The 516,883-nt window shown below is 37.2% G+C and overlaps 32 protein-coding genes and 1 long non-coding RNA gene across 60 annotated transcripts; 18 read left to right on the forward strand and 15 right to left on the reverse strand.

Moving 5' to 3' along the window:
* Positions 1 to 483: 483 nt before the first annotated feature.
* S1P (membrane-bound transcription factor site-1 protease) lies at positions 484 to 6,555 on the forward strand. Of its 2 annotated transcripts, XM_090159254.1 has the most exons (17): positions 484 to 674; positions 780 to 964; positions 1,031 to 1,182; positions 1,253 to 1,361; positions 1,424 to 1,509; positions 1,568 to 1,796; positions 2,070 to 2,364; positions 2,436 to 2,538; positions 2,601 to 2,677; positions 2,741 to 3,308; positions 3,377 to 3,549; positions 3,611 to 3,726; positions 3,790 to 4,071; positions 4,665 to 4,886; positions 4,950 to 5,072; positions 5,141 to 5,267; positions 5,335 to 6,555. In XM_090159254.1, exons 2-17 carry the CDS (start codon positions 817 to 819, stop codon positions 5,666 to 5,668), a joined length of 3,144 nt encoding a protein of 1,047 aa, XP_090015380.1. In that variant the 5' UTR covers positions 484 to 674; positions 780 to 816; the 3' UTR covers positions 5,669 to 6,555. The 2 variants fall into 2 exon arrangements, with proteins under 2 accessions (XP_090015380.1, XP_090015381.1); XM_090159255.1 differs by having other exon boundaries at positions 484 to 964.
* Positions 6,545 to 137,052, reverse strand: Fhos (Formin homology 2 domain containing). 5 transcript variants are annotated; one of them, XM_090159251.1, is made up of 25 exons: positions 136,702 to 137,052; positions 133,462 to 133,572; positions 130,334 to 133,271; positions 128,602 to 129,002; positions 100,312 to 100,433; positions 38,984 to 39,042; positions 20,959 to 21,026; positions 20,026 to 20,131; positions 19,807 to 19,901; positions 16,767 to 16,872; positions 16,594 to 16,697; positions 16,105 to 16,248; positions 15,967 to 16,031; positions 15,710 to 15,871; positions 14,958 to 15,046; positions 14,671 to 14,877; positions 13,036 to 14,216; positions 11,152 to 11,310; positions 9,882 to 10,067; positions 9,408 to 9,805; positions 9,100 to 9,174; positions 8,838 to 9,030; positions 8,595 to 8,739; positions 8,353 to 8,520; positions 6,545 to 7,522 (listed from the first exon to the last, which is right to left on the reverse strand). In XM_090159251.1, the coding sequence occupies exons 1-25, from the start codon at positions 136,723 to 136,725 to the stop codon at positions 7,449 to 7,451; spliced, it is 7,380 nt and encodes a 2,459-aa protein (XP_090015377.1). In that variant the 5' UTR covers positions 136,726 to 137,052; the 3' UTR covers positions 6,545 to 7,448. The 5 variants fall into 5 exon arrangements, with proteins under 5 accessions (XP_090015377.1, XP_090015376.1, XP_090015375.1 ...); XM_090159250.1 differs by having other exon boundaries at positions 8,811 to 9,030; positions 11,152 to 11,312; positions 13,035 to 14,216; positions 15,710 to 15,859; positions 136,702 to 137,051; XM_090159249.1 differs by having other exon boundaries at positions 8,811 to 9,030; positions 136,702 to 137,051.
* LOC149926657 (death-associated inhibitor of apoptosis 2-like) lies at positions 85,295 to 86,298 on the reverse strand. 2 transcript variants are annotated; one of them, XR_016474061.1, is made up of 2 exons: positions 85,934 to 86,298; positions 85,295 to 85,734 (listed from the first exon to the last, which is right to left on the reverse strand). XR_016474061.1 is itself a non-coding variant. In XM_090159260.1 (2 exons), the coding sequence occupies exon 2, from the start codon at positions 85,725 to 85,727 to the stop codon at positions 85,365 to 85,367; it is 363 nt and encodes a 120-aa protein (XP_090015386.1). In that variant the 5' UTR covers positions 85,728 to 85,729; positions 85,934 to 86,238; the 3' UTR covers positions 85,295 to 85,364. The 2 variants fall into 2 exon arrangements, 1 of the variants encoding a protein (XP_090015386.1); XM_090159260.1 differs by having other exon boundaries at positions 85,295 to 85,729; positions 85,934 to 86,238.
* Positions 96,463 to 97,356, forward strand: LOC149926658 (death-associated inhibitor of apoptosis 2-like). Of its 2 annotated transcripts, none has more exons than XR_016474060.1 (2): positions 96,463 to 96,716; positions 96,916 to 97,356. XR_016474060.1 is itself a non-coding variant. In XM_090159259.1 (2 exons), the coding sequence occupies exon 2, from the start codon at positions 96,923 to 96,925 to the stop codon at positions 97,283 to 97,285; it is 363 nt and encodes a 120-aa protein (XP_090015385.1). In that variant the 5' UTR covers positions 96,633 to 96,716; positions 96,921 to 96,922; the 3' UTR covers positions 97,286 to 97,356. The 2 variants fall into 2 exon arrangements, 1 of the variants encoding a protein (XP_090015385.1); XM_090159259.1 differs by having other exon boundaries at positions 96,633 to 96,716; positions 96,921 to 97,356.
* Positions 137,053 to 147,296: 10,244 nt separating the features above from the next.
* SmB (small ribonucleoprotein particle protein SmB) lies at positions 147,297 to 148,542 on the forward strand. The gene is made up of 4 exons (XM_090158286.1): positions 147,297 to 147,423; positions 147,598 to 147,861; positions 147,928 to 148,033; positions 148,119 to 148,542. Exons 1-4 carry the CDS (start codon positions 147,421 to 147,423, stop codon positions 148,436 to 148,438), a joined length of 693 nt encoding a protein of 230 aa, XP_090014412.1. The 5' UTR covers positions 147,297 to 147,420; the 3' UTR covers positions 148,439 to 148,542.
* Positions 148,543 to 149,242: 700 nt separating this feature from the next.
* SPoCk (secretory pathway calcium atpase) lies at positions 149,243 to 155,428 on the reverse strand. 3 transcript variants are annotated; one of them, XM_090159497.1, is made up of 14 exons: positions 155,245 to 155,428; positions 154,896 to 155,057; positions 154,227 to 154,436; positions 153,771 to 153,958; positions 153,590 to 153,698; positions 153,379 to 153,528; positions 152,686 to 153,309; positions 152,369 to 152,627; positions 151,985 to 152,304; positions 151,747 to 151,913; positions 151,341 to 151,674; positions 151,185 to 151,280; positions 150,981 to 151,122; positions 149,243 to 150,917 (listed from the first exon to the last, which is right to left on the reverse strand). In XM_090159497.1, the coding sequence occupies exons 2-14, from the start codon at positions 155,001 to 155,003 to the stop codon at positions 150,793 to 150,795; spliced, it is 2,832 nt and encodes a 943-aa protein (XP_090015623.1). In that variant the 5' UTR covers positions 155,004 to 155,057; positions 155,245 to 155,428; the 3' UTR covers positions 149,243 to 150,792. The 3 variants fall into 3 exon arrangements, with proteins under 3 accessions (XP_090015623.1, XP_090015624.1, XP_090015625.1); XM_090159498.1 differs by lacking the exon at positions 155,245 to 155,428 and adding an exon at positions 155,131 to 155,155; XM_090159499.1 differs by lacking the exon at positions 155,245 to 155,428 and having other exon boundaries at positions 154,227 to 154,489; positions 154,896 to 155,034.
* A 9,480-nt stretch (positions 155,429 to 164,908) lies between these two features.
* On the forward strand, positions 164,909 to 182,033 carry Prm (Paramyosin). 2 transcript variants are annotated; one of them, XM_090158052.1, is made up of 17 exons: positions 164,909 to 165,249; positions 167,025 to 167,081; positions 169,392 to 169,478; positions 169,557 to 169,723; positions 170,768 to 170,846; positions 170,918 to 171,163; positions 172,714 to 172,910; positions 174,985 to 175,117; positions 175,208 to 175,424; positions 177,599 to 177,839; positions 178,868 to 179,063; positions 179,128 to 179,256; positions 179,321 to 179,485; positions 179,545 to 179,751; positions 179,827 to 180,027; positions 180,094 to 180,251; positions 181,713 to 182,033. In XM_090158052.1, exons 1-17 carry the CDS (start codon positions 165,139 to 165,141, stop codon positions 181,924 to 181,926), a joined length of 2,805 nt encoding a protein of 934 aa, XP_090014178.1. In that variant the 5' UTR covers positions 164,909 to 165,138; the 3' UTR covers positions 181,927 to 182,033. The 2 variants fall into 2 exon arrangements, with proteins under 2 accessions (XP_090014178.1, XP_090014179.1); XM_090158053.1 differs by lacking the exon at positions 181,713 to 182,033 and having other exon boundaries at positions 164,911 to 165,249; positions 180,094 to 180,442.
* Positions 182,034 to 183,052: 1,019 nt separating this feature from the next.
* Positions 183,053 to 188,679, forward strand: LOC149926662 (uncharacterized). The gene is made up of 7 exons (XM_090158199.1): positions 183,053 to 183,452; positions 183,535 to 184,218; positions 186,200 to 186,406; positions 186,476 to 186,637; positions 186,695 to 186,902; positions 186,973 to 187,168; positions 187,246 to 188,679. Exons 2-7 carry the CDS (start codon positions 184,198 to 184,200, stop codon positions 187,418 to 187,420), a joined length of 969 nt encoding a protein of 322 aa, XP_090014325.1. The 5' UTR covers positions 183,053 to 183,452; positions 183,535 to 184,197; the 3' UTR covers positions 187,421 to 188,679.
* Ada2a (Transcriptional adapter 2A) lies at positions 184,395 to 186,105 on the forward strand. The gene has a single exon (XM_090158198.1). The coding sequence runs from the start codon at positions 184,715 to 184,717 to the stop codon at positions 186,017 to 186,019; it is 1,305 nt and encodes a 434-aa protein (XP_090014324.1). The 5' UTR covers positions 184,395 to 184,714; the 3' UTR covers positions 186,020 to 186,105.
* Positions 188,680 to 188,953: 274 nt separating the features above from the next.
* Ski6 (exosome complex component Ski6) lies at positions 188,954 to 189,840 on the reverse strand. Its single transcript, XM_090158449.1, has 3 exons — positions 189,659 to 189,840; positions 189,380 to 189,592; positions 188,954 to 189,319 (listed from the first exon to the last, which is right to left on the reverse strand). Exons 1-3 carry the CDS (start codon positions 189,827 to 189,829, stop codon positions 188,957 to 188,959), a joined length of 747 nt encoding a protein of 248 aa, XP_090014575.1. The 5' UTR covers positions 189,830 to 189,840; the 3' UTR covers positions 188,954 to 188,956.
* A 17,775-nt stretch (positions 189,841 to 207,615) lies between these two features.
* Positions 207,616 to 253,123, reverse strand: Rhp (GTP-Rho-binding protein rhophilin). 3 transcript variants are annotated; one of them, XM_090158331.1, is made up of 13 exons: positions 252,882 to 253,123; positions 225,768 to 225,883; positions 213,408 to 213,536; positions 211,660 to 211,735; positions 211,495 to 211,572; positions 211,288 to 211,412; positions 211,099 to 211,207; positions 210,121 to 210,375; positions 209,468 to 209,624; positions 209,092 to 209,403; positions 208,937 to 209,013; positions 208,723 to 208,875; positions 207,616 to 208,654 (listed from the first exon to the last, which is right to left on the reverse strand). In XM_090158331.1, exons 1-13 carry the CDS (start codon positions 253,014 to 253,016, stop codon positions 208,280 to 208,282), a joined length of 2,097 nt encoding a protein of 698 aa, XP_090014457.1. In that variant the 5' UTR covers positions 253,017 to 253,123; the 3' UTR covers positions 207,616 to 208,279. The 3 variants fall into 3 exon arrangements, with proteins under 3 accessions (XP_090014457.1, XP_090014458.1, XP_090014459.1); XM_090158332.1 differs by lacking the exon at positions 252,882 to 253,123 and adding an exon at positions 244,659 to 244,965; XM_090158333.1 differs by lacking the exon at positions 252,882 to 253,123 and adding an exon at positions 227,931 to 227,963.
* Positions 253,124 to 253,473: 350 nt separating this feature from the next.
* Positions 253,474 to 260,203, forward strand: LOC149926666 (5-oxoprolinase). Its single transcript, XM_090158423.1, has 28 exons — positions 253,474 to 253,733; positions 253,797 to 253,988; positions 254,044 to 254,169; positions 254,229 to 254,335; positions 254,393 to 254,508; positions 255,029 to 255,108; positions 255,163 to 255,215; positions 255,300 to 255,501; positions 255,563 to 255,823; positions 256,221 to 256,450; positions 256,508 to 256,596; positions 256,656 to 256,875; positions 256,936 to 257,077; positions 257,137 to 257,249; positions 257,308 to 257,472; positions 257,534 to 257,570; positions 257,626 to 257,838; positions 257,902 to 258,076; positions 258,315 to 258,424; positions 258,534 to 258,608; positions 258,666 to 258,812; positions 258,877 to 259,011; positions 259,071 to 259,295; positions 259,364 to 259,404; positions 259,466 to 259,507; positions 259,580 to 259,740; positions 259,807 to 259,904; positions 259,960 to 260,203. Exons 1-28 carry the CDS (start codon positions 253,572 to 253,574, stop codon positions 260,107 to 260,109), a joined length of 3,867 nt encoding a protein of 1,288 aa, XP_090014549.1. The 5' UTR covers positions 253,474 to 253,571; the 3' UTR covers positions 260,110 to 260,203.
* A 425-nt stretch (positions 260,204 to 260,628) lies between these two features.
* Positions 260,629 to 267,404, reverse strand: Prp4k (Pre-mRNA processing factor 4 kinase). Of its 2 annotated transcripts, XR_016473775.1 has the most exons (14): positions 267,222 to 267,404; positions 266,089 to 267,053; positions 265,625 to 266,027; positions 265,359 to 265,557; positions 264,960 to 265,292; positions 264,805 to 264,892; positions 263,460 to 263,745; positions 263,241 to 263,394; positions 263,062 to 263,176; positions 262,573 to 262,811; positions 262,221 to 262,455; positions 261,780 to 261,903; positions 261,116 to 261,210; positions 260,629 to 260,853 (listed from the first exon to the last, which is right to left on the reverse strand). XR_016473775.1 is itself a non-coding variant. In XM_090158424.1 (12 exons), exons 1-11 carry the CDS (start codon positions 267,284 to 267,286, stop codon positions 262,252 to 262,254), a joined length of 3,051 nt encoding a protein of 1,016 aa, XP_090014550.1. In that variant the 5' UTR covers positions 267,287 to 267,404; the 3' UTR covers positions 261,415 to 261,903; positions 262,221 to 262,251. The 2 variants fall into 2 exon arrangements, 1 of the variants encoding a protein (XP_090014550.1); XM_090158424.1 differs by lacking the exons at positions 260,629 to 260,853; positions 261,116 to 261,210 and having other exon boundaries at positions 261,415 to 261,903.
* Positions 267,405 to 267,582: 178 nt separating this feature from the next.
* On the forward strand, positions 267,583 to 270,000 carry LOC149926668 (uncharacterized). 2 transcript variants are annotated; one of them, XR_016473777.1, is made up of 9 exons: positions 267,583 to 267,901; positions 267,968 to 268,015; positions 268,176 to 268,230; positions 268,389 to 268,430; positions 268,916 to 269,057; positions 269,235 to 269,290; positions 269,472 to 269,526; positions 269,706 to 269,752; positions 269,915 to 270,000. It is a non-coding gene; the product is annotated as an uncharacterized LOC149926668 (long non-coding RNA). The 2 variants fall into 2 exon arrangements; XR_016473776.1 differs by having other exon boundaries at positions 267,583 to 267,801.
* LOC149926669 (G patch domain-containing protein 1) lies at positions 269,939 to 273,876 on the reverse strand. Of its 2 annotated transcripts, none has more exons than XM_090158426.1 (11): positions 273,756 to 273,876; positions 273,207 to 273,579; positions 272,654 to 273,150; positions 272,331 to 272,591; positions 272,013 to 272,240; positions 271,774 to 271,952; positions 271,595 to 271,713; positions 271,258 to 271,528; positions 270,785 to 271,204; positions 270,663 to 270,721; positions 269,939 to 270,025 (listed from the first exon to the last, which is right to left on the reverse strand). In XM_090158426.1, exons 1-11 carry the CDS (start codon positions 273,811 to 273,813, stop codon positions 269,998 to 270,000), a joined length of 2,493 nt encoding a protein of 830 aa, XP_090014552.1. In that variant the 5' UTR covers positions 273,814 to 273,876; the 3' UTR covers positions 269,939 to 269,997. The 2 variants fall into 2 exon arrangements, with proteins under 2 accessions (XP_090014552.1, XP_090014551.1); XM_090158425.1 differs by lacking the exon at positions 269,939 to 270,025 and adding an exon at positions 270,082 to 270,156.
* Positions 273,877 to 285,856: 11,980 nt separating this feature from the next.
* LOC149926670 (uncharacterized) lies at positions 285,857 to 287,581 on the forward strand. The gene is made up of 5 exons (XM_090157731.1): positions 285,857 to 286,165; positions 286,239 to 286,550; positions 286,617 to 286,844; positions 286,937 to 287,132; positions 287,412 to 287,581. The coding sequence occupies exons 1-5, from the start codon at positions 285,857 to 285,859 to the stop codon at positions 287,579 to 287,581; spliced, it is 1,215 nt and encodes a 404-aa protein (XP_090013857.1).
* Positions 287,582 to 287,644: 63 nt separating this feature from the next.
* On the forward strand, positions 287,645 to 288,783 carry LOC149926671 (uncharacterized). Its single transcript, XM_090157732.1, has 4 exons — positions 287,645 to 287,800; positions 287,890 to 288,253; positions 288,310 to 288,667; positions 288,771 to 288,783. The coding sequence occupies exons 1-4, from the start codon at positions 287,645 to 287,647 to the stop codon at positions 288,781 to 288,783; spliced, it is 891 nt and encodes a 296-aa protein (XP_090013858.1).
* Positions 288,784 to 292,178: 3,395 nt separating this feature from the next.
* On the forward strand, positions 292,179 to 293,744 carry Lrr47 (Leucine-rich repeat 47). Its single transcript, XM_090159397.1, has 4 exons — positions 292,179 to 292,520; positions 292,578 to 293,135; positions 293,198 to 293,346; positions 293,415 to 293,744. Exons 1-4 carry the CDS (start codon positions 292,275 to 292,277, stop codon positions 293,647 to 293,649), a joined length of 1,188 nt encoding a protein of 395 aa, XP_090015523.1. The 5' UTR covers positions 292,179 to 292,274; the 3' UTR covers positions 293,650 to 293,744.
* LOC149926673 (alanine--glyoxylate aminotransferase 2, mitochondrial) lies at positions 293,616 to 306,161 on the reverse strand. 2 transcript variants are annotated; one of them, XM_090159396.1, is made up of 16 exons: positions 305,867 to 306,136; positions 305,163 to 305,266; positions 303,990 to 304,152; positions 302,878 to 302,899; positions 302,682 to 302,805; positions 302,549 to 302,586; positions 299,797 to 299,840; positions 299,679 to 299,728; positions 299,420 to 299,617; positions 299,260 to 299,352; positions 298,676 to 298,748; positions 298,569 to 298,615; positions 298,409 to 298,510; positions 297,803 to 297,952; positions 295,717 to 295,815; positions 293,616 to 294,255 (listed from the first exon to the last, which is right to left on the reverse strand). In XM_090159396.1, exons 1-16 carry the CDS (start codon positions 305,904 to 305,906, stop codon positions 294,148 to 294,150), a joined length of 1,455 nt encoding a protein of 484 aa, XP_090015522.1. In that variant the 5' UTR covers positions 305,907 to 306,136; the 3' UTR covers positions 293,616 to 294,147. The 2 variants fall into 2 exon arrangements, with proteins under 2 accessions (XP_090015522.1, XP_090015521.1); XM_090159395.1 differs by lacking the exon at positions 302,549 to 302,586 and having other exon boundaries at positions 302,587 to 302,805; positions 305,867 to 306,161.
* LOC149926674 (endosome-associated-trafficking regulator 1-like) lies at positions 305,903 to 307,683 on the forward strand. The gene is made up of 6 exons (XM_090159398.1): positions 305,903 to 306,619; positions 306,681 to 306,927; positions 306,989 to 307,100; positions 307,163 to 307,225; positions 307,293 to 307,411; positions 307,476 to 307,683. The coding sequence occupies exons 1-6, from the start codon at positions 306,436 to 306,438 to the stop codon at positions 307,555 to 307,557; spliced, it is 807 nt and encodes a 268-aa protein (XP_090015524.1). The 5' UTR covers positions 305,903 to 306,435; the 3' UTR covers positions 307,558 to 307,683.
* Positions 307,610 to 312,648, reverse strand: Tango6 (transport and golgi organization 6). 3 transcript variants are annotated; one of them, XM_090159394.1, is made up of 17 exons: positions 312,477 to 312,648; positions 312,329 to 312,404; positions 311,541 to 312,103; positions 311,374 to 311,488; positions 311,161 to 311,303; positions 310,986 to 311,100; positions 310,639 to 310,911; positions 310,500 to 310,585; positions 310,326 to 310,441; positions 310,093 to 310,269; positions 309,899 to 310,019; positions 309,185 to 309,334; positions 308,984 to 309,112; positions 308,600 to 308,920; positions 308,340 to 308,532; positions 308,118 to 308,269; positions 307,610 to 308,053 (listed from the first exon to the last, which is right to left on the reverse strand). In XM_090159394.1, the coding sequence occupies exons 3-17, from the start codon at positions 312,090 to 312,092 to the stop codon at positions 307,760 to 307,762; spliced, it is 2,937 nt and encodes a 978-aa protein (XP_090015520.1). In that variant the 5' UTR covers positions 312,093 to 312,103; positions 312,329 to 312,404; positions 312,477 to 312,648; the 3' UTR covers positions 307,610 to 307,759. The 3 variants fall into 3 exon arrangements, with proteins under 3 accessions (XP_090015520.1, XP_090015518.1, XP_090015519.1); XM_090159392.1 differs by having other exon boundaries at positions 312,161 to 312,404; XM_090159393.1 differs by having other exon boundaries at positions 307,611 to 308,053; positions 311,374 to 311,485; positions 312,161 to 312,404.
* A 1,558-nt stretch (positions 312,649 to 314,206) lies between these two features.
* On the forward strand, positions 314,207 to 314,860 carry LOC149926676 (dnaJ homolog subfamily C member 30, mitochondrial-like). Its single transcript, XM_090157733.1, has one exon. The coding sequence runs from the start codon at positions 314,207 to 314,209 to the stop codon at positions 314,858 to 314,860; it is 654 nt and encodes a 217-aa protein (XP_090013859.1).
* An 81-nt stretch (positions 314,861 to 314,941) lies between these two features.
* Yip1d1 (Yip1 domain-containing 1) lies at positions 314,942 to 316,041 on the reverse strand. Its single transcript, XM_090158848.1, has 2 exons — positions 315,981 to 316,041; positions 314,942 to 315,908 (listed from the first exon to the last, which is right to left on the reverse strand). The coding sequence occupies exon 2, from the start codon at positions 315,900 to 315,902 to the stop codon at positions 315,093 to 315,095; it is 810 nt and encodes a 269-aa protein (XP_090014974.1). The 5' UTR covers positions 315,903 to 315,908; positions 315,981 to 316,041; the 3' UTR covers positions 314,942 to 315,092.
* Positions 316,042 to 316,368: 327 nt separating this feature from the next.
* Positions 316,369 to 324,245, forward strand: PolE2 (DNA polymerase epsilon subunit 2). Its single transcript, XM_090158359.1, has 9 exons — positions 316,369 to 316,548; positions 316,609 to 316,836; positions 316,903 to 317,158; positions 317,216 to 317,394; positions 317,459 to 317,721; positions 317,789 to 317,903; positions 322,320 to 322,515; positions 322,576 to 322,752; positions 324,111 to 324,245. The coding sequence occupies exons 1-9, from the start codon at positions 316,433 to 316,435 to the stop codon at positions 324,192 to 324,194; spliced, it is 1,614 nt and encodes a 537-aa protein (XP_090014485.1). The 5' UTR covers positions 316,369 to 316,432; the 3' UTR covers positions 324,195 to 324,245.
* A 3,030-nt stretch (positions 324,246 to 327,275) lies between these two features.
* Positions 327,276 to 346,923, forward strand: Msr-110 (DUF3736 domain-containing protein Msr-110). Its single transcript, XM_090159468.1, has 6 exons — positions 327,276 to 327,649; positions 327,713 to 327,871; positions 345,723 to 345,845; positions 345,912 to 346,004; positions 346,071 to 346,176; positions 346,703 to 346,923. Exons 1-6 carry the CDS (start codon positions 327,566 to 327,568, stop codon positions 346,753 to 346,755), a joined length of 618 nt encoding a protein of 205 aa, XP_090015594.1. The 5' UTR covers positions 327,276 to 327,565; the 3' UTR covers positions 346,756 to 346,923.
* A 3,081-nt stretch (positions 346,924 to 350,004) lies between these two features.
* LOC149926680 (hepatic sodium/bile acid cotransporter-like) lies at positions 350,005 to 354,776 on the reverse strand. Of its 2 annotated transcripts, XM_090159464.1 has the most exons (4): positions 353,933 to 354,776; positions 353,583 to 353,754; positions 351,744 to 352,287; positions 350,008 to 350,779 (listed from the first exon to the last, which is right to left on the reverse strand). In XM_090159464.1, exons 1-4 carry the CDS (start codon positions 354,509 to 354,511, stop codon positions 350,716 to 350,718), a joined length of 1,359 nt encoding a protein of 452 aa, XP_090015590.1. In that variant the 5' UTR covers positions 354,512 to 354,776; the 3' UTR covers positions 350,008 to 350,715. The 2 variants fall into 2 exon arrangements, with proteins under 2 accessions (XP_090015589.1, XP_090015590.1); XM_090159463.1 differs by having other exon boundaries at positions 350,005 to 352,287.
* Positions 354,777 to 354,939: 163 nt separating this feature from the next.
* On the reverse strand, positions 354,940 to 358,210 carry LOC149926681 (dnaJ homolog subfamily A member 2-like). 3 transcript variants are annotated; one of them, XM_090159467.1, is made up of 10 exons: positions 357,977 to 358,210; positions 357,533 to 357,704; positions 357,335 to 357,464; positions 357,193 to 357,273; positions 356,990 to 357,123; positions 356,785 to 356,927; positions 356,527 to 356,725; positions 356,335 to 356,462; positions 355,604 to 355,796; positions 354,940 to 355,149 (listed from the first exon to the last, which is right to left on the reverse strand). In XM_090159467.1, the coding sequence occupies exons 1-9, from the start codon at positions 358,043 to 358,045 to the stop codon at positions 355,608 to 355,610; spliced, it is 1,245 nt and encodes a 414-aa protein (XP_090015593.1). In that variant the 5' UTR covers positions 358,046 to 358,210; the 3' UTR covers positions 354,940 to 355,149; positions 355,604 to 355,607. The 3 variants fall into 3 exon arrangements, with proteins under 3 accessions (XP_090015593.1, XP_090015592.1, XP_090015591.1); XM_090159466.1 differs by having other exon boundaries at positions 354,940 to 355,185; XM_090159465.1 differs by lacking the exon at positions 354,940 to 355,149 and adding an exon at positions 355,208 to 355,468 and having other exon boundaries at positions 357,977 to 358,209.
* Positions 358,211 to 358,329: 119 nt separating this feature from the next.
* peb (zinc finger protein pebbled) lies at positions 358,330 to 434,334 on the reverse strand. 2 transcript variants are annotated; one of them, XM_090159461.1, is made up of 3 exons: positions 434,127 to 434,334; positions 366,177 to 366,655; positions 358,330 to 365,287 (listed from the first exon to the last, which is right to left on the reverse strand). In XM_090159461.1, exons 1-3 carry the CDS (start codon positions 434,164 to 434,166, stop codon positions 360,542 to 360,544), a joined length of 5,265 nt encoding a protein of 1,754 aa, XP_090015587.1. In that variant the 5' UTR covers positions 434,167 to 434,334; the 3' UTR covers positions 358,330 to 360,541. The 2 variants fall into 2 exon arrangements, with proteins under 2 accessions (XP_090015587.1, XP_090015588.1); XM_090159462.1 differs by lacking the exon at positions 434,127 to 434,334 and adding an exon at positions 395,808 to 395,907.
* Positions 434,335 to 435,239: 905 nt separating this feature from the next.
* Positions 435,240 to 442,020, reverse strand: LOC149926683 (RNA-binding protein 12). The gene is made up of 3 exons (XM_090158446.1): positions 441,889 to 442,020; positions 441,466 to 441,662; positions 435,240 to 438,364 (listed from the first exon to the last, which is right to left on the reverse strand). Exon 3 carries the CDS (start codon positions 438,307 to 438,309, stop codon positions 435,610 to 435,612), a length of 2,700 nt encoding a protein of 899 aa, XP_090014572.1. The 5' UTR covers positions 438,310 to 438,364; positions 441,466 to 441,662; positions 441,889 to 442,020; the 3' UTR covers positions 435,240 to 435,609.
* A 118-nt stretch (positions 442,021 to 442,138) lies between these two features.
* On the reverse strand, positions 442,139 to 447,016 carry LOC149926684 (uncharacterized). Of its 5 annotated transcripts, none has more exons than XM_090159081.1 (15): positions 446,913 to 447,016; positions 446,646 to 446,774; positions 446,470 to 446,573; positions 446,107 to 446,423; positions 445,674 to 445,957; positions 445,279 to 445,606; positions 445,125 to 445,216; positions 443,967 to 444,089; positions 443,771 to 443,901; positions 443,591 to 443,707; positions 443,386 to 443,531; positions 442,844 to 443,313; positions 442,661 to 442,765; positions 442,382 to 442,604; positions 442,139 to 442,319 (listed from the first exon to the last, which is right to left on the reverse strand). In XM_090159081.1, the coding sequence occupies exons 1-15, from the start codon at positions 446,949 to 446,951 to the stop codon at positions 442,213 to 442,215; spliced, it is 2,715 nt and encodes a 904-aa protein (XP_090015207.1). In that variant the 5' UTR covers positions 446,952 to 447,016; the 3' UTR covers positions 442,139 to 442,212. The 5 variants fall into 5 exon arrangements, with proteins under 5 accessions (XP_090015207.1, XP_090015205.1, XP_090015204.1 ...); XM_090159079.1 differs by having other exon boundaries at positions 442,664 to 442,765; positions 442,844 to 443,328; positions 446,913 to 447,010; XM_090159078.1 differs by having other exon boundaries at positions 442,844 to 443,328; positions 446,913 to 447,010.
* An 18,807-nt stretch (positions 447,017 to 465,823) lies between these two features.
* Positions 465,824 to 470,693, forward strand: LOC149926685 (uncharacterized). Its single transcript, XM_090158899.1, has 2 exons — positions 465,824 to 465,909; positions 469,054 to 470,693. The coding sequence occupies exon 2, from the start codon at positions 469,178 to 469,180 to the stop codon at positions 470,537 to 470,539; it is 1,362 nt and encodes a 453-aa protein (XP_090015025.1). The 5' UTR covers positions 465,824 to 465,909; positions 469,054 to 469,177; the 3' UTR covers positions 470,540 to 470,693.
* Positions 470,694 to 496,134: 25,441 nt separating this feature from the next.
* Positions 496,135 to 497,707, forward strand: LOC149926686 (uncharacterized). Its single transcript, XM_090157734.1, has 4 exons — positions 496,135 to 496,146; positions 496,248 to 496,299; positions 496,377 to 496,468; positions 496,654 to 497,707. Exons 1-4 carry the CDS (start codon positions 496,135 to 496,137, stop codon positions 497,647 to 497,649), a joined length of 1,152 nt encoding a protein of 383 aa, XP_090013860.1. The 3' UTR covers positions 497,650 to 497,707.
* Positions 497,708 to 508,109: 10,402 nt separating this feature from the next.
* Positions 508,110 to 512,260, forward strand: LOC149926687 (uncharacterized). Of its 2 annotated transcripts, XM_090158288.1 has the most exons (12): positions 508,110 to 508,193; positions 508,527 to 508,870; positions 508,927 to 509,020; positions 509,089 to 509,290; positions 509,748 to 510,117; positions 510,182 to 510,346; positions 510,566 to 510,755; positions 510,816 to 511,070; positions 511,141 to 511,455; positions 511,519 to 511,694; positions 511,780 to 511,914; positions 512,059 to 512,260. In XM_090158288.1, exons 2-10 carry the CDS (start codon positions 508,556 to 508,558, stop codon positions 511,647 to 511,649), a joined length of 2,037 nt encoding a protein of 678 aa, XP_090014414.1. In that variant the 5' UTR covers positions 508,110 to 508,193; positions 508,527 to 508,555; the 3' UTR covers positions 511,650 to 511,694; positions 511,780 to 511,914; positions 512,059 to 512,260. The 2 variants fall into 2 exon arrangements, with proteins under 2 accessions (XP_090014414.1, XP_090014415.1); XM_090158289.1 differs by lacking the exons at positions 511,780 to 511,914; positions 512,059 to 512,260 and having other exon boundaries at positions 511,141 to 511,343; positions 511,519 to 511,666.
* Positions 512,261 to 516,883: the final 4,623 nt, after the last annotated feature.

Below are 516,883 nucleotides of genomic sequence, written 5' to 3' on the forward strand. Positions count from 1 at the left end.
ATGATAGTTCGCGCGTACGAAGTATAGACGTTTGCGAGTGTCAAGTATGATAGTTCGTGCGTTAGAAGTATAAACGTTTGCGAGTGTCAAGTATGATAGTTCGCGCGTTAGAAGTATAAACGTTTGCGAGTGTCAAGTATGATAGTTCGCGCGTTAGAAGTATAAACGTTTGCGAGTGTCAAGTATGATAGTTCGCGTGTTAGAAGTATGCTCGTTCGCGTAAAGTATGCTAGGTTGTGAGACAAAAGTATGAGATATAGTAGAAAAGTATACAATAGTGTGAAGTAAGAATTTTGTCCGGTTTGGCGTGCCTTACTCCTACACATTATAGTACAGTTTATAGGGGGAAAATCCTTGCTCGCGGAATTTCGACGAATGTGTTGGCCGTAGTAGCGCGAACAGCGCGTGATCAAAGTTGGCCGTGGTACAATCGAAAAATAAACCTTTAACCTTTAACCCTTTTTTCGTCGTCTGCTAAATTTATCAAAAACAAAAAGGGCACTACGATTTTTAGCAGACTCAATTCAATAATCAATTAACCTTGATCCAGGGTTATAAATTTAGTCTTTAAATTAGTATTTTAAAAAACAAAATAAAAATGTGTAAAAAGGGAACGGTTCCGTTAAATTGAATCAAATTATGGAATGGCTCCCAACAAAGGTCGACCACCAAAGGTTACCTGCGTGCTTTGATTGTCACTGATGCATGAATGTTAATTTATATTTTTTGTGCACGAAATAAAGGACAATTTTTATTCTACATCCTACCCTATATTCCAGGGTTTAAATGCAATGGGAAGTTTTATGAGATATAAAAATGAAAAACATCTGGAGGAAGCTATTGGTTTCTCTGAGCATCCCATTTTTAACCCTTTTTTGCATTTTGAGCTATGTTAACAGTGACAGTCTAAATCAAAATTACACCCAAAGCACAGCTAACTTTTCATCTGACATAATTCAAAATGGTATAAAATGTTTATCTAGCTTCGTCTAATCACTCAGTTTTCTAAAACTTTTAAAATATCTTTCAGAATATATCATAACTTTCAAACATTACTATAAAAGTCACGCTAGAGTCAAATACATAACTGCAGCTTTGAAACAATACAAAGACATTTCTTGGGAAATAATTAAAAGAGATAATCCTGCCAGTCAATTTCCCAGTGATTTTGAGTTATTAAAGGTCTAAAAGCATTTTAAAGATTAAAAATATTCCTACTTTCAGAATTAAAATTGTGCATTCAATTTTATAGTTGAACGATGCCAACTCATTTGATGGATTAGAAGCTCTAAAATTGCATCCAGCTGTAAAATATGTATCACCTCAGAGAATAGTTGTCAGGAGTTTATATAATGTTGAAGGTAAATGATACATTTCACATTTAAAATTACACAACCCAATAAGCTAATCATTCTACTTTTAGAAAAATGTGATTGTAAACGAAATCATTCAACATCATCTCACTGGTATTCATCAAGGCCATTTTTTAAAAGAAACAGCCTTTCTTTGGTATAATTAATGTACATTTTTATCTGAATATTGTTAAACAGAATGGTTTTAAACACAGGGAAATGCTTTTTGGTACGCCGCTAGTCGATATGGTAGGAGACAGCTCCTAAGAGCAGTTCCTAGGCAAATTGCCAGCATTTTGCAAGCAGATGTCTTATGGGGTCAGGGAATCAAAGGCAGCGGGGTTAAAGTGGCAGTCTTTGATACTGGATTGGCCAAAAATCATCCACATTTTAAAAGAATTAAGGAAAGAACTAATTGGACCAGCGAAAAAACTTTGGACGACGGTATTATAATATCCTAGATGTTATAGTAATTAAAGGGCAATGCAAGTTATGATGCAAGTGGGAATCGTATCATATAGATAAAATTGGTTTCTGCGCATGATCCGATCCCCTTTTCATTCCCCCTCTAAATCTAATCCAGGCATTCTCTTCCTCTCCTCCCCAACGTTTCCGTTCCCCTATTTTTATCTATAAGATATGGTACATTGATCCTACCTGTATCACGATTTGCATTACCCTTTAACTCACTCTCATAAAATCTTAAAATTTACTAAGGTTTGGGACATGGCACATTTGTGGCTGGTGTTATAGCGAGCAATAAGGAGTGCTTGGGTTTCGCTCCTGATGCGGAACTACACATTTTTCGCGTATTCACTAACAACCAAGTTTCGTACACATCGTGGTTCCTAGATGCTTTTAATTATGCGATTTTAAAGAAAATCAATGTTTTAAACCTAAGTATTGGAGGGCCTGACTTTATGGACCATCCATTTGTTGACAAAGTTTGGGAACTGACAGCTAATAACGTTATCATGGTTTCCGCAATTGGCAACGACGGACCACTATATGGGTTAATTTTTTTCTAGCAATTCAGTATTTTTCCTTAAACATTTTTTTAAGTGAAAAAAATCATTTTTATAGTACACTTAATAACCCTGCTGACCAAATGGATGTGATAGGTGTTGGGGGAATTAACTTTGAAGATCAAATTGCAAGGTTTTCTTCACGTGGAATGACTACTTGGGTTGGTTTTTGAAAAATGCGTACACTTATAATAGTAAATATAAAAGCTAAACTCTCTTTTAGGAACTCCCTTCTGGATACGGTCGTGTAAAACCTGATATTGTAACTTACGGCTCTGTAGTTAGGGGTTCTAGTATTAAGTATGCCTATAACGATTCTAAATTTAGCAATTTGCGTACTAAAATAATTTTATCATCAAATAGGGGAGGTTGTAGATCATTATCCGGAACTTCAGTAGCATCTCCCGTTGTAGCAGGCGCAGTGACATTACTCATGAGCGGTGTTTTACATCTGGGCAATGCTATAAACCCTGCCAGCATGAAGCAAGCTCTAATGGCATCAGCTAGACGCCTACCCAGCGTATCAATTTTCGAACAAGGCTGGGGGAAATTGGACCTTGTTCGGGCCTACCATGTACTCCTAAACTACAAACCTCAAGCCACCCTCAGTCCCAGTTATATAGACCTAACCGAATGCCCTTATATGTGGCCTTACTGTGTTCAACCATTATATTATGGAGCTATTCCTACAATTGTGAATGTGACTATACTCAACGGCATGGCAGTTTCAGGGAAAATTATCGAAAAACCACAATGGCACCCATACATCCCTGAATTTGGTCAGTATTTACAAGTTTCGTTCAGTTACTCTGAGGTTTTATGGCCATGGTCAGGATATTTGGCCATACACATAAGGGTTGCTCCGGAAGCTGCTCAATGGGAAGGAATTGCTCAGGGACACATTACTTTAACAGTGGAATCCCCCGCTCAAGTACATGAAAAGATTTGAATCTTTAAATAGGTTTTTGATCTTAAAGTGGGGCTCTTTTTGGTTTCCAGGATAATGAAACTATAAACCGAAAATCTTTGATTAAATTGCCACTGAAAGCCAAAATTATTTCAACCCCACCCCGGGGTAAAAGAATTCTTTGGGATCAGTTTCACAACCTTCGTTACCCCCCTGGCTACTTTCCAAGAGATAATTTAAGGATGAAAAATGATCCTTTGGACTGGTATTTTGGAAAAATATCACTGGGTAGCTTAACCATTTTAAATACACTTAATTTCTTCCAGGAATGGAGATCATATCCATACAAATTTTAAAGATATGTTTCAACACCTAAGAAATAGCGGCTATTACGTGGAAGTTTTAGGAACGCCGTTTACATGCTTCGATGCGTCTCAATATGGTAAATTCGCTTTTAATTTTAATTCTAAATATAATTATTCATTCTCCTCCTTAATTATTTTAGGGGCCTTACTACTTGTTGATAGTGAGGAGGAATATTTCCCAGAGGAAATGGCAAAATTAAAACGAGATGTTGATGCTGGACTTTCTCTAGTGGTTTTTGCAGATTGGTATAATGTCTCAGTGATGAAAAAAGTCAAGTTTTACGATGAAAATACGAGGCAGTGGTGGATGCCAGATACTGGAGGGGCGAATATACCAGCTTTGAATGACTTGCTGTCACCCTGGGGAATTTCTTTGAGTGATGATGTCTACGAAGGAGACTTTACATTAGGGAGCCATGAAAGTAATAAAATTAGGGGTGTGCGAGTCCTGTTTTTTAGGTTTCGAGTCGAATCCCAAGTCTTGGAAAATTGGACTTGGGAGTCTTTGAGTCCAATTTTGCCATACTCATTCTAGTCTTTGAGTCCATAAGAAATGGATTTTAACTCTTCAGAGTCTTTAGAGGCCAATTTGAGTCTTAATTTTCTAATCGAATCCTATTCGAGCCCTAAAATTTTATCCTAACCATTTAAAATCAGAAAAAATATTTAACTAATTATTCATTTTGTACTTAACTAATTATTAAATTTATATGACTAATTTGAAATTTCCAATTGGTATTAAAATTTTATTATCACTTTTATCAGGGATTTATCGCTTTTGTGATAAATATTGACTACTAAATAAAAATTATTTGCTCAATATTTGGAAGCAAAGCAAAAAATAATAGACTCGCCACTTTGAGTAATTTTTAAGCCTTGGAAAAGGACCCGGGTACCCTATCGGGTCCTAGAAAAATAATTTTCGATTCTCGAGTCGAAACCGAGTACTTGCACAGCCCTAAATAAAATCTTTGGTAGGTTTGAAATTTGAATCTATATCAATACCCTCTTTCAGTGTATTACGCATCGGGAACCAGTATTTTAAAGTTTCCTGAATCAGGAACAGTAGTAAAAAAAACCTTAAACAATCAAGGTCTTGAAGTACTGAAAAGTCATAATGCCCAAGTGGAGGGTGTTCCTATATTGGGCTTATATCAAACTGTTGAAAATGACAACTCTGGCAGAATAGCTGTGTACGGGGATTCAAACTGTATAGATACTGCTCATATGCAAAAAGGTTCAAACAAAACTTTCATCCTACTGAGTCCAATAATAGCTAATAGAAATCACTTTATTTCAGAATGCTTTTTTCTACTCGACGCAATTTTGCAGTATGTGATGAATAAACATATGCCTCCTCTTTTCACTGAATTGAAGTCCAAAGTTACACCTTCCTCCAATGAACTGCCCTTAAGAATGGAAGGTAATTAGGTTTTTAAATGTTTGTTTTAAAGAAATCAGATATTTTATTAAAACTTTTCTTTGAAATAGGAAATCATTTGTTCCGTTATTCCAAAGTATTAGAGCATAATTTAGGCACGCCTCAAACAAGGCCGTTGCCAGAGTGCCCAGAATTAGCTTGGGCCGAACCTAATCCTCTTAATAAATCAGCACCTAGGTAAAGATACCTACCATAGTCGTTATAAAGTGCATCGTTCTACTACATCTTTCACATCTTTCTTTAGTAATTTGAACAAACGACTCCTATCCGTAAATTTGGATGCACCATTGCCAATAAAGCACGTACCACACATAGGGGTACTGTCAAATTCTCCACTGGTAAATGTGCCTTGGGACCCCCCGCCTGGAAGTCAACCAAGTGTGAGCCCCCATTCACCAGACTTAAACCTTAACATGCCCTCTTCGCAACCTCAAATACCAACTTTCCTAATGGTTGGACTTTTCGGAGTAGCGTTTCTGTTACTCTGTCAGTGGTTGAGATATAGGCGACGGCGTCGAAGGCGAAAATCCAGACCCCGTAAAATTCAACCGATAACTTTTAAAACCCCAACTGTATGACGGCAGCTAACACACGCTTTATAAATAGTACCAAAAACAACTGGTCTTAATGGTGGTGGTTAAAACTTGAGTCATAATATCACCACTGAAAAAAACCTGTATACCCTACAGGTGGAACGAAATGATTGCAAACTACTTCACTTTCATCGTTTTCCCATTCGTGAGGTTGATTTTATGGATTGCAAAGAGTATTCCAAGGGAAATGCTCACGTTGAAGTCCACTATACCCATTACGAACAAAGTGAATCTACAGTAGATAATCATAAATTTACTATTAAAAGCGACAGTTTGACAAACGAACCTGAGAGAGTCGAAGTTCACGTACACGTCAATGTACGCGAATTTCACGATGAATTGTAAAGTGTAAAATAGTTTTTAGGCATTTTTTATTTATAAATGAACGTACTTCAGAAGGTGCTATGTAGAATCAGGATAGAAGCCTTTTAAATTTGCAAAAGATTCTCCCATTTATTTATGTGTAAATATAAAATTGTGTAAATATTTTAAAACCATGGAGATTTTCAAATTTTGTTCCAAATCTAGTGGTTGTGCAATCTATTTGTTCAGATATACGGTTAATTGATTTTAATAGGTGAAAAAAATTGAAATCTCATGCGAAATTCTTTTCAGTATTTACTTTATATAATCATGCTTCCCAATTAAAGAATCTTGCTTAAATATTCCTTCCATGTGTATATATGTCTTTCTAACCTAATAACTGTAAACGAACTTCCAAAACTACTTAAATTAGGGTTGTTTCAAATGGAAAATCCTTTTAAAACTTTATGAATTTGATTCAAAATCAACGACTAACGATAAAATGTACAATGTTTGACACTCAATTGTATTCACTGCAGATAAAATCATGGTCGACAATTTTTTTTAAATTAACGTCACTTTTATTGTCTGGACTGGACAGATATGTCGGGTATGAGAGCAGAATTAAAACTAACATTTACAATATCTAAAATTAGAGCAGACACTCCTGAAAAGGGTTACACTATTGGCCTTTACACAGGCGAGAGGAAGGGCTCACAAATATGTGAAAACAATTATTTACAAAGAAAATGGCAGTTTTTTTATAGGAAGGTTTCTAGAAGCTATGAATCTGTACATTTACAAATATCAATAGGTGATAAACCTATTAATCTTTACAAAAAAAAGTTTTTAAACCTACAACTTTTTGTATAAAATCAACAAAACAAAAAAACTGAGGTTCAAAATAAAAATAAGCCATCACAAAATTGTTCAGTGTTTTCGGGTTAAATCACCAACAACACTGTTGCTAAAAAACGTTTGCAAATTGGATATGGTGTATTGGTTAACAAAAAGATCCATACTGTAGGATTGATGATGTATGATGGGTTAGTTTAGAGAATATCCAATTGATTAAGGTTTACAATAAATGCAGTAAGAAACTATTTATAGCTAGTAGGTAGTTTTAATTGTAAAGGTATTAGGCCCATAGAAACATTTGATAGGACCATATTATAAAAGTGGCCTAACTTTATATAAGAAATCTACAAAAGTGGTTTTTTCCCCTCCAAGTTACTCTAATGTAGGGTTGAAAACAATGTATGAAATTGTATAAAGCATGACACAATTTGCTTATTATATATAAAAACATTAAGTTAGTTACGCTTTAACTAAATTTAAATATAAAACCACTAATTCTTACAAGAAAATGTCACTACAATCAGTAGCTACAATTACGGTAGCTTGGTTAAAAGATCAGGGAAAAAGGGAAAATTTTTTTGTAACATGAAAATAGAGACTCGTCTCACGTAGACATGGCTGCCAACATCAAACGTTCTTCTTCAGATAAATCTAAGCCACTTTTCAGAGTCCTGCGAACTGCAAAATCCCAAACATCCAAATCCTAAAGTCATCGTTCGTGACAACTCACGCCAGACCTGACTGGGATTGTGTGCTGACTTTGAACTGTGATTCTATTACATTACTCAAAGCCTACAAGCCAATTGATTCTACTCAATCTACATTGTATCGTACCATGAACCAAGAGTTAGTTAAAACCAAACCACACAAAACCTCAATCCCCATGCTAAATTAGTAGCTATCAAAAGTATAGTTAGAAAAGAAAATCTTAGAATTCTTTGTTATAAGAAATTCATAGCTAAAAACCCATAGTACCCCTACTTATGCCATTGGCTAGCTTGTTTCGAGATTCAGTTGTTAGGTGCTTTGTTAATAATAAATCATTTTTGTACATTTATGCATGCACTAACTAATATTTAAAATTAACAAGCTGTCTATAATCTGTTTAATATTTTCAATCAATGCTTTTTTTCTATGCTAAAGGTAGTATCCCTACAATTTTTCAAAATGTCTCCTCCAAATCACTGGCCTGCAAAACTAGGCAGTTTCAAAGCCAGTGGCGGCATAAGGGGGGAGGGGCGGTCCGCTCCGGGGACCGGGGTAGCTAGTGCCATCGGAGAAGCTCGAGGGGGGGAGTGCACAATTCAGAACGATTAAACTAAACTTGGGCTCGAGGGGGGGGGGGGGAGGTTGTGCAAAACAAAGAACTCGTGAAAACCTCTGCATGGTCCTGTGGGGTGTCACAAAACATTGCCGCCCCGGGGACCCAGCCTTCTTAAGCCACCACTGTTCAAAGCTCAACAACATTCCAAAACTGGTACATTGATATAGAAATAAAATGTACTTACGTGATTTACGGTCTCCGTATCTGGCTTTCTTGCGTATCCTTGGTTCATTCCTCAAGGGCTGAGTGGTTGCCGTTTTGACCAAAGACTCCAGTATTTCGTCATCGCCATCAGTCATACTCTCGTAGTTATTTTGAATATTATTATAACGACCTAATGTACTCATTGATCCTTCAGAAATTTTAATAAAACCGTCGTTAAAATAACTTAAATTAAGCAGTGGCATAGCCAAGAATTTGGTTTACCATGATGAGCTTTCTGCCTGCTTTTCATTCCAGGTAGCGTCCCCCACTTCTGGTACTTAGCGTCCTCGACGTCCGAGGTACCATTACCCAAGAGCTGCCTTAATTCGTGATCCGCCTGTTGTTCCTTAGTGCGGAAATTGGCCATCTACGATTCAAATTGTTAAGAAAACCAAAAAAAAGGGGGAAGGTGAGACGTCACTGGTGATTCCAATATACCTGTCCGTTAGAATTATCGATTCTTACATCGGTGATCATTTTCCCCCTAGTCTTATTGCGTTCCCTATGATTGGCCTTCTTCTCCAACTGTTGCAAAACGCGTTCTCTCGTCGTCCGGTACTCCAGAGCGAACTCGCTTACTATCTTACAAATTTGATGAACCTTTAGATCCCTTAGTTGGAATAGGGAACAGCCCAAAAATACCATCAATTTCTGAAACCTATGGTGTAAATAAGCGCTGTTTAGTATAGGACATAATAAATATTCGGTTGTGCAAAGTTTATCTTGCCTGTTAATGACTCTCCTATGAATAATGCCTAAAACAATAATTCTCTCGGCGCAATCAGCCAAAAATTCGGACATTCTGTATATAAACAATCAAACTAAGTATTCTAAAATTACTCTAATAACCAGCTAGGCAAATGCGAGGGGCTAAGCACTATCAGATGGCCAGTACACCGATTACACGTACTCAACACTGATAAAGGTACAGACTCTAAAGATTACACTTAATCTCATTAGTACAGTCAATGGTACGGGCTTGTACACCGACTACGAGGAGTGCCTAGCCCCTCGGGCAAATGGTAAAACGCGAACCTATTCTTCATGGACGTCGAACCATCGTGTTTGGCGATTGCTTTGAGATAATCCCAGGATGCTTTGCACTCTGATTCCATTTTGGCGAGGTTCCTGGCCACTTCATCGAAATCAACCCTGGACGCTCTAGTGACCGCTCCCATCTCGGAGTATAAGTCGCTAGACTTAGGAAATTTCTCCATCACAATGTGGCACAAGTGGTGCAGGAGAGAGTGCTTGTGAACGGTGTCCTTCACTTCGGGAACTTTCGATAAGTAGTCAATCTGAAAACCCCTGGCCTCGATCCCGTTCAAGAAGTTTCCCACCGAAAGAAGTGTTGACAAGACGGCGCGGAAAGTTTGGTTCGTTTGGATTTCCACCACGGCTTGTTTGAGATCCATTAACGGTTCAGCCACCTCCTACGCGAGGTTCCAGAAAGGCGGTTACGACGCCGCTATTGTTAATTGATAAACAAGTGAAAGAAAGGGTGCTTACTTTCTCCACGGTATCGTAGTCGAGCCTAAATGCCCATAGCCTCAACCTGGCTTCTAATTCGCTAATTGACGCTAGGGTCAGCAAGCATTGCTCCGCTGAGCCCAAAGGAACTTCGGGGTTGGTCATTTGAGCCTCCATAATTTTCGTCTTCTCTTCCTCCGATGGCATCATTAACGTCAGTATTTTCTAAATTACCCAGACGATTACTTTTGTAACCGAATTGACTTTACGACGTTGAATGTATTAATTTCTACCACAAATATCTAACTGCATTAGGTAATCTATGGAATGCCACCCAGGTCAAAATTATAAATAAAAGAAACCAAACTGTAGGGAAAAATAAAAATCTGGCAAAAAAGCATTTCTGTTGAAAAAAATATAAATTTGGCAAAAAAAAATATTTTTGTTGAGAAAAAATATAAATTGGCAAAAAAATATTTATGTTGAGAAAAAATAAAAATTTGGCAAAAAAAAAATATGTTGAGAAAAATAAAAATTTGGAAAAAAAAATTTTTCGATAAAAGAAATTTGGCAAAAAAATATTTTTGTTGAGAAAAGAAATTTGGCAAAAAAATTTTTGTTGAGAAAAGAAATTTGGCCAAAAAAATATACCTTTGTTGAGAAAAAATATTTTAGTTGAGGAAAATATTGTCGTCGAGAAAAAAAAATTTCGGTAATAAAAAAATATTTACGATAAGAAAAAATTATTTTCGTTGAGAAAGATATAGTTTTTGTAATTTTTTTTATTTTCCAATGGTATATTTGTTAGTGATTTTCAAATAGTAAGTCTAATTACTAATCAAGCTGGGCTGTTTAAAACAGGACCTAGAGGACAGTACCTAGGAATATCGTACCAGTATTTTCTCAACACAAAATATTTTTTCTTAACACAAAATTTTTTTCCAACACAAAATCTTTTTTATTTTTTAATTTTTAAATGAAAGGCTTTAAAAATAATGATTTTTGCATTGTAATATGAAAAATATCGATATTTTTTTTTATTGCAAAATGTGTGGAAAAAAATCCATATTTTTTTATTTATAATTTTGACCTGGATGGCGTTTCATAGAAATCTTTTCGTTTGAACGAGAATAAGCGGGAATATTTTTGATAATATTTAATTAATTAAGAGCACGTTATTGACACTTTCAATCCTCATTGGGTTAAAAGTTACCACCCATACTTTCCCCCCACTTTAGAAACGACGAACTTGATACAGTTAGATATTAATTTTAGAATTGAATACAGTCCCCGGTAGATGGTTACAAACCTCAATCCCTTCCCTATTCATGATGGTACTGTCCATCTTGAGGATGGCTGTTTTGATCGTTCTGGGAGGTGGGAGTTTGGTCATGCCAATGTTGATGGCGTTGGACCTTTTGGGGTCCAACACGACTATTTCGTGTTTTTTACTGCCATCTTGGTTTTTCTGTGACGGATATTAAAACGTAAGCCATTTAGCAAACTGTTGGCGAAGAACGCGTCCTTAGATAGAGGGATTAATCGAGTGCATTGAATTACGGTACTAAGTAAACTAATGATTTATCCATCAAGATGAATAATCTTACCTCCTGAGTTAATTTGCGTGTAATTGAAGAGAGCATGCGTCATAGTGGGCAACAGCGATAAATGGCAAAAAGAATAGAAAAAATGGCGGTTAGCGAGTCATGCAAAAAAACTACATGATCTTATTAATTTTTATAAAGATTAACCTTTAACCAGAACTAAACCTGATTAATATATTTCAAGCGTAAGCTGTCGCGTTTTAATCGTAATTATATATCTTTAATGACTACTTTTGATTAATTTAACTGTAATCTCGAACATCGCCTTAGGGTCCTTACAACGTACTAACATCAAGAACACTAAAATACATTTGACAAGCGTATTTTGTTAGTTTTGCGTCGGTATGGTCGGGGTTCATTTGCACGGAGACAGCGGACAGAGCAATAGCGGCACAGTTTACGTTGCCACGAATGGCGGTGAGTTAAGGTTGTTATTTTTAAGCGTTAGCTGGTACACAACGCTTGGTTTCCACCAAGACAATAAATGGGTTTTGGACTTTGAATTTCACAATTAACACGCAAAAAACGACTTAAATGGTCACACCGGCGTTTGAATTTTACCAGTTTTACCTTAAAAAATTCGCGAGAAAAAAGCCAGCATATGATTGGCCTGATCTGCTATCACGCGGTAGGGAAGACGAGGAGCTACCAGATTTTTCAAAACGCTGGAGTGGCCCTTTAACGATTAAATCTTGGACGAATAATTACTGGACCCGAAACCAAATGGCGCGCTTGGTGCTTTTACGGCAGCGCCGTAGTATTGGAAAGATTTCTATCCAAATACTAAACACCTTAGGCCTAGCGTTCTTATAGCTCTTGACTGTGTAAAAGCTTACACCTTTATTTCCATTTTGACTAGGCATTTTAAATTTATAATCCAGCGGTTCCCAATTTGTTTTTGCTACGGAACCCTAAATTATCCACCTAATTCTGGCGGAACCCCAACTCATTTTTTTAACTTATATTATAAGACTCTTGACACAAACAAAGATGGCCGCGGAACACATTTTGGGAACCGCTGTAATATAATCTATTTAAACCTTCACACAAACTATATATGCAAAAACATTCAAGCGAACTTCCTATTTAAATTAATTAAATCATTACCCTTTCATTTTTATTCCAATACATTTATTACTGAATAATCTAAAGCCCATTAAAATTCCAAAAGCCTCACTTCTATTAAAACAGCAGAGCAGATGACGGAATGCGGGTCATCAGACATTTTACGCACGTGTTTTGTATTTGGATATAAATATTTCGCGATTCTCTCGTTAGGAGCGCTGATGGGCGATGCAAATTGTGGAACCAGGGATTTTTCTTAGGTTTCGAGTCCAGTAATTATTCGTCCAAGATTACATTTTAAGCTTAATAATATAATAGAGAACGATTTCCTTTAACAAAACCAAATAATAAAGGTAATCCTTAAAACAATTTCGTTGATGAAAAGTACTCCTATATCCGCGGATCACGGGGATTCAACAATTAATACTTCAGAGAAAAATGAAGTGAACGAATAAACACTGAAAGGATACTGTACGAGACAAACGAAGCCGAAAAACGAAATTGTACGGTCTATTAGGTCTTACCTTGTTCATGATATCTTTGGCTCTGCTTTCAAACAAGTGTTCGAGTTTCTGAGTATCGACGTTAATGGGAGTGATTTCGTCCCAAATAGTTTTCACTTTGGAGTAGACGGGCCCCATGACGCCGTCTTCCTTGACTTCGCGCCAAAACAGCTTCACCGTTTTCTTGTTCTTAGGAATCGTTTTCGCTTGATACTGCAGCGGCAGCTGATTCTTATTGGCCCACGGCGGAGGGGGCGGGGCCATGCCGTTAGTCCTAATTAGGAAGGGCGGCGGAGGGGGCGGCCCGAAGCCGTTCATGGGAGGCGGAGGCGGCGGGGGGCAGGGGCCGTTCGTGAAAGGGAGAGGCGGGGGCGGTGGAGGACCGCCCATTCCGGGTAGTGGCGGGGGCGGCGGAGGCGGACCCATCCCGGGCAATATCACAGGGTTCTGTTGTTGGTGATTTGGCGTATTTGTAGGACACGTCGAGTGAAAGACATTCAAATCGTCCCGATCCTCCAAGTCCCTAAAGTCCAAATCGTTAATTATCAAAGGCCTATCGATGGTCTTCAACAACTGCTCCCACTGAAGATCGTTTTCCGGTTTCTTGGAATCGGCCAAGTTACCGCCGCTATGTTGATGGACCAGTCCCGTTCGACCTGGTTCGGGGCGTTGGCTGGCGGCTAAACCCTCTTTGGCACGATTGACTATCCCGGCCGTGTCCCCGAGCCGGGGTCTGGTCTCGGAAGTGGGCGACCTGAGGTTATTATCCGTCTTGTACATGAATTTCTCCTGCATGTCCTTGATGCTGCCTTCCTTCCTGAGCTGCGTGGGCCTGACGACCACCTCTTCTTCTTTGGGTTTCATCGCCGGCGCCGACCAATTGTTGCGGTTGTTGTCCACGGGAGAGGTCGGTTGAAGGACAACTGGAGGTGGCGATGTCGCCTCGTCCTGACTCTTGCCGTACATCATCGAGAGCATCCACGACTTTTTGTTCAAGTCGTTGCGTCCGTAGACGTCTGAGCCGCTGTTGCGTTTCTGCAACGCGTTGGAAGACGGCGATTTCTGTACGTTGTTGACCATCTGTCCGTTGGTCGTCACCGGTTTCTGTTCTTCAGCCGCGCGGGACATTTGATCGTTCTTGCGGTTTTGTTCCTCCACCCTGTTCTCGAAACGGGATCGTTGACGGTTAACCAAAGAAGGCGCTGTAAATAGAATCTCCTTTGATGACCGATGACCTTGACAAGGTTAAAGGATGGTTTTAACTGGGGAGAAAACGCCACGACGGTGACAGTGGACTCAAAAACAAATTAGCCCTAATGTAGATTTTGCTCACCGTCGTAGCGTTTTTGCCGAGTGAAAAGCAAGCCTTAAAGTTAGGAGCAACAAACACAAGGAGAACGCAGCTAGCCTTTAAACACGCTAACGCAGGGTTGTGTACAAATTTCATTTGACGAGCCTTTACCCTGAACGTTTTACGGGCGGGGGGAAGACAATTTCCGAATTTTCCCCTTCCGACGGCATCAGGCGCTAAAGCGTCTAACCAATGAAAATTGTACACTAGAAAACGCACGACTTTTGAAGGGTTGCATTCTCCTTGTGTGGGGTGCTGTGTTTGTTGCTCCTAGCTTAAAGAAAGGTAAGCTAAAATATACTAACTGTGTCTGTCGGGCGACAAAACGTGACCATTCTTTTCTCCATTACACACAGGTTCGGGCGACGTGGGTGTCGTGGGTGACGGGTACGTGACGCCTTTACCACTTTCCTCTTGTTCTTTTATAAGCGACCTGTTCCTGGCGTCTCTTTCGCGCCTGCGTCGTAACGCCGGCGTGATACCATTGACGGGGAGCCCGTTAGTTTCGGTTGCTGGCAAACAAAACCCAAAGCAAGTTGTACAGACCACAAACAACAAAATACAATAACAAATTCAAAAGAACAAAACTTACGATGAGCGTTACCGTTTAATCCGTTGAGGTGATTTCCCATCTTACCAGGATCAGGAGGTTTGATAATTTGTTCGTTATGATTCGCGTCTCTGAAAACATTAGAATTTAACTTAGTTAAGCCTTTGCGTAAAAAAAATAAACTAAAGGTTAATTAACCCTAAGGATCCTAGAGGTTTGATAATTTGTTCGTTATGATTCGAATCTCTGTACGAAAATAATATAATTTAATTTAGTTAAGCCTTTGCCCAAAAATTCTAACCAAAGGGTTAATAAACGCCGAAGTTCCTATAAATGCTTAGAGCACGATAAAGTTGGTTCACACGAAAGCGTCAGTCTCCGATTTTGGGGGAGAAACGTCAGTGGTGGGATGCAACGCGCACTTGACGTCACAAGCTGCCGAAAGAGAGAGGGACCGAAGGACGTCAGCTTGTGACGTGGAACCTAAGAGCAACAAACACAGCACCCCACACAAGGAGAACGCAACCCGTCAAAAGTCATGCATTTTCTTGTGTACAGATTTTATTGGTTAGACGCTTTAGCGCCTGCTGCCGTCGGAAGGGGAAAATTCGGAATTTGTCTTTCAGCGTAAAGGCTCGTCCAATGAAATTTGTACACAACACTGCGTTAGCGTGTTTAAAGGCTAGCTGCGTTCTCCTAGTGTTTGTTGCTCCTAGGTGGAACGGACCCGCGCACTCCTGTCCGGAATAAAGCGGGTGACCGGCGCGTTCAAGTCTACCAGAATAAAAGCATACCTTTGTGGCCATGTAGAGTTGAGAGGTTCTTCGGGCGTTTCGGGTAGGATGTTGACCCTATTTTTGAACTGCGCCGGCGGAGGCATGCTGCCCAGAGAGTGACGCCGGCTCTTCCGCCGTTCGTTCTCGTCCATGGATGTCCTCCGACTTCTAGGAATTTGTCTAAATTTAGAAAAATCATTTCTTTCGGGTTCGTTATTGTTAGCGGGGTTTCCCGGTTATGGGTCAGGTTCTGGTCGGAGGATCGCGACAAATACCTCAAACGGGCATCCAGAGGTAACGGTTTACCATCGTCGTCACCATCCTCGTGTCTTAGGACCGCCTGAAATTAAAATTTTGAGTTTTTAGACCTAGATAAGGGTTTATTGAGGTAAGAAGGCTAAAGTGGCGTATACCTCGTATATTTGGAACTGTTGCAATAAGTCCAAGTCCGTTCCTTGCTTGGACATGTAATACTGAATAATTCGCTCCATTCCCTGTTCCTCCAACGAATCTGTGATATCGTAATACGTATCTTGGTCCGGTATGCCGTTCAAGGTCTATTTTCGAAATTAAAATTTGCTATTACACGCGTATTCTGACTAAAGCCCCAATCACACTTGACGGTAAAATCGGTTATAAACATTTTGAAATTACTAAAATTTATCGCAAAACAATTAGTTAATCACGTTTAATATACATACAGTAATATTATTATATGTAATTTCAAATTTTAGTCGCGTTATTTTTGAAAATACAAGCAATTTTACTTGTCGTTTTGAAAGCGATTCTAAGCTGCGATTTCTCACGTTGGTTTTGAAAACAAGTTATCTAAACGAAGCGATTTTAGGGATAAGTGTGAACGTGGCTAAAGTTTCCCGTTAAATGTACTTTTAATTTCGTACCTTATTAATTAAAGTGACTGCGTAAACTAATAATTCCATGTCGGCGGAGTCTTTCTCGTTCAACAAATTCATTATGTTCGACCATGGCGTGAAACCTAACACCGCTAAAACGACAAATTCAGATGGAAATTTCGTAACAATTGGGTACAAGGACTTAACTATGTTTCACCTACCTTTCTCAACGCTATTCACGGCTTTCAATAATAAGAGACTGTTGGATTCCGTGTACTCCACAAAAACTAACAACAGTTTCAAGGCGGTTTTGACTACGAGGCGATACTAAAAGTGGAAAAATGTGTAAGCAATGGTTCAAATAAAGCTACCTCCACTATTTAAAATAGAGATCTGCATTAAAAAGGTATTTGACCATTTTCTAGGGTAGCCGCGGGAATGGGCGGAAATTAGATTGTTTCTCGAATTCGTTAAGGGAATGGTTGGAAGTAAAAAAAAATTATTTTATAATTTAAAAGCATTAATCAAATCCTTAGAATAATGCTCGGAATTATTTGCCTCCGGTATCGAAGGGAAATGGACGGGGAATGGGAATGGGAGGGAAACGGGATTGGAAATGGACGGGGAATGAAAGGGAAATGTAACGGGAATGCAATTGGCAGAGTTGCCACAGTTTTTTCACAATCAAATTCCCTGACTTTTCCAGGATTTCCCTGAACATCTCCGGAGATTTTCCCTGACTTATTTTGTGTCAGGATTTTATATTTTTAAATTACATTTTATAAAAAGTTTCCTATTTGCAACCAAACTTAAATTCCCTGACATTTCCCTGATTTTTAGACTAATTTTTAAAATTCCCAGACTTTTCCCTGATTTTTAAACCCATATTCAAATTTCCTAACTTTTCCAGGAATTCCAGGTTTTACAGGTACCGTGGCAACCCTGAATTGGGAATGGAAGTGGACGAGGCATGGAAGGGAAATGAAAAGGAAATGGGAATGGAATTGGAGATGGAACGGAAATGAAAAGGAAATGGTAATGGAATTGGGGATGGAAGAGAAATTAAAACGAAATGGAAATGAGAATGGGAATGGGAAGGGAAATGAAAGGAAAGGAAATATGAATGGAATAGAAATGAAAAGGAAATGGGAATGTGAAGGAAATGAAAAGGAAATGGGAATGGGAGGGAAATTGAAGGTAAATGAAAAGGAAATGGGAATGGAAGGGAAATTGAAGGTAAATGAAATGGGAATGGGAAGGAAATTGAAGGTAAATGAAAAGGAAATGGGAATGGAATTGGGAATGGAAGGGAAATTGAAGGGAAATGAAAAGGAAATGGGAGGGAAATTGAAAGTAAATGTAAAGGAAATGGGATTGTGAATTAAATGAAAAGGAAGTGGGGATGCGATTGGGAATGGGAGGTAAATGAAAATTAAATGGGAATGGGAATGGAAGGGGGAAAGGGAATGGAAACGAAATGAGAAAACATAGATCAAAAAGAATGGTAACGATAGGTAAAAAATATTTTAACGGAAATGGAATGGGAAAGGGCGGCAATGGTAAAGTTTCTGATTCAAATGGAGATCTCTATTTTGAAACGCCATAAGGATTATGGTTTAATGGATACAAGAGCAGATTGGTAATTGTTAAGCGATAATTAAATGTTAAAAAAGCGTAAATTAATCAAACTACTGAACAGATTAATTAAATCCTTACCATCTTCCGAAAATTAAAATGCAAAGACAAAGATTTTTCCATTATTTTTGGCATCCGTGTTAGTGCAGAGTAATTGAATTTTCAAGCGAGGTTAAAAATTTGAGAGAAAAATGCAAAAAAACACCGTCAATTAATTCATTGGCAGCCATGCATATATTATCTTACATTATAATAAAAGTCTATAAAAAGTTAATTTACACTAAAAAATAAAGTAATCTTCTATTAAATCGTAAATGTACCTTCTTGAAATACACCATTTCTAAAATTTTGAGATAAAAAATCCGAAACAACCCGAAGGAAAACATGACTACGAATGCCTCCAAAACAGCCGTTATTTTTATTATTTAATCGAAGGAATTTATTAGCTTGGCTCTATAATCTGCGAACGTTGCAATATAATTTCATCACCGATAAGGAACTAAAATCGTTAGCCAAATCCAAATTTAAACCGCGATTTGAAAGATACGAACGAAAAACGCGATCATAACAGGGTTCGTACAAACGTTCCGGAATTATATTCCCGGATATTTCCAGTTTTAACCCGACCAAATTACCAAATTCTCCCTGACCATTTTTGTAGGATAAATGAATGGTTTGAGATAAAAATCTTGAAAAATATTTTATTTCCAAAATTTAAATGCTTGATTTTTATGGGGTCATTTTAAAATCCCCTTACTTTTTGGGACCATTTTCAAATTCCTTGACTTTTCCCTTACCTTTTGGAAACATTTTAAAATTCCCTGACTTTTTGGAAACATTTAAAATTCGCTGACTTTTCCCCGACCTTTTCGAAACATTATAAAATTTCCTGACTTTTCCCTGACCTTTTGGAAACATTTTAAAATTCCCTGACTTTTCCCTGACCTTTTGCAAACATTTTAAAATTTCCTGACTTTTCCCTGACCTTTTGCAAACATTTTAAAATTTCCTGACTTTTCCCTGACCTTTTGCAAACATTTTAAAATTCCCTGACCTTTTCGAAACATTTTAAAATTTCCTGACTTTTCCCGGACCTTTTGGAAACATTTTAAATTTCCCTGACCTTTTCGAAACATTTTAAATTTTCCTGACCTTTTCGAAACATTTTAAAATTCCCTGACTTTTTCGAAAAAAATTAAAAATTCCCTGACTTTTCGAAACCTTTTAAAATTTCCTGACTTTTCCCTGACCTTTTCGAAACCTTTTAAAATTCCCTGACTTTTCCCTGACCCTTTTCGAAACCTTTTAAAATTCCCTGACGTTTCCCTGACCTTTTGGAAACATTTACAAATTCCCTGAATTTTCCCTAACCACCTTTTGGAAACATTTACAAATTCCCTGACTTTTCCCTAACCACCTTTTGGAAACATTTACAAATTCCCTGAATTTTCCCTAACCACCTTTTGGAAACATTTACAAATTCCCTGACTTTTCCCTAACCACCTTTTGGAAACATTTTAAAATTAACTGACGAAACATTTTCAAATTCCCTGACTTTTCCAGGTTTTCCAGGTAGTGTACGAACCCTGCCATAAGTAAATGCCAATCGAAAAAGTAAGAGTTTACCTTGGAGGCGACGAGCGAGTAAAGCCATTGAATAGTTTCATTGTGCGCTATCACTCCATTCATGCCATCGACGTACAACATCACTTGGCCCAAAGCTGCAATTTGGTATTATAACGGGGAGAAATATACGATAAGAAGGGGTCAATATTGTCACGACTCTTGGCACTAATTACGTAAAACCTTTTATATTTATATAAAGATAAAAGTGGAAATATTAACCTCTTAGGATGTAATTCTGGTAGTTCTGGTCGGCTTCCGAACCCACTTTAATAAGGCAGGCCAAGCCATCATTTTGGACGAATTCGTGCACCAGATCCTTATCATCCTGAAATAGCCAGTTTAAAACGCTTAAAAGGAAATTTTAATACGCCTTTTTATTTCATAATCGCTTGGGAAGGACTCGAACAAGCTATAGCGCCATTAAACTTAAGAAACTATATTAGTTCGGATAATTGAAGGCTTCTTTTAAGTTCCCAAAAACGCTTAGGAATAGTTTATCCTAAATGCTAAGAGATGGCGCTGTCATTACGCCTTTACGACTATAAATGGCGTCGTCCGTGTAGCGACATTTAAAGGGAATATATTCTAAATAGAAAATTCGTCCGTTAATACACTCTACAACTTATTTTTAACGTAACTAGCGCCAATTAGCCCCGAGGCTTCTGTTAAACCTGATGGCAGAAATGAGAAATAGGCTGATCCAAAATAAATATGATGGTTATATTCCCTTTAAGCAGTAGGAAAGAATACGCACGCGAATTTTAACGACCATCCCAGTCAATTAAATTTTATTGCCCGGGGTCAAAGGTGAAGCTAGTTATAGAAACGGGGAATTTCCAGCCCGGGCTGCCTTTCATAAATTCATCAACGTACACTTTTTTGACATTCTACGAAACACAATAATTCTTGACCTTGTTGCTTTCGCGAAAACGAGGTCAAACGGGTTATTAACAACGGCAAAAAACGGAGAGAGAACCGATTCTGACTTTAGACTGGGCGAATTATCCGAAGGAATTTCAAAAGGGTTGTGGCATTTTTAGAAAAGCGAATTAAACGTACGCCTTTTTTATTCCCAAGATAACTTCAATATAACGGTGACCAATGTGGAGGATAATAAATGTTAAAAACTATTTTTAAAATGAAGATTTTTACCTGGAAAATCTGCTTCAGAGAAAATAAGGCTCTTCTTAACTCCCTTCCAGTCGAATTTAGAAGTTTTTCTATAAAAATATAAACGAAACATTTTAGCCGTACGCTCATGAACGTTTTTGTGGGAAATGTATGATGTAGGTCATTGTTGCTGTGGGTGTAGGAAAAAAATTATTTATTTATACTTGGGGACAATGACTATGTTGATTCGATCCGTTGTCGAATTTTCTCCTTGGGTACGAGAGGGGGGAGAGAAAATGTCACCGGCATACACTTCAAATGCGTCATATGACGTAAGTTATAGGCGACCAATTAAAAAAAACTCGTTTTTTGATTTAAATTCGATTTTTATTGATTTTAATAGATTTTTATTTTATTTGATTGATTTTTTTATGGTTTTTCTTGACGAATTGATTAATAATTTGAGTGCGGCGATAACGTAAACTATAGTTTAAATTAATTTTTATTAAATTGAATTATTGAATAATAATCAAATTTAATTGCATAAAGTATGAACTTTTACAAATATAAAGTATGATTTTTCACAAATATAAAGTATGATTTATATAAAGTATGATGTTTCACAAATATAAAGTATGAACTTTTTCAAATATAAAGTATGAACTTTTGCATATATAAAGTATGAACTTTTGCATATATAAAGTATGAACTTTTGCATATATAAAGTATGAACTTTTTCAAATATAAAGTATGAACTTTTGCATATATAAAGTATGAACTTTTTCAAATATAAAGTATGAACTTTTTCAAATATAAAGTATGAACTTTTTCAAATATAAAGTATGAACTTTTGCATATATAAAGTATGAACTTTTGCATATATAAAGTATGAACTTTTGCATATATAAAGTATGAACTTTTGCATATATAAAGTATGAACTTTTGCAAATATAAAATATATATATTTGTTTATATTATATTATTCATAATCTATATATTTGTTTATATTATATTATTCATAATATATATATTTGTTTATATTATATTATTCATAATATATATATATGTTTATATTATATTATTCATAATATATATATTTGTTTATATTATATTATATTATTCATAATATATATATTTGTTTATATTATATTATATTATTCATAATATATATATTTGTTTATATTATATTATATTATTCATAATCTATATATTTGTTTATATTATATTATATTATTCATAATCTATATATTTGTTTATATTATATTGATTTGGGAGCAACTATAATCATTCTAAAGTGGAAATAAACACATTTCTGTAGGTCAGCGATTAGAGTTTCAGTGGCGTCGAACGGGGAAGGTCAAAAAATATCCAAGGCCAAAAATGCTAGTTAACGTTTATGATATAAAGTAATTATAACGCGACAATCTTGTCTAAAAGAACAAAAAAATGTGCAGTGGGCGTTGAATTTGACACTAGTCGCAATTTGGAAGGGAGTAAAAACGCGCCCAAAATGTCATTTTGAGTCAGACGATAAAACTTTCTCGCGAAGTTATGTTAAATTTTTGACATTCCCAAAAGTCGGTTGCTTAACATTAATTGCTCTCAATTAACGTTTGTTATTAATTAAAAGGTTAAATTTTGTTAATTTTCTTTATTGCGATTAAGCAATTTGGTTTAAGTACACGAATATGGTATTATTAATACCAAGACGCGTAGAAGTAACTATGAACTGTGAAAATATTAAATACCGGCACCATGAAATTATACTTCTCAAATTCTGGGAATTGACACGAAAATGAATCTATAATTTATTATTATTATTTATTGTTATTATCATAATTTTTATAATTAAAAAGTATTATACTTCAGTCAGAGAATTTAATTAAAAAAATTATCTTCCCGTTTTTGAATTTTCAATGAGAGTGAGGGAAAAAAACAACTTTTGCATTGTCCAGATGGCGCTACAGACCAGATATAAGGGTCGTTTCCATTTTGACAAGTATAACATCATGGGCAAACTTTTAGTTCTTGTATGGACTAACGATGTAAAATTAAAACAATTAACTCAGTTGGGACCGCCGAGAGCTGGCCCGGGCCCCGGTAAAATATCAAATCCGGGCCCTAAGAGAGCTATTACTACAGGGGATATATTTTTTTGAAGAGAAAACCGGGAGAAGTATGCCTCGTTTTGTTGAAACCCGGGCCCCCGTAGGCTGCACGGGCCTCCTTCTCTTGTCGGGCCTTGTTGGGATATGGCATTATTTATAAACCATATACTCAGTGGCGTAACTAGGAACTCCGCCCCCCCCCCCCGCGAAAAACGACTCGGGGCCCTTTTAAATAGCACCGATTTTAATCATAAACGTTTCGGGGCCCCGAGTTCGGGGCGCTATTTACGCCACTGCATATACTAAAGTGTCACCCCTGTCGAGCCCTCTAAATATAATCTAATTTCCGAATTTTTGGGCACGCCACTGGTTTCAAACGAATAACACAAGTAATACCGTAAGTAACATAATAACCATAAGTATGACACTTCCAGGGCCCCCACTCAAATCTTCAATTTTTCATTGGAAAAACTTGATTATATTTCTTTATAGGATTATTTTTTCAAAATTCAAAGATTTTATAGGACTACTAAGTTTATGCAATTAAATACAAAATCTATATTTAGTGAAATAAATCTTTGATTTTCACTTAAAAAATAGAAACTAATTAACCATTTTATCACAAAAATATACTAGTAGCTAACCATGTTAACAATAACAAAAGTATAGACAAGAATGACTTGGTATAGGATTTTATCCTATAACTAAATCTAGCAATTTCACCGAGTAGCGGGATTTGAAATGGGCAAAATATCAAAATTATAGGACTTTTTAGGACTTTTTGGGGATTTTGCTAAAATTAGAGGACTTTATAGGACAATTTTGAAAACATAGGATTTTTTAGAATTATAGGGTCCGTATTCATGGTTTTCATTCCATGATTAGCCTAATATTGTTCGCATTTTCGCCTAATTTTTTCGAACCCAAAATTAAAACTAAACCTCTAGACTAGTCTGTAATAAAAACCCTTAAAAGTAATATTTATTTCAATTTTATATTTTTCCGATTTGCGGGAAAATTTTCCACGTTTAATTTTTCCGGAAATTTTACATATAATATTGTTACATAAGTGTGACATTTCCAATTCTTCACGCGCAAAAGTTTTACTGAGAGCTATTCACGAGACAGACTGCATTACGGGCTTCGTCGCAGTTTTGCGTCCGCTTGCTAACCAGGGTTGCCACAAAATTTTCAGGTTCAAATTCCCTGACCATTTTAAAGAGATTTTCCCTGACTTTTTAAGGACAAATTTTTTATTAAATGCTTTACTTTTATCAGAAGATAATAAATTTAAATGGACTTATATTTCAGTAAAAAGGTTATTGAAATGTTGAAAAAATTTGCGAAACTTTCAGGGAAATAAATGATAATAATAATAACAATCAGCTAGGCTAATACCCGTGGCACCACCTTAGGCCCAAGTCATCTAGGAACTTATAATGCCTTTAAACGGGTGGCCGGGTTACAATGCGTACAAGGGTGGTGGCAAGCCCTTCATGCCATAGAATTTATCATAGATCTAGAGTCAATTTACCTTCAAAAAGTGTCAAGATAAAATTGAATTCCCTGACTTTTTACAAATTCTTAAAATTCCCTGACCTTTCCCTAACTTTTTAGGCCCATTTTTAAATTTCCTGACTTTTCCATGATTTCCCTGACGCGTGGCAACTCTGCTAACGCGTCACTTGTAGCTTTTGAAAGCGCCTCGCTAGGGGGAGATTTTCTTCTTGTGATGACGTCACTCCGTTACTAGCTCTCAGTAAAATATTCCCCAAAATGACAAACTTATAAAACAATATTATAGACTTATGGTTACCCTTATAAAGTGTTGTCGTCTGAAACCCTGTGACGTCACCATTGTAATTTGCCTATTGATAAAAAACGGTAACTGTCATGGCGGCCACTATTAACACTACAGCTGTGACGTTACAAGTTTTCAAAATCGTATCAGACGACAACACTCTATAGTTATTACTAGAGGTCGGGGATGGTTAACTTTTATTCAATAGATAAAGCTATCAAAATTATTCGTAAAACGTTTTGATCAAGTAATTTATATTTCTGTATTATCCGATTAATGTTTTGATAAATTTGTAAAATTAATCGAAAAAACGACGTTTTTTTCGATAAAAAGCTCAAATTTTCCGAATAATACATGTTTTTTAATCATTTTCCGAAATATTAACCGGTAAATTTCTGTTTACATTTTTTTCCCGAAAAAAATTAATTTAATCATGGATAATGATTAACCGTCCCCGACCTCTAGTTATTACGTTACTTATGGTAATACTGAAAGCTGGAAACTTATCTCTTAAGAGAGAGATAATGGACTTCTGACACAGTTATCAGAGTAGCGATACTCCCCGCACCAGCTATAAAACAGAGTTAGGCCTAACCTTAAATGATTAAATGAAAAATAAGAAGAGCGGAGGGAGAGAGGGGGATCTTTTATCACCCGAAACGATTTCTCAAGAGAGAATAGAATGTTTGGCTTGGCGCGCCGATGGAGAGAACGACACACGCTTCATTTCTGCCCGGAATAGGGCTAACAAAACGGATCCATTTCCGCCATCGAAGGAGGGCCATTCGACCAAACACCGAGAGCGAAGTTAACGTCGTCGAGAGGGAATCAATGGTTGTCATGGCAACCGCCATCCCCGAACATCTCTCTCTCTCTCCCTCCGGAATAATGCATTTTCATTTCACGGCGACGTCGGTGTTAAGCCCCGACCAATAGAGCTTGCCATTCGTTTAAGTTCAAGTAGGGACTCCAAAAGTCACCAGGCCATTTTTTTTTTTAACATTTTTAAGTACCCCCAAGGTAAATCAAGTAGTCTTGTTTATTTAAAGGGAAATAATTGTAACCACCCCTCAATTAATTTTACTAACTGACGTAAATATAGGCTACACACGGGTTCATCGGTTCATACGACTATTGGCAAACCGATTTCCCGGATTTTTCCATTGATATTTCCTTGATTTTTCCCACTGATATTTCCCGGGTTTTTCCCCACTGATATTTCCTCGGATTTTCCCCACTGATATTTCCCGGATTTTTCCATTGATATTTCCCCGGATTTTCCCCACTGATATTTCCCGGATTTTTAGAATTGATATTTCCCTGATTTTTCCACTGATATTTCCCGGATTTTCCCCACTGATATTTCCCTAATTTTTCATGTTTAAATATAACCTCAATAAAAACTAAGCCTTTATCTTATTATGTCCGAAACACTGACCTAGTCATAGTTAACTTAACAAATCTTTACACGACGAATTATGAGGTCACTAAATTGGTTTCATGTTTAAGTAATAAATTTAAATCTTTAGTAAGAAAAATTTTTTGATTGCAAATTTGGACTATTTTGGGCAATTTTCTGAACAATCATAAAATTTCCGGATTCCCCTGATTTTGACTAAATAATCAATATTTATCTGATATTTTCCTAACTTTTCTTTCGACAGTCCAATTCCCGGATATTTTCCGGTTTTCCAGGTTTTTAAAAACCCTGTTTAATTAAAACTATTTTTCAAGTACCATGATTTTAGAAAATATCAAAAATATGTTTTACAACGAACACAATTTGAAACGAAATTTAATCTCCGGATATGTTAAGATTTCAGGAAGTTCATCACGCAAAAGTAATGGCTTTCACAATAGTTTTAATTCCTCTGGGAAGCTGCAGTGTGTGTCTTCTATATTTTCTTTTGTAAATCAAACCCTACCAGGGTTGCCACAAAATTTTCAGATTCAAATTCCCTGACTTTTCCCTGTTTTCCCTGACCATCGACGACAATGACCATCTTTGGGAAATTGTACCATCTAAACAATGGCTATAGTCGGGAAATTACACCATCGACGACAATGGCCATCTTTGGGAAATTGTACCATCGAAACAATGGAAATAGTCGGGAAATTACACCATCGACGACCATGGCCATCTTTGGGAAATTGTACCATCGAAACAATGGAAATAGTCGGGAAATTACACCATCGACGACCATGGCCATCTTTGGGAAATTGTACCATCTAAACAATGGCAATAGTCAGGAAATTACACCATCGACGACAATGGCCATCTTTGGGAAATTGTACCATCTAAACAATGGCAATAGTCAGAAAATTACACCATCGACGACAATGGCCATCTTTGGGAAATTGTACCATCTAAACAATGGAAATAGTCGGGAAATTACACCATCGACGACCATGGCCATCTTTGGGAAATTGTACCATCTAAACAATGGCAATAGTCAGGAAATTACACCATCGACGACAATGGCCATCTTTGGGAAATTGTACCATCTAAACAATGGAAATAGTCGGGAAATTACACCATAGACGACCATGGCCATCTTTGGGAAATTGTACCATCTAAACAATGGCAATAGTCGGGAAATTACACCATCGACGACCATGGCCATCTTTGGGAAATTGTACCATCTAAACAATGGCAATAGTCAGGAAATTACACCATCGACGACAATGGCCATCTTTGGGAAATTGTACCATCTAAACAATGGAAATAGTCGGGAAATTACACCATCGACGACCATGGCCATCTTTGGGAAATTGTACCATCTAAACAATGGCTATAGTCAGGAAATTGCACCATCAAAGACAATGGCCATCTTTTGGGAAATTGTACCATCTAAACAATGGCTATAGTCAGGAAATTACACCATCGACGACAATGGCCATCTTTGGGAAATTGTACCATCTAAACAATGGCTATAGTCGGGAAATTACACCATCGACGACCATGGCCATCTTTGGGAAATTGTACCATCTAAACAATGGCCATAGTCAGGAAATTACACCATCGACGACAATGGCCATCTTTGGGAAATTGTACCATCTAAACAATGGAAATAGTCGGGAAATTACACCATCGACGACCATGGCCATCTTTGGGAAATTGTACCATCTAAACAATGGAAATAGTCGGGAAATTAAACCATCGACGACAATGGCCATCTTTGGGAAATTGTACCATCTAAACAATGGAAATAGTCGGGAAATTACACCATCGACGACCATGGCCATCTTTGGGAAATTGTACCATCTAAACAATGGCAATAGTCGGGAAATTACACCATCGACGACCATGGCCATCTTTGGGAAATTGTACCATCTAAACAATGGCAATAGTCGGGAAATTACACCATCGACGACCATGGCCATCTTTGGGAAATTGTACCATCTAAACAATGGCTATAGTCAGGAAATTGCACCATCGAAGACAATGGCCATCTTTGCGAAATTTCAACATTGAAAGCAATGGCCATTGTCGTGAAATTGCACCATCGAAGATAATAGCGATCGTTGGAAACAAATAGTCCATAAGGACTTGGAATAAAACAGAATCTTTGAAATTAAATATTTGGTAACACTAATAAAAACGCAAATAAAATAACGACATGCCTGTTATTTGACAAGGAAAATATATTGGGTTTTAAAGGTTTCCCCGGTTATAAAACTAATAAAAAATGTAGTTTGGGGGTGGAAACGCTATTTATTGCCACGGATAAATATAGCCAGATTGGCAACATAAATCACTTGGAACTACCCACGTTCATCCGCCTTTCAAACGTGGACACAACCGAGGGTCCATCTTACTTGCTAGTTGCAAAGACTGGTTTCGAATCTACTTTTCCGCCGTTATCGAAACTTTCAGGTTAGGAAGGATTGTACGCGCCGAGATAACGTAAAATATATCAGGGTGTTCCCGCTAGCGTATAAAATATAGAGAAAAAAATGTTCGCAGTCTAAAGAACCAGGTAATACGAGATCTCTTTAAAACAAAATTTGAACTACTTCGCTGCCAGACGGAATATATTATTAACAAAAAATACGTAAGCAAGTTGCCGAAAACGCAAAATATAGTCCGGGGCCTAACTAAAGCATACCTGTTAATCATTTAAATTTATTTCTGAATTACAATTTAATATTATTTTATTTTTATTATTTCTGAATTACAATTTAATATTATTTATTTTTATTATTTCTGAATTACAATTTAATATTATTTATTTTTATTATTTCTGAATTACAATTTAATATTATTTATTTTTATTATTTCTGAATTACAATTTAATATTAAATTATTTTTATTATTTCTGAATTACAATTTAATATTAAATTATTTTTATTATTTCTGAATTACAATTTAATATTAAATTATTTTTATTATTTCTGAATTACAATTTATTTTTAATTTAACTCTGAATTACAATTTATTTTTAATTTAACTCTGAATTACAATTTATTTTTAATTTAACTCTGAATTACAATTTATTTTTAATTTAACTCTGAATTACAATTTATTATTAATTTAATTTTGAATTACAATTTATTATTAATTTAATTCTGAATTACAATTTATTATTAATATTATTCTGAATTACAATTTAATCTTAATTTATTTCTGAATTACAATTCAATCTTAATTGTTTTCTTAATAACAAATAAATATTAATTGATTTCTTAATTACAAATAAATATTAATTGATTTCTTTATTACAATTTATTATTAAATTATTTATTAATTACAATTTAATATTAATTGATTTCTTTATTACAATTTAATATTCAATTATTTCTTAATTACAATTTAATATTAATTGATTTCTTTATTACAATTTAATATTAAATTATTTATTAATTACAATTTAATATTAAATTATTTATTAATTACAATTTAATATTAAATTATTTATTAATTACAATTTAATATTAAATTATTTATTAATTACAATTTAATATTAAATTATTTATTAATTACAATTTAATATTAAATTATTTATTAATTACAATTTAATATTAATTTAACTCTTAATTAAAATTTAATTCTAAAATTACGTTTTTAAGGTGAGATAGAGGACTGCATATTCCTACAACAGACAACGAAGAATCGAAGTAAAAAGCCCACTATATACCCTGGGAGCCAGATTGCAGATATGCAAGGACCGTTCTAACCCAAAGCGAAATTGATCAGAGTATAATTCCGGCTCCATCTACGATGCGCCGGACTAAAAATGGGTACCAGCAATATGGCGGATCAGTGGGTTAAAATACTTAAAAATCGGGGAGGCACTCCCGACGATTATTTCGAGGACGATAACGCGTCAAATCGAGGAATTTCTGGCCCGATTACGATGATCGATTATATCGCTAATCTTCGTGTCATCTTAATACCCAAGTCGATTTAACACTCGTTGTTCCAAGTTACAGGAAGGAACCACGAAAATAAAGTTTTTTTCTTTTAAATTTTAATAGAGAGAATTGACCCCATTTTGAACTTGTAAATGTTACAACGTTTGTTTGGAGAAAACGGATTAAATTTAAAACAAATTAAATTCGGTAGGCAAAAAAATGCCCTTCGTTTCGGTGCCAAGGCTTAGAGACAATTTATGACAACCAGTTTCACTCAGCAGGCTACTTCTGTCATAATATTAAGTTTCAGAGAGGGAAAGATATAAAATTCTCATATAAAATATTTTTAAATACGATTGCTAATTTAAAAATAAGACCGACCCCAATGGCGCGAACACGGATTCCACGAGTTTAGTCGTACCAGAAGTACATTATGTACCTCAATAAGATAAGTATAAATCTTTCTATACTGACTAAAAGGTTTTTCAAAAGACGTTTAGGGGAAAAAAATAGCACTTTCACCTCGCAGCAAGAGGAGCCAGGTTCGATCCCAGCTTGTGGCAAAGGGTGAAAACTTGGAACCATTCCTACCGCGTTGAGTTTGCAAGTTCTCTCCCCACTGGTTACTGGGGTTTTTCCCCGAGTTCTTCGGTTTCCCTTGTGTAACATGAAGGGCTTACCACCACCCTCCTACGCATCGTAACCCGGCCACCTGTTTGAAGGCATTAAAATTCGCTCGATGATACATCACAGTGACTGAGCTACGCTAATATCCAAGGCGCCACCTAAGGCCCAAGTCATCGAGTGACTTTTAATGCCTTCAAACAGGTGGCCGGGTTACAATGCGTAGGAGGGTGGTGGCAAGCCCTTCATGCCACCCGAACCAACAGCTCCCCACACCTACTATTATCGTTAACCCCAACAAGTTTTTATAATATGTAAAGGGAAAACCGAAGAACTCGGGAAGAAAACTCTTATACTTCTATATATATATATATATATATATATATATATATATATATATATATATATATATATATATATATATATATATATATATATATATATTCTAGTCTTACCACGTTTTACGTTCACGAAAGCAGGAATTCCCCTAAGCCCTAACAAACCCTATTAAATCGAAATGACCCCTTGGAGACGAGCTTCCCACGTTAGCACTCTAGGCGGGCGGTGAAGCATCGGCTCCTATATTACCCTCTCTCTCCCCCTAAAATTACCTCAGCGAGCGGGCTCTTCATAAAGCCGCGAATCGTGGGAGTATTTCAGCGGCCCCGGCAAGAGAAAAGGCCCATTTTCTGGCGAGAGGAACACGTTTTGCTCATCTACTTAAAATACAAGAGGCGAAACGATGATGAGATTCACGATGATTTAATTCAGTTTGCAGGTTCTTCTCCGACGCCGCAGCGTGCGGGTTTTTTCTCGTGAAAGGCAGAAGGCTCGTTTTTGCGTCGAAACGGAAATCTTTATCGGGAATTAAGCGCTCTTTTCCGTTTCATTTATTCGATTAAGCGAATGCGTCGTGAAATATTACTCGAAGCCGCCTCTCTACCTTTTAGAACTGGAAATAAGTTGTCGTAAATCATTGCCTGTGAGAGAGAGAACTACCTCTTGTCGCTAGCTAAGGACAGTTCCGTTTAGTTCATTATTTATATTGAATTACCACTTTTATTTAATAAAATTCATTTATTTGATTGAAATAGGATTTTTTTTATTTTAATAGATTTTTTTGCAAATTGATAATAAAATAAATAATTAAAATAAAAAAATATAAACTAAATAAATAAATGATAAATGAATGAATAAATAAAATACAATATAATATAATAAAATAAATAGTTAAATACATAAATAAAATTATTAAATAAATAAAAAAATTAATATAAAATAATTAAATAAATAAATTTAAAAAATATTTAATATAATTAATTATATAATATAATATGATATCAAGAATGTATTTATTTATACTCAGGGAGAATGAATATGTCGAGACTATCGACGGACACGTTGAGCCCCTAACCCCGTCACGCTAAGGGGGGGGGGAGGAAAAAAGGAGGCGGTCTTATTTTTTGCGTCCTCGCAGCCGCGTTAATCGCGTCGAAAAACGTAATTTTTAAGAACCAATGAGATTGCAGTATTATTTGATTTTATTAAAACGGAGCAGCATACCGGGGGCCCCAACGGGTGGAATTGGAGAAACGCTAAAAATAATCTCGACATATTCATTCTCCCTGAGTATAAATAAATACATTCTTGATGATATATATAATATAAAATAATGTTATATAATATAATACAATATAATATATAATATAATATAATATAATATAATATAATATTTAAGTAAATAATTAAATAAAGCAGTTATTTATGATTTTCTTTAATTAAGTAAAATAATTAAATAAATGAAGTAGTTATTAATTTTCTTTAATTATTTAATTTCATTTAATTATTAAATAAAGTAGTTTTTAATTTATTTATTTTATTTAATAATTTAATTAAGTAAAATAATTAAATATTTTAGCCAAAAATTTAAATCATTTTCATAGTACTAATTAGTATTAATTTAGTTTGATTTGTATTGGCATTGAAAATATTTATGTACATTTTATGAAATACATAGGTGTGTTAAATCAATTTATTTAAACAAAATTATCATGTTTAAATAATTATTTAAATCAAATGATTTTAAATAATTTGAATTAAATAGTGATTTAAATCGCAGATTTAAATTAAATTCATTTTAATCAGACTTTCAACTGAAAAATGAACTGATCAAAATGACCAATGAACTCCTAAGATTCAATTAAACAAAGTTAAATTTATTTCCACGACTGATATAATTTCCTGCTTTAAAGATCCAGGAATTTTAGTGAATCACAGGAATACCCCATAATTTCAAAATGAGTGAATTTCCATTAAGAGTTTTGGGGATATTAGAGTTGTTTGCTGTTGAAATAAACAGCTTTTCTGCTTCATTCGTTCGAGTAAGGATGGGTTTAAGCATCGGCCCCCGCCCACAGATTTCTAATTTTTTCCAAATATAAGTTCGTATTTATAGATAAATTAATTGATTTATGCGTCATAAATATTCCTACAATGATACGTTATGTTTTTCATGAATGGAAAAGATTGGAATTTCAGTGAACCGAATCCGACTTTCATCAACTTTAAGGAAGTTGTTAGCTTTTATTACGCGTTACGTTCTCGACTTACATTACTTTATATAATGAAGAATTAATAAACCACCTCAATAAAGGCAATAAGCCATTTATATTTTCTGATAGTAGATGGCGCGTACATCACTGATCTTTCGTGAACCCTTATGCGCCATCTAGGGAAATTTTTCGAAAGTAGATAGTATTTCATTTTTGTAGTAACGAAAAAAAGAAAATTACATTTATCTTTTCTGAAAGTAGATGGCGCGTCGGTTTTTACCCTTTCGCCAGACCTTTATGCGCCATCTAGGGCAGTTTATCAAAAGCAGATACTAATACATTTTATAAAAATGGGATAAATAAAATTACACAATAAGTGTTTATCTTTTCTGATAGTAGATGGCGCTATGGACCAAGAATTTAAGGGGACTCACTGTCAGACTTTACAAAGCACGCGTTTTCTAGAGAAGTTGGAGGGTTCACGTTCAATTTTGACCAAATGGCGCCGGTGTTGTCGGATAAATGATGAGGCTTAGTAAGCTTTAGACCTTTTATTTTTGAAATTGGTTCTTTGAAAGTTTAGGTAATTGTAATTAACCATAGTATTAAGTAAAAATAACCAGTAAGCCACATATGACTGAGGTGTTTTTTAATCAAATTCACTAGAATACATTTAATTTCTAAACTTATAAAATTTAATGAACTAAGCCTAACCTAACTTTATCGCCTGACTAGGCCTCTCATATCGATAGTTGAACCATAGAAACTACCACAGGAATAAAAGGCCCTGCCTTTGTACGTGCTTTACTAAGATGACACGGGCAAAAGGTTCTCCCTTCATTTCCGGTTATCTCTGGTCCAATCAAAAAAAAGCTTTGGAAATGACGGCCGATTAGATTCAAGCGGAAATGAACGGAGAACATTTTGCCCGTAACACTTTTCATCGACTCTTTCTATTCCTCTTGTAGTTTCTATGGTTGAACAGAATTCTAGAGGCGCTTCAAAGTGGCGGGTGTACCTCAGTAAGCCTTCCGATTTAGGCCACGCCTACCGTGTCTAAATATCGGGATCAGTGAATCCGCTTAGATTCTTGGTCCATGATGGCGCGTACGTCATTGCGCTTTGAACAAACCCTTACGCGCCATCTAGGGTAGTTTTTCGAAAGAAGATTGGATTTAATTTTGGAGAAAAGGAAATTCCACACGAAGTGTTTATCTTTTCTGGCTGTAGATGGCGCTTCAGTCGAGAGCATACTCGGATGGCATTACTCAAGTGGAATATTATACTGCCAATTAAATTCGCCAAACTAGTTGAAACGGGGGGAAAAGTGAATGCGCAAGCAGCCGGTGTTTTCAATTAGAAATTATTAAAGCGTTCAAATTAAGTCGAAGGTAAAAATTAAAAAGCGTGAAGTTTGTCGGCCTGCGGGGCTCAGGGGAAAACCAGCACCCAGACACGAAAACTCTTTCCTCGAAGCCGTAATAACACGTGTGTTCGGACTCTCGCGCTATTCGTTCGACAAATCCATTATCATAATTCGCCAGAAGCAAAACCTCAAATTAAATCCCCAACAACGAGAAACCGCGAGCTCTAATTATTTAACGATTCAAAATAAAAACATAATCAGTTTAGCGACTAATAATGGATAAACTGTCTCTCGTTTCAGCAACCAGCCCAAAAGCGGGCTTATTCATCCCAAACTAGGTACTAACAAAAGTGACATGATTACCAAAAGTGTGTCAATCGGACCTATTTCTTAATGAATGTTACTAGCGAAATACAAGTTGGGAGGGGAGAAGGGAAAGTATGCCTTGGGGAGGGAAGGAAGTTAAAACCAACAAATAACGCCTCCTAGTGAGGAACGGAGGAACTAAGTAGCACTGGTCAAAGTTAGTGTATTTTTTGATATTTCATCGTTCTGTGGAGATGCTATCGCCATCTAACCACGATATAATACCATAGACTAAAAAAAGATCCAGAAAGGCGACAATAAATAGTCTTTTATGTGATCGATCTCGAGTCGAACATTCATTAAACCTTTAGCATACGAAAGTACAGGGATTGTCACACTTTTGGTAATTATGTCACTTTTGGTACTAAATAATTAAAATCGTAACGAATTATAAACATTTAGGCGGCACGGTTCAATCCATAATTAATTACCAAAGAATGAATTAACTCACCATAAAAAAATTTAAAAGGGGACCCCATTGAGATTTGGGGGGGAGGGGGGTTTTGAGTTCTCAGCTACGCCACTGACCACCATCCTAATTTTTGTAACCCGGCCACCTGATTTAAAGGCATTAAAGGTCGCTAGATGACTTGGGCCTGAAGTGGTGTTTGTTATCGAAATTTTAGAGTTTTTTTTTGAAAGAACTGGATTTAAAAGAACCTTCATTTCAATTTAAAAAGTTATCGATTTGTTTTTACCATTTTTGAAGTGTTATATACAATTTAATACTTAATTAATTTATACTAAAAATATTTATATAGTAATAATATTTTATCAGATTTGAAAAAAAAAATTAATACATTTTTTAAATACCTTTTTTTCCTAAAAATTCAATTTATTTTAAGATACCAGGTTTTGTAACTAAGGTCGCCAATTAAATTAAATTTAAATTAAAAGTATTAATTAATTCTTTAAATGCCTTTTTTTTCTAAAAATTCAATTTATTTTAAGATACCAGGTTTTGTAACTAAGGTCGCAAATTAAATTAAATTTAAATTAAAAGTATTAATTAATTCTTTAAATGCCTTTTTTTCTAAAAATTCAATTTATTTTAAGATACCAGGTTTTGTAACTAAGGTCGCCAATTAAATTAAATTTAAATTAAAAGTATTAATTAATTCTTTAAATGCCTTTTTTTCTAAAAATTCAATTTATTTTAAGATACCAGGTTTTGTAAGGTCGCCGTCGCCAATTAAATTATTACAAAAAGAAGAACAAAACTAATATCACGACAAATGGTCCAAGATCTGACAAACTGATAAAATCAAACTCCTCAATAGACAGGATAAGCCAGCGCCCCAAAAACGTGTGCGACGAACTTGTAGAAGTGTAGACCGTACCTTAGTGTGAACAGCCTGCACCCCCTACATGTTCACTCTACACGATTTCTGGTGCTGGCTTAACCTCTCTAATCCCGAAACAAGATTAGAGTCAATCTCTTAATTTATCCTGTCAGATTAGGAACAGATGGGTCCCCTTCCACACTCCCCGACTCAGAGTCATTTCTCATTCTTCAAACCAAAGCTTTTTCCAAAGTAAATAAACTAATTACCATCAACAATAACCAATAATTGGACCATAATCGAGCGATACCCGCGTAAAATACCAAAACAGATGGTATCGAAAGGTAAACAAGGAAAACATTTGTCGATCGTGATACACACTTTACGGTTTTTGAAGGCCCGTAACAAATCAAATTAAATGAATATAACTGACCTGGAGGTGCGTTTGCTTTTCAATTAAAGGAATTGGAACAAAATAAAAAAGTAGAAAAAAAAGGCCCCTCTGTTTTTCAACGCGCGGTTTCGTTTCAAGACGAAATCGAGACTCTCTCTCGCTTTGGAAGCTAAAGGTGCTTTTCAGCCGTTGAATAGGGCCAAGACAAAAGGGCCTCGTAACAAAATGCCGAAGTTCGACGCGGAAGCGCGCCAAGTGACCTCGATTATACTAGGATGTCTCTCGTGACCCACCGATATTGAAGCGAAGCGAGCGCCACCGCTTATAGCTCTAGCTGATTTTACAAAATATACAAAAGGAAAAAAGTGCGAGCGCAATTCCTTGTTATACGCATTTTATAAATCTATTTCATAGCAAAAATATAGTGTTGTTAATTTTACGGAAAAATAAAATGCGGGAAAATTTCCAGAAAAGTTTCCGAATTGTGAAAAATTATCCTTAAATCGGAAAAATAAAAATTGAAACATAAATTACTTTTTAAGGGTTTTTAATGTTTTTAACTTTTTATAGATATAAAACGTCTAATTACAGTAAACATACTACAAAATATTAATAGTGTTACATTGTTAATCAGTTTAAAGCTAGTCTAGAGGTTTAGTTTTACTTTTAGATTCGAAACAATGAGGCGAAAATGCTGCTTTATTTAAAATTGAAAACAATATTAGACTAATCATGGAATTAATTTTTGAATTTTTTTTTCGGAAAAATATATCAAGAAATTTGGGGGGGAAAAGGAAGATATAGGAAGAAAATTGGAGGAAAAAAGGAAAATATGGGAAGAAAATTGGAGGGAAAAAGGGAAATATGGGAAGAAAATTGGAGGGAAAAAGGGAAATATGGGAAGAAAATTGGCGGTAAAAAGGAAAATATTGGAAGAAAATTGGGGGAAAAAGGGAAATATGGGAAGAAAAATGGGATAAAAAAAAGTTGTCAAAATGGTTTAAAGGGGGTATACCGAGGGTATACCTTTCAAAATAAAGTTGATAACCGATAGAAATATACAATGTTGGAAATAAGCATCTTTAAAAACTAGGACAATATGAAGACTTCTAAGGGTAAAATATCAACTATTTTTCTTTCTTCAGACGTTTGAGTGAAGATATAGGGTATTATAGGAAATGTAAGGAAATTATGGAGAAAAAAGGAATTACGTTAAATTATAGGATAAAATAGGAAATATAGGAACTGTGGTCACCCTGTATAGGGCTTAGCGTCAGGGTTGGCAAGAACCAGCCAGACTGGTTTAAGCCAACCTAGTTTTAGCCGGTTTTATCCACCGAATTAAATCCATAGTTAAAACCCCTTTTTTTTTATTAAAAACAATATTGAGAAATGAATTAGAAATATTAAAAAACTAAAACTTAATCTTCACTTTTTGTCGTAAGTAATGAGAGCTAGATATAAGCAATCGGGGGATCTTAAAATTCATTTGGCGCGTGAAAATACGCCGCCATGTTAGGTAAATAAGTCTGCTATACCTCACAATGTAAAGGTACTGTCACGCGCAAAAACGTAATCTTGAAATCGGTCAATTTGAGAATTTTCGAAGTAATGAGGGCTAGATATAAGCAATTTGAGAATTTTTTATTAAAATAGTTTTAACAGGTTTAAACTATCGGTTACATCTGGTTTTAACCATACTCGATTTTTAAATTAAAAAAAGCCGGGTTTTAGTTATATTCAAAAATTAATTTAAATATCTTCGTGTTTACTAAATTTACCACAATGACCAACATTTCCATTTCAATCGACGATAAAGAAGCTTCGCTCGCTTCCCTTCAAGAAAAAATGGAAACTTTCTAGGTAGAGAAATGACGTAAAAGGTTTTCCCTTTCGGGTTAGCTTGTTAAGATGCAAAACGTCACCCGCGATTTACGACAGAAAAACGCGTAATCCAGATAAGCGGCATTGTTGACTTACGTAGATACGATCGTTACAGGGACTTATTATATACGAAGGTGCGTTTCTGACATTGTCACTGATAGTACCAATAAATTCCGCTACGTTCCGTAACGGGGGCGCTAGAGTGGCTTCTTTTATCATCCCCTTTCGTGGCAGATGGAAATGAGAGTGGCTATATTACCAGATTGGAACGCTTGGAATGTGTTCATCTAATTTGTACCCAAAATATGGAAATAGAAAATGTACACCAACTCACCAATGATAGCGTGTACTCGAACTGACAGTTGAGTCCGGAGCACAATAGCGTTCTTTCGGCTGTAAAAAAAAAATTAAGAATAATTAATTGATTGAAGTTGTACCAGAATTATATGATATATATATGATTAATAGATTGAACTTTGAAGTTGTACCAGAAGCATATACGATTAATAGATTGAACTTTGAAGTTGTACTAGAATTATATGATATATATATGATTAATAGATTGAACTTTGAAGTTGTACCAGAAGCATATACGATTAATAGGTTGAACTTTGAAGTTGTACTAGAATTATATGATATATATATGATTAATAGATTGAACTTTGAAGTTGTACCAGAAGTATATATACGATTAATAGATTGAACTTTGAAGTTGTACCAGAAGTATATACGATTAATAGATTGAACTTTGAAGTTGTACCAGAGGTATATTATGTATCGTTAATTAATAGATTGAAGTTGTATCAGAAGTATATTATATATCGTTAATTAATAGATGGAACTTTGAAGTTGTACCAGAAGTATATTATGTATCGTTAATTAATAGATTGAAGTTGTATCAGAAGTATATTATATATCGTTAATTAATAGATGGAACTTTGAAGTTGTACCAGAAGTATATTATATATCGTTAATTATTATATTGAAGTTGTATCAGAAGTATATTATACATCGTTAATTAATAGATTAAACTTTGAAGTTGTAACAGAGGTATATAATTTATAGTTAATTAATAGATTTAACTTGGAAGTTGTACCAGAAGTATATAATTTATCGTTAATTAATAGATTGAACTTGGAAGTTGTACCAGTAGTATATTATATATCGTAATTAATAGATTGAACTTTGAAGTTGTACCAGAGGTATATATCATAGAAGAGGTGTGCACCTTGCTATACTGTTAATATTATTCCTTCGCAGGTCTTCAAATAACCTTTCGGAAGAAGAAATTGTGTGTAGGGAAATGCATCACATAAAACTATTTCAACGGGAAAAATATGTTTTAAAAGTAATAAAAAATCCCTCGGCTGTGAAATTTTAAAATTTTTACGTCGTTAGACCTAGGAGCAACAAACAGAAGGAGATCGCAGCTAGCCTTTAAACACGCTAACGCAGTGTTGTGTACGAATTTCATTGGACGAGCCTTTACGCTGAACGTTTTACGGGCGGGGGGAAGACAATTTCCGAATATTCCCCTTCCGACGGCAGTGGCGCTAAAGCGTCTAACCAATGAAAACTGTATACAAGACTTTTGATGGGTTGCGTTCACTTTGTGTGGGGTGCTGTGTTTGTTCAATTTTGTGGCGTCTAGGTTAGACGGAGTAATACGAAGATACACGCGCCAGTTCTATGACCTATTGGGATACTTCGTAATATAAACTTCTGGTTATACTAACTTTGATAGTACTAAGGGTAAACTTTATATTATTTTAATATATTCATAATTAAAATCGTTCTAACAGTGGTCATCATATTTAGCTAAACTGTCTATTAACATAAAGGGTTTTTGACTGATATTTTGCTTAAACTAGTAAGCCTTGAAGCATACTCCATTCAAAATGCAACAAACCACACGTTCAAGTAAAGAATACATGCAGACGTATTTTTATCTATTCGGTATAATCATTCGATTGTAAAATAAATATAATCAAAACGCCAGAGGGAAGTTTCTTCAACCCAAAGTAAATAAAAACCAAAGAGTTCCAATTATAACTGGAAAATACTTTCCCAAGCATGGGCGAAACCTCAAAATATTCTTCAAGATTATATTTATTTTTAAATCATGTTTTTTTTTTAAAGATGGAAAAGTTAAACAATAAAATAGTGATGGAACCCTTCCCAATTAAATTAGTTAATTCCGTGTAAAAATAATTCGCAATTCGTGTTGGAAACGACCCTGAACACTGCCCTGAATGAAAGGTTAAGTTTACTCTAATCCGTTACATATTTCGAAAGAATTCAGGGTTATTTGGGTCTTTGGAGTTGGAAACGGAATACTCACTAAATAATTGAGGCAAGGGGAAAGCGGACAGTACAGTCAGCGTAGCTCGATAAAGAACCGCGGTACGGAGTAACTGACCTCCTGGCGGCTGGCAACCGCCCATTAATGTTAAGAAATAAGGACAAACGTACGAAACAGCGATTGGTCACGTACGCGAGAACAGCCGTATATTTTCGTGCCCTCTAGCGTGGAAATGCCTCAAGCATCGTCTGCTAAAATCGAAAAAACGACGGCTGATGGCGTTCTCATTGTCCGAAGTACATTCGAAGTTTACTCCGTGTAAACAGTCAGTTTTGTTGGCAAAGTCATCGGCCCCAGTTCAAGCATCCGGTATCTCGAAAAAACCAAAAGGACATATCGAATTTGCAGCCTGCTTGGCCACGGAGCAAAAAAAGACTCGTTGGGTCAGATCACAGATAGTCTTGAGCTCGCTCTATCGAAACTTTGCATTCAAAAATATGTGTTTTGTATTTCAAGCGAATACGAACTTCAACTAAATCGATAATATCGGCCGTAATATGAACGATATTAACAAAGCTAATCTGATAAAAACATTTTAAAAGGTGGACAATAGTGTGGGAAATAGTGGATAATTCCGGCCTGGACAAAAGTGAATTTAGTGGCCAATCTGACCTTAAGTGTCCAGTAAATATTTTTAGCACAGAAAATTTTAAAATAATAGTGTTGTAAGTAAAGATGTTTTCATTCCATGATTTGTCTAATATATTGTTTGCAAATTTAAATAAAGCGGCATTTTCGCCTCATTTTTTCGAATCTAAAAGTAAAACTAAACCTCTAGACTAGTTTAAACTGATTAACAATGTAACACTAAAAATGTTGTGTAGTATATTTACTGATATAAGACATTTTATATCGATAAAAAGATAAAAACATTAAAAACCCTTAAAAAGTAATTTATGTTTCAATTTTTTATATTTCCGATTTGCGGAAAATTTTTCGCATTCTATTTTTCCGGAAAATTAACAACACTATAAAATAACAATAAAAAATATTTTAAGGCGACTATATATGTGTAGGAAGGGTCAGATTCTGATTAACATTATAATGGTCTGTTAATTTTTTTGGAATAATTGATTCTAACATTGTAAGTTCAGTGTAAACAGAAACCTTTTGACAATAAACTTCTTAAAAATTTAATTCCAATTCCTTTTTTAAGCTTTGAAATGCAATTTTTCTTTATTAGCCACTATTTGCCACTTTTGGCCAATTTTCCACTATTTGCCACTGGCAGGGTTGGCAAAAAACCGGCTTCTTTAAAAATTTAAAAATCCAGTATGGTTAAAACCAGATGTAACCGGTGGTATAAACCGGTTAATTCCATTAATAAAAAAAGCTCAAATTGCTTATATCTAGCCCTCATTACTTTGAAAATGCTCAAATTGCCTGATTTCAAAATGACGTTTTTGAGCGTGACAGTACCTTTACATTGTGAGGTATAGCCGACGGTATAGCAGACTAATTTACCCGCTTTTATACCCTAACATGGCGGCGTATTTTCACGCTCAAAATGAATTTTAAGATCCCCCGATTGCTTATATCTAGCTCTCATTACTTACGACAAAAAGTGAAGGTTAAGTTTTAGTTTTTCAATATTTCTAATTCATTTCTCAATATTGTTTTTAATAAAAAAAATTGTTTTAACCGTGGATTTTTTCGGTGGTTTAAACCAGTCTGGCTGGTTCTGGCCAACCCTGGCCACTGGCCCGGACTTTTCTCCAAAAAGGTGGCTTTTAAGGAACACTGGGTACAACATTGTCATTTCCCCAAAGTTGAAAGGAAAAAAAAATGAAAACTGAAAATGTAAAAATGATAAAAATCTGAAGATGAACCTTTCGGGCAGGCACCTTCCAAAATCCCCAATCACACACGCGCATCAGCTTGTCACAAAAGTTACAACTGGTTTTATATCTCGCTAGTTGATATTAGCGAGATTTAGCTTCGACGGGCAAGTCGCGAGTGATCTAAGGCCCAAGGAGAGGGAAACTTTACCAGCGCGGATTCCCTCGACAGACAATGCCAGCCGAAAGTGATCCATCAGCGAGACCTACGTACATCACACCAAAAACCACGTATGAGGTTTAAGAAAACAGGCGAAATGAAAAGAAATCACGTACGTCGTGACTCGCCGTAGATTGGACAAGAACGAAAGTGGACGTTGCCACGAGAAAGCCACAGCGAGATACTCCAGCAGATATTTCTATTTTCTCACAGCACTCGGCTACCGACACTTTGTTTCTCACAGAACTTATTTTACAAGTTTCTCTTTGATGACATCAGACGTTCATAAAACGTGTCTTACGAAATAAATATCCATTTAGGATCGACGCGGGTTTTATTGGGCGTAAATATCCCGCCAAATAGCATCCGGCGGTGCCTACGTTATTATAAAGGCCTGTGCAAGCTAGTGTTCGGAATTGTTTATTCATTATCCACAAATTTTCCGATTTATTTAAAAAACGTTGGTCAAAAGAATATCATTTTAACTTATTTAATTATGTTTTTTACTCAACCAAGCATTTATTTGAATAAAAGTGGTATTTATTTAAATAATTGTTTGTTTTCTTTAAATAATATGCTTATTCACTTTCGATTATTTAAACATTTTTCAATTTTTATTCAACTATTGGTTATTTAAATAAATATGATTTAAATATAGCCAAGCTTATTTTATTCATGGATAAAAATTAATGAACTGCCGAACACTAGTGCAAGCGTCTGATTTCATTTTTATTTTTATTATGATCTTGTTTAAAAAAGTTGCTATTTAAATATCAGTACTATTATTTACTAATTGTTTAAAAATCAAATTGTTTTTAATATTGCTACTATAATTGTGATATTAAAACTAAGATTTTAAAGCCAATTTCTAATTGTTTTTTTTTAATTTAAGGACTTACAGTGAAAATTCCATTAATAAAATGGTATTAGACAGCATGTTAGCAAAATTAGCCCGCCGAACGATTCAAACTGTCGGCGCGAATCCCGAAATATTAGAAAAGTAAACGACATCGAAGTACGCCCCCCCCCCCCCCCTAGCTGAGCAGCTTGCACAGGCCTTTATAATAACGTAGGCACAGCATCAGGGCTCCATATTTACCGCGTTAATTCCTTCGCCTGAAGATGTAATATGCAAAAAATATGGATATATATATATATATATATATATATATCCATATTTTTTATATATATATATATATATATATATATATATATATATATATATATATATATATAAATCAGATATTCAGGGTTCGTACGAAAATTTCTGATGTAAAATCCCTGACTTTTCCAGGTTATCCCTGATCATTTTTTGCCAATATTCCTGACCTTTTTGGTTATATTTTTGGACATTAGTTTTATTATTTTAGGTCAAAAATTCTTTGTTAATGTGTGGTTTGGTTGACTAACTAAAATCCCTAACTTATCCCTGACTTTCTACGATATTATTTAAATCCCCGACTTATCCCTGACACTTTTCCTCCATTTTACAGATCCCTGACTTATCCAGGTTTTCTAGGTTCTGTACGAACCCTGAAATTAGTTTGATTAATAATAATCAGCTAGGTCCGAGTCATCGAGCGACCTTTAATGCCATTAATTCAGGGGGCTGGATTACAACGCGTATGAGGGTGGTGGCAAACCATGCATACCACGCTAGCCAACAGCTCCCTACACTCACTATTACCTCAACAAGTATTTAAGTAAAGTGGAAACCGAACAACTCTGGGGAAAATCCCTTTAACCAGTGAGGAGATAACTTGCAAACTCAACACAGAAGGAGTGGTTTTCACCCAGGGCCCCAAGCTGGCATCGAACCCGACTCCTCTCAGTCCTCTGGCTGCGAGGTGAAAGCCAGAAAATACCATACGAAAACGGCTAATATTTATTTGGGGTGATGGAGTGGTTAGCACTTTCGCCTCGTAACAAGAGGACCCGGGTTCAATCCCAGCTTGTGGCACTAGGTGATAACTCAGGAAATCTCCTAAGGTGTTGCCTTGGGTATTAGCCTAGCTGATTATTATTATCTTTTGAAAAATCTGTGAGAGCCTGGGAAGTTACAACATTAGGAAGATGAATACTTATCACGTAATATAATTCTTATATACTTCTGATGACACTAACAACTTATATTGAGCGTATGGACCAAGAAAACAAAATATGCCGGTTAATAAAAATTTGTGAATCATTTAGTTGGTAGATTAAATTAAAACTTTTACTTGGGTATTTTGTTAGAGAAAGAAATGTTTATGTTGAAAATGGGGTGTGGTAATTTGAAAACGGTGCTCGGACGAGACTGAATGAGCGCAGCCCACCGTGACGAGTCAACTCGCTTTGTCAATTTACACCCATCTTTAGTACGCGGAAATTAGCCATGACAACTCATAAAGGTTCAAGTACCTTTGTAGGGACAGAAAATAATTCAAATTAAACCAGATGTCCCGCCAAAATCTGAAAATAATGACGGCGAAAAGGAACTTTTTACGGTAAAATAGGGTAAATTTGGAACCAATTTTTTGGAAATAGGGACCAATGAGAAACAAAATGAGATCTTTATGTGATCATAGGTATTCATTTTCACAAAAAGGGCTGTTTTTTAATATCACAATACGGGCCTAGTTTTTAATTATCACGTAAAAACAGACTTAATTTTTATTTATCCCCAAGAACGGGCTTAGATATTATTGATCACAAAATCCAACTTAGTTTTTATTGATCACAAAACGGGCTTAGATTTTATTGATCACAAAACGGGATTATATTTTATTGATCACAAAAACGGGCTTAGTTTTTAATATTCACAAAAACCGACTAAGATTTGGTGATTTTCCACGGATTTATTGATATTCGAATGCTTTTGGGTTTGGGTGAAAAAAAAATAGCATTTTTAAACGAATTTTACGGACTAGGTGGAAACTCTAGACTCGTTACACGTTAACCAATTCTCAATCAGTTTACTGGCACTTCGTCATTGTTCAAAAACTTGGAACATTACAGTCGTTGAGAAACGCTTGCAAAATGTTAATAGCTTTTCTTACGAACCAGAGATGAAATTTAAGACAAAAGAAGAACACGTTTTTTCTTAACCGCAAAAGCCGAAAAATTGGCCTTCATGGGAACGCGTATCGTATTCAATCTAACATATCCCCGCGAACCGTGGCGTTCGAGCCATATTGTAATAACGTCTACGTTCTTTGCTTTGATATCAAAGCCACGATACACCGTATACCCGAAAAGTAAAATACAGAAATTTTGCAATCTGTTATTTTTGAGCTTCAATCGTTTGAAAAGAATGTCCGGGTGAGATAGACGTTGTAACTAACAAATTGGCAAACAAAATCCATCTCACGAAATATTCATTTTGAAAAATGGGTACATTTTATTTTATTTTTCCAAACATTCCCAATGAAATTCGACCCCAACGTTGTTCGGACAATGCCCGAACGAGATAAATTTTCAGATTAAAATCATAAATTAACGAATTTAAGAAATTTTGAGGTCTGGCCCTATATTTTAATATATTCAAATTGGGGGGACGCTCCTTAAACGAGTCTAGATTGAAAATTGGCGCGCGCTTAACTTCCTGTCGTACCATTAAAATTCAAATGTACGAAGCCGTTTCCAGAATAGACCCACACCCAAGCGACCTATAACGAACGAAATTTACAAAGTGGGCGCGATGGGGTCATCAAGGCATACCTAATCGTAAAAGTAAATAATCTTCACCCTTTTTTTTCACTTTATTGTAAACTCAAACAGAAGCGAACGGGAAAATATTTGAATTTCTCGTCCATGACCCGATATTTCTACTGCCAGGAAACTTGTCGTATACAGGGTGTTTCAAAAGTGTTTTTTTTACATTTTTAAGGAGTTGTAGCGGGTGAGTTGAGAAGTATGCCTGTTTTTGTCTCATTTTCCTACGATGAGTTAAAAGAGCGCCAGAGAGCTTCAAGGTGTGGCCTACTAGCCCCTGGAAGTAGGCTGCGATAAGCGCAAAACCAAGCAGCGGGGACTTTAAATACTGCTTAAGTTTACTTTTTTACGCTGGTTACCTCGATTGGTTTACAAAGTCCTTTTTTACCTATCGCACGAGCCCAAACCTTAATGTTCGCATTTCCCAGCTGCTTGGTTTGGGGCTTGTTGCAGCCTACTTCCAGGGGTTAGTAGGCCTCACTCTGAAGCTCTCTGGCGCTCTTTTAACTCATCGTCGGAAAATGGGGAAAAACAGTCATACTTCTCAACTCACCCCCTACAAGTTACAACTCCTTCAAATTTTTGCGTAAACTTTTGAAACACCCTGTACATCAATGTTACGTTTATAGAGGTTAAGAACCTGACGTTATGAACGTGAACATCTGGCATGGCTACAGTGTTATAGAGACATTCGCTCAAGCTAACTTTCCAGTGCTGTTAAAACATTTCGAAGTACCCGATGTAGCGTTTAGGATTTCGAACTTATAGTGACCTTGGATAATTATAGCTAAACGTTCTCAAATCATTTTAATGATAAACCCAAACAACAATTTGTAAGCCACTTCTAATACCGCTATTTTTGCCGGTAGAGCAACGTAGTCGAAGGTTATGATAAGCCAAAACCTGACCCCAAAAACTCGCTTGAATAAGCTGGCAGACCTTCGTGCGTGTTAAGTTTATTTCTCTTATTAACAAATTAACAAGTATACATGTATAAGCCTTGGCATTTGACTTTGTTCAAACAGACGGCTTATCACAAATTCAAATAGAATTCGCGTACAGAAGGTTAGACAACTAGGCGCTTTAGTCATGCTAATATTTGGTTATGCTGGAAGAAACAGCATTGTCATTTAAACGAAGATATTGTTAAAAGCGGATAAAAGGGTGACATAACGCCAAAATAAACTCATCTTTTCTGAGCCGGCACCAGCAAGGTCGTTTGAGGATGAAACGACTTACGGCTTGAGCGCCAGAGTGTCCTTTCGCCAATTACAAGTACAATTGCTCGAGGATATCAATGCATTATTTATAACGGGAGGCACACCCAAATGCCTTCCAGCGGACAAGACGAATGACCTTGAGGAGAGCGCTTTACCGACACAGTTAAGGTCGATAATTACTACTTTAGGAGATTTATACATTAATTAATTTAATTAGAAGATAAATCAAAACGGATTATTAGGAGTTACACCACGTCGAATCTTTCAACGACCGGCCGAATAATTGGAGGGTGGATGTTACAGAGTCCCGTTCTGTGGACGAATTAACTTCTCTCATATTTTTCAAACGGAGTGTATACTGTTATAGAAAAATTGTCTGCTAATACTAGCGCCAGTTATCCCAGGAATTGTTTTTCGGAAAATATAGGATAATTTCTGTTGAAATTACAGAATAATTTTGGTTTTAAATACTTATTTTAAGGGAATTTGGTTTTGAAAATAAAGGAAAAAATTATAAAATAGAGGTGTGTTAACTCACAATTGTCAGTAAATACTACTTTATACCCCCGTTAAAGTATCACAGAATCGTTTGAATTTTGGAAAGTGGTGCTACACTATCACGTGATTTAAGACGACGGAAGGTAAGCCGTAATCACGTGACGGAAAGGGAGGAGCCGACTTAAATTCGCCCCGATTTTTTCAAATGATTTTGTGAACCTTTAACGGATTGAAAAACGTTTAATATCATATAAAATAAAAAATTTGTAAAATTAATTTGAAAATGGAATGGACTAGTACTCCAGCATAATAATTCAATAAAATACTTTTAATTAAATTGAAAATGGAATGGACATGGCGACTAGCAGTCCAACAAAACCAATTCAATAAAATACTTTTAATTAATTTGAAAATTGAATGGACATGGCGACCAGTAGTCAAGCAAAACCAATTCAATAAAATATTTTTAATTAATTTAAAAATAGAATGGACATGGCGACCAGTAGTTCAACAAAAACAATTCAATAAAATACTTTTAATTAATTTAAAAATGGAATGGACATGGCGACCAGTAGTCAAGCAAAACCAATTCAATAAAATACTTTTAATTAATTTAAAAATGGAATGGACATGGCGACCAGTAGTCCAGCAAAATCAATTCAATAAAATACTTTTAATTAATTTAAAAAAACACGAAACCGGTAAAAATGAACGCGAGACCAAACCGCGTATTTTTCCAATTGAGTAAATAAACGTTCGTTAAAGGTGTGAAGAGTAAAAATTGCAAATTGTCGGCGGCGCAGGTATAGACGCGTTCGGAAAGAATGCGCTTGGCGGCAGTGGTTGCGAGTTATTCGCGAAATTCCAGGCATTCCGAGAGAGCGTTGAATCGGGGGCGAATATCTGCGTAAACAAAAAAAGTCTCGATTACGTGGGAAAACGGTGATGTACTTTTGGAAGAACGAAGCCGCGGGGGGTGAAACCAGTGACGCCCCGCCCCGCTAATGCGACGAGCAGACGAGTTTCCCAAAAACCACCGAATGCAAATTACAGACTACACCAGCAACCCCACCACTTCTTTCAGCTGACACTACATCCCAAAAGAGTATATACGGTAAAGTTTGCGCGCCTTTTTACGAGACAGTTAGGATGAGTTCAAGGTTCGTAAAAAATGGGATGAGTTCACTTTGTTGTCCAAATCAAGACTGTATTTATTTAACCTTAGGGAGAATAATTATGTTGAGGCCGATTGGTTGGACATACAAAGAAATACCGTACACTTTCCAAGAAATCTGGCCAGAAATTCGACGCAAAATCTCGAAATCCAGCAATAAATCTGGAAATCCGGCGCGAAATCTGGAAATCCGGCGCGAAATCTGGAAATTCGACGCGAAATCTGGAAATCTTTCAATAATCCCGGAAATGCGACGCAAAATCCCAAAATCCGAAAAAAAATCGAAAAATTGCGAAATCCCGAAATCCGACGAGTAATCGAGAAATCCCGAAATCTAACAATAAATCGAGAAATACGACGAAAAATAAAGCCTGAAACCCGATAAGAAATCCAGAAATGTAAAAAAAACGATAAATCCCGAAATCCGGGACAAAATAAATTTAAAATCCAACAAGAAATCTTGAAATCTAGCAGATCCCGTACACATTTTGGTACCCTACTGTATGCCAGCTAGGAGCAACAAACACATCACCCTCTTCAAAAGTCGTGGATTTTCTTGTGTACAGTTTTCATTGGTTAGACGCTTTAGCGCCTGCTGCCGTCGGAAGGGGAAAATTCGGAAATTGTCTTCCCCCTTTCCGTAAAACGTTCAGCGTAAAGGCTTGTCCAATGAAATTTGTACACAACCCTGCGTTAGCGTGTTTAAAGGCTAGCCGCGTTCTCCTTGTGCTTGTTGCTCCTAGCAAGGACAGTAGATACAGGGACGAGAAAGTGTATTGGCGGCCTCTGTTGGAATATATCACCTAACGAGGCTTAAGTGTTCAAAACAAATGGGCATTTTTTATTTACGCTCGTAGTTTTATTTTTAATTTAACATCAAAATGGTAAAAACTAACTACAATAATACTGTCCATGGTGAACCACGTCTTAAAAATGGCCGCGGTTTGTTTACATCTAACTTCCCGTGAATATGAAGACGTTTAAAATCAAATTTTTTCCCCTGCTTTCTCGTCCCTGTATCTACTGTCCTTGCTCCTAACTGCCAGTTACTCCTCCCTTTCAGAGTCAATCAAATGGGCCCCGGTCTCCCTAAGTCCTAATAAATACATTCTTGGACAAATACCAGTTTATGTCGGTACTGCTAAACTCAGGGTGATCACAGCAAGCCCTCCAATTTTTTATAGGAAAAATAGGAAATATTTGTCATTTTAAAGGAAATTATTTATGTAAATATAGGAAATTATAGGAAATTATAGAAATATTTTTAATAAAGATAAAACAAATTCCTTTAAAAGAACTTTGGTTGAATAGTAATATTACATTGAATATTAAAACATCACAGAGCTCGTGACTAGATAAATGTATTAAAGGGATATTACATTTTCATTTCAAAACACCAGCCAGCCGTAGAAGCCAATGATAATAGTGTTTTAGTAAAAGGCTGGATGTTTTTGAACGCTTTCTATCGAACTTTAAAACTATTTTGAAATCAAAGCGAAGTACGAAAAATAGGAAAATATAGAAAAATTGTCTATTTATTACTATAAATAGACAATTTTCCTATATTTTCCTATAAGTTATAGGGAAAAAATCGAAATATAGGCAAAATTATAAAATATATGGAAAAATAGGTAAATTGACAATTTATAGAATGTTATCGGAAAAAATCGAAATGTAGGAAAAATTATAAAATATATGTTCCGAAGTGTAGTCACCTAGAGGTCGGGGATGGTTAACTTTTATTCAATAGATAAAGCTCTCAAAATTATTCGTAAAACGTTTTGATCAAGTAATTTATATTTCTGTATTATCCGATTAATTTTTTGATAAATTTGTAAAACTAAACGGAAAAACGACGTTTTTTTCGATAAAAAGCTCAAATTTTACGAATAATACATGTTTTTTAATCATTTTCCGAAATATTAACCGGTAAATTTCTTTGTTTACATTTTTTCCCCGAAAAAAATTAATTTAATCATTGATAATGATTAACCGTCCCCGACCTCTAAGTCACCCTGCAAACTAGAAATCTCATAAAGAAATATTTCGTGGGGAAAAATACATTTTTTTACGGCAAAGGCCTAATGTATCAATTATCTGTGAGACTAATTTTGGAATATTCTCAGGGGAGAAACGTTCAAATTTGTAGAAGGGAGCAAAAAACGCCAGGCATAACGACTCTTGAATATTAATGCGACAAATGGGTGTCTCCTGGTGTAGCGAAAATATTTCCCTCCGCGTTGCTAAGAGACGGGTTGGGAAACTGGGGATGGTACTTGACTGAAAGACGACGTGGGCTGTCGACTAAAGGTCACACTCGACAAGCCCGGGGTCAAGATATTAACGGGAGTTTAACAAGCGCGGTAAACAAATTATATTCGCCTTCCCACCCGACAAATTCAATTACGTAAGTTCTACCCACAAAATACTCGATCATCAATATGAAATTCTGGTCCTTTACAAGCGGATTACAGAGTATCAACAGAATATACGGCAAAGCTAGAACTGAACTTAGACCAACTAATAAGGGACACGCTTTTTTCAAATAGCAACGCGTCGCCAGCGTCATCTGGTGGTGGAGGTTTGAAATATATCTACACTCGCGTCACGTGATCACTAGTTTTGTTTGAGTAGACAAGTTTTCGAATTTCGGCGCCACATCACTGGCGTCAAACTAACTTAGCTCCCCATGGAGTATACCGTCCCTTATTTGTTGGTTTAAGAAATACACCATTTGAGTAAATGTAGTGACTACTATCAGAAGAAGAAAGAATGATGAAGTATTTTTCTACAAAACAGAGCCCCCACTCAAAACTTCAATTTTTTCGTAGGATTATTTTTCCAAATTATAGCATTTTATAGGACTCTATATGCTATTTCATTTACTAAATTTATTATTTAAAAACCAAATCTATATTTAGTGAAACAAATCTTTGATTTTAGATTAAAAAAATATTAACTATTTAATCATTTTATCCCAAAAATATACTAGTTGCTAACCATATTAGCAATCACAAATTATAAACTAGAATGACTTTGTACAGGAATTTATCCTATAGCTAAATCTAGCATTTCACTGAGCGGCGGAATTGGAAATGGGCAAAATATCAAAATGGTAGGAATTTATAGGACTTTTTCGGGATTTTGCTAAAAATAGAGGATTTTATAGGACATTTTTTTAAATATAGGATTTTATAAGAATTATATGACAAAAGTTAAATAGTAACGTCTTCCGAAAAAATGCCACAATAAATATTTACGGTTGGATTTAGCCATACTCCGTTTCCACAGGGACTCTAGCCCGGCCATCAAATACTCGAAATTCCAGAGTGTCTACTCATTGATTCCAATTCGACGTGCTCAACAGAATCCACCCTCGAGACCTCCCAGAAGGGCTACGGGCATAGCGAGGCGCGCTGACCCAAACCACCAGCGCAACGGATTAATGGGTTAAAAAAGGAAATTCGTCATTGATCTTCTGAAGCGCGCCGCTCCACAGTCGAGCATCGCGCTAAGCCTAAAAAATAGCCTAGGCTTAACAATGGTTTCCTCTAAGCGTAAGAGCGTAACCGAGACACTTTTTCAAAGGAAAACGATAGCCGCACTAAATCACCACAGTTCAAAGATGTTTCCGCTTAGTTCCGGTTTAATCCAGGGTCACCGAAACCAAGGCCAACAAATCATTCTAAAGTTCGATCTTAAAAAAAAGCATGCCAATCTACCACCGATTATAGCTTTGGAGATCACAGATTGCTTACGTGGGAAGTCATTAGAGGTTCGAAATTAATGTTTTTATGTATACTAGATGGCGCCTTGCTTACGTGGGAACAAACATTTACCGCGAAGCCAATTCAAGCCTTTAAGCTAATTTACTGAAAAAACCTTCGATAACAATAAACAGGTTAAGTATTTGAAAACTATAACTAACAATTTCATCAAGATAACATGAAATAGACGCATTCACATATTGCCTACAGGGAAATATGCAAAAAGGGGCGAAATCTACCCGAGGTACCTTTCTATTTAATAATGTTTGAGGTAGATGGCGACACTATGAAAAATGAACTTTTTTAAAAAAAGTTATTAATTACTTACTAAATTATAGTACTTTAAATTCTTATTAAAATATATAATTTTTGTAATTTAAATTAACAATTAATTTTAACAGTAGTTAACACTCCGCCATAGATGACACTATAATACAATTTTAAACTATCCAATCAGGGAAGAGAATTTGGTATTTTAAATCTCGACAAAACCGTTCTCCACTAAAAACTGAAAACTTTCAACCAATCGTTGAAAATCTAAATTATGACGTCATGTTGCTATCAGAGCGCCATCTACCTCGGATGAATTTTACCCCTTTAAAGTCGTCGTTGCCCGTTAAAAATTGTAAATCGATCTATTCGAAATAATTAATATTTCCCGCGTTTTTTGAATAATTTAATACTTTTACGTTTCAGAATATTGGCCCCCGCAAGAGTGTCTTCTTCCTTGACTGACAAGGGACTATATCCTTTTCAGCAATTTGGGGAAATACATAATACCATCCCCTCATTTTGCTAGCAACATGTTATACGTAGTGTAATATCCCACTAATGTTGTACCCACTTCGGTAGCGCTTTAATTCTCATATCTACTAGAAGGTCTTTCGTTAATCTAAAACCACGTACCTCATTATTAATAAATTATTTTTGAATAAATATCCAAACTATAATTAAAATAATTAATTTATAGCTCTGATATTGTTGTGTATATGTTAATTAAGGGTGCATTTAAAAAATAAACACTAAATATGGAACAATAAAGGTTTCAAGTGAGAAAACCTCTTCAGGGCGGGCACACTTCCTCTAATAGAAGAATTGGGCGTTTCTACTATCGTTCTAGAAATTAAGAAGGGTTCTACTCCCATTAAATGTTTGACACGAGAAGAACAAAGGGTTAAATTGGTCAAAACAAAGTTCGAGTGAAGGCAATCCGCTTCTGGTACACGCATTCCTCAACAGCGATACATTCACTTATTGGGGTTGTCTGTCAAATATTCCAAAATAGCCCTTTTCTCTCTGTGAGGTCTGGCCATGATCGCGCGGAACTTGTAAGATGGAACGTTCTCCTTCAGCGCCATCTATGTCTGTTAATAAGTAGCTTTCAATAGACACCTATTAAAGGCGGCAAGGCCTCTCCGACGGCGGGGAAGAGCCCTGTAGACATTTTTCAATCGCCAGCCTATCATTACGAGGCCAATCTCGGCGACTGCGGAAGAGTTTTCTTCCCTCTTATGGTCAAAATGCGTCCCAGGGGCCCCTTCCTTTTCGAAATAGTTCAAATCGAACTCGCTAATATGATAAATACCGTCTTTAAGACAACTCTCATTCTCCACTTCTTACGTTTTGAGGAGGCCGAATTAAGTACACTCACGATGAACTGCCTTCATAAATTTCATATTAATCATTTGTGCGTTAAATGCATCTCCTCTCAAGCGCAAGTAGAAGAATTCTTAGTGGGTTACTAGGGATAATTTGAAACGAGATTTTCAACACGCGCCATTTGCACTGTTAAAATTGAACTACTTGTTCCTCTATTATAAAATTTTAACTAATTGTCGCTGTAGTGTTAAAATTGAACTAATTGTCGCTGTACTGTTAAAATTGAACTAATTGTTGCTGTACTGTTAAAATTGAACTAATTGTTGCTGTACTGTTAAAATTGAACTAATTGTTGCTGTACTGGTAAAATTGAACTAATTGTTGCTGTACTGTTAAAATTGAACTAATTGTTGCTGTACTGTTAAAATGGAACTGTTAAAATTGAACTAATTGTTGCTGTATTGTTAAAATTGAACTAATTGTTGCTGTACTGTTAAAATTGAACTAATTGTTGCTGTACTGTTAAAATTGAACTAATTGTTGCTGTACTGTTAAAATTGAACTAATTGTTGCTGCACTGTTAAAATTGAACTAATTGTTGCTGTAGTGTTAAAATGGAACTGTTAAAATTGAACTAATTGTTGCTGTATTGTTAAAATTGAACTAATTGTTGCTGTACTGGTAAAATTGAACTAATTGTTGCTGTACTGGTTAAATTGAACTAATTGTTGCTGTACTGGTTAAATTGAACTAATTGTTGCTGTACTGGTTAAATTGAACTAATTATTGCTGTACTGTTAAAATTGAACTGTAAAAATTGAACTAATTGTTGCTGTACTGTTAAAATTGAACTAATTGCTATTGTACGGTTAAACTTGAATTAATTGTTGTAATTGCTGCCGTACTTCTAAAACTTAACTAATTGCTAAATTTCAATATTTTAAATTGAATAGTATTTGGTTCACCCAACAGGCCTGGTTCGCGTTTCTTTTTCTACATTCCTGAAAAACGCATTCACGAAATATTAAGACAAGATGGCTGCCATGGTTCTTAAAACAAGGCGTGATGCAGGAAAGGGTGGTGACACTAGCGTTGCACTATAATGACGTAACGAGAATCCTCCCCATACCATAAACCTTTTTGGGCTTGTTTAGGAGATTTTAGATTATAATAACCATAAGTTAATTATATAATAACTAATAACCACGCTAATATTGTCATCTTGTTATTTTTTATTTCAGAATAAAAAAAATTAATATATGAAAAATTAAATTGTAGTTTATGAATTTTTAATTTATGAATGTTAAAAAAAAATTTCTTATCGTAAATAATAATAATACAATTATTTGAAAATAATAGGTTTTTCTTAAAAAAAAATCCACTCCGTTTCTTTAAAGGAGCGCCCCAGCGTTTGAATAAAATCTGGATGAAAATCTATTTCCTCCTCCTATTCTGTACCTCGTGGTAGTAGATCCGGCCAATCACATTCTTGGATTTTTTTGGAAAGATCGCGCCGCAAACTAGTAAAATAAAGTGCTATAAAATGGGATATTTTATGGCACGCCAACCAGGTCAAAATTTAAAAAAAAAAAAAACTGTTGGGAAAAATAAAAATTTGTTAAAAAAATAATTTTTAACAAAATATTTTCTTTTCAAAATTTTTTTTTCCACAATATTTTCTTTCTAAAAAATGTTGTTTTCCGAATTTTTTTTCCAAATTTTTTTTCAATGTATTTATGACCTGTGTAGCGTTGAGCACAGATAAGAAAAATATATGACTTTTTTATTTTTTTGGTAAAAATATCCAAATGTTTTTCCTTAATTTCGACCTGGATGGCGTGCCATAATCCTTTCTTTAAAGCAAAGGTCTATAATTTGAACTATTTTTAACATAACATTTGGGCTAATTTAATTTCCATTTTGGGCTAATTTAATTTCCATTTTGGGCTAGTTTAATTTTCATTTTGGGCTAGTTTAATTTCTATTTTGGGCTAGTTTGATTTTCATTTTGGGCTAGTTTGATTTTCATTTTGGGCTAGTTTAATTTTCATTTTGGGCTAGTTTAATTTTCATTTTGGGCTAGTTTAATTTCCATTTTGGGCTAGTTTAATTTTAATTTTGGGCTAGTTTAATTTCCATTTTGGGCTAGTTTAACTTCCATTTTGGGCTAGTTTAATTTTCATTTTGGGCTAGTTTAATTTTCATTTTGGACTAGTTTAATTTTCATTTTGGGCTAATTTAATTTCCATTTTGGGCTAGTTTAATTTTCATTTTGGGCTAGTTTAATTTTCATTTTGGGCTAGTTTAATTTTCATTTTGGGCTAGTTCAATTTCAATTTTGGGCTAGGGAACGTCACTTATACCAGGCAACTCCGTTTAATATAGTCGAGGAAAGCACATCCTTGAGCCTTCAAAAAATTCCAGTCAGCCAAAAGTAAAATAAAAAACTATGTCCTTCGGAAATATTTTTACAATTGAAAGCGACGAAGGGAAAAAAGAGCGATAATAATAGCCGAAATTCTTTCTCAGATCGAAACAAACAAGACAAATCCGTTCAGCGCTCAAACAAGGTTTTCGTCGTTGCCGCGAAAAAAGCATTTTTCAAAAGTTCAACAAGCAGAAATGCGTGGGTTTTGAAATTCCAATCTCAGTTTAACAATTTAAAAAGAATGATTATCAAGTTTTTAAATAAAGTTCTATCACAAGAATATATTGATTTATATTTAGGGACAATGGCAATAGTGTGGAAAATAGTGGAAAATCCCGGCCTGGACCAATAGGATCCTTGCCTGGAGAAAAGTGGCCAATAAATATTTTTACCACAGAAAATTATTAAATAATAATAAAAAATATTTAAACACAGAAATTTCAGATTTGGGCTACTCAAAGATCCTATATGTTAGACCAAGGATAGACTACTTGGAATGGTCAGATTCTGATTAACATTATAATAGTCTGTTAATTTTTTTGGAATAATTAATTCCAACATTGTAAGTTCAGTGTAAACTAAGACATTTTTACAATAAACTACTTAAAAATGTAATTTCAATTACTTTTTTAAGCTTTGAAATGCAATTTTTCTTTATTAGCCACTATTTGCCACTGGCCTGGACTTTTCTCCAAAAAGGTGCCTTTTTAGAAACACAGTTTAGGTTGAGCTAGCACCAGAAAACGTTTTTGGAGCGTGAGGAAAATTACGTGTCAACATAGCCATTATCCCGTAGTATAAATAAATTATCCAGTTTGAAAATAAAGTTCTATCTCTATTCCAAGTATATTTTATTTGAAGTTCGTTAGTCGCGTGTTGTTTGGCTCCGTCCCTAACGGATGCCAGAGATAAACAAAGGATTAGGAAGTCTAAGCACTCCAGGGGGGTCCGCCAACCCAGGGTTGGGCACGCTCTTTAGGGCAGTGAGACAACATCGAAGGGTGTAGCTAATGATCGAAATACGCGGAAACAAAAGGGTTCAAATCGACGTCGCTCAAGGCGGAACAGTGTTCTTCTAAAGAGTAATTGCGGGAACGGTTAACAAAGAATTACACTCATTTTCACTGGCACACTATTGTTTATCGGTGAATGTTTATCAAAACCATACTCCAACGCACATTTATGTAAATTATGATCGTTTTTTACGCGAGATTGCGCAATACAAAAAGGAAATAAGTTAAAATTTTACGTTTTGAATGGTGTATTCGTTTTTTGTGGCCTAGTAGGGCGGTAGATTTTTTAAATACCAAAACCGATTCATTTGATTTGAATAGGATTTTTTTTCATTCTTTTATTTAATTAATTCGATGAATTATTTACGTACAGTGGTAATTGAGAGGTTAAGCTACCCCTACAAGACGTGAACGGGATAATTTGTACTAATGTATATTGTAGACAACTTACTCTTAATAAAAATTTAATTAGTACTCGTAATTTAGTTTGCTTTGAATTTCCACTGCTAAAGTAATATGCGATTTAAGCCACTGATTTAAAAAACACTGACTTAAATTGAAAAACCAATTATTTGAATGCAATCCGTTTTGAATCAAATTATATCCAAAAAGTATGATTTAAATCGAAATTTAAATCTAATTATATCCAAGGTTTAAATTTAGATTTAAATAAAAAAGTACGATTTATGTTTCGATTTAAATAAAATTATATCCAAAAATTACGATTTAACATCAAATTATGTAAAAAAATTACGATTTAACATCAAATTATGTAAAAAAATTACGATTTAAAATCAAATTATATCAAAAAATTACGATTTAAAATCAAATTATTTAAAAAAATTACGAAATTATATCAAAAATAAGTTTAAAATTTCGATTTAAAATCAAATTATATCAAAATTAAGTTTAAAATTTCGATTTAAAATCAAATTATATCAAATATAAGTTTAAAATTTCGATTTAAAATCAAATTATATCAAAAATAAGTTTAAAATTTCTAATTAAATCAAATTATATCAAAAATAAGTTTAAAATTTCTAATTAAATCAAATTATATCAAAAATAAGTTTAAAATTTCTAATTAAATCAAATTATATCAAAAATAAGTTTAAAATTTCTATTTAAATCAAATTATATTAAAAAAGGACGATTTAAATAAAAAAAAGTGCGATTTATGTTTCAATTTAAATCAAATCATATGAAAGAAATCCGCAATTTAAATAAAATTGATTTGAAAAAAGAGTTCGACATAAATCACGACTGATTTCTATCAGACAGGGCGCCTAGCAACAAAACCCACGGTGGGTAGACTACGGCAGGTGATATACGAGAAACCCCTTGTCTATCCGATATAAATTTAGACCCGGCTGAGTCAAATTTGAAAAATGTCGGGGTTGAGAGATGAAAACAGGTAAAAATAAAAACGTTCCCGCGAGGCATCCCCGAGTTATTTTCAAATTCACTCTTTTATCCAAGTTGGCCAAGGATTTTCATACGACCAGTAGCGCTCACCTCGAAATAGGTACGACATTTTCTCCAAAAAAAAAGAGTTACCGTTTGAATAATTTCCACGTGAAAGAAAAACAATTCCCCCCCCCCCCCGCGCCTTTCGCGTGTATTTTTACAGTAGGACAATTTTTGGATCCTATCCCGTATTTGTAGATATACAGACGTGATATTTTCTTTAGAGTTCTCTAAGGACAACCTTGCCTTTCGCTGCGCTATCGGGTTACACGCCGAGTTTTGGGGGATCGAAGAGAGACGGAGAAAATCCCCGATCGAATCTTATTAAAACAACTACGTCCGGTAGCCTCTACGCCGCACTGTAAACATTAACGGGGTCAGGGTGGTTAAATGTACGGGACATGACGAGGTTACTAGTCATTGCCCGGAATAGACCAGATTTCGTCAGTGGCGGAAAACAAGACGTCGCGAGTGTGATTTAGAATGCAGTGAACCAGTCCTGTATTTTGCTGGCTTTGGGTCGATATTTTTGGCTTTTTCAGGGATTTCGGAGTAGGGTGGTGGTGAATAGTTATTAATCAATTTCTTTCAGAATAAAATTACCTGACTTTTCCCAGTTTTCTCCTGACTCATTATGTGCCCTTAATTTGTATTTAACCTATTATTTAGTGAAGGTTTCCTATTTGCAACCGAAATTAAATTCCCCGACTTTTCCCTGATTTTTAGACTAATTTATAAAATTCCCCGACTTTCCCCTGATTTTTAGACTAATTTATAAAATTCCCCGACTTTTCCCTGATTTTTAGACTAATTTATAAAATTCCCTGACTTTTCCCGGATTTTTACGCTAATTTATAAAATTCCCCAACTTTTTCCGGATTTAATAATAATAATCAGCTAGGCTAATACCCAAGGCACCACCTTAGGCCTAAGTCATCAAGCGATTTTTAAAGGTGGCCGGGTTACAATGCGTATAAGGGTGGTTACAAGCCCTTCATGTCACGCGAGCCAACAGCTCCTTACTACTAACTATTACCGTTAACCTCTACAAGTTTTTATGGAAGGGGAAACCGAAGAGCTCGGGGAAAAACTCCTTAAACCAGTAGGGAGAGAACTTGCAAAAGTATTAATTGATGCACGGCAAAAATTTCAACCGTTTTGGCGAAAGTACGTACAGAGAATAAAATAGCGTAAGCCATCTATGGAATACAGCCCCAGGTTTGTCTAAAGTATTTGAAAGGTATGCGAAAGAGGAGACAGATGAGTAATAGAACGCACTCCCCAAGAGCAAAGACAAATAGAGATATTTCTTCTCTACCGCCGCAACTCCTCACCGTCTACAATTTCACGCTACAGCATCGAAGAGGGAATACGGACGTTATGGAATCGCGAAGCGCGGTTCCACCTTTCTTAAAACGCGCTTATAGTTATTTTAAATAAAACGTATCAAGGTTCCAAGTCTGGCAAACCTCATTAAGTTTACTTTTATCGCCCAAATTGCGGGTGTATTTCAAGCCCCCCTCCTGCCATTATAAAATGTACTTTCATTAAAGCGGGCTCCGTCCACTCACACCTCGGCTGGCTGGCCAATTATTTTAATACCAGAGTCGCTAAACCAGAGTTCGACGAATTTGGAATATCTAATGAGGGCAAGCCTTCTCGTAACAGCGATGGGATACGGGGGGGTTTCGTAGAAGGGGGTAGCGATATCCCATAATTGTGGGGTCGTGATATCCTGGACTAATATCTCTGTGTTTATTTCCAAAGGATATCATTAGCTATTTTTGTTCCATCTCATTTCACTCTCAGTGTACAATCGCGGTTTGAAACGTGTTCCGTCGAATGACGCCAGACCACTAAATGCGGGGAGTCGTGTGGTCCAGAGCTTTTGTCCTTTTACGAACAGAGGGGTCACGTTCAACGCGGATTAATGTATTCAGTGGCGTCCATAGAGATCTCGTAAAGGCACCTGTATCGGCGGACCTCTGAAGCAGGGTTGGCTGATTTAAATCAACTTGATTTAAATCATTGATTTAAATCAATTTGTATATAGTATTTTTGCAAAATAAAAACCTCGCCAATTGACGGCTTTTAAAATTCATTTTGCGCGTGAAAATACCTCTACATGTTAAGGTCAAAAAAGCTTGCAAAGAAGGCAGTGTGTCATTTCAAAATCCGTCAATTGCTATAATTTAGGTTTAAATATAGGATGATAAAATTATCGAATAAGTAGATTAGTCTATTATGAAAAGGGATAAAAAAGCTAAACCCTAAACAAATTTGAAGAAATTTAAAAACTTACTAATGTTGAGGATTCAACTAAAAAACAAAGTAATAGCTATGCTAAATGAAGACGACTGTCTTAAACGAGAACATCAAGCAATTGTTATATTTATTCAGTATTGTGAAGAGTTTATATACAATGAATAAAAACTAATGTTAGATAAAAACAAACAATAGATAAGGAGAGGTGAGTTCGAACGAGACGTAAAATATATGTTTATCCTTTTTAACACTCCCCCTTAAACTATATTTTAATGTTAAAATTTAAATTAACTTAAGTAACGCCATCTGTAATCATTCCCATCAATAAGCGTAACTTCTGCAGCTGTGTTGGTGGAACGGCTTTTGTGAGAACGTCTGCGAGCTGATCTGAACTTGCTACATGATCGATGCGTATCTCTCCAGATTGATATCGTTCTCGGATGAAGTGATATCGGACATCAATGTGTTTTGTTCGTTGATGAAATTCAGGATTCTTGATGAGACGGATGGTACTGACATTATCAATTTGAATAACAGGAACGGTACTCAACGGCGAAATATCTTCAAAGAGTGTCTTTAACCATAGGATCTCCTTGACAGCTTCACTGGCCGCCATGTATTCCGCCTCTGTCGATGAGATTGCTACGGACTTCTGTCTACGACTGGCCCAGGAAATGATTCCCCCGCTGTACAAGAAGGCTATACCGCTCACTGAACGTCGACCATTAGGGTCAGCTCCATGATCGGAATCGGAAAAAGCATCAAGAATTCCTGTTCTGTAACTGGCCTTGTACTGAATGCCCCAGTGCAGAGTTCCTTTTAGGTACCTCATGATACGTTTGACCAATCTCCAGTGTTCCATCGTGAAGGTTTCCAGGAATCGGGAGGCAAAACTGACAGCAAAAGATATGTCAGGTCTGGTACATATCGCCAGATAGTTCAGACAGCCAACCGCTTCTCGATAGGGTATAACCTCGCCTTCGCTAGTCTCTTCTTCTTTCTCTTGGAGATGGTAGCCTTGAAAAGGCGTAGATACTGGTTTTGAATCTTCCATTCTAAATCGTTCGATAATCTTCTTGGTGTACGCCGCTTGAGATATGAAAATTGAACCGTCTGGGTTTTTCTTGATTTGAATACCAAGGAAGTACTCGGCGGGCTGAACGGTAACTTTGAATTGAGTTTTGAGTTCTTCTAGAAACGTCGTTCGTAGGACTGTATTGCTTACGGCTCCAAGACCATCATCGACGTACAAAACTATTATGAGCTTATCGGTATCGCTGTAGAAAAGACACGGGTCTGCTGAACTTTCTTTTAACTTGAATTTGAGAAGAAAGTCAGTAAATCGTCTATTCCAGCATCGAGGTGCTTGCTTCAATCCGTAAAGACTTTTCATCAGTTTACAGACTTTGCTCGACCCATCGGTATACCCTTCGGGCTGTTGCATATAGATCTCATCTTCTAGCAAGCCATACAGAAAGGCGGTTTTCACGTCGAACTGGAAAAGTGACAACTTCTCGTTTGCCGTTATACTGAGAATTGCTCGGATGGTTTCATATCGTGCAACCGGACTGAAGGTTTCTTGATAATCAATCCCTTCCTTTTGCGAGTACCCACGTACGACTAGACGAGCTTTATAACGATCAAGTGTGCCATCCTGACGAAGTTTGACTCGATAGACCCATCTATTCGATAGCGCTTTTCTTCCCTTCGGCAAGTCGACCAGCTCCCAGGTTGTATTTTCCCTCAGTGATTCCATCTCTTCTTCCATCGCCGCTCTCCAGTCAACGGAATGACTTGAACGCGTGGCTTGAGTATAAGATTGAGGCTCTTCAACTTCAGAAACCATGGCAGCATAATACTGTTGGGTCGATCTTGCTCTGGTTTTTACTGTCATAGGATATCTTTTGACATCTGCCCTTGATGAAGCAGATTCAACGGAGGGTTCGTCTGATCTTTCGGAATCGACGGAGGGTTCGTCGGATCTTTTGGAATCGACAGAGGGTTCGTCTGATCTTTCGGAATTGACGGAGGGTTCGTCTAATACCATCGAGTCGGGATTCTCTTTTGCAGCATCCCCTATGTCGTCACGATATTGTGATACGTTCTGTCGGGAAGTACAAGACGTTTCTGGCTCGAAGATAACCTCTCGGCTGCGAATGAGTTTATCGCTTTCTTGTATCCATACTCTGTACCCCTCTACATCGGTGTTATATCCAACTAGAAATCCTCGAATTCCCTTTGGATCCCACTTCCGTCGTCTTTCGTCAGGTGTCTTCACGTAGCAGACTGCACCGAATGATTTTAAATCTCGTACTCTTGGTTGTTTCCCATAGAATAGCTCGTACGGCGTTTTGCCTTGGACCCGACTTGTGCCAACTTGATTTAAAACGTAAGTTGCCATGTTAACAGCCTCAGCCCATAGCTTCTTAGGAAGTTTCTTGGCTCGTAACATAGTTCTGGCTAAGTCCAAGAGAGTACGGTTCGTGCGTTCAGCACATCCATTCTGCTGAGGTGTGTATGGATTTGATTTCTTGAACTCTGCTCCAATTTGCGACAGAATTTCTCTGACCTCCTTATTGTCGAATTCACCACCACCATCGGTTAGCATGGATTTGATCGGATACCCGCTCTGTCTTTCTATGAATTCTACCACGCCATCAACAGCTTGACGAACTTGGGACTTCTCCTTGAGGAAATAAACCAGGCGGAATCTGGAGTAGTCATCCGTGAAACAAATGAAGTACTTGGCGCCTCCACATGACTGTTCTTCCATCGGGCCACAGACATCGGCATGTATCAGTTCGCCGATACTGGTTGAGCGTTGCGATCGTGCAATAAATGGTTGTCGGCTTTGTTTCCCTTCTACGCAGGCGGCGCAGAATTCTTCTTTACCTTGGTAAGGAATATGCATTCTTCTCAGTACTGATACAACTTGTTTCTTGCCCATGTGACAGAAACGTTCGTGCCAGAGCTGTAGTGATTCAGTTCCAGCGATATTTGCTTCGGGTACCCTGATACAAACATTGAGGGTATAGAATACGCCATCGTAGTCGGCTACAAGCTTTACAGCCTTATCTCGTACGAAGTGCATCTGTGGTCCCACGTCTTGAAAACGTAGACCCCTCTCTTTCGCTGCCTTGATGGAGTACAAGTTTCTTTTCAACTCTGGAACAAAAAGGACATCGGTAATCTTGGAATGCGACAGCTCACCCTGGATTATTGCGTCGACTTCAATTGACCCTTTTCCAATAGCTGGAATAAGTGATCCATTTCCCAATTTAATCTGAATTGGCTCTGCAAATTGTTCGTACTCTGTGAACCACTGAAATTTAAACGACATATGATTCGTCGCTCCCGTATCCACGATAAAACGTTCTGATATTTCCATGTGAGCTGAAGCTTCTCCGACCAACAGCTCAAGGGAATTACAACTGGAGGCTTTCTTTGTCCCCTTCTGAGCTGTGCATTCGCTCCGGTAATGTCCCCGTTGACCGCAACCAAAACATCGGATCTTCTTTCTCTTCTCATATTGGCTTTTCTGGTCAGTAGAGGTACCGGCTTCGTCGTGGCTCGTTGACTTCGAACTTCGTGCGGTTACTTGTTTCCTGTTCCGTGAACCTCTCGCCTTCACGTAGAGAAGATCTTCACTGGCGACCGGATTCTCGGTAAGTTGAGTTTTTCGAAGACTATGTCGTTTTTCGGCTGCTATCAAGGTAGACGTGAGAACATCAATAGAACGATCCGCTGCTGGCTTAATAAACCAGACCTCGTTTATGGTCTCGTAGCTATCCGGCAACCCATGCAGTATCTTCACCTGAATGCTAGCCTCGTTTGGTTTGATTTGGAAATCAGCCATCTTGTCAGCAAGCTCTCTGATTCTGGTGATGTACTTGGCCATCGGTTCTTCCGGACTTTTGATCATCGGCTTGGACCATTCGAACTGAAGGTTAAGCGCTTCTTGCTCAGTCTTTGGCTCATATACGTTGTGCAGCGCCAGCCACATGTCTTGAGCACTCGTGTGACGTCGTATAAGAGGGAAGTCGCTGGAATCCACCATCTTGGCGATGATGACTTTAGCCGACCGGTTTCCTTTTTCCCAAGCAGCCATTCTCTTCGCATGATCGGCTTGTTCAGCTACACTTGCTGTCGTAACCAAAGGAGGCGGAATGGTTATTTCGCCAGACACGACTTCATACGCTCCCGGTTTGTCCATCAGCAGAATCTCGACTCCAAACTTCCAATTAGTCCAGTTAGAGGACCCTTGAAGTTTCTGGAACCCAGCAATGTCATGTTCCGCCATCACGAACAGTCAATGACAAGTATGCACTGACAGATTGGCAACTTAACTTGCGATATAAGAAACGACTGCGACCAGGACTTTCAGCGACAGAGTTGACAGTGACAACGGACTTAATGAACTGCTTTCTCATCAGCACCTAGCCATACTTAACAGGAACCACGCTCTGCTACCATGTTGAGGATTCAACTAAAAAACAAAGTAATAGCTATGCTAAATGAAGACGACTGTCTTAAACGAGAACATCAAGCAATTGTTATATTTATTCAGTATTGTGAAGAGTTTATATACAATGAATAAAAACTAATGTTAGATAAAAACAAACAATAGATAAGGAGAGGTGAGTTCGAACGAGACGTAAAATATATGTTTATCCTTTTTAACAACTAATAGCTCGTACCGATAGGTCTTCGAGCGAACAAAAAGACGCGAAACTAGGACCAAATAGGTCTTCGAGTGAAAAACTAAAGTAAATTAAATAAAATAGCCAGAAATTCCAACGGTAGACCGGTTTCATCCTATTTGGGACTCGTCAGAACCGTACGGGAAATCTGGCTCGCGACTATAACACCGAAAAGATAAACTAAGCCTAAACATTAAAAATTTCAAAATGAGTTGCATAGCAACGGAAAGCCGAATAGGGGGAGAGTGGTGGAGATTAGTATATACGCTAATATAAATACTTATTCGCTAATTTTATCATCCTTTGCATTGCAGTTCATAGGTGGTTCCTTTTAACTTAGGTTTAAATATAGTCTTTCTTGTACTTCCCCCCTAATGTTGCATTGGATTCTACCTGTGTGTGGAGATTCCGCCGAATTTATTTTGTAAAGTACCAAAATAGGTTTTACATGATATGATTATTCGCTTAAATTTAATAAATTGATTATACATATATATAGATTAAGTCTTTAAAAATTAAAACATTTTTTTAGTAAAATTATGATACTAAATTATATAAAACTTTGAAATTTTAATTAAAATCAAAAAAAATCAATAAAAATGCGATTTAAATAAAAAAAATCGATTTATTTGATTTTTTTTTAAATCAAAAAATTGCCAACCCTGCTCCGAAGAATATGGGTCCCATAGACAGAAAGGGCCCCCATATTTCTAAGGTGGGCGTCAAAAATCTTAGTTAGGTCGTCGCTAGATGAATCACGTACACTTTACATAAATATTACATAAATCTTGAATTAACTTGAAAATCCCGAAATCTGAATGAAAATCTCAAAATCAGCTTAAAAACGGAAATAAAAAATAAAATTGTACTCGGAAAATCTCACAAAATCAGTTTCCATGCGGAAATTACGAAAACCGTAGTCTAAAATCTAGCAAAATCAGCTTCAAAGCGGAAATTACGAAAACCGTAGTCTAAAATCTAGCAAAATCAGTTTCAAAGCGGAAATTACGAAAACCGTAGTCTAAAATCTAGCAAAAACAGTTTCAAAGCGGAAATTACGAAAACCGTAGTCTAAAATCTCATAAAATCAGCTTCAAAGCGGAAATTACGAAAACCGTAGTCTAAAATCTAGCAAAATCAGTTTCAAAGCGGAAATTACGAAAACCGTAGTCTAAAATCTAGCAAAATCAGTTTCAAAGCGGAAATTACGAAAACCGTAGTCTAAAATCTCATAAAATCAGCTTCAAATCGGAAATTACGAAAATCGTAGTCTAAAATCTAGCAAAATCAGTTTCAAAGCGGAAATTACGAAAACCGTAGTCTAAAATCTCATAAAATCAGCTTCAAAGCGGAAATTACGAAAACCGTAGTCTAAAATCTAGCAAAATCAGTTTCAAAGCGGAAATTACGAAAACCGTAGTCTAAAATCTAGCAAAATCAGTTTCAAAGCGGAAATTACGAAAACCGTAGTCTAAAATCTCATAAAATCAGCTTCAAATCGGAAATTACGAAAACCGTAGTCTAAAATCTAGCAAAATCAGTTTCAAAGCGGAAATTACGAAAACCGTAGTCTAAAATCTAGCAAAATCAGTTTCAAAGCGGAAATTACGAAAACCGTAGTCTAAAATCTCATAAAATCAGCTTCAAATCGGAAATTACGAAAATCGTAGTCTAAAATCTAGCAAAATCAGTTTCAAAGCGGAAATTACGAAAACCGTAGTCTAAAATCTCATAAAATCAGCTTCAAATCGGAAATTACGAAAACCGTAGTCTAAAATCTAGCAAAATCAGTTTCAAAGCGGAAATTACGAAAACCGTAGTCTAAAATCTAGCAAAATCAGTTTCAAAGCGGAAATTACGAAAACCGTAGTCTAAAATCTAGCAAAATCAGTTTCAAAGCGGAAATTACGAAAACCGTAGTCTAAAATCTAGCAAAATCAGTTTCAAAGCGGAAATTACGAAAACCGTAGTCTAAAATCTCATAAAATCAGCTTCAAAGCGGAAATTACGAAAACCGTAGTCTAAAATCTAGCAAAATCAGTTTCAAAGCGGAAATTACGAAAACCGTAGTCTAAAATCTAGCAAAATCAGTTTCAAAGCGGAAATTACGAAAACCGTAGTCTAAAATCTAGCAAAATCAGTTTCAAAGCGGAAATTACGAAAACCGTAGTCTAAAATCTAGCAAAATCAGTTTCAAAGCGGAAATTACGAAAACCGTAGTCTAAAATCTCATAAAATCAGCTTCAAATCGGAAATTACGAAAATCGTAGTCTAAAATCTAGCAAAATCAGTTTCAAAGCGGAAATTACGAAAACCGTAGTCTAAAATCTCATAAAATCAGCTTCAAATCGGAAATTACGAAAACCGTAGTCTAAAATCTAGCAAAATCAGTTTCAAAGCGGAAATTACGAAAACCGTAGTCTAAAATCTAGCAAAATCAGTTTCAAAGCGGAAATTACGAAAACCGTAGTCTAAAATCTAGCAAAATCAGTTTCAAAGCGGAAATTACGAAAACCGTAGTCTAAAATCTAGCAAAATCAGTTTCAAAGCGGAAATTACGAAAACCGTAGTCTAAAATCTCATAAAATCAGCTTCAAAGCGGAAATTACGAAAACCGTAGTCTAAAATCTAGCAAAATCAGTTTCAAAGCGGAAATTACGAAAACCGTAGTCTAAAATCTAGCAAAATCAGTTTCAAAGCGGAAATTACGAAAACCGTAGTCTAAAATCTAGCAAAATCAGTTTCAAAGCGGAAATTACGAAAACCGTAGTCTAAAATCTAGCAAAATCAGTTTCAAAGCGGAAATTACGAAAACCGTAGTCTAAAATCTAGCAAAATCAGTTTCAAAGCGGAAATTACGAAAACCGTAGTCTAAAATCTCATAAAATCAGCTTCAAATCGGAAATTACGAAAATCGTAGTCTAAAATCTAGCAAAATCAGTTTCAAAGCGGAAATTACGAAAACCGTAGTCTAAAATCTAGCAAAATCAGTTTCAAAGCGGAAATTACGAAAACCGTAGTCTAAAATCTCATAAAATCAGCTTCAAATCGGAAATTACGAAAATCGTAGTCTAAAATCTAGCAAAATCAGTTTCAAAGCGGAAATTACGAAAACCGTAGTCTAAAATCTCATAAAATCAGCTTCAAAGCGGAAATTACGAAAACCGTAGTCTAAAATCTAGCAAAATCAGTTTCAAAGCGGAAATTACGAAAACCGTAGTCTAAAATCTAGCAAAATCAGTTTCAAAGCGGAAATTACGAAAACCGTAGTCTAAAATCTAGCAAAATCAGTTTCAAAGCGGAAATTACGAAAACCGTAGTCTAAAATCTAGCAAAATCAGTTTCAAAGCGGAAATTACGAAAACCGTAGTCTAAAATCTAGCAAAATCAGTTTCAAAGCGGAAATTACGAAAACCGTAGTCTAAAATCTAGCAAAATCAGTTTCAAAGCGGAAATTACGAAAACCGTAGTCTAAAATCTAGCAAAATCAGTTTCAAAGCGGAAATTACGAAAACCGTAGTCTAAAATCTCATAAAATCAGCTTCAAATCGGAAATTACGAAAATCGTAGTCTAAAATCTAGCAAAATCAGTTTCAAAGCGGAAATTACGAAAACCGTAGTCTAAAATGATAAAATATCGCAAAATCAGCTTCTAAACGGAAATTACGAAAACCGTAGTCTAAAATCTCCCAAAATCAGTTTCGAATTTCCAACATCACCTTGACTCCTTGAGAGTCAAAATCCAATTGACACAATTTGCCAGTGTCCCCTCGGATGTAGTACATTAAAAATATACTGGTCACTGATAGGACTTCACAGAGAATTACATATCTTGGAAAGAGAATGTCCAATAAACCCAGCGTAACATCGTAGAGCCACTACGGCAGCGCGAATGGAACAGCCCTGAAATGGCGCAAAAGTGACGATTCGTCGTAGTACGAGGAAGAACTATCGAGTCATCCGTTTCTCACGCTCCGGTGGGCCTACTTTCTTCCCATTCTGGAGCGAAACCAAGAGAGAAAAAACGAAGACGAGTGGCCGACCATTGTTTGACTTGATTCCGATCGGAAACGCACGCCGAGAGAATCAAACCGGGAAAGCATCCCGCGTGACAATGAGGTGACTCATGCCGAAAAACATTTTCTTTTCTACCAAAGAAAAAAATAACAGCTCTACTTTTACTGTTTTTTCTTCAATAGACACGGAGAAAAGCGTTCTTTCACTTTGTCTCTCGCCGACTGAGGGACTTAGCCCACTTTTTACCAATCTCAGGTGCGAAGGGGGAATTCTCAAACGACCTAGCGACAGAAAGTCAAACAGACCTAGATTCGAGCCAATTTCGGGTCGAGCGTGGGTTTCCGCGGGTCGTTTAGAGGTCAAACGCTATAAATAACTACGTCTTATTATTTCCCTCAACACTTTCGCCCCGCGATATCCGACAATGGCCTATTTACTACATCAATTTCATCCGTTACTGACTTGGGCCTAGGGTGGTGCCTTGGCTATTAGCTTAGCTGATAAATATTATTATTATTCTTCCTCCAACAAAACAGACATTACTACCATTTAATCGAACCTAATAATCATCTAATACCCTCGGCACCACCTTAGGCTCAAGTCATCTTGCGACTTTTTTAAGCTATTAATTCAGGTGGCCGGGTTACAATGCGTAGGAGGGTGGTGGCTAGCCCTTCGTGCCACGCGAGCCAACAGCTCACTAGACTAACTATTACCATTAACTTCAACAAGTTTTTATGGAAAGGGGAACAGAAAAACTCGGTGGAAACCCCCTTTAACCAGTGGGGAGATAACTTGCAAACTCTTCGCGGAACCATTAACTATTGGTAAACGCCTACACATATTACCAGGTTCGTACAAAATTTCCGGAACAAATTTTCTCTGACCATTTTTGTAGAATAAATGAATGGTTTCAAACCATTCATTTATTCTTGGTTTGAGATAAAAATATTGAAAAATATTTTCTTTCAAAAATTTATTTGCCTGATTTTTTTGGGGTCATTTTAAAATCTCCTTACTTTTTGCGACCATTTTCAATTCCTTGACTTTTCCCTGACCTTCTCGAAATATTTTAAAATTCCCTGACTTTTCCCTGACCTTCTCGAAATATTTTAAAATTCCCTGACTTTTCCCTGACCTTCTCGAAATATTTTAAAATTCCCTGACTTTTCCCTGACCTTCTCGAAATATTTTAAAATTCCCTGACTTTTCCCTGACCTTCTCGAAATATTTTAAAATTCCCTGACTTTTCCCTGACTTTCTCGAAATATTTTAAAATTCCCTGACTTTTCCCTGACCTTCTCGAAATATTTTAAAATTCCCTGACTTTTCCCTGACCTTCTCGAAATATTTTAAAATTCCCTGACTTTTCCCTGACCTTCTCGAAATATTTTAAAATTCCCTGACTTTTCCCTGACCTTCTCGAAATATTTTCAAATTCCCTGACTTTTCCCTGACCTTTTGAAATAATTTTTAAATTCCCTGACTTTTCCCTGACCTTTTGAAATAATTTTAAAATTTCCTGACTTTTCCCTGACCTTTTGAATAATTTTAAAATTCAATGACTTTTCCCTGACCTCTGAAATAATTTTAAAATTCCCTGACTTTTCCCTGACCTTTTGGAAACATTTTCAAATTCCCTGACTTTTCCCTGTCCTTTTGAAATAATTTTAAAATTCCCTGACTTTTCCCTGACCTTCTCGAAATATTTTAAAATTCCCTGACTTTTCCCTGACCTTCTCGAAATATTTTAAAATTCCCTGACTTTTCCCTGACCTTCTCGAAATATTTTAAAATTCCCTGACTTTTCCCTGACCTTCTCGAAACATTTTAAAATTCCCTGACTTTTCCCTGACCTTTTGAAATAATTTTTAAATTCCCTGACTTTTCCCTGACCTTTTGAAATAATTTTAAAATTTCCTGACTTTTCCCTGATCTTTTGAATAATTTTAAAATTCAATGACTTTTCCCTGACCTCTGAAATAATTTTAAAATTCCCTGACTTTTCCCTGACCTTTTGGAAACATTTTCAAATTCCCTGTCCTTTTGAAATAATTTTAAAATTCCCTGACTTTTCCCTGACCTTTTGGAAACATTTTCAAATTCCCTGACTTTTCCCTGTCCTTTTGAAATAATTTTAAAATTCCCTGACTTTTCCCTGACTTTTTGGAAACATTTTCAAATTCCCTGACTGTGTCAGGTTTTCCATGTCGTGTACGAACCTTGTATAGAGTAGTATCACCTCGTAGCTTTGGCCATGGCCGCCATTTTAGGCGCGTTTTTTTCTCTATAGGAAAAAGCATGGGTGACGTTGCATGATGTAGCACTGACACTACTCTATTAACAGAACCCTATTTTGAAAACTATGAAATCGAAGAAATTGGCAAATTTCAACATATTTTGATTTACAATCCACCTATAATATGACTTAATCTCGGCCCGATTTGCCCGTCAAAATATGATGGATGAGGGCCGATTCTTCCAACCCGCCGAAAAAACCTCGTTCTGTCAATTCATCCCATTGACTACGCCGCGGCGCAATATGGCGTAAGAAATTACGTGGGTCCTATATTTCAAGAGTATTTACGCTGTTTGCAAAAATGAAGACATCCTGGCTCGGCTAAGTAATCTCTAGCTGCGCCCACGACAAATTATACGATTCGAACGCGACGAAACGCGATTCGTCCCATATAATAAGAGGCTGGAAACAAAGAATTTATTTCAATTTCCCAACAGATATACCATAAGTAACGCAATTGACGGAAGTATGACAATTCGGGGTTGCCACAAAATTTGGAGATTCAAATTCCCCGTTTTCCCTGACCATTTTAAGAGATTTTCCCTGACTTTTTAAGACCGAAATTGTATGTTTTACTTTTATCAGAAGTTAATAAATTTAAAAGGTTATTGCAATGTTGAAAAAATTAGCCAAACTTTCAAGGAAATAAATGATAATCATAGAATTTGTCATAGATCTAGAGTAAAATTACCTTCTAAAAGTGTCAAGATAAAATTGAATTCCCTGACTTTTCCCTGAATTTTTACAAATTCTTAAAATTCCCTGACGTGTGGCAACCCTGCAATTACTATTCTAAATACTAATTAGCTAGGCTAATACCCAAGGTCTTGGGTATATTTAGATCCTAGGGGGCTCAATTTGATTTAAATCATGATTAAAATCAACCGATTGTTTTGAAAAAATAATTGATTCAAATCATACAATGTATTTAAATTAGGAATAAAAAAATTACAGAAATAGTTTCTTAAAAAATTTAAATATATGGAAAATTTGACCAAACTAAAATAAAAATAAATAAATAATCAGCTAGGCTAATACCCATGGCACCACCTTAGGCCCAAGCCATCTATAGCGACTTATAATGCCATTAAACAGATGTCCGGGTTATACTGCGTATGAGGGTGGTGCGAGCGGTGCCAAGCCCTTCATGCCACGCGAGCCAACAGCTCCCCACACTATCTATTACCGTTAACCTCAACGAGTTAAATATTAAATAGTAATTAAATTCAATTAATATTTCATTTAATTCACGAGTAGCTAACTCATAAAAGTAACATATCCGTTAATTATACAGGAAAAGAGTCATTAATTGTATATAAAATCAATAAATTCAATAAAATAAAATAAATCGATTGATTTGATTTTTATTAAATAAAATCCAAAAAGTGCCAACCCTGGTACTAAACCTTGATTACGCCATAGCTATGAAAATCAGTTCAATGATCGTTGTGGTTGATAGTCATACTTATAGTTATTACGTTACTTATGGTTCCGAGAGTGTCTAGTGTTTAATGATCGAGTGTCGGATAGGGACGTGGGCCCATTTCCTCTAATCAAAGAAATTCGTCACGCGAAATATTTTTCAATCAAAGAGAAATCATTGAAAGTTCGCGGTCTGGACTGGATGTATCCAAAAAACTATACGTTGTTTTGAGATTTTGTTTTTCAAGTGGTTGGGAAAAACACTTGAAAATGTAAAAGGCATTCTATTTCGCAATACAATTAAACGCCCTGAAAATATAGCCTTTAAAAGTAAATGATTTAAAGTTTTGATTACATTTTCAAAGTTCGCGAATTTATATTGGCAAGGAATATTTGGTATGATACAATTTGCATATTTAAAATTTGTTTATATAATTTGGAATTTAAAACCTATTTCAATACAATGAAACCCGTTTTAAAACGAGTTAGTTAAGTCCGTGCGCTCAAAATCGAGTACTTTATTATTAGAATTATAAACAATACGGTAGACAATTATCAAGAATGTACTTATTTATACTGTCGGGACAATCAGGGCCACCGAAATAGGGCCCGGGCCCCGGGAAGACATACGTTTCGGGCCCCAAGGTTACGTAATCGATTACCTATTTAGCACTACCAAAGGCTGTAATCGGTGTACAGGATTTAAGCAAGTTATTAGCCCTTTGGAATGAGATAAATGCTTCGCTGGAAATCAAATTTGGCTGAAAGTAAAAGCTTACACGTACAAGGGCCGTCTAGCCTTCTACAGTAGTACCAATTCAAAAAAGAGTAAAGTTCCATATTTATGGACCAGCTAATTTCACGTTCCTGCCGCCAGATTTATTAGGAGCTAGGGGTAATTGGCGCTAGTTACGTTCAAAATAAGTCTTGATTTATCATTATATTGGCTTTGACCTATTTGAGATCTGCAAGACAAATAAAAATGGTAAATAAAATAAATAAATCGAATATATTTATATACTTAAAAAAATGATTATATTAAATTGTATATTTATTTATTTATTTAAACTTATTTGACTATTTTTACACAATTTTTAACCTTTTTTGTCAATTCACCTTAAATATCAATCAAATCCAGGGTTGGTTGATTTAAATCAAGTGATTTTTTAAAAAAATTATTGATTTAAATCACACAATGTATTTCAACGGAGGAATGAAAAATGGTAAAAAATAGGTTCTTAAAAAATTAAAATACGCAGAAAATCTGAGCAACCTAATTTATTAAATAATAATTAAATTTAATTAAAATTTTATTTAATTCAAGATTAGCTAACTGATAAAAGATATCCGTTAATTATACAGAGCCAATAAATCAATAAAATCATAAATAAATTTAAATAAAAACAAATCAATTGATTTGATTTTTACTAAAAAAATCAAAAAAGTGCCCACCCTGATCAAATCAGCTCTGTATCTCTCTGACATCTTACAACGTTTTTCCTCCGCCCTTTCGTGACGAGCCAAACTATTCAGTGATAACAGTCTCACGTGACACAACGTCATCCACGCTTTTTCGCCTAGAGAAATAACCCCGCCCAAATGGCGGCCATAGCCTAAGTCACGAGGTGAAAAACTCTATACCATGTTTCCCGATTATCTCAACATGGTCATTCTCTCCAAGTATAAATGAATACCTGGCAAATAAATGTATCGAATAGATAGATGGTAAATTTCATTTCAAGTCAAGTTGTCATTCGTTATAATAAAAACCTCTAAAGTGCAATAAACTAAAAATATACGTTTTAGTCTGATATAAACGTACACTATAATACAAGTCACGGAAAAGAGTAAAGTCTGTATTAATTTAACGGTGTCCAATATAAATATCTTAGAAGCTCAAGAAACGCGGGGTCGGTTTCAAATATTTTCGAGGTGAAAATAAATGATGCGAAAAATCAATCAAAAAAGAAACCCAGCGAAAAAAGCGACTTCTCTAACTCGTCTCGGAAACTGAAAGGGTGTTCTTCTAGGCGCGCGCCCGTCCTGGATGTTTGAAAAAGCCTAAAAAAGATGGATCGGTGATGAGCGTCCTAAAGTCAACGTCCTCCGCGTACACAAATATCGGAGCTTGTTACCGCCATCATCTTACGTGGGCCCGCGCTTTGCATTGGTATGCAAAATGTTGCACTGGATGTGGTTTAGGGTGACAACGAAATGGAAGGAACAAATTTATTCGCCCGGATTTTTAGTGAAACAAAATAAAGTAGCCTAATTATCGATGCAAATACGAAGGGTTTTATCGAAGGTGTAAGAAGTTAGACGGAATTTCAAACTGCCTTAACATAATTACTACCAGTTTGGTTTTTTCTTAAACTATTTTTTGCAGTTTTTCCGAATAAATTATTTACTTTGGGTTTTTACGAGATGAGAGCTAAAAATAATGACACGTTGCGAATGACAAAATAAAATATTATATCATAGTGAACGTCATATTGATATTTCAAGGAATTTGCCGCAGCGAAATTGTCGGAGGCTTTTCAAAATAGGGGCCGTGCCCATCCGGTTGACTATCATCAGTTCGCTGATGTGTAGAGTGGGTATAACCAGAAGTTTATTATATATTTCTTACGCGAGAAGTAACCATCTGGGCACTACCTACGTGCTCGAAAAAATATATTTTATAGTCCTTATTCGCCGAATATTCCCGCTACGAGCCTACGTCGAATCTAATGCTCACGACTTGTATATAGCAGCGGTTCCCAATGTTTTTTGCTATGGAACCCTAAATGATCCACCTAATTCTGGCGGAACCCCAAGTCATTTTTTTTACTTATCCTAAAAGACTCTTGACAAAAACACGGCCGCGCTGCGAATTCTCGGAAACCCTGTGACCATTCTACGAAACCCCAGGGTTTCGCGGAACACCTTTTCGGAACCGCTGGTATATAGCATAAGCCCATGTTGTGTTTAAATCACCGGTAGTTACTGCATCGCAGCTTCGTAGGACAGCGTTTGAAGAATACATTATTTTAAAATCGATAAAATCAACAAAATAAAACAAAAATAAAATCAATAAAATAAAAAATAAATTAAAATCAATAAAATAAAAAAATAAATAAAATCAATAAAATAAAAAAATAAATTAAAATCAATAAAATAAAAAAATCGATTTATTTGATTGAAATCGGATTTTATATTAATTTTTTATTTTATCGATTTTAATTTCAAATCGGAATTTTAGTGATTTTAATTGATTTTTTTAAGGTTTATTGACAAATTCGGTAATAATTTGAGTGCAGCGGTAATGTAAACTTAAATTTCTATTGATCTACGATAAATTTAATTAATAATTAAAAAATTAATTTAATTGAGTTTGATCTGAATTGCCATTGCTAGTACATTTTCAGAAATACATTGAAGTATAACAGGTGATCTAATAAAAAGAGTTTTAAAAAAGTAACTAATTTAAATCAGAATTTGTTTTGGGGAAATCAGAGAATAACATTAGCAGTATATAGAGAGATATTTGATGTACTTCTGGTACAGACAACGCTATACGGGGGTCCAGATATGATGGAAACCATAAAATTCCTTTCTAGATCATTTGGCACGTTACTTTTAAAAAGGTGGTTCAACTTTGTCCAATCGGGCGGCATCGGGCGGCGATAAGGCAGCCAAGGTGTTTGATATCATCGAACTGAGAGTGGAGTATGACTTGTATGACACGGCCCGAACTCGATATGTCAAAGTATTTAAACGAGCGTCTCGAATTTCGGGGAAGCCAGCTGCTACGATGACTCGTTCGCACCCACATCCGATCTCGACTATGGACATTTGTCCTAAAAAGCCACCTTTTTTGAAGAAAGTCCAAGCCATTGGAAAATCAACTTTATTTAAATCAATTTTTATATAGTATTTTTGAAAAGAAAAACCTGGCCAATTGCTATAATTTAGGTTTAAATATAATCTTTCTTCTACTTCCCCCCTAATGCTACATTGGATTCTACCTGTGGGTGGAGATTCCGCCGAATTTATTTTTTAAAGTACCAAAATAGGTTTTAAGAAATAAAAACTTTTATATGATTATTAGCTTAAATTTAATAAATTCATTATACATCAGTCTTTAAAAATTAAAACATTTTTAAGGTAAAATTATGATACTAAATTATATAAAACTTCGAAATTTTAATTATAATCAAAAAATCGATTTATTTGATTTTTTTTAAATCAAAAAATTTCAACCCTGTGGAAAATAATGGAAAAAGTAGCAAATAGTGGCTAATAAGGGAAAATTACATAAAAAAGCTAAAACAATTAATTATATTTAAAATTTTAATAAATTTTATTGTGAATATTATTATTTAATTAGTAAAAACAGTTATTGTCCACTTTTGGCCAAATTATCCAGGCAGGAATTTTCCACAATTTTCCACACTATTGCCACCTGGAATTTCCCACTTCGGAATACTGCTAAGGAGGATAAATCCTTATTTCACACTTAATGATACGCTAAGGACAATTTCATCCTTTCCTCAGGGTTCGACGTACGTGGTTTATAGCTTCAAACTAACAATGGCACATTGAAATGATTAAGCTCGGAGGTTAGTTAGATATTTATTTGGAAAGTAAGCCTCGATATTTGGGATTTATCGTCTGCTTAGCAGGGTTTTAAAATAATCAAATTGATTTAAATCGGCGAGTTAAATCAAGTTATTTTTAAAAAATAATTGATTTAAATCATCTAGTATGCTTCAATGTATTTATGAAAATGTACGCAAGTATATAGTAATGTCAATTCACAGCAAACTAACTTAAATTTAGTTTTTACAGGGTTTCCACAATTTTTTCACCATAAAATTCCCTGACTTTTCCAGATTTTACATGACCATCCCCGGAGATTTTCCCTGATTTTGTGCCAAGATTTTGTATTTTTTTAACCTATATTTTAGTAAAACGTTTTCATTTGCAACCGAAACATAATAGAGTAGTATCACCTCGTAGCTTTGGCCATGGCCGCCATTTTAGGCGCGTTTTTTTCTCTATAGGAAAAAGCATGGGTGACGTTGCGTGATGTAGCACTGACACTACTCTATTCCCTGATATTTCCCTGATTTTTATACACATATTCAAATTCCAAGAATCGCAGGTTTTCCAGGTACCGTGACAACCCTGTTTCAATTAGTAATTAAATTCAATTAAGATAAATTTTAGATTTAAATTATTATTTTTAATCAATTTGCCAAGAAAAAAGTGGAATGAAACATTAATAATTCAATAAAAACAATTAAAATCTTTTTAGATTTAAAAAAAAATTAAAATAAATTTAGCGGACGAAACTCCAGCAGTTTACGACCCTCTCACGTTGGCCGTTACGTGGCTCTATGTACGCTGAAAAAGCTTATGTTGGTGTTTACATAGTGTAGCGCAGACTTCACATACTATACAGCTTTCATCGAGCTACGAGGAATGTATCTAGTCTAAATGCGAACGGGCCATTGTCGATATATAAGTCGACTGATCGAGATACGCTCGGGTCATTCAGTCACTCGGTAGTAAAGATAAAGTAGGGGAATTATCACCTAACGCGTGAAAAATGATCGGGTAACGCGTGGAGAAAATAAATATTGGAGAATTATGAAGCGATGTCAGAAGCCAAAACAAGAAACGGATTGATCTTCGTTAGATTATCGAGATTGTGGATTATCACTACACCGTAACGCGTCAATTCTGACTTCCACCAAGTTTCATCGTACCGCGTTTAGTTGCGAATACAAATTGCCTTTACGAGAACTTCGTTATATTTGGAACCCAGGTATTATTATTTAAAGGACCACACAGGCGTTTCAATTTTTGCAGTTTTCAGCGCGAGCTCTGGAAGTATGGCTGGAAAAATTCGAAATAGGATTGCAGGGCTCCCATACAATAGAAGCCAAACATTTATAGCAATTTTAGGATAAAATTATCAAAATTATATGGTAAATTAAATTTCCTTAAATTCACAAATTTATAGGATAATTACAAGATAAAACTATAAAAATTATAGGATAATTACAAGATAAAATTATAAAAATTATAGGATAATTACAAGATAAAATTTAAAAAATATAGGATAATTACTGGATAAAATTCAAAAATATAGGATAATTACAGGACAAAATTTAAAAAAATATAGGATAATTACTGGATAAAATTCAAAAATATAGGATAATTACAGGACAAAATTCAAAAATATAGGATAATTACAGGAAAAAATTGAATTATAGGTCCATTTCGGGAACATAGGAAATGTAGGACGAAGAAATTGAATTATAGGATTTTATAGGTTCATGTCAGAATTATAGGAAATATAGGATAAAGAAATGTAATTATAGGTTTTTATAATCATTTCAGAATCGTGGGAACATATATGAAAAACAATTAATTTATAGGATTTTTTGTTTATTTCAAAATTAAAGGAAATATAGGATAAAGAAATTGTATTATAGGAATTTATAGGTTTATTTCAGAATTGTGGAAAATATAGGATAGCCATTTGAAGTGTAGGAATTTATAGAACCGTTTCGAAATTATAGGGAAATATAGGAATTATATCATAAACAATTCAATTATCGGATAAAATAATTCAATAGGATAAAATCATTCAATAGGATAAAATCATTCAATAATAGGATAAAGTAATTCAATTATAGGATAAAGTAATTCAATTATAGGATAAAATAATTCAATTATAAGATAAAGTAATTCAAATATAGGATAAAATAATTCAATTATAAGATAAAGTAATTCAAATATAGGATAAAATAATTCAATTATAAGATAAAGTAATTCAAATATAAATAAAATAATTCAATTATAGGATAAAATAATTCAATTAAAGGATAAAATAATTCAATTATAGGATAAAATAATTCAATTATAGGATAAAATAATTCAATTATAATATAAAATAATTCAATTATAGGATAAAATAATTCAATTATAATATAAAATAATTCAATTATAATATAAAATAATTCAATTATAATATAAAATAATTCAATTTTAGGATAAAATAATTCAATTATAGGATAAAATAATTCAATTATAATATAAAATAATTCAATTTTAGGATAAAATAATTCAATTTTAGGATAAAATAATTCAATTATAGGATAAAATAATTCAATTATAGGATAAAATAATTCAATTATAGGATAAAATAATTCAATTATAATATAAAATAATTCAATTTTAGGATAAAATAATAAAATTATAGGAAAACAATAGGTTCATTTCAGAATTATAGGAAAATACAGGAAATATAGGATTAGTAAATGTAATTACAGAATTTTATAGAGCCATTTTATAATTATAGGAAAATACAGGAAATATAGGATTAGGAAATGTAATTACAGAATTTTATAGAGCCATTTTATAATTATAGGAAAACCGTAAATGTAGGGTCGTTGGGAAGCGTGCAATATTATTGTCCCGATCTACTATCACAATGTACGGAAGAGGGAGGCGTAGCTACTGAATCCCAACCCAGATTCTCCTTCGGCTAATTCCTTTTAATTATCTAAACGAAACACAAAGGCGAATCCTAATCGTCGTGATCTGAGGCCGGGATACACCCTGTATCTATCGCGGTCAACCAAAAAGGTGTCACAAAGCGGCAAGAGTAGAAGCGGAATTTAGCGCTGGCCCGGGTGAAAGCAGCCAATTTGGCCGCGTCCCAAAATCCACTCTCTCATCCCCGCAGCATCTTCCTGCTTTTCACTTTTAGAAGCATCCGTCCGTCACCCGCTACCACCCTCCGCGCAGTTGTCAGAGCGCGTCAAACAGTGTCGTTACACGCTAAAAACCAAAAAGAAACAACAACCCACCAATACCCTCCTTCCCCCCCCCACATACTCAAAAGAAAAACAAGATGGGGCAACCTTAAACTAACACCAAAAGTTTATAATTACTAGGGATGCACCGATATATCGGCCGATATATCGGCTAATTTTTCAAATATCGGTATCGGCCAATATCGGCTTAAGCGAGGAGGATATTAGCCGATACTTCTGGTATTAGAAAAATATTTTCAGGAAAAACTTAAAAAAAGGCGATACTCAAATAACTAATTAATGGAAAACATTTATTGCCACAACCTTACATTTCCTTTTAAAAAGGCCAGTTGATCGCTGTTGTAGGAAATAATTATTCGCGTCCAAAACGGTCAGGAATCATAAGTGGTTTTTCGACTCCAAAAGCCATAGATCGTATCATTTTTTAACAGGTGGTTACGAGAGTAAACAAAAAAGCATATTATTGTGATAGGTAACTTTGTTAATATCGGCCGATATTATCGGCCACGATTAGCCGATATATCGGCCGGCCGATATATCGGCTGTACCCATATCGGTGCATCCCTAATAATTACGTTTCACATAATTGTAGGGATGTGCGAGTACTCGACCTCGAACAAGTAATTGGAGAATACTCGTCGATTACCGAGTACTAAAAAAATTGCACCCGATTACTCGAATAAGCTGCCCTCTAAACTGGTCGAGTATTTCGTTTTTTCTATCCTCGTTGCTTCAAAGTTCAATGAGGGTTTTTTACAACCTTTTGAGGGGCAATAAACGGTACCTACAAATTTGTGGTTTATTTAAATTAAAGGAATATTTTTCAGCATTGAAAGTTATTTTATACTCTTTTAAAAATTTAATTTCATAATTACTTGAATAAAACCAGCTCCTAATCAAGTACTCGATAACCCGACTCGTTGAAAATATTACTCGAGGTTTTGTTTTAGTTACTCGACTCGAATAAGATAAAGTTTCCCCTTAATCAAGTACTCGATTACTCGACTCGACTTCAATATTACTCGACTCGAATGACGAATACTCGATGAAAAAATTGATACTCGATAATCGTCTCGATTGCCTAAAACCACTAATCGCACTAATCGACTGTTTCCCGAACTTTACCGTGTTAAGTTTTTTTATAATGACGTATTTCATTAATGACTAGGGAATTTCGGTGGACTTGTGAGTATGGGTTTAGCTGTGGTCTAAATTTTTACAGAGAGGTATTTCGATAATGACCAGGCAATTTAGGCGGACTTGTGAGTATGGGTTTAGCTGTGGTCTAAATTTTTACAGAGAGGTATGGAATTAGAATAAATCTTTATCTTTGAGTTAAGAATTTTTATCGTTAGGGACTCATGACGCCAGATCTACGTCACTCATACTTATAATTAATTATTCTAACTGATAAACTTATTGATTTAATTGTAGAATACCAACATGGCAGACATGGCTAAAGCTACGAAGTGCTATTATAGCTTTGATTTACTGAAAGCCCAAACCTCGTTTAAAAATTAATTTTTCTTAATCTAAAAGCGGTTTTTCTAGAAGAGGGGTGGACCATTACATTTGGGGGCCAAGGACTAACACTCTTAATAAAGTTTGGGTGTAGTGTTGTAAGTAGGAAAATTTTATGGAAAATGACCGAGGTCTTTTTTCCGAAAAAAACAATGAAAAAAAGGTTTCAATCCATGATTAATCTAATATATTGTTTGCAAATTTAAATAAAGCGGAATTTTCACCTCATTTTTTCGAATCTAAAAGTAAAACTAAACCTCTAGACTAGCTTTACATTGATTAACAATGTAACACTATTAATGTTTTGTAGTATGTTTACATTTCATATCGATAAAAAGTTAAAAACATTAAAAACCCTTAAAAAGTAAAGAGAGAAGGGTGTCTATCCGGTGATTGAGAATTTCATTCTCAATCACCGGATAGACACAAAGAGCTTGGCTCCCGCCGTTCACCCGCGCCTATCCCGTTCCTCCCCCACCCGCGCCTCTCTCTCAATCACCAGAATTTCCAATCACCAGAATTTCCAATCACCAGAATTTCCAATCACCAGAATTTCCAATCACCAGAATTTCCAATCACCAGAATTTCCAATCACCAGAATTTCCAATCACCAGAATTTCCAATCACCAGAATTTCCAATCACCAGAATTTCCAATCACCAGATTCTCCCGTTCTCGGGTTGCTTTCCCCCAACCCCCATTCACTGGATACTTTATCTCTCGTTCACCAGCTCCTTTCCCCCATTGCTTTCACCCCTTCTAATCACCAGTTGCTTTCCCCCATCTCTAGGCAATAAAAACAACCATAATTGTTATCTCTCATACTATCGATCCCAATCGCTAGAAATTGGCTTTTTCCCCATTCGCTATAAATCGCAGCAGTTTGCCAGAATTAGTTTTATCTCTCCGAAATAATTAATGTACCCAAAATTGGACCGCCAGTTTATTATTCTTTTTAGGGGAATCTCTATGGGAGTTTAACATTACAATAAAGCTAAAAGGTCCAGTTTGGGGTACATTTGGTCCGAAATGGGGTACATAGGGCCGAAAATGGTGACTTTGGTCGTTTTTGGGGTACATTTGGTCCATTTTGGTCCATTTTTGGGTACATCCCTGCTTTCCCCCATCCCCATTCTCCAAAATTAGTTTTCCTCGCGCAGATATCTGGAGATTAGATTTTTACCCGTTTGCTTATCGCTTTCGAACCCCTTAATTTCTAATCTCTAGGCAATAAAAACAAGTTATTTACATTTAATTTTTTATTTTAGAACTTTGTTTTACATGTTAGTAGGTACTATCAGATATTCCATTAGATGGTTATCTTGTACATTACACAATTAAAACAAATTAAAGTAGTTAAGTTTACAGGCATTTAAATGGGGTGAAACGATCTCCTGCAACTTAATTTAATTAAAAGTTCTAACTCACGTATTTGTAGTGTTTAGCAACAGTATCGTCTGACATCCGAGGGACAGTTACAAACGTCTTCTTCTGGTACAGGTGAGAAGCTTTTGTCAGAGACCGTAGTTGCTTTTGGCGTCGGGGGAATGTCCCATTCTAGCGAAAGGTACTTTTTTTCCGATGGTGAATTATCCCTAGCCGGACAGTTTGGAAAGAATCTAGCATGTTCAAGTTCTGGTACGTCTCCTGATTTCCATCCTTCTAATACGCCATGGCATTTGTAACATCGTACTTCATCGCCCCGCTGAATATAGTAGAATCCAGCCTTCGCCAGTTGCTCCTTAGTGACGTGCGGATTTTTCCAGTGACGAAACGTTTCAAGTCGATACACTTCAATGTCCATAGCTGATCTAGACCAAATACGTTCTATAGTTTCAAATGATACATTCTCTAAGCCTACATTTACCCCTAAGTCTACTAAACCTAATTTTATCAATATGGTTAAATTTCTACGCTAAAATTATCAATATAAATGCTTTTTTCAATATGCAAATTGTTTTAAATATGTCTAAAAATATAGTCTATTACCAAGAAAAAATAGTTACTTACTTTATGGGTAGAAATCCTTTGTCAAGCTGTAGAAAAGACTGAGCGAACCGTCAGCAGGTCTTTACTCGTCAATGTGCCGTAGAGAAATGACGCACGGAAGATTAATTTATTCCTATCTTGTTGAGAATAATTCATCACGTGATCTAAACTTCAAATAACCCTCAAATTCTATTGGCTGTCTCTCTCTGACAGTTTAAACTGCCTCTAATGATTGACGGCACATATTAACCCACTTGAGTATTTGGAAAAAACCCTTTGCTACTCAAGGAGAGTTTTGGAAATACCACGTTGACGATATCAAAATCGAGCTCTCACTTGAAAATGTTTACGGAAAACAATCCTCTTGGAAAATTGAGTTACGTAGAAGATTGCTAAAAAATGGCTATGTGTTAAGTTTTTTTCAATAATGAGTCTTATTTTTTACATTTTAAAGTATTTATTAAGAGTGAAAAATCCCATGACTACACTGACGGCATATCTTAAGTACCGGTGGAAAAATCCAGTGCTCAAAGTTCAGTTATCTTATTAAACGTGCGCGTGCACAGAAAAATGAACGAGTCACGTGATAGTAACTTAATTTCTACGCTAATCTTACCCCTACTAGACCTAATTTCTGTCTAATACATTTCCAATATATATATATATAAAAGAATGCCTAAAAATTTCATTTTAAATATAATAAAATAGCCTAGCTGATTATTATTATTATAACTTACTTTTCAGCGTGACCTTCAATGACTATTCCCAATGCTAAGACTCTTTATTGAGATAACTAAGAATTGATTCCCATGACTACCCTGACGGCATATCTTAAGTACCAGTGGAAAAAAAATCCATTGCTCAAAGTTCAGTTATCTTATTAATCGGGTGCGCGCGCACAGAAAATGAAAGTCACGTGAGAATCGGTACGTCACTGAAAATAGTGGAAGTGTCATCACTAGAGTTCTTTTATCAATATATTTAATTAAGGATTATTTCAAAGTTTAGATGGCGCCATGGTTCTCAAAGCAGTGATATTAAAAGATCTCAACGGGTGGAATTGGAGAAACGCTAAAAATATTATCGACATATTCATTCTCCCTAAGTATAAATAAATAAATAAATAAATAAATACATTCTTGGCATAGTAGTAGGATTTTAAGAAAAAAATTAAATACGGAAAATCAATTATTTTATTTTAAAGGTTTTGTGATTTCTCACCAAACAATTTCAACATCTTCAATGTAGGCTATCACATCAGGGGCATCTCAAAAATCTTTTTCCTCTGATCTCCTAGTTTCTGCCTCTGTCTTTAGTATTTATAAATATTTTCCTATCCATAAACCATTTCCTAACTGGTGGACATTGATAACACTAAAAGTTTACTTATAATAATATGCTGAAATACATTTTCCAATACGCAAAAAATTAAAGCTAGACCTAAAAACCTGTAAAGTGTAAATAGTTAAGACTAAATTTCTAAGCCTAGCCCATGAAAGTACATTTTCCGTAAATCATATCCTAACATGAATGCATTTGTTTTTTTTAAAAAAAATATGCTAATTAATTTCGTAAACAAGCATAAATTTTAGTTCGCCCTTCCTCCAAAATATCTAATAGAGGTAGTACATTCTCGATAAATATACATGTTCTTGGGGAATAAGAGACGTTTTTTATCAAAGTAAGCCAAGTTTAAAGCTTATTGTCATTGGTTCCATAACAAAAACCACATTCGGATCAAAATAAATTTATTTATTTTATTTTTATACAGATTTTTTTTCATTTTTTTTGCCTTAATTTCAATTTTGGGAGTCGGTACCCGTTTCACCGAAGATGAAGATGCTTCGTTTTATTCAGCGTTGGGTAAATCGCCGTGTAAAAAAACATCTAGCATTGCATTAACTTTTTCCTCGTCCTCGTCCGAGACCCCTACAATACGTCTCTCGATCTATAAAGTAAAGAAATCAAAATAATAAGCTAAAAGATAATCCATACCTTCTATTCACTAGTTCAATTTATCACTGTCTCATATATCCACTATCGTACATACATACATTCATACACTAACTTACTAACGCTTTAGTCTCCGCAAGTTTTTATGTTGTATAATCAAAGTTTTAAATCGAATAATAATAATAATAATAATAATTAGATCAAAACAAATTTCAAGCTTACGTTAATGTATTCCCTTGAGTGAGGGCCCAATCTTTGAAAAATCTTCTCAATGACGACATGGGTAGCTAGATGGACGTCGATGTAACCTTCGTCCTCTTGCAGGTTCAATTCACGTAAATACCAGTTTTTATATTTTCTTAACATTATTTCTAACGTTCTAAACGAAAATTGTTTTTCGTTTGGCATATCAGGCTTAAAAGAAAACCTAAGAACTGCTTTAGTTACACGCATATCCACGTTATTTTCCATAGCTAATATTTAGCCCTTAAACTTGCTCGTAATTACGAAGAATGTAAAAATGTAGAATGCTCGCTCCTATATTTATGCCAAATCAGAAATCACTTGAAATAATAACTTCATTTGGTACTTAAAAAACGGTGAGAGGTGGGAGGAGGGGTTTGGTAATTTATAAATTTTTATAATCAAATGTACCATAGCAAAAGTATATAAATAATACAAGAAGTGCACTAATTATTATTTTCGCTCGCCAGGTAATTTCGTTTGATTTCCGTTTCGCACGGACGCAGATAACATGGTAACGCGACTACAGCGAACCGATAAAGCTAATTAATAAAATATTGTCAACCATTTGATATTAGAAATGTTAAAATAAAACTTTTACAGATAAATCTAATTTATAAAATATTGCCAATTGAGGGTTTGCAAGTTAGTTTGATTATAGGTTTTGAGTGTTAGAATAGAAATAACGCTAAATACAGGGTTAAATTCAATTCAAAATAAAAGACCATGACAATAAAAAATAACCTTTAAAATATAAATCGCGAAGAAAATGAAGTAACGCGACTTTTAAAATTAGTATAAAATGTTTAATCCCTCTGAAAACGTGAAAATTCATATAGGACAAAACCCAAATACATGTTTACTGAGCTTAGCACTCTACTTTTTCAATCCTCTATTCTCAATGGTGGCCTCTATTTTTACCATCGTCTGCTTCGTAAACTTTATGGATGCATTGGAAGGGCTCAAATTAAGCTAAGTGGGTACACTTCTTGTTTAATTTATATACTTCTAACCATATTAAAGTATCAATTTTAATAAAAGGAATTCAACTTAAGTGTTGTTTTGCTATCTGAAATTCGAAAACAAAGAAGGTAGTACAGGGGTACTTAAGTTGATTTTAATATTTTTTTTAGAAATAACTTAAGTATACAGCGAAATAATCATTAGTGGTATCTAATTTTTTAAGTGCCCACATACTTCTCATCTCGTATAAAAGAGGGTCATTTTTGTACTATAAAACCATTCCATTCCTGAAATCCGCTACAGGAAAAAAGTTGATTAAGCTAAGCAATTTACGAGCGACGTCCTAGCGTACTTGTAATTAAGAAAGTAAGTACTTAGTTTTACGATTTTGCTTAAAACTATGATTTTAAATCGATAAAGTGAAACACGTAAAGTGTCCCTGACCAAAATTGTTTCACAAACATCTGTACCGTTTAATAAGATACGAGTATGATAACGATTTCTAGAGCCCTATGTTCGATAATGATTCATTAGGAAAATTTGAATATAGTTTAAATTTTTAAGTACTTATTTTTTGGTTTGACTACCAATTTGGAGGACTACTGTTTTGATTTTGATATAACTAAATTTGATTGGTTTTCGAAAAGTTTTCTCTTCTACCCCCGCCCCCCAGTTTATAATTATGATGTCAGTTGTAAATTGTTTTTTTCGAGTATAAAAAGGGTAAACAGAAAAATTGAGAGATAGTATTAAGAAAACAGCCAATTCGAATTGTTTCGGAATCGGCTCGAGGGACTAAGTACGTAGATATACGTCAATTGTAAATTCTAAACTTTGTATATATATATTATATTCATTCATTCATTCTTACTAATTTTATAGTAATGGATCCTATTTCCATAACTTTGGCCTCGGGAAATGAGTACGTCGGTACGACAACCGAATCTATGATTTGCTTTCACTGCGGCGAATGTACGGAAGAATTGGCAGTAAGAGGCGGAGAACTCTTCTTTTGCTGGGGTCGAGAGTGCGCGCATTATCAAATGGGAGTAATTTTTCGACATGGTAATGTCTATACCAAACACATCCCAGGGCATCTTATAAAGGAGTTCCCGCCCCATCTCCGCTGTACGTACTGTGGAAGAAGAGGGTCGAAGAGAAGCCGTCGACGGGAGGAGTGCTCAGCGTTCGATTTCATGGGATGCTGTCATTACCCTAAGCCTCCCAGAGACCGAACTGTAGTTCGTTTTATAAATAGATAAATAAATAAATAAAATTGCGAATAATTTACAAATAAATGTCTATTGACTTTTCTTCATCCTATAATATAAGTTTATTCCTAAATTTTTAAGCTTATTACAATAAGATTTCTTTAAGAGAGAGAGAGAGAGAGAGAAAAGAATTGCTTAAATTAGGAAGTAATAATGAATCTATTGAATCCAATGTAAAGAAAATGCATCAAGATATTAACTTGGAAAATCCAAAAGATGATTCACCAGTAAGCAGTATTCAGTTAATTAAAAATCATAAACAAAAACCGACTGATTACGGTGCATCAAGATATAATATTTGTATATCTTCGAAAAAAGGTGAATCATTAAACATCAACAATGCGGTAATTTACTTATAATATATTTTATATGAAAATAATTAAAGGTTTTATAAATGATAAATTATATTATAGATTATAGGTGGATCTAATAGCAAAATAGTATACGTCCAGGTAAAGTATTGTTTTATTTAGAAGTTTAAATATTAAGTTAATGGTTTATTTTAGAATAACTATATGTTAAATGATTTATTTTAGAATAGCGTTGATACATATGGTGGTAGGACAACATTAGAAAGTAGGTATATTGATTTAAAAAAACTATCGATTAATTAAACATTTTAATAATATTTTTACATAGCTTCGATAGTATCCAGAGATTGTACGATTGTTATTACGAAATGAAACTAATTTATTTTATAATAAATATAGGTAGTAAAATGCTGCAAAAACCTCTGACTCTACGTTCAATACGTTAAAATAGATTACAATACGTAAATATAGGTGAAAAAATACTAGAAAAACACGCATACTATTATTTTTTTTAATTTTTGGAAATACACAACATCCACCAGTTACTTCGCAATGACGAACTGGCTGCTCTCTTTGTCCCAGGAGACATGACCAATGAGTTGGCAAAGTACGGAAAAGACTCGTACATCCAAGAATTGGCAACAGGTGGCGCAAAAAATTACGCCTTGATTTATACGGAACACGTAATTTTTTGCGCCACCTGTTGCCAATTCTTGGATGTACGAGTCTTTTCCGTACTTTGCCAACTCATTGGTCATGTCTCCTGGGACAAAGAGAGCAGCCAGTTCGTCATTGCGAAGTAACTGGTGGATGTTGTGTATTTCCAAAAATTAAAAAAAATAATAGTATGCGTGTTTTTCTAGTATTTTTTCACCTATATTTACGTATTGTAATCTATTTTAACGTATTGAACGTAGAGTCAGAGGTTTTTGCAGCATTTTACTACCTATATTTATTATAAAATAAATTAGTTTCATTTCGTAATAACAATCGTACAATCTCTGGATACTATCGAAGCTATGTAAAAATATTATTAAAATGTTTAATTAATCGATAGTTTTTTTAAATCAATATACCTACTTTCTAATGTTGTCCTACCACCATATGTATCAACGCTATTCTAAAATAAATCATTTAACATATAGTTATTCTAAAATAAACCATTAACTTAATATTTAAACTTCTAAATAAAACAATACTTTACCTGGACGTATACTATTTTGCTATTAGATCCACCTATAATCTATAATATAATTTATCATTTATAAAACCTTTAATTATTTTCATATAAAATATATTATAAGTAAATTACCGCATTGTTGATGTTTAATGATTCACCTTTTTTCGAAGATATACAAATATTATATCTTGATGCACCGTAATCAGTCGGTTTTTGTTTATGATTTTTAATTAACTGAATACTGCTTACTGGTGAATCATCTTTTGGATTTTCCAAGTTAATATCTTGATGCATTTTCTTTACATTGGATTCAATAGATTCATTATTACTTCCTAATTTAAGCAATTCTTTTCTCTCTCTCTCTCTCTCTCTTAAAGAAATCTTATTGTAATAAGCTTAAAAATTTAGGAATAAACTTATATTATAGGATGAAGAAAAGTCAATAGACATTTATTTGTAAATTATTCGCAATTTTATTTATTTATTTATCTATTTATAAAACGAACTACAGTTCGGTCTCTGGGAGGCTTAGGGTAATGACAGCATCCCATGAAATCGAACGCTGAGCACTCCTCCCGTCGACGGCTTCTCTTCGACCCTCTTCTTCCACAGTACGTACAGCGGAGATGGGGCGGGAACTCCTTTATAAGATGCCCTGGGATGTGTTTGGTATAGACATTACCATGTCGAAAAATTACTCCCATTTGATAATGCGCGCACTCTCGACCCCAGCAAAAGAAGAGTTCTCCGCCTCTTACTGCCAATTCTTCCGTACATTCGCCGCAGTGAAAGCAAATCATAGATTCGGTTGTCGTACCGACGTACTCATTTCCCGAGGCCAAAGTTATGGAAATAGGATCCATTACTATAAAATTAGTAAGAATGAATGAATGAATATAATATATATACAAAGTTTAGAATTTACAATTGACGTATATCTACGTACTTAGTCCCTCGAGCCGATTCCGAAACAATTCGAATTGGCTGTTTTCTTAATACTATCTCTCAATTTTTCTGTTTACCCTTTTTATACTCGAAAAAAACAATTTACAACTGACATCATAATTATAAACTGGGGGGCGGGGGTAGAAGAGAAAACTTTTCGAAAACCAATCAAATTTAGTTATATCAAAATCAAAACAGTAGTCCTCCAAATTGGTAGTCAAACCAAAAAATAAGTACTTAAAAATTTAAACTATATTCAAATTTTCCTAATGAATCATTATCGAACATAGGGCTCTAGAAATCGTTATCATACTCGTATCTTATTAAACGGTACAGATGTTTGTGAAACAATTTTGGTCAGGGACACTTTACGTGTTTCACTTTATCGATTTAAAATCATAGTTTTAAGCAAAATCGTAAAACTAAGTACTTACTTTCTTAATTACAAGTACGCTAGGACGTCGCTCGTAAATTGCTTAGCTTAATCAACTTTTTTCCTGTAGCGGATTTCAGGAATGGAATGGTTTTATAGTACAAAAATGACCCTCTTTTATACGAGATGAGAAGTATGTGGGCACTTAAAAAATTAGATACCACTAATGATTATTTCGCTGTATACTTAAGTTATTTCTAAAAAAAATATTAAAATCAACTTAAGTACCCCTGTACTACCTTCTTTGTTTTCGAATTTCAGATAGCAAAACAACACTTAAGTTGAATTCCTTTTATTAAAATTGATACTTTAATATGGTTAGAAGTATATAAATTAAACAAGAAGTGTACCCACTTAGCTTAATTTGAGCCCTTCCAATGCATCCATAAAGTTTACGAAGCAGACGATGGTAAAAATAGAGGCCACCATTGAGAATAGAGGATTGAAAAAGTAGAGTGCTAAGCTCAGTAAACATGTATTTGGGTTTTGTCCTATATGAATTTTCACGTTTTCAGAGGGATTAAACATTTTATACTAATTTTAAAAGTCGCGTTACTTCATTTTCTTCGCGATTTATATTTTAAAGGTTATTTTTTATTGTCATGGTCTTTTATTTTGAATTGAATTTAACCCTGTATTTAGCGTTATTTCTATTCTAACACTCAAAACCTATAATCAAACTAACTTGCAAACCCTCAATTGGCAATATTTTATAAATTAGATTTATCTGTAAAAGTTTTATTTTAACATTTCTAATATCAAATGGTTGACAATATTTTATTAATTAGCTTTATCGGTTCGCTGTAGTCGCGTTACCATGTTATCTGCGTCCGTGCGAAACGGAAATCAAACGAAATTACCTGGCGAGCGAAAATAATAATTAGTGCACTTCTTGTATTATTTATATACTTTTGCTATGGTACATTTGATTATAAAAATTTATAAATTACCAAACCCCTCCTCCCACCTCTCACCGTTTTTTAAGTACCAAATGAAGTTATTATTTCAAGTGATTTCTGATTTGGCATAAATATAGGAGCGAGCATTCTACATTTTTACATTCTTCGTAATTACGAGCAAGTTTAAGGGCTAAATATTAGCTATGGAAAATAACGTGGATATGCGTGTAACTAAAGCAGTTCTTAGGTTTTCTTTTAAGCCTGATATGCCAAACGAAAAACAATTTTCGTTTAGAACGTTAGAAATAATGTTAAGAAAATATAAAAACTGGTATTTACGTGAATTGAACCTGCAAGAGGACGAAGGTTACATCGACGTCCATCTAGCTACCCATGTCGTCATTGAGAAGATTTTTCAAAGATTGGGCCCTCACTCAAGGGAATACATTAACGTAAGCTTGAAATTTGTTTTGATCTAATTATTATTATTATTATTATTATTCGATTTAAAACTTTGATTATACAACATAAAAACTTGCGGAGACTAAAGCGTTAGTAAGTTAGTGTATGAATGTATGTATGTACGATAGTGGATATATGAGACAGTGATAAATTGAACTAGTGAATAGAAGGTATGGATTATCTTTTAGCTTATTATTTTGATTTCTTTACTTTATAGATCGAGAGACGTATTGTAGGGGTCTCGGACGAGGACGAGGAAAAAGTTAATGCAATGCTAGATGTTTTTTTACACGGCGATTTACCCAACGCTGAATAAAACGAAGCATCTTCATCTTCGGTGAAACGGGTACCGACTCCCAAAATTGAAATTAAGGCAAAAAAAATGAAAAAAAATCTGTATAAAAATAAAATAAATAAATTTATTTTGATCCGAATGTGGTTTTTGTTATGGAACCAATGACAATAAGCTTTAAACTTGGCTTACTTTGATAAAAAACGTCTCTTATTCCCCAAGAACATGTATATTTATCGAGAATGTACTACCTCTATTAGATATTTTGGAGGAAGGGCGAACTAAAATTTATGCTTGTTTACGAAATTAATTAGCATATTTTTTTTAAAAAAAACAAATGCATTCATGTTAGGATATGATTTACGGAAAATGTACTTTCATGGGCTAGGCTTAGAAATTTAGTCTTAACTATTTACACTTTACAGGTTTTTAGGTCTAGCTTTAATTTTTTGCGTATTGGAAAATGTATTTCAGCATATTATTATAAGTAAACTTTTAGTGTTATCAATGTCCACCAGTTAGGAAATGGTTTATGGATAGGAAAATATTTATAAATACTAAAGACAGAGGCAGAAACTAGGAGATCAGAGGAAAAAGATTTTTGAGATGCCCCTGATGTGATAGCCTACATTGAAGATGTTGAAATTGTTTGGTGAGAAATCACAAAACCTTTAAAATAAAATAATTGATTTTCCGTATTTAATTTTTTTCTTAAAATCCTACTACTATGCCAAGAATGTATTTATTTATTTATTTATTTATTTATACTTAGGGAGAATGAATATGTCGATAATATTTTTAGCGTTTCTCCAATTCCACCCGTTGAGATCTTTTAATATCACTGCTTTGAGAACCATGGCGCCATCTAAACTTTGAAATAATCCTTAATTAAATATATTGATAAAAGAACTCTAGTGATGACACTTCCACTATTTTCAGTGACGTACCGATTCTCACGTGACTTTCATTTTCTGTGCGCGCGCACCCGATTAATAAGATAACTGAACTTTGAGCAATGGATTTTTTTTCCACTGGTACTTAAGATATGCCGTCAGGGTAGTCATGGGAATCAATTCTTAGTTATCTCAATAAAGAGTCTTAGCATTGGGAATAGTCATTGAAGGTCACGCTGAAAAGTAAGTTATAATAATAATAATCAGCTAGGCTATTTTATTATATTTAAAATGAAATTTTTAGGCATTCTTTTATATATATATATATTGGAAATGTATTAGACAGAAATTAGGTCTAGTAGGGGTAAGATTAGCGTAGAAATTAAGTTACTATCACGTGACTCGTTCATTTTTCTGTGCACGCGCACGTTTAATAAGATAACTGAACTTTGAGCACTGGATTTTTCCACCGGTACTTAAGATATGCCGTCAGTGTAGTCATGGGATTTTTCACTCTTAATAAATACTTTAAAATGTAAAAAATAAGACTCATTATTGAAAAAAACTTAACACATAGCCATTTTTTAGCAATCTTCTACGTAACTCAATTTTCCAAGAGGATTGTTTTCCGTAAACATTTTCAAGTGAGAGCTCGATTTTGATATCGTCAACGTGGTATTTCCAAAACTCTCCTTGAGTAGCAAAGGGTTTTTTCCAAATACTCAAGTGGGTTAATATGTGCCGTCAATCATTAGAGGCAGTTTAAACTGTCAGAGAGAGACAGCCAATAGAATTTGAGGGTTATTTGAAGTTTAGATCACGTGATGAATTATTCTCAACAAGATAGGAATAAATTAATCTTCCGTGCGTCATTTCTCTACGGCACATTGACGAGTAAAGACCTGCTGACGGTTCGCTCAGTCTTTTCTACAGCTTGACAAAGGATTTCTACCCATAAAGTAAGTAACTATTTTTTCTTGGTAATAGACTATATTTTTAGACATATTTAAAACAATTTGCATATTGAAAAAAGCATTTATATTGATAATTTTAGCGTAGAAATTTAACCATATTGATAAAATTAGGTTTAGTAGACTTAGGGGTAAATGTAGGCTTAGAGAATGTATCATTTGAAACTATAGAACGTATTTGGTCTAGATCAGCTATGGACATTGAAGTGTATCGACTTGAAACGTTTCGTCACTGGAAAAATCCGCACGTCACTAAGGAGCAACTGGCGAAGGCTGGATTCTACTATATTCAGCGGGGCGATGAAGTACGATGTTACAAATGCCATGGCGTATTAGAAGGATGGAAATCAGGAGACGTACCAGAACTTGAACATGCTAGATTCTTTCCAAACTGTCCGGCTAGGGATAATTCACCATCGGAAAAAAAGTACCTTTCGCTAGAATGGGACATTCCCCCGACGCCAAAAGCAACTACGGTCTCTGACAAAAGCTTCTCACCTGTACCAGAAGAAGACGTTTGTAACTGTCCCTCGGATGTCAGACGATACTGTTGCTAAACACTACAAATACGTGAGTTAGAACTTTTAATTAAATTAAGTTGCAGGAGATCGTTTCACCCCATTTAAATGCCTGTAAACTTAACTACTTTAATTTGTTTTAATTGTGTAATGTACAAGATAACCATCTAATGGAATATCTGATAGTACCTACTAACATGTAAAACAAAGTTCTAAAATAAAAAATTAAATGTAAATAACTTGTTTTTATTGCCTAGAGATTAGAAATTAAGGGGTTCGAAAGCGATAAGCAAACGGGTAAAAATCTAATCTCCAGATATCTGCGCGAGGAAAACTAATTTTGGAGAATGGGGATGGGGGAAAGCAGGGATGTACCCAAAAATGGACCAAAATGGACCAAATGTACCCCAAAAACGACCAAAGTCACCATTTTCGGCCCTATGTACCCCATTTCGGACCAAATGTACCCCAAACTGGACCTTTTAGCTTTATTGTAATGTTAAACTCCCATAGAGATTCCCCTAAAAAGAATAATAAACTGGCGGTCCAATTTTGGGTACATTAATTATTTCGGAGAGATAAAACTAATTCTGGCAAACTGCTGCGATTTATAGCGAATGGGGAAAAAGCCAATTTCTAGCGATTGGGATCGATAGTATGAGAGATAACAATTATGGTTGTTTTTATTGCCTAGAGATGGGGGAAAGCAACTGGTGATTAGAAGGGGTGAAAGCAATGGGGGAAAGGAGCTGGTGAACGAGAGATAAAGTATCCAGTGAATGGGGGTTGGGGGAAAGCAACCCGAGAACGGGAGAATCTGGTGATTGGAAATTCTGGTGATTGGAAATTCTGGTGATTGGAAATTCTGGTGATTGGAAATTCTGGTGATTGGAAATTCTGGTGATTGGAAATTCTGGTGATTGGAAATTCTGGTGATTGGAAATTCTGGTGATTGGAAATTCTGGTGATTGAGAGAGAGGCGCGGGTGGGGGAGGAACGGGATAGGCGCGGGTGAACGGCGGGAGCCAAGCTCTTTGTGTCTATCCGGTGATTGAGAATGAAATTCTCAATCACCGGATAGACACCCTTCTCTCTAAGTAATTTACGTTTCAATTTTAATTTTCTGGAAAGTTTTCCGCATTTTATTTTTCCGGAAAATTAACAACGCTATTTGGGTGAATCGGATGCATTTTGGATGGTAAATGGAAAATTAAAATTTTTAAGAAAAATAAATTTATAAAATTTAAATTATTTTTATGCTTTGGCCGCGAAGGGGGCCCTTTGGTTGAACGGGGCCCTGGGCTGCAGCCCATAAAAACCTTGCCTAAATCCTCCCCTATTTTAGAAGCGTCATCTGAAAATAGTATTACAGTATTGTTAATTATAGTAGCTACGTCCTAAGACAATTACGGGGGTCACGTTAAAAAAGAAACCTATAATTTGTAGTCAACTTCGATTGGCAATGGAGTCTGTTTCTAGAGATGGAGAAAGTACATTTTAGCGGGGTATTTGACGCGTTTGTAGGTAACAGCGAATCGTGACGATAACGGTCCCCTAAGAATCAGGGTAAAACAGGGAGCGACTTTATTTTCTCAGGAAGGTTGATCCCGTGCCGAATCCCCGACAACAAGGCGCCGACGCCGTCGTTACTTCCCACCTGTTATACGGAGGAGGCGACATCTAGCTCGAAAAATTACGGCTTATTATTGTTTACCGATGTTTTCGCGTTTTCCATACGTCGCGAATGACTCAACGATATCTCTCTCTCTCTCTCTCTCTCTCTCGTTGACTAGCGGTAATTACCGTATACACGTCATTAAAAATAGTCCCACTTAATAATAATCCAACCTAATAATCACGAGAAAAGGTAGAAGCAGAAATAACGCCGTGTTGAAAAACTGGATTTACGAACGTCTATTTTGTGGGCAAAACTAAATAACAATAAAATTTGGGATCTTTGAACTTTGTAATTATAGACGATTTTCGCGTTGCTTCAATTTTTACTAAAGCGGACATTTTGTTTTAACTTAAAATGTATACGCCCTAATATTAAAAGGCAAATACTTTTCGCTTGTTCTGGAATTAAAAGTGTACACTTTTTAGCTTACTATTCGTCTGTTTAAGTGCTGATAATTATTCTACGACGTACGTTATTAGACAAGGGCAGCAGGGATTTAGGCTACACTTCCTACTCCTATTAATAGGATTTGATCATCGTCTGCTTAAAGATACAGTTTTTAGCTCCACTATTAGAGTGGCATACGAATTGTTTAAAATATAAAGGGTACTGTTACTCCCAGAACAGGCGAATAGTTTAATATAGAGTAGAAAGTGTACACTTTTAGTGGCCGAAGAACTGAATAGTTTAAAGTAAAGTGTACACTATTACTCCTAGAGCAGGCGAATAGTTAAATATAGAGTAAAAAGTGTACACTATTACTCCTAGAACTGGCGAATACTTTAATTTACAATAAAAATTGTAAGCTTTTAGCCCAAGAACGGGTAAATACTTTAATTTACAGTAAAAAGTGTACACTTACAGCCTAAGAACGGGTGACTACTTTAATTTAGAGTAGACAGTGTGCACCTTAAGTCCTAGAACACATTAATATTTTCATTTAGGGTAGAAAGTGTACACATTTAGTCCTAGAACCGGAGAATAGTTTAATTTACAGTAATAAGTGTACACATTTAGTCCTAGAACCGCAGAATGGTTTAATTTCGGTAATAAATGTACACATTTAGTCCTAGAACCGGAGAATAGTTTAATTTGCAGTAATAAGTGTACACTTTCAGCCCCAGAAAAGAGGAATAGTTTAATTAAGAGTAGAAAGTGTACACTTTTAATCCTAGAACAGTAACCTAAGTTTTTATGGAAGGGGAAATCGAAGAGTTCGGTTAAACTCAACACTTGTTCCAAGTTTTCATCCAATGCCACAAGCTGGGATTGAACCCGGTTCCTCTCGCTGCGAGGCGAAAGTGCTAACCACTCCGCCACCACACTCGAGAGAACTCAGGGAACACCATCTAATAAGTTAAAATAAATTAATAAAAAATACACATACTGTTGCGAAAATCCATCGAATTCTTCGGCCTGTTCGTCAATGGTCGATTCGAGGTCCAAATAATTTCCATAATCCCCCTCCGAATCGTGATATTTGTAAATTTGCAGAGCACTGTCATCCAACTGTAATGATCAAATGTTCAATTTTATAATGGTTAAAATAATAAATGAAAAATTCCGGTTTCATAAGGAAACGTAATCATTCAAATTGCACCTCGGAAGAGTTTTTTTGGTTTCTAAACAATTGAGAATTAGGCCTAGTTTTGGGAGGGGGGCATTTCGAAGGGTGCCAGGGTCGGCGACAGCGTCGGTAACCGGAGTAAATGAATGGCTAGCACGCGCCGTAATAATGCCAGTAATGAACATTTAATTAGATTTGTACCGGGAGGGGGGGATTTTCGACCTTTTCTCAACCTCTTATCAACATGACAATGAGAAAGAAATATTTACAACGAGGTTTGACCGTTTGATTGTTCGCAGTTTTAATCTGGTTTTTGACCTATCATTTCATTTAGTCCATTTATTCGTGATGGATGACCGGTTCAATGTGATTCATTAATTATTATTTATACGTAATAAAATTATTATTACAATTAGTGTTTTCTTAAAAACATAATTAACCGGGTATTAATTATTACTTATAAGTCAGTTTTAGAAGTTAGTGGGTGAAAGTTACCTTCCCCCTCAGTGGCGGCTAAAACGGGTCCCCAAGTCACCACTGGGCAAAAAAGATTTAGATTAAACGAAATGGTTTGGAGGTTAACTTTTAAATTCCTTGAAATTCTGTAGAAAGTTATGACAAGGAGCATAGAAATTGGCATTTTAGTACGGATCCCCATATTTTCTAGCTTTGGGAAGTGAAAGGGGTCCTAGGAAATAAAAGGGTCCTATGAAATAAAAAGGAACCTAGGAAAAAACGGGTCCTAGTAAATAAAAGGGTCCTATGAAATAAAAGGGGTCCTATGAAATAAAAAGGGCCCTGGAAAATAAAAGAGGCCCTAGGAAATTAAAAGGGGCCCCCAAATTCCTTTTAAGGGTCCAAAAAGTAAAAAAAATGGGGCCTCCTCTTTCTAACCCCAAAATCCTGGTGTCACCAGTTTCCCCTGTCTTATGAAGACTCACTTCCCCTACGTCACAACGTGCTCTTTTCCCACTATCCCCAGTTAAAGGAAAGACGACGGAGCGTTGTGACCTAGGACGGTAGGGGAAGTAAGTCTTCACTTTATCGAGCAGTGGTTCCCAAACCTTTTGAATGGCGGAACCCTTTTGATTTTGAAAAAAATCCGCCTAATTCCTAATGGCGGGGGGGGGGGGGCACAAATCTGTGTTTTTTTTGGGGGGGGGGGGGTTAGCGAAAAACCCCCAGGTTTAATTTCTAAAATAAAATTGTGCAGCAGGACTCACGAAAAATGGAATAAAGTTTGAGACTTAACTAAAAATACATAATCTCAAATGAAAACGGAATATAATTTATAATCAAAATAGTATGTGCTCGCCGTCTACCCACAACAAATAAATAGCATTAAAATAAAGCCTAAATAAACAGTATATGGTTTACGTGCTAGACATTTTAGCCCTACGGGATATTAGCACTTTATATTTCATTCCCAAATAGTGCCGCGGTACACAGTTTGCGAAACATTGATATACAGGGTGTTTCAAAAGGCTATGCAAAAATGTGAAGGAGTTGTAGGGGGTGAGTTGAGAAGTATGCCTGTTTTTTCCCATTTTCCTACGATGAGTGAAAAGAGCGCCAGAGAGCTTCAAAGTGTGGCCTATACTAGCCCCTGGAAGTAGGCTGCAACACGAGCAAAACCAAGCAGCGGGGAAACGCGAACATTAAGGTTTGGGTTCGTGTGATAGGTAAAAAAAAAAATTGTAAACAAATCGAGGTAACCAGCGTAAAAAAAATAAACTTAAACAGTATTTAAAGTCCCTGCCGCTTGGTTTTGCGCTTGTTGCAGCCTACTTCTAGGGGCTAGTAGGCGCCACTTTCACTTTGAAGCTCTCTGGCGCTCTTTTAACTCATCGTAGGAAACCTTTTGAAACACCCTGTAGAGCATGGGGGGAATGGAAACTCACTTTCTGTATCGATCTATTAGAATAACAATAGTCACTAGATTGAATGAAACTCCATTTCCTTTGACAGACAGGACAAGGTCTATAACGAATCCGAATTTCACTATGAATAGCGCATTATTCACAAATAACCCTCTATCCAATGGAATACAAATGAAGATAAGCTAGGAACTGCGATACAATGCAAAAATTAAAAATGTCTTAATCGATTGAATAATTGTTTACATACAAAAGAAATTCATAATATCCCAGAAGTCGGACATTTGCGAACTTTGTGGACGGGATTTGAATCTGAAGGCGATTTCAGAAATATGAAACTGATTTTGGGACTTTAATCTCAAATTTTAGCGCAGATTTACGGTTTTGTATCATGATTTTTGAAATTTTAGGACTGATTTACGGTTACTTATCTCGATTTTTGAGATTTTATGACAGCCTTTCACAGAGTTCCGGTTTTTATCTTGATTTTTGAGATTTTACGACTGAGTCTTTCACAGATTTCCGGTTTTTATCTTGACTTTTGAGATTTTAGGAATGATTTTCGCACGGATTTCTGGTTTTTATCTTGATTTTTAGAATTTAGAACTGATTTTAGGATTCTCAAAGTAATTTCAAGATTTTTAAAATCATAGTTCCTAAAAAATATACTGTTTATTAAATACTCAACAATATCAGTCACGCTTTCTGTGAAGGCGAAGATATTACACGTGTATAATTTCGCAGTATTTAAAATAATTCTAAAATTTCGGACTAAAATACACATTTCCAAAAACAATTATCCCTGAAATCATAAGTAATTTTTTTAAAATGACTTGATTTAAATCAGGCAACCCAGAACATAATAACAATAAATATGTCGATTAGGAAAAATTGCCACCGAACTAATTCTTTGAGTTATGGCGCCATCAAGTTTTGGTTCTCAGCACGGATCCCCCTAGTGTCTAAATATGCCCAAGGCGAAATAAACTACTGCCAAGGACGATAACACGCTACTCAGTTCGAGTGCCAGTCCAAGTCGGTGCTTGCCGAGAATGTCAGAGTCGAAACAAAGTTTCGGTCAAGAAATTAGAAGAGATTTTCCCTGACTTATTTTAGGTCAACAGCAGTGGCGGATACATATGGGTGGCACCCCCCCCCCCCCCCCCCCGCTGACGCTTAAGCTTTGCAGTTGACTTGATGAATTGTTATTACACCCATAGCTCAAGATGTCGTTTAGGGCCCCCCCCCCCCTTAGTTTTTTTCTGTATTCGCCACTGGCCAACAGTTGTATTTTTAACCAATATTTTAGTAAATGTTTGCTATTTGCAACCTAAATTAAATTCCCTGACGTTTCACTGATGTTAGAACTCTCTGACTTTTCGACCCTTATTCAAATTTCCAGAGTTTTTCCTGAATTTTATTCCCATATTCAATTTCCCTGAATTTTAGGCCCATATACAATTTCCCTAAATTTTAGGCCCATATTCAAATTCCTTGAGTTTTAAACCCATATTCAAATGCCTTGAGTTTTAAACCCATATTCAAATTTCCCGAGTGTTAGACCCATATTTACACTCACTGAGTTTTAGAACCTTATTCACATTCCCTGAGTATCAGACCCATATTCACATTCCCCGAGTATCAGACCTTTATTCACATTCCCTGAGTATCAGACCCATATTCACATTCCCCGAGTATCAGACCTTTATTCACATTCCCCGAGTATCAGACCTTTATTCACATTCCCTGAGTATCAGACCCATATTCACATTCCCCGAGTATCCGACCCATATTCACATTCCCCGAGTATCCGACCCATATTCACATTCCCCGAGTATCCGACCCTTATTCAAATTCCCCGACTTTTAGAACCTTATTAAAATTCAAGACTTTTCTAGGAATTCCTAATTTCCCAGGTATTGCGACAACCCAGGTCATACTTATCTTTATAACGTTACTTATGCTGAAATGTATTTCTATAATACGTCTATTGGCTACAACATCTGCCAATTTTTGGTGATGGGTTGGTGGGAATAAAAAGAATAGCCGAAATCGAGGCTAGTGTCATTCACTCGATCCGCCGTAGTCTGCGAGTCTTCCTTAATATCAGGTTTTAATGAAGTAAAAGCGAAAGCGAGGAAGATGAAACACACGGGGGGGTTCGTCCAAAGAGTCGCCCGGGGAAGGAAGCCAGGGAGGGGGTGGCGGCGCCCGATCCCAAACTGCGGGGATAGACATATTCCCGAATGTTGGCAAAGGTCGCCCGAGGCTGTGCAACTTTCGAGTCCGCCGCGAGAAGAGGGCTAAAAAATATCGTCTTCTCACCGACTGAGACTGGCTAATATCAAGGTCAGCGGGTAGATAGGCGATGCCGTTCAATTTACAATGCCAGCGGACGAGGCTTAAGGATCGCCTCTATCAAAGGCGGTTTCCCGAGTCTACGGTTATAAACCATCACCTTCCGAGGGTCCCGTCCGAAGCTAAACAACCCCGAAATGTATTAAGAAATTTAGCAGGGGGTGTATAGGGGTAAAAATCTAATTTATAGACCTTATTTTTTGCTTTGCTTCTCTGGAAAATGTTTTGGGGATTTAGCAGTGTAATAAAGTCGGGTTATACACTTTAATTATTTGAACATTGGGTGGCAATGGGTTACGTTCCGCTGAGGAATGTGTCACTTTTGGGACCACACTGGTTGCGAACGTTTACTAAATTTCGGTGATAAATTTGGGTTTTCTATCTCGTGGGAACGCTGATACCCTTTTTAGACAGGGGGTAAGCCAGGTTTGCCTTTCCCTAACTTAAAAATTTTAAAGAGGACCCCCAAATTCAGCCAAAGGGGGACCAAAAAATTCTAAATTAGAGAAATATTTTGGAAGTTCACTGTTAAATTTTTGATATTCTAATGAAGTTAATTACAGGTAGAAAATAAATTGTTAGGATAAAATTCACATATTTTGCTAGCATTATAGCATTGTTAAATAAAATTAAGGGGCCCCCAAAATACTTCTAAGGGCGTCCAGCAAATAAAATTAAGGGACCCCCAAAATACTTCTAAGGGGGTCCAACAAATAAAATTAAGGGACCCCCAAAATACTTCTAAGGGGTTAAAAATATATAAAAATAGTAGGCCCCTAAAATACTTCTAAGGGGTCAAAAATTTATAAAAATAGTAGGCCCCAAAATACTTCAAAAGGGGTCCAACAAATAAAATTAAGGGGCCCCCAAAATACTTCTAAGGGGTTAAAAATATATAAAAATAGTAGGCCCCAAAATACTTCTAAGGGGGTCCAACAAATAAAATTAAGTGGCCCCCAAAATACTTCTAAGGGGTCAAAAATATAGAAAAATAGTAGGCCCCAAAATACTTCTAAGGGGGTCCAAAAAATAAAATTAAGAGGCCTCTAAATACTTCTAAGGGGGTCCATAAAGTAAAAAAAAAGTTCCCAAATAATTCTAAGGGGTCATAAAAATAAACCTAGAGGGCTAGTTTAACAATTCCTAGCTACGCCACTGTTTTCTAGAGGGCTATTTTAACAATTCCTAGCTACGCCACTGTTTTCTAGAGGGCTAGTTTAACAATTCCTAGCTACGCCACTGTTTTCTAGAGGGCTAGTTTAACAATTCCTAGCTACGCCACTGTTTTCAGACGATTATTGTAAAACTGGGTGAGGGTAAAAGCAATATAAACAGTTTTTATTATTTCTTTTTCGCGTAGTCATTCTACGATGAACTAGTTTTTCAGATAGGGTTAAAATGTTTCTGTATTAATTGTAAATTACCTTTACTTCCACTTTCCATAAGTGACAATTCAAAAAATAGGCCATAATTAACATTTATATTTCTTTCCACTAACGTCGTAAGTATCAAATGACGCTATATATAATAGAAAGCTTTTGATTATGACTCAATGCGCGGTAGCCGCTGACAGAAACCTCTCAACGATCAGTTTTAAGTTACATAATCTAAATATTTCTGATCTTATCAAATTTCTTAGTTGATTTAAGGCCACGTGAGTTTTAAAAGTCAGTACGTCACCGTTAAGATTAATTTAATTTAAATTAAAGATAATAGAATCATGACGAGAATAATTAAAATGTCACGCATTTCGTAAAAAATATTTTCAGAAAATAATACGCGATATAAAAATGACGGATAAGAGGAAGCAAAATGAAAACTCTCCCTAACATCCGTAACGAATTTTTATAAACGGTTTATTCCCTATTAGGTATTTCCTGTTCATATTATATTATTAAAAAGATAAATTCATTTCATTGTTAAATACGTAACATTCCCGCAATCAATAACACCATAACATCGTACGATTTGTTACGTCGAAATAAATTAAGGAAAAGACCTCAAGACCTACATAAACGCTAAAGGTTAAACGTCAAATAAAATAGGCCTCGAAAGTGTGGCAGAAGAAGATAAGATTTAAATGGGGTAGGATCAGATAGGCTTAGCTACTTCGATACGTTAATGTTTGTACAAATTTGTTAATTCTGGCTAACAGAGCCATTTCAAGTTCACTGTCAAAATATCAGATAAGGCCATATACAAAAGAAAGCCGGCTTTGTTATTGTTTGAAGCTACTGGAGCGAATTGAAACGTTTAAGAACAATAAATGAAATAATTACGAGAATTACGAGGGTTCATTCAACCATTTCGCGATGCTAATAACAGCACCCCAGGGACCGGCCCACTCGCGAAACACGTCTTCATAATTCGACAGTGTTATTGTCAACGTAAATTCGGGTCCTCTCCGATGCATTTTAACGTTTTAGACGCAAAAAAATCGTGTACTACTCACTCTATGCGGAGCTTGCAGACACCTATGAACGCCGGCGATTTGATTTATCAAGGGAATGTTCACGTTGAAGACGTACTGGGGCGGCCTAGTGGGTTCGGGAAAGTTGGTGCTGGCCGAAAATGGATCTATATCGTTCAAATATTGCACTCGACACGTTAACGTTGCCATTTCGTTTTAATATTTCATTCGTTTTCGCTGGATTTAATCCTCAGATTGAACGTAGAGACACATTTCGTCGTTGTGCCGCGTAAACTTCGCGAGCCCGCCACGACGCGGCAGAGTCGAACGACTAGAGTTTGTTTCTATCGGGGCACCTTGCGACTAGTTTCGCTCGAACAACCACTAACGCGCGTAGCGCCGACTAGCCACCGGCTTCCTAACTGAAAACGCGTCCTTTTTTTCCGCGCTAGAGTTTCCAATAGTAGGGATTCCTTTCCAGACCCCCCCGCTGGCTGCCGCCTCCGCCTCTCTTTCGCCACACACAACCACCGTCGCGCTTCCCAGCTGCTGCCGCCTTAGAAACGGCGCATGCGCTGACGATAGAAGGTGCTCTATCATGAAGTCGAGAGAAATAGGAATGATGGAAAACTGAAAGTACGTCTAAGCATCGCTCCCAACTTCGAAGAAAAGAATTTAAATAAAAACTTCAATAGAATTTCCAACTTCTGAAAAGACTCGAAAGAGAAAGGGGATGATACCGCGACCTTGGCAATTAAAATAATAATGTCGTTTATGCGGTTGTACGAAGATGATAATTTTCGACTTTACGAGGGAAAAAAAACGGTTTCTTTCGAAGCGACCTTGGAATTTTTTTGAATAATATCAAAAGCGTCGCAATTAGCTTTCCAAATTACACATTTTTTAACTACTATTTTAATTGGTTGGAGTTTCTTATAATGGGTAAAACACCTGTTATTAAAAGCGAACATCAATTCATTACAAAAGAAGCCCCCAACAAGTGCTTAATTAAATTGTTTTTCAAACGACGCGTTTTTCAAAACGAAGCGGTAATAATCTCGTAAAAACGAAGAATTTTAAGCCTTGGCCCGAACCCCCCCAACAAGTTCAACAACGAACGTTTTTTGAAATATTGCGTAAGGAGGGCGGCGGTTTCAGCTTCCACTAGATGGCGCTGTAAACGGCATCATAGGGGTACAGTCGACTCGCGCTAAGACTTATCCCTCGGTTTCCAACATCCTTAAGTTAACAAAACATGGAAGGATAAGTTCTATCTCCTATCATAAATCATACCAAAAAGTCAAACGCTATAACGTTCTTTTTTTTCATCTTCGCCAACATCCCTCCTCCACCCAAACGTTTTCGTATATGATTTGGTTTCTGTTTCACTTAAGCCTTGGCGCTTCGCCTCGCGTTCACTCCGATTTTAAATTGCATTCTAGTTTTTCCCCCGCGTTCTCGTAAGTTCCGTAACAGGGGTGTACTTTGGGGGTGACGACGAAAGATATTTTCAGAGTTCGAGAGAGAAACAATATATAGTATTTGAGCCCGTGGAAAAAAAGTTAAAAATGAAGCGGAAAGAACGGTAGACTTTTTGTAAAATCTAGGATATGCAGTGGCACGTTTCTCTAAGCCCTCCGTGGCGCGAGTTTTGGCAAGTGTCCTGGTAGGCTATTTCCAAATGGGGGATTGCTTCCTGGATAATATAATCCTCTTGGACTAATCTCACTCGATTCTCACGCTACTCAAAACGCTAAATTCCAGGAATTAAATCTATCAGGGTTTGATAAATTATATTTCGATTGCAATTTAGGGGAAATTTAAAGTAGAACGGTCGATGACGAATAAATGAATTTCACGTTTTTGCCGCTAGTCTCTAGATGCGCTGTTGACTGACTGCAATATTTAAAGTACAGATTTGGCTAGTGTGAAGACAGTGAAGTGCGGATTTGAAATTACAGTTTCCATCATTGCTCACTCGTGGCGCGACAATCTAGAACGTAGAGGAAAATCCTGCTGCGAGTATTTATCTCCCGATGATATTTCTATAGTCCTTGCAGTAGTAATTTAAATTTTCTACTACGTGCTAGCATAAGTAACATAATAAAAATTAGTATGACACTTCATATTGCTTTAATGCTAATTTTCTAACCGAACCTTTTTTCGGCACTGATACTCTCTTCAAGCTGTGACTTGGACTCCCGACTTACCATTTTGAAAGACTACTTTTTAATAAAAATGTAAGCCTAATATCGGAGAGCACGTTCTGGAGTCGCGAGGGGCCTTGGCTTTGTTTCGAAGACCGTGTGCGAATCACGCGTGATAAAAAAACATGAGCTCGTGGCGCCGAGAAAAACCATTTTTTAATTTTTATCATTTTAGCCTAATATTCCGCCTATCTATCGGAAACCAGATATTTCGGCTTAGCGGAAATCTCGCGTATTTTAGACACTAGAGGGCTCTGTGCTGAGAAAACATCTTGATTACGCAATAACTATGAAAATCAGTTTGGTTGTAAATCTCGTTCATTGTCATACTTATTGTTAGTATGTTACATATGGTGCTAGCTATATTATTAATTCAAGGTGCTAGATTGAGCTATGACGGAAGCTTGAAGTTACTAGCAGGGGTCATAAGCCACTACCTCCCCCTACAATTTCAACCCCTAATTTCCATAACACTTTCTACTCCTTTTAAATTTCAATAAAATTCACATTGTACTCAATTCTTTATTAAAAAAAACTGATTAATTCTTTAAAATGTGAAAGTAGAACGAAGGGGTCTATTTTATCCGCATAATCCATTGATTTATTGTTGCGAAAACGGTGCCAAAGTTTTGGTTAAACTCTAAAACTTACACGCTATTATAAACCGTTATTTTATTGATTTCTAATTTCTAATTCAACCGTATCGAAATAAGGGGAAAAACTACCGCGTAATTTACGATTCCATTAAACCCAAGATTAAACTTCAAAATAACTAAAAATCCTTGGAATTTGTTCTTCGTGTCATTGCCTTCTTGGACATCGCGATAAATAAAAACTTTATTATGGGTGTTGACGGATTCTTTGAAAGGATTAAACGCTTCGCGAATCTGAACGGGAAAATGCGCCTCACTTTGTAAGTCGCCATTACCTAAACAACGCCCTCTGTGAAACGTCTTCGAAAAACGTATATCCGTAAGAATACAATGAATAAAAAATATTATTCCGCGGGGATAAGGACGGTGGTTAAAAAATCATCATTCTATGGCAAATTATGACCGCATTTATACGTTAGGCTTCTAAAAAACCCGATAAGAAATATCGTGAAACGAACAGACTTCGGATGCAGTGTCTCAAATCTAGAAGCAACAAACACGCCAGCAGGCTGCGTTGCTAGATGTCAAAAAAAAGAACTTATGGTATACGAACTCCCAAATTATTGAATTCTTCACAAAATTATTTCACTCGCATTATGAGAGTTTGGTGAGCTTTTAAAAATTTTCAAGATCAAACTACGAAAAATTGCTGTTGAGAACGTCAAGATTTCATTGAAAATAATCTTTTTCACGATAGTAAAATGTTAGTGGGTTCGAAAATTATTGAAAATATGGTAAACCCTTTCAGAATTATGGAAAATATGCTAAACCCGATCAGAATTATTGAAAATATGGTAAATCCTATCAGAATTATTGAAAATATGGTAAATCCTATCAGAATTATTGAAAATATGGTAAACCCGATCAGAATTATTGACAATATGGTAAATCCTATCAGAATTATTGGAAATATGGTAAACCCGATCAGAATTATTGAAAATATGGTAAATCCTATCAGAATTATTGAAAATATGGTAAACCCTATCAGAATTATTGACAATATGATAAACTCTATCAGAATTATTGAAAATATGGTAAACCCTATTAGAATTATTGACAATATGATAAACTCTATCAGAATTATTGAAAATATGGTAAACCCTATCAGAATTATTGAAAATATGGTAAGCCCTATTAGAATTATTGACAATATGGTAAACCCTATCCGAATTATTGGAAATATAGTAAACCCGATCAGAATTATTGGAAATATGGTAAACCCGATCAGAATTATTGAAAATATGGTAAATCCTATCAGAATTATTGAAAATATGGTAAACCCTATTAGAATTATTGACAATATGGTAAACCCTATATATGGTAAACCCGATCAGAATTATTGAAAATATGGTAAACCCGATCAGAATTATTGAAAATATGGTAAATCCTATCAGAATTATTGAAAATATGGTAAATCCTATCAGAATTATTGAAAATATGGTAAACCCGATCAGAATTATTGACAATATGGTAAATCCTATCAGAATTATTGGAAATATGGTAAACCCGATCAGAATTATTGAAAATATGGTAAATCCTATCAGAATTATTGAAAATATGGTAAACCCTATCAGAATTATTGACAATATGATAAACTCTATCAGAATTATTGAAAATATGGTAAACCCTATTAGAATTATTGACAATATGATAAACTCTATCAGAATTATTGAAAATATGGTAAACCCTATCAGAATTATTGAAAATATGGTAAGCCCTATTAGAATTATTGACAATATGGTAAACCCTATCCGAATTATTGGAAATATAGTAAACCCGATCAGAATTATTGGAAATATGGTAAACCCGATCAGAATTATTGAAAATATGGTAAATCCTATCAGAATTATTGAAAATATGGTAAACCCTATTAGAATTATTGACAATATGGTAAACCCTATATATGGTAAACCCGATCAGAATTATTGAAAATATGGTAAACCCGATCAGAATTATTGGAAATATGGTAAACATTATCAGAATTATTGGAAATATGGTAAACCCTATCAGAATTATTGAAAATATGGTAAACCCTATCAGAATTATTGAAAATATGGTACACCCTAATAACATTATTACAAAAAGATGTACCATATAGCACACTATTAAAATTCTGGTGCGACCCAAATTCCAAGCTAGAATTATTGAATTGTACCATAATTATGGGCTGCGTTCATCTGAAAAATGATTTTCGTTGAGACCGTTGCTAACGTGACGTAGGATCTTGTTGAACACTTTTTACGCTTGTTGTAAATTTTGTAAAATATCGTATGTTGCAGCGTCTGCAGCTAGCCTTACTGCGTGCTGCGACGTCACGTGACCGCTGAGCAACGGAAAAACCGATGACTTCGTTGCTCAACGGACGGGCAAAGTGACGTCAAAACCGGAAGCCAAAAAAGCCGTTCAGTAAATAACCCCTGAGCGTTGAGCTTTTTTTGAGTTACTGAACGCAGCCATGGTACGTCTGGCAACGCTGAACGCAGCTATCCTTAACACGCTTTAGCCCTTTCTTGCGTACAATTTTCATTGGGCGCGCCTTTTAGCAAAGCATTTTACGGGCGGGGGGGGGGGGGACGACATATTCCGAATTTTCCCCTTCTGACGGCAGCAGAGGCTAAATCGTCTAGCCAATGAGAAATGTACACACGAAATCTTTTGTCTAAAAACGCGTTGCGTTATACTTGTGTGGGATGTGTTTGTTGCTCCTAGCTCAAATGGAGTTTATAAAGAATTTCTTATTTTTGCCACTAGGCACGTTTTAGGGTAAAAAGTATTTTGTATTACACCACGTGTGTTTATCTTGTAACCGGTGCCAGTTACCCTAAGCTCCCCTTAAACCTAGTGGCAGATATGTGAAATTCGGTAATCAACTATAAATATGGAACTTTCTACTCCCTTTAAAATTCTTAATAAAAAATCGTCTGCTAACACTATTTCCAATTGGTTTGTTGTTACCCTTAGCTCCCGTAAACCTAGAGGCAGATATGGGAAATTAGGTAATCATCTATAAATATGGAACTTTCTACTCCCTTTAAAATTCTTAATAAAAATCGTCTTCTAACACTATTTCCAATTGGTTTGTTGTTACCCTTAGCTCCCGTAAACCTAGTGGTAGATATGTGAAATTAAGTAATCCACTATAAATATGGAACTTTCTACTCCCTTTAAAAATTTTAATAAAAATTCGTCTGCTAACACTATTTCCAATTGGTTTGTTGTTTCCCTTAGCTCCCGTAAACCTAGTGGTAGATATGTGAAATAAGGTAATAATCCACTATAAATATGGAACTTTCTACTCCCTTTAAAGTTGCAAATTAAAAAACCGTCTGCTAAGTTGCTAACACTATTTCTAATTGGTTTTTAGTTACCCTTAGCTCCCGTTAAAACTAGTAGATATGTGAATCTATAAAAATGGAACTCTCTACTCCCTTTAAAACAAACTCGTAAAAAGTGTACCGTAACATAACGTTACAACGTTGAAAGTTTTCCCCAACTGGAGTAATTAATTACCAAGCTTCATAAAGCGTACGAAGATAATAAATGATTCCGATTGAAATAAAAATGACAAGCCGCTTTTACGAAACCAATTGATAACAACCCGCTCAACGCTTCTCATTGTAAAGTAACGATGGAAATTTAGTAGCGAGTTAACCAAGTTCCTGTTAAGTTACCGCTAAAAAAGGTCTTTAAACTTTCCGCGCAACATCACCCTAAAAATGCGTGTTCTAAACTTTCTATTGATTCCCAACTGGCATGTTATTTTTCTCAAAACACACTTTGGTTCAACGCACCCAAAGCCATCACTCTACGAAACGAAGAAGGAAATTTCATCTTCTTAAGCCTAGGTCCAAAAATCTCCCCAAAAAAAGAAAGAGTTAACGAAAAATTGACCCTAACCTCTCGATTTAACTCTTCAACGAAAAACAAGTTTCATTTGGATAACGATTTTGAGGATTTCAAATTTAGAAAAGAAAAACGAACCAAAGGTTAACTTTCATTAAATTCGAGATAAACCACTTTCTAAGGCTGGAAACTAAACAGTAAGAAAATGTTGAAATAGACCAGAAGTAGCTTAGAGATATGATCTCCTACACTGATAATGTTATTCGCTTGAAATATGTACCTTCAGGGCCGCCGAGAACGGGCGCGGACCCGGTAATATATAAGTTCCGGGCCCCGAGATAGTTATGGATATACTTTTAAGTAAATCTCATTTGTTCAAACTAGGGTTGTTAATTTTCCGGAAAAATAAAATTTTCCGCAAATCGGAAAAATAAAAAATTTAAACATAAATTACTTTTTAAGGGTTTTTAATGTTTTAAACTTTTTATCGATTTAAAATGACTAATATCAGTAAACATCCTACAAAACATTAATAGTGTTACATTTCAACCAGTTTAAACTAGTCTATAGGTTTAGTTTTACTTTTAGATTAGAAAAAATGAGGTGAAAATTCCGCTTTATTTAAATTTGCAAACAATATATTAGAAAAATCATGGAATGAAAACGTTTTTAATATTTTTCGGAAAAATACGGAAAATTTTCCGGAAAAAAGGCCTCGGTAATTTTCCGGAAAATTTTCCGACTTACAACACTAGTTCAAACAAAGGCCCCCCGTAGGCTTCACGGGCGCGCTAATTTATCTTCCCCCCTCTCTGGTCGGGCTTGTGTACCTTACAGGGTCGGATTTAGGCAAGGTCTGTGCCCTGTTCAATCAATAAATAAATAAAAACCATTTAAAATTTAAAAATAGATTTTTTAACAACATGGTGAAAGATCCCAAACGGTGTTAGTTCACCTCTGGTACCTTAGCAGGTTCCCGTTGATTTTTTGAAATACATTTCAGAAAACAAAATACGTCTTATAGTTACTTTAAGTTCATAATAAATTCGGATATGTTTATTATGAACTTCTACTATTACAAAAATATAATATGGTTTACAAATACGCAACTATCCCTACCTACACGGTGTAATTTTAACTATTTACGTCATCAGGCGGAGTAATACATTCGGTAATGTTTAGCCGCGGTTTGGTCTGAATTTAGCTCCCATTGTAACCACTTTTATATAGGGGTAATCCCACTGATTTAAGGGGTTTTCCCCCGGGCTCTCCGGTTTCCCCTTCCATAAAAACTTGTTGAGTAATATATAGTGTAGGGAGCTGTTGCCTCGCGTGGCATGAAGGGTTTGCTACCACCCTCCTACGCATCGTAACCCGGCCACCTGACTCGATGGCTTTAAACGTCGCTTGATGACTTAGGCCTAAGGGGGTGCCTTGGATATTAGCCTAGCTGATTGTTATTATTGTAGAAATGTAGACGTAGCTTTTTTGGCACCTTCCACATTCCCCTACGAGTTATTTAGCCCGGACTGAATCTGTCTTATATCTAGTATCACAAGTTCATAATAAATCTCTTACGAGTGAAGAACCCATCTGATGACTAGAAACTAAATTGAAAAATCGTCTGCTTTCACAATATACTGTTATATGAAGTGGGGTGGCGGAGTGGCTAGCATTTTCGCCCCGAATCAAGAGTAGCCACGTTCGATCCCAGCTTATGGCACTGGGTGAAAACTCGGAACAACTCCTTCCGCGTTGAGTTTGCAAGTTCTCTTCCTACAGGTTAAAGTGGTTTTCCCCCGAGATCTTCGATTTCCCCTTCCATTAAAACTTGTAGAGGTTAACGGTAATAGTGAGTGTAGGGAGCTGTTGGCTCGCGTTGCATGAAGGGCTTGCCACCATCCTCCTCCGCATTGTAACCCAGCCACCTGGGATAAGTCATTAAACGTCCTTAGATAACTTAGGCCTAGGGGGGTGCATTCGGTAATAGTTAATCAAATCCATTTATGGACTATAATAAAGTTAAATAACGTGAAAAGTTAGAAAAGTTCATAATAAAACGGGTTCAAAAAGCTAAACCCTAACAAATTTAAAGTAATGATAAAGCTTACGAAATCCTCGGACCATAGGTAAGTTTTGTCGTAACTTTAAATTTTTTATGGTTTAGCTTTTTTTACCCCTTTTTATTGTGGACTTTTCTTTCGCTTTGAGTAATAGCCTAGCTGATTTTTATTAATTAATTAAATTTGAAATTCTTTGATACCCCATAAATTAAATTAAATTAAAGGACCGCCGAATCGCTTGCAAATTTCGGGGGGAATTTCATTTAGCTCCTTCCCTTCCATCCCAAAACACGTGATTCGAACGGTTCTATGTCCCGTTACTAAACCCTTTTAAAATTATTTAACCTCTAAATCCCACAGAGACAATATTTTCCAAGGACCTCTGGAGTCTGGATAAATCTACTTATAGGATTCTAAGAATACATCTCAGACGATTATAGGAAACTAAGAAACATCCATTAAGTGAACAAAATCACAATACAAGAGTGTCGAAAACACGCGATAGCCATGTCCATCTATGCGGAAATCGCTAGTACGAGAGCCAACCCAAAGTAAAAACATTAGTTGTCGTACGTGGGAATGCATTTCTGAAGTATTTTCCAGTGATACTAAGTTAGCAATTAAGGCAGCCATTTAATTGATTGGAGGTGTACGAAAGAGATAATTTAGCCCACTAATTCGGCCTTGTCGGTACAATCAAAAAGTATTTAGAAAGCTCCCTTTTTTAACATTACGCTAAATGACTTCGAAGCGTAGGTTCAGATTTTGTCCATAACTAATTTTCGCCTTCGTTCCAAAGAAAAAAGAATGCTCGCGGGGGGGAGTGAAGACTACGAATAGAACGACACTCAAATATTTTTGGAAATACACCAAAAACTAAGGAAATAGAGCTAGTCAAACGTTGAAATGGCGGGAAAAAAATCCTTGTATATTCGCCCACCCTTCAGCTATAAATTGAATTTTCCCGGTTTTTAGGGCCCAGCGCGAGCTAATCAAAGTGGATTTTTTTAAAAGGACTCGTTTGATATAAAGATAGAACTTGGCACAAGCCAGCAAGTTACCGACGCATTTCGACAAATATTTAGTTTTATAATTTATTATGAAATTTAGAATTTTTTATTAATATATTACCCTTATTATATGATCTAAGAGACCGATTCCAAAATTACTTAAAGGAAAATGCTTAGAGCGAAGCCATTAGAGGTTAGATTTTAATGTTTATCTGTATACTAGATGGCGCAAATTTAAACTTTTGGATGATTAATTAAAAAAAACTATTTCTAATACTATTATAAGCGAAGCTATTAAAGGTTAGATTTTAATGTTTATTTGTATACTGGATGGAGCAAAATTAAACGTTTTGATGATTTATTACAAAAAAAAACTATTTCTATTACTATTATAAGTGATGTTATAATAAAAAATAACTCTTAAATTCAGGAAAATTTGCATAAAATAGAAACCAAAAAAATTTTATATCGAATTTTTTTTTGGTATTGAGACGTGTGGCGCCATCTGCTAAGACGTCGGGTATTTAAACTTCGACCTCTAATGACGTAACCCCGGTGAAATGATCTTCTCCCTAGTCGAATGTTATTGCTATATAGAGGACTTTAAAAGGATTATTAAGTTTAGTATTTATATAGAATGCACTCGCTTGAAATAGCTCTGTATGAGAACTAGGTCTGAAGGTTTTTAGCCGCCTTTGTGTCTATAATAGAGCTGCAAATCGGGTGTAACTTTACATTGAAGCAGATCACTTATACCCCCCTACACCGCTGAGTCTGAAAACTTCGCTTGTTAAATCGGAAACACAATGGGGACAGAAACATTAAGATAAATAGAACGAAAATCGGTGTTTCTTTTCAACTAGAATTTTTGGCATCTAACTTAAGACTGAATCAACCGACAACTCTTTATACCAGAAGTTTATAAAACCTCTCATACGAGATAAGTTAGATCTAGGTCATTAAAAAGAAACGTGTACCGTCGAAGGTTCGATGCGGATTCCAATGTTGGTTCAAAATGTATCGCGTAAAATGTCACAAATTACACTGCGTAGGGACAGTGGCGTAGTTAGAGGGGGGGGGGCGCCTTATGTGCCACCCTTTTGGGTGTGACACCCGACCGTGAAAAAAATAAAAACTTACACCAACTAGAGACTAATAAGTAGCACACCATGATATCCGCCCCGGGTGTTACCCACGCTAGCGTAGGGATATTTATATAAAAACCATATTAACCTCAGCTGTAATATCTTTAGAATATTATAGTGTATTTTGCCTTTTTACTATTTTTTCCCCTTGAAACGTATTTTAAAACCGAGTGTTGAGTCTACGAAGATAAATATATCAAGCTAGAGGGATACTTATTTTTAAAGTTATATATTTACTTCTGGTGTATTTAAAAACAAATATTTAGTTTCCAGCCCTTCAAAGTTGTTTATTCCGAAATAGATTTCGAGCGAATAACAATAGCAGTATATAAAGATACTTCCCTCGTGGCAGAGAAATCAAATCCTTCGGTTTATACGTACATTATTCCGAAAAGACCATTTCCCAATTCTTATTTTTGGCAAACTCTCCCATAGGGTGCGCATCCTGATAAATATATAACCCCGTGTATTGTGCCTCTGACCATTGAGAGACGTCCCCCGTCTATAAATTCCATAAAATATAAATATCTGCCCAATAAAAAAGAAAGAAAACAAAATGCGAAATTCCGCCACCATTATTTACGTCTTTTTTATCCGCGTAACGGTAAAATTGGGTCAAATTCGCAGCCTATCTCCCGCTATCTGCCAAGAAAAAACAGCTGACCTGGCATTTAATTCCCCGTAAACTTCGGGGAGGAGACTGTGGCGTGTCAACTTTACTCTGGATAATGGGCTATTGTGAAAGACGTTATTCGGCCCATAAGCTTAGTTAAGCGGAGGACGGTAGGCAATGTCAAGTTATACTGTCAGATACGAACAGGCAAAGGCCTAACTCGGTGGTAGGCGGGTTTCTAGTATTGTGGCGCTGCCAGAGTAACAATTCCTTATTCCGAGAGGTAATAGTATCAGAAGTATATATCTCTTACGCGAGAAGTATTTCGCAGGCTCGATGAGGATTTACCAACGACGCGGGTAACGATGGTAAGGACGCGTCGCTAGGTAATGCGTTTGCTTGAGGCCTAGTTCTATTTAAATCCTAACTTCCACGTTGGCTGCGTTCAGTAAGTCTCAACGAAGTATTTGAAAAATTATTGTCGTTGAACGCTTTTATGCTTGTTGTAAATTTTGTAAAATATCGTCTGTTGCGGCTAAGAGCAACAAACACAGAACCCCCCACAAGGAGGACGCAACGAGTCAAAAGTCGTAAAACGTGCAGCGTAAAGGCTCGTCCAATGAAATTTGTACACAACACTGCCTTAGCGTGTTTAAAGGCTAGCTGCATTCTCCTCGTGTTTGTTGCTCCTAGGTTGCGGCGTCTGCAGCTAGCCTTACTCCGTGCTGCGAGGTCACGTGACCGTTGAGCAACGGAAAACTTGCTCTTACAGCCGATGACTTCGTTGCTCAACGGACGGGCAACGTGACGTCAAACCCGGCAGCCAAAAAACCCGTTCAGTAAAAAACCGCTAACCGTTGAGCGCTGAGCTTTTTTAGAGTTAATGAACGCAGCCATGGTACGTCTGGCAACGCTGAACACAGCTATCCTTAAAACGCTTTAGCCCTTTCTTGCGTACAATTTTCATTGGAAGCGCCTTTTGGCAAAGCATTTTACTTGCGGGAGGGACGACATATTCCGAACTTTCCCCTTCAACGGCCAACTTAGATATACTCGCGTACTCGCACATAGGGTACGCGAGTATATCTAAGTTGGCCGTGCCCCTTCTGACGGGGCTAAAGCGTCTAGAAAATGAGAAATGTAAACACGAAAATGTTCGTCTAAAAACGCGTTACTAAACGCAGCCCAATAACGAAAATTATGAATAGGGATCTAAAATCGTTTCTGGCAGTACTTATTTTTCAATTTAAGACCAAGACGCGTTTTCACTCTTATTTATCGCCATCAACGTAAGTCATTCTGCCAACAAAGATAAATAAATTAGGAGCTTGCCCTGGGTAGCTGAAGTTTCGTTTACAGGACCTTTAAGGCATGTATTAGAAATTAAACTTTGTATGGGGTATTAACTTATTTATAAACAATATTTTCCAGATCAATGTATTCAGGATAACTAAGAATATTTAGCGAAAGTTCGTCTACTTTCGATTATTTAGCAGTGGTGGGCCCCCGATTTTTTTGGGACCCTTGAATTTAGAGGCCTTCTTTAATTTAGTAAAGCTAGCAAAGTATGGTGTTTCATCCTTAAAAATTCAATTTAAATACTGTTGAAGTTTACTTTTTTACGCTGGTTACCTCGATTTGTCCTTTTGTACCTATCACACGAACCCAAACCTTAATGTTCGCATTTCCCTACTGCTTGGTTTTGCGCTTGTTGCAGCCTACTTCCAGGAGCTAGTAGGTCACACTTTGAAGCTCTCTGGCGCTCTTTTAACTCATCTTAGGAAAATGGGGGAAAAAACAGGCATACTTCTCAACTCACCCACCTTCAAATTTTTGCATAACCTTTTGAAGCACCCTGTATAAGTTTAGTAAGTTAATAAGTAAAGTGATCTATGTTAGCTATTATTAGATTAGAGTTAAGTTAAATTTATTGTCTGCCACTAATACGAAGTAAGAACTTGAAAGGGTATTTCGTAAAAATATTTTCCCGGTGCCGCCATTCGTTATAACACCCATTATGGCAACCCTGTTTTAAAAGATTTTACAACTAAGGAATAACTATTGGGCAGAAAACGGCTAATTTTCTACGTAAATTAACACGATGATTTTTTCGCTCGAGCTTGAGTGCAAAGTCTGTAAGTTGCGACATCATATTTTAAATTTTTGAGTGCTCTTATTTGAAAATTGCGCCTTTAAAAACGGAAGAGAACTGAGGCCATCTATTGATCAGATAATGAAGTTACTTGGATGTTTATTAATGTTAAATGTCAACCGCTGTAGTTGTGTCAGGAAACATTGACTTCGAGTATTATGTTATTCGCAGGCTCGGTAAATTTTTAGCCGAATTGACGATAAAAATTAACGTGCAACAGAAACCACGTCGACACTGCGAAGAAACATGTTTAATTTTAAATTCCTTAAGATATATACAGGAATCCATACCTCTACTGGGAATGCTTATCCAACCGTATCGCGTATGGTAAGATCACTCTGACGGCTTTGGCCCCGCCTACGAGAGAAAAAATTCCCTTTGCGCGCGCTCCCCTCTCACGTTGTTGTTTGATAAGTTAACATAGTGACGTCAAAAAAAACCGTCAGCCACATCGAGACGAAAATCGGCCGCGATAAGCATTCCAAGTAGAGGTATGGATTCCTGATATATATTGTAAACTTCTGCAGGTCAGTCTTTACCTAATTGGAGGCCCCTGGACAAAGCTATGGGTGACCCCTGTAACTCCACCCAAGTTTCTAACCTCCAGTGCGAAGTCCATCGTCGCTCTAATCTACAACTATCGGTTCAAATAGTTTCACTCGTCCTACTAAAGGTTACTAAAGAAGAAGCATATTCTGTTTTTAAAAATACCAACAACCAAAAGTCTTTATTCGTTTTAGATTTACCCTGTCTATAGACGCGACTAAATACGAAGTTAAGACTTTAGAGCAATGTTAAAAAAAATTTTTTTGATTAAAATTACTTTTGCGTTTCACAATTTGAAAAATGGGGCCCTCCAGAATCTTGGGGCCCTAGGGCAGTGCCCTTTTTGCCCAATGGGAAAGACGGCACTGAACTTCTGATACAACTTATACTTATCAAAAGAACATGACAGCCATAGAAACCGCTATAATAAGCTACCCATTAGTTTAAAAAATAATTTAAAATAATTCCATTTATTTCACACAGTAACGTGCGCCCCCGAGTTGAAATTTCCTAGTTTTCCACCTCACGTAATTTCGTCTTCACACAAGATCTCATTATTCTGGAAATTTACGGGCCCTGTTATATCACAGCGGTAGCTACCACACGAATATTTTATATAATAAAAAAAATTAAGCCCCCCCCAATATTTAAACTTCCTGAAAGAAAGGGTTCATCTTTCCTCTTTTACGGACTGAAACCAGGTGAGAACAAAAGAAGAGATTGTGCTTCTGCGATTTTAGTTTATAGTTACGTAAAAATACGTGGGGGAGGGAGAGGGGGTGAAATACGTAAAATACCGAATATCAGAAGTAAATAATACAATTATTACAAGATAAGTATTTAAATCTCGGCTATAAAAATGAAATATCCACCTTCTCAGGCTATTTTCTCAGAATAAAAAAGGCGGAAGCATACACCAGTAACATTTTACCGCCTGTATTACTCCGCTTAAAATCGATATATGAGATCAAGATTCAATCAAGCCGAGATACGCGACTATTGAATGAAGTATTATTATATTAGACTAACTCATTACTTAATTTTTAATGCTGCTTTAACCTTCTTAATTAGTATATTTCAATTATTGGATTATTATTATTGTAATAATTAGTATACACATGAAACTAAACACTTGTTTTCACGAAATGGTGTTTTTTAGACTTGCTTGACTTTTTCTCTCAGCTAGGTAGATGTAAAAATAACACTGGCAAGGAGACATCCCTAAGTGTAACCCACCGATTTTGTTCAAACTCGAGGGATTGATAGACCTTCAACGAAAAATGTTTTTGACAACACAAAATATAAAATTTTTCCATTGAAAATAACATGGTATTTTGACCTCAAATTGATCGAAAGTTGGTCAATTTTGATGTTTTTTTGGACAATTTTTATCTATTTTTTCTATTTTTGGCATTTTCGAAATTTTGAAATTTGTTCAAATTTTTCACAGAGGGGTCCTAGGAATCGGTCAGAATCCCATGTTATTTTCAATGGTAAAATTTCAATTTGTTGTTGTCAAAAACATTTTTCGTTGCCATGGCAAAACGGTTGCCCATTGAATAAATTCCCTTTCGGATTTTTTACGATACATGAAGGTCTACAAATCCCTCGAGTTTGAACAAAATCGGTGGGTTACACTTCGGGATGTCTCCTTGTGAGTAGGAATATTTACTTATTTATAAATTATATTTTAGTAATATCATATGTAACATAATCACTCATAAGTATGCCATAAAAGCATTTTAGTTAATGAAACCTTGTTCACGGGATATGACGTAAATTACGTCACTTACAACTCCGTGACGAAATACGCGTCATCAACTTTAATGATGGGAAACGGAAGTTAGTGAGAATTCCTCGCGCGTTTCTGGCTTTGCCCATGTCAAATTAAGCTCGTGCGTCGCGATCACGAGATTTTGTTTCCATGGTAACCTTTTCAATAGCGCAAGGATTATGAGCATTTTTGCATTTTTGGGTCCGCTCAATGTATGTTTTTTCAATGGAAATATTATACAGAGGCATACTTATGAGTAATTATGTTACATATGGTAATATTTATAGTAAGTCACTTTATAATGTATTTCGACCAACACTTTTTTTCCTTACAAAAATGTATTTTGAAAAATCAGATAAATATTAAATACTTTCGCGAATATTTAACTTGTTGTTTCAAATAGCGCTGAAAGCGCAACTTTCTATGGAAAGGTTATTGGAAAAACAAGTTGGGGTTCTTAACCAACACCATTTCTTCGGGGGTGGGGAATGGGTATTGCGTAAATTCCTTTAATATTCGAAGTATCAATTTTGAGGTAAACGCGAAAGAAAAGCGGTTTTTACGCTTCCTGAATGAAAGGGGCGCAGGTGCGTCCGAATTTGAATTTTAAATGAGCAATTATTATTATTTTATTGGCAACTAAACGCGTGCCACCTGCTTGTTCGAGAAAAAGGGGGATTATCAAAGAAATAAAAGATTTCGTGCGCAATCAAAAACGCAACAAGTTTTTCTGATCGTTTTACGGGGAAATTAGGAGATTTTTTCGCTTTCCCAATCGGTACGAGGGGGAGTTTAACGGGGGGGGGGGGGGGGCTAGAAGCAAGTACCGTTTCGGTTCTTGGCGGCTGTCCAATTTCGCGTTCTCGATAAAAAATAACTGCGAAAAGTTGAATTTGAAGGTGGCACACTATTGCCATCTATACGAAAAGTTTTAGTTATCATGCACTATTGCCATCTATCTGAGAAAGGACGCACTATTCGATAAATTGTTTTATTTTTTTCGTTTTTGGAGTAGAGAGCCTCTAATATCAGCCGCCATATGGAAAAATTATTATAATCACTGATAAAAAATATGGACCCTAAATTTGAGTTAAAAGCACTAAATTAAAGTAAAGAAGGCCAAATTAGAAAATATCCACTAAATTGGAGTATGAAAATATCCACTAAATTGGAGTATGAAAATATCCACTAAATTGGAGTATGAAAATATCCACTAAATTGGAGTATGAAAATATCCACTAAATTGTAGTATGAAAATATCCACTAAATTGGAGTATGAAAATATCCACTAAATTGGAGTATGAAAATATCCACTAAATTGTAGTATGAAAATATCCACTAAATTGGAGTATGAAAATATCCACTAAATTGGAGTATGAAAATATCCACTAAATTGTAGTATGAAAATATCCACTAAATTGGAGTATGAAAATATCCACTAAATTGTAGTATGAAAATATCCACTAAATTGGAGTATGAAAATATCCACTAAATTGGAGTATGAAAATATCCACTAAATTGTAGTATGAAAATATCCACTAAATTGGAGTATGAAAATATCCACTAAATTGGAGTATGAAAATATCCACTAAATTGGAGTATGAAAATATCCACTAAATTGGAGGATGAAGAAAGCATACGGTGATAACAGTAGGTGATAACTGACTACATTAATCGCGATCACCTAGGAAACCTTCCGATGTTCACACTCTAATTTAGGGAAAGTTTTCATACTCAATTTTTGTGAGCGTTTTCATGTTCCATGGTCGATTTTAGTGAAAATTTTCTTGCTCCAACCTAGTGAAAATGTTCATATTATAATTTAGTGAAAGTGATCACATTATAATTTAGTTAAAAGTGTTCACATTCTAATTTAGTGAAAGTGATCACATTCTAATTTAGTGAAAGTATTCACATTCTAATTTGGTTAAAGTGATCACATTCTAATTTAGTGAAAGTGTTCACATTCTAATTTAGTGAAAGTGATCACATTATAATTTAGTTAAAAGTGTTCACATTCTAATTTAGTGAAAGTGTTCACATTCTAATTTAGTGAAAGTGATCACATTTTAATTTTGTTAAGTTTTCACATTCTAGTTTAGTTAGGTGTTCACATTCTAATTTATTTAAAGTGATGATATTCTAATTTATTTAAAGTGATCACATTCTAATTTAGTTAAAGTGATCACATTTTAATTTAGTTAAGTGTTCACATTCTAATTTAGTTAAGTGTTCACATTCTAAGTTAATGAAAATGTTCACATTCTAATTTAGTTAAGTGTTCACATTATAATTTAGTGAAAGTGCCCACATTAGATAATTTAGTGAAAGTGATCACATTATAATTTTGTTCAAGTGTTCACATTCTAATTTATTTAAAGTGATGATATTCTAATTTAGTGAAAGTGATCACATTCTAACTTAATGAAAATGTTCACATTATAATTTAGTGAAAGTGATCACATTATAATTTAGTTAAAAGTGTTCACATTCTAATTTAGTGAAAGTGATCACATTCTAATTTAGTGAAAGTATTCACATTCTAATTTGGTTAAAGTGATCACATTCTAATTTAGTGAAAGTGTTCACATTCTAATTTATTTAAAGTGATCACATTCTAATTTAGTTAAAGTGATCACATTTTAATTTAGTTAAGTTTTCACATTCTAGTTTAGTTAAGTGTTCACATTCTAATTTAGTTAAGTGTTGACATTCTAAGTTAATGAAAATGTTCACATTCTAATTTAGTTAAGTGTTCACATTATAATTTAGTGAAAGTGCCCACATTAGATAATTTAGTGAAAGTGATCACATTATAATTTTGTTCAAGTGTTCACATTCTAATTTAGTTAAAAGTGTTCACATTCTAATTTAGTGAAAGTGATCACATTCTAATTTAGTGAAAGTATTCACATTCTAATTTGGTTAAAGTGATCACATTCTAATTTAGTGAAAGTGTTCACATTCTAATTTAGTGAAAGTGATCACATTTTAATTTTGTTAAGTTTTCACATTCTAGTTTAGTTAAGTGTTCACATTCTAATTTAGTTAAAGTGATCACATTTTAATTTTGTTAAGTGTTCACATTCTAATTTAGTTAAGTGTTCACATTCTAAGTTAATGAAAATGTTCACATTCTAATTTAGTTAAGTGTTCACATTATAATTTAGTGAAAGTGTCCACATTAGATAATTAAGTGAAAGTGTTCACATTAGATAATTAAGTGAAAGTGTTCACATTAGATAATTAAGTGAAAGTGTTCACATTAGATAATTAAGTGAAAGTGTTCACATTAGATAATTAAGTGAAAGTGTTCACATTTTAATTTTGTTAAGTGTTCACATTCTAATTTAGTTAAGTGTTCACATTTTAATTTTGTTAAAAGTGTTCACATTCTAATTTTGTTAAAAGTGTTCACATTCTAATTTAGTTAAAAGTGTTCACATTCTAATTTTGTTAAAAGTGTTCACATTTTAATTTTGTTAAAAGTGTTCACATTCTAATTTAGTGAAAGGGATCGCATTTTAAATGTGTTAAAATTGTTCACATTCTAATTTAGTTAAGTGTTCACATTCTAATTTAGTTAAGTGTTCACATTCTAATTTAGTTAAAGTGTTCACATTCTAATTTAGTTAAAGTGTTCACATTCTAATTTAGTTAAAGTGTTCACATTCTAATTTGGTTAAAGTGATCACATTCTAATTTAGTGAAAGTGTTCACATTCTAATTTATTTAAAGTGATCACATTCTAATTTAGTTAAAGTGATCACATTTTAATTTAGTTAAGTTTTCACATTCTAGTTTAGTTAAGTGTTCACATTCTAATTTAGTTAAGTGTTGACATTCTAAGTTAATGAAAATGTTCACATTCTAATTTAGTTAAGTGTTCACATTATAATTTAGTGAAAGTGCCCACATTAGATAATTTAGTGAAAGTGATCACATTATAATTTTGTTCAAGTGTTCACATTCTAATTTAATGAAAATGTTCACATTCTAATTTAGTGAAAGTGATCACATTATAATTTAGTTAAAAGTGTTCACATTCTAATTTAGTGAAAGTGATCACATTCTAATTTAGTGAAAGTATTCACATTCTAATTTGGTTAAAGTGATCACATTCTAATTTAGTGAAAGTGTTCACATTCTAATTTAGTTAAAGTGTTCACATTCTAATTTAGTTAAAGTGTTCACATTCTAATTTAGTTAAAGTGTTCACATTCTAATTTAGTTAAAGTGTTCACATTCTAATTTAGTTAAAGTGTTCACATTCTAATTTAGTTAAAGTGTTCACATTCTAATTTAGTGAAAGGGATCGCATTTTAAATGTGTTAAAAGTGTTCACATTTTAATTTTGTTAAAAGCGTTCACATTCTAATTTAGTGAAAGGGATCGCATTTTAAATGTGTTAAAAGTGTTCACATTTTAATTTTGTTAAAAGTGTTCACATTCTAATTTAGTGAAAGGGATCGCATTTTAAATGTGTTAAAAGTGTTCACATTCTAATTTAGTTAAGTGTTCACATTCTAATTTAGTTAAGTGTTCACATTCTAATTTAGTTAAAGTGTTCACATTCTAATTTAGTTAAAGTGTTCACATTCTAATTTAGTTAAAGTGTTCACATTCTAATTTAGTTAAAGTGTTCACATTCTAATTTAGTTAAAGTGTTCACATTCTAATTTAGTGAACGCTAGGAGCAACAAACGCAGCACCCCACACAAGGAGAACGCAACCCGTCAAAAGTCATGGATTTTCTTGTGTACATTTTTCATTGGCTAGACGCTTTAGCGCCTGCTGCCGTCGGAAGGGGGAATTCGGAAAATGTCTCCCCCCCCCCCCACCCGTAAAACGTTCAGCGTTAAGGCTCGTGACGTTCGTCCAATGAAATTCGTACACAATCCTTCGTTAGCGTGTTTAAAGGCTAACTGCGTTCTCCTTGTGTTTGTGGCTCCTAGGTGAAAGTGTCCATATTCTTATTTAGTGTCCATTCATTCCTGATACTATATTATCTCTATTTCTCATATTGGCCGTCCATTCTATTACACCGATGAAATCATATGTAACATAATTACTCATAAGTATGCCTCTGTATAACATTTCCATTGAAAAAAATTCAATGAGACCTTGTTTCACGCGGAACATACATTAAGCGGACCCAAAAATGCAAAAATGCTTATAATCCTTGCGCTATAGAAAAGGTTACCATGGAAATGAAATCATGTGATCGCGAAGCACGAGCTAAACTTGACATGGGCAAAGCCAGAAACGCGCGAGGAATTCTCACTAACTTCCGTTTCCCATCAGTAAAGTTGATGACGCGTATTTCGTCACGGAATTGTAAGTGACGTAATTTACGTCATATCCCGTGAACAAGGTTTCATTAACGAAAATGCTTTTATGGCATACTTATGAGTGATTATGTTACATATGATGAAATATATAGAAAAATGAAAACTCACCATAACTTTCGGGCTCTTGAGTATCTCTCCTTTCATCCTGGGCGCCGACCTGATGCGGACATTCTCGGAGTCAATTTCTTCCGTTCGCTCCTGAAGATGCGGGTTCATGGCTTTGTTTTCCATGATACGCACCGCGCTGGAGTCGATCTCTTCCGTGTACTCTTCCACGTTGGACTTGAGCAGTTTGGCGGCTTCGTGGACGCGGACATCGCTGGCTTCCACTTCTTCGACGGCGCTGGACGCCGTTGACCCGCTCTCGGAACTGGCATCATCATTGCGGCCAATTTTGTTCAGACCCAGAGGGTCGTCGTCGTCGTCTTCGATGGGGCCAGTTGGGAAACCAAATCTAGGACTGGACGGCGATATAGAACCCAGCATTTCGTCAATGTCTTTGCATTTCCCTGTAAAAATACACAGATACACATTGGTCATAGGAGCTGAGCCGTTAGAGGCACACTTATAACTGCGCTTAGTCTTACTAGATGGCGCCAACTGTGTAAAACGCAAAAATTATAAATTATCTGAAAACCTCGAAAACATTTAATTTTTTCGTGTTTCTTTTTTATGGTGCCTAATTAATGTTAAGTTGAACTTTTTTATAGTTTTAATATGAAACATTGCCTAAAACAGTGTTATAAGTTTTGTAATAAATCAGTTCACATTTATTCCCTTCGCATCATAGAGTATAAACTTGCGCCACCTAGTATAAATAAAAGCATTAAAATCGAACCTCTAACTGTCGAAGAAATAGGCCTATTCTATAAAGTAACATTGGCCTTCTTGTTTTTATGTTGCTGCTGCGTCACGAGTGACGTATCGATGACGTTTCACTACGAAAAGCCCTGGACATAAGGGTAAATTCGAAAAGTATAAACTGAATTTCTACGTATTTCGTGACTAATGAGCTACATAAAAACAAGTTCAGCAAGCGTAGCTTATTTTATGGAAATGCCTATTTGCTCGTAACTCTTTAATAAATACTACTACAGTCTCTGTAGTAAACACGATGTCGACCTTTTCACATTGAATATATTTTTGTTTTATAAAAAATATGTTTATTACAATTTTCGATTAAAGTTTTACGTTAAAAATTCACAAAATTGTTTTAATTTCGGAAATGGGGCTTGAAAAATGCCAAATTATTATTCGTTGAATCTACCATCACGAAGTTTCGTAGAGAAGCTGGAGCGTTCACGTTCAATTTTGACAAAATGGCGCCGTTGTTGTCGGTTAAATGATTAGGTTAGTAATTAAATCTTAGACCTTTTATTTTTGAAATTGGTTCTTTAAAAGTTTAAGTAATTTTAATTAACCATTGTGTTAAGTAAAAATAACGAGTAAGCCGCATATGACTGCGGTTTTCTTTATCAAATTGACTGGAATCCATTTCATTTCTAAACTTAAAAATTTAACGAACTAAGCCTAACCTAACTTCATCGCACGTACTGTCGTCTAAGCCCCGACTAAGCCTCTCGTAGTGATAGTTGAACAGAATGCTTGAGGCGCTTCAAAGCGGCTGACGTACATCATTAAGCCTTCCGATTTAGACCACGCCTACCGTGTAAAAATATCGGGAAAAGTGAGTCCCGTTATATTATTGGTTCATGGTAATCTCAACCAATCGGATCTAATACACTATGTTGGAGGAGTTATCGAAAACGACATCTATCGTACCATACGGGTACTACAATAAAACCGCCACTTGATATTCCGGGAAAAATTATCAACTTACCAATAAACAAAGTGAGTTTTTGTCTGGCCTGTTCTTTGTCCTCAATTTGAATGTCGTCGCTGTCTTCTTCCTCGTCGGAAGTGGCGGGAACCACTTTAATGTTTTGCACCGTCTTAATCGGCTGCTCGCGTTGAAATTCAACCTCGAGTTCTTCGAAGGTTTTGGACGAATCACCGCCGTTCAAGATTGAATCGATGTCTCGACAATTACCGATAAATTTTTCAGTTTTGCTCTTTCGTCTACCATTGTCTTCTTTCTTGACGGGGTCCGTCTTTTCTTCATCTTCCGCTTGATTATCCGTTTGTACTTGCAATGGTTCGGAAAAGCCCGAATCTCTGGGCGAGGGTTCCTTCACGAAAACTGTTTCGGCCTTTTTCGCGAAGGAGTCGTCGCGGACATTGTCGTAGGGGGACTTGGCTCGGTCTGTCACTTCTCCCTCGGAAGACTCCTCTTCGGAAGAGGAGGACTTTAGCGCTGATGGCTGGGCGTTCTGCGATTGAATATGGATGACGGTCGGCGACTTGTGTACGTGGTTGGCGCTCTTTTTGGGCAGGGATAAGTTGAATGAGGCGTCGTTGGCGTCGCTGTCACTTTCAGTTTCCTCCTGGGACTCGGCGACGGAAGCGTCTCTCTCTTCCTCGACAGTAATGGTGGGGAATTTAGGTAAAGTAAGACGTACGGGTGGCGTTCTGCCTTCCTGGTCGCTACTCATCATGGAATCTTCGGCTTCGTATTCGTCTTCGTCTTCGAAGCAACTGGTCTCCGTGTCCGGTACTGGTACGGGAACGCGCGGCAGCTTGGGACTCGTCGGCGGCTTGGACGAGTTACCCATGGCATTAGGTGGACACAGAGAGTCGGCGCTGTCGAATGAATGTTTCAAATTAGCCCGGGACCGATTGACGGTCTTCCCCGGCATACTTCTTTCCTCGTTGGAGTGGCTTCTAGAGTAAGGCTGTTCGTCATTGCCTTCTTTTTTCTCCGGAGCCAAAACATCCTCCCTGGAACCCTTTCTGCGTCTTCTGGGTCGAACTCTGTTTACTTTCTCGGATTCGTCATCGCTAGATGAAGACGAAGCTCGACTGCATCGGTTGTTATTGTCCAACAAATCAGCCGAAGAACTGCGGCTAGATACGTCGTCGCTACGACTTCCCCTACGCCTACGTATAACAACGACTACTTCTTCATTAGGCGACATCTTCGAGTGAGAGCTACTCTTGTGTAAACTAGTTCTGGATCCGCTCTTGCGAATATCGTCGGGAAGTCTAGATTTCGAAGCGGTTCGATTCAAATCGAGCATTTTCTTCTTCGACCCCGATCTGGTCAAAGTGGCTTCGCCGTCTTCGAGACTGGACTGACTATTGCGTCGGTGATTGTCCGACTTTCTGGAGCGTCTCTCCGAGGCCCTCATTTCCTCCTGTCGTCTCTGGTACTCTTCTTTACCGCGTTCATCCAGATTCATGTTCAGAATGGACTTGCGGTAGTCTTTCTTGACGCCAGCCTCGTCGGCGGTCATTTCCGCTTCCGCGCGTTCGTTGGGCGACACCTCCCTCGAAAATGGCGCGTTGTCCGCTTCTACGGAGAGATGTTTGGGAGACGAAAGCGCCGGAGATTTGGCTGTATCGGCGGGAGATTTCGGCGTGTCCTTGGCGACATCGTCTTTACGCGTTTCGCTCTTGGAGACGTAATGCGGAGTCGTGGGACTAGTTGGCGATCTGCCAGAAGAAACGGGGTAATAACTTCTGCTCGACGGACTGGCGTACTTATTATAATATTTATCGAAATAAATCGACGACGGTCTCGACGGATGTCCAATCCCGTATCGTCTGGTGACAGTCGTTTCCGGCAAGGCGGCTCTAGCCTCCAGCTCTTTGGCGTTGACTTGAATAGCGGTACTTCGGTGAGGAGGCAACACTCTGTTAGTTGGCCGTTCCGGGAACTTTGTTTTGGTCGTCGAAGATACGCGTTCGGCATCGTTCGGTTTGGGTTTCGATTCGGGATTAGGAGAAGTGCCGCGGCTGACTAGAACGTATCCATCTTCGTTTGGTGACTCGGAGTCTTCGTCCTCTCCGCTGTCGGATTCGGATTCCGAAGTGAAGTCGGCGGGCGCTTTGCCCATCTTGGCTTTCGACTCGGACTTGGACAAGGTGACGGCTGGCGCGGCGTTTACCGTCTTTTGACTAGAATTATCGACATTCGGCTTTCTGGGAGTGTACGACGAAGCTGAAGTGTTCCTGGTACTCGAAGGATAGGAGAAACTTTGCGGCCTACTCACGGCGGCTTTCGACTGCAACGGTCGATTGTAACTCTTGACGTAATTGTATTTAGACGGGGTACTGGTGGCGGAACTGTTGGCTCTAGCGGTTGAGCTACCGACTTTGTTCCCATCTCTAGCAGATCCGTAGGCGCTACTATTGGCAGTTGGTATGTTAGTTCTATAAGTTTTGGGTTCTTCTCTTGACACGCTGCGCGAATAGTTTGAATAATTCGAACGAGACGAAATACCACTTCCGGTGCTCGGAGAACGAGAATTAGAAAGCGCTTTGTCTTGGCGACTAGAAGCGTAGGCCGAAGCGTACTTGTGATTTCCTCCGCCACTGACGTACCCGGAACGACCTCGATCGGAAGTGTAACCCGCTTTAGAGTAATCGGAAGCGTACCCTGTTCTTCCGTAATCGGAAGTGTAACCGTGGTCCGAAATAGGTATGGACGGTATGTAGCTAGATCCGAAGTGACCTTTACCGTAGTCCGAGACGTACCCGGACTTCCCATAATCGGAAGTATAACCGGAATTTGTCAAAGAACTTGACGGATTGGACGACGTTGTTGGTACGCGACTATTGGCGCTGGGCTTGTAGATATCGGCGGTGGATCCAGGAGTGGTTCCGTATCTGGTCAAGGTTTGTTTCCCATTACCCACGGATCTGCCGTAGTTAGGAGTCTGTAAGGAAACTAAAATTTCAACCTTTCGACTGGAAACATAATCAACGAAACCCGAGTAAACTAATCTTCTCAAATAATTGGACCATTTGGTTTTATTATTGCGTGCCGGGAGTAAGCGAAGCGAACGCTAGAAAAGGTCCAAATGTAAGAAGATTGTTTAGCGCGGGTTTTTACGATCGTGCACTTACGCCTGCGTAAACTCTAGGATTTTTACTGGCAAAAGAACCCAAATTGGAGGAAGCGTTGCTGCTGGAGACGGTACTGGTAGCGGCGGACGCTTTGCCAGAGTTCGTGGGTCTCTGTATAAAAATAGCGGAAGAAAGGTGATAAACATAAGAAAATACAGAGGTGCTTATAAAAAAAACATTAGGCATTTGAAACACATCAACGCGCTATCGAGGGCCATGTGCTCGAGCTAACAACTAACAAATATCCGAGGCAAAGAGTAAGAATGCTAATATTTAAGAAAAATGTAGTTAAAAATCGAAAATAACGCTACATTTAAACTCTAAGAACTTTGGAAAACGACCGATATATAACTTCCGGTATGTCAGACGTTGCCAAAACGTTACTCCCCTTGGTACAACAGATCAACTTCAACCTTTTGAAACAAACGCATTATCTAACTCTTTCGGGAGGTAAAGGGTTGAGCTAAAAATCTAAACAGTCTGCAGTCGAGAGGAAAAAATCTCAAAAATCTCCCCTAACTTCGGAGGTGGCTGAGTTTTGCGTCCCAAAACACAATCTGGGGTAATTAAAGAATGAATCGCTTCGGGGATGGCCCTAATACCCCTTCCCTTCCAACAATGCGACAGATAACAAGTCTGTAAGGGTCTTCGCTTGTCATTACGTAAGCAAATATCATCGAGAAAACTCGGCGAGCACTCCGCTGTGATGGGATTACGAAGATGGGCTAAAATTAGAACCGCAAAAAATTCCCAACTACATCAAAACACGCTTACCCCCTTTTCAGTTTAGCTTGATAACATACAAGTAAAGGAATTAAAATATAGATTTTGGCCCACGTTTTATCGCGATACTAATGAAGTTCACCAATGGTGTAGGTTAATGGTGGGTCATTTTTAGTTGACACTCATTAAGTTAAAAATTTAACAACTAGTTAAAGGGGTTTCCATTTGAGGTTTCCACTTTACATAAAAACGTGTTGAGGTTAATAGTAATAGTTAGGGTAGGTAGCTGTTGGCTCGCTTGGCATTGTAACCCTGTATTAAAAGCGATGGGTCGGACACTTGCCATTATTTTGTACGGGATTTCGGGATTTCATAGAGATTTGCCATAGAGAGAGTTTCAAGATTTTGCAAATTTAGACAAAGTGTACGGGATTTTGGTAAATGTCCGACCCCTCGATTAAAAGGCAATAAAAGTCGCTTGATGATTTGGGCCTAAGGTGGTGTCTTGGGTATTAGCATAGCTAATTATTATCATTATTATTAGGTTATTTTCATTTTATAGTAAATTTGTTTTAATATTATCAATCCTAATTTACCCGAAAATAATTTATTATTAATAATTTTTTCAAGTGTTTTGCAGAAAGTGTACAAATAGTTAACTGTGTTTGAATTTGGTCTACCACCTAAACTAATTGTCCACCACCGGCGTAGTTCTTCAAGGGCTTTGTTTATGCTTATATTTGGACGCATCTGTCATCAAAAAGGGAACAAGTGTCACTGGGGATTTGAAAGTCGCGATACAAAGGTGGTTTCCCTAATCCCCTCGAGGGTCAGTCTGTCAGAGAATCTCCGGCCTCCGTGAGGCGAATTTGGGGAGGAAATCGTCACCCAAATCGGCTCGCGGTGTCCAGACAAACAGACGACGCGATTTACAACAGACCACGCGACTATTCTACAACTGTCTGCTACTTGACGATTGAAACGGACCAGTTTGAAATCAAATAGGAGCCAATTTAGGCGGGATGAATCATTCATTATGAGAGCAACCCGGACACAGTCAATTGAATAGGCGACTCGGATATTTCGTGTCCCCCACGTGTTGAAATCCGTTTTAATTAAGAGGGGAAGACCACGAAGGGAGGTCCTGCGTTAATTCAATTTAATAAATTAAGACTAAAATGTGAATTTCCTTTTTTTTTAAAGCCTCGATGGCAGCTGCGTTTAAAAAACTAAAAAGTTCACTTTTAAGAAAAATAAACGTTGAAAGAATTTCAAAAGAAAAATATTTCACTGTTTATATATTATACGATTGTTGAATATAAACTGTTAAATAATAGATACTGTTAAATAGGCTTTATATTTGCATAGGAATATAATTATTTACGTCAATATTTCGAAAAACGTATATTTAAGCTAAATATCGCCTTTGAAAAGGGCTTGATATTTATTTACATAGTCTGTCTAGAATGTGGGAGAAAAATGGCTTCATCTTTGACCCAATTCCTCCCCAGTTCAATCCCTTTTCGCCGTCTTTTGACAATTCCAATCTGTCCATGTGTTTCTTAACAAGGATTCGACCTTAAAAATGGGTCTACAAACATTCGGAGCGAAGTTTCGTGTCCGTCTGGAAACTTGGAAATCCTCGATTCTAGAGAAACGACTGTCATAGATAATAATTCTTTCACGTTAAAAGGTGCGCGTAATGACTACCATCAGAAATTCGACTTGGCGACAGTGTAGGATAGGACCATTTTTGCTAGTCTAAATTGGCTGACTGACAAATTGTATTTTGGCAAAACCCGAATCACATTCATTGTTCTTACAACACGAAAATAGGCCTGAGACGCGTTGAAAATCTTTCCGAATGCTTTACGCAATTCTCATGACTAACGAATTTAGAGGTAATTAAATTAAGATTTTTAAGGCATCGTTATAGTTTCTTTAAATAACTATACTTATTGCTTAACGGGGGGTGGAGGATTTTAATTGAAAAATTAACTAAGTGCGAATGTCAACCAAGTTTAAAAACAACTATTTAAGAGAATAACGACAATGGTAACAGACAGGTTAAAACAACCCTTGAAATATATAGGAGTTTAGATTTTACAGAGTAAAGCAACGTTTCCTCTACACGTTTTCGAGATATGTTTTAACCCGTCTAATCTAATACTGCAAATACACCTTAAAACCTAGCTCAACTTGTTTAACTTCCACTATCAGGTAGCGTAATGTAACAAATTCTTTAATTTTTAGTTACACTTTAAATAGTTTATGAAATATGTCTTGATCACATTTCGATTATTGGATTAGAAGTAGAAAAATGTCAAGGTTCATTTAAGTTAAAGGTCAACGTTTTCGCGAAGGATATGGAAGTAATTACCTTTCCAAATTCGAATAGTAACCAATTATCAAGCCAAGAATAACACTAACAATTTTCTTTACGTACAAGGGTAATTGATGAAACTACGGACGTGGGAACACATTGAGCTAGACCCCCAAAAGAGAGAAGTGACTTACGTGAAGACCATAGACGTGCGACATGTCAACAAGAAGCGAGTGAGAAGGTCGAGAAGACACTTATCACCAATATTAAAGCGTTAGTGTCCGCGCGATTCGACGAAGCGCTTATTTTTGCGGAAAGTTAAGCCTTTTTACACCAAAAAACAACACAAATCCGTCCTCGGAAATCAAAGAAAAACGGTAAATAAAAAGCGTTGGAGGAGATCCTCAATTGAAAAGTCCTTTCTACTATTCCCGCAGGAATCGAGTCGCGCGTTTACGCGAAAAGATCCATCTTCAACTATCCTGGAAGGGGCTAGGCTTCTCTATTTTAGCGAGCAAAGTTTTTGTCACGGAATCGCGTCTAGGAGGCGAACTCTCCAACCCATCTTGCGACGGGGTGTCTTCGTTTTGGCTACGGGCCACGAAAACTTCCCAGAGCTGACGTCGGGGCTATAATTTTAGTCCTCCAGCTCGCTCTCGCCGCATCCAGCAACCATTGTGGAGCTTTATTTTTAGACTCTCACCATCCCCATCTTCTATCCCTCTCAAATCCTCTCTCGTTACTCCATCTCTACGCTCGACCCCCTTTATGATACAACTTTTACTCATTCAAAGCCCAACTGACAATCTCCTACGCGTCATCGACACGACACCTTTTGGACAAAAGGATCCATTGATAAAGACAGTGGTCAGTGGAATTACTATTAAACGATATATCAAAATACATTTTAACCAGTTGATTTAGTTTGTAAATAAATAACCGCGAGCCTTTTGTAATACCGCGCTCTTAAAGGGCCACAGAATCGTATCAATTTGGAAGGCCAAATAATAACGTGTTTTTCGAAGCGGAAAGGTATACCTGAGTCCAGGGGTAAGACAGGCTATAGCCTACTTAAGGCCCCACAAATCGACTTGAGGGGGACCCGATAGGGTCTTCTCAAGTCGATCTATACATCAAAAATAGGAGCGTTTGTTAGCGGGATATATTTCAATTTAAAGCATACTCCCTTTAAGATATACCATTTGAAAAAAATGCTTTTTTAAAATTATTCCTTAATTAACAGAATTTAAAATGACGTTTTTTTTACTAGCGACACTACCACTACATGTCTTGGGAAAAGAGTCTTTTTGACTGCTTTTTGTATCATAGCAGTCATAGTTGGATTTAAAAATAAAATTTGAAATCCTCTTTGCGCTTAATTCCAACGGTTCCTACTACCGAATTTGAATTGATTAGCAGGAGGAAAGCTGTCAGTAGATCGTATACATCAGACATCTCGACCCTGCAAAGTTCAAACCGCGCTTAGATATGATAGGGCCAAGTTGTTTAAAAGCAAAAACCGGAAACTGAAGAAGGGTTTATTATATAATTAGACTTCTTCACCCTATCGCGAAGAAGCTGAGTAGGGAGATTTTAGTTTCGCGAGCAATAGCCTGGAGCTGTCAAAGCAAGATGGGCCGGGGAATCCATCATTTCTGGCACGCTGCCCGGTGTCAACAGACTCGTCCCATCCCCAACAAAATGAAATATTGACGATTAGACCACCTAAAGCCGAAACTAATCTCCCCACCCCAGAAACGAAGAATTTCCTTTTCCTAATGGCTTTACCACAAGGAGACAGACCACCCTGACGCGAGAGATTCGAAGCTGGTAAATACGGTGAAATGTCTTCTTACCGATAACGTTAGTCGCTACCGATCGTATTATTCAATTTGGACAATGCCGGTTATCAGTATCATGGACTAATTAACAACAGGGACGGTCCGGCCCGGGAAAAAAGTAAAAAGAACAAGCAACGACGCACTCTAGCGGTATTCGCGGGCATAACAGGAAATGCTTGTATAGGCTGGTGATTCAAAATAAGCGGGGGGTGGGGGAGAAAATAGGGAAAGAAGCTTCCTTGGAATGCTTGGAACTTAAAAGTTGAACCACGAGATTACCATGCGGTGCTAATATATTAGTCTTTTAAATTAATCATCGTAAAAATTTAGAATGGCGAGCTTTTCCGATCGTACATACAGTAAAATATTCTGCTTACCGTCTGGAAGCAATTCCCAAATTTGTTACGGTAATTATTATTATCATATAATATTATTCATAAATATAAATGATTGTACCAAGGCTTAATAGTTGTTTACCTTTTCTTATGATGAATAATTTCCGAGATAATTTCGAATCTATCTTAGAATCGGAGGTGGAAAACGTATCATTTAACTATACCAATTATACTAAAATAATAACTATAATTATAGTTATTTAACGTGATAACATGGATGGTTATGAGAGACGTTTGAAAATTCAAATCACAACCGCTAAAACCGTTAAAAATCAGTTTCCTGTTTATGACGTTTGAATCACCAGGATAAAAAATATTTGCCTGGCAACGCTGCTGAACGCGTTAACACTTTTATTTGGGGTCTTTATAGGGAAATGTTATAGATCTGGGCCGTCCCTGTTGTTAATTAGTCCATGTCGGTATAGACAGGCAGAGCCGCAGAGGCTAAGCTAGTGGCGTTGCGTCACTTCCACGTCGCATGACGTTTTATCTGCGTTTTACGTTTCAAAAAGCGCGCGTCCATTATCTCTGATGCTAATACGTAGACTATACTGTCGATGCGTAGACGCTGATTTTCAACAACAGTAATGGACGCCATCTTTCGGTTATTTTACGTTCTACATACGGTTACGTACCGCTATGTACACCCACCTCATGCAGGTGGACCCATACTTTGTAAAAGTTTCGCGTATATTTAAAACTACACTACATAAAATTGTCTAAAAAGGCCCCCGCTATAGAGTAGTTTCAGTTCGTAGCTTTGGCTATAGCCGCCATTTTGTGCGGGATTTTTTCTTTATGGGAAAAAGCATAGGTGACGTCGTGTCACGTGATACTGAAATCACTGTATATACATCAAAAACATGTAAACCTTTATTTCGACCCCCCCCCCCCCACCCACCTCAGGTGGTCCACTGGCTTTAGAGTTGAACATCCACGATATCACATAGGTCCAGTATAAAGGTACTTATCCAGCAACGTCAGACAAGAAGTATTAAATGAACTTCGATGAATATTGTAGAGATTTGACCAAGCCTAATCCAGAAACGAAAGACTGCTTTAAATTAGAAGTTTGGGATGTACGCTAAAGCCTGGTATCAATTAATTGATACTCTTGTTCAGTGCTGAAAGCTTGCTTCTGGTTTTCCGATTAATTTTTTCTCGCGTTTTCGACCTTTTAACCACGGATAAATAAAACCAATCAACCTCTGTACTGAACTAGTGTGCGATAAACCCACCGAAAAAATAGCAAAAACCCTGTTCAGCGCGTTAAAATAGATTTTGGCCGCACCGAATGAACTTCGAAATATTTCGAAAGAGTTACTCCCACTAAAGGCCTTTTCACACGAGCCAGCTTTTTGATCCAACTAGATTAGTCAACTTGAGTTGAGTCAACTAGTTGGTTCGTGTGAATAAAAGTTCGATGAGTTGATCCACCAAAAATGTACGCGAGAAAAAAATGGATCACTGATCCATTTTTGCTGACTCAACATTTTGATTTAAAAAGTTGGCTCGTGTGAAAAGGTCTTTACATCCACTTTTTGTACTACTGAAGCTGCCAGTCGCGCGCGATAAAAAAGGTTCCTACCTATTTTTGGTCGTAGTCGTAGGCGACTTCAATAAACCCCTTCATACAATGCACAGTACGTGCAAGAAAGTTAGGTTAGGCTTAATCGAACAATGGAAAGCCACCAACGGTCAAAATATTACAGTAAATGGACATGGGTTAAGTTAAACCGTTTTAATTTGAAAGTTAAAACGGTTTAACTTAACCCTTGTCCATTTACTTTTAGGTTAGGCTTAGTTCATTGATTTTTTAAGTTTAGAAATGAAATGGACTCCAGTAAGTTTGATTAAAACTCAGCCATACGCGGCTTACTGATTATTTTTACTTAACACAATGGTTAATTACCATTACTTAAACTTTTAAAGGGTCAATTTCAAAAATAAAAAGTCTCAAACTTAGTAAGCTTAATCATTTAACCAACAACAACGGCGCCATTTTGTCAAAATTGAACGTGAAAGTTCCAGCTTATCTATGAAACTACGCCGGAAATCGACTTCAGCGACGCCAAGTTTGTCCACATTGAACTAAAAGTATCCGTGATTTTCCTATTCCCAGTATTAACGAGTGCTTTTTAAAGCCTAAACAGAGAGTCCCTTTAGATTCTTGGTCCATGCTCAGGTGCACGAGCCGGGTTGCAATGCGTAGGATTGTGGTGGCAAGCCCTGCAAGCCACGCGAGCCAACAGCTCCCTCTACTAACTATTATTTTTAACCTCAACAAGTTTTAATGGAAGGGGAAAACCCCTTAAACCAGTGGGTTGAGAACTTGCAAACTCAACGCGGAAGGGGTAGTTACGAGTCTTCACCCAGTGCCACATGCTGGGATCGAACCCGTCTCCTCTTGCTGTGAGGCGAAAGTGCTAGCCACCCCCATTATTTTTGGTTCTTAAACGTCTTTTGAAAAACCTTTTGGGCAGTTTAGAAAGATTTATAAGTTAAAGTTAATAAAAAACACCTATGGACTATAATACAGTTAAAATACGCGAAAAGGTAAAAAAGTCCATAATAAAAAGGGTTCAAAATAAAGGTAAGCTCTAACAAATTTAAAGTAATGATAAAACCAAAAGGTCTTCGATAATAAATTATTTTTGTTGATTGTCATACCTACTTACTCTTATTATGTTACTCATTAGGGATTACTAATTTATCATTCTAGGAGAGATATTGTAGTAAGAAAAATAGCTATAACTGCCATACTTAAATATATTATATTACTTATGATATTGGCTAATTCATTACGATTTTTTAAGTAAAAAATTTAAGACCTTTTAAAAAGAAATAAAATAGAAATAGAAACTTTTAGGTACATCGTTATTTAGACGATCCGTGAACAAAAGTTGGAAAAAGTCCAAACATCTGCTTTCAAAGAAGACACGCGACTTACGTTTTCTAGATAATTAATTATTATACGTTAGACCTTATTAAGCTGGTGATAGTCACATTTTATAGCACTTTCCATTTGAATGCCCGATATTCGTCTACGACGTCATTGATCTCATTCCCATCAATAATTAATGGAACATGATTCAAAGATTACAACAGATCAAAGTAGAGCAATAATCAGAAAATTAATACTAACAAAAAAATGGTAATACAAATGGAAATAAATTAAATTTTAAAATGTTTCTTTAAAGGTAATATAACATCAGGGTTTTTGGTGTGGAACACCAACACTTTTCATTTCCCGCTCCCTCCTATGGCTTCAGATATTTTTGGCGCTGGTTAGTGATTTCGCGCCAAAATTGTTAACATAAAAAACATAAAAAACCTTAAAAAAGACTTGAGGTTATATTCCTTTTAAAAGCCTTTAATTTAAGCCACACCAGAAATCCCAATGATCGAGTCGGGAAGGGAATAGGAGAAACTATAAAGTAAACCAACTTGTTAAAATGGGGAAACCAAATAACGTAACTACCATATCACAGCCAACTTCGATTCGGTATCTCGTGATCATAGTTGGCCCAAAGAATATAGACCCCAGGAATCGAAAGAAAAACCGTTAATGTCTCGCCTCTCGAGTTGACGGGATAGCTTCCGGCTAGGCGAATCAATAGAACCGGAAATAAGCCCGTCAACCTAGGTTTGCCTTTGGAGGCTAGAGACAAGCAAATTATACTAGATAGAGCTGCAGTTTCCATTCCTGGGGTCTAAATTCTTTGGTTGGCCGTGCGACGGAAAATAAACAAATAACCTTCCAGATACTAGGTGGGGTGGCACTTTCGCCTCGCAGTAAGAGAAACACTGGGTGAAAACTCGGAACCACTCCTTCTGTGTAGTGTTTGCAAGTTCTTTCCCCACTGGTTTAAGGGATTTTCCCCCGAGTTCTTCGGTTTCCCCTATCCATTAAAACTTGTAGAGGTTAACGGTAATAGTGAGTGTAGGGAGATGTTGGCTCGCGTGGCATGAAGGGCTTGCCATCACCCTCCTACGCATTGTAAAAGTCGCTTGAAGACTTGGGCCTGATTATTATACTGCAGGACAACTAATTAACTCCCACCTTTCTATTACGATATGTTTTAAATAATAATAATAATAATAATAATAATAATAATAATAATAATTATAATTAGATAATGATCAAAATTTCAACCGTCATTAGCAAAATAAAATTAATAATTGTTCGTATTTCTTAGGATAGATGGCGCAGCAGTTCTCCTCAAAGTTACGTGACTACCATCTTTTAAGACCCCTAGACTTTATACACTCTTTTTAGAAACGTTTATTGGGCGCCGCCATTATCGTACAGACAACCAACGAGCAAGCGCTCTACCGCAGAAATTTCATCCCCCCAAAACCGGTTTTACCATCACCCTCCCCGTAGACAGTAATGTAATGGCGGTCGATTGGGGAGGCGCATTTAAGAGTCTATAGTTTCACCTGGACATCCGTGCTAGCCTGGCACAAAATCGTCCCATCGATATTTCAAAGACATCTAAATCTCTTTGAGAAGCCCCACCAAATTTCGATGTAACTAGATTATTGTATGGATTTCCAAAATATACATCATACCTTGCATATTTTTAAGATATTTAAAGGTTGTTCATAAATTTAAAATCAATCTTCCTGAGCCAAGAGATGTTCAAGTGATATCCGAAATATCCCTGCTAGGTAATGTCCAAATATCTGTTTTTCTATGTGGATTAATCCACTTATAGCGTTTTCCATTTGAATGCTCGAGATTAACTCCGAATCTGTCTTTGTCGTCATAGATCTGGCCCCAATCGACTAGAGCACGGTTTATAGAATCTACACAGTAACACATGTTGGAGCGCTTGGGATATGGGAGGGTCCGCTTACTAGCTACTCCCGCGTTTAGAAGTTTGAAATCAGGCTAAGGCGCCGAAAGCGTCATCTGGCGAAAACTATATAGTGATTTAATTTTACTGAATGCTTCGGGACTCCAACTCATGGAAGGTTTTCTGAATTTCATATTTAACTAAGGTAAATATATTGTTTATACTAATTAGGGGACCTAATCGCTAGCATGTACCATGGACGAATTATAATTCGTTCATGCATGTACGAAGGTACAGGAAGCTCCAACCCGTGTAGATTCTATAAACCGTGACTAGAGTACAACCGCAAATGGAACATCCCATTAGCATATTCCCGCGCTTTGTGGTCTTGCGTCTGCTAGTAAATTTGAATTTTCGCGTCTTGGTCTACCATTTTGACAAAACATTTAAAAGGAACACGCGAAAATTTGCTCCAATCTCGATCTCGATCCGATGATCTGTCGAAATCTGGGCCTCGATGTTGTATTGTAATAACAAAGTAAGTAACTAAGAGGAAAAAAACTATATATTTTCATAAATTGAGTCCGTTTTGTAACTTTAATTATCAGTAACGTCTGATAATGTGCGACCTCGTACTGTTTTCGACTGCAGCCGAATGAGGGCGTAGTTATAGTTTTCGGTCGCGAATACCTCACAATGTAAAGGTACAATCACGCGCAAAAACGTAATTTTGAAATGGGTCAATTTTCTTGTTCCGGAGTATTAGACTTTTTTAGCAAATAAATTCTGACTAGCAGACGACAAAATCCGATTTACTCTCTTTTCACCTCTAATACTCCGGAACAAGCGAATAGTTTATGGGGCGGAGAAACCGAGGGGTTGGTCACTCCGCGAACTCGGTGTACACTGTCGTACCGCTGACTGTGCTAATAAGAGTTCGTGAACTCTTTAAAATCCGTATCTTTAACAGTACTAAGTACGCGAACTCGGTCCGAGAACAGAACCGGCGAAAAGAAACCACCTTAGATCAATCGTTCAATAGAAAATATAGAATAGGAATAGCTCCGTCAATTTATTCAGTCCTATTAATTAAATGTTATGACTGAAAACTTGTCTATTGAAAAAAATATTAACCCAAGCAAACCCTAGGCTTCAAGATCTCAAAGCTAGAGTTGCTATTCCTCTTCTATATTTTATCCCCAGCACAAACCAAATGTCAAGTGAATTCTATTCGCCTGTTCTACGATTTCAGCAACGGCTACAAAAATTGGACCAAAGATAATTTAAACTCGTACCCTAGATTCGAAATCACTTTACTCGCGCGTTGCCGATAGCGTTTACCCACTTCCCGCTGGAACTCAGAAAAAATTCGCTCCATGGTTTGCGCCTTATCGCAACCGTTGGAGCCCAATTTTTCTGAGGTCACGTGCCGGAAAAGGGTAAACGCTTCCTAACAAAACCGTCAATGGGAAAGCTCTCAGTATTCGAATCTAGGGTACGAGTTTAAATTATCTTTGATTGGACATTAAAACCGACATTATGAGATTAGTCTCTATACAACTGCTTTTGAGGGGGATTAAAAAGTGTAGATTCAACAATAGATCATATATGAAATAACATAGATACCTTACGCTGCATACGGGCCCGTGGGAAGAACACGGAAGACACAGCTGCTAGCAAAAGACCCATATTTTCTGGATGCGCTACGTAAGTGTCATCTATCGGTGACTAAAGTTAGTATTTGGAAAATATTTTCTGGATACGCTACGTAATAGTCCTTTAAATAAATTATCATTCATAGCCGATTATAAAGTTTGTGCTGCTGTGACTGGACAGATAACTTGTTTTTCTATGGTTTCTCTTCATTCTGCCAAAGCTGAGAATTTTCTATGCATATAGATCTGGCAACATTTTTCAACAGGGGGCCAAGACAGTCAGAGAGGGATTTATTTAACCACCTATAGAGATTGTCGGTGTTCAAAATTAATATTTGGAAGTAAGATAGCGGTAGACTAGGCGTAATAATGTTGATAGCCCTAAAGTAATGTGGAGTTGAAGTCACGTGTATTTTTTTCTTTTGGTGGAAAGATGGCGCTATTACGTAGTGCATCCAGAAAATACGTGTTGTCTGCTAGCTGTCCTTTCCGTATCAGTCCCTCGTAGAATTGTAGATCTACACTATTTCAATGGATTCAGCATCCTGGAATCGGTGATTTTATGGTGCCGGGTAATTTTATCGCTGGAACAGGTGAGTAGTTCACTAGGTACATAATTTTCACTTGTTCTGGGATTTGGGAGTAGAGTAAGAAGTGTAACCCTATAACTAGCTTCGTAGCCATATTATTTTCTTTCAATTAAATAAAATAAACATAATTTTACTCCGATTCTGTGGTGGAGAATAGTTCGAGTCAGGGGAAAAACGTTTTCCATAACGGCTGCCTGGTACCATGGATTAACTAAGTAGCTTTGCCGCTATAGTTAATCAATTTTCTGGATAAGCAGACGGTTTTAACAGTTTGAGGAGGAATAAAAAGTAGATTTGATCTTGATGAATAGTTCACTGGATGAAAACTATTCGTAAGTCCGGAACTGTTCAAAGAACTGATTTGGATTTGGCTATGACGTCACGGAACGTCCCGGGCAGTACGTACTGTTCAGAACTTGTTTTTGTTGTATTAATAGTCCGAAATTCCATCCTAAAAGCACGTATTGACTAGTCTAAAAAACTAGTGCAGACGAATTTAAGAGAGCTCAGCCTTGGTTTCTTATTGGTACTCTCGAGCAGAGCAGGTACTGCTTGAACAGTTCCTACAGGTCCAAGAACCGGTTCCCGCAAGCGAATAGTTTGCGTTAGAACGGTTCTAGAATTTTTTTCGGCGAATAGTTTGCTATGGGAAACCAATGTCGTTTATGATAATTTAAGAAATTCGTTCTCTGATTGAAGCTTTAGGCGAGATTTTCAATTGTGCCGTTGAAGTACTTCAAATCAGTTGAATAGGCGCTTAAAATCAGCCTCCAAGGAAATCGTAAAGAAGTAATATTTCCAAGAGCCAGGACCCGCAAATAAGGTATTGTTTATATAGTGCTTGTTGAAATAATGGAAACTTTTAACCTGTAAACCGAACGTCGTGTTTTTCCCAAGCCGTATTATGTCAAAAAAGCTACCTGGTTTAAAGGGAACGCTTATTGCTGCAGTAAATGTGAAATATTTCCATTATTTTAACAAGCACTATATAAAGAGGTCTTACAGGTCCTGACTCTCGGAAATATTACTTCTTGGCGATTTCCTTGGAGAATGATTTATTGAAGCGTCTATTACTTTAATATTTTCGAAGCGACTTATAAGTTCATTCATCATAAAAAAATATATTTATTTTATGTTAGTTTTTAACGTTTTTGAAAATTAATTTTCCCGATTAATAAAAAATATTAACTTTTTTGTAAATGATTTTGAAAACATGGCTATTCAATTTTGTTTTCATTTCGCGTGAAAAAATTGCTCAGCCGCGGGACGCGGGTTTCAACTATAAGGTTTCAAGGCGGGTTTTATAAATTTTTAATGGTATTTTAAACCCTTACTTACAATAATTAAAAACCAAAAAATGAGTTCCGAGTTTCCTTGTAGAATCCGTAGAAAAATTAAAGACGCGGTTTTTGCTTTAGATTCCGCGGGTTTTTCACATTTGGTTCGCGGGAAACGAAGTTCGTATGTTGGCAACCCAGGTTAACTATCGGTTTTACAGGTTACAGTGTCAGTGGCGCCATCTCTCTACTAGACACGGAAATACTGTCAAATCTGATATAAACCGGGAGTTTCCCCGGCTCTTTTACATTTAGTTTTAATCCGGATTAATCCGTGTGAAATATTAGGCAAAATGGTAATAATATATATCAAAATTTTCGTTTATACCATACTTTAAATATTAAATTAATAATATTCCTCTTTTAATGTCTTTAAACGTATCTAAATTTAGGATAACTTAGGCCTTGGTTATCTTTTGTCAGTAAAGATTTGAGAGTAAAATTACTAACACAATGGGTTTTTATTTCAGACGATCAGTAAGAACAATAAAATGCTTCAGCACATCAATTACAGGATGCGTGTTATCCTGCAAGATAGTCGCACCTTCATAGGTACATTTAAAGCATTTGATAAACACATGAATTTGATACTGGGTGACTGTGAAGAATTCAGAAAAGTTAAACCTAAACACAGCAAAAAAGAAGAACGAGAGGAAAAGAGGGTACTGGGATTAGTTCTACTTCGGGGTGAAAATATTGTCTCTCTAACTGTTGAAGGACCTCCCCCAGCTGAGGTATATGCCATTTACTTATCCACACCTAAATCTCAAAAATTGATAATTGAAAATTTTTCCTAACAGGAAGGCTTACCTCGTGTTCCAATCCCAGGAGCAATGCCTGGCCCAGGAATTGGCCGAGCTGCTGGTAGAGGAGTCCCAGCTGCCCCTATTGGTACCGCTCCAATTGGTGGGTTCCTTTTTAAGCTATAAAATAGAAATACAAATAACAATGTTGTAGCCAAAAGCCTAAATTTATAAACTGAATTTATTAGGATTACAAGGTCCAGTTCGAGGTGTAGGAGGACCTTCCCCCCAAGTTATGGCACCTCAAGGAAGGGGCCAAGTAGGAGCTCCACCTCAAATTAGACCAGGTGCGCCTCCTGGAATGGTTCCTAGAATGGGCGCTCCCCCTGGAGTTCCAGTGGCAAGAGGAGCTCCACCACCCGGAATGATGGCTCCACCAGGTGCCATGATGGGTCGTGGAATGCCACCCAATCAAATGGGACAAAGAATGGTCGCGCAACCACCAATGGGTCCACCTCCTGGAATGAGGGGACCACCACCAGGGATGATGCGAGGGCCCATGCCTTAGAATTTTGTAACATTTAACTTTTGTAACCATCATTATAATGTTTGAATTCCAGTTTTACTATTGTGTATTCTGTATATAAAATAAATCATAATCATCCAAAACAATCTACTTTAAACAAGTTATATTTTTGCAGGGTTCTCACTGATCTTATAATTCTTACATTTTTCTGTAATTTTGAAATGGTCTTAAATATCCTATAATTTCATTTTTTTACCCTAAATTTTTATCATATTTGGATAAAACCCAATTGATTAGAATTTTAAAAGAATGACGCAGCAACAAGAAATATTTATAACTTCTTTTAAAGCAATAACCCTCTTGAAAATTGAAATCATAAAGGAGCAGATTCAAAATAATTTGTAGTTGTCTAATTTGTCTTACATTGTTTAAATACATGACTTAAATCCCTTCAAATTGGTAATTTAATCGTATTATTTTTAATTTTTATTCTGCATCCTACAATTTTTAATTTTTTAACTTGTATCAGTGTTTGTACACGACTTGGGGAAAGTCATGGAATTTGAATATGGTTCCAAAAAGTCAGGGAATTTGAAAATTAGTCTATTACCCCAAAAAATCAGGCAAATAAATTTTTGAAAGTTGTATTATATAAGTATTTTACCTAAAACCACTCATTTATTCTACAAAAATGGTTAGGTAGAATTTGGCAAATTGGTCAGGGAAATTAATTCTGGAAATTTTGCACAAACCCTGTATAAATTTTTGAGCACTATTGGCTGGAAGCTCAGTTTTTGGTTTAATAAGAAAAATCAGATTGACTGCAGAAAATATTTTATTGTTGATTGGTATCGCGAGAACCACCACCAATTCTTTCACTGTAGATTTGAACATTGTGCAATTAGATTTTATACATCATTTTCGTAACTTAACGAAGCGCATAGAATATATGGGTGTCAAAATTTACCTATTTTTTAAAATCAGTGAAAAAGGGTTTACCGTAGCATCTATATACTATTAAGTGGCTAAGTAACATTTTCTGTAACAAGATTTTGCACAATATTATTCCAAGTGATTATTTTATAAACTTCATGGTAGTACATGGCCATACGTTGTATATTTTTACAAAAATGGAGTAAGTTTTCAGTCAGGAATAAAATATCCCATAGTTACATATTCGAGATTCCATAGACGGGACTAGAAAATTCTAAACTGTGATGACTGTCTCTAAACGACTTTTTCAGAGAAGAATTAGAGTAACGTGGTCTAATATACACCTATAAATATTTATATACAAAATAGCGTTTAAATACTGTTCAATCGAAGATTATAAAGTGAGTCTTTACCAGCACCCCTAAAAATTTGTTAAATTGCAAAATTCATGTTTCCATTGGAAATTCACATTATTTTGTTGGCTTTTTTTACTTTGACTATTGTTACTCAATTTTTAGACCCAGATTTTGGCTAGTAATAACACGTTTTGCAGTTACATAACTTAAATTCCTTATGGCTAGTAAATTGGCTACTTAAGTTTAGGATTTTATTTGCGTAAAGACTTGCTTTAATTATCTTTTTGGGAGTTTTTACTTTTTTCTGACAGTTGCAAAATATGAACACATTAAGGACTCCTGGAGGGCATTTTTTAATCTTCCGTAATGATCCAATGAGCAAGAGTAAGTTTTAAAAGCTTGCACTTTTTAAACCTATGACATTATTTAAATTAAGTTGCGTAAGTAGATTTTTTAAAGAGGGTAAATGGGCCATTCACACATTGTGCTTAACGATTTAATAAATTTCTACAAAAAATGTTAAGGCAGCGCCGTAGCTAGGGCTGGGCGGCCGGGGCAGCCGCCCTCCCTGCGATGGGGGCCATTTTCTCTAGCTACGGCCCTGTGTTAAGGAGCCAAGTAGAAAACAATCTTTGTAATTAAACTGTTTCGTTAATATCCAATAGTTGAATAAGTGATTGAAGCTAATAACTGCCATGAGAATGTTACAGTTTCTTGTCGTAAAATAAACATAAAAACAGTTACTCTATCAGTACTTTTAAGATTGTCAAATTCTAATAAGTGTTAAAAAAAAGTACCAAAAGGAATGTCACGATAAACTCATGAAAAAAAAAGGCACTGTCACATTGGTAGCATTTCCATGTGAAAAATATTTATCCCAAATATGCCCTTGGCAATTATAATTTTAATTCTAAATTTCTTTAAAAACCTAATAAGTAAATTTAAACTAAACCTTCTAAAATAAATATCCTACCTTAAGAACACGCTATACATATTTCTTAACAGGGGCTTAAATATATATCTATATATAATATGTAACATATTTATACACTTTAAACAAAACAAGCCTTTCGTGTTTTTAAGAGTTCAGTTCACGTTATAGGTTAGTTAAACAAAGTCCGAGTCGAAAAACTGTTTCATCTTCCTTCTTTTGGCAATCTGACGTTCGATCAACTTTTTAATCTCGGAAACAATGAAAACCGAAGATGCAATTCCAGTTAGCAGTAGTAAATCTGTTAAATTCATAAATTTATTTACCAGAGAATTATTATTCAGTGTATTGATTAAAAATTTACCGTAAAAAGTAAGGGCCTCAGTTTGAAAAATGTGCTGCAAGGGTGGAAAATAGATAACCAATAACTGGCCGATGACAGATCCCATTACCGCTATCAAAAACATTTTGTTCTTGAAGAGACCGATTTGAAAAACTGATTTTGTCTGGAAATTGAATCAAATTGTTAATGAAAATGTAAGGTCTATTAATTTGAATATTCAGTTACCTGAGATCGACAACTTAAAGCATTAAACATATCAAAGAATACAAAGCACGTGAAGGTCATTGTTGTGTCTCGAGGGGTCACTATTTTGTCACTCATCTAATAAAGGAAATTCATTAGGAATGTAATTAATGAAGACTAATACCATCTGTAACGTACTTCTCTGTTAAAAACCCACAAAGTTCCCACAATGATAATAGTTGCTGACAGCAACACATTGATAATAAGGTCTCTGGTTATCATAGGCTGTTTGACATTTCGAGGAGGTTGTTTTAAGACATCATGGTCAACAGGTTCCACACCCAAGCTCTGTGCCGGAGGACCATCCATAATAATGTTAATCCACAAAATCTGCATAGCGTTCAAAGGATTGGGTATTCTCATCAGGGTTGAGACAGCAATTAAAGAAAGAGCAGCTATAGATGTGCTAAGCTGGAATCTGACGAAGTTTCTAATGTTGTAAAATATCCCTTTTCCCTCTTCAATCGCTGACCTATATCAATTTTTGATATATTTGTACATTTTGTTATTTCTAATACGTTTAAGTACAATGAAAAAACAGTACATGATAGTAAAGAAATCATCATCCACTAAGATCATATCAGCAGCTTCCTTACAGACGTCGGTTCCACTGTGACCCATTGCAATACCAATGTCAGCCTTTTTTAGGGCAACACCATCATTAACGCCATCGCCAGTCATTCCAACCACAGCACCATTTTGTTGCAAAGCCTAAAAAGGACAGATGTTAAGACACAGTTTACAAAATGAAGAATATTTTAGCCTAGAAAAGACCAACTCACCTTCACAATTCTTAGTTTGTGACCCGGGCTCACTCTGTAGAACACTGTGATAGAGTTAATAACACTCTGCAGCTCAGATTCACTCATTCCATCAAGGTGTTCGCCGGATACAGCCATATTTCCAGATGCGTAAAGTCCTAGCCGGGCACCAATGGCGCATGCTGTCTCTTCGGAATCTCCAGTGAGCATTTTTACAGCCACTCCGCTACCAACAAGAGTTTCAATGGCCTCTCTAGCACCTGGCCTCGGTGGATCTAAGATGCCAACCATTCCCAAGAAAGTCAAGGTCTCCATGGAGGTACCCACAGCCATTGACAACACTGTCATCATATTTCGCAGAATTAGAAAGTTTTGTTCATCTTTATATAATAATAAAACACTTGCCTCTCAAACCCTTTCTTCCCAAGTACTGCCCTTCTTTGTAGTAAGTCATTTCGCGTTCTTTGGTTAATGGCATATTTGAGCCATGAACTGAGTATGAAGTACAGTATGGAAGCAGCCTTTCTAAAGCACCTTTAACGTAGTACTTTTCTTGATCAGATCCAAATTTGCTCATGCAGCGTACAGCCATTAGTTTGTGATCAGAACTAAAAGGGTATTCCTGTAGCCTAATAAATCTTTCTTTAACATTGTATAAATCCATCTAATTAAATAAAATTCATTATTACAGATACAATAATAAGAAAAGAAAAAAACCTAACCTTTTGAGCAGCAGATATGAGCGCTCCTTCTGTTGGCTGTCCCCTAAGCTGCCCATCAATAATATCAGCGTTGTTGCAAATACATCCAGTCTCAAAAAGGGATCGAACAGCACCAAGTTGGTTTTCAATGGGATGATCTGGTTCCAGTAATTGAATTTGTCCATCTGCGTTGTAACCGACACCAGATACCTCTGCGTGATACAGTTCAGAAGTAACTAAAGCGGTAACTGTCATTTCATTTTTGGTGAGTGTTCCAGTTTTATCGCAGCATATAACATTGGCACAGCCCAGAGTTTCTACAGTTGGTAATTTTTTCACAATGGCTTTTCTTTTGGCCATTCTCATCACCCCCAGGGCGAGAGTAACAGTAACGACAATCGGAAGGCCTTCGGGAATAGCAGCCACGGCCAAACTAACACCAATGTTAAACATCTGCAGAATGGGCCTGCCTTGTATCCAGCCGAGAATCATAATTAAACCAATGATAGCGAAGGAATATAGGGATAACTGTTTGCCCAAAGAATCCATGCTCTTTTGAAGAGGTGTCTTGGGTGCCTCTTCGGCTTGCATCATTTTAAAAACTTCCCCAAATTCAGAATTTTCACCAGTACAGATGACAATACCCTAATAAAGCAAAAAATTTAATTATATCTCTAAAAGCTTCAAATAATAATTAAATATCTCTCGATATACCTTTCCATTTCCACATCTGACAAGCGTTCCCATAAAGGCAATATTCTTTCGACTAGGAATGCCATTGGTTTTCTCAAGTGCCAAGATAGTTTTCGAAGAAGGTTCAGTTTCTCCGGTAAAGCTACTTTCGTCAATCGCCAATTCGGTTGACTACATAAAAAAATTTCAATTTCCTTTATAAAAATATATCCGTAAAATAGAGCTTCCATACCTCAAATAACCTAATGTCTGCAGGAACTCTATCACCAATATTGAGAAGAACTATATCACCAGGAACCAAATTACGCGCCAGAAAAGATTCAATCTGACCTTCCCGTATACTATAAAAAAGTGTTTAATAATTTCAATAAAATCAGTAGCAATCCTAGAAAACTAATAAAATTATTTCGAACCAGTTGCAAACAGGTGGAACAAGCTTGTTGAGCTCTTCCAGGGATTTTTCTGATCTGTATTCCTGGACAAAGGCAACTGTTACCACTATCACAATAGCCACCGTAATACTGACAGCGTCATCAAATTGTTGCATACATAAGCTAACAAGAGCCGAGACCAATAATAACAGAATCAAAGGATTCTTGAACTAAATATACAAAAAAAAATTTAATTATATATGTGTATCAGATATACCTACATTTGATATGTTTTATTATTAAGATAAAATGTCTGCAATACCAACTGATAAAATGGAATAAGAGATATATTATGATTATCAAAATGATCAGTGATAAGAAATAAATGATGAGTTTCCATCACTTATTCATATACTATCAGTTTTCCTTTTGATAACAAAAGCATGACATTTAAACCGCCTCTGAGACAAGACAAAAACCAATGAAATTTTGATTAACCTGTTCTATGTATTTCTTCCATAAAGGATCCTCTACTTTGACTTCAAATTCATTATGTCCATGCATAGACAGCCGGCGATCAGCTTCTCTCCATGATAACCCTCTCTGAATATCGGTATTGAGCCGGGTCACTACTTCCTCATAGCTTTTACGACAAGCCTCCTCTGTTCTAATACTTTGCATGTCAGGAGTGTCCTCATTAGGAGTAGGCTGCAAAGAAAAATACTGCTGCTTGCACACTGGCGCCGTTTTGACTTTCAGTGCTGTGGCAGCCATTCAAAAGAATGAGTTTGACTTCTCAAAATTAAGCTTGAATAACTTTCACAGAGTAGAGAGCTTCTAACAGACTAACATGCAGAAAGATAAGCCCGTGATATCTATTGCATATAATACCAAAGAAACAACAGGTGTTCCATGAAAGTAAATACTTTTCAAATTAAAGCAAACCTTGAAAGTTGACTGACTTGACGTATAGTCACGTAACAATGATATTAAAAACTAGACAGAGCTGCGAAAGGCCTTTGTAACCAAAAAGATGAAGAATGACCTACTATATTCAGATTTATAATTATAAGAGATACCGAGAAAGATTAGTACAGTTAGATAGAATAGCGAAAGGTTTTTGCATACTTCAATAGCAAATACTGAAAATTGTAAAATAGATTATACCTCTTGGCTACACCTAGGATGTACAGTTTTCAAACCAGTATCACTGTCTGAGCTCTGGACAACCTCTCCGGAGTTAATGTTCAATCTTTCGTACTTAGGGGAAGTCATGAGTTTCCTTTTTGAATATCACAAGTGAGACTTTACAGTGCCTATCCAATACACCTAATAAAAGAAAAACTTAAAATTAGAAAGAAGTATTTTAATCGCTTTACGTGTCCGAAGGTTAAATAAATACATAAGTATCTCTCTCGAATCGCTAATTAAAAATAAACGGAAGGAAACGTCTGAATGGTGGAAACGTAAGCCTAAGCCCTAATGGTAAAAGAAAAAATAGAAAATAGATACATACCATACTAGATTGAAACAAAACACGTAGGCCGAATTTAAATTGACCTAGATAAATGGAGACCGTGAAAAAAAATTATCAGTAATACTACACTTTTCCTAGAAATAATTTCAACGAAGCACTGATGCGTCAAACGCGATTCCACGGAACTTTCCCTTCGATGTTCGAGAACTTCGAGTGTACAGTTCGACCAGCTTTAGTCTTACGTCCAATCGGTATGAAGCGCCATTTAGAAAAACAACTTAATTAATTTTCAAATAAACCGCGCGAAAGTTTTCATTAAAAAGCCGTTCTTTTTCGGGTACAATTATGGTATACTGGTTAAGTTAGAAGAAACCACCTATGGACTGTGCAAAGGATGATAAAATACGGCCTTCAGAGTAATAAGAGGTCGTGGAGCACGAAAAAAACAATAAAAAAATTTTTGACCATCGCAATTAAGTTAAATTTTTTTTTTAAATTTCGGTTTTATACTACATAGACCCTTCTGATAGACCCTATAGTACATTTTTCTTTATCAACCTTGCCCTAATCCAAGACAGCACACCACAAGCAGATACTTTAATATTTCGAAGAATATGGTTCAGTAGGATACACTAAATTGATATTGTTATACCTAGTATTAAAAGTATGCTACTTTTGCTAGTATTCATATTCCTAGGTTATAGGTTAGGTATCCTGGGAGTAGTTTCGATGTTAATAGGTACGACGTCAGTAGGTGGGATTCATATATACGCCCACCGTGATTATAGAGAATGGGGTTGCGGCGCCAATTATAAAGGTTCTTTTAATGTTTTTTTTTATTAGTTACGACCATAGATATATATTGTTTCGTAAAATTTATAATAATAATAATAATAATAATCAGCTATGCCAATACCCAAGGCACCATCTTAGGGCCAAGTCATCTAGTGACTTATAAAGCCTTTAAACAGGTGGCCATTAGATTATTAATTAATAATAATATATTAAAATCGGTATTTTAAAATGATTATTTTTTTAAACTTGCGGTAGTTAAAATCTCTTATTACCGTAAAAATTTTGTTTTCTGAAGGGCACCAGTATACTATAATCTTACCCATTTTCGTAACATTTGAACGATAAATTTAATCATTTACGCAAGAAAACTACCCTTCCGTGGAAAACTTCAAACACGGAACGATATGCAATTACGATACATAGTAACATATGATGCAATTGGTGTACAAGCCTGTAGCTTTGACCGCAGTGCCGGATTAAGGACTAGGTCCCACCAACGTTTTCCCAGAGTTGGCATGCTAGGCATTTCAAACTTTCTATACTTCGAAAAAATATGATACTTGCTTTATTTAAAGAAAATTAGGATTGCACTTTACCTACCTACCTACCTGACCTTGAAATATAAATTAATAACTTTCTTTATCAAACTGATGCGATGAAGTTCGATTCAAACTTCAGCATCAAACATAAGTGGCGCTTTACACGTAGTACCCCAGGAATACGGAACAACTGCCGGTTGTCTGCTTGTTATCGCTCCCGTATAATTTTGGTAAATCAAACTCCGCGTAAGGTGTCTATTTCTTTATTATGTCTATGGTATTTCCCTTAACTCCAGCGAAGCGTCTACTTACATCGTCGAAACGACGGGAGAGTCTCGTTTGGCCGACTTCTCATTTGGCCGACCACAAAATACACGTTACGCCGACAGTCCATTTGACCGACTGCTCATTTTTTCGACTGAGAAGTTGGACATATGGATAGTCGGCCAAATGGACTGCTCATTTGGCCGGCTGCTGAATATAAATGGAACCATCAACGTTCTTCACCATCACGTCTCTTATAAATCCACAAACAAAAAGGTTATACGCATTTAAACTTTTATAGTTCTTTAATTTCTTCTTCGTGAAAGGTGAAATTCCCTCAATTAAATACAGATAAATATCTGCAAAGTTTATTGGGGGCAAATAACTAAAACTTTCAATCTCTTCAGGCTTAATTAAATGACAATCTTTCGGTTTGACTATATATGGATCAGTATCATTAATGAATGATATTTTTTCTCTGTACCTACTTTTGACATTAAGCTCTAAACTATCGTAATATTCAGAAGAATTAAAATTAGAATTTAAATCAACATTAAAACAATCCATATTCGCCATGTTTGCAATCGCGCCCAAAATGGCCGACTCAAGCAACCTGGAAAATATTTTCCCAAAGACTAAATATTACCCGTCCAACTAGCTGTAGAGTCGTTGCTTTTAGCAGACGAACTTTCGTTTCCCCCCCCCCCCAACTGCCTGTACTCTATTGGGCCAACTGCTGATTTGGCGGACTTCACAGTCGGACAAATGAGCAGTCGGTCAAATGGGTTGCTCATTTGGCCGATCCGAATTTCGACTAAAAGGGTAGTCGGCCAAATGAGTAGTCGGCTATATGGTCTGCTCATTTCGCCGACTGAAAAGTCGACCAAATGAGCTGTCGGCCAAATGAGGAGTCGGCCAAATGCACCCCACCCGAAACGACTACCTCCATAAATATAATGGATACCGCAGGACTGGTGGCGGGAACTAAATGGCTACACGAAATGGTTAAACTGTACTAAATTATAATAAATGCAATTACAGAACAACAAAATAAAAAGAAGGAACTAAATATAAATAGCAATATTTCGGAAAAGGTGCCATTTTTGTGGCAGCAACTCAATGTAATTTAGTAATAATTTGGAAAAGGTACCATTTTTTGTGGCAGGAACTAAATGTACCATTTTTGTGGCAGAAAAAAAGGTAAATAGCAATATTTCGGAAAAGGTGCCATTTTTGTGGCAGGAACTAAATGTACCATTTTTGTGGCAGAAACAAAATGTAAATAACAATATTTTGGAAAAGGAGCCATTTTTGTGGCAGGAACTAAATGTACCATTTTTATGGCAGACCCAAAATGTAAATAACAATAGTTTGGAAAAGGTGCCATATTTGTGGCAGAAACTAATTAAAACAATGTGATTTTAAACCTATTAAACTAAAAATTATCCAAGAACTACAAATATACACTTAAAAATAATAATATACACCTAGAAAATCCCCCAAAAAATACACTTGAAAGAAGGTGGCTAACCTTTTTGATTTTACTCTTATGATATTCATTCGGGGCTTCTTAAATATTTAGATGGTTCAACGAGATATTTTGGTACTCGAATTGAGTAGGCCAAACCTTAATTAAATTAAATTGTGAAACCTTAGTTAAATTTCATTTTAGAATTGTTTTTGCTCTCAATTTCAATTTATTGGTTGTTAACAGTGGTTTTACAATTTCGAGACCTTAAATTACATACGTATATATTTGTAGTATTTTTTTTTAACTCCCCATGGTCTAATTAATCGGAATCAAGTGTTTTTTTTTGGGGGGGGGGGGGGGGGGGTAGGTAAAGTGCAATCCTACCTAAAGTAACTCCAATTCGTTAAAATATATTTAAAACAATAGAATATTAATTTTTGTTCAATTATGTGTCGCTCCTCCAGATGCATTGGTCCCAACTCCCAAAATTCCAATATATATTTAGCCTTTTTCCAACTCTGACTAAATTCCCAAAGCTGTTTTTTATTTCATTTCCATAGACAAAGTAATTCCATCGTTGAAAGCAAAGTAAATTGGAGCTCGTTATATAGTAGATATTTTTTAAGTACAAATGAATCGAATTTTTTAAGAAAAACTGTACATATATTGAGAGTAATATATTTCGGAGTGCTTTAAGTTTAAAGCGTATTCCTTTGAAAGAAATCAGTATCTTACCGATTTTAGTGTATATTATCGAAAACCTCTGAAAGTAGCCCAAAAACAGCCCAACAGCCCAATTCATTTTTTCCCACAAGTAGACATAAAAAGAAGCCCAATTGGGCTGTAAAAGAGACCAACTGGCAGCTCTCCTATTAACAACATAGAAATATTACTTAACTGAAAGTAGCCGCACGAGCCTTATGTTATCCTAGGTGGAGGATTACGATTTTTACTGCAATAGGGTACATGATGACGAAATAGAAATCACGAACTGCAGTCAGGACTATGAGCTTTTTATTATAATTGTTTTAGCCGCGTCTAAGCACTTTTCATACATTGGTTTAGCGCAAAAATACCTAGTACCTGCTTTATCCGTCGGAGGTTCGTAACTACCAGGCAAACCGAGCCGCAAAACATTCTTCGCGTAGCTTTTTAAACCATAGCCGGTGTTTATTGTTCAAATAAATAAATAAATAAATAAATAAATAAAACTGGGCTTACACGGTTACACCAAATGCAAATGTTTCCCGAAATCCATACTTTTTTTTATATTTTAAGCGAAATTATTAAATCAAAGCCATTTACTATGAATTTAATTAGACAGTTGAGAGTGAAAAATATGTTCCATGAAGTTGGCAAGTTTTAGGCTTTGAGTTGGCAAAAATTGATCTTCCCCTAAATTTGCTTTCACCGAATTGAGCCGTGTTTGGTGTTGTTCCCGATGGTACATTTCACCCTGAGTCGAATGCGACCAACCACATGCCCATAGGATGAACCGTTTCCGAGTTATGGCCGAATTTAAACTGAATCGCGTGGTTTTTTCTCTAATATGAAAAAAAAAATCCCCAAATGTTACATTTAGCAATCCGGTCGCACATATTTCGTTATAGCTCGGAAACGATTCATCCTACGGAATTGCGGTTGGTATCATTCGATTCGGCACAAAATAATACGTAAGATCCGAAAGTATGGTTGGTCCTGGCCAAATGGTTGATATACGTTTTCAACATTTAGTGAAATTCCGAAAAAAAACCTTTGTTTAGTGTATCTTTGGTCATACCTCCGAAACTATTAGTCCCAGCGATCCGCGGCGTGTCTCATTCGACTCAAAGTTAAAAAATACTACAGAAACGATACCCAACTTTACCGGATTGCTAAATTTAACATTTGGGGATTTATTTTTCATATTAGAGAAAAAACCACGCGATTCAGTATAAATTCGGCCATAACTCGGAAACGGTTCATCCTACGGGCATGTGGTTGGTCGCATTCGACTCATGGTGAAATGTACCATCGGGAACAACACCAAACACGGCTCAATTCAGTGAAAGCAAATTTAGGGGGCAACTGCCCCCTCCTGCCCCCTTGCTCCCCCAAAAACTGTCTTGTCCACCCCGCATCGCTGCGGACTCATCGGATCCTCAAAGTAGACACCAAAATAGAATTTTAGGCCACATTGCAAGTTGGGACGAATTTTCCCGCTGGAGGGCTCTTTTCGGGCCTCTTTTACCCGTACTAATTAATGGGCGTATGTAGGGAGCTGTTGGCTCGCGTGGCATGAAGGGCTTTCCACCATCTTCCTATGCATCCATTTAATATCCGTCATTCGGTTGCCGTTCGTCGCATTTACAAAGTTACACTCTGATGACGTTTCAGTGACGTTTTTCTAATCGACTTCTGACCCTTGAAAGTCCCTATCAAAAATCGACTTCCGACCCCTCACACCTCCCTTAAAAGTCCCTATTAAAAATCGACTTCCAACCCCTCACACCTCCCTTGAAAGTCCCTATTAAGTCGCTAGAGGACTTGACCTTAGAGTCAGTGGCGGCGGAAGGAAAATATTTGGTGGCTTACTAAAGTAAAAATCCTTGGCAGCCCACAACGCTGCGAGACAATTATGAATTTGTATGGCATATTTGCTACCGATTTTCACGACAATAGAGCAGCGTTTAGCAAATAGGAAATCTAATTCAGTATTTAATTAAATCATTTTCATTTAATGATGTATAATTTATTTATAATTTCCGATGGTTTTGGAAAGGTAAAGACTAAAATGTGATTTACGAAATTTTTGGAAGGGCGGGCAATTTCGGGGGGGGGGGGGGGCACAAATACATTGATTGTTTTATTAATTGCTTATTAATTATTATATGCTGCGTCCGCTTCTAATATCGTCAGACGTTTTGGCATAATGATTACCATTTAAAGATATGGATAAGCATTAATGTGTTACTAGGAAATCTCAATTAAAACGATGAAGTTACGGTAAAAAAAAACATAAGAAAGTTAGAAGTTAAGACGTTTTGCTGCTAACTAGGAGCAACAAACACAAGGAGAACACAACCCGTCAAAAGTCATGTATTTTCTTGTGTACATTTTTCATTGGTTAGACGCTTTAGCGCCTGCTGCCGGGTAGGGGAAAATTTGGAAATTGTCTTCCCCCCACCCGTAAAATGCTCAATGTAAAGGCTCGTCCAATGAAATTTGTACACAACCCTACGTTAGCGTGATTAAAGGCTAGCTGCGTTCTCCTTGTGTTGTTGCTCCCAGTGGTGTAGTCGGGCCAGGGCGTCGCCCCGCCTTGGTTTTTCCATTTTTCCAGGGCGCACCCTGCCTCTTTTTTTTTAACTTGCCAGGGCGCGCCTCGCTTCTATTTCGTAAATAATGCTTCTCGAATAAAGGGGTGTGTGAATTTATTATAAATTTTGCCCACAGGAAAATACCCATAGAAATCTCATAGGTAACTAGAATGCTGCCGTGTAACTGGCAAATGGACCAAACGCCGTGGCAGACAATAGCCAGATCTCAGCCAATCAGAGCTCAAAGAGTGGTTCTGCCAAGAATTTAATGTCACCAGAGAGAATGACGTCACCCATCTCCCGCTATAGTAGCAGAATCAAGAAGGATTATTATCCTCCTTGGCGGAACCACTCTACGGCCTCTCATTGGCTGAAGGTTCAAAATGAACTGGCGTCAAGCTCGGCCGTAGGCGGCAGCATTCTAGTTACCTATGAGATTTCTATGAAAATACCATAACAATTTCCAATAGTTACCTAGGTACGACCAGCTTCAATCATACTAAATATCGAAGTTGGACGTACATTTATAGCGGCTGGTACAGCCAACTTCGATTACGCGCAAAATAGAAGTTGGCTGTACCCATGTAGCGCCCCGTTTTTTTTTTTGTTTTTGGACTACACCACTGGTTGCTCCTAGTTGCTAATAACGCGAGAGCATTAGCATAAGTCTATAATATGAAAGACGTATGGTACGGGGACGAGGCATTACCATTGCCACGTCAACGAGTGGCGTAATCATTCATCGAGAATGGAGCGTTATTTTTGCATCTCGGAGGGAAGCGAAAATAATAAAAAAAACGCGGAGGGATGAGACTAAATCATGGCTTCATGAGTCGTAACAGTCTTTGGCTGTAAGCGAACTTCATACCCCCGTTCAACAACAAACTTTCCCGTGGCTAATTATTAGCTTAGAAAAACGCGATTTTCTCGCGGCAAAGACATCCATAGCGCTGCACAGCTAAACTGATCAAGCGGCGACATTACGCATCTCCCAACTAGCTGAGATCTTCCCTGGTCGAGGGAGACGAAACCCTAAAAATAGCCTTCACTCTCGCGACTCGGGAATGTAACTTTCCCAATAGCGTATTACAAACCCCTGATATCAACCCGTACAATGTCGCTCCTCCCCCCAACTAAATCATCGAGACATTTTAGCTTCACTGTACTTCGATAAAAACCGCGAATAATAACGTCAATGAGAAACAGTAACAATTCCGATTGCGCGAGTACAATTATGGCAGAAACCGAAACAACCAGTGCCGTCTTTCCCATTGGACAAAAAGGGCACTGCCCTAGGGCCTCAAGATTCTGGAGGGCCCCATTTTTCAAATTATGAAATTCAAAAGAAATTTTAATGAAAAAAAATGTTTTTAACATTGCTCGAAAGACCTAAACTTCGTATTTAGTCGCGTCTATAGACAGGGTAAATCTAAAACGAATAAAGACTTTTGGTTGTAGGACAAGTTAAACTATTTGAACCGATAGTTGTACATTAGAGCGACGATGGACTTCGCGCTGGAGGTTATAAACTTGGGTGGAGTTACAGGGGATCGCCCATAGCTTTGTACAGGGGCCTCCAATTAGGTACTTCCAGGGCCGCGTCAGCTGTTATCCGGGCCCTAGGCAAAGTCTTCGAACCCGGCCCCATACTTATTTCTTTTCAGATTATAGGACGTATTTCATTATAGTAGTAATTTAGTAATTTTACAAAATGCAAATGAGTTAATTTTTTATTCTTACTTTCATATCAACAAATTTGTCGATGAAAATAAGTCTTAATTGCGTGAGTTGTGTCTATTTTTCCAACGCAGCCTTATCGAAGATAGTATAGATTTTGGTACACCACCGCACCATGGTACACAAAGACAAAGGGCACTTTTTAGTATTGTTTAAAACATCCATTTTATTGTCACGTAACGTGGCTCACTTTAAATGTAAAAAAGGTGTTTAGAAACCGTTCTTGTATGAACAGTTTTCGGTGGAAGCTCATTAGATTTAAGATCAATTAACTGTTAAATAATTTAAAGCGCTTTATTTAACCTTTCTAATATTTCCTAAATTAAACTGTGTAAGGAAAGTAGGAAAAATAATTCCATTCGAAACTTCAAATCCGGGCCCCTCCGTTATTTGCGGGCCCTAGGCAATTGCTTATATTGCCTAGGCAGAAACGCGGCTCTGGGTACGACAAACAGTTGAATGAACTGACATCTGTTTCCAAATAGCTTTTTAACGAACGCAGTTTTGCGTTTCTTATTTATTATTTATGTTGTTTCGAAAAACCATAACCAAGTCGTCTGCTGCATGGTTGAGGCTGCGACCGACGGCGGGAGGAAAGGCGCGAGATTGGAATCAAGGAAGTCGTCAGCCGTACACCTCACTCCATCTGTATTCTCCTCTCTTGGGCCAAGAAAATTTACCTCTTGTATAGCTCTTAATTACAAATATACCAAAAACGAAAAGATTTAAGTCACGGTCCTGACCTCATTTTCGAATGGTCTACCTGCGAAGATTTTTCGACGGCTTTATACTGGTAGAGCCTAGTTGGCAAGATCCTTTTTCCGCGGAGGACGTTTAAATAAAGACTCCTTTGATATAGCCAGAAATACACATATTTGCGATGTAGACTACCTCGGGAGAAAAAAATATAACAATCCTTTTAACTAATAGTCCCATCCGCGAGTACACTCCAGACAACCCTACCCTAAAATATTTGAAGATGAAAGCTAAAGGACCATGGACCATTTGGTAGAAGAGTATACACACTCGCCTACTCCTGTCGGAATCTCCTATAGAAACCAAACACACCCACTTTATCGTCGGCTTATACTAACTTTACTTTACGTCCGTCTCCAGCGAGATTCGTAATAGTCAAATGGTTAATTTCCACTCCCCCCCATTGCAAAATTCTTGGCTATGGCTTCGTGCGGTGTATTCGGGTTTCACGGGCATTTTGCGCCTCTCAATGTTGAAATTAAAAAACAAACGAGTCCGAGACAGCTACCGTAGGAGTCGCCTACCCGAGAGGAAAGAATGAGCTTCTTGATCGGGATGGAGGGTGGAATTGAATTGGTTGATAGGAATGGGCGACATCTTAGTCGCCAGGATCCTCCACCGCCGCAGCCTTGGTTGAAGTTAAGAGGGAGCTGTTTCTATAAAAGGTTGTTCGGGGCGGAGTAACTTGAGCCAGCTTCGAGAGCGCTACTCCGGGAAGGAAGGAAGAGACGAGGATGGTTGGGAGACGGGGGGAAAGAAGGCCCTCTAAAAACGCGCCATTCCCTTTACCAGAACTTTTATAAAGTTGATCTCCGGAAGAGGCGCGAAGTTCGCTTCTCCCAGCTACAAACGTTTCGCCAGGATCCCGTCAGGGGACGTCCCAATCGAGGTTGTCCCGGAATTAGAGTGGTCTCCGCAACGCGAGTTCTCCCTCTTCACTTTTCGAACCTCGTTCTCTTTCGTCTTCCACGCCGGGATCGGGTGTGTTAATCGTCCACGCGGATACCATCCATTCCTTCGTTTGAATCAGTCTTATCCGTAAATCGAAGCCGAGCAGCGACCGCTTTTCGACATGTCTTCTTCCACCAAGACGACCAAGTACATGTACCGCTCTAGCGGGGGAGGCGGCGGAGACATCAGCATCGAGTACGGCACCGACCTGGGCGCCTTGACCCGGCTGGAGGTAGGATACTCAATCAACCGTTATCTCAAAAATTCTAACCCTTTTAACCACCTATTTTGGGTCCTAACCGCTGACCGCGGCAAACCAAACTCTTTGCCTCGAGTCTATCTTTAACCAAGCATTGCTATTGGAATACTCATCAACGGTTCAACCGAAGACGCGAAGACTTTATGACCTTTCGCTTAAGCACGTTTCCTAATTATACACTAATTACCTATAAACCAGCCACGGTTACCCCTACTATATAATCAAATTTGAACCACGAGCCTAAGTGCATGAACCCTGGGACACCGTTCGAATGGAACCCGAGACACCGAAGCTCCGATATCAGGCTACGGATTCTTAAAATACAAGTACCGTTAGTCACCCGCAACCACCGTCACACAGTTTTCCCTTTAAGTCAAGTGAAAAAAAGGCAACAGTACTTTCTCTTTGAGGGAGAGCGCGGGCAGGGATTCCCAGTGTTTCGGGAATGGATAAAAAGCGCGCCAGAAATATTTCGGAATTCAGCAAGGAGCCGAGAAACCTTTTTGGATGGCGAATCTACACGCAGAGCGGGTGAGAGATTTCTAAAATTAACTCTCCGAGATTCCACTCTCTGCTGGCTTGCGCGCCCTTATTCTTCGCTCTTCAAGGAAAAACTTCTCTTTCCGGAGGGGGGAGAGAACCACGAAAGAGGTGAAGAATCGAATGTGTTAAGCCTAGGTTAGGGTTAGTTACGGCACTCTTTTGGAATTCTGGAAGTACTTTGAAGCCATAAAACCCGCGCCTTCATCTCGTTAGAACCAACCCATACGTCATTCCTCAAAGTCCATTATCTAGGCGCCATTAAAATTTAGAAACTCTCTTCCATCATTCTCCTAAATCCTAAAATAGGCCTAAAACGTTGAACTGGCGTAACAGTCATACCTTTATATGTTATAACACACGCGCCACACGATTTGATATTATAAAGATAATATTTGAAATCGTAATAATGATATTTATACTGGCCATAACCTTTGGAAAACTGGATAGTCACAGACTTTTGTAGCTGGCACCATCAACTAAACTTCCCCTTGGGAGGCTTCGTGAAACCAGGAATTTTGTTAGACTATGGTACCCTACTACGCCACCACATTTGCATACTAGGTCAACCCTCATTATAGTACCTAGGTATAAGTTTTCAATACGCCACGAATTCAAATGGTAGTTTAGGTGAAGCTTATCAAAATGAATGTCAGACTTTAAAGTTAAAACTCAGAAACACTACAAGTCCCTAAATAGCGAATGACATATTCCCAAAGGGTATGTTTTTGTTCAGCGTTGGCGGCCGTTTTTCGTGGCTTAGTTTATGAGCAGAATTTTTGGCCTATTTCCATACACTCACCACCGTTCCGTTGCCGTCTCCTCGGGATGAATTTCAAGAGAGATGAGAGAGAGAGGCGCCGTATGCTTTGCCATCCCGGGACCCAAGAGAGAGAGAGAGTAATGGGCGATGAAAAAACTGCTTTATTTTTGATCTTTGGACTACATCCAAAGACATCCCCGGCAAAAACTTCAAATAGGATTTTGTGCCTAATATAAACACCTTAAAATTCGTCAGAATTGTTTTACCGCAACATACACCCACGCTAACTTCGCGAGGGGGGGACCAGACATGCCCTTATTTAGGGGTTTCAATCCCCCGCAAAATTATGCATTTCCAATTATAAATCATTAATAGTTAGCGTAACCCTACACAATACTAACTACAAGAGTAACCACTGATATCGTAATTAACGTTTCTCTTTCAGGACAAGCTCAGGCTCCTTCAGGATGACCTGGAATCCGAACGCGAGTTGCGTCAAAGGGTAAGGATGGTTCAAACTTAAACGTGAAGTCAGAGTACAACACCAGGTTCAGTTTAGCTAAAGTGAACTTTTTACTTAATTATCTAATTACAAATCAATGTCGTCGGCTAGTTTTTAGCAGTGGCAAAGTTGTCGCGACAATCGGCTCCTTTGAGTATAAGATGTCGGACCCCCATAGGTGGTTTTCGTGACCCTGTTTCGACTAGTACCGGTGAGAAAACGTATAAATATAAACGCAACCCAAATATCACCTACGAAGGAGCCAAGATTAAAGGAATTAGGGGAGGGGGAAGAAATTAAGTAATTGGATGACGAATACATTCCGGGGATTTGGGACAAATAGGTAGAGGGATCGAGGTCTCCGTGAAACAATGCGCCCGAGACCAAGGCTGTTCGTCAAAGAGACGCGAACACCCCAAAGACACCCGCGAGTTAAAATAGAAATTTATTTCTCAACTGGATAATGTCCAACAAACGTAGAGCGTACTTTCAGAGGCGGGGAATTGTGTACTCTCACAACGGAAGTAGAAATAAGCGTTAACTGTTTATAGATAAAATCACTATAAAATTTCCTTCGCGTTAATTGTGTTTGAGATTTTTACAACAGATTTTTCGGTTCAAGCTCAATTTTTTTAGTTGCCAATTATTTTACAAATAAAATGTTTTGAAATGTTTTTCATTAACAAAGTACCGGTATATATAGGTTAATTATTTTATTTTTCATTTTACATTTTTACGGTTGAACGATTTACGTTATAGGTCGATAAATCACTCGAGCAAAACTCGAATCGACATTTTATCGTAGTTTACAAAACTTACAAAACTTTAAACAAATTGAAGTTCTTCCCGATAACAACGAAGATGACTCGAGTATAAACACATAAGTCATTTCCGTTGTAAAAATTGCGATACGTTGTTTCCAATTGAAGCAAAACTTCACAAAAATGACGAAACGATATGGTGCAATGGTCAGATACAGTCATCCGCCCTTCACAAAAACAAATGTTCATTGATACCCAATTTTGGGTCTAATTATAGGAATTTCACCCCCCTTAAACTGTAGTGGCAAAGGGGGGAAAGCTATGGAGGGGAAGCTATGGAGGGGAAAACGGGCGGGACACCGAAATAGAAAAATGTTCTCTTCCGAATCTAAAAAAAGAAAACGCATCCCTCTCTTTTTCTTCTTGACTTTGTTTTTTCTTCGCCATCTTCTTCATCCTTTGGAACGTCGAGGATTCCGACTTTGCCAAGTCGAAGATTTAGAGCATCCTCAGGGATGAGGCAGAGAGGGGGAAGGCAAAACGAGGGGGGCGAGAGGATGAAGAAGAGGCTGGGGATGGAGAGGTGGGCGGGTGGGCAGGCATCAGTCACTGGGTGTGGAAACCAGCAATCGTTTCCAAAGTAGGTCCTGAATGCGACTCGGAGCCAATGTCTTCTCTCCTGACGTCATCTTCAACTTCCATCCCTCCAAATGGAGAAAACCGACCCTTTTCGCCCACTAGCGCCCCCCGCGCCGGAATATTTTTGTTTTAAAAAAGATGAATTTGTGTATAACCCATCAATCAATGGTGAATTATATTGACACGCGGTTCCAATTAGCCAAATTTGGGAAATAAAATATTGTACGAGGTACTAAATACCAATATACCATTACTTTTGAGAACATATATATTTTTATAATTATTAATACCCTTATAAAAAAGTTAAAATAATGCTCGAGGTGCTAAATTAAGTACCATTACCCCTTTACCACTGGAAACCTATAAATAGAAAGATATTATACCAGGTATTAAGTATCAATACTTTTTATCTTAGACAATTTATACAGTGAAAGTACTGAGTAATAAATACCATTACCCCATAAATCCTGGAAACCTGTATCGTGAAAAGATTATACCAGGTCCTAAGTACCATTACTCATCATTGGAAACAATACTAAGTACCATTACCCTTTTATCATTGGAAACCTATAAAGTGAAGATATTGTACAAGGTACTAAGTACCATTACCCCTTTATCCTTGGAAACCTATAAAGTGAAGACATTGTACAAGGTACTAAGTACCATTATCCCTTTATCCTTGAAAACGTATAAAGTTAAGATATAAACTATCGAATATTTTAGTTTCATGTTTAAGTTTGTAGTTATTTTAGGTTAAATGATTAAGTTGTACGGTTGACCGGGTTGAATCAAAGGTCGACTCTTGAAAATTTACCATTTTGTTAAATTTTTAAATTAGGCAAACATATCTATTCTTGTTCATTCTATAAACGCGAATTTTAACTAAAACACTTATTTTGGACTCTAATAGATTGAGAGGGAAAGAACCGACCTCAATGTCCAGTTGATGCAATTGAGCGAACGTTTGGATGAAGCCGAGGGCTCCAGCGAAAGCCAGGTATACCAGAGACCCTATAAAGACTATCAATAGACCATTTTAAACTAAATTATCGAATCCTTTTTTTAAATGGACTAGGCTGAAATGAACAAGAAGCGCGACGCTGAGCTGTCCAAGCTCCGCAAGCTTCTGGAGGATGTCCATTTGGAAAGCGAGGAAACCGCCCACCACCTGCGCAAGAAGCACCAAGAGGCCATCGCCGACTTCCAAGATCAACTCGACATCTTGAACAAGCACAAGAGCAAGTAAGACGAGAAAATAATTGAAGACAATGTTTGAGAAGACCGTGGTTTTAACACAACTAAAAACTTCGGCCAAGTATGCCTTCATGGCAGCGCAAGAGTTAAATCTTGCGCCAGAGGTACAAGAGTTAAATCTTCCTTCAGAGGTACAAAGGTTAAATCTTGCACCATAAATTAAAGAATTTGATCTTTCACCAGAGGTACAAAATTTAAATCTTGCACCATAAATTAAAGAATTTGATCTTGCACCAGAGGTACAAAAGTTAAATCTTGCACCAGAAGTACAATAATTAAATCTTGCACCAGAGGTACGATAATTAAATATTGCACCAGAGGTACAAAGATTAAATATTGCACTACAGGTACAAGAATTAGATCTTATTATCTTGCACTACAGGTACAAGAAATAAATCTTGCACCAGAGGTACAAGAGTTAAATCTTCCTTCAGAGGTACAAAGGTTAAATCTAGCACTATAGGTACAAAGGTTAAATCTTGCACCATAAATTAAAGAATTTGATCTTGCACCAGAGGTACAAAATTTAAATCTTGCACCATAAATTAAAGAATTTGGTCTTGCACCAGAGGTACAAAAGTTAAATCTTGCACCAGAAGTACAATAATTAAATCTTGCACCAGAGGTACGATAATTAAATATTGCACCAGAGGTACAAAGATTAAATATTGCACTACAGGTACAAGAATTAGATCTTATCATCTTGCACTACAGGTACAAGAAATAAATCTTGCACCAGGGGTACAAGAAATAAATCTTGCACCAGAGGAACAAGAATTAAATCTTGCACCAGAGGTACAAAAATTAAATCTTGCACCACCAGGAAAAGGTACAAGAGTTAAATTTGTACGGAAATGAACAGGTACATGAGTTAAATCTTTATTAAATTTATATCTAGCCGAAGTACGGCGATTTCGGTTGTATTAAAATATGGTATTCTCAAAGATTTGTATTATATTTAGACCTTCATAATATTTTGAGAAATAATTTAACAGCTTATCGAAAAATATAATCACTTCCCTTTTTTGTCAGGATTGAGAAGGAGAAGCAAAAATACCAAAATGAGGTTTATGAACTTCTCGCTCAAGTCGAAACCGCTAACAAGGACAAGGTAAAGACACGAGAGAAGCATACTTATAGAATGTCCTTAGTTAATGTTATTGTTTTCCTTTGAATTGGTAGTTGGCCAGCCACAAGACGATTGAAAAATATGAGCACACCGTCTACGAATTGAACATCCGAATTGAAGAATTGAACCGCACCATCACCGAGGTCAGCTCCCACCGTTCCCGCTTGACTAGCGAAAACGCCGAGCTGTACAAGGAGATCGGAGAGTACAAGACCACCTTGGAAACCGTCAACCACACCAAGTCCCAACTTGCCGTCCAGTTGGAAGACACTCGTAGGCGCTTGGAAGATGAAGAGAGAGTAAGGAGCACCATTTTGACTACTACTTATCTAGAGAAGAGATAATGATAAAGAATGATATATGAACAGAGATAATGATAAAATGAGTAGGAGATAATGATAAAATGAGTAGGAGATAATGATAATTGAGTAGATGATAAATGATGGGGAGATGATGGTAAATGAGTAGATGATAAATGATTGGGAGATGATGGAAAATGAGTAGATGATAAATGATTGGGAGATGATGGTAAATGAGTAGATGATAAACGATTGGGAGATGATGGTAAATGAGTAGATGATAAATGATTTCGAGATGATGGTAAATGAGTAGATGATAAATTATTGGGAGATGATGGTAAATGAGTAGCGATATGGATACATGATTAGAGATTGAGAAATGAGTAGATACCATTATATATGAATATAGATAATGATGAAAGAGTAGATGATTAATGATTATGATGAGTATAAATGAGTAGAGATAAGGATAAATGAGGAGATATATAACGATAAATGAGTAGATATATAACGATAAATGAGTAGATATATAACGATAAATGAGTAGATATATAACGATAAATGAGTAGATATATAACGATAAATGAGTAGATATATAACGATAAATGAGTAGATATATAACGATAAATGAGTAGATATATAACGATAAATGAGTAGATATATAACGATAAATGAGTAGATATATAACGATAAATGAGTAGATATATAACGATAAATGAGTAGATATATAACGATAAATGAGTAGATATATAACGATAAATGAGTAGATATATAACGATAAATGAGTAGATATATAACGATAAATGAGTAGATATATAACGATAAATGAGTAGATATATAACGATAAATGAGTAGATATATAACGATAAATGAGTAGATATATAACGATAAATGAGTAGATATATAACGATAAATGAGTAGATATATAACGATAAATGAGTAGATATATAACGATAAATGAGTAGATATATAACGATAAATGAGTAGATATATAACGATAAATGAGTAGATATATAACGATAAATGAGTAGATATATAACGATAAATGAGTAGATATATAACGATAAATGAGTAGATATATAACGATAAATGAGTAGATATATAACGATAAATGAGTAGATATATAACGATAAATGAGTAGATATATAACGATAAATGAGTAGATATATAACGATAAATGAGTAGATATATAACGATAAATGAGTAGATAACTAGATATATAAGGATAAATGAGTATAGATAAGGATAAATGAGTAGAGATAAGGATACATGATTAGAGATAAGGATAAATGAGTAGAGATAATGATACATGATTAGAGATAAGGATAAATGAGTAGAGATAATGAGAAATGACTAGAGATAATGTAATGATAAATGGGTAGAGATAATGGGAAATGAGAAGAGATAATGGGAAATGAGAAGAGATATTGAAAATGAGTAGAGTTAATGAGAAATAAGTAGAGATAATGATAAATAAATAGAGATAATGATAAATTAATAGATAAAATGATAAATGAATAGAGATAATGATAAACGATTGGCCCTCGTAGAAACGCTCCAGTCTCGAAGTCCACGTCCACACTTTGGAAGTAGATCTCGAGTCCATCAAGGTCCAATTGGAGGAAGAATCCGAGGCTCGCTTGGACTTGGAGCGTCAATTATCCAAGGCCAACGCAGATGCCGCCGCCTGGAAGACCAAATACGAAACCGAACTTCAATCCCACTTGGATGAGGTTGACGAGCTACGGTAAGTTAATCTATTTTACCATTATCCCCGGCAGGAATCCATACCTCTACTTGGAATGCTTATCGCGGGATATTTTTGTCTCAATGTGGCTGACGGTTTTCTTGACGTAACTATGTTAACTTAACAAACATAAACGTGAGAGAGAAGCGCGCGCAGAGGGGATTTATTTTCTCGTAGGCGGGGCCAAAGCCGTCAGAGTTATCTTACCATACGCGATACGGCAGGATAAGCATTCCAAGTAGAGGTATGGATTCCTGTCCTCGGTCATACATAACTGGCACCACGCAATAAGAATACCATATAGAAACATTTATGAATAATCGACTTAATAATATATCCTATATAGTTAAAAGATGAAACAAAATGTTAAATTTTCTAAACAATAAAGCAGTGAGATACAAATAATTACGGAAAAGGAGGCTAGAACATAATATTGGTTGGACCAAGAATCTTGAAGAACTCGCAGTCGGATTTTGTAAATAGCTGCGCATTTTTATATATTATCGAAATAGCTCTCAGAATCGGAGGACGTTTTCCCTATTGAAAAGGATCAGAACATCGAGTCAAATAAAAGCTAATTTACATCCCCGTCTTTTGACGCGATAAATTGCACTTTGGGGTATAGCTATTTCTATGTATAAAAAAATGGTTCATAAAAACAATTTTTTTTTTTCAAATACGAGGTCCAAATGTAACTTCATAAGGAAAACGCCTCCAAAATGGGTAGTATAGCATTCTGATAACTTCGGTTCATTTACTTTTGGTGATAGCTACTGTCCATTCGTAAAGCATTTCCGATTTATACAATACCTACTGTGAAAACAAACCGCGAAATGTGAGCCATTGTAGATTTTTGGCCCTTGCCCATGTTGGAATCCGGGGTGAATTGGACGTCCCAAAAATTGGTCAATTTTTTAAATATATTTTAATTTACAAATATAAATAAAATTCGGGCTCTTAAGTAAATTATTTTCAAAGTAATTTTTTTGAGTAACTTTTGATTTTAAATGATTGAAGTTGGTTTTTCTTGGATTGTTGTGGGTCTAATATATGCTGCCAAATCCGAATCCAAGGTCAAACATAATAGCGTTATTTAATATTGGTGGGTTCATAAAGTGTAAAAATTATCCTTCTTGAGTACCACTTTGAAAAAAAAATAATTTTCTTTGCATATTGGGCTAGTAACTTTCGATCATAAATTTCACCAATCCGAAATAAGGAAAAACTTATCACATGTTCTTACTTATAACAGTAAAAAATGACAAACATCAATGGCATAGCCTTAAATTCGTTGGGGGATAAAGAAGGGGTTAAAATTTTGTACAATCAAAGCTACGACCACCGAAAAATATTTATTAACTTAAGTTATGCCAAGAATGTATTTATTTATGCTCAGGGAGAATGAATATGTCGAGACTATCGACGGACACGTTGAGTCCCTAACCCCGTCACGCTAAGGGGGGGGAGGGAAAAAGGAGGCGGTCTTATTTTTTGCGTCCTCGCTGCAGCGTTAATCGCGTCGAAAAACGTAATTTTTAAGAACCAATGAGATTGCAGTATTATTTGATTTTATTAAAGCGGAGGAGCATACCGGGGGGCCCAACGGGTGGAATTGGAGAAACGCTAAAAATAATCTCGACATATTCATTATCCCTGAGTATAAATAAATACATTCTTGGTTATGCCAAAGATTTTAAAATTTCAATACTTTTGGAGGTCAATCGAAAATTATGACCCTTCGTGATCCCACAAATATCAAATTCTTTCGATTTGTGATTATATTTGAGAACTTCGGATTCCGCACCATTTTAAGGTCCAAGATGTTAATGATAATACTGACCCCAAAATATTCGATAAGAACCGAATTTCAAAATTTTGGGAATAATTTAAAAAAGGGCCCCAAAACCTTAGAAAAATCACTGAAAATTGGTCTACTGCGCCTGTAGAAATGTTCCAACAGCATTCCCGTAAGCTTTGCGGCGAAGCACCGTAACCCTTTGAGTTTCTGTCGAATAACATACAATCGATTAATTAGTTAAAAAGTTAGTAAAAACGTGTAAACGGATGATTTCAGACGCAAGATGACCCAGAAGTTCTCTGAGTACGAGGAACAACTGGAAGCTCTGCTGAACAAATGCAGCTCCTTGGAGAAGCAAAAATCTCGTCTCCAGAGCGAAGTCGAGGTCTTGATTATGGATTTGGAGAAGGTAAGCGAAATACGATATAGCCAACCCATTTAGTCCACCTTTGAAAAGTTAAACGTAACTGATAAACTAAACGTTCGTTGACAATTTCAGGCCACTACTCACGCTCAAAACTTGGAGAAACGCTGCTCTCAGTTGGAGAAGTTGAACTTGGACTTGAAAACCCGCTTGGACGACGTCAGCGCCCTGTTGGAGCAATCCCAGCGGGACTTGAGGACCAGGATCGCGGACTTGCAGAAATTGCAGTACGAGTACGACAAACTGCGTGAGCAGAAGGAAGCTTTGGCTCGTGAGAACAAGAAACTTAATGGTAAGTCCTTTAAACAGACCTTATAGCGTAAGCGCGTAAAACGGGCGGGTAATAACGCTTATTAAACGAAGCACCAAACGAAAGAAAATCGACTGTCCTTCGCGAAGACAAACTCGATTTTGAGAAAACGACTTACCAGGAAGAGCTTTTATAAACTTTCATGAAATATGTTAATGCAATTTCGTGGTACCACGCAGTTTGGATGGCGCCCAACTTAGTGACGAAAGGTCAATGGCATTCATTGTCCCCATACAAAACAGAAAACACCTTCATGTGCCAAAGAAAATTACACCGGAACTAATGAATGTTTATTTTGGAAAGTACACGAATTTATTTTTTATTTTTCTGCATACAAATAAAAGATGATAGGTTCGAACAAAACCAAAAGCCGTTTCTATACTTAGATTTTCAGTACTTGCACAACGCGTCAAAAATTGGAACCCAATCCAAAAGATACGAAACTTAACCTGGAAATCGTAATAATTTGCTGACAATTCGCTTAAAACACTAACGAATTGTTGACACTGGCAACTGTTCCTATTAACCTAGTTATAAAAGTATTTCACGAGAAAAACGATCAATAAACACAGCGAAAGTAGTCACAGACAGTTGTTAATATACCAGTTAAAATGGTCGTTAAATCTAAACTGGGCTCGTTCCGTTAGAAAGGAAACCATAGTTCACGGACGTCATCAGCAGTTGCCTCTCTGTATCGTATTCGAAACCCTTTCTTTTTCCCAATTAATCTATCCTTTAATCTCCTAATGCGTAAACCTTTGCCAAAAATATTTAAATCTTTTGATCTATGGCGGCTTTCAAAGCCTAAGAAACACAATAAATGACTCTCGTGACATTGTACGTAGGAAAGACAATCTCCAGGCAGCTACCGAGGGGGAAAAATTGATTATTTTTAGCTAATTTCTCTACCAACGTATTACGCGTGGAAGGTCGTTTGCCCGTTATCATTTTTGGACGCAATTTCTGCGAGAGGGTAGACGCGCAGCCCAGAGGAGCTGATGCCTGCAGTGGAGGAGTATAAAACGAGCCGTCTCGGAGTTCCGAACCAGCATAATTCACGAAGGACGGCTAGCAGATACAACTGAAAATTATTAGTGTACTTTCGACTCTATAAATACAACGCGCAATGCCGATCGCCAACACGATACCGGTTGGTGAGAGTGAAAACGGGATTAAGGAGGAACATAAGAGCGAGAGTAGTCCGGGATCACCCGAAAGAGAATGGAATGATTCCGCTTCTACCGGGTCCGTAGTTAAGGAAGGCGCTGATGAAGAGGAACGGCGCAGTAGGTCCCCCGATTCAAAGTCTGGAGAGCAGCTAGAGCAAGGCGACGTGGACCGGCCGAAGACGCCCGATCAAGTTGAGTCTAACGACCAAATTGTAACGATGGAAACGTTATCCAGTATTACTGAGGATAATAGTGTGGAGTCCTCAGAGATTGTCCAAACTATCGATCAACAAATTGCGATAACCCATACAGAAGAACGTATTAAGATCGAATGCTCTCAATTGGAACGCACCGAAACCGTCGCGACTAAAACTGAATGTTCGGAATTGGAGCACATCGAAACGGTTTCAACTAAAACAGAACGTTCGCAATTGGAACAGATCGAACAAACTTCAACAAAGACTGAATGTTCGCAATCGGAACAGATCGAACAAACTTCAACAAAGACTGAATGTTCACAATCGGAACAGATCGAACAAACTTCAACAATGACTGAATGTTCCCAATCTGAACAGATCGAAATAGTTTCAACTGAAGCTGAATTTTCCCAATTGGCAGAGATCGAAATAGTTTCAACTGAAACTGAATTTTCCCAATCGGCAGAGATCGAAACAACTTCGACAAAGACTGAATGTTCCAAGCTGGAACAAACCGAAGCCAATTCGGAAATCGTTGCTGTTACGTGTTCAGAACAGACTGTAAACGCAAAGGAAAACGCGTCCGAAAAGGTGTTAAATGAAACAAACGAAACTGAGAAAGTGAAAAAGCCAAACCCTTTCATTTTAAACATTGATTATTCCCAACTTTCCGAGCCAGGTTTGTTTTGATCTAATTCGAAGGTTTCATTTACACGCACTTTATTTGCAATGTTTTCTAACATGAAAATCTTCCGTAACGTAAGTCCCATTCTTTTTTCTTTTCTAACAGAGGATCTTGCCGACGCCAAGAACCAGTTGAACGATGCTCACCGTCGCATCCACGACATGGAGTTGGAGATCAAGAGGTTGGAGAACGAGCGCGAGGAATTGAGCGCTGCCTACAAGGAAGCCGAGACCATGCGCAAGCAGGAGGAGGCCAAAGCCCAGAGGTTGGCCGCCGAGTTGGCCCAGGTCAGACACGACTACGAGAAGAGGTTGTTGATCAAGGAAGAGGAAATCGAGTCTTTGCGGTAAGTACTGAAATTCCCCCATACCATCTGGTCCTAATCCCGAAAAAAAGAACCCTGAATTCTATTTCGGGACTGATGCGTGTTCTTAAATTTGAGACGCAAACGTTTCGTTGAGAACTTTACCTTGGGATACAAAGAGAAGGAATTTTCGTGTTCTGAGCTTTTAGTTTTCGAAGGAAACAAAGGGGACGAAAAGTACTAAAACCGAGAAAGAGACGACCATTTTTAGGACGGTATTGAAGTTTGTTAGAGGGCAGAGGTAAAGGGTATAGGAAGGCCATCAGGGGAGCTGACGAAGAGGGTCGGGGTATTAGGGCTCCAGAGGGAAAAAACGCGGAGTCAGATCCGGGCAAAAAATAGACGGCAGGGAGATAAGGAGAATTAACTGGGCTCAGCGAAAAGAATGCTGATATTAGTCGAAGAAACCGGGGCTTCGGTTTCCCTTTCGAGTGCTCGCAGACACTTTGAAAAGACCTCATTACTTCGGGTTCGAGTGTCGAGAGCGAATGGCGCCCGGGAAAGGATGGCAAAGGCCCTGGAGTCGTATCTACGATAGCAATTACGCACTCGGTTCCACTCGCGACACTACAACCGATAAGGAGCCCGTTGTTTCGGAGTGCGATACCACAGTTAGAATTCGGCGTTGCGGGTCCAACACCTCGATTCGAAGCGAGGTCGCTTCTACCGCGTATCAGGAATCATTCGTTTCGAGACGTTCGAGAACTCAACAGACGCGTTCTTTTCACGAAGAACAGTTGAGGAAATTTCTCGAAGATGGCGAATCGCGGATTTCCGCTTCGGAAATTGGAAACGAAGAAGCGGTTACCAGAACGGACTCGTATCAGATGATACGAAACGCCATCGAAAGTTCCGACGCGTCGATGCTAACGGAATTTGAATTAAACCAGCCCATCCAAAATGTTACGGTTAGAGAATATATCGCGAAGGATCAGCAGAAGTATGGTGGTTTAATGGCCCCCCTTTTAAAGCAGTTGAATAACGCGAAACCATTTGTTTAATCCCCGCAGCAAACAGATGCAGATCGAGATCGAGCACTTGAACATGCGTCTGGCCGAGGCCGAGGCTAAGTTGAAGACCGAGGTTGCCAGGATCAAGAAGAAGATGCAGATCCAGATCACCGAATTGGAGATGGCTTTGGATACCGCCAACAAGCACAACGTTGACTTAACGAAGACCATCAAGCGACTTAACATCCAAATCACCGTCAGTTGACCATTATAAATTAAAAATCTTAATCGCCTAAACTCAATGATATTTAACCGTACAGGAGTTGCAAACCCACTACGACGAGATCCACCGTCAACTCCAACAGACCACCGATCAATTGGGTGTCTCTCAACGCCGCTGCCAAGGACTCCAAGCCGAGTTGGACGAGACTCGTGTCACTTTGGAACAGGTAAGAATTATCAAAGGGTTAAATAACTAAATAAGTAAATCACTAAAAACTATAATCTTGTTAGACCGCTCGCGCCAAGCGCACTGCCGAAACGATTGTAGAGGAATACCATACCCGCATCAACGAATTGACCGCCATCAACGTCAACTTGTCCTCTGCTAAGAGCAAGATCGAAAGCGAATTGTCCGCTCTCCAGGCTGACTACGACGAGGTCCACAAGGAACTCAGGGTAAGTAGCACTCTCCACGACCATCTCGACATGCATATTGAAAGAGTAACCCATCCTAGTTGTCCGACGAGCGTTACACCAAGGTAACCATCGAACTCAAGTCCACCAAGGACATTATGATCGAGGAGCAAGAGCGATTGATCAAGATCGAATCCATCAAGAAGTCCTTGGAAGTCGAGGTCCGCACTCTCCAGACCCGCATCGAAGAGGTTGAGGCCAACGCTTTGGCTGGTGGAAAGCGCGTCATTGCTAAGTTGGAGACCAGGGTATGAAATCGGCATTTACATCGCTGGTCATTTAACGTTTAACAACAATAATTTCTGTAAACGTGAATAACGTAGATCCGCGACATTGAGATCGAAATGGAAGAGGAGAAGCGTCGCCACGCCGAGACCCAAAAGATTCTGAGGAAGAAGGACCACCGCGTCAAGGAGCTCATCATCACCACCGAGGAAGATCACAAGGTCATCTCCGCCCTCAACGACGCCGTCGAGAAGCTGACTGAGAAAGCCAAGGCCTACAAGAGACAGATGTCTGAACAAGTACGTAATAGACGACAAATACCAAGAACCAAAAAATTTCTAACTCTTTCCTCGATTGTTTGGCAGGAGGGCATGACTTCCCAGAGTCTGTCCCGAGTACGTCGCTTCCAGCGCGAGTTGGAAGCTGCCGAAGACCGTGCCGACCAGGCTGAGAGCAACCTGTCCATGATTCGCGCCAAGCACAGGTCATGGGTCACCACCAGCACCGTTCCCGGTGGAACCAGGCAAGTGTTCATCTCCGAACAGACCTCCGAGTCCACCACTAATTATTAAATAAAATAATAAATATTTAAGTCAACGCGAAAGATCCTCCGATTACGTTCGGACAGTCGAAAGATGGCGTTCCTCCCGTAATTTTTATTCATAATTCGGATTTATATAAAAATGCTAAAATAAAAAGAATATCGCAAAAAAACGAACGAGAGTGCTACTATCTTAGTGACCATCGGGAGGAGTGATACTATGTCATGTTTGAAGAAAATATTTCAGACGTTCCGGTGACTAATATATATCGCGACAAAATATATAATAATGCAAATTTATAATTTAACTAAATTATTTCGAAAAAGAAACCAAAATAATAATAATAAAAGGCGAGGTTGTTTTTCTGAATAAATTCAAATTTCTTTGAAAACAAATAAAAAACCGTGGCCCTATATTCTTAGAATGGTTTAAATTTAGTTCTGATCCGACCTTTATTTTAATTGGGGACGGAATAGTTAAATTTAAACCATTGCGATCAAAAATTTGACTCGGCGGAATATATATAAGCTTTATAGTTTTAATTTTCCGTTTCTATAATGTTCCCTTTTTACGAAAAAAAAAACAAAAAACACTACCAATTTACTCTGTTTATTAGATGTTTACACATGACTTGGTGTGATCGTGGTTTAAAAATTATTTTGTGAGATCTTAAAACAAAACCTGCAGGTTTTGAAGCTATGTAATAATGTCGTTAGTTAACAAATACTTTTTTGACGAAGAAAATATATAAAATTTTGTTTGCAAACAAAAAAAACATTATCCAGAAAACTTTCTACATGACGGATGGGGTGGGGCTAATCTGTTCTGCTTAATTATCAGCTTGATTTCTTTGCACTGCCATATTATTACTTCCTCTCTCTACTGATCAACTTTTATTTAAGAATATAATATAGAGCTTTTTCTTTATTTGGAATTATATCTTTAATCGCTGCGAATGCAATAAACCATCATTTTACGGTACACAACTCAATGAGTGCAATCACATCTTACAGCCGCAACTCTATACTAGGCATACCACGATCAACTTCGCATAAACGGAATTTCAAATAAGTTGGGCTTCCCGGTAATCATGATAAGTACCTATTTTTGCTTGTACCAAGGATGCATTCAGGTACCTAATGATATAACATTAGCCTCTGGCACCAGCCTCGCATACTTCGTAACAAAATATCATCTGCTTTTTAATCACAAACGTCGTCTGGATAGGTTTGGAAATCTGCCTTCCCATATTCTCGGTACCGGAATGCATTCTGAGTTGTACCACATTCCCAAAGTTGTCTTTTTCCCCCTCAAATTAAAAATGTCAAAATTGTTTTTTCCCCCAAACGAAGTGTCAACAATGGTTATTGTCAGTGTGGGTTCGTCTTGACCCAAAGTGGACCTCTCATGTCATTCTTTGTCTCTCCCATGTATTTTTGCAGAAAAGAAGAAGGTGACGTCGAATACACCACCCACGTGTCTCCCTACAGCGTCTCGCATACTGTCCCCACTGGCTATTACCTCCACTCTTTGTCTTCCCGTGATACTGATCGAGCCCATGCCACCAACGCTATGTTCCGCACTGCCCGCAATACCCGTTCGTACAAACGGGCCGCTCACATTGCCAATCGACTCATTGGTTGGGAGCGGTACTAAAATATTATTTCGAGTGTGACGATCGAATAATTTTAATTAGGATACGTTTTCAATTTATACGATTTTGCGAATACACTTTTTTCGATATCGATACTGATCTCTCAACTTTTTTTAAAAATCTTCTAAAAATAACTATTTAAATATTATTTATTAAAAACACTATATATATCAAGATTCAACGCTTAAACATAATAAATGGATTGAATTGTAATAAATTCTCTGTTTCATGCGCATATTTTCACCTCATAAATTCTAAATTCACGGTTTGCCAGACTGATTTCGGATTAAGATTTAAGGACACGTTAGTTTCCCCAAAACCCGCCAAATTCAGCTACAAATAAGTAGAAAATGCTCTACAGACGAAACAGCGAAGCTCTGCGATTTATTAACAAATTACTCAAAATACTTCGCTTTACGTGGTTTTCCGTAACTCAAAATGGATGCATTCTATTTCACTCATAAGTAAAGAATAAAGATGTTCAAACAGCGAAAACAAAATGAATGAAACGCTTAAAATTATAATCTCAACGCCGAGGCCCACAATTTCGAATACTGGGGAAAACTCAAAGGGAATAATAAGGATATCTATGGAGGACTTTTTGAAAATTATAGCCCAAGTGACTGTAACGTGAATTTATCTTCACTTACAAACGCTACAGATGGATCAACACCGATTTTAAATTCAGAACACGTTTATGCAAAACCGGTGGAACATAAAATATCTGATGCCCAGTTACAAAGTTAGTGTTTGGTATTAACAGAAGTAAATCTGTCTTTTTACTTTTCAGTATTAAATAATTTTGAGTTTTATAAACTATCTAGGCAAACTGGTCGGAGCGCATGACCACTGCTACTTTAACTCAGTTTGCGGCAGTTTGACAGTTCTGTTCTACTCAGCTCCAGCACGATAGCGCCATCTCTTATTTTTCCCCGAAACTTAAAACCACCGACTTCCACCTTAATATCACTAAATTATGTGGTTTTGACTCATGTTTCATAAAGAAAATAATATTAAAATTTTAAATAACTACAAGTTCTTTGACTAAGAGGAAATGCAATAATTTTTCCAAGAATTCCATAATTCTCGATCAGGAGTGCAATAATTTTCAGTTTTTGACCTGGCAACGCTGGCGCAGAGTAGCAGACGAAACAGCGAAGCTCTGCGATTTCTTAACAAATTACTCAAAATACTTCGCTTTACATGGTTATCCGTAACTCAAAATGGATGCATTCTATTTCACTCATAAGTAAAGAATAAAGATGTTCAAACAGCGAAAACAAAATGAATGAAACGCTTAAAATTATAATCTCAACGCCGAGGCCCACAATCTCGAATACTGGGGAAAACTCAAAGGGAATAATAGGGATATCTACGGAGGACTTTTTGAAAATTATAGCCAAAAGTGACTGTAACGTGAATTTATCTTCACTTACAAACGCTACAGATGGATCAACACCGATTTTAAATTCAGAACACGTTTATGCAAAACCGGTGGAACATAAAATATCTGATGCCCAGTTACAAAGTTAGTGTTTGGTATTAACAGAAGTAAATCTGTCTTTTTACTTTTCAGTATTAAATAATTTGGAGTTTTATAAACTATCTAGGCAAACTGGTCGGAGCGCATGACCACTGCTACTTTAACAAGAGTTTGTTAAAGTACTCTGAAATACCAGGAACGAGTACCACTGATAAAACCGAAGGCCCCACCCAGTCTGGTAGAAAGAGTGTTGAAAAATGTATCAAAATTGGTAAAAATCAAGACTCAACTGGCTTACTAGAAAAGAAACAAGAAGAAAGACGTAAAAAGAGAATGAACAAGATAATGCATTATAAACGTCGTATTGAGACCGAACGCGATCTTGCCAAGTATTATAGTTCCCAAACGTGGGAAATTAGGAACACTATTCGTAAATTAAGAAGACAAACAGAAGACTCTGAAAATTTGCAAAAGCAAAAGTTGTTTTTATGGGATTTTGATTAAAAAACAAATAAAAAAAAGTCTTGTTTTTATAACACTACCATAAAGTCAAGAAACCTAATCTGATCCTCAGAGTAATGGCTAACTAGGTAATTTTATCTCCATAAATTCTATAGCTAAAAACGGATAAGCTGTCGCCCCCAAAATGTATTGCCCAAGAAAAACTGTTAAAGATAACCTAAACCAGCCTTATCAGCAAATGAGCAGTAATTTGTTAGTATAACTACTCTTGTCTTGAAAAGTTGAAACTTTGTAGATTGAAAAGCTGACCTCCAAGACGTTCATTGTTATGTATATCGAAAATGGTTTGGTAGGTTATTTTTATTTTTATTACCATGGTTGTTTTCCAATATCCTTCTTAAATAGTTGTTTACTCATCGCCTATATTCGTTGGAAATGAAAGGAAAACCTTACTAAAATCATGGGCCAAAATAAGATCTTTTATTGCTCCATGCTAAAATCACGAGAAATGTCTTGCCTTTTTTAAAGTTTTTTTCTATACCGAAAGCAAAATACGCCTTTAATGTGAACGAAAGTGGATAGAGGGCGTTGATGGTGTGGTTGTAAAAATTAATAAGTATACATTTAGGGGCCATGTAATTTATGTTAAATCGTTATCTGCGTAGTTACAATTCGTAAATATTTAATGTATTATCAAACAAAGTTAAAGCTATCTTCAGTTATTTAAAGAAAGTAAGGAAACCGGAATTTTTCAATTTCTTTAAATACCAACCAATCTATAGAAACAAAATAGGCCAAATTGTACTTAGGCCTAAGCCTATGAAAAATTAACTAAAGGCTCTTCAATGGAGGAGAGAAATTGTTTTGGATGTAATAAATTGCTAAGCGAACCGTATTTATGTTGCGCCGAATGTTTACCACCATTATGCTACATCTGCCTAAGCTGCTATTCTCAAGGGAAAGAATTTGGCCTTCATGAAAACAGCCATCCCTATAAAATAATGAGAAATAACTTCTCTATTTTGGATCCTGAATGGAGTTCTGCGGAAGAAATTAAACTATTAGATGGAATAAGCAAATCTGGGTTTGGAAATTGGGTAGCAGCAAGTCATTATGTGGGATCAAAGACAAAAGAGCAATGCAAGGAGCATTACCTAAACCATTATATAAATTCGCCAAGGGAGGAACTACCAAAATTTAACCTAGCCAAAAGTCTGACTGAAGTTAAAGCAACCCCAATCCCTATAAAATTCTCTGAAAATCCACCAAGACCATTAAGTAGCTATACCTCTAGAGATCTTGCGGATTATATGCCTGGTAGAGGAGATTTTGGATTTGACTACGACAACTTTGCGGAATTAGACCTGAAAAACTCTGAATTTCACAGTGAAGCGGATGATTTAGAAAATGAACTTCAACTAGCGGTTGTGGATATTTATAATTCGAGACTGAAGGAAAGGGCCAGAAGAAAATGGATTATGAAAGAGCATGGATTGATAAACCCAAGATCCAATTTCTTGTTTTCCCTTAGATATTGCAAAATAATGCCCAAATTATTTGAAAAGCTAGTTCGTTTTGCACATTTCCTCAGTGGAGACAGTTTTATGTACTTCCTGGAAAGTAAAATTGTAGAAATACAGCTGAAACAAAAGATTCAGCAGCTCCAAGAATATCGCAAAGCTGGTATAACAAGACATGACAGCGTACCAACCTATTTATATTCAAAACAAAAAAGACAAGAGTTTCTAAAAAGCAAAAATGTAATGTTTTCAGAACTTCTTAATCATGCCTCAGATGAAGCTTCCTTGATTTTATGGTTGAAAAAAAAGAAAGCCAAAGAAAATTCAAAAAATTTTCACCGGGCTTTGATAAAAAATCCCAGGCAACAATTGCGAAAAGCTGCACCTCCTTTAGAAATAACTGGTCTACCAGGGTTTGACCAATTATCTCCCAAAGAAAAAGTTTTGTGTTCATTATTAAGGTTGCTTCCACGTATGTTTTTACAAATTAAATCTACTTTAATTAATGCTAGTGATAAAAGTGGGGGGCTGAAATTAGCCCAAGCTAGATCTATTGTGAAAATTGATGTCAATAAGACTAGAAAAATTTTTGATCTCCTTGTTGAAGATGGTTTTGTAAAGTTACGTTAAGATTATTTCTTAAGATAATGTACTTTGGTTTATATTTATTTTCTGTACCTTTCATTTTGAGAATAAACTTTTTGATTTTGATTTAACTTTCTCCCTAAACTTTGAAATGAAGGGCATATTATATTTAAGTTTTTCAAATTAATTTAACAGCTGTTTTATTCATTATTATCTTTCTACTAGCTGGAATCAAACGCCAGTTCTATCAACGAAAGAATGCCGGTTGAAATATTTGACGTGGACCATCTCGTAATCAGCGCTATAGTCACAATTTCAATGCAATTTGTCTTTTTCATCTTTGCCGCTAGTTTTCAGTTTGACAAATTAACTGATTTTGCTGGTGGAACAAATTTCATAATTCTGGCTTTGCTCACTTTTCTTCTTGCTCAGGTCTATTGCCAGTTACTAACCTATTAAGAACCCACTCTTTATTGAACTCAACACTTTTATCTTTGGTAGACTTATGATTTGCGTCAGTGTGTTGTAACTGGTTTAGTGTGCCTATGGGGAGTTCGACTATCGGGTTTCCTACTATATCGCATAATAAAAATTGGACGTGATAATAGATTTGATGATAAACGGAGCAACGTTATACGCTTTGCAATTTTTTGGACATTCCAGGTAGGAATGTAAATTGAAAAAAATTTCACAATTGCATTAATTATCTTCAATTTTCAGGCAATATGGGTTTTCACTGTTAGCCTTTCCGTCATATTTGTTAATTCTCCACGCAATGCCAAGTTTGAAGACCCTCCTGTAATAACCATATTTGATGCTTGCGGCCTATTGTTGTTTGTTATTGGTTTTCTCTGCGAAACAATCGCTGACATTCAAAAGTTTAGATTCAAACAAAATCCAAATACAAAAGGGCGATGGTGTGACACCGGTAAAATCAACTTAACCATGTTAAATAAGAATTTTGAAAATCACCCAATAATCTCAAACTAATATTTTAGGATTGTGGCACTTTTCTCGTCACCCAAATTATTTTGGAGAAATACTTCTGTGGTGGGGTATTTTTCTAATTGCGTCCAGTGTAGTGTCTGGGGTTCAGTGGATTGCTGTTCTAAGCCCGGTATTCACAACTGCCATTATATTGTTTCTAAGTGGAATTCCTCTACTTGAAAGGGGATCAGATGAAAGATTTCGAGAGTATGCAGCTTTCACTTTTCATACTTTTTAACTATAAAAATATATTTCCTAATCGTCCTTTCCATGTCTGTTTTTAGCATTGACGAGTACCGGCGTTATAAAATATCAACTAGTCCATTAATTCCTATGCCGCCTGCCCTATATCGTAATCTCCCTTCATTTCTGAAATGCAGTATGTGTTGCGAGTTTCCGCTCTACGATTATTTGGATGAAAACTCAGCCCCACCATCGGGAGGTGGTACGCCTATGTAACCAGTTCAACACGTATATGGGTGAGAGATGGCATCTCGCAAGATTTCTTTGGTGCTGTTTTTAAGTTTGTCGTAATCATAACATTAGATAAATTAATATAAAATGGGCAAAGAGTATAATATGAAGTTTAGCTTTTAAGACAATCTTTTCCATTGTTGGGTCCTCAATGTTAATTGTTTCTGAGGTGGCTAGCTTGTTGAATAAGAGGATATTATATAATTTGAAAATGGTTAAAAGTATAATATAGATTAGGTTTAAAAAAAGTTTTAAATGCATTGAGTGAAAAATAAAATATTTAAATAAACACATATTATACACCCCAACTTCATTAAAAAATATGATATTTGCACTTTAAGATTAGAAATCTAACATGATAGTCAAAAGCATCTAAGCTAAGGATCAAAATTAAACGCAACAAATTCTGCGATTAAATACTAAATAACTATATAATTTTTGTTTTAAACTAAGCCAATACTTAAATTTCAGTAATTTGGAAAGTTGCGCCAAATTTACAAAATATTCTTAAATGATCTAGCAGGACTAGAAAATAATAATAGTATTTCGCTAGCAGTAGCTGCCCAATCATTAGAAATACGTACAATAACCATTTATACTTAAGCTTTAACTAGTTCCACGGTATTAACTACAAAGAACCAAGTTTTTCATTCTGATACAAGTATTAAGAAAAACAATGAGTTTTGAAAAAAATTAACAAAAACTTTAAGGTGCTTCCAGTCCAATAGTAGGTTTACTATCCTACAAACTACACAAGGTTCTTAAATTATTCTCTCGATACTTGAAACATGGGTTAACCCATGCTTGGAATTCATATTTTGTAGAAATATTCATAAATAGAATTTCATTTCTTTTAACTGTATAAGTTTTTCTATGCAATAACATTTTTCAAAGTTTCTTTATAGAAAAATAGGAATTTTTTTCTGAATTTTCATCTACATTTTTCACAGTCTTCAAGTATATATTTTAATAAACCCCAAAAATATAAATTGTGATTAAACACTGATTATATATAAATAATTATGGTTGCAGTGCATTTTTTAAACAAATACGAGGCAAATATACCTCAAGCACAGTTGCATCTCTAGTTTAAAAAACAGATGCCTTTCAGGAAAAATTATAGCATTTAATCATGTTATATTAAGATCAACTTAATCTTTAATATTACTGAACATTATAAACTTTTGGGAAAAAAATAATGTCTCAGAATCTCAAAACAAAAATTTTCCTTCCATTTTCTTAAGTGTGCCAAAGTTACTTTCATTAATTAACTTGAATAAATTAATATGTTAAAATAAATATTTAAAATATTTTTCGTATAAAACTTGATTGTAAATAATATTATCTTGTTACTGAATTTCAATTGTTATATCACGATTACTTTGATTTATAAATTTTAACCTGAACATTGTACTTCATTTATATTAAATTAGAATACGGTACATATGTTCTACCTGCGTTATTAATAAGCTTAAAACTAGCAATAACAATCAATTAGCAATTTATATTTGAAAATATATTTTATTGTATTCCTATTGACGTTGCAACGTGTCCCATGTGTTCTTGGACCGCAGAGTCCATAATTGTATGAATGTCTTTGCAACCTTTTAAGGCAGCATCTAATACTTTATTCAAATTATCGACGTGTAGTTTGGATGTCATTTCCATCAAAACTATTTGCTCAGATTTTGGCAGAATTGCCAGGTTTAACTGTGGACCACCTAGAGTTTCTTCAGTGTAACTGATATCTACAAGAGGTTGGTCATTCGCAAACCCGGCTGTACAGGCACACACATAATCTTTCATAGGAATTCCAGCATCTATTAAAGCCAAAGTAGCAGCGTTTATGCAAGCACTGTAATTCCCTCCATCTGCTTGCAACACCTATGCTAAGCAAATTTACATTAGACACTTAGAAAACTCAATTTCAATTACCATTTTTACTTCAACAAAAATATCAATCTGTGATCTAGGAAACAGAGATGTCAATATAGCTGATTCAAAGGTTTGTTGAAGATGGAGGCTCATCTCTTGAGACTTTCTATCACCTCTAGGTCTACGCTTACGTTCACCAGTACTGAATGTTGTCATGCTGTACTGACAATTAATAAACGCTCCATCTTGTAAAGACCTCTGTTTACCTCTAACTCCTCGTATCTGGAAAAAATTATTTAATCTTGTTGTGTAAAGTGGTTTACATGAATATGGTACGTAAAAACATACCTCGTGGGGTCCATAAACTGCTGCTAACACTTTAGTGTTTCCTTGTTCAACATACGCGGAGCCATCAGTTTGACGAAAAATACCCAATCTACACGCTATTTTTCGTGGTTCGTGGGGTTTCCTTCCGTCAACGCGAAAACCTTGATCCGACAAAAGTTCTAAGCCCGCCATTTTATTTGACTAATGCGGTTATGCGCATAGAGATATCCATAGAGCATAGCGCCGAACCAATTTTCAACGGCGGCGGCGGCGGGAACGATAATTAGTTCGGCGGCGGCGAGGCGCGCCGATTTTCAGAAAATACGTTTCTGTACTTATTACAAAATACGAGACGAGGCAACTCCAAAGCCGTTTTCGTTTCTCTCTCTCCTATCCCAGCTATTTGCTGCAGAAAATCTTGTTGCGCGCGGTGCAGTGGTGCCAGATCTTTTGGAAATTATTAATTATATTTAATTTTATAACGCTAGTACGGTACACCCAACAGCCTAGCACTACCAAAAGAAAAATCTATGTAGTTTAGATCTCAAAACGTAATTATTATACTTTAATAATGAAAATTAATTCGGCGGCGAAATGAAAATGTTTCGGCGGCGGCGGCGTTTCGGCGTTATCTAAATAATCGGCGGCGGCGGTGTTTGATCGGCGGCGCTATCCTCTAGTTATGCGAGCCAACTACGCGAATCGTCTGCTATTTTGTAAACACGTTTTTAAAGGCAAATCATACACAACTTTTATCTATCAAAAAGAAATTGGTTCTTCAACTCTGTATAAAACAAGTCGGCCCAGGCCGTAATATTAGTTCCACATCAGTGTATTCGAGTGGGCAAACCCATACACACTTAGTAGACACAGGTAGGCAAACTAATACAACAGCTGTTGAGGCTAAGTGATTTCTTATCGTTTGATATATAAATTGCCATCCTAAGTTAAAGAGTGGATGCCGCCCACCATCAGGAGACCCGGGTGGGAAAACTGATATAAAAGCTGTTGAGCCCATGTGATTTCCTATTGTTTGATATATAATTTACCATCATATGTTAAAGAGTGGGCACTGGGCACCACCCACCCTCAGGATACGTGGGTGGGCAAACCAATACAAAAGCTGTTGAGGCTATGTGATTACCTATCGTTAGATATATAATTTCAGGGCCGGCGGATAATGTGGGTATGGTGGGTAGAAGTACCCACCCGGAATTGATGTCATCAAAGTCGGTACTGTGGGGTTAGAGCCACGGCCATTTTCACAGAATAGCTAGGTTTCAACTATCCTAGAAAAGGTTTTACAACGAATAATAAAGCCATGCCGCCTACAAAATCATTTGCACAATTTTCCCGGGACTACGTGGATTCACTATCCCCTCCTTGGTGAAGTTAGTTCATAAACGGGATCGCATTTAATGGTCTTCGTTGTACCGGCCACAATTAACAATTCGTCACTGAGAGAAGAACCGCTTTCCCGGTTTTTCCCCACCTTCTTCTTCGTGCGATTGTTGGAGTGAGTCCGAGCATAGAAATAGGCCTTTCAATGAAACCTGTTCAGCACTCGCCAAGGAGTATTAACATTCCGCACCTGGACTATAAGATTCCTTTTTGTATAGTCTTTGTCACTTGTGGTCGCTTGGTGTCTGAAATAAGGAAATATTTTTAACGCTGTAAACGTTAGGCCTAAGTAGAAATTCGGGATCATAGATATAGATAATAAGTCAGGATTTCATTATTCTAAAATGCCTAAAAAAGCTACGTGGGTTAAAGGAAACAATTGTTGCATTCCGGATTGTGAAAGTAATACGTTGAGTTCTACCCACAGTTGTCAGTACTACGTTTTATGGAGTTGTCTCTACCTTTCTTTATAATTGAGTTTAAATATAAGTACTCAGATCCTTCAAACATCGTTACACGTAGAGTCATATGAATTTTAAGAGCTACATGAAATAACGCGTCAAAATATTTGGAGAAATTTTTCAATCAGTTCATTTCCAAAAATGCAAAGCGCAGTACAGTTTTTGCATTGCGCAATTCATACTATGTAATAATAAATTTGAATAATACAAAAATTTTAGTTTTTAGCTCTATCAATTTCTCTTAATTAGTATTATATAGGCCTATCTTTTTATGTAGGATAACCAAATAAATTCCCCCCCCCCCACCTTCGTCTGAATACCCACCCGAGATTAACACGATCCGCCGGCCCTGTATAATTTACCATCCTATGTTAAAGAGTGGCCACCGCCCACCCTCAGGATACCCGGGTGGGCAAACCAAATTAACAAATACAAAAGCTGTTGAGGCCATGTGATTTCCTATCGTATCAAAGGTGAAATGGGTAAGCAAAACACGACGAACATAATTCTTTTAATTTATTGAAATTAGTGGAAATATGATATAAAGAAATTAGGAAATTTATATCAAAGATTTGGGTAGTTTAGGCACCAAAAGTCATGTAAATTCGCAAATTCATAAAAAAAATACCCATGAATTTATTAACTTGTGTTTTTCGATCACTCTCCCTTTAAGGGGGTTGGTCGGAGGGGGCGGAAATTAACGGCACTGCCCGCGCGTCAAAGAGTTCTATCGAATGAGACCAACTTGTTTTTTTCGGTCACTCTCCCTTTAAGGGGGTTGGTAGGAGAGGGCGGAAATTAACGGCACTGCCCGCGCGTCAAAGAGTTCTATCGAATGAGACCAACTTGTTTTATCCGGTCACTCTCCCTTTAAGGGGGTTGGTAGGAGGGGGCAGAAATTAACGGCACTGCGCGTTCTATCGTTTGATATAACAAGTCGGCCCAGGCCATAATATTAGTTCCACATCAGTGTATTCGAGTGGGCAAACCCAAACTACCTTAGTAGACACAGGTAGGCAAACTAATACAAAAACTGTTGAGGCTACGTGATTTCTTATCGTTTGATATATAAATTTCCATCCTAAGTTAAAGAGTGGGTGCCGCCCACCCTCAGGATACCCGGGTGGGCAAACCAATTTAAAAGCTGTTGAGGCCATGTGATTTCGTATCTTTTGATATATAATTTACCATCCTATGTTAAAGAGTGGCCACCGCCCACCCTCAGGATACCCGGGTGGGCAAACCAATACAAAAGCTGTCCAGGCCATGTGATTTTATATTATCTCGGTGATTAAATTAGTATTTTCTTAGAGCAGATATTTAATATGGATGATTAACAACTGCATAAATCATATTATTGCAAGAATGTATTTATGTACTAAGAATATGGCAAGACGGAGATTCTGTCCCCATGGTCGCATACTTTTCAGCTTAAGGGCCTGTTGCCAAAGCCCTAGCCAAAGTACTAGCCCATTGAACTTAACATGTTTGATTCTAGCAAAGCAGACTTTTGCAACACGCCCTAAGTTCGACTGCTTTGGATTTTTTGGTCTCACTATTTCAAGTAGACGCTAGCGTAGACGATTCCAATCTTTTACTTTTATTGTTCTATGAGACCAAATTGTTTGTTTTTTCGATAACTCTCCCTTTAAGGGGGTTGGTTGGAGGGGGCGGAAATAAACGGCACTGCGTGCGCGTCAAAGAGCTCTATCGAATGAGACCAACTGGTTTTTTTTGGTCACTTTCCCTTTAAGGGGGTTGGTCGGAGGAGGCGGAAATTAACGGCACTGCGTGCGCGTCAAAGAGCTCTATCGAATGAGACCAACTTGTTTTTTTTTCGGTCACTTTCCCTTTATGGGGGTTGGTCGGAGGAGGCGGAAATTAACGGCACTGCGTGCGCGTTAAAGAGCTCTATCGAATGAGACCAACTTGTTTTTTTTTCGGTCACTTTCCCTTTAAGGGGGTTGGTCGGAGGGGGCGGGAATTAACGGCACTGCGTGCGCGTCAAAGAGCTCTATCGAATGAGACCAACTTGTTTTTTTTTCGGTCACTTTCCCTTTAAGGGGGTTGGTCGGAGGAGGCGGAAATTAACGGCACTGCGTGCGCGTCAAAGAGCTCTATCGAATGAGACCAACTTGTTTTTTTTTCGGTCACTTTCCCTTTAAGGGGGTTGGTCGGAGGAGGCGGAAATTAACGGCACTGCGTGCGCGTCAAAGAGCTCTATCGAATGAGACCAACTTGTTTTTTTTTCGGTCACTTTCCCTTTAAGGGGGTTGGTCGGAGGAGGCGGGAATTAACGGCACTGCGTGCGCGTCAAAGAGCTCTATCGAATGAGACCAACTTGTTTTTTTTTCGGTCACTTTCCCTTTAAGGGGGTTGGTTGGAGGAGGCGGAAATTAACGGCACTGCGTGCGCGTCAAAGAGCTCTATCGAATGAGACCAACTTGTTTTTTTTTCGGTCACTTTCCCTTTAAGGGGGTTGGTCGGAGGGGGCGGGAATTAACGGCACTGCGTGCGCGTCAAAGAGCTCTATCGAATGAGACCAACTTGTTTTTTTTTCGGTCACTTTCCCTTTAAGGGGGTTGGTCGGAGGAGGCGGAAATTAACGGCACTGCGTGCGCGTCAAAGAGCTCTATCGAATGAGACCAACTTGTTTTTTTTTCGGTCACTTTCCCTTTAAGGGGGTTGGTCGGAGGAGGCGGAAATTAACGGCACTGCGTGCGCGTCAAAGAGCTCTATCGAATGAGACCAACTTGTTTTTTTTTCGGTCACTTTCCCTTTAAGGGGGTTGGTCGGAGGGGGCGGGAATTAACGGCACTGCGTGCGCGTCAAAGAGCTCTATCGAATGAGACCAACTTGTTTTTTTTTCGGTCACTTTCCCTTTAAGGGGGTTGGTCGGAGGAGGCGGAAATTAACGGCACTGCGTGCGCGTCAAAGAGCTCTATCGAATGAGACCAACTTGTTTTTTTTTCGGTCACTTTCCCTTTAAGGGGGTTGGTCGGAGGAGGCGGAAATTAACGGCACTGCGTGCGCGTCAAAGAGCTCTATCGAATGAGACCAACTTGTTTTTTTTTCGGTCACTTTCCCTTTAAGGGGGTTGGTCGGAGGAGGCGGGAATTAACGGCACTGCGTGCGCGTCAAAGAGCTCTATCGAATGAGACCAACTTGTTTTTTTTTCGGTCACTTTCCCTTTAAGGGGGTTGGTCGGAGGAGGCGGAAATTAACGGCACTGCGTGCGCGTCAAAGAGCTCTATCGAATGAGACCAACTTGTTTTTTTTTCGGTCACTTTCCCTTTAAGGGGGTTGGTCGGAGGAGGCGGAAATTAACGGCACTGCGTGCGCGTTAAAGAGCTCTATCGAATGAGACCAACTTGTTTTTTTTTCGGTCACTTTCCCTTTAAGGGGGTTGGTCGGAGGGGGCGGGAATTAACGGCACTGCGTGCGCGTCAAAGAGCTCTATCGAATGAGACCAACTTGTTTTTTTCGGTCACTTTCCCTTTAAGGGGGTTGTTCGGAGGGGGCGGAAAATAACGGCACTGCGTGCGCGTCAAAGAGCTCTATCGAATGAGACCAACTTGTTTTTTTCGGTCACTTTCCCTTTAAGGGGGTTGTTCGGAGGGGGCGGAAAATAACGGCACTGCGTGCGCGTCAAAGAGCTCTATCGAATGAGACCAACTTGTTTTTTTTTCGGTCACTTTCCCTTTAAGGGGGTTGGTCGGAGGGGGCGGGAATTAACGGCACTGCGTGCGCGTCAAAGAGCTCTATCGAATGAGACCAACTTGTTTTTTTTTCGGTCACTTTCCCTTTAAGGGGGTTGGTCGGAGGGGGCGGGAATTAACGGCACTGCGTGCGCGTCAAAGAGCTCTATCGAATGAGACCAACTTGTTTTTTTTTGTCACTTTCCCTTTAAGGGGGTTGGTCGGAGGGGGCGGGAATTAACGGCACTGCGTGCGCGTCAAAGAGCTCTATCGAATGAGACCAACTTGTTTTTTTTTCGGTCACTTTCCCTTTAAGGGGGTTGGTCGGAGGGGGCGGGAATTAACGGCACTGCGTGCGCGTCAAAGAGCTCTATCGATTGAGACCAACTTGTTTTTTTCGGTCACTTTCCCTTTAAGGGGGTTGTTCGGAGGGGGCGGAAATTATCGGCACTGCGTGCGCCTCAAAGAGTTCTATCGAATGAGACCAAATCTCTGGACCAACTATACAAACTATACAAGTTCTCCAAGAAGGCGATAATATTATTTTGTGCCACATATAAACGACTTCGATAAGAAAGTGCCACACTTATTTGTTACTTCTGACCATACACGGTTTCGATAAGAAAGTGCCACACTTATTTATTACTTCTGACCATACACGGTTTCGATAAGAAAGTGCCACACTTATTTATTACTTCTGACCATACACGGTTTCGATAAGGGGGTCGAAATTGGGGCGGTGGGGAGGCGACGTTTGAGGTTAACTTGACCCTAAAACGCCGTAAATGTACGTAAAATAACCCGGAAAAAGGAACGGGAATTGCGACAACTTAACTTGACAAATCCCCCCCCGCGTTGCAAAGAAAGATTAGAAGTTCCGAGAAAATTTTTTTAGAGCGGCGTAGCTCGGTTGGTATAGTCGTCGGTTTTTGGAGATTGTGCGGCCAGTGGCTATCTGGGTTCGAGTCCCGGCGCCGCCAATAAAATAATTTTATAAATAATTTTTCGAAGCTCCATCTGCCATGTTGTTGCTTTCCACGCCAAACAAACAACAAACAACACTTAACGACATTCCGTCCATAGCAATAGTCCCACTTCGATATATATATATAGCAATAGTCCCACTTCGATATATTTATATATCTCGATGTGGAACCAAAGATAATTTAAACTCGTACCCTAGATTCGAATACTGAGAGCTTTCACATTGACGGTTTTGTTACGAAGCGTTTACCCTTTTCCGTCACGTGACCTCAGAAAAATCGGGCTCCATCGGTTGCGGCACGGCCAACTTCGATCACGTGCTGCCGTGCTGCAGCGCGTGATCGAAGTTGGCTGTGGTTGCGGTAAGGCGCAAACCATGGAGCGAATTTTTTCTGAGTTCCGGCGGGAAGTGGGTAAACGCTATAGGCAATGCTCGAGAGAGTGATTTCGAATCTAGGGTACGAGTTTAAATTATCTTTGGTGGAACTAAAAAGCAAGAATGAGGCTCACCGAATTGTCTAAAAATAAAAGAGACGTTTTTTTCAAAATTGACAAATGCCAAATTCTTAAAAACTTGATCAAAGGGAATTAAAATGCACGTATTGACAAGTTGACACGGAAAGCGGGAAAAACAACTGATCCAATTTCACGCAAATGAAGTAATACCATAAGTGTATAGTATTATTAAAATTATAGATTTATGGTAATACGTGTACTTTTTTTTAAATCACCAAAAAGTTAAAAGGGAATATTAAATTCTAAAGTTCCAAATATCACGCTTCTCTGACAAAAATTATTGTAACATTTAAACTATTCAATTTCCTTTTAGTACCTCAAATTCCGGCCGGCTTGTTTATTTTATTTTAACGTCTATAGTAAAATAAAATAAACAAGCCGGCCGGAATTTGAGGTACTAAAAGGAAATTGAATAGTTTAAATGTTACAATAATTTTTGTCAGAGAAGCGTGATATTTGGAACTTTAGATTTTAATATTCCCTTTTAACTTTTTGGTGATTTCAAAATATAGTATAGAATCTATACTATATTCTATAAAATATATTATTTAGTTTTGCTACCATGAGTGCTAGGAGCAACAAACACAGCACCCCACACAAGGAGAACGCAACCCGTCAAAAGTCGTGGATTTTCTTGTGTACAATTTTCATTGGTTAGACGCTTTAGCGCCTGCTGCCGTCGGAAGGGGGAAATTCGGAAATTGTCTTCCTCCCACCCGTAAAACGTTCAGCAAAAGGCTCGTCCAATGAAGAACCTGCCTTTGACCCATGCTTCTAGAAGTTCTCGTTTGGCTGGCAACGAAAGATACGCCATCGGCGCCGTACTGGTGAACCACGGCCAACTTTGTTCACGCGCTGTTCGCGCTACAGCGGCCAACATATTCTTCGAAATTTCCCCTTATAAACTGTACAATAACGTGTAGGAGTTCAGCGCCACGCTCGGTTGTTATATTGACTTCAATGTAAAAACTATACTAAAAATAATAATCAGCTAGGGGCGCGGACGTCATACACATCTTTTGCTCATAGGTTAACACAGAAACGTTATAGGTTATATCATATGTAACATAATTTCTTCACTAACGGTTTGTTTCACAGATATTGCGTCATATGTACCCTACGTACTATTTGACGTCATCGAATCTCAAATACCGATAATGCCGTCGTATAATTAGCTCTACGTCTGATAAACCGACGGCCATTATTTTAGTAAACAAACCGGTTTGAACAACCAAGGCTTAGGAGCTTAAATGAACTACAATACACTGTCAAGTGCTGTTAATGCAATTAATAAAGTTTTCGGAGACTCATGTTCTAAAATAAATTTGCATGGTCAAATAAAAGAAGCAGGTTTATTGAAAAAAATAGTTGAAATTCAAGTGAGCTTTTCTGGCGCATCTACAAGGTTGGAGTCTGTGCAGATTCTTTTGATCCTAGGCCTAACTCTTCTAGGCTTGATATGGGTTCCAGGGTTTTAACATGGAACTAATTATTGAGCGGAGCGAAGCGAGTGAGTGGAGCTCAATGTTGTAATTGTACTATTTGAACTAATAAACTGTTTGTAGCTTAATAAAATTCTTTTAGTTTTCTTTTGATATTAATGTTCAATTAACATAAATACGACATTACTAAAGTTATACAACTCAACGACAACTCCGTAATTCACGATTATCGTAGCGCCCACGCTCCGCTCAAGTCTTTGTCGAGAATGCCGGCTCCGGTTTTGAGACGTCCTAGTTAGTTCCATGGTTTTAATAACGTTGGTGGAATATCCCACTTCGACGACTTGTTCAATTTTCGGAAAGCGATCACTTATTGGTCATTTTCCCCAACCTTTTATTTTTCTAAATTACTCATTATTTAACTTCATCCGCACAAACCGAGCGAGTTTATAAATTTCAACAAAGCTACATTGGGCAGACTAAAATTCCGACGCAAAAAATTCCTTCTCAATTTAGAGGTTTTCCATTGGCTAAATAAATATTTTACTAGCCAATACACTCTTTTATATCCTTATTTGTGAAAGCTGCCATTTTATTACAGGTCGATTTCAAATAGTGCATGCAAGGCCGCTTCACGCGGTCAAGTGCACGCGACGTCTCGAACTGATGAGCACGTGCAGGCGCCCTTGGCTGTACTATTTTAAATTAGGCCTGTAATGAAATGGCTGACTTCGTAAAAGAGTGTATAGTGTGACTCCCAAAATTACTAGGATTAATAAATAGGTTAAAATCTAACGTAGTCCACCTTTTTACTGGTTCGTGGTGAAACAAACCGTTAGTAAAGATTTTTGAATGGAATAAAGGTACAGTGGCATACTTATGAGTAATTATGTTACATATGGTTATAGGTTATTTATTGCCGTATAAAAATACAATCTTTTGGAACAGAGCGGCTCCGTAGTGGAGCTCAGAAAGAACAGAACAAAAATTACACAAATAAACGTAAACAAAGCAAAAATTAAAATTTAACAGTAAAAATTAAAATTTAACAGTAAAAATTAAAATTAAACAGTAAAATTAAAATTAAACATTAAAATTAAAATTAAACAGTAAAAATTAAAATTAAACAGTAAAAGTAAAATTGGGTTAAAGGTAATATCACGAGTACAATTGTTAAAATAGTTAATATGCCCGGTTCATAGGAACTGCATAATAATATTGTGAATTAAAATTTAGTATTCTTTTGCCACTTAACTAAAATATCTGAAACTACTTTGGAGTCCCAGGGTTGCTCCAATAGGCCCAAAACCTCAACTAAAGGGTCATTGTTGTGATGGGCATGCCAATTAGTGATATCTTTGTTCAAGTCAGTGAAAGGGCAGTCAAAAAGAATGTGTTCGAGGGTTTCTCTGCTTGATGAACAATTTTTACAATTTTCAGAGTTAATACCCAATTCAGCTAACCTACTCCCTGTTAAAAGAGATCCTGTCCTAGCCTGAAACAGGAGCCCCGAACAATAGCTATTGCCATAACAGTTTTCTGGTTTTGGTTGCGGTTTTGCGTTATAAATCCCTAGACTTTTTTGTTCCCAACCGGACTCTTCCAGATACTAATGGCCGCGGTTTACATTTCGATATTAACGCAACTAAGCCATTCTTTATAGGTGGCGGATTTTCCCCTCTTTGTGCCAAATCCCAACATATGGTCAAGTTGAGCGACTCTTTTGGTCCAAACTACCTCAATTTCGTTTGCTCTAACAAAGTCATACGTTTGTTTCACCAATCTTTCAGAGCTCATAAATTTCAAACGACCCAAATATCTGATTTTACTTCTATATTCCCGGAAGACCATAGTGGACCAGCCCATTTCACCCGGTATATCAATATTGTCAGCAATAAGGCCAGCATTTAAAAGTGATTTGCCTACATCACGCTGAGCACGCTCCAAGCTTTCGACAGTGGCTTTACCGATACATAATACCTCATTGCCAGGGCAAAAGTAGAGCAAACATCCAAGATACACTGCATTTTCTGGACGGAATTAGATAAAAGGACTACGTCATCAGCATATAAAAGACACGTTATTTGTATATCATTTAGGGGGAGATGAGTTCCAGGGATTTCCGCTCCAACATTCAGATTCTCAACTGCCCTCACCAAATCATCAATGAAAACAATAAACAATACAGAGGATAGAGGACAGCCTTGACGAAGTCCCACCCAACTTGCAGTGGTTTGGGATAAATAGCCATTGAAATTATACACATACCCACAACTAAAATAATGGTTAGAGACCTGTCCTACGAATGTTTCTGGTATTCCCTTGTCCAGAAGCACCTGCCACAAACTATCACGATTCACACTATCGTATGCTTTTTGGAAGTGTAGGAATGCTAGATACAAAGTTCGCCCTATTTTCTTAGATATTTCAATTAAGCATGTAAGGATGAATAACTAGGTTATCTGCAATTCTTCGATCTGTTCTGAAACCGCACTGAGCTTCTCTGAGTAAGTTATTCGATTCAAGATAATCGACCAGGCGATTTTTGAGGAGCAATGCATGAAGTTTGTAGATAACTGAGGTCACCGCTATGGGACGATATGAAGCGAGGTCTGTGTCATCTTTGCCTTTTCCTTTATAAAGTAGGGTCACCCGAGTATCGGACCATGAAGCTGGAATATAATCCCCTTTTCGGATTTCATTGAATACGGAGAGTAGGACACGACGAGCCTGAGGCCCCAAGGCACGTAAACATTCACCGTGTATATTATCTAGCCCCGCAGACTTTCCATTTTTAATTCTTTTTAGAGCCACTTCTAGTTCTCCAATTGAAAAGTCTTCTAGCAACTTGTCATCTCCTCGCTGAGGCGTAGGTTCTTCAGTATGAGGTACAGGTAAAGCTTTACTGCGTGTATGTGTGTGATCCACTGGGGGGGTCTGTGAAGTCGGAGGGACGGTAGTTCTTATTGCAATGTTGGAAGGGCAGGCTGTACAATGAGTAAAGGAAGTTTGCAAAAGGTCATCTTCTAATTCTTGTATATATTCCTCAATGCGTTTCGCTACTTCCGTCTTTGCAAATAGTACCGATACGTCTTTGGCTTTAACTCCTTTAAATTTTGATATTATATTCTTTCCTTCTTTTCGTAGTCTTTTTATGTAATTCCAAAATTTTTTTTCTTTCTCTTTCCCCGCTTCCTGAATTTCTTTCTCAATCTTTCTACTGAAAGTCTTTATTTTCCTGCTGATGATATTTTTTACCTGTATTTTGGCCTGTTTATACTTTGCCCATGTGCCTTTAACAACTTCAACATCCTGACGAGTTATTAGGGCATGCCTATGTTGTCGATTGGCTTCTTTGCGCAGCGAAATTGCAACCGAGATTTCCTTGTCCCACCATGGTTTACTGGTATAGCCATTTATTTTTGTACTAGATACTTTTTTCGTAAAGAGGGTTTTGTTCATTGCTTTATGAATGGCCCCACAGAAGTTGTCATACTTTGTATTACCAGGTCTATTACTGCTGTCAAAATTTTCCATTTCAGCTTTAAAAGCTGTCAGGCGCTCCGGTTCATCAAATTTCCAAAAACGTTTAGGTGGGTCTGCACTTTTGTTAGTACTGTCTTGTGAGGGAGTGTTATTTTTATTCGTTGGGCTATGTTCTATGAAAATTGCATGATGATCATTACCAACACAAAAATCTCCCATCTCGTAAACTACCATACGGGCAATGTTTTCAAAATATAAGTCGCTAAATAGAGGTGGTTTCTGATCGGTGATCATGCCTAGTAACTACACCTTTGCATTTTGGAGAAAGATTGTCAATAATCAATGAGTTAGTTTCTACAAATTCCTTAAACAGTCGCCCATTTGCATCCTCATAATCAAATTCGTCAAGGTGGGCATTAAAATCTCCCAATATGCATACCTGATTACCAGCATTGATTTCAGTTAAGATGTCATGATTAAGACAATCATAAATGGCCTTATTCCATGCGATAGAAGAGGCTTTATTACCGGAGGCACAATAAATTAGTGCGTAGCAAATGTGAGGCTCGCTTTCTAACGTGAACCATAAATGCTCCTTCCGTGATAACATCACTCCCAAACCACCACCTTTCTTCTTTCTTACGGTTTAGACCAATCCACTGATTTCCACAGACGCTAGCCGGTTCTGTAACCTCACGCAGTTTTGTTTCCAAAACACCAATAAAGCGCAACCGCTTTGTCGACATAACTCTTTCCAACTCATGCCACTTCTGCTCACTACCTCCCTGCGTGTTTAGGAAGCGAAACCGAAAAAGCTGTTGCCATTGTTCCTTCAGTTTTACATTTCTGCGCTTGCCTCTTTTTCGCTTCTTCCGATTAAAACCTCCAGGGGCTTGTATAATGCCTTTGGCAGGATGATTTTCCTCGTCTACCAACACTGCAATATCCTTCGTGTTTGAACTGGGATATAAAATTTTATTTCTTTCGTTTGTGTGATGGTAGGCGTGAAAATTAGAACTAAATCCAAAACATCTATCTTCAATTTGTACTTGAGGGTTATTTGAGCTATGTTTAAAATATCCATTGTTAATTTGTGTTTGAGACTTTGAGAGCTATCACAGTTAAAATGTCTATCTTCATTTTGTACTTGGGAGTTATCAGAGCTATATCTAAGATATCCATCGTTATTTTGTACTTGAGAGCTATCACAGTTAAAATATCTATCTTCATTTTGTACGCGAGAGTTATCAGAGTTAGAACTAAAGTATCTATTGTTATTTTGTACTTGAGAGTTATCACAATTAAGTATAATTAAAGTATTATCACTTTGGGAGACATAATGCCTATAGTTTTCTTTGGCACTTGAAATACAAGAAGGAATAGAATTTTTATACGAATGTTTGTCAAAGCTTCTGGGAAGAGGTACAGTTTCTCCACATACTGAGGGAATAGTTACTTGCTTATTAAGAGAGTGTGGAGAAAAATAGGTAACTAGGTTGAGGAGCCACCCAGGTGGGCTGTCGGGTGACAGCCCTCTGACCCATTTTTTGATTCAGAAGCCGTTTGTGTGCGAAGGTCTTGTTGTCCTTTACTGTTGTATACCAGCCTGTTCCGATTGGATCGGTGTCGTTTGAGCTGAGAAGCTAATCGCTCAACCAACGGACGGTCGGGTACAAATACCATGTCTCCTATAGCCTCATTTCTAGCATCTTTCAACTTGCGAAGAGCATGGAGAAGCAAGTCACGATTGGATTCAGAATCAATGCACAATTTTACAGGCTGACGAATACGAACTGAACTTCGCCCAAAACGAGTTACGCTAACAACTCTAAATGGGAGTGGCTCTTCCATATCAAGTGTACAGGAAAACCACTTTTCAGCATCCTCAGTCGATTGAAAAATATCTGAATCAACACCAAATGCAATGATATTGTTAGACAAATTATTTAACAAATCTTGCTCTTTTGTCACCAACTTTTTATATAACTCTTTAAATTTATTGGTAAGACTTGCTAGAGCTTCTTCATCAGGAGGGGTAATTTTGTCCTTGAGGCGCGCTATCTCTAGCCTTTGAGATTCAAGGTCAACCTGAAGCTTGTTGATCGAAGAATCAACTTCTTTTAGTTTTGAGTCGCATATTTCTGCATTGGTGTTTATCTTAGTATGGACTATATCAATTTGACGGCCTGTATGAGTATGGTTTACCTCCATTTCGCGTAGTAAATCAACTCTAAGCTCAGAAAAACTATTATGAACTTGCTGTAGAGCGATCTCAGACCAACTTGTAAGTAATGTCTTCATTTGTTCTTTTAGCAGATTCCCCATACTATCCATCATAGCAGAGACTTCCACAACTTGAATTGTTGGGCTAGTCTGAGCGATAATCTTCTCCTCCATAGTTGCTTGTGAAGAACTATTAGTGACTGAGGTCTCGCGCTTGTCTACAGAGGAACAGTCATCCACATGTGATTCATCAGAGTGGATTCCTTGGGGATTTAAGGGTTTACATTTAAAGCATATGAAGGCTTCTTTTACACATTCAGCATGGTACCAAAGACTGCATAGTGTACATCGAATCCAGACTTTGGCGAGACCCGTTCCCTTGTTTATAGGGCAATCAGCTAAGAAACATGACTGACAGTTGTTAGAGTCATCTTTAGAAGGTCTACCTAATGTCGGCATTTTCCAAGAAAATGTTTTATTACCCTACCACTGGTAGAAGGCGCCTCTTAACCCGCACTATGTGCGGGCCGCTCCAATCTTTCCAATGGCTACTCCGCTAAGCCTAACCTAAAGATTACTAGAAAAACTACGCCAGTATACGCTTTGTCGGTTTCAAACGAAATATTCCACTGACAATTTTTTCCGTTTATATGAACTTAAAGGGAATATAACCTCAGGTATTTGGTGTGGAACACCAACGTTTGCAGCTCTGGCCGCTCTTGCCTTTGACTTAAGAAATGTTTGGCGCCACTGTACAGGAAAATTTTAAAAATTGAAGGGGTCTTCCATAAAGATTGCTTTGCGGGTTATATTCCCTTTAAATACGCGGGTTGACAACGCAAACTTTACCTAGACGAGCAGGTGTTCGATTCTCTACATGGCGCGGGAAAAATATTAATTTTGAATGTTATAAAGCGATAAACGATTTTTCAAGACGATTGTATATTGCATTTAAGTTCATATAAACGGGGAAAATTGTCAGTGGAATATTTCTTATATCATTTGGTAGGTTAATTAACGTTTAATTATCGCCAACTTTACATTAATTTCAATGGGGGCGGGTAAAAACGTTTTTCCAAGTTACGCGTGAGCTCGCCCCTAGAGGCGCTGCGCGTCAATCACTCGTACTCTATTACCTGACGCTATAAAATGGTTTAAAATGATTCTTTAGCAACTTTTGATACAAAAATAAACCAACGATAAATAATTTCAAAATAAATCTACCTTTATACCGAAATCAAAGGAATCCGGGAACACAGAAACTATCTTTTCTTCCTAACCACAATCAATGACTTTCTTTGTCAATTTTGCGCCTTCTTTGACTTAAAACGCTTCCGCCGCTCTTCATGAAAGCGCGTTTAAAATTTAATAATAATAATAATAATAATCAGCTAGGCTAGCTCTTGTTATTTCTGCACTAAATCGCTTGAAAATGAAGCTATTGTGAGAGAAAATGATGGGAAATTCGGAATAATGGGTAACTTCAATTTAAGTTCATATTGACTGCTGTAAGGATTAAATCCACAAGACCAGTATCAATGCTTTGAAAAGAAAACACGACACCGATGAGACTGTTTATAATACTGTAATACTTTAAATTAGTATAGACATTGTGTATTATTTCAACGCTAAATGTAGACCTCAGAGCTAGCAAAAATATACTTGGTTAATAACTTTAGCAAAGACAGTCTCTCTAAACAAAAGTACAAACTGAAAACCTACTATAAACCAAAGATAATTTTAACTCGTACCCTAGATTCGAATACTGAGAGCTTCCCATTGACGGTTTTGTTTGGAAGCGTTTACCCTTTTCCGGCACGTGACCTCAGAAAAATCGGGCTCCATCGGTTGCGGTAAGGCGCAAACCATGGAGCGAATTTATTCTGAGTTCCAGCGGGAAGTGGGTAAACGCTATCGGCAACGCGCGAGTGAGTGATTTCGAATCTAGGGTACGAGTTTAAATTATCTTTGTATAAACTAAGAATTATAAATAGTTAGGCCTATGCGACCAAAGTAAAATTCCCAAACAAACAGCGAAGAAAAATGTAACTTTTGGATATGAGTAAAATTGACATGAGCTAGCTAGGTAAAATATAATTGCACAACATTAGCTTACAAGAGTGACAGAATCATATAGCAAAGGCTAAGCCTAAGCCTTCCTAACTAGCCCTAAATACAGTAAACTATTTTTTTACTAATAAAGATAAATTACAACAATTATTCAAAAGATAATCTATCATCTCGTAAAATAACAAAGAAATGCTGTACTTACCTTTCGAAAAATATGAATCCGAAAACCACATTCTGAGTTCCCTTGCTTTGTACTTACAGCTAAAACCGTTAAATAAAGTGGAAAAGATCACTAATGAATCAACAACACCAGTCCTGTAAATGGTTATTTGCATCAGCGCCTACGTTATTAACCAAGTAGATCTGATCACTAGATAAAATAAGCTTCGTGCGCGTGGCGTAGATGGTGTTACTGTCGTTTTAGCGAGCGTTTTAGCCAAGAATCTAATCGGTGGGCTGCCAGCCATTCGATTAAGCGTTCTAGTTTGTTATCCGATTTCTATGGTGAGGACGCGAGTCATGCTGATGCTCCACGAGAATCCCCCATTTGCTACAAAGCGCCGGGCACGCCGTTGGATCATTTAGAATTTTCGATAGAATGAATGTCGATGATATTGTTGGAGGATCATACTAATCATACTAATTGAAAAATATATTGTCCAGGACAATATATTTTGTCTAGTCGTTTTAGCATAACCCAGAACAAATTCATCAAATTTTGATTTTTAGTTGTTAAAGGGCAACGCAAGTGAGCTGGCAAAATGTGTGTAAAGTCAGTAAAGTGCTAAATTTACGGTTGACTCTGCCCGCCTCTGCCAAGGCCGAGTGAGGGGATGTGGGGGATGAAAAGCATGGTGCTTTTCCTTTTTTTTTTTTGCCAGCTCCCTTGCGTTGCCCTTTAAATATAGATTTCGGGATGCTCTTTCACGTGGCTAGTTGGCCAGCGATTTCCCGCTTGGGTTACTTAAATAATTCTTTACACAAACTTTTCAAACCTAAAATAGCCTAAGAAAACGAATCGATCAAGTCCGGAGTTTGTATCTTAAATACGAAAAATGTTATATCTGTTTTTATGGATTTGGGCCACCATTTTCCAAGATGGCGGCATAGGCGGAACACAGGGTGACCACTGAAAAACCCAAATACAATTTATAGGAATATAGGAAATCCAACAGTCGATTTTTAGGATAATCTAGGAGTATTATCTTTGATAATATAGGAACATATAGGAAAATTTGCAGAAATAAAATTTAAATTTGTTTTAATATAAAAGGAACTTTTTTTAGACTACCTTTCTCCATGGTTCAGTGCAGTTCTTTGGAGAAGCAGTTTACATTTTATCAAAGGGATTTAGTACATGGAGCGCCATCTGTATTACGAAAAGCAAACTAGGCACGCGGGAAATTCGAAAAAACCGCGCGGAATACAAAATAATATCTCCTTATTATAGTTTTTATCCCCATAATACGAGTGTTCATTCCTCGTATACAAATGTTTCCATATCAATTCAAAAGTGTTCATTAACTATTATATTAAGTTTTTCATATTGCAATTAGTATTCTATAATTTAACTTATTCTATATTAGCGAGCGAGTATATTTAGCTACTTTAAAGTTTGGTGCCTCATAAAAAACTGAAAATGTATATTCTTCTGTCCAACACTAACCAACGTTTTGTTTTTAAATGAAACTACAAAATTACAAATTTTGTTAAAATTTTATTGCCATAAACAAGGGTTGAGATAAAACAAAAATAAGGGAAAAATAAAAACACACAAATGTACAAAAGATTTTAGCAAGAATTACAAAACCAATTGATATTGCACACTTTACATTAAAAAACATTTTATTTTCTTTTGAAAAGAAAATTATAGTATATGTAATTATGTACATCATGGCACGTAGGCTTTAGCCCTACAAAATGTTAACATATTCTACAGTCAAATAATCCTATACTGTAATCTATTTCTAACACATTAAATCCAAAGAATGTAATAGTGAGCGTACAATTCTAATTTATAGAATAAGAATCAAAACTAGCTCATGATTTTAGTTTCCTGAAGCCATTTCTTATTCAAAGCAAGAACTAGCTATTGCGCGTTAACTTAGGTCCTCAAAGTAAAGTTCAATGTGAACTTAAAATTGTTTTCCCAAAACACAGTCTACAACTCAAGTCTAATAAAGAAAGTGTCGTACCATGTATTTTGTATATAAAATGTCTTTTTCAACTTCTGTTAGAAATTTATGAGCATAGCTGCGTTTGTTAATGAAAACAATATTCTTTCTGGAATGTGAAGACTCTCGCGTTAGGAAGGGAACCCACCCAACTATGCAAGTTATCTGGGTGGGTATTGAATGACTCTTATCGAAGCATAATACCAGAATTCAAATTATCCTTCATGGAAGGCCTCTCTTTGGAAGTTGAGCGTCTAAAAAAATTCCACGTTAACCTTTTCTGGCTTTGGGTCAATTTGCTCTTCATATGGGTCAGAGTTCTTCCACCACCGTTTAATCCAGTTAATTGTAGAGAAGAACTACTAGAATGGGTTGAGGCCGGACTTAGCGAGGGGCACGGGGATTTGGGGTGTAAATAATTGCGGTCCATGGGTGTGATAACTCTCAAACTAAGTTTGTCCCCGCAATCTTTGATCAAATTAACCACTTCTTCATGCGTTGCCCATTTGGTCTCTTTATCGCCAATAGCAACAATAAAATCGCCTTCTTTCATTCCAGCATCCTAAATAGTGTTAGAAAGTTTCAAACATTAACATTAAGAACACTCCTCAAAGAAAACAGAATATTTACTTGAGCCATGCTGCCACTATCAACACCAGCAACTATAACAGGTGCATCTCCACGAACACTAAAACCAAAACTCTGATTTGCACTTTGTTTCTGGAGGTGAATAGTTCTTGGAGCTGTCCAGTAATGCCTAGCTGAAAATATTGATATTGGACCCTAAAAAAATGGAGCAAAATATTAGTACACAAAACATAAAATCCTAATAAAAATAATGTACCAAGTCATGAAATAGATCCTTGACTTTGTATTGAGACATATCAGGTGGTGTTAAAGATAACTGATACTTAGTCGCACCTATACATTAAATAAAGTTAGATGAGTACGTTAATGTCTTACAAAACAAGGTGGACCAGGTCTTGTAGGAAAATATACCTTGAATGTTGGGAGGGTCCAGGACCTCTTGGAAATCGTCTTCTTCCTCGACGTCGGCGTACCTATTCAAGGAGGCGTCGTGGTCGGTCCTTAGTTTCCCTTGTAAAGTGTCTACCTGACGCAATTGGCGACACATTCGGTGTAAACGCAAAGATTCCTCGTGCAAAAGGACGGATTCCCTCAAATGAGCTTTGCCCAGTTGCCTCCTTTCTTCGACGTTCTCTGGGACGCGAATGTCTATACAAGTGACGGCCGAGGAATCATTGCAATGAAGGAACTCTAGCGTTTGTTTCGCCTCCTCTGACAGATCGCCTTTGGAATTAATTTCAGTTAATGCTGGTTTACGTAAAATATTAGAGTGACCTTGACGCCATACCAACGTGATCGAGTAGTCCCACGGCGACGTAATAGTGGGCCACTGCCCTATAGTGCTCCGATTTAACCAAAATTAAACTAATCCAGGAATAAGGCACATAGTCTTTCACCGCGGGCGTCGATATTAGTTTATGGACCTCGCTATAAACGTCCGATACCTGAAAAAATAGCGCATTAGATTAGGCCATACACATCCATTATTATCATCAGTTCATCAAGATAGAAGTATTCAATTTTCAAAAGAGTCTATCGGATGTAAATATTTTATTTTGTCCTGTGTTGGGTTGAGGAAACAATTTAAAGGAAATGGTCCCTCTTGACTTGTTTATTTTTATACGTCTGTACATGATAGGTAGCGCCATGGAAAAGGGCGTCTTCTTATTTGAATTTTAGCTCAACAGGAATGGGGATGTCACTAGTGGTGTGACCGAGTTCGGAGAGTTTTTCTTTTGAAAAACACGCGTCGTCAAGAAAAACAATGGAATAAATACTTGTTGTCAAGACTATCAATGGAATAACCTTTAGCTAGCTCACGCCACTAGCGACGAAAATTTCTTCTCGGATCTCTATTGCAACAGATTTCCCTTTCAACGCGTCTACATGTTTTCGTCTACCACCCCATCCTGATGACCTCCTATAACGCAGTTTACTCACTTCAGCGGCTTCTTGGGCGGAATCAAATCGAGTCTCTATGGGTAATTTATCGGTGGAGGATGCCTGCGCGACCAATTTCTCGAACAGGCATTCTCTGGCTTGAGCAAGCATCAGATGAGTCAGGGACTCGAGGGTATCCGGCGCCAGGTCCATGCTGGGGGCGTTGCTGAAGTTCTCTCTGATATAACGGAACATGCCGGCCGCTCTCAGGAAACTGTCCACAGCCGCGTCGATTCCCGCGCTTTTAGTTCGGTCCTAAAAAATGGACAATCATAGCGTTAATCATTACGAAGATGACGTAAGTACCATCGTCGGTATCGAAATTAGCATTTTCGGTGAACAGAGCTACCTAGAAGTTATTAGTGGTGTAAAATAGTAACAACGCCATAAATAACTTAAAATGCATTTATTAATATTGTCTAAACAGTTGCTGTTCTCGTGTACTCTACATGCGATAACTAAAATCGATTAAATTGCTTTGTTTAAACATTCTTTTTATTCGGATGTATTTGAATAATTGGAGACTGAAATGTGATTTATGAAGTTTTTGGGAGTACAATTTTTGGACTGGTGTTACAAATACATACATCGTACCCCCGACTGAAATCTGTGGGGTACAATTCGTTGCTTGCTCGAGGGTGTGCCCAGTGTTCGTTGCCTTGGTAACGCGTTTATTTCGGCCATGATATTAGGACGCCCATGGTGGTCACGTGATAATTTCGCGGGGTCGTGCGGTGTTTTGCCTCGTTAACTGTGATGTGAAATGATGTCACGGCGGCCGTTTGAAGGCGGGACTTCGTTTCGACGTACGCCTACCACGTTGCAAGCCAGCACCCAATAAACCCCTGACCGCAGGCATTGTCACCAACGTTAGGATTTTCATCCGCTAAGCTCGGTGTTCCAAATACGACAAAGCGTAAAAGGTTACTTTACGTTAACTGAAATAGCTAATTTCCTACGTTAATCTAACGAACCAACCTGTTTGGCACCAATCTGCGTATAGAGAGCGGCTATGTTGAAGAGAATGCTAGCTTTCTCGAAAGCTATTGTCTTTTGCGTACTCGGAACTCCCGTTAACGAATCGAACCTAAATATTACGAACCGGTAAACAAAAACAAATTAATTAAAAAAATAGGGCTAAAATAAACTGGTTTCATTACGGCGTACCATTCAAAAAATATGCCCAGACTTCGATTGGGAGCGAAAAAGCGTCGATCAATGTAATAAAGGTGATTGTAATATTCGAATAGAAGCTGAACTCCAGCTTTGTCTCTGGTCGGGGTCCGAATCGCCTAATTTGCATCAGAATTAAGGGATAAATTAATTCGGCCGGCAAATACGTGCCCGTTAATTTAATGAGAGGATTATGCAAACCTGTCTCATATCGACCAACTCCTGGATGACAGTTTCGTAACGCGCGTAATCTTCGCTGTAATGCTCCAAAATAAAATCCTGTAAAAATAATTGCAATTTAAACGCTTCATAATTTGCATATGGCGCTCCCGTTAATGATAAGCGATTTAGGGCGTAAGAACTAACCTTAAACGGTTCTTTGAAGTCTATGTCTTTGGTTTCTTTAAGACCCAATGGTATCATGGGTACCAACTGGGTACTGCTGCAAATTTGCAATGAGGATATTGTTAGATTCAATTATTATTATAACATAAAAGTAGAACTGTACGCCATTTGTATAAGGGAAAATAGTAGAACTGTATGCCATTTGTATAAGTGAAAATAGTAGAACTGAAATGTATTTTTCAGAACAGAACATGAAAAAGTTATTTCAATGTTTTATTATTATCACTTACAAAAGTAGCCCAATATTAAATTAATATTTTCACTTGTATAAAAGAACCTAATATAAACGTTCTCAAAACCACATTTCAACATGATTCGACGGCTGGGAAGTCAGATAGGTCACATTCTACGGTAAAAATCGTGTAGTCTATTTCGGTCCAATTTTTTAACAACAAAATAAGAGGAACTTTTCAATAAATTTGAAAATAGACCTAAACAATTTTCCTTTTATTCGGGAAAGTTGCGTAGTAATTGAGAAATAGAGCAACAATCGACATTTGATCCCACCAATAACACGCTATAGATGCTACAAACGCAGCCCGCAAGTTCAGCGTTCAATGTCAAAAGCTTGAAACGTTTTCTAACTCCACGTTCGAGGATGTAAAACATCTGCTGATTAAATTCGCACCAGTACAGTCTCGTAACACGTACCGAAGTAGGAAAGTTCAAAAACGTAAACAAGCAATTATTCGGAAAACTAACGGATTCAATTGTTCTCGGTATCTAATTACGCCGTTTACTTTCAACGACGTAGAAATACGTATACCCCGCCTTTAGTACCATTACCAAGTAACAACGGGACTTTCGTAAAATTAACTGTTCAAAATAACTTCGTACAGTGGAGATACAAATATACCGTAGATAATTGCAGCCCCCCCCCCCTCAAATCTTCAATTTTCTTATAGGAAAAATTTTATTATTTTTTCTAAAAATATAGATCTTCATAGGACTATTTTTACAAAATTATAGGATTTTATAGGCCTATATATACTATTTAATTTACTAACTTTACGCATTTAAAAACAAAATCTATATTTAGAGAAATAAATCTTTGATTTTCACTTAAAAAATAGAAACTATTTAACCATTTTATCACCAAAATATACTAGTAGCTAACCATGTTAACAATAACAAAAGTATAGACTAGAATGACTTGGTATAGGAATTTGTCCTATAGCTAAATCTAGCAATTTAACTGAGTCGCTGGATTTGAAATGGGTAAAAATATCAAAATTATAGGACTTTTGGAAGATTTGGCTAAAAATATAGGATTTTATATGACTTTTGGAAGATTTGGCTAAAAATATAGGATGTTATAGGACATTTTTGAAAATATAGGATGTTATAGGACATTTTAGAAAATATAGGATTTTATAGGAATTATAGGAGCTATGGGGGCCCTGTAATTGTTGAAATTGATACCACCTCATTTTATAAACACGAGCTGGAAAGTCTAAAACTTTCTTGGAATGTCAATTGAAAATTTCTCAGGGTATTTTCGCTGATCTAATAAAACATAGCCATAAATATTCTTCAACAGAATCCCAACGTCAGAATCCAGTTTTGAAAACTGGAGGTTTATCTTTTCACCGAGGTAACTTTCCCCATATCTTTAGGCTTTGTGTATAGCTTCTTCGTAATTGAAGTTTTGTTAATGTATTTCTCGAAGAAGGGGGGAGTGAAAAAGACTAGTTTTTGAAGCGAAATACCTTTCATTTTGATACATGTGCACCGAACTGTTCATTTCTGCCAATTGTTCCTTCAACAGCTGTAGATTGGAATTGACGAAACTTAGTTCCAGCGCCACCGTCTCTCGCAGTTTTTTATTCGCCGTGGCCCTTTAAGAATAAAGAAAAAAATATGAACAAACGATCTTTTTATCGAGATAAAAACGAGGAAGGAATACCAACTAAAAGCAAACAATAGAAAAAAAAATCTAATTTTAAATTATTGATAAAAAAATTTCGAGAAATATAATTCGCCGGAAATTACCATCATCATCATAAACACATTTTCCGATTTTAAATTATTATCGAACGCTTCGCTTGAGTTGCGGTTAGCTGTACCATACTTAAAAACACGTTAGGAGTTCATATGCATAATATAAAAACACTTTTTCGTAAACAATTTTATATAATTATGTTGAGAATATTCGCAAATTGCTATATTTTGGATTGTCATTACGTATGGGTTAGAAGGACGTTATCTAGCAGGCTTCAAGTGACCTTTACTCCAATGATTATTAAGGACATCCTCGTATGATTAAATCATGATTAGATTAATCAAATTAAAAATAGTTACCATGGTTCAAATCTAATAATTAAATAGTCTTCAGTATCTTTCTAAATTTGAAATGATGATAGAGTTTAAAGTATGACATTTATTAATGACACATTAAATTTGCGAATACAACGAAATTAAATTAATTTTTTTAAATAACATATTTGACTTAGAAATAAGCGTTCAAGAGAGCATATGAACTATCATATTTATAGTGGATCAACGAATTTTAGATTTCTACCTACAGGTTTAACAAAAGCTACAGGTGATTGCTAATTACGTTAAAAGAAGTCGTAGTGAGTGTTAGTTCATTCTTCTTTTACACAGACAAGTCAATAAAATATTTGGAACTATTTTATCTTTCTACAATTAACTCAAGCGCAAGTTTTAGCGTAACTTCTAACCCAAAAAATATCCTCAAAATATCAACTTCTGGACGGGCCATTGACATTTGTATTAATTGTCATTCCTACAAAACCATGGTAGATATAGAAACCAAGCTACACCGTCCGCGAGACCTTTAGCAAATAAGGAAGGAAAAAACGTTGCAGCCACGAACGAAAGAAGTTCAATTTTACAGATGTGGCCAGATTAAAACTAATTTCTGCGGAGTGGCGGTATCGGCAAAAGATACGACATCACGAAAAAGGCATTTTCGTGATCATTCTTCCTGGTGCCCAAGGCGAAGCTCGCCAAAAAAACAGTCAAGGACATTTCGATATCTCGAATACAGCAAAAGAGAAGAGTATAACCCTCGGGTGTAATGGAGATTTGATATTTTCCCAAAGGAGTTATATTATAACACCCCGAAAACGTAACTTTTATAGCTTTCAGGGTACACGCGCGTCCAAAAAGTACACCTACCCGGTACTTAAACACGGTGCATTTCTCGGGTGTCAAACGGTTACCGAAGAGAGGAACCACCTCAAAGAACCTATATATTTGGCGGATGGCCTTCCTACGCGTGGGACGAGTCACAATAATCGAAAGTTTCCCCCAGGGCGTTCTCAACCTTTTCAAGTTTTGAAACATTTGCGATAGGGCTGTGAGACTAGTGGTTTTAGGAAATCGAGTCAGGTATTGAGTACGAATTTTTTTTCATCGAGTTTTCGAGTCGAGTCGAGTAATCGAATACTTGATTAGGGAAAATTAAGTAATTCAGAAAAAACCTCGAGTAATATTTTTAACGAGTCGATTATCGAGTACCAATTTTTTTTCATCGAATAATATTGAAGTCGAGTCGAGTAATGGCTTAAGGATAAACTTTCTCTTATTCGAGTCGAGTAACTAAAACAAAACCTCGAATAATATTTTTAACGAGTCGGGGTATCGAGTACTTAATTAATATCTGGTTTTAATCAAGTAATTATTAAATTAAATTTAAAAGGAGTATAAAGTACCGTTCAATGCTGAAAAATATTCCTTTAATTTAAATGAACCACAGTGTTCACAACTTTGTAGGTATCGTTTATTGCCCCCCAAAAAGTTGTAAAAAACCCCTTGTTAAACGTTGAAGCAAACGAGAATATAATAAACAAATACAAGACAAGTTTAGAGAGCAGCTTATTCTAATCGGGTACCCGAATATGCAATTTTTTAGGTACTCTGTAATCGAGGTCGAGTTTGGGTACTCGTCCTTTTTTGAGGCCCGAGTACTCAATGACCTTCAAGTACACAGCCCTATAATTAGACCCTACATTAAATTGTGGGATGAACGTGGGGCTCCAAGACCATATTCCCCCAAAAATACGTCAAAATTGCAGGATAAGATCTCAAATTAGGTTTAGAACATTTCAAATTCCGATTTCGAAACATACATTTTATCAGAAGTAAGTATTCATTATCCTATCTCGCTAACGTTATGTAGGTATTGCAGGATCTCGCTGATTTTTTCAAAATGCTTTTTGCAAGAAGACCAGGGTGACCAGGTAAATTAAACCAAAATGTGTAGGAAAAATAAGAAATTTTAACGCGAATTGTAAAATAAATATAGGATACAAAATACGTAAAATAAAGGAAAATATAGGAAACACTATAGGCAAAATAAAGTAAAATATAGGATAGATGTAGGTACACGACGATGAAAGGTTTTTGATTTATACAATAAGGAAAAACCAAACTTATTATTCTTATGTATTATGACAACTATTTTCCGGGTTGTTTGGTGGAAATTCAAGAGAAAATTGAAAATCAAAATAAGTACAACCAGTAAAATGAATGAAAACTGGTGAAATTATAGGAAATAAGGTAAAATTAAAGGAATTTATGTGAAGGCATTGAAAAAATATCAAGTATAGAAAGTCTGGTCACTTACAAGTTAGTGCTATTACATCGGGAAGATGATTAATTACCACAGATTCCCATTTAGTTTGAATAGGCGCTTAAATAAAACCTCCTTCCAGTAATATTTCCGAGAGCCAGGACCTATAACGACTGTTTATATAGTGCTTGTTGAAATAAATGGAAACTTTCACTTGTGAACAGAACGTCGTGGTTTTGCAAAAAAACTACCTGGTTAAAAGGGAACACTTTTTGCATACCGTATAGGTGAAAAGTTTCCATTACTTTAACAAGCACCATATAAACAGTGACTTGGGGGTCCTGGCTCTGAAATATTACTTCTTGGCGATTTCTTTGAATATGTTTTATGGAAGCGTTTATTTAACACTTCACATGGTTAGGGAAAGTAATACGCGCGGTAAATTTTGAGCAGTGATGTAGTGAACACTAGGAATATAATACTGCGTACCTGGAACAGAAATTTGTATTCCCCCATCAAGGACTCTGTTTTAGCTTCGGCAACGCGAGAGCTATAAAATTTCGGACATACGAGCGTAGCGCCATCGTAAAAATAGGTGGATTTTTTTGTCTATAAATTTTAACTACTTTTCATTCTATTCACAAGGTTTTTTTGTACAAGTTGAAACACGAATATTCTACCTGGATTCTACGAAATTTCGGAGATGTTTATTTAATTTGAAGACAAAATAAATAAATCTTTAACATGATTTTAAAACAGGCACGCATTTCTAACCCAGTCCCAACGAACACGCGGACGAAATTTTGACTACGGTGTCCGCTAGGTGTCTCTAGTATCTTATGTCCGAATTCCCCACATTGCCACTTGCCAGGCCTATGAATCCCATATTTCCCCTCCAGTATTTCCATCCTCCTAGGTGAATACACCCAGACTTGGAATTAGCGGGAGTCTTGGGGCCAATGGCTCTTAATAAAAATCAGTGGGCTCTTAAAATAAATCATTCGAACGGGGGTTGCGGGCCACCGGGGCTCTCAATTTAATTAAAAAATATGTATTAAACATTTTACGGAAATTTCTGGAACATGATTTGTACGCCGTTTTTGAAACTGTTTTCCTACCCTATACGAGAGCGGGATCTAAAGTTACAAATGATTATGTGTGATATTATAATATACTTGCTTGTTTTAAAGTTAATAAATGTTATGTAAGTTACGTAACCAATTTTTATTTTCCTATTTTCCCTACCTAATTTTAAATTTTTCCCCCAATTCCCCCCCCCCCCCCGCTTGGGCCAGTGGCTCTCAATAAAAATAAGACTTGAGGGTCGGGGGCCCGCAGGGTCCCCTTAAAAAATATCACTATTTCCAAGTCTGAATACACCCCAATATTGGCGGGAAATTCGCCAACAATGGAATTGGCGTCGAGCCTGCGAAGGTTCACGTTTAATTTTTATTTCCAAGATGGATACATACATTATAAACGGGTATTTCAAAGGAGTCAAAGGATAATAGTCGAAGTAACTCTTACTATATATTGGGCACACCTACGCCACGAATTCTAAGAGGAAAGTAAAAGGATATATTTGACCTTCAAACATTGACCTTTCTTCGGTTGAAAAAAACAAAACGCGTATTGGCCAAAATCAAGCGTGCGTGAAGATCGGATCAAATTAACTTTCTAAAAGCATCCGACTTCGTAATTCTAACAGGAAAAAATAGGCGGCCGTATGCGAAATGGAAGAACGTATATACGTCTGTACCATCATCATTGGAAGCCGCGATAGGCTTCTGGCCAAGGTCAAAGTTTCTCATCGCGGCGGGCGTTACACAACGGCTATTTATAAATGCAAAACGAATAACAATTACGTATCCGTTCGTGGAATGGTGAAATACGAGAGAATTGGAATCTGGCGAGTAATGAAAGGTTAGAGGCAGATTCCAGTTTGCCCCTGACAAGACCGGAATCCCATCCCGAAAGGCACCACAAAGTCGCTGGGAAACGTGATTTTCGAATGTGGATAATAAAAAGTATCAGATTGAAATGGCTATTCGAACATTTCGTAATTCAAATAGCAAGCTCAAACGGTATTGCTACATCCAATTCAATTTAGTGAGCTCATCATTCGATTCTCCCAGATGCCAAAAGCGCGGGGTTTTCCCAGTAGCGACTGATATCGTAAACACTGTCACTAGCTCGATTCCCGTACTTTCATCCCAATCAGTCAGTTGGAAAATCGAATTAGACTTGCAGGGTTGCCACAGTGTTTTCACAATTAAATTCCCTGACGTTTCCATCTAAGTAGATTTTCCCTGACTTATTTTGGGCCAAGATTTGTAGTTTTTAACCTATATTTTAGTTGAAGTTTCCTATTTGCAACCGAAATTAAATTCCCTGACATTTCCCTGATTTTTAGACTAATTTTTAGAATTCCCCGACTTTTCCCTGATTTTTATACCCATATTCAAATTCCCTGACTTTTCCAGGAATTCCCGGTTTTCCAGGTACCGTGGCAACCCTGATTTGATAGCCTGAACTTTATTTTTTATGTGAAAAGCTCTGTGGGTCCAACATTCCACATACTTTACAGAAAAATGATTTTAGAAATCTTAAAATCCACTGGTGAAAAAAAATTGTTAAAATCTCGATATCAGTCAATAAAACCATAAATCAACGCGAAAATCGTACGCAAAATTTGAAAATGTCTGAGCCCCAGAAAAACATTTATTGCCCTCACCGTAATCTGGTAGTTATTCTGCCAATAAAGAGAAATTAGTATCTTGTCCACAGTAGCTGAAGTATTCGCTATCGAAAACTATCGCAACGCCCCCTTTGGTTCGCCATTGAAACCTAGATAGGTAGCGGTTAAAGCAGACGCTATTAGTTTTTCCTCATCATTATTCGTAAATTTTACTTAATAAATAATGATACTTGCATTTTATTATAATATTTGCATCGTTTGCTTATATTTTTATTTAAGAAAAAACGTTCTTATGACTTTTTAATTTGTCTGTAGCAGCTAGGAGCAACAAACACAAGGAGAACGCAGCTAGCCTTTAAACAGGCAGTGTTGTGTACAAATTTAATTGGACGGGCCTTTAGCTGAATGTTTTACGGAAAGGGGGAAGACAATTTCCGAATTTTCCCCTTCCGACGGCAGCAGGCGCTTAATCGTCTAACCAATGAAAACTGTACGCAAGAAAATGCACGACTTTCGCGTTCTCCTCACGTGGGGTGCTGTGTTTGCTGCTACTATTGGTAGCAGACGCTAGATCATAGGCGCAACCTCGGAGAATTTAGCGCCGTTACGCCACCTAGACTCGTTTCGGTCGCGAATAGTGTTTCGTATATGTAAACGAGGTTTCTTAGTTTCTAGGTCCTTTAAGTAGCTTGATAATTTTGACAATTTCGAGGTTGTGGTTTATACATTTTCCTCCTTTGAAATGTTTGAATTGGTGGGAGGAACAAAGTGGGATAACTGTAAAACACCCCGAAACGTAGGTTCGTTATTAACATCCACCCTTAAAAATAGTTCTAGGAGTCGCATACGGTACTAGACGCCTGAAAGTGAAACTACTAAAGGCTGGTTTTCACTAGGGCAAAAACGCCACGACGGTGAACGTCGACGCGAAAAATTTCAGTTAGGCCTAATGCAATATTTTTGCGTCGACTGTCACCGTTGTGGCGTTTTTGCCCTAGTGAAAACCAGCCTTAAACCGCAAAATACAATCAGTCGCATTCGAACTACGGCTACCCACCCCGCAATTAGCGCTTTACAATTCATTCAATACTAATCCACGCAAATGAAAGGTTACACCCATGCCAATAAACTGGAGAACTGCGACAGACTGAAACGTGGCGCCATCTAAAGATTCATTACTGAACTAATAATTAGCCAAGCTCTGTGGATGCTAGAAACTGTCATCTGCTAAACCGTGGTGGGGAAACTAACGTGGCGTAATCATTCTATTCATTGCTTAACTATAATAGCGTTTTCCATTCGATTGCTCTCGAGCGCTCTAGATCGCTCTAGATCGCTCTGATAAACATTTTATGTTACATTTGCGTACTCGGATCTGCTCCGATCAAGTTTCGCGTATTCCATTTCCAGCTCTCGGGTGCTCAGAGATCGCCCAAAACCAATCTACCGATTTCGACAGATCAACGGATTGAGATCGGAGCAAATATTAAGTGTTCATTTTAGATTTCTTTTCGCAAAATGGCAGACCAAGACGCCAAAATTCAAATTACTAGAAGACTAAAAACAACAAAGCGCAGGAATATGTTTAAGGAATGTTCCATTTGCGATTTTACTTTAGTCGATCAGGGTGAACCTCGGGTAATAAAATGGAAAACGGTATTAATTATTGGATCTCTGGATTCTAGAAACTGTCGTCTGCTAGACGGCGGCTAAGCAACGAACGTGGCGTCATCCAAAGATTCATTACTGAACTAATAATAAACCAAGATCTCTGGATACTAGAAACTGTCGTCTGCTAGACGGCGGCTAAGCAACGAACGTGGCGTCATCCAAAGATTCATTACTGAACTAATAATTATCAAAGCTCTCTTAATTCTAGAAACTGTCGTCTACTAAATGGCGGTTCAGCAAGGTATCTAGAGCTAAAGAGTGTAATTACCAAATTTCGTCTGCTAATTACAGTAGATGGAAGATTAAGTACCCTAAGCAGAAAAATTAGCGATAAAGAAGATTCTAACCCAAATTCCAGTGAAGCGCCTATCGCCTTAGCTATTATAAGCTATCCAGACTTAGCAACCGTAACTACTCGAGATAGAATTGAAGTACCTTCCCTCTCGTATTGTATATCGACGTACGCAATGGCGCCGAGAGAGCGAATCGGTGCTGGCAAATTGGGGTCAATTTTCACTTTGTCCTTGTCAAACAATAAACGCGCCTTTGCAAGAATGAATGCTCAAGCAGCCATGGAATACAACGTAAATCTACTAGGATGACGCGTTCACTAAATCATCTTCGACCTTAAAAATACCAAAAGAGAGATGGAGGTCTGTATTATTATTCTGGATCTTTATCCACCTTCGAGGGTTTGTTGACGAGACGCGAAAGCCAGATAATTCCGATAAGGAGAGCTAAATATATTTTCTCCGTTTGGGTATTGTTATTCCCGTTAATTTAGGCCCGCTTCGAAATGTTGCTCTTACAAAGGGAAGATGAATTTATTATTTAACATCTTTTCGGAACAACTGGGTCATGTAGACTGTTTGGCGCCCAAAAGGAGGACGCCGCCATTAGCGCCATCTTTTTTATCACTCTCGCCGCCATTCCCAATAACCTGGCAATGATTTTGTCGTTATTAGTTGCAAAAGTCAAATTATCGTTTCAAGGACTAACAAGATCGCCCAGGCCTTAATATTAGCCTCATCCCCATCTCTTTTAAATTGAGAATTTTTTTAAAATATCCATGGAATAAATAACTTAACTAAAATTTGTATTTGAAAATTAAGAGAGACACGCATGGATTATATTTATTAGAGTGTATAGAACCCAATATTTTACACACCGAGCTTTCAACCCGAAGGTCTTTGTCTTGCTGCAGTTGCTTTGACAAAGACCTTCGGGTTGAAAGCTCAGTGTTATTCGAATAGACCGTTCTATATAAATTCCTAGCTAAACTGGCCAAACACTTTCACAAAACCACTTAGCGCTACTTCAGTAGGACTTGCGAACTTATTTACTCTTTGGTTTAAAAATTCTGCTTATGATCATTCCCATTTGATTGGTACTTACTGAAGCGTCAACCGTAAAGTCGATTTTCAAAATATAGCTAAGGTAGCCTACGTGAAGATAGTATATTTCAAAATATAGTACATCCATAATTTAACTATTTACAAAATCACTGAGATATAGTTCATTATCTATTTATAATGGTTTGTATAAAACTATAACTGTTAAATGAGTAGGATTTTGATCACCAATCCACTATTTATCCAGACAACTAGGTTGGCAGATTTGCCAGATCATCCTTTTATGAGCCTCCCTGGTTCATGAAAAATCGGTCCCAACCTTCTGCCTCTCTATACACACAATTAAATAAGCACAAGTAGTATTTTATAGAATGGTCTATTGGATATTTCTTCTTTCAAATTGCCCAGAAACCTGTTTTTTTTATCAGTATATCAATTTACAATGCCATATCTCAAAAGGAACCAACTACCGTGCAAAACCTCTAAGCCTCAGCCGCACTGTAAAATGCCGTGAATTTAATATTTAGCTGGGTAACAATCGGAACGCAACCCGTCAAAAGTCGTGGATTTTCTTGCGTACAGTTTTCATTGGTTAGAAGCCTTAGCGCCTGCTGCCGTCGGAAGGGGAAAATTCGGAGATGGTCTTCCCCCTTTCCGTAAAACGTTTGTTGCTCCTAGGTTAAATAGAGGGAACTAATACCGATAGAACGACACCTTAACTAAATCTCTATCAAGTGCCGTTGTAGGTAATTTTACTGTTTAGCGGGGTAACATTCGGAGCTAGCGTGCTATGAATTCACTTACACCACCGCCAACGACAGCATCGAAAATAACAGCCTCTTCCCCTCTATAAATAGAAGGGGGTGAGGCTAAAAATGATAAATGTCCAAAACATTCAGCGGGAAATTCAAATTTGAATCCCAGCTATAATGACAGTGAGTCACGTGACCTTCCATAAAAACTTGTCTAGGTTAACGGTAATAGTTAGTGTAGGGAGCTGTTGGCTCGATCGCGTGGCATGCAGGGCTTGCCACCACCCTCCTACGCATTGTAACCCGGCCACCTGAATTAAAGGCTTCAAAAGTCGCATGATGACTTAGGCCTAAGGTGGTGCCTTGGGTATTAGCCTAGCTGATTATTATTATTATTATTATTATTATTAGATGACGTCGAAGTGTCTGCGTGTTGGCCGGAAATTCTAACAAAGGAACTCCGAATGTAGTTCCTTGCCGCATTTTTAAAATGAAGGTGAAAATAATCGAGATCGGTCCTTCAAGCCAGCAAATTATCGATTTTATAGCAAACCAATAACGAATTATCTAAAACCAAATGCTATATCGTTAGCTTGGTTTAATAAAGTCGTAACTCTACTGAGGACATTTTCTAATGTAAAAACGGACGATCTTTTCCCTAATTCAGTTAAAAATTAAATATAATTTATAGTTCTGGAGATATTACAATTTAAAAATGTCGTATCTTGGTTACGATATTATTAATCCATAAATAGGTTTAAAATTAAATTTAGTAACTTCAAGTTACGATATTATTGATCTAAACAACTGGGTTTAAAAAAGTTTTATTAAGAGTGAAAACGCGAACAAGTAAAGAGACCAAGAAGTGGGGGAAAAAGGAAATTACATACTAAGCTATTCTCTTCTCCGATTGTAGATGGCGCGTTAGTCATTGCGGTTCCTCATAGTTATTCTAAGGGCCGACATTCGTAAAAATCCCATACACTCTAGAAATCAACTAAAAAATCCCAAAATCCGGTCGAAATCAGTTTCAATATCTTGAAATATGCATAAACAACCAGAAAACACACGAAAATCATACCTCTGAGCACGGACTTTATTATACCTTAAGTTGCCCTTTGCCCTTCTTTTCCATTGGGCCATGAAGAAGCGTGACCTTTCACCCGCTTTCCCATTGGTGGAAATAGCTTAACTTCTGTACTCAATAGGCAAAAATTATTCGCTCGCTTTGGGACGAAAAGAATACACCTTTTACCCCAAACTACCAACTTCTTTCATACAATAACAGCCAAACTGTATTTAAGTTGCTCGCTATTTCCTAAAAATTACTCCAAAACTAGCGAATAGTTTTCGCCTAGTGGCGCCATCTAATCGGTGGCTGCATTTAAAAAATTTCCATCATTTATTTTGAATCAAATTCCCTCATTATAGACTATTGAAATTGCTAGCTACCCAAGTAACGAGCGACCTACTAAATAATTTGTATAGAAAAATGCACCCCATTCGACAGCCAAGAAATATATTTTGAAAAGGAAATATTTCTCGCTTCTTGGAAAAATGAATATCCCGTTACCCTCGTTTATGTAAAGAGGCTGAAGTCTCATCTCTCAGCGAAGAAGCAATTAACGAGAAGGAAAAACCGTGACGAAGAGACTTTGAACCTCATAAATACGTCGATAAAATAGGCAGACCCTGGTCCCGTTACAAGATCCGATTTATTGGGATGCGCGAAATTACGCCCACGTCATGATCCGATCGAATAACCCCTTCCCGACCGACTAAATAAAGAACTCGCCGATCTTAGCAGTTTCAATTATAGCAATTACACCTATCCCAACCGTGACACTCGATGAAAAGAGCAAACGAATTCAAATTATTGCTGAATATTAATTTGGTCAGTTACTACACTCCCTAGCTGAAAACTATTCGTGAGTTCTGAACCGTTCAACCAGTCCCCATGCGCACTATTCGGCAAAAAAAATTCTAGAACTACCCAAATGCAAACTATTCGCAGACAAGAACCTCTTGTTGAACCGTTCGGAACCGTTCTAAATGGTACCTGCTCAAGAGCAAGTACTGGTCGGAACTCAAGGTTGAAATCTCTAAAATTCGTCTGCACATCGGGCTGTGTACGTCAAATCGTACGAATCACAACTATTCGTACAAAAGTTCTGAACTATCCAGAACTGTTGCGTGACGTTACAGCTCAGTCCTAGGCCGTTCTCTTAACGGTTCAGAACTCACGAATAGTTTTCAGCTCATGTTTCGCCCGCTTCGCTGTTGATATTTCGATTTAGTTTTAAATACGAATACAAATTTTGCAATTACAGGGTGTCTCAAAAGGTTATGTAAATATTTTAAGGAGTTGTAGGGGTGAGTTGAGAAGTATGCCCGTTTTTTCCTATTTTCCTACGATGAGTGAAAAGAGCGCCAGAGAGCTTCAAAGTGTGGCCTACTAGCCGCTGGAAGTAGGTTGCAACAAGCGCAAAACCAAGCAGCAGGGAAACGCGAACATTAAGGTTTGGGTTCGTGTGATAGGTAAAAAAGGACTTTGTAAACCAATGGAGGTAACTACCGTAAAAAAGTAAACTTAGAGCAAATTCATCGTACCCCTGAAATCGCAATTCCATTATTTGCGCTTGTTGCAGCCTACTTCCAGGGGCTAGGACCCTGTGAAACCGAGAAAATCCCATGTTTTTTTAAATGGAGATTTTTTATGTTAAGTGGTCAAAACATTTTCGGTTGCCATGGCAAATCGAATGGCTAGTGCAACATCTCCTTTCGGGAAATTTCATATCTCATATAGGTCTACATTAAGCCCGACTTTGAACAAAATCGGCAATAAACACCTCGGGTACTCTCCTTGTAAGAGTTTCAAAATCCCGTACTCAAAATTTGCAATTGTCAAAAGCAATAGGAAAGTGTGAATAATATTGGAACCCTTTGGCTGTCAAAGAAATACTAGAAATTTAATTCCCTTTAGGATTAGAGAGCAACTTCTACGGCGACCATAAAGAAAAATAACGGAACTTAGGAATATAAAATAAAATAATTACTTGAATAATTTCTCGGCTCCATTCCTCATCATCATTTGTTTGTTGATTTCCTGGTTGAGTTTCGATCTGCGATACTGCAGTTTCCCCCGGCAGGTAGCCGCTCGAGGGTCCGAACCCTGCAAAAAGAACACGAAACGTTTAAAAAAACAAGCTATACTCACCTAGTCAGTTCTATCCACTATAATAAATATCACCACCGGCTAAAATATACCACTATCTTAAAAGTACAAAACTCCAACTATACGTAAATTTCCATATTAAACAACTCTACATAAATTTCCATATTAAACAAACGTACTAAATATATTATATTTCAGGATGTTCAAAAAGGGTTGAATAATACATCGCGGAAGTATCAAAATACGCGATAAATTAGGAAAGAGTTATAAGACTTTATTTCGCCATAAACTAGCAGGTGCAAAGTGCGACTTGATTACGAATAAAAAAATGTGTTTGACGAAACCAAAATACTCACAACGGCCAAACCTATAGGTTTCACCATAATTATATCGGTAAATGATTGGCTACTCATAATAACAGTTCGATATTCGGGTCGAAAACAACAAGAGAACATTGTTTTTCTAAAACTTAATAAAGTTCATTTCAAAACGCACCTACGACTCTAATAAGCGGCCACCTGTCCCACCAAGGTCTCGCGTTAATTAGCCGATTGTCACACGTTGCGAGATTAGAACAGTTTGTTACGACAAGGGGGGAGGGGGAGGTAAAGGAGAGATGTTTAAGATAGTGTCCTACAGAAGAAAGAACGGCACGCAGGATCTTGGTCGAAAGAAGTCTCTTGACCATGAAATTGTCTTAAAAGAGTTAAGTGTAGCGAGGAGAAATGGTCTATTACACGCGAAATGGCGTCTCTCTGGCTTCTGTAAAAAGGCCAGCGAACAAGCACTATTATTAGTTTTGTTTGGGGAGGCGAGAATCTGATCTCACGGAGGATTACAGATGTAGGTCTCACGCTGGTTTATCGTTCCCATCTCTCTCTGTCGTTCACACGGATTAATTATTGGCTTTATCGCGCTATTATTTTCCACAGAAGCACCAACTAATTTCTGGCGGGGGAAAACGACACAGATTTATCATGATAGATTTGTTTTGTTAATTGGGGGGCAACGGTCGTACAGAAATTAAGGTCTTAATTAGAGATTTTTACTGAAATAATACGGGGCTTGGAAATAATTATTTAATTAATTAAACAGGGTTCGTACACTACCTGAAAATGTCTGGTAATTTGAAAATGTTTCGAAAAGGTCAGGGAAAAGTCTGACAATTTGAAAATTATTCCGAAATGTCAGGGAAAAGTCAAGGAATTTGAAAATGGTTCCAAAAAGTAATTGAGTTTTAAAATGACCCCAAAAAAATCCGGCAAATAAATTTTTGAAATAAAATGAAGATTTTTATCTCAAATCATTCATTTATTCTACAAAAATGGTCAGACAAAACTTGGCAATTTGATCAGGGAAAACCTGGAAATGTCACGGAATTTAATTCCGGAACTTTTGTACGAACCCTGACAAAATTATAGGGAAAATTTTAAATAAATAGGAGTTAGATACTAATCAAAATTTGTTAATATAAACCACATAATGATAATTGTTAAAACGGAATTTTCCAAAATACTAAAGATTTCTTTAAATATGGGATGCCAAAATTAACTTTCTACTAAATAGTAAATGTTTTGAGCATTCTGTAAACTGCCCTTAAAACTATAAAATTTTATTTAAAAAACGATTTATTGAAAATAGGCCCTGACTGAATACCATTTCTATTAAAAGTTTTTTTATTATACGCATGATTCAAAATTATATGGAAAATTTCCAAACATTTCATTAGTTACTTTTAACAAATATTTGTTCTTATAATAAATCAATAATATGTAAATTAACCCTACGCCACGCGCCAGAAAACCATTTGCAAATTTTTATTTAAAATTAAATTAGTCATAGTAATTCGCGTGAAAATTGTAAAGGTAAATTTATGCAAATTAATCCCAACAATACGCTAGTAAAAGCCAGTTCCGGTATAGCTAGAAAACGTAATCAGCAGCCTTGAAAATAAATAGCTCATTCAATAATATTTGGTCACGCACCAAAACAAATTAGCGTTGCTACCTTAATTGCGAAATTCGTCCCAACGATACGCCCTTACCTGTTTAATTACCAAGATGGACGAGTACATCATATCGTCCTCCAAAAACGATCTTAACGAAACGGTTCAGCGATTCCCAAATTGCAACACCCACATCCAACACCAGCCAAACACGAAACGGTAATCCGTTAAATTCGTTATTTCCTCAAACAAGTAATAATAATAAAAATTAAATCGCGTCTAAATGTAAGAGATGCACCACCGGACCACGCCACTACTCTTCTGGCAGTCGGCGATGAAAGCAATCCCCTGGTCTCGCTTCAACGGGTAAAACCGAAGAGATTTCGCCGCCCCACTGACCTAGTCCACTTGTCTACATCACCAAGAGATACCCTCCACCCCCTTACCTGGTTCAAACCCCCCTCCCCCTCCCCCTGGCGGTGAGAAGAAAATTAAAATTTTTAATGGCCCTTATTAAGTTGTTATTTTTTACATGTTTTACAGGTTACCAGGAAAGAAAAATATGGCGTGTTGAAAATAGATATATCTGATAAAACGATTTATCAGTAAACAAGAAGTCTTTTTTAACAAGGGGTTTAGTTTAGAACCACGCCGTGTATGTGGGTATTGCTATAAAGAGTGGGTTTATTATCAGTATTGAAAAATGATTTTTTTCTCTCTTAATTGATTACAAGGGTTGTTATTTCCTTATTTGGGAAATGCTTTAACTGTTTTCAGATTTAAGTTATACTCCATTTTCCAATTAAAAAAATTTACCATTAATTTTTTGTTCATGGCTCAAGAGCTCCAGCCCGGTTCCTATCATTTCCAAAATCCGTATGGTCATAAGTCTATAACATTGTCCCATAAGTTTGTCACTTTGGGGAATATTTTACTGAGAGCTAGTAACGGAGTGACGTCATCACCATAAGAAAATCTCCCCCTAGCGAGGCGCTGTCAGAGGCTACGTGTGACGCTGGAGCGAAGGGCGCAAAACGGCGACGAAGCCCGTAATGAAGTCTGTCTTGGGAATAGCTCACAATAACGTTTAGCATGTCACACTTATGTTAAATATTATACACTTATGGTATGGTGTATCACCTAATTTCACATAGCGTAGTTACGTTAAAACAATACGCGATTTACGAGGTAACCCCCCCCTTTTTGGAGGATAGTGCTGTGGAAGCTACCGGCTTCGATGCACCGACAAGGAATGTCAGCCAATGAAAAAGGCGTGCCGACATCTTATGACGGCGCCCACAGAAATGCTCTCGTAAATCCCGTATAGTCGTAACGCGTGTGAGCAGACTATTTTTCGATTTGGAATAAATTCAATTTAAATTATAAAAATCAGACCAAAACAAAAGGTTGGCTGATTTAAATCAATTTGATTAAAATCAAGATTTAAATAATGTGATTTAAAAAAATATTGTTTAAATCATACAATGTATTTTAATGTAGGAATAAAAAATTACAAAAATAGTTTCTTAAAACACTGAAATACAGTAATTAAGTTCAATTAAGATTTCATTTAATTCAAGAATTGCTAACTAGTAAAAATAAAATATCCCTTAATTATACAGTAAAAGGGTCATTAATTGTATAAAAATCAATAATAATAGTAATAAAAAATAATAAGCTAGGCTAATAAGTAATACCCAAGGTATCACCTTAGGCCTAAGTCAACGAGCGACTTTTAAAGCCTTTAATTCAGGTAGCCGGGTTACATTGCGTAGGAGGGTGGCAACACGCCACCTTAGTCAACAGCTCCCTACACTAACTTTTACCGTTAACCCCAACAAGTATTTATGGAATGGGAAACCGAAGATCTCGAGGGAAAACCCCTTAAACCAATAAGATAAAAAAAAATCATCGATTGATTTTATTAAAAATTATTAAAATAAAAAAAAAGTGGCAACCCTGCCAAGGTCACAGACGGGGAGGGTAGCTACGAGTACCCCGACAAACAAGTCTCCAAAATTGAATAAAGGCAAATAGAAGAGGCTCTCCATTTTAAATGGGCCACTGCCAAGGCTGGTAGCGAACCCATAGAACCTGCTAATTTCCATCTCTAAAAACCCAAACAAAACGCGAGAGAAAATATATCCTCTAAAGAAGCCGATAACCGGTCTTCCCTATCTAAAGCCGTTTCTTATCTATTTTAAGTGGATTTTTATTGTCAAATAAAAACTTGACTGGACCTCCCGCGAGAATTTAAAAATAGAATTTTACAGGGAAACAAAAGAAAATTTAATAATTTCTTTTTAACTATTGAGGAAAATTTATCGGTACCGACAAACACGCGGTTCAAAAGTAAAAGGAAGTAAAAACAGCTTTTATTCAACGCCGAAAAGGACGACTCGATCTTTATCTCCGTCTGCAGGATTGGACGATTGAAAACGGGTCATTCCAAAGATATGAGTTTTTTAATCTTCAATATCTAATTAATTATCGAGAATTAGGCGCGAGGAAGAGTGACTTATACGCGAAAGATTTAAAGCTAATTTAGAACCGGATTTGAATGGGATTAATTTGAGGCCATATCAAAATCCGTCGTGCAGTTTTGATACATTTTTTCTGGAATTATCTCAAAATATGATTTTTTTGACATAGGCCCCTGATTCGTTAGTCGAAAGAAGGGGAAAAGTTTAATGGTAAAATGGGTGAAATTTAAAAATTTTCTACGTGTTTAAGTGTTTATTTATCCAATAGAAAATTTTACGTGTTTATTTCCCAAAATAAAATTTACAATAATTTTTGTAGCGAGGGTAGTATATTAAGTAATCAGCTTTTACAAATCATAGGTAATCAAGGTTACCACTTTTTAATTTTTTTAATAAAAATCAAATCAATCGATTTTTTTGATTTTATACAATTTATGGCTCTATAATTAACGGATATTTAATATTTTAGTTCTCAGATTTTCTTTTGTTTCCTACACAGGGTTCGTACAAAATTTCCGAAATTAAATTCCCTGACATTTCCAGGTTTTCCCTGACCATTTTTGTAGAATTAATGTTTTGAGGTAAAATATTTTTTAGACATCTTTCAAAAATTTATTTGCCGCATTTTTTTGGGGTCTTTTTAAAATTCCCTTACTTTTTTGGACCATTTTTAAAATACCCTGGCTATTCCCTGACCTTTTGGAAACATTTTCAAATTCCCTGGCTTTTCCAGGTAGTGTACGAACCCTGCTACATTAAAATACATTGTGTGATTTAAATCATTGATTTTTTTTTAAAAATCCAACCCTGTAGATAATTAGGGGAATTAACTCTAATGGAATCGCTGTAAAATACCGAAAATCGTGATGAATCAGAAATATTTGCGATAAATTTTAAAAATGTTTTTAAAAATCAGAATCATGGGTACAAAATATTTGCGAGTACCTACGTTTCACGTAAGTATAGCTTATTGAATAGTGTTTGTCACTAAAGTGACTAAACTACTCCGTAACAATACAAATATGCAGATGGCTTCGTATATCGACTGACAAATGTGTTCATATCTTAGTCAAGTTTTTTGCGAAATAAATATTACCATTACGGTATATCAGAAGTAAATGAACCGCAGTTATTGGAATAGCGCTCAGAATCGGAGCTCCTTATGAAAATGATGAGAAAATCGAGTCAAATAAAAGCTTATTTCCATCCCCGTCTTTTGACGTAATGGTTTCATAGAGTGTTGTCGTCTGAAACCCTGCGACGTCACCATTGTAATTTGCCTATTGATAAAAAACGGTAACTGTCATGGCGGCCACTACAGCTGTGACGTTACAAGTTTTCAAAATCGTATCAGACGGCAACACTCTATAAAAACCAAAAAGGGTATTTTTTTCGGCCTAGGAGCGCGCTAAATTTCAAATTCGAGGTAAAATTTTAACTTCATAAGGAAAACGCCAACATGGGGAGCATAGCAGTCTGAAAACTTCGGTTCATTTACTTCTGGATATATTTACTAGTATTTATCACACTACGAGAATACGCGCGCGTTATTTGGCAATCCGCAAATATAATGCGGGTAAGATAACCGTAAAAAACGTCCCACGGAATTCCATTGAAGCAAGGCCGTCGCCGTAAGAAATTACCATTTCGTAGAAAACATTACGTTATAGAAGCAAATACGAAGAAAATTACGTCTTATGGGGGGTTCGAAATTCCCACGAGAGACCTGCTATAGCCAGGTCTCATCGTTTGGTCCTGGTCCGGCGCGGCTCTCAATCGCTGACGTGTGAATTCTGGAACCGGAACTGCCGATACCGGTAATCCCCCCCCCCCGTCTCGTTGTAAGGAGATGGGTTATGGTCCACACCAGCCGAAATATCAAAGTTGCCCCCAGCTACAGCTTTTCGCTCTGTTCCAGGAAAAAAAAGTCTTTCCCGAATGTATCCCGTATTAAAAGCGAGGCCTCTGATCAGACCTTCCCCGCACCCACTGCTCACGTCATTATCATATTATTAGAAACAAGAAGTCGCGTATAGTTGGCATTTGGTTCTGCCACCCAACTGTCGGATTTGGGATTATTTTACTAAATCATGGTATATAAATATTGGACGGCAATTTTCGAAAATTGTATATTTATCACAAATACACCGTAAAATAAATTGGTTTGAAAATTTTCAACGGTTCCCGGGGATGTTCGCAAAGCATTCTGGGAAAGAAACACACTATTGGCTGATAAACGATATCGTTCGCTCATGCGCAGAGACGTTTTTTCGTATCGATATATAATACCGCTTTCGTTGAGGGCTGTAACAAAACAAAATAAGTTAAATAACTTCAGAAGTTAATTGAAGTAGGATGGAAGAGGAAAATGATAATATGAGGTAAAATTTTTTCTTGTATATGTATCGAGGGGTCGGACATTTGCCATTATTTTGTACGGGATTTCGTAGAGATTTTGACGATTTTATCATTAATGTTTGAAGTGATTTTGGGATTTCAATGTTAATTTCAGGGTTGGCAAAATCCTTGTTTTTTTTAAAAAGAACAAAAACAATGTTTTTTATTGTTTTAAACAAGATTCATTGTTTTAAACTGTTTTTAAAGCGAACAATAAAAAACACATAATAAACAATAAAAAACTATGTTTAAAACACGTTTTAAACTAATCATTATACTTATGAATCACGAGTAAACTCATTTAAAGTAATATTACGTATCATTAAACGTATTATCATAAGTGGCATAATTACCCTAAGTGTGTCAATAAGATGAATTTTTCCATGATACCTTGTTTAACGAAATTGACGTAAATGACGTCATTTTTCCAGTGACGAAATTTACGTAATGTGTTTGCGAAGCGGCGTCTGCGGCGCGAGCATTAAAAATACCATATAGAGTACTTGAACGGAATTCGCGAGTCCTACGGTTCTTTGGTCTGTTTAGAACAAGCTCAAATTGAAGATTTTCTGTGGGAAAGGCTCCTATTGGCACACTTAGGGTAATTATGCCACTTATGGTATTATAAATAAACTCACAGGGAGAAGAACCAATGAGTACACGCTTATTTAAACGAGCCAAGAATTTCGCTAAGCGTTGTTGACCAACCATTGACGGCCTTAGGGTTTTCGATGCCCCATGCAAATACTACCTAACCCGTAGTAGGGTTTTTAATATAGCTATCATCCTGGAATTTTTGGTCGCATAGAACTAAGAAAAGGGAAAATATCCACCCATTGTTTTTAGTTTTGGTTTATTGAAATGTGCACGTCTGCAGTCATAAATCATCACAAATAAACAATGTTACATAAAATAAGATTTTAGGTACCTCTATAATCTTAAAACTTCCATCACGTCATAAAATTTCTAAAAAATCGAGAAAGGGGACCGAAATCCCTTGATTTTTATCTTGGAGTGCCGCCTAGTCGGTTTTAGCCCGATCTGTCCAGACCGGCCGTGCTTCTTGTTACTTAAAACCCGGCACAATCCGACTAAACAGCAACCCTACTTTTATCTCGTGCATAGGTAGTGTCCCAAATAGATGTATATTGGCAGCTATATAAATTCTATTTAAACAAAAAGACAAAATTCAATGCGCTCGTAGGATTTTTGCACTGGTAGGAAATTTATGAAATCATATCGAGCCTTTTCAGTCGCTCTTTTCAGAGAATCTTTAAATCAAACTACCCGTTATAAATACAATTTACATTTCTTAGAGCCTTGGAATGGTTTTTTCTACCTTTTCCCTCATATTGAATAACGAAAATCTTACAAAAAACAATGAAAATTTACCTTATAAAAAACATGTTTAAAACAGATAGTTTAAAACGTTTAAAACAAATTGGTGTTTGTTTAAAATAATTGTTTTAAACGTGTTTTAAACACTTGTTTTAAACCTTTTGTTTAAAACTTGCCAACCCTGGTTAATTTACCATAGAGATTGTCTAAAATCGCAAAATCTTTTAACTAAGTGAACGGGATTTTGGTAAATGTCCGACCCCTCGATATGTATTCATTTATAAAAGCTTATTTTGTTACGTAGAGAAAGGTAAAATTTTAGTTGTAATAAACATTTTTGGTTGGCATGGCAAAACAAATGGCCATTGAAACTTTTCCCTTTAGGAGCTTTCAAACTACATGAAGGTCTGATTAACCCCCGTATTTGAACAATATCGGGGAAACACCTCGGGATGTCTCCTTGTCATTTGCAGCTTGGATTAATTATATGGGTACAGCCGATAATGTAGGCGATACTATCATCCGATATATCGGCCGATATTCACAAAATTATCTATCCTAACAATAGTGCATATGATAAAATCATTGTAAAAGACGGTTCAGTATATTGTTATACCATTTTATTCTAATTTTTCACAGGGTTGAAAAAAGCCGGCTTTTTTTGATAAAATCCAGACCAGTGGTTTTAATTGGCTATAACCGGTTTTTATCGGTTATAATCGGCTAAAATATTAACATTACCTTTTACTTATGTAAGTAGAAATTGTCTGCAGTTATTGTCGTAAATAAGAAACTAAACAAATAAAGCGAAATAACTATATAAAATAACTGAATTCTTTTGATTTCCTCGGGAAATTCCCCCTAGTTTTTGTGACAGAAGCGAGGCAGCGAACTTTCGAACTTTAAACCGACCGAAAAACTGGCCAAAGTAAACCGGTTTCTAAATATGAAACAAAAAATAAACTAAATTTTTAAATAAAAACTATTAATTTACTAAAATATTAATATTGTAATTTTTCTTTAAAAAAGCCACAAAAATCTGGATTTTTTCAAGTGGCTATAACCGCCTTTAACCAGGTGGCTAAATCCGGTATGGCTGGTTATATGCCAACCCTGATTTTTCATGAAAAAAGTTTGCAAGAGCATATCCGAATATGTTTTAATGTAAAATTTAATAAAAGTTCTGCTACTGCATGGAGGCCAATTAAAATAAAATAAAATTTATTTTCGGTAGCTTTCGGACCGCGGTCCTTCGTCAGCCGTTATTACAAACCTACGTTTCTTTTCATTTTACGTGATACACATTTTCTATCACAAATCGAATATCGTGGTTTTTTATTTATTTACACTCGTAACTCCCTGTCTAAAAAAGGTATGATCTAGCGGCAACCAAATAAAATTTGAACAATATTTAGTTAATCGAGAATTTTCTTATTGATTAATGTTTTTCTTAAAATATTTTTCTAATATCGGCCAATATTGCGAGTCCAGGGTAAGTATAGAACGGGTAATGCCGAGATTACCAAGTTGACGTACATAAACGTGCGATTTGATGGTTGCTTAGGATCATAATACCAAAAATACGCTATAATGAAGCTTAAAAATAATAATCTACAATAAATATTTATTGACCACTTTGAAATTTACACAATAGACATTTCTTAACACGCGAAGGAACCATTCAACAGAAAATAGGCGAAATTCGAGTAACCGATTTACCGGAAATCCGCGCTTGTATTTTCCCCCCAAAATTTACCAGATATTTGCCTTTTTTACCCTGCAATTGAGTCTAGATTTGATAAGATTTCTAGCAAGAATGATAATATTTCTTTCAAATCCAAATCAGATAAGTTTATAAACACGATTTATATAATATTTTAGAGGAGTTTGTACCAAAGACAAGCAGGGAAGTCTACCCTTCCATTGAAAACTTCAATTTGCTAGTGAATATTTCTTTAACATCGTCATTACCATTATTATTATATATTTTTATATTTAATGAAAAATATAATACAGCAAGAAAATTCTTTAACGTAACATAATACGACAGACATCAACACCATAATCATACACCTCTCCTTCACCGGACCTAACAAGAAATCATTAATTTTTACGGGAAAAAATTGGCGTAAATTTGCGTAGAAAAAGAAGTCATTTCCCCTCAGGGGTGATATAGTCAGCCAGCGGACGCAATAATATCCCATTCAAAAAATGGTGGATAAAAATAGGTAATAGATAAGTAAGCAAGCACCGGAAGTTGACGGAGGAAACGCGATTGTGGGAGGCGAGAGGGGAGTCACGTCCAGGTAACGTGAACGTCTTGACGAAGGCCAACGGCGAACAAAAAAACGCGTTTCCCCCACTTCGCCATTAATACGGCCGACCGGGATTTCCACTCATTGTTATAAAAGGGAGGCTAGGTGCTCAAATAAAGCACCGACTACTTCGGAGGCTTCTCGATAACAAAAGGGATTACAAAAAAACGTCCCAAATTTAAATTAGTCCCGTATCCGAAATAAATATTGCTAAATATGGATTGAATTATATATGGGGACTTTGGAATGACCTATAAACAGACAAAAAAGTGTTTTCCCGTGATTTTTGGCTTTGGTGCCAAAATAGCTACGCCAAAAAGTTATTTAAATATATTTAAAACAAAATATTAAGTCATACTTTACAACAAGGCCCCTCAAATCTTCAAATTTTCTACAGGGAAAATATAAATATATTTCTAAATGCATAGAACTTGATATTTTTATTTTTTTTTAAATTGAAGGATTTTATAGGGCTATATATTTGTAGTTTTATTTAATAACTTTATGCATATAAAACCAAATCTATATTTAGTTAAATAAATTTTTGATTTTCATTTAACCACGTTAACAAGAACAAAATTATAGACTAGAATGACTTCCTATAGGAATTTATCCTATAACTAAATCTAGCAATTTCACAGTGGCGAGATTTTGCTAAAAATATACGAAATTTAGGAAAATACAGGATTTTATAGGAATTATAGGACCTCTAGGGGCCCTGACTTTACAATAAAATTTCGCTACCAAAGAGCCATAGTAAAGCAAGTCGAGATACGTTATTTTTCAAAGAAAATCAAATCATGAATCCACAAGGGCTTTTACCCCTCGGTTTTTACATTAGACTAACAATTATTTTAATTTAAAATAAAATGATGAATTTGCACTATTAAATATAGTCCGTTAAATAAAGTGATCTATGTGAAATATTATTAGATTAGAGTTAGGTGAAATTTAAATACGAAGTAAGAGCTTTGAAGAGCTTGTCAAAAAAAATTGTATTTTCGTAAAAATATTTTCCAACTTAAAAATTTAATTTAAAGTAACACCGTGACGAAGTTACTTCAACCACCGTCATTCGTTATAACACCCGCTTCTACATTAAAAAGGTCTTTTAAACTATGTTTTAAAAGATTTTACAAGGACTAACGATTGGACAGATACCGGATAGCTTTTCTACGTAAATAGTCTTAGTCGATAGCTACGCCGCAAAATTTTCGTTTTGAAAACGAAAACATTTGAGAGAGTTGGTTGTTTTCGATCTATCTAAATCTGGCAGCCTTGCCTGCCTTCCGGCCCTTATCTCCATACCGAAAATGGCCGACGATTACGCCGCCGCAAATATTTTAAACTGATCGGCGGCGTTTTTCACCTTTATTTTGAATTCTCGACTAAGACTATTAACATTATGATTTTTTTACGCGATTTTGAGTGAAAAGTCTGTAAGTTGCGAGATACTTCTATGGAAAGAGATATTCAATTTACTCCTAAAAATACGCAATTACTAAATGACAGAAAACTAAATAATACATAAGTCACGAGGCAGAAAGCAAATGGAACTAATTTACATTTCCTGCTACATCGCCTACTTTCCGCGAAACGTATCTTTCTCGTGACGCCATCCTCCCTTTGAGCCACAGCCGCCATCTCGACAGTGTATTCGCGAAACCTGATTATACACCTTTAAAGCGAGTACAGAAATATGAAAAACTAAATGAGTTGCAGTTTTGCCAAAAAAGATAAATTAGGCTTGTAGGCGCGTGCGTGCACCAATACCTCGAACTATTCAACTATTTTATTATAGATCACGAAGTGAAATTGCGTACTTGAGAAAAGATCTAAATTGTTAGCAAAAAAATCACTCAAGCCGAAATACAATGGAACGAAATTATAATTACCAAATTAAATTTATTATACACACGTACGTATTGAATATTACCAAAAACGTATGTTAGACCAAGAATAGGCGTTTCTATAAAATGAGCTCCGTTTGCTCAACTCGTTTTTATGTAGCTCATTCGTCACGAAATCTGTGATGGGCACCGCTCCTCTCATTGCGAGCGCTTTTGTTATTATGAGCGAAATTGAGCGACAGAAGGTTTTTTTTTGTAAAAAGAGAGGATAGCTTATTTTATCGCCCAACAAAGAGCGAAATAAGAGGAGCGTTCATTTTACGGCTCAAAAAAAGGCGAAAGGAGAGTATCGCTTAATTTACCGCTCAAAAAAAGGGCAAAAGGAGAGGAGCGCTTATTTTACCGCTCCAAAAACAAGGCAAAAGAGAGGAGCGCTTATTTTACCGCTCCAAAAACAAGGCAAAAGAGAGGAGCGCTTATTTTACCGCTCCAAAAACAAGGCAAAAGAGAGGAGCGCTTATTTTACCGCTCCAAAAAAAAAGGCAAAAGAGAGGAGCGCTTAATTTACCGCCCCAAAAAAAGGCAAAAGAGAGGAGCGCTTAATTTACCGCCCCAAAAAAAGGCAAAAGAGAGGAGCGCTTAATTTACCGCCCAAAAAAAAGGCAAAAGAGAGGAGCGCTTATATTACCGCTCCAAAAAAAAGGCAAAAGAGAGGAGCGCTTATTTTACCGCTCCAAAAACAAGGCAAAAGAGAGGAGCGCTTATTTTACCGCTCCAAAAAAAAGGCAAAAGAGAGGAGCGCTTAATTTACCGCCCCAAAAAAAAGGCAAAAGAGAGGAGCGCTTAATTTACCGCCCAAAAAAAAGGCAAAAGAGAGGAGCGCTTAATTTACCGCCCAAAAAAAAGGCAAAAGAGAGGAGCGCTTATTTTACCGCTCCAAAAACAAGGCAAAAGAGAGGAGCGCTTATTTTACCGCTCCAAAAACAAGGCAAAAGAGAGGAGCGCTTAATTTACCGCCCAAAAAAGAGGCAAAAGAGAGGAGCGCTTAATTTACCGCCCAAAAAAGAGGCAAAAGAGAGGAGCGCTTAATTTACCGCCTAAAAAAGAGGCAAAAGAGAGGAGCGCTTAATTTACCGCCCAAAAAAGAGGCAAAAGAGAGGAGCGCTTAATTTACCGCCCAAAAAAAGGCAAAAGAGAGGAGCGCTTAATTTACCGCCCAAAAAAGAGGCAAAAGAGAGGAGCGCTTAATTTACCGCCCAAAAAAGAGGCAAAAGAGAGGAGCGCTTAATTTACCGCCCAAAAAAGAGGCAAAAGAGAGGAGCGCTTAATTTACCGCCCAAAAAAAGGCAAAAGAGAGGAGCGCTTAATTTACCGCCTAAAAAAGAGGCAAAAGAGAGGAGCGCTTAATTTACCGCCTAAAAAAGAGGCAAAAGAGAGGAGCGCTTAATTTACCGCCCAAAAAAGAGGCAAAAGAGAGGAGCGCTTAATTTACCGCCCAAAAAAAAGGCAAAAGAGAGGAGCGCTTATTTTACCGCTCCAAAAAAAAGGCAAAAGAGAGGAGCGCTTATTTTACCGCTCCAAAAACAAGGCAAAAGAGAGGAGCGCTTAATTTACCGCCCAAAAAAGAGGCAAAAGAGAGGAGCGCTTAATTTACCGCCCAAAAAAAGGCAAAAGAGAGGAGCGCTTAATTTACCGCCCAAAAAAGAGGCAAAAGAGAGGAGCGCTTAATTTACCGCCCAAAAAAGAGGCAAAAGAGAGGAGCGCTTAATTTACCGCCCAAAAAAGAGGCAAAAGAGAGGAGCGCTTAATTTACCGCCCAAAAAAAGGCAAAAGAGAGGAGCGCTTAATTTACCGCCCAAAAAAGAGGCAAAAGAGAGGAGCGCTTAATTTACCGCCCAAAAAAAAGGCAAAAGAGAGGAGCGCTTAATTTACCGCCCAAAAAAGAGGCAAAAGAGAGGAGCGCTTAATTTACCGCCCAAAAAAAGGCAAAAGAGAGGAGCGCTTAATTTACCGCCCAAAAAAAGGCAAAAGAGAGGAGCGCTTAATTTACCGCCCAAAAAAGAGGCAAAAGAGAGGAGCGCTTAATTTACCGCCCAAAAAAGAGGCAAAAGAGAGGAGCGCTTAATTTACCGCCCAAAAAAGAGGCAAAAGAGAGGAGCGCTTAATTTACCGCCCAAAAAAAGGCAAAAGAGAGGAGCGCTTAATTTACCGCCTAAAAAAGAGGCAAAAGAGAGGAGCGCTTAATTTACCGCCTAAAAAAGAGGCAAAAGAGAGGAGCGCTTAATTTACCGCCCAAAAAAGAGGCAAAAGAGAGGAGCGCTTAATTTACCGCCCAAAAAAAAGGCAAAAGAGAGGAGCGCTTATTTTACCGCTCCAAAAAAAAGGCAAAAGAGAGGAGCGCTTATTTTACCGCTCCAAAAACAAGGCAAAAGAGAGGAGCGCTTAATTTACCGCCCAAAAAAGAGGCAAAAGAGAGGAGCGCTTAATTTACCGCCCAAAAAAAGGCAAAAGAGAGGAGCGCTTAATTTACCGCCCAAAAAAGAGGCAAAAGAGAGGAGCGCTTAATTTACCGCCCAAAAAAGAGGCAAAAGAGAGGAGCGCTTAATTTACCGCCCAAAAAAGAGGCAAAAGAGAGGAGCGCTTAATTTACCGCCCAAAAAAAGGCAAAAGAGAGGAGCGCTTAATTTACCGCCCAAAAAAGAGGCAAAAGAGAGGAGCGCTTAATTTACCGCCCAAAAAAAAGGCAAAAGAGAGGAGCGCTTAATTTACCGCCCAAAAAAGAGGCAAAAGAGAGGAGCGCCGATAGTCTTAGTCGATAATTCAAAATAACGGTCAAAAACGCCACCGATCAGTTTAGTAAATTATTTTCGGTGGTGTAATCGTCGGCCATTTTCGGTATGGAGATACAGGCCGGAAGGCAGGCAAGGCTGCCAGATTTCGATAGACCGAAAACGGCCAACTCTTAAATGTTTTCGTTTTCAAAACGGACATTTTGCGGCATAGCTATTGACTAAGACTATTTTACCACTCAAAAATGCGTGAGCGGATATTAGGCTAGCGAGTGCGAGCGGTGAGTGAGCTGAGCGACTCTTTGACGAAAATGCCCAGCACTGCACGAAATACATAAAAGCTCAGTTCTGTTTATGATTAAAAACAGGGTGCCTAGTCGAACTTACTCTTATACCGAGGACTTTTCGTAGTAAAACGTCATCGATACGTCACCTTTGACGCAGCAGCAACATCAAAACCAGAAGCCCATGTTACTTTGTAGAAAGGCCTATTATTTTACTTCAGGATAATGACTATTTTGAGTCAATCCAATTTAGGAGCAACAAACACAACACCCCACACAAGAAGTACGTAACCCGTCAAAAGTCGTGGATTTTCTTGTGTACAATTTTCATTGGTTAGACGCTTTAGCGCATGCTGCCGTCGGAAGGGGAAAATTCGGAAATTGTCTTCCCCCCGCCCGTAAAACGTTCAGCGCAAAGGCTCGTGACGCTCGTCCAATGAAATTTGTACACAACACTGCGTTAACGTGTTTAAAGGCTAGCTGCGTTCTCCTTGTGTTTGTTGCTCCTAGATCAAATCAACTCTCTATAATATTCGTTCCTTAAAATTGACGCTTCCGAAGCCATTGAAGCGAATCCCTGTATCGTATTTCATTCCCCCCTTGTGCCGGGGGGGGGGGGGGGAATTCGAACATGATGCTTCGCGGATAGTCGTCATTCTCGATAAGTATAAATTGGTTGGACCCAATTAGAACAAGGAAGACTCCAGCCCTTGATTCAATCATCCATGTATTCAGATAGCAAGTTCATTTAATTGTCATCTCCGATTGCGTGAACTCGTATCACGTAGCTCTTAAGGAATGTAGTTGATTCACCGTCCACTACAATTTCATATTCTCATATCAATAGCGTTAATTGTAAACAATACCTCAAAGGCCAAGAATTCGAGCCATTTCATATCTTATCTAAATCGATGAAAACGTTCGTGCCTACACTGAAGTTTCATACTTACAAAATAGTAATTCAATTTAATATGATCATAAGTAACATAATAACAATAAGTATGACACTTCCTATTGCTTTAATGCTAATTTTCTAACCGAACCTTTTTTTCGGAACTGATACTCTCTTCAAGCTGTGACTTGGACTCGCGACTCACCATTTTGGATAACTACTTTATGAAAAAAATGTAAGCCTAATATCGGAGAGCACGTTCTGGAGTCGCGAGGGGCTTTGGCTTTGTTTCGAAGACCGTGTGCGAATCACGCGTGATAAAAAAACATGAGCTCGTGGCGCCGAGAAAAACTTTTTTAATTTTGATCATTTTAGCCTAATATTCCGCCTATCTATCGGAAACCAGATATTTCGGCTTAGTGGAAGTCACGCGTATTTTAGACACTAGAGGGCTCTGTGCTGAGAAAACCTCTTGATTACGTAATAACTATGAAAATCAGTTTGGTTGTAAATCTCGTTCGTTGACATACTTATTGTTATTATGTTACTTATGATATGATTAATATCTTATCTAAGGAAATGAAAACGGTAGTGACTGTGAAACACTAGATGTAAAGGAAATTTCCCTCCAGGGTGAAAATACAAATTACGAAAAGAGGGAATTCATTCCAAGTACTCTTAGTCATCATTGTTACGGTCTTACGGAAGAATTGTAATGACGAACGCCGGTAAGCTAAGCTGTTGATTATTGCATTGCGAGAGGCGGGGAGAGAGAGCTATTTAAATCCGGGTGCTTTGACTAATAAAATAGACCCATGTTGAAAGTTGGGGGGCCAAAAATTAACATTTTTACCTGGCAACTCAGCATTTGGACGGAACATCCGTTTCCTTACTTCCGCCTGTATATTTCAATGGCGGTCACGTGGTTCAAAACGTCACAAACAGGATGTTCCGTCCAAAGGTCTCACTTAAGCCTCGTCTGCGGCCCCTCTTTTGTTATGGGTCTATTGTATACTATGACTACGTTACCCTTTATAAATCATACTCTAATAATAAAATAAGGAATATTAAAAAAATTACAAATATGGTCTAGAGTGTTGTCGTCTGAAACCCTGCGACGTCACCATTGTAATTTGCCTATTGATAAAAAACGGTAACTGTCATGGCAGCCACTATTAACACTACAGCTGTGACGTTACAAGTTTTCAAAATCGTATTAGACGACAACACTATAATAAAAAATATCCAAGGAATATTAATAAATTTTCCGATTCAAATTCCCGGACCATTCATTTTGTATTTTACTTTTATCAGAAGTTAATAAATTTAAATGGACTTATATTTCAGTAAAAAGGTTTATGAAATGTTTAAAAATAAATTGACAAACTTTCAAGGAAATAAATTATAATTATAGAATAGAATTTGTCTCAGATATAAAGTAAATTACCTTCAAAGAGTGTCAAGGTATTGAATTCCCAGACTTTTTACAAATTGTTAAAATTTCCCGACTTTTAAGACCCATTTTAAAATTCCCTGACGTGTGGCAACCCTGTGGGAACAAAAAATATCTAAGATATATTAAATAACAGAAAAATGGTCTAATAAAAATTGCCAAGGAATATTAAATAAAATAACCGTGGTCTAATAAAATTGCCAAGGAATATTAATAAAAGGAGAACTATAGTCTAATTAAACATATCCACGGAATATTAAATAACAGAAAAATTGTCTAGTAAATATCTAAAGAATATTAAATTACATAACTATGATTTGATGAAAAATATCTGGGAAATATTGAATAACAGAACTATGGCAAATATCTCAGGAATATTAACCAACCGAACTATGTTCAAATTACAAATATATCGCGAAGATAAACCAACAGATCTATGGTCCAATGAAAATCATCTAAGGATAACTAAGGTCAAATAAATATCCAAAGAATATTACAAAATAGAACTATGGGTAGTAAAAAATTCCTCGAAAATGAGAAAATACGTGGATGTTTTGGAAGGCACGTGATGCAAACATTTCTTCCCAAGATAACAATGAAGTGGCGGGGGTTCTAAAAAGCGACGGGTGGAAGAGGCACTAGGATCGTGTCGAAAGAAATGAGGGTGTAGGCCTAAAAAGGTCCCGATAAAAGCATACCAAACGCGTGACAGTCACATTAGCCAGGACTCGGCAACCGGCTCACTCCCCAAAAAAAGCCCAAAATGATAAACAAGTACCAAAACTTGGAGAACCCGCCTTCAAGGGCGATAGGACGCCAAACCATCGCCATCCATTAAAAGTAAATCCCCAACTGACAGTTCGACCATACATCACGATAGGTAAAGTCCTCGCGTACATCGAAACGAGAGAGGTGTAGCGTAGCGGATAATTCCCGGTACTTCCTTAACAATACAGGTATTTCGCGTACTCTAGCAAACAACATTTCTCAACGATAGAGGTAACAGTAAAGATAACAAAGGCTTACCGGTGACAGGGACCATTTGAAACCACCATTTCTGGGAAGTAAGGTTGTCTTGGAACAGTTCGAAGACGCCATATTATCTCGGGGGACACAAATACTTTCACCCGATAACGAGGCCCGGAGAGTAAAAGCGAAATTTATCGAAATGATCCGCTATGGCGGCGATTTGAATAAAACGTAGACGCGAAAAAACAGCTCGAGAATGTTCGAGAGGCTCCTATTATAAATATATTTTAACAAACACGAGAAGATATTCGACGTGATCGCGGCTCTAGCTGAACTCAGACGAAGGCAAAATGCAAGGAACAACCAAGGGTAACGTCTCGCGAAGGAAGTGGCGCATGTATGATGAAGAAGTGGGGGTGTGTAAATACCGCGAAAAGCCGCGGGGGAGGGAAGGGGGCCGCGAAACCGTGGTCTCGCCAAAGAATAGCGTTCCACTTGGCAGAACCCTTCTTCATTCTCGCACCCCCCGCCTAGAATTTTCGGCTGTCACCCCTATGGCGTTTCTTACTACTACGCTATAGACCCCTAAGGTGTTGCCGAATATTCGCACCAGGTGTCGCTTGGAAGGAATAATGTAAAGAGACTAGCGTCTCGGTTTTTTTGTCAAGATTTTTTAGCATACTACTCCATTCAAAGTTATATAGGGCAATTCGGTTTAATATTATTTTAAATGGTCGTATTACGAAAGAATGGGGGTGTTGCTTGTTTTTTTTATTAGAAATTGAAATGATACGAAAGAGAATAAATTCCAAAATTGGGTTTGAATTTGCAAAATATTGTTTGTCGTTCAACGACCTAAAGAAGAATCAGGAAATTAAAAGAGTTCGCGCGTGACGGCGTCTGTGAAATCGGAAATTCTAATTTCAGATTAGGAGATTATATTGGGAACTATCAACAATTAAAGAAATTAATTTAAAAGTAAACGAAATCTTAGCTACCTCAAAATGTTGAACAATTGTTTTATGGTCTGCTAATGTCTAAAACAGTCTGGAACAATCAAAATCCTCTACAGGGTTCGTACAAAATTTTCGGATTTCAAATCCCCTGACTTATCCAGATTAATTTTTGGCAATATCAATGACTTTTTTGGTAATAATTCTGGTAATTTTAATCATTTCATGTGAAACAATATTTTTTAAATATCACAAACTGAATTATATTTTATAAGAGCATAATGAGGTTCAAGGCATGAGCGCTCGCTTCATTTTCTCCGCGATGCAAAGTTTGTTGACTAAGAAAATCCCCGACTTTTTACGATATTACTTAAATCCCCGACTTTTTCACCAAATTGGAAATCCCAGACATATCCAGGATATTCAGGACACGTACGACTCCTGCCCTAAAATGTTACTTTCACTGTATAAATTCCCCGTGGGTCTGTAGTGTATTATCAGTCCGTAACTTTGGTGGCCTTTTTGTGGGAATATTTGTTTCCTCTGTAATAAAAGGTGAGGCAGTGGTACGAAGCATATTTTTTAAACGAATGATCTAAAATTATTATGAAAAGTCAAGTATGCTATTGTTAACTAAGTAAATCTTTTGTCATCAGTTAAGTACTGTCAAAACTGACGGGGCACACACTTCGAAAATAAATTGTACACCAGATTTCTGATTTCCCAATATTTTTAGATTTCCAGAAATATCAAAAATATTTCCGTTTACTTCTCGAGATTTCCATTATTTCTATAGATTTTTCGAGATTTCCATTATTTCTATAGATTTTTCGAGATTTCCAATATTCTTTAATTTTTTCGAGATTTCCAATATTGCTTTCGATTTCTCGAAATTTCCAATATTTCTTTCGATTTCTCGAAATTTCCAATATTTCTTTCGATTTCTCGAGATTTCTCGAGATTTCCAATATTTCTTTCGATTTCTCGAGATTACCAATATTTCTTTCGATTTCTCGAGATTTCCAGAAATATCGAAAATATTTCCGTTTATTTCCAATATTTCTTTCGATTTTTGGAGATTTCCAATATTGCTTTCGATTTCTCGAGATTTCCAATATTTCTTTCGATTTTTGGAGATTTCCAATATTTCTTTCGATTTCTCGAAATTTCCAATATTTCTTTCGATTTCTCGAAATTTCCAATATTTCTTTCGATTTTTGGAGATTTCCAATATTTCTTTCGATTTCTCAAGATTTCCAGAAATATCGAAAATATTTCCGTTTATTTCCAATATTTCTTTTGATTTCTCGAGATTTCTAATGTTTCGTTGTATTTCTCGATATTTCTAATATTTATCCTGTATTTCTAAATTTCCAGAATTACCGAAAATATTTCCTTTTATTTCTCCTGTATTTCTAAATTTCCAGAATTACCGAAAATATTTCCTTTTATTTCTCCTGTATTTCTAAATTTCCAGAATTACCGAAAATATTTCCTTTTATTTCTCCTGTATTTCTAAATTTCCAGAATTACCGAAAATATTTCCTTTTATTTCTCCTGTATTTCTAAATTTCCAGAATTACCGAAAATATTTCCTTTTATTTCTCCTGTATTTCTAAATTTCCAGAATTACCGAAAATATTTCCTTTTATTTCTCCTGTATTTCTAAATTTCCAGAATTACCGAAAATATTTCCTTTTATTTCTCCTGTATTTCTAAATTTCCAGAATTACCGAAAATATTTCCTTTTATTTCTCCTGTATTTCTAAATTTCCAGAATTACCGAAAATATTTCCTTTTATTTCTCCTGTATTTCTAAATTTCCAGAATTACCGAAAATATTTCCTTTTATTTCTCCTGTATTTCTAAATTTCCAGAATTACCGAAAATATTTCCTTTTATTTCTCCTGTATTTCTAAATTTCCAGAATTACCGAAAATATTTCCTTTTATTTCTCCTGTATTTCTAAATTTCCAGAATTACCGAAAATATTTCCTTTTATTTCTCCTGTATTTCTAAATTTCCAGAATTACCGAAAATATTTCCTTTTATTTCTCCTGTATTTCTAAATTTCCAGAATTACCGAAAATATTTCCTTTTATTTCTCCTGTATTTCTAAATTTCCAGAATTACCGAAAATATTTCCTTTTATTTCTCCTGTATTTCTAAATTTCCAGAATTACCGAAAATATTTCCTTTTATTTCTCCTGTATTTCTAAATTTCCAGAATTACCGAAAATATTTCCTTTTATTTCTCCTGTATTTCTAAATTTCCAGAATTACCGAAAATATTTCCTTTTATTTCTCCTGTATTTCTAAATTTCCAGAATTACCGAAAATATTTCCTTTTATTTCTCCTGTATTTCTAAATTTCCAGAATTACCGAAAATATTTCCTTTTATTTCTCCTGTATTTCTAAATTTCCAGAATTACCGAAAATATTTCCTTTTATTTCTCCTGTATTTCTAAATTTCCAGAATTACCGAAAATATTTCCTTTTATTTCTCCTGTATTTCTAAATTTCCAGAATTACCGAAAATATTTCCTTTTATTTCTCCTGTATTTCTAAATTTCCAGAATTACCGAAAATATTTCCTTTTATTTCTCCTGTATTTCTAAATTTCCAGAATTACCGAAAATATTTCCTTTTATTTCTCCTGTATTTCTAAATTTCCAGAATTACCGAAAATATTTCCTTTTATTTCTCCTGTATTTCTAAATTTCCAGAATTACCGAAAATATTTCCTTTTATTTCTCCTGTATTTCTAAATTTCCAGAATTACCGAAAATATTTCCTTTTATTTCTCCTGTATTTCTAAATTTCCAGAATTACCGAAAATATTTCCTTTTATTTCTCCTGTATTTCTAAATTTCCAGAATTACCGAAAATATTTCCTTTTATTTCTCCTGTATTTCTAAATTTCCAGAATTACCGAAAATATTTCCTTTTATTTCTCCTGTATTTCTAAATTTCCAGAATTACCGAAAATATTTCCTTTTATTTCTCCTGTATTTCTAAATTTCCAGAATTACCGAAAATATTTCCTTTTATTTCTCCTGTATTTCTAAATTTCCAGAATTACCGAAAATATTTCCTTTTATTTCTCCTGTATTTCTAAATTTCCAGAATTACCGAAAATATTTCCTTTTATTTCTCCTGTATTTCTAAATTTCCAGAATTACCGAAAATATTTCCTTTTATTTCTCCTGTATTTCTAAATTTCCAGAATTACCGAAAATATTTCCTTTTATTTCTCCTGTATTTCTAAATTTCCAGAATTACCGAAAATATTTCCTTTTATTTCTCCTGTATTTCTAAATTTCCAGAATTACCGAAAATATTTCCTTTTATTTCTCCTGTATTTCTAAATTTCCAGAATTACCGAAAATATTTCCTTTTATTTCTCCTGTATTTCTAAATTTCCAGAATTACCGAAAATATTTCCTTTTATTTCTCCTGTATTTCTAAATTTCCAGAATTACCGAAAATATTTCCTTTTATTTCTCCTGTATTTCTAAATTTCCAGAATTACCGAAAATATTTCCTTTTATTTCTCCTGTATTTCTAAATTTCCAGAATTACCGAAAATATTTCCTTTTATTTCTCCTGTATTTCTAAATTTCCAGAATTACCGAAAATATTTCCTTTTATTTCTCCTGTATTTCTAAATTTCCAGAATTACCGAAAATATTTCCTTTTATTTCTCCTGTATTTCTAAATTTCCAGAATTACCGAAAATATTTCCTTTTATTTCTCTAGATTTCTTGTGGATTTTCGGAAACAATTATATCAATTTCTCACTATAGAACAGATTTCTTAAAGACCTAGGTTTTCTTCTGCCGCTCACCCTTTAAGTTTACTTCTCACCGAACAAATACCCTGGTGGTAGGCCAACAGGGTTGGAAAAAAGCCGGCTTTTTTTTTAAATCCAGACCAGTGGTTTTAATTGGCTATATCCGGTTTTTTTCGGTTATGACCGGCTAAAATATAAACAGTACCTTTAAATTATGTAAGTAGAAATTGTCTGCAGTTATTGTCGTAAATAAGAAACTAAACAAATAAAGCGAAATAACTGAATTCTTTTGATTTCCTCGGGAAATTCCCCCGGGTTTTTGTGTACGACAGAAGCGAGGCAGTGAACTTTGTAACTTTAAACCTACCGAAAAACTGGTAAAAGTAAACCGGTTTCTAAATATGAAACAAAAAATAAACTAAATTTCTAAATAAAAACTATTAATTTACTAAAATATTCATATTGGAATTTTTTTTTAAAAAAGCCACAAAAATCTGGATTTTTTCAAGTGGCTAGAACCGGATTTAACCAGGTGGCTATAACCGGTATGGCTGGTTCTATGCCAACCCTGTAGGCCAACCGCAGAACACGTTGGCCTACCACCAGGATATTTGTTCGACAGGAAAGTAAATTTAAAGGGTGACAGGCAGAAGATAACCTAGGCCTTTAAGTGGCTATCCCCTCGGTCAAAGCTACAGGTTCGTAACACCGATTACAACCCTAGGCGCTAATAAAAATGCTCGATACGTCCTCAGCCGAACCCCACCGAGCTCAGTCCACGATCCCTTAACGCAATCTAATCGGAAAGTGGTCTCATCAAATTAAGCACTGGAAGAGACACCCCACCCGCACGTTCTAAATACAGTAGCGAGGAAGGTACGCATTAGCTAATAAAAATCATCCTCCGATGACTGCTAAAAGCGGGCAAACCCCTGAACTAAAATCGTTCAAAATAAAAGCAACGCCGCGACGGTAAAAAAGGAATATTATCTAACCGCGCCGCTCTACATTTGTCGGTTCAACGAATCTCACTTTCCCAACAAGCACTCGCAACAGTCGCCGGCACTGTGAGCGAGGTGAGTCGGCCGTGTTACCTCACCGCGACGAAAAACAACGTACTGTGGTTAATGAAGATAATAGCGACACTCATTGTTAAGACAAAACCCGAATGAGCCAACAGAAAAGTTCGCAGAAATATGTTTTTAAAGGAAAAAATTATAAAGAAAAATAAAAGGTGGAGGCTACCACGCTACGACAGGGTTCATTAACCAACCACTCGTTCAAATCTTAGTATTTAAATCTGTCCCCGTTAAAACAAAAGCCAACCAATGGTTACAAATTACAACGATACCTGTAATTTCACGCCTATAAACTTTCTATTTCAACTAAATTATCGACACCCCCTCCGATTAATATCGTAATAGTTTTTAGTAAATTTCTTAACTTATTCCACATTTCCAGGACTAGAGCTTTTTTTTTTGAGAGCAAACTCATGGTGTCGGCTTTTAATTTTGGTCGGCGGCGGCGTTTGGCAAAAAAACAGCTGGCGGCGTTGATTTTATTCGGCGGCGGCGGCGAGAAGGGAAAATAATATCTCCCCTCCCCCTTTTCAAAATTTCAAAAAAAAAATTTCGAAAAAAAAAAGAGTTACTTGGGAAAGCTCAAAACATTTCGGCGGCGGGAACAAAATTTATCGGCGGCGGCGGCTCGGCGCCAAATAAAATATCGTCGTCGGCGGCGTTAGGCTCTACCCAAATCCCACCGTCCACCTCGCCCATCAAAAGATTATTTATATTTTTATTTATTTATTTATAAACAGGGAAACCAAAAATACGAAAATTGAATAATTTGAACCTTGTTTTCGCGTAGTACGGAGGAAATTTAAGTTCGAAAATAAATAAAAAAATATTGAAAAATGCGAATCTATTTTAAACATTTATGGCGCCTTTTTTGTCATAGCTTTCAACCATCACCACCTTAGGCGAAAACAGATTGAAGAAATGGCGCAAAATCGTACGTCAAAATTGTCCCCTTCCAGCGTTTAATATTCATACGCGTCGAAAAAATAAGAACCAGATTATTTTTTTCCAGTCAGGTTTACTTCCCAATGTCAATGTCCCTTTCTGCAGCGTGGAAATAATTTCCCGGTTTGGGACGACAATAGATTACCCGTCCAGATTGAAGCAAACTTTTACAATCGCAGTCCGCCTGATAAGGGGCTTCGCTGTCGGGGCCCGTTTTGGCGGGTTTCTGTCTCCCTACAAAAGGCTTCTCTGTCTATCCGTCATACTCGCGAAGGTAGACGTAATTCGAAGCACAGGCTCCTAGGCTAGGCCGCTGACTCACTCAACCTGGTATAAAGCCCCGCAATTTAATATTATATATAAACATACGGGTAACGAAAAAAATGGGTCTATCTCACGGCTAATGACGCGTAGAATCGGCTCAGCTGCGAATATTTTTCCATTCGTAAGATAAATAAGTTCCGGACGCGCTCAAGCCGTTCCGAAAACGCGTGAAAATTAGACGCTGATATTTTTTACCGTAATTTCGCAAAGGTCGAAATATTTTTGGGAAATCTGACAATGTAAATGGTATTCATTATGCGATGGATTGGGAGTATTTCGCGAAACCTCACGACAGAAAAAAAAAAGAATAACAATATAAAAGGGAAAACATCGACCTTGATATTTGGAATTAAATATAGGATTTGCCTATTTTGATGGACGCTTCCTTGTACGACCAATTTTAACAATTGTTTTTACAAATTGGAGGAAGTTTGATAGACGTATACGAATTTAAATTAAGTGACGAATATTTCCATTGACGTCAATGTTTGGATTCCCTTTGAATTCCACAGACGCGATGATAGATATTACGGTTTTTGGGAAGAATTTGGTTTCGTAAACACAATTTTATAAGCCTATATCCTGTAGAATTTGAAGTAATCTTAGGGGTCACAAAAGTAAAAATTAACACTTTAACCGTTCTTATAAACCAACCTTACAGGACATTATAATTACGAAATGATCATATTTACTGAGTGACTTTAAACCAAAGAAAACACCTGTATATTCTACCCCATCAAATGGTAGGCCATTAGAATTAAAGCGACGGGCCATTGACGTGAAATTATAAAAATTAAAGGTGGGTCAATGAAAATTTATAAGGTGGTCACACAATTAGAACATGCCCTATGACAGTTATCATCTCCATGGGTATTATATTTTGGAAGTAAATAGACTGTCAAGCCCAAATGGAATTTTATAAGGTAACTGCATATTATGATTTTGGGGAAGTTTCATAAAAAAATATACAGAACGCGAGAGTGTAGGTGAAATATGTCTTAAAATTACTTTGTTGATAGGTTTAACCACGAATATTACAAGGGTCAAAAACACGTGTCGAACCACCCCCTTAACTAGACTCTCCCAAAACATTCAAGCTATAGGTGTCTCTTTAACTGGCACCGAACATAACGGTATCAGGGGGAGTGGTGAAAGTGATGACAACATTAAAAAAAAGTAACTTACCCTCACTTTCTTGAAATAATTGTTATCGTTCAGCCTGAGTTCATCCATTCTAACGTGTACGGGCTTATAAGTACCATCACTAGCTTCTTCTATAACAATCGTCGTTGGTCTGATCGCGTTTCCCACTTTAGACATTTTCACTTTCTATTTTCAACTCGCCGCTTTCCGACAACAGGTCGCGCACACCACTAAACGTAAAGTGATCGTTTTCCCGAAAAAGCTGATAAACGCTTCCGACGCAGCTGAGCGGCTATTACGAAAAATTGCGTCGGTTGTGTTGGATGAGGTGGTGCCGCCATCTATCGTCTTTGGCTTAAGTTATAAGGGGGGGGGGTAGGAATGGGTGGCGAGAATGAAACTGGGAATAAAACTGAAAGTACCGAATACCTTTAATATTTTAAAACTACCGCGGTTTTAATAAATAGATATAGAACGAACAGCTACGGCTCATGCAGCTGTTGCTTTCACATAACATAAGATATTTCACTTGGGGGGGTTCGTTATCAATGGATTGTGTTTATAAAATTTTTATCACGATACCATAAAAAGTAGAATTTTTATACATTGATAAAAAGTGGAATTTTATACATTGATAGAAAGTGGAATTTTTATACCGTTATTCCTAACTTTTTTGTCGAAAAGAACGGAAATAATTCATTTACTTGGCATTTATAATTATTATAATTAAGTATGTCAGAGAAACTGAGTTTTGCAATTGATAGAGGAGGAACTTTTACAGATGTTTATGCCCATTCCGAATATGGGAAAACGTTTGAGTTAAAATTATTATCCGAGGACCCCCAAAATTATAATGATGCCCCCAGAGAAGGTATACGCCGGATTTTAGAACAGGTAAAAAAAATTAATCCTGAGATGTACTTCGTTATAACAATTAAATTTATGTATATTTTTAAGGCAACTGGCAAAAATATTTCTCCTTTTGAGCCAATTGAAACTTCGAATATAAAATGGATCAGAATGGGAACCACGGTGGCTACAAATGCACTTTTAGAAAGAAAAGGAGAAAGAATGGTTTTAGCCATTACGCAAGGATTTAAAGACTTGTTATTCATAGGGAATCAAGCTAGACCCAAATTATTTGATTTGGTAGTTTAACTATAACTTTTTATTAGAAATTATCTACATTGGTTTCAATTTGCAGAAAGTTATATATCCTGATGTACTCTACGATGAAGTCATAGAAGTAGAAGAAAGAACTATACTACAGCAAGATAAATGCCAAATTAACGCTAACCACCCAGTTTTTGTTGGAAAAACTGGTGAAAAAGTAAAACACGCGTAATAGAAAATTAAATTGTATGAAATTAATTTTCTTTTCTATACTAGGTTGAGGTGTGGCAAAATTTGAATAGGGAAAAATTAGTTAACGACCTAAAAAATGTCTTAAATAAGGGTATTAGAAGTTTGGCTGTGGTTCTACTTCATTCTTACACGTAAGTAAACATTCACAGTTTTAAAAACATGTTTAACTTTATTTCCTAAAATATCAGATATCCTGATCATGAAATTGCTGTTGGGAAATTAGCGGAATCCATGGGCTTTACCCATGTTTCCTTATCATCTGTAGTAATGCCTATGGTGAAAGCTGTGCCCAGAGGATTTACAGGTTTCCTTACTATGTGTGAATTAGACTTGACGTAACTTTCATTACTAATAATAGCAAAATAGTGTAGTTTGTCTCATTAACACTAGGACAAAAAAGTTGTTTACAAAAAACTTTTACCATGTAAAAATAATAGTTTCTTAAGCCAATACAGTAAGCTGAAAGACTTTTATATGGTTTGGTCATGTCAAATGGTTCTTTAGTTCTTTATTTGCTTAACAAATGGTCACATCAATTGGTTTTAAAAAGCTTTATATGGTTTAGTCACGTCAAATGGTTATAAAAAGTTTTATATGGCATCATTACATGTCAAGTTATAAAATTAGAGTTGTCAAATCAATGGCATGTTCACATTATTGTAAAATAATTTTAAATGATATGTGCTAATGTCAAAGCAAAAGATATTTATATGACATTGAAACATCAAGCTAATACCGTGTTATTATATGGGGACCAAAAAAAAATGTTACGTCAAGTACAATCCAGCTGTTAACAAAATAATTTTATTTAAATTGTAATTTAGCTTGTGCCGATGCGTATCTAACACCATGTGTTAAGAAATATGTGGAGGGTTTTGCTTCAGGATTTAAAAATAATTTAGAAGTAGGAATATTAAAAATTAATTAATTATTCCACAATAACACTATTTTTAACTAGGGTGTTAATGTTTTATTCATGCAATCAGACGGAGGCCTAACTCCAATGAGCAAGTAATGAAAAATATTACTTTAAAGCAAATAGATTTGGTCATTATTTTGGTACAACAGACATTTTTAAAACATTTTTGACTTAAGTTTCTTAGGTTCTAGAGCAATTTTATCAGGACCAGCTGGTGGCGTTGTAGGGTATGCTAAAACAACGTATAAAAGAGAAACTGATTTACCGGTGATTGGCTTTGACATGGGTGGTACTTCCACTGATGTAAGTCGCTACGATGGTGAACTAGAACACATTTTTGAATCTACAATTTCTGGAGTTACTATACAAGCACCTCAAGTACAATATTAGAACATTATGTTCAAAACTTATGAGATGACTCCAACACTTAAAATTTTAGTTGGACATCAACACAGTTGCTGCTGGGGGTGGTTCCAGACTGTTCTTTCGTTCTGGCCTTTTTGTGGTTGGACCAGAATCGGCTGGTGCACATCCAGGACCAGTCTGTTATCGCAAAGGAGGATATCTGACTGTTACTGATGCAAATCTCAGTCTTGGGCGTTTACTGCCAGAATTTTTCCCAAAAATATTCGGCAAAACCAAAGATCAACCATTGGATAAAAAAGCCTGTTTAAAAGAATTTAAAAATTTAGTCAGAAATGTAATTTTGATTAAATATACTAACATTCTATACTATCATGAATGAATTAACATTAACTAAGAATATGAAGGCATCCCTATGTTCAGCATGTGTGTCATCAAAGAAAAACTACACCTCTTATCTTGTGCCAGCTCCAGGCCCATCTCTACCATTGGGCTAAGCCCCTAGGCCACTGTCTGGCCCTTTATATTTATTTAATAAATTAACAGTTAAGTATTCAATAAAGACATGGCCATATGAAAAAAGGCGCCTGAAAGATAAAGACAGCCCTGGGCCAGCTCTCTTTCTTCCTGTAGGCGGAGAATATAATCTGTAAAACATGGAAGGAGAACCTTTTCTCAGTTAACGCAAATTCATTCTTGGTACTATTTATTAAGCTTAAAATTTGTTAATTTAGGTCAACAAATTCATATCCAAAACCAATAAAACGGCTATGACTGTAGAAGAGGTAGCAATGGGCTTTATAAAAGTGGCCAATGAAGCTATGTGTAGACCCATTCGAGCTCTAACTCAGGGAAAAGGTTACGATACATCACGTCACGTTTTAGCGTGTTTTGGAGGAGCAGGCGGTCAGCATGCTTGCGCTATTGCTCGTTCTTTGGGAATGTCCACAGTATTTATACATAGGTTAAATACCTATGATTTAAATTATATTACCAAACCTAACAAATAAACGTTACATAGATATGCGGGAATATTATCTGCCTTTGGTATGGCTTTAGCTGATGTAGTACACGAAGCGCAAGAACCCTGTGCTTTAGTCTATAACAGAGGTATCTTGATTAAAATAATAAGGTTTAATCTTTGATTCTAACAATTTTTCTCTTTGTAGAATCTTTCACAACTATCGTAGAGAAAATAAATAATCTAACTAAGAAATGTGTAATAGTTCTTGAAGCACAAGGTTTTCCTAAGGAAGATATTGAATGTGAAGCATTTCTGCACATGAGATATGAAAAAACTGACTGCAGTTTGATGTGTTCAGCGAAAGGGTTTCCTATAACTAATTCAAGTTGTCAAAAGGGTGATTTTCTTCGATCTTTCCTCTCTAGGTACATGCTCCAAATAGCTTCTCACCTAAATTTCCTCTAATTACCATTCCTATTTCATAGATACAATCGTGAATTTGGCTTCACTGTTGAAAACAGAAATGTTATAGTTGATGATATTCGCGTCAGAGGCATTGGTAAAACTAATATTAATTTAGATAGACATAAAGCATTTATTTCAGGACATGGCCCTCCTGTTGAAATGGTAATTTATTTGACTAACTAAACAATATGTATGTTTTAAGCTATTGAATACCTTCAAAGGTTACAAAATGTTACTTTGAAAATGGATATGAAGATACTAAAGTGTACTTTTTAGAGAAACTTAATGCCGGTCATGTACTTGAAGGACCAGCCATAGTCATAGATTCCCTATGGTAAATTTACATACACTATTATTTGTGTTAATAATATTAATATTACTGGTATATGAAGCACTGTCTTGGTGGAACCAAACTGTGTAGCTGAGGTTACCAAGAATGGTGATATTAAAATTCAAATAGGAATTAATGTATCAGAAAGAATTGGACCTCAGCTTGACTCTATACAACTGTCCATATTCTCACACAGATTTATGAGTATAGCTGAACAAATGGGAAGGTAACACTAGACTTAATTTGTAATTATTGGATGGGTTATACTGACTAATGTATCTCTACAGAATTCTACAACGGACCTCTATTTCAACTAACATAAAGGTCTATTACTAGAAAAGTGTATTTTTTTTTTCTTCTTACCTATGACATTTTATAGGAACGCTTAGATTTCTCTTGTGCCCTTTTCGGACCAGATGGTGGGCTGGTATCAAATGCCCCTCACATTCCAGTTCATCTTGGTGCCATGCAAGAAGCTGTTCAGTTCCAGTTGCGTTATTTGGGTGATGATTTACACAAGGGAGATGTTTTATTATCCAATCATCCATGTGCTGGAGGCAGCCATTTGCCTGATCTAACTGTCATCACACCTGTAACAAAAAATATCTTAGATAATTTAAGAGAACATTTATAGCTAAAACACTGCAATTTGTAGGTATTTTACCCTGGTCAACTGAAACCTGTATTTTTTGTGGCTAGCCGAGGACATCATGCTGATATTGGAGGAATTACTCCAGGATCTATGCCACCACATTCAACTACATTGCTACAAGAAGGGGCCACTTTTATTTCTTTCAAAATACTCAAGAAAGGAGTATTTCAAGAAATTGGTATGAGAATCTTTACATAATTTAGCTACAGTGGCGGCTTAAGAAGGCTGGGTTCCCGGGGCGGTGGCAGTGTTTTGTGACACTCCCCACGACCGTGCAGAAGTTTTCGCCGGTTCGTCTTCTTCAAGTTTAATCGTTCTGATTTGGCCCCCCCCCCCCCCTCGAGCTTCTCCGATGGCACCCCTTAGGCCGCCACTGTTTAGCTATACTATTATAAGATTTTTTTTTAATCCTTAAGAATTGGTTGAACTACTAAATGCGCCCGGAAAAATACCAGGTTCTAGTGGAACTCGTAACTTATCTGATAACCTTTCGGACTTGAAAGCTCAAATAGCGGCTAATCAAAAGGTTCTTCTTTTATGAATCTCGGATAGATTAATATCCATCTCCCTATTCACCTCTTGCAAGAGATAAATTATGTAGCTATTATAATAATAATTATTTGTTATATAAACAGGGAATTGCTTTAGTTTCTGAATTAATTGATTACTATAGTTTGACTGTTGTTCAAGCTTATATGGGATATATCCAGGTAGGAGTTTCTTATGATAAACTGGTTTTTAAATTAAAAACATGCTTCCTATTTTAGACTAATGCGGAAATTGCTGTTAGAGAAATGTTAAAAGAAATTGGGAATAAAATACCAGACTCAGGACAAATGGTGGAATTAAACGCGGAAGATTGTATGGATGATGGAACTGTGATTAAACTTAAAATTACAATTGACAAAACTGAAGTGCGTTTTAACTAAAAAGTAATAAATGCTTTCATCCACTACAGTATTTTAAAAATAAAAATAGGGCAATGCTATATTTGATTTCACGGGTACGGGTCTCGAAGTATACAACAACTGGAATACACCTAGAGCAGTAACTTTATCAGCTATAATTTACTGTTTGAGGTGTATGGTTGGGCATGATGTTCCTTTAAACCAAGTTTGTAAACACAAGACGAATAATTATCTGCAAATATTACAAATTTTAAAATTTTTTAGGGTTACTTAGTTCCTGTTAAAATTATTTTACCAAAAGGGATTATATTGAACCCCTCAGAAGTCGCAGCTGTTGTAGGGGGTAATGTTTTAACATCTCAGAGGGTGGTTGATGTGGTCTTGAAAGCATTCCAAGTGTGTGCAGCCTCTCAAGGTTGTATGAATAATGTTACCTTTGGGGATTCCGACACTGGTTATTACGAAACTATAGGAGGAGGTGCTGGGGCTGTAAATATTTAGTGTTTTAACTGTATAGTGTTTTCTGGCAGTACTAAAATTTAATTGTTTCCGAAAAGGGACCAACATGGAATGGTCGAAGTGGAACTCATAGTCACATGTAATTTCAAAAAATGCTTATTCCTACAGCCAAAACTTAACTTAACGGTACATTATTACAGGACAAATACTAGAATTACAGATCCAGAGATATTAGAAAGAAGGTACTTTTTGAACAACACTAACTAAAGCAATTTAACAAATTTAGTAAACCTCTGATATTTACCATTTTGAAGATACCCGGTTGTTCTCCAAAAATTCCATTTGAGACCCAATAGTGGAGGCAATGGAAAATTTAAAGGTGGTGACGGAATTGTAAGAGAAATTCTCTTTCGGAAGGACCTGGTGCTGTCAATTTTGACAGAACGACGTGTTTTTTCACCTTATGGCTTAAAAGGTGGGACTACTCATTTAAATAAATAGAATTTAAGAAGTTTATACCTATTATGAGTTATTTTTAAAGGAGGAAAAGATGGAGAAAGAGGTCTTAATTTACTCAGGTTCAAGAGTGGAAGAGTAGTTAATTTGGGTGGGAAGACATCAATAGATGTGAATGCCGGGGTAAGGTTAAGTTAGTACCAAAAAAAAAATTATAGTTAACACTTTGTTTCAAAAGGATATATTCAGTTTGGAATCTCCTGGTGGTGGTGGCTACGGAGAGCCCATCAATACAAACTTAAAGCTAGAAAAGGCAGACACTTCATCCATCTCATTTGAGAACCGGGGCAGTGTTTTTGAGTACCTAAGGGCTCAAGAATCAGCTTAAGCCTAAGTAACATAGCATTATGTTTATGCATAAAAGATGTTGAAAAATTAAATATTTCATATTAAAATGTTAAGCTAAAAAGTGTGTTGTGTTGTGTTCATCAATGACTCACAATTAAAAATCATGTTGATTTATTTCCCAGCTTCATACATTGTTGGTCAAATTTAGTTTCTCAATCCAACTTCTGAGCGATAGTCTATCAGACCAGCATTCTATTCTTTAAGCATGCTTGCCTCATGGCAGTTAAAAACCAAACTTCTGCAAATAAACGAATGAAGTTAATTAGAGACCTAATCCCATAACAATTTGATATATTCTTTTTTCCTAAAAAAAGAATTTTCCGTTGCATCAAATCCTTACACTTCATATTTTACTGGTATAACACACAGTGATGGAAGTTCCTCGGATATTTTTGAAGTCATTTCAGTTCTAAAAAAGAAACAGAAAACCCAGGCAGAACCAGAAAGACAACCGAGAATTGCATCGTTTGGTTTGATATTTGTATAAGTGGGATAGGTATGGCCACCTATGCCAATGGATTTAAAATGTATGAAGGGGAAGTTTCTATTTTGCATTCTACCTTTAAAAACTTATGACCACGTCAAGCTAATCGTCTCGCACCACCATCATTCGACTCTCCGGAACTACAAAGTAACCATTTTTCGGTAAAATCGGCGTTTTTAGAGATAAGAGACAAGGACTGGAGAAAAACAAGGAATGGTACAGTGGTACAAGTGGGTCATCCTGTGGAAAGTGACGTCGATTAGAAAGAGAGCAAAGTTGTTACCTCTCAACAACCAAATGACCATCAATATAGGAATACTTACCTTGTCCAGCCCCCCAGAATTATATAGAATGATTACAGATTGTTACAGAAAATACCCATTAAGTGCCATTCAGACCACCCACTACATGTATTTCATAAACCTCACAAAGCCCAATCTAAGCATTATACATAACAATAGTCAAAACTAAAAAATGCCTAAAATAGTATGAAGCGAATTACCGCATAATAAGTATGACTGTGAAATGCAGAGCTCTCGTTTGACGCTCTTTAAAAGCCCAATTTATAACCCTGAAGTGTGTTGAGGATATCAGATCCTAAAAAGTCACAAGAAAAGACAAAAAAAAATTCAACATAACATTTCGAACAGATTCGTACGTTTTTGATTCCATTTTTGGTCTTAGGAACTAAGTCATAATTCACAACAAATTACAACTCATTCCTCCACATGTGATAGTTTTGTTTGGTAAAAGAGGTTTAAGAATTAATTTTATTACATTTAGTAAGAACAAACTATCATGTTTTTTTGTTTTTACTAAATGCATTTGAAATTTATTATAATTATCTCCAGAATAATTCACATAACATTTTTGTGTATATTTATAAAATCAAGCCTGTCTGATACCTTTCCTAAAAATTTTAAACATCTATATGTTCTTCAAATGTTGTAAAACTAAAAATAATTCTCGCTATCTCGAGTCTCAGGGATGCTTATATAGCTATAAGTCATAGCTATTTTAAAAATGAGTTACGCAAAAAATAAGGGGGATGTTTGAGACGAAAATAATACAATCTTTAAACCGTGATACGATGAATATGGTAGGATAAACTAAGTCGCTATAAAATACAACCATATAATTTGTATGATACAACTTCAGAATATAACCTGAATATTTTTCGATCTCGAGCTGGCTGCTCTACAACACAGTCTCTGTCCGATTCAAATATTTAATCCAGGCATCGCACTGTCTGTCTCCAACATTCACAAAGTTGAATGAAAATTTAAACACCTAGAAAATAGGGGTGACCATTTTGTACCCTTACATCTAAAATTTGGGCAGTTTAAGCTAATGTTCATGGGGAATTCCACAACATACCCCCACTCAATAACTTCATGAGCAAATGATAACTCTTTGCAAATAATGCCAACAAACCAACAAAGAAAGAAGAAAATTACGAGTACATTGAGCCCACAATCAAACTTTAAAGCTCAGTAAACGTTCGTGGGTATATTGCAGAAACCCCAAGACAGTTATACACTGTCTGTTCAACACGCTACTAACCCCTAGAAGTTAAATCTAAAGAACTTAGATTTAAGAGAACTCACCACAAAATATGAGCTCATGGCAATTACTACACTATATCTTCTCTTGGATGAATGGATGGGTGAGTGCTTGATTGATGCTAATCCTCTTTGCCGGGTCGAGCATAAGAATCTTCTCCAGGAGTTCTTTCAGATGTCCAACTTTGCGCAGTTGATCCTCGGGAAGGCGTTGACGGCCAATGAGTTCCTCTTGAAGGTCTCTTGTAATGTTGATGTTGGTCATCACAACCACCTTTTCCTGTTAACACAAAAAAATCATTACGTGATCTTTACTAGTTAGGGTCAACTATTGGCAAAGTCCATTCTATCTGCAAGTAATGTTATTCCAGAGAAACTCTAGGACGTAGAAACTTACCCGTTCAGTCACTTTGTCAACCTCATGGTAGAGAAAATTGCACTGAGGGTCAAAATGCAGGTCTTTGAAAACTCCTTTCCTTATCAGCTTGTTGGGGAACTTTCCCTTCAAGTCCATGAAGAATTTTATCATTTGGTTGTTGGATTTCCCAGAGAACATGATTTTTCCAGTATATAACTCAAACAGAGTGCAACCAACACTCCACATGTCCAAGCCAAAATCATAACCAATACCTAAAACTATTTAACACAAATAAAAGCAAAAACATTTTTTTGTTAATAAATTATCCAAATTAATGTCCACTCAAGGGGTTGATCACTCCCAGCAATTGGCGTACGCAATACCCGCAATGAGTATGTAATTTTAGCTTAGAATCTAGGTGTGCTCTTAGAGTACTCCCTGATTCCGCAAATACAGTGATCAGCCCCTCAGGTCAAGATTATAAAAGAAAGGTTAAATTTCTCAAAACTGAATTAAAAGTGAACTTGCTTATTTCCGGAGCTCTATAAAATCTGCTCACTAAGTAAGGAGTTATTTCATTATCAGCTACAAGAGACGCTGAGCCGAAGTCGCAAAGTTTCAAAACTAATTTAGTTTCATTTACCTAAAATGAAGTAAAAAATTTTAATTTTGAAAAAAATTAAATCAATGTATTATTGAAAACTTACCAATATATTATCTGGTTTAATGTCAGCGTGAAGTATATTGCACCTCTTTAGTAGTTTTAACGCCAAAAACAACTGCTGGCTGTAAGAACGAACAGCTTTGATGTGCAAACCAACATCTTTGCCATATTTTTTAAGAACTTCTCTCAAGTTCATACTAAAAACCAATAAACCATGTTAAGCATCATACTGCAACCAATAAAATTTTAATAGGACACGTACCTGAGAGGTTCAAAGACAAGGCACAAATGTTGTTTATGGAAAAAGTGGCGAAAGAGTCTCAGACAGTGAAATTTGTCATCAGGGTCGGCGTCGTTGAGCCTTCTTAGCATTTCAAGTTCTTTCAACCCAGTTTTGTGCATAATCTCATTGTTTCTAATAATTTTAACAGCAACATCAGTATTGCCTCTAGCCATATCACGAGCCCTAACGACACTACTAAAAACACCCTGTCCCGTGTATCCGTAAACGGTGTAGCGACTGTCCAATGTCTCACCAATCCTTACGCCTAAAAAAACAATGGATTAAGTATATTTGAGAGTTATAAATTTAATTTCTGGCATACAAGCTGCAATCTACACAGGTTACGAAAAAAATGGCAATCATATAGATGATTTGAGGATGTCATCAATTAATCGACGGAAATAACACATGGCAAGCAAAAGATTAAAACTTCTTGAACAGGCAATGTCACCTAGTAGTAAAAAAGTTAACAGAGTAGTCTTGGAAATGAAGTCCCATAATTTAACCAGTCCTTGTGAGCAGTGATGTCCCTACATAGACTTGTGCAGCTTTTTAGGTCATCAGGCAGCCACATTATTTGACACCTCCACTATATCCTCATTAAGCAATTTTTGGACCTATATTCCTTTTTTGGCAGCCTAAATGCCTCGAAATTCTAGATACATTTCAGGTAAGGCCCTTCTAAGGATCAATTTATCTGCCCTTTATGGAAATCTAGATTAACTGATACTAGGCACCAGTGGAACCAGTTTGTGAAAAAAACTGACCCAACCTAGAAACTTTAAAAAAAAACTGAGAATGTACAAGTCAACCTGTTTACTACTATCACCTAACTGAAACAGTAATCACATTTGTCAGAAACTTAATTCAAAAATGTGACAAAATTATTAAGAATCCCTGGCATATGTTGCAATTTATACCGAAGTCAACATTTAAATCTTTAAATTAAGTATTAACTAATGTTGCACAAGCTACATCAAGAGTGGAAACTTTTTGATAACTAAATACTAGTTTTCTTGTAAGACAAAAGAAAACACTAGAATGAGTTATATAATTGGTAAAATGGAGGGTTTCTGTTTGAACGGGAGGAAATTAAGAGACAACGCTAGCAAGCCTAGAATATAGATTCCTAAATTCCCACTAAAATATGTTCTTGGTCCAACCGATTAAAAAACTGGGTTTTGCCCAGTAAACCACTAGCCTTATTTCCAAGAGTACAAAAAGGTAACCAAATTTGAAGAAACAATAATTTCTCAGAACTAGGATTTTTTGTGTTATGAACACACCTATACGCCAGATTTAAAAGCATTTATATTAATCTTACGATAGTAGCCTTCTGCATCATCCCAATTGTCTGTTAAATTTGGATTGTCTTGTTGTCTACTAGCAATTCTTTGAGTGTTACTTGGACTCTGAAAAATTAAATGAAGAACGTAAGACAATTTCATTTTAACCATATGGTTACGGTACTATGTTTACCTGATAGTTTTCAGCAAACATGTCTCCCTCTGAAAACATGTCTAACTGCTTCTTCTGTTTCTCTTTCTTGTCTTCCAGTTCAGCCGCGGCAGCTGCTGCTGCATTGGCAGCATTTTCCTCATCCTCTCTCTGTTGTTCCATCGCTTTTCTTTTCGCAATGATAGACGCCTCAAAATCAACGCTGTTCTCATTTTGTTCAGCAGCAAAATCAGCCGCTGCCTGATCACCAATTGTCAAGGAATCAGGGGTACTGGCCCCTGCTGGAGAACTTCTCCCAGAAGGAGTGGGAGACGAAATACTGCTACTAGGAGCTTGAGGAGCTATACCCAGTCGCTGTTTGAATGAGAAGTTTTGTGTAGTGAGCTTTTTTCTGAGATGTTATGATTCAAATCATATTACCTTAAGTAGTTCTCTTCTTTGTTGTCTTCGTCTCTCAATAACTTTTTGTTCATCTTCCTCCTCTTCTATATCAATATCATCAACAGGTTCATCTGATGAGTTATCAGATGCCAAATTTATTACATCTGATGGTTGCTTGTCAGAGTGACGACTTCTCTTATAATCCCGACCACTCTGATTTCTATGATTTGATGAATCACTTTAAAAAATTGATTAATTTAGAACAAAAAAAATTTATCATAAAAATAGGTAAATTAGATGCTTACTTTCCATGTCTATTTCTGTATCTACTATGATCATTTCTAGAAACTGGGCTTCGGTATCTGGATCTATCCATATTTCTTTTTGGGCTAGAAGACCTATCCCTGTAATGACCAGGACTTCTGTTTCTGAGCTGAGTGGAATTTTTAGGTGGACTCCGACTTCTTTGTCTCCTGACACCTTTGTCACCAGTGTATCTATCACGCATTTTGTCATGGTGCCCACGAATTTCCCTTGATCTGTCTTGCATGGACATTGGATATCTCTCTCTTGACCTCTCGCTAACAGACCTTTCTTTGGACCGGTCTGCGATAGGTGTATTTCTATGATGGGGACTCTTGCTACGATCTCTATTGAAACTGTTTCTAGATTTAACCGAGGCACTTGGTTGAGGGCTTTTATCATGGCCTACAATAGAAATAGTAGAAGTTGATTCAAATTATCATAAAAAAAATAAACACAAACTTACCAATTCTGGAATGATGTCGAGAACCATGAGATGTAGGACTAGAAGAGCTTTTTCTTTTTAGAATAGCCGGCTGCAAAATTTGAGAACTTGAAACAAGGCCAGATTTTTTATTCGCTTCTTTTAGCGAACTAATTCCGGAAGAATGTTGATTGGACGAATTATGACCTGTTGAGTTCCCAGCAGACAAATGAGGTTTCTTTGAGGGTGGAGGTGAGCTGTGTCGGTCTTTAATTCCATCCAAATCTTTCTCATGATTTCTTTCTTTTTTTTCTTCTTTCAAACGATGAAGTGGAGGAGAAGCATGTTTAACCGGCGAAAGAATTATTTTTGCTTCAGACAGCCCTGTTTTACTAACTCCCTTGATTTTCTTTGCCATTTCTTCTTTGCTTTTAGCCTTTGTAGACATAGATTTGTGAGAAGCGTGATTTAAAGGTGGAGATGAATGTCTAGCTTTAATGGGAGATTGTTTATTTCCTAACTTGGATACAATGTGATTTTTATTAACAGGTGTTATTAGAGACTTTTCTTTGGCTTTTGATTTTTGTTCACTTAAAACTGTCAAAGATTTATCTCCCATTCCAAGTCTCTTTAAAGGCAGCTCATCATCACTACTTCCATATGTTTCATCTACTAAACCCATAGCAAGCCCCATTGATACCCCATCAGATTCTTCATTCGCCACTTTAGCTAGTTTCGCTTGTAATAAAGCCTTTTCTTTCTCAAGCTCATCCAAGCCCATATGAAGCATCCGTTCTTCATCTTTCTCTTTGCCACGTGACTTATGTTTAACCTTTTTTGGAATTGCAGTGGAAGTTAAGGCAGTAGCAGGGAGGATTTTTTTCTCTTTCTTCGAGGAATGTTTCTTCTTATGCTTGTGTTTATGATGATGATGCTTCTTCTTCTTTTTCTTTAATAGCGCTTCGTCTTTAAAATTTGGGGCATCACTAGCAGATACACTAGAGTCACTAAAAAGCAAAGTTTAGCACTAAGTAAATAAATTGAAAAGACGTTCAGTTCAGATTACAGCTTAGAAACCAAGGCCTGATATCTGGCCTTTGTACCGTTGTAGGACATTCATTTTCGGTCCTGCCTAAGTTAATTTTACTTTTGGAAATATATATAACAATACTAACCTTTCTTCGCCTGCTTTCACTTCCAAAGTAAGACTTTTCTTCATTTTATCATGTGCCGAGGACATCCTTATAAATAAATTATTTTAAATATTAGAATAATAGAATTACGATTACTTTTCAGAAAACTGAAAAAAATTAACCCATCGCCGACGCCGAAGTTCCGGACTGCCAGAATCCCATTTTTCTCAATACAAGTTATCAGAACTGCAAGCGTTCCCTCCGCCAATTTTCTCCGGTTTTTGTTCGGATCTAAGTTGGCTGTAGCCCGTAAGAAAGACGAGCTACTTATTTCCGGCTCTGCTTTATCCTATAAATACGACCCAACAGTCAATTGACCGCTCTTTTCGACGTGGGACTCTTTGGCCTCTTACACGTAATTGCCATTTGGTGTATTTCTTAAAACTTAAGTTCGATCGCTCTTATTTGTTAAATCTGCAATAATTTAATTATAAATAGTAGAAAATATATGTATATGGAATATTCTTGACTATGATTAATTTGGTAAGAAGTAATTGTAAAGGAAATGATAAAGATAATGATAATCATGTTAGGCCTTGGCAACCACGTTGACTCTTATGAGGTTCGTTCCATTGTCCGTTATTATCTTAGGTTTGTTAAGTTAAAATGATGAAAACCTCAGCTCACTCAGAGTTTTAATGATAGACCAAATTTTAACTGATGTACGTAATTTAGGTTATAAACCAACACCATTTATGGCACCACTAAATTATTGGTTTTATTCACAGGTTAGTGCATCGTCCCTTAATCCTGATACAATGAACCAATTCCGAAAGGTAGCTAGAACTAATTTTCCCATTACATTTTTATAATTATGATGAAATACACAGACCTGTTCTGAAGATGTTTGAAGAACTTAATTTACTGATCATATAACAAAATAAATTTTAAGTGATCAAATTTGTGTAGTTAACTAATTTTGGTGATTGTCTTTAGGTTTTTGCATTGTTGGGCAAACAATGGAAGTGCATAGCTTTGAAATATGACAAATGTAAGTTTATTGTGAATATTTAATTCTTAGCTTAAGCTGTGATGTTAAACAAGCATATGTCTTAATAATATATGTTGAAAAAAAGGATTCTGAGCCTATAAAGTAAAGGCCTAAATTTCTATAATGTATGTAGGTTAATTTTATAAATCCTTCTTTAGGAGTAAAATATAACCCTTGGAGAAAGTGGCTGATTTGATGGCGTTTTCCATTGGAGTCCTCCGAGCGCTCCTTAATATAAAACGTTCCATTGGGACAAAAAGGGCAACTCCAAAAAGGAGGCACGTCTTCCATTGGCACTGTTGCTCCCTCGCGGATTGATCTGAGCTGCCCCAACTCGAGGGACGGGGCAACCAAAAAAGAGCAATTTTTAAGCAAAGTGACTCCGAGAAAAATTCGTATTCCATTGGGAGGGCTGGAAGATAGTCCTCCGAGCACCTAGCGGAGTTCTCCGTGGTAGAGCGATGACGTAGAAGGCAAATCCGGATCACGCTCAGAGCAGTCCCAATGGAAAATGCCATGAGCTAATGGTATGTATTACCCTAAATGGGAAGAGTTTTTTAAATGATGTATCAATGTCTCGTTCGTATGATATAATTGATTACAAGCATTTATCTGAAACCCATTTGGTGTTAAGAAATTATTTGTTTTCTTAATCCTGATCTAATTTTAATTTTTTTTTATAAAGTAGGATGGAGTGGTGGGTAGATCCCTAGAGCTATTAGTATTGAGTGGGGTAGCAAGCCAAGCACTTCGACCTGAGGTCCATTGTGCATCCCTAGAGCTAACATGATCACCAAGTTCTAGTTGTTGGAGTGTGCTCTCTTCAGGTATGCATTAAATGATCAAATAGGTACCTATTTTATTTATGATGACTTGTTCATACCGCCCCAGGCCGAATGGGTGCATGACGATTGGTTTTGGTAGTTTTTCTACACCACTGATATTATATTGAAACAAGTTTTCTCTTAATTTCAATAAGTTTCCTAATGAATTTCTTCTTTTAGATCTGATTGTTGCCTAGGGTTCCATCTTTCATGTGCTAAATGTATATAATTGCATGGTAAGTATTGGCTACTTTAATAAGTTTTTCTATTTACATGATGTATATACACCGCCCCAGTCTGAATGGGTGCATGACGATTGGTTTTAGTAGATTTCTACAGCACTGATTTTATATTGAAATTATTTTACATATTCTTAACTAAAGTAAATGTTTCCTAATAATTATCTTCTCTCTTTAGGTTATTTTAATCTTGAATTGTCCTTGGTATATGCAGATATGATCTAATTATCATGGTAAATATCGGCTATTTATATATAATTTTGTACTAACATGATGTATATACACCGCCCCAGTCTGAATGGGTGCATGACGATTGGTTTTAGTAGATTTCTACAACACTGATTTATAATAACCTTTCATTTAACATTTTTCTACCTTAAGCACTTTATAATGAAGCCTTTTTTTTATTTAGATGGAATAGTTGTGTATGTTTTTGCAGCCCAGTTCAAACATTAAAAGGTAAACTTCTTTAGCATACCTAAATTTATAAATTATGACAATGATGAATTGTTATCCCTGTCTGAAACAAATGTTGAAATTAAATGGTTAAAACTGATTAATAATTATCAAATATTTTACTTGTATATTTTGTTTGATTATTAACTAATTGATTTTTAACAGATTTTTCAAATTCAATCACCAAGGCCATGATTCAGTTTTATTTTTTTGTACAATGTTTACATTTTTGAAATAAAATATTAAAATTATTTCCTCTTGGAAAGTTCTTTTAACCTGGAAAAATTAAACAACTTTTTAAACAATTTAAAATACAGCTAACAATTTTGTTTCACTTGCGCAGTATACTTCAATTGTGTCATAACTTATTTAACTACCAAGTTCTAAAATACTTCAAGGCCCCTACCCTATTTTTGGTAAAAATTATCATCAGGGTTTTAATATTGAAGCTGAATTGTATCTAAAACTTATCTATTCATGTTTATAAGCTTATTATAGCTATAATTTACTGCATTAGGTAGTAAGACATTCTACAAAATATTCAGTAGAAATTAAAATGACCCTCTGTCATAAAATTAAGCTGTATACTTTCGCAAATCGTAGGTCATTTATGATTAAGTTTAATTAGGAAAAAATATTTTAAATCAGTTTCAGAGTTATTTAAGCTTTCATTTTTCTAATAAAATTTGGTTCCAATTTTTTCAAATTTTGGTGGCACCCTGGCATAAGATACTGATGTGATTTTTAGCGTTATTAAAAATTTTAATATATTCCCATTATCACAACCTTGAGTCTATTTTGTAATTAATTTAAACTAGACACCACTGTAAATAAGTCTTAGACAAATGCTTTATTATGGAAAAGCCATTCAATCTATTTCATACTTTCTAAATATAAATATTCTTGACCTTACCTTTTCTTTAATTTATTATTTAAGTCGCCTTCACTGTCGCTATGTTTTCTCTTGCTCTTCTAAATTTTGTCAAAATCATTTAAATTTGGAGTAATTCATTTAAAACATAATGGAAATTTTACCTTTTTCTTATGTTTGTCCTTGTGTTTCTTTGATTTGTGGTCTTTCCTACTATTCCAAACATCTTTATGATCAGAAGAATCCTGTAAATCCGGAGGTAAAGCTGGTCCATAAAGATCAGTTGCTTTTGATTCACTCGTTTTGTTGTTAACTAGCTCAGTTCTGGAGGAATCTTCAACTAATTTAGTCTTAATATCATTGAGGCAAGCGAAAATTCCAATAGCTGGGGCTCTTATTATTGGTTTGATCACAGTTTTCTCTTGCATTTGTGGTTTATTCTTAGAAGTTTCTTGCTGTAGTTCATTATCATTGTCCTCTTCATCGTCAATTTCTTCCTCCGATTGTGAACTATCAGAGTCAACAAATATGGCTTTAAATAGATCGAGAGATGGAGGTTCAGGGGCTTTTTCCATCTGCGTGCTCTGAAGTGAAAATATTAGTCAAAATATTTTCTAAATATTGTTTATAAGCTTACCAGAGCAGTATTATTTGGAGGTTGAATATTTGGTTTCTCCGTCACTTTAATATATGATTTCTCTTGTGTTTTATCATCTTTTTTGGCCTCATTTCCTGGTGGTATCAAATTCAAAAACAGTGGTACTTTTTCACGTGGTTTCTCAGTAGCAATAGAAGTTGAAGGATTTGAACTTTGCTCAGAGACTGCTACAGTGTTTTCCGTAGTTGGTAAAAACTCAAATATTGACACTTTAGTTTTTTTTCCACCAATTAGACCAACTGTAGCTGAACTAAATCAAAATAAGTAAAATGTTTTTGTCATTACCATTCAGTAGGTAAAATTGTTAAATATTTACTCAGGAAATGGATTAGGAACATTAAAACGACGGCAAAGAAGTTTGTCAGGGTGCCATTCTTGAACGGTCCTTTTTACTTTGATGTCACTTTTCAACTTCTCCAAAGCTTCTTTTGCATTCTAACGATAAAATAAATTAGCGTCAAGTTGCAATAACAAAACCATATACAAAGTACTGACTTTCTTCCTAGAAGCCATTATTTCTTCATGATCATTTTCAAGCTGAGTGCCTTTGGATACAAATTTCTGACTTAATTTCCCAGTTAAGGGTCTGAATAAGACAGCGGCACGCTGGAATTCCTCTCTTTCTTTTTCCTTCTCCCATATAGCCATTGAAGATGGTTGAAAGGCAGAAAAATCTAAATACAAATAATAAATATAAAAAACAAAAAGGGGATAAGTCAGGATTTAACACTAACCACTTCTTCCTGCTTTTTGCATTTCCAAATAAATTTCGTAGCGTTTCTGTTTGGCAAAATCAGAAGAAAATGGTTTCAAATTGGTTTCCGTATGGTTAACCTTCGCCCATTCCAGTTTGGTATCCTTTACTAAAGACGACAATCGTGTTTTCCAAGCCTCCTCTAACGAAACTGGATTTGAAGTAACATCTGGAACTTTAGTTTCAGCTAAATGACTAGGAGGTTTACCTAAAAATGGAAATAAGAGCTTAATTAACAGACTAAATAAAAATTGAGTTATATTGAAAACACTAAAACAGCATTAGAATTATTATTTACTTTGAAATTTATCACCAAGCATTTCAGCTCTTTCAGCTGCTGATAAAACATGTCTATTGAGAAATTTAGTGGTAGTTGGTGCCGCCTTGTGTTCTTGTCGAGATGGAGGTGGTTTAGGGAATGATTCTGCGATAGTAGCGGCAATCATCCTCCTATTTGGTACAAAATCAGCAGGTATTTCTGGTGGTGGGTATTTTTTCTTGGGAATTCCTGGTTTGTTAACCAAGTGAAAACCTTGAATTTCTCGTTTCACATCTCTCTCTTATAAAGAAAAAAACGATTAAATTTAATTCACATTGGATTTTAATAAACATTCGAAATACTTTGATTAGTGATGGCTCTTGTAGACTTTTTGGCTGCTTTTTGCGGATCAGTTAGCTCAAAATCATACTGAGTCATGTCATCTTTTGCATATATGTCATCATCATCATCTTCAAATGCACCAACTCCAAAAGCCTTTCCACTAATGGCTATTTTCCGTCCTGTTTTAAGTACCGCTTTTGTTGTATTAGGATCTTCAGAGGAATACTTGGAACCCAGAAAATCAGTATCCCCAATTCCAGAGTAACCAATTCCATGAAGATTATCTTTGGAAAGGTAGGGTAAGGTAGATACATCTTCCGGTGCAAAGGTAAAAGCCAAAGCATATTCATCAAATTCATCATCTGATAGCTCAGTCGGCAATAAGCAGCCGTAAACTTTAACATTAGATTTTGGAGCTTCATCAACTTTTGGTTTCGGTTTCTTTTTAGTTCTTGGTCCAATTCCTTGTCCAGGCTTCCAACCCATGGCCCGTAATAGTCGAATTCCAATGTGATCACTAAAATAAATTATATTACTTCTCATGATAAAATAATATTATTTTGCCACCTTTACTTGACTGGTTTTATTAAATCTTCAAGTGGAGTTCCTCCTGGAATAAGAATATTTCCACTGTTCCATGCTGAACGTTGACTGGATTTTTCCTCTGGTGCCCTTCTAAAATCTTTCGTAGCTTGAACTGTACGATGCGCTATTCCAAATTGATTAAGATCTTCCGTGTCCATGTAATCTTCTGGACGTTGTTGGCGTTTGTCAGCTTTGGAATATCTTGATGACTTGAAATATGAAGGAGTCCATCCTTCCTTCGTTCCCACTGTATTATAATATCCAGCAGAGAAGCCACCAGTAAAAGCACCATGAAATCTCCTTCTACCATTTTCATCTCGAACAGTAAGATCTTGAACTTGTTTTTTATCAGGAACTTCGTCTTAAAATTTGAAAAATGAGGAAATATTATTAACTGGGCTTACAAAAGTTAGTGCATTGTGCATAGCATTTAGTCAAGGCATTATAACCAAAACCTTGAAAATAGAGAAAGTAGAATAACAACTAATGCTTAACTTTAACAACAAATCTAATTTACTTAGAATTATAATAATTTACCATCGTTCAAGGGTGGTAGAGGTGTTCCGTAAGTTATAGTATCAAAATCACTTTCCATGTTTCAATTTAGTTCCAGTAAAATTTGAGGAGCCATTAGCAGACGCCAGCGTTACCGACTAGATTTATCGTAAACTAATAGCGTTTTCCATTTGTCTGCTCTCGAGCACTCTAGAACGCTCTGATCAACATTTTATGTTCCATTAGCGTGCTCGGATCTGCTCCGATCAAGTTTCGCGCTCTTGGGTGCTCCGAGATCGCCCAAAACCGATCTGCCGATTTCGACAGATCAACGGATCGAGATCGAAATCGGAGCAAATTTTCTCGTGTTCCTTTTAGATTTTTTGGCAAAATGGCAGAGTGGCAGACCAAGACGTGAAAATTCAAATTACTAGCAGATAAAAAAACTTAAGAGAATGGAATACGCAGTATTATATTCCTAGGAAAAACAACAAAACGCGGGAATATGTTCATGGAATGTTCCATTTGCGAATCTCGAGCAATCAAATGGAAAACGCTAATAGATAACACTTTCTTGAAATCATGTACGAACCAAAGCAGTTATTAGTCGGTGGCGTCACCTATCTTTCAAAACAAATATAATGTTTTTAAATATCGTCTGTTTTTTGTTTTTTTTTAAATAATAAACTTTATTTTGGTGCACATGACAACTAGGTCTTCGCACCATACACACCCTGATACAGATACTCAAAAACAAAAGAAAAAGAAAAAATATATATACAGGAAGATAAAAGTTGGCAGTCCTTTCTACTGTTTTTTTCCCTTTTTTTCCGCTTTGTTTTTAACAAAATAAAACGGCAATTTATGTGTGCTTTGTATTCTACTTGCGCTTTAAAAAATACTGGCCGCGCGAAAAATTGCACAGATATCAGAAATGATTGCCATGTCTTCGTTTTGGACCGCGGTTTTCACCAATATCGTCTGTTTTTACTCGTTTCACACTAGTGGTAGATAGCGCCACTGGCTTAAATTATTCTCACTGCTAACTTGCGGTAGATGACGCCGACGACTAAATAATGATAACTGTTTTGCTTCGTAGCTAATTTTTCAAGAAAGTTCCCCCAGCCATCAAATGCTATTTTTTTCTCTAGAAGTACTATATTCCCAACTAAAAACCATGAATTATCGTTTTCTTGGTCAAATTATCGTACCCTTCAATTTTTTTTTTAAATATTCCCATAAAAACGATTTGATTGAGTATTATTTTGATTTTAATTTACAATATATATTCTATTCTTACAAAATTTTATTCAGTTCGTTGGTTCCAAATTGTGAAGAAGATAGAAAAATAGCTGAAAGCATTAAAGTTTTATATGCCAAGTCAAAAGTGACATAATTTCCAAAAGTGTGTCAATCGAACCTATTTCGTAATGAATGCTACGAGCGAAATACAAGTTTGGAGGGAAGAAGGGAGAGTATGCCTTGGGGAGGGAAGGAAGTTAAAACCAACAAATAACGCCTCGTTGTGAGGAACGGAGGAACTAACATTGTAAGTAGCACTGGTCAAAGTTAGTGGCTACGTTCAGCAGCAGTCAACGGAAAAAAAACCCGATGGATTTGATATTTTCCACCGATGAGCTTTTTCGTCATAATTACGTCGTAAGTTGCTGAACGCTTTTATTCAGTCATCGGTGTTTTTTAAAATACCGTAGCTTTTATAGTAGTTTTACGTCAGAAATGACGTCAGTCATCGGAAAAACCGACTCTTCCAGCCGATGACTTCGGTGAGTAACCGATGACTATCGTGACGTCAAAACCGGAAACGTGACAAAGCGTACAGTAGGAAACCGATGTCACCGATTACTAATCGGTGAGTCCGATGAGCTCTGCTGAACGTATTTTTTGATTTTTCGTCGTTCTGTGGAGATCAGAGGTGGGCGAAAATTGTGAGCGCTCGAATTTGAAAATAGTATCGGAATGAGTGAGCACTTCAAATTCTAAGTTCAGCTGATCTATTCAGAAAGAGAGACAAACTGAGCAAGCTCAAGGCGAGCGCAGAATTTTCTTTTCAGCGGCTGAATGTTCACGACGCGGTGAGCGAGATCAGCCCATAGAAATCTCATAGGTAACTAGAATGCTGCCGTGTAACTGGCAAATGGGCCAAACGCCGTGGCAGACGATAGCCAGATCTCAGCCAATCAGAGCTCAAAGAGTGGTTCTGCCAAGAATTTAATGTCACCAGAGAGAATGACGTCACCTATCTCCCGCTATAGTAGCGGATCCAAGGAGGATTATTATCCTCCTTGGCGGAACCACTCTACGGCCTCTCATTGGCTGAAGGTTTAAGGCGAACTGGCGTCAAGCTCGGCCGTAGGCGGCAGCATTCTAGTTACCTATGAGATTTCTATGGATCAGCCGATCGACGGGCTAGCCTGCTCACTTTTAAGCGATACTCCCTCTAGCGGCGTCGCGGTTTGTTCAGTTGAAAGCGCTTACGGCGGGTCGAGAAAAATCTACCCGATAGATTCAATTGGACGTTCAATTTTGAAAGCTAGTAGAGCGCGGATTTGATCACGTTGAGCAATGGGCTGGTTTTTTCTTCAAAAATCGCTCACCGGGCGGCGAACCTATATTGAAAATATTTTATTTTTCTCATCGATTTGTCCATTCTTTTTTTAATCAATTTCGACTCGAAAAATTATTTTCAGAGTTATTTTCACAACGATTTGTATACTCTAACATTAAAAAAAAACATTTTATATAAATATAAGCGGTTATAGATTCCTCGCTGTATAGTGATTAGCTACAGAGGTATCATAAGTAACATAGCCATTAAGTATGACACTTTCTAAAATGTTAATACGAATTTCCCTTACAGAACCTTGTGTAGTAATAGTACATTTGAATAACAAACAGAAGTGGGTGGTACTAGGCGGTATATACGAACAAATAAATTAATAATAAATAATAAATAGGCCTAATAAATAATAAATAGGCCTAATAAATAATAAATAGGCCTAATAAATAATAAATAGGCCTAATAAATAATAAATAGGCCTAATAAATAATAAGTTAATAATTAATAATATCAGAAGAAAATATCTTCTGATAATATATAATAAATAATAAATAATAAATAAATAATAATTAATAAATAAAAATTAATATATATAATTAATAATATATAATATTATCTCGACACGATAGCACCTGCACCAAAGACTTGGGTGTTATATTTGACAAAGGCCTGTATTTTCATAGTCAAAATGTCAAATTCATAAAACATTAGGTTCCTGTAAACGCTTGTTGGGAGTAATACTCAAACACGCGAGAAATATAAGATCTTCTCGTCATTTTGTTTTATTATTTCGGGCCCTTGTGCGCTCAAGAGCGATGTTTGGTTCCTTAGTTTGGGGTGGTTGTACTACTAAGGTAGTCGCTACAACCGTTGTAGCGACTACCTTTTGTTAAAAATTGAATCAATTCAAAGAAAATTTATCGACAATCTTTATTTCTTCTTTTTAAAAAACACTCGTAAATACAATTATTTAAGATTTTGGCTTAAACACATTGTACGATTCTCGTAAGCAAGTGGAACTTGCCTTTTTGTACAAATTAGTTAAGAATATAATTCCTTGTAATATATATTTCGGCCTTGACATATTTTAGGCACTAGGGGTTTCGGTGTTGAAAGAAACCTGGATTAGGCAATAACTCTGGAAATCAGTTCAGTTATGTTTTTTTAATAATAATCAGGAATTTTTATTACGTTATATATGATGGTATATATAAGAGTTAGTTATAATAATAATAATAATAATCCAAGAAAAGGATACCCTCTTCAGCCCATTGGGTAATTTTCAAGAAGTTCTCTTTAAACCGTGAGAGATTATTTTTGGATTGTTAGCCCTCCCCTGGTCCCAATAACGCTATGATTGTTTCACTTGTTCTTTATTGTTCCGATTGAACCGAAACCAAGCTCACAATTTCAAATGTACTAGAAAAAATGACAAATTTAAGCGACTATTTACGTAACAATATACAACTCTACAATGTGATTGAAAATTTGTAATGCATTTGCTTCCGCAGGTCGTCTACAAAGATGGAATTAATTCAATCTATATGGTTTTACTAATAGCCCAGGTCAGATAGGCCAAAAAAGGGCTTGACCCAGAACATTTTCCCATAAAGATGAAAATTGGTACATAGGTAGTTTTGGACCCCAAAAAAAATATACTAAAAGTCCCCACCTCTAGAACGTGAGCTTCCGACGCCATCTTGGAAAATGGCCGCCAAGCACGCCTGACGTCGTAAATTAAATGAAAGTGTCCAAAAATGTTAAAAATTGGTACATTATACATTTAAGGCTTTCTGAATAGTATTGTAATTTTTTTTTGGTGTACAACCGTTATTTTGGCCGCCATCTTGGAAAATGGCAGCCAAAAAGGTTTTCCACGTAACTTTCCACTATATGTTTCAATATGTTTGAAAATTGGTATATAGTTTTATTACGGCCTTTGGAACATGGTTACAAAATCTTATGTATCTGCGACCGTTATTTCGTCCGCCATATTAGAAAACGGCGGACTGCAATGCCGAATTTCGCATTCAAAATTGAATGATATAGTCCGATTGTTTTCAAATTTGGTAAATTTTTTGATTGTGACGCTGAGAACACTATTACAAAATCTTAAAGGTATCTGACGGTTACTTCGTTCGCCATCTTGGAAAATGGCCGTCTGGAAAATATTCACCTTGTCGATAGCATTCTTATAACTATTTCGAATCACTTTAGGGTTAGATTATTAGCTTTTAAAATCTGGAAAATGAAAACCGGTGATACAAATGTATATGTATATATAAATAATATAACACATTTAATGATAATAATATAACACATTTAATTAGGAAATGCCCAAAACTATTTATATATTCTTAAAATATTCAATGAAATATTTATCAGTTGCTGCAGCTCGTACCAAGAAACATCCATCTTTCTTTGTCCAAATAATAATAAATGTCGTTGCCCATCTCTCTAGCAAGACATTTCGAAATTAAAACACACCGGTTTATATATGTAGATATTAAAATTTAAAATCTATTAGTCGTTACATGAATAATACTTTGCTAACTAACCATTCTGGAGCAAGTAACCGTTTTCTGATTTCAGTAGTTCATAGAGAGTAAGGAAAGAGTTGCGAGTTACTTCTTTACGGTTACAGAATGGAAACAAATGATATGGTTTCAAATATATCTCTAACGATTAATATCAATTTTTGTGAGCTTAAATTACTTTTAAATTACCCCTTTACGAATGAGCGTTTGCCTGTAAAACGCGTACACACATATTCACACTCATTTCGTGTAACTGTAGAACGACTTGCCCTAAAAACTGCGATTGCAAAAGATCTGGTCTCGTTTGCTATGCAATGTTTGGTATGATCTGAAGTAACCCTTGGAAATATTTGATTGAAGAAGACGACGAGATTATAATTTGCGATTTGTAAATATTAGGAAGTAGCTGGGGAGCCCGAACTTCGACCGGGTCCCACATAGTTGCATTGATCGTATAATTCATAAAGCCATAAATTTGGTAAATTTTTTGATTGTGACGCTGAGAACACTATTACAAAATCTTAAAGGTATCTGACGGTTACTTCGTTCGCCATCTTGGAAAATGGCCGTCTGGAAAATATTCACCTTGTCGATAGCATTCTTATAACCATTTCGAATCCCTTTAGGGTTAGATTGTTAGCTTTTAAAATCTGGAAAATGAAAACCGGTGATACACATATAACGCATTTATTTGTAGAAAACATTTTATTGGGAAATACCCAAAACTGTTTAATTAACTATATAATAAGCACATGATGTTTTCTTTGGCGATGTATCGTTTTTCATCATTTATATTCGAACTGTCGATGGGCTTTCCTTTCCCTCTACAGGCCACGTGTTTTAATTTAATAGAGAACGGTCTATATCCCCGGGTCCTGGCAGTATATGGCCCATGAGGTACTGATTGGGGCCCCTAGGTCAAGGAGGGGGAGAAAGTCAATAACATTTTGAAAACGTTAGTGGAGCCCGGGGTCTAAAACATTTGCCCCGGGCCCAAAAAAAATAGCACGGCTCTGGCGGTAGTTTAAAGAGGTTCATGGGGCTCCTTATAGGAGTACACTGATATTTATAGAGGTATACCGTACACGACGTTAAAGGGGTCAGCTAGGTTACTGATATGAGTACGAGTTCTAAAGCAGTCTAAAAGGTTTCTTAGAGGAGTCTATAGGAGTACTTCGAAATTTTAGAGTAAAGGCGTTATACAATCTAATAAACCGGTTCTAAACGATCAAATGTGTTTCTTATAGTGGTACACGGTTATTTTTGGAGGTACAAAATCTTTAATATATCAGTGATTAAATTTAAACCAGAAAAAAATCATATTTATTCAATCCTGCCATTTTGATCTTTCAAATCGTTGCAGTGGCGCACGCGGGTGGGGGCAGAAGGGCCGGGCCCCCCTCCAAGAACAAAAATAAAACTCGGTTTTTTTCTAATTATTACAACTAAAGCAGTCGAAAGAGTTTTGATCTTCACGGGCCCCCTCCAGAAAACAAACCTGGGTGTGCCACTGGATCGTTGTTAGGAAACTGCGCGATATTGTGTAGCAATTTTGGTGCAATCCTTTACCTCGGTGTACGATAAGTATCGTCGTTTTATACATGAGAAAATATATGGAGATACAAAATCTTAAATATATCAGTGATTAACAGTGGCGTAGCTAAGACCCGCGAGGCCCCCCCGCAAAACAATATTCGGAATTTTATCCGGTATCTAGTATATACTTTGAAATGAAATTAGGGGGCCCCTAAAGCTCCTGGGGCCCCCCGCACTGCGGGGTCTGCGGGGGCCTTATCTACGCTACTGGTGATTAAATTTATGGCTTTATGAATTATACGATCAATGCAACTATGTGGGACCCGGTCGAAGGTCGGGCTCCCCAGCTACTTCCTAATATTTACAAATCGCAAATTATAATCTCGTCGTCTTCTTCAATCAAATATTTCCAAGGGTTACTTCAGATCATACCAAACATTGCATAGCAAACGAGACCAGATCTTTTGCAATCGCAGTTTTTAGGGCAAGTCGTTCTACAGTTACACGAAATGAGTGTGAATATGTGTGTACGCGTTTTACAGGCAAACGCTCATTCGTAAAGGGGTAATTTAAAAGTAATTTAAGCTCACAAAAATTGATATTAATCGTTAGAGATATATTTGAAACCATATCATTTGTTTCCATTCTGTAACCGTAAAGAAGTAACTCGCAACTCTTTCCTTACTCTCTATGAACTACTGAAATCAGAAAACGGTTACTTGCTCCAGAATGGTTAGTTAGCAAAGTATTATTCATGTAACGACTAATAGATTTTAAATTTTAATATCTACATATATAAACCGGTGTGTTTTAATTTTTAACATTTTTGGACACTTTCATTTAATTTACGACGTCAGGCGTGCTTGGCGGCCATTTTCCAAGATGGCGTCGGAAGCTCACGTTCTAGAGGTGGGGACTTTTAGTATATTTTTTTTGGGGTCCAAAACTACCTATGTACCAATTTTCATCTTTGTGGGAAAATGTTCCGGGTCAAACCGTATCTGTCCTGGGCTATAAATAAAATCCTATAGGCCAGAGTGACCTTAATAAAAATAAAGTTAAATTAAATGTCGTCGCTGTCCGCGTGTGGGACCCTGTTGCCACGGCTGGACGCAACAGGTCAGTAAAAAAAACTGTTTTTTTCCTTTTGTGAAAAGTGCCAATGTACTTTTCTCGAGTTTTTTGTCAAGCTGTCAACAAAAGTATTGCACTCGCAAGTGCAATTGCTAACCAAATACTACAATTATTATATAAATTTAATTATGAATTTAAGAAATGCAACCTCTAATTTTAAAGAATTTACATTTAAATAAATAACAATGATAATTTTAAGTTTATACTCTTTTACTAAACCATCTAATTTGGTGAATAATTAGTTAAGTCATCGCTCGTTCGTTGCCTGTGCAGAATCTTGAAAAAGAAGTGTAATTTCTTTGAAGCGTGTAATTTAGGCCTAGAAATTATTCGTAGAGATTATACGAAGTCAAAGTTATGACTGACATACAGGAACGTCATTTCAGGATTTTACAGGAGGGGGCAGAACTATAGAGCTCCGGAAAACCAGTTTTTTAAAAGGACAAAAACCCATCAAATTTCATATTTTTGGGATTTTTAATCGAAATAGCTATTGCATATTTGCTATTGATTTTCAGGATAATAGCGAGAACCAAAAATTTCCCAAGATATGCATGAACATTTTAAGATCATAGAAATCCAGGGGGGGGGCAATGCCCCCCCTTGCCCTACCCAAATGACGTCCCTGCTGACATATGCCAAACGGAGTACGGGGAGGCAACCTACTTCGATAAGGTTCCCTCGTGAAACTTCATAAGTCATTAGAAAGTATCACCAAGTTCCAAGGAAAATGAAAATTAACTAATTTTAATTTATCGTCAATTGTTTCGCATTTAAACCATTAACACATTTTTCTCAACCGGCCGAGCAGACGTGTATTACTTGCCCTTTTAATTAAATTATAAAATAAAATATATAAAAATTGAAATATAATGTGAAATACGTTAACAAAACAATTAAATGCGATAATTTCTAATAGTAGAAATTGCGGATTTCTCAAAAATAGGGAAGTAAAATGTGACAAAATAACGTGAAGTGTATACCTATATATACCCCAGACGGTTTGGAAATGTGGATTAGGGTTTAGGCCAAACGGGCCAAACCCTAATCCACATCCCCCGCAGGGAACAAATCGCTTGGTATCTACCACTCAGGTGTTGTCCAGACATGGAGTCGTCGCGTTAATTTCGACCAAAGAAAGAGGGAGGAAGGAAAGTATTAGATTTTTTTTGTGTGTTTCGGCCGCGTATACACTACATATGCCCCGCGAATGGGTCCACTCTTCGAGGTCGGGGGGCGCGGGTGCGTAGACAATCTGTCTTCTTCGGGGTTCCAACTCAACAAAACCTCTACCACACAGAAATCAAAACCGCGAAAACCCAGAAAATCGTTTTCATTGAATTGTAAATGACATTTTGTTTTGCCTAAGCAAAAATAAGATAATCGTTCCATAGCGTAAACGTGTAAATTGCGCTTTTAATAGGTTTAATAAATAGGCCCATCATTAAACAATATTTTTTTTAGATACTACATTTTGTCATGGTTTTTATAAAGTGTAAATCTAATATTATACAACCATTCGTTTCGGGGGAGCACATGCCCCTGTGCCCCCTGGTTACGCCACTGAGGTGTATAATTAGAATTAATTTATACCTGAATTTACTACTAACTCGAAATGTTGCTGAATTGACGATTATTGTTTATTATTCCGGATTTGCGATCTAAAAGCGTTTTCGAAATTTTTTCGCCAACGGAAAGCGAAAAAAAGGAAGAGTTTCTCCTTTTTCACGAACAAGGAGACTACCGAGGTGTAACACACCGATTTGATTCAAATTCGGGGGTTAAGTAGGCCTTAATGAATCATGAAAATTTCCAAAAGGAAAAGTTTAAACCGGCATTAGTTTGGCCATGGTAACCGAAAATGTTTTTGACAACACAAAATGGAAAATTCTTCACCGAAAAAAACATGGGATTTTGAAAATTTCGAAAAAATTAAAACATTTTAAAATGCAAAATCTAGAAAAAATTGATTAAAATTGATGAAAAAAAAAAGATTTATCAAAATTTTATCAATTTTTTTCAATTTGATGAAAATGGGTAAAAATGCAAATGATTTGATACAAAATAAATAAAAATGGATTTTATTGATGAAAAAATATTAAATGTGATAAAAATCAATTGTATTTGATAGATTGAGATAACAAAACCAACTTGAAAAAATAAGTTCATGCACTTTTTGACATTTTGAGAGAATGTTTCTAACGTCTCTATTTACGAAGATAGTGAGTAAGCTTATGTAAAAACCCAAAATTGTGTATATTTCTCGAATAAATGGCAATGAATTACTTAATGTGTTATTTAAATAAAATGCATGCGGTAATCATACTAAAAACTAGCAAAGCATAAAATATATCGGCAATGGGCGCATTTAATAAATTACTTAGACTACATAGTCGTTCGTTGTGAACGTAAAACACGCTTCCTTCAACCAACGAATAGAAAAGTGAATTATCTTCAGTAAGTCTTGATGAAAAGACGCCGCCGCCACCGCCCTCATATTTTCGTTCCCGCCGCCGAAAGGTTTTTTTTAAATATTTACGTATAATTAATTTTTTCAAAATTATTTTCAAAAATATTTTTGGGGAAACCATTTTAGTAATATTTGCATCTTCGCGCCGCCGCTGCCGAATTAAGCAATGGACGCCGCCAACAGTTTTTGTAAAAATCGGAGCGCCGCTGCGCCGCCAACGTAAATCAAATCGGCGCTATGCTCTAATTGAAATTATAAACACGAAAGAGTAATTTTCCATTAATATTGAAAACATTCGCTATAAGTAATCAAAAGTTTCATTCTTACAAACTAATTTCAATTAAAAAATATTTTAAGAGTATAATTTTTTACCAACTAGTTAGAGCAAGCTCTTCTAGCAAAACGTATTCAGTTAATATTTCACACATGCTTTTCAATATCTCTTTTGCAAGATGCTTTTCCTTTTCGTTAGACAAATATGAACTTGCAACGTACAAAGGGAATTCTAATTCAACTAACTCTTTTAAGTGTGGTACGGAACTTACGAAACATTAATAGATTTATAGAACAAAAGTGAATAAATACACCATTTGACTCTAATGTTATTTGCGCAATATTTTTGCAATGGAATTATATTTCTTATTATATCTATTTTTACCCAATTTGATAAAATTGAAAAAAAAATGATGAAAAAGTGTTCTAATATATCGATTTTATCTAAATTTATACCATATTATATTAAATATATCAATTTTTATTAATTTTATTAAGTTTTATCAAAGTTAATCAATATTTTTATCAATTTTATTAAGTTTTATCAAAGTTAATCAATATTTTTATCAATTTTATTAAGTTTTATCAAAGTTAATCAATATTTTTATCAATTTTATTAAGTTTTATCAAAGTTATTCAATATTTTTATCAATTTTATAAAATTTTATAAAAATTAATCACTATTTCAAAATTTTGTCCAATTTATCTCATTCTATGAATTTGATAAACACAATTGATTTTTATCACATGTAAGATTTTTTTTATCAATAAAATACATTTTTATTAATTTTCTATCTAATCATTTGCATTTTTACCCATTTTCATCAAATTGAAAAATTGATAAATTTTTTAACAATTTTTTTTATTTTTTTGGAAAAATTTCAAAATCCCATGTTTTTTCGGTAAGGAATTTTCCATTTTGTGTTGTCAAAAACATTTTCGGTTACCATGGCCAAACTAATGCCCGTTGAAACTTTTCCTTTTGGGAATTTTCATGATTCGTTAAGGCCTACTTAACCCCCGAGTAATTTGAACAAAATCGGTGTGTTACACTTACACCTCGGGTAGTCTCCTTGTTAGCATCCAGACAAGCAGGCACCTCTAGTTCACATAGAAAGAATGACCAGGGTCCACCGTCCGAATTCCGACGCGGCGCCAAGGGGCCTCCCCTACTTTACGGCTTAGGTTGGGCTCTGACATCTATTTCCAATAATTGTAACTCTTTTCACTGCCGTAGTATAAAAGTGGGCTCCCATTTCGATTCCCAAACATTCTCGACTCTGCGTATTAATATTTTGATTCTTGTTTCGGAGTTAATTTTTTCGAGTTTGATTTCGAAGTTTCGTTTAGAGTTTTGGCTTCAGAATCTTCATTCTTCAGAGTTTTATTTTAGACATTTTTAGAATAAAGGTTCACTTCTTTTGTCCTCGACCATCACTTACGTTCAACCACTCAGGTTTAAAGGTAACTATTTAAAATTTATTAAAGTTTGAAGTTTATTTCATAGTATAATACTTCGATTTTCTTCTCAACGGTGATTCAATACCGTTTGGCTAGGTTTATTTTCGAAATATCAGTCCTTAATTAAGGTTTTATTTTTTAATTTCCGTAGAGTATGTCGAGTAAACCTCCTTCGCCGTGTAGTTCTACGAGTTCCAAGTCGTCTGTTAGCGAACTTGAAGATATTTTGCGGCTTTCGCCTAATTCTGCTCCCAAAGCGTACCTAATTGATGATGGTTTTAAAACGGTTTTTTACGATGGTGATTTTGGATATAAAAATATTCAAGAGCTCTGCGTTTACGTTGGAAGCTGTCAATCAATCAAAAGTGCAGGTAACAGGACTGCTGTGGCTGTCTGCAATTATTGCGATAAGGAAATTAAAACTCCCATTAACAACGCCCATAATTGGGAACGCCACGTTACGGTATAACATAATGTTAATTTTGATTAACTCTTTTATATTTTATATTCTAAATTATATAAAACGCTATTTACAGGACGTTCACAAAGTCGTTTTGCGCCTCAAAGACCAAAAACGTTCAGCCGAAAAAGTTACTTTTTTCCCCGAAGCCCCTAGGCGAAAAAAGGCGAAACTAGAGGACAACTTAACAAAAGTTAAAAATGTAACGTTTCTCCAATTTCTAATTAACATGGTCGCCATGGACGGCCTACCTTTCTCTGTCGTAGAAGGGAAGGGTCTAAAGATGGCATTTCAATACGCTAACGCTGTCTTGAAAGTGCCGTCGCGTCGGACATTGGTCAGGGGTATTGAAAATACCGTTAAAAGCGATCTACTGCCAAAAATGAAAGTATGTTATTAGCTTTAAAAAAACCGGTGTTTAGCTAATTAGTGGGTAATTAAAATCTATATTTAGACCTTGCTGACCAACTTAAAGCCGAAGGAAGTTCACCTGACGCTCGACCTTTGGAGCAGTAGGATGCGAGAATCCGTATTGGGAGTAAGGACTCAGTTTATCGACAAGTCTTGGAAGTTTAGGAACCTCCTTTTGTCATTCCTTCATTTTCCCGGTAGCCATACCGCGGATAATATTGCCACGAAACTAAAGGAGATTCTGAGTTCTGTTGGGCTTGCTCCTTCAATGGTGAGTATATCCAGGTTTCGAACTTGTTATAGTTTGCAGTTGGATATTGATTTAACAATGTTTTAACATTTGGTTAAAAAAAATATTTTTAGATATATAGCGTATGCGCCGACAATGCCCAGAATATTTCCAAGGCATTGAACATGATCGATGTCTTGGAAAAAAAATGGACCGTAACCGGGCTTACTGTACGTGAAAAACCATCCGGGGAGGTTGAACCAGAACCAGTGGGGAGTGACGACGATGACTGGACAGGAGATTCAAAATACACTCACATTTTAGATGAAGGTATAACAATAAGTCTATAATATTTTTCAATATGTATGTCTCTTTGGGGAATTTATTCTGAGAGCTATTCACGGAGTGACGTCTTCACGGTAAGAAAATGGCTCTCTGTAAAGGCTATCCGAGACAAGAGAGCGAGCGGACGCGAAACGGCACCCAAGCCCGTTGTATAGTCTCTCTTGTGACTAGCTCTCAGTCCTCTACACCCCTATCTATGACAGTGTTTCTAAGTTTTATACTAAATTTCATTTGATTAATATATTTAAAAAAAATTGTCTATAGGTTGGGATTCGTTAAACCAGATATTTCACCCGGAAAGGTTTTTAAATGAACCAAATGAATTCGAACCCGAGATCACGGCGGAACATATTTATGAAGATTTTGTAACAACGCCGGAAGAAGTTATACAGGAGGTACTGGATGACAGTCCATTATGGGTAAGGAAGCGATGAATTGCGCATTCACTACAGCTTGTAGTGAATAAGTCCATTAAGAGCAGCGATGCAGTGAAAGGAATGATCGAGCGTGTAAGCGCTTGGATCGCTTTCCTGCATCGCTCTCCCAAATGGACTGAAGCGTTCAAGCATCGTTCTCCTTCTCATATGGACGTCCGCAGTATTGGATGTGTCAGGTGGAACGTCGTCTATTTCGCATTGGAGCGTTTAACTGAGGTAAGCCTTTTTTAAACGCTGATCTAATTTAATTTATTGATTTATTGAAGAAAAAACCATTTTAAAACACGTAAATTATTTATCTATAGGTCGGAATGTTGAAAGCGCTCCGTGATACCATTTTGGACGCGAGAGAAGCTAAGCAATGCCCCAACGACCTTGAAGTTCCGTGCGTTGGCGATTGCAAGATAATGATGGACATTCTTTCATTACTGAAGGCAATTAAGATTGCAACAGAAGCCTTCCAAATCAACGGGCCGACTTCTCATTTGGTCATTGGTCAGCTAATGACCATTTTCACCCAAATTAAAGCCCTCGAAATACCATCGTTAAGAAAATTTCAATCAAATTTACTTTCAAATATGTCCAGCCGATTTAAAGAAGAAATTAAAGACTCGGAGTATATAGCCGCTGCCATCCTGGACCCTTGGCAAAAAACAACTCTGTTTCAAGGTTCGTTAAACTGTTGTCTTAATGGTATAATCCGGAACTAACGTATTTTTATATAGAAATCTACAGCGACCCGGCCTTCAATTTTGATCCGCAAGACCTGCCGGAAATAGAAGGCGATTTAATTAATTTTCAAACTCCGAATATCAAGACGGCAACCGAAACTATTTTGGAAATCTTAAAGAGAATTAGTATAACCACGGCGGAAAATCCCAAGAAAAACGAAAAGTCAAAACCTTCCGTCCGTTTTCCCCACTTAATGGCCCCCATAAATCCTCCACAAAAGACAACCACTCAATATGAGAAAGAATTGAAAACCTACCTGGCAGAAAACATTTGCGAACAGGAGGACGTTAGTCTTTTAGATTACTGGGCAACCAATGAAAGACGTTTTCCCACTCTCGCTAATTTGGTCCGGCACGTTATTTCCATCCCGGGGCTGCGTTCAACTGAGTTATCGTTGAGTTATTTTAATCAACGCTACGTCACAAAAATCTAAAAGTTGTTGAACGATTTCTAGTTCGCTGACTTAACGAACAAAATATCGTCTGCTACCCCTCCTTTAAATTTGTCGAATGATGTCACGAAACCGATGAGCAACGGAAAAACCTGCTCCTCCGACCGCTGACTTCGTTGAGCAACATGACGTAGAAACCGGAAGTTAAAAAAAGCGTACAGTAAGCTCAACGCTCAGCGCTGACCTCAGCGCTGAGTCCGCTGAGTCCCGCTGAACGTAGCCCCGGCATGCTCCGCCGATGTCAAAAGGATGTTTTCTGTCGCTGGTGCCATCATGAGATATCGGCTCACTTACCGGGAATATCGGTTTCTGTAGCGCGCCTAAAGTAAGTTGCCAATGTAAAATTTAATAGACGGCGAATAATTAAACCTAATCAGATTTATCTCTATTTTAGACTGAGAATCATTTTTGATGACGACCGCCTCCGAGCTGCAACCAAAAATTGTTTCGCGTTTTACACGACGCAAACTTACTAATTTCCCCAAATTCAATGTTTTTGTAGTTATAAATATAAATAAAAAAAGAGTATAAATGGAATATTTGTTAATAAAACTTCATTGTTTTTGTATACATAAATGTAAAAAAAACTATAAACTTGAAAAACAAATGATTGTTTTATTTTTTAAAAACCAATAACCCTTTAAAATTATATGTTGTGTTTCTTAAGTTAAAAATTTACTTTATTTGTGTTGACAGCTTGACACTGTCTGCATGCAACTTACTATAGAGTACAGAAAAGTACCTTGGCAAAGATAATAATATCCCCTATTTTTCCACAAAGGCCGCTCAGGCGCAGTTTGACGGTTAAACTAAAATCGAAAGTAAGTTCCCGTCGGAATGTTTATATCATTTATATTATAAACATTTAAACTTACAAAATTAAAATTTGCAATATAATAATGAATGATTTTTAACTATTTGTATACATCAGTATACAAATAGTTAAAAATCTAACTCGTATATAATACAGTTGATAAGATGAAGTAGAACATGTTAAAAATTCAAAAAGTTAAATTTTCCTTAGTTTTTTTATTAAAAATGTATTAAAATCAAATTGTAATTAATTTGTGTGATTCATTATTATATTGCAAATTTTAATTTTGTAAAAGTTTTTATGGTTATAAGATAAATGATATAATCATACCAAAAGGAACTTACTTTTGACCATAGAAATCGGAATAACTAACTAGAATTAATTTTGAAATTTTGCCGCACCCGCCGATTAAAAATTCCGATTTCTATGGTATGGACTACTTAGTGATCTGGCAACACTTGAACGTGGGCCTAATCAAAGATAATCTAGACTACGTCGCCTGAAACTAAGGAACCAAACATCGCTCTTGAGCGCACAAGGGCCTGAAATAATAAAACAAAATGACGAGAAGATCTTATATTTCTCGCGTGTTTGAGTATTACTCCCAACAAGCGTTTACAGGAACCTAATGTTTTATGAATTTGACATTTTGACTATGAAAATACAGGCCTTTGTCAAATATAACACCCAAGCAGTGGCGCCGATCGCTTTTTCCCCCAATGGGGGCCGAAGCTCACTAATAAACTTGGAATGAGGCTGCTGGCAACACTTTCTTGCTACGGAGGCTAAAAGTAAACGGCCTTTAACCAAAGATAATTTAAACTCGTACCCTAGATTCGAAATCACTCTCTCGCGCGTTGCCGATAGCGTTTACCCACTTCCCGCCGGAACTCAGAAAAAATTTGCTCCATGGTTTGCGCCTTACCGCAACCACAGCCAACTTCGATCACGCGCTGCCGCGCTATATAGGCAGAGCGTGATCGAAGTTGGCCGTGCCGCAACCAATGGAGCCCGATTTTTCTGAGGTCACGTGCCGGAAAAGGGTAAACGCTTCGTAACAAAACCGTCACTGGGAAAGCTCTCAGTATTCGAATCTAGGGTACGAGTTTAAATTATCTTTGCTTTAACATCGGCGGTTTTACCAATGGGGGCAAAGCCCCCATAGATTTTTCCCAATGGGGGCTTCGGTCCCGCTGCCCCCATGGGATCGGCGCCACTGCACCCAAGTCTTTGGTGCTATCATGTCGAGATAATATTATATATTATTAATTATATATATTAATTATAATTTATTTATTATTTATTATTTATTATATATTATTAATTATTTATTATATATTATTAATTTATTATATATTATTAATTATTAATTTATTATTTATTATTTATTAGACCTATTTATTATTTATTATTAATTTATTTGTTCGTATATACCGCCTAGTACCACCCACTTCTGTTTGTTATTCAAATGTACTATATAAAATGTTTTTTTTTAATGTTAGAGTATACAAATCGTTGTGAAAATAACTCTGAAAATAATTATTCGAGTCGAAATTGATTAAAAAAGAATGGACAAATCGATGATAAAAATAAAATATTTTCAATATAGGTTCGCCTCCCGGTGAGCGATTTTTGAAGAAAAAACCAGCCCATTGCTCAACGTGATCTAATCCGCGCTCTACTAGCTTTCAAAATTGAACGTCCAATTGAATCTATCGGGTAGATTTTTCTCGACCCGCCGTAAGCGCTTTCAACTGAACAAACCGCGACGCCGCTAGAGGGAGTATCGCTTAAAAGTGAGCAGGCTAGCCCGTCGATCGGCTGATCTCGCTCACCGCGTCGTGAACATTCAGCCGCTGAAAAGAAAATTCTGCGCTCGCCTTGAGCTTGCTCAGTTGAAGAGAGATAACATTTTATCGCCTGCGGTAAGCTCTGGCCAAAGAATTCTTTGCTCTGGCGCACTTGAATGATTAAGGGAAAAATATCTGATCGCTCGCTTTGCAAAGCTGCTCAACATTTTTGCCCACCTCTGGTGGAGATGCTATCGCCATCTACCTACGATATAATACCACAGACTAAAAAGCCAACGTACAGACGATCAAATTATCGTACAAAACAATAATTATCGTGAGGACTGGCAACGTTGGCAGACGCTAAGTTTGAACCATTGAGTTGGGAATATTAATCTAGAGGTCCAATCAAAACGTCGGATTTCAGTATTTCGCGAAACAAGTTTTTAAAAATAAGAATACTGTCGTCTGCTCCCATCGGCGTCCCAAATGACGAGAAAACGTTATCATTCTACCCGTGGCGCCGTCTATCTCTCAATGGTTCGTTCAAATAAGACGCGTTTTCAAGCAAAAAGATTTTTTTTCTTCAAAATAATGGATGGCGCCACGGGTCATATGATAACGTTTGCTCGTCATTTTAGAGCAGACAGCACATTCGTATTTTTCAAAAACTTGTTTCGCGGGGAACAGATTTGATTGGATCTCTAGATTAATATTCCCAACTCAATGGTTTGAAGTTTGCAATAAAAAAGCGCCAGCTGCTCTGTAGTAGGCTGAGGCTCTCAAAAAAGCGCGCAATTTTCATTTGTTTATTCTAGGATAATGTTTGATAGCTCCTCCTTTTCTTAATTGATTAGTGAAATTTTAACGCATTTAAGTAACATTTTATGTGATTAAGATAAAATGAAGTTAAACGGTCAGATTGGCATACAAAGGCGTATGCTTCCCAGTGCAAATATTAAATATAGCCAAATGACAATTACTTTGTGCAAGAAGACTGATTTTTACTTGATAGTTTCAAATACGTCTAATCTATCATTATTGAAATTTGGCATTAAGGATAACCTTCAGATATTCTCAAAATTTGTCAGGGATGGCAAATGCACCTTAAGATTCAATGAACCTCCACATGATGTGCTGATTAAAAATGTAAATACAGCCACTTTCGTTCACTACCTTATTTACATTGCTTCTTGGTAATTTCAGGCAGATGTGATTCAACTAAAAGGATTTTTAACAGTTGTGTATAAAATCCTTAACAAACAGGATGTTCAAAAAATAAACTTTTCACAGCCACCCACCAGCATTCAGAAACCCAAAAATAGACTGTCTATCACTTCTCGAAAAGACTATCCGTCTCACGGTTTTCCCATCACTTTGGTGTATTTGCAACTAACTGGACTAAAATTAATTGCTCTACCGAAAGCTATATTAAAACTAGTGAATCTAGCAAGTTTAGACTTAACAGATAATGTCATTAAAGAAGCAAATCTCAGTCTATCTCCTTTGAGAAATCTCTCAACTCTACTACTTGCCAAAAATAAACTTGAAAGTATTTGTTCATTTCGGATTGAAAAATTGCCCAGTTTAAAAGTCTTAGACATATCGCACAATGAGATTTCTGGAAAGCTTCCCAATTCTCTCAGTAATTGTTTAAATTTAATAGAATTGAATGTATCACATAATAGCGTTATGTATTTACCAACCAAAATTGGAAATTTGAAAAAATTACGCAACCTAACATTGTCTCACAATTTAATTATGGTAATTAGTTTATTTAAAAAACTTTAATTTTGACTAAATAATAATGTCAATTTTCCTGACAGGTTTTACCAGCAACTCTATTTTGCCTAAGTTTGAACCAGTTAGATTTGTTTGACAATCCTTTGACAGATGAAAATTGTATTAAATATCCAGAGAATAAGGATGTCTGTTCTTTATTAATTTTAGCTGCGAATAAAGTGGCATCTATGAGGTATGTTATAACCCAAAAAAAGCATTAACTGATAAGATCACTTAATTTACACTTTTTATCATTTACAGCATCAAATTAACCTCGGATGAATATCCAATTCATTTAATAAAACTTTTGGAAGCGTTAGATTGGTGCAATTGCGGCAAGCCTGCGCTACCTTCAGTATGTTACAGTGTTGTTACGAAAAGAGCAGAAAATTTAGCCCGAAGTATAATTTTACCTAATGGTTTAAGAGAATTACCTGTTAGAGTGAAATTATGCTCACCAAGATGCAAAGACTCGTTTTATTATTGCAGTTCATGATCTATTTTTTAGTCACGTTAATTTTTTTCCTACACAGACAGCCAGTCTACAATTTACACTTCGTAAAATAAAACTTTTTTTAAACAGTTATGGAAGACTTTTGAATATCATTTCCCGTATAACTTAGTTAAGACAAATTACAATTCTTACCTTACAATACAAAAATTAAAGGTGCTGTCAAGATGCTAGTCACGCTACGCCCGGGGGTGGTAAAAGGTTAGACCGTAGTTAACACTAGTCAAAGAGACTAACAATAACCTGACATTTCAGTACATGTATTATTAAGTGATAATTTACGTGCTTGCACCATACGTTGAACTTGAAACAGCAACTTTAATCTTAAGTACTTGTACAATGCCTTATAATATTAAATGCCCATAAAAAAACTTATAAAACAGAAAAGTATACAAATGTTTTTGTTAAAAAAGTTAACGTAAGATTATCCAATCCAGTATCTCTGGTCCAAGCCGCCACCTTAAATTTAATATAAATTGAAATCTATTTGTTCCTTTTAACAGTATAGTTCTCCAACGCTCTCCTTATGACAGCAACCGTGAAATCAACATCTGCTTGAGTTATGCACATGGGAGGTTTTATTCGAAATACCTACATTTGAAACAAACTCGAAATTAAACATCCTTCATGTCCAAGATGGTGCCTCATCCATGATTTAATTAATGCACAGCAGACTTGCAATTAGGGGCAGTCTGGGGTCATTGATTGACTCTCAAAATAAATGCTGGGACTCTCGAAATAAATAATTCAAAGAGGGGTCGAGTCGCCAGGACCCCCAATTTAAATGAAAAACGTTTTAGAAAATTTCACTATATCATAAAATATTTGCTTTTCCTGTCGTTTCTGTATATATTTAATTTTAACTCCCCCACGAGTCAATGACCCTCATGAAAAAAAGACACGAGGGGTCAGACATTTACCAAAATCCCGTACACTTTGTTTAAAATCTCAAAATCTTTTAACTCTCTCTATGGTAAATTAGCATTGAAGTCCCAAAATCACTTCAAAAAGTAATGATAAAGTCGTCAAAATCCCTACGAAATCCCGTACAAAATAATGGCAAGTGTCCGACCCCTCGGTTGGGGATCCAATCCCTATTTGCAAGTCTGATGTACAGAGGTATATTCCATCATTCCATTTCAACTAAAACGCGAACACGTTTGCAAATGGCACTTTAGTGGCAATAAAATGCCAAAACTATTTGACTGCTCGAGATGCGATCCGAATCCATTGCTGACGTAATTGATCAACAAGCATTTTTGATCAGAACCGGGAACATGCTTAGTTGATCGGGGCGATCTCGAGCTAAGTGTGCCTGATTTTTGGCGCATGCCATTGTTACGCTTATCTTTCCCGGTAGAGGGCCATTTACCAACGTTTATTTGCGACGGCCAGGGAAATTCTACGTGATAGCGGACATTGTTGAGCTAACTTCGATTAATGCATTTAAGTGTAAGCTTAGACTACATCTCGGCCTTTGACCTGTTGATATGAGCAGTTATGTCAAAATGTTACAGTTTATTCATCAAAAGAAAAAGAAAACTCATCTGTGCTTTAATTAATCAACTTTTTGTTTTGGTCTTAAAGAGGCTTTCATTCCTTTCAAGGGGAGTGTGAGGGATCGGAAGTCGATTCAAAAAACGTCACTGAAACGTCATGAGAGTGTAACTTGTTAGTAAATACGACGAACGGCTACCGAATTACGTCTTTTAAATGGACTTCAACCCCGCCACAGCTCTCCCTTGAAAAGTCCCCCGAAGTGTTAACAAAGATAATATAGAACTTAATACCCTAGATTCGAATTCAGAGAACTTTCCTATTTACGATTTTTCAACGAAGCGATGGCCCTCCGAAAAATCGGCTTCCATCGGTCGCTATCTATAGTTGGTTACCATGGTAACAATAGTGCAAATTTAACCCGGCAGGAAGGGGTTAAACGCTATTGACTACGCGCAAGGCAATAATTTTTAATCTAGGGAACGATATTTATATTATCTTTGATCGGAGGTACCCCTCCCCAGATGGAGAAGTGAGCTATAAGCCCGTACTTACATTATTATGGCTTCCACCCTTTCCAACTAAAACCCCCATACGACGTATGTCTTCAAATATCTCGCCCATATCTGCTGATCCCAGTGGTTCACGGGTTTTCTAGCAGTTGAAAAAGAATAAAAAAGTTTTTAAATACTAGTTATTTATAATTAATAAATATGTACAGAAGGCGGTGTAGAAGAATATCATAAAGTAGCTATAAAAGTTGTCGAAAAATAGGGCAAACGCTTTCATCAGAAATATAATAATAATAATTTAAAAATAATCAGCTAGGCTAATACCCAAGGCAACACTTTGGGCCTAAGTCATCAGGCGACTTTTAAAGCCATTAATTCAGGTGGCCGGGTTACAATGCGTAGGAGGGTGGTGGCAAGCCCTTCATGCCGGCAGCTCCCTACACTAACTATTAACTAACTATTTTATGCTTCTAATGTTATTAGTTAGAAACATATTTTCGCCAAGAGCACGAACCTAATGTTAAATGCTATGATTAACTCACCCGAGCCGGCAAATAAGGTACCTATTTAATTTTTATAACCTAGATAGATAATTTTTTCGTAAGGTTATACATTATTAACTTCTGATAATAAATATGAACAGAAGCTGATACTGTAGAGTTTCTACAAAATAGGTCAAAGGTTTTCATTGAAGTGTTTCTTATAGCACTGAAAGTGCTCTCTCGCTCCCTATTACTCCGTGGTCAAAGACTAAGCAATGGGATTGAGAGCAGAATATAGGCCTAGTTATAAAAACTTAGTTGTCATATACTGTTTTCCATTTGATTGCTCGAGATTCGCTCCGAATCTGTCTCTGACGTCATAAATCTCGCCCTAATCGACTAGAGTAAAACCGCAAATGGAACATTAAATTACGATATTCTCGCACTTTTGTTGTTTTTCGTCTGCTAGTAATTTGAATTTTCGCGTCTTGGTTTGCCATTTTGCCAAAAAATCTAAAAGCAACACGCTGAAACTTACTCCGATCTCGATCTCGATTCGTTGATGTGTCGAATTCGGCAGATCGGTTTTGGGCGATCTCGGAGCACCCGAGAGCGGGAAATGGAACACGCGAAACTTGATCGGAGCAGATCCGAGCACGCAAATGGAGCATAAAATATTGATCAGAGCGATCTAGAGCGCTCGAGAGCAGTCAAATGGAAAACGCTAATAGTCTTTACTATATTAACTTATAGCTTTTTCCGTTTGACTACTAGAGATTATCTCCGAATCCGCCTGTGATGTAATTGATCTAATCCCGATCGAGAGATAAATGAATGCAACACGCGAAAAAATACTTGGAGCGCACCGATCGCATTGCCTCTGAGAGCGATCTGGTTCCATTGAACTGTCGAAATCGACCGATCGGTCTCCAGCGATCTCGGAGTAGTAAATTAAACACTAGAAAGTTGATCCAAACCCGCAAATGGAACGTGAAAGGTTGGTGGTGCTATCTCGAGCACTCTAGAGCAGTCAAATGAAAAACGCTAATAGTTATCAAATTAAAATGATTTATTCTGGAGGAGTTGAGAGTAGTTTAAGAGCGGACCAATGAAAAATGACATTAAACCATTATAATTTTTTAATCTGAATTCCATTGCACCGTTTCTGCCTTCGGAGCTAGAATTTTTTTGATCTATCTAGTAGCAACGACCTAAGGTAAAACGCGATTCTCTCCGGGATCTGCTCTCATACACGGAACGACTTTTGAGGTATTCGAGGAGCAGCCCAAAGACAAATGCCATATGTACCATAATAAGCTTCGTGCGTAGTTTAATATTTGTTCACAAGTATCGCCACCTACCGACCGAGTATTAAATTGAATATATGAAAGCTATATCTGCTCGTTCAAAATTCTCTCTGCACAACAGCTGGAAGTGTCAACCGAAAAACAATGAAATTCAAAAGTCTTGGGGGGGGGTCGGAATAATGTAGAAGGGAATTTGGTGTTGTGCTATTTCTTCACATATTTAGTTCGCGGATATTTAGGCAGATGGCGCTATATTTCCTAAGCTCGAAGCCTATAGGCCCCCTCCAGAACATACGGATTTACATAATTTTTTTTTACTTATTAATTTTTGAAGAAATACCTTGTTTTTGACCATTTCGACGCCCAGCATCAAGCCTTTTCCTCTAACATCCCCGACAATTTCGAATTCTGGCCGTAACTTCTCCAGCTGTTTAATGAAGTTGCCACCAACATTCAAACAATTCTCCTGAGTTTTTTCCTCATCTATAACCTAAATAATAAAGACCATCCTTTAATATTAGCATATGTAACATAATCACTCATAAGTATGCCATAAAAGTATTTTCGTTAATGAAACCTTGTTCACGGGATATGACGTAAATTACGTCACTTACAACTCCGTGACGAAATTCGCGTCATCAACTTTTCTGATGGGAAACGGAAGTTAGTGAAAATTCCTCGCGCGTTTCTGGCTTTGCCCATGTCAAGTTTAGTTCATGCCTCGCGATCACATGATTTCATTTCCATGGTAACCTTTTCAATAGCGCAAGGATTTTAAGCATTTTTGCATTTTGGGTCCGCTTAATGTATGTTCCGCGTGAAACAAGGTCTCATTGAATTTTTTTCAATGGAAATGTTATACAGAGGCATACTTATGAGTAATTATGTTACATATGATATTAGTTATAATTTCAAGCAAACCATACTCTCAAATTACTAAACTTACGTCTAAAACGGATGATCCTACTGCGCAGGCTATAGGACTGCCACCGAAAGTGTTGAAATAGGTAGCTTCCGTTAAGGATGCGGCTATTTCCGGGGTTGTTACCTGTGAATAAAGTAATTACTTATCACGTAATTAACTAATAACTGATAATCTTTTCTACCACAGCAGCCAACGGGAACCCGTTCCCGATTCCTTTAGCCATTGTCACTAAAAACATAAAAATATGTTATCAAGGGTTAATTTCTTTAAAGTCAAAACTTCACTTACCAATGTCAGGAACTACGCCATGAGATTCAAACCCCCAATAATGAGTACCTAATCGTCCAAAACCAGTTTGAACCTTACGAGAAAAACGGCTATTAGCCCTTAATTTACATGTTTTTTATGATAGACCGATACACATTTGTCAAGAGGTAATATATTTTCTTAGGATTGGCGCCATTAGAGGTAGATTTTTAAATACCGGAAACCTAACCAGATGGCGCAAATAGTAGAAATTTTAAATTATCTAAATACCACGAAAAATATTCCTTTCTTTTTATGAAACACTTCCTTAAGTTTAATTTTTAATTGCTTATAGTTTTTACATAAAAATTACTTAAAAATAAGCATTATTTTCGGCAAAAAGTTTAAATAAGGATTATCTAGTGTAAATAAAATCATTAAAACTGAACCTCTAATGGCATAGAGACGGTATGGGCTTTGTTATTTGCCAGTTTTAAGAACTTTAGAACTTAAGCTTTAAATGTTGGTTTCCCTGTAAACAATTTATGAATCGGTCTATCGGAACTTAATTGCAAGGCCTCAACCATTGCAAGAAAGCCCCAACGCCACTCGAAATCGGCTCTCACTTCATCGGAAATGCAAAGTCCGCCTCTTTCCCGCACCAATTTGTAGGCTTTCTTCAAGTAGCCTTTGGGGAATTGAACAGTTCCACCTATACCCTGTTTAAATTACTTTTAATTCACTGTCTTGACTTTTTCCCGAGTGGACCAAATTCGGATAACTCGCCTGAATTCCCTCGGAGAAGAAAGCTGCGATTCTTTTGGCCGGTAAGGAATGGTTCATCACTTCTTTCAGTTGACCCAGATACTGGTCGGACGCTTCGCATTGGTTGTGGGCGCATTCGCAGCTCCGATCTACTTGCACCAAAGAATCTCGACAGTTGGAACCACCCCAGAGGCCTCGGTAAGGATCAGGGTTCATAGACTACAAGGAAAGTGTATTAGACACACTCCAACAGAAGCGACCTTACCTTAAGGGAACCTACGTGGTGAATGCCAAAACCATTAGCCATCATATATTTCCACGACCCCACACCTATATTATCACAAATAAGTTATTCATGTTTCGCGTCTAGTATAATAGTGTTATTGTGTTATGTTTACCACAAAGCCCCATAGTCCAGGGAGATGCACCGTGGTAGCTGTTTCTAATGGTAAAAATTTTGGTCAATTGGGATTGACCCAAACGGTATTATCATATGTTTGTAATTATGTTTCACATAAGTGTGTCAGCTCCCCTTAATGTTTACTCAGAGACATTTCTAGAATGATCACACATTTTTAGTCAACTTCAAACAAAAGTCGTCATAAGGTGTTTTTTTTTCGCTTGTAAAGGAAGACGTTATTTTACTCCGATTCTGTGGTGGCGAATTGTTTGAGTCGGAGTAAAAACGTTATTAGAAAATGGCTGCCTGTGGCCTTATTAGCAGATAAATTCCGATTTACTCCTTTACACCTCCTTTTCAGAAGGAGTAAAAAGAGTAGCCCTAATACTTCGGAACAAGCGAATAGTTTATGGGGCAGAGTAATTATCATCCCCGGAACAGGCGAATAAAACGATTTATAGTAAAAAGAGTACACTTTTAGTCCGAGAACAGGCGGAAAGAAACCCTATAGATTCTTTTACGGAGAATATTCGTAAAATCCATAGCTTTACTACATGGGGAGGGGATACGTTAGGCTAAAAAGTTTTCAATGGTGGAGTCATTGGTTGTACAGCCACATGGGAGATTGTGAAGGGGGGATACGCTCGTAAAAGAGTGTATAGTGAGCGCGTACATGTATCGCCACACGGCTCAAAATTTACTTCGCCTAATCATGTAAAACGTTAAACTACACTGCATAGAAATATATACTAATTAATAAATCATTTTCCCGATTTTAGAATATGAATTTCTCCCCGCATATTATTTTTTCTTACAAAATGCATCAGGAATAACATTAGCAATAATGGAAAGATTAATATTTATCTCGTAAGATATATATTATTCACTTCTGTCATCAGTAATTACTTCGACTAACTGACACACTTATAGAATATAATTGTAAGCCACAGGCGCTTAAATAAAACATCCTTCTAGGAAATCGCCCATAAGTTATATTTTTGAGAGCCAGGACTTTCAAGTTACTGCTTATAGTGCTTTGATATAATGGAAACTTTTCACCTGTAAACAGAACGTCGTATTTTTCTAAGCAAAATATCTCAAAAAAGCTACGTGGTTAAAAGGGAACACTTGTTGCATACCGTACAGGTGAAAAGTTTCCATTATTTTAACAAGCACCAAATAAACAGTGACTTGCAGCACCCCACGCAAGGCGATCGCAACCCGTCAAAAGTCGGGCATTTTCTGGCGTATAGTGTTTATTGGTAATGGTTAGACGCTTTAGTGCCTGCTGCCGTCGGAACGGGATAATTCGGAAATTGTCTTCCCCCTTTCCGTAAAACGTTCAGCGTAAAGGCTCGTCCAATGAAATTTGTACACAACACTGCGTTAGCGTGTTTAAAGGCTAGCTGCGTTCTCCTTGTGTTTGTTGCTCCTAGGGGTGTGCAAAATATTTGGTCAGATCAAATAATTCGATCGAATACCAAATCGAATATTCGATTCGTCGAATCGAATAGCCCTTGGAAAAATTCGCGAATAATCGAATTTTTTGATCAAATAGTCGAATATTCGAAAAGCTAGGGAAAAAGTATTTGGTTTTTTCAAATAGTTTGCAAACTGGTCGAATAACCGCGGGTCTTTTTCTAATTTGTTGAGTTTCAAGGCCATCCCAGGAGAGCGCAATGAAATTTCCGAACTAGTCCTTATTTCTGGCACCTCTCTTTAGGCCGCAGCGCCAAGGACCATATAAAGAGTAGCTTGCACGTCCATTATCCATACCGTTAAAACTTCTTAGCGAAAGGCAGAAGCTGTTTATTCTAGCGCCTATTGGCCAGATTACTCGCGTGTTCTCTTTTGTTATGGAATTTTCTAGAATAGCAAAGTAAAACTAAAATTGAGTCTAAAACGTAAACCAAGTCCAAAACAAAACTAAAAACCGGGAGGAAAGTTGAAGTAAGTAACTTTATGGATTTTTCTGTTTAGAATTTTTGAGTTAACTTAATTAATTGATTTAAAATTAATAAAAATGCAATTTTTTAATTTGTGACAAAAAAACTGCTCCTTCGCGTTTCACATATATTTAAAAACTTGAAATTTTAATTAAGTGTTTGCAAACTATGAACTATATAGCATGTGTGATTTTAATTGTAGTTAGTAGTTACTAAAGGTTAAAAGTCGCTAGAAGACTTGGTCCTGGAGTGGTACGTAAGGTATTAGCCTAGTTAATTATTATTATTATTATTATTTTGCCATGGTACCCAATTAAAATATGTATGATAAGTTGATAAGCACTATATTTTTGTAGGTTACCGTGGTTACGATCAGGGAACTCATTTTGATAAATAACATTATATACAGTATCGCTTAGAACAAAGTTCGCCCAGGGAACTTGGTTCTAGGTTTTACTGTATTTGGTTTAATATTTTACCATTTTCAAGTAAAACGAACAGTGATTTCAATTACTTTTTTTTGACAAATATGCAAACTATTTGGCTATTTGAAAACCAAATACGTCGAATAATTTGATATTCGAAATACTATTTGGTATTTGATCAGTTAACTGGCCTAAATTTTTGCCCTAAAAATATTCGACCAAATTATTTGACGTTATAAATATTCGATTTGGTATTTGCCGTGCTTGGAAAAAAATATTTGATATTCGATTCGATCCCCAAAAAATGGTATTTGCACACCTCTAGTTGCTCCTAGCGTGCAGGTCCTGGCTCTCGGAAATATAACTTCTTGGCGATTACTTTGAAGATGTTTTATTAAAGCGTCTATTCCAAGGTACCTAAGTGAGATTATATCGTAAGCTCCGGTGTATAGTCGAGAGAGAAGCATGGCAACATCATTCGCTTCAGATCCGCTGTTCGTGTATAAACATACTTTCAAATTTCCTGGTAATTTTGAAGTGAGTTTCTCGGAGTATTCGTGGATTTTGGGGTGTAGATAAATATTTGTCGTGTGCCATAAACGATGCAACTGGTCCACAGCTGCCGCCGTTACTTTTCTGTGAATTTCATTATTATTTTTATACACCGCAATGAGAGAGAGATAAAACAGTGGTAAATTACAAACTCACGGATGACAGTGCCCCACACTCACTGAAAAAATAAACCAGTGTTGTTAAAACTAATAGTTGATTTTAAAAATAAAAAGTGGTCTGACCAAACTTTTTAAAATGTTGCTCTTACGTCACGAGATACAGCTTCATTTTTCTTCCCACGAGCGATTTGCACGCGCGCTAGTTTTCTCTAGCAACTGCATTAATGGGTACGTTCAGCAGCGCTCATCGGACTCACCGATTAGTTATCGCTGTCATCGGTTTCCTACTGTACGTTTTTTGCGATTCCGGTTTTGATGTCACGATGGTCATTGGTTCTTGGATAAATAATAGTAGTTATCCAAGATCGGTTGCTCACCGAAGTCATTGGCTGGAAGAGCCGGTTTTTACGATGACTGAAGTCATTACTGACGTAAAACTACTGTAAATTCAACGCCATTAAAAAAAAACACCGATGACTGAATAAAAGCGTTCAACAAATTACGACGTCATTATGACGAAAAAGCTCATCGGTTGAAAATATAAAGCCATCGGGTTATATTTCCGTTGAGTGTTACCAAAAGTGTGTCAGTACGGAATATTGTTTAATGAGAGCTTGTCGCGAAGGAAAAAGAGTGGCTGGGAGAGGGGGTTAAAAATACGTCATTTAAATTAGAAATTTTCTCCACCTAGTGAGGCGTTTTAGAACGTTACGGGCGAGTAAATCAAAGAGATAAAATCGCGCCAGGTCAAAGACCAAAGATAACGTTGCCAGTGGCGTAGCCAGAAATTCGTCAAGGGGGGGAGGTCGAAGTATGTGAATGTTAAGAGAGGGTCGAGAAGGGGGTGGAAATTTAGTACAGTCATTGGTAGGCGGACCCGGAAACCCCCCTTGTGACCCCTTGTCTACGCCACTGAACGTTGCTAGTACTCTGCCAACTAGTACGCTATGTAGTCTATTGTGAGACTAGCTCTTAAGTAAATATTTTAAAGGGCGCAAATGTAGAGTTGAAACATTTTTGGGTCTTATGTCGCTTTTGGTGTTACTGAACGTACCCTATAACGTAGGCAACGCTGTAGTGCGCGCTCGAAGACTTGTAAAAGTAAGATACTATGACGTAAGAGCAACTTTTTACAGATAGATTTTTTACCTGTAACTATACCACCGAACATGTCAAGGTAGCGGTTTCCATCTTGGTCCCAAACCCATTGCATATATCCTTGGTGTAGCAGTAAAGGTTTCTTATAATATAAAAACATTGATGGACTAAGCTTCTCCTGGCGAATTTTCTGTATTTTGGAGTATTCTAAGCCCTGTTATAGAAAAACTCGTGTTATAAAAAGTCATAAGAAACATAATTATGACAATTAGCAAAAGATATCGCGTAATCAAGGTTTAGTTTAGCAGAGAGCCTCCTAGTGTCTAAATTCGTATGCTGCTCCTGGTAGTGGTCTATTTTCGTTGTCATAGAAACCAGTTTATATCGGTAATGGAATTAAGACGCACATGGTGATCACGTGATTATTATCTGTGACGTAGAATAATGTCATGGCGGCTGTTTTAAGGCGGGGTTTAGTTACGACGTATGCCTACGACGCTACGTAAAAGCACTGAATTATTCTAGGTTCAGTGTCGAAAAAAGGTTCGGTAAGAAAATTAACATTAAAACAATTATAAAAAGTGTTATATTTATTGATATTATGTTACTTGTGATAGCGTGCATATAGCTATAATAGCGTAGGACCAGAATGATATAAAAATTGTTCAAAGACGAGAGAAGAAATTACTTTTCAGATAGTGTTATATTCCAAGATAGAGGCACCAACGATAAACGTTCTGATGCTCCGACTAATTCAACTAACGCATCAGTTTTTGAAGGATTCACCGCGACAAGGACACTGCCACTTAGGAGCAACCCACACAAGGAGAATGCAGCCCGTCAAAAGTAGTGGATTTTCTTGTGTACAATTTTCATTGGTTAGACGCTTTAGCGCCTGCTGCCGTCGGAAGGGGAAAATTCGGAAATTGTCTCCCCCCTTTCCGTAAAACGTTCAGCGTAAAGGCTCGTCCAATGAAATTTGTACACAACACTGCGTTAGCGTGTTAAAGACTAGCTGCGTTCTCCTTGTGTTTGTTGCTCCTAGCTGTAACATATACACCAGTTTTTCAAGGACACTGTAACAGACACCAAATTTTGATAACTACTTCAGTTTATTGGGGCTCCGGCCTAACCATTACTAACATTGAGATATAATTTAAAAAACCTTGAACCATAGATCTAATCATTTTTGGTCAATTTTACTAGTTAAAAAGATATATTCACCTTATACCCTTCTGGTACTTTGTCACAAGGTGGCATTTCAGGGGTGGGACTTGAACTGATGGCCGCGACTCCTCCATGTCCTGGTGAGTTCTTGGAAAGATTCGCTACACGAATATCAAAATGAATAAATTGAAATAATTGGCATGTGATTAACTCGATCGGAACAAAAGGTACGCTTGTAAATCACAATTAATAGTCCGGTTTTTTGTTTGCCTAATCACTTCGCGGAATTAGACGGTAGAACAAATCCAAGTTAAACTTAATTATTGAAATACGAATTTAAATTAGGTCGTATGAAAAATAAGTAATGAATATAGAAAACTTTTAAGTTGAGGTAAGCCGAAATACACATGAGAAAATCATAATTGAATTTCACAAAGACGCCATGCAGTCAAAATAATTGGGAAGGAATAACCTACATATAAAAATCATAAGCCCAGTTTAAATAAGGTCGCTGATTAAAAATTACAAAATTTCCGTTACATTTAAAAAATACTTAACAATATAAAATTCTGGAAAAAACCCAGAAAATACCGTCGATAGGGTTGTCTAAATTATGCAAATTTGGGTTTCAATTTAATTCGAGCGATATGCCCTATTTCAGTTCAATTTTCTTATATCCAAAACGTAAATTAAAACGTCTCGATTTTCCAAACCGAATACAATTATTTTTCGCTTAATAACAATGATTGCAAAACTCTTACCGAGGTGTCGGAAAAGCGGATTAAATTTTCTAATGAGCATCTCGATGTAACGTCGCCGCCTGAATAACTGGGAGCTCACGCTTTCGGATTCTTGGAGTGGAGAGAAAAGAGAGCGCCTATTACGAGGATGATGATACCGACAGAGCAAAGGGAAACGATATTCCGCAGGTTTTCTCCTAAATCAACTAGCGCGGGCATTCTTGGCATTGCGCCAAATCTCTTTTTTTATATTAATAACGGAACTAATCTACAATTTTCTTAGACGAGAATTCTTTTAATAGATTGTTCAACGATTATAATACAAAGATAAAGATCCTTCTCTCTCGATCTCCCGTTTTCAGCTTCGACCCTTCTCTTCTCTAACGATACTTGTTATCTCCCCTTCGAAAGGAACGCAGATAAAAAAAATGATCCCACGAATTCGTTACCCTACCGAGAATAGGCCGCTCGGAAAAAAATCGTTTCTCTTCTAGTGCTTTTCCCTAGATACAGCGAAGCAATGTCGGTCAAGGCAACGCGTAGGAGCTATCGGATCCTGAGAGGCGGACAAGGGATAAAATCAATGGAACATGAGCGTTCCCGAGGAGGAGAAGGATAATCCCTTTTCATTCGCGTCTTTTCTCAAACCATCTCCGGATGAATATTTATCATCGCAAAGGGATTCGGATGATGTTTCCAGTTTCGCGAGAAGGGAAAGTGTTCGGAAAAAGAAGGAGAAAACTCTAGTAATTTTGGACGACGATGAGGTTCAAAGTAAGGCTCTGTTATACCACCCCCTTTATAAATAACATAATTATAATTTCAAATATTTCAGCCGAGAAAAGTGACGAAAATAATCCTTTTTCGTTCAAGAAGTTTGTTCAAGAAAAGGAATATGATTCGTCAAGTGAAAGCGAAAACGCGTTTAGTACAACTAAACCGGTGGATTTAGAAAAATGTGATTTACCATTAGTATTGGATGAAACGACCGATTTAAGTGATAGCATTGAAATTTTACGCAGTGATATTGAGAACGAAAATATAAAAGACTTTGAACATAAGCTGAAGGAGAAGGATGAAAAGTTAGGTGTTTATTTTTTACAATCAAAACAATAAATTAAAATAAGTTTATTTTTAACACAGAATAGAATACTTAGAAAAAGAATTAGAAAGGATAAAAAAGAAGGAAACTGAAGATACCGCCTCTTTAGAGAATATGGTGCAGCGGGTGGAAGAAACGTTACAAATTACAACTGTTAGTTATAAATTTATTTGAAAACCATTTAAATTTCAAAATATTCACAAGCTATTTAACAGAAAAGAGCCTTATCAGCCGAAGCCCAAGTAAATCAATTGAAACAAGAAATTAAATTACTGCAAGTAAATACTTTACCAAACCTGAATAGTTGCTTTTATAACATTTAACTAACTTACCCTTACCAAATAGGGCCAAGTTAAAACTTTCCACAAAGAATTAAGTCAGGCTCGACAAGAAACTACAAGTGAAGCTCACGATTTGGCTGAGAAACTTAAAGCGGCAGCGAAACATGCTGAAACAAATTTAAAGTATTCTTTTTAATCTTAATTCTGTTTTAATGAAATAAATGAAAATAAAAGATTTCTTTTTTAGAGATCTTTTGAATGGCGTAACTCAATTGAAAGAATATTCTACTCTAGTTGCAAATATCGGAATTGTTAAAGAGGAGCAATGATATGTAGAATTGTAATTGTTACGTTTTAGCTTTAAATAGAAATTTATTTTTTATGCTATTATTTTGTACAAAAATTAAAATAACAAATACACTCTGTAAATTGCAATTAAATTGTTTCCAACACTTTATTGAACATTTGAGTAATTTTTAAGGAGCTGGATTAGAAGAATTAAGTCACAGAGCGTTTTAGCTAACGCAAGACTCAAAATGGATCCAATACTCTTATTTCCTTAGTAAAATTTTGAGACGGAGTTAACATGTCTTTAACGGCTACTTTCATCTCCTCCAAAGCTTGTTCAACATGAAGTTTCGTTACTTCATCAGTCTCTGTTTCGTAGACCTTTTTCAAGTGACGATAAACAGACAGCATCTCTTGTTCCAGAACAACGAACGAGTCCTGACCAAGACCACGTAACAGTAGCGTTAAAACCATTATGGCTGCTCGTCTAACATCAACATTTGAGTCATTTGAGAAACTTTTAATACAAAACAATATCTAAAAAAATTATGGGCGTTATTTATAGTTTAAAAGATAAAAAAATTTAAATTTTTCATCAAACCTCTTGTTTAAATCCTCCTAATGAAAATCTCAAAATTTTACATATCTCCCCTAAATTTGATAGACTGGAAGCTCTGATCAGAGGATCTTCGTGCTTACACGATGCCAAAAAACTGTTGAGCAGGTTGATTCTATACTTTGGAGCCATATCACCTAAAAAACACACCATCGACGATAAAATTAATTCTTGTGGGGATAACTTTTCCAAAGAAGATAAACTTACCTAAATTTTTACAAATTTTAACCAAAGCTTCACCCAATTTCAATCTATACTCTGAAGAATCATTTCCTTGGTTGAAATTGGCAAATCTTGAAGCCATATTAGGAAGGATATCGTCTGTATAGACTAACGCTAAAGAACTTAATGCCTCAATGGCAGTTAAATATATATAGGAATCTTCGTGATCTAAATGTTCCTACAAACCGGAAATAAAATACATTTATGAAAAAAAAAACATTGAACATGGTAAAAAAAATCCTTACTTGGATCACAGAAAACAAGGTTTCTTTATTTTCCAAAGCTTCTTTGTCTTTTTCCAAAATTAAATTTTTAATCTTAATTAACGAGCTGCCCTTTGTGGGTATTGAGGGATCTTCGAGATCTTTCCAGGCAAGAACAAATGGAGATAAATTAACATCTTCATCCTTTACATCGTTGTTCGTTAAGTTTTTATCTTCAGAAGCTTCCATTGACTTGTGGATGCCACCCACAAAACTGCCAATAAACGTATCCTTATAAATGGCTTCCAGGTCTTTTAGTTGCTTCTGCGATTTTTTCAATTCCAACCAATCGTCTGAAGATATCTAGGGCAATGAAATAAAAATTGAATTTAAAGTAAAAAAAATGCCAGTTAAAGATTCTGTTACCTCATCTTTGTGATTGACCAAGATCATCACAATAGACAAAACCAGAAATGTTGACTCATCACCCAATAAACATTCCACATTATTTATGTTTGCATCAATTTTAAGTTGAAGAAGTCGTTTAAGCGTTGTCTAAATCACAGAAGCACTGCATTTTTAATCAAACACACTACTAAATTAAAAAGATATTTAAACAATACTAACTCGAACAAAAGCAATAACTTTTGTTGTTTTCTTGAGCAAGTTTACATCTTCCAACTCAGACAAGTTTTTAATCATACTCAGCAACGCTAAGTCATTATAAATTTCTTTTTCTGAACTGGGGTTGTCTTTTCCCAAAATTGATGAAAGCCTCTGAAAATTAACATTCAATCTAAATAGGGATGCACCAATATGGGTACAGCCGATATATCTGCTATTCGTGGCCGTTAATATCGACCGATATAAACAAATTTATCTATCATAACAGTAGTGTAAATGAAAAAATCATTGTAAAAGACGGTTCAGTTCACTGTCATACCATTTTATTCTAATTTTTCACGAAAAAAGGTTTGCAAGATCATATCCAAATATGTTTCTTTTCATTTTACGTGATACACATTTTCTATCACAAATCGAATATCGTTGTTTTTTATTTGTTTACACTCGTAACCCCCTGTCTAAAAAGGTATGATCTAGCTTCTGAAGTCTGGCATACGAGGCGCAGCCAATCAAATAAAATAGTATCATTAGTTAATCGAGAATTTTCTTATTTTTAAGTTTTTTCTGAAGATATTCTTCTAATACTGGTATCAGCCAATATGGGCTTAGCCCCCCTTAAGCTGATATTGGCCGATACCAATATTAGAAAAATAGACCGATATATTGGTGCATACCAATATCTAAACAAATTTTTACACATTTAAATTAATATAATACCTCTAACAGGATCAGAAACCAATCAGAAATTATATTTTCTTTATCAGAGAGACTGCATAACAAATCACAAAAGGCAGTAACTTTTATCTCCATTTCCTCCAAAAGGTCACCTTCAGAAAAACTACCAACGAAATTTAATATTTTATACATTAATCTATTTTTATAAGAGTTAAAAAATAGAAAATGAAATACACCATTCAATTCTTTGCACCATGACTCCTCCTGCTTCTCCGTAACAAAATTGAACATCATCTCTAACACGTAAAACACTTTCCAAACCATCAAATTCATCAAATGCAGCACAATACAACAACTTTATACAATCATCAGAGTTATTTAATAAGAAAAGTAGTATATTCTTCACTAGGCTCCTTGAAACAGTATAAAGAATTAATTTATGTAAATAAATCAAAATTATAAAAAATACCTAAGATGACTCGAGCCATTGTGAATTTTAACATAAAGCTTATAAAATAAATGGAAAAACTGTTGTATGATCTTTTTCATAAGACCTTCATTTGCCTCAAGACTCGAATTAAACAACTGAAAATTAAATGAAATTAAGACATTGATAACAAATATTTTCATAACCATTATTTACCTTTGTAAATAAAATAACACAATTTTCAAGTTCTTTTTCTTTAATTATAATACCACAGGTAATTTTATCCTTCTTGGAGCCTGTATCTAAACAATACATAATAAATTTAAAAAAAAAAAAATTAAAGAGAAATCCTTACCAACAGCTTTCAATAGAGTTTTGGTAATGGGTTTAATAGAATATTTAAAGCAATACACAAAATTGCCATCAAACATATTATTCAAAATGTTACAGGAAATTTTTGAAACTGTTGAATCGGGCGAATATTTATCATTGAGCAATAAATTAACTATCTGGGGACAAATCTTGCTATAATAGTTTTCAATCGATTCACATTGAAGAGGAGGTTGAGAAATAAGTTTGCATATTTTCTCGTATTTCACATAATCAGCACTAGCAGACTCTCCAGAATCTGATTGAAATAATCGTATTAAAATTTAGAAAATTATTAATGTAATATTAATTAGAAAATTTATAGTATAATACAGCAAAGAACTGGCAAAATTGCTTCCAAAACGGCTACCACTCCATTACGACGCAAAAGGGCTGACGACAATTGATGGCCACAGAGTTTATTTAGCCATTTAATCTTTGATACACCCTAAAATGAAAGTTTATATAATTAAAGAACAATACAACTTTAAACTGTAAAACTGTTTACAGAAAACTTTTGTAACTGAAGCAAATCTCGAATAAGCAGAGGCTGATAAACTGAAACCAAGAGCTTTTCAAAAATAGGTTCCAATTCAGTTCGGTCATTGATCATTTCTTGGATTAGTTCATATTCTGAACCATTGTGTTCATCTGAAATTTTGGACACATCAACCTCAAAATAACTCAGCAATAATGATGGTGTTAACAAGATAAAGAGTACCTTTATACAAATAAAGCAATTTTTTTAAGTTGTCTTCAGCGGGATTTTTTAAAACAACGCTTACTACCATTCTTTGCTCTTCTAAAGTTTTAAGACATACTTCAGGAGGTTCCTGCTAATGGCATACTATTAAGATGACGGAAAACAAAACTGCTTGGAAAAACTACCTTTTTATATTTTTTAATAGGAGCGTGACATATTTGGCCCAAACCAGCTAATAAATCTACCAAGTGATTTGTGAGAATAAGTGTTTTTAAGGCAGGATGATCGGCAAGGGTTAATAGCACAATGAGAGAAAATAAAAGTCTTCGATAAGAATTGTAAAAAGTTAGGCTTTCTCTTGCAATCTCCAGACCAAACTCTGATCGTTTTTCAATGAAGGTACCAACTCCAGGTATTAAGTTTGGATAAATTTCCAACCTCACCAAAAACTGAACACCCTTTGTAATTATTTTCTGATCTCCAATACTGAGTTCTGTAACATCTAGGCTATCAAGTTCTTTTCTTATACCCAGAAGTAAAACACAACACCAAAGAGCAAAGGACCAAACGACGGAGGATTCAATGAAACTTTCATCTTTAAGAAATATTGCCCAGGAATCAACATGCCCATTAACTATAGGGTAGTTACGTAGATTTTCGGAAACATTCTTTATGCATTTTAAGAGATCAGATTCAACACTGAGCTTTTGTCTCTCCATCTTCTCTCCATTTTCCATTGTTGAGCAATCTAAACAGAGACATTTTTAAGCTTATTATTCATCCTCAACGTTTTAACAGAACATACCATTTTTCAATAAAATCTTAAGGCAGGAGCAGAAATCATGTAAATTCTTTAGTTTAGTTTCCATTGTCCTTCAAAAAACTTTGAGCTAAGGGCCAAGAAGCTATTTCTTTTTTTGCATGATTTCCAGTCGTTCTTTAATAGAACAGCCCCAGCTTGGAATGGCTCTACCTGAGTACCCCGTTCCTACTTCAGAGTTCAGATGTGAATTTCGTGATCACCTTGGCATGTGTTAGTTGTAAACTATCTGTTAAGTGTAAATTATTATTAACTGTTTTTGACCTCTAACTTTCACCACTGTGCGTTAAAACTTAGATACCTTGTAATTTTATTTTTTCTGACAATTCTACTGAGCTGTTAAGGCTACCCAGCCCTAGCTCTACCATTGAAACGGTGGAAAAAATGTATCGCGCTCTCATTCAATCTCACCGCAACTGAAACAAAGCAAAAATTTCAACCCCCGTGGATGCGTCGCACATGCTGTTCCGTGACCTTTCTTAAAGGTTACGTAATAGATGAAGCCATAGAGATAGAAAAAAAGTAGAGGGATGATTACCGCGTAAAGGTGCCCTTTTCTTTTTTCCGGGAAATTTCATAGCCCTCGGCGCATGTGTGAAAAGATGAGATGCGCAGGATTTGCATGGCGTCACCTATCGATTGGTAGAGTAACTAGTTTTAGGCCGAGATTTCAAATTAGTAATAAAGGCATAATGTAGTTCTTTTTAGGTTATAGGTTATTTATTGAGGAGTAAAAACGCGAACAAGTAAAGAGACTAAGAAGTGGGGGAGAAAACTAAGCTTTATTTAAGGTTATTTATTGCCGTATGAAAATACACTCTAGCGGCTCCATAGTGGAGCTCAGCAAGAACAGAACAAAAATTACACAAATAAGCGTAAACAAAGCAAAAATTAGACAGTAAAAAGTAAAATTGGGTTAAAGATAATATCATAGTAATATCACGAGTACAATTGTTAAAATAGTTAATATGCTCAGTACATAGGAACTGCATATTGTTAATTAAAATTAAGTTTTCTTTTGACGCTCCCACTTAAAATATTTGAAACTATGTCAGAGTCCCAGGGTTGCTCCGATAGGCCCAAAACCTCAACTAAAGGGTCTTTGTTGTGATGGGTACGCCAATTAATGATATCGTTGCTCAAGTCAGTGAAAGGGCAGTCAAAAAGAATGTGTTCAATGGTTTCTCTGCTTTATGAACAATTTTTACAATTTTCGGAGTTAATTGAGCCAACCTACTCCGGCCATTAAAAGAGATCCGGTCCTCAGGGCCGTGCTTAGAGGTATCGCGGCCCCGGGCGAAATGCATGGGCGAAACTGAGTGTAGCGGCCCTCCGGTATATACACTCTGTTTGAAAAGTCTTCGACAGCTGAAATTTTTGCCCTCTTTTTAATTCTGCTAGAAAACTATAATAGATAGCTCGATGAAACCAATTGCAACTTTTATTTATTTTCCAATATCTTTCGTTATTTATCGGTTTCGTCCGCCAAAAATTTGTAGTTTGGCGGGAACTGTCGAAACTCATTTTTGACAACTGTTTAAATATTGGTTCTACGGCACTGACTCGCGCGTTTTTGAATTCACAATGGTCGGTTCATATTTAGAAAGTGGAAAAATTATCCCTCTACAAAAAACGGTTGAGAAGTTATCGCGTTTCCAAATTGTCATCGAAGTTGCGTTATTTATAATCGCTTGATGAATTTTAGGTGTTTCCTAGTTTCGAGGAAAGTTTGGAAACGCTATAACTTCTCATCTTATTTTTATCGCCCTTCGATGGCGCCACGTAATCTGCCCGCCTCATTGGCGAAAAGGTGGTTGGCACTTGAGGTCACCTTCGCCAGATTCAATTGTGCCTCTACTTATTCTCTATCTCTATGGATAAATCTTAGGGATGAAGTGCGTTAGTAAGTTGGGTTTTTGGACACATTGTAATTGTGTACAATTAATTTAAGCTTTTAATAGTTTAGTTTTTAACTGTAATGTTTCTATTTCTTTTCTTTTAAAAGAATTTGTGTAAAGACATATTGATCAAATGCTTAAAAGACTGTTTGGAATAAAAGAACGGTTCACAGTACCAACAAAGGTGTCAGTGTTCAAGCACATGAGAAAGTGCATAAGGTTTCACGCATCTTTAAATAATTTAAAATCAAAGAACCTTTATGATGTTTTAGAAATCACTAGCAATGCAACACAATCGCAGATTAAAGCAGCATATTATAGGCTTTCAATGTTACATCATCCCGATAAAGTGCAACACGAAAAAAACCTTGAAAACAAGTTTCAAGAAATTACAGAAGCTTACGAAGTCCTGTCAAATGTAGAAAGTAGAAGAAATTATGATAGAGGAATCTTAATTCAGTCTCCATTAGGAACGGAACAGCCTGATATTATAACACATCCAAGAAAGAGACCAGCACATTTGGGGAAAACGGAGAAATATAACTTCGATGAATTTTATAGGATGCATTATGGTTCAACATTAGAGAAAAGAAAAGTTCACAAAATGAAATATGAAGAGTTTGTCAAAGATAGAGAGACTAAGTTCCCAAAGAAACTATCTATCCATGAAGGAATAGGCGTGTTATTAATATTAATATTTATCGTTTCAATTAATCAATATGTTAGAGAAAAAAATCTTATTTATGACAAACCTCCCCCTTTGGAGAGCAAGGATAAAAACCCTTAGGATGTTTAGTTTAAGCAATTTGGAGCTATTTATATGCCTCTAAGGTTAATTTTCCAGATATCTAAATTAAAAGTTACAATGTCATTGAAATTAAAGTTCATTTATATTCATGATTTACATGATGAAAATACGCTCATATTTGGTTAATCTTCCAACTTTAATCCTAGGAGGTTATAAACAATCGTCATCAAAGTTCTTAAAATTAATTACATATAGATCTTAGAGGAACACTTTAAAACATAGTTAACAATGCGAACACACCATAAAGAAGGGCACAGGGGTAGGCTATTAAAGGTTGTTGGTGATCCATGGCTAAAGCTGTTACAAAGAGTTTAGAAGCCGATATGGCACACCATAGTACCACTGTTACAGCCACGACAGTACCAATAATGCCTTTCAGAGATAATAGAATTGAAATTCCGGACAAGACCACCATGGGTAAGAGACAATATCCCAGAACGCTAACTGTCGCACCCATGGATATACCTTGTACACTCATTAGGTTGAGAAGTAGATATAAACCCAAACACCCCAAAACTCCAATACCGTAAATATAACCAAACTGCACTTTCCCACTCAGTAATAGAAAACTACCAAAGGCCAGACAAAAAACCAGGGGACCAGCTAAATCCGTTTCCAACAGTATGACGGCATCAGGATCCTTCAGTGGATTCAAAACTGCAACTGTTTTTTGCCAAATGTGGTCAAAGTTTATTCCCAACTCTTCCAAAAGAGGGGGTTCGTCTTCGTAATTATCCCCATTTCCCTCTTGATAATAGGCATTGCCACTGTCAGGTGTTAAAATACTTCCTCCATATCCTGAGCCTGAATATGCGTAAGGTTGGGCTGTACTGCTATACGAGCTAGATCTCTGTTGGGTTTCGGCAGGATTTGAGTAATCAAACTTCATGAAATCTTGTTCCGCAACGTATTCTTGTCCATCCAAAGGCATATCATAGGAATACCCTTGTTGTTCATTATTACTGGGATTCCAGGAAGTTTGGCCCTCATAAAAGCCTTGATTGTCGTTATAACCAGACATTTTAATCTATAAAACATTTTATATTTCTGAGATATATATACTGATTAATTAAATAAAAATAATTCGATTTAATCTCACCTCTTTTAACGATCTCTACTTCGGAGCCTACACATCACCATATTGATGACGTCAGAAGCGCTTAATTTAAGAAAATTTGAAGTATAACAATTGCGCCGGTCTGGAGTTACAAAAGTCAAAATACTAATAATTCTACTTAAGATCGAGATAATTCTGAATCTATCTTCAATTCGAGTGGCCCATGGACAAACTAATTAGTTTGTCCATGAGTGGCCAAAGAAGTAATAACCCAAGAACTCTTTGGGAACTTCAAAATACTAAGATTTATCAAGCTACCAGAGAGTTTGACGCGCTTAAGAACTCTAAAAAAGAATCCTTCATTGGCCAATGGAAACAGAGATCTATTGAGAAATCTCTCAAATAGAATTCTTTTTGACGTACCTCTTCTTAGCACAAAACGTAAACAATGTCACGTGGGCCTTTGGCGGGATCCTGTCATTTTTAGTAAACGCATGTTTGATTTTTTTTCGATTATTAGAATTATTATTATTATAATTATGTCTTCAATAACGAAAACTAAGTTGGAACTAAAGAATCATTTTGAATTGCACGGTTACCTACTGAATAAGTTAGTACTTTTTATAATTTTACATAAAATTTCTTAATTTAAAATCCTTTATGATGATAGTGATGGACTTGAAATTATTGCTGATCTATTGAATGGATTACCAGTTATTGAGAAAAATGAATGGCTTGAAAGACTTACTGATATAATACAAAAACAAAGTTTGGTTTCAGCAATCATAGATGGGGAAATAATTACCAAAGTTATCAAAGAATGCAGTGATATAGAAACTCAAGAAAATGAAGCCCTAACCATAATCAATGCATTCACGATACCTCGATTCATATACAAGTAAATAATCATTCTCAAATTAAACATAAAAAAATTATTAAATTTTCTTTTCTATTAATATTTTAGCTTGGAGTATAAGAAATTTGAAAAAGATAGCTCCGTTCCAACGTCTTTAAATTCAATACCCGATGAGAAATGGAGATTATTTCACGAAAGATATCAACTAGTCATGCAAAGAACTAAAAGACATCGATTATTTTCCAATACCATGTCAACATTATCAGCCACTACATTTACGTTAAAACCTGTGGAATTCTATTTGAGCTCAACAAGTTGTCATTCAAATTGTTTAATATTAGGAATGCTATCACAATTCAGTCACGTAAGATAAAATTTTATTTGCTAAATGCAAAACCATAATAAAAATATCTCTTTATAGAGAAGTTTCTGTATCGAGGACCCAACAGGCTACCTTCCAATTAATTTAACAAATGCCATCTACAAAGATGGGTTATTTACAGAGTGTAGTATAGTTTTGGCTGAAGGAACCTACGATGATGGTACTTTTCACGCTAATGCTATTGGGTTTCCACCAGCCGAAATTGCATCTTCATCAATGTAATTAAACTTTCCTTGGCATTTGAACTAAGAGATCAGATTTGTAATTTTAAAAATTTTATAGAATACATTTTGGCAACATGAATTATTTTGGGGGAAATTTGCATACAGCAGCTAAGCTTTCGGATAAAATTAAGTTTCTGGAAGAGAAAAACTCCGACTCTATGTTGGTGTTTTTATCTGATGTTTGGTTGGACCAAATTAAAGTTATGGAAAAGCTAAAAATTCTCTTTGCTGGATATTCCGAAATGCCACCTACAGCTTTTGTTCTAATCGGGAATTTCATTTCTACTTACAAAGGAAAAGCAGTCTTTAAAACGTTAAAAGGTATTTGATTTTTTATAATTTATCTCTCATTATAGTAACTAATTAAATTTACTTGACTTTTTTATAGAATGTTTAAAAAATCTATCAAATATGCTAAGTGAATTCACTCTACTAGTTAGAAAGTCTAAATTTGTCTTTGTGCCTGGTCCTAACGATGCTGGATTAACTACTATATTACCTAGGTTAGTACAAAGTATTTAAATTGAAGAAAAAAAAAGAGTTTATAGCAAAATGGTACCACTGATTTGTGTAACCAAGGTTTATAATAATCAGCTGGGCTAAAACCCATGACACAACCTTTTAATTTAGTGACTTTTAATGCCTCTAAATCAAGTAGCTGGGTTAAATTGTGTAGGATGGGGATGGCAAGCCCTTCATGCCATGCGATCCAACAGCTCCCTACACTTACTAAATAACCCCTCTTGTTTGGTAGGTTGCGCTAAGACTATACCAAGTAGCTTCCACAAGCCTTCTTAGCGAAGGGGTGGAGTGGTTAGCGCTTTGGTCTTGCAGCAAGACGAGCCGGGTTGGATCCCACTGTGCAAAAAACTCGGAATTCCTCTCCCCGATGGGTTAAGGGGTTTTCCCGCGAGCTCTTTGGTTTCCTAAGCGCACCCTACCAAACAAGAGGGGTTATACTCCCTTTAACCTCGACTAGTTATTATGGAAAGTGGAAACTGAAAAACTCAGGGGGAAAACCCCTTTAACCAGTGGGGAGAAAACTTGCCAACACAATGCAGTTGTTCTGTGTTTTCCCCCTTTAATCCCCAAGCTGGGATTGATCACAGCTCCTCTTGCTGTGAAGTGAAAGTGCTAACAACTACGCCACCCAACCAGGCAGAAGTAAATTAACAGATTTGATTTTGTTATCCCTAAAAACGTTTTTTCCCCCCATGAATAGCCAGTTTAGTTGAAGCTGATATGCACCCCTTCGTTAGGAAACCGTGGTGTTTTGGATTAATAGGTTACCCTATGACGTCATTCTACACCGATTCTGCTAAAAATAAATTCTGGACCAGCAGACGCAGGGCTCCCAGAGTACCTATAATTCCTATAATTTCAATATGCTCTTATAATTTCCTATTTTCTCAAAATTGTTCGTATAAATTCCTATTTTTTCGAAATTTTCTAGTTTTTCTATAGCTATATCCAGAAATTCCTATAATTTTAAAAAATAATGTATTAGAAAACGGCCTTAACGTTTGGGAAAAATTTGCCTTCTAAATAGAGCTTAGCGCTGGCTTAGGTCCGGTGTTCCTGAAAATATCAACGGTTGGGCTCTCAGAGTTCCTATAAATTCCTATAACTTCAATATACTCCTATAATTTCCTATTTTTTCAGAATTGTTCGTATAAATTCCTATTTTTAGCAAAAATGTTTCTATAAATTCCTATTTTTAGCTAAAATGTTTCTATAAATTCCTATTTTTTGGCTAAAAATGTTCCTATAAATTCCTATTTTTTGGCTAAAAATGTTCCTAAAATTTCTATAATATTTAAAAAAAAAATCGCTGGGAGCCCTGCAGACGATTTTTTCAGTTTACACTCTTTACGGCACCTTTTTAGTAGAAGTAATAAGTGTAGTTTCAACCAGGATCCTATATGTTAGAAGGATAGGTAGCCCTCTGGCCAGCCCATGTTTTCAAACGACGGCATATAGGATCCTTGGGGTACGTTCAGCAGAGCTCATCGGACTCACCGATTACTAATCGGTGCGGTGACTTCGGTTTCCTACTGTACGCTTTTTCGAGTTTCCGGTTTTGACGTCACGATGCTCATCGGTTACTCACTGAAGTCATCAGCTGGAAGAGTCGGTTTTTCCGATTACTGACGTAAAACTACTATAAAAGCTACGCCATTTTAAAAAACACCGATGACTGAATAAAAGCGTTTAGCAACTTACGACGTCATTATGACGAAAAAGCACATCGGTGGAAAATATCAAATCCATCGGGTTTTTTTCCGTTGACTGCTGCTGAACGTAGCCAAGGTTTCAACTCTCTAACCTTGACGAATAGTTCAATTTAGGTTATCCACCTATTATAGCAAACAGAAGGTGCGCTGTTAAGCTCAATGAGTAGTTGCTTCTTAAGACCTTTTCACACGAGCCAACTTTTCAAATCAAAATGCTGAGTCAGCAAAAATGTTTAAACCTTTTTAAACATTTTCAAATTGTCGGTTAGTCGTATTAAAGTTTTTCGCCTTGAAGGCCTATCGGCCGAAGTACCGCATATTTTTCCCCTTTAAAGCTTAGTTTTCTCCCCTACTTATTGGTCTCTTTACTTGTTCGCGTTTTTACTCCTCACTCTCTAGACCATTGGTGGTTCTCGTGTTTTTATTTACGTAAACATTTATTGACTTTAAAACGTTAACTTTAACGCTAAATTTCGCACTCGACTAGGGTAGGAAAACAGCGTTTCAGCAACGGCATAAATATTTTTCAGAAATTTCCGTTAAATTTTTAATAAATATTTTTATTTAATTTGGGGGCCCTGGTGGCCCGCAACCCCAGTTCGAATGATTTATTTTAAGGGCCTCTGTTTTTAGAACCATTGGCCCCAGGACTCCCGCTATTTACAAGTCTGGCTTCAGGAGTGGCTGCTTCAAAGTCAGGTTCATTTTTGCCTAGTGACATCTGTATACGGGAAAGTAAACTAAGAATAAATAACGGCTCGGATTTCTAAATACAGATGGCGCCAGGCGAAAACGACCGGTTTTCGAAGTGCTGAGCCCAACTTAGAACCTTGGAGAAGGGAAGTATTCTGGAGTGTAAAATCCCATAGCGGTAATAAGAACGTCCTTTCCCGCCTATTGCTGTTAGAATTACCCAGACTACCCCGGTTTTTGGTCGGACGTCAGCTTTATCTGCCATCATTCTGGCTTGATGACGTCCGACCAAAAAGTGCATGATGGGAATTTTACAAAGCCGCAGGTGGCGCCCGACTTTTCCACTCCAGAATACTTCTCTCCTCCAAGTTAGAACCAAGGCGATATAGGCTTCGAGCTTACAAAAAATTGCGCCATCTGCTTCAATCCCTGTCAACTAAATGTGTGAAGAAATAGTTTATTTTTGATCCAGAACAAGTTAAAAGTATCCACCTACTTTTGACCAAAAATTAGACAATGCACGAAGCCTATTCACACTGATTCCAATCATGGAAAAAATATAAAGTTTAGTTACCATCAGGCGAAAATTATTCAAAAGATATATTGATTAAAATTTTAAGATGACGTCAGAGTCTAACTCAATACTCTTATCAATTATTCGTTAAATTGTAATGTGGTTGCATTAGCCAATCCAATAGGAAACAGCAGATTAAAATTCAAACTAATATACACAACAAAATTCTGCCAATAGTTTACGGTGAGGTGTATGCCTAGTTAGTGTAAAATTGGGATGAGAATAATTTGGAAACACATGGAAAAAAGTTAAAAGTTTTCGTCCTTGTGTAAGCGAATTATATTAGCCTACTAGAAAGCGTAATGTATTTTTTGGAAGCGTAAAATTTTATTTATTTTATTATTTCGCGCTCTAGTTGAAGCTAAGCTTGAATAGACCTTTATATAAAATAAGCTACGCTTGCTGAACGTTTTTTTATGTAGCTCAACGTCACGAAATTCGTAGAAGTTCAGTTCAGTTTATGCTTAAAAACAGGGCTTTTCATAGAAAAACGTCATCGATACGTCACCCGTGACGCAGCAGCAAGATCAAAACAAGAAAGCCAATGTTATATTATAGAAAGGCCTATTGTAACGGTAAAATTTTAAAACCGGAATTAAGGAGAGTTGCATAAGGAAAATAATTCCAGTAAGTTAAATATAGAGAGGGTTATTTCTTTAAAGGGGAACGGCCAAGCTTTTCCAAATATTGCCTTATTTCCGTATAAAAAGATCAACAAGACGTTCAATATACTAACACGTACCTTTTTTGTCTTGAAAAAATAGCTTTTTGCCCAAAAAGTTGAAACGAAAAATAACGCCAGGTGTTTGGGTTTGAATTTTCGCCGCCATCTTAGGGGCTGCCGCCAGCGCCCCTAACACCGTATGAGCGATTTAGGCTTAGGCTTAGGTCTCTTATAACTGGAAAGCGTCGCGCGTGCAAATTAAAAAAATCTTTCAAATCTACAGCAGCGCGCGCTGTTTTTTTTAATCAATTTTAATGGAGCCGGGAGTGTCTCACCGGTTTCTCACCAGGTGTCGTGGCAGACGCGCGCTTTTCGAAGGGGAGGAGCTGGAAAACAGGGTTGCCATACATTTTTGATGTTAAATTAATAATTTAGATAAAATTGAAAAAATGCATGGCAACCCTGTTAAAATAGCGCCTGCGTCACCATGTTCCACACACAAGCTTCCATAAAACGCCGCTTGAGGGAAATAGGAATAACGCCCATTAGTCACGCGATTCTGCAGACCTTTAACTTCACTACAAACCACTAATCAGGATTGAAAATAATAAATCCATAGGAGGTCCAATAATGGAACCCTTCTAAACACGAATTTCAATTTCCAAACTTTGTTACTCTAGAAACTGAAGTTATAAACTTTTGCTTTCGTTGATGTAACGCTGCTAACGCAGATTTATGAAATTTAAATTAACAGGCCTCCGATATCAAATTGGGTAACCGAAGATTTCGTCAAACAAATTCCTAGTGCAGTATTTTCAACAAACCCATGCAGAATTCAATTTTGCACTCAAGAAATCGTGGTTTTTCGCGAAGATCTTCTCAGTAAACTATGCCGTAATTCCATCAATTCTCCGTGGCAACAAGATCAAGAGGTTGACATCCCCGGTCTGGTAATTTAAAGCGTTAAGTGGCTAGCAATCTTATCTTTGTTTAAAAATACTCTTTTCTAGTGCGCCAAAACTCTGGTATCCAACGCCCACCTTTGCCCGCTGCCTTTGAACGCGTCACCAGTCTACTGGGCATTCGACCACGCTCTGAAGTTGTACCCTCTGCCTGATCTGGTCGTCATTGCGGATAAGTGCGAACCTTACGAAACCAAAAATACCGGTTGCACTTTCATAAATCCCGTAAGAGCGCATTAAAGTCGCGCGTGGAGGAAAACAAAGGAGTCGTTTTGTAAAACAATTTTACGCGAAGCTAGTTGACAAAAAGGGGGTAAACACTGGGTCTTTTTTAGGCGTGTCACGTAGCGTGATTTCCTCAAAGAGAGTGACCGCAGGCAACTATGTGGCTTTAACGCTGCTTCACGTGTCAAAACAAGTTGCTAAAAGCAAAAATGTAGTTTAGCGCTTAGTTCGCCATCTACATTCGTGAAATCGAACATTTAGCGAGAAAAGAACAGTAATATTTTAATATTATATTAATTCTTTCTTTAATTTGATATTAATTTAATTCTTTCTTTAATTTGATATTAATTTAATTCTTTCTTTAATTTGATATTAATTTAATTCTTTCTTTAATTTGATATTAAGTTAATTCTTTCTTTAATTTGATATTAATTTAATTCTTTCTTTAATTTGATATTAATTTAATTCTTTCTTTAATTTGATATTAATTTAATTCTTTCTTTAATTTGATATTAATTTAATTATTTCTTTAATTTGATATTAATTTAATTCTTTCTTTAATTTGATATTAATTTAATTCTTTCTTTAATTTGATAATTTAATTCTTTCTTTAATTTGATAATTTAATACTTTCTCTAATTTTATATTAATTTAATACTTTCTCTAATTTGATATTAATTTAATTCTTTCTTTAATTTGATATTAATTTAAATCTTTCTTTAATTTGATATTAATTTAATTCTACATTTAATGAGATATTAATTTAATTTACATTTAATGAGATATTAATTTAATTTACATTTAATGAGATATTAATTTAATTCTACATTTAATGAGATATTAATTTAATTTACATTTAATGAGATATTAATTTAATTCTACATTTAATGAGATATTAATTAAGTCCTTTATTGTAATGTGATATTAATTAAATCCTTTATTGTAATGTGATATTAATTTCATTCTTTATTGCCATTTAATATTAATTTCATTCTTTATTGCCATTTAATATTAATTTCATTCTTTATTGCAATTTGATTTTCGTTTATTTCAAAAATTACTCTTTAAGCTTAAACTCTCCAGCCCCACTAGATCGAGGACAAAATATTCCTAGAACAGACAGCGACCAAGCGAAAAGCCCTCTATACTCTAGTAGCCAGTTTGTACATATCCAAACTCCAAAGCGGCTCTACCTTTGGCAATGGTTTTAACCAAAACTAAATTTATTAAATTTGTTTCTTTTTCGTCCGCCCCCATTCTTCCAAATAATATTACAACACGACTCCTTTTGACTTTCCTCCCTGCGGCCCACATTGACGAAAAGTGTCTTACTGGGCGAAATCTGTTATCTTTTTTAGGGTTCATTTCTCAGAACGAATTTTTCCTTCAAAGTGTATATGCCATCCACGCGCCAAGTTGAAGACAGTCAAATTTGTGATTAGTGTATTTTTATACTTGTATTTTAATATGAATAAAAATATTTAAATTTTTTATTATGTTTTTTTTCTTTGTTCCCTTATAAATAGGTTATTGTTCCCACTAACAGACCACTCCCCACGCTAAAATAGCAGTATAACACCTACTTAACCTTGAAACACCTTCTTTCGGCCTAGAATAAGCGCTCCGAAATATAATGTCCGTGACAAAATTATCCACCACTTCTAAACGAGCACGAGCCAACAATTTGCCCAACGTTTTTGTTGGCCAAGTTTTAAGGAATGTCCGGTTTTATGGCCAAGGCTTAATTGCGAATATTTAAATGACACAATTTTCGTACACACCTTTTCTATTCTATTGATAAATATAAATTATAATATAAATTTAAAATCCTTTTTTTAATGTAATTTTCTTCAAATCTCGTGTAAACTTCACAAGCGAATAGACAGGGCCGTAACCAGGGTGGGGGTCGGGCCGTGCCCCCCCCCCTGAAACATGGTTGTATGTACAATTTTATTTTTATTTTGTATTTGCTTCCATTGCGTCCCCCCCCCCTGAAACCAAATCCTGGTTACGGTGCTGCGAATAGAGTGCAGGAAAAACAACTAGCATAAAGTTAATAATTGATTTTTTAATTAGAATGTTTTAAGGAATGGATGGTATAGAGACCTCCTTGCCTAAGAAAGTATGACCTACCAGGGAAAGCCATCCCGGTACGCCCTTGGACCTACCTAAGTCATAAAGGGGTTAGTTTACAAATCTTAACAGACCAAACAAAAACAAAAAAAACGTATTAACAGCGGGTAGTTCATCAACCCATAATATTTACAGACTCATTAGTCGTGGAAATCTTTTGTAATGAAAACAATACGCGTTTGTTTGAAGTGACCCATATACTTACGGAAGGGAGTAACGCGATAGCACACCTCAGAGAGTCGGACTAAAAACAATCTCGCCATACGGGCCAACGTTCGCGAAATATAATCAAGCAGAAGTTAATAATATATCTATTACGAGATAAGTACGCATATAGGACACAAAGGGAGCTTAGGGAGGCCCAAATAGCTTAAAGCGGCTAGGGCGCAGGGGTTGATCGAATAAAAACTTGTAGATGTTTACGGTAATAGTTAGTGTAGGCTAGGAGCAACAAACACAGCACCCACACAATGAGAACGCAACCCGTCAAAAGTCGTTCATTTTCTTGCGTACATTTTTCATTGGTTAAACGCTTTAGCGCCTGCTGGCGTCGGAAGGGGGGAATTCGGAAATTGTCTAAAGGCGTAAAGGCTCGTCCAATGAAATTTGTACACAGCACTGCGTTAGCGTGTTTAAAGGCTGGCTGTGTTCTCCTTGTGTTTGTTGCTCCTAGGTGTAGGGAGCTGTTGGCTCGTGTGGCATGCAGGACTTGCTGCCACCCTCCTACACATTGGTGTAAACTTTTTACCCTAAGACGTTTTATTCGCCTGTTCTCGGGGTAAGATTTACACTGTCCCGAATTTTGTTCGCTTGTTCCAGAGCTCTAAGGTTACACTTTTTACTCCTCCTCGAAAGGAGGTGTAGAGGGAGTAATCTAGCTTTGTCGTCTGCTTAAATTTCGTCATGGGCAAGCTTTTTATAAATAACCTTTAACCACTTCCTTCTTACTACAAATCTTTTTTTTCTTCATAACAGAATTGAAGTAAAATGACGTCATATGGCTACACTTTTTAGCCTGCTCAAAAAACCCAGAACAGGCGGAAAAAAACCACCTATTGACGGATTTTGAAATGACGTTTTAGCGCGCGACACTACAGGTACTTGTCTTGGGCACACAGCCTTCTTTGTGTGCTTTTTGACCATAACATGTAGAGGTATTTTCACGCGCAAAATGAATTTTAAAAGCCGTCAATTGTAACCCGGCCACCTGAACTAATGGCTTTAAAAGTCGCTTGATGACTTAGGCCTAAGGTGGTGCCAAGGGTATTTGCCTAGCTGATTTTACTTTCACTTTATGGGTCAGTTTGGTGCTGTTTAGAACGTTAAAATGTAATATGTACCTTCTCAGGTTATAGTCAGTCCCCAAGGGCGCCAATACTTTCCCGTTCCAAACGAGACAAAAAATTCGAAGCATCATTTTCTTTATTATTTATAATTCATATTTTCCCTATGAAGTAGGGGTGTTGATTTTTTAAGGTTTTATACCCGTTTTTCTTGACAAATTTATTAATAATTTGAGTTTATATAATTCTAGTTAATATTAATCTTTATTAAATTGAATTATTAAATAATAATAAAATTTAATTTCAATTTCTCTGAATTGGAATTTCTAGAGAAATTACTTTCGTTCATTTTAATTAATACGCTGAAGTATCATCACGTGATTTAAATCCTGCTAATTCAGGGTTGGCACTTTTTTGATTTTTGAATAAAAACCAAATCAATCGAGTTTCTTGATTTTATGTAATTTATTAATTTTAATACAATTAATGGCTCTTTTCTTGTATAATTAACGGTGATTTTACTGTGATTAGCTAGCTAATATTAAATGATATAAAATCTTAATTAAATTTAATTACTATTTAATATTTTAGTTTGCTCAGATTTTCTATGTATTTTATTTTTTTAAGAACCTATTTTTTGCAATTTTTTATTCCTCCATTAAAATACAATGTGTGTTTAAATCAGCCAGCTATGAAGTAGGTTAAGAAAATCATTACATAGCAAAAGTCTGAGACTTTTGATAGCATAAGTCTATGTATTATTATCTCTTCCAAAACGTATTTTGTAAAATCAGCGCAAATCGGCGAAGGTGCATTTTTCAAGCGAAGATGAATACTTCTAATATAGTAATCATATACTTCTGATCAAACATATATTACCGTCTTTGATATAATACTATCGCGTTATATTTGAAGAATCTATTACGGTACTCAGTTCCGTTAGAAACGTATTTATGAAGAAACCCCGTCTAGAATGGGCCCTCTTAGCGAAGATTATGAAAAAGTGCGTAGGATATCTCGTTATTACTCGAAGCAAATTTGATTAAGGGCGGTGTAGGGGAGGCGATTCCGACCATGCGGATCAAAACAACGCTTTTAATACGTAGAAAGGACGCGGTGAATAGAAAGCGTTGAGAATTGTTATTAAAATGTTATATTAACTGGCAGAAAGCTATTGGTCCATTCCCCGTCGTTACGGTCCGCGGACTGCGTGGTACCTTTTCGTACTTTGTTTGGCTTCACCTAAATCGGGTTTAAGGGGCTCGCGGAACAAAAACTACGCGTTAAAAATTTACAACGGCCCAGAGATACTTGCCAGAAACCCACACTCTCCAGCCGCGCTAAGAAGTGCTTCAAGGTCCCTCGTATTTCCAAGTCCCGACAGATTACTTTCCAATATGGATAAAGCTAGAGAAGCTGGAACTATGGATTCGTACGCTTCTGACGGACACAGTATCGCGTCTTCCGATTTGCCTCCTCCGGTATGTTGTTAATCGTTACTAATTGCGTTTCGCGATGGACACTAATTATAAATATAATTGCAGGCGTATCGAGCGGTGGCTTCCGCCAACGCCTTGAAAGTGGCAAAGCTGGCGGCCATGACCTTGATCACGATGACTTTTATGGTTGGTGTTATAGTGCTTATGGGAGTTTATATTAAATCCAATTCTTTGGATTCTTGTCCCTGTCTCGCCGCAGAAACGGTAAGCTCGTTAATCTTTTCTTCAGTTACCGTAAAAATACAGTCAGCCAGGCTAATACCGAAGGCACCACCTTAGGCCTAAGTCATCAAGCGACTTTTAAAGCCATTAAGTCAGGTGGCCGGGTTACAATGCGTTGGCAGGGTGGTGGCAAGCCCTGCAAGCCACGCGAGCCAACAGCTCCCTACACTAACTATTACCAGGATATTACCGTTAACCTCAACGTTGAGGTGTCAAGGCTGGTTTTCATTTGGTCACAAAACGACGTAACACGCGAGCGATGACGCAAAAATTACCTCGTGAAAATCAGCCAATTGGCATAATTAAGTTACCCCTCAAATACGTATATACATTTTTCTCTGACGGTAATCACATCCAATCACTGATTTCACTTTTAAATTTCGTTAATATAAATTACCCTCCTCCTTAACACCAAAGATAATATAGACCTCGTACCCTAGATTCGAAAACACTGCCTTGCGCGTAGTCAATAGCGTTAAGGCTGGTTTTCACCAGGGCAAAAACGCCACAACGGTGACAGTCGACGCAAAAATATTGCATTAGGCCTAACGGGAATTTTTTGCGTCGACGTTCACCGTCGTGGCGTTTTTGCCTAAGTGAAAACCAGCCTTTAACCCACTTCCTGCCTGAACTCCGAAAATATTATTTCCTTAATTACCATGGAAACCAACATGGAGGCCGATTTTCCGGGTAATCTCTTTGTTATAAAACTGTCGATCCGAAAGCTCTCCGAATTTGAATCTAGGGTATGAAGTTCTATAAAAACTTGTGGAGGTTAACGGTAATAGTGAGTGTAGGGGGCTGTTGGCATGAAGGGCTTGCCACCACCCTCCTACGCATTGTAACCCGGCCACCTGAATTAATGGCATTAAAAGTCGCTTGATAACTTAGGCCTAAGGTGGTGCCACGGGTATTAGAATAGCTAATTATTCTATTATCTTTGTTAACTCTTAAGACCTCAACCAAAAGTTGAAAAACCCTAGCTACGTCTACCATTTTATTCCAATAGACAATGTTCATTCCTATTACCAGACACAGACTTACGTAATTTGAACTTATACGGGTAATTATAAATTAGAAATAGACGGGGAATTACCACACTACGTTTTGAAACCGTAACTAATTTTCCCTTATGGTCACTAGATAGTTTTAATAACTGTCGTAAATTTTGATTTAAAACGCGGTTTTTTTAATCGGGGAAGAAAACACTTTGAATTGGCATACTTTTTCCTTCGTAAAAAGGGTGATTTATTGGTTCCGTTGTTAAGCAACCTCTAACTTCCAACAACGCGCGCTGCTGGCAGGTTACGTCGAGACACGCTTGATAAACAGTGCGCAATTAGTTCCAAACATACAAACAAAACTTATAACTAAAGTTTTTTTTAAAGCAATAGAAAAGGGCGTTTTTTCTTTAAACGCCTAAAGCGCGCTGTGTCGTGAAAATGTCATAAAGGCTAGGTATTTTTAAAAGACGGAAGAGACGGATGAAATACTCCAGTCCATCAACAAAAAATCAGCATTCGTTTTTTCTCCTACTAGTCCAACAGAAAATCAGGATTATTTTTTTCGTATTTATCTATTAGTCCATGAAAAGAAAATCAAGATAATTTTTTCCCTATTATTATGCTCTTAGATAATCAAGAGAAAAACTTGATAATTTTTTCCTGTCAAACTTATCCTTCTCGCTAGAGAGAAGGGTGTCTATCCGGTGATTGAGAATTTCATTCTCAATCACCGGATAGACACAAAGAGCTTGGCTCCCGCCGTTCACCCGCGCCTATCCCGTTCCTCCCCCACCCGCGCCTCTCTCTCAATCACCAGAATTTCTAATCACCAGAATTTCTAATCACCAGAATTTCTATTCACCAGATTCTCCCGTTCACCGGTTGCTTTCCCCCAACCCCCCATTCACTGGATACTTTATCTCTCGTTCACCAGCTCCTTTCCCCCATTGCGTTCACCCCTTCTAATCACCAGTTGCTTTCCCCCATCCCCATTCTCCAGAATTTGTTTTCCTCGCGCAGATATCTGGAGATTAGATTTTTACCCGTTTGCTTATCGCTTCAGAACTCCTTAATTTCTAATCTCTAGGCAATAATAACAAGTTATTTTCAATTTAATTAATTTCCAATTTTATTTTACTTTTAATTACATGATTGCGTAAAACAGGTTCTAATATTAGACCGACATTATAAATAACGCGTTTAAATCGCATTTTATCAATATAAAAAAAATTAACTCGATCTTCGTAAGGAATATGTACAATTTCATTTAATGGGCTGAAACGAACTACCTTCTGCAAGTGCGGATTGTATAAATAATTTTAATAAAAGTTCTACCTCACCACGTCTGACCGGAATAGATATGAAATCGTCATCCTCCAGTGCCGCTGCCCTTGGTGGTGCCGGGATCTCCCATTCTTGCGAAAGGTACTTTTTTTCCGATGGTGAATTATCCCTCGACGGACAGTGTGGAAAGAATCTAGCATGTTCCCATTCTGGTACGTCTCCTGATTCCCATCCTTCTAATACGCCATGGCACTTGTAACATCGTACTTCATCGCCCCGCTGAATATAGTAGAATCCAGCCTTCGCTAGTTGTTCCTTAGTAACGTGGGGGTTTCTCCAGTGACGAAAAGTTTCAAGTCGATACGCTTCGATGTCCATACTGTAAACTGATAGTTTCTATAAGCTATTGTCAACATTCTTAAGCCTAATTGGTTAAGCCTAAATTTCAATAAATGTTTTTTCTATTTATTTTGGTTAGACTCTAAGACTATTTGACTAGAATCTAAGTCTATTTACTTCAATTTAAACAAGGCCTAATTTCCCTCTACAGTAAAATAATAAAGTCACTTACTTTTACGGAAATCCTTAAGCCTTTGCCTGTAAATAGAGTCGAGAAGGCGGGGTACGGAGCGCGAAAATCTACGTGTCTCTTCTCGATGAGGTCCAGGAACTAAAAGAACGCTGAGTCGTATATCTAGAGATCAAATAACACTCGAAACTTCAAGTAAATCCTGATTTCTCATTGGCTGAAATCAATTGACGTCACGGGAGAATGTAAAATGTAACCAAAAATAGAGGTTACTGCTCATCGGTTAGCGAAAAAAATTCGTCACGTGTTAAATTAGGCAAATTAGAATAGCTGAAAATACATTGCGCTTACTTCGCACTAATTTACTTCTGATACAACTTTGATAAAAATTAATCCTGTTTCGGGGGGAACCCCCCAGGAGGAAATCTTAGAGACTATTAACTCGGTAGAATACACTATTTTAGCAATTGCAATTGCATATAATCCTTGTTATTGTAATGTTTGATATATACTGAAATGATTATTGTTGGATAGGAAAATAAAAGAATCGTGATAAATGTTAATTTTTTTATTATAAAATAATTGGGACGATGAGTAGTATCCTACTGGAATGTATTTCGCCCTCATCGTCCCAATATAATTGATGTTCCCAGACTTGAAGAAGCTTCCTGGGCTCTCCAACCTCAAAGCTAACAGAACAATACATAAAATTTTAACTTTAGTACAGTATAAATAATTCGTGAAATTTAATTTATTACCTTATTCTAATCTCAAATTTAATTGTATCATCGCTCGCGCTTTGCAATACAATTCCCTTCAATTCTTCAATTCTACATGAAGAAAATTAAAATCTAAAATTTTTGTTCTAAAAGTTATTTAAATCTTAAAATAATATTTACCTCATTTTGATTTCAATTTAGTTTTTGCTCCAAGCAAAGAAAAAGGTTGGAATAATTTGTTCTAATTGATTTACTCCCTTTTTATACCATTTTCCATCCCCACCAACTCCTAGCCCCTATATCCTATCTCCTTCTTTTCCGTGATGAAATCTAAGTTAGTGATTGAGTGTGGAATCTATTCAGTGCGGGTAAAGTCTGTAAATTTTTCCATTGGTTAAATAGTGTTCGTAGATAATTAATTTCGTGAGACTGGGAATTTCCACCATCTTCCTCTTAGCGTACGTCACGAGAAGATGGTTTAGGTTCGTGCAAAGTCTAACAAATTTACAGATAAGAGTCCGCATTGTAGTACGTTCTTGCATTGGACTGGTTGACTTAACGAAATTCTGGAAAAAAAAGGGTAAGCGATTTTCAATAAAGAGTCTTTTTTTTGTTACGTTTTTTTAAAGTATTTATTAAAAAAGTTACATAGGAAAAATTGTTTACAATTGTTTTTTTCGCGTACATGAGTTTATATTATTAAATAAAATGGCAGAGTCAAATTTCAATCTTTTTTATCATTACAAGACCCAAAGCTAACTAAATCCCTGTTAAATTATCTAAGGCAATGTTTTTTTCACCAATCTTATTTTGCGTGTACTAAAGATATTTTGTTAATGACGGGTAGAAAACATATTTCAATGGTTCAAGACGGTCACAGATTTCAATGACTTTTAGAAAGTACTTTAAATAGAACGTACAGGAATAATGCAATAATATATTTCTACCAATGTTTTGTTTTCATGCTAGATTGCGTAAACCACCCACGTTGTCCTAACTAGTTTACCAATACTTTCTGATTCTATTTTAATTTTTTTGTTTTTGGATGGTTTATTTTATTCGAAAGTAAATGGTTTGGCGCCCATAGAAGCGCGCGCATGTTTTCGAGAGAGGTCGGGTCATATCTCTAAAAGATACCAGATAGCGTGGGAATATATTGTTTTATCCTCTGGAACCGGATTTTTTCCAGTCAGTCACCATACCTCTCTCTCTAGCTAATGGATTCGCTAAATTCGATGTGATGATTTTTCTAGCATGATTTGCGAAAGATAAAAATATCTTGCTGTCGTTTTTTTCCCAATTTTTGGAAAACTTTTGGTAGTACGTTTTTGTACTCTGTCCTTTAGTTCTATGCAAAATATACATTACGCAATATTCGCCGCAAACGTTACTAGTTAGTCCTTGCAATCGTCTTTTGCTAAATGTCCACGTCTTACACATTGAATTTAAATATTTTCTGATTGTGGGTAAAAATGGGGGAAGCCCCATTGAATCAAAATAGAATCCCCGTTTTCGGCCATCGACGTAGACGCAAATCCAATGAGAACCTGTTTCGCCCCTTTTATCAAAATTAATGATAAGCGATTGCGGATATTTCACCATGGGTTTTAAATTATCTGAAGAAAACACGCCTAAAAAGTTCGGTGTTTTATACAGTGCCTGAGATAAGTCCACGTTTGTCGTAGTCATTTTAATAGTCTCGAATAATGTTCCTATTTTTATCTATCTGTAAACAAGATTGAAATTCAGCGTACACGATAACGACCGTAGAATCTTTTAAAGGGGTACCAAATCCTAAATCTAAACGTAGTTGCCCTCTCTTTACGGGGTTCCAAAACGTGACGTCACTGGCCGAATTGTCGGGGGTTAAATCAAAAGCATATAGGGCAAAGCCTAGAGGAAAGTGAGCCAACGCAATGTGATTTCCCCCGTCTTGGTAGAGTATCCCAGATCCCGAGAATAGCGAATGATAGGCCAGCGTAAATTGTTTACTATTAAAATTAGGGGTCAACGCTTTCGAAGGGATTTGTTCGTTATCAACGTATAGAGCCAGATAATTTAGGTCGAAATTTTCAAAATTATAAGGATTAGACTTAACGGAGCCCTTATACGCTTTGTTGGTGGCTAAACCAATAATGACTCTGTTGGGCATCGGACCTAAGAATATATTGTCAAAACTATCGTTCTGAATAGAACTAGCTAATGTTTTAACTTTAATTTCAGTACGAGTAAAGGGATATTTGGCATTGCTACGTAATAATCCTTGCTGATGGGCTAATAAAATTTTAGGCATAATTTTAACTTTACGTACAATTAGAGCAGCGTCTATAAATTCGACTTTATACGCGTCGACAGAGTCGCTAAAAAGGGTAAAATTATCGCTATTTCTAGTGAGTGAAACCTTAAGTTGTACGCCATTAATTAAATATTTGTTGAAATTAAAAATGTCACAAAAAATGTTCCCGTAAAGTTCAATTTCTTTTGATTCAGCAGCTAGAACCTGACGTTTTATGAATCCGGCGTTTGTTATCAGATCCATACTTCCAGCCGTGTCATCGTACCATCCAGATGTCGCAAGGTGAGTGTTTTTTGCATCGTACCCAAAGTTGAGCAAGGTTTCGATATAGGCCCTATAGGGGTAATTTGAGGCCGATGGTGAAACCGTCGTATCATTGAGTTTCACTTCGCATTGTTTGAATAGCGAATGCAGAGAATTGTTCACGAGCGAAACGTTAGACCCGGCATCCAAGTTGTCACCGTTGGTTTTGACGATTTTTACTTTACAATATATCATTGTCATTGCCAAATCTGTGTAAGAGTCTCCCGTACCCGGTACCACGAATTCGATGATAGAACTGCTGTCGATAGATGAAATTGGCTTACACCATACCGTTTGACCTTTTTCAACGCTGAGTTGAGTTGGTAGTTCGTTGAAAATATTTAATTCGCTTTTAAGTACTTCCATTTTTTTTTAGAGAGCAAAAATATCGCGAACCGTACGCGTGAACTTGCGGCGTTTAACTGAACTCTTTTTCTTCTTCAATGGTTTCTTAGTAGTTTTTCTTCTCTTGCGACGACCCGAACCTTCTTGCGCTGCCATTTCGTCCACAGTTTCTGTCATTCGTTTATTGGCTGACGTTTTTAAGTCCTGACCTTGCAAGACGTCTCCGAGTACTTTCTTTCCTGTAGAAAGAGCCCTTTTTCCCACGTATTTGGCAGACTGTTTTAGGAATGGGAATACAAACCTAGCTAGCCCTGAAAAAAAGCTACCAATTCCGTGTCCTTTTTGTCCCGCAAACCCAGAGAAATAAGGTAAATCTACTCCTCCCCCCGCCTGATTTAAATAATATTGCATGTAGGGACAATTTCTATCAACGTACTGATAAGCCATTCTTTTTTTTTTTTACTGAGCTCGTCGTAAATGTACTTTACACGTGACTGAACCAAACTGAAATGGCACGAATTCACCTAAACTAGTTCTTATATTAATGTCGATACAGTCAAAATAATTTCTACTCAGTTTAAGGTAATGCGGAGAATCGAAAGTTTTTGAAACGGTTGATCCATTGGGGGCGTTTTGGTCTACAACAATTGTTCGCAAAAGGGGGGCTAATGTATCCCCAACCATTTCATTTCCTACCAAATCGGAATACACGAACATAAGATCGGGGATGAATAAGTTTAATTGCATAGGGGAATCTGATCTGAATGCTACCTTAGGTGAAATATCAGTAACATTATCTCTAAATCCTAAAATTTTCCTCAACTTTGGCGATAACTCGAGTTGATAATAATGTTTACTATAGGAAGTGTATTGTACGTGTCCACTTTCTAAACTATATTCAAATTTTCCTAATGAATCATTATCGAACTCTGAATTAGCGCTTTCCTTTAAATCAAGGTTCAAACTTTTAATACTTTCATTAAGTACTGCCAAAAGTTCATGAGGATTTTTGTAGTAGCCCTGAGGTATCTCGCGGAAGTCGTAGGTATATTTGTAATCTACTATGTGGGCTGGAGGTTTCGATAGTAATTCCTTAATTTCTATTCCACATCCCATTGGCTCGCTTACGTTATAAAAAGATAAAGGATAAATAATTTCTACCAGAGCAATTTCCCAATCTCCGCGTAAACTAATGGGTTTGGCCAACGTTGTAGAATACGAGGCTAGAGTATTTTCTGAATTATTCTTATTCTTATCTCTAGTATTACTAGGAAGAGTTATGTAAATCCCAGACGTCATCTTGATTAACCCAACTATTAAACGATGGAGGATATCCTAGCCAACTAACGTACAATTGTTTTACTCCGTTTTTAGTTCTCTGACGTAAAATCTTGTTTAACTTGAACGAACGAGGCGCACTGACCTTTTGAAGCTCTCGAAAATAGAACGTTCCTTTTATATCGGTTTCTGCCAAGTCTTTTATTTTATAAACGGGTGGATGTCTTTTAACTATAGCTACGACTTTAAATATTTCTTCGGTATAATTAGCTTCGAAACCCTTTTGAAATATCATTTTAGTTGTATTTATTCTAACCAAATCCCCTACTTGGAATTGCGGTTTCATTTTCAGTTTCTTGGCATAATATTTAGAGTAGATATTATTGTACACACGTAATACGTTATTTTCCGAAACGTCATTAGGGGCCATTTTAATTGAGCTATGATAAGAGGAATTGTACGCTTCGACCAAGTCCTGTAAGACTTCCAAATATCTATTTGTGGAGTGATGGGTAAAATATCTATACATTTTTGTTTTTAACGTTCTATTAAACCTTTCTACGATAGAGGCTTTTATTTCGTCATTTTCGGTACTAAAAAATTTAACTTTATTCTTTTTGAAATATCCTTGTACTTCTTTATTCCTAAATTCCGTGCCCTTGTCCGATTGAAATTTATATGGAATTCCGTCTTTAAAAACAATTTTTATATTTTTCAAAACCTCTTTCCCCGATTTAGTTTTAAGAGGTAACCCCCACGCTTTTCTACTAAAACAGTCTATAATTGTTAAAATGTATTTGTATCCGTCATTATCTGCCTCTAACGAGCGCATATCGTTAATATCAGCCTGGTATTGTTCCCTTATATTACTAATTACTATTTTATTTCGTTGAAACTTTTTATATTTCGGCCTATGCATCGTAAAAGCGTCGATTCCTCTTAACCATTTTTCTACAGTTTCCCTACTTAAGCCGTGAGACTTTACGGACTGGAATAACCTTTCAGCGCCTCCGAAAGAAGCCGGATGCTTCGGGTTAAAATATATTTTTTCTAAAATAGCTTCGCCCATACTTTAGACTTTTGCGCGCGACTCCTTGTTTGTTTATAAGAGTGAAGAGAAGAGTCAGACGTGGAGGAGGAGTGATCTCGGTTAAGGCTACGAGTGGGACGGGGCTTATCTGTCCTGCGCGCACGCCCACTTTGAGGAACCGGATACTCGCGTTTAACGGGAGAACGTCGTTGTCGGGTTCTCGGAGCTAGCGGGGAGGGAAAGCCTTGGATTGCCGGTGAAGAGTTAAATTGGGTTAAATTGGAAATAAACGCGAAATATCCGATAGGTTTTGGGTGGGTTTTAGGATTTAAATACGCTTTGGTAATTTCGCTAATATTGGAACCTTTAATAGGTCGACCGTTTATTACGAGCTCCCCGTTTTCATCCCACCGTATTCTTTCGGGTACAGTTTCCAACTGATCCACCATGCTTTGCGCTTTTTGGTAATATATCAAAGGCAAATCGTCTATCCAGTCCCTACTTAGCGAGTCGAATGCGGGGGCAATTTCGATTTCTTTAGGAGCCGAAGCTTGCTTACGTAGATTTCCGTGTGTCATTAAAGCTTGTTCGTATAAAATCCATTTCGAGGCGTCGTCTAAATCTTTCATATTTAATATTTGGTCCATCTTAACGTCTAATTCAGAGACTGTCAGAGCGAGGGGGTGCGGGAACGGGTCTGGCTTTAAAACGCCGCTAGGGACGAGAATCATTTTTCTGGCGTGTTTCATTGTTTACTACCAAATATAGAACCAAGAAGGGTTGAAACGACGGGTAGAAGAAACGAGAAAAATCCGCCCCCAGACTGAACTAACAATTTCTTTTTACTTTTCCAAGCTACCCGCTTACTAGCTAGTTTTCGAAGGGTATTTTTATGACGAGATAACCTGGTTTTTTGGGTATTTGATAGTTTTACGTTACCAATTAAAGTGTTATGAATACATTCACTGATAGCGTCTATGAGGGATTTGTCGGCTTTAGCTAAAATGGCTTTTCTTTGAACGGGTTTGCAACGACCGAGATATCGGAGAGCGTCTCTCTCGATACGTACTCTACGAGACATGATTCATAACTGATTGAAGTTACGAAATGTAAGTTCTATTTATTTATTTAGGGAGATAACCGTAGCACGTTTCTCCCGGTAAAATATTAGTCAAGACTCTTTGATCTTCGGGACAAGTTTGAGTTAAATTGAATACTAGGTAACCGTGAGGTCTCGAAGTCGCGTCTTCGTAAGCGTCAACTACAAAACGCCACTTATCAGGGAACATTTGTCTAGCGAGATAAGCCACTTGCTGACGGTCTCGGGGACTTTTCAATAAAATTATGTAATGCGAATTCAGGGATATGGATCTGCTATCTTTTGATTGATGGAATAAGTTCTGTGTAATAAAAATAACGCTTAGAGAACGGTGATGGGTGCCTTTCACGAATAAATCACCAATTTGACCTTTACTCTCGCTCATCTGGTCGTCGATAACTAATAATATAGGATCTTTTCCGTCATAATCAGATAAAACAGGCAATCCTTCTTTAAAAACTACCCTGTGCTTCATTTTATCGTATAGAGCTTGCCATTCTCCGTAATACCAATGTATTTCTTTGAAACCCGGAACAAACATTTCCTCTTCGTGATTAATTATAGATTCAATTAAATAGCTTTTGCCACTCTGACTCGGGCCTGCCGTTACGCAATTAAACGGATGAATAAATTGCATGGTTATCTCTCTTCGAGTACTAGCGTACAAATGAAAATGTAAATTAAAATTCGGTTAAATTTATGGGACTCTTCAGCGGAGGAAAAATATAATCGAATAACCTATTTCATCCCTTACCCCGTATAGGTTTGATATTCACATTAGAGTCGCAAGACTATATTTACTTTAGAGTCGTAAGACTGAAACCTATATTCACTTTAGAGTGGAGAGACTAATTTTAAACGAGAATTAGCGATTGGAGGGCTCTACGTCCCCGGCCTCAGGAGCAAATAGATTCGCTTTATAGCCGTAGGGTACCGTAGTGAAGTCGTCCAGTAACCGTACCTTGTCTACGACGGGTCTATAGATTTTAGTACGGTCGACGGAAACGACCGTATGATCGGGTAGACGCAAAATCTGCCTCGGCTGGGGTACGGTTACTGGCTCGTTCGTTTCTCCGTCGACACCTATTAATCTTTTAAGCGTGTCCATATTAACCAAATCTTTAATGCCTTGATTTATACGGAACCCTTTGACTTTCATTTCGTAGGAGACTTTACCGGTCGTAGGGTTCAGTACTTTAAAGGCGTAATTTTTTGCGCCACCTGTTGCCAATTCTTGGATGTACGAGCCTTTTCCGTACTTTGCCAACTCATCGGTCATGTCTCCGAGATAGTTGCCCGTATCAATCTCTATTCCATCTCGTTCTTTTAGATAAATGCAACTATCCGTATCATAATAATACGTAAGCTGGCCTAATCTCCTTAAATAAGAGTATAACTTGATCCTAGCCATTGCGGTCGTATAGGCAGCAATTACTACGTTCGTGTTTGGGTAAACAAGATCAATATCTTTCAAAAACGCCCACTTGATCACGCAATGCGTTTGACTTAAGGGAATAACCGATTTAACTTCTATGTCTGGGTCTAAGAATAAATCGAAAAATTTTTTGGGATCGCTAATAATAGCCGATTGGTCTTTGCGAGGGTTTAAACCAAAACGACCCCAAAAAGAGTTAAGACAAAGCTTCGCGATGGTACGAAGACCAGGGTTCTTTTTAATATTGGTAGGATCAAGTTTTACTCCTTCCTTTTCGTAATATTCGTCAACGTATTTCTTAATCTCTTCATCGGTCTCTATTCCCGCGGGTAAGCCGCTGGATTCCTGTTTGAGTTTAAGAAACGCGTTGACGTACTCGGAGAAAAGACCGCCCTCTTTCGATATCGGGTCGTATTTTACTACCTCGTATTCCCAAATTTCGTGAATAGAAATGACCTTGTAACCCATTTCGATTGCCAACTGTACCTCGTCTGCAACCCAAGTACCAGTTATTTGTCGCTCTGAGTCTTCGTGGGGACAATCCTGCTGGTTTCGAGACTCACTACATTTTTGGCAGTTGGCAAACACTAGTTTCGATCCTATTCTTTGGGGTAAAACGGGATGGTAGAGAGCTTGAGGCGGTAACATTGTGGCTTTTATTAATCCGTTTACGGTAGAAATGTCAGGGAAAGGAGCTTTTACATGTATTTTAGGGTGTCCCACGGGTAACTTGCAATACTTGTTACACCACGGATAGAGTGAACAAATATCAATGTATTTAATTTCCTCCCCCTCTTTACACTTGTGATGTAATTTCAAGGCTGACGTACGTCCTCCGAAAAAGGCTTCGCGGGGGCGGATTGGTTCTTTAATTTTTAATTTTAAATTTTCGGTAGAAAGATATGCGTTGATGGCGGGGTTAGTACTCCGCTCAGCTTTGAAAGTACATCCCCATTTTTCATGGACAGTGTATCCCAATTGTTTCAAGCGGTTAGTGGTAGCAATGGTTGACGCGTATCGCGAATTATGGGTCTGAGTGTTGTCGCCGTATAACGCTAAGTTTCTATTGATAGGAAAACACTTTTTACACCCGTGAAAATAACATCCGTGATATTGAAACACTTCGTTATCGAGAAGTCCGTCCACGTTAATGTTAAGAATTCTAGGTTCAAATCCATTAAAAGCAGACTGAATTTCCTTCCCTCGTAAGTGAGACATCCATTCAAGCCATTCGATCGCTACAAAACTCTGGTTGCAGTTCATACGATAGCCGAAAGGGGGCACTACACCAATCGTATCGGACTGTAAAAAGTGTTTCCTAAAGATAAAACTGCATACTCCCGCAATCGTTATCGCAGTTAAGAACGGGTCTATTTCAAATTTATCCATGAAAATAGAACGATATGATAAACAGCCTTGCAAAAGAATGTTTACGTCCTGGCGACAGTACCGGATTAAATCTCTTTTATAATCAAAATAATTAAAGTTGGGGTCCGAATTTCCGCAAGCTTCGGACCGGGAATCGTTATACCACTGGATAAATTCATCGTAGGCCTTACCGCTTAAACGATTAGGGTCGTACGCGTCCATCGGAGGCATGTCATTATGTAGTACGTAATTGGTTTCGTTCGAACGGGCTGGATCAAATTCATGGTCTACGGTATTAAACAGTAAATGCGGGAAATGTCCCTTATTTAAATTATTATCTAAACCAAATGTGGAAACGAATTGAGAAAGGGCAAAGGGCATAAAATTTAAGGAATCTAAGAATTTTAATTTTTTATACTGTACATTCATGAATTTGGTCCCGTCTGTCAAGACTTTAGGGGTCCACTTTAAATCGACCATTTTACGTACTATAAATTGCGCGTCGTAACCTTTAGCGTTATGGGCAATACATATTATCTTATCAGCCACTCTGTTAAGCGTACGAAGATACTCTAGAAAGTCGCCGACGGGGTCTTTTGAGAGAAATATTTTCTCCCGAGGACCACTACCGCATTTAGCGCATGCGTACTGACTATCTTTTTCTTCGAAACAGAATTTACACGCTTTTTGCGAGACGCATAAAATTGGTTCGTGAATCAAAGCATTGGCGTCAGTACGATTTGTTTGTTTACATTCCAAGTCATAAAAAACAAAGACTTCCGTTTTTGGAGTACTTCTCTTAGTTGGTGGTGATTGTTCATTGTCGGAGTCGTGGACCCGTTTATTATTGCTATTTATTCGAGAACGAGTAGTTTTATCGGCAGAATCTTTACGGTCGGTCTCTAAAGGTTGCATGTAACATAGATGACCTGCGGGGTTAAACTCACTACACGAAAGACAATAGGTCTCTCCGCAAACGTGTACTGCCTTACGCTTAAACATACTGATAAATTTTCCGCAAAGATTACAAACGTAAATTTTATTACATAAGGGCTCGGGTCCTGATAAATGGTAATCGTAACAATTTTGATTAGGGAAAACTCTTAAACATGTTTGGCAAGTTATTTTATCTACGTCCTTCCTGCAATCTTGTTTTCTACAACAAGCGTGACAGAAAAGAAGGCATTTATGGTCAGCGAGATGATTAAAACCTACTAAACATTTTTCGCAAAAGTAATTAAACGCGAAAAGGGGTTTGGGGTTAGTAATTACGTTGAAATGTGTGTCAATATTTAGAAGATAAAGACGTTTGCGGAGAGGTCCTTCTAGTTCCCTCTCTTCTTCGACGTCGCCGAAAATAACTAAGGGTACGGGATCGCGTAATCGAAAAACGATAATACTGTATTCGGGCAAGATTTCTTGGAACCGAGTTAAAGCGTCCGGACCCGCGCATTCTTCGTCTGTTAATGCAGAATAAGCCAAAAGGGTCCTAGCTTCGCGGGTCTGTAATAGCATTTCAATATTTTTTCCTCTACACTGTCTTATAGTAGTATATTTTCTTTTAAGTTCTCCATCATTTTTATTTTCCATGTATTCTCTATGAGCTATGGCTACTACAAGAGCGCGTGCTAAACAAATTTTATCCTGGTTATTTATCGTTATCGTGCAATGTTTATAAAAAGAAAACTCTTTTTCAAGGGAAATCCCTAACCCAACTGATCTAATTCCTCCTTGCGGTAATCTGACTCGATTAAACGTAACCGTAACTATTCCTTCAAAAAAACTACCATCGTTCTCGGATCTATAGCTTTTTTCATCGATATACGTCATCAACCATTGCAAGTCTAATTGGTCCCGACGCCGGAAACTGACGTTAATTTGAAAACCGGGGTTAGTGACGTTCACGAATGAAACCGAAACCATATCTGAAGGCAAACAGTCCTCTAATAGGGTTTCCATCAATATATAAATACCATTTTCTATATTATTTTCTAACCGGACATTTAAAGTCCGTCCCATTAGTCCAAAATTTGGGAAATTTTGGATATTATTATTCAATATTTTAACAGAACCTGGTAAATTAGGAAAGGACGGAGGCGTTATTGGAACGTCAACCAACCCACCTCCAACTTGAGGAGGAGGAGGAGGAGACGAAGTGGGGGCAGTCAAATTTGCGTTCTCGGGGTTCGCGTTTTTCTCAGCAGTCTGAGACGATGGAGGTGAATACTGCGGAGCTCGTGAGGGGCCTGCGACCGCTATAGGGTCATTATTACGCTGAGGGGAAATATTATGAGGTGGCCTACTACTACTACTACTACTAGCCGTACGAGCAGCTAACAACGCTTTAGCTTCCTCGAACATTTCGGCTGCCCTTGCGGCTGCGGCTGCAAGTTCCTCCGCGTCCCGTCGGGCAACTTGTACGTTCTCAGCTAAGCGCTGAATGCTGTCCGTACTGAGGGACGACATGATAAAATTATCTTCCAAAGATAAAGAGTGGCATGTGTCATCTGATTCTAGAAAGGGTGAGGGAGCATCCATAGGCGTATACGAGGGCGAAAAACGTACTTCGGCATGTGGAATAGAACTAGGTCTTAAAAGGGGTGAAGGTAAATTATCGATAGGGGGCGAACAGATTTGATGGGTTAGTTGATATTCTCTAAGATAATCTCGTACCATTGTCATTTCTTTTAAACGTTCCAATTGCGAATCAGTTACTGTAGTTAAGGAAAGGGTAGGGTCTTGGGTATCAGTTAAATCTATTATTTCCATTTCTGGAGAATCGGGTAAAGTTACTATGGGTACTTCCGGGAACTCGTTATCAGTTATATCAATCAATTCAGGGGAGTCGATTATAATCATTTCCGGGGTATCAACTAAATTAATTTCTGGGTATTGTACACCTTTCATTTTAATGCCGATTTACTTAAACCTTATTCAAAAAATTACGATAAAAAAAATCAAAATAAACTTACGTAGAGAGAGAGAGAGCGCGCTTCAAAAATCCTGGTACTAGACGCACAAAGAACAACAATAGAGTGACGTTCCCCCGGTTCAGGCGCCCCCCTTATATAGGGCCTAGGGGAAGATAGTAAGCTTATCTCTTATTCCCAAAGAACTTGTTCAGTTCTCGAGAATATATTAGGGTTATGCTAAAATTTATACTTATTTTCGCAAAATATTCCATTTAACTTCATTTCCGATATGGACACTGAAGTACAAACATCTGCCATAATCACCGTCCTGAAACAACCTTCTAAAATTATAGCCGTAGTGATTATTTTAATTACAATTTTCTTATTTGAGTTCATTTTGTGGTATTTTGAAAACGTTTCTACCGTAAAATTGTAACTTTTTTCACTGTAGCTCACAAAATGGTATTAAAAGTATACTAATTTTATGTTAATTTCTATTAATTGTATTGTTTTCTAGGATATGATTGCATCACAAGCTCTCGAAAGGAAACTACAATGGGTTTTTTTTTCTTCTTCCAAGTGGATTAATATGTGACGTCAATGGGGATAATTAGAGGCAGTTTCGAGCACGGGACGGTTTAATTTCGAGTGTCTAGAACTGTTATCTCAGAGAGAGAGAGCCGATAGAATTTGAGGGTTATTTGAAGTTTAGATCACGTGATGAATTAATCTCAACAAGATAGGAACTGATTAATCTCCCATGCGTCATTTCTCTCTGAGACGCTGAACTGAAAAGAAGTGCATCCGCTTTGCTCTCGTCATCTACCGTAAACATGGAAAAACGATCTATTGGTAAGCATTATTTTATTAATACTATTACTATTTCAATGGACAAAGGCTTAACATTTTCATTTTCTATAGCCGAGACGCATACCGTATCCAAACGCAGGGGCCAAGAAAGACGTATCAACATAAAAATCACGTTAGGAGGATCAGTCTACATTTCTTTTGGTTTCGACGGATCAAAATTACAAGTTCTCTTCTTCAAAAAATCGAACGAAAATATTCTGTTCCTGACCTCCGAAGCTTTCACCAATCTACTCTCTCTTTGGGGAGAGCTTTTCGCCGCTACGCAAACCGGAGCATCGTCTCTAACCCACAACATCATCGACTATCACGACAACAACGTATCCATCGTCGCCACTACCAACAACATCAAATTGAACTCTGCCTACGGTCATGTTCTGGATCTGGGAGCTCGCGAAATCGGTGAGTTCCAAAAAAAAATTGATTTTATTCGGTTTCAAATAAATCTTTTAAACGAACATAAAAATGTTATCGAATGCATGTACTTAGCTATTGTTAAAAACCTTAAAAAAATTCACGAATTATTATATGGAAAACCTTTCGAGGGTTTATTTTTGTACCCAGATCAATTTAATTCGTACCATCAAGTAAAATCTTATTTTGGCTGTTTTAAATCACCCTCGGAAGTACTACAAGATTTTACTAATTTACTCGTAGATAATCAATTAACCTGTAAACTTAGCTACTTTAATTTGTTTTCATTGTGTAATGCACAAGATAACCATCTAATGGAATATCTGATAGTACCTACTAACATGTAAACAAAGTTCTAAAATAAAATAAAAAATTAATTAAATTGAAAATAACTTGTTATTATTGCCTAGAGATTAGAAATTAAGGAGTTCTGAAGCGATAAGCAAACGGGTAAAAATCTAATCTCCAGATATCTGCGCGAGGAAAACTAATTTTGGAGAATGGGGATGGGGGGAAAGCAACTGGTGATTAGAAGGGGTGAACGCAATGGGGGAAAGGAGCTGGTGAACGAGAGATAAAGTATCCAGTGAATGGGGGGGTTGGGGGGAAAGCAACCCGTGAACGGGAGAATCTGGTGAATAGAAATTCTGGTGATTGAGATGGGGGCGCGGGTGGGGGAGGAACGGGAGAGGCGCGGGTGAACGGCGGGAGCCAAGCTCTTTGTGTCTATCCGGTGATTGAGAATGAAATTCTCAATCACCGGATAGACACCCTTCTCTCTCTCGCTGAATTCCTAATTAATTACTTACCGATTGAACCACAATCAGGCTCGTAACGCCGAGCCAAAATGGATTGTTTAACGCAACTTACACCAACATTTTAAGACGATAAACCTAAACAATTTCATGAATAATAAGGACAGTGTCTCGCTTGTCTCGTTGACCTTTCAGTTACCAAGTCCTCAGGGTCTCCGTCGAGGTCCTTCCGGTGCCGGCATCGAGTTGGAAGGTTCGCCGAGCAGTTCCAAATCTACCAAGGTTCCATTTAACTTCGATTTGGACACCGAAACCGGGGTACTTGACCATTTAGCGAACAAACGTTAAAGCACGACTTAACTGATACAATATTTCCCGGTACAGAACATGTTGAAGGGCAACAACAAGAAAGCTAATGTCAACTGCGTTGTTGAGCGCAAGAAGGCCACTCAAATCATCACCCACGAACCCAAAATGGCGAGTTCATATTTAAGCGTGAAATTTAACTACACGGGTCATTAATGTTTTTGGCTATCATTTTAGATCGTTACCCCGTTCGGAAATTTGACCTCTGACCCCCGTTTGACCCATATCGTTGGCGAGAAAATGATTTTCACTTGTAACAACGGCAAGAAAAACGATAAGAAGGGTATGTTGCGCTTCTTTCTGGTGTAACGAGCAGGCAATTAGAATTTTCATCATGACCCTGACATTTATAATTAGTAAACAGGTTTTCTGACAAACTGATTTAATAGTGTCATAGTGAATTAATAAAACAAACTGGTTTAGTATAACTTAAATAAAGAAACTCGATAGTAAGGGTTCAAGAAATTAATAGAGTTTATTAATATTTTTTTTGTCTGAAAGTGTTAGCTAGGAGCAACAAACACAAGGAGAACGCAGCTAGCCTTTAAACACGCTAGGGCAGTGTTGTGTACAAATTTCATTGGACGAACCTTTACGCTGAACGTTTTACGAGCGGGGGGGAAGACAATTTTCGAATTTTCCCCTTCCGACGGCAGCAGGCGCTAAAGCGTCTAACCAATGAAAACTGTACACAACTTTTGACGGGTTGCGTTCTCCTTGTGTGAGGTGCTGTGTTTGTTGCTCCTAGGTGTAACCATTGAATTGAGTTTATATTTTGATTTCAACACTAAAAATAACATATTTTATAGGAAACCGAATCAAGAGGTCAACCGGAATGTGTTCGTGCAATTGCGCCTGCTAAAAGCTTTCGTAACCAAATACACAAAAAAAAACACAAAAAAAATACTTTATTTTTATATCTACTTTCTAACTTTTACTTTTAAACCAGGGTAGATAAACAATGTAAAAAAATAGAAAACCAAAATAACACGCGAAATGGATCGTTATCATGGTTCACCAACTGTAAATAAACTCTTTTTTTTAAATAAAGCCTTTTTATGTTACATTTGATTAAAGAAATAAAAACAATAAAAATAGAACTAGTTGAACTTGAGAAATTAGGTCAGCTAAGCCTGGCGTATAAGTAAATTTTTGGTTTTACGTATCAAGAAAAGGTAGGGAGTTGCCTTGTAAAACAATTGTTAAGTTTTGAGCTAACACAATGATACCAGCGGGATTATGAGCTTTGCGGGAAAGGGGTAAACGATGTGTATTTTTTCGGCGCGTGAGTATTCCAGCGTTCTAATGGGGGTGACCAAAAGGGGTAAACAATGGGTCTTTTTGGGGCGTAAGGATTACAACAGGAGAATGGGGGTTGTTAAAAAAGGGGTAAACACCGAGTCTTTTTGAGGCGTGAGGATTACAGCAGGAGAATGAGGGTTGTAAAAAAAGGGGTAAACACCGGGTCCTGTTTCGGTGGGTGAGGATTACAGCAGGAGAATGGGGGTTGTTACAAAAGGGGTAAACATCGGGTCTTGTTTCGGTGTGTGAGGATTACAGTAGGAGAAGGGTGTTGTTAAAAAGAGGTAAACACCGGGTCGTTTTTCGGTGCGTGAAGATTCCAGAGTTAGAATGGAGGTTAAAAGGGGGTAAACACCGGGTCTTTTTGTTACGTGAGTAGTCTAGCAGGAGAAAGAGGGTTGTTTAAATGGGGGTAAAAATCAGACTTTTTTGACGGGTGAGTAGTCTAACAAAAGAAACAGGGTTGACAAAAAGGGGTAAACAGCGTATCTTTTTGGTGCGACGGGATTCCAGTAAGTTTCGGTTTTGGCGTCATCACACGCGGAAAAGACCTCTTTTAAGACGTTATTAATACCTCAGCCCATTACCTAGCTGAAACCAAGGTATTGCGTTATAGTACGACTCCTTAAATTTCCTCCATGGTTACGTGGTGCTCTCGAGAGTAAAAACTAAAATCGAAATAATAGTAATTTGGAACGCTTGAAATACGGAGATAGCGGGTTATTTGAGGTTTCGCTACATCTACTGTCATCCAAGACGTAACATTAACATTCAATAAAATTGTTATTTAATTTATACTTTTCTTTCGAACCGATCAACGGGTCTTCCCCCAAATTGGTCCGAAATCTCTTCTTATTACGAAACGAAATAAATTATTCAATAATTTTGAGGCCATCCAGTCCATCACCCTTCATTCTGGGTTTCTAGTTATTTCTCAAGAATGAAATTATTAAATCGTGAATCATTATAATTTCATAAACGAAAGTGCTTTTCAAAATCGGTTACTGGCACGGCTTTGAACTTACATCATTTCATTCAGATTTTTTTAAGTATGGGCTATTGTTTCATGCAAATTTCGCGTGCTGGAATGGCAAATACATTTCGCTGAAAAATCTAGATAATAGACCCTCATAGAAATTGACACGATTTCGTTCCAGATTAACAGTTAGCCAGTGGGCTCGATTCTGGGACAAAACGTTCATTTAAACCAACACTTTCTAGTTAACGCCCTATAAATTGACGCGAAAAAACCCAAAATACCTGTACACCTTTTCTGGTAGCTTGCTAATTTGGGCTTAAAGTGGAGATATGATTTGTTAATAACTTCTAAACCTATATAAATACAAATATAGATTAAGACAAACCCACAAACCAGGAAAAGATAGTGATATTATGCCCATAGGTAATACAGGGGAAAAACTGTGTCACATGAGAAAAGGGTCATATTAAATTGAAAGTATCAAAACAATGATTAGAATCTTATTAAATACGGTGTACATTGAAAGTGGTCCAGAATACGGGGTAGCAGTATCTAATAATGACCCCTACATTTAAAGTTGTCCAGAAAATGGCTACAGCCCAGCGTTGCCTGACGTACGATAATTATCGTACACGTCGATAGTTTCGATTTCATTTTTGAGACGTACGATAATAATCGTACACGGCGATAGTTTAGATCTAATTTTTGAGACGTACGATAACAATCGTACACGGCGATAGTTTAGATCTAATTTTTGAGACGTACGATAATAATCGTACACGGCGATAGTTTCGATCTAATTTTTGAGACGTACGATAATTATCGTACACGGCGATAGTTTCGATCTAATTTTTGAGACGTACGATAATTATCGTACACGGCGATAGTTTCGATCTAATTTTTGAGACGGACGATAATTATCGCACACGGCGATAATTTAGATCTAATTTTTGAGACGTACGATAATTATCGTACACGGCAATAGTTTCGATCTAATTTTTGAGACGTACGACAATTTCAACGGCGATAGTTTCGATCTAACTTTTGAGGTATACGATAATATCAACGGCGATAGTTTCGATCTAATTTTTGAGACGTACGATAATTATCGTACACGGCGATAGTTTCGATCTAATTTTTGAGACGTACGATAATATCAATAGCTATTTTCGATAATTCAGCCTCCACGTATTTAATTATTTTTAATATTAGTTTTTGTTTTAGTCAGATTTTCCCAATAGGCTAAAATTTATTTCCCGCAAACATAACTTAGACCAAAAGTTTAATAACAATATTCCCACAAAATTTATATTTTCCGCCAATTTTCAAGCGTACGATATATTTTTCTGAAATCGATAATTTTCTTTCCAAGATCTGGCAACGCTGCTACAGCCCATTGGATCTCGTACCAACGAGAGAAAATGTCCAATTTACGACCGCGTTTCGGTGGTTTTTCCATAAATAGGTCAATGCCAAAAGCTCGCCTCAGCAGTCTCCATTGTATTTCTTCTCACAATGATGGCAAATACGAAAGTAATCAGCCGCGAAAAGACAGACAGATTTGGTTCATATTTATACACGTATAAAACAGAGCTGTCAAGGAACAAATGAATAATTTGCCCATTCGGAAGCTGCCTGGCGCAACTCTAACGTACTGATTAGAAGCACTCTCTGGCGTTCGAATATTGCGTCATTGCGCCGTGTCCTTATCGTGCGAAGTAGCTTGAAACTTTCAAGGTGGCCTTCGTGCCAAGTGGAGATAGGCCTAGGAAACCGACATTTCTCGTTCCGCGTGGAAAAAAATGAGCAAATTTATTACGTTCAAATTTTTATTTTCATTATTAACTACCGTTTCTTTTCTAACGAAAAATACTTTAAGTAATTTATACTCTATCACAATATTTTGCAGATATACAAGAATATATTTTTGCGGGCATTAAAATTTCTGTTTATGAAATATATTTCGTTGATTTCGTTTTAAATTTAAGTACCAAATTTAATTATTTTAAAATATTTTGTTATAATTTCAAAAATACGTAGAACATGATTTTTTGGAAAAATACTTATTTAAGTGTCACGATAACGCATTTTCAACACGCGTGTTAACAGTTTATTTATAGAAACTATTGGACTATTTAACCCAAAATACGGGCTTCTTGATAACAGCCATCACAGAGTAACACAACTATAGAACTTTCTTCACTGAAAGTCACCTTCTACTAACTACATTTCCCGCATGAATCTAAGGCACAACGGGCGTCTATGGAAGAGAGTAATTTGATCCATCCGTTTTATTTAGGCGGATGAAAGTAATCAATGCCATAGATTCTTGGGGGAAATACCACCGTGCACACCACAATGCCTAATGTGTAAAAACTCAAGACTAATCCTTGTTTACTAGCGCCATTAATTTCCAAGTTTTTGATTCCGCACGTTACAACTGCCAATGTTGATTTCACAATTAACAATCTATTTAATTTATAAATAATTAACGTATTCGTCGACACGATTTTTTTCAAATAGTAACTTTTTAAGACAATACTAATGGGCGCCAATTGGTTCTTTGTCCGGGGCGATCCCTGGAACTGGCTCATAAACGTGGTACCTGAAAATTATAGGCCAAATAAACAAGAAGTCTATTGAAATACGTGTCACCTCAAAGACCAACCACCTCGCGGCGGCGTTCAGGGAGAAGTTTGCTACAAGGTGCAATTGAGGCAAACTTTGCCCTCGCCAATATAGGATATTTTAGCATCTAGATATTTCTACGCGCTTCTAAGAATATATCTAAGGTACCTCGTATTGTTCTATTATTCATAAAATGAGATTAAAATTATCGGAGGAACAACAATCTCTCACGGTCACGCTAATGAAAATGAACGCTCAAGAATGATAAGAAGATAAATACCGTAGACTATAAAAGGACAGCTATTGACAACTTGTAAAGCTAAATTGAGAATTCCCAGCATAAAGGCCCATAGTTGAGACCCAAAAATTGCGGTTAAATAGAAACTAAGCTAAATATCCTAAGTCTATAGTTATGTTTCACGAGTGTGTCAGGTAGTGTGGAGTTACGTAGAATTGACGTCATAAACGATAAGCGCCTCCAGGAAGAATGATACGCTAGGGGTTAACTGGTGCTAGTTACGTTTAAAACAGGTTGTATTAACAGACGACCTTTTAATGTCGAATATACTTCATTTAAAAACTGGGCTAATGATTTGCTTTGAAGTCCACCAAAAATGTGTGGTCCTTCTCAGTAAAAAATTTAATTATTTAACCCGCGGATAATAGGGGAATTGACACACTTCAATGAAAAATTACTATAAACTTATATAAATAGTAATACTAGTTTTTTCACAGACCACGCAATAAAAATAAGTTAATTTTGGACCGAACACCCTAAAACCCGATATAACATTTTTTAAAAACGGATTAAAATCTCTTTCGCGATATATCTACTTTAATGAACGCCATTTTCGTAATGACTTTTGAAGTCACCATTGCAAGAACTAAGGTCTGAAGGCGAAGTGACAATCTTGCTGGCATCGTCATCGGGCAGTGCGTACCTGTGCTTCTTGTCGTAGCAGTCCTTAAACTTCTTGACGACCAGCGCCACGAGGAGAGGAATGGGCGTGACGATGGACGCCGCGACTGGGACCACCGACGCCAAGTCCGCGCTGGGTTGCGTCAACGAGAAGCCCAACAAAACGATGGAGATTCCGGTGTTCTGGACGCCCGTCTCGATGGCGATGGCCACCAGGTCGCGCTTCTCGAGGCGGAAGACGAAAGCGACGATGACGCCGGCCAGGAATCCGATCCAGACGTTTAGGGACGCCGCTAGCAAGATCTGCCAGTTCATGATCTCGAACATGTACAAATTCGTGATGGTGGCGAAAATGACAATGTACAGAATCATGACGATGGAGGCCGGGGCGATGATCTTGCGACAGAATTTGGCCGTTTTGGGCAGGTAGCGTTGGATGAGGAGGCCCACTCCGAGCGGTACCACCATGGACACCAATGACGTCACGATGTTGCGGAAGGGAATGGAGCTGATGCTGCCCTTGAACAGGGAACTTCCCAAGGTGAACAGCCAAAACGGCATCATCACTGAGAAATAATTCGCAAAATGGCCGTTGATTATAGTTTCATTTGAAATCTTGGGTGGGGTTAAGGGGAGTTTCTGGGTGGATATATGAGCCTTAAAAATTCCAAAATATAAAATTATTTGGCGGGGCGAATTTATTGATACACCCTCTACATCAATTTTTTTTGGGGGGATTATTTCGTTACATTCTTATTACATGTATGAACAACTGTGACCCTCCCTCACAAAATACTGAATTATGACTTGTTAAAAAATCCAGTTTGATCAAGACTTTTAGTGTTTACTGAGCCAAGCCTTGAATTTTCTCTTACAATCATACAGATTAGGGTATGAAGTTCTATATAAATCTAACGTGTTTTACTTCAAGTGTTTTCAATGACGTCAAGGAGGAATGTTTCCCTAATTGTGGGATTTCACTGACGACCTTATCCGCCCTCGCACTGATCTGATCTTATCAGGTTATCAACAGAAATTTTGCAATCACGGTACTGCTACTTGGGAAACTAGTACGAAAACAAAGTTTTACCGTTTTATTTGAAAAGCCGAGCTGCATACGTCAAATTTTGCCCTAATATTTCCCAAAGGAAGTACTGGATCACAAAGATCACTTAACCTGACAGTACTGGGAAAAGTACGTGTCGTAGCAACACTAAACTCTCAGGTGACAACGACGCCCAACCTACACTAAATAGTGTCTTCCTTGTTTATTTTAACGGAAATAAATATTTTTAAATTAGCTACGCATTAGCTATAAAAAATTATTTTCTATTTTGAAATTAAAAGAAAAATGTGTTACCATACTTATTAAGGAAAATTATTTCACAATTTATTATTTAAAGTCACCCAACAGTGAGCATTTGTAAAAAGACAGTCTGTAAAACTAGTCAAACTAGTTTCCTGTAGCAGTATAAACTTTCAGGTGCTTTTTAGTGACTGCGTATTAAAATGAGGGAGAGTAATATAATAGTAAAAAAGTCTGTAGAAAAAGTTAGGAATATTGTTTGAGGTGGAGGGTACAAATTGACTACCCCTCCATAGAAAAAAATATGAAATTCCTGTAATTTATAATTATCTCTTAAGGACAAATTATTAGCCTAAGGGTATTTAACACTGCCCTCTTTATCCTGGTTTCCACGTAATCATTTTCGACTGAAAAATTATCTATTCCTTTTACATAGAAGAGGCACGTCATTATAAATTGTTTTTAATTATCCAAACTCTTTTGAACTAACTTCCCCATTTTTTCTTAAAATATTTGTAGGATTCGAAAGTGGCTTTTAAGTGAAAAATATCTTACGGAAAGCGGCTAAGTTGCTGATGAATGTTAGGGTTATACTGAGGTTAAGATTTCCACCTAGTAATACTGTCCACATATTACTGGCACCACCCCCAGGAGAGCATCCAAATGTAAACAATCCTAATTGAAGGTTGTGATCGTTGAAAATTAAGTGTCCCACTCCAAAAGAGACCTAAACGGATAAAAAAACTGAGTTTGACAAACAGGAAATGGATCTTAATTGTACATATTGCAACCTTGGAGATTAATAAAACTTCAATTAAAATTACACTGTAGTCTACACATACAGTTATTTAAGGTTGTAGTTTTTAATTAAGAAAAGTGTAGGTTTAATAAAAAATATATCTTACCAAAGGCATTACGATAGATTGGCAAAAAAAGCCAAGCAAAGGAGCAATGGGTTTAACAAGTACCGACTTGACCACTTCCATATCCAGGGCACATCCCATATTTATGTAGTTGACTGATACAAGTACAGCCACAGACACGATAAATACGGTCTGTAGTTTCGAATTTGGACGAACTACACTGACTGGAAGAGGTTCAGAATAAGATTCTTCATTTATTTTCCCTTCTGGTGTAGACTTTAATCCTTTAGTCTTGATTCTGATATCACCAAACCCCAGGAATTTTCCTTTAATGGTAAAAGTACCGTTCCAAATACGATCTTCGGGGTAAATGGTTTTGTTGAAATACCATGTGGAGTCTTGCACAACATCAACAATTCTTGGTTTTTCCGAATAAATTGACGCCATTTGAGGTTCAAAATCGGTATTAGCATCGTTGATTTGAAACTCTACTTCTTTGTATTCTCCTTCTTTTAATCCGGAAACTGAAGAAGGAATGAAAGTAACATGGATTGCCGCGGTAATCTCCAATAATAAAAGTAGAAAACCGAATAACAACGCGAGAAAAACTACGGGGCACATGTTGAATCTTTAAAGAAACCTAAAATAGCGGAATAATGTCTCGGCTGATCCCGATTGTCTCTTTAAAAACTAGGGAATCAGCGCGAAAAAAATAGAACACCAACCTCCTACGAAAACTTCACCAGTGTGAGGATTTTCCCCGACAGAGCAGACGACTATCGACAATACTTTTCTCTGACGTCATACACCAGAGAAACCCGTTCTTATTATTACGATATGAAAATTGGTGGTTATTGTTATTTAAATTGGCTACCACTAAAACTCATACTATAAATCCGGTTCGAAATAATTTCCAGAATCCTTAAATCACCTTGCCCGAAAAGACACATACGAGGAAATAAATTAATTTTTTCCGTTTGCTTAAGGTCGTAGGTATAGTTATAACGCGCCATCTACGTTAAGACCGAAGAACTAAAAAACCCAATAAGTTTAATTTTTGTTTTCAGATTTAATTATTGTCCACTCAGTTACACATTTTAAGATATTTTCCTATATTTTTTATTTAATGGTCACAATAACCTAAAACACTTGTAACACAGATTTATAGAAAATTAAACACTCAAAAGAAGCCGAGAAATTATCAGCACTTTTTTTTAGTCCTAAAGAATGGTCAATAAAATGAAGATGGAATGACTTTCCTATGGGTTGTTTAAACATGAAAAGAGAGAAATCATCTTTACGCGATAAATACGCATAAAGTTCAAAGATAAAAAGTCATTTTTTTACAGTTCTTTCAGAAAACAATCTTACATTCAATTCTATAACTTTATACAATAAACTTGCCGAGCTACGGTTACTAGGAAATTGTTTCATATATTTTAAAACTAAATATGGTTACCATTATCACTTATAAATAATATTGATTAGAATTAAAGCCTACAAAGTTTTAAAAAACCTAGCGGATGAAGTTTCTTTTTTTGTTTTAACCACTTTTGAAGACCTCCAAAATATTTACGTCTTTTAAAAAAAAAACGAAAGAAAAAACGTATTTATAAGGCTATTATTATTGTAATGGGAAAAGGTGTATGACAAGTGGAGTAGTAAGAGTTCCAAAGTAGAATTTTTTATAATTATAACATATAGGACGTTTACTTTTTCATTGATGAGCGCACTGAACCCCAGGCATACGATGACCACCCCCTTCTTCATCAGAATCATAGGCTTCCGTTTGACGGCCACTGTGCCCGCTGCTACCAGCGGCAGCTTCATACTCCTGTAAATCAGCGTCTTCGTAGTCTTCTGGCAAAACAAAAGATGGCCGAGGAGGCAAGAAGTTTTCTAATTGCTAAATATGTAAAAATTACACCAAAATAAACATTTGTGGTCAATAAATTAATTATTCAATCGTCAGGGTCAGAAAAATAATTATTCAATCGTCAGGGTCAGAAAAATAATTATTCAATCGTCAGGGTCAGAAAAATAATTATTCAATCGTCAGGGTCAGAAAACAATTATTTAATTGTCAGGGTCAGAAAAACAATTATTTAATCATCAGGGTCAGAAAAACAATTATTTAATTGTCAGGGTCAGAAAACAATTATTTAATTGTCAGGGTCAGAAAAACAATTATTTAATCGTCACGGTCAGAAAAACTACTTAACCTTCAGGGTCAGAAAAACTAATCGTCACGGTCAGAAAAACTATTTAATCGTCAGGGTCAGAAAATAATTATTTAACCGTCAGGGTCAGAAAATAATTATTTAACCGTCAGGGTCCAAAAACTAATTGAGTCTAGGGTCCAAAAAATTACTTAGTCTAGGGACAAAAAATTACCTAGTGCTTGGTAAAAAAATTAGATTTTTTAGGAAGTGATTGAAACTTGCCTTTAATTTATCTTCATCTAAGAAATGATTCTCGGGGAAAATAACATCAAAACGAATGTACAAGTTTCCTTTTTCAAATGGATTTCTGTGAAGAGGCATTCCCTCACCCACAATTCCACGAAGCATTCCTGTTTTATAACAAACATAACATTATACAGAGTTGAAAGGCACCGATTAACACAATTTAATTACCTGGCGTGATTACTTCTCCCGGTAAATGTTTAACTACAATATCTCTATTGTCTAAATGTTTGATAATCATGCTAAATCCACATAGTGACTCCGTTAAGGTGACTTTGTGTGAAGTAAATAAATCACAACCTTCACGTTGAAATTTCTCGTGATGCTTTTGTTCTAAAATAATAATTACATCTCCTGGTTCCACTCCCGGCTAAAATTAAAAAAAAATTAGTACATTTAAAAGATATGAACGTCGTAAAGCAATTATACCTGTTGATCCCCTTCACCGCGGAAGACAATTTTCTCTCCATTTCTCATGCCTTTGTCAATAGCTACTTCTAGAATTTTTGAGTTATTGGTGACTTTCTTGCCTTTGCATTCCTTGCACCGATCCTTTTCATTGATTATTTCGCCTATTATATCAATAAAAACATTAACAATGCACTCTGTAAGATAAATAAATTTAAAAGTTCACCTTCTCCTTGGCAATCTGGACACGATTGCTGCATTTGTTGCATCATACCAGGACCAAGTTGACGGTAAGTGACCTTTACACCACGACCATGACATGACCGACATTGTTGCATCGCTCCAGCACGACCCCCTTGACTGTGGATATGCATGATTGGGTTTATAGACTGTAAAGCTATATTAACAATGGAATAAGGTAATATTTACCCTTCACAAGCAGTGCATATAATGTTTTTGCTAAGCTGAAGTTTTGCAGTTTTGCCATTATACAAATCTTCGAGTGACACTCTATTTACGAAGTTTAAAAATAAGTCCAAACTATAAATGATACATTTATTTACAAACATACTTCAATTGATGAACGGTGTCTTCTCCTCTCTGCCTTCGTCGTCTACCACCACCGCCACCGCCAAATCCCATTCCTCCCCCAAATAGTCCACCCCCGAATAAATGCGAAAATATATCTTCAGCAAACATGCCTTAGGTAACGATTGAAAGATTAATATTTATTTTAATTGATTTCACACTGTAATTTCTTAACAATTACCATCACCGTGGCTGCCGCCTCCTTCTTTCAAGCCTTTCATTCCATATCTATCGTACACTTCTTTTTTCTTTGGATCAGACAAAACTTCATAGGCAAATGAAATTTCTTTGAACTTTTCACCTTCCTCAGGGTTTTTATCAGGGTGGTATTCTTTGGCCAATCTTCTGTAGGCCTATACAAAGTAAATTTAAATAAAATTTCATATCACAAGAAACGTGTATTGTGGTTGTATCCTTGGATGAAATAAGCGATTAGGCCTGAAAAGATAATGACTGGATGTTTTGTAGCACGAGCATGTACGCACTAGCTGAGGAGCCTGAGACCAAGTCCTATAATCCCGCATCTTTATGCTATTATTGTAGGATCAACCCTTACACGTTTGTACTTTTGTTTTAGCTTAGTTTAAGTTAAATAATAATTAATAATAAAACAAGGTGAACTTACTTTTTTAATCTCATATTCATTAGCATTTTTCGAAACGCCCAACAACTCGTACAGCTTCGTATCAGCCATTTTGAGATAAAGAGAGAGTAAATTTCCGGCTGCACTCAGAAGGTGATGCAAAATTTTTTCGTACAGTCGAAATTTTCTTTGTGACGCAACAAGAATCAATGGTAGCCTGTCGCCATCTACACTAAACTTTGCGAAACACCAACTAAAAACAAGGTGGGAACTTTCAAATGATGGAACTACGTGACAAAAACTATACGAAACAATAGATAAGTTTAACGTACAAATAAACAGCCAAAGAAGTCAGAATACAATGATTTTAATTCAATTTATATCTTTTCACCATTTACACAACTGAGTTTTGGGGGTTTTACAGTGAATGATGTGATATTCAAATGTATTTTTTAAATATTTTACAAAAAAAATTATCAGCGTGACAATTTCTTATTTCACAATTAAAATAGTATTATTCACAAAATATTGCTAGACCAAATTCTATTATTGCGAATAACTTTACTTTTTATATATCTTTAGTAAGTTGTTAGTGATTTGTGGATGGACTAGAAGAGGCAATTTTAACTTTAAATGATTTTTTTAAAGAATATCCTTAATTTTTTAAAATAAGTAATGCGAGAATGATAGCGGTGGACGGGTATTTTTCAACCTTAATAGCAGCTTAAGCGAAAAATGCTTAAAATAAAAAAAACAATTTTTAAGGCCTACATTTGCATAGTTCTTTCTTACAAAAAGTTGAAAATAATAAGTAGTAGCACTGTTATTTAAACTCTAATTACCCAAGGCACAAAGCAAAGGCAAAAGCGGTGCCAGAAAAATAACGTTCTTTAAGGCAAAAATGGCGTCGTTATAAGGCAACTCTACGAAAAAAGCGCTACCTGTCAGTGAGTATGTAAAATACAAATCCGGTCACGTGACCAGTATATCAATAGTTTCGAAAAAGTGCTTTAAATTTAAAATTTATATTTTCTTTTTAACTTCATCTAAATCACAAGTAGGAATGTTATGCAAAAAGATTATAGTTTTTCTTACGGTGTATTTTATATTATATTACCACGTTTATTGCCCTAAAAACCTTTGGTCTTATGAGATATTAATTCTTTTTTACTTAAAAACACTAAACGATAACACTTTTTGCTATATAAAAAGGGTTTAAACCTTAGAAAATTTGTGATATGCTTGTTCACCATCTGTTTAAAACAAATATATTTGTCCTCGGAACAATTATTATTTTCCAAAAAGGATACGATGTGTAAACGTAATGCGATTTCATTAATATTATACACAAAAATAATAATAACGAACAATATTTAAAAAAATATTTACAAGAGGACGTACAACTATTCGATAGGTGCTTGAAGATTTATATAGTGCTACCCAAAATATTTTGTACAAGGTGCGCCTAACACTATTAATAGCCCTTAATTTTTATAACGATAAAATGTTCAACAGTTCTCATCTATAAATATTCGGTGATATGGCGATCTGATTTGAAAACATTTTTTTATGAGGCCCCTAAAATGTGTAATATCATTTTTTTTTAAATACACACGAATAATAGAAAGTTCTTTCGATAAAAAACCATGTTATTTAATTTTTATATTTAAGGCAGCTCTAATGCACTGTTATTATTTTTATTTACCGTAAAGGCTCAAATGGTTTTATATAATTTAATGGGAAAAATGGTTCTTTTCACATTGAAAATAACGTTATTTTAGATAATTATACTTTTTTTTATAAACATATTCGAAATTAAATTTTTATAAAAAATATTTAAATATGTAAGGAATGAAATTTATGATTCTTAATTTTTCAATTAAAGAAATAAAACTATTTGTAAAAAGTTGGAATTATTAATATTTTTTAACACTTTTTAACAAAAATGGAAAATGCAATTTTTTTGGTCAAAAAAAAAAAGTTATAATAAAAATATCTTGGGGGGGTAGTAGTGAAATATGAATAAATTTCCCCCAAGTAGTTACTGTTATTATGAATATTAGTGCAGCGAAATATTTAAAAAATGTAGATGATTTTCCAATTATCACAAGTGAATGATAACTTCTCTATATATATAACCTAAACTAAGATTCGCCACTTTTTTTTTTCGATTTTCTCGCGTTAACCTCTCCAAAAGGTACAAAAATGTGTTGACAAAAGTAAATAACGGTATTAAAATGTCCAATGCTTTATCGGTGAACGTTATTGAATCATCCGATATACAATATACTATATATATTTTTTATAATAATTCTTTTTTTTTACAATATAAACAACGTCAGTCCCTCTTTATTTAAACTCTATCACAAATATATATTTCCTAAATGATGTATCCCTGAGAACGTCTTCATATTGTGGTAACGTTGACTCAAAAACCCGTCGAATACCGAAGCCACTCGATTTTATCGTGGTACTTCGCGTTAAAACGAAGCGACAAAGTCTTACTTGGGACGAGTGTTCTCGGATAAATTTAATTTCTACGAAACTGGGACTGAAGAGATCACAGATTGGCTAAGAATGTCCGCGCGTACCAGAATGGGGTCGAGGTTAAACTTCCTTGACTCCCAACAGTCTGGCTGCTGAATCGGCAGAGTCCAACATTTGGTCGATCATCTTGGAGTCGCAAATGCCCAATAAGTTCTGAATTAAATCGGTGTCTTCTTCCTTTTTGATATTGCCGCTTTCGTTCTTGGCGCCACCGCCGGAACCATTCGACTTGCGCTCGTTTTCGCCGTTTTCGTCGCGCGACATGAGATACAACAAAGAGTTCTGGCTCTTGGGTTTCCGTTTCTGTTTCTTGGGACGACTACTGGCAACGTTGAGGTCGATTTTGGGTGGAGCCGAACAGTCTTCGTCGCTACTGTCCTGAGTCCTGGCTGAGCTGGACTTGCCGGAATGCTTGCGCCTGTGACGGATCATGATGTGTTTGAGAGAAAACGTACGGTTGCAGATGTCGCAGGTGTAGGGGCGAGCGCCTGAATGAGTTTTGACGTGACGCCTCAGATCTTCGGCGGACCAAAACCTCCTGGTGCAGAACGCGCACCTGAATTTACGTCCATCTTCTTCCAGATGTCCGTTTTCGGCGAGGTCCTCTAATTTATCTTCGTTGTTGTTCTTCTCGGCGCCTTCGCTTTCTTCCATCGTGGCGCTGTCCGGCGGCGAGTTCTCAACCAGTCTTTTGTACTCATCGGCGTGCGCCGTTTCCAAATGCGACAAACAGTCTTTTCGGACGTCAAATGACGCGTCGCACAAGTGACACTTATAAGGGCAGTCGCTGTGGTCACTCGATTTTTCGGGTGAGCCGGGGAGAGCGCCTTCTTCCAGACTGTCGCTGAGATGGTCTCCTTCGACGACGTCCTCGTATTGTTCGGGTTCCGAAGGTTTACTCTTGTTTTTGGCTCCGATGACCGTTCCTCGGCTAGCTGAGCCAGTCTTGTGAAAGTGTTTCAAGTAATAGTGTTTCCTGAGATTGCCCGACGTTGAGAAAGTGCTACTAGGACAGACGTTGCACTTGTAAGGCCTATCGGGAACTGTTCGGGTCAAGATGTCGCTGTTCTGACCGTGCTTCCTCATTAGGTGTCTTTCGCAATTGGATTTGGTGGTGAACCAAATCGGACATCGAGGACATTTGAAGGGTTTCTGACCGGTATGCGTTAAGATATGTCGTCTTAGCGAACTGGTCCAAGGGAACTTCCTGGAGCAGAAGGGACAGGCGACGCTGTTGGGCGAGTCCATGTACGAGCTCCTCTTCTTGGCGGAACTATTGGAAGGTGACGACTGATTGTCGCTACTTTCCAAGGGTATATTTTCCACCATTTCTTTGTTATCTTTCAACTCTTCTTCCTCGTCTTCCTCCTCCTCCCCGTCTTCTTCGTCCTCTTCGTCATCGCCTTCGTCCATTTCTTCGTTCTTAGCGACCTCGCCTTCGCCGGTGGTCAAAAACTGTGGAAATTGTTGAGAATTAGCGGTGTCAATAACGGAGCTAACGCTGGCGAGATCGGTAGGCAAGTCCCGGCTGGTTTCTTTCGGGTCGGGATCCGTTTTCGAAGCGGTGTCGGGTTCCGGACATTCGATGATCAATTCTCCATCTTCGGTTTCGCGATCTTCGGCGGTAGATTCTCCTCCGCGGCCGGCGCTCGATACGGACATCAGAGATAGTTCCGCGTTGCTCAGTTCCGAATGGAAACTTTCGTCTCTCATCTTCCTGGGTTCTTCAATGTCCTCCCTTAACGCGGAGGACGCCAGTTTGTCCTCGTCTTTGTTCGAAGAGATGGTTCCGCCGGAAGAAGCCGAACCAGCCTTACTGGTTAGAACCACCCTCAGGGCGTCCCTGGTTTTGTTGGACAGAGTTTGCACCGTATTTTTGCTAATGGCCGGGGACAGTGTGGGGATGAAATTGCGACTTCGAGTCGGACGGGCGAACTGGGGGTGCTTCCTTTTGATATGTCTCTCCATGTTGGATTTGAGGGTGAAGCCGGCCGAGCAGTAGACGCAACTGAAAGAGCGTTGATTGCGAGGCGACAGACGGTCGTTCACTATTTTGAATGCCCGGTATGAGCTGTCGTTGTTAGTCGCGACGTGGTTGACGGGAACGGGTATCATTTCCCGTTGCTGTGGCGGAACTGACGGTACGACGATCGGACTTCGATTGCGTACTAATAAAGATAACGGAGCTTGAGCCGTCAAGGAAGGCATGGGCGGGAATGGCATTCGAAGGGGCCTCGATGTCGGAGGTCTGGGATAGTATTGCATAGCGGGTATCCTCCTCACATTGGAGAAATTATCCGGCTTCGGGTCTTTGTCGACGGTCAAAGCGATGGCCTTGGTTTGCGGAGATTTGACGGTCAAGTCCAGGGCGTGTACGGCTAAATCGAGCGGTTCGTCTTGAGGCGGAGCCACTTCGGATAGACTAACCAGTCCGTTGGCCGCCGAGACCACGTCCTCGGTCACGGAAGATTCGTTCTCGTTTCCGGTCAGTTTGGACGACAGACACAAGGCCGTGACTGTTAGGTTTAGCGGTTGATCTTCGTTGGTAGTTGGTCGCGATCGAGTTAAAGATAACGGCTGCGGTAACGGTAAAGGCAGCGAGATAGGGGTTGCCTCTTGCGGCGTTTCTTTGTCGGGGCCAATGGCACTCTGAGACAAATCGGTCGGCGCGGCCTTGCTGCTTAGATCGAAAGATCGTTGTTGAGGAGATTGAGTTTCGTTGAGCGAGCCAAAGTCCCAGTTGTGGTTGCTATCGGCAGTTTGAGACGAGTCCCATTTGGAAGGGCTTCCGGCGTCGTCCGACATGGCTCCCGCTTCCTCCTGGTCCGAACAGTCGCTTTGACTGTTGTTGGAGGTGACGATATCTCGCAACTTTTCCTTCATTTCGGGATGTTGTTTAGCCACGTGTCGAATGCAGTTGTTTTTGGTAGAAAAGCCCAGTTTGCAGAGGGTGCAGAAGAACGGTTTCCTACGACAGCTGTTGTGAAGAGACCTCAAGTGGTGACGAAGCACCCGATTGGACTTGAAATCGACGGTGCAGTATTTGCAAACCGTCTCGGAGCCGCTAATTTCGGGAGGTAGGGTTTCGGACACGGTGTCCCCCATATTGGGATTGTATTGCATGGAGGAGCGAATCTCGTGCTTGGTCTGCTTCTTGTGTCTCTTGCGGACGTGCCTTTCGCAATTGGCCTTGGTGGTGAAGGCGAACTTGCAGATGACGCATTGGAACGGCCGTTCCCCGTTATGGGTCCGCAGATGTCGGACCAGGGTGCTTTTGTCGGTGCTATTGTAAGGGCATAAACTGCAAGAATACGACGAACAACTTTGCGGGTGTTCCCGGTTGTGGCGTTTCAGCTGGCTAACTTTATTGTAGTGCAAGTTGCAAAGTTTGCACGAGTAGATTCCTTCGACGATGGCGCCGTCCGTGTCCGCGTCTTCAGAGCCCTTGATGCTGGAATGTTCCGAGTCTTCCTTGGATGGAGTTTCGGGACTAGCGTTGGCCGAATCAGCGGCTATGGGCGATTCCGGCGAGACGCAAGTGGACGAGTTGGCTTGCAAAGGCGAGGCCGGAGTGGCTACGACCGGCGACGAGCGGATTCCTCCGGCGAAGGGCGATTTGGACGTGACCGAGATGATGGACTGAATGTCGGCGAAGTCGCTGGGTTCGGCGATGCCTTCCTTGCCGCCGCCGACGTATTTCGGCGGCTCCGGCTTCCCGTGGACGAAATAGGAGACGTTCTCGAAATTGTTTTCTTTGGTTCGGTCTTTCTTGATTTTGATTTTGGGGATTTTGCGAGAGTCGTTGTTCTTGAGTTGCAAAACGGCCAGGAAGTCTTCTTTGCGGGCTTCCGGCGGTTGGGCCATCAGCGAAGAGCGATCGATCTCTCCGCACTGTTCGGTCATTCGATGTTTCAATTGATGGGTTTGCAGGCCGCGAGGGGTCAAGAAGTCGCATTCGCAGGTGGCGCAGTAGGTGCCCCTCGGGTCCGAATGGGTGACGGCGTGCAAACGCAAGGCGCTGGCGCACGGAAAAGACTTGTCGCATTGGTCGCATTCGAAGGCGTGGAAGGCACTGCTGGGACGGCGAGAATTGCTCTCGCAGACGGACTTGGCGATCAACGAAAACTTGTTGGACGAAAAATCGATAAAAGACAGGTCCTGGAAGCCGACGCCGGCGAATCGGTTGCCGGTACCATTGACTAGACCTCCTTTGCAATTGTGGTCCCTGTAGGCCGAGTAAATCGAGAATGTCCCGTTGCATTCCTTGCAGTAAATCGGGTCGTTGGCGTGAAGCTTCATGTGTTCTTCCAGGACCAGCCGGTTGCCGAAACTTTTATCGCAAATGGGACACCTTTGTTCCATCGGTTCGGCGTCGGTTTCGGCGGCGACGGTGACGCCGTTGCTCTCCAGTTCCACTCGTTTGCTACTGGGATGGTTGGAGGCTGAGGCCGGCGTGTCCGCTTTCCTTTTGTGGGAATGTTTGCTTCTGGAGTTGGTGGCGGCGGCGGCCGCGGCGTCTCGCTTGAACTGCTCGGCGTCTTCGCCGTGGGTGCGCATATGTCGGTGCATATTGCCGTTGGTGGTGAAGGCCATGGTGCACAGTTTGCATTTGAAGGGCCGTTCTCCGGAATGTACGAGCATGTGTCGGTCCAAGGAGCTGGCCGAGCTGAGCGTCTTGCCGCACAGGCGACAAGTGTGGGAATGATCGTTCGGATTGTGCTGCCTGATATGTACGGTGAAATCGTGCGACGTCGTCATGACCTCGTCGCACAACGGGCAGATGTAAGTGCCATTTTCGAAATGGGACTGAAAAGAAACACCACACCGTTAGACTCTGGGCAAGGTAAAAAATCTTAAATTGAAAGACCGATTACAGAGAAACACACATTTAGAACGTTCGCAGGGTGACCACAGAATATTTTTAATTCCTTTAAAGGAATTATAGGAAATTTATCAGTTAAACATAGGAAAATAGATAGGAAGCAAATTGGGGGGGGGGGGAGAAAGAAATAGGAGAAAATTAATTATACAATATGAAGACTTCTAAGGGTAAAATATCAACAATTTTAATTTCTTCAGACGTTTGAGTTAAAATATAGGGTATTATAGGAAATTTAATGAATTTATAGGATAAAAAAGGAAGGAAATTAAATTATAGGAAATATAGGAACTGTGGTCACCCTGCGTTCGATTAGAGCTAGGAGCAACAAACACAAGGAGAACGCAGCTAGCCTTTAAACTCGCTATTGCAGTGTTGTGTACAAGTTTCAATGAACGAGCCTTTACGGAAAGGGATTCCGAATTTTCCCCTTCCGACAGCAGCAGGCGCTAAAGGTTCTAACCAATGAAAACTGTACGACTTTTGACGGGTTGCGTTATCCGTGTTTGGGCAGTGCTGTGTTTGTTGTTCTATTTTAATGCTTCATTATAAACTAGATGGCGCCAAACATTTTGACGGAAAGGGAATAAATGCTGATTTATTACGTACAAAAATATAAACCAAAAAAATACATTTTTGAAAAATCGAATAAAAAAATAAAAAATTCCGCCGATTTCAGATAATATAAAATTGATACGTTTCAGACTGCGGGCGCCATCTGTCAAGAACTAAATTTATAAATCGACCTCTAATGGCATTGGTATATTCTGCCTTGACAAACGCGTATCGATCTAGAGTAATAACGGCAATATTTACCTTATAAGCCTCCCCGTTGGTCTTATCCGGTTTGATTTCGTTGGGAGTTTGGAAGGTTTTGGGGTCGCTGGCTGGCCGTTCCTCTTCGCTCTTGTGATTAGTGTTCTGATGATGGTCGTTTCTGATATGAGCACCTTTCTTCTTGGACGGTTGTTGATTGTTGTTAGACAGATCGTTGACCTTGTTGACCAGCGACAGGGTCAGAGAGTTGGACGAGGACTTTCCCCTGGACGAGGCGCCGTCTTCCTGGGGCGCCATGGCTTCGACGGGAGCGGCTTCCAGCTTCATCTTGGCGACGATGGCCGTGGCGCTGCTGTCGGCCTTCCGCTCGGGACGCCCGCCTTTGTTAATGGCGTCTAAAATCTTCCGCCGTTTCGCTAAGTTGATGATTTGATTCGCTGCATGTTTCTCAATATCACAGTTCACTTGGTCCTTGTTGATTCGAAGTTTTGGAATGGCTACGTTTCCCGTTTCATCATCTAGAAAAGAAGAAAGAATCGTTGAAGTTAGACACGTAACTGACGGACATAGTTTCGAGATAAAGGTTGCTTTTCACTAGGACAAAAATTCCACGACGTAAAAACATTGTATTAGGCCATAATAATCAGCTAGGCTAATACCCAAAGCACCACCTTAGGCCTAATTCATCAAGCGACTTTTAAAGCCATTCATGGAAGTTTATAATAATATTATAAACTATTCTAACTTATAGGAAGCTAGCATATTAAATATACTAGCTCCCTATAAGTTAGAATCGTACATAGGCTGTGCGTTAACAGCGATTTATCCCAAGACGTCGAAATCGCCATCTGACGGCGAAAAATCGAAACATGAGCTTGCCTGTGAAATCTGGTTTCGTTTCAACGACGGGAAGCCTAACGCGAGTTGTCGCGAAGATATAAGCTTTAAACTACGAATGTTTTACGGTAATACCTTTTCATATTGAAATGAATAAAATATTCTTCCAAAATGTTTAGTTGTTTCGTTTAAATTTCCCCCAAATCAAGGATTTCGCCAGCCAATAAACCCATCGCCACCCGTGTAAAATTAAAAAAAAAGAAGGGTCGTTAGGGCTTGCTCCACTCTACGTGCTAGCGTCGCGCGCTTCTGTTCGTCTCGTATCCATGGAGATAACAGTTTCCGCTACCGACGGAAGTTGAAGAAGCTAAAAAGATAGGGCTAAAAATCGCCGCAGGGAGTCACGTATACCGGTTCGGTTTTTTTCGCTGTTAATGTTAGATCTACGGTGGATTCTAACTTATAGGGAGCTAGTATATTATAAACTTATGATTAGCCCTAATGTTCTTTTTTGTTTTTTTTTAGTGGATGGTTCAGCGTCGTGGAGTTTTCGTTTTAGTGTAAACCCTCCTTTTTGGTGGCCTAATACGTGCACCCTCGTCGTCATAGTGAGCGCGTGCTGTGACTGGGTGTAATAATTTCAGCAGGTTGGGTATTTTTATCGCTAGGGTATTATGTCAATTTTACATCAGCGTAATTATTTGGACTAACTGGCGCACCAATGATGTATTTATTTATAGTTAGGAGGTTAAGTATAATTTTATAAACGTGCCCCGAATGACGTTATCAATTGCTTAGGCATTTAAGGGCCACACCGGCGTTTGAATTTGACCTGTTTCACGCGCTAGTTTCCAGAATAGGATTCCTACCACGTGCTAAATTTGGGCAGAATTTTTCAAACGCTGGTGTGCCCCTTTAAATACAAAATTTTAAAGAAAATAAAAATCAATGTGACACAGCCTATCTCTATAATGTTTTACTACCGTAAACAACCTCGAATTTCATGATTTTATTTCATTGGCTGACAAGCATATTTCGTAATGGTGACGTACGATGTCGTCAGATACGGGTAGCTCACGTGACGTTAAGTGAGAAAAGCGAATCTTAATAAATCTGTTCAAGTAAATTTAATTAAAAGATTTAAATCTCTAGTAGCGCTGTGCGAGTACTCGGCCTTTTTTGAGGTCGAGAACTCGAACTCGACCTCGAATAAGTAATTGGAGAATAGTCGTCGATTACCGAGTACCAAAAAATTGCATATTCGGATACCCGATTACTCGAATAAGCTGCTCTCTAAACTCGTCAAGTATTTGTTTTTTCTATCCTCGTTTGCCTCAAAGTTCAAAGGGGGGTTTTCACAACTTTTTGGGGGGCAATAAACGGTACCTACAAATTTGTGGTTTACTTAAATTAAAGGAATATTTTTCAGCATTGAAAGTTACTTTATACTCCTTTTAAATTTAATTTCATAATTACTTGAATAAAACCAGCTCCTAATCAAGTACTCGATACCCCGACTCGTTAAAAATATTATTCGAGGTTTTGTTTTAGTTACTCGACTCGAATAAGACAAATTTTCCCTTAGTCAAGTACTCGATTACTCGACTCGAATAAGACAAATTTTCCCTTAGTCAGGTATTCGATCACTTGACTCGAATAAGAGAAAGTTTCCCCTTAATCAAGTACTCGATTACCCGACTCGACTTCGATATTACTCGACTCGAATACTCGATGAAAAACAATTATACTCGATAACCGACTCGATTGCCTAAAACCACTAATCGCACAGCTCTACTCTCTAGACTTTAGCCAACCACGGAGAGCTCTCGGGACTATGTTTTATTTTGGGAAGAAATTGGTTTAACAAAGTGTGTACTTTTTTCGCGCCTTTATCTCCTGATACAACGCAGTAAGCGAAAAACAAGGTGTAATAAAATTCGCCAGCTTTCAATTATCCTCCGACGGAAGACTTAGAAATATCCTTTAAGGATTAGAAGTAAAGGCACCCCACTTAAGGATCAACCAGCCGACTAAGAAACGCGAGCCGAAAGAAACTAAAAAGAGATTTCTTCCCTCGCCGATGCTCTTGATAACAAAAGAAGAAGACTATTTTTATTACCCCGAGGGAAAAGGGTCGAGTTCGCACGGCGCCACGATAGCGAAATATTTCATACGCGTTTTTACGCAACAACAAAATGAGACGCGCCACCAAAGATCAGCAGCTGGAACCATCCCCGAGGCATCGTGAAGGACACGCCATGATCTCTGGCGAATTTCGTCATCAAATGATGATATAGCTGCTGTTAGGGCGGATGGATCGGATACGTTTACGAAAGGCTCCGATGCGAATATGCAAACACGGCATTGAATCACCGACAAACACGACACTTTTATAACACATCAGTAGGTTAAAATATCTATTTTTTTAACTCGCTTATCGTATTAGCCTAAGGATGTTCGTAGGAAAAACACACGTAGAATTTGAACTAGCGCAAAACCGTTTGAATTTTGAGGGTCGAGTTACATTTTGCACACTCAAAGGGGTGCAAAGTGGGGCGGACCGTTAAATTTGGGGCACTGGACTAAACACTGTTTGCGGACTATCCGATTATCCCAAGTTTGGGTGTATCAGATGCATTTTCCAGGGTAAATGGAAAATTTAATTTTTCTTAAAATTTTAATTTCAATTGTTTTTTTTACCTTCAATCAAATGGCCCCTGGGCTGCAGCCCATAAAGACCATGCCTAAATCCACCCCTGGGTGCAAACAGGCCCGACAAGAGCGGACGGAAACCGGTACAAATTACCAGTAGTAACGGCTCTCCTAGGGCCCAGAATTATTATTTTACGGGACTCGGGCTCGCTTTCGGTGGCCCTTGGTCCAAAACGTATTATAGTACCGTTTTTTATTAGGCGTAAAGGGCAACAAATGATACAAACGAGTCCCTGGTCGAAAGGGAGGAGCTACTGGAAATTCGTCCCGAATTACTCAAACGATTCTGCGCACCTTTAAGAGTTATTAAAAATATAAAAAAACAGGCTAAACTGGTAAAGAAACAATCCAGAATGCAAGCTACCACGTAGCGCCTACGTTAATCCTCCTAACAAAGCCCCCAAACATCATCGAACCGCGTAGCTAACACACTATAGTTCAATTCCGTCTATCGAGAGAGAGAGAGATTAATCAGGTTCCCTCGGGATTAGAGCGAATGAATAGTTTGCCGCGGCGTGTATCGACCGAGTTAATTACAGATGAAGCGAGCTGTGGGAAATTGCAGAGGCGAGGATAAAATAGCGGAGGGAGGGGGGGGGCTTTCTTTACACTGGGATGATATCGGTAACGATCCTCCGCACAGTTGATCGTCGCCATGGCAACCGTCCGGTACACAGAAAGAATCAGGCCGAGGGGGACCCGCTTCGGAAGAAATGACAGGGGGGTTCGCGACCTTCACTCCGATGCTATACCGCTGGTAGCTATATGTTACTACACTGTTATCAGCCATTACAATGAGCCGAAATTACCAATCTACAGATTTTTCTACGCTCGGTAATATACTTTCAAAGGTTACTTCTTCACTAATCTTATCTTAATGACTTTTATCGTCATCGATAATTTCAATTATGCAAAATAAGATGTATTAAGATTCCATTTTGTCTCCTTAGTTACCAATTTAAATAAAAACAAAATATAGTATCTAATTCAGGTCTCCCAGCCAAATGTGCTCAAAAATATATAGGATAATTATAGGATCGAAATTTCCAAATTATAGGATATCAGAATTTCAAAATTATAGGATATCAAAATTAAAAAATTATAGGATATCAGAATTTCAAAATTATAGGATATCAAAATTTCAAAATTATAGGATATCAAAATTTCCAAATTATAGGATATAGGATATCAAAATTTCCAAATTATAGGATATCAAAATTTCCAAATTATAGGATATCAAAATTTCCAAATTATAGGATATCAAAATTTCCAAATTATAGGATATCAAAATTAAAACTTATAGTATATCAAAATTAAAAAATTATAAGATCAAAGTTCTAAAATTAAAGGATAATTACACGAAACAATTTCCAAATTATAGGATATCAAAATTTCCAAATTATAGGATATCAAAATTTCCAAATTATAGGATATCAAAATTTCCAAATTATAGGATATCAAAATTAAAACTTATAGGCTATCAAAATTAAAACTTATAGGGTATCAAAATTAAAAATTATAAGATCAAAGTTCTAAAATTAAAGGATAATTACACGAAACAATTTCCAAATTATAGGATAATTATATGATCAAAATATCCAAATTATAGGATAATTATATGATCAAAATTTCCAAATTATAGGCTAATTATATGATCAAAATTTCCAAATTATAGGCTAATTATATGATCAAAATTTCCAATTTATAGGCTAATTATGTGATCAAAATTTCCAAATTATAGGATAATTAAATAAAAATTTCCAAATTAGAACACTAAATTACAAATTTAAATGAGTTTTATATTATTAAAATATAGAAATATGTAAGCGTATATTTAAAAGGAGTCATAACAACGTAAGATAGATCAGAAAAGAAAATTGAAAAACTTTTGGGATCTGCTCCTTCGTCGTTTCAATGACAAATTAAATATATTCATGGTTGGTATGTAAATCATTTATAATTTTATCAGTTGGATTTTAACCGAATATGCTAATAATGTAGGGTAAAAAATGGCATAGGATTATATGGGGCCATTTCTGAATTATAGGAATTATCGGATTAGAGTTCCGAATTCACATTCCGTCATAAACAAAATCGAAAACTCCGAGCAAGCAAATCACCTGTTACTAAACCAACAATCAAAAATTAAACCAAGTACCGCGTAAAAAGCACACCAACGGAGTACACCAGAGCTCGGAGGCCAAGCCCTAAATACAGGCGGGATAAAAATATACAGTTAAATTTAACACATGCAGTTTTTTTCATTCGTAAAAAGGTGGAAAAATATAAATCTCTGGACGAAAATACCATCGAATAAGACAGTACTTTATATTGGGAAAACGTGGAATAAGAGCGAAAATACTAAATATAGAAAAATAAACTAGGTCGACTAAAAATTTTCCCTTTGCTGTGGAAATACTTTTTTATCCCAAGACTCTGCGGATAATATACAATATACTATAAAATATATATATGTAATATAATATAATATAAAATATATATAATATGTAATATATAATATAATATATGTAATATATAATATAATATAAAATAATATAATATAGTACAATATAATAAATAAAATATACAAAATATACAATATATAAAATATATACAATATATAAAATATAAAACAAAATATAATATATAAAATATAAAACATAAAATATACTATAATATATAATATAATACAATATAATATATAAAATATACAAAATATACAAATATAATATGTAAAATAGATATAATATATAAAATATATAATATAATACAATATAATATGTAAAATAGATATAATATATAAAATATATAATATAATACAATATAATATGTAAAATAGATATAATATATAAAATATATAATATATAAAATATATACATGAAATATAAAATATATATATAATATATAAAATATATATATAATATATAAAATATATATATAATATATAAAATATATATATAATATAATATCAGAATCCGTAAATTCCGCTTCTATGAAAAAGTGAAACTGATATATTCAGGCATCTTCATAAAAAACCGAAGATGGAGATACGCGTACGTTTGAAAGCGAGACAAGCCAATATATATTGATAAGGAAATATAAAGATGAGTTCTTTTTTTCGGTGCATCATCCCGATCCTCGTACTCCGGGATGAGACTATCAAAGCGGGGGGGGGGGGTGAATGGCAGGGTTGAATGAACTTCAGCGGGGCAGAATCTCCGTCTTCTGTCGTCGTCGAAGAAGGGATCCACAAAAATCGACTCATTTTGAAAGCAGTTTTTTTCTCTCCTAACGCGGGGAGTCCCCGTGCGCGGAGACAACCTGGCATCGCCAAACTCTTTCGCCGTTATTGATTCACCGCGAACATTTCCTTTTGCAGAGGTTTCGCTTACCCAAAAATACTCCCCGATGAGACCCCATCGCGTTACGAACAAGTTACACACGACCCAATATCGACACATTCCCATTTTATTTTTAATACTGTGATCAAGGGCGTATCCAGAATTTTTACCCATGGTTGCCGTGATAATTTAGGATTCAAATTGCCTATTTTCTATGATTTTTTAAAACCAAAATTAGACCATTTTTAGCTTTATATTTCACTTTTATCAGAAGTTTATAAATTGAAATCAACTTTAAAGGAACTAAATAATAATCATAGAATTTGTCGGATAACTAGAGTCAAATTACCTTCAAAAAGTGTCAAGATAAAATTGAATTCCCTTTTTTTTTAACAAATTCTTGAAATTTCGACTTTTTAGGTCCATTTTTAAATTCACTGATTTCCCTGACGCGTGGGAACCCTGATTTCGGCGTTTGAATAAGAAATTATCCAATTATTTATTTTTATTCATAACCGACAATTATCCAAAAATATCAGAAAATACCCATTATTTTTGCATGTTAAATCGTTGTTTATTCGTATAAAATGTTCATAAATAAACACTTAAACCAAAATTTTTATGATTAATCGAAGTTTTGCCGGTTAATTTATTTGTTCCGCCAATCTCTAGACAGAACGGTCTAAACACGAACTACAACAACTACAACCACTCATCATTCGGTACATCCACCCAAAAGTGAGACGAAGGCTCGAGGTCGAAAGGTAACGACACAGACATTTATCCAAAGGGCGGGAGAGTATAAAAGCTATACAAGTACGGAGTTAATATTATTGTGCAAAAAGGTAAATGTGAAAAAGAGGGAAAAAATGATTTTCAGGGGAATTGGAGACCTCGCTCGCTGATGAGTACGTAATGCTCACCGGCCGGACAAACCCCGTTTCTAGCGCCGTCTTTCGGGGACCTTTGTCTTCGTGCTTCGGATCAATTTGGACAGCGAGAGATGCTCGGCAGGGAATTGAAAATTACTTGATATGGCGGAGATCATCATTCGAGTACCATTGTATTCTCATCATCACGATGGACTACCCTCTACGGGGTTAGCTTAGAGTTGATGATATCCACCGAAATAGACCATAATGGTCACCCTAAAATAACTATGGGCCACTATTTTTTTTTAAATTATTTCAATTTTTGTTCCGTTAAGTTTGTATTCGATTTTGCCAGATTCTTATTAAAATACGAAGCCATCGACGGTCGAAATATAAGTTTAGAAAGACAGTACTTCGATAAGATCAGGGTGACCACAGAATATTTTAAAATCCTTTAAAGGAATTATAGGAAATTTATCAGAAAATATAGGAAGAAAAAAATTGGAGAAAATTAATTATACAATAAGAGAAAACGGTTATCAAAATGGTTTAAAGGGGGTATAACCTTCAAAATAGGATATAACGTTCAAAATTAAGTTGATAATGGATAGAAATAGTCGAAACTATCACCAAACAGTGTTGGAAATAAGCATCTTTAAAAACTAGGACGTTTTAAAGACAAAGATAAAATATCAACTAGTTGAGTTAAAATATAGGGAATTATAGGAAAAAATAGTAAATATAGAAACTGTGGTCACCCTATTGGATTATTGGTGGCTACTTTTCGCTTGTTTCGGAATTTCGGAGTAGGGTAAGAAGAGTAAGGCTATGACGTCATTTTACTCTGATTCCGTGGTGGCGAATGGTTTGAGTCGGAGTAGAAAATGGCTGACTGTGGCCTTTTCAGCAGATAAATTCTGGCTAGCAGACGATCCAATCCGATTTACTCAGAAGCAGTAAAAAGAGTAGCCCTAATACTCCGGAACAAGCGAATATATTATGGGCCGGAGGAATTCTCATCCCCGGAACAGGCGAATAAAACGTTTTACGGTAAAAAGAGTACACTTTTAGTCCGAGTACAGGCCAACTCGTGTACTACGGCATTTTAACCATTGCTGTAGTTTCGTCCAATCGCTTTTGGTTTCCCCTTCGTGTACCCTGGTTTATCTCGTAAATAACTATACATAACCCTCTTCCACCAAATTAAGAAACTAACTAAATTTACTTTATGCTTCATAACGTAAAAAAATTACATCTGCCGCTATAACATTATACGGTTACATTTTTGTAACTACTACTGTAGTTCAGATAAATAAATGAACTTACCAAATACAGGCCTAAGTTGCCGCTTAGGTGATAAAACGGCAGTAGCTTTTTGAACTTCGAAAATCCGCGAACAGGCCGATTAAAAACGACCTTTTCCAAAAATAAACGTGGGTTGCGTGGGTGCAAAGGTCGCGTGAATCGCGTCATTCAATTTAACAGCCGATAGAATTTGGTTCAGTCAATAATTTTTAGGGGTGGATGATTATTGATGATTTCGTCTACTGAACAAATAGAATTTCGAGATGCGAAATAACCCAAGACTGGTCTCAAGCTCGTGCTTATTCAATTCGGCTCGCCTCCGCTCATAAATTAGACAATAAATTTCATGGTCTCGGCTCGTACTAAAAAATTTCGAATGGTCTCAGCCGAGGCTCATGATTTAATGAAATTTAGAAGGGGCTCGTCTCGAGCTCAAAAATTAACTCGAATATTTAAGGACTCGGTCTCAAACTCACAAATTCGCCCAAAATTGAGTCGAGCCCGTACAGCTATGGCCCCAATCAAATCTTATATTTCTAAAAACTACGGGACTTTATAGGATTATGTTTTCAAAATTATTTAATTTTGTAGAACTATTTATGCTATTTCATTTACTAACTTTATACATTTAAATATAAAATATATCTTTAGCGTAATAAATTATTGATATTTACTTAAAAATATAAACTATTTAATCATTTTATCACTAAAATATAAACTAGTAGCTAACCATGTTAACAATAATAAAAGTATAGACTAGAATGACTTTGTATACTAATTTATCCTATAGCTAAATCTAGCAATTTCACTGACATTGTGAGTAGCGGGATTTGAAATGGGCAAAATATCAAAATTATAGGATTTTATAGGACTTTTTGCTAAACAAATTGTATTTGTTTACCCTAAATTTTAGTAGAGGTTTCCTATTTGCAACCGAAATTAAATTCCCCGAATGCTCCCTGATTTTTTGACTAATTATTAAAACTCCGACTTTTCCCTGATTTTTAGACTAATTTTTAAAATTACCCGACTTTTCCCTGATTTTTAGACGAATTCTTAAAATTCCCCGACTTTTCCCTGATTTTTAGACTAATTTTTAAAATTCCCCGACTTTTCCCTGATTTTTAGACCCATATTCAAATTCCCTGACTTTTCCAGGAATTCCAGGTATTGTGGCAACCCTGATAATACAACCCCTTTAACAACGACTAGCGGGCATGGACTCACACAAGGAAAGGATAATTACGCTATTAGGCAACAAGTCATTACTAACGATAAATCCGCAAATAACTAAACTGACCATCCTTATTAATATTATCGCAATTTTTACCGAGAAACCATAAAAAATAGTAGAAAATAATGAAAGCTTATGAAACCATGAACGTTTTTTATTCCGGGGGAAGTGGCTGCGAAAGGGGAAGTAAGCTCGTTCCGTAAGATGAAAACAACCCCGTTTCAGCTAATAAAGAAATTGGGCAATATATTTAAAAAATACCCTATTCTCATAGACATATATATATATGTATATATATATCGGGATAAAACCCTCCTTTTCCCCATAAAGAGTAGAATTGTCGTGTTCCATTGAGGATGGCCGAACGGAATAAATGATAAAGTTTTTCCTTAGTCTGATGAAAGCGAAAATATCTTAGTTCTGCTTGGTGGATTTTGAGGGACTATTTATACCAAATTTGGCCAGCCACCCCTAATTTATGATAGCGACGACGCCCGGGGAAGGGAACCAGACGACGTATTCATATTTAAATCAATGTACATTAAAACGTTATTAATACTTATATGATAGGAATGGAACGTAGCATTAAATGTATTCGGAATCAAGTTTAAGGAGGTTTGAAATATTATTTATTTTTGATAATATCTATTCAAATTCATTCATTATGATAAAAATCAGTTAAGATAGAAAGGCGAATAAATTATACTAATCAATTATTCCACTCTTAAAAAGTGGATAAAGGATCGATAGATATTTACGTTACTAAGAAACGTATTTATGATTCATAAAATACGTTGCTATTAACCAAATTTACGCTGAAAATTTAGAAATAAAGGTATTTTTAAAAATGGACGTCGAGTGAAAATATATTTATGTTACTACGAAACAATTATCAAATACGTGGGAAATGAAATTAACTAGGTTTACAAATTAAGTTATTTTCCAATTAAGCCCTGACCATTTTAAGAGTTTTTCCCTGACTTTTTAACGAAATTGTTTTATTTTATATTTTACTTTTATTAGAAGTTAATAAATTTAAATAGACTTATATTTGAGTAAAATGGCAATGTTGAGAAAATTAGCCAAACTTTCAAGGAAATAAATGATAATCATAGAATTTGTCATAGATCTAGAGTAAAATTTACTTTCCAAAAGTGTCAAGAGAAAATTGAATTCCTTGACGTTTCCCTGACGTTTTACAATTTCTTAAAATTCCCTGACGTCCGTAACTAACCCATGTTGGTTATCACCGATTTTTTTTAACTCTGGGAATAGGTAGACCTTATAGTAGTATGAAAATTGCCAAAGGGAAAAGTTGCAATGGGCTTTAGTTTTCACATGGCAACCAAAAATATTTTTTTATCTCTCAAAACTAAAAAAATATCCATTTAAAAAAGCATGGGATTTTCTCGGTTTCAAAGGGTACTTACTTAAAAAAATTGTAATTTTTTTCAAAACATACCCAAAAAGATGAATTTGACCCTTTTTGGGTAAAATTTATCATGGATTTTCGGTAAAATAGATCAATTTTGGTTAAAATTTGGGTAACCGAGAAAATCCCATACTTTTTTAAATGGAGAAATGAAAAACATTTTCGGTTGCCATTGCAACTTTTCCCTTTGGGAATTTTCACACTACCATAAGGTCTACCTAACCCCCGAGTTTCAACAAAATCTCTGATAACCAACACGGGTAGTCTCCTTGTAAGTAGATTTGCAGACAAGTATAAAAAAATATCAAGGTATATTATAGGCGATTAGAATAGGAAAGCCGAAATTGTAAGCCAAAAAGCGAGCAATCAATATTATATCGGCGTGTCCCCCAAAATGGGAACAAACATGGCCGCGGGGATCATATCGGACGAAGGAGAGAAGCCGGCCAAGTAGAGAGAGACGATGAAGATGAGACCTCCTCCCCATCCATGTCCGCCGGAGAAAAGAGTCCGGAGAGGGGCGGACATAATCTTTTCTCGCCCGCCCGCTCGCTCGCTTCTTGGCGGCGTCCGCTTCGCAGCTGGCGCACTGGGCGGGAGCCCATCACCAGCGCCAACCGCCTCCCGTCGCAGCCCGCACCCTACCCATCCCGACTACAAGGAGGTCCAAGAAAGGTAGGGGCGCGAAGCCCCTTACCTGCAAAACCCCCGGGGCTGATCGGGGGGGGGGGGGATAAAGCTGGCGGATTTGAATAAAACCCTACCTGCCCTACGGATGCGCCATATACACCCTCGCTGGTAGTCGGAACCCCCAATTATGGATTGGAAGAAGCCCGGGGGTCAAAGTTCCGGGAGAGTTAGGCGGAGGCGCTTCTGCCAGGGTATCAGCCGATAAAGACGGTTGCCATGGTTACGCCGACACCAAACATGAAAACTCGCTCTCCGCCTCTGACCCCGTCTCTCTCTCTCTCTCTCTCGGTCAGTCCCGCGCGCATTTTTTCGACTATCTTCCACAATCCCGAAAATCGAAGACGACGGCCTTTGTCCTTAGGCGCGACGGACCTTCTCGACATTACAATTACAACGAAGGTTGTCATAGCGACAAGATTACCCACCCACCTACCCACCGGGATTAAGATGCGACCTCTTTAAATCAGTTTCCATTTTGAAAACAATTCGTTCAATAAGAGACCAAATATAGATTGAATTGAATACGAAATTGACATAACAGAGAATTGGTGAAATTGAGGCGAATAAAGGGGAGAAAAGAGAATGGAGAAGATTGAAATCAGGCTCACCTTCGCTCAAGGCGCGCAGCTTCCTACGACAAACTCTGACTAAATGCCGGAGAGAGAGGAGAGGATAAAGGAAGAGGAGGGATTCCCGCTGCCTTCCAGGTAAAGTTATCCCCTCTTTAGCATTCTACCTGGGGGCCCTCACCTGGCGCCGTTGTGGAAGGCGATGTCGGGGGTAAAAGACGCGGGTGGGGGGCCGCGGAAGGCGCCGTAGGTGAGATTTCCCCCGCGCGCCGACGAGTCCTCCTATCAGAGGGCGTGTGTACCGTAATGGTTGCCATGGAGACGGGGCAAACCTGCGCAGGAGCGTCGGATTGATGGGGAGGCTGAAGACACGGAGCTGATCGGGGGGGGGGGGGGGCGACAGAGTGGGGGGAGTGGAAAATACTAAAAAAGGGCGTCACGTGACCCCGAGGGGTCCGACACTCGCCTAAAATGCGGACGAAATTTGAAATCTTTTCGTCCAGATTTGAAGATTTTATCGGAATTTCATAAATTTCAAAAATTTCCAAATTTCAATGAGATTTGATAGGGATTTGAAAATTTTGATGAGATTTGAAATTTTAACGAGACTTGATAAGGATTCGGAAATTTTAATAAGATTTGATAGGGATTTTATCGATATCTTTTCCCGACGTTTTTTCTTAGATTTGTAATTTTGTATATTTTGAAGATTTCATATAAATTTGCGGAAAATTATCAAATTTTATAAGATTTATGAAATTTGTCGGAATAGATAAAAAAAATTAAATTTTGCCCAAAATTTTGAGAAATTTGAAAAGATTTTCCAAAATTTGATCAGAAATTTGAAATTTGGAAATTTTCAAATCACTGGCGTGTACGAAATTTAAAAGAGTGTGGGACCCCTCGCGTGACCCACACACCAAACCTCTCTCTCTACAACGGAAGTTAAGAGTTTTTTTTTAGGTCGATTTCTGCGATGGAACGAGCTAGTACCATCTTACGTCCGTCCATTAAGAATGTCGAGAGGTGTAGTTACCCAACAGGGGGATAGTTACTTATTTATCATATACTTACCTACCAGTACAAAATTTATAAATACGAAAAAATAACCAGGATGCCTTTGGAAAAAAAGCTAAAAAAGAAGGTATCGGTTTCCGGCCGACCGCGGACGACGAAGCCACAACGCGTGAAATAAAAGTGAAACCGTTTCTGGCAGTTATTTAAGGAACGTGGTGACATATATTTGGAGTTTTTCTCCGTAGCTATCCGAGCCTAAGCGTTGTTTCTACGCTCTAGATTCTTGGCTCTTCCTGCTGCCAGGATGAAATTGCCGACAAATTGACCGTTTCGAGATTATTTTTTCATTCTCTACTTTCCCTCAGTCATTCGCTTTCGTCAAAGCGGAAATTCGGGGACAAATTTTAAAGGTTTATTTTACGCTACGGAGGTAGGGACGGAGGTACAATCTGCGGATTGTTCAAAAGACCACGGAAATTTTACGTTTCAAGTGTTTCATACGCGTGCTAAATTGTGTAATTGACTGGGTCTTAATGTAATCTAATATTATATGATACATATTATAATATACATATGATATAATATAATATAATATAATATAATATAATATAATATAATATAATATAATATAATATACATAATATAATATAATATAATATAATATACATAATATGATATGATATAATATAATATACATAATATGATATAATATAATTTACATAATATGATATAATATAATATACATAATATGATATAATATACATAATATGATATAATATACATAATATGATATAATATAATATACATAATATGATATAATATAATATACATAATATGATATAATATAATATACATAATATGATATAATATACATAATATGATATAATATACATAATATGATATAATATACATAATATGATATAATATACATAATATGATATAATATACATAATATGATATAATATACATAATATGATATAATATACATAATATGATATAATATACATAATATGATATAATATACATAATATGATATAATATACATAATATGATATAATATACATAATATGATATAATATACATAATATGATATAATATACATAATATGATATAATATACATAATATGATATAATATACATAATATGATATAATATACATAATATGATATAATATACATAATATGATATAATATACATAATATGATATAATATACATAATATGATATAATATACATAATATGATATAATATACATAATATGATATAATATACATAATATGATATAATATACATAATATGATATAATATACATAATATGATATAATATACATAATATGATATAATATACATAATATGATATAATATACATAATATGATATAATATACATAATATGATATAATATACATAATATGATATAATATACATAATATGATATAATATACATAATATGATATAATATACATAATATGATATAATATACATAATATGATATAATATACATAATATGATATAATATACATAATATGATATAATATACATAATATGATATAATATACATAATATGATATAATATACATAATATGATATAATATACATAATATGATATAATATACATAATATGATATAATATACATATGATATAATATACATAATATGATATAATATACATATGATATAATATACATAATATGATATAATATACATAATATGATATAATATACATAATATGATATAATATACATAATATGATATAATATACATAATATGATATAATATACATAATATGATATAATATACATAATATGATATAATATACATAATATGATATAATATACAATATTATACTGGGTGTAGCTCCGTCTAGTGGAACTTTTGCGCCTCTCGTTTTTAAGGAGAGACCGGGTTGCGTTAACCGTTTCCGGTTACTCTGATTTGCTTTGCCGGAAGTTTCTAGCTCAGCCAAAGCACGCGGCCAATAATATCAATCCTTCCATTCCTGGGGCTTTATATTCTTTGAACCGAAGACCTCTGTGGAAACCCCTTTAACCAGTGGGGAGATAATTTGTAAACTTCACGCGAAAAAATTTGTTCCGAGTGTACACCCAGTGCCACAAGCGGGGATCGCACCCGGCTCCTCTCGCTGCCAGGCGAAAGTGTTAACCACTCCGAGAAAAGTATTAATCTAGGATATTAAAATCTGAATCTGACGTTTTAGGCATAGACATGTCGAGTTCACACTGTAATCGCGAACTTTGATTTATAAGTGAGCACTATATTGGAAATAAATAGGTTGATTTCGAAAGCCAATGTGTGATAATTATCATCGTCATATCTTGCGAAGACTCACTTCCTCTACGTCATAACGTCGTCTGCCCTTAAAAGGGTGTATTAACGCGTTTACAGTGGGGTGGCGGTGCGGCCAGCGAGAGGAGCCGGGTTCGATTCCAGCTAGTGGCACTGGGTGAAAACTCGGAACAACTCCTTCCGCGTCGAGTTTGCAAGTTATTTCCCCACTGGTTTGAGGGGTTTTCCCCCAAGAATTTCGGTTTCCCCTTCCATAAAAACTTGTTGAGGTTAACGGTAATAGTGAGTGTAGGGAGCTGTTGGCTCGCGTGGCCACCACCCTCCTACGCATTTTAACCCGGCCACCTTAATTCCTGGCTTTAAAAGTAACTTGATGACTTGGGCCTAAGGTGATGCCTTGGGTGATTAGCCAGCTGATTATTATTATTATTAACATTTTTGTCACCAGGTTGAACAGATTCTAGACCACGTTCTAGCAGACGATTTTTAGATTTGGTTCATACTCCCTTTAAGAATGACGGAACAGATGACGTTATGACGTAGGGGAAGTTATTCTTCACAATATAAGGAGAAAATTAAGTTAACCCACTAACTTCCAAAATCACCCTATTAAAAAGTGCAAAAAGTAGTTTATTCCCTCGACAGTAGGTAGTATTCGTAGTGTATGTGTTACAAAAATGAAGACGTACATCAATTCCATCCGAAATTGACGAACTAGAACTAATAGCGGGTTGTATTTTAAACCTGATATATCATTTATTACAAATCTATCGCGTAACGAGGCTAATAGGTATAGAAGATTACCTCCGCCAACGAAAATAAACCTTCCAAACTATTACGCTAAAAAAATTCCGAGGAAGAAGGAGTACGAATTCGTAAAAAATACACTTTTTTTCATCCAGGCAAAAAAGGTAGTTCATCCCCCCGGGATTGGAAGGGGGTCGGATGGGGGTGGAAGCGGGCTTCATCCCTGATCCTTGCCCGAACCGCTTCTTACGAAAGATGCGATAGTGCGCGGGTAGAGAAAAAAAAAACAAAGTGGAAATCTTCCTCGATAAGGGATTTGGAAAAAGTGAAACGGCCTGGGATAAAATAGTTAGAAAAAATCGTCGTATCGCGATGACACCGTGTTTCCAGGGAGGAAATAAAAGATGACTAGTTTTTAGAAAGTATATTCCTACCAAACGCTCAAGGCTTTTTCATAAACCTCAATTTCCAACCCTGTTTTCAATGATTTATCAGTTAGGAAAAGATGTTTTTTTTCTCTTATTTTAAAGAATTAAATATGTTAGTTCGAACTTCTCGATTTGAGGTTGATTTTTGACGGTTTAAAAATATTTTTCAGAATGAAAACTGGACTACATATTATTTCTTGGCGAAATCTACGACCCCAAAACCTTTAACCCAGTGGTTCATTTCGGATTGAAAATTATCGTGGAACCATCGCTTAATAAAAAGTTCGGTATTTAAATTTTTTCGGCCGAAACTAATTCTATCATAACACAGCTCAAAATCTCGTTGATCCACTAGAATTTAAATGGGATAGTCCCCGAGTGTTATACAGTGTGTCAGAATTTATAGCCCGGTGTACCTAGTAACAGAGACCATACCACCGGAGGCCTATCATCATAGTGCCCTACGCCAGCGTCCCCCTAGCCCGGACAGGTGACAAATCCAGCATGGGTAGCAGAACCCTACTACTGATGGTCTCACCTTTGACGCAAGCCACTCAACCCAGCAGAAGGTGCAGCAATGGGTGGACCAATCCCCACTTCACACACAGCAGTGGGATTTAGAATGGATGCTATAGCAACTCCAGCCGACACCCTACCTATGAAGGTAAGGAGCCAAACCCTTTGGAAAGAGCTCCTAAAGGGGAACGACGAGCACACAGCAGCCCAAGTAACCCGGCACAGCGAGATCCCGGTGGGCTCCAAAAGGCCGGGAAACAGGACCGCCGTGCCCGCATATGGAGGCTCGCCGCCCCACAGCAGGCTACCCAATCCGCCGAGGCGGCCAGTTTGCCTGGACCCTCTCCGTTAGCCTGAACCGAAGTTCAGTATCCAGCCCAAACCTGACCGAAGTCGGAGGTGGAGATAGGACCATTTGATCAGAGCTAACATCTCCCAGTGCGCCACCGCCCTTATGGGTTACAAGAGCCGGACCCCGACTCCCCGGTAAAGCCACCAGTTATTGCACACTCTAACCCATTGAGGGCCCCCCGAGTGTTATACAAGCGTATTCTAAAGTTAAGGAAGTTGAGGTAAGAGCCTAAATTGTACCTAACTAACTAATCCCTTCAATCAAATAAAGCAAAATCAAAGCCACTACATTCATAATAAATAAAAATATTCTATAGAAACATTACCTTATTATAAACACCAAGGGGTAAACGACTTCGATATAAAAAAACACAATAAAGATATTTACCACGAAAGCAAAAAAAATCCAGATGACAAGTTCTTCGAACAACTCCTACACGGACACAAGGCGCGTTTATTAAAACAATGGTATAATTGTCAATTAACAATCGAGCGAATTGACACGATGAAAATAATAGCGATAATCGGGAAACGCGGTTGATCCCGATAATGATATCAGCCGCTAAAACAAATCCTCTCTCCCGGGATGGATATTTCCCAAATGAACGTAGCCCGCTCGAGGATGACGACTAAAAAACGACTCGAAACGAACCTTGATACGGACTGGAATCAAGGTAACTCGGTAGCGCGGCGGCAGTGTCGATAGGAGACGGGGAAACGACGCGCGCTCCAACAGGGGGGGATGGTAGACGGTGAAGCGAACGCGCGAGGGATGCTGGGAGGAGCGGCGGGGACCTGTCTCCGCAGCCGATGACTCTTTATCTAGCGGCGAAAATTCCCGATTTTACAGGTGAGACAGGAAGACGAACCGTCTCACGTCACTAACTTCGACGTTACCTTACTAGCTAGTACTCCCGTTAGCGGGTGAGGAGGGTACGGTTTACGCGCGTCCGTAGTGGCGAGATTTGAGGAAACTCGCCGTTAAACCAGTCAGTGATATTCTATCTACCTTCGACCCCCCCCCTCCTCCTTACTTCGTTGCGCGACGCGTCATTTTAGACGAATTTTAAAATGACAACGACACCCCTGCCTCGCTGATTAGGGAGATTTAAAAATAATTGAAGTAATTTAAACATCGAATATTTTATAAATAACCATAGACTGTATTCGAATTTCCATCACTTCCTATCGATATTAGGTTTCGTATCATCTTAGACCGGATCTAAGGCTAGCGATAGCTTCCCTAACTTCCGTTAAGAGATTTTTTAAATAAAATATTTCCCTCCAACTTTATTACCCTTTAAGGATATTTCAATTTAAATATTGTAGATTGTAAAAATTGTGGGGTAAGGTGGGAAGGTTTTTTTGTAATAAAAATTTTGGACCCGAAAAAACGTTTTTCATCTTTTCAAAGATTCACGCCTTAGAGTACAAGTTCTTTCCAAGTCCCCCCCCCCCCCCCCCCAAAGATGATAAACTTTTATGGATGATGCACCAGCGAATTGAGTACTTAAGCACTCGTAATCTAATTATCTCTATCCTACAGTTCTAAAAAACAATTAGAAAGGATAACAAATATAAGTAACAGTCAGGTGGTGGGGGTTTTAGAATAAAAGATAGAGATAAATAATGTTTACAATGTCATAGATAACTAATAATTATATTGTTATTCGTAAAAAAATTAGCCTATAGGAGAAATTTCCCCATCGACCGTATTTAGATTTTTTAAAAATAAAAAACACCTACGAAAGGTTCAAAGGTTGAATTTCACGGTTTGTTTCTAATAAGAAAATGAAGGTTTCTTATAAAGAATTAAGTTTGCTGGTTTTCGAGGGAAATTTAAGAAATTAATTATCAAAACCAATTTCAAAATAAATTTCGTGATCAGACACTCAGTCTCAGGCGTATTCTTGTTCTCGAGACCAGAGAAGAAGTGATAGGGAATATTTTTCGAAACTGGAAGTTAATTTTTCCAATCCCGGGCAACGGAGCGCGGTTTTTTTAGCCTACACCACTTTCTTTCGTCTCTAATAGATACGGCAACTTATGCAATCCAATCATTAACTAACTCTACGTGGACGTATAAAAATAACCGCTAGGCATGGTTGTCTGATTTAAATCAAATTAACTTAAATCAGTGATTTAAATTAAGTGATTTTTTGCAATATCATTAATTAATGTATATATGAAAATGAACGAATGTTGGTTCTTAAGAAACTTCATTCAAAGAAAATTAAATTAAATTTCATTATTAATTAATAATTCAATTTAATAAAGATTAATTTAAACTAGAGTTGTAAGTCGGAAAATTTTATGGAAAATTACCGAGGCCTATTTTTCGGAAAATTTTCAGTATTTTTCTGAAAATAAAAAAAATAAGTTTTCATTCCATGATTAGCCTAATATTGTTCGCAAATTTATATTTCGTGGCATTTTCATCGAATCCAAAAGTAAAATTAAACCTCTAGACTAAGTTAGAATAAAAACCCTTAAAACTAAATACGTGTATCAATTTTTAATTTTTCCGATTTGGGGAAAATTTGCTGCAATTCGGAAGATGAACAACTTTAATTTAAAATATAGTTTACGTAATCACTGCAGTTAAATTATTTATCAATATGTCAAGAAAAACAGGCATAAGACCTTAAAAATCAATGAAATCAATAGAAATCCGATTTAAATCAAATAAATCGATTTTTTTATTTAAAAAAAATCAACTGCGTACACCGTGGTTTAAACCATAAAATCAGTACGCATACTTCGGGAAATTTGAATAATTTGGTATTAAATATGTTTAAATAAATAAAAAATGAATTTATTTTACCGAGACAATTTTGATCGTTCCTCTAAAGACTAAATCCAGCTCAAGGTCTGGTCTGCCAATAAGCGCCTCCCTCTTAAAATCAATCAGTATCTCATTGGTTCCCTAAAATTGACGTCTATCGACGCGATTAAAACGTCATTCTCTCTAAATATAAATTCATTTTTAATGAACCCTAGAATTATTTTAAAACTTTTAGAACTCTGTAACTTTGACAATGTCCACCATTTTGGGCGTAAATTGCTAACCTCACAGTGCGATTTACGAGATTTTCGCCCACTGTCCCCAATTAGAGATGTGAGCCGGTAAAATTACCGGTAACGGTAAAATTACGGTTAATTTACAGAGTTGTTTTATTTCTAATGGGTTATTTAGGAGGTTTCTCTAAGTTTAATGTAACCTAAGGCTTTGTTAAAATAAAACTTTTAATAATTATTATGACATCAAACCATTATTTTGGTTAAATAAAATAAAATCATTTTACCGGTAAATTTACCGTTTTTATTTTTACCCAGGGTTGCCACAATTTTTTCTCATTCAAATTCCCTGACTTTTCCACGTTTTCCCTGACTATCTCCGGAGATTTTCCCTGACTTATTTTGTGGCAAAATTTTGTATTTATTTACCCAAAATTTTAGTAAAGGTTTCCTATTTTCAACCAAATTAAATTCCCTGACATTTCCCTTATTTTTAGACTAGTTTTGTAAATTCCCTGACTTTTCGACCCATATTGAAATTCCCTGACTTTTCCTGGAATTACAGGTTTTCCAGGTACTGTGGCAACCCTGTTACCGGTAAATTCACATCACTACCCTTAATGCACGCCCCCGATACCAGCCCACATTGTTTAGCAACCGTCCACCACCTACATAAACTTCAAAATTTTCCAGAGTGAAACCAAGCCTCATTATAACGCGGCCAACTTGTTTCAATTCTATTTTCCCTCTTCCCGGAAAGGCTTCGATCGGGGGGGGGGGGGGGCAGCAATCCCGAGAAGACCTTCTCGATGCAGACGACGCCGAAATCGGGCGCGTTCCAAAGAGGGAACATTCACTTATTCCTCGAATTAAAAGGCTTTTTTTGCCCACCTGTACAATAACCGTTCAACCAATTTATATTATAATTAACTTTAAGTTCGTTCCGAAGCACGTAGTCACCCTCTTTATACCCAGAAAAGAGACTCGGATAAAGATAACTAATAAATCTATTAACTACACCAATAACAATTTATTTTACGCTAAGTTATAACATAGGTATTGCTTGGAATTGATCCCAGAGCGGTTCAACAGTATTCGCCTAGTGTCGCAAAATTGTGAAATATACGATATTCAGATAAAATATATAGAGAAAATTCATTTGAAAAAAATAAATTTCTTATTCAACGGTAATTTCTCCGTCTATTAATTAATATTCCAAACGCGTAAAACAATAAAAATAAATATTTAATATGGGTAAAATTTCGGTAAAAACTGGGATTAAAATAACCACAATAAAATAAGCACTTGCTTTTTTCCCATATACCTCAACTCCGTCTTGAATGGAAGATAAGCATCCACTTCCCCCGTTCCTTGGCACCCGCAAACTACACCCACATCCCGTACCTTAGCGTTCAATATCAGGTGTATAAGGGTGCAGCCATCCCATCAGCGACTAATTACGGCGAAGATACACGCAATGAGGATGGGTGAGCGTCAACTCTGATGGGCCCGGGTGGGGGGGGGGGGTTGGGAAAAGGGGGTCGAATTAAGATTCGGCGGGAGCGGGTGGGCGCGGGAGGGTCCACCTTCCCATTGTTCCAAATCGGACGCCAAGGAACCATTATCCCAAAAACGAAAGGGAAAGAGGTTTTTATTTCTTCGGCGGGTTGGAGAGGATGAAGATTGTGTGTGTCTCCATTTTTTGGTCAAGGGCCAGCGCTCGCCAAAACATTGTCGCGTTGGTGACGCACCCGCTCTCCGGCTCGATCCATTGTCGCCTACTTCCCCCCGACAGTTTCCGGTGCCGATCTTGATATATTCTTGATAAAAGAGGGGGTCAAACGATCTAAACGCCTTATTATTTCGCCCTCAACAATAACTAATAAGCCACTTCCCCCCGGTGTTCGCGATTTTAAATCGTCCTTTAGACTTTTACAAGTGAGAGAACCATTACGTAATTACGGGTAGAAATTTTCAATTTCGTAGCGGCATCCGACGGGGATGGGGCTACGGCTTCGGGGTAACGCCTAAAAGGGGGCTTCCCGGCCGAACGCCCCTCGCTCTCCTCTGCCTCTATAATAAAAGAATATCTCGGATGACGCCAAAGACGAAAGGGGCCCCACCCAAAACTAGCGGGGGAACTTTTATCATCTCTCTGACTCTGACTCTGCGGAGTCATCCCCATCATTAAATCATCCCGTAAAAAGAATCAATTGGAGCCATCGTAGATCGCGAAAGGCCAGAGAGATGAGATTAGATTCGCGAGGTGGACTGGCGGGGGGAGCTGTGGAAATGCGGAGGGTGGTATCCGCTCGCCACCTAGCGACGGGCTCGAGAAGAGGAATTAAATGGAAACGGAGGGAGAGGAATGTTTATCCACGGGCTGATGCTCCCGGGAGCGTGCGCGAGGGAGCCAGCGATGCGTTTCTTCATCACCATCACAAACGGTGGTCGGGCCGCCATTTTGCGATTCTCTCTCTGGTGGCCGTTGGAACGAGTTTCGCCTCCGCATCCCATCTCGCCCAGTTTAACGAGTTGAATCGCAGAAGCGTTCACACTCCACTCTACTTCAGATCCGGCACATTCAGCCTCGAGTCCCGATACGTACCGCGGGAAGGTGGAAACTCAACTATCAAACGAGGGAATTCAATAGGTTTCTTTCATCGTTTTTCTACGCTAGTCATTCCGCGAAATAATGCGGGACGAACAATTTGGTTCGGGACCGACTCGAGTTACGCGACTATTTGTAATTACCTGGCTTGAAAAAAGTCGTTACTTGGACAGGGTGACCGCTAGTGTTCGTACGGGGTCAAAATTAAGTCGGGGTCAAGTTATCCCCAAAAAAAGTCGGGGTCGGGGTCGGGGTCAAGTTATCTTTAAAAAAAGTCGGGGTCGGGGTCAAGTTATCTTAAAAAAAGTCGGGATCAAGTTATCCCAAAAAAAAGTCGGGGTCGGGGTCAAGTTATCTTTAAAAAAAGTCGGGGTCGGGGTCAAGTTATCCCCAAAAAAAGTTGGGGTCGAGGAAAAATGTCGGGAGTTTTCGCGGTCGGGGTTAAGCTATCCCCGAAAAAAAAGTCGTCACTTCGACAGGGTGACCGCTAGTGTTCGTACGGGGTAAAAATGAAGTCGGGGTCAAAGTTTAGCTATCCCAAAAAAAAATAAGTAGGGGCTTGAGGAAAAATGTCGGGAGTTTTCGGGGTGGGGGTTAAGCTAGTGGTCCACCTGAGGTTACGTAACCGTATGTAGAACGTAAAATAACCGAAAGATGGCGTCCATTACCTTTGTTGAAAATCAGCGTCTACGTATTAGCATCCGAGATAATGGAAGCGCGCTTTTTGAAACGAAAATAAAACGCAGATAAAACGTCATACGACGTGGAAGTGACGTAACGCTCGCGATACGGTTACGTAACCTCTGGTGGACCACTAGCTTTAAAGCTATCCCCGAAAAAAATAGTTTGAATCAGGTAAGGCCACCACCGAAAAAAATAATACTAGCTTATTTATAACTAAAAGAACCAAATAATTTCGTGGAAGAAGGTTTATAGTAACAAAATGACCAAATAAAAAACGAGGGGCTAACCACTTCCCGTAATCGGTGTACACCCTAGCTGTAATGATTACGTAATCTTCGTACTCATCTGTAATCACGTGTAATCATTTGTAATAGCGCGTAATCATCTGTAATCCCGCGTATTAATTGGAATTCTCCCGTACTCAATTACTCATCTGTAACAATTTTATCGTAATCATTCTGTACACATTAATAATTACGTAATCGGTGTACAGGCAAATTCTTACTGGTTAGCCAATCGAAAAAAAAATCTATAGTATTTGTTACAGACTTTCAAGTTACATTACTAATTACAAAGCTCAAACTTCAAACATAACACCCCCGACTTTTTTTTTTGGCTTCATCTTCGGTACAGGGGTCGGGGTCGGGCAAAAATGTCGGGGGTTTTCGGGGTAGGGCCGTACGAACACTAGTGAACACAGAATATTTTAAATCCTTTAAAGGGATTACAGGAAATTTATAAGTGAAATATAGGTAAATATTGGAAAATTGAGGGAAAGGGAAAATATGTGAAGGAAATTTGGCGAAAAAAAGGAAAAACTAGGAGAAAATTAATTATACAATAAGAGAAAACGTTTGTCAAAATTGTTTAAAGGGAGTATAATCTTCAGTTGATAACCGGGAAAAAATAAATAAATTATAAGTAAGAACCATCTTTAGTGATTAAAAATATCAATTTTTCGAAAAAAGAAAATATCTAACGGTAAAATATCAACTATTTTAATTTCTTCAGACTATTAAGTCTGTACTTTTTTCAACTAAGGTAACGAATTTACAAATGTAGATAAGTCAATCCTACCCCTGGCATGGTGACTACCTAGACGCCACCTATAAAAAATAACTGCTGTACAATTTATTTGAAAATCTCAAGGGGTACTTGAAAAAGTCTGCTAAATCATAGTTCAAAATTTCGTCTGCTATGATTAGTATTTGCAGTAGGTGGAATCTCTAGTATATTTATAGCGGAAACATTTTGACTATTTGACTATGAGTGAACGGCAAATATTACGGAATTATTTTTAAATAAAATTATCAAGAACGTACCTATAGATAAAATAGCAAATAAACTCATAGGAAAATTATTATTTAGATTGAATAGTTAGAAAATGAATCTCGCTGAAAAACGACCTAGTAGTTGTAAGAATTCCTAACTAAACCGTCGTAGCTAAATACAATTTTTAGCGTTACACGTACAGCAACAAAATAATAACCGCATAACATTAAGCCGTTAAAAAAACGGTAAGGGTAAAAAATGAAATTCGGGAGAAAGAATGGAACAACATCATGGTGGATTCAAAAATCACGTCTCATCCACGCTTGAAATAACAACGGACGGCCATACGAGCGATCCACCATTGTTGCCTTAATAGTTAATACGATAAAATATAAATGTTTTTTTTTTGGTTCTGGGGGGTATTACATCGAAAAAACAGACGGAATTTGAAATCCCCGAGGAGAAGGTTGCGCGTATCCAAAGATCGCGCCCGGATTATGAGAAAAATACGACACTCTTCGGCTTATTCGTGACCCAAAAAGATAGCACTCTCTAGGCATTGCGCAAAAAATACGGATTTTCACAAGCCAAATCGAAATTCAAGGAAATTAAAACGGAAATAAAAAGGTGAAAGCTATATTTCTTTTATATTTGGTAAGGACGTTTCTAAAGGATTTTACCAAAAGTAATCAAAGGGGTAGTAAAAGTTCGAAGGGGTAGTAAAATGTTTTAAAACCTAATTACTGACTAAGAGAAAAATATTCTGTTATTTCCATTGATTTTCTTAAGTGATTTAAATTGTGATTAGCTACACCTCATTACTTAAGTACCCGATGAAGAGTAAAATTATTCAGTTGGTAAGGTTTTTTCAATTTCTGTATAATTTATTTCTTGTTTTTAACTAAAATTTTGTCACTTTGGTTTAATTAAATTAATATTTTTACAAGACACCCAATGACTTAGCTCCCTAATATCGTATACAATATATAATTAGATGTCACCTACATTTATGTAGACACAATCCCCCCGAGCTATTATTTCCAATCATCTTGTACATTCGTAAAAATCCCGTACACTCTAAAGAAAAATGATTTTAAAATATGGAAATCAACTTGAAAATCCCGAAATCTAAGCGAAAATCAGATCCAAAGGAAAACAACTTGAAAATCCCAAAATCTAAGCGAAAATCAGTTCCAAAATTTCGAAATCAGCCTAAAAAACAGTAAATCAACACGAAAATCGTGCTCGTAAATCTCAAAAATCAAGTCTCCTCGATCCCCTTACCAACGTCTAAAAAAACAATAATTGATACATGGTACTCGCTACTTTAAAACACCCACAAAAAACCATACAAACCGAATTATCGCTTCCATAATTTAAATTGATTGGTTTTAATATTTGTCAATGCAGCGCGTGAGGGGGGGAGCCAGAACCGTAGAGATCAAAATTAAATTGATAACAACTGGGAGATGGGGGAAATTGCGCCTACAAGCTGCAATGAAAATATGACGTCAAGTGCCAGTTTTCCTATAGCGTTCACCCACAGAATCCATCGCGCGGCGAGGATGAGACAAGGGATCCTATCACACCCCACCCCCCTAACAATCAATCCGATCCCCCCTCCAAGGTAACCAGATAAGGGGAATTTTTAAGGCAAAGGCCTCCTGTTGAATGAGCTGTTCTCCGGTATATATAAAAGGGTGAGAGTTCAGAGTGTTATGGAAAATGGTGGGTCGGGAAAGACCCCGTTTACGGAGGATAGGGGCCTGCCTATAAAACTTTATTTTGCATTTATTTATTTAAGCGCCATGTTAATACTTACTTTAGTTGTTTAAGTTAGGGAAGTTGAACCCTACGATAAAGTTTCGTATTTAAAGGGAATATAACCTCAGGTATTTAGTGTGGAACAACAACGTTTGCCGCTTTTGCCTTTGGCTTTAGAAATGTTATGTACAGGGAAATTTTAAAAATTGAAGGGGTCTTCCATAAAGATTGCTTTGCAGGTTATATTCCCTTTAAATGGTCTTACTGAAGAAAACTTTATAGTATTTATGAACTAAAGAGTAAAGAGGGTGTGTTATGTAACACCAGTAGTAAATAACATTAATCCTCTCCCATCACCGCTAATCAAATACAATTACATCAGGAAAATATAGCAGATCTTCAAATTTTTTATGGGGAAAATATTATTTTATTTCTAAAAATATACGACTATATGCGACTATTTTTTTTTTAAATTATAGGATTTTATAGGACAAAATCTATATTTAGTGAAATAAATCTTTGATTTTCACTTAAAAAATATACTTAATTACGAGCACATATTCCATCCTATAATGATGGATACTTCTCTAGTAAGAAAGATATAATTTACTTCTGATAACACTTAATAACGAGCATAATGGAAAACATAAACTTAGTTATATTCTACCCTATAATGATGGATACTTCTCTAGTAAGAAAGATATAATTTACTTCTGATAACACTTAATTACGAGCACATATTCCATAAAATAATGGATAACTTCCCCGTAAAATATATATTCGATACTTCTCTCATAAACGAATTTTATATACTTCTGATAAAATAATATATATTGGATACTTCTCTAATAAGTAAAATTTTATATACTTCTGATAGCACTTAATATTGAAAACATTTGAAAAGATAAACTTATTTGTTAGTAAAATAAATATGAAGATAATTTGTAGAATGGTTCTTTAGTGACGATCCCGCGAGCCTTTTAAAGGGCCTTTTTTATTTCATCCCTGAACGAGCCCAAAGAGCGAGTGATCCCTCAGCATCCCTCCCTGCGCCGGGAGAATTTTGACCTTGGCCGGGAGGAGAGACGGAGGATGGAAAAGCGAAGGAATGCGGCTCGCCACTCAGAAAGAGACGATAGTTGAGGTTGCCCTCCTTTTTTGCGTTTTAACAAATTCAGCATCTTTCCCCTCTTACTGTTCGTCTCCTCCACGACGCGAAAATCCCCAACCAGAGAGAGAGAGAGAGATGGTGGGGGGGGGGGGGGGCAACATCATCCGCGATAGCCCCGGGCGTCACTTCTACCTACCAACATCCCTAATGAAAAAGTAGCGCTAAGCCTTTGCGTCGATAGAAACGAGAAACGCCTTTCCCGGCGCTGCCAGCCTAGCGTGACGGGCCCTCGCGAAACGGGAAAAATTATTTTTATAGCTAAGGACTAAGGAGGTCTCTAAGGGGATTTTAGTCTCTCGAAATCCCTAGCGAGAAATTGAGAGAATAATAAACCACTTAGGAGGAGACAGCGGGGGAAAGCGGAGGTTGGGGAGACGCGAAAATAAACGATTCAGGAAAAAAATACACTTTTTAAAACATTTTTCACTATTGTTTCTTTTCGAAAATTTCGACCGTAGTCAAGGATTTTTCTAGGCAATTTCGAATTAAACGATTCCCCGTAAGTCTTAAATAACAATCCTCTAGCTCCCTCGGAAAGGCGACTTTCGACGTAAACAATCTTAAGCCTAGGTTCAAGATACGCCCCATCCGAGTCTTTCTCAACCGCATCACTATTTCCTTCATCAGCCAAACCACCTCCCGAAAATCGGCACGCAAAAAACCGGATCAGAAAACGCTAAGCCTAGGCTTCTCTCCTCTCCGAGAGTCCGAGGCCTAGATCCCTAACCCCGTTTCCGCCTCTTTCCCCATCACTACACGCTCCATCACCGTTTAAAAAACGCTTCTCGTACCTACCTCTTTTCTATCGTGGTGTTCCTATTTCTCGGAAGTTGATAGTTCGTTAATTCTCGTTAACACAAAAATAAGGTTCCTTTATAATAAAATTTAAACAACGCCGCGACAACGAAGGAAAGACGCGAAAAACATTCGGATGGTAAACAAGTGGGGAAAAAACAGAGAGCGAGAAAGCGACGCAACGGGCGGCAGCGCGACTACTTTTTAACTGGGGGAGTTGGAGCTTTTGGAAGAGAAAACGCGTCCGCGCGCCAGTGGTTCCGCCTACCGACGGCCGGGGCAGAGATGCGGGGGGAATGAAATGATGGAATGGGATGGGAGGAAAAGTTTTTCCAAGCCGGAAAAAACGGAGACGCGCTCGCTGCACTCTTGCTCTTTCATCTTCAACAAAACTATTTCATTCCTCTGTTCTCATTCGTCTATTAATATTAGACGTACAAACGGGTTTAAAAAGTTAAAATTGTTATAATATTAGGCGTTAAATATTAAATTTAACATATTATTCGTAAAAAATTAAATTTTAAATTTAACACAATGTTAGGCGTAAAAATTAAAATTTAACATAATATCAGGCTTAAAATAGGAATTATCATTTGGTGTAAAATAGGAAAATTAACATAATATTAGGCGTAAAAATTAAAATTTAACATAATATCAGGCTTAAAATAGGAATTATCATTTGGTGTAAAATAGGAAAATTAACATAATATTAGGCGTAAAATATGAAAATTCACATATTGTTAGTTGTAGAATATGAAAATTAACATTTTGTTAGTTGTAGAATATGAAAATTAACACAATATTAGTAGTAGAATATGAAAATTAACACAATATTAGTTGTAGAATATGAAAATTAACACAATATTAGTTGTAGAATAAGAAAATTAACTTATTGTTAGTTGTAGAATATGAAAATTAACTTATTGTTAGTTGTAGAATATGAAAATTAACTTATTGTTAGTTGTAGAATATGAAAATTAACATATTGTTAGTTGTAGAATATGAAAATTAACACAATATTAGTTGTAGAATATGAAAATTAACACAATATTAGTTGTAGAATATGAAAATTAACACAATATTAGTTGTAGAATATGAAAATTAACACAATATTAGTTGTAGAATATGAAAATTAACACAATATTAGTTGTAAGGCCCATTTTCATGCTCGCTGGTAGCGGATAAAAATTGTTAAAATTCGCATCCACCACTCGCAAGCGTGAAAATAAAGCTAAAATATCTGTTTGAAACAGATCGACGCGGAAAGTGAAAAAGTGTGTAGCGGAAGCGGATTTTGTTGATTTTTACCCGCTACCAGCGAGCATGAAAATGGGGCTGTAGAATATGAAAATTAACTTATTGTTAGTTGTAGAATATGAAAAGTAACATAATATTAGACGTAAAATATGAAAATGATGGAGATAACAGTTGTTCTTAGTTGGGAACAGATAACGAAACACGAAAGTTAACAAATACGCTAAAAACACATCCTTCGGGAATACTTAGAAAGATATCTGTAGGAGTCATCCTGAGTCTTTATCACGAAAAAGCAATGTACGTGGAGGATAAAATAGTGGATCTCATTTTGGGTGAGGAGGAAAAGAATTAGAAACGTCAGCAAAGGCGTCCGTTTCCCGCCGCCCCCTTCTAGCCCGTATCCATCCGCATCGGCAGCCGAGATGCGGGACCGAACCGAGCGCCACCTGTTGATCGAGACGGGAACTTGGCCAGCCCGGCGGGGGGGACGAGATGAGACGCTCGATTCAACCCCTCCCGACACTTCTCCATCATTATCCGCCGGGATCATTCCAAAAAAACAGATTTTTTTATCGCTTTATGGAAAGATGGAGAGCCGATGCAGATGAATACTTTTGGGAAGTTTAAATACGTGGCGGGGAAGTTCGCGAACAGGGGTAGAACGCTAAGGAAAATATGGAAATAAAAATAAATTTAATTATCATAAATTTAAACCGTAATCAGTCTGACTGTATTTTAATTAGATATTCACGAATAAACATTAAATTAATGAATACTAAATACGAAAATTGGGGTGTAATTAAAATAATAACAAAACCACGTAAATTGCGATAATTATAATGGATTAATTAGTCGACATTTTTTGCGAAATATTCTTGGCAACAGAGGCACTTTTTCGGCAATTCGGACCAAAATATTTCTCATTCGATCCCTATGGCGTCCCCCCCCCCTCGACTTCGTAGAATTTTGCCCACCTGTCCACGTGGGTAAACCCAGTCGCTCTGTGCGAATGGATTACAAACATTTCCACAACGCGTTGGACATAGAAACCCTTATTGGACTAAATTTAAAAGAAATCCCGTTTTATTCTTTCGATACGCAGAACTAAATAATAATTTTAAAATCAATGTAAATTGATGCATTTAGTACTAAAAGAGGTAGTACAAATTTGCGTAGAATCAGTGTTCTAAAAAAGCAAGTGGCTAAAACTACTAAATGAATTTAAGTTTTTAATAAATTTTATAGTATATTATATTGGCTGCTTGCTCGTTACGCCGTAGGCATACGTCATAACTAAGCCACGCCTTGAAACGGCCGCCATGACATTCATTCTCGTCACATATCACGTGGCAAAACGCCACACTATCCAGTGAAATAATCACGTGATCGCCATAGGCGTCTTAATGTCATGGCTGACCTATACGTTAGTATTACTATTTTCCAAAGACCAAAAATGTATAAATATTTTCCACTTTTGGCCAAATTATAACGGTAATAGTTAGTGTAGGGAGCTGTTGGCTCGCGTGGCATCTAGGAGCAACAAACACAGCACCCCAGACAAGGAGAACGCAACCCGTCAAAAGTCTTGCATTTTCTTGTGTACATTTTTCCTTGCTGCCGTCGGAAGGGGAAAATCCGGAAATTGAATCTCCACCCCCGCCCGTAAAACGTGCAGCGTAAAGGCTCGTCCAATGAAATTTGTAAACAACACTGCGTTAGCGTGTTTAAAGGCTAGCTGCGTTCTCCTTGTGTTTGTTGCTACTAGGTGGCATGAAGGGCTTCCCACCACCCTCCTACGCCTTGTAACCCGGCCACCTGAATTAACGACTTTAAAAGTCGCTTGATGACTAAGGACTAAGGTGGTGTCTTGGGTGTTAGCCTAGCTGATTATTATTATTATTATCCACTAAATTAACTTTATTCCACTTCGGAATAAAACTATCAGCCTAGTGGACGAAAGTTGAAATTAAGAAATACCTAGTAGTTTAAATAGAATGACAAAGGCTTAAAAGAGGAGACGCGTTTATGGCAACGGTTTCGTCGGAGGATGAGAGCGCGACGCAACACCTCAGGGAGAATCAACCTCTCCAGCCCCCCCCCCCCTCCTTCCCATCCCAGCGCATCTTCATTCAGGTGCTTCGTACCTACGGAGGAGCGCCGTGTTGATGAACCTCTATCAATGCGAGTAAGGGTCGGGGGACACGCATAAAGGAACAATTACAATCGGCGCGGAGACCAGACCAAAATTTCAATTCCTTATAGCTAAAATAGGCTTCGATTTTTCCATTTATAGGATTATACTTTTGAATTTATAGGATTATACTATTTAATTTATAGGATTATACTTTTCAATTTATATGATTATAATTTTCAATTTATCCATGCTTTTACGAAGTCGGCCATTTCATTACAGGCCTAATTTAAAATAGTACAGGCAAGGGCGCCTGCACGTGCTCATCAGCTCGAGACGTCGCGTGCACTTGACCGCGTGAAGCGGCCTTGCATGCACTAATTGAAATCAGACCTGTATTCAAATCGCAGCTCTCACAAATAAGGATATAAAAGAGTGTATAGGATTATACTTTTCAATTTATAGGATTATACTTTTCAATTTATAGGATTATACTTTTCAATTTATAGGATTATACTTTTCAATTTATAGGATTATACTTTTCAATTTATAGGATTATACTTTTCAATTTATAGGATTATACTTTTCAATTTATAGGATTATACTTTTCAATTTAGAGGATTATACTTTTCAATTTATAGGATTATACTTTTCAATTTAGAGGATTATACTTTTCAATTTAGAGGATTATACTTTTGAATTTATAGGATTATACTTTTGAATTTATAGGATTATACTTTTGAAATTATAGGATTATACTTTTGAAATTATAGGATTACACTTTTGAAATTATAGGATTACACTTTTGAAATTATAGGATTACACTTTTGAAATTATAGGATTACACTTTTGAAATTATACGATTATACTTTTGAAATTATAGGCTTATACTTTTCAATTTATAGGATTATACTTTTCAATTTATAGGATTATACTTTTCAATTTATACGATTATACTTTTCAATTTATACGATTAAAATTGTCAGTTTATAGAATTACGCTTTTCAATTTATAGGATTAAAATTATCAGTTTATAGGAATAAAATTGTAAGTTTATAGGAATAAAATTGTCAGTTTATAAGATTACGCTTTTCAAATTATAGGATTACGTTTTTCAATTTAAGGGATTATACAGGACGCAACATTTTTATATATAAGATAATGCGGTACTAAAATTTCTCAAATACAGGAAATTTTGATGAAGTGATTTGGCTTTCAAATAAGAGCAACGGATAGGAACCGGAAAGTCTTAGAATAGTTCAATTTGCATTGAGCGGATGCGCTAGAAATGAAATAGATAACAGCATCTCGATATAGCTTCTTTAAACAGAAATATCACGTTAGAAACTGAAATTTAACGAGAAATTGATAAGCATTTATTCTTCGAAGAAGAAAAAAACACTTTGAATTTTAATCGGATGGAAAATGTTATCTTACTCTCATTTGTTGATTTTCCTTTCAAAATAATAATTTTATCCCGATTAGCGTTCTTATGTTTGAAAAGCTATTTGCGGGAGCTATCTCCGGACACTCGTGCGAAATCCGACTTATTGTACACGCGGTGAATTTTCGGTCCTTCGTATTATCCCTTGGCAGACCGATACCGATATAGCTCTCTTTGGAAAGAAATTGCAACGCTTCGGTCGGCTGAACATCGACAGAATTTAACAAGTAGTTGCTTATACGACTAAACCCGCAGGGTGGCCAACTCGCGATTCGGAAATTCGCACAAATTTTTTTTTAAAAGTAGCCCAATTTTTCGCCCAAAATAAATATAACATTCTGTTATAGACCAACTTTTCGCCCAAAATTAAACACCACAAAATGCACCAATTAGGCTTAACGAACGGGACTTTGATCACTCGCTTTGTTTAACTATCAGACCTAAGAATATTAGATTTTAATTAATTTCCAATATTGGATATTCAAACCACTATCTTTAAACTTTAGTGTTATATGGTTTGGTTAAAAGAATCCAATAGTTCTTTCGGTGGGTTAAACTATGAACATTTTACGAGGAAAGCGATGTAACCTGAAAAAAAAACCCCCACAGAATCCACACCTTGAAAACTTGAACAACAAATAATCCAAATTTCGCCCAAATCACCCAACCGTTTTTTGTCGCCAATCGGTTTCAAAAGTAGCCCAAATGGCAACCCTGTAAGCCCGCTCAAATGAGTTGCAACTAAAGATAGGTCTATATTTATCCTTTTTCTATCAGGATTCGTCGGATTCCGCCAATAGATAAATACATCGTGATAAACATTAGAAAAGATAAAGTAATGGATGGGGTTAAAAGGTCGTTTGTCCTTTAGGAGTGGTCGGAGAGCGCTAATGGTAACGAAGGTCATTCGCTTACTAATGCCATAAGCTGATAATTACGTTTCTTATAAGTGGGTACCTAATCTATTTCGGCGTGTTTAAATATTTACTGAGAGTCATATTTAGAAAGACCACATATTTTTGTTGGACTTCAGACTATTAAAGGTTAAAACGTTTTTGGTGCCTTGGGTATTAGCCTAGCTAATTATTATAATAAAAGATTTTATTTTAAAAATATAGAAGGTTTACACATGGAGTTTTGTATAAAAAACTTTAATTAAAAGTTCAGTAGCTTTCGAGCTCGTGGCTCCTTTTCAACTAACGTAAAATTATTATATGTAATTTTACGTTAGTTGAAAAAAAAATGTTTTTTTTTGGTCAATTTTTATCTATTATTACTATTTGTGGCATTTTCGAAATTTTGAAATTTGTTCAAATTTTTCACAGGGGGGGGGTCCTAGGAATCGGTCAGAATCCCATGTTATTTTCAATGGGAAAATTTCCATTAGTTGTTGTCAAAAACATTTTTCGTTGCCATGGCAAAACGGTTGCCCATTGAATAAATTCCCTTTAGGATTTTTCATGATACATGAAGGTCTACCAATCCCGGTGGGTTACACTTCGAGATGTCTCCTTGTAAGTTACCATCATCTTTAAACGCGTTATAGCCCGGCCACCTGAATTAATGGCAAAAAAAGTCGCTCGATGACTTGGGCCTAAGGTGGTGATTACTATTATTGTTAAGAAAAGCAATTGTAAATATTTTAATTTTTTAAAGCCAAGACGATAAACATGTATAATTGACTAATTGTATATTTTAATAATAACCTTTTAAACTTTTAATGTAAATATTGCGACGTTGTGATGTACATCCTTGTAGGAATTTATTTAATATTGGTGTTCACGTTAAATAAAGCTCTTGAAAAAATAATTTGGTTTATTTAGAAAAATAATTTGGTTTATTCAGAAAAATAATTTGGTTTATTTAGAAAAATAAAAATAATTTGGTTTATTTAGAAAAGTAAAAATAATTTGGTTTATTTAGAAAAATAATTGGGTTTATTCAGAAAAATAATTTGGTTTATTCAGAAAAATAATTTGAATTATTCAGAAAAATAATTTGGTTTATTCAGAAAAATAATTTGGTTTATTCAGAAAAATAATTTGGTTTATTCAGAAAAATAATTTGGTTTATTCAGAAAAATAATTTGGTTTATTCAGAAAAATAATTTGGTTTATTCAGAAAAATAATTTGGTTTATTCAGAAAAATAATTTGGTTTATTCAGAAAAATAATTTGTTTATTTTAGGATGGGTATTTGTCTCGTTAGACACGCTTATCTTCTTGGTTTATGACGTCCAATCTGCGTCAGTCCACACATAGCTACCAGTAATTATTTCGACTACCTGACACACTTAGGTACCTTCATTATAGCCCCATGCTAATGAAGGTAATGGGAACAGAAATCTTTCTTTGACTAATGGGGGGAAACACACTTTTCAGAGCAGGTACCCAGACAGCGAAGTGACCATCATAAGACAGACAGTCGCCGATTTTTTCGAAAAAAGGGAAGAATTTTCGGGCCAGCATGCAACGAGTAGAGAACTAAAAGGTTTTTTCGAAGCAAGAGTTCCGTCGGAGTGTGGGCCGCTTCGGGATAGCGATCCATCCATTCCCTCCTCAGTCATGGCGGACAAAAGGAGAGACTCGGGAAGATGGGCAGAGGCTGATAACAGCGATTCACCTTTCTAGTAACATCCCACGGCTACAAGCGGCATCCGCCACTCACCTGGCGGTTCGTCTGAAGAGGGGGAGGGAGGGGTACGGGCTGCGACTCCGTTGCCACTCTGGGAAATGGGTTGTTGCGGGCGGCGCGGAGATAAGTAGCGGAAGCGGATGGCGTCAACGTCCAATAAAATCTAGTAATCACGTCTCCTAATTTTCAAAACGGGGAAAGTTCAGCGTGCCCTTTTGTTTTCTTTACTTCTAGTTTCATTTTTATTTCGTAGATCAGTGGCGTACCCGGGGGTTCCTTAAATATTTGTAACTTTCTTCATAGCAACCATTCGCTAATAGGTTCAAGTAGCGTCAGCCAGCATTGCCAGACGTACGATAATTATCGTACACGTCGATAACTTAAGAGCTAATTTTTGGGACGAACGACATTTTTAATGCCCTACTATATTTTTAATACCGTACTATATTTTTAATACCGTACTATATTTTTAATACCGTACGATATTTTTAATGCCGTACGATATTTTTAATGCCGTACGATATTTTTAATGCCGTACGATATTTTTAATGCCGTACTATATAGAACGCATTTTTCGATAATTCCGCTTACACGTACGATAGCAGGGTTCGTACAAAATTTCCGGAATTAAATTCCCTGACATTTCCACGTTTTCCCTGACCAAATTGCCAAATATTCCCTGACAATTTTTGTAGAATAAATGAATGGTTTGATGTAAAATCTTGAAAAATATTTATTATGTACATCTTTAAAAAATATAAAATCGTAGGGCCCGATAATTTGTACCGGTTTTTCCTGTATCGTAGGCCCCGATAATTTGTACGGGTTTTTCCTGTATCGTAGGGCCCGTCAAATATGTTTCTAAGTAGTTTATGCAGTGGCGGATTAACCAATCGGCTGATCAGTCTTAAGCGTAGGGGCCCGTAGCCTTCCTAAAGTTAAAGAGGCCCGAAACGAAGCCAAAGGGAGCATGGTCCTGGGGCAGGCCCGGACTGGCCATAGCGGCGATCGGCCTTGGCTCAAGGGGGCCCCAAATTGCTTATAATAAATTTTAATAATAAATAGATTTTTATTCCATACCCCCACACCGCCCGGTAAGAGGGCCCATCTTCAGTCTCTAGCCGAGGGCCCCCAAAGGAGCCAGTCCGGGCCTGTCCTAGGGGCCCGATTAAAGCTTTAGTCTGGGTGCCCGGCTGGTAGATAATCCTTCACTGAGCTTACGTAAGCTAAATTTAATAGTTAAATTGCCACAGAAATGGCGTTTGATTCTGAAACCACAGACACGTTAAGCTCACCCTATAAAACGTGAATGTGTGAACTTGTAAGAGTGAAGGTTGTTTGTACTGAATAAAGCTACACTTCTTCAAGTTATCCGTACACGTTTCCTAGGGGTCGCTTAATCTCTCTATTGTTTCCGAATCTAACAAACGACGAGTATCATTCCATTGGTCACAAGTTCACAAGACGCCAGCGCCACGGGTGGGCTCCCTTTGAATTAATTCCTGAACTTTAAAGTCCAGGGGGGATGGGGGCTGAAAAGATGGTAGTCACGTGATTTTGGGGAGAACGGCAACGCCATCTATTCTAAGAATTACTAAATATTTTTTTCTTTTTGCTAATGGCGGTTGAAATTTTTATCGTTTCATCTAAATTATCAAATTATGATTATTTCAAACATCTTGTAATATAAAAGTGGAAGTTAATTAGCTCTCTGCAGTATCTGGAAGGAATAATATTTTCGTTACCATCGCACGGCCAACTATGAACACGAGTTACCGAATCGAAGTTGGCTGTGATATGGTAGTCACGTGATTTTGTTTTCCCATTTCACCAGTTGGTTAAGACCAAATTTACTTTATAGTTTCGCCTATTAGAACCCGCAAAAACGCTATTTATTGTAGAGGTCAGGGATGGTTAACTTTTATTCAATAGATAAAGCTCTTAAAATTATTCGTAAAACGTTTTGATCAAGTAGTTTATATTTCTGTATTATCCGATTAATTTTTTGATAAATTTGTAAAATTAAACGGAAAAACGACTTTTTTTCGATAAAAAGCTCAAATTTTACGAATAATACATGTTTTTTAATCATTTCCCGAAATATTAGCCGGTAAATTTCTTTGTTTACATTTTTTCCCAAAAAAAATCAGTTTATTCATGGATAATGGTTAACCGTCCCCGACCTCTAATTTATTGGCTGGTCAGGGTCCGTACACCTTGCGCAATCAACCATTAAAATCCACATGGCACAAATTGATCAAAAAAGACAACCATTAATAGGGGAAAAAAGGGTCCTATAGACTAGTATAGAGTACCCCCTCACCGGCAGGCCAACCACTTGATAATCCGTCTATTAATTAGTCACCGTTTCCGGCGCGACCCGATCCTGCTTTGGCGACCTTCGCCCGCGTCCAAGAGATGAGGGAAAGTTTGCCAATATCCCCGTGCCAAAACATCATGCCATCTAGAGACAATGTCGCCTGTAAGCGGCGCCAAAGTACCAGCAGAGGAAGGGGGGGGGGATGGAAAGACCCGCCAGAGGGACTATTTACGTGATTTGGGTTTCAATTAATCTCCTTTTATCCTCGGAGATAAGCGGAGGAAGAAATGCGAAACAAGACGATTAAGTCGTGATGTCTTCGTTTTTGATAAAAAATCAGGCTATCCTTACATTATTTTTATGATTTTAACCCAGATTGTATTTATTTAATATTTTAACCAAAGATGTATTTATTTAATATTTTAACCCAGATTGTATTTATTTATTATTATAACCCAGATTGTATTTATTTATTATTATAACCCAGATTGTATGTATTTAATATTTCAACAAAGGATACATTTATGATTTATTTAATATTTTAACCAAGAATGTATTTATTTATTTAATATTTTAACCAAGAATGTATTTATTTATTTAATATTTTAACCAAGAATGTATTTATTTATTTAATATTTTAACCAAGAATGTATTTATTTATTTAATATTTTAACCAAGAATGTATTTATTTAATATTTTAACCAAGAATGTATTTATTTATTTAATATTTTATCCAAGAACGTATTTATTTAATATTTTAACCAAGAATGTATTTATTTAATATTTTAACCAAGAATGTATAATTTAATATTTTAACCAAGAATGTATTTATTTATTTTATATTTTAACCAAGAATGTATTTATTTATTTAATATTTTATCCAAGAAAGTATTTATTTAATATTTTATCCATGAACGTATTTATTTTTAATATTTTATCCAAGAAAGTATTTATTTAATATTTTATCCATGAACGTATTTATTTAATATTTTATCCAAGAACATATTTATTTAATATTTTATCCAAGAAAGTATTTATTTAATATTTTAACCATGTATTTTTTTATTATGTTATCCAAGATTGTATTTATTTATTGAATATTTTATCCAAGAATGTATTTTTTAACCAAGAATGTTATATATTTCTATTGTCGAAATCCCCCCCGGCTCGAATAGAGGGGGGAAAGAAAAACGTCATCGGAGAGTGCTTCAATCGAGTAGGAAGACGTCAGTTTTAGGGAACCAATGGGACATCGGTCTAGGGGGAAGGAGCTTACTGTTAGAGCGGCGTGAGGGGGATTGCGAGCAGCGCTCAAAATCGTCTCCAACATGAGTCATTATCCCTAAATATACTCCACTCACTCGCTTCGCTCGCTCGTTCCGCTCAATAAATAAATTGATTTAACTTAGCTTTATTCATGTATTGACTATAACTAACAATTGTAAGTGTTTTAGACCGATAAACTTTCATGGAAAGAGTTACCCCATTACAAGTTAGATTTTAATGATTTAATAGATGGCGCTAGTTTAAACTTTAATGGAAAGAGTTACCCCATTAAATGGTTAGATTTTAATGCTTTAATTTATTATAGATGGCGCTGGTTTAAACTTTCATGGAAAGAGTTAACCCATTAAATGGTTAGATTTTAATGCTTTAATTTATTATAGAGGGCGCTAGTTTAAACTTTCATGGAAAGAGTTAACCCATTAAATGGTTAGATTTTAATGTTTTAATTTATTATAGATGGCGCTAGTTTAAACTTTCATGGAAAGAGTTAACCCATTAGAGGTTAGATTTTAATGCTTAATTTATTATAGATGGCGCTAGTTTAAACTTTTTTGGAGTAAAGGAAATAAATACTAACCATTTCACAAAAACTACTACTACTAACACTACTTTAAGTGACGAATACGTGAGAACTATAAACAAACACTTTAAGGGAAAATTCTGCATTAAAAAGAAATAAGAAAAATTCATATTTTCACAGATTTTGGATAATTTAAAATTAGTTTTCCGACTAATGGCGCCATCTCGTAAAACTTATTTACAAATCAACCTCTAATGGCGTTACCCCTGCGAAAGTATATTATCCTTACGCTCTATAGAATGATTTACCGCTACCCATAGCAGGTTTACCACAATATTTTAAGATTAAAATTTCCTGTTCATTTTCATAGATTTTCCCTGACTTTTTTAAGGCCAAAATTAGACAATTTTTAACTTTATATCAGAAGTTAATAAATTTTATTTATTGCAACGTTACGAAAACCTTTCAATGAAATAAATAATAATAACATAATTTATCGTAGATGTACGTATAAATTACCTACAAAAAGCGTCAAGATAAAACTGAATTCCCTGACTTATACACATTCTTAAAATTACCTGACCGTTCCCTGACTTTTTAGGCTCATTTTTTAATTCCCTGATTTCCCTAACGTGTGGCAGCCCTGCATAGAGCGGCGGTTCCAATTTTTTTTGCTATGGAACACTAAATTATCGAATTGGGTATGTTTGATCGAATGAAACTACTAAAATTGCCATTTTAATCTAGAAGGTGAAGTAGGCAAATGGAGAGGTATTATTTAAATGATTAGACAGTTCTAAGTGTGTAAGACCGTAAGAACTCTTCGGTCTACCACAAACTAATCGGAATCGATCAGATTTAACCTAACCTAACCTAACCTAACTTCTTAGTTTCGTCTGAACGCACATAGCGTTCTTCGCGAGTTCCACTACACCTCCCACTTCCTCCAAAAAGTGATTAAACCACTATTCGATCAAATGAACCTTCGATCACTTAAGCAGGGTGACCACTGAATATTTTTAATTCCTTTAAAGGAATTATAGGAAAATTTATCAGTGATAAGGAAAATATATTTGGAAAAAAATTGGGGGAAAAAAGGAAAATATAGGAAGAAAATTGGGGAAAAAAAGGAAAATATAGGAAGAAAATTGGGGGAAAAGGAAGAAATAAGATAAAATTAATTATACAATAAGAGAAAACGGGGGAAAAACATTCAAAATAAAGTTGATAACCGATAGAAATAGTCGAAACCTATCGGCAAACAGTGTTGGAAATAAGCATCTTTAAAAACTAGGACAAAATTAAAACTTCTAAGCGTAAAATATCAACTATTTTAATTTCTTCAGACGTTTGAGTTAAAGTATAGGGTATTATGAAATTTCAAAAAGAAAAAGAAAGAAAAAAATGTGAAATATAGGAACTGTGGTCCCCCTGCTTAAGCATTCGATCAAACCAAGATTTTTCGATCAAACATACCTAAACCAAATTATCCACCTAATTCTGACGGAACCCCAACTATTTTTTTTACTTATCTTAAAAGACTCTCGACACAAACAAAGATGGGCGCGCTGCGAATTCTCGGAACCCCGGGGTTCCGTGGAACACCTTTTGGGAACCGCTGTCTGTCATAAAGGCATTACCAACTACGGCGATCATACACCAATAGCGATTGTATGACTATTCCCATCGCATTGGGCAGGCGCGGGTTAAAAACGAATGCTGGCGGAAAAAATCTATCGCGGCAACTTCCCGCGTAAGGTAAGACTGTCGTTGCTAAGCCTTTCCCAATCGATAGCTCTCATCTGAGAAGGCAAAGACGACTGAAGCTATTTCTATAATGAAGTATATATAATTCCCTCTCTCTCTCCGTATATACATAGAGAGAGAGAGATCAGCCTATGGGGAATGAACGAATATCGCGGGACGTCGTGTGCAAAGTTTTTAAGGACACACAGTTTTCGTTGCCGTTACCATGGCAACCAGATCTCTCCAGGTGAAAACATCTATTTTTCGATTTTCGCCTTTTCCTCTCTCGCTCACTCTATCTCAAGAATATATTTGCGCCATTAAAACACAACCACACTCTTCCAGGAATATGAAAAATTGCGAAGCCATTACGGACTTTCTCTTGAGTCATAATTAGGTGTCCACCTGGGCTCTGATAAATCGCCCACTCGACGACCAAAAGACGTAAACTTCAAAAGCGATTTACGACCGAGCGATTCGTACGTAACCCGAGGAAGGGGGTAAAACCTGTACTATAAAAACGAGACACCGCTTTTCAATTTTAATACCCCTTTACAAATCGGCACTTAATTGGATTAGGCATTAAATTTACCGTACTAAATTTCCCTTATTCTGATAAATGGAGAAAGGATGTAAGTGAAGAAATGCGGATTATGGATGGTGTTTATGGGGTTTTCAGGGTGACCAGGGAAAAGGAATTTTAGGGGCGAATTATAGGAAAATACAGGAAATTAAATAGGCGAATTATAGGAAAATATAGGAAACTAAATAGGCTAAATATAAAATAGGTGAATTATAGGAAACTAAATAGGCTAAGAATAATATGGGAGAAATAATAAGGTAATTATTGCATATCGGTATACTTTGACTCGAATCACCTAGAATATTGATAATGTTTTGTGCACTGCTTTCTTGCATTATTGGAGCACTTAGCGGATTTACAAAGCTCGTATACTTCAAGATTTTGATCGAAAATGGCAGTATTTACACTAGATGATGACACGTACAAAAAAGTTCTTTCATTTTCAAAAGACCGTGAAATTATAGGAAAATAGGTAAGAATAAAGGAAATTATAGGAAGGCATTAAAAATATAGGAAAATATAGGAAAAAAATAGGAAGTCTGGTCACCCTGGGTTTTCTATATACGACCGAAAGCTATCGTTACGCTCTCTTGCGGTAGATGGGTAGCGTATTCGCGGTTGCTAATTAAAAATTATCGTACCTTATCGTACGCGCAAGCTGAATTATTAAAAAATGTGTACTAAATAGTACGTCATTGAAAATATCGTACGTCTTAAAAATTATCTAGAAATTATCGACGTCTACCATAATTATCGTACGTTTGGCAACGCTTGGTGTTTGGAAAACAAATTTCCAGGTTTTTTCTGGTGATTTCCGGAGATTTTAGACTTTTTTAAGCTAAATTTTAACCATTTTTAACCAATATTTTTGTTAAAGTTTTCTATTTGCATCCAAAATTAAATTAGCTGACTTTTCCCGGTTTTCCTTGGTCATTTCCGGAGATTTTCTCAGACTTATTTTAAGCTAAAATTTAACCCTTATTTAGGGATGCACCGATATGGTACAGCCGATATATCGGCCGACCGATATGAAGGTCAAATCAACATATCCTGCAATTTTAAAATCTTCCCTATTTTTTTCCGAGGAATTTCCTATAATGACTGGACTATATGATGAATGAAATGCAAGCTATAAAACAGGGTTTTTTTTTTTTTTTTTTTTTTATAAAAAACGAAAACACAAGGTTTGTTTGACTTAAACCAGGTTTGTTTGGTTTAAACCAGGTTTGTTTTGTTTAAACCAAGTTTGTTTGACTTAAACCAGGTTTGTTTGACTTAAACCAGGTTTGTTTTGTTTAAACCAGGTTTGTTTTGTTTAACCAGGTTTGTTTGGTTTAAACCAGGTTTGTTTGGTTTAAACCAGGTTTGTTTGGTTTAAACCAGGTTTGTTTGGTTTAAACCAGGTTTGTTTGGTTTAAACCAGGTTTGTTTGGTTTAAACCAGGTTTGTTTGCGTTAAACCAGGTTTGTTTGCGTTAAACCAGGTTTGTTTGCGTTAAACCAGGTTTGTTTGCGTTAAACCAGGTTTGTTTGTGTTAAACCAGGTTTGTTTGTGTTAAACCAGGTTTGTTTGTGTTAAACCAGGTTTGTTTGTGTTAAACCAGGTTTGTTTGTGTTAAACCAGGTTTGTTTGGTTTAACCAGGTTTGTTTGGTTTAAACCAGGTTTGTTTGCGTTAAACCAGGTTTGTTTGCGTTAAACCAGGTTTGTTTGCGTTAAACCAGGTTTGTTTGCGTTAAACCAGGTTTGTTTGTGTTAAACCAGGTTTGTTTGTGTTAAACCAGGTTTGTTTGTGTTAAACCAGGTTTGTTTGTGTTAAACCAGGTTTGTTTGTGTTAAACCAGGTTTGTTTGTGTTAAACCAGGTTTGTTTGGTTTAACCAGGTTTGTTTGGTTTAACCAGGTTTGTTTTACTTTAACAAGGTTTGTTTGACTTTAACAAGGTTTGTTTGACTTTAACAAGGTTTGTTTGACTTTAACAAGGTTTGTTTGGCTTAAGCCAGGTTTGTTTGGTTTAAACCAGGTTTGTTTGGTTTAAACCAGGTTTGTTTGACTTTAACAAGGTTTGTTTGGCTTAAATCAGGTTTTTTTAAAAACTTTTTTATTTTACTTTTAATCTATTTTTCGCTTAACCGTGCATACATATTACCAATCAACTAAAAATTAATATGAGTATTATTACAAGTCTCACATGACCAGAACTAAGTTTTAGTTTTAGTTTCGTTTTTTTACAAGTCTCACCAGAACGAAGTTTTAGTTTTAGTTTCATTTTTGATTTTGTATAAATGCAGGGTGACTGAAAATTCCTCGAAAATTTTATAGAAAAAATAGAAATTTTCCAAAGAATTAAAGGAAAATATAGGAAAAACCATAGGCAGTAGATAAAATAAAGTGAAATATAGGATGAAGAAGGGTACACGACGACGGAATGTTTTCGCGTTATACTACATGGGAAAACCTAAGCAATTTAAAGGAAGGTATTGAAATATAGGAAATGTGGTATCCTTGTAAATGTTTTAGAAATTGAATCATTTCGGTAAGAAATTATACAAACATTTTGGAATAATTTTTAGTTAATTAAAAAAAACGAATTATTAAACTAACCAACCCTGCTATAAAACCTTATTATTTGTATTTCATTACAATTTTACACAGTTTGGCGTTTTCTCAATGACAGCGCGGCAATAACGATTGCCAGATTTAGACATTTTCCCCCTCTAATTTACACAATAGCAGACATTAGATCATAGTATCTACCTCCGTAGCGCCACCTAGACCCGTTTCATTCGCCAATTTGATTTATAGAGAATTAGAAAAATGGTTTTCTTTGTAAAATCAGAGAGGAGGAAAAAAATAGGGTCAGTTAAGAGCGTACGAAGATGGCGAATGGAGAGGCGAGATGCGGAATAGCCTTTTTATAGACGGGGAAAGAGACTCCATGAAATGATGACCCAGTTATCTGTCGAAGCGTATTATGTCCCGAGTTAAAGATAGGATATGATATATTAAAGCTCGAGTCTCTACGTACGTTGGGAAATAACTACCGTTACCAATATAATGTACAGGTATATCAAATAACCGTAAATCAAAGGTAAAAAACAAAAGATATTAAATGGAATTAAACATTGTTTAGTTAATTGGCGATCAATGGGGAAAATAACTCTATTTTGGGGGTATTAGTTACAGTACAGGTTACGTATAAAAGCACTAAACACTTATGTCTAATACCATAAGTAATGTTCATTCAGTTTTGCCTACAAATTATGTCTTCTCAGTTCACAAAGTGCGACGCAACGGACAATGCGTTTATTAGTGGTTGCATTTTCGTCTGCTAAACACAAATGGTCTGCTTAAAGGATAAACGACCAGCACCAGGGTTGGACATAAGGATATTTTTTAGTAGTCAGCCTGACTAGTGAGCCTCCTATTTTAATTTATTTTAGTAGTCACTGACTATTGGAGGTAAAAAAAAGGGCGGGGGTATAAAAACCAGAAGGACAGCCAATATATGGCTTAACCCGTCAGAAATAAAATAGAATTTTATTATCACTTGAGTAACATGATGTGATTTATTAAAATGGAATTGATAAATGGTGAATTATTTATGAATATTTAGTAAAAATTTTCACTAGTCAAATTGACTAGTGAGCCCCCAGATTGATTTCGATTAATTTTAGTAGTCAGAGCATTTATTTTAGTAGTCAAATGCCGTGACTAGTGCCTTATGTCCAACCCTGACCAGCACCTAATTAAGCTTCTCGCGTTAGCCACTAGGTGCTCTTGGTAAAGTGAAAAGGCTAATAGGATAAATAACGATAAGATATTAGTTTGATGGCCTTTAGGGATCAAATTCAAATATTACTACCGTAAAAACATAACTATTTATCTAATCCAATTTTAGTTTCCGATTCAACTATATTTTGTAAGCATTAATTTATTTGGAATTTGCTTAAATTTTTTAGGCCTTCCATGGCTGCTCCGTAGATAAGCCGGTACTTAACCATCATTTGATTTATATGTTCAGTGTTGAAATAGACTAATTAGCATTGGAATGTTCCATACTTAAGCTTAATTGTATTTTAGTGTTTCTTCAGGGTTACCACAATATTCGCAGATTCAAATTCCTTGACTATTCCCCGTTTTCCCTGACCATTTTCACATATTTCCCCTGACTTTTTAAGGCCAAAATTAGACGGTTTTTAAATTTTACATTTATCAGAAGTTAATAAATTTGATCAACTTATATTTCAGTACCAAAGTTATTTCAACGTTAAAAAACCTTTTAAGGATCTAAATAATAATAGCAGGATTTGCCATAGATCTAGAGTCAAATTACCTTAAAAAAGTGTCAAGATAAAACCGAATTCCCTGACTTTTTCAGGGTTGGCATAGTTCCAGCCATACCGGTTATAGCCACCTGGTTAAATCCCGTTATAGCCACTTGAAAAAATCCAGATTTTTGTGGCTTTTTTAAAAAAAAATTACAATATGAATATTTTAGTAAATTAATAGTTTTTATTTAGAAATTTAGTTTATTTTTTGTTTCATATTTAGAAACCGGTTTACTTTTACCAGTTTTTCGGTAGGTTTAAAGTTCCAAAGTTCGCTGCCTCGCTTCTGTCATACACAAAAACTAGGGGGAATTTCCCGAGGAAATCAAAAGAATTCAGTTATTTTATATAGTTATTTATCTTTATTTGTTTAGTTTCTTATTTGCGACAATAACTCAAGACAATTTCTACTTACATAAGTAAAAGGTACTGTTTATATTTTAGCCGGTTATAACTGAAAAAAAAAACGGCTTTGTTCCAACCCTGGACTTTTTAAACCCATTTTTAAATTCCCCGATTTTTCCCTGATGTGTGGCAACCCTGCTCTTCTGATAATACCATAAGTCTATAATAGTGTTACAATATTATAAATGATTTGGGTACATTTGTTCGAATTTCATTCGTCCGAACGGTGGTACAAATGTCCGAATGCCGGAAAACAGGATCGTATGTCCGAAACGTATTTCATTTGCCCGAAAAATTTATCACAACTTTTGTTGGTGATTTAGTCGTTCAATTTATGTTAACTTTACTGGCGAATTTTATTTGTTCAAATAATCGTTTGTCCGTTTTTTTTTTAAATATTGTTAATATAAGAAAATAGTAACATTAAAGTGAACCTAACCTAACCTAAAACAGCAATAAGAAATACTAATTTAGCGACAGAATTCGGACAAGCGATGCTACCGATTCGAACGAATGAAACAAACAAGTTGTCCAATTCGAAGAATTGAAACATTTCTTATTTCGGCGGTTCGGTCGAATGAAATTCGAACATTTCTTCCACCGTTCGGACGATTGAAATTCGAACAAATGTACCTACCCCTTATAAACATATGATAATACTAAAAAAGATATTTTTATAACATCAGTCTAGCTAATAATTGAACGAGTACCATAGGATGAAAATGATCTCATTTTGACATTCAAAACGAACAGAAGCCCAATTATCAACATCGCTAATTTAAATTCTTCAATTAACGCTAGATTAATGACAGCGACGACAAATTGCGGGTCACGCCCCTCCCGATTGCGTCAACTCGTAGGGTCCAGCTGACTCGAAAATAAACGATCAATCCCGACAGGCATTACAAAATTATCAAAACGTACTTTTCTACGAAATTTCCTCGAACGTAAAAGTTAATTTGTAAATTAAATATACCGTTACTTAAGTGCTCGGATTTCGATTAATTTTTATCCATGAATAAAATAAGCTCGGCGATATTTAAATAATATTTATTTAAATAACCAATAGTTGAATAAAAATTGTAAAATGTTTAAATAATCGAAAGTGAATAAGCCTATTATTTAAATAAAACAAACAATTATTTAAAACAAAATGCCACTTTTATTCAAATAAATGCTTAGTTGCGTAAAAAACATAATTAAATAAGTTAAAATGATATTCTTTTTACCAACGTTTTTTAAATAAATCGGAAAATTTGTGGATAATGGATAAACAATTCCGAGCACTACGTTAATTCGATCGAATAGCTACGTTTACGAAATACTAAACGAAGGGGAGATAAACTAAACGTAATTGTTAGTTAGACAGCGAAGCGTACAGTTTCGTGTGAGGGGAGTTAAATGAAGAATCAATTACCATATTAACCTGTTGATTTAGATCGGAAATACAATTAAAATATTATTATGATAATTCTGGTCACGCTCGCGTAATTACCGGCCCAAAACTAAACATTACAAAAGTTCCTTAGCGGATTAATTGGTAGTAATAATAAAGGCGGGCAATAGCGATTGCTTATTACGTTGGTTTATCCGTTTTCCCGCCTTTGACGGAACTGTCGGGTAAGATAACGTTTCTATATAATGAAAGGTTGTGGAGAATCAACAGATTGCCATTTTCTATTTTTGGCTCTCTTCTCCTCACTCCATCATCTGGTGTTGGCCGTTCTGAATGGAAAAGTGGGTGACCTCCGGGAAGGTCGTCGCAAGAGAAGGGGCTATTTATAGGATCCTCCCTTCTCCGTATTTAGGGGGGCAAATGATGGCCAGGATTGAGGGGTCGTTCAAACAGGACGGGATTGTTCTAGTGTTGTAAGTAGCTCGGAAAAACAATTTTCCCGTATTTTTCCGAAAAAAATAAAAAAATTTCATTCCATGATTAGTCTAATATATTGTTTGCAAATTTAAATGAAGCGGAATTTTCGCCTAATTTTTTGAATCTGAAAGTAAAACTAAACATCTAGACTAGTTTAAACTGATTAACAATGTAACACTATTTACAGGGTGACCAGGGAAAGGCTTTTTTTATAGGAAAAATATGAATTTTAGAGGCGAATTATAGGAAAATATAGGAAATAAAATAGGCGAATTATGGGAAAATATAGGAAACTAAATAGGCGAATTATAGGAAACTAAATAGGCGAATTATAGGAAAATATAGGAAATATAGGACACTAATTGGAAAATTTAGGACACTCAAATCTTAAATTTTTTATAGGAAAAATATGATTATTTTTAAAAAAATATAGGACTTTATAGGACTATTTAAACAAAATTATAGGATTTTATAGGACTATATATGCTATTTAATTGACTAACTTTATGCATTTAAAAACAAATCTATATTTAGAGAAATAAATCTTTGATTTTCACTTAAAAAATAGAAACTATTTAACCATTTTATCACCAAAATATACTAGTAGCTAGCCGTGTTAACAATAACAAAAGTATATAGACTAGAATGACTTGGTATAGGAATTTATCCTATAGCTAAATCTAGCAATTTCACTGAGTGGCTGGATTTGAAATGGGCCAAATACCAAAATTATAGGATTTTATAGGACTTTTGGGGGATTTTCCTAAAAATATAGAATGTTATAGGACATTTTTGAAAATATAGGATTTTATAGGAATTATAGGACCTCTAGGGGGCCCTGTAAATAGGAAAATATAGGGAAAATAATACGGTAATTATTGCATATCGGTATACTTTGACTCGAATCACCTAGAACATTGATATTTTTTGAACACTGCTTTCTTGCATTACTGGATCACTTGGCGGATTTACAAAGCCCGCACATTTCAAGATTTTGTTCAGGTGTTTTCACTAGATGTTCTACGACACGTATAAATAGTTATTTCATTTACAAAAGACCATGATTTATAGGAAAATAGGTGAAAATAAAGGAATTTATAGGAAGACATTAAAAATATAGGTCACCCTGCTATTAATGTTTTGTAGTATGTTTACTGATATTAGACATTTTATATCGATAAAAAGTTAAAAACATTAAAAAGTAATTTATGTTAGAACTTTTAATTTTTCCGCAATTCGGAAAATTTACTTGAAAATTTTCCGCATTTTATTTCCCCGGAAAATTAACAACACTATTGTTCTTGGCGCCTTTGTAGGAGTGGAACTGACCTCCGAGAGTGACCCCCTTCGCGGAATGGATGGATGGACAAAGGATGTTTGAGCGGACATTGGAAGAATGGCTATCTCCCTCCGCGGAGGACATAAATCCTTCATCCCGCCGTGGGAAGCGAACGGGGTCGGATGCAAGCTAGGCTTCTTTTCACACCCACCCACGATCGTAAAGAACTTCGTTGCCAAAAAAGCCTTTTTTTCCAGAAAATTACGCGGAGCTAAAACATCTGTCTTTTGCGAGATATTCGTACGAGTTACATTCAGAAATTTAATTAAATTTTATTTAAATTTATGTATAAAACGATTTATGAAATATTCAAGAAAATGGTTCAAAATAGTTTTGGTTAAATAAAGTAATTTAATTAAATATTTTTTTAAATTTATTTATAAAACTATTTTTGAAATACTAAAGTCAATGGTTCAAAAATAATTTTAATTAAATGAAGTAATTTAACGAAATTTTATTTAAATTTATGTATAAAACGAGTTTTAATTAAATAAAACAATTTAATTAAATTTTATTTAAATTTATGTACAAAACGATTTATAAAATATTGAAGACAATGGTTCAAAAATAGTTTTGGTTAAATAAAGTAATTTAATTCAATAAAATGTTATTTAAATTTATGTATAAAACTATTTTTGAAATATTGAAGACAATGGTTCAAAAATAGTTTTGGTTAAATAAAGTAATTTAATTAAATAAAATTTTATTTAAATTTATGTATAAAACTATTTTTGAAATATTGAAGACAATGGTTCCAAAATAATTTTAATTAAATAAAGTAATTTAATTAAATTTTATTTAAATTTATGTATAAAACGATTTTTGAAATATTGAAGACAATGGTTCAAATATAATTTTGGTTAAAGTAATTGAATTAAATTTTATTTTATTTAAATTTATGTATAAAACGATTTTTGAAATATTGAAAACAATGGTTAAAATATAATTTTTGTTTAAATTTAGTAATTTAATTAAACCAAAAAACATGATTTTAATTTATATATATAACAACTAATATTATAATTATATTATTAATATTGAAGAAAATGGTTAAACAAATTATGATTAAATTAATGTAATTGAAATCAACACGTAATTTTAATTTAAATATTAAACTTTTTTAATATTTAAGAAAATGGTTCAAAAACAATTATGGTTAAATAAAGTAATTTAATGAAAATGAAAACTCAATTTCAATTTATATATAACACGATTTTTTTAAATATTGGAGAAAATGGTTCCAAAGTAATGATTAAATTAAGTAGTTTAATTAAAATCAATAAACAATTTATCGAAAACGCATTTTTAAATATTGAAGAAAATGGTTGAAAAATAATTGAAAGATACGGAAAGATAGCTAACGGCGGGAACTTCGCGTGGAAAAATTAATATTTCAAAAGGCTCGTTATCGGACGGGAATAATTTATCAATTATTGGGAATATTTTGAATGATTGAGAGGTTAAGCTAAGTCGGCACCGAACTTTAAACGGCAGTGAAGTAATCGATTATTCGAATTTGGCAAACACTTCCCTTTCTTTATGGAAATCGAAAATCACCAATACTCGCCGGCAATCACCAATACTCGCCGGCAATCCCCAGTTAACATCATCCTATTTTTGGTAAATAAAAACAAGGCCAGAAAATCTTTCTAAGGGGCGTTAAAAATTAAAAGAGTGTTCCACTTATTAAGCCTACTTGAGCAAAAATTACTTACAAAATAATTCGATAATATTGCCAAGTTAGATCGCGAATTAGGCACATCCTTTTACTATTCGCAACGTCGATCGCGTAACCTTATTACGTTAAAAGCTTAATAGAGATGAGGTCATACTATAACATTCAAAATTGCCCACTGCCACATTAGCATATTTTATTCCGGAAATACAAAAAAAAAAGATAATTTCTCCATCAATAGCGAAAAATATTTTTCAGCAAAAACCTTCCCAAAAAGAAAATAGCCACGATAATTAACCCATATGAAGCGAACATAATTTCCGATTTATCCGCGATTATCGCCGAGTTGACCCGAACCAGGGTGTTGCCATCTTAGGACAAAAACGAGAAAATAAGACCAACGGATACAACGACGGCCGTCATCTTTTGTGAGAATCATATTTAGGCTAATTAGCGGCAGCGGGTTTCAATTTTCGCTTTCTTGGCGGAGAGTGAAAGGATTCAAGGAACTTCATCTTTCGGCCGCTGCTGTCGCCCTTTTCGGCACCCCAATTCGCGTTCCTCACTCCGCTGGCACGCGCCGAGGGAGGGCCACGGATGGGGAACCCTTTTGTTTCAATTTACATCATCGCCTCAGCGGGGGGACGTTCCTAAAGAATTCGTTTCTTATAATCAAACAAGAATGTGTTTATTTATCCTTAGGGACAATGACTAATGGTGTACATTTTTAAACTCGTTCCGGATCAAAAGGTGTACACTTTTTAGCTCCGTTCCGGATCAAAAAGGTGTACACTTTTTAGCTCCGTTCCATATCAAAAAGGTGTACACTTTTTAGCCCGTTTCGGATCAAAAAGGTGTACACTTTTTAGCTCCATTTCGGACCAAAAGGTGTACACTTTTTAGCTCCATTTCGGATCAAAAGGTGTACACTTTTTAGCTCCATTTCGGATCAAAAAGGTGTACACTTTTTAGCTCCATTTCGGATCAAAAGGTGTACACCTTTTAGCTCCGTTCCATATCAAAAAGGTGTACACTTTTTAGCTCCGTTCCATATCAAAAAGGTGTACACTTTTTAGCTCCATTTCGGACCAAAAGGTGTACACTTTTTAGCTCCATTTCGGATCAAAAGGTGTACACTTTTTAGCTCCATTTCGGATCAAAAAGGTGTACACTTTTTAGCTCCATTTCGGATCAAAAGGTGTACACTTTTTAGCTCCGTTCCATATCAAAAAGGTGTACACTTTTTAGCTCCGTTCCATATCAAAAAGGTGTACACTTTTTGCTCCGTTCCATATCAAAAAGGTGTACACTTTTTAGCCCGTTTCGGATCAAAAGGTGTACACTTTTTAGCTCCATTTCGGATCAAAAGGTGTACACTTTTTAGCTCCATTTCGGATCAAAAGGTGTACACTTTTTAGCTCCATTTCGGATCAAAAGGTGTACACTTTTTAGCTCCATTTCGGACCAAAAGGTGTACCCTTTTTAGCTCCATTTCGGACCAAAAGGTGTACCCTTTTTAGCTCCATTTCGGACCAAAAGGTGTACCCTTTTTAGCTCCATTTCGGATCAAAAGGTGTACACTTTTTAGCTCCATTTCGGATCAAAAGGTGTACACTTTTTAGCTCCATTTCGGATCAAAAAGGTGTACACTTTTTAGCTCCGTTCCATATCAAAAAGGTGTACACTTTTTAGCTCCGTTCCATATCAAAAAGGTGTACACTTTTTAGCTCCGTTCCATATCAAAAAGGTGTACACTTTTTAGCTCCGTTCCATATCAAAAAGGTGTACACTTTTTAGCTCCGTTCCATATCAAAAAGGTGTACAATTTTAGCTCCATTTAGGACCAAAAGGTGTACACTTTTTAGCTCCGTTCCATATCAAAAAGGTGTACAATTTTAGCTCCATTTAGGACCAAAAGGTGTACACTTTTTAGCTCCATTTAGGACCAAAAGGTGTACACTTTTTAGCTCCGTTCCATATCAAAAAGGTGTACACTTTTTAGCCCGTTTCGGATCAAAAAGAGGCCAAAACTATTCGCTCGCTTTGGGACGAAAAGAGTACACCTTTTACCCCAAACTACCAACTTCTTCCATACAATAACAGCCAAACTGTATTTTGAAGTTGCTCGCTGTTTCCTAAAAATTACTCCAAAACTAGCGAATAGTTTTCACCTAAGGTGTACACTTTTTAGCTCCATTTCGGATCAAAAGGTGTACACTTTTTAGCTCCGTTCCATATCAAAAAGGTGTACACTTTTTAGCTCCGTTCCATATCAAAAAGGTGTACACTTTTTAGCCCGTTTCGGATCAAAAAGGTGTACACTTTTTAGCTCCATTTCGGATCAAAAGGTGTACACGTTTTAGCTCCATTTCGGATCAAAAGGTGTACACTTTTTAGCTCCATTTCGGATCAAAAGGTGTACACTTTTTAGCTCCATTTCGGATCAAAAGGTGTACACTTTTTAGCTCCATTTCGGACCAAAAGGTGTACACTTTTTAGCTCCATTTCGGACCAAAAGGTGTACACTTTTTAGCTCGTTCCGGATCAAAAAATGTACACTTTTTAGCTCCATTTCGGATCAAAAGGTGTACACTTTTTAGCTCGTTCCGGATCAAAAGGTGTACACTTTCTAGCTCGTTCCGGATCAAAAGGTGTACACGTTTTAGCTGGTTCCGGATCAAAAAGTGTACACTTTTTACCCTATTGATTCGAATTCTGAGAGCTTTCTGATTGAAGGTTTTTTAACGTAGCATTTACCCACTTCCGGCACGTGACCTCCGAAAAATCGGCTTCCATCGGTCGATGTATTACTCTATCACGGCCAACTTTGATGACGAGCTGTTGACTACGCGCGAGGCAGTTATTTCGAAACTAGGGTACGAGGTCGATATTATCTTTGTTCTGGATCCAAAGGTCTACACTTCTTACGCTAAATTAAACTATTCGCTTGTTCCAATAGAGACACTAACACCGTGAACTATTCGTTACGGTCAGAGTGTTGGGGCTACACCTTTCACTCTTCCTCAAAAGCAGCCTAAAGAGAGTAAACTGATCGTCTGCTTGTCCAGCATTTGTGTAAAAAGGACAAATAGGCAGCCATTTTGGGAAAACGTTTTGACTGTAGCTATTCGCAAGTACAGAATCGAAGTAAAAGGACGTCATAGGGTTACTCTTGCCCTACTCCGAAATCTCAGAACAGGTCAAATTCCATGACTTTACCCTGAATTATAAAGGCTATTTTCAAATTCCCTGACCTTTCTCTGAATTTTGAACTCTATTTTCAAATTCCCTGAATATTAAACGCTATTTTCAAATTCCCTGACATGTATCTGAATTTTAAAGGCTATTTTCAAATTCCCCGACCTTTCCTTGAATATTTAAACCCATTTTTAAATTTCCCGATTTTACCCTTAAATTTACGAAATTGATCGTGTATTGTAAAAATAAAATATTTTACAAAATTTATCACACATTGTAAAATTTTCGCGTATATTTATAATTACACTAAATGATAAATAAAATTGTTAAAAAACCCAGAAAAAAAACCCCTAACCCGATTCTAAAAATCAACATTCCATCCAATTCTCAAAGAAATATATATTGGTATGAAAAAAATATTCGTCCAAATACGCCCGCGAATTCTTACGTGGGAGGTCCGACGGAGAATTCATAGAAATCATGTCGCCTCCTTGACCAAGTGAACCCGAGTCCACCAATCTCGCGCATAATTATATCAATATTAGCATAAGAGCGTCGCGATCAGCTCCATAAAAGGAAGTGAGGGGGGGAACGGAAGGCAGAAATTGGATACCCCCCGCGCTCGCTCGTGGCGCACAAAAGATTTATAATTACGAGGGGAAGGTACGTCGCCCAAGAGCCCGTCGCCAAAATAAAGGTTTCTTCAATCGGCAAGCCCAAAGCGAAAGGGAAGTTTTGGCCCAGATATTTCAAGAACTGAGCTCTTGATTATTGGCTAGTTTTTCTCTCATTGGACGCGTGGCATCCCCTTATGCCGCCGTAGAGAGAACGAGTGAAAAAAACCACCCAAAAACTCGGCGTCTTTGAACTATCCTTTCCACTAATATTATATTTGGCCCTTTTTTCCCGAGTAGAAATTGTATCTTTTTAAAACAAAAGGGGAAACTGGGAGATGCCCGGCTAAAATAGAAGGACAAAAATGTTATTCCGAGTGCCACCTACACTGGTTTTTGTTCGGGTTGCGCCATGATTTTTGGAGGAAGAAATTAAGCTTCTCTTTTAAACGACAATTTTAAAAGTGTCTCCAAAGCGCACGATCGAGTTACAAATAATAAGTACGAACATAAGTAACGTAAGAGAAGTGGGGTGGCGGTGTGCTTAGCACGTTCGCCTCGCAGCCAGAAGAGCCGGGTTTGATCCCAGCTTGTGGCACCGAAGAGCAACAAACCCAAGGAGAACGCAGCTAGCCTTTAAACACGCTAACGCAGTGTTGTGTACAAATGTCATTGGACGAGCCTCTACGCTGCACCTTTTAGGGCGGGGGTGGAGATTCAATTCCCGAATTTTCCCCTTCCGACGGCAGCAGGCGCTAAAGCGTCTAGCCAATGAAAACTGTACGCGAGTAAAACCACGACTTCTGACGGGTGGCGTTCTCCTTGTGTGGGATGCTGTGTTTGTTGCTCCTAGGTGGCACTGGGTAAAAACTTTGAACAATTCCTTCCGCGTTGAGTTTGCAAGTTCTCTCCCCACTGGTTTAAGGGGTTTTCCCCTTCCACAAAAACTTGTAGAGGTTAACGGTAATAGTTGGTGTAGGGAGCTGTTGGCTCACGTGGCATGAAGGGCTGGCCACCACCCACCTACTCATTGTAACCCGGCCACCTGAACTAATGTCTTTAAAAGTCGCTTGATGACTTAGGTCTAAGGTGGCCTCGGGTATTAGCCTAGCTGATGATTATTATTATTATTATTATTAATAAGTATGACACTTCCTATTAACCCAATGCAAATTTTTTAATGATAAACTGTTTCGCCAATGACAACGTAAACCAATACGTACTGACGGACTGACAACTCTCCGACGGACTGCTCCTAGTAATTGGAGGATGCCTTATAAAATTGAAATGCTTTCAAAAGAGTAAATAACGCTTACTTTTGGAAAATAATGATGAATTATTGAATCGGAAGATTAAAATTACTATTATAAACACTGGCTCCATTTCAGAAGTTATTTTTATTTAAAACCTAAACGCGTGTAAGCTTGTATTTCTCGCCATCAAAGTAACCAACTATTTTACCAACGGAAAGAGTAGGAAGCGATGAGTTTCCTGTTCGGAAAATTCCTATTTCCCAATCACTCCACGACAGACTATCATCAAAGAATATAAAGCCCCTGGAATGGAAGTTGTAGCTCCATCTAGTGGAACTTTTGCGCCACTCGTTTTTAAAGAGAGACCGGGTTGCAGTAACCGTTTCCGGTTACTCTGATTTGCTTTGCCGGAAGTTTCTAGCGCCACCAAAACACGCGGCCAATAATATTAATCCTTCCATTCCTGGGGCTTTATATTCTTTGCTATCATTAACCGAGTTCGTTCTGTGCCATACTTATGTTTATTATGTTACTTATGGTACGAAGGCTATTTAAGGGAAGCGGAATAGTTTCAATTTTAAGTATTGGGATAAAGAATCACCTGAAATTTAAATCGAATTTTTCAAACGATTCTGTGGCACTTTTTATGCCGTTTTCGAATTCTGATTGGCGGTGTTGTAACGAAGCGTTTACCCACTTCAAGCACGTGACCTCCAAAATGTCGGCCAGTGTCCCTGCCAACCGCAGCGCGTCATCAAAGATGGCCGTCATAGGACCATGGCAGCGACCGATGGAGGCTGACATTTTGTAGGTCACGTGCCGGAAGTGGGTAAACGCTTCGTTACAAAACCGGAAACCAGAAAGCTTTCTGATTTCGAATCTAGGGTATGAGGTTTATATTATCTTTGCTGCAACCAAACCGTGTTCCGAAGTGGTAAATGTCAGGTGTTAAATAATGTGGATAAAAGTGGTAAATACCGACATCGAAGGGAAAAAGGCCACCAACGGTCCGTAAATTGACAAATAACGACAAAAGGGTAAAGAAGACCGTATAAATTTAATTAAAAAATCGCTGTACTTCGGCAAATATGCCTTCTTGGCGGTACAGAATCTCGTACCGCCAAGAAGGCATATTTGCCGAAGTACAGCGATTTTTTAATTAAATTTATACGGTCTTCTTTACCCTTTTGTCGTTATTTGTAAATACCGACATGGCGAATAATACTTTTACTGGCTAATATGTCAAACATTTTAATAAAAATAAAAAAACATACCGAAGAAAAAATTGCTATTTTAGGATTAGTTTCCAGGTTTTGGGCTAGAAACTCAATTATAGCCCAATCTAATTATTTTTTCGGCTATTTTTCAACGATTTTTCCTGAGTTTGAATTCATCTGTAATATATCTTTAGGGTGCTTTTAAAAAAAAAATAAATTGTTGAATTTGGAATATTAAATACTTTTGATGATAATAAACGTTTGTAATTACTTATTTACTTCATTTAAATGCATTTATTGATTATTAGTCACTTTTTGCCACTGACAGGACTTTATTTTAAAAAAGTGACATTTAGGTAACACTGCAACCAAATAAACATACGGGGAACTTCTTACTAAATATCAACTTAAAAAGGGTTATACACTGTTTAGATGTTATCCCCGGTCTCCATTGCAGTTAGCTAAGTATACTTAAACGTGGGTCAGTTGTTGTCTAGGGCTTATACCAGAAGTAAATTAACCGAAGTTATTGAAATAGCGCTTGAGAAAATCGAGTCAAATGAAAGCTAATTTCCATCCCCGTCTTTTGACGTGATAAATTGCACTTGGGAATTGTGGGTATAGCTATTTCTATGTATAAAAAATGGTTTCATAAAAACAATTTTTTTTCGGCCTAGGAGCGCGCAAAATTTCAAATTCGAGGTAAAAATTTAACTTCATAAGGAAAACGCCTCCAGCATGGGGAGTATAGCAGTCTGATAACTTCGGTTCATTTACTTCTGCTTGTACTAAAACATAAGACTGACTAAACTGAAAAAAAAAAGACCTCAAAGTCACGCGCGACTCTCGCTAGCTTCTTTCTAGAATCGGCTCACACTCGTGGAGCCATCTTTGGTCCTTTTTCTAGGGACCCCCTGGTCACGTGACCACTCCCAAGCTAGCCACTCACGGCTCGCCCACGCGTGTTTCCTTAAATTTTAACGACCGAGTTCACATTTCATCCCACCCTTGCGAGCCCTTTATACAAACTATAGTATCAGTATATTTGGTCTCTGTTGTTGGTGCGCTCTTGGATGTCCAATGATCTAACGTCAAAACCGCGCACAAACATCGCAGATGGCGAACACAAACATTCTCGCGTCAATAAAACAACGCTTGAAGTAAAATAAAATAACACTGGTAATGGTTCTCGCTTGGCACTCCCAGCCATAAAACGGGAATGACTAATTACAATTACTTCCCTATCTCCTCGCAGTGGTCGCGTCGCAAACTTCAACCTCGGCCGATCCATAGAGAATCTTCGCCAAAGCTCATAAACTTTCACTCGGCGACCAGCGATTTCCGATCGAACATCTGGAACCCATTATTAAGGAATATAGGCCTACCATAGATGTTTCTATACTTTAAAATAGACGAAAGCTCTCTTTGTACTTTAGGTTTATTTTGGGCACAACATTTTTAAGGCTTAGTCTAGTTTTCAAACGGCATCTACAACAATTTTGGAAAAATTTATTTAACGGATGGGGTTTAATCACCGCGTATTACACTCGGATTTTGTTACATCAACCCTGTAACCATAAGTCTATAATGAACGATGGTGGATTACGTACAGAGGTCCTAAGCGTAAATTTATCTTTTCACCCTAGGCGCAATTTCATCATGACGACATAGATACAATTTTATTAAAAGGCCATAAGTGCAGTTTTATTATAAGGCTTAAAGAGTTAAAGAGCAATATTATCACAAGGCTCTAGGTACAGTTTTATCACGATGCCCTAGGCACAATTTTATTACGAGGCCTTAGGTGCAATTTTATTAGAAGGTCTACCATCCTAGGTGCAATTTTATTATGAGGTTATTGGTGCTATTTTATCATGAGACTTTATAGGCGAAATTATATTACGAGGCCCTATATGCAATTTTATTACGAGGCCCTAGGCGCAATTGTATTAGGAGGTCTACCATCCTAGGTGCAATTTTATCACGAGGTCCCGTGCGCAATTTTATCACGAGGCCCTATCTGCAATTTTATCACGAGGCCCTATGTGCAAATTTATCACGAGGTCCTACGGGCAATTTTATCACGAGGTCCTATGTGAAATTTTATCACGAGGCCCTATGTGAAATTTTATCACGAGGCCCTATGTGCAATTTTATCACGAGGCCCTAGGCACAATTTTATCACGAGGCCCTAGGCACAATTTTATCACGAGGCCCTAGGCACAATTTTATCACGAGGCCCTATGTGCAATTTTATTACGAGGCCCTACGGGCAATTTTATCACGAGGCCCTACGGGCAATTTTATCACGAGGCCCTACGGGCAATTTTATCACGAGGCCCTACGTGCAATTTTATCACGAGGTCCTATGTGCAATTTTATCACGAGGCCCTAGGTTCAATTTTATCACGAGGCCCTATGTGCAATTTTATCACGAGGCCCTATGTGCAATTTTATCACGAGGCCCTATGTGCAATTTTATCAACGGCCCTATCGGCAATTTTATCACGAGGCCCTACGGGCAATTTTATCACGAGGCCCTACGGGCAATTTTATCATGAGGTCCTGGGCGCAATTTTCTTATAAGAACCTAGGCACGCGCCTAGTGCTCTTATTGGATATAATGATTTTCCACAAGTGTGACAGTTAGTCGATACACTGAAAGCTATGTGTGAAGTGACATAATAGCAAAACAGATTAGCGCCTCTAGTGAGAAAATACGTAACTTAAAAGGCCACAACGGCATATTATAGTTTCCTGCGCGATTTTAGGTTTAAAGGACTGGAAAACCAACCCAGGTGCCGGTCCTACGACTCCGGCCTGAGCTAATAATTTAATAATCAGCTAGGCAAATACCAAAGACACCACCTTAGGCCCAAGTCATCTAGCGACCTTTAACGCCATTAAACCCAGTGATGGGCACTCTTCTCTCACCGTGAGATCCGTGAGAGCAATTGAGAGGAGGTAAGATGCTCTAAGCTTCCAATGGAGAGGAGCGTGAGATGAGTTTCCAAGCTATGAGAGGAGAGTGAGTGTATTTGGAGTGTGAGCGAGGTTAATTTAATTAGTGAAATGCGATGAGAGGAGATCGGCTAAAAAGTTAGATGGCGGTAGTGAGAGGAGGTGACTTTGAGTTTAGATTTAAGAGAACCAAAACAAAGGAAATATAAAAACATGACCTTCTTGGAAATAATTATGTAACTTTGGCCAATAACAAAGCCCAAACGTACAATAACATAATATGCTGCCGTTATAAGGCTATAAAGAAGATAAAGACAGTAAATCTAACGTGGCTACCGGTCAGTGATGGTCGTTGTTCTACCCCTGTGATTACAGTGTGAGAAACTGAGAGGAGGTGAGATGCGCAAAACTTCAAAAGGAGAGGAGCTTCACGAAGTACGCGTTTCAGAGAGGAGATTGAAAGGAGATATTTTATGACTTCCATAAACGGAAAAGAGCGTCAGATGAGATCAGATTTTTCAACAAAACTAGCGGGAGTGTGCGCGAGGTTAGATTAATTAGTGAAATTCGATGAGAGGAGATGAGATAAAAAGTTAGTTTACGGTGGTTAGAGGAGATGAGTTTGAGTTTAAATTTTTAGAGACGGGAATGAGGTGGAGTGAGAGTTATCACAAATTTTTTAAAAATGCCCATCAGTGATTAAACAAAGTCATCTAGCGACTTTTAACGCCATTAAACCAGGTGACCGGGTTATAACGCGTAGGAGGGTAGTGGCATTCCACGCGAGCTCCCTACACTTACTATTAACTCTACAAGATTCTATGGAAAGCACGGTTTGGAAAAAAGCTTTTTTTTTGAAACCCCAAAAAACCGTTTATTTTTGGTTTGAACCAGGTGGAAAGGAGAAAAATACCTGTAACCAGTGGGGAGAGAACTTACAAACTCAACGCGGAAAGAGTTGTTCCTAGTTTTAACTTTTCACCCAGTGCCAAAAGCATGTAGTAAGTTCTAGAAGCTGCCCTCAGCCAGTTATAAGCTTAGGTTATCTTCCCATAGACGCTAAAACAAGCGAATCCATGAAACTACAATGGGAAGGGCACTATAAACTTTGCCCTCTGTAAGGGAATTTAGCCTCCTGCTAGTTTTTTAAATGTCAAAGATCCTCGGGGGGAACGGCCAACATTGGAAGCCTCTAGAGGTTAGAGTCCCTTTAAGCTCTAGTTACGATCGTAAAACAAAATAGTTCTGACAATATTGAATCCCACAATTAAGTAAGTGCAACCAGAAGTAAATAAAGAGTTTTTATAGGGAGGTATTCGTTTTCCAATACTACTAATGTTAGTTACTTAAAACATTTACCATCGCAGGCTCTCGTTGATTTTTTATTTAAATGTGTTTCGGAATGAAAATAGTACGGTAGAAAGTCGTTATTGTAACAATTTTATAAAAACTCCGGTTTATAAATAAATATACCACACTTTAATCATGGTACTATTTACTCTAAATTATTCCCAATTATTTGTACATTTTATTTCCAAAACATTACAAAACTAAACTCAAAAATATTTCTACATAATCGAAACTAATCTACAACTACACCTTAGTTGTTTATTGGCTTATAATAATCAATTAGGCACAGAGAAAAAACATCTATTTGGGTTGCCACAAAATTTTCTGATTCAAATTCCCTGACCATTTTAAGAGAGTTTCCCTGACTTTGACTAATAAATCTGTATATTACGACTACGTTACCCTTTATAAATCATAGTCTAATAATAAAATAAGGAATATTAAAAAACGACTAATATAGTCTAATAAAAAATATCCAAGGAATATTAATAAATGGTACAGGGTTGTCACAAAATGTTCAGATTCAAATTCCCGGACTATTCCCTGACCATTTTAAGGCCAAAATTTTTATTTTACATTTTACTTTTATCAGAAGTTAATAAATATAAAAATTCCCGGACTTGTTAGTCCCATTTTTAAATTCCCTAATTTTTCTCTGACGTGTGACAACCTTGTCTAAGCTTGTGTGTTTGTTTAAAGTCTTTAACAAAGATGTTAAAAAGAGTCAAAGAAGTGTAAGCCCTTTCAGTATAATCATATAAAATAAAAAAGTTTTTATATCTCGGAATATAATTTTGGTACTTTATTTTTTTAATTAAAATTAAATTTTAGTTGATGAAGAACAGTATGTACAGTTAAAAAAGATTACACAAGCGAAAAAAATAGTTTTAAACTAAAAAAAAAAGGTCCAAGATTATCTCTTATAATTTGGTCTAAAACCAGCCTTAGTCCCGACGTTATAGCTCCCGAACTAATCATTTAAAGCATATCAATACTATTTTAAGCTGTAAACGGAATTTTTTATCTACAATTTCGGATGCAAAAGCCAAACCAAAAATATCAAACTGCAACCGGAAAGTCTCGAGAAGTTTATTTTTAAATCAACTTTTCAAATCAGATGTAAAATAAAGCGCTAGATATAAAAATGATCAAGCGGATCATATCGGAAACGGGAAATCTCAATGATTCCCAATCCAGTCAATTACAAATAAGACTCGCGAGGTCGCCGTCCACGCGTCGATGTCTCCCTACAGGTATTTTCCCCATCGACTTAAAATTTGTCTCCTACGAGCTGCTCCCGCAAAACCCTCCAGCCAGAGACATAATCAGATAGAACCCCCCTCCACAGTTACCACGTACCGTCGAACCCGGAGACGGAGAGAAACGGGCCAAGTCAAAACAGTCGCGATCTCCATAGAAACCGAGAGGGAAAACTATTGTTTTAAGTTATAAATCTAATGTCACCCCTAAATGTCGTCTTCCCCAACGGTTTTGCGGAATCAGAAACTACAGAGAGAAAAAGAACACAAAGCGAAACTTGGCTCCGCGCGCACGACATCCGAGAAAAGAAGGGCACCCGTGAACCATTATCATCGACCCAGGAATTTTCTACTTTCCCCCGCCCCCCTGTCCAACGTGCCCCGAGAAAGGGGAAAGCATCAATTCGACATAACTTCTTTTATTTATTTTTTTATATCCCCACCCTTTCAATGCAGTTCTTTTTTTTACTATTATTGCCGAAGTACTTTGGGATAAATTTCATCGGAAAATTGTCGTCTGCTACGAGTACGGTATACTGATGCATTGAACAAGGCTTAGATGAAAGGGCTAGTTTATTAGAGAACTGATGCATTGAACAAGGCTTAGTTGAAAGGGCTATCTTATTAGAGAACACATGCATGGAACAAGGTTTAGAAAAAATGGCTAGTTTATTAGAGAACTGATGCATTGAACAAGGCTTAGATGAAATGGCTAGCTTATTAGCGCTTATTAGAGAACTGATGCATTGAACAAGGTTTAGAAAAAATGGCTAGTTTATTAGAGAACTGATGCATTGAACAAGTATATGACAAAATGGCTAGTTTATTCGAGTTTATTAGAGAACTGATGCATTGAACAAGGCTTTGATAAAATGGCTAGTTTATTAGAAAAATATGGTTGGGGGATTAGTTATCGCCTGTTAATATTGGTTTTTAACTAGCGACAATGAGCCGTTGCTTCTAATAAAACCGGATGACAGAAATTTTTCAACCAATGAAATTTATTGTGATTTGCACAAAAGTTATTTACGTTAATATTCGTACAAAGGTGGGCATTTTTCAAACAAATTTATTGTGATTTGCACAAAGGCAATTTACGTTAATATTCGTACAAAGGTTATTAATAAGTTAATAGTTTAGTAAATAAAACGTACTTCGCAAAATTGATTAAAAATTAACTAGGTTTAAAATCTACCCCCTTTGAAACCACTGTCTTAAAATTAACAGCGTTTAAATATATATACTCCCCTGTCAATGAGAAATATACTTAAATTCCAATAGTAATATGTCGTCGATTTGGCATCTCGTTAAGGAGTAAAAGTGGTGGAGGGTGAAATAGTTCCCGGGGGGGGGGGGGAAGTTGGCCAAGAAGGGTAGCGCGCGCGCCACGAGGCCTCCAGAGTGTGTGTATACATAACAAGAGCGAGGTTGCCATGACGACCTTTCCATCAATAGAAGTGACGGGAGAGCAGCCTTTCTCCGACGACCTAGAGCACTTTTGGGACACCGGCCGACGCGAAAAGGCAACGTGTCTAGGAGGGGGATGGAAATAATACCTAGCCGACGAGGGGGGGGGGGGCGAAACCCTCCTAAGAATATTATTACTCAACCAATAAAAATTACTCATCATTTCACGTCGCTGACTCACAGATTTAAGCCCCAGATCACAGATATCTGACCAAAAAACTACATCGTTTTTTCCTCAATTAAGTGATGAATTTTTAATTTTTTATTTTTACTTAGGCTATTATGCAAATTAGCTCATGATGGTGTAGGTTTTTCCCTAATTTGTCGCTTTACAAAAGCGCTACACCCTTTTTCCGCAAGGAGTGGTTAAAATTATCTCGCGAGTGACGAGAGAATCTAAACGAACGTCATCTTTATAATCATATTTAATTAGACGTATTTATGTTTACATCACTCTCGGGTTGGAATATGTTTTCAAAGTATAAAATATTTTATAATCAAAATATGAAGAAAATTAACTAATAATTCTATTGCAAAATACAATTGGGGCAAAAGGTGTTACTTTCGGAAACATGGTACGTCGAAGGAATTTTAAAATTCAATTTTTCAACCCTGCCCGTCTTCGAAATCTATCAGAATATTTTTACCCAAACGAGCTATTGTAAAAAAAAACCCTTGTGCACGAAAGCGTAGGTTGGAAGAACGCGAAAATTTGTAGTAAAAATGGTAAAAATATTTAAAAACACGTTCTCTTAAAATGTAACGCGAAAAAGGTTATTTTGGTTTATCAACAAGAAGGAGCGTTGTGTTCCCGGCTATATCCCACCTACAACCCACGTTACAAAATATATTTAGATAGAGAGGTGGGGAAATTTTTCCTACAAGAATACGAGGATTCATTCTTTGGTACGGCTTCTTCTAATCCGAGCTCGGTAAGAGATGCTAAGGCTTAGGCTGGACCCATTTTCCTAACAACGGGGTCCCCGGGGCTTCGACGTCCTTTACGCGGCGAAAAAAAGGCCACCCTATTTCTTTTCACCCCCCTCATCTCGATCCTCCAAAATGCATCCATCCTTATCAACTACTCGGTTCCACAATATAACTTCCCCTCCCGGTTAAGAGAGAAAAAAGTTCCCTTATTTTCCCTCTTAACTTCTCAGTCCGCAATCTTCCAACGGCATCGCGTCACCGAATTGCGCAAGATTCTTCACCCACTTCCCCTCCATCACTTCTACTACGATCCCCGCATCCTTGGCAACCTGTTGAATTTGGCCCTTACCAAAAACTAAGCGCGATTCGAAACGGGTATGACCGAGACCATACGCGATAATAGCCCATTAGAGATTTTTATTCTTTAATTGGAGTCTACCTACCCCACGCGGACACGCGCTCCCAAATGGACATTTTAATAGTAAACTCGGCTAACGATTTAATATAAAGTAAACAAACGAGGCTTACCTTTCAAAGCCTTGGGGTGCTGTTGTTTTCTCCTGGACATGTTGCGCTTCGTCGGTGAACGGCATCCGTTTGAATTCTCCTCTTCCGGATTATTGAACGTGATAGCCTCGGCGTCCACTAAGCGCGCAGCGGCTTATTCACTCGAGTTTCTCTTTTCCATGGTAATCAACAAGCGAGCCACTCAAACTGAACTCTCCAAGAAGAGGGGGGTGTGTGGGGGACGGGAGACGCGAAATCTGGCCGAAACGAGCGCGACTTCGGGACGCGTAATTCGAACAGGTGGCGCCGCCTTTTATTCCTCTCCGTTCATCTTCGCAGTCAGTCGCGGGACGCAAAAGCTATAGGTCTAAATATTCAAATTAGTTCAAACCTCATTTACTTCGTCGAAGACACCTCGCTCGTGATAGAACGGTCATCGACGCTTCACGACGATACTAACGGATTAAGAAAACTACCTCTGACAGTTATTTCAGATTAAAACGCATTTCTTTAACTATTAAAATAAACATTTTGTAGTTGTTAAATATTGAAGTAAGTACTATTGATTTTGACAAATAGACTAAAACGCGAGCAATGTTAAAAGCACCTAATTTTAAGACATTCGAGAATTTCATCTGAATAAGCAAAGGGCCTAAAGAGCGCAACCGATAGACACAGTGTCGCCATCTATCGGATTCATCCGTTTCGCGAAAGCGGAGCGCAAAGTTTCTAGAAAACTCTCTTATTTGGTATGAGAGTAACTAACGGGGACAAATTGGTGTGTCGCGAAAGCGTTATTAATACATTTCTACGTATCTTTATTCGCGACCGAAAAAGTCTAGGTTTTTTCTTAAAAAAACTTATCAAAAAATAAGCTAACGATGAAAAAATTATATTAAAATGTAAGTATCATGATTTAGAAAGTCAAATTTACGAATAAAGATGAGGAAAAACTAATAGCGTCTGCTTCAACCGTTACCTATCTAGGTTTCAATGGCGAAACAAAGGGGGAGTAGCGATAGTTTTCGGTCGCGAATACGTACTTATTTCTCAGAAAGTTGTTTTTAAATAAAAAAGATAAAAAATTCACAAGAACTTTTCATTTTAATGAAGATTCAAACCAAATACAAGCCTATAAAGCTTAAATTGTTGAAGAATATGATTACGTGACAAAATAATTTCGAAATTATACGAGCGTAAACTAAAGATCGATTTAGTTGAACCACGTTACTTATAGTTGAACCAAAAAATAAAATGATAACGGATGAGATTAATGAGGTAATTATTTCACCTAACGAACTTACAAACGATTAAACCTCGCAACGTAAAAATACAAATCTTCGAATAATTCTTGTGACTAGACACTTTGTTTGCCATACTTTAGGAATACGCCAGTTTTTTCGATAATTTACAATAACTATCGTACCCTTCTAGACGCAGAGATTTGGGAGGTTAAAACAAATTTGTAAAAATTATTTACATGACGTTTAGATTTTAAGACTTTTTATAGAGGTTTGCTTAATATAATGTTCCTGCCTAGAAACATTTGTCCACTGAATTCAAGCACGGCCCTAGCTGCTTCTTCGGGCGTATTGAAATCCACGCGAGCGTCCCCAGTCACGTTTCCCATGTTATCAAAACGTCTAATAATGTTTGAATGTTTGATATTATAAGCTTTGAACAGTTCCAATAGATCCGAATCCGTTGCTCTGAAAGAGATATTTCTGGCAGCGACGACGCAGCCGGGTTTACCGAAATTGTCAGGTACTTGAGGTCTTATCATTGGTCTAAATCTAGGTTGTCCCATCATGGGGAACGGCGGACCACCACCCATGGGTCCTCCGGGTACGGGTCCACCGCCACTCATTGGTCCCATTGGTCCGGGTCCTCTTGGTCTACCGAAATTAGGCGGGCCCCCGAAAAAGGAAGGTCCGTTCATGTCCATATCCGGATCTATATCCATGTCGGGCTCGCCTACGAAAGGGGGTCGATTTCCCATGTTGTCCATCATTTTCATGTCGAAATTCGGATCCATCGCGGGCGGAGCGATCCCTATGAGCGGGCCTTTAGAATCATTGGCGTTCCTCGCGGGGAAATTGGGTCTTCCTAGTATTTGGTGCATTTTATCCATGGAGATTGGGTTCATTCGTACCCCGCGACCTCCTATAATCTCTCCATCCTGTTTCAGAGCTTTCTCCAAATCGACAACGTTCGAAAATTCGGCGAAGGCGTCTCCCGAAGGTAACCCGTTCGGATTGACCATAATGTGTACCGCTTGAGGTTCGACGTTGGCACGACTGAAAAAAGCGACAATATCGTTGTCCACGACGTTAGGTGGAAGACCTCTGAGAGCTATGGCGAATGACTTATTACTGGAACGAATATTGTTAATGACGTCGTCATTAAGGGGAGTTGTTTTCGGAAATTGGGGTCGACCCATGGGTGCCGGAGAATATTTGCTGGCTTCGTACATCTTCTCGATCGTACTGGGCACGATTTCGACGAATCTGTGTTGCAAAGGCTTACCGTCGAATGTTAACGCTATTTTGTAATCGTCGTAACTCGAGAACCGCGCGTAACCAGTACCGACTGTCTTGCCCATCTGGTCGTACTGTACCACGACATCCGATACTTGCAAACCGTTCAGAAATTGGACAATGTCCTTTTCCGTCGACGAGAACGGTATGCCCTTTAGAACTATTACCAAGTCTTCCGTGTTCTTGGGTAACTTCCTGACTCTATTGCCGGCGTTTTCCCAGGCGTCAATAAAATCATCTTCGTCGCACCTTCTGATTTCGACTCGGCGATTGAGCATGTAGCTTTTGTTCTTTCGGAGCGCTTCCTGGACGTCTCTTTCGCTCGAAAGAAGGGCGTAAGCCACTCCGGTTCTTCTGCCATTGACTTCGACGAGCGTTAAGCTATCCGGGGGCATTTGGCAACCCTTGAGAAATTCGCGGACTTCTCTGTACGTAATCGTGTACGGCATGTTTCTCAATTCGATGGCGTAACCCCGGTACCTCGACTCTCCTCTTCGACCGTTACCGTTATTTCTAGAGGACATCTGACTCGTAGGACTTCCGTTTCTTCCGCGGTCGTAATTGCGAGGTTCGTTCATTGGCTGGCGATTGGATGGTGGTGCCGAGTTTGAGTCTGAACTATCGTCGCGACTAGGTGGTAACGGGATGTTAGGAAGGAGCGGAGCCCGTTGATCCATTCTGTTCGGAAGGTTATTGACGACTACGTTATTTCCTAAAAGCGGAGGATCGAGACCCATTTTCCCCGGACCAGGCGCGTTCATTCGCATTACTGGCAAACTAAACGGTATATTACCGGGAGGGTTTTGCCAAACTGGTGGATCCCTCTTGTCGAAGGAGTCTCTGGAATCAGTCTGTTGCGAAGGTAGCCCGTCAAACGTCATTCCGGGGGCGAATTGTCCGGGTAAAGGCACGGGAATAGCCATCGGAGGCATGGCCATACCCATATTCATCGTCCCGGGGTTGACGATGGGGAAAAGTGGCGGGAAATTGATGTTGGGTATGCGGGGCGCCAACAGGGCCAGGTCGGGGGTCGGCGCCGGTGGTAAGGGAACGGGTGGAAGGGAGTTATCGGACATAGAGGCTAGACCAGATTTCTCGGGTTCGCCAATATTGTTATCGAAAGACGATCTCGAGGTCTCGTCTTTTTTGGAGACCTGGTCCTCGGAGCGTCGATCGTGTTTGGACCTTTCGTGTCTGCGATTCCTTCTCGAAGGACTGCGGCTTCTACTTCTACTTTTACGTTTCGATTTTTTGGAGCCCTTATCCCTATCGCGGTCTCTGCGTCTATCGGGGGAACGACTGCGTCTGCGATCGGGGCTGTTACTAGATTTCCACTGCTTCCCGTTGCCGCCGGTGGCACTAAGAGGAGCGAGCCCACCCATCCCCTGCGCCACTAGTGTCTGGTTTCGCGCGACGTCAATGACGCGTTGCATCTCGTTTCTGCTGCTCAAGAGGAGCTTAATGCGAACGTCTTTGATTTTGCCGTGGTCCCGCTCCATGGCCTGGCGAGCGTCTTCGTCGGTGGCGAACGCGATGAATGCGTCGCCCTTCTCTCCGCCAACGATGTGGACCCCTCCATCCGGAATCACCAAACCGTTGAAGTAGCGACGAATGTCCATGGAGTTCGCCGTCCACGGTAAATTCTGAAGTCGAATGATGATGGACATCCTTAACAAAAGCCTGGATCAGTTTTCTAAAACTGATTCAACTTATAGGCGGTTCCTGAAAAGGCAGAATACCCAGATGGTTTTGCATGAAGAGAAAAATACGATGATTGCGTTAAAAATATGTATCGGGGCGCCACCGACCCGGGTATTACGAAAGGTCGGGGTCGTGCCCTCTACCAAAAATATATTCCACTTTGAATAAAAAATCAGAAACACTCTCTCGTGGTCAAACTTAATTATAAATTTCGTCTAATCAAAGATATTAAAAAATATGAAAAGTTAAACTATGATTGAGTAAAATGAAGCTAGGTATAAGATAATATTAAACTACCAGAGAAGCTTAATTTGTAGTAATGATACGGAAAGGTTGTAAATGAAAATATATACCCAAGGTTAATTTTCTTCGGTTACTTAGACGGAATTTTTGGAATGTCAGTGTAATTTGTTTAGGGTTGTTACCCCAATACTGATGCTGTAAAACACCAATTTCAAAATGGCAAGAAATTCCATTTAAGCTGACCCAATCATAATTTTTGAAATTTGTTGCCCAAAAATAAATCAACTTTTACTGCTGAAATTAAGAATGAAATAAAAGTTTAAAATCAAGCGAAATAAAATTCTTATAAGTTTAACAAGAGAGCAACTGATTCTACATTACTTATTACATCACAATAGTACCATACCCACTAAAATACTTAATATCAATGTCATAAATTTATATAAAAGCTCTGTGGAAAGCAATAAACTTACATTGAATTCCATAGAGATATTATCATAAATTTATGATATTAGTCTGAGAAGTTAAAATCCCCATTAATTTGTCATATAAATTGTAAACTTATGATAAAAATTTCCTTCACACCTAAAACTAAAAAATTAGCAACTTCAAATAATTATAGGGAATATTTTGTTGGTAAATTCAACAATGAAATTTTGTGACGATCTTATGATTCGACATTTTTATCGCGCAATAAGTGAAGTTTGAGAAATATTTGAAGATCTAAAATATGAAACTGTAGTTTTGTGAAATCATGTATTGTAAAAATATTCCTAAAAACAAAAATGTTATTACTCATTTTTTGTGTAAATTTGTTTCGTTAAATTGAACATAAGAATCCTTCATTTCAAAATAACCAATAGCATAGGTCAATATTGATTTTACGTATGTATTATTTGATAGATATTAAATCAATCAATTCTAAAATGGTAACTAAGGCAAAAATGTAAAACTATTCCAACACTACTGTTTATTGGTTGTGTAAGAATGTTTTTACATTGCCATTATATCAAGATGAGTCAATGTAAAGCTTATTTTCACATTGATTTATGTCAAAAACCTCATAAATTATTCACTCCCACAGCCACTATTCAATTAAATTTGATTTAAATTTAAAACATTACAATTAAATTACCACTAAGCTTATATTTATATGCCTGCAGATTAAACTGGTGTAAGAATAATTGTAATTAAATCACATATTAGGTAGTTTCAATTACGGATATGTAAAATTAGAGCAAATTCCATTGAACCCCCAGAGTTCACATAAAACAATTTCCAATCAAGGTGATCCAAGGGGATAAGTGGATTAGCTGTAGATTTTATCAAATCCAATTTAGTGAGCAGTTTAAAAAAAATTTTAAATTGAAACTAAAAATAGTCTAGTTACAAGTCACCATTGTCATCTGAAGGAAGAGCTAAAGTTTGTATCAAACTATAACGGAGTGAAGAGCAGAGAATTCCACTGGTCATCGCAGAAAACATCAAAGTTGAGCTTAGTGCCAAGAGACGTTTATCAACAAAAGGGTGAGAAAACAATTGTTTGTCCAAGAAGTTATAAAAATAAGACGATCGACAGTCAGCATGTTTTAACGCGTTAAATCTTAATACAAATTAAAAAGCTAACTAAATTCATCAATCAAACTAATATACACCTGTATAAGGCCAGCTTTGAAGATAAACATTGGTCAACAGATGTATGAAGGTACGTAAATCAAAGTAGGCATAAGCGAAATGCTCACTCCAGAGTTCAAATTAACTGTAGAGTGAAATCGAAATGTTTTAGCAAAATAATGCATAAGCAGATTTCAAAAATGTATAATAACTAATTAATCATTTTCTAGAAGTTATTGGTAATTCTTAACTGATATAAGACAGTTGCCTCTATCAAACGTAAAACAATCCCAACTTCTTAGTTAAATGCACTAAATTTGTTGAAAATATGTTGCAGATTATATACGGCTAATAGCAGATACAACCCTCTCAAAATACCGATTCATCACTTTAATTTTAAATCTCAATATAGAAAACAATAAAATAATACTTTAAAATTACACAGTAAAACTTTAATTTTTAATAAAATTAAAATGGTTGAAATGACTAGTTTCGCTCTGACAGAGCGAAACTAGTCGTTTTACTGTGTAATTTTAAAGTTGTATTTTGTCTTCTATAACCATATACACAGGTGTTTTTCTTTTCTAATTATTAAATCTCAATATTTTAAAATTCTTAAATCTTCTAATCAGTTTGAAGGTAAGTTAGCAACACATAAGAGAGTGGAGGAAAGCTTTTCTTTATCTATAAAAAAGGCTCTAATCTCAATTTTATAATCAGAATGAATGAGTAGATTTAGAAGTTTATCATTTTTGACAACACTTCCTGGTAAGCCACTCGGCTTTGAACTTCAGTCACTTTGTCACTGATCACTAAAACATTATACCTGACTATATATCAAAAGAAAAGCGCAACAAAAACTTTGATCATAACAAATTCCCAATACTAAATGAATTTAACCATTTCCCTGTTACGGTTAGACTATTACAAGAGCCTATAAAATTTACAGTCTTATTAACAAATTTCCCTACAATATAAATACTTATGGTCTTTCATAATCAATCTTAAACTAAATTATTGTTCATTACCTACTTCCTTTTCATTAAGAATGAGAATGTCAGAGAATAAGAACTCTAATATTTTACATTAAAGAAACCCAATTTTAAATTATCTACACCAAACTTTTTAAGTCTTGGAAATTTTTAACACAATCTTTCTTAAACTATATAGATTAGGCATGACCTAATATTACTGATACGCATCATATAATCAAGACACACGATGCAGCTGAATCATTGATATAAAATGTATTACTCTGAAGTTACCTTTCAAAGAAATTATTCTTCAGAATTCATTTATTTCCAACCTTGATGATCATTTAGTTGTTTATTTGGATTATTCAAGTTTGAATGAATAAAATGCTTCTACCAGGCAAATTTAATAATGATATCCTAGGCTTACTCCTCCAAAGGAAAACAGTGATTTTAAACAGTTATAGATTCCTGTGTAGGCCGTCCAACGCCTGTAAAAGAAAAAACTCATCGCAGACCTACAAAATACAATATCATACATATTTTGTAAGTTTACAAGGCAATTTTCATAACCTTGAGCTAGATAACTCTTCAACCAAGGCTTAAAATAGCAAAAAACAAAAGTTACAAAAGCTAAGCCTTGGTTTTAGAAAATCCAATTCAATCAAACTAATACCTATGTTTAAACGACAACAATTTATAAAAATCCCAACTTACCTTACTTATATCGCTAAACAATGTTAATATTTATGCAAAAATAACGATATTTTCTTGTAAAACCGATTGTTTCAAAACACTGGTAAATTTAAAAGGAAATCAGATGAACAGAAAATTCCGTTGTCTCGTATCTTCTCCAGAAGATGGCATTTGTTTATCACTTAAGAAATTCTCATCGCCTGATTGGTCGAAAATTCACGTTAATAATTTATCGATTTTTGATTGGTTGAAATTAGTCAAAATTGTAAAATTTGTAAACGGTAAACTTTTAATTTTTCTAAAAAATAATTTATATACACTATACATTAAAAACCTTTAAAACAATTAACTTGAATTTAGAGCTTTAAATTTTTTGTGATATTCCAAAATAGAGTTGTATAATTTTGTGGCTGCACTTTTGGATCTCTGTGTATGATGCCTTTCAACTTCAGCTATTGAATAAAGATAATGAATAAAATAACACAAACTAAATCTATTTTAAGCAAACTTTTACCTTCAAGCTCTAATACTAGCTCCTTATATAAATTATTTAACTCTTTAACTTGTTGTTTGTCCACCATTTTAGTTGTGGTCTGAGATTCTACAGAGTGTTTTGATGTGTATTGAATATTATTAGACTGTTTCTCCAAATGCTGAATGTAATTAGTGGCTTTAGTCAACTCCTCAAATAAAATTCTCTCTTTTTCAGTTGGAATAGTGACCAAACAGGAGAAATCCTTCAAAATGCATTGCTATTAGTAGACATAATTAACACTAACACAAAATTACACACAACTTGTTTGTTCTTTGGATTCCTTGTTTGTAGTTGCTGTTTGAGTTTTTGTAATTCTTCTTGTAATCTCTTTATAACTTCATTGCCTTTACTTATTATAGAAGCCTTTAAATTAAAAAAACAACTATTAAAATTTAGCAAAAATTTAAAGCGTTGCATCTGAATTATATTTGGATTATTTGCCTTCTCTTCCTCCATCGCTTTTTGAACCTCAGCCATAATACTATCAATTTCATTTCTTTGAGCCTGCTCAATGTAATTAAGTCTTCCGTTAAAATCCTTCTGTTGTTCAGTTACTTGGTTTAGAAATAGCTTCTGTGTATTCTCAAAATGATTTTGTTGATCCACCATTGATGCCTCAAGGTGAACTATCTTTACACGATATTCTTCAGTTAAACTTTGCAAATTCTTGAAGTTATCTTCCGAATCCTGGAGTTTTGATTCAGTTTCTTTAAGATAGCTTTGGACGGATGAAAGTTCGTGTTTTAACGATTCCAGTTCCTTCCGCAATTTCTGTTCATTAGTTGATAAGGCACTTTGGCATTCTTTCACGGCTGATGTTATGTCTTGGGCTTTCTTCTTAGTCCAGTCTTCTTCCACCAGTTTTAGCCTATTTTCATACTGTTTCTCTATTTGTTGTCGCAGTTCAATCTCTATTTGATTGTAAGCTGTTTGAGAATATATTAATATTTTTAATGATTTGAATATACTTGTATTTATTCAACCTTTGTGCAGTTGATCTTGAATAAGCGAATTTTTATTAATACTGTTAGAATTGGAAATTGATTCTAGCTGGTTCTTTTCCTGGCAAACTTTAACGTATAAATCTTGGGCTTCATTAAGTCTCGTTTTTTGAATATCAAGCTCTTCACTGGAATTTATAACACTCACAAAAATGTCAATATTTAAAAGAAAAAGAAAAAGTCCTACTAAACAAGGGCCAGTTTTTGTTCATAAAACTCTCGTAATCTAGTTTTATCTTCAATGGCAGCTTCATTTAACTCAGACTGCAGCAATTTGGTGTCCTTACTGTGTAAACTATGATATCTGTAATTGCATAAATTGGTAAGATAATAAACATAATATTAACAAGAACAGTTATTCATATACTTTTCAATCGCAGATTTTATGTCTAAGTCATGCTTCTTAATCATAGTTTCCATCGTTGCTGAGAGTTTCTTATTATTATCAGCCAATTCCTTCTTTTCATTATCAACCACTTTCAGTTCTTTGGATAGGATCTAGTGATTAAAATGAAAATTGAATGAAGTCTACCTTAAAGCAAGAAAAGACGTCATAAGCAAACCTTGAATTTTTCTTCCAATTCATATTTCTCGCGTTCTAGTTCCTTCAACACTGAAGTGTGGGCATCAATTGGCACTTGATTTGAACCACATTGCAACTTTGTACCCAAATCAGAAATGGCATTCTAAAAGAACAATTTTTTTTGAACCCAACATAGTGAAGCTAAAAAACAGTAGGCCCAAGCATTAAATATTTATTCTTTGTTCAACTTGTTGAAAAGTTCTACACGGTTTGATACTTTACAAGGAGACTACCCAATGTGTTTATCTCCGATTTCATTCAAACTAGGGTGGTAAGTAAACATTAGTGTAACTTGAAAATCCCTTAAAGGGTGGACAAGAATGGGCTTTCGTTTTGCCATGGCAACTGAACATGTTTTTGACAACTTAAAACCTGATTTTTTTCTACGGAAATTAACATGGGAAAATTTAATAATATTTCTCCAAAATTTAAGTTTAATTAGAAACTGAATTCAGAACATGTGTAAATTGGATAAATACATGTCAATTTGGGTAGATATACTTAAATTGTTGAAAGTACATGTCAATTTGGGTAGATATACTTAAATTGTGGTAAATACATATCAATTTGGGTAGATATACTTAAATTGTTGTAAGTACATGTCAATTTGGGTAAATACTAAATATACTTAAATTGGGTAAATTATGATAAATACACATTATATGGACAAATTTGGATAAATATACGTAAATTGGGTAAATTTGTTGAAATATGGGCAAATCAGGTTTTAAGCTGTCAAAAACATTTTCAGCTGCCATGACAAAACAAAATACCATTCTTATCCACCCTTTTAAGGATTTTCAAGTTACACCAAGGTCTACTTACCACCTGAGCCTGAACTAAATCGGAGATAAAGATAAATAAACACCTCAGGTAGTGTCCTCGTTAGTGGAAATGGGCCACCACATTTTTTAGGGAAGAAATGTGCAATGAAGCTAATTCATTAAAGCGAAGCAATCTGAACTTTCTAATAAGTTGAACTAAACATAAATAATATTTAAGATGGCGCCTATTTCAGCAGTAGGATAGCCAGAACTTTGGTAAAGGATTGGGGCCAACTATGTAAAATTTCAGAGGATGAGTTATGGGTAAAAAATTTTGTACAGTTAACGATACGCCAAGAATTTCAGAAACGTACTAAAAGAGTAGTGATGATATTTTGCTGTTCTTTCTCTTTTAATTCTCTTTCATTGTGTTCTGCAGTTAAAAATTCAGCTTCTTTCAATGCGTCTGAAATAAATAAGTTGTGAAAACCAACACCATAGCACAAAATACCAATTGAAGTACAGTACCAGTGGTCAAAAGCTTTTGACAGTAATTTTCTACAGATTCCAATGTTCGAGTCAAATGACTGATTCCTTTGAGTTTCTCTGGTAAAGTTTGCTCTTGATACTTTTCCAACTCATCAACTTGTGCCTTCAGTTTCTTAATCAGCGTATCTTTCTCCTTGATATCCCGTTGGCACTGGCTCATTTCTTGTTTGTGTTGAATTTCAGACATTTTTAACATATTTTCATTCTTGGCTTTGACGTAAGTGTAAGCATCATATTGCGTCATCTCAGAAACTTGTTGTTTGAGAGAATCAATCGCTGATCTAGAAACCTCCAGCTGTGTTATAAGCTGTTTACATAAATTCAAAGACATTACAGGTAGGTGTAACACCCTTTAAACTGTTAAAGGTAATTACATCTTTATAATTATCTCTCTCTTTACGCAGGTCTTTCTCAAGCAGGTCAATGTTTTTCTGATAATCGTAGACCTGGTGCTCCTTTTCTGTTAATAGTTGACGGGCTTGCTGTAGGCTAAAAGTAAGGCTTTCTTTCTCTCTTTTGGCTAATATGAGTTGGTGTTTTAGCAAGCGCAATTCTTGCTCATACTCTCCTTGTTGCTTAAGCATGGTTTCTTTCATATTGACCAAGTCTTGTGCGTATCTTTGATGCGTATAATCCACTTCATCTGATAATTTACCATCTGTAATTAAGATTACTTAAGTTGCGATAGAATAGCTAAGGCCTAGTTAGGTGAGGGCCACATGCAGTTACAGAAATATCTTACATCTCAATAGAATAACTACTATTAATTAAAATTATATTAATGTAAAAACAAGTGAACATGATTACTTAGATTTTGTTGATTGATTATAGGAACATCTCCGTTTGGCACAGTAGCAGTGTTAAAACGAATGGCATCATCCTGGGCACCATTAAACACAGCAGATTTTGGTGAAGTAATGGAGCTTTCCTCCGAAACATGCTCTAGGATTCTTCTGTCATTTTCTAAAATCTTGTTAGCGAAAGGTTGATACTTGGAAGACTGGGTATGCCCACTTATGGGAGTGTAGTTAACGGACCATTTGGGAAGATTATTTGTTTTAGGGGTTGAAGTTTCATTGTTTTTAGAATTAGGCCAAGGATTCACAGACAACCTGTTGAAAGAACTGGATGAAAAATTTAAGATAACCAATGGTTTTAAATTAAGCCTACTTTTCAAGAGCGATTTGTTGTCCATCCTCGGATATATTTGTGCTGACATTGGATTCATCATCTTCAATTAAATCATCAAATTCAGTATGAAGTAATTTTTGAAGCTGAAATATATTTAAGTTTTTGGGAAAATATTTTTACTATGTAGCGAAATGTTTCGGATGTAGTTTTCATACTTCTTTTTCTTGACGTTTCTGCTCTTGTAGATCATCTTCGTATTCTTCTTGGCCATGATCCTCTGTGCTCATATGAATTCCCTGACCAGGGTTGAAAAGGCTCAATCCTGGATCCATTGCATGTGGAGTCTCATTTAATAAACAGAATTAAACTTCATTCAAAAAAACATGCTGAGTGAATTTCATCTCAATATCAAAATCTTTTATTTAATAAAAAAAATGGCTTATGACAGTTCTTTATGAAAAAACATTAAGGGCTTTTCCTACATGATTTGTCACTTTGTCTTGGGTTGTTCCAATATACATAAAGGCGCGCTTTTTTATTAAAATATTTCAGCCTTCAGGGCATTTTAGTAACTTCGCTACGAACTGTCGCTAGGGGCGCCGCTTTCTGAATTGTGATTTTGAAAATTGACAGTTTCGCGCCGCAATGATAACTTTATTTTCTGGCATTTAGTCTTACCATAAGTAACATAATAATAATAAGTATGAAAATTAACGAGATTTACAACCAAACTTATTTTCATAGTTTTTGCGTAATCAATAGGTTTTCTCAGCACAAATTTATTTTGCCATGGAACCCTAAATTATCCAACTAATTCTGGTGGAACCCCAACTAATTTTTTTACTTATCTTAAAAGACTCTTGACACAAACAAAGATGGCCGCGCTGCAAATTCTCGGAACCCCTGTGATCCTTCCACGGAACCCTAGGGTTCCGTGGAACACCTTTTGGGAACCGCTGCTCTAGGGTCTAAAATATGCGAGACTTCCGCTAAGCCGAAATATCTGGTTTCCGATAGATAGGCGGGATTGGCTAAAATGATAAAAATTAAAAAGATTTTTCTCGGCGCCACGAACTCAGGTTTTTTATCACGCATAATTCGCACGCGGGTTTCAAAACAAAGCCAAAGCCCCTCGCGACTCCAGAACGTGCTCTCCGATATTAGGCTTTAACAAGTCAATAAACACACTGACTAAATTAGTACCCGCCCTACGTGACCAATCCGCCGCCTACAGACGACACTTTTTACGCATACCCACTCTTGAGGATCGCCATGGTGAAACCATAGAAATCTTATACTCCTACCTAGAATGCTCCCGTCTACGGGAGAACCTGACGCCAAGACATTTTGTAGCAACGACTAATGATTATATAGTCTTTGCTTAATCTTCAGCCAATAAGCGGCCATTCATTTACTAAGGCAAGCCGCTAGCCCCATAACATGGCGGTTAAAAATAGTAGAAGCTCAGACGATTTTTACAGGATCCAATAACCGCAGTGCCTTGGAGGTTGACCGACGCGTAAGACAAAGCCATTTGAATAGCGAAGAGTTCGATCCTATTTATGGGATGACCGGAATCCACAAGACACGTCGCGCCGACATTGATAGCCGGGATCACGAAAGCCACACCCACCACACCCGAGACCTCAGCCAACGAGCCGTCGGTATAAATGACTGTAGCGTTCTTTCCATGAGGTTCTAGAGCTGCGAGGAAAAGTTGTTGCAGAATATCCGAACTTTTGTCCTCCTTAGCGGTAGTGAGCCAAGTCGAGAGAATCATCGCGGCGGGCAGTTACCAGGACGGCGAATCCTTGAAAGACAAATGGCCACTCAACCCAGCAGAAAGTGCAGCAATGGATGGACCATTTGCCACTTCGCACACAGCAGTGGGATTAAGAGTGGATGCTGTAGCAAATCCAGCTGACACCCCACCTACGCAGGTAAGTAGGTAAAGAGTCAAACCCTTTGGAGATATCCTAAAGGGGAACGACGAGCACACAGCAGTCCTAGTAACCCGGCAGAGCTGGCACCGGAGATCCCGGTGTGACTTCAAAAGGCCGGGAAACAGGACCGCCGTGCCCTCATACGGAGGCCCGCCGCCCCACAGCAGGCTACCCAATCCGCCGAGGTGGCCAGTTTGCACGGACCCTCTCCGTTAGCCTGAGCCGAAACTCAGTTTCCAGCCCCTACCTGACCGACGTAGGAAGTGGAGATAGGATGATTTGACCAGAGCTAACATCTCCCAGTGCGCCACCGCCCTTATGGGTTACAAGAGCTGGAACCCGACTCCCTGGTAAAGCCACACTCTGACCGGTAAGGACCTGGGGGCTATTCTGTAAACATTCGAACGGGAATTCGATCTCGATACCCTGTACCATGTCGAGATCGACTTCGACAATTTCCATTGATTTATGCTTATTCGAAATCTTTACCGAATACCATTCGTCGAGATCTCGAAGTTCGAAATGTAGTTTTAGATCGAAAATTGGATTTCGAATATTTACAGAATAGGCCCCCAGGTGTAGTAAGCAGGAGTGTCCACCGCGCCGCACGGAGTGAGGTTGAGGAGGTCCAACAAATCACGTCTGAAGCACAATGGTGGAAGCACTGCTTCCACCAGGCCCGTCTCGAGACCTTTTGGGGCCCTGGGATAAATTATTTCTTAAGACCTATGCGACCCCCAACGGTTCAGCCTTTGCATGTCCGTTGTCTAAATTCAACTACTCAAGAAATTGTTGGTACCGTATGATACGCGAAGTGGCGATGAGTTAAATTACTTTAGAGGTAACTAAAAGATACATAATATTAAATGAGCATAAATAATATTTAACCAACTAAACCCGTAACCCTAGAGTAGAAGCTGTATGGCTGGCCTTTCCGAGGCCCATAAACTGGCTGGACGCCCTGGGCTGTAGCCCATTTAGCCCATGCCTTAAGACGGCCCTGGCTTCCGCCTCCATGAGACTAATGTCCGTTGAGGGCGGGACCCCAAGGATGACTCTGAGAGCTGCATTTTGAACCTTGTCGAGCATAGCAAGAACAGTGGAGGTGGTCGACGCATAGAGAGAGCTGAAATAATCCATCCTGGAGCGAATGAGATGGGTATAAAGCAGTCTAATGACTGCTCCTGTCGGCCCCCCAGTCAGTCGCCGAAACCGCCCTCAAAAGATTGAGACGCTCCAGAGAAGTCGAGATCACCCCGTCGATCTGGGCTGCCCATGAAAGACTGTCGTCTATAGTAACCCCTAGATATCTGTATGACGTCACCCTCAACAGGATATAGCGTCGTAGCTGAAGTTGCAGAGCGCCCGGAATCTGTTTGATCTTGGATAGAACCATGTATTTGCATTTCAGCGGCTGGAAATTTAGGTCTCATCTTACGCCATAGGACGAAACATTGTCCAGGGTGAACTGTATTGTCGTATATAGACGCTCAAAGTTCCGACCGCATATCCTGGCGGCGATATCATTTGCTTGTTCCCCTTGGTCGACCGCCCTGGGACATACCAAGGGAATCCCATCCAGCATGATTCTGAAGAGGAGGGGACTTACCAAGCTGCCCTGAGGGACGCCCTGCTTAACCGTAAAAGGTGCCGATATCTCTCCGTTGACTCGCACTTGCGAGGTACGACCTGTTAAAAAGCTTTCCACCCAGCTGAGAAGGTTGCCCTCGAGGCTGCAACGTTGGAGCTAATAGAGGAGCGCTTGGTGATGAACACCGCCGAAGGCATCTTATAGATCCAGGAACACAGCTAGACAAAATTGTTTGGTTGCTAGGGCGCACTGTGCCGCCTTAGTCACCCGGAAAGCATTATCTTTCGCCCGCCGACCCTTCCGGAAACATGATTTTCTCCAGGAACCAAACCAGACGGTCCAGTACAGTTTCTCATAAAGTTTTCCCAGGTTCAGGAGGAGAGAGATATCTCTGTATGAATCAACAGAAGTAGGGGACTTACCCGGCTTTAAGATCGGATGGAGGGTGGCTTGCTTCCACCTCACAACCTTTTTTTGGTCAGGACGGACTTCCTTGGTCTTGTTAGAACAGCGTTCATCCCACCATGAAGGCTGACGAGGAGACGAGCCTCCCCCACCCTTTTTGATAGGAATCGCAGCCAGGGCCGTCTGGCGGAGAAGATTTTCCGCAGAGTGTCCAGATAACGGAGCATCCTCCAGTGTGTCATCCAAAAGGATTCTAAAATGTTTCCAGTTGACCTCTGGATAGTGCCAATGAATACCACTTGCCATATAACTTGTAGTGTGTGCTGGGTTGCCTATAAAAATAGGGTGATGATCATTTGTTCCTCGGTTAAAGACTGTCCAGGGGAGGGAGTGAGCCAATGTGGAGCTTACGAAAGTCAGATCAAGGGCAGCCTCCGGGCCCCGAGTAGTACGGCGGGTGGCGTCTCCAGTGTTGAGGAAGACCAGACGGTCCTGGGCTCTAGCTAACTCTGGATGTGGTGGCCTTGCTGATCCGTATGACTTCTACCCCAGAGTGTGTTGTGGGCGTTGAAAGCGCCTAGGATAATGGCTGGTGTGTCAACTCCTAGGAGAAGATCGTCGAAAAATTGTCTGGAGGCTACACCACCCGAGTCATTGATGTTAAAAAGCGTAATCCAGCCAGTGGTAAAGCGGATCTTAAGAGCCAGCACTTCCATCCCGACACATCCCGGGGAAGGAAGCTGTACCGTCGGAAGAGACCTAGCAACCAGAATCGCAACGCCACCCCTGGCGCCTTTCACCGTGGGTGGGAGAGAAACAGAAACGCGGCCCACGCGGAACACATCATAAAATCCAAATTTAACTTCATTTTTCATTAATAGATGACACCGTGGTCTCCACTCCAGTCGGTTTTTTTCATAGAATAAGATAGATTCATGGCCCTCTCTAATAACAGGCGCCTTTTCATAATACAGATAGAGCCATAGACATAATAAAGAAATAGACACCTTACGCGGAGTTTGATTTGCCAAAAATATACGGGAGCTATAACTAGCAGACAACCGGCAGTTGTTCCGTATTCCTGGGGTACTACGTGTAAAGCGCCACTTAAGTTTAGTGGCGCTTTAGACTAGGCGCCCACTGGCTCTCTGTTTCGTATCCGTCCTGCCTTCCACAATGCATTGTCTCCGTTACGAAGCAAAGGCTTGTGGAAGCTAGGACGGAGACGTTACGAGGAGCAGTGAGCGCTTGGCCTAGGCCACGTAGTACCTAATGCTTAAGAATATTTTTCCGGTTTAAAATCAGACACATAAACTTTAGGGTAGAATTTGATAAACGGGTAGTACTTTTATGTAAGTTAACATGTTTCATAATTCGTTTTGGTGATTTTTTTTAGTAAAAAGTTATAGAAAAAGTGTTTTCTACAAATAATCTGTTTTTATTTGGTAAAAAAGGTTAATATTAGTTAATAAGTAAAACAATACCGGAAAAGGTTTCATTCCATAAGTAGGATCATATTATTTCGATGAATATTCATTCTTATTTAAAATCTTTGTATAACTATAGGTTTCCCTTATCTAAACCTACAATACTTTCTCAATGGACAATTGCTGTAAATCGCGACACATTCAAATCATGATTTAATTTGTAATGATCACTTTTTAGAACGGGATATAAGAATTGTAAATGGCAAAAGGTGGGTCACGCCAAAAGCCATTCCAACTCTGGTTTGGTTTCCATAGAATTAAAACAAGTAAAAATAGTCTAAATAATTTTTTTATTTAATTTAAAGAAATTACATCCAGTTGAAAGTGAAATAGAAAAAACCGGTGATGCTAACTTCTCACCTTTAAATTTTAACCAAGGATCATTTCGTGTAGGTTTAATTATGTTATAATAATTTGAGCAAGATCTCCTTGGTTTTTAGCCAATTTTGTTTAGTTGTTATGAAGAGATATTCCTCTCTCTATAAAAGAAATGTAGTCTAAGAACTAGAACTTGCTGTATTACGAAATATTGTTGGCATGGACATCTTACCAGATCACCACGAACATGTTTGATGCTGAAGTTGGAATCGAACATCATCATTAAGAAAGTTATTAATTTATATTGCAAGCTCAGACTCCACAAATTAGCGAAAGACAAAAATCTAGAAATGAAGGGTCAAGCCATCAGACTTAAATTGTCAAAGCTAATTTTATTTCAAGGACAATAGCTATATACCTTTAGTAGAATCATCCATTTCATCAAAATTCCATTTACTTTTGTTTACAATTTAGAATCTCAGAATATTCCCATAACAAGCCATAACCACAACACACCGGATAGTACACGAGTTACTTAAGCCTTTGACAAAATATCATTTCGCAATTAGAATTTTTTTGTTTTTAATTATAAGATTATCTGCTGCTTTTTATTTGGGTTTTGAAAGAATTAATTGACTTATTTAAAAATTATAATAAAAATTAACCTTATTATAAATTCTCACAGCCAAAATATTCGCGAATCACGTCAGAGTACCTAAAAGATTACAAACACGAACATGTGTGACGTGTCACGTGATGATTTTTATTTTCTCACCTAATCGACAGGCGTCGCTTAAACGTGGTACCACAGGAATACGGCACAAATACCGGTTGTCTGCTTGGCGTCGCCTCCGTATTAACCGCCCGTAGAATCTTGGGTCTATTTCTTTATTGTCTAGCGTTGCCAACCTGTACGATAGCTATCGTTTTGTACGATAATTTCACCTTCCGTACGATGTACGATATCACAACGTACGATATCGGCAATTGTACGATAATTCAGTAGGATGTACGATATTTCAACGTACGATATCGGCAATTGTACGATAATTCAGTAGGAATGAGTTTTTGTTGAAAAAATACCCGTTTTGACGCTAAATTATAGTACGCTCTCAAAAATATAGTACCATTTATAATATTATGCAAAATGATATTTATACCATAATTATAGTACGTATGGCAACGCTGCCGGTGATTCTCTTTGCCTTGGAATATCGCGCCATCAGCGCCATCAGTGCTCTAAAGAGAGAGAAAAACCATTCCCTCTTTTAATTTCGCCCCCCCCCCCCCTTTTCTTCTCGCTAGTCAGACCTCTAGATATATTTGAAGCGTGCGATAAATAGAACTGAAATACGATAATTTTCAGGTGTTGGTACGATAATTCTATTCGATCAGGTTGGCAACGCTGATTGATTCCGTGATTCGCACGAGATTCCGTGATTCACACGAGATTCATCGATTCGAGTAGGATTCCACGATTCCAAAGATTCGAATATTCTAGAGATTCCTGATTAGATTCTTGAGATTCGGAATCACGGAATCAAGGTCCGTACGAGATTCCTCGAAGTGACGTACCCCTCGGGTCAAAGTTAGAGTATTTTATTTTTTATTTTTCGTCGTTCTGTGGAGATGCTATCGCCATCTACCTACGATATAATACCATAGACTAACAAAAGATCCAGAAAGGCGACAATAAATAGTCTTTTACGTGGTCGATCTCGAGTCGAGCATTCATTAAACCTTGAGCATAAGAAAAGTACAGGATTGTCACACTTTTGGTAATTATGGCACCTTTGGGGTCATTCATATTCCTAGGTTAAAGTTGGGCTGGGTTCTATCCTGCTTGTGGCCCTGGGTTCTCTCCCCACTGGTTAACGGAGTTTACCCGACGAGTTCTAAGATTTCCACTTTCCATAAAAACGTCTAGAGGTTAACGGTAATAGTAAGTGTAGGGAGCTGTTGGCTCGCGTGGCATGAAGGGCTTTCCACCACCCTCCTACGTAGTGTAACCCGGCCACCTGAATTAAAGGCATTAAAAGTCGCTCGATGACTTGTACCTAAGTTGGTGACTTACTGACTTGGTGGGTCTAAGGTGGTGCCAGGGGTATTAGCATAGCTAATTTTCATTATTATTATTATTACTAAACACGGGATGGGTAACCTGAATACATTAATGAAGTTGACAGCTGCAGTATCGTCAAGAATGGTTTTAAACTTCCGTTCAACTCGCGTTCGATTTCAGCGTCATCTTCTTTAACTGAAATGAACTAAAATTTTATGGGAATTCCATTTTCCGCGTATTCACGCGTGCTTTTTAATTATTAATTTTTTCAATGGTGTTACCCCCCCCCCCCCGAACCAAAATCCTAGCTACGCCACTGATTGTATACACACCCTATCTTATTGAGGTGTAAATAAATTTTCAAGTTTGGGAGGTTCTATACGAATAATAGAAATAACAGTTCGTAAAACATAAGTAAACAATTGTAGGATCGATTAATTATTAAAAATAATTTAATGAAATTCTATTTACTTTTATAACTTAGAAAAAGCTATTTTCAGTAAATATTTATTTTAAATTATGACTATCTTTAACCATTTTAATTAACCTAGTTGCCGATAAAAGAGAGGAGGGGTTTGAACTAATGCACGCAATTCAACCTTTTTTGTTTTGTACAAGACACATTTTTTAAGACATGGTAAAAGATTATTTACGGTTAAATCTTTCGTTATTTTATTATCATATTCTTCGTTTGTTGTCTGATAATACCATATTTTATTTTTTTCCTGCATTACTTTTTCTATATACAAGAACATTTCCTATAGCGACGAAAATGTTACATTTTTTTACATATAGTCTCGTTAGACCTTTATTTGCAGTCAGAAAAAAACCCGAATCAAACGGGTGTTTATTCTTTCGACTTTTGTGCATTGCAAATAATAGACCGCGGTTAAGCCACCCTATTGAAAACGTGAACGGGAAAACTTGAAGCTGAGATTTGAGTGTACGCGATAAAGATACTCCTACACGTGTTCTAGTCAACCTGCGCATCTTGAAGCCTCCGATGACAAATATTGTATCGTCAATCACCTTAAAACTCTTCGTTTTCACTCCAAATTTAAATTTATTTGGTTTAAATTATAACTAGTTTTCCTTACTTCCGCTTATCGGGGATGGACACCTACGCTTCCAAACTTGGCGACAACATATCCACGCTGCTGAGTATGTCGACGCCGTTAAACCCACCGATGATGTAGAGGCACCCGTCGTACGTCACGCGGGACAACCAGCTTCTTGGTGAATTCATTCTTGGTAGGATCAGCGTCCACTCGTCTTGACTCGGCTGTAGTACTGTCCTAGGCCGTTTGCCCGTAGGAGCCACCCGCGATCAAAATGAGCTCGTTGAGAGTGGTCGCGCAGGTGTCACTCCGTTGAAAGTGCATCGGACTGACGTGTGACCACTGATTGAAGCGAATGTCGTACTTTTCCACCGAGTTTTGACGATGGCGCTAGTCATATCCGCCCATGGCGTAGATAAATCTATCTACTTACGCCACTCTGACCAAACTTCTACAACGGAGCCCGTTAATTACGTTAATGTACAAATATATTTTATTTATTTATTGTTGTTTATTGCGCTTGAATTTTTTTTTGAAAATAAAGTAGTACATAAAATAGTGCTTGTACTTAGGGGGTGTTTTTAAATTCTTTAGTCAATTGCGGGTTAAATTATAAATTCAATTAGGTATTACAAAAAAAAAGAGAAATCAAGAGAATCAATGTTAAATCAGAACAGGTATTAAAACAATATCGAGTTATTTTTTACTAGTGTTTTTAGCTGGATTTTGAATTGATGAAGCGATTTTTCAGTTTTCAATTTTAAAGGCAGCAAATTGAACCATTTTGGTCCAAGATATTGTAAACTTCTTCGAATAATTGTAAAGTTTGCTCTGGGAATTTGTACATTTTGGTTATCAAGAAATCGGGTTAAGTATATTTTTTCATCCGATTCAATAGTATTGCGATATACAAAATATGCAGTTACTACTGCTAAAATATAAAGTTGCGTTACATTTAGTACCGAAAATTCGTCATATAATTTTACAGTTGAATAGTACCACTGTTTTTTGAGGCATATTCTAATTATTCGGTTTTGTAAATTAACAAGTTATTCCGAAATATTAGGCACCATTTGCAGTTCATGGGAGCAATTTCGCGCCAAATTCTAGTGACGACGTTGTAGCAGCGGCAACTTAGAAAATACTAAGACCAGTTGAGGCCACCGATGACGTAAATTTCGTGCCCCATGGCGACGTAACCATGGCTGACACTTGGTCCGAGAGGGTCAATGTCCGGCACCTTTGATCAGGAATTACGTAAACATAATTACCCGTGGAAGTGGTGGAATTTCTATAATTAACACCTACTTGTGTGAAGCGGTCGGCTCGAGTGTCGTACACGTCGATGATGTCTAATAATAATAATAATAATAATAATAATAATCAGCTAGGCTAATACCCAAGGCACCACCATAGGCCTAAGTCATCAAGCGACTTTTAAAGCCATTAATTCAGGCGGCCGGGTTAGGTCGCTCCAGCTCCCAATCACAAAGTGAAGGTCTTGAGGAATTCTGGGAATGGCGCACTCCAGCGTGGTGGCTACGTGGCCTGATTCCTCCAAATGACCCATTTCGTGGAAAAAGCAGAAAGCTTCCGAAATGACTGGCGCGCAGAGCCTGTTGGACGAAACGTAACAGTTTTTCATGATCTCGTGGGCGTCAAGAAGTCCCAATCGCACTGCCCTTAGCAGTAACGCCGATTGAGGAACTCTATGTGGTCGGTTGTACTCTAACTAGCGAAGCGCGGCTCTCCAGACGACCTAAAACGAACAACCATTGTCTCGTGAAGATCCATAAAACGTTTCTACAAATGTCAAACCTTCTCGTCCCGAACGTCAGATGATCGTTTTGAAACAATTCCAGCGCTTATTGCAGGGACAACTCGAGTATTTCTTCGCTAACAGTCGATACTTCTTCGAAATTGTACAAAAGAAACCACTGAAGGCCTTTTCACACGAGTCAACTTTTTGATACAACTAGATGAGTCAACTTGAGTTTAGTCAACTAGTTGGTTCGTGCAGGGCCGTCTTTAGCTTTCAGGCGCCCCTGGGCTAATTATATTAGGCGCCTGTTGTGTCTCCAAGTAGGTAATCAGCAGTGACAAGAAGGTGGATTTGTTTGGTAAAAGATTTATTTACAATCATACATGGTTATTTAACATTCGGAGAGAAGTGCCTCTCCATATCACGATTTCCCTTTATATACAACTTCTAATCTTATCTAACGAGATAAAGTGTTTTTTATCTACATAAACTAAACATCTATTTTGATCTACAACAGCGCCCTTTTATATATTTTTTATAGTATGTGTAAAAAATTAAGGGCCAGACGGCGCCCCTCCGGGGAGACGCCCTACCTAGCCCAATGGTAGAGAGGGGCCTGGGTTCGTGTAAATAAAAGTTCGATGAGTTGATCCACCAAAAACATACACGAGAAAAAAATGGATCAATGATCCATTTTTGCTGACTCATCATTTTTATTTGAAAAGTTGGCTCGTGTGAAAAGGTCGTGAGCCTTGTCGGCCAGTTTGCTAGCGAAGTGAGCCGAAACGAATTTGTGAAAGTTGATGCAATTTTCGCAGCGGAAAGTCCAACGATATTGAGCGGAAAGCCCGCCTTCGGGAAGGGAGTTCCAGGTTTGGATAGCACGGTGCCATTGACGTTGTTTTGTGGTTTGAATATTTCTGCTTCATGGTTTTGCGAAGAGCGGACAACTGGAGAGCAGACTGACCCGACCACATGCTCCAGAAACACACCAGGTCATTAACCACATGTCTGAGAAGCGGATAGTCCAGCTTGAGGGCCTCATTCCGCGCAACCGAAGGAAGGCACCCGAGGCCCTTAGTGAGTTTAGTGAAACGGTTGTGGGCTTTTGTAAGGTTATCCCGGCCACCTTGAAGGGGTGGGCTCCACACTTCGGATCCAAAGTTGATATAGGTCAAGACAAGGGAGTTGTACCAAGAATTTATTCAGGTTCCTAAGAATATTGGACGATAGCTTTAGCCTGTGGTACCATCCTCGCAGCTTTTGCGGAGAAAGTTCGTCTGCTTTTTTTAGTTGCATCACCTCTACAGCGCACTCTGGCGCTTTAAAATTAGTTTTATTCCGTGAAAATGGCCGAGGTTAATTTCCGAATCTCTTTTTTCGTTATAGCATTCTTTGTACTTTGATATACATTCTTTCCAAAATGAAGTGACAATGGACACAAAATATGAATATTCAGTTTCATTCTCACCTACACTATGCCTAGGCGTATCACGCCATAATTTTAGCAACTCTGCGTGCTGTTTTTGATTGAGGAACTTTTCTTCATTTAAAAAATAAATTACCTGATCTAAAACCTCTGTTTCATTTATACCTTCTAAATAATTCACATTTGTTACGATTGTTTCTTTAGATATCACGTTTTTTTTAACTGTACCGCGTTTCTTAGATGACTCCATTTTTAAACCTATAATACGGTAGCAATAGATCATACTAGATGGCGCGCGTGAATGACCCGAAAAATGAAAGCAGACGAACTTAAGCTACAAAAGCTGCGAGGATGGGGCTCAGAATCCTATCGTCCAATATTCTTAGGAACCTGAATAAATTCTTGGTTGTACAAGGTACGTATCAGCCGTGGAGAGCGAAAATAAAAAGAGCGACTCGTCAAGCCGGTTATAGAATTAATCTTTTTCACAGCTTTTGTGCAGTGGTGACTGAAGTTGAGGGAGGAGTCCACCCACACTCCGAGATCACGCACCGGAGAATCACTGGTCAGGATAGTAGAACCACCCAAAAAGTCGAAACCGAACAAGAATCACGGAACCTAAAAAGAATCACGGAATCAAATAATCAAGAGTGGAATCACGGAATCTGGCTAGAATCTAGAACCGTAGCAGAATCAAGAATCTTGATTCCAGATTCCTTGATTCGGAATCTCGTACACGATTCCTCGAAGTGACGGACCCCTCAAAATTGAGAAGTGAGAGTTCTCACTATCAACGGAAGAATTCTTAGAATTTTGACACGCCCCAGGTCCTCATAAGCAAAGGTCTACCATAGGGGCCCATGTTAACGGCTTTGTCCGGGAGATAAGAAAATTAACGAACGACGATAGGGCAGTAGCGCCATCTTCGTTATCAAAATCTAAAATATTCTATATGATTTTACCCAAAATGCTTGAAATTTTTACAATTTATTTGAATTGGTTTAATTTTCCTTGTATAAACTGTGAAGCCCTTTCGTGCCGCGGCACCCCTATTTATAGGGGTCCCCTCGGATGACGCCACCGTCCTCTAAACCGATTGGCTAGAGGAAAAAGCCCGCCAAGAAATCTTGACGGACCTTCTGAGGTGCCATAAAGCGTCACCGGCGACTTCACCCCGCTCTTAACCTTTTGGGTCAGAGGTCGCCGCAAGTTTTACAAGTTTTTGGTGTATATAGCGGGGGCCTTCACACCAGGCGCGCAATTTAAAAACAAACAAAACAAAAAAGAAAAACAATAAAAAGCCCGAAGAACACTGTACAAATGGTAGAATTACACCAAAAACAAAGTAAAACAAAATAAGGAAACCGATCAGAATGTCAATGCACCGCACGTCGCAGAATAGCACAGATGGCAATAATAATGTCCATATGACCTCCATGTACTGCTTTAAGAAACCCCACGAGAGTGTTCGGAAGATTGCGCTTCAGGAGCGCTGAAACCAGCGCTGGGCGACGCCCAGTATGATAGGGGCAGGTGAATAAGATGTGGTACGCATCTTCCATAAGTCCGCAGTGAGTGCAAGCGGCCGTCACACTGAGGTTGAATCGGTGTAGGGTCGCGTTTGTGGGAAGGCGACCACAACCTAGTCGCGAGAGAAGGGTATCGTCCTTGCGCGAGAGTTTCAAGTTAAGTATAGCACTAGAGCCGGGAAAGGGTTTAGCCTCACGAAGAGGCCGCACTACCCTACTGGTCTGCCAGTCCGTACTCCACTCAGCTGAGAGAGCCCGACGACACGCACTCTTTATTTCTACAAGAGTAGACGGGAGGAGGAAGTCCACTCTAGAAGGGCGCTGGAGCCCAGTGACCGAGGCGAGACGATCGGCCGTCTCGTTTCCGGGAACTCCCAGGTGTGCTGGACACCAGATTAGAGAAACCGGATACGGGTACTTATCGCAAAGCTCCTGGATACAGATGGCCACCGGATCCATAGACCGACTTAGCAGTTGGGTGAGTGCGCTTTTACAGTCGGAACAGACAACTACCGGCGAACGCCGATGTGTGGACGCGTAGGAGAGAGCCATCTGGATGGCCAATAGCTCGACCCGATTAATAGGATGCCTGGAGTCCACTAAATTAACCGCACCAACGTTGAGGGAGAGAATTGCGAAGGCAGCACCCGCGACCCCTGAATCGGGGGAAGCCGAACCATCCGTGTAGAAAACCATCGCGTCCTTCGCGTGAGGTTCGAGAGTTGCGAAAAACAGTTGCCGTAACGCGAGATGATGGTCACCGACGGAGGGGTCCATGGTGGGGTCGCCGCAGTGACGAGGTGTCGACTAGTGACGTGGAAAAGCCAATCAAGATTGCAGGCCTGAGCCAGGCGCCAAGCTCCAAGTAGAAAAGGCAGCCTGTTCTTTGGGAAGCGATGCTCCAAAATCTCCAAGGAAGCAAGGTCGCGGCGCAGGAGAGTGCGGTAGAAGTCCGGAGTGTCCGCCGCCCCACATGGAGCAAGGGTGATTAGATCCATATAGTCTCTCCTGTTGCTTAAGGGCGGAATGGCCGCTTCGGCCTCCATTAAACTGATAGGAGAAGACGGTGGAGTCCCGAGGATGACTTGAAGGGCCGCATTTTGAATTTTATCTAGTTTCTTGAGGGCACAAGCGGGTGCCGACCCGTAAAGGGGACTGGAGTAATCCAGTCTGGAGCGTACCAGGTGTGTATAAAGAAGCCGCAAAACCTTGCGACCTGCACCCCATTGGGTACCCGAAACCGCTCGCAGGAGGTTTAGTCTCTTCATCGAAGAGGAGGAAAGGTCCTCGATAGGCGGAATCCAAGAGAGATGGTCATCGAAAAGACCACTTAGGTACCTCCAGGCCAAAACTTTGAGATCCAGGAACACCGCTTGGCAATGCTTATTGGAGGCCAGAGCGCAGCAGAAGCGAGACGAATCGCATTGTCAGTGGCACGACGACCTTTTCGGAAACCCGATTGTTCCGGAGGGAGCACCTTGTTGAGCTCTAGATACCAGACTAACCGACCAAGTACCAGTTTCTCGTAGATTTCCCCCAGATTTGGGAGAAGAGCAATGTCCCTGTAAGAGGTAGCGTCCGCAGCGGATTTCCCCGGCTTCAAGATCGGGTGTAATTGTTTGTTTGGCGTGGAAAAGCGACGACACGGTAGATGGAACTGCGAAAAATAATAAATATAAATTTTATTATTGGCGACACCGGGTTTGAACCCAGATAGCTGCTGGCCGCGTAACCTCCAAAACCGACGCCTATACCAACCGAGTTACACCGTCCTCGTCTAATTTTATGCTTGAACTTTTACCCTTGAACAATGGTCCCGGAACTAGCCTTCTTTAAACGAAAATATTTAAAAAAAATGCTAGTTCCTGGGCGTAAAGATTTCTTTATCCTGTTTACTGTTTACTCAAAGAAACAAGACGTACGACGGTCAGAATACACACAATCCTTCTAATGTGTTAAGTTTGTTTGAGCTATTCACAGCAACCTGCAACGCCGGTATCACAACCAAAATATATCCACGGTCACACATATATACATATTTACACTTATTTGTTACTTCTAGTCATACTTTGAAAGCATCGAAGCTTCCTTCGATCAGTGTCACTCTTATATTTACTTCTGATAACACTTATTTGTTACCACTAGTCAGCCGTTGAGTGTCACACTTATTTCTTCTGGTTATACGACAAAGACTAGTTCGATCAGTTTCATACTTATTTGTTACTTCTGATCACACTTATTTGTTTTTCTGATCACACTTACTTCTGATCACACTTACTTCTTATCACACTTATTTTTTACTTCTGATCACATTTATTTGTAACTTCTGATCACACATTTTTGTTACTTCTGATCACACTTATTTGTTACTTCTGGTCACACTTATTTGTTACGTTGAGTGTCACACTTATTACTTCTGGTCATACTCCGAAGACTAGGTAGATCAGTGTCATACTTAATTAACACTTCTGGTCATACGTTGAAAGCGCGGCCCACTCTGAACGGCCTTGAAAAACGCCAGAGGGAAACGGGCGCGTAGACCTCTATAAACACGCGGATTTACAATGTTGGAAATTGCGGGGGTCCGTATACGCTGCCCAAAAAACCTTACTTAGAATTAAATTTAAGGAACGTTTTTGCAATTCTAGGTTATATGTAAACCACAGCAATTCAAAAATATAACTTTTATGAAAATCGGACTTAAATTAAGGAACTGTATGTAGATTTTTAGGCGAAAATATAAAACCACGAAAATTGGGGTCTCGTAAATTACACTGGAAACTATACTTAAATTTAATATTTACTGATATAACCGAAGTTGTAGGTTCACAGAATCCTAACCTATCCAATAAATGTTTTTTTAAACGTTATCGGACTTAATTTTAATGAAAATATCTACCACATAAAGCGAAATCACCGAAAATAGTAAATTGGGCAAATGCCCAACTTCTTGGGCTCCGATTTGAAAACTTTATGAAAGGCTATCAATGGTAATGCATGTACATTCGAAGGAGATATCATTGACTCTTCTAGTTATAACCGATGAAGAGGTATGCGTGACACGGCGTTATCGGAGGCATCGGCAACGGCTACACTGTACGTGAGACCATGAATTCATGGTGAGACTAATACACACAAATCCTTAGGATTGTGTGTAAAAACAAGAATAGTTATAGGATAAAAACTTGCACTGGCTAAAGCTGCAGGTGATAGATCATTTTCAACTTTCACCTAGGAAGGATCTATCATGGATTAATCAAACGGAAATAGATTCTTCTTAGGTGAAAGTTGAATTTAGTTCTAGCGCGTCACATCGCGACGGTGGCGCCACCTGGATTGTGGCAATTTTTCTTATCGAAACCGTGTGTGGTCAGAAGTAATAAATAAGTGTGGCACTTTCTTATAGAAACCGTGTGTGGTCAGAAGTAATAAATAGGTGTGGCACTTTCTTATCGAAACCGTGTATGGTAAGAAGTAATAAATAAGTGTGGCACTTTCTTATCGAAACCGTGTATGGTCAGAAGTAATAAATAAGTGTGGCACTTTCTTATCGAAACCGTGTGTGGTCAGAAGTAATAAATAAGTGTGGCACTTTCTTTTCGAAACCGTGTATGGTCAGAAGTAATAAATAGGTGTGGCACTTTCTTATCGAAACCGTGTATGGTCAGAAGTAACAAAGAAGGGTGGCACTTTCTTATCGAAACCGTGTATGGTCAGAAGAAATAAATAAGTGTGGCACTTTCTTATCGAAACCGTGTATGGTCAGAAGTAATAAATAAGTGTGGCACTTTCTTATCGAAACCGTGTATGGTCAGAAGTAACAATAAGTGTGGCACTTTCTTATCGAAACCGTGTGTGGTCAGAAGTATTAAATAGGTGTGGCACTTTCTTATCGAAACCGTGTGTGGCACTTTCTTATCGAAACCGTGTATGGTCAGAAGTAACAAGAAGTGTGGCACTTTCTTATCGATACCGTGTATGGTCAGAAGTAACAAGAAGTGTGGCACTTTCTTATCGATACCGTGTATGGTCAGAAGTAATAAATAAGTGTGGCACTTTCTTATCGAAACTGTGTGTGGTCAGAAGAAATAAGTGTGGCACTTTCTTATCGAAGTCGTTTATGTGGGGCACGAAATAATATTTTCGCCTTCTTGGCGAACATGTATAGTTTGTATAGTTGGTCCAGAGATTTTCCACCCCCTCACGCGTGCCGTTAATTTCCGCCCCCTCTGACCAACCCCCTTAAAGGGAGTGACCGAAAAAAAGTTGGTCTCATTCGATAGAACTCTTTGACGCGCACGCAGTGCCGTTAATTTCCGCCCACTCCGACCAACCCCCTTAAAGGGAGAGTGAACGAAAAAAGTTGGTCTCATTCGATAGAACTCTTTGACGCGCACGCAGTGCCGTTAATTTCCGCCCCCTCCAACCAATTCTTAAAGGGAGAGTCACCGAATGGTACGATATCGCACGCCACGAAAAGTGTAATGAAGTCATCGCCCTGAACCACTGACGCGTCTTCAACTATTTTCCGTAAAATTACATTCATGGGTATTTTTTTGATGCATTTGCGAGTTTACATGACCTTTTGGTGCCTAAACTACCCAAATGTTTGATATAAATTTATCAGTTTAAGAATTTCTTTAAATAATATTTCCACTAATTTCCATAATTTAAAAGAATTATGTTCGTCGTGTTTTGCTTACCTATTTCACCTTTGATACTTTCCGTCTATCTAACGATAGGAAATCACATGGCCTCAACAGCTTTTGTAATGGTTTGCCCACCCGGGTATCCTGAGGGTGGGCGGCATCCACTCTTTAACTTAGGATGGCAATTTTTATATCAAACGATTGGAAATCACATGGCCTCAGCAGCTTTTGTATTAGTTTCGCTACCTGTGTCTACTAAGGGTGTATGGGTTTGCCCACCCGAATACGAAGATGTGGAACTAATATTACGGTCTGGGCCGACTTGTTCATAAATGTATTAGATTTCACCCATTTATAAAAAATTTATTAGATTTCACCCATTTTTAAAAAATTTATTAGATTTCACCCATTTATAAAAAATTTATTAGATTTCACCCATTTTTAAAAAATTTATTAGATTTCACCCATTTATAAAAAATTTATTAGATTTCACCCATTTTTAAAAGATTTATTAGATTTCACCCATTTTTAAAAAATTTATTAGATTTCACCCAAATTTAACTAATTTCCCAAAATATGCTTGAATTTCATCTGTTTTACCTAATTTTATCCAAAATATATCAATATGCCTCATACATTTTCCTTAAATTGCACAATTTACCCAATTTTAATCAAATTTACCCAAATTTTTGCTATTTTAAATGGCAAAACTCTCAACCTTGGTAAGTTGTCAAAACCATTTTGGGTTGCCATAAGACAAAATTCCCTTTTCATGTTACATAAAGGTCTACCGATCCCCGGAGTTTCATCACAATCGGTGATAATCAGGTCGGGTAGTTTCCTTGTTAGTAAACTGGAAAACTTAAATGGGAAAACATTTAAAACTTGAAACTTGGCTGTTTTTAGTGCCTTAATGCCAAATTTAATTTGTGGATGATTTGCACAAATTGACAAATCCTTGTGTTTAGTAGACGTAAATCAAACAGTTTGTACGTGATTATATGTAAACTAAATGCCAAATGAAGAAAATTAAAAAAAATATTCATACTAATATTATTTGGCTTAGTTACGTGTAACACCTTGATAACACTTCTTTTCTCCGTCGCGAGTCCTACCTTATCGGTAAAATTTCTCAAGTTAATACAACTGCGCTGAAATTCGCCCGTTAGCTTACAATGATAATTACTCTAAATTCTAAAAATAATACCTCTACTAATACAAAGTATATCAATTTTCTTTAATAAAGGTAAGCAAGAATAGTATTTCCAATTTGTTTTGATCAATCTCAAAGATAAGTATGGAAATTATCAAAACTTAAATAAATTTGTAGCTAACCCAAGGCTTCATCACGAATATCGTTATTATTTAAAAGGTGGCGTTTCGAATTCGGTCTCTATACTATACACTCTGTCCCGCTCCTAGATTTATTGTATATTTCTACGAGTAATGTCTGATTAAAAACAAAGTTACGACTCGCGTCATGCGATCGTTTGTATCTCAAATTTTATTAACTGAGGTTATAAATACCAGTGTCAATCTGCCAAAATTCCAAAGGGTAAAAAGGTAAATTGTAGGATAAAGTTAGATACGCGAAAAACAAACTTTATATATGGACGTACCTAAACAACCAAATATTTTCCTTTTCACCTTTTATTTTATTGTCATTTTCACGGGAAGATACAGGGTGTTAACTAAAAAATGATGCAGAGACAATTACTCAAAATGTGTTTTATAAGAATTTTAAATTTGCAGGTTACATAGAGGGTTCCGGGGGACAAATGTCAATGAAATTTTTTTTGAACCAGGCCTTCAAGGCCGTTCAAATTTTATCTCGAGAACCGTTAAGATTAGAAGAATGGTTCCAATTAGAAATGTGTTCTACGTTTAATATTAAGTCTAAACAGCTTTGACTCGATCTAATTTGACCAATGGGAAGCTGAGAAATGTTAGACCGAAAACCATAAGGTCGTGTGTGGTATTCTAATCAAGACACGACATTTAAGGGCTTATAAATCGAAAACTACCAGATCTAATGGATCAAAATTGTAGTGAAAATCCAAACTGAGTGGGGGAGTTTGAAATTTGTAGCTTATGATGACCTTGAAACATTAATTCAAGGTCATTCAAAATTTAGCTCGAGAACCAATAAGATTAGGAGAATGGTTCCAATTAGAAAAATGGCCGCCAATGTTTTTTAAGTCAAATAACCTTTTAACCGAGGTAAATAAACTAACAAAACTCCAAAATAAACGTTAATTAATTGATTTAAGACGTGCCAAGTTTTTTTAGTTTAAATGTTTAAACACAAAAGAAACTAAATAAGTAATTGAAATAAATAAGCAACTAATACACGAGCGCAAGCATGCGTAGTAGCCAATGGAGGTATTTTTGAACACTTCATAAAATAAGTCTAGAATTTAATTGAGCTTGAAACATTACATTATCATTGTTATGTTCATTATTATTTGAAAGATAATCTTGAGTTTTTTCATTATTTATTTAAATTATTTGTAATAATTCTTACGTTTATTAGTTGCTTATTTATTTCAATTACTTATTTAGTTTCTTTTGTGTTTAAAACATTTAAACTAAAACAAGTTAATAAAAATACTTGGTACGTCTTAAATCAATTAATTAACGTTTATTTTGTTTTATTGGTTTATTTACCTCGGGTAAAAGGTAATTTCACTTAAAAAACCTTGGCGGGCATTTTTCTAATAGGCGCTTAAATAAAACATCTTCCCAGAAATTGCCAAGAAGTAATATTTCCGACAGCCAGGACTCATAAGTAACTTTTATATAGTGCTTGTTGAAATATTAGAAGCTGGAAACTTTTCTCGAACATTACATCGGTTTTTTGCTAAGCCTTAACATTCCAAAAAGGTTTAGCTGGTTAAAAGGAAACACTTGTTGCATACCGTACTGCAAAAGTAATACGTTTAGTTCTAAAGGTATTAGTTTTCATCTTTTTCCGAATGATCATTTTATACGAAATTAATTAACTCTGCCTCCATGAGAAGCCTTAAGATTGCCCGGTAATATAAAAATATTCCGTATAATTTTAATTATTTATACCATAAGAGGATGATAATAATAATAACATTATCTTCTTATATTTAGTTTTAGTAACATAATATATTTTACCTTAAAATATATTATCGAAAATTAACATTAGTCGACGCATTTCTTATCTGACGTAAAATTCTCATAAGGGCAAAAACGCGTATCCAATTAGCATAAATATGACTTTTTGGCTAGCCATTCTAACCGTTTAACCGACCGACCGGAAATAGTTCCTTCCCAGATGAATTTGGAGAGGGGAGTAAAAACCGAGTATCCTTTATTGATGCGTCCATTGGGACCATTCTCCTATACCTAATGCTTCTCGAGATAAATTTTGAATGACCTTGAACTAATGTTTCAAGGTCATCATAAAATACAAATTTCGAACTCCCCCACTCGAGTGTCACGACAATTTTGATCCATTAGATCTGCTAGTTTTCGATTTAGAAGTTCTTAAATGTCGTGTCTTGATTAGAATACCACACACGACCTTATGGTTTTTGGTCTAACATTCCTCGGCTTCCCATTGGTCAAATTAGATCGGGTCAAAGCTGTTTAGACTTAAAATTAAACGCGGAACACATTTTTAATTTGAGCCATTTTTCTAATCCTAACGGTTATCGAGATAAAATTTGAATGACCTTGAAGACCTGGTTCAAGGTCATTGACATTTTCATTGTAATTTGTCCCATTGAGCTCTCTATGTAACCTGGAAATTTCAAATTCTTACATAAAACACATTTTGAGTAATTGGTTATGTATCATTTTTTAGTTAACCCCCAGTATAGACTAGTTATATCAGTGGTGTCGCTAGCATGGGTGGCACCCGGAGAGGATATCATGGTGTGCTACTTACTAGTCAAACCATGTAAAAACATTTTTCGAATTTCTCTAGTTTGTGTAAGTTTTTTTTTACGGCCGGGTGTCACCCCCAAAACGGCCCCAAACGGGTGACACCCGGGGCGGGCCACCTATTCCACCCCCCTAGCTACGCCACTGAGTTATATTCTGGGCAAAGACTTTATAAGCTATCGCTAGCTTATATAGTCTTTGTTACTGGGTCAAACATATTCGCGCTTCTCACAGTAGTCCACTCTTACTCCGAACCCTTCCGGTGGAGTTTTCATATAAAAAGGCGTTAAAATTATTACAGAACCCTATCTGCGCGGTTTCTTACTCATGTTAGCCCCCATAGATTGTGAAAAATGTTGGCTCGCGTGAGTCGAACAGAAATGTTTTTATTCGAGACTTGCAAAGGCTGGCCGCCGAATCAGTTTTTAACGAAATATATTAGTATTCCTTTTGTTTAAATTTTGACGTATTTTAGGCATTTCTAGAAGTGGTTTTATCGATAACGAACAATACACGACTCACTGGTCGTACTTGCGAGACAAAATTCATAATTCCAAAAGAAACTTCGAACCAAACTTGTAAAGCGTGATTCTGGCAAAATGAGTGGCCGAGGAGGAAAGAAGTTCCAATGCGCAGAGTGCGTTTACGCAACGAGCCATAAGCGTCAATTCATTACCCACGGAAGAACTCACTCGGGTGAGAAACCTTTTCAGTGTGAACAATGTTCGTACGCATCTGCACGGAAGGGTAAGTTGATTACCCACGGAAGAACTCACTCGGGTGAGAAACCTTTTCAGTGTGAACAATGTTCGTACGCATCTGCACAGAAGGGGGTTTTGACTAGACATAGAAGAACTCACTCGGGTGAGAAACCTTTCCAGTGTGAACTATGTTCGTACGCATCTGCAACGAGGGGTCAGTTGATTAGCCATAGAAGAACTCACTCGGGTGAGAAACCTTTTCAGTGTGACCAGTGTACCTACGCATCTGCACATAAGGCTCATTTGATTCTCCATAGAAGAACTCACTCGGGTGAGAAACCTTTTCAGTGTGACCAGTGTACCTTCGCATCTGCACAGAAGGGTTATTTGACTCTCCATAGAAGAACTCACTCGGGGGAGAAACCTTTTCGGTGCGACCAGTGTACCTACGCATCTGCACATAAGGCTCAGTTGATTTTCCACAAAAGAACTCACTCGGGTGAGAAACCTTTTCGGTGCGACCAGTGTACCTACGCATCTGCAAAAAAGGGTTCCTTGACTATCCACAGAAGAAGTCACTCGGGGGAGAAACCATTCCAGTGCGACCAGTGTACCTACGCATCTGCAAGTAAGGCTCATTTGATTATCCACAAAAGAACTCACTCGAACGAGAAGCCCTTTGGATGTACAAAGTGCCAATATCGGTCCAAACATAAGTACCGTTTACTTCAACACGAAAGAGCACGTCACTCTCAAGGAGAAAAGGTCAACAAATGCCCCAGTAGCGACCGGAACTTCGCTACCAGTAAAACCCTCGAAGGTCACCTTCGAATTCATGGTCCACCTGGAAACGAAATTGGCGCTTCGAACAGTCACCACCAAGAACTAGCGCGCCAATCTCAACCACGTCAATTTGACTCCTCTGGTCGTCAAACGGGAGGTAGGTATTGTTTGGTGCAACTGCGACGTTTGGCGAAGGAAGAGATTGAATCTCTCACTGATAAAATCCACCGGGTCCACGCCGTGAAAGCGGAAGTTGACCAACGTGACGCGGACACCGCAACCATCAACGGAGAAAGGGTTTCCGGCTCCGAATGCCTCAACTTCGATGTCAACAGCGTCAAACTAGAGCCTTTTTACGACTTCATCGACCAATTTCCGATTTCGTCAGTCGTCAGGAGAGAAGAGTTCGAATGTCGCCCAGTTGGGGACAATAACGAGGGTGTCTCCAGGAACCCTGACAACCTTATCAAGGTCTAAGTTCTTCCCGAAGAAGAAAACTTGTGAATGTTTTGGACGAAACTAAAAAAAGCCATGGTTCAATTCAATTTTGTGTTTGTATACGTTTCTAACTCATTTAATTTTCAAAGTTTATCATTATCATAGTAAATGTCTTTATGATATTACTTTTAAATTGAAGGATATTGTTTGTTTTTTCAGTTTCCATTTTAACTAAGCCTTAATAAAATCAATTTTCCCCTGTAGATTTGTTCTTTTTCACTCGTTTACTTTTAAAGCAGGCGAAAGCATGAAGTTTCTCAACCGCCATCTCAAGATTCTTTGTTAAAGCCGGTTTTCACGGGCGCTTACAGCTCGAAAAAATTTTGGCTTGAACTATAAATAGTTTAAAATTCGCGCTCACGCTGCAATCGCTTCTGTTTTCAAGAACGCTTGTATATTGCGCTTGTGAAAATAGATTGGAACACGCTTCAGCCATTTTGCATGTAGTATGTGGTCGAGACGTAGCTTAATAGACGCTTAAATAAAACCTGTTCAGCGATTTGCCTAGAAGTAGTAATACAGAAAGCCAAGACATACTTGTAAAAGCGTTATATTTTAAAGCGTGCTCTGCTCAATATTTCAATATTGAAGGGCTCGTTAAATTTCACACACGCCCCCTATCAAATTTAGCCTTATAGGGGAACAGGGGAAGGAGTCAAGGTTTGACCACTGAACTCTATTAGTTAGACCGGATTTAAAGGAACCGCACTCGCCAAAGGGTTAACTTCTAAAAAACTCTTTATTTAGCCAGCCGATTATTTAATATACAAATTCATCAAATTCCAGAGGTAAGTCGATCGTTGATAAAGCTCCCGTTCCCCATGATAGTGCCGATGACAATGACCATGATAATAACCCTCCGTCTCTCCAGCACGTTCCTTATAAAGCATCAGAAAGAGCCCGCCGTTGTCGACCCTTGAACTCGAGATAGGTCGCCCCGCCGTAGCAATGGTGGCGCCATCTCTCCACATGCGATCCAACTATAAACGTAAACAAACCCACCGAGGCTTCCCGATACGGCTCCCCGTTACAGCCTTACAAATAAAACTAACATAAACACGTGATCATTTTATTCAGCGACTCGCGCGTATGGAGGAAAGAAAAAGAGTGCCATTTTTTTAAACTAGGGTTCGGCAAACGGGTAAAAGTTATTTACCATATAAAGGTTATTTCATTTTTCAAAATTAATTTAATCAATATCAAAATAAAGTATCGTTAATTTATAAACCGTTATTTTTTAGACCCGCCAATCAGTAACTGTAGCTTTGTACCAACGAGTACTTACACTGTAAAATTATTAAATTAACAATGAATTAACGTTAATAATTTGAACTTTATCCTTGAAGATTAAACAAACATAACATATTATTTTTATCTCTAACTATGTTCCCTAGGAGAGGTTTTACAATCAACCGTATGTGTGTGTCTGGGCTGCGAATGCTTTCGCAGTTTCGGCCTTTCGGGGCTAACACATTTAAGTACACACAATTCCCCCGATGTATTAACTATATTTCAAATATTAAATTTATATTTGAACAAATTTCCGATCATCTTGTACTTCAACTTAATAATCCCAAGAGGAATTTTATCGAAAACAAATTTTTCGAGTTACCTGGTTTTGGAAATAAGGTAGTGAAACGCGAACACTTCAATTTAAATAAATTTTTAGACAAAACTAATTTTTCAAGTCACCAGGTTTTGGAAATAAAGTAAGGAAACGTAAACACGTAAATTTAAATTAATTTTTAGACAAATATAATTTTTCGAGTATATCGCCTTAGTACCACTAACGTACCGCGAGCAATCGTGTGTACGGCGGCTGGTCATAAAAATATTTAGTGGCCCACTTATTCTTAAGTTCTGAACATAACAAATATTTAGGGTCACACTTATTTATTACGCGCCTGGCCATACGTTATTCATATTTCAGGCAGGCTTTCAATGGAATGCGAATATAGCTTCAGCGCGTAAAGAATTCAGGTATGACGCGAAATGGCAAATTAACTCACTTAAAATTAACTTTTTACACGGCTTCGATTAGTAAGTGTCACACTTATTTGTTACTTCTGGCCATACACGGCTTCGATAAGTAAGTGTCACACTTATTCGTTACTTTTGGCCATACACGGCTTCGATAAGTAAGTGTCACACTTATTTAAGTTTCAAAGTTATCCTCAAATCGCACGCGAATAGCGTTAAAATTAGACCAAAACATTCTAAGCCTTGGTTAAATTAAAATGAAGTCTGGTTAAATATCCGCAATGCCCATCGTAATAACTACATCAAGTTTCAAAGTTATAACTCAAATCCCACGCGAATAGCGTTGGCCATACACGGCTTCAATAAGTAAGTGTCACACTTATTTGATACTTCTGGCCATACACGGCTTCTATGTGTAAGTCACGCACTCTGCGGAAGTGACACCTTATTATTTTTTTCTAGCCATACGCGGCTTTGAGAAGTAAGTTACGCACTCTGCGTAAGGCAAAAAGGAACGCCAGCGGAAATGTGGTTTAAGTGGCGCCCAAGGGCCCCTAATTTTTCTAGGGCGCCATAACCTGGCACACCATTAAAAGTAAGATAAATACGTATTTTATAAAATAAATCAATTTGTTATGTCACTTAGTTCGGTAATAATTAGAGTGCGTAAATCAACGCTAAAAATCAGAAAAGGGGGGATGCAGCGCCCTCCGTTTAAACTTGCACACAGTTAGAGCTCGGCGTTTGGATAAAAATTAACCACTTATTTTATTTTTATCCATAACCTACAATTATCCGAAAATATAAATTATTTTTTGCATGTTAAATCGTTGTTTATTCATGGATTAGAACTCTATTGACACGCGGATTTACAATGTCGGAAGTTGCGGGGGTCCGTATACGCTGTCCAAAAAACCTCACTTAGAATTAAAATTAAGCAACGTAATTGAAAATCTAGGTTATATGGAAACCACAGCTATTCAAAAATATAACTCTCATGAAAATCGGACTTAAATTAAGGAACGTTATGTAGACTTTTAGGCGAAAATATAAAACCGCAAAAATTGGGGTCCCGTAAATTACCCTGGAAACTATACTTAAATTTAATATTTACTGATATAACTGAAGTTGTATATCCGCTGAATCCTAACCTAACCAAAAATATTTTTTAACGTTATCGGACTTAATTTTAAATAAAATATCAACCACACAAAGCAAAACCACAAAAAAATAGTAAATTGGGCATTTGCCCAACTTCTCGGGCTCCGATCCCAAAATTACGAAAATCCCGTCGAGGCGATAATAGTGCCTATCGATTGAGATATCAATCACCTTTGTACCACTAACGTACCGCGAGCAATCGTGTGTACGGCGGCGGCAGCGGCGGCTACACAGTAGGTGATCGTAATACACACAGGATTGTGTGTAAAAAGGACTTCCACCTGTATCACTTCCACTGAATGGATATATCAGCCAAATTTGACTATAAACAACAAAAATAGATATTTATGATTTACTTTATAAATTGAATTGATTGTATTTTTCAAAGCTCATACAGGGTCAGATGGTCTTCCGTGGTCTTGAGGGGTCGGACATTCCCAAAAAAAGCGAACGGGATTTCGAAAACTCTGAGATTTCGCGATTTCGTCAAAGATTTCGCGATTTCGTCGGAGATTTCGTGGTTTCGTCGGAGATTTCGCGATTTCGTCAAAGGTTTCGTGGTTTCGTAAGATTTCGCGACTTTGTCAGAGATTTCGCGATTTTGTCAGAGATTTCACGATTCCGTCAGAGATTTCGCGATTTCATAAGATTTTGCGATTTCGTCAGGGATTTCGCGATTTCGTCGGAGATTTCTTGAGAAGTGTACGGGATTTTGTACAAATGTCCGACCCCTCTTGCTGACCTGTTGCTCATTTCACCATTACTTACATTAGCCTTTTTACACACAATCCTTATGGATTTGTGTGTATTACGATTACCTACTGTGTAGCCGCCGCCGCCGCCGCCGCCGCCGCTGCCGTACACACGATTGCTCGCGGTACGTTAGTGGTACAAAGGCGATTGATATCTCAATCGATAGGCACTATTATAGCCTCGACGGGATTTTCGTAATTTTGGGATCGGAGCCTGAGAAGTTGGGCAAATGCCCAATTTCCTATTTTTTGTGGTTTCGCTTTGTGTGGTTGATATTTTATTTAAAATTAAGTTCGATAACGTTAAAAAAAATATTTTTGGTAAGGTTAGGATTCAGCGGATATACAACTTCAGTTATATCAGTAAATATTAAATTTAAGTATAGTTTCCTGGTTAATTTACGGGACCCCAATTTTCGCGGTTTTATATTTTCGCCTAAAAGTCTACATAACGTTCTTTAATTTAAGTCCGATTTTCATGAGAGTTATATTTTTGAATAGCTGTGGTTTCCCTTAAACCTAGATTTGCAATTACGTTGCTTAATTTTAATTCTAAGTGAGGTTTTTTGGACAGCGTATGCGGACCCCCGCAACTTCCGACATGGTAAATCCACGTGTCTATAGAGTTCTAAACGCCAGTTTCCCTCTCGCATTTTTCAAGGCCGTTCGCGCCAAGCTTTCAACGTGTTCCCAGAAGTAACAATAAGTGTGACCCCCAACGTTTTACGCACGTTTAACGCCCTTTTTACGCACGTCGTACGACAGGAAGTAGGTAAGTAAGATTTGATCAAAAATCACCAGTTTTGTTACTTCTAGGCCTATTCCAGCTTAGGTTTCAGCCGCGTTGGAAAAAGTTAATTTTAAGTGAGTTAATTAGCCATTTCGCGTCATACCTGAATTCTTTACGCGCTGAAGCTATATTCGCATTCCATTGAAAGCCTGCCTGCAATAACAATAACGTATGAACAGGCGCGTAAAAAATAAGTGTGACCCTAAATATTTGTTATGCCCAGAAGTTAAGCATAAGTGTGCCACTAAATATTTTTTTGACCAGCTGCCGTACACACGATTGCACTATTATAGCCTCGACGGGATTTTTGTAATTTTTGGGGTCGGAGCCCGAGAAGTGGGGCATTTGCCCCCTTTAGTGTTTTTGGTCGATTGTCATATTTGAATTTCGTGCCAATTGATACAGGTGCCATCTAACTCGTTCGCGTTTCGCCACCTTATTTCCAAAACCAGGTAACTCGAAAAACTTGGTTTTTATAAAAATTAATTTAAATGAACGTGTTCGCGTTTCGCCACCTTATTTCCAAAACCAGGTAACTCCAAAAACTTGGTTTTTATAAAAATTAATTTAAATGAACGTGTTCGCGTTCCGCCACCTTATTTCCAAAACCAGGTAACTCGAAAAACTTGGACCTTATTTCCAAACCCAGGTAACTCCAAAAACTTGGTTTTTATAAAAATTAATTTAAATGAACGTGTTCGCGTTTCGCCACCTTATTTCCAAAACCAGTTAACTCGAAACGCTTGGTTTTTATACAAATTAATTTAAATGAACGTGTTCGCGTTTCGCCACCTTATTTCCAAAACCAGGTAACTCGGCCAGGTAACTCGGAAAACTTGGTTTTTATAAAAATTAATTTAAATGAACGTGTTCGCGTTTCGCCACCTTATTTCCAAAACCAGTTAACTCGAAACGCTTGGTTTTTATACAAATTAATTTAAATGAACGTGTTCGCGTTTCGCCAACTTATTTCCAAAACCAGTTAACTCGAAACGCTTGGTTTTTATACAAATTAATTTAAATGAACGTGTTCGCGTTCCGCCACCTTATTTCCAAAACCAGGTAACTCGAAACGCTTGGTTTTTATACAAATTAATTTAAATGAACGTGTTCGCGTTTCGCCACCTTATTTCCAAAACCAGGTAACTCGGAAAACTTGGTTTTTATAAAAATTAATTTAAATTAACGTGTTCGCTTTTCGCCACCTTATTTCCAAAACCAGTTAACTCGAAACGCTTGGTTTTTATACAAATTAATTTAAATGAACGTGTTCGCGTTCCGCCACCTTATTTCCAAAACCAGGTAACTCGAATAATTATTTTCCGATAATATTCCTCTTGGGTTTATTAAGTTAATACATCAGTGGGATTGTGTGTACTCAAATGTCCGTGACATCTTGTTAATTTTATTACTGTCGCTTTTTGAATTTGTTTTTATTTTCGTTTTTCGGGCACTATCATTGCATCAATATTAATGTAAATAGTTTCTTTTGTTTCGAGCGTTATAGTATCTTTTATATCGCGTATCATTGCCTTTATCCTGAATTAAAACATTATTATAACTAACAAATGATAACCGGGGAAGAAGGAAAAGGGGTGAGGGGAGGGAAAATACCAATGTAACTCAGCAGCTGGAAAACACGTGGGACTAGTTCAATTTGTAAAACGTTTGTTTTAATGTTTTAATGTGCGAAGTACATTAATTAGTCTGTGGTCCTTCCGATGTAGGCCACTGGCCTGACGTCAAACGACAACCAATATTATTCGTGGTTATGCCGGGTCGAAATTCGGTTGAAGGCTCGATATTGGCTTTTTATTTTTTTGGTCGTGCTCCACGATAACGCTCTGCAGTGGCGATAAACCGAGCAACATTTAAATTCAAAGACAATTAAAATGTGGATAAGCCTTGGTTATATTAGTGACTCTGTCAATAGCCAAGATAGCAATGCTGGAATCTATTGACGCTAAGTGAAAATGCTATTACTCTGCGTCGACCGAAATCCTAAAACTAAAATTTGACGTTCAACGTCGTGTTCAAATGTAGATATTTTCGCGTAAATGAAAACCAAGCTTAATACACCAAAACAAAAGTGTATAAAGAAAAAAAGAAACGGCGGCGCGCCGTTCTTTGTATCGACGGCGGCGGCGTGCGCCGATTTTCGAACAATCGGCGGCGGCGTGATCGGCGCGTTCAAATTAATCGGTGGCGGCGGCGTTTAGCGGCGGCGCAAGCCTCTATTTACAATAGCTGTTTTCCATGACTGGTTAAAACACATTGTTCAAAAGAGAGGGAAATAATTAAATACAGGGGTAGCAAGGGCTTGAGCACAATTACATAATAAGAGGGAATGAAGACTACGAGGGGTCGGACATTTGTACAAAATCCCGTACACTTCTCAAGAAATCTCCGACGAAATCACGAAATCCCTGACGAAATCGCAAAATCTCTGACCAAGTTTCAAACTCTTATGAAATCCGGATATCTTTGACGAAATCGCGAAATCTCTGACCAAGTTTCAAACTCTTATGAAATCCGGATATCTTTGACGAAATCGCGAAATCTCTGACCAAGTTTCAAACTCTTATGAAATCCGGATATCTTTGACGAAATCGCGAAATCTCTGACCAAGTTTCAAACTCTTATGAAATCCGGATATCTTTGACGAAATCGCGAAATCTCTGACCAAGTTTCAAACTCTTATGAAATCCGGATATCTTTGACGAAATCGCGAAATCTCTGACCAAGTTTCAAACTCTTATGAAATCCGGATATCTTTGACGAAATCGCGAAATCTCTGACCAAGTTTCAAACTCTTATGAAATCCGGATATCTTTGACGAAATCGCGAAATCTCTGACCAAGTTTCAAACTCTTATGAAATCCGGATATCTTTGACGAAATCGCGAAATCTCTGACCAAGTTTCAAACTCTTATGAAATCCGGATATCTTTGACGAAATCGCGAAATCTCTGACCAAGTTTCAAACTCTTATGAAATCCGGATATCTTTGACGAAATCGCGAAATCTCTGACCAAGTTTCAAACTCTTATGAAATCCGGATATCTTTGACGAAATCGCGAAATCTCTGACCAAGTTTCAAACTCTTATGAAATCCGGATATCTTTGACGAAATCGCGAAATCTCTGACCAAGTTTCAAACTCTTATGAAATCCGGATATCTTTGACGAAATCGCGAAATCTCTGACCGAATCGTGAAATCTCTGACGAAATCACGAAGGCTGCGTTCAACAACTATCAACGGAGAAAAACCGCTGAGTTATCGTTGAGTTCTTTTAATCAACGCTACGTCACAAAAATCTAAAAGTTGTTGAACGATTTCTAGTTCGCTGACTTAACGAACAAAATATCGTCTGCTACCCCTCCTTTAACTTTGTCGAATGACGTCACGACACCGATGAGCAACGGAAAAACCTGCTCCTCCGACCGCTGACTTCGTTGAGCAACATGACGTAGAAACCGGAAGTTAAAAAAAGCGTACAGTAAGCTCAACGCTCAGCGCTGACCTCAGCGCTGAGTCCGCTGAGTCCCGCTGAACGTAGCCGAAATCTCTGACGAAATTGCAAAATCTCTGACGAAATCGCGAAATCTCTGACGAAATCGCGAAATCTTTGACGAAATCGCGAAATCTCAGAGATTTCGAAATCCCGTACGCTTTTTTTGGGAATGTCCGACCCCTCGGGTCAGCCCCAGTTTTGATGTATCTAATCGACAATTCAAGGCCGATGCGGAGGATTTGGTCTTAAAGGCCTAGGTTTATTTCTGTCTTTCCCTCTTTAAATTAACTCAGTGCAGTACAAATACCCTGGTGGTAGGCCAGCATCTGAACATGTTGGCCTAATTTAAAGGGGGACAGGCAGAAGAAAATCTAGGCCTTTAACGGCAGCCGGGAGATCAGTCCAAGATGTAACAACCCGTTGAGTGAAGAAAACCCGCCTAACTACCCTGTTGCACCACTTTTTACGGATTGTGGGAGCCTTTCGGCCCTCCCACTTGATGTCGAAGAAGTCAACTGCAGTAACATCATACAGGCCATAAATGATTTTGAAGGTTTCAACTCAGTCAGCGCGAAGACGTCGGTCTTTAAGGGACGGAAGACCCAACCTTTCATCATATGGTAAGGTTCTGAACCCTGAAACTAGCTTCGTGGCCTTTCTTCGCACCCTTTCCAGCTTCTCAATGTCATTGAACAGGTGGGGGGACCAAATGCTGGAACAGTAGTCTAAGTGAGGGTGAATGTAGACACTGTACAGGATTTTGAAAGATTTGACACTAAAATGAGAGAATGATCTCCGCAGCATATATAAAGCCCTTGTACCGCGCGCGGAAGCGGCTTTGCTATGGGTATCCCCGAACATATGGCTGGAAAGCGTGACCCCACAGCATGCGCTTTACCCCCCAAACTGTACTGATAGCGAGGGTTATTAGCCCCGCAATGGAGAACAACCGATTTAGTAGTATTGAAGCTCATACCGTTTGAGGAGACCCAATGGGCAACAGCATCAATGTCCCGTTCGAGGAATAGCGAATCAGTCGGTGAAGCTATTTTATGACCAATCTTATTGTCATCGGCAAACAATTTGAAAAAAGACTCCTTGATTACCAAAGGAAGGTCATTAATAAATATAACAAAAAGAGTTGGGCCTACACAGATCCATGAGGCACCCCACTGGTCACCTCACACCATTCCGAACAGACCCCACGCGAGACCACTCGCTGCGTTCGACCACTCAAAAAATCCGCGATCCAATTAACAATCAAAGGTGGAACCTCTAAATACTCAAGTTTCCGAATAAGCAGCGAATGCGGGACCATATCGAAAGCCTCGCTTAGGTACAGATAGACCAAGTCAACGGAATGCCCTAAATCTAGAGACGTAGTGACTTCCTCGAGGGTTGAGAGGAGGTTCGTAAAACACGAACGTCTTAAGAGAAACCCATGTTGGTCTCGCGAGAAGAAAGATCGGCTAGTAAGGAACGCCACCAAGGAATTCGTACGCTGGTCTCCAGTTCCTTACACGGCAGACAGGTTAGACTTATACCCCTAAAAGTGTCAACCGCGTTGGAGTTAGGAAGTTTTTTGATCGCGGTAACATTAGCCCGCTTCCATAAAAGTGGAAGACGACCAGCCGAAATAGAGGAATTGAAAATGACTAATAGAGGGGAAGCTAAGATGGCTGAACCCTCTGAAAGTAATCGTGGATGAAGGTCATCAGGCCCTGGGGATTTAAAAGTGGGCAGTCGCTTTAAATATCGTCGGACTGTGGAATACGATAGGCCAAAGTCTAGGGGACTGAAAACAAAATCAGAGGGCTCAGAACGGTCAAAACCAGCGAAAAAGTCACCCAGATATACCGCCTCCAAATCGGGCTCGCGGGTGAACACGGAGCTAAAGAATTCGTTAAGCGCCATTACCACCTCAACCGGATCGCGGATTAATACCCCCGCCGAGTTCTCCACCACCATAAGAGAGGGTTTCGGTTTAAGAGAACGGGAAACATGCGAGTAAAGCGCCTGGGGGTTGGTAGGGATTTCATCAATTAATCGGGCTTCGTACCTATATTTCGCGGAACGAATGTGTTTAGTAAGTAAGTTACGTTTTTTCGCAAATGCGTGTCTGTTGTCACTAGAAGGTGACTCTCTGAATACACGAAAGGCAGAACGCTTGTCTCGAATTAGGTGCTAGGTTTCCTTGGACCACCAGGGCTCCCTCAACAGACCCGAACGCTTAGTGGGTTTAATGGAGATCAAGGGCACAGACACGTCCCTGGCTTCAGTAACGTAAAGAAGAAGGATGTCAAGCATTTCGACTAAGGTAGGGGCATCGAGGACGGCTGACCAATCCTTCGCAAGCAGTGCAGCGCGAAATAGATCATAGTCCCCACGACTATAGGCAAAGCGTGTAGACGGGGAAATGGGCACCGGAAGGGAACACTGGAGGTCGAAAGAGAAAGTGAGAAAATCATGATCGCATTTATCAAGGGAGGGAAGGTGGGAAAGGTCATTAATAGAATCCCAATCAAATATAAAAATGAGGTCGAAAAGTGGGAGATAAAACATGTTGTGTTAGTTGAAAGGAAGACACAGTATCAAGGAGCCTTTTCTCAACAGATCTAATCCCCTTACCTGTGTTACAAGAAGCCCAGTTTATCGCAGGTGCGTTAAAATCCCCCATAATAAGCACACGGTCCGCTAACTTGCAGGCTTGCTCCATCGTCTCCAATAAGATCTTCAAGAACTCAGGAGTCGCCGAAGGGCTACGATAGCAACATAACACAATAAATAATTTTTTATCAAGTTTAAGTTGGCAAGCCAAAATGTTTGGAGAAGTTAGGGAGCGATTAGCAGTTGCCACATGGTGCGATCGAAAATACAGAACCATAGAGATAGAAAATAAGTAGAGGCCCAGACAGGGGAAAAAAAGAGCTGCTTTCTGTTATGGAAATTTCATCCCCCCTCGTGGCATGCGTTATAGGGAAGAAGCACGTAGCGCCACCACACCGTTCTGGAGGAACTAGAAATCATCGCCTGAAAGCAAAATCCACGTAACTATATACACAAGTCTTAAGAAGTTATGTGGATATTGCAATGACGTCGTAGAGCCCAGCTGGTTGCCACAAAGGGAGTTTAGTTTCTTAGATGACCGTTTGTGGCGCCACGTATTTCTTCCCTATCGCATAGCTCGTGAAGGGGGATAGCAGCGCGGAGCAAACCCTCAGATTTCATTGGGCCTCTACTTATTTTCTATCTCTATGTACAGAATACATCCCCCGCTTCTTGACCAATCACAATCGGAGCGAAAGGAATTATAACCCGGAATGTGGAACAATTCAGAACATATGTCCTTATTTAACCAGGTCTCTGTTATGGAAATACAGTCAGGAACCAGTTCCCAGACCAACGCACGCAGTTCAAGGATTTTACTAATCAAAGACCCAGTATTTGTTGCCTAAAAGGTAAAAGCACAAGGCGCACAGTTTCGAGGATAAAAATCATCAGGAGACGGTAAAGATAACACAGCCGAACAGCTATAAGGGACAAACGGCAGAGCGTCAGGGTTGAGATCAGTTACTGTTGAGGAGAGGATATTGTCAAGATCATTAGTATGGGATGTCAGTGTTTTTTGGCTGGAGATAATTTTGCGAATGTGGGCCGCCGTGCTGAGCGGCTTGTAGATACCATTAGCTGGATAAGGAAGCCCATATCCCGGAGGTGCCCCTGGGGGCCGTGGCGCGTTTCCCGAGGCTGCGAATTGGTCATACGCTAGAGAAACCACGACATTGTTGCGGATAGCGAGGTGAGTTTCGCCATTGGCCAAACGATGGCTAAGTTCCTAACTCCACCGCCAGAGCGCACATTTAACAATCGCACGAAGAACATTAATTAGTCCATGGAAGGACTAGTACGAGTTGGTATTTGCCTTTGCCCTTCTGGTCGCGTGTTTTTTAAACTGTCGCTACAAGAAATAGCTCTAAAATGCATACAAACGCCGGCGGACGACGCCGCTGCCGGTCATTTTGGGCACGCCGAAGACGCCGCCGCCGCCGGTATATTTTGGGTCAAACGCCGCCGCCGACCCATATCAGTATGGCGCAGGCCTCTAGGTCTAATGGTTACGATTTTCTACAAAGCACGTGGCGACGGTGGTGTCGTAAACCGAAAATAGATGGCAATAGCTCTGCAGGTTTGAGATAGACTTTTTAACGGACAGGTCAGTACTGCCGTGCAAAGCACAAAAGCATTAACGACCAAAACCAAAATATGGAGAAAACCCGCGAAATTCAAACTTTCTTTGCCTGAAGATACCCCAACTTACTTCTTTCAAGTTTATATAGTAGACTTGGATTTTTCAACTCAAATTATATTCTGGTACTAAACAATTTACAGGCCAAACGATATTTCAGAAATATCATTAAAAACATGTCTTAAAACGCGAAAAAAATGCGTTTTGATTTGACTTTTAAAGAAAATGAACACATTAATGCGTTTTTGGTTGGAAAATAATGCAAAAACTTAAAATTATGCGTTTTGCAACAAGTCATTTGACTAAGAACAAAAATTTTAAATTCGAAAATTAGTTCAAAATTTAATTTAACGTATAAAATAAGGAGAAATAAAACCAAAATCTGTAAATCGAAAATTTGGTCGTTAATGCTTTTGTGCTTTGCACGGCAGGCAGCATTTCGACACATCTATATTATAAGGAGCGCTTGGTACGTTGGTCGTACGTCCCAGCTTTCAGGAATGTGTGCTTAGTCTGTCATGAAGCCAAAGGCGAGGCGCCGTTTTGAGAGGGGCGCCAAAATTGAGTTGTGCGCCTTTTTAGTTTACCAAGAATTGGATTTCTTTATAAAAATTTTAATGAAAGCATAACATAATTTGAAAAATCTTTAACTAATTAGAAATACAAACCGTTTTCCCAACCAAAATGTCCAACATCGTCGATGATCGTTTTTTGCGACTATTTATTTTAAAATATCAAATAAACCATAAAATTACGGTGCTTAGTTCTGACGGATAAAGCATTTCCCTGGTATTTTAATTATAAACCAGGGTATATAATATGAAGAAAAAAAAGTGGTTGGGCGATACTACAAGAATAGAAGTGTGTCAGAATTTTTAGACCGGTGTACCTAGCAACAGGGGCCATACCACCGGAGGCCTATCATCATAGTGCCCTACGCCAGCGTCCCCAAGCCCGGACAGGTGACAAATCCAGCATGGGTAGTAGCGTGGGTCTAGCCAGTAAGAATTTGCCTGTACACCGATTACGTAATCATTAATGAGTTCAGATGATTACGATGAGTACAGAATGATTATGATGAGAACATAATGATTACGATGAGTACACAGGCAACCCAAAACTTTAAAATTGTTACAGATGAGTAATTGAGTACGGGATAATTCCAATGAATAAGCGTGATTACAGATTATTACGCACTTTACAAATGATTACAAGTGATTACAGATGAGTACGCGTTATTTCATAATGATTACGGTGATTACAGATGAGTACGAAGATTACAAATGATAACGGGATTACAAATGAGTACAAAGGATTGCAGAAGAATACGTAATCATTACAGTTAGGGTGTACAACGATTACGGGAAGTCGATAGCCCCTCGGGTAGTAGTACATTACTACTGATGGTCGGACCTTTGACGCAAGCCACTCAACCCAGCAGAAGGTGCAGCAATGGGCGGACCAATTCTCACTACAGCCGTGCGAGTAAGAGTGGATGCTATAGTAACTCCTTCCGAAACCCTACCTACGGGACACAGCGGTCCACATAACCCGGCACAGCTGGCCACGGAGATCGCGGTGTGACTCCAAAAGGCGGGAAACAGGACCAACGTGCCCTCAGACTGAGGCCCGCCGCCCGACAGCAGGCTACCCAATCCGCCGAGGCGGCTAGTTTAAACGGACCCTCTCCGTTAGCCTCAGTCGAAGCTCAGTTTCCAGCCAAACCTGGCCAAAGTCGGAGGTGGAGATAGGACCATTTGATCAGAGCTAACATCTCCCAGTGCGCCACCACCCTTATGGGTTACAAGAGCTGGACCCCGACTCCCCGGTAAACCCACTAGTTATTGCACACTCTAACCAATTTAGGGCCACAAGAATAGAAGGAACCCCAAAGTAATACAGTACTTCTATGTACTTGCTTGCTATTTCGTTGTCATTTATCCAGCTTTATGATAAATAAACTAGCAGGCCATTTTCAAGAATTCTATTTGTTTCTTAGACTATTATGAACCTGCATTTAATATTCTAAAATGCATTTAAATCGTTTTCGATGGCTAGTTCTTAAGCAGTCTATCGGTACGATTTAATCTGTCGTGTGTCCGTGGTTACAGTTAGTCTCTCTTCTATTTTACGCGCACGCGCAGAAAGCCATTTATTAGTTTCAGTTTAATAGTTTTTGTTAGATAGATATTAATTAGAGTCACATTGAATTGAATTAAGATGTCCGAGAAATACAAGCATTCTGGTTCTTTAAAAAAAAAAGTAAATTAAGAGAAGCCGTTAAAGCAGAAAAGCAAGCGACAGCTTTAAAAAAGTTCATAAGTGCAGGCCTTAAAAAATCCCGCAAAACGTTTCTTAATTAAGTTGTTAAAGCAATTCATGTAATGAATAAAAGAATTAAGTTTACTAAGAACAACCCGTGAGTTAAAAATAAAAATACCCAGGGATTATTTTTATCTTTAACTCACGGGCTCTTCGTAAACTTAATTCTTTTATTTCACATATTAACCGTGATACTATTCAGTATGGACATTATAATTAATGTACTTAAGGTATACTAGTCTTGCCACCTTACCTAGTGTTTCAAGCTCCATGTAAAATGACCCTGTACCATAAAGAAGGTATTAAATATGTTTACACAAAGTATTTAGAAAGTGATTAAAGGGATTATTTATTGTTATGAAAACCGTAAATTTATAACACGGACCTGTTAATGTTTTTACATGTGGTCAGAAATTTATATCCCGGTGCTCCAAGCGATCATACAGCCTACTACACCGCCGGTCTCATCAGAATGCCCTACGCCAGCGTCCACAAGACCGGACAGGTGACAAAACCAGCATGGGTAGCAGAACCCCACTACTGATGGTCGCACCTTCGACGCAAGCCGCTCATCCCAGCAGAAGGTGCAGCAATGGGGCGACCAGCTCGCCACTTCGCACACAGCAGTGGGATAGAGAGCGGATGCTCTAGCAACGCCAGTCGACACCCTACCGAGAAAGGTAGGGAGCCAAGCCCATTGGAGAGAGCTCTTAAAGGGGAACGGCGGGCACACAGCAGCCCGCATAACCCGGCACCGGATATCCCGGTGGAACCCCAAAAGGCCGGGAGATGGGTCCGCCGTGCCCTCATACGGAGGCCCGCCGCCCCACAGCAGGCTACCCTATCCGCCGAGGCGGCTAGTTTAAACGGACCCTCTCCGTTAGCCTCAGTCGAAGCTCAGTTTCCAGCCAAACCTGGCCAAAGTCGGAGGTGGAGATGGGACCATTTGATCAGAGCTAACATCTCCCAGTGCGCCACCGCCCTTATGGGTTACAAGAGCCGGACCCCGACTCCCCGGTAAAGCCACCAGTTATTGCACACTCCGACCCCTTGAGGGCCTTAATGTTTTTAGAGGGGGGGGGGGTAGTTTAATTTAGTTACAAAATAACAGGGGCGCCAAAAATCCCCCTTGCCCGGGTGAAAAATATTTCTTGAGCCGGCCCTGTGATGCATCAGCCATTGGATACAGGGGGCTTAAAGGGGTACATGGGGGTTTGGTACGACTGCGAGTTTGAGTTATTTTTGCGGGAAAAGGGTACCACGGTAATTCTCGCATTGGAAAGGGGGAGGTGGGTACCACGGTAATTATCACATGGGAAAAGCGAAGAGGGGGTACCACGGTAATTATCACATGGGAAAAGCGGAGAGGGGGTACCACGGTAATTATCACATGGGCAAAAGGGGGAGGAAGTGCCTTACTGGGGTTGTTCTACTATGGGGAAAAGGGTACCACGGTAATTATCACAAGGATAAAAGGGGGAGGTGGGTACCACGGTAATTATCACATGGGGAAAAGGGGGAGGTGGGTACGACGGTAATTATTACATGAGAAAAAAGGGGAGGAACGGTAATTATCACATGGGAAAAACGGGGAGGAAGGGCCTTACGGGGGTACCCCGGTAATTATCACATGGGGAAAAAGGGGAGGTAGGGACTTACTGGGGTGGTTCTACTTTGGGGAAAAGGGTGCCACGGAAATTCTTGCATGGGAAAAAGGGGTTTTGGGCGTACTGGGGTGAAGTGCCTCGAAACACACAACTAGCTGAGGGCCCGCCTGTAAGGCGGGCTTCTCGGCTAGTTTTGAAATAAGGGGCACTAAGCCTCCTAACAATTTACTCTTCTCTTCTAACGCGTACGAGAGCGGACACTTCCTCTCGCTTCGCAACCATCCCCTCTTTTTATCTATAGAGTAATTATTCTCATTAAAGGTTAATTCAATAGTTAAACCAGTGTAGTTCTTTGATATCGCGCGCCATATACAAAATTTCAGTCAAAAACGCTCTCCCACAATTAATACGAGTTTTAACAGATGGCATTGTTAGGATTTTCAAATTGATATTAAATTTTAAGGTAAGAAAATAATTTAACAATGAATATAATGTTTTTAATATAATATCTACGTTTTAATTTATATTAGTGTATTGAATTCCAGGCTTCCGTTTAAGTTCTTTTTATCTCTAAAAGAACAACATAGCAGCGGCTATCATCATACAGTATTATAATCGAAGGAAAATTTATATCTTATTTTATAGGATTTGGTACATTAAATTAAGGTAAAAAACAAGTGGCAAATGATATATCATTCACATAGGCATATGGTAATGCATTTTGGTTTGTTTCTTACAGTTGCATGACTGTTGTTTTTAAGATTTCTATATTTATATTTTGTTCCATACCCAAATTGTGGCATTGAAATAAAAGTTTTATTTAAGAAATTAATACATTAAAATAAAAATAAAAAGTTTTATTTAAGAAATTGTGGCATTAAAATAATGTTTATATTTTGGGTTGAGTTTCGTATGAGCACTAAAAGCTCCCCCCCCCCCTCGAGCTTTTCCGATGGCACTCCCTGCTGCCCTGGTACCCGGGGCGGACCGCCCCCCTGCCCCCCCCCCCTTAGGCCGCCACTGCAGACAACTTTTGAAAGACAGGTCTAAAAGACAAACGCAGCCACCCCCCTAAAATCGCTATCTACAAAATCTGACCTGCCCGCTTGCTCTCTCTTCGCGTTTCGACTTTCTCTTCAAAAACGAGTTCCAGAGACGTTGAACTGCGCTGAAATTGCCGGGAATTAGGCCCGGGATTCGCAGCCTCGCCCGTAGAGCTTACAAAGATAATTGCTTTAAATTCTAAAACTAATGCCTCTACTAATACAAAGTATATCAATTTACTTTAATAAAGGTAAGCAAGAATAGTATTTTCAATTGGTTTTGATCAATCCAAAAGATAAGTATGGAAATTATCAAAATAAACTTAAATAAATTTGTAGCTAACCCAAGGCTTCATCACGAATATCGTTTTTATTCTGACAGTGTTGCCAAGTTTTGAAAGTAAGATTTACCTCCCAGGACGTAAAAATTTCCCTTTTTGGGTCAAAAATTCCCTCAATAACCACAACCCCCTTACATTCGTGAAAACTCCTCGGAAAACAGGCACAATATTTCGGGAGCGACCAAATATTTAACATTTTTAATGAAATTATAAAAATATTTAAAAAAATTACATATATGTGACAAAACTTATTAAATAAAAGACGACAAAAACCAGGCTTAAGCTCAATAATTGAGTTTGAGAGCCGCAATGGCGGAGCAGCGACTTTCAGATTTGACCTTGAGGGGATACAAAAACCGGAATCTACTGCGCGTGGCGAGACTATCGCATGCTGCCTTCACTTTTTCTCTTATCCCCCCAAAATTCCCGCAAAATATGAGTATTTCGATAAAAATTACCTTTTCCCCTCCCCGATAATTTAACGACGAAAATTCCCGAAAAAAGGAAAATTTCCCGCATATTGGCAACACTGCTATCTGATCGCAATAAGCACCTGGGCGCGAGGGGTTCGACACTCGTCTAAAATGCGTACGAAATTTGAAAATCTTCAAATCTTTTCGTTCAGATTTGAAATTTTATTCGGAATTTCATAAATTTACACAATTTCCAAATTTTAGATGTGATTTGCAAATTTTAATGAGATTTGATAAGGATATGCAAATTTCAATGAGATTTGATAGGGATTTGAGAATTTTAACGAGATTTGATAAGGATTTTAAGCTTTTAATGAGATTTGATCGTGATCGCCATTTTAATATTTTACTAATTTGAAAATCTATCGCTCTTTCGAGCTCGGTTCGCATTTAGCCATTTCTCTCATTATCTCATAACGATTCATGGCGCTTCAAACCGTTTTCGTCAAAGTTTCGAGACTTGGGAACCATGTTCGATCGTTTTGAGAAATCAAAATTAATTTTAAAAAGTATATTTTCATTTTTCAACGATCACTTTATCGAAGTGGCTCAAAACAATTTCAAGTTGACCATTCCAAAACGGTGGAAAACCGTTCTCAAAAGCTATTGTGAACCACGTTAATTATCTTCAAACCGTTTCAAAGAGCTTCGAAATCGTTTTCGTGACGTAAAACCAAGTTTCTTCCATACAGATCCAAAACCGTTTCAAAATCGATTCCAACGTGTGACCGAAGCTTATGAGAATCGCAAATTTTGATTGTAATTAGGAAACATTACTGCAGTTCGATATTTAAATTTGAAATTATATACGGGATATCTTAGCTTCAGTGGCGTAGCGTGTATTTCTTGCACCCGGGACCAACCATACATTTGCCAGCCTCCCCCTATATATTCGCAAGTAAACAAATAATCGGTGAAAATTCTGCTCTGTTGATTGCCAAAGGATTCAAGTTGTTTAAAAATTAAAATTTTATTATGTGTATTTTGCAACTCGGAATTGTTTAATGCCATGGTCAATATCAATTTGTACCTCTTGTTAGATTGTCAAGATACCCAGATTTGTTAAGCGAAACATTATGGTTTCCACGCGTTCGCAAATTCATCGTACCCCTGAAATCGCATTTCCCAGCTGCTTTGTTCTGTAGCCCAAACTTTGAAGCTTTCTGGCGCTCTTTTAACTCATTTTAGGAACATAAATTATTGGAAAACTCTTTCCAAGACGACCTCTTTGTTCGTAATATTCGGACCGAGCGAGAAACAAAAACGAGCGAACAACCGTCACGGAAACCAAAACGAGGTTTACTCAAATTTCAATTCAAACTTACGAATTTTTGCAAAATGTCATAAAAATTTGCGGAAAACCATCAAATTTTATAAGATTTGTTAAATTTGAGAAATTTGAAAAGATTTGCCAAAATTTGATCAGGAATTTGAAATTTTTAAATTTCCCGTAGAAATTTATGAATTTGTTGCTAGATTTCATAAAAATTTGCGGAAAAACCATCAAATTTTATAAGATTTATTAAATTTGAGAAATTTGAAAAGATTTGCCAAAATTTGATCAGGAATTTGAAATTTTTAAATTTCCCGTAGAAATTTATGAATTTGTTGCTAGATTTCATGAAAATTTGCGGAAAAACCATCAAATTTTATAAGATTTATTAAATTTGAGAAATTTGAAAAGATTTGCCAAAATTTGATCAGGAATTTGAAATTTTTAAATTTCCCGTAGAAATTTATGAATTTGTTGCTAGATTTCATAAAAATTTGCGGAAAAACCATCAAATTTTATAAGATTTATTAAATTTGAGAAATTTGAAAAGATTTGCCAAAATTTTATCAGGAATTTGAAATTTTTAAATTTCCCGTAGAAATTTATGAATTTGTTGCTAGATTTCATAAAAATTTGCGGAAAAACCATCAAATTTTATAAGATTTATTAAATTTGAGAAATTTGAAAAGATTTGCCAAAATTTGATCAGGAATTTGAAATTTTTAAATTTCCCGTAGAAATTTATGAATTTGTTGCTAGATTTCATAAAAATTTGCGGAAAAACCATAAAATTTTATAAGATTTATTAAATTTGAGAAATTTGAAAAGATTTGCCAAAATTTGATCAGGAATTTGAAATTTTTAAATTTCCCGTAGAAATTTATGAATTTGTTGCTAGATTTCATAAAAATTTGCGGAAAAACCATCAAATTTTATAAGATTTATTAAATTTGAGAAATTTGAAAAGATTTGCCAAAATTTGATCAGGAATTTGAAATTTTTAAATTTCCCGTAGAAATTTATGAATTTGTTGCTAGATTTCATAAAAATTTGCGGAAAAACCATCAAATTTTATAAGATTTATTAAATTTGAGAAATTTTTCTGAATTGATAAAATTTTTAAATTTTGCCAAAAACGTTTAAAATTTGAAGAAATTGAAAAGATTTGTCAAAATTTGATCAGAAATTTGAAATTTGGAAATTTTCAAATCTCTGGCGTGTACGAAATTTGATAGAGTGTCGGACCCCTCGCCTGGGGGCCTTATTCTATCTCTTTCGTTATCGTTAAAAATGGCTCGTTACGGAAGCCGTTAAAATTATCGAAAACTGAATTTTAGCAATTCTATATCTTAACGGTAACGAAAACCCGTTAGGCTTATTCGTTAAAAATAACGAGAGCTATTTTGGCTCGTAAACGGTTACTGCTGTGCTCCCATTGGACGAAAGTATTTGGTGGTTCACTAGGTTTTTTTAAATTTTACATCATTTTTGTGTGAAAATATAGAATATAATGGCGGTACGAGGTGTCTTTAGGATGGAGTTTTTAAGGCAATTATTTGAAAATTAAAATAACAATGAAATTAGAAATAGAGATTTAAGGAGAGAAAGAGTTATAAGAGATGCCAAAAGTGACATAATTACCAAAAGTGTGTCAATCAAACCTATTTCATTATGAATGTTACGAGCGAAATACAAGTTGGGAGGGGAGAAGGGATAGTATGCCTTGGGAAGGGAAGGAAGTTAAAACCAACAAATAACGCCTCATAGTGAGGAACGGAGGAGCTAAGTAGCACCGGTCAAAGTTCAAGGTTCTTACAAGCGGCACGGTCAAAGTGTAATTTAATTTAATTTTCGTCGTTCTGTGGATGTGCTATCGCCATCTACCTACGATACAATACTTGGGGCTTTATCACAGTTTTGGCGCCCCTAGAAAAATGGCACCCTAGGCACGTGCCTACTCGGCCTAATGGTTAATACGCCCCAGATACGAAAACATGTTTAATATTTTAAAGAATTTATTAATTACCTAACTAGATATTGATTGCATTACGCTTTTACGCTGTGGGTTGCTATCAGGTTCCTATTGGGCAGGATAACTTAAAAAGAATGGGCTATGAAAGAAATAAACACACGTGGTGATAAATTTCAAATAATGTGAAAAAAGGCACATTTGTAGCACCATATTTCATTGGCTTATCATTCGGAACTACGTTAAGAAAACGAATTCGGAAATAACGAGAAAAATTTAACGAGAGCGTAAAGGGAATATAACCTCAAGTCTTTTTTAAGGTTTTTTATGTTTTTTACGTTAACAATTTTGGCGGGAAATCACTAACCAGTGCCAAAAATATCTGAAGCCATAGGAGGGAGCGGGAAATGGTCGAAGTGTTGGTGTTCCACACCAAAAGACCTGAGGTTATATTCCCTTTAACGAAACGCGAGATATAATACGTTTTTAACGAAAATTTGTTAAGCGCTCCTTAAAAGAAACTTGTTAATTTTACGAGTCTCGATTTTACGAAAAAGATAGAAGAAGCCCCCTGTCCTCTTCACAGTTCGAAAGGAACTGTCTCTTCTTCCTCCTAGATTTATTGTAATACTAGCTTAAATACCCGGCTAAAGTCGCTTCGCTAAGATCTGATTTGTACGTAAGAAAGGTAAACGCTGTAGCAAAAACGGTAGCAAAAAGTCCTCGTAACACGTAACACGCGTAGCAAAAAGTCCTCGTAGCAAAAACGTAACGCACGTAACACGGGAAGCAAAAACGTAACGCACGTAACACGCGTAGCAAAAAGTCCTCGTAGCAAAAACGTAACGCACGTAACACGGGAAGCAAAAAGTCCTTTAGCAAAAACGTAACACGTAACACGCGTAGCAAAAAGTCCTCGTAGAAAAAACGTAACGCACGTAACACGGGAAGCAAAAAGTCCTCGTAGAAAAAACGTAACGCACGTAACACGGGAAGTAAAAAGTCCTTTAGCAAAAACGTAACACGTAACACGCGTAGCAAAAAGTCCTCGTAGAAAAAACGTAACACGTGTCGCAAAAAGTCCTCGTAGAAAAAACGTAACGCACGTAACACGGGAAGCAAAAAGTCCTTTAGCAAAAACGTAACACTTAACACGCGTAGCAAAAAGTCCTCGTAGAAAAAACGTAACACGTGTCGCAAAAAGTCCTCGTAGAAAAAACGTAACGCACGTAACACGGGAAGCAAAAAGTCCTCGTAGCAAAAACGTAACGCACGTAACACGGGAAGCAAAAAGTCCTCGTAGAAAAAACGTAACGCACGTAATACGGGAAGCAAAAAGTCCTCGTAGAAAAAACGTTACGCACATAACACGGGAAGCAAAAAGTCCTCGTAGAAAAAACGTAACGCACGTAACACGCGTAGCAAAAAGTCCTCGTAGAAAAAACGTAACGCACGTAACACGGGAAGCAAAAAGTCCTCGTAGAAAAAACGTAACGCACGTAACACGGGAAGCAAAAAGTCCTCGTAGCAAAAACGTAACGCACGTAACACGGGAAGCAAAAAGTCCTCGTAGAAAAAACGTTACGCACGTAATACGGGAAGCAAAAAGTCCTCGTAGAAAAAACGTAACGCACGTAACACGGGAAGCAAAAAGTCCTCGTAGAAAAAACGTAACGCACGTAACACGCGTAGCAAAAAGTCCTTTAGCAAAAACGTAACACTTAACACGCGTAGCAAAAAGTCCTCGTAGAAAAAACGTAACACGTGTCGCAAAAAGTCCTCGTAGAAAAAACGTAACGCACGTAACACGGGAAGCAAAAAGTCCTCGTAGCAAAAACGTAACGCGCGTAACACGGGAAGCAAAAAGTCCTCGTAGAAAAAACGTAACGCACGTAATACGGGAAGCAAAAAGTCCTCGTAGAAAAAACGTAACACGGGAAGCAAAAAGTCCTCGTAGAAAAAACGTAACGCACGTAACACGCGTAGCAAAAAGTCCTCATAGAAAAAACGTAACGCACGTAACACGGGAAGCAAAAAGTCCTCGTAGAAAAAACGTAACGCACGTAACACGGGAAGCAAAAAGTCCTCGTAGAAAAAACGTAACGCACGTAACACGGGAAGCAAAAAGTCCTCGTAGAAAAAACGTAACACACGTAACACGGGAAGCAAAAAGTCCTCGTAGAAAAAACGTAACGCACGTAACACGGGAAGCAAAAAGTCCTTTAGCAAAAACGTAACACGTAACACGCGTAGCAAAAAGTCATCGTAGAAAAAACGTAACACGTGTCGCAAAAAGTCATCGTAGAAAAAACGTAACGCACGTAACACGGGAAGCAAAAAGTCCTCGTAGCAAAAACGTAACGCACGTAACACGGGAAGCAAAAAGTCCTCGTAGAAAAAACGTAACACACGTAACACGGGAAGCAAAAAGTCCTCGTAGAAAAAACGTAACGCACGTAACACGGGAAGCAAAAAGTCCTCGTAGAAAAAACGTAACGCACGTAACACGCGTAGCAAAAAGTCCTCGTAGAAAAAACGTAACGCACGTAACACGGGAAGCAAAAAGTCCTCGTAGCAAAAACGTAACGCACGTAACACGGGAAGCAAAAAGTCCTTGTAGAAAAAACGTAACGCACGTAACACGGGAAGCAAAAAGTCCTCGTAGCAAAAACGTAACGCACGTAACACGGAAGCAAAAGGTCCTCGTAGAAAAAACGTAACACGTGTCGCAAAAAGTCCTCGTAGCAAAAACGTAACGCACGTAACACGGGAAGCAAAAAGTCCTCGTAGCAAAAACGTAACGCACGTAACACGGGAAGCAAAAAGTCCTCGTAGCAAAAAGTCCTCGTAGCAAAAACGTAACGCACGTAACACGGGAAGCAAAAAGTCCTTTAACAAAAACGTAACGCACGTAACACGCGTAGCAAAAAGTCCTCGTAGAAAAAACGTAACACGTATCGCAAAAAGTCCTCGTAGCAAAAACGTAACGCACGTAACACGCGTAGCAAAAAGTCCTCGTAGCAAAAACGTAACGCACGTAACACGGGAAGCAAAAAGTCCTCGTAGCAAAAACGTAACGCACGTAACACGCGTAGCAAAAAGTCCTCGTTGCAAAAACGTAACGCACGTAACACGGGAAGCAAAAAGTCCTCGTAGAAAAAACGTAACACGTATCGCAAAAAGTCCTCGTAGCAAAAACGTAACGCACGTAACACGCGTAGGAAAAGTCCTCGTAGCAAAAACGTAACACGTGTCGCAAAAAGTCCTCGTAGAAAAAACGTAACACGTATCGCAAAAAGTCCTCGTAGCAAAAACGTAACGCACGTAACACGCGTAGCAAAAAGTCCTCGTAGAAAAAACGTAACACGTATCGCAAAAAGTCCTCGTAGCAAAAACGTAACGCACGTAACACGCGTAGCAAAAAGTCCTCGTAGCAAAAACGTAACGCACGTAACACGGGAAGCAAAAAGTCCTTTAGCAAAAACGTAACGCACGTAACACGCGTAGCAAAAAGTCCTCGTAGCAAAAACGTAACGCACGTAACACGCGTAGCAAAAAGTCCTCGTAGCAAAAACGTAACGCACGTAACACGGGAAGCAAACTGAACTACTTACAAATCCCAACTAAACCTCCCCTTCTACGAAGTCCCTTTCTTTCATACTAACTCCCCTTCTGCTAATTTCACACTAACCCGTTAAAAAAGTGTAAAGGTCGGGACGGGTGCGAGGAACTTAAGAGAGGAAAACAAACCGGGGGACGTTTTAAGGGAAGCAAAGGGGTGGAAAATTGAAAGCCGAGACCAGCCAGAACAATAGATAAGGGGACCAAAGAGGTGAAAGTCCAAAGTCGAGTAAAATAAAATTGAAAAATTTCATTATATTAATAAGCATGTCATATATTTGGAATTTCTCTAGTTTGAGTAAGTTTTTTGTTACGGTCGGGGGTCACCCCTAAAACGGCCCCAAACGGGTGGGCTGCCCCCCTAGCTACGCCACTGACATTGTGAGTTATATGCTGGGCAAAGACTATATTATCTATCGCTAGCTTATATAGTCTTTGATACTGGGTTTCTGACTCGTGTTAGCCAACATAGATTGTGAAAAATGTTGGCTCACGTGAGTCGAACATAAAATGTTTTAATTTGAGACTTGCAAAGGTTGGCCGCCGAATCGGTTTTTAACGAAATATATTAGTATTCATTTTGTTTAAATTTTAGGCATTTTTAGAAGTGGTTTTATCGATAACGAACAATACAAGTCTCTCTGGTCGTATTTTCGAGACAAAATTCATAATTCCAAAAGAAACTTCGAACCAAACTTGTAAAGCGTGATTCTGGCAAAATGAGTGGCCGAGGAGGAAAGAAGTTCCAATGCGCAGAGTGCGTTTACGCAACGAGCCATAAGCGTCAATTCATTACCCACGGAAGAACTCACTCGGGTGAGAAACCTTTTCATTGTGAACAATGTTCGTACGCATCTGCGCAGAAGGCGTCTTTGATTAGCCATAGGAGAACTCACTCGGGTGAGAAACCTTTTCATTGTGAACAATGTTCGTACGCATCTGCGCAGAAGGGTGCATTGATTAGCCATAGAAGAACTCACTCGGGTGAGAAACCTTTTCAGTGCGACCAGTGTACCTACGCATCTGCACATAAGGCTCATTTGATTCTCCATAGAAGAACTCACTCGGGTGAGAAACCTTTTCAGTGTGACCAGTGTACCTTCGCATCTGCACAGAAGGGTTATTTGACTCTCCATAGAAGAACTCACTCGGGGGAGAAACCTTTTCGGTGCGACCAGTGTACCTACGCATCTGCACATAAGGCTCATTTGATTTTCCACAAAAGAACTCACTCGGGTGAGAAACCTTTTCGGTGCGACCAGTGTACCTACGCATCTGCAAAAAAGGGTTCCTTGACTATCCACAGAAGAAGTCACTCGGGGGAGAAACCTTTCCAGTGCGACCAGTGTACCTACGCATCTGCAAGTAAGGCTCATTTGATTATCCACAAAAGAACTCACTCGATCGAGAAGCCCTTTGGATGTACAAAGTGCCAATATCGGTCCAAACATAAGTACCGTTTACTTCAACACGAAAGAGCACGTCACTCTCAAGGAGAAAAGGTCAACAAATGCCCCAGTAGCGACCGGAACTTCGCTACCAGTAAAACCCTCGAAGGTCACCTTCGAATTCATGGTCCACCTGGAAACGAAATTGGCGCTTCGAACAGTCACCACCAAGAACTAGCACGCCAATCTCAACCACGTCAATTTGACTCCTCTGGTCGTCAAACTGGAGGTAGGTATTGTTTGGTGCAACTGCGACGTTTGGCGAAGGAAGAGATTGAATCTCTCACTGATAAAATCCACCGGGTCCACGCCGTGAAAGCGGAAGTTGACCAACGTGACGCGGACACCGCAACCATCAACAGAGAAAGGGTTTCCGGCTCCGAATGCCTCAACTTCGATGTCAACAGCGTCAAACTAGAGCCTTTTTACGACTTCATCGACCAATTTCCGATTTCGTCAGTCGTCAGGAGAGAAGAGTTCGAATGTCGCCCAGTTGGGGACAATAACGAGGGTGTCTCCAGGAACCCTGACAACCTTATCAAGGTCTAAGTTCTTCCCGAAGAAGAAAACTTGTGAATGTTTTGGACGAAACTAAAAAAAACCATGGTTCAATTTAATTTTGTGTTTGTATACGTTTCTATCTCATTTAATTTTCAAAGTTTATCATTATCATAGAAAATGTCTTCAAAACTGTTTCCGAGATTACTCTTAAATTGAAGGAGATTATTTGTTTTTTCAGTTTCAATTTTAACTAAGCCTTAATAAAATCAATTTGTTCTTTTTCACTCGTTTACTTTTAAAGCAGGCGAAAGTATGAAGTTTCTCAACCGCCATCTCAAGATTCTTTGCTGAAGCCGGTTTTCACGGACGCTTACAGCTTGAAAATATTTGGCTAGAGCTAGAAATAGTTTAGCTTGGAGTGTGCGCTTGTGAAAATAGATTGGAACACGCTTCAGCCATTTTGCATGTAGTATGTGGTCGAGACGTAGCTTAATAGACGCTTAAATAAAACCTGTTCAGCGATTTGCCTAGAAGTAGTAATACAGAAAGCCAAGACATACTTGTAAAAGCGTTATATTTTAAAGCGTGCTCTGCTCAATATTTCAATATTGAAGGGCTCGTTAAATTTCGCACACGGCCCCTTGAAAGAAAGAATTGCGCGCGCGATATCAACCATAGAAATCTTATAACATAGAATGATTCCGTATAAATACAAAATGGGCCAATTACATTTTTGGAGGTTTCGTCATTATCAGCCAATCACGATTGAAAGAGTTATTACGGCAACGACTCGTTGCCATCTAGTTTGAGTTACTGAAAATAATAATTCGATTTTAGATTACGTCACCTTAAGAACCCGCATTTGATTGGCCCACGTCAATCAAGTCACGGCCCCCTGCACCGTAGCGCGTGCAGGGGGCCGTGATCGAGTTTAATGTAGTTTTTAAAGATGGTAGACTGTTTCTTTACTTAAAAGTTAGGCCCATGTCAGGCCTAGGCTTAAATATTTTCAAAGCGAACCTAAACAAAATCTTATTTATCTTCATCACAATGGCATTTAAATATTCCTCATAATAAGTAAATATGAAACAAAACAAAAAGTTAAAAAAATCTTTCCACTATTATTAAATAAAAATCCAAAAACGTTGAAGCAGAGATGAAGTGATTCATGTGAAAAAATTCCAGCAAAAACCTATGGGAATTCTGCGAGCTTGGATCGGATGGATCCTGTAAAAATCGTCTGAGCTTCTACTATTTTTAACCGCCATGTTATGGCGCTAGCGGCTTGCCGTAATTAATGAAATGCATGGGCGAAACTGAGTGTAGCGGCCCTCCAGTCTATACATCCCTATGGTAAAATTTTAGCGGCCCTGGGCGACCACCCGGCTCGCCACCCCCTAAGCACGGCCCTGGGTTACGTTAAGGGGGAAGACTACAGTGGCCATTGTCTAGTTTCGCGCTATTTCAAGCTGAACTGTTTTATTTTTGTGTTTTAACTTATAAAATTAATATTGATGTGTAGAACAACCTTTTGTTTAGTGTCTAAAATAATTTTGACAATTTTAAATTTCAAAGTAATTTAATTATTACGTTTTAATTCGGACCCCCGGAGCTAAACAAGTTGGGCAAGCGCCCAAACTACCCTTTAGTTATAGCCTTATATCTCGTTAACTATTAATATTAGAATTATCAAATATATTTTAAGCACTAGAGGAAGGTTCAGCCTATTAATAAAAATATATTCGATTGTGTAATTGTTAAAACAAAAACGTTCAGCTTGAACGAAAAAGAGGCTTTTACTATAGTCTTCCCCCTTAAACGCCTTAACATCCAAATGGCGGGGTTTCCACCAAATGTTCACGGTACACGTCTTAGTAACAATTTGCGAAAGTGTCGGGTGGTATTTGAAAACCGGGCCCTCCTGCTTGGCAGGCGAGTGTTCTACCACAAAACCACCGACACATTATCACATATTAAGGATAATTGAAAACTAGAAATTCAGCATAAGCGGACGCGTATATTAATAGTTAAAAGAGTTTCATTTTGGTTATTATTGAAATATAACGGGATTTCGTGTTCCGTTTAAATAGAGGATTTCAAATGTGGACACTTGTCTATTGAACAAAAACAAATACGGCGATCGAGATTTGACATGGGCCCTTCTGTTTGTCAAGAGAGTGCTTTACTACCGAACCACCGACCCATTGTACATTGCAACGATATTTAGAGAAACAACTTTGGGGAAATTCTTTTACTTTTTTTATGAACTTATTAACGTCAATTTATTATATAATAAATTGACGTTAATAAGTTTATAAAATTTATTGTGTAAGATTTTTATTATATATAGATTAAATTAAAACTAACTAATTTTATTTAAAATACGGTTGTCAAAGCGGATATTTCACCTTTACGTCGAGCGGTTGAAAATACGGTACAACGATATTTAGACAAACTTGTTTGAGATGAAACTATAAACGAAATTGAAGATTTTTATTATACAGGGTGTTAACTAAAAAATGGACCTGGGTGAATATCTCAAAATGTAATTTAGCTACAATTTTAAAATGTTAGGGTGTTATACAGCGCTCGACTATGATAATTTCAATGACCTTGAACCATTACTTCAAAGTCATTCGAAAATTAACTTGAGAACCGTAAGAGTTACGAAGTTGGTTCCCATTAGAAAAGTGTTCCCCGTCACATTATATGGCTAACTAGCTTTGACTCGATCAGATTTGCGAAATAGGAAGTCGAAAAATGTTAGGCCAAAAACAAGAAGGTCGTTAAGTTTATTTCTGTGGTACCCTTTAATCCATAGTCGAACCACCCCAGTAAGGACCCCTCCGCCTTTTTCCCATGCGATAATTTTCATGGTACTCTTTACTCTGTAGTCGAACTATCCCAATAAGCCCTCCTCCCCTTTTTTCCCACGCGATAATTTCCGTGGCACCCATTACCCCGTAGTCGAACTACACCAGTTAGCCCCCCTTCCCCTATTTCTCATGCGAGAATTACAGGCGTTTGTCCAATTTTTAAATGCTTTTTTCTAGCAGACTAATATTTTATTTATATTTCTTTAGCCCATAAACTTTTTAGTTTATATTATTTAGAGCTGGAAACTTAAGGAATTGTACATTTTTCATAGAAATTTATTACCATCGAAAAGAGCTTTATTTGTAAAACGTCTACGAGAGGTATGTGGTTTTTAAAAAGTCAAAATACGAGTTCGGGCTTAGACTACTTTTTTTTAATAATTTGGGTTTTTATCGATATTAACCTGAGTTTGAGTTTAATTTAAATAAATATCTAAAAATTAAGCCAATTTAACTCATTAATCATGGTGTTTAAACATTCATTTTCCCAAATTAAAATTTCCCGCCGAAATTGCAAATTTTGGGATCGCGCTTATACTTAATTAAATGATTTAACTAATGAACATTAACGCGCCTAACAAATTCGTTTATGATTGCTAAGTGAATTGAAACTTTATTTCACATTTAGGGAAATCTAAAATTTTTAACGATTTGGCGGGAATTTAAAATATCTTATTTGTTTACAAGCTAGCAGCTAGGAGAAACAAACGCAGCACCCCACACAAGGAGAACGCAACCCGTCAAAAGTCGTGGATTTTCTTGTGTACGTTTTTCATTGGCTAGACGCTTTAGCGCCTGCTGCCGTCGGAAGGGGAAAATTCGGAAATTGGCGTAAAACGTTCAGCGTAAAGGCTCGTGACGCTCGTCCAATGAAATTCGTACACAACCCTTCGTTAGAGTGTTTAAAGGCTAGCTACGTTCTCCTTGTGTTTGTTGCTCCTAGCTAGCAGTAAGTTGTTTTCTATTTAGTTCTGTTAAGTTACCTTTCGGTAGTTAATGTTCAGATATTCTGAAGATTACGGAAGCGTTATTATTAAAAATAAACAATAATATTATAAATGAGGATCAATTACAATTTTTAGTGATCCCTAAGCTTAAATTTAAATTATTTCATCAGGAAGAGCATACCATCGGGAAATAATAATATTTATTTCGTAAGAGCTTTGCAGGCAAGCAATGTGGTTCACTTTTTAATTTTTTTAAATAAAATATATTGTGCACTTTTAGATTTCATTGTTATTGATTACTTCTTCTCATATTATTGTGCAAGTCACTAGACAATTAATTAAATATTATGAAATGTATCAAATATATAAAATTAAATTAAATTATAAAAGAAATGTAAAAAATAAAAGAACTATTTACCCAGCAAACACTTATCCCCTGCAGATTTTCTAGTGATATCCAAATATGTCCGAGGGACTCTAGAATATATCATATGGATATTCATAGAATGTCCCATGCATACCTAAAAAACGCATCCAAATCCATTTTTATTTATGATGTCCAATGGACATCTAAAAATCGTAAGAATTAGTTCATAAGCTGCTGGAAGTTCATTTGCGCAGTAGGCGATAAGTTAAATTAAATACGACATTAAAATTAAGGAAGATACTTGTTATTCCTTCGTCCACGGGGTGTGAAAGTTATTAATTTACGTTTTACGCTTACTTCAACGCGCAATTTAATTCTAAAACACTTTATTTAATTTTTAGCTATATACTTTTATTCGTTGGAATCATGTCACATAATAACCCAATTTTTTTCATTTTTAACTATGTAATTTTATTTGTTGGAATCATATGTCACATAATAACCCCAATTTTTATAATAATAAGGAAGTATTTAAAATAGCTTGAGTAAAATGAGTCAGTAAAATAAAGCGATGATTTTAAATCTAACTTGTAAGTGGTGAAACCAAAACTACTTTGCAAATAACACTATGAAATACATTCGCTAGATTCGAATTGAGAGCAGAGGCAGAGCTGTGTTGGTAAAATCAGCGTACAGTGTCTAACCCCTTTTTTCCCTGCCAGCCCTAATGGGCGCGATTAAACAAAAAGGCTCACACTCGTATAATCCTTACACCGTCAGTCGTACCATGGGTCAATAAATGATTTATCGTACTCTGTGGAAATCAGTGGCAGTCCCATCACTCACGTATTGCAACGAGGCCATTTGCTTATCGATGGAAACTATTCGAGCATTTGATCAGGCTCATACGGGAGTTGAGAAGATGGCTGTTGGTGGAAATTTCATCACTGCAAACTCGGCTATTAAGGGTGAAATGGCGTGGTCTTTGTTTCACGAAAGAGAAGCAAAAAGTAAATTGCGCTACCTCGGACGCCTTTGCTTTATAGAGGAATCTCATCTCGCCCATTCTGTGTATCAATACATCCGAAACACAGGCCTTCGAACAAAATGGGTCACTCGGACGACGTACCTCGACGGGCCGTATGGGTCCGCGGTCTCTCGCGCAAATGTCTCAAACCTCCGGGAGTGGAACCAATTAAGCGATTGATAAATCGGCGACAAAACGTTCGAACGATCGATAACTGGCAAAAAGACATAAATTCCCACCAGAGCATGAAATTATACACGCGGAAATCCAAACCCAACCTGGAGCAGTTTTATGATAACGATCGACGAAGTCATCTTTACTTTCAGGCCAGAACCGACGCGTTACCAGTCGGTTCGCGGATATTTTTGGTGCTGAACCAGGTTGTTTATTGTGCGGTTCGTCTGTACTTGGATTAATAATACTATTATTATTAATCCAAGGTCTGTACAAGACGTGTACCACCAGGGGGGCGATTCTGTAAAAAATCGAATGGGAATTCTATCTCGATACCCTATACCATGTCGAGATCGACTTCGACAATTTGCATTGATTAATGCTTATTCGAAATCTTTACCGAATACCATTCGTCGGGATCTCGAAGTTCGAAATGTAGATTTCGATCGAAAATTGGATTTCGAATATTTACAGAATAGACCCCCAGGTTATGCATTGCTCCGCGTTCGCGAGTTATCGCCTCCCATCAAGAGTGGATATAAAACAGAAAGTCTGGGAGGAAAAGGGTTCGTTAGCTTTCCCAGTGGTTTCCTTCAAAAATGAGGAGCTGTTTCCCCTATACAATGATTGAGCCAATCAGGAACGACTCTGTTACGTTTGGCCTATGTCTCATGACGTCACGGTCAGAGGAAATAGTTCAGATGGGCGATGCTAGCTAACCTAGCGGTAAAACCAAGAAGCATATCCTCCTTGGTAAATCTCCCGAAGACGTTGTCTCGTTGGTTAATTTATTCCTTTTTCAAAAATTTTGCCTCTGTTAAGTTCAAGAGTCACTGTGGCTCAAGCTTGTAAGAAATATACACCAGAAGAGTTAGCTTTAAAGCCGAAAAGTAAATTTAGTCAGTGTAATTTATTTATAAAAGATTTGTATTCAATTGTTACTATACAAACCAGTGAAGATTTAAACCAAGGCTTAACTAAAATTCCAGTAGATAGGGATGTAGACAAATTTTAGTAGGGTTGTTAATTTTCCGGAAAAATAAAATGCGGAAAAATTTCCAGAAAATTTTCCGAATTGCGGAAAATTTTCCGCAAATCGGAAAAATAAAAAATTTAAACATAAATTACTTTTCAAGGGTTTTTAATGTTTTAAACTTTTTATCGATTCAAAATGACTAATATCAGTAAACATACTACAAAACATTAATAGTGTTACATTTCAACCAGTTTAAACTAGTCTATAGGTTTAGTTTTACTTTTAGATTAGAAAAAATGAGGTGAAAATGCCGCTTTATTTAAATTTGCAAACAATATATTAGACAAATCATGGAATGAAAACGTTTTAATATTTTTCGGTAAAATACGGAAAATTTTCCGGAAAAAAGGCGTCGGTAATTTTCCGGAAAATTTTCCGACTTACAACACTAAATTTTAGTATAGTAACATCATGAATCTATAGATTCATGGTAACATGGATTAAATAACCTTATAAGGTTATTTAATCAATGATAGTAATAACCAAGGTAATAATGCTGAATCGCAAACTGAGATTGGAGAGTTCATTTGCATATATTGGGTCACAAATTATAACTGGGTCAATTCCTTCTTCATTAAGTACTAAATTGTATACCCAATTGTTCCATGCGTACAGAAAGCCACTATCCTCCTCTTTCTTCAGAGTAATGCGAATGTAACAACTCGTGTTGAGAGCACATATCTTCTAGTAGTTCTTTTAAAGTTTGATTGTTTTTAAATTCGTTAAACACTTTAAGCCGCACACCCTATTCAAATAAAACAAAAACGTTTTTATCAATTATCTACCTAAGCCTTGCCAAACATGTGAATTTTCACAAAGAGCAGACGCACCAAATCCAGCCCAAAGACTATATAATCAGGTGGCTAAGGAACTGAAGAAGAACTATAATATATCAGCCGATTTACGCAGGTACATGCGAGTAAAGCGCCATTTGTAATGCTCCGCCAAAGGTGGTAGGCACAAACTAGGGGCATGCTTGGGGGATCCTCATTTTTGATGGAACAGGGCTACCGGGTCCTCCCAGACTTTCTGTTTTATATCCACTTTTGCTCCCATTGGATCCCGAGCGTTCTAATGACACTGAATTCCAAGAGCGCCTTGGTTTTTATTCGACATTGGAGATGGACTGGGATCGTATAAATTTCACACAAAACATTTTGTATGAGTGGGATAAAGCCCACATCCAAAAAACACCTTCGAACTGAACAATTCTCTGGACCTTATTATTCTTTGAGTTGCCCCTGCTCATTCATTAGTTTTTCCATTGTATATAAGTTCATAATATCATCATATAACATATCATTGTTTACATTTTACTGTTTTCTTGATTTATTTTTATTGTTTCAGTGTATTTTATCCTATTGTACCGGTAGAGTTAAAAAGGGACCATTGTAATTTATGGACGGTATTAAAGTCATTAATTAATTCATTAATTCATTCATTCATTCACAGGGAGCATGGAGTGAAAACATAAATTTATTTCCCAAACAGTGCCGGATTAAGACCCTTGGGGGCCTCTAGGCACTAGGCTATCGGAGGCTCCTTTAATACAAGTAGAGGACTCAAGGATGGAGTAAGAGGGTAGCTAAGCAAACCAACTTTTTCTAGAGTTGACACAATGACCATTTTGAAAATGGGAAATGGTTTTTTTTTCCATGGGCGCCCTCAGAGGTGGGCAAACGGGGAAATTGCTCCACCCCCCCTTTCTTTAGCCATACCTCTTTTTTCTGTCGAACTTTTTGGGGAGTGCAGTGACGAAGAAGAGTGATCCAGTTACTTGAAATGTGTGTTACATCAATTTCGGGAAACTTATATCCCTATTCCTACTAAGCTTTAGCTATAGCTCGTTCATTTATCGGATCGTTGTATATGTAAAGGTTGTATATTTCATCGGGCGAGTTCGCTATATGACTTGAAATTGTTTCTGCCGGCGTCCATGCTCTCAGTAGCGTAGGGGGTGGACTTGCCCCTTGGTCCACCCATCTGGCTATGCCACTGCATGCTCCTCTCTATTTGAACTTTGTTTGAACCCAAAAACCAACCTTTTTCTATTTGACTAGGCAAAAACCTAACTTTTCGCCCTACCCCTCTAAGACGAAGCACTTAATTACATACGTTCCTGAATTCCATAAGTGACAATTCACAACGTAACTTAAACCAAAAAATTAATAAAAATGCCATTTCACCCACTTAAAGGAAGTAATAACTGGACCATGATTATCCAAATTATAGTTCGACTATTCAAATTTGTTTATTGCTGGGAAAATGTTGTCAATTCAAATCCTAACGATGTTTATATAAAAAACTATGCTGGGGCCAAACAAAATGAACAAGGGTGGGGCAACCCCCTCTATGCTGAGCGGCCTGACACGGAATCACAGAGTGGACAAGAGATTGGTTATGCAAGGTTACAAGGTAGTCGTTTTGGTACGGTTCTACCTCTATAGATCACCGTAAAACGAAATAGAGGCTACGCGGCAGTGGCGGACTGGGTCTAAAAATGTGGACTGCCAGGGGTCAAAGGGGGCCCACCCAAAACCAGAGGCGTAGACAGGGGGAGACACCCTCCGAAAAAGGAACATTCCCCCCTGAAATATTGTTTTATGTTAATAATTATCTCGCTTTAATTATTTTTACTCAATTGTGTGCGAACTACGCTACTGCCGAAAACTAGAAGGATAAATGCTATAATATTTTTAATTAAATCAAGGAATACCACTGGACATGCCTCAGGCTGGAATCAAACCAGCGACCTGTGAGTTGCGGTCCCAACGCCTCTTCCTTTTGGACTACTAAGCCCACAATATAGGTGTTCCCTTGTCTCGCGTAAAATATATCCCGATTTTTTATTAAGCCATAGCATTTTATAAATCACCTAGTTGTAACAGTTCCTTTCCATTGGAACACTCTTTGAAACGGCAACTCATAGGTCGCTGGTTCGTCGCCATTTATAAAAGAAATGTTTTAGCGATATAATGTTTTTAATAATTACAGATAACATATTAAAGGCAATATACAGTCGATACTAAATGTAAACATAATTATATAGATTGTTATTTTTAGTTTATATTTTAGACAAATGCCGAAATTTTACTTATTAACCGGTTGTTTAAAAGCATGTTTCATGTTCCACTATATTTTGAGTAATCGTTGGAATACACTAGATGACTGTGCGAATCTGTCAATAATTGCTTCTACATCCAATTCATCTTACAATTCCTTTTCAATTAAGCAATAATTTTAATACGTCGAAGTTCGAAGCAAAAGAAAGCAATTCCAACATAACTTCATCTTTACTGATTCGTGGAGAAAGTTTAACACCATCCAAGGCGTCATCTTCTAGGCCCTTCTCTGTAATATTTTTAAAATTTGCTGTGTCCAAGCAAGTTAAATCTTTATACAACTTTTTGTGTTGTAAAAAACGTGAATCTAGTGACTAGACAATGCGGTCCATTATTAGGTTAAACCATGAATAGATAGATAAATAGATTCATGGTTAAACACATTTACTCTTAAATCAGCGGGACCCTGCCAAATATAAGACGTAACTTAGTACTGTTCAACTACGTAGTTTCTTTCGTCGGGTACTCGGGCTTAGCCAAACTTTTAAAAATGTGTTAAAAATGGTTAAAATTGTTTTGAAAATGAATCCACGCTGAACCGCCAGCGCCTCGGCACCCCGACGATGTCATTGGAACTTTTTTTTATAAATAAAATATTAATTTTTAGTTTTATTCAGTAAAAATATAATTTAATATTGAAAGTTTTGGAACTTCTATTATATTTTGAAGCTACTATAATGTTGGCATATTGTTGAAGGTTTAAGGTGTCCCACTGACCAAATTTATCATGGGGCCTAGTGTGCCTAATTCTTAATCCGGCACTGTTCCCAAAAATTAACTCGTGTTTCTGGTTAGTTTTATTCTTTTCCACTAGATAACGCCACGATACGGGCATCCAGAAAACCATAGACTAATCATGGACTAATAAATACGAGAAAAATTTTCATATTTCCCTTAGGGTAGCTGCAATATAGGATCTCTGATTGAGAGGCTCGGCTTGGTACCAGCCCCAGTCCTTATTGCGATAGTTGCAAGTAGATAATATTATAAGAAACGGTACTTGGTTCTTTTCTTATAAATTGAACAATTCGATTTCTGAAAATGTAAGTAACTTAACATAATATTATCCTTAAGTTACTTTTAAATAAAAGTTAAACTTGCGCTCAGCGCTCTTCATTTTGAAAGGGAAAATTTTCGCGCGTTGTTATTTATGTCGCCAACATTTGTATGCTCCACTTCACTGCTTTCTGGTATGTCTTTTACTATTTCCGGTCTTTTTACATTCTTTTTACCCCCTTTCCGTGAGAGGTTTTTACAGTGATTCGTTGTATGGTTTGCGAAATTATTTGGGTTTTAAAGAAAGTTAACGACTATTTTTTATTACGTATAGCTTAAGTTACTTTTAATACCTTCTTATTATTACAAACGATTTTCAGATTTTGCTTAGTCTTTTTGAAGTTTCATAATGTCATCAAAAGTAACATGCATAGCTCCTGGTTGTCAAAGTACTAGCTATGATACTGGTGTAACATTTCACACATTACCTAGAAATGTGGAAACTAGGGCCAAGTGGCTGGCCAACATAGGTTCACCAACTCGCAAGGTTTTTGAGCGGTCAAAACTTTGTTCGCTTCATTTCATTGAAGACTCCTATGAACGCATTTGTCAAACTCTAGTGGGAATTGACCCCAAATTCATTCCAGCTCCAAATCGATTGAAGAAAAATGCCATTCCAACTTTATTTGGTACAACCATTAGGAAAAGGAAGCACAGCTCAACTGTATGTTTACAAAACTTTAAAGTTAACAAGCAACAAGCTCTATATTATTTTTATAGGATGATTTAGGAGAGCCACCTATGAAAATTTCAGTCATTAATGAGTTGCAAGCAGCTAAATTTGAAAAGAAAACTCGAAATGTGAAACATACTGGTAGGCAATAGAATAAAACTATTTACATATTTTCGAATTAAAGAAGAGGCCATATACATGTATTTCAGCGTGTCAGGTTGGTATTATTACCTCCATTGCGAAAAAAATGGTTGACCAGTCATGCCAAACTTTGCCCCTTCAGTCATTTAAAAATTCATACTTTAATAAAGATGAGTTTCATAATCATTATGATGATGAGGCTAATGAGGAAGATGAAGAGGATAAACTTGACCCTTTGGACATAAGATTGGAGAGACCCAAGGAGGATATGTAATAGTCTTTAATTATTAGGGGTGTGCTAGTCCTATTTTTTATGAATTGAGTCCTAGTCCTTTAGAAAATCGTTTAAAGTCTTATTTGAGCTCAAAACGTTTTAGTCCAGACTGATGGGATAATGTTTAATTTTGTTTAACTTATTTCTAAAAAAAAATTAAATAAAAATTAATGATTTTAATATCAGATTTTTGGCTTAAAGTTTGTTAAAAATGTATTCGTCAACTTTAAAAATGATTGAAGTAGCTCTATAACTGACAATATGAGGGGAGAGTAAGAGAAAAAAAGTAACTAATGCAGCACCGTTTTGAGTTTCTTGGAGGCGCCAAAGAAAAAGTTTACACTCCTTGAGTAATTTCTGAACCTTGGGGATGGACTTGGGTACTTGTTTGAGCACTTTCACACCTCTATTAATTACATAATCCATTTCATTACAGTTTTGGTTTCCTTTTAGATCTAGGGAGTTGAATAAGGACCTTGATGTGATGGCTGAAAAGAAATTTATCGTTTTTGAGACTGAGCTTTTTCAGCTTTTTAAAGTTTGTTTTCAATGTCTTGCCTTGTGTTCCATAAGTAAATCTGTCAATGGCACTTGTTTGACTGTTCGCGCTACGTGTCCCAACCATCATACATTTTGTTGGAACAGTCAGCCATTCATTGGAAAAAAACCAGCTGGGAACATTTTGACTGCCGCTGCAATATCTTTCTCCGCTGTTAATCCAACAAAGGCTTTACAAATGCTAAGTTTTGTTGGTATTCAGATGTTTGAGCACTCAACTTTCTATAGGATTCAAGAGGCTTACTTATTCCGTGCCATAAACCATGTAAAATATACATAAATATATCTATAATTACTTTTTTCACAATCTCACTTGATGATTCATGTAGGTTTGGGAGAAGGAGCAAAGCTTGATTCTGCAGTCACTAAGCACTAAACCTCTGACATTAGTGGGGAATGGTAGAATGAACCACCTTGGAGTGCGCTCAAAATATGGAACTTATTCTTTTCTAGAAAATTCCCTGAAAAAAGTTATACATATTGTTTTCATACAAGTAATTAATTTTAAAAGTTATTTAACTTATTTTGTTACCTGACAGTTAAAGCATGGATGTATGATTGTGTGTTTAGTATTTGGATGTGGTTCTTGGTAGATTACATTACACCTTAATTTCAACCACTACCAAATTTAAGGAGACCTTCCATTGCTTTTAGTCTTAGGTAACATTGATGTTATGCAAGTCACTAAAATATTAACAATTAATTTTTGGTAGCAGAGCAATCAGACTAAGAATAATGTTACAATAGAGTTTGAGAGTTTTATCCATGGATTGAAGTTTTTTATTCAGCGACAATTCAATGTTGTCTGTATGGTTACAGATAGGAATGATCAAATTAGTGCTTTTCTTAGGAAAAATTATCCGAAGATAAGGCACCTTTTTGATTGCTGGAATCTTGTGAAATGTAAATAAATTTATGAAACATTCTTTGTAACAGTGTAACTGAGATTTCGCCATTATGTAGCCATAAAATCCAAAATAACCGAGGCTGCCAAAACCAAAGGCTCTGAAGTGCTTTCGGAGTGGAATAAATCTATCCAGAACCACATTTACTGGGTAGCCAATACCAGTTTTGGCAATACAGAATTAATGAGGGCAAAGTGGACGTCTCTACTGAGGCATGTTATTAATAAACATGATGGACATGATGCACCCTTCGAGAACTGTTCTCATGAATCTATTAATGTAGAGGAAAGATCAAACCAGTGGTTAAATCCAAGTACATACTTTTATATTAAAAAAATTACTAAATTAAAGAATACATTTTTAAATTGCAATTTCTCATATAGTATCTCATGCTCATGGTAAGCTATCAAAGATAGTGAAAGCCTACACCAAGGATATTGGACTTATGTCATCTAGCAACCAGACATTTTCCGTAGAGGCTTTCCACTCTGTCATTTCTCATTTTGCTCCTAAGAGCCACAATTATTCTTTCCATGAACTGTATGCTAGGCTTATACTAGCAGCTCTTCATTTTAATGAGAACTCTGTTAGTATTCAAGCAAAAATTGAGGATGGAAAACGGAGATGGTGTATTTTCCCTGCCAAAGCGAAGGTTGGGGAGCTCTCTGCTAAACCAATTATGGTTGGATCAAGCTATAGTAGGCCTATTTTATAATTTGTTTATAAAATTTACTATGGACTCAAAAAAATTACTTTTTTAGGATATGTTGCCCAACTTATAAAAGTCGCCTGTGACTATTCAGTTGAGTCTCTAAGTGAAGGGACCAACAAAACCATATTGGAACTAAAGCAAAGTCCAGCCAGCCTTAGTTCTTCCTTTTGTACATCCTGAAATGGCAGTGGTGATAGATGAATAGATGAAATTCAGGAGATTTGGGTAAATTAAATTAATCTCTTAAAGAATTTCATACAGGGAAAAAATTAAGTTTGAATTTAAAACATATTTTCCCATTTCGATATAGGAATGAAAGTGTTGAAATATCAGGAGTAACCAATTCACTCTATAACAGGAGAGGATGTTGGCCTATGGCTGATAACTTCTTCTAAAATATAATATTCACTAAGTGGTTTGGAAATAGGAAAACCAGAAAGATGAAGTAAGAATGTGTTTTATTTAAGTCTATTTGAAAGCAATTTAGATAAGTTGAAATTGAAGATAGTGAGCCAGTAGTAGATAAACATATTCCTTGGAAAATATTTTGGTATTTTAAAATATCATTGTTGTGAACCTTTCATTACAGTGTGAAAAGAATATGAACTGGTTAAAAATATTGACTCTCCAGAACCTACAATATTCATCAGAGAGATAGTGGGATCTGCTTTAGTTCACTGCGGAACTGGGATTTAACTTGAAGAATATGTGAACAATCTTGCACTATAACTTATGACTAGATCAGATTTAGGGATGATATTGGAATTTATTGTATGGGATCAAATGACCCAAAATTGCGTTTAGGCTTTCTATTGGCTATAAAATTTCTACATTTCCACTCTTCATCTGCTGATACTATTTTGGTGGAGGGCTGAAACCTTATTTAAAGGTTTTAAAAAAGCATTTACCAAAGAAAAAGTTTTAATTGATGAAAGTAAAATATTATATGATCTTCCAAGTTCCAACCATTCATGTTATTAACAGTCAAATGTCATTCCACCTAGAAACAGGCAAAGTAATAATGGCATTGCAATTACCTTTCACTCTCCAGGGCTTCAAGGTGTCTATGGGAAAGACTTGTAGTTTCTTGAATTTAGATTGGAGTATATCATGACCCAGGTAATCTTTAATAATGTGGTGCGCTTAAGCAGGAATTGCACGAAGCAATACAATTAGTTTGGTATAAAGTTATGTTTCGAAAAATGGACGTCATTGGTGGCAATGACAATTGGTAGTCAATATTTCCACATTACAATTCCGATCCATACTAAAGCAAGAGTGATAACCAGTCTGAAGGAGACCTTCGAAACGCACAGTCTTTTCTATGTATTGCAATTAAATGGCAGTCAAGAGTTTAGATTGAGAGGGTAAGGAGCAGTGAAAAGATTGGAAAATGAATCCGCACACTCATTTCCTAAGATTCATCAGTGGCTGAGGCTCCAAAGGATAATATAGGGCACCTCAGTAGACATACCATCGTCAGGAATCCATAACGCTACTTGGAATGAATAACGGCTTCGATTCCCCGCCGTTGTGGCGGAACATAGTAGGCGGAGCTTATAAGCCTTTGTTTGTCACTGAATTTGACGTCATTTAAGGCGGTATAAGCGTTCTAGCCCCTCCCACAATGTTCCGCCACAAAATACCACAGGGGATATGGGGAGATACTCATTCCAAGTAGCGTTATGGATTCCTGCCATCGTATATAGCCAAACAAAGTGGATCTGTATGATATGACGAGAGCTAACATAGTGGCTATGGAGTCGGTAAAGCGAGGTACACGAAAGCAAAGATAATTTAAACTCGTACCCTAGATTCGAATACTGAGAGCTTTCCCATTGGCGGTTTTGTTACGAAGCGTTTACCCTTTTCCGGCACGTGACCTCAGAAAAATCGGGCTTCATCGGTTGCGGTAAGGCGCCAACCATGGAGCGAATTTTTCTGAGTTCCAGCGGGAAGTGGGTAAACGCTATCGGCAACGCGCGAGAGAGTGATTTCGAATCTAGGGTACGAGTTTAAATTATCTTTGACTATACCTAACTAAGGTTAATTTCCCGTAGTACTGTAGTCTAACTGCTAATGGTCGTCGTCGTCGTGTATTCAGTTGTATCCAAGTTATCCAACTATTAATGGCGGTGTATTTCACTTTATTCCCTCCGCGTAGTCATGGCCAACTTCGCGCGCTCACTACGCCCGCACCAGGCGGCCTACCCAAAAGATCAAAAATAGCGAAATTCGTTCTTTGCCGCTACGGAGGTGCTGGAGCCACCTCCGGACCTAACTATTAGCATAGAATCGAATGGAACGATTATGGCTTTTCGTTACTTTAAGGAATTTATTGAAAACTATTCGATATATTCGTCGATGTCAGAGGTAGAATAAACCTTTTTTCCATGATTTACAACCGTTTTCAAAATTTTCTAATTCATTTTTCCCGCCGAGATCGACTATTTCCAAAAGTGCCACCGCTCAGGCGCCAGTGAAAATCACGTGTTTAGAATGTAATGTAAACAAACCGACATGTGGAATTTTTCATCCAACGTTTCGGTTTGGATTTTAAACTATTTGATGGCAAGTAGATAAACAATTAAACTGATATTTAAAGTGATGCAACTAAAATTTTAGTGTAATGAGCATAAAAAATACTTTTAATATTTTTACCTCCCCGAGGGGACAAAGTCCCCTAGGAGGGGTTATAAAATCACCGTGTCTGTCTGTGGGTGGGTCTGTCTGCCTGTCAGGCCTGCGAACGCGTTCGCATTTTCGGGGCAAAGGGTAATCATTGCGTACGCAGTTTCTCGAAGGGTTGGCAAAACCACCGTGTGACGGTGAGCGTTAACGGATTAATTTGCGGTTAGGTTTGGTTTGGATTGTTTTTTTTTCGTCAACGCTCACCGTCGCGACAGTTTTAATTCAGTTTGATTGGATATTTCGTTATTGTAATGTTTATGTGTAGGTTGTGAATGTTGAGTTCGTGTTGTGAATGTTGTCGGTGTTGAGTTTGTGTGATGATGGTTGTGGATGTTGAGTCTGTTGTGTTTGTACGGGCGTTTTCTCTCCAACTTCTTCTTAATGACTTTGGGACGGACCGAGTGCTGAGTGTTATGCAACCTCTCAACGTCCAATGGCAGGGTTTCCAACAATTTTACACGGTATTCGTCTTAGTATCAATTTGCGAATCATTAGCGCCGGCCGGGAATCGAACCCGGGTCTTCCTCGTTTATTTTCTAGTCGACAATTACGTGTTTGCCGAAAAGCCAATCCAAGCGAGGTCGACTGAGCACATGATTACAAATGGTCTCTTCTGATACGTGATTACGATTACCCAATGAGCTAAAAGCATGCTTTTGGGCCACGCCATATAGGTGAATTATGCTGGGTAATGTGCCTAATCAACTTGTTTAAATTTGCACGGTGGCGACAAATGTCGATAAAGAACGCAATTATACTAGAGCCGAGTCAGCCGACACTTGCTTTAACTCGGTTTCATTCTATTTTGATATACTTGTAGACTTGTAGTGATCGGTGAGCCACTACTTTCTTCTGCCAATTCAATTCCGCGTGTCGCTTCTGACTGCGCTTTAAATCGTTGAGTATCAAGGCCATACGAAGTCAGTAGTGCGTCGTACCAAGAGGGGGTTGCGTCCGACCCAAGGGGGAAATTTTAATATGAGCTATTCCTAGAAATAGGTAGAGAAGGTAGACTGAAATGTTGAGTATATTGTGTGATGCGGAATTAGATCAACTCTAATAGTCTATAGTTTTCAATATATTCGGACAGGAATCCATACCTCTATTTGGAATACTTATCCTGCCGTATAGCGTATGGTAAGATAACTCTGACGGCTTTGGCCCCGCCTACAAGAGAAAAAAATCCCCTTTGCGCACGCTCCCCTCTCACGTTGTTTTTTGTTAAGTTAACATAGTGACGTCATAAAAACCGTCAGCCACATCGAGACGAAAATCTGCCGCGATAAGCATTCCAAGTCCGTGCTGCCGTTTGGTCCTTCCCGCCTGGTTCGGCGAGCGGGTTGGATTGCCTCAGCCCTCAGCACCTGACTCCCTACTCAAGGCCATCACAAACTCTGCAACCTGATGTTCGCCGGCCTCGTTCCACCGGAAATCTGCCCAGTCCTTTATGGCGCTTCCCTATGCGCCCTTAAGAAGAAAGATGGCGGAATCCGACCGATTGCTGTGGGTAGTACCATTCGCCGTATTGTCGCCAAATTGGGAAGCGCGCACTTAATGCCGACCCTTGGCCCCCTTCTTCGCCCGACGCAGCTGGGTTTCAGTACCCGTGGGGGAGCAGAAGCCGCAGCCCACGCGGCTCGCCAATATGTTAATCACCCTCACCAGAACGCGAGAGTCTTACTTAAAATCGACTTCCTAAATGCTTTCAACATGGTTCGTCGCGATCGCCTCTTGGAACGCGTGTACAACGAGTTTCCCGATTTGTACTTGTTTCTTCGCCAATGCTACAAAACTCAATCGCATCTCTTCTACGGCGAATCTTTAATCCCTTCGGAGCGTGGGGTTCAGCAAGGTGACCCATTGGGACCAGCACTCTTTTGAATCCTAGTCCAGCGCGTGGCATCTAGTATGAGGTCGGAATTAAATATCTGGTACCTAGACGATTCTTCGCTGGGCGGAAGCCCAGAAGTAGTTCTTAATGATTTAATCCTTTTACAAGAGCTTTCACTCGATGCCGGTCTGTCATTGAACCCGTCAAAATGTGAGCTTCTCGTCCTCCATTCGGGCGATCACGACGATGATCACTTTCGATCCGCGTTTGACTTGGCAGCTCCTGGTATTACGGTCGTCGACCATGGGAGCGCCACTTTCGGATGAGGCGATTTCTGCCTGTCTTGCCCAGAAAACCAACGCTCTATCGGTCATGGCTAGAAACTTCCAACAGGTGTCGGCTCATCATGGGTTCTTCCTGCTTAAGAACTCCTTGGCTATACCGAAGCTCTCCTACCTACTGCGTAGTGCTCCGGTGTGGAGAGGCGCCTAGGATCTTCACTATTTCGATGAGACCCTCCGGGTTGCTCTTCAAGAAGTTACCAATATTTTAATGGATGAAGGTCCTTGGGTGCAGTCGTCACTTCCCATATCCAAAGGAGGCCTTGGCATTCGTCACGTGTCCCAGCTCGCCCTGCCTGCCTTTCTTTCATCGCAGTCCAGCGCGGCGGATTTAGTCCGTCAAATTCTCCCCCCTTCCATAGTCGCATCTGGGGACCAGGTTTTTCGCGACGCTCTTCAGCAATGGGAGCTTCTCTCGGAATCCACTTTCCCCCCTCAAGATCACTGGCGGCACCAGAGCGCTTGGGAAACACCTTTTTTCGACTTGAACACCAAGCTATTGTCTGAAGGAGCTTCGTCAGATCGTGATAAAGCGCGTCTTCTCGCAGTTT

This window comes from Leiobunum rupestre, chromosome 9 (genome assembly GCF_980474605.1).
Source record: "Leiobunum rupestre chromosome 9, qqLeiRupe1.1.hap1, whole genome shotgun sequence".
In the NCBI taxonomy this organism is placed as follows: Eukaryota; Metazoa; Arthropoda; class Arachnida; order Opiliones; family Sclerosomatidae; genus Leiobunum; species Leiobunum rupestre.

What these genes read in the sequence shown, in the direction of transcription:
- S1P (XM_090159255.1), top strand. Translation starts at nt 817, where the DNA reads ATGAAAAACATCTGGAGGAAGCTATTGGTTTCTCTGAGCATCCCATTT. An exon ending in GTTAGGGGTTCTAGTATTAA is followed by an intron (nt 2,678 to 2,740) that starts GTATGCCTATAA and finishes ATCATCAAATAG; the next exon opens with GGGAGGTTGTAGATCATTAT. An exon ending in TACTGCTCATATGCAAAAAG is followed by an intron (nt 4,887 to 4,949) that starts GTTCAAACAAAA and finishes ACTTTATTTCAG; the next exon opens with AATGCTTTTTTCTACTCGAC.
- LOC149926657 (XM_090159260.1), bottom strand. Translation starts at nt 85,727, where the DNA reads ATGGACATTGAAGTGTATCGACTTGAAACGTTTCGTCACTGGAAAAAT.
- LOC149926658 (XM_090159259.1), top strand. Translation starts at nt 96,923, where the DNA reads ATGGACATTGAAGTGTATCGACTTGAAACGTTTCGTCACTGGAAAAAT.
- Fhos (XM_090159249.1), bottom strand. Translation starts at nt 136,725, where the DNA reads ATGTCGCACGTCTATGGTCTTCAC. An exon ending in CAGTCACTTTAATTAATAAG is followed by an intron (nt 16,249 to 16,593) that starts GTACGAAATTAA and finishes TTTCGAAAATAG; the next exon opens with ACCTTGAACGGCATACCGGA. An exon ending in CAGGCAGAAAGCTCATCATG is followed by an intron (nt 8,521 to 8,594) that starts GTAAACCAAATT and finishes AAATTTCTGAAG; the next exon opens with GATCAATGAGTACATTAGGT.
- SmB (XM_090158286.1), top strand. An exon ending in AAGGACCTCCCCCAGCTGAG is followed by an intron (nt 147,862 to 147,927) that starts GTATATGCCATT and finishes TTTTCCTAACAG; the next exon opens with GAAGGCTTACCTCGTGTTCC. An exon ending in TATTGGTACCGCTCCAATTG is followed by an intron (nt 148,034 to 148,118) that starts GTGGGTTCCTTT and finishes TGAATTTATTAG; the next exon opens with GATTACAAGGTCCAGTTCGA.
- SPoCk (XM_090159497.1), bottom strand. Translation starts at nt 155,003, where the DNA reads ATGACTTCCCCTAAGTACGAAAGATTGAACATTAACTCCGGAGAGGTT. An exon ending in TCAGATGTGGAAATGGAAAG is followed by an intron (nt 153,310 to 153,378) that starts GTATATCGAGAG and finishes TTGCTTTATTAG; the next exon opens with GGTATTGTCATCTGTACTGG. An exon ending in TCATATCTGCTGCTCAAAAG is followed by an intron (nt 152,628 to 152,685) that starts GTTAGGTTTTTT and finishes TTATTTAATTAG; the next exon opens with ATGGATTTATACAATGTTAA.
- Prm (XM_090158052.1), top strand. Translation starts at nt 165,139, where the DNA reads ATGTCTTCTTCCACCAAGACGACCAAGTACATGTACCGCTCTAGCGGG. An exon ending in AGAGACAGATGTCTGAACAA is followed by an intron (nt 180,028 to 180,093) that starts GTACGTAATAGA and finishes ATTGTTTGGCAG; the next exon opens with GAGGGCATGACTTCCCAGAG. An exon ending in ACCGTTCCCGGTGGAACCAG is followed by an intron (nt 180,252 to 181,712) that starts GCAAGTGTTCAT and finishes GTATTTTTGCAG; the next exon opens with AAAAGAAGAAGGTGACGTCG.
- LOC149926662 (XM_090158199.1), top strand. Translation starts at nt 184,198, where the DNA reads ATGTATATCGAAAATGGTTTG. An exon ending in AGGGCGATGGTGTGACACCG is followed by an intron (nt 186,903 to 186,972) that starts GTAAAATCAACT and finishes CTAATATTTTAG; the next exon opens with GATTGTGGCACTTTTCTCGT. An exon ending in TCAGATGAAAGATTTCGAGA is followed by an intron (nt 187,169 to 187,245) that starts GTATGCAGCTTT and finishes GTCTGTTTTTAG; the next exon opens with CATTGACGAGTACCGGCGTT.
- Ada2a (XM_090158198.1), top strand. Translation starts at nt 184,715, where the DNA reads ATGGAGGAGAGAAATTGTTTTGGATGTAATAAATTGCTAAGCGAACCG.
- Ski6 (XM_090158449.1), bottom strand. Translation starts at nt 189,829, where the DNA reads ATGGCGGGCTTAGAACTTTTGTCGGATCAAGGTTTTCGCGTTGACGGA. An exon ending in CAGTTTATGGACCCCACGAG is followed by an intron (nt 189,593 to 189,658) that starts GTATGTTTTTAC and finishes AATTTTTTCCAG; the next exon opens with ATACGAGGAGTTAGAGGTAA. An exon ending in AGATTGATATTTTTGTTGAA is followed by an intron (nt 189,320 to 189,379) that starts GTAAAAATGGTA and finishes TGCTTAGCATAG; the next exon opens with GTGTTGCAAGCAGATGGAGG.
- Rhp (XM_090158331.1), bottom strand. Translation starts at nt 253,016, where the DNA reads ATGTCTAAAGTGGGAAACGCGATCAGACCAACGACGATTGTTATAGAA. An exon ending in GGAGCCGAGAAATTATTCAA is followed by an intron (nt 213,537 to 225,767) that starts GTAATTATTTTA and finishes TTATTCTTAAAG; the next exon opens with GGCCACGGCGAATAAAAAAC. An exon ending in CACATGTATCAAAATGAAAG is followed by an intron (nt 211,736 to 213,407) that starts GTATTTCGCTTC and finishes GCAAATTTGCAG; the next exon opens with CAGTACCCAGTTGGTACCCA.
- LOC149926666 (XM_090158423.1), top strand. Translation starts at nt 253,572, where the DNA reads ATGTCAGAGAAACTGAGTTTTGCAATTGATAGAGGAGGAACTTTTACA. An exon ending in ATCTAACTGTCATCACACCT is followed by an intron (nt 257,839 to 257,901) that starts GTAACAAAAAAT and finishes TGCAATTTGTAG; the next exon opens with GTATTTTACCCTGGTCAACT. An exon ending in TAGGAGGAGGTGCTGGGGCT is followed by an intron (nt 259,296 to 259,363) that starts GTAAATATTTAG and finishes GTTTCCGAAAAG; the next exon opens with GGACCAACATGGAATGGTCG.
- Prp4k (XM_090158424.1), bottom strand. Translation starts at nt 267,286, where the DNA reads ATGTCCTCGGCACATGATAAAATGAAGAAAAGTCTTACTTTGGAAGTG. An exon ending in TGATGCAGAAGGCTACTATC is followed by an intron (nt 263,746 to 264,804) that starts GTAAGATTAATA and finishes TTGTTTTTTTAG; the next exon opens with GCGTAAGGATTGGTGAGACA. An exon ending in TTATAGAGCTCCGGAAATAA is followed by an intron (nt 262,812 to 263,061) that starts GCAAGTTCACTT and finishes TGTGTTAAATAG; the next exon opens with TTTTAGGTATTGGTTATGAT.
- LOC149926669 (XM_090158425.1), bottom strand. Translation starts at nt 273,813, where the DNA reads ATGGAAAGTGATTTTGATACTATAACTTACGGAACACCTCTACCACCC. An exon ending in AAGAGCCATCACTAATCAAA is followed by an intron (nt 272,592 to 272,653) that starts GTATTTCGAATG and finishes TTTCTTTATAAG; the next exon opens with AGAGAGATGTGAAACGAGAA. An exon ending in AGGACAAACATAAGAAAAAG is followed by an intron (nt 270,722 to 270,784) that starts GTAAAATTTCCA and finishes GACAAAATTTAG; the next exon opens with AAGAGCAAGAGAAAACATAG.
- LOC149926670 (XM_090157731.1), top strand. Translation starts at nt 285,857, where the DNA reads ATGTCGAGTAAACCTCCTTCGCCGTGTAGTTCTACGAGTTCCAAGTCG. An exon ending in TTGGGCTTGCTCCTTCAATG is followed by an intron (nt 286,845 to 286,936) that starts GTGAGTATATCC and finishes AAATATTTTTAG; the next exon opens with ATATATAGCGTATGCGCCGA. An exon ending in CACTCACATTTTAGATGAAG is followed by an intron (nt 287,133 to 287,411) that starts GTATAACAATAA and finishes AATTGTCTATAG; the next exon opens with GTTGGGATTCGTTAAACCAG.
- LOC149926671 (XM_090157732.1), top strand. Translation starts at nt 287,645, where the DNA reads ATGATCGAGCGTGTAAGCGCTTGGATCGCTTTCCTGCATCGCTCTCCC. An exon ending in CATTGGAGCGTTTAACTGAG is followed by an intron (nt 287,801 to 287,889) that starts GTAAGCCTTTTT and finishes ATTTATCTATAG; the next exon opens with GTCGGAATGTTGAAAGCGCT. An exon ending in AAAAACAACTCTGTTTCAAG is followed by an intron (nt 288,254 to 288,309) that starts GTTCGTTAAACT and finishes ATTTTTATATAG; the next exon opens with AAATCTACAGCGACCCGGCC.
- Lrr47 (XM_090159397.1), top strand. Translation starts at nt 292,275, where the DNA reads ATGAAGTTAAACGGTCAGATTGGCATACAAAGGCGTATGCTTCCCAGT. An exon ending in TGTCTCACAATTTAATTATG is followed by an intron (nt 293,136 to 293,197) that starts GTAATTAGTTTA and finishes TTTTCCTGACAG; the next exon opens with GTTTTACCAGCAACTCTATT. An exon ending in AATAAAGTGGCATCTATGAG is followed by an intron (nt 293,347 to 293,414) that starts GTATGTTATAAC and finishes TATCATTTACAG; the next exon opens with CATCAAATTAACCTCGGATG.
- LOC149926673 (XM_090159395.1), bottom strand. Translation starts at nt 305,906, where the DNA reads ATGCTCATTAGAAAATTTAATCCGCTTTTCCGACACCTCG. An exon ending in TCCGCTTTTCCGACACCTCG is followed by an intron (nt 305,267 to 305,866) that starts GTAAGAGTTTTG and finishes ATATTCGTGTAG; the next exon opens with CGAATCTTTCCAAGAACTCA. An exon ending in TCTTCTCCGAGGGAATTCAG is followed by an intron (nt 299,353 to 299,419) that starts GCGAGTTATCCG and finishes TAATTTAAACAG; the next exon opens with GGTATAGGTGGAACTGTTCA.
- LOC149926674 (XM_090159398.1), top strand. Translation starts at nt 306,436, where the DNA reads ATGAGCGTTCCCGAGGAGGAGAAGGATAATCCCTTTTCATTCGCGTCT. An exon ending in AAACGTTACAAATTACAACT is followed by an intron (nt 307,101 to 307,162) that starts GTTAGTTATAAA and finishes GCTATTTAACAG; the next exon opens with AAAAGAGCCTTATCAGCCGA. An exon ending in CATGCTGAAACAAATTTAAA is followed by an intron (nt 307,412 to 307,475) that starts GTATTCTTTTTA and finishes TTTCTTTTTTAG; the next exon opens with AGATCTTTTGAATGGCGTAA.
- Tango6 (XM_090159392.1), bottom strand. Translation starts at nt 312,224, where the DNA reads ATGGAAACTAAACTAAAGAATTTACATGATTTCTGCTCCTGCCTTAAG. An exon ending in AATTTTGCCAGTTCTTTGCT is followed by an intron (nt 310,912 to 310,985) that starts GTATTATACTAT and finishes TATTTCAATCAG; the next exon opens with ATTCTGGAGAGTCTGCTAGT. An exon ending in ATGGTGCAAAGAATTGAATG is followed by an intron (nt 310,020 to 310,092) that starts GTGTATTTCATT and finishes TTTCGTTGGTAG; the next exon opens with TTTTTCTGAAGGTGACCTTT.
- LOC149926676 (XM_090157733.1), top strand. Translation starts at nt 314,207, where the DNA reads ATGCTTAAAAGACTGTTTGGAATAAAAGAACGGTTCACAGTACCAACA.
- Yip1d1 (XM_090158848.1), bottom strand. Translation starts at nt 315,902, where the DNA reads ATGTCTGGTTATAACGACAATCAAGGCTTTTATGAGGGCCAAACTTCC.
- PolE2 (XM_090158359.1), top strand. Translation starts at nt 316,433, where the DNA reads ATGTTTGATTTTTTTTCGATTATTAGAATTATTATTATTATAATTATG. An exon ending in GAAATTGCATCTTCATCAAT is followed by an intron (nt 317,395 to 317,458) that starts GTAATTAAACTT and finishes AAAATTTTATAG; the next exon opens with AATACATTTTGGCAACATGA. An exon ending in TTAACTACTATATTACCTAG is followed by an intron (nt 317,904 to 322,319) that starts GTTAGTACAAAG and finishes TTAAATTAACAG; the next exon opens with GCCTCCGATATCAAATTGGG.
- Msr-110 (XM_090159468.1), top strand. Translation starts at nt 327,566, where the DNA reads ATGGATAAAGCTAGAGAAGCTGGAACTATGGATTCGTACGCTTCTGAC. An exon ending in CCTGTCTCGCCGCAGAAACG is followed by an intron (nt 327,872 to 345,722) that starts GTAAGCTCGTTA and finishes TTGACCTTTCAG; the next exon opens with TTACCAAGTCCTCAGGGTCT. An exon ending in CAAGAAAAACGATAAGAAGG is followed by an intron (nt 346,177 to 346,702) that starts GTATGTTGCGCT and finishes CATATTTTATAG; the next exon opens with GAAACCGAATCAAGAGGTCA.
- LOC149926680 (XM_090159463.1), bottom strand. Translation starts at nt 354,511, where the DNA reads ATGTGCCCCGTAGTTTTTCTCGCGTTGTTATTCGGTTTTCTACTTTTA. An exon ending in AATCTATCGTAATGCCTTTG is followed by an intron (nt 353,755 to 353,932) that starts GTAAGATATATT and finishes TTATCCGTTTAG; the next exon opens with GTCTCTTTTGGAGTGGGACA. An exon ending in CAGCAACTTAGCCGCTTTCC is followed by an intron (nt 352,288 to 353,582) that starts GTAAGATATTTT and finishes ATTATTTCTCAG; the next exon opens with TGATGATGCCGTTTTGGCTG.
- LOC149926681 (XM_090159467.1), bottom strand. Translation starts at nt 358,045, where the DNA reads ATGGCTGATACGAAGCTGTACGAGTTGTTGGGCGTTTCGAAAAATGCT. An exon ending in ATGAATATGAGATTAAAAAA is followed by an intron (nt 357,705 to 357,976) that starts GTAAGTTCACCT and finishes TACTTTGTATAG; the next exon opens with GCCTACAGAAGATTGGCCAA. An exon ending in AGGCGGCAGCCACGGTGATG is followed by an intron (nt 357,465 to 357,532) that starts GTAATTGTTAAG and finishes TCGTTACCTAAG; the next exon opens with GCATGTTTGCTGAAGATATA.
- peb (XM_090159461.1), bottom strand. Translation starts at nt 434,166, where the DNA reads ATGTCCAGGAGAAAACAACAGCACCCCAAGGCTTTGAAAG. An exon ending in GCACCCCAAGGCTTTGAAAG is followed by an intron (nt 366,656 to 434,126) that starts GTAAGCCTCGTT and finishes CTTCTTTTCTAG; the next exon opens with ATGATGAAACGGGAAACGTA. An exon ending in CCAACGGGGAGGCTTATAAG is followed by an intron (nt 365,288 to 366,176) that starts GTAAATATTGCC and finishes GTTTCTTTTCAG; the next exon opens with TCCCATTTCGAAAATGGCAC.
- LOC149926683 (XM_090158446.1), bottom strand. Translation starts at nt 438,309, where the DNA reads ATGTCCATCATCATTCGACTTCAGAATTTACCGTGGACGGCGAACTCC.
- LOC149926684 (XM_090159078.1), bottom strand. Translation starts at nt 446,951, where the DNA reads ATGTATATTGGAACAACCCAAGACAAAGTGACAAATCAT. An exon ending in AATCAATCAACAAAATCTAA is followed by an intron (nt 445,958 to 446,106) that starts GTAATCATGTTC and finishes TCTTAATTACAG; the next exon opens with ATGGTAAATTATCAGATGAA. An exon ending in ATAAAATCTGCGATTGAAAA is followed by an intron (nt 443,708 to 443,770) that starts GTATATGAATAA and finishes ATGCAATTACAG; the next exon opens with ATATCATAGTTTACACAGTA.
- LOC149926685 (XM_090158899.1), top strand. Translation starts at nt 469,178, where the DNA reads ATGAGTGGCCGAGGAGGAAAGAAGTTCCAATGCGCAGAGTGCGTTTAC.
- LOC149926686 (XM_090157734.1), top strand. An exon ending in CAATACAAGTCTCTCTGGTC is followed by an intron (nt 496,300 to 496,376) that starts GTATTTTCGAGA and finishes TGGCAAAATGAG; the next exon opens with TGGCCGAGGAGGAAAGAAGT. An exon ending in CCACGGAAGAACTCACTCGG is followed by an intron (nt 496,469 to 496,653) that starts GTGAGAAACCTT and finishes AAACCTTTTCAG; the next exon opens with TGCGACCAGTGTACCTACGC.
- LOC149926687 (XM_090158288.1), top strand. Translation starts at nt 508,556, where the DNA reads ATGTCATCAAAAGTAACATGCATAGCTCCTGGTTGTCAAAGTACTAGC. An exon ending in TATTCCGTGCCATAAACCAT is followed by an intron (nt 510,118 to 510,181) that starts GTAAAATATACA and finishes TGATTCATGTAG; the next exon opens with GTTTGGGAGAAGGAGCAAAG. An exon ending in TATGGTTGGATCAAGCTATA is followed by an intron (nt 511,456 to 511,518) that starts GTAGGCCTATTT and finishes TTACTTTTTTAG; the next exon opens with GATATGTTGCCCAACTTATA.